This window comes from Lethenteron reissneri, chromosome 44 (assembly GCF_015708825.2).
Source record: "Lethenteron reissneri isolate LAM-NWPU_2019-01 chromosome 44, ASM1570882v1, whole genome shotgun sequence".
Lineage (NCBI taxonomy): Eukaryota > Metazoa > Chordata > Hyperoartia > Petromyzontiformes > Petromyzontidae > Lethenteron > Lethenteron reissneri.
The window spans coordinates 2,984,751-3,545,063 of NC_083822.1; the positions used below are offsets into that span (position 1 = coordinate 2,984,751).

The 560,313-nt window shown below is 46.0% G+C and overlaps 4 protein-coding genes across 14 annotated transcripts; 1 reads left to right on the plus strand and 3 right to left on the minus strand.

The window, feature by feature from the left end:
• Positions 1 to 34,769: 34,769 nt before the first annotated feature.
• On the minus strand, positions 34,770 to 37,058 carry LOC133353575 (noggin-2-like). The gene has a single exon (XM_061569922.1). It carries the CDS (start codon positions 36,585 to 36,587, stop codon positions 35,901 to 35,903), a length of 687 nt encoding a protein of 228 aa, XP_061425906.1. The 5' UTR covers positions 36,588 to 37,058; the 3' UTR covers positions 34,770 to 35,900.
• Positions 37,059 to 69,172: 32,114 nt separating this feature from the next.
• LOC133353469 (ankyrin repeat and fibronectin type-III domain-containing protein 1-like) lies at positions 69,173 to 358,560 on the minus strand. Of its 7 annotated transcripts, none has more exons than XM_061569738.1 (26): positions 358,432 to 358,560; positions 343,655 to 343,722; positions 333,134 to 333,247; positions 293,969 to 294,136; positions 276,383 to 276,567; positions 246,157 to 246,461; positions 177,018 to 177,058; positions 147,444 to 147,575; positions 137,537 to 137,792; positions 133,803 to 134,013; positions 127,199 to 127,393; positions 123,813 to 123,926; positions 122,357 to 122,454; positions 120,187 to 120,277; positions 118,445 to 118,555; positions 97,394 to 97,493; positions 95,513 to 95,645; positions 92,229 to 92,345; positions 89,750 to 89,965; positions 85,715 to 85,881; positions 83,089 to 83,245; positions 82,628 to 82,796; positions 78,323 to 78,489; positions 77,053 to 77,266; positions 75,392 to 76,200; positions 69,173 to 74,411 (listed from the first exon to the last, which is right to left on the minus strand). In XM_061569738.1, exons 2-26 carry the CDS (start codon positions 343,690 to 343,692, stop codon positions 74,121 to 74,123), a joined length of 4,599 nt encoding a protein of 1,532 aa, XP_061425722.1. In that variant the 5' UTR covers positions 343,693 to 343,722; positions 358,432 to 358,560; the 3' UTR covers positions 69,173 to 74,120. The 7 variants fall into 7 exon arrangements, with proteins under 7 accessions (XP_061425722.1, XP_061425721.1, XP_061425720.1 ...); XM_061569737.1 differs by having other exon boundaries at positions 358,428 to 358,530; XM_061569736.1 differs by lacking the exon at positions 358,432 to 358,560 and adding an exon at positions 357,419 to 357,551.
• Positions 358,561 to 368,575: 10,015 nt separating this feature from the next.
• B3GNTL1 (UDP-GlcNAc:betaGal beta-1,3-N-acetylglucosaminyltransferase like 1) lies at positions 368,576 to 417,626 on the minus strand. 5 transcript variants are annotated; one of them, XM_061569746.1, is made up of 15 exons: positions 417,517 to 417,626; positions 414,116 to 414,197; positions 397,659 to 397,752; positions 384,440 to 384,606; positions 382,895 to 383,011; positions 381,457 to 381,556; positions 380,067 to 380,131; positions 377,720 to 377,785; positions 376,251 to 376,346; positions 374,452 to 374,547; positions 373,931 to 374,055; positions 372,999 to 373,134; positions 371,504 to 371,572; positions 370,246 to 370,320; positions 368,576 to 369,184 (listed from the first exon to the last, which is right to left on the minus strand). In XM_061569746.1, exons 4-15 carry the CDS (start codon positions 384,536 to 384,538, stop codon positions 369,104 to 369,106), a joined length of 1,125 nt encoding a protein of 374 aa, XP_061425730.1. In that variant the 5' UTR covers positions 384,539 to 384,606; positions 397,659 to 397,752; positions 414,116 to 414,197; positions 417,517 to 417,626; the 3' UTR covers positions 368,576 to 369,103. The 5 variants fall into 5 exon arrangements, 4 of the variants coding, with proteins under 4 accessions (XP_061425730.1, XP_061425731.1, XP_061425729.1 ...); XM_061569747.1 differs by lacking the exons at positions 414,116 to 414,197; positions 417,517 to 417,626 and adding exons at positions 393,583 to 393,620; positions 398,837 to 399,097; XM_061569745.1 differs by lacking the exons at positions 414,116 to 414,197; positions 417,517 to 417,626 and adding an exon at positions 398,837 to 399,097.
• Positions 417,627 to 417,704: 78 nt separating this feature from the next.
• On the plus strand, positions 417,705 to 435,420 carry LOC133353494 (meteorin-like protein). The gene is made up of 4 exons (XM_061569780.1): positions 417,705 to 418,371; positions 424,404 to 424,843; positions 430,313 to 430,372; positions 433,347 to 435,420. The coding sequence occupies exons 1-4, from the start codon at positions 418,235 to 418,237 to the stop codon at positions 433,712 to 433,714; spliced, it is 1,005 nt and encodes a 334-aa protein (XP_061425764.1). The 5' UTR covers positions 417,705 to 418,234; the 3' UTR covers positions 433,715 to 435,420.
• Positions 435,421 to 560,313: the final 124,893 nt, after the last annotated feature.

Genomic DNA, 560,313 nt, shown 5'->3' on the forward strand with positions numbered 1-560,313 from the left:
CCCCAATACCCGTGTTGCTCGCATCGGTGTTGAGCAGAAACGGCTTTGAAAAATCGGGGTAGATCAAGGGAGGAGCTTTTACCAAGGCGTCCCGAAGGGAGCAAAAAGCAGCCTCCTCCTCTTGACCCCAGTGGAACCGAACCCCCTTTGATGTTAATGCGTGTAGGGGTTTGGCAATTGTTGCAAAGTCGGCGACGAACCGTCTGTAATATGACGCGAAGCCGACGAAACTCCTGACCTCTCCCACCGTGGTGGGAGTTGGCCAGGAGCTGACACACTGCGTTTTGGCGGGATCGGTAGCAATACCCGAGCGCCCTACGATGTGGCCCAAATAACGCACGGAATCGCGTAACAGATGACACTTTTGGGGCTTGAACTTCAAATTAGCAGCCCGCATCTTTAGGAAAACCGCCCGCAACCTCTGGAGATGTTCGTCAAAAGTTTTAGCGAAGACAATAACATCATCCAAATAAATCAGGCACGACTCCCATTGCAATCCAGCCAAAACCAATTCCATCAAACGTTGGAAGGTTGCCGGCGCTGAGTGTAAGCCCATCGGCAACCGGTTGAATTGGAACAGGCCGTGCGGTGTACGGAAAGCAGTTTTAGGTTTCGATTCATCATCCAGAGGAAGCTGCCAGAATCCCGAAAGTAAATCCAGCGTGGAGAAGAATCGCGCTCCCGCCAAGGCGTCCAGCAATTCGTCCATCCGTGGGAGCGGGTATGCGTCGGCAACCGAGATTTTGTTAAGGCGCCGAAAATCAACGCAAAACCGCAACGAGCCGTCCTGCTTTTTAACCAGGACGATCGGCGCTCCCCAAGGGCTGGTAGAGGGAGAAATGATGTCGGCGGCTAACATGTCATCCACAGCCAATTTGACATGGTCCTTTTCGGCGGGACTCAACCGAAACGGATTTTGGCGAATTGGCGCGCTGTCACCCGTGTCAATATGGTGACGCAGCAGATGAGTGCAACCCAAATCATATTTATTCCGACTAAAAACGTCGGAAAATTCCTGCAGTAGTGATCTAAGCTGTTGGCGCTCTGATTTTGACAGGTCCGTCGATCCCGCACAAAGCGCGTCGAGCCACCCGTCATCGCTGTCCGAATGTGGGTGCAGTCGGGTGGCGGTGCCGACATGATTCGCAACCGGTTCCTCGCAGGGCATCGGCGTCGCGTGCGCAAGCACCGTCCCTCGAGGAACCACAACAGGTTGCGATCCCACATTGAGGACCGCGATGAAAGGGTCCCCATCTCCCATCACAACGGTCAGGGCCGGAATCAAATGCGGTCCACTAACCCCGGCCCTAGACGGTCCCAACAGGATTCCCTGGGCCCCGATACCCTCTGCGAAGGGCTGACGAAGTTTTAGAGGTACTAACATCTGAGCCCCCGGCGGCACACGAACGGTTTCGACGACGGACGCTGGTATGGTTACGAACGCCGTCCGAATCACAGAAGGGGAGGGTAAAAACGCCATGCGCTGTCCCGACGGGAGCTCAATGCATCCCTGGTCTATTAAAATACGGATCGGCATTTTACCCAAGAAGTCCGTCCCCAGCAGGCACGGAACCGCCAGCGAGGAGGAAACAAAAATCGGGCCTGATAATTTGATATCCCCGATACAAATTTGCGCTCGAATTTGTCCAATAATACCAAGGGAGCCCCCATTCGCCGCATAGAATGGGACATTAACAGGTAGTAAGGGACGGCTTTGAACAGGCAAAATGTTGTAAATCAATTCGGAAATAATGGTCGCCGATGCCCCCGTGTCAACCAGGATGCGTACCTCAACCCCGTCAATAAGTCCCACGACGGCCGACGACCCTGACGATGCGGCCACAACGCGATGGGCCAACGCGGACCACTGCCCGGGCTCGATTCGAGTCCCCACAGTGGTACGCGCCGGCCCGTCGCGATGCAACGTCGTCCCCCCATTCGTTGCGATGCGAGAGTGTGCGACAGGTGTGTGTGTTGGCCAAACATGTGTGGTGTCGCGACTCGCCGGATCATGTTGATGGAGCTTGGGAGGAGGAGGAGGAGGCCCGGCGTCCTGGCGAGGCGTCGTCCCACGCTGTCGGGGAGAGCGGCACCCCGAGGCGACATGGCCCCGGACGCCGCAGTTGAAGCAGCGCGGAAGCGGCGGCGGCGATGACGGACGGTCGAAGCGGCTCGACCCCTCCCGGCCCGGCCGTGCTCCCGTCCCCTGCTGCCGACGATGGTTGACGGCGAAGACCTCCTCCGTCGGGAGGGTGGCTGCCGCCACCGCACGCCCAGCCGCTGCCCTGCTGGCCTTCCGCCGCTGCGACAGCAGGTTGGCGTGGAGGAGTCGCGCCGCTTGTAGAGAAGTCATCTCCGTATCCTCCTGTGCCACGACGGCGATGTCCAGGTCGTCTGCTAGCAGGAGGATTTTCTCAGTCACCATGGCGTCGACCCCGTCCTCGTCCATGCGAGGAAAGGCTGTCTTGGCCAACGCCAGGAGACTTGTTCTGTATGCCAGCGGCGACTCCTTCGCGCCCCGCTGGCGGTCGTAGAACTGCTGCCTACACTCCGCGGAAGGCCCGTAGACCCCGGCCAGCAGCTGCAGCGCCATCGGCAGCGTAGAGCACTTCTCCTTGGGCGCCGATGTGAGGGCGGCGAGCGCGTCTCCGTCGAGGAGCGCCGGCAGCGCGCAGAGAGCTTCAGCGTCTGTCCATTTGGCCATTTCTTGGTGGGCGAGGAAGCGTCTCTGGAAGCCGCCCCAGTCGCCCTCTGCGCCCACAAATTCTTTAAGCGGAGGCAGCCTTTGGTGCAGCGCAGCGGTTGCCGTGGAGTCCCGTGGGCTGCTGTCTCCCCGACTCGGCTGTGTCTCGGCGCGAACGGCAGATGGTATCGCCTGTCGCAGCCTTGATGACGCGCCCTCCTCCGTCGTTGACGCGGCAGCCCCAGCGCGGCCGATGTCGGACCCAAGGTTGAGGTTGGCCACGCCCCTAGCGGTCGCCGCGCCGATGGCGGGAAATTCAAAGTTTGAATCTTCGGAAATGGCGGGAAGGCGCTCCGGACGCCGGCTCCCCTCGCCCCGCGGTGGACCACCAGCCCCCAGCCGTGTGATGTTTTCTAGCGTGGCGGCAGCGGCGTAGAGCAGTTCAGCCAGCCTCTCGTGAGCCAGCCTCAGCTCGTCTGTCCGCGGCTCTTCTTCATGCCGACGCCCCGGTAAGAACGCGTCCGGCCCCGGCTGCACGTTGTCTTGTTGAGCCATCTCGGGCTCGACAATTTCGGCGGCGTCTTCCATTTGTTGTACTTTGGCCCGAGTTGATTGGCGCGTGTCCATGTTCGTGGTTCTTCTGACGCCAGATGAAGTACTCTTGAAGACGCGTGGACACCGTAGTAAGGCACACGTATTTATTTACACAATGTCGTACAGCACTGGAGGGATGTATCGGCCCCCTCACCCGTATAACTGGGAATTCACCTCTAGCTAGCCTTCCTAGCCGAGTCCTCCACTAACGGGCTAGGGGAGGCTGTCTGGCCCGACACTGGTCAGTCGGGCTACGGTACCCGGAATCCCAGAGGACTAACTCTGGTTCCGGGACCACGCCACTGGCTCCAGCCTGCGCTGCCCTTACAAGGGCGGCGTCCCAGGGGGAGTCCAGGGCCTATCTGGCCGGTCTTCCGTCTTCCCTTAACTACTCTAAGACTCCACCCCGAGCTCTCTGGCTCATCCCTTTTTATACCCCCCTAGAGGATCGAAACCCCCCTCACGCCGTCCAGTGCGGACGTCGTTGCGGGCACCACCCCGTGTGCTCACGGAGTCCCCGCCCACTGTGTTTGTTATCCGTTAGCTCCTATGCAAACAGCCCTACACAAACAGCCCCTCTGTAACAGCCCTACACTAGTGAGCTTCTTGGGGAATTCATTGCACTCCAGGATCTTCTTTATCTGTGGTCCGACGAAGACACCGGCTTTGACCTTTGCCTCAGACAGCTTAGGGAAGAAGTCTTGAAGGTACTTTAACGCTACTCTTAGATTTTTTCGGTAAAGTCACGTAGGTAAAAAAAAGTTTAAAAAAAATAATAAATGAAAATAACACAAGCCTCCGTCATGATGACGGAGGCTTGTATTGCTTCCGAAACGTCGTGATTTAATTTAGTTATTTTCATTTATTATTATATATATTTAAAAAAATCACCTACGTGACTTTACCGAAAAAACCTAAGAGTATGAATCCTTGCAGTCACGAAAGTTTCTTTTAACGCTGCAGACTCCTTATCTACAGCTCTGACAAATTGTTTCATAAGGCCCAATTTGATGTGCAGTGGTGGCATCAGCACCTTCCAGGAGTCCACCAGTGGCTCCCACTTGACGTTGTTACTCTCCACAGAGAACTCGGTCCACTGTGGCCAGTCCCGCCTGTGGTAGTGCGCCTTGGTGTCCCTGCCGTCCCAAAGGCATAAATAGCATGGAAACTTGGTAAAACCGGCTTGGATACCCATCAGGAATGCCACCATTTTAAAGTCTCTGATGATCTTCCAGCCGTACTCATCATAATTCAAGGCGTCTAGCAAGGTCTTGATGCTGTTGTAATCCTCTTTGAGGTGCACAGTGTGAGCCAGGGGAAGAGACGGGTACTTGTTACCATTATGGAGCAGCACGGCTTTGAGGCTCCTGGATGAGCTGTCAATGAAGAGGCGCCACCAATTCTGGTTACAGGCGATTCCGATTGCCTTGAACAGACTGGTCACATTGTGGCAGAAGCAGAGCCCATCTTGACGGGTGAAGAAGCTGCAAAAAGGTTGGTGACGCTTCCTTTGATCTGCGACTTGGACACATTTATCCAACAAGTTCCACTGCTTGAGCCTAGACGTCAAAAGCTCGGCATTGGACTTGTTGAGACCAAGATCTCTGATCAAGTCGTTGAGGTCTTTTTCGTTTGGGTAGTATGGGTTTCTCTCCTCAGCTCCACCTCTGAAATTGTCATCTGGATCTACAGCGTCGTCCTCGCTCTCTGACTTGCTGCTCTCTTCTAAAGACGGCTGCTCTCTCTCCAGATGAGTGGGTACAGGGAGCTCATGGCAACGTGGCACTAGGGCGATGGATTAAGGAAGGTCCGGATACGTGATAGCAGGTGCATTCTTGCCAGTCCGACGTTTGGAAGGGTCCACCATGCAGAAGTAGCAGTTGCTTGAGTGGTCAGTGGGTTCCCACCAAATTATTGGGATAGCAAACTTCATGGCTCTCTTTTCCCCTCTGTACCATCCTACAAAAATACATTTATTTCACCCATGACTAATGTGTAAGAGATTCTTGCAACATTTTTCATATATGATATATTTTTCAATAACATTGCAAATTGTAAAACATTTAAAAAGTAAAAACTTTTACAATTTAAAACATTTTCACGTAAAATTCCGAGCAACAATTGTCCATCTTACCTTCCAGAGTTTTTTTTGCATTGCTCGCAGGTGAAATGAAGTGCCCAGGGTTTGTTTTGATCCCCGACAGGCATGCCGAAATATGCCTTGTAGGCCTCACACATTTTAGCAGATGCTTCCACAGAGTAATTTTTCGTTCTTGTCTTGATAAATTGGCCTCAGATATAGCAAAATGCGTCTGCCGGTTGCTTGCAGCCTCTTGATGCCATCTCAGAAAAATGCAGATATGTATCCACTTAGGCAGCTGGAACTAAACTGAACTGGTGGGCTTAAGGCCCCTGTATTTATACTACTATTTATATTACTGGAAAGTTATAGAATGTTCGAGAAGTTTCTCCAAGTTTACTCGGCACTTAATGAATCTATCTGGAATGTTCTGGAACGTAGGTAAAAATTTTTATTTCACTGTCCTGGTCACAAAAGCAAAGTTTGTGGAGAATAATAGCCACTTTCTGTACTTTTGAGGCATAAGCAATTAGGAAATAACACTTCCTACCCAGGAAAAAAAACGTTACACAGTGTAATCTGTGGTATATTGCCACGAGTTGACCTTAAATGTGTTTCTTTTAAAGCTTCATAATTGCAAATCAGATTACACAAGGGCATTGAAGCTAAGGTTAACTTATCCGACTGCATATTGGAGAAAGTGGAAATTATGCAAGACCTTTGGATGCATATGTTGTGCAATCTGTCAGGGTAAACTTTATCAGGGGAAGAAAAATACATGAACATGTGCCGTAAATTAAATTTTCTATGGATATTCTGTTTGCTGGTTAGTGGTGACCTTCAACAAGTCCAAAAACCTTCCCTTTGTTCACAAACTCAATTGCCCGTTTTAAGCAAATCAATAGTTTGAGAAAATCAAATCGGCTTAGCGGTATGCAAATGTCGACGTGTGGAAACGTGCAGACTCGCAGATGCCCCACCTCGCCCATATCAATCTCGCCTCCCACACAAAGCGCGGCGTCACACCAGCCTGTGTTCAGCGCTGGGATGTGCAGCTGATTACATTTCCCTGGTTCCGGGGTACGTAGCCACCACCTCTAATCTGCCCCCCCCCCCCCACTGCATTAAATGATCAAATGGCTCAAAAATGGCACCACCTCTAATATGTCCCCCTGAATCAAGTGATAAGATGGCTCAATATGAAATCAGTCATGTTTGTCGAGTTGAATGGCACTCTTTAGTAGGATGATCGTAAAGCCATCATAACACATCGTAATATATTTCGATTTAAAGCTTTCGTGACTGCAGGGATTCATCTTCTTGGTTCTTTCGGTAAAGTCACGTAGAAGGGAAGTAATAAAATAATAAAAATAAAACATAATAAAATAAAATAATTCTCACGACGTTTCGGCTACAACGCAAGCAGCCGTCTTCAGGTGAAGAATGAGACACTGCCAAGCTAGCAGCTTATATATAAGCTGCGTTGGAGGTGGAAGAAGAGCGCCTTAACAAAAGAATGTGCATATGAAGAGGAATTCAGCATATTCATGGAAAATGCGTAGGAGGTGGGCGGGGGGGTTTCAAAGTCATATTATGCCCATGCATTATGCAGGATCAGCAGCACCAAGGGGGGGTGCAGGAATTAGCAGTAACAAAGGAAAGGAATGTTAATGATATGTAGCTGCAGTTACTCAACAACCACGTAGAAAACTCAAGTATAAACTACATAAAAAACTAAAGTATAAACTGCATAGCACCATCAGTATACTTACTATACTCTACAATAAGCTGAGTTACTAACAGCAAGTAATACATTACAATTCTACGTCGTAAAAATTATATAATATGCTTCCATCTAAACTTTATTCTATTGCATCACACGAGCATATACCGTATTATATACTGCCAACATTAAATTATATACTGTATTGCTGTAAACCAACCTATACCTTATACATTTAATATAACACTATGTATTATTCTACCCACCCTAATGTGTGTCGAAATGGTTTATTACGTCCTTCCAATGATTGCTAAGCCAGAATCCATCTTCTCGGTTAAAATTGTCTCTGTGTTTGTATATGTGGATCGCCTCATGAACGAATCTCTCATGATAGCCAGATGGCTTGCAGAGAACCTCTGTCTTGGAGAAGTCAATATCATGTGAGCCCACTGAGTTGTAACAGTGATCTGCCACGGCTGAGGTGTTTGTCCTACCGTGTTTCAGGTCAGCTTTATGTTCACGGATGCGGTCCGAGACATGTCGTTTGGTTTCCCCAATGTAACTGCTACCACAGAGGAAACTTAGTTTGTAGACGCCAGGGTACTGTATGTCTGGAACCACATCTTTTACAGACGGTACCAGATCACGGATTTTATGTACTGTGTTGAATAGGACCTGGATCTTGTGTTTAATCAGGATTTTGGAGATCTTTTTTGTGACCCCAGCAATGTAGGGTAAGGTGATGGTCTTGAAAGGCTCCTCAACAGGATCCTTCTTGATGGTTGGAGTGATGGCTTTGCGGATTGTGTAGTCGGAGTAACCATTAGCCTTAAGAGCTTGGCGTACGTGTTTGAGTTCACTGGCAATGTGTTCATGGTCGGAGATGCATTGGGCTCTATGATATAGAGTCTTGATGAGGGAATTCTTCTGGGATGGATGGTGGTGGGAATCCGGTTTTAGGTAAGAATCCGTATGGGTGGCTTTCCTGTAGACAGAGTGGCTCATTGAACCATCAGGTCTCCTTTTGATTAGGACATCCAAAAAGGGTATCTTGCCATCTTTTTCGACTTCCATGGTGAATCTGGCCACATGGCCGGCCTGCTCTAGACCAATTTCTCGACCACATCAATTCCATACACCCAGCCATCAGATTCACCATGGAAGTCGAAAAAGATGACAAGCTACCCTTTTTGGATGTCCTAATCAAAAGGAGACCTGATGGTTCAATGAGCCACTCTGTCTACAGGAAAGCCACCCATACGGATTCTTACCTAAAACCGGATTCCCACCACCATCCATCCCAGAAGAATTCCCTCATCAAGACTCTATATCATAGAGCCCAATGCATCTCCGACCATGAACACATTGCCAGTGAACTCAAACACGTACGCCAAGCTCTTAAGGCTAATGGTTACTCCGACTACACAATCCGCAAAGCCATCACTCCAACCATCAAGAAGGATCCTGTTGAGGAGCCTTTCAAGACCATCACCTTACCCTACATTGCTGGGGTCACAAAAAAGATCTCCAAAATCCTGATTAAACACAAGATCCAGGTCCGATTCAACACAGTACATAAAATCCGTGATCTGGTACCGTCTGTAAAAGATGTGGTTCCAGACATACAGTACCCTGGCGTCTACAAACTAAGTTGCCTCTGTGGTAGCAGTTACATTGGGGAAACCAAACGACATGTCTCGGACCGCATCCGTGAACATAAAGCTGACCTGAAACACGGTAGGACAAACACCTCAGCCGTGGCAGATCACTGTTACAACTCAGTGGGCTCACATGATATTGACTTCTCCAAGACAGAGGTTCTCTGCAAGCCATCTTGCTATCATGAGAGATTCGTTCATGAGGCGATCCACATATACAAACACAGAGACAATTTTAACCGAGAAGATGGATTCTGGCTTAGCAATCATTGGAAGGACGTAATAAACCATTTCGACACACATTAGGGTGGGTAGAATAATACATAGTGTTATATTAAATGTATAAGGTATAGGTTGGTTTACAGCAATACAGTATATAATTTAATGTTGGCAGTATATAGTACGGTATATGCTCGTGTGATGCAATAGAATAAAGTGTAGATGGAAGCATATTATATAATTTTTACGACGTAGAATTGTAATGTATTACTTGCTGTTAGTAACTCAGCTTATTGTAGAGTATAGTAAGTATACTGATGGTGCTATGCAGTTTATACTTTAGTTTTTTATGTAGTTTATACTTGAGTTTTCTACGTGGTTGTTGAGTAACTGCAGCTACATATCATTAACATTCCTTTCCTTTGTTACTGCTAATCCCTGCACCCCCCCTTGGTGCTGCTGATCCTGCATAATGCATGGGCATAATATGACTTTGAAACCCCCCCGCCCACCTCCTACGCATTTTCCATGAATATGCTAAATTCCTCTTCATATGCACATTCTTTTGTTAAGGCGCTCTTCTTCCACCTCCAACGCAGCTTATATATAAGCTGCTAGCTTGGCAGTGTCTCATTCTTCACCTGAAGATGGCTGCTTGCGTTGTAGCCGAAACGTCGTGAGAATTATTTTATTTTATTATGTTTTATTTTTATTATTTTATTACTTCCCTTCTACGTGACTTTACCGAAAGAACCAAGAAGACATCGTAATATATTTGTGGGTCAGCCCGCTTAATGATATGAGCAATTTTTTGTCGTGTGACCCTCCACCACCCAACGTAGGCAAACAAATATTATTGTCGCCTGTATGAACGTGTACCGGCCAGAAAACACAGAGGTAGAGACACTCTACCGAACTATGTGCTGTGAAGAGCCAATGCCCATAACGTGACCTGTTTTATTCTTCTTTCTTAAGGCCACAGTGTTATCGACGAATGTGTTCAGATTGTTGTTGTTGTTGTTGTTATTTGTGATTGTGCACCCCTGCTAATGCAGCAGCATCGCCAAATAGTGTGTTTTGTGTAAAGAGAACGTAATTACACGTTGGTTGTGTGTCTCGTGAATTAATTCACTGAAATCGTGCTCGCAATTGTAGTAAAGTGTTCAATTTTGCACAACGTACAGTGTGAAGCCTTTCCCTCATTTGAAACAACGCACTTAGCAACGCGTCCTTGGTCAGGAACAGTCAATCGCGAATCATGAAAGGACACTTTTGTACATGGAAATATTACACATACCAATCCAACAATTATATCAAAAGGGGTAGATTAAGAATACACCAATGCAGAGTGTGAATGAATACTGTGTCACTGAGCTGGGGCCACATTGATCGCAAGTAAGAAAGGAAGCTAATCTGAAAGGTTAATGGAAAATCTCACCAAAGGCTGGGGATAGGTAGCATATTTAATTTCTCTTCTATTTAAATTCACTTCCAAGAAACAGAGATCAACACTGCACCGACATAATGCGTTGGAGGGTCAATATAGCCTAATTTCATGTAGACAAACTTCCTTCTCATTTAATACGCACGGCCTCTACAGAAACACACATTGATTCGATATGAAATTTGCCTTGAGCCAGCCTTGCATCTATGCTACATATAGATTCAGAGTGCAGTTTTCTCAGCAATACACCACAGCCCCCTCCTAGCAAACAATATTTATACAAAACGCATGCAGTCTCGAGACCTGTTGTTGTTTTTATTGCCCCCCACAATAAACTATGATCTTGTTCCATTTCAACACCAAGATGTCAACCGGTCCCTTGACGTCACCACGCCCATGGGCGGGTTTGGTGGGGAGAACAGGGTGGGTGCAGCGCTCCCTCCAAACTGGGCAACTTGATGGATTTATTGTCCAGTAGTTTACAATTAAATGATTACAAATCAATGAATTCTATGCACCCGCTAATCCAACGCGTTCTCCCATCTGCCAGATCGCACAGCTGTCTGCAAAGTCGACGCTCAAACACCTCCAAGATCTGCACCTCAAAGTCTGTCACCGTGAGAGAGATGGCAGTGGTTTTGGAATGCCTTTTTTATCATTCAGCCGTGGATTAATCATGGATACTGCTGCTGGTGTTGATGAATTTTACACCTTTACCAGTCCGAGTGTCGTGTGTAAGGGCTGTCACAGTGACGTGCTTTTTTCCTCTCTCGCTCCAGAATTTCGATCGGACACATTTTAGCCGCAACGGAGGAGCACGTGACGATCTCACGCATCATCCCCACTGCCTCTGGTTGCAAGAAATAAAGGGCCGTCCATAAATGACGTCACGCGATTTTGGACGATTGTTGACCCCTCCTCCCTCGTCACATGGCGTCACAAAAAGTCAGACCCTCCTGAAATATGACGTCACAAAGCTCTGCCCCCCCCTCAAAAACAATATTGCCATTTTGAAAATAAAACATGCTTCAAATCGCTTTAAACTATTGTCATTGTAGTGCGCATTTAACGTGGCGCTGCACTCTGATGTTGTAGGATAAAACACGTATTCACTAAGAGGCGTTGGAAACCTTACATTTAGCATAAAATTCACTTGAAAATATTCAACGTCTAACTAAAATTGCAGATGTTCAAAATGTTATATTGCAATTATCTTATGATTATAAAATATTAAAAGTAATTATAACTATAAAAATACTTGACACTTTGAAGTAGAACAAAGCAAAATGGAGAGTACAATTATAACAATCACATGTTAATTCCACAGAATGAAAAGCCCTGGTAGAATCATTAGAATCTAAATGTTTAATAACAATCATTACAATATTTTTTCTAAATGCTGATGCTTCTCCATTCTCCCATGGAGAAGCAAAATGCTCCTTCATGGAATAAATAAAAGGTGACCTTAGTCAATTTAAATAATCAAATAGTTAATAATGAAAATTAATCTAAGTTAGTGTTGTTATAACAATTCTATATTTATTTAAAGTTGCGCATTCTGATGTGACGTCACATTTCTCAACCGCCCCCCCCCATCACACATCGTCACGAATGTCTGACGCCCACCCCCCCAGGTGCGTGACGTCATTTATGGACGGCCCCTAAAGCGCGATCGAAACTTGCGTCTTGTTCACGCCACGGCAGGCGCAAGGGGCCTCCACTAGAGGGAGCACTGGATACCTCTGGCGGGTAATTGGCCTCCTCTCTTGCATGCTGGCCAAACGTCTTGGAAGAGGTGAGAGTTAACCACCCCTTACCCCCACCTCACACGATCGACCATTCTTGCGTATATCGACGAGAGGGCTTCGTGCGGCAGTTTGTGCAGTTTTGCTGTTCCTCCTCCATTCAAGGAATGCAGTCTAAAGTGGTTTATCATGGGACATTTTTCTGCCAGTATCTGGCAATAAAGTGGTTTGGCACACGGTGCATGGTGTTGGTTGCATGACCACAATCGCACTCCGGTGGCCCGTCTTTCAATTTCCATTCGTGAAGGAGATGTCCGCACAGGTCTGTTGGTATATACTCTGATGCGGTTGACGGCTCCAGCGGTGTCTTTGGGAAATGTTAAAGCCAGGAGGTGACGTGATATTTAGGTGACAACACGAGGAGTGTATTCTGCACGTCCGCGTTATTCCACTCTGTTGACCAGCGTTCTTCCGGATCCGGGTGAGATGCTCGGATGGTGACAGGGTGATCCCAGATGATCTACCAACTGTGGTTTTCCCATTGAGACTGCTGGGTGGATAGAGGCGGGGTAGGGGATTTAAGGAACTTGCACCATCGTTTCAACTGAACATCTGTTTGAAAAAGAGCTTTACCGCTCATCGGATTCCTCCACTATAAATACATATTCTGAACTGCTGCACCGGGAGATGGAATCGAACCGGGAGGACGCCTGGCTCGAAGTCCAGTGTGCTCCCCGTTACACCAATGGGGCGGAATTGCTCTGCACCAGTGGCTGGAGCAAAGTAAACAAAATGTTTACGGGAACAACTTCTGTTCTCTCTGAAAACTCTGAATGCTTTATTCGCGTCCCAGATTCCGCAGTTAAGAATGCGAGCTACGCAGGCGCTATGTTGTAAGCGCGGACGCATTTCCAGCGCACACTGCGAGCATCTCGCAAAAATAGCAAAAAACAGGCCCGCTCATTTTTTGTTCTTTCCAAAATACATAAATTACAAACTATAAAAAGGAATAAGAAGAATTAAAAAACGACTGCCGTAATATAACAATGTTTCGCTTCCATAAGCGCAATGTTTTTGAAGTTAAATAATTATTTAGTCTGAAATACTCTCACAATTGAACAATTATTTACTGCAATAATATTGGAGACCCATTAAAGGTCCCACGAGGAAGTAAACTAAAAACAAGTTATTTTAAGCCTTCCTAGAACCACGAAGGACTCACAAACCGTACCACTATGCTTGTGATCGGAATGTAATTGTGATGCATACTTTTTTTAAAAGGTTGAGAATGACTCAGTAGCCACATTTGCGAGAGAAAAAAAATCTAACTTGCCAAATACTGTTTTCTTAACTCAATGGACTGGCTTGCACTGAAAGGGTTATTGCGTATTGCAGTCCGGGTAAGAATGTCAAAATGTCAATGTCTGCAAGAGGTAAATGAAAGGAAACATAATGTCTACATATTTTTCAACCTTGTAGGCGTACAACCTCATTCATAAATACGATCGTCCGGATGAATATTTCAGTAGATTGATGTGAACGGTCGAGCATTCCGTGATGTGACTTCCTCTCTCTCGAAGTGGCTGGGGATGGGTGTAGCAATGTGCCTGCACAATGGCGATACTAACACACGACGTCTCTAAGCCACCATGTTGACATATGTTTGAAATGGATAGAAGGTCTCATAATGTCTGGATAACATCATGCAGGATAACATCATCATCATCATCATCATCTACTGGACAGCTGTGAAAAAGAGATTCATAGCTCATCGAATTCCTTCAGTCTAAATGCATATTCTGATAAAGATTCTGGTCATCATCATCATCAGCCATAATGTATATCTTGCTGCATGAAGGCCTCTCCATTTCTTCACCATCCTTCGCTATCCGACAACACATCTTGTGCCTAGCACATGAACCGATTTCATTGCCCCATATCCGCCACGAGTCGTCATCCTCTCGGGCGGGTTCCCTCCTCTGGCTGCTTGTTTGTCACCATCGGCGACAATTCTTCGAGCGGTAAATGTTTTTCCCCAAAACCCACTTATAATATATCTATAGATTCAATGAAGTCTCTAATGTTTATTTGTTGTCTGATCTTCACGCTCCCCTTCTGTCTCTTGTTAAATTCCCAGTGTGCATCTCTCCATTATTATATTTTGCACTGAACAGTTTTTTGCTCCATTTTCTTTGTTGGTGTCTATACTTCCACTTGATAATTCTTAGCAGGTAATAGGCAGTGACTGAAATATCCTTTCGATAAATCGGCATATCGTTGTTGTTTTTGTTATCAAAGTCAGTTTTCCAAAGGCAATCCAACCTGCGCTTAGTCGCCTCTGTTTAATAATCCTAATCTCAATCCACCTAAAGTGATTGCCTTGGTTGTGCTGTCCAGTTTTGCTCCTCCAACACTGATTTACTTTTGTTTGTGAAATTATACTGCATTACCAGTGGCAAGTTACTTATGTATCAGCATGGTAGGAAAAAGCAAATCAATTTATAAATAAACGTGATACCTTTGCAATTTGGCTCATATGATTCCGAAGTTTAAGTCGTAATTAATGTTACTGGGAAAACGATTGATTTAGATTTCGGTAAACCTTTCATTTAAATCGGCAGGATCATTTAATGATCGAACGATTAAATACCTAATATTGTTATCACGTGATGGCATTATCAAGCACTATATGAAATCACACCTCGTAGAAAATATCTCCACTGTTAATGGTTCCAAGGAATATGTAATCCAAAAATCAAATCATCGCTTGTATGTAGGAATTTGACTTCGCGTAAGAATTATGCTTTGGTAAAGAGTATAACCACCTGATAGTAGAGTATTGGCTTGGCTTAACATCATTGCACTGTAGCGGCGTTATATAATGGAAAGTATGGGCACTGCTGTCATTTATTTATTTTTAAAATCAGCAACGATGTCTCAAACGAGTGTTGGACAAACATGACCGACAACTGACTGTGGTGGTAGGTAAGTAAGGTGGCTGGGTGACTCAAGGGTGCAGTGCTAAACCAGCACCACTGAGATCCTGGGTTAAAATCTGGTCAGTCACCACTGGATAAACTTGTACCCGTGTGTAGTCTCAGCTCGTTCAACAATTAATGCACAAAAGCATCAGGTTTAATTAAAAATGTTGTACTTAACCGAGTTACATTCCCGGCTCTGAGAATTAAATATATTACGTTTGACTGTCACGCAACAATTTCATATCCGTATGGGAAAGTGCGAGTCCTACTGTCACTTGAAGGATTTTCTCGGGAGATTTCCTGCAACAACAACAACATTTATTCTGCGGATGTCGGACACAAGGGGCCACAACTGCTCAGTGAAATTTACAAGTCGCCCAATGCTGAGAGTACAATGCAAATAAGTCACAATTGACGTTAGTTACTAATCGGAATTATGCAGTTGATCAATGCGTCATTTGGTCTCATTGGAGTTGACGAACAAATGTAGCAAATGTAAGCCACCTGTAGATGGGGCCTCAGCACCATGAGTGATGCATGCTTCAGGGTCGACTATAATTTACCCTGTATGCCATTAGGGACCTCTACTTTTGAGAGTTTTGAAACCATGCCAGTGAAGTAAACACATTTGAAAAGCATCGACAAATTTGCATTTGTCTTTAATTGAGCTAATTCAAGTCCACCCTCTGCAATCAGAACATTCTGACAGCTGATTTAAAGATTGCTTATAGCAGAAGTATAATACCGTTTAACAGCCTATGAGAGTACATGTTTTGAGTAGCAATATAAAATGCTCTTATAAAACTACACGGTTTTTTAATGAAGGAGGGAGCCTGCCCACACCCCAATGGAGCTGTCGCGTGTTGCAAGAAGTTAATACGTTTACAGAGGAATGAGTGCTTCGATGTGACCACAGACACGCACACTTAACTTTACCCAGCAGCACACACACACACGTTTATGAGGGTTAGGCACAATGCAGCACATCAGCTCGCAAACAGCAAATTTTGCCGAAATGTAACCACGTGAGCTTTTGAACAAAACGTCCTGAAGTGGCCCTTTATATGCTGCTGCAATTAAACGAGATGGAGCGAGTTACAGCCACGGCCTGTATGTTCAGGACGAGCCGAAATGTACAGCTCCTTTATTCTATTCGGCGACATAGCTAATTATAATTGGCAATTATATATGATTAGGGCTCAAAAAATGCATCAATTAGAGACATTTTTCTGCTGCTGCGCGTGTAAATCATATTGCAGACTTTTAATCATTCTCCATTCCTTGCTGCCATACATCAATGGAAATCTAGCAAATCCTACTTCAGATTTGGTCCGGAGCGCTTGTATTTTTGGAGCGCCATGCCGCCCTGTGGGCACTGGGAAGCTGCAGGCTGGAGGCCGAGTTTACACAGCCCGTCCACGAGAGACCATTCTGTACTTAAAACAAAAACGAGAAGCTCGTGGCGTTTGCGATGTGTCATCGCGTTGCTCATCGAGCGCTGTGCTTCGAGTGATGAATGATGAAAGGCAGTCGTTGCACGAGGTAGGCCAGGGGCTCATTGATCATTGAGCTGGCAAAGTTGAGATCTTGCATTTGAATTCAAGTTCAGCCACCCGCCCGCCCGCCCACCCCACCCCCGTGGGTTCTCAAGCGCATTGAATTGATCGTCTCAGCTTGGTCACAACGATTGCATGAATCCAATCCCATTCAAAACATATTAACTTTTTGACTAAGAATTGTATGCTAAAATGGCATCGCTGAGACTCAAACATTCGCCCTGACACGTGATGCACTCTCATAGCGTAGATAGGCGATGCTGATTTCAAGTGACCCCAGACGCAGTTTGTGTGACCTCATCTTCCATGACAGTTCTCAGACGCCAGGGCGGCTCAGCTGCATAGTTCGAGATGCATATTATTTAAATTTCACTACACCGTGCCAATACCACAACTGGAACACACAATCATTAGGAAAAAAACTAAAGAAAAACAAAAGGCCGTTTGTTTATTTTTTACATACAACCGGATATCACATTTAATAAATAATCCGAGGCATGCTGTGGGGGTATTGATTAGCATATGTCTAACATTATTACCGCTGGGACTCCTGGCATTGCTTGGAAATGCCGAAGGCCAAGAGACCGAGTTTGAATCTATTTAATGAAAAAAAAACCCCATCGTGCTACAATGCAATACTGTGGTGATTCACGAGGCCATATATAACTGTACAATGGTGATTAATGACAAAAGATAAACAAACCACTTGTAAACTACAAAATCATATTGTATACATATTGCAAATGTGCACACAGTCTCTCTGTGCAAGGGTTTATATTGGAATACTATACAAATACGGTATTCCCCGAATTTCACGACGCTCTGCAAAGTAAGAAGCACCAAATACTTGTGTCAGGTACCAAGCAAGTAACAAGACATTGCTCCCCCGTATCGCCTTAACAGACTGTTGGGGCAAGTGCTGTTAGCGAGCACCTTTGAAGGCACACAAGAGGTTGTGTGGCCAGCAATACGCCCGGCCACCTTTGTGTCTCTAGTGCTGATGTTTATGCACCACGCCAGGTACTCATTTGAGGCTGAGTCAACCTAGCGGAGGTCCAGGACCTTTTCAGGCGTTGGCTTTGAGCAGGAATAGAACTCGTTCTCCGGGTTCTTCATAGCGCGGCGCGCTATCCAGGGCACTCCCGCTCCCCACGAGACAAGACCGGTAGACACAGCGACCAGATTGTGATATGCACCCCCACTTTTTTCATTAAAATACAGTGGGGGAGGGGGGGGGTGTGCATGCTATAATCTGGAGAATACGGTATGTATTACATGTGTATACGTGTGCTTGAGTGCACACTTGAAGACTAACTGAAGTCATTCAAGCAAACACATTCAATCGGGCACTGAAAAAAGCTTGGGTGTCGAGGTCAGGATTATGGCTTTGGTAGGCTGGCTGCCCGCTCAGTATGCAGCATTCCAGTTTGACTGACAGGGATTTATTATTCTTTAAAATGGTCTATAGATAACCAGAAAGAGGCCACGCCATCGTCCTCATTGCGCATCTCCTTATATGCATTTCAGCGGCAAATGGTTTTGACTGCGCTTACTGCCAAAAGTTCAGCGTCCCACCATCTCCAAATCCCGGCACGAAGACTGATAATAATCACGCGTCCAGTGCGGTGTTTATCCACAAGGCTTTGTGGTTTCAGATTCAAATCCCACGCGATTGGGACACCGGCGGCTGCGCTGTCACTCACGGGAGGCGCACAGACCATCAGGGCACGAGGCTCAGTTTACATTACAGTGGGCGTGCGAGGAGTAATATCGCGTGGATATCCGTCGCCTTATTCACATCAGATATGTCACGAGATGCAGAAATCGTGGAACGTTCAGCCCCATGATTCTAAATGTCTTCAACTTTTCATCCGTGAGAAAATAAGAATGTAGCAAAGTACGTAGAAAAAGATACCTAATTTACATGTAATAATAATAATAGTTGGGTCCCTTTTGTCAATCAAATGCTGGATGAAGGCCTTCCTACATCATGTCAATCATGGGTTTTGCTTGACGACACTTCGCCATGCTGGTCAGTGCGGGTTGGTGAAGGGGGGCCCAGAACTGGTTCAGATGTCACTCACCACTGATGTTCGTGATGGCCAGGAATTGAACTGAGGGCACCGTACGCAGATTGACGCTAGTTATGTACGGTGCAGCTGTCCACATTGTTACGTAAACGTTACTTGTATTTTAAACCACTGAAAATCAAGTGTGCAGGCGCGTTCATAGTTTCATCAACTTATTTGTGGAATTGAAATGTGTCCTAATGGCCTAGCGGAAACACACAACCCCCCAAGAAACAAATGAACACATAGATAAATAGTGTCCTGTGCATCTCCAACCCTACCTGGATAAAGCAATGTTTTTACATTTGAAAAAATGTAGGAGAATAAATAAATTACACATAAATATGCACCAAGGACCCATATTCATATCCCCCGCTCTCCTTCCTAACATGCAAACGGTATGAAATATACAAGTGCAACGTTATTTAAAAGTGGGATAACACGGGCCAAGGCATTGCTGGCAAAAAAAAGAGGCAAATCCCAAGCTTAGTCGCTCGCCAATAATCCTCTGCCGGGACAATGCAAAGTATTCACCTCGGGGAGGACACGGAGCTGGACACACATGTTTTAAACATGACAGGACAGGCGCCTTGCTCCGAATTCCACACGCGTCTCGCGCTGAGTCGGCCTGTCCGTCCGTGCAGACGCCGAGCTCACGTCGCGCTTCCGTCAAACTCGAGAGGCGAGGGGTTGCGAGGGGGCAAACAACCTTCGTGGAGCCGAGCGCGAGGCCATCGTTACTCAACATGATCGAGGGTGCGACTGGCCCGGCTGACAGACGCACCGCATGCACAGGCGCGTGGGCAAGGCGGCGAAGAAGCCGGAGACCAGACAGGCAAGGCGGGTGTGAAGACGGACAATCAGATAGGCATGTCACCCACTCACTGTCATAACTTGTTTTGCTCGTTATTTTGCTGTATTTCTTCTTGCAACAACAGAAAAGCACAGAACCAGGACACCTAATGTGCACATCACCGACACACAGACAAGCGTAGCAATAATAGTCCCGAGTTAAACAGCGCAACGGCAAGGAAGAGGAATTTGTTTGCTGTATTTTGAAATGGGATGCATAATCGCAGATAATGTTGTCTTCATGAACCTTGCCTTCACAATACTGCCGCAATGAGTTGGGATTTGCCAATCTGCTCAAATTCCTTTCAAATGTGCATTTTTTTTGCGTGTGATGCATTCTTGTTGCCTTCTATTGTTTTCTCCTCGTTAGACAATGTTGATGTTGATACACAACCTTGCCGTTCAGAGCTTGACCCTGCACAGTTGTTTATGAATTATTTTGTTCACATGGTTGTTTTTGGCTCTAACCATGGTTTCAGTGGTGTAACCAGGTCACTGACTAAAATTAACATTGCCCAATGGGTTTTACCTGTGCCAAAATGAAACCCATGAAAACGTCGCACAACATGTTTGTGTATGCACCTGAAGAGTTTAATTTGATGAGAAAGGTATTTAAAAAAATCCAATTTACCCAGATTTAAATGTTCTGACAAAGAATGTTAAACGGCAGAGCCTAATGGGTCGGTATGGTATGAAAAAAAGCCTTAAAAGGGCACGTAAGTAACTTTGATAAAAAGTTGACAGAGTAAAGAGAGAAAAAAGTAAAGTGTATTCGACCCCCACCCTTTGTGCTCAGAATAACTACGTACATTTTCACTTCACTAAAATGACAGCTTCATATTTGCACGTCGTCTTTCAAAGAGGATATGGCATTACATGAATTCTCATTCCAGGCCAAATCAACATGTTTTGTGACACTCCAACGACTCTAGGAGCTATGCAGACTTTTTTTGAGATGTTGTGGCTTCTGCATTTTTTTTATCAAACCAATACTTGATGAGAGCCTTTTAGAACTGCGAGGGTTGTGGTAGTTATTCGTCCATACTTCACCGTGCTGGTCAGCGTGGGTTGTGAAGGCATATGCCATAATGAATGGAGTATAATAAAGTATAATAATGTGTTTTGCTGCTATGTCATTTGCTGGCAACGTAGCCCTGCACATCGTCCGTTTGGCGCACTGAGCATTGAGGTGAGAACAAGCCTCTCGTGTCATCCTTAAAATATTTCATGATAATTTTATCGACTTTCGAGTCCATGGAGAGAGCACGTGCCCGAGGAAAACTACCGTGGAGGCGAAGCGACGACATCTGCCCATAACTCAGGAGGAGCGAGATGGATTTTGGCATCGCAGGACTGCGAGGGTTGGCGACATTCCTCCGGCTGCTGCTGCCGCTGCCGCCACCGCTGCCGCCACCGCCGATACACAACGACGATAGACAACCCACCCTAGGGTATGAATTCGCAACATTTAGATTATGAGCGCCTGGCCGACAAGCCACCAGGCTGGATATATACCGGGCATTTAATAATTTTGACCAAACCCTAAAGCACAATGTGACCTACTGGCAAGTCCGCAGCATTCGTAGCGGCGAAATTAATTCACCTTCACACGAAGCAGTCGTGTGGCTTTCAAATTGGACACGGATCGTGAAGTCGCCAGTAGCCTTGCCACAAGCAAGATGGAACACCTTTCCCAGGTGATTTGATGCATTTTCAAGACTCGATGTGGTTGTGATTCGATTCGTTGGTTCATTTTACCCTCCCTCCCCCAGTGTAGCGAATTACAGTCTCTTGTGCCCAGTGTGGTTTATGTGAACCAATCGGACGCAACTTATTTACTGCCCTCTGTGTCGCCGATGCTATGTCGGTCATAGGGGTTTGATTTGCTGGTCAGTGCGGTTTGGTGAAGGGGGCCACCTCGACCCGGTTCACATAGCGCTCGCTCCTCACTGTAGCTGTGGTCGGGAATCAAACTCTGGTGGACGGGGTCATCGTGCGGTGCGCTAACCGCTGTGCCACACCTGCACCTATCGACTGTATGATTGATTCTTACTCATACAGTTCAATGCACGTGTTGTGAGTTTAAGGACATCGATTTTAATTATTGAATCGATTCATAATCACGCGACCCATCTACGCATATATACATCGGTGCCATCCCTGGCCATGCAGTCAGTGGAAGCTGGCATCACATCCTGACCCCTGGCTACTTTAAGTTGAGTTTGCGTTGTGACAACATGAGCTCTGGGAAGACAAAGGTTGGCAGGCATGGTGCCGACTTCACTGCCATCTTGTGGCCTATGCTGACATTAATAGATGCTCAACAACAGCACTGTTTCCCAATAGTCTAACTAAACAAGAATACATTTCTCTCTGCTTCTGTATGCATGTATTTATTTATTTCCAGCATCAATTTCCAGCATATGAAGATGCAAAGGTGCGTTCTTGCTCGCGCCGCTGATGGTACGAGATTGTTGTCCTTCCCCCTCACCACCGATGAGTGCCCGGTGCGAAAGATGTTCAACATACAGAAGGGCCTCCACTGGGGGGGGGGGGGGGGGTATTTTGGCCTCATCATCCACGCTTGCCAAACATCTTCGAAGAGGTGGGAGCAAACCCCACGCGTTACCCCGAGCGCTCGCCCTGCCGATCGACGTGCCCACGGCGCACCCGTTGACACCGCTGGGTTGACTCAGGCGAGAGGGTGGAAGGAACTTGCCCCGTTGCTTCAACCGTCGCCGCCGGGAGATGGAAAAGGGGCGACATCTGGATTGTAAAGCCAGCGGTTGCTGACCGTTTTATAGACCGTGGCGACATTCTCCGGCGTATTTTAAAGTACGGGTTGACGCAATGCCCCTCGGACTAAACCAAAACAAAATACGAAAGTCACGTGAGTTTCTAATCACAGGTTGAACGCCGTAAATATTTAGGAAATGTGCGTGTATTCTATCCGCGCACATAAAACACTGGCAGGAATGTTTGTTGCATTTCTTTTTTCACTACTTGCGTGGAAATAAAACAAAACTGTTCGGGTGGGGAATGTTTTTCAACATTTTATCTGGCAAGCTTCTTGAAAGCCTACTCGCAAAAAAGCCTCTCTCTAAATGAGTGTGTCATTCTCAGGTTAAGATATTCCAATTTGAGTTTTCCTTCACATTCAGCGGTACAATGCTGTCGCGTACATATCAACATAACCAACGTAAATTACATGGCATGGGTCTTGCAAACGCTCAACAGAAACGGTAACCCAGTATAGTTATTTCTGCAGCAATCGTCATAGTCATCATCATCAAATCATCAACCAACGACAACAAGAATAACACAACCTTAAATGAAATTCCTGAGCATAAACATGAGGTGCTATCATATTTTAAGAAGGTCTCAACCTGTTTTTATCACAGCATCGTGCGCTTTGCCAAAAATGCCGTTGGAATTCCACTCGCACCGTGGCATCAAAGGGCCACATTGTTTGAGACCAAGCCACTCACCTCCGATCCCGCTCCCCTTCAAGTCCCCTGGCACGAAACCAGGCATTGTGGGGGCAGCTCCAGGAGAGGGCTGTGCGTTGGCGCCAAGCGTGAATGAAATAAAAGGGGAGCAGCGAGAGAGTAATTGGTGAGCCAGGGAAAAAGGATACGGACAGAAAACAAGGGGTTCAGTCCTACCTACATGCCTTTCCATAATGCCCATATCAATAGTGTTCCAATTTGCGTTTTATGTTCGATATCAGTTTACAGAATTTATAGCCTTTGATCTTTTTTTCTTCTTTAAACCAAACAAAATTCCTAATTTGTACTGCTAAGCCAGCGCTTAAGATCTTTTTTTTTTAATTTACCGGTTGATTTCCACCGCAACTACCCAGAAGGGGCCCGGCAAAGCGCACGTTACACGGCGGCACGTGAAGCCCGATCTGCCGGCGCTGTGTTCTTTCAGACGCGGCTCGATAAAATAAAATAAAAAACGGCGACAACGCGTGCGGCAGAGTTTGAACGCCGAATTCTCGCCTTCTTGGTTATATAAAGGTTTGTGTTATGCGGATTTCTGCCATAGTTGATTGTGTTCGAGGGAAACGGCATGCCAGCCTTCAAGAAGGGCTTTATTGTTATCAATAAAGAATCCATTTTTGGCTACCTTGGAAGAGTTTCAGAAAATTAGGGGCAATTTAGGTTTTTCTGCTATAAATAAGGCTGGAGACATGATGTTCTAATAATTTCATTGACAAGCAAAGTCTGAGTAGGTTGTTGTGCCTTCAATAACGGGCAAATTTAGCATTCACCTTTCCCGATGTGTTATCTAAAAAGACAAACTGTATATGTGTACACACATAAAACTAAGAACGACATGCATACCAATATACTTACGTTGTTACACTTGGAATTCTATTCAACGTTTTCTTAGAATTGTTGTTGTATTCTCCCCTGAAAATATAATGTAACTTGAAATGTCCAAGGAATGTATAAATAAAGTTACTATGAGGCCATTGTGAAATGTATTGGTCTGACTTTTTATTCCTGCATTTAATAACAGTGTGACTTCAGCTTTTAGCTTTTTTTCTAGTCAGATACAACTCGTCTCTTACATTCACATCACATCGAATGTGAAAAAAATGTTTAATATGGCAATCAAACAATTGCCATCACTTATGTTGCAACATTCATACTTAATAGAGGTTCACCAAATGGATCAACAAGCCTCCACCGAGTTTACTCTTGCACACATAGAAGATGTATTGGTTGCTGGGCGGCTCAGAGGTCAGAGCACTGGGTTCGAATCCAGCCAGATGCCCGTGATTAAACCGGGTTGTCAAGTGCAGCGAGTTGGTCACCAATGACTGGTCACCAATGACTGGTCACCAATGACTGGTCACCAATGACTGCACACAAAAAGTCCCATGACGTTAAATAAGTGTTTGCTATTCATTTGGGTACATTCCAACACTTGAGAATGATATGATCAGGCATGCGACAAACTTCACTCTCATATGCAGAGCAGGTGGAAAGTGCCACCGTTTACCATGTGGACAAGGAGTCACTTTACTGTACCTAACAGGTAGCTCTGTGGTATCCGCTTCCATGGGCCATTCCTTGTCACGAAGGATTGCACCTCTCTGCGAGAGATCCAATGGATGCCCTGTCTCATCACGTGACACTTATATCTCAATGGATGCCATGTCTCATCACGTGACACTTATATTGCAATGGATGCCCTGTCTGATCACGTGACACTTATATCTCAATGGATGCCATCTCTCATCACGTGACACTTATATTGCAATGGATGCTCTGTCTCATTGGTTTTACGCACGTGTTTCCAGGCAATAACCCATTTGTCAAAATTGCAATCTGTTACTTTAAGCGTTTCAAACATATTGGTAGTTTTGCCGGTAGTACACACACATGGCGTTGCAATCAGTTGTGAATGATACCTAACAAATAATCTTTGCACCACACATCGCAGCTGAAGGGTGCTGTGCCACCTACAGAGATAAGAAACATGATTTTCTGGTTTTAATTTGTTTCATAGACATGGGCATAACGATGGAAGCATAGAAGTACTACGCAACAATTGATAGTATTGTATTGCCCCCTGCTGCCCGCTGTGGAAAGCTGGCATGTGTGGTGGTCAGCAATGCAAACGATATCCAGTCTCTGACCTGCTCAGCTTTTGACTCATGCCCTATGAGGGTGTATTTTGGGTGATTTTGTCACAATGCCACTGCAGGGCATACAGGGTGCTTCAAATGATTGTTGACACTTATATGGGACTATCGTTTTTAATGGAAAAAGAACGGATAATACACTGTATCATGATAACAAATATAAATGTTAATAGCTTCAAAAAGCCAAAGAGCCTTCACTTGTTCGCCATCATTGTCAACACGTTGCCTGGAATCTTCTCCAGGTGGTCTCCAGAGCTCGGAGGCAGCACATTTCTCGTGGCATTGTTGCAAATTCTCAGCAGTGTTAACATTGTTTTTTTTAAACACCCTGTCTATTCGCAGCCGCACTGTGTGGCTCCCCGGTTGTCTTACGGGTCTCCTCGCGTGTTGTTCAAGAGCGATGCCGAAAGTTGAGTTCCACGTGGACATCGGGCTGAGCCACACGTGGGAAAGCTACTTTTGGTCACAGGCTCCGACTTAATGTGACACGTACATTATTTCACTCAGCCACGACCCACAGTGCGGGAACAGTGGTTGTGATCCACTGCAGTGTGAATCGACCACGATGGCTTTTCCATATGTCCAGTCAAGAGACCTCTAAAATTGACGTTGGTGAAATGTGAACGAATTGTAACAAAGGGGAAGAGAAACGTGACCATGAATGGCATCTCTGCCCTCCCGGTCCCGAAAATGTGCGTTTTATTTGCGCTTAAATGTATTCTGTTAATGTATGTTTTATTTGCAGCTGTTTGTCTTCCAACACACATGACGTCTCATATCTTGGAAGATTGTGAAATATTAAAGTCGTTAACATAGAGGGTTGATAGATGAGTGTTTAGAGACAATTATGATACGTGATATATTTTTTACGATAGTTTTGGCAGCCCATAAATGTCTCCAAAACGTTAGCTTACATATCTCAGTGATGGAGAAAGATTTAAATTGCTGTACATCACCTGTCATTGTGAATGAAGGGACTATTGGGAAGAGAATTCTGGAATAGAACATCACATTTCTGTCCAAAACTCTCTAACGTCTCTCTCCGTCTTCCCCACTTCTAAAACGAAATTGAACCACGACAAACACAAACACATTCTCGCCAAGAAATACCACACGGACATTTGTATTTATCGAGCTAGAATATTGAAACTACGTTTTGACATTCATTAACATGCGGCGCTTGGATATTAGAATGTAAACATTGAGAGGCTATCTTAAAACTATAAACAAGTCTGCAACGTAAATGAATTTCGGCAAAGGGAGCATTAAATAGTTTGCACAAAATCACTTTTTACGACAAAACAAGCTGTCCAGTGTCCACTGATGAATGGCTTGCGGACACTTCTGAGACGAGCCAATGAGTAACTCCCCTCCACATATTGTTCTGTTTGTGTGTTTTGGAGGCTTTACGAGCATCTACCCCCATCCACACGAGGCCCTCTCGGTCAGACACGCTCTCGTCTCGTTACCAAACCGCCGCCTTCCCTTCTCAGAGGGAGCTCGACACAAAAAGGCCGCTTGCTTTGGGGATAGGCGTAGATTTACAATTATTGCCGTTCCATTCCCACTAACTCAACCCCGACCCCCCCCCCCCTCACGCCAATAAACCACCCGAGTTCAAGTAGCTCTTCAGACACAACATGAAATAATAAAAACAGCCTTCATGCCCGACTCCCAATGCACTCTTTCCCACGGCGGCCGAAGGGAACATTGGACAATCTGCTCAGATATTTTTGGGAATCTGTGACCCCCCCTGGTGCTTTGGGGGGGTAGGGGGGGCAGGCCAACTCCCATTCACCTCCCATCCCTCCGGCTTCCCCCTTTGCCAATAAACTCGACAATGACAGTGCTCTTTATTACCTTTACACTTTTTACCAGACTCCAGCACAAGGCAGGACACAATGTCCACAAAGTTAGTTGAACAATTTCAGAGGCTGTTAAAAAAAAGAGTAGCAGCCATAATTAGAATAAAACAGGGCCTTTAGCCACTGTGGGTGATCCGGACATCCCCCGACACGACTGGAAACCACGAAGAGACCACCCGCAACATCTCAGCATTGTGCACGGATACAACAGAGTGGAGATCGTGCAGGGGAAATCGCCCGCTCCCACTCGCTAGCTCGCACGTAGCTGTGTGATTCTAAAGCGATTCTAATCCCGTGCCTCTGATTAGCGCCGTTGGCTATGTACGCTGCGCAATGAGTTCAACACATATACAGACGTACGATACAATATCACAGTATTTTTTTTTAAGTCTGCGTGTTTTTTATTCTCTCTCTCATTAACAAGGTGACATTCGTTTTCGATTCGTGCACATCATGATGGCAGCCGCGGTGTGGCTCAGGAGTTAAATGCCAATGTCTGCCTCTACTGGCCACGGCGAGATGGCTTCAGCAGAGAGCTCGTGGAGTTCTGCTGTTCCTCCTCCTCCGTTGCAGGAGCGCAGACTTCCGTGGCTTTTGCGATGCGGTCACCAGATTGGGTGGCATCGCCACGAGTCGCTCTAACTGTGGCTTGTCTTTATGCAACAGGGCGATATAGAAACCGATGACCGCACGTTTAAATACACAGTAGCGCACGCACAGCCGTCTCGGTGCCGAGTCAGTTTCCAGGAGTAGGACTCATCTTCACCTGCCGAACGCCCTTCACATCCAAGGATTGGCTTGTGCCCCCCCCCCCCACTCCCCTGCAATAAATCTACTGGTTTCTCCCCGAACAGTTTCAGACAAGACATTCCATATGGTGCATGGCATGCTCTGCAGCCAACCATTTGTGATTTCCCAAGAGCCCTCCTCTTTCCAATAAAGTGGGCTTGAGTTTCTCCAGCGAAGTGAACGTCCATCCCCGACGCTTTGGGCCGGGTTCGGCGCTTCGTAAGAATGTCGGGCTTTGTGTCAGCGGTGCCTAAACGGCCGACTTGGCCGAAGGAAATCTCGCTAATTCCAATTGGTTCTGGAGCACGCGGAATTTTAGCGCTGCTGCTGCTGCCACCGATTGTCGTGCGAAAAGCCAATACAAAGACAGCCCGAATTATTACGAGAAGTACAAACACACAGAGATCCCCGAAGCAAGTGGTGCAGCTCGTCACACTTGCTCAGACAATAAGCCTTTTAGTAAATTAGTCTATGTTTGGTGCTGCTGCCAATACTGCATTTAAGACCGTTAATTAGCTTGTTCACATTGTTTCCATGTCAGACACTCATTATATTGAAGGCAATGGGCTCTAAACGGAATACGATTGCCAATTATTCATCTGGGAAAACTTCACCGAGTTTCAAGACTCTTTGTCGGGAGAACCCTCTGCATTGGGGACGATCGGACAATGCCAATACTGTGGGATGAGACCGGAGCACCAGGAGAAGAGCCACACACACGAGAGGAAACACTCAAAGCTTCACAGAGGCAGACTCAATCCGCTAGCGGCCTCAATCCAGTGAGTGGACCACATCTCTCTGTGGACTGCACCCATTGCTGTACTGCAGTCTACAGGACTCTGACAGACCCCTCAGTCCATTTGCCAAAGCCCTGGCAGTCAAAACCAGGATAAACCCATGCTTAGCTTTCGAGAACTGACGAGATTCGGTGTGTTGACTATGATTTGGTCATTATGCAGGATACACGCTTTTAATTAGGTGTTCTTTATTGAATGTCGCGAGAGGGCATTTATATTTGCTCACAATGAAGATCTGGCTGATGGTGGATAACTTTAGGAAAGGCACTACTTTGAAACTCTCTTTTTGTCCAGAGATCAACAATCATGTTGTATAACTCGACGACACGGTTTTATCCATGTCCTGGTGTTGTCAGCCCTTCTCAGTCTGTCAGGTCCTCTACCTTTCACCCACACTTCCACAACCAGTGTTGCTGATCATTATTGTTTTTAAAACTCATTAAGCATCAACATCAGCCATGATCGATCCACTGCTGAATGAAGGCCTCGCCAAGCTGTCACCATCCCTCGTGGTCTTGCAATGCCAATATCCACCCGGCACCCACACACGAGCCGATCTCGCTCAGTGCTCCATCTCCACGATGGATGTCCTCTTGGGCGCGTCCTCTCCCCCAGGTGCCAACTCAGTTGCTAGTATTGCTCAACAGCCAGAGTCTCTTCTAACATGGCCAATACGGTCAAAGTATGACGATTTTAATTACAAATTAATTAATTTACAGCCATTTGGCACCGCCGCTGCGGGTGAATATCTCCCCAAGATGTGTCATTCGTGGAGGTTTTGTTTGAGTTCGTGAAGAGACAGGCACAACACCGGTTTTGACACCACTCGCCACTGATGTTAGCTGGGGCTGGGAGTCTCACTCAAGTTATTGGGGTCCAAAGCACAGTGCGTTAACCATTGCAGTAGCACTCCTCTCTACGCCCTATCTGCTGTCCGCTCATCAAGGAATGAACACGGGCTGTTTGCACTGCGCATTTACCAATGCCTAAAGAATCCATCACGTGTCCCGTGAACAAACTCCAACGAGTTCACCACAAATGCTGTTCGTGAACCCCGGTGTGCGTTATTCAGAAACCAACCACTAAGAGGCGTCGTAGCCTCCTCAAAGTTATAAATCAACGCATTCGTAGCATATTCCTACACGCTGTGCATCGAAGTACAATCCATTATGAATGATTGTCATTTATCAGAGGTCGACCGATAAAACTATCCACACGCGCGCGCGCTTGGTAGTATGAACATTTGAAGAGGTGAGCTCGTGGGCTTCATCCCTGTAAACCTCTGCACGATCTGCCGTGGTAATGACAATGCAAACCATACTCAGTCCACCACCACCACCTCCACCAAGGCTTTGATTGTCTCGAGCAGTGGCTCTTCTTAATCTGGGGTACAGGCACCCCAGGGGGTGCGAGATGCCCTTTCTGGGGGTGCCAGATTTGTTTTGGAAGGTAAATAATCGGAACACAAATTAAGCACGCGCACGTAAGTACAACTACTTCGTTTCGTCAAACCCTCCGTGTTTATTAATGTTACACCAAAGGGTGCAAGGCTGCAGTAAAGGTTAAGAACCACTGGCCTAGAATATTCCTGTTGTGCGCGAGTAAAGATCACTCAAGCTTTACATTTATTTGGCAATACGCTTTATCTTTAGCAGTGCACTTAACATTCAACCGCGGAGTTCAAACTGCGAATTGTAATTCCTTGATGATGACTGATACTTTAGCCTACATTATACAAAACCGAGCAATCACTCCAATGTGTTTATGATGTTAAATGACAAATGCAAACCAGAAGACCAGAACTTTGAGAGACATGCTGTAAAAGCGACTGTGTGTGTGAACAAAAGATAAATTCCGTCAGAGAAAATCCAGTTAAATTCCACACGAAGTCATCAAGACAAAAATTCCGAGTGCGCTGTGAGGCCGTAATGAAAATACGGTGAGTCTAGTGGGGTTATTTACAGCATCTTTGTGTCTCTGTGTACAAACTGTTAAGCGAGGAGATTCAATGCAATTCCAATGAACAAGATGAAACAAATTTCGCAATTTCGCAGATGTAGGGGCTGGAGAAGTGGTGCCTTGGTGTTCGTGGCGCTGTGCTGTGAGCCAGGGCGACTCAAGATTTGATTCCTGGCCACTGCTAACATCAGTGGGAAGTGGCATCTGCACGGGCCCCATCTCTGTCGCCAGCCCTTCACCAGGCCACACCGAGCACTGCGGTGAAGTGAACGGTGAGATACCCGCCCCCTCCACGTGACCCACACACACGGGGAGACCTTCACGCAGCAAGTAGACTGGCAAAAGCGCTGAGAGTGATTAGGCAGAGGTCGATTTACACAATTGAGAAGTTTGATCCGATTGTTTTTTTTGTCCTTCTTTGCCGAGTCGCCCATGTAAATGTGACATTGTGAGTTGGCAGTAACTCTAAATGCTGTGCACACAAGGTGGGCAACAGGTGAACCGCTCCATCTTTCGAATTCAAACCGTTCGCGTTGTTCTAGAAAGCTAAAGGTCAACATTCAGCCGGCAGTGTTTTTCAAGTCCTCGAAATGAAGTTGCACTTGCAATCGCGTTGAGTTGCGATTTAGTTTTAGCGTCGATTCTTTACAAAAACAAGTTAAAAGTGGCGTTTTTTTATAGGCCGTGCAATTAAACGAGGGTCGAGAATGTCACACCATGGCGATCCACAGCGATTGTGTGTTTTATATTTCGTATTTACATTCTCATGCTTTGCTTGCGACTTAAATCATGGCCACCTTCGCCAGGTGAGACAGATGCAGAACAAACCGTTCCAAACTTTGTACCTCCTTAAAATAACCACCCCACGGATAGTCATACAGTCCTACAAACCTCAGTATCAGCCAAACAGCTCTAAGTGCGGAACAGTACATGTCCTTGTTATACATTATAAAACACACCCCCTTGACATTTTATATACTGGATGAAGGCCTCCCAATACCTGTGTAGACCATGGAGGGGTTTTGACCATACTTCACCACTATTATCAGCGTGTGTTGGTGGAGGGAAGACGGGCCGGTTGAAATCACGACGACTGATATTAGCCATAGCCAGGAATCGAACTCAGACTGCCGGGTTCCTGTAGCGGTGACGAACACATATATCGAGTACTGCTCCACAGTACGTACAGGACTTGTTAAACGCTCCCATTATTGGCAGACCCGAACTACACTGCTAGCAGGTTCAATCTCCCATTTAAGTCCAGCTTCAAGAATGCCCCCGTCGCTCTCCTACTGAATGTGGCTGACTGGCTCTTCTATCATCGTAGCACTTCTACCAGCCTTATCTCAATCCCTCTTCACCTTTAAACCTTCACACACCATTCCCTTCTTAAATGTAAATAACCCCCTCTCACTCCACCCCGTCTTCAAACTATCCAGATGAACCTGGGCATTCCCTTGACACGGGACATCTCGTCTGTAAGGAATGTCTTGGGTGTGTATTTGGCACGTGCAGCAGACACATAACGACACGTCCACAAACACCGGGTTGTTTTGTAAACGCGTCTCGATATTCGATCGCATTCGGACGCTCTCTGAATCAAAGTGTGTTGATTGTATAGCGGAATGCAACATTGGGGTGTAAGGTGCGCAGAGCATTGCGGAAGCTCGCGTACCACACCGACAACAATGCGCAAACCGCTGTTGGCATTCAGCTCATGAGCAGATCGCCGTACGCAAGACAAGAGTGGAATGGCTAAACATGGCTCCATGCCATTTGCCGTACCGTGGACAACAACCGGCCTGCACGGATTGTCTGAAGGAGACAAGTACACGCGTCGTGTGACACCTGCATGCTCGACACGCCCTTGGCTGTTTACCCACAGGGGCGAGGATAGGTTGAGAACACGCACGGCCATTCAACATTTTCGTTTCAACTCAGTCCATCGTTGATCACGGCATCGTCACCAAACCTGACTTGATAATCATCATCATCACCATCACCATCGGCCACGCTGGGGGAGCGGCCAGAGAGATGAGCGGTGAGAGCGGTGAGGAGTGTTCGCGCGGTTCGAGAGAGAATGAGAGCATCCACAAGAATGGTGGTAACTGGCCGGCGTCCGATGCCCTCCGGGCGCATCCTGTGGAAAGTCCTCGAGAGACAGACACGCGCGCGCGCCCACGTGTGTAATGAACGAGGACTCACGCACGCACACCCCCCAAGGCGCGCGCACACACACGCGCCTCCACGCCGCAACGTGGTCGGGCATCTGATGGAGTCGCATAGGAGTTGTGAGCAGCCCATAGGTTAGGCGTGGTGGAGGGTTGGAGTTGGGATGTTGGAGAGGGTGGGAGGGGGGTCAATGTTGGGGGGGGGGGGGGGGAGATGAGGATCTGAGAGAAGGGTGAAGTACACAACTCTGGGTGGGAGTCACGCGTATTCACCGTTGGGGAGTGGGGAGGCCGCGTCTCGAGGCGTTAGAAGATTGTGTTGGAGCAGCGAACGCGCTGACCCTGCAGCGCTGCCGCGCGGGGCTTTCTGTACCACGCATCGATTAATTGTGACGGCAGTAATTGAGCGTGCACTTTATTTAAAACGACACATCTGTGTGGCAGAAACGTGAAACAAACCATTGTTTTTTGTTATGCATTGCCAATTTTGTTTTTACAAAATATTTTAAATAGTCCATCTATTTTCGTAGAACAACATCGAAGCACCAGTTATATACCCACGTGTCAATAAACATAGTTAACTTTCGTTCAATAAATACATAAACAATTGACTAATTAAATACATAAATAATTATAATAATCATTAAAAAACATGACACCACGTGCAGGATATTTTCACAGTGGCGCGATTATCGTCTTACTTGATACTTGGCGCATTGGCTGTGCTGCTTGTGAATAGGGATCATATTGTCCATTGCTGCCCGCATAGACCGATCCGGAAGGCCACATTTTGCTCTGCAGATTTAAATTCACTGACTTGTTAACATCAATGAGGGGCTATAGTTCAGGTACGTGGAGCCAGACAGACAAAAAAACACACACACACACACTCTCTTCCAAGATGTTAACCAAATTGTGTCCTCGTTACTGTCTGTGGATTGTCATCCACGTTTCTTTCTCCCACTTTGCATTTGTCGGTTCACGACCTCTGCCAAACATTTGTCCTCGGAATATGAAATTACGAACGGAATGAGCCCGCCCGGCGCGCCGTTCGCTCGCCGCGTCCTCATCTCCGGGCCGTGCCGCGAATCTGCGCCCTGCTAACATCATCACGGCTCAAGCGCGCAGTAAATTTGTCCCCCTTATTGACGAATAGCACCCTCACGTAACGGGGGAGGGGGGAAGGGCCGCGGCAATCCGAAGCAATGCTTGACAGCTCGTCGCGTTTACGTTGCGAATCACGAGGGTGGTTTGTAACGCGCCCTGTGGTCAATTTCGCGGAGGTTAGCGCAACAAAAAGAAAGAGAACGCGTATCGTTTACAACGTCCTGGATACCCTGACCGGCGGTCTCAATTTTGCGAACAAAGAAGCCTGCAAGTTAGCAATAAATAGCGTCCATTGACAGACAAAAACCGGGGCGCCGTGAAATATTAAAAAAACGCAGGCGCGCCACTGGTTATGATGTTCTGTTTTTGTTGTTACGCAACCAATAAGGATGCACGCCGATCCCATCGAAGAGTTTTACGCATTTTCAGAATATGAAGATGCTGCGTCGTGCGCGAGGCGCATTTCCCCCACAGCGGTAACACCAACGACAGACAAGCACAGGTTACATCGTGAGCGAAGTTCAGCACCGGGGAGCGAAGCGAGAAGAGATCATCGCTATGATTTGCCTTGAGCGACACCCATGCATGCGTGCGTGAGCACATAACTTGAAGGCAACCAACTCCTCGTCTAAAATGCCGAGGATTCCACACTGCTCGAGGAACGCGTGCAATGCTTTCGCGGGCCGCCTAAAGGTGTCTCTCTTGAGTTAGGAATTGAAGTGTTTTGTTGAGCGTTAAGGGACGCAGCACTCAAACTTTGGAAAGCGACGGATGATGTCGGTGATGATGAATCGACCGCAACAAAGCTCAAAACGACGTGGATTTCAACCGACCTTGCGTTTAATATTGCACACAGAGCGCAGCAGTTAGCGATGTTTAGCCTCGCCTCATGGTGATTCGCAAGCGGAGCACTCATGGTTAAGGGGGTGTTATTTTAGTTCCCAATTAATGGTCTAAGCCGGCTATATATGGTCGCGTTAATGCTGCGAGACGCGCGTTGCACACGAGACACGACACTTGCGTGAGTAGAGCGGAGGTGACTTTATGGAAGAATATTTGCATATTTCACATTACCTTTACATTTCAAAAAAATTAAACATCTAGGCAAATGAATCGATAAATAAATATAACATATTACATTTACATTATCTCTTATTAACGTCAGTTTCCTTCTTTTACTTAATATTATTATCATCGGTATTTTTTGCAAGGTAACAAAATATGATGTGACGAGCAAACAATACGGTATATATGTACATATATATACCACGTGGGAGATATGTGTCCATTGTTCGTTTCGTTTATACTGTATACTTAGAAAAAATAACGAAACGACATCACCAAGTGGACAAGGCTACACGCAATTATCTCGAATCGCATCCAGGTCAGATGCCTTACTCCGCCAAGCAGCAGAAGTTATGTTGTCTTTTAATACATCACATCAGTCTCTTTACTCATTAGCTTTGTCTTTTTGCTCCAATTCATTGCCTTTCTTCGTATTCTTGCTCTCCTTTCGTCGTCGATCGTCGTAGTCAACATCATCATAATCTCCTTCTTCACCTTGTTTTTTTTAAAGTTCCATCCCAACATCGATGACATCCTCCACCCTTGTGCGCGCGCACTCTCTCTCTGCCACGGGGAGATAACGATGCACACATCCACGCGGATCCTCTCCGGACACGAATGTCATAGCAACTGAGTACGCGCGGGTGCGCGCGGGTGCGCGCGCGCGCACGCGCGAGTGCGCGCGCGCGTGAGGTCCCGTAGAGGCGCCGCCGCCTCCGTAGTCTTCGGTCTCCCCCCCCCCCTTCACCATCAGCCCTCCAGAGCTCTCCGGGACGTCTCGGCTCCTCGGCAACCGCAGAGATATCCGCTCGGCCTCAACCCGCAGCGACGGCAAGTGCGAAATCACCCGTACAAAAAAACACGCGTCCCCGGATGTCCCCCCATCAGCACGAGCATTTGCACTCGGTGAGGACGGGATATTGTATAGGAATCCACGTGCAGAACCTTTGCCGGCCCCATCCCTGGCAGTGCCACCGCAGGAACGTCTTGTTGCTGAACTTGACCGGCTTGCACACCATGCCCTCGGGGACGGAGCACGAGCGGGCGCTGTAGCAGCTCCCTTCCTTGATGTAGCGGGGCCAGAAGCGGACGTTGAGCTCCTTCCAGGAGTACACCACGGGGCAGGCGGTGTGCGCCCACAGCCACTGCAGGAACTTGCGGCGCGCCCGCTTGCCCAGCTTCAGCTTCTGGCCGTACAGCGTCTCCGTGAGGTCGAGCCTCTTGATGTCGCTGGGTATGGGCCCCGTGGGCTTTGGCTTCCTGTCCGCGGCGGTCACGGCTGCGGTGGTGGTGGTTGTCGACTCGCCTCCCGGCTGCCTCTCGGACTCGGGCGTCGCGATGGACATGAAGTTGTGGTCGAAGTTGCTGCCCAGCTTCTTGAGGAGCGCCCTCTCGTCCAAGTCCTTGGCCTTGGGGTCGAGCTCGGGGTCCGGGTCTTCCACCAAATCTATAACAGGGAGGTTTTCACTCGGGACCGGCCGCAGATGAAAGTAATGCTGGCACAGTCCTTGGTGATTCCTCATGAAGAATAAAAAGAAGCAGGCCACAAACAAACACTGCGACTGCTCCATTTGTTCGGCATACGCGAGTCCACCAAATTGAATCGCGTTCACAAATAGCTCAGTCCCGTACGGAGCCCGCTGCTTTTAATAGAACGGGATGGGATGTCTCCGTGCGGTTGCAGCGGCGCCGCACACCAAACCCACGAGGCGGCGGCGGTCCCGCGTTCGTTATTGGAGCCGCCTTCTCTCTCTCTCTCACTCACTCGCAAGCAATCTCCCGCTCCGGCTAATATAAGCGGGCCAGATTCACGGCAGATGCATTTAAAACGCCATGGCAACGTGTGGCTCCGCGCAGCGACAACTTGTCTAGACGGCGTGGCTTTGAGTGGCGTGAGACGAGCGCGCAGCCCATTGAGCGGCGCCCCCGATGCGCGTGCCACTCGCCGTGCGGCGCCCAGCACACTGCGCTCCACTGTTGCGCGTCGCGGGCAGGCGGGTCTCCTTCCCGTCACACACACGCACGCGCACGCACGCGCACACACACGCACACACACACGCACGCGCACGCAAACGCACACACGCGCACACACACACGCACGCGCACGCACACGCACACACGCGCACACACACACGCACGCGCGCGCACACACGCACACACGCACGCGCGCGCGCGCACAGCAGAGGCGCGCTCACACACACACGTACACACACACACGTACAGACACACACACGTACAGATACACACACACGTACAGATACACGCACACACACGCGTACACACACACACGTACAGACACACACACACTCACTCACTCCACGCAAGCGCGCTGTTTACGAGAAAGAAAAAAAGTGCACGTCCAGGAATGCTCGTTGATTTTTTTTACTTCTTCCCTCCTCCTCCTCCTGCTGCTGCTGCTGCCCTATTCCAGAAGTCTAGAGGTTTTGTTCAAAGCAGGTCAAGCGCAACTCGCCTTTGCGCGCACGGCAGAATTATCTCACTCCAAGCGCAGTCGCTCCCGCGCCTTCTCCCAACAACTCATTTAAGTTCTTACGCACTTTTTTGTATGCCCTCTCCTGTCCTTACTTTTTTTGTTGTTGAGGTGGGGGGTGGGGGATTGGGTGGTGCTGGTGGGGGGGGGGGGGGTCTTCGGAGAAGGGGAGGCGGAGTTTGTTTTGTACCGCGCCTATTTGTCAGAACGGAGCGGTGCGCGCAGATCGAGTTAGCGTGCAGATAGGCGGAGAGCGCGCAAAATGTTTCGCTCTTAAGGCGCTGGCCGCGGTCCACGCACGGAGCGCCCCTAGAGAGATCCCGTGATACCTGACACCCAGCTGCTACTTCTGTCGGCTCGCCTCCCAAATAGAGCACATACCATGCCCCAGCATGCTGCGCCCGACCTCGGCTGAGGATCTTGCTCAACTCCCGTGTCCGCGCTCCCATTCTTCTTCCGTTCCCTCATGCGACACCCTCTCCTCCTCCTCCTCCTCCTCTCTCTCTCCCTCCCTCCGGCAGTCCCCCCTCTCTCTCCTCTCCCTTTCTTCGCCTTCCCCTCTCTCTCTCTGCAGCCTTTCTGTCTGAGACTCGCGCGCTCCATCGGCAGGCGTTTGAGGACCCGCGCACTGCAGCCGGCGTTGATGCGTTTATGCCGGCGGCGCGCGCTCTGCGCATTAGGAACAGATCGGACTCGTGCCCAGAGACGCTGATGCGCCCGCTCGGCTCAGCGTGGGCGCCTGTCACCCCAAGATGCTGCGACGGGCGTCACTTCGGCGCCGAACGTACGCGCCTAATGTGTCCTGGCGGGGAAAAGTGACGCTGCAAAGTGCGCGCGTGTTTGTCTGACGTGTGCAAAATATTCATATTCTTTGCGTCTTTCGGTAAAGTCGCGGTGATAGGTTCAAACTTTTGTTTTCAGAAAATAAACTAAAAAAACCTACGACGTTTCGATCGCAACACAAGCGATCGTCATCAGGTGGAAAAAAGTATTTTTTACCTATCTACGTAACTTTACCGAAAGACCCAAAGAATATGAATTGCTGCAGTCACGAAAGCTTTAAGTCAAGATTTGCGTGCAAAATAACCTTCCTAGAAAATACGCTCCGCACAGCTGTCTCGCCGTCATAAAACTATCACTACATTGATTGATGCGAGGGCGAAACAAGATCAATGCCATGCCACTTTGTTCTATTAATCGAGTGTAGCTGCGCGCGCTGCAAGGTGTGTAGGTTAGAAACACAGAGTCGCCCTTTGTGTGCTTTAAATTACTCGCGCTGAACTCTCGCAGAGGTATTGACTCCTTAATGGTCCCATTGTTGTTCCGTGTCGAGGGGCCGCTGATTGATAAGCGAGGTGCGTAACAAAAGCGACCTCGCACGGCAGAAATCGGGCCCCGAGGTGTCGCCTTTGCCAACGCGAGGGGCAGGCGGCGATTAGGCGCCGCGAGTGGCGCGGATTTCCACGACTCCCGCGACAAATGAACCGGGCCCTTTTGGGTCCGCGGAGAGGGTGACCCCAGGCTAACCTAATGGGAGTCGAGGGGTGGCGGGGGCGCAGGAGGAGGCGGAGGGTTTCGCTGGGGTAGAGCAGGGAGAGAGAGAGTGTAGTTGTGCCGTTGACAGACAGACAGCTTCGGAGCTCCGCGCCCACAAGAGAAGGGAGGGAGGGAGCGGAGGAGGTGGGAGGTTGAGGTGGTGGTGGGGGGGGTGTCCGGGCAGACAAACGGGGATTAGATGAAGGGGGCTGGCGTCAGGCATGGGGCGGGCAGACAAATCGCGCCCTATATTTATCCCCGAGCGCGCTTTCTCGGGCGACAAACGAGCAAGTCAACAGGCTCGCGCGGAAGAAAAAAGAGGCCTCCTGTATGCGAGACCCCCCAATGAGCGCAATTAAAATGCGGCGCGGATCAACACGGCTACTGTTCGCTGCTGCGTTATCTGCTAGAGGCGAACGCGGTGCCGGGGGAACTTTAGTGGGGGAGGCAATTTATTGGCGCCCCCCCTCCACCCTATCCCACGCCCCCCCCCCAATCTCACTCACGGTGAGCTACACACGGCCATTTGATGAATGCACACCGATAATTGTTCCATACAACGCGCTGTTTGCCGGAATGTTGTGGACGCACGTTCCGCTTTGCGCGCACGAGAGAGAGAGAGAGAGAACTCGCGTCCAATGTGCGCGCCCACTCCCGTTGGGCTCCACTCTGCCCGTGAGTCACATTGACGGCCGCCTGGGCAAGGCGATGCGAGTGCGAGCCAGGGACGGTGAGATGCGCGTTTGGTTCCGCCAAGCGGCTCCGGGGGATGGGGAGGAGGGGAGGGGTGGCGCATCAAGGCGCATCGCATCGCCGCCACACAAATCGTCAGCAATTTGGTTCCAACGCATTCGATCGCTTTGCCACAAGCCCGCGCAAGTGCTCGTGACGCGACGCGTGTTTTCTCTGCGTGTTGATGCGTTTATGATGTTTGTGTCCGTGTTACGAATGAGAATCATTAAACTAGCCGTTTAGCTCTGAACTCTGAACACGATTGATGATCCACACGCGTGTCAAGTCGCACCAGCCCGGTCAACATATTACAGCGGTTGCTATTGAGAGCATATCACCTGGCATAGGAATGTGGAATTTTTACAATTGGCTCAATGCAACCAGCGGAGGTGATTATCGCTCAATGTGTTTGATTATAGTCAAACACACATTATGAACCGATATTTTAGTTACGAGCTAATTGAAATTCATTTTTTCAAACACTACATAAATCACGATACCAAACACATCGTAACAGGGCCCACATAATATACAAATATAAAACTGGTGTTTGGCCATAGCTCTGCAAAAGGACTGATGCCCGAAACGTCAGACAAATAATTTTGTTACGCGGCAGTGGTAACGAAGAATGCAGCGATTGTCGCATTTTTCCTACATCGCCACAGGGTCAATAACGAATGCGAGTATTTGTATTCTTCACGTTTCTGTTATACGAGCGTGACATCGCAGGAGCGGTGGCGGACGGTGACGACTTTGGGCGTCATTCCTCCAGCAGTGGATCGATCATGACCGATGGTGACGATGAGTGGTCGTTTTTTGTGATGCGATCTTCCGCTGCCCCACGCGTTCCCACGTTCTGTCCCCCGCGTACTTTATTAACATTCAGTTCCCGATGTTGGTGATGTTCACAGTGCGCCGTCGTTGTTGATGATAATTGCCGTCGTTACCTCGAATCGGTGTTGGTGTCGACGTGGTAATTGTTGTTGATTGAACGCAGATCAACGAGTGTCATTTGGGAGGTAAATACCGTCGCCAGAAATCCGTATCGCTCGCGATTAATTTCAGTGACATCGCACACACACGCACGCACACACACGCACACGCACACACAACAACAACCGCCATTCGCCACTAAGTGGCGGTGACGTCACCACGATGCTTGTGCCAGGCCAAGTGCACCTTGAGGCCACGTGAAGTGTCGAAAGCCCGCTGGCAGGAGGTCACGGGGCAGACCCAGCAGGTGCCACGGGTCGACTGACCGAGATGACCGAGATGACTGGCTGATGCACCACCTGTGCCACCTACTGTGCCAACTTGCTGTGCTTTAGCCACCCGGCGCTCCGCTCGTTGTTGTGAGCGTCGCTCCTCCGCCCTCCGTTGTTGTTGGAGGGCGACTGCCTCCAACTGCCCAGTAGCGTCCTTCACGAGCCTCCTCCACTGAGGCCGATCTTGACACCGCTGGTACCAGTCATCGGCAAGTCCACTCAGCTCCACGTCCTCCTGTACCACATCACTCCATCTCTTCTCCAGCCCGTGCCGCGCCCGTCTAGCCCCCTCGATCCGGCCGAACAAAAGCTGTTTAGGCATGCGGTGGTTGGGCACACACACGCACACACACACACGCACACACACGCACACACACACACGCACACACACACACGCACACACACACACGCACACACACACGCACACACACACACGCACACACACACACGCACACACACGCACGCACACACACGCACACACACACACGCACACACACACACACGCACACACACACGCACACACATACACACGCACACACAAAGACAAAGACAAAGATCCCCCGTATAGCCTGAACAGACTGTAGGGGCAAGTGCTGTTAGCGAGCACCTATGAAGGCCGGAACGGTACACGAGGGGGTGGGTGGCCAGCACCACGCCCGACCGCCTTTGTCTCCCTAGTGGCGATGTTTACACACCGCACCAGGTACTCATTTAAGGCTGAGTCGACCTAGGGGAGGCCCAGGACCGGTTCAGATAATCGTCACTGGTGTTAGCCGTGAGCGGGAATCGAACCCGGGTCGCCAGGTTCATAGCGCAGCGCGCTAACCGCTACACTACCGCTCCCCACGCACACACACACACACGCACACACACACGCACACACATACACACGCACACACACACATACACACACACACGCACACACACACACGCACACACACACACGCACACACACACACGCACACACACATACACACACACGCACACACACACGCACACACGCACACACACACACACGCACACACGCGCACACACGCACACACACGCACGCACACACACACGCACACCCACACACGCACACACACACCCACACACGCACACACACACGCACACACATACGCACACACGCACACGCGCAGTGCTCGTCATTAAACAAATCTGCACAATTACAATTACCCGAGGCACGGACAATGCTTCTCCGTTCGTTGTTGGAATTAAACGCGATTGCGAGGAGGGAGGAACAAACACACGAAAAACTAAATAGTGAGTTCCCCCACGGTGAGCCAGGGTCATCATCATGAGCCACACTTCGTCTCACCCAGGCCCCCCTCCCTCCCCCCTCCCTCCTCCCTCCCTCCCCTCCCTCCCTTCCCCCTCCCCTCCCTCCCTCCATCCCCCCCTCCCTCCTCCCCCCTCCCTCCCTCCCCTCCCTCCCTCCATCCTTCCCTCCCCACCTCCCCTCCCTCCTCCCCCCTCCCTGACCTTCCTCCCCTCCCCTCCCTCCATCCCCCCTCCCTCCTCCCCCCACCCTCCCGTCCCTCCCTCTCTTCCCCCTCCCCTCCCTCCCTCATTCCCCTCCGTCCCCCCCTCCCACCCCTCCCTCCGTCCCCTCCCTCTCGTCCCTCCCCCCTCACCTCCCCCCCTCACCTCCCCCCCCTCCCCTCCCCCCCTGGTGAAGTGAACGTTATTCATGTGCTCATTATTAAAGGCACTCTGCGGAGCCTGAGTGCTCGGCACTGTATATTACCCCGCCACTTCATTCCAGCCTTCGTCAGCTTTCAATCGGCTTCAGTTGCGTCTCGCCGAGCCGCGACGCCAATACATGTCAGGGTTGATTTAGCGCTCAGGTTTTAATTCATCATCAATTACGGCCAATTGCAAGGAGTGTATAGCATAGAGTGGGGGGGGGGGGATTGGGGTGGAGGCGAGTGGGGGTGCGACTCCCGAAGGTTATCCCCTGTTTCACACTGCGTGTAGTTACGATACTACTTTGAATATATGTGCGTGTGATAATTATCTAAACCGGTGCTGGACCTCCTCTAGGTCGACTCAGCCTCAAATGAGTACCTAGCGCGGTGTGTAAACAACGCTCATTACGCTACAGCAGCACCCATATATGTGTGTGTGTACACAGTGTACACACACACACACACGTGTGTGTGTGTGTACACATACTATGTACACACACATAGGGGGAACTCATCGCCCTGCTGATGCAGACATGGGCACGTTGCGTCAAATACTGGATGGAGACCAACAGGGGCCAACCAACCTCGTCACTTGCACCTAGTTTAAACTAATATATACTATAAACATCATATATGTGGCTGATCACGTGGACATTCAGAGCAGCCACACTCTCGAGACGCGTGATGTTGATGCTAAATGTGGAAGGGAAAACCGGAGGATCCTGAGAAAAATCCACGCGACCACTTGAAGAGAGAGAGAGAGACGCAAACTCCAAATATACAGCAGCAGGTGTCAGGGTCTGAATAGAACCCATGGCCTCCTGTATACCAGGCGAGGTAGTTAACATCTCCTAGCCACCGTGATAACGAGAGAGGGACACGCAAACTCCAAATATAGAGCAGGTGTCAGGGTTGGGATCGAACCCATGAACCTCCTGTATACCAGGCGAGGTAGTTAACATCTCCTAGCCACCGTGATAATGAGAGAGGGACACGCAAACTCCAAATATAGAGCAGGTTTCAGGGTTGGGATCGAACCCATGACCTCCTGTATACCAGGCGAGGTAGTTAACACCTCCTCGTCACCGTGACGCCCCAAGGGAAGGCACACAATAACTAAAGGGGGGGGGGGGGCACGATACAGTCAACGTTCAACGAATCTTCAACAGATATTAAACGCTCAACAGATGAGACAGCGACACGATTTGCATGCGTCTGTCGTGCATTCTGCTCTCGCTCTCGCTGCGTGTAAAGCCACCGCACGTGTAAAATGTTACGCCAACATTTTCTTTGACAAGTCTGTAAGTATTCAAGATGTAAAAACATATATATAATGGCCAGATAAGATGAGCAACATAACTGTTTTTCGGAAAGTAACTACAAAAAATAAAGAAAGTTAAGCAGGTTTGATGTCTTGGCCGTGCAACGGGAAACAAGAGACTCAATATGAATTTGTTTCGAGTGGGAAAGAGGAGAGGCAGGGATTTAGAAAGGGGGCTGAGCCTTAGGGGGGGGGGGGTGGAGGTTCACCCTCACTGCCCCCCCCCCCTACTACCGGACATCTGTGAGAAAAAGTGTTAAAGCTCATCAGATTTCCCCAGTATAAGAAAATATTCTGATTACTGTGGCAAACGCATGAATAGGGCTCTCTACATTGTGTGTTAGAATGGAGCGGTGGGGCATAGTTTGGCGCACTGCGCTCTTCACATCAGCGACGAGGAATAGATATCTTGAGCCGGGCCTGGACTCCAACCGGGTGAACGCGCAGCGCGCAACATGCGGATGATGTGCGCTCACACGACTCCCACGCCCGGCACGGCGCGAGAAGGCCTTCATCCAGCAGTTGATCGACAAATGGGAGGGTCAATGATTATCATTATCAGTGTGCAAGTGAAGTGGGCGAAGACCCCGGGGCCGGCCCAGGACACGCTGCTGCTGGTGGGACGATGTCGCTCGGCTGGCCTCGGAACGCCGGGGAATTCCCCAGGAAGAGCTAGAGTCTGTGTATAGTAGTGTAGTGTATAGTGTAGTAGTGTAGTGTATAGTAGTTTATAGTGTAGTGTATAGTAGTGTAGTGTATAGTGTAGTAGTGTAGTGTATAGTAGTTTATAGTGTAGTGTATAGTAGTGTCGTAGTGTATTGTGTAGTGGTGTATAGTAGTGTAGTGTATAGTAGTGTATAGTGTAGAAGTGGAGTAGTGTATAGTAGTGTATAGTGTAGTGTAGTAGTGTATAGTAGTGTATAGTGTAGTGTATAGTGTAGTGTGTAGTGTAGTAGTGTATAGTAGTGTAGTGTATAGTGTAGTAGTGTATAGTAGTGTATAGTGTAGTGTATAGTGTAGTGTATAGTGTAGTGTATAGTGTAGTGTATAGTGTAGTGTATAGTGGTGTAGAAGTGCTGGAGTCCGTCGCCAGGGAAAGGGAGGTCTGGACCGCCCTCCTCAACACGCTGCCGCCACGACCCTGGCCAGGAGAAGCGGACTGAGGAACGAAGGAACGAGCTTATCATGCAAGGAGGCGATGCCTCTTTCAAAACACGCACAGGCGGCATCACAGCGATACACACTCATCGCCACTCAATCATCTGGCTCATCCACCGCAATGTCAAATCATCGTTGTCGCTCTACGCTGATATCGGCCAGACGACGGAGGAGGAGACAGACAAGAAGCGTGCGTGTGGGATATTACGGGAATCAGTCGGCATTGACATCGTTGTTGAACTCTTTAGCCACTGGGGCGTCGCACGCGGCTCGACCGCGCGCGACAAAGTTCCTCCTTGACAGCCTCGACTCTGCGGCGCTCTGTGCGCGCTCAGTGTTGCGTCGTCGCTGACTTGTCCCGTATCGCCCTCCCTCGTCCGTGTGGATTTCTCGTTGAGATCATCATCGTTGTTGTTGTTGCTGCTGCTGCTGCCTGCCGTGTTTACCGACAGGACCGCGCGCACGCGTTGCGCGATCTTCCCCGTCGCCGCTTCGCGTCTCGTCTCAACGAAGCCGGCATGGATCGTGCGTGCGTGTGTGTGTGCGTGTGTGCGTGCGTGTGTGTGTGTGCGTGTGTGCGTGCGTGTGTGTGTGCGTGCGTGTGTGCGTGCGTGTGTGTGTGTGCGTGCGTGTGTGCGTGCGTGTGTGTGCGCGTTTGTGTGCGTGTGTGTGCGCGTGTGTGTGTGTGCGTGTGCGTATGTGCGTGCGTGTGTGCGTGCGTGTGTGCGTGTGTGCGTGTGTGTGTGCGTGTGTGCGTGTGTGCGTGTGTGCGTGTGTGCGTGTGCGTGTGTGCGTGTGTGTGCGCGTGTGTGTGTGTGCGTGTGCGTGTGTGCGTGCGTGTGTGCGTGCGTGTGTGCGTGTGTGTGCGTGCGTGTGTGCGTGTGTGCGTGTGCGCGTTTGTGTGCGTGTGTGTGTGCGCGTGTTTGTGCGTGCGTGTGTGCGTGCGTGTGTGCGTGCGTGTGTGCGTGTGTGTGTGTGCGTGCGTGTGTGCGTGCGTGTGTGTGTGCGTGTGTGTGTGTGATGCACACGGGGGGGGGAGGGGCGGGGGGGGTGGTGACGGGGGGGGGCAAGAGAGGATAAAGAGGAGGAGGGGGCGGGGAGGAGACTGAACAAAAGCAGCACGCCGTGGATTAAGGCGCAACTTCTCCGGGTCCGCGTTGAACAATTGCCCGGCAATTCGCAGGCTCCGTAATCGATTAAAGGGCAGCTGACGAAGCGTGCCCTCTTCAATGCACGTTCAATTCATCTCTTCCACACCCCCCCCAACCCCACCCACCCCCCACCACCCCACTCCGTCTCCCCAGCCCTCCCGAGGTAAGTGTTATTGCTTCTTGCCCCTGGGAAGGGATGCAGGGAGTGTAAAGGATGGGGATCGTGGGGACGAGCCGCGAAGGGTGGTGGATGGGGGGGGGGGGGATGATGGGGGGTGGTGGGAGGAGAAACCCCAGGTCGCCTTGTCATCCGCAAATGAACAAATTGCGGATCGACGCGCTCAATACGCCGTGACATGATGTGGTTTCTTGGAAGCTGCGTAAAATATACGGCCGTCTCGGACGAGCCGCATTATTCGCGGCTCCCATTGTGCGGTCGCCTCCCCCGGCAGAGACAGTTTTATATCGCTCTCTATCCCGTTGGCGCCAGCGACCGTCGGGAGGGGGGGGGGGGTTCAGGGTAGAGTCATGTTCGCCTATTAATAACTGCCGACCCGGCCAGCCAGCGCGCATGCAGAGCAGGAGGAGGATGAAGGTGGGGGGGAGGTAGAGGAGAGCGGAGTGGGTGTGGGGGGAATCGGCTAAGAGGGAAGAGGGGGGTGAAACAGGGAGAATAATGATCCGAGTTGTTGGTGCTGCCGGGTAACGGGCGGTGTCTCCTGCACGGGGGAGAGACTGGGTGGGCGCGAGGAGACGCATGGGGGTTGAATGGATCTCGAGTCGGGGCAAAACGGAATGACCTGCTGGTGTCGAGCCCACCCACCCGCAGACCCACGCGGGGTTGTGTCCCACCCCAGTTGCGCTTAACAACGCAACCCCCCGCTTTCCAAAGGGCCACTCACTGTCATTATTTTTGACAGAGCCTCCATCGGGTCCTTTCTCAAGACTTCCGACAACCACTTCCCCTCTGGCCGAGTATTGCCCCCGCTAAGCTGCTGGTGAGATGCTGATGAGTCGTCAGGCTACTGGGGGTGGAGTGGTGCCGGCTCAATGGTATTAAGCTATGAACCCGGCCACCTCAATTCGAAACCCAGGCGCGCATCACGTGAGTGACGAGTGATATCTGAACTTGTGCTGCACTGACCATTCTCGTGAAGTATGGAGCCCTACATCCAGCAGTGGCTTTCAGAAGGGCTGAAAGTTATACATTATTTTATAAAAACAAAAAGCTAAGTTTTTTTTACCCCGGTAAGGCCTACTTAGCTATATGGCTCGATTTCAGAAGCGAACTGGCCACAAATGATAGCTCAACAAAGTGGCTTATCGTGTGGAAATTCAAAGCGGCCAAATACACTGAACGCACAAGTCATACAAGGTTATTGGGAAACGTTTTGCACTGTCCAAATTAGCAGTTGCGCATTGATTGATTGATGTTATTTCACCAGCGTGGCTAACCCACTGAGCGAAGAAGTCTCTTTTGCGAGAGTGACCTCGGTCAACAAGCAACTACAACGCAGGACAATTCAGAGCTAAACACATCCAGCTAAGAGATCTCCACGGGAAGTTCGGTTGCACATCATTAATACAGATTGTCAAAGCAGGGAAAGAAAGAAAGAAAAAAAAAACACTCATGCCAAAACAAGTCAGGCTGAAGAATTGCACATATATCACATTCTATTAGCAATCACTAACATCGCATGAAGAGCACGCAATGCACAAGGAAGTCCGAGAGAGGATAGACGTAACAAAGAATCAAAACCACTAAGTCAGGTCAAGTACAGGAAACTGCGGTGTCTCGGACACGTGACCGGGATGAATGGTGGCCAGCTGGAGAGGATGGCGATGGTGGGAAGACACGGAGGTGCTTAGGGGAAGAGAAATACCACGATCTGACTGGATGTGAAACATCAAACGGTGGACGGAAACCACCTCAGTTGGAAGACAGTGACGGAGATACAGAGATGGAGAGGCACTGCGAGGTGATATCGGTGAATGTGTGTATGAAGAACTTCTTTCGCACCGCACGTAGCCAACCATGCTAATCGGAGGTGTGGTGAAGGGAATAGTGATGCCCCAATAGGGACTTAAACAAGACGAAAAAAAGGTACACACATTGCATTCTACTAGCAGTGCATAACATAACACTACCAACAATAGTATTGTAAATATTCAATCGTGTGAGTTAGAAATGCAATCTGACAACATTTTACTCGAAAATAGGGGGACATTTTTATGAATGTGCAAATGTGTGTTTTATGTTTTTGTATTTTTCTCCAATGACATCCTGCCTCTGCTCTCAGTGTTACGAGATTCATCATCTGTTTGGATCTTTCACAGTGCAACGCTCCACGTCAGAAAATGACCCCCTGAAGTGGCTATCAAGTAACTACTTGTGAAGGTCCCCACACAGTCGGGAACGGGAATGTCCCTTACCTACGCGGCTTGTTGTATGCCAGTTAAGACGAATTAATAGCAGAAGCATTTTGATGTGTTGTCATTCATAATTTATGTTGTGGATATGGTGGTCCATCGACTGATTACACTTAAAATTCAGGTTTTATCAGAGGCCAGCGTGCCTGGATTTGAATCCAGGAACTCAGCGTTGCCAGCTCAGCACTCTGACCATCTGAGCCACCCAGCCAACCTCATGTGCAAAACACTTTCATTGCCGCTTTGAACTCCAAGAAAAAAAAGCCGGTGTTGTTTCTACAACACTTGCACACGTGCTATATTAAGCCGAGGTGCTGATGTACAACTGGAGGCGTTTGACCAGTATTGCAGCCACATCATTGAAAGATTGGCAAGCGCGTCATGTTTGCGGGCGTCTACGTATTTTTTTAAAGGGGTCTTGAAATAAGCTCGTCCGTCTGATGGGTCGCCGGTGACCGCACTGCTGCTGCACCCTGCCGCGTGCCGCGCCTGCTGCGAGCGCCACTGGAGTGCGTGCGCAGCAGCAAGTGTGCGACGTTGCTCGCATTGGTGCCCGTGGGAGACTTGGGTAGGGGGGGGGGCAGGGTTGGCATTGCAGTCACCCAAGGAGGTCATGGTACCTGCCAAAAGGGAACCAACACATCAATAATAATAATAAAGGCAACGTGGGTTTGAATGCGCCATGCGCTCGTGTGTGAGTGAAGCACGGTGAACACATGGCCATCATTTTGCGCTGATGGAAAGGGTTGGGCACAGAATGTAAACAGAGCCGTGTATGAATGCATTAGTGCGTGAAAATGTTTATACTCGTGATAACGATTATATATTTATATGTGAAGCACAAGTAATAAAAACTGGATTTTTTTCCTCTTCTCGTTCTGCCTGAGAGGAAAAGTTAAATTTCATGTTTTTTCATAACCACCCCATTGCAGTTATTATTTTTTAAAGGTTAGTCCAACTCATATGTGAGTGTTGTGCAGAATCAACGTAATGACTGAGCTCTTACATTTTACAATGCGAATGTAGAAACGCGGGATCGCTTACAATTCCTCGTGGTGTATAGTTGTTTGATTGATTACAAACTCCTGGAGGATTTCAAAAATAGCGCGTGTAATTGAACTTGTTTGAAAGACTACTACACGCAAAAATAAATGCAGCGATGCACGGCATGAAGGGTACATCGCGGAATAAACAATCCGAGAGCGAAACCAGGTTCCGCTGTGCGCAGACACGCAATAACAGTTTCTTTGAGACAAATGTTAATTTCGTGCGTTTAAAAACTGTCGCATCACAGCGGACACAACACACATGCGGCACATCTGCGGGATGAGGCGGCCTTCTGACTCACGCATTGCTTTAGTGGAAAGAGCGAGGGTTAGGGTTCGGGTGAAAGGTTTATACCGATTGAGTCAGCAATGCATAACCACGCTCTTAATCAACCCCTTTTCTCACAACCCTGTGAGCACCCCGTGTGTCTAACAAACACAATTCTCACCCCCACGGCTTCCTCCCACTGTGCTGCACTCCTTCATGCAGTCTCTTATCTGAGCAACCTTCGAGGGTTGTCTGGACGTGGCCGCAACCCGCGGGTTAAATAGTCTCGTATCGTGCACTTGTTGTTTATACGTTGGAAAGCTGATAGAGATTTTAAAAAAAAATTGCAAAAGAAGACCGCGAACACACGAAGTAATATTACACAGTTTACAACAACATCAGCAAAAATCATGGGTCATAATTTCACGGTAATTGATTGACAGCTGACTTGTGATACATTTTAAAAATATGATATTTCAGTTAATTCAGTGGAACGTCAGGGTACTATCCTTCATATTATGGCAACTTGGTAGTTGGGGAAGCGGTGGTGCAGTGGTTAGAGCACTGCACAAGAACTTTGCGAGCCGAGTTAGATTACCTGTCAAAGCTAACACCAGTGGTGAGTAAAATCTGGACCGGTCATGAAGCCGACCCCTTACACCAAATATGCGAGAAAAATGCAACGTACGGACATACAAGTCCATCGTGGTGTTTTCGCTTCGTGCGGAATGGAGTCCCCGGAGTATCTGGAGAAATGTCATCACGCATATGTGGGGGTAAAGGTTAAATTCTCTGCACAGATAGATTCGAAATTCATCTTCGTGGCAGCCCAAACATGACTGCAACACAGACACTATCACAATCAAAGTAAGAATCAGGCTCAGACTCTGCTTAGCCTCTGAAATCTGAGGAGATTATGTGCCTTCTGGGTGGTTTGGTCGTCGCAACAAAGAAAATGTGTCATTGCGAGATAATTCCAATTAGAATGAAACGTTAAATCCATCCTTTAAGATAATAAATGGTGAAAAAAGCCCATAAAAGCCTCTATTCCAATACCACCTTGTCGAGCAATTCTATTATAATCTAGCAGCCACCCACGGTACATGAACATGAACGTGTTCAGGAGAATTGCACGACTATTACAATACCCGAATTGTTAAGTTTTAAATTGCTGCGAGAATGCTCCTCCCCCCCTCTTCCAATTCCCACGTCACATAGCAGTCATTCAGCATTTATAAATTTATTTATGTACTCATTTCAAGGTTACAAGTAAAGAGCTTTACAATGGGAAGGCAAACGAGCGGGGCCGTGTTGAGCGCAGGGAAGGCAGGAATGGCACAAGAGGGGCACTCGGCCCCAGCCAATGAGCGAGCGAGCCCGTGCATCATTGCGAGTTAACTAAGCGTGCCGAAACTCTGCGACGGATGATCACTGGCCAACTCCGAGCCCCGGAGAGGGAGTCATTTCCACATGGGTGGAATAGTGGTCGCTCCTCCACTGCACACATCACCACCACCACCACCACTCCCTGGTCTCCTCCCCATTAGCGCAGCTCCCTCTGCCAGGGCTCCCAATCCCGAGCGCCGTGTCCACGCATGACGACACGGCGGAGAAGTTGTTAAACAATATATATATGTTAAAATTGACGCCGCACACTCTACAGGCATTTCTGCATTCCACTACGGTGGGGTTTTTTTTGTTGTTAAATCACATCTTGTCAGTACCACGTTCGGAGTTAAAAATAAAAGACAATAACTTTTACACTGTATGTGTGCGTGTGTTTGTGCACACGCGTGCACGCGCACACATCGTCACAGTTACACACAGACACTTATGTTCGGCCTGATTTCATATGCGACAGACATAAGAAATGAATTACGAGCGGACGTGACCTTGCCTCTTGACTCCTTATAACATTCACATGCCATGCGCAACATTCACATGTATAGCATTCGCATATCGCACTATGCACATGTCATGTGCAACATGCACATGTCATGCGCAACATGCGAACATTGCAGCGGAGTGTGCGCAAAAAATGGATGCGTCCGAATTGAATAGTTTGTCGCGGGTATCAACTGAAGGCATGCCTGGGTTTAGAATGAGTGTAACATCTTTGTTTTATTACGCCGTGCTGCAGCGTGCTAAACGCGCCAAGATCGTTTTAAATGGCCAGACGATAAAAGTGCGGTAACAATGGATGCACACGATTTATCCAAATGATTTGAGCTATCTGGCTAGCAGATCCCGCCTGCTGTTCGGTGGCTCTCCCTCTGCATTGCAGCACAATTACGCTGAGCACGTGATGCTAACCTCACGTTGAAAGGTGCACGACACAGCCCAGAGTGTTGCTAGGCAGTTGGAGGTATTTAAGTTTGAAGAACACATTGAAGAATTGTCCCGATGGTGTGTGGGTAATGGGGATTATTGGCGCGTGGTGCACTGGTTCGGAGATTCGTCGTACACCGGCTGGCAACTGCGCCATCTAAGTTATGTGATTGTGATTTGGAATTTGCAAAATAAGCCCCTTGGATTACCTAAAAAGGAAACCTATCTGTGTTTAAAGTATACGAATGTCTGCGTTTGGCACGCAACCTTCTGATTTAGAAAAACTGTACAGTGCAACCGACAGTGCCACACATGCATTTTTTGACCCCACGTGTAAAATAGCAATTAAAATAATACGCGTCGTGGGATTTCCAGCATTGGTCATAGTTCCTCTGGTGTCAAGGACGTGTTTGCAACACATGTGTTGCGTTGTGTGTTTACAATCCTCATGCCTCTCCTCCGCCGTTGTGCTGCGCGGCGCAGCCGAACTGCGTGGCCGTGCGAGGCGTGAGCGGAGCAGGTAAAGGTGACGGCTCGGACGCTTCGAGTTACACGGGTTACCGACTGGCACCTGGTCTCCCCGCGCTTCCTGTGCGAAATAACTTCACCCTGAAATGGTGACGTGAGCTCATTGGGAACGAAAAATGTATTGAACAATGCGCGCGTGTGTATCTTTAGCGGTGGTGCAGTGGTTCACGCGCTGCGCTACGAACCTGGCCACCCGGGTTCGATTCGCGCTCACGTCGAACATTGGTGACAATTATCTGAAGCGGTCCAGGGCCTCCCCTAGGTCGACTCAGCCTCAAATGAGTACCCGGTGCGATGTGTAAACATCACCTCTGGGGAGACAAAGGCGGCCGGGCGTAGTATTGGCCACTCACCCCCTCGTGTGCCGTACCGGCCTTTATAGGTGCTCGCTAACAGCACTTGCCCCTACAGTCTGTTAAGGCTACACGGGGGATCTTTGTCCTTAGCATTTGCAACAAACTTTAGCTCGGGAGCTCTGCGTATTGTGCAATCGTGGTGATAGACAAATATGAAATCAGATTGACAAAGGCTGCAATGTTTAGAGCGAATTAAATAGACACATTTTTTAGTCCAAAATGTTCCTAGGAAGCTTAAACAATGTGTGCCGGTTGTATAATCACTTTAGGTGGCACTTTGCTTGACTTTGTCATTTAAAATATTTAAGCAGAAACACGTTTACTTGCATTGCATGTGAATAGCAACGTTCACAATTTTACACAAAGCACAGAGGCCCATTTACAAAAAAAACACGAACATTAGCTACATTTTACTTTCAAAAAGGACGTTTGCAGTGTGTATTATTTGTTAGATTATTTTCTAGACTATAGGATATCGTGATTTCCTTTAGCAGGTGGGTGTTAAACCAAAAATTGTGAATTTTAACCAGAACCCTTTGATATCTATGACCGATTCAACATGACTCAAATAGGTGTTAACTGGAGAGAGAGAAAAAACAGCGATGCTGATGGGTGTGGGGTGCGGTGGGGTTGGGAAGCTTTGCAGGTTGGAGAATGTTGACAGCAAGAGAGAGAGAGAGAGAGAAAAAAGTGACTCAAGAAGTAGCAGAAGAAAAAAACCCACCACAGCAAGTCCCGTGACGTAAGGAGACACGATGCGTGGCATGCAGGGGGTGCGCAGTGTGCGGAGAGAGGCCTAAGCGGATTAGACGCGAGGGGATGGCTCGGGTTGTGTGTGGGGGGGGGGTGAGCCGAGACAGCGGCGCCCCATTGACAGACCCCCACCCACCCAACCAACCCCGCCGTCCCAAGAAAGAATGCGACAACAGGTGGCAGCAGCCCCTCCAAACAGCCGAGACGCGCTGCTCTCCACCACCACCACCACGAACGCCACGCGGATGGGATGCGGACGGAGAGACGCGGGGGGATTGGGGGGTGGGTGAAGCGGCGGTGCTGTGGCGAGGGTAAAACAGAAGGGAAGGTGGGGAAGAGAACGGCACCAATTTCCCAGAAAACAAAAAAGCAAAAAACAATTAAATGGGTCTTCCCGTGGAAATGAGTGCAGTCCCGCCAGAGGGTACTGCACTGGCGATCTCGCAGATGCAGGTGAAATTGGAGCACTGTCGGCTTTTTTTCCATCTCCTTTTCTGTTTAATGTTGAGGGCGTTTACGTTGTCGGCTTTGTCCGTTCGCCCCCTGCCACCGTAACGGCCGGGGCAGGGGTACTCGTTTCTGTTTTGTGGTGGCCCTGAGTCAGTGGTGGGCATTCCACATTCCTATGGCAAGGGGCAAATCATACAGTGGGCGGTAACGGTGGACTTCCCACAACGTAGGTCTCATTTTTGTTGCCACGTCGAGATGAACGATTGAGCAAACACCAAGCATTGAGTAAACTCCAAGGTGGGATTCGAACCCACAACCTCTTGATTGAGGCGATTACCAACGGCTGCCGCCTGGCCAAACCTTCGTCCAGCAGTGTATTGATCATGGCCGATTATTATAACGATGTTGAATGAATGGAACATTGTTTATCTAGATCCAATCGGTTTGGCTGAGGACCTTAACAACGTTCTGTTGAAGGCACGGCCCAGTAAGTGGAATGACGGATTGGCCCCTGCACAAACTGGAGAACTGTTGCTGCATTTTGCTGGCAGCACGCGACGGCAATTTGAATTAGCATTTAAATTAGAGGCAAGCGATCCCTTCGGTATGGGCTTACTGTTATTTTACAAATAGGCCAATTAAAACAATAAATGTATATTACATTTTTTAAAATGAGGAATTGATAGCACTGTTTTTATTTACTCAGGAAATTCTAAACGGAGTCTCAATGCCCCTTTTTAGGAGGGTTTTGCTTGGGTCGTTTGGCAATTTTTTTTCGTGGGTATTTTTCTTCCCGTGTCGGAGGACATTTGTGAGAACTTGGATGATCATCATAATTTTTCCTGAGTTGAAAGACTTTTTGAAAGTCTACCAAGGCTAGGTAGAGTAGCAGGTGAGTCATTAGCTTTTCCAGAAATAGACTGACATTGGATGTGGTCGATGCAGAGTTAAACTTTCATTAACTCAACTTCCTTGTGTTGTTGGTTCACCTCTAAATTTCTCGCTGTTCTATTCCCATGGATTTATTTTTGTCAATACATTTGTAGATGTGTGATAAGGGGCTAATGGGTGTTCAGTGATTGAAGTCGGGTGTATCGCTAATTTTGAAGAGGGGAATGATTCAGGCATAATTCCATGATTGCGCTAGGCTAGACATTATATAACTACGTAAACGCTAAGCTAATCATTGTCTACTGAACGACTCATCTATCACACTCTATCCTTTTGAACTCTGGGCTACAGCACTGCAATAAACGAGGTGGTGCCAACTTCACCTGACGAGGTAACAATCAGTGGTTGAAAAAGTTGGAAGGGAAAATACAGTACGCAGTAGCCAAGGTGAATCTTCCTTGCAAATACGAGGCTGACCGCCCATGAGGCACAAGTCCTGGCAGTCTTCACCAGCCAAAGTCAGCAGCAGCAGTAGCGGCGTTCTCCCACAGGTTCACTCACAGCGCCAGGGTTGTCACAGAAGTGATGGGCAGCTCGCCGGGGTCCCCTGGCATCTCCAGGGGATTCCGAGTGACTCAAGTTGAGGGACACGTGTCACGGGACTTGTCCAACAATTCCTGCTTCTCTCTCTCTCACCCTCTTGGCTCCCCCCCCCCCCCCTCATAGCCAATCCCTCCCACCTTGAATGGTTTCAATGCTGTTGGGGGGCATTGAGTCCTTGACTGAGCAGGTAGACCGTTACAATGAGACAGACAGGGTGAGAGACTTTCGTGGCCAGCTATTCAGAGCAACATGAGATTTGTTTTTATTGGATTGGAGGAAAAAACATCTCATATTTGCTGGCAACGTAGTAATTGCAAAGTCCGAAGGGAATTAACTACTGTACGAGGAATTGTATAATAACGAAGCAAAGGAGGTTATATGTAAGTGTGTTGGACTTCTTTCGCACCGTATGTAGCCAACCGTGTTAGTCGGAGGTGTGGGGGAAAGACAACAAACTAAACACAAAAAATATGATGAATATGAACTAAGGTCTGGTATAACAAGTCCAGTAAACAGCTGCAGATAGCGGTTGAAGGGACACAGCGAGAAAATAGATCAGCTTTGACAGTTATTGAAGGTAAATGAAGAGTTGGATCAGAGCGGGTTGGAGGTCCGGACACAATCCCCAGAAGCGGTGATGGCTGGTGGTCGAAGATGAGAGTTCAGCCAATGGAGGGAAAACGTCTGAGAAGGAGATGGAGCAATTAAATCAACTCAGGGCGCAGGTGCTAAGTGGATTACGACATTGCAGGCAGGACCGTGAGAGACGACCATGACTTGGAAAAATCCTCATCCAGCAGCGGATTGATCATGGCTCACGATAATGATGATGGAAGGAAATGGGAGCACCCAGAGACAAAAATAATACGTACTATAAACCTGAGCAACCGACTCGCTCTGTTTCCCTGTAAAGTCCTCTAAGAGCCCCCTGTGCCGAGTACGACGGAGCTGTTCACAGCACGATTCACGAGAATTATCACCCCAGAGCACCGAGTCGAGCACTCGGTACACTCAGCACCGACAACATTCGCTCAAAGCTCGCGGCCAGATTGGAATTGGTCGAGCGAGGCCGGACATTTGAAGCGGCGTTGACGTCCAAACACGGAATGCCCGCTCCATTGAGCAAACAATGCATCATTTGATTAGTGGCCTGACAAAGCACCGGCATTGTGGTGAAGATTTTTTTTTTCTTAACGCACCGAGTGTGTATTAATGTAAATCCCCTTCCAAAAGCAAACACAATACATTAAGTGTCAACCGTCGAAGAGATATGCCAAATCCTTAGGAATCCGCTTGACATTTATACGGCGAGCAAAGCCTTGCGCGCGCATTGATGTTGCCATACGCACGCCCCTGGCATTGAAGGAAACAAGCAAGGAAAACAAATGCTGTAATTAAATAAATGCCATCCGACACGGTCCTCGCCTTCGCCTTCATGTGGCTGATGTTGATGCAGAGCAACAGCTGTACTTTTACATTGAGGTGCTCGGGCCGGAAGGTTCTGTCAGTAGCGGCAGTGTCTTGTGAATGCGAAGATGCCTCCGTTTTTTGTGAATCGGGCGTTGAGTCGTTATTTGCGTCCACGGCCTATTCTGGGTGACCAGAGAGGTCGCAACATCGGAGGCTTTTTAATTTTCCCCTTTACAAGCCCAATGACCAAAAGGCATTGTGGGAGGCCTTCGTTCAGCGGTGGCTTAACAATTTCACGAAAGTTGTTCAATATCGTCCGAAATAATTATTTGAACGATAATCTTCGTGAAAATGTGCACGTTTGAACTTGAATACGAATTTGCAATTGCATGGAAAAAAAGAGGAATTGACATTTTTCTAATGTGCTTTGCTGATGCGATGTCGATATCGCGAGTTTCCAACAGATAGAGCACGTGTCTACAATGCGCGTGCAAGTGGTGCGGCTTCAGCCAAAAACAATAAAGAAGCCATTTGATCTGCGGCTCACACCGAGGTGAACAAGAAAGACCCGAGGAGAGCGCTGACGTCAGCCCCTAATTGTTTCGGCTATCTGCAAAAGCATGAAACAATCCGAGCATGCAGAAGTCCTGCATCCAAGGTGGTCTCCGTGCATTTGATTTTCTTTGGGCAGAATGTCTGTACCTATGTGTCCAAAAAGCTCTCTGTCTCTGTCTCTCGTGGGGCTTTGCCAAGGAGCCAGGTAAATGCGGAGCCTGAGATAACAAGAGTCTGTGCAAACTACAGTTGTGTTTGCCGAGGGCCCTTTGTTACGGTCATGCGGCACCCTTTTTGGAGCCAGCATGTAATAATAATAAGAGAAAGGCTCTGCATTCCCCAAATTATCTTGACATCGACTACGTAAACAGAGCATTTGAGTCATGCCGCCAGTGCCATTCCAAAGCAAACAGCGCGCTACACTGCCTGTGCGTTTTTGTCAACATGCACACTGGACTAAATGGAGACAAAAAATTGTTCCCTTAATTCCGCCGCCCCCCCCCCCCCCCAAAAAAAAGAAGGTAGTCGCTTTTAATTGCTCCAGAAAAATAACTTGGCACTGAAAATGTGGTCTTTATATGTGCCATATATATGACACAATATTATCAGAATCTTTATTTATCCTGGAAAAATCAAATGCGCTATGAACCTCCTTTTCACAGAAGTCCAATTATGATCATAAAAAAAAATCGAACTTATATCGTGTTTTTCCCAACTAGCTGTCTCACAACACTTATCAAGTCCTCGAGCATTTATCAGCATGTATACGTGCCTTCAAATCCTGACTTTCAACCCATCATCATCATAATCCTAATAGTTTCAACTTGTAACGTGCAAACTATGTGCTCGCTTTCGACGAGAATGACTCAGAGGCGCAGGAACCACAGCAAGGCAGCGAAGCGGCGTGCCTGCACAAACAATTGTCCAAGCTCTGTGATCCTCTACGTATGAAGGCGTTATGGGCCGATTAATGAGTATTTGTATTATTATGAGACGATGGTCAATCTAAGCCTCTAAAATGTCCCGCTATGTATTGCAATGCTGTGATGTAATAACTTCACAGCCCAGCCAATTGCAACCCAACCTCAGCGGAATAACCAGAAAAACATTTTTTTTAATTGACTTGCATATATTCTCGTTTTACCCCTCCGTGCATTGTTATTGCTGGCGAAGTGTTTCTTTCTTTGCTATGTACCAATATTATTTGCAATTCTAAATGTTTTGCATGCAGTCCAGTGTTATTGATTATATTTATGCATGGTGCATTGTTCCAGCAAAGTGTTTATTGCTTTAGAAGTTCGTTTCAGTCTTTTGTGTTGTAAATCAATTATATTTCTCCAGATATGTATAAACTTGACTTGAGTTCCGATGCAGTTCCATTCAATCACGATCGTTCTGTGTTTATGTAACTGTTCCTTTTGCCGTAAATGTTACTTCAATGCTATTTTTTCCCACACGACCTTTTCAAGGTATCCCTTCTGCTCACATAACATGTTACTCGAGCCCGAAATTGTATTTACGTGAAGTCCATGACTTAAGCAAACAATCAGTAATTCATACCTACAAGACCTCGTATAATAATAACCGCAAATCAACCGCGTTGCAAGACCATTTTTCAGGAGTCCTGCTTCCTATTATTGTATATGGAAAGAAAGCCATGACCCCCAACACAATCCACACATGTCAGAGCTGAAGGGTAGAGGTGCAGCCCTGCAATAGGTTGCTCGCGCCCACTGCTGGCAGAAGAGTCTTCATATTCGAGGGAGCTCTGAAAAACCCCCATCAAAAGTGTGTGTTTGGCCGACTCATCCATGTTTGATAATTGGTTTTTTACCCTTCTATCTGGCAACAAAACTGACACCTTTTTTACAAGGAGTCATGTTTACATAGACCACAATACCTGCGGTAATAATGCAAACATAAAACACAACTCTGATAATGTGCACTGTCCTTGAAGTTGATTGGTCCATACCCGAGACAGCTTTTCTTAGAGCCTAGTCTCACACGGGTTGGACCAGATGACGCCAAATGTCTTCAAGGAGGTGGGAGAACCCATGGGGTCTTTTTGTTTTTGCCAGTATTAAAATGACGAACAAACAAAAAGCCTATGCTTATTGGAAGTACCCTACATTTTACCCCACCACCGCTGATCGATTACCTGTGGTGTTCCCGTTCATACTGCTGGGTGCACACACAACGGCGGAGGGAGCTTGCACCGTTGTTTCATCGGCAGATCGAACCAGCCACCTCCATAGTCCAGGGTATTCACCGTTTGTTCAAAACAAACATTGCACCTCCCGGTTAGCACGGATGGCTATGTGCGGTTTAAAATAAGTTCAACATTCATACATGCGCACAAATAAAACCCCCTGGGCGTTTGAGGTGCTTTATTACTGCCAGTTATCTTTCGTCCATGAGTTGGTATGAAAATTGTATGTTTTTTTTTATACCCAGCTTATTTCGTTTTTCACATCTAGCATTACAGAAGCCTGCTGGTGTCAGTGGCGGTGCTTGCTAAAAGCAGAGCGGGCTTTCACACTTTAACTGGAAGTGATATGAGCCTCACTGTAAAAATAATAATTCCCGCTATCCGAAATGGAAACCTTGCAAAACTGGACTCAAACCGAAGCTGACAAAATGAATACCAAAACTGGCAACGAGTGGCCGTCGCAACGGAAATGGTTTGTGATGCTGATGGACATTTTTTTTGTTCACACAAAGTGGGGCCACCTGCTCTCAAGTTGAGTCTGCTTCCCGTGTTCGGCTCCTCATATAGAACGTGTGATCTCGAGCAGAGAGGAGGCCGCGGGGAGACAAGCAAGAGAGAGAGAGAGGGGGAGAGAAAAAACACAGCCTCCTGCAGACCACGTGACGGTTGCACAAAATCACTTTGGTGGCGAGCAAAATGCCAGTTGGAGTTGTGTGTTGTGTACCGTCGTCACTGGCGGAGCCAGTGGGGGGGGGGGGGCACATGCCTCCCCCCAATGATCTGATCGAACGAAAGCCCTAATTTCGATTGGATCATTGGAGTTTATTAGTAATAAATCGGCATTTTGCGACCCCCACTGCCACTGTGTAGCATACTAGCTGTACTACCCGGCTTCGCCCGGGACTTGTATCTACCACGGCCGGCCGCCTTTGTCTCCCCAGTGGCGATGTTAATACGCTACAGTAGTTAAGTTACTCGTTTGAGGCAGAGTCGACCTAGGGGAGGTTCAAATAATCGTCACCGGTGGTGGCCGTGAGCGGGAATCGAACTGGGTTTGCCGGGTTGGTAGCGCAGCGTAGCGTTAAGCACTACACCCACCGCTCCTCACACACCACACACGCACAGACACACACACAGACACACACACAGACACACGCAGACACACACAGACAGAAACACACACACAGACAGCACGCTAACCACTACACTACCGCTCCCCACACACCACACACGCACACACACAGACACACACACAGACACACACACAGACACACACACACAGACACACACACACAGACACAGGCAGCACGCTAAGCACTACACTACCGTTCCCCCTACACAACACACGCGCGCGCGTCCATAGGTACACATACACGCGCTTGCTGCAGACACACACGAATTTCAGGGTGCATACGGCAGTAAACGACTGAAATAATAAAGCGGCAATGCTGTGTAAGGAACGCCTTAGACCCGCATTATACATTTGTGTAATGCGAGCGTAAACACACAAACACACACAAACACATACACAATACACACACACATACATGCAGACACACAGACAGACACATAACACACATACATACACACACATACAAACACAGAAACACATACACACACATACATAGACACACACATACATACACACAAACACATCCACAGACGTACATACACACATACATACAGGCACGCAGACATACACATAAACACATACAAAAAAACCCACATACATACACACACAACAACAACAACAACCGCCATTCGCCACTAAGTGGCGGTGACGTCACCACGATGCTTGTGCCAGGCCAAGTGCACCTTGAGGCCACGTGAAGTGTCGAAAGCCCGCTGGCAGGAGGTCACGGGGCAGACCCAGGTGCCACTGGTCGACTGACCGAGATGACCGAGATGACTGGCTGATGCACCACCTGTGCCCCCTACTGTGCCAACTTGCTGTGCTTTAGCCACCCGGCGCTCCGCTCGTTGTTGTGAGCGTCGCTCCTCCGCCCTCCGTTGTTGTTGGAGGGCGACTGCCTCCAACTGCCCAGTAGCGTCCTTCACGAGCCTCCTCCACTGAGGCCGATCTTGACACCGCTGGTACCAGTCATCGGCAAGTCCACTCAGCTCCACGTCCTCCTGTACCACATCACTCCATCTCTTCTCCAGCCCGTGCCGCGCCCGTCTAGCCCCCTCGATCCGGCCGAACAAAAGCTGTTTAGGCATGCGGTGGCTGGGCATGCGGGCTACATGACCCAGCCAACGCAGCCTTGCCTGCCGGAGGAGCTCACTGATGGGACTTTGCCCAGATCTTTCAAGGATTTGTGAGCTCCTCACACAATCCAGCCTGGTTAAACCCAGGATGGATCGTAGGCAGGCCAGCCTAAATGTTTCCAACCGGCGAAGATGCTCCACCAGGGGGGTCCACGTCTCGCAAGCGTAGAGAAGGGAGGGAATGACCGTGGCCGAGAAGACCTGAAGCTTCGTGCGGAGCGACAGACCAGGTAGCTTCCACACAGCGTTACGCAACCGATGAAAAGATATTGCCGCTCGACTGATTCGGAGTGAGACCTCTGCTGATAGACTGGAGCCGGTCATAAGCACACTGCCCAGGTATGGGAAACTCTCCACTCTCTCCACAACTGCCCCATCACCAATTGGGAGTTGTGGGGGTGGAGTGTCCGATGGTACAAAATACCCAGGCAGGTGCTTGGTTTTAGTGGAGGTGATGGTAAGGCACACACATACATACACACATGCATACAGACACACAGACATACACATAAACACATACACACATACACATGACCCGGCTTCGCCCGGGACTTGGATCCACCACGGCGGCAAAACCGACATACATACACACACAGACATACACACAAACACATACACACACATACATACACACATGCATACAGACACACAGACATACACATAAACACATACACATGACCCGGCTTCGCCCGGGACTTGGATCCACCACGGCGGCAAAACCGACATACATACACACACAGACATACACACAAACACATACACACACATACATACACACATGCATACAGACACACAGACATACACATAAACACATACACATGACCCGGCTTCGCCCGGGACTTGGATCTACCACGCCCAGCCGCCTTTGTCTCCCAAGTGCCGATGTTAATACGCCACACCAGTTACTCGTTTGAGGCTGAGTGGACCTAGGGGAGGTTCAAATAATCGTCACCGGTGGTGGCCGTGAGCGGGAATGGAACTGGGTTCGCCGGGTTGGTAGCGCAGCGTAGCGTTAAGCACTACACCCACCGCTCCTCACACACCACACACGCACAGACACACACACAGACACACGCAGACACACACAGACAGACACAGACAGACACACACACACACAGACACACAGACAGCACGCTAAGCACTACACTACCGCTCCCCACACACCACACACGCACACACACAGACACACACACAGACACACGCAGACACACACAGACAGACACAGACAGACACACACACACACAGACACAGACAGCACGCTAAGCACTACACTACCGTTCCCCCTACACAACACACGCGCGCGCGTCCATAGGTACACATACACGCGCTTGCTGCAGACACACACGACTTTCAGGGTGCGTAAGGCAGTAAACGACTGAAATAATAAAGCGGCAATGCTGTGCGAGGAACGCCTTAGACCAGCAACACATTTGTGTAATGCGAGCGTAAACACACAAACACATACACACACATACATACACACACATACATACACACACATACACACAAACACATACACACAGACATACACATACACACAAACACACACATACATGCACACAAACACATACACAATACACACACACATACATGCAGACACAGACAGACACATAACACACATACATACACACACATACACACACATACATAGACACACACATACATAGACACACACATACATACACACAAACACATGCACACACGTACATACACACATACATAGAGACACGCAGACATACACATAAAGACATAAAAAAAACCCACATACATACACACACAACAACAACAACAACCGCCATTCGCCACTAAGTGGCGGTGACGTCACCACGATGCTTGTGCCAGGCCAAGTGCACCTTGAGGCCACGTGAAGTGTCGAAAGCCCGCTGGCAGGAGGTCACGGGGCAGACCCAGGTGCCACTGGTCGACTGACCGAGATGACCGAGATGACTGGCTGATGCACCACCTGTGCCCCCTACTGTGCCAACTTGCTGTGCTTTAGCCACCCGGCGCTCCGCTCGTTGTTGTGAGCGTCGCTCCTCCGCCCTCCGTTGTTGTTGGAGGGCGACTGCCTCCAACTGCCCAGTAGCGTCCTTCACGAGCCTCCTCCACTGAGGCCGATCTTGACACCGCTGGTACCAGTCATCGGCAAGTCCACTCAGCTCCACGTCCTCCTGTACCACATCACTCCATCTCTTCTCCAGCCCGTGCCGCGCCCGTCTAGCCCCCTCGATCCGGCCGAACAAAAGCTGTTTAGGCATGCGGTGGCTGGGCATGCGGGCTACATGACCCAGCCAACGCAGCCTTGCCTGCCGGAGGAGCTCACTGATGGGACTTTGCCCAGATCTTTCAAGGATTTGTGAGCTCCTCACACAATCCAGCCTGGTTAAACCCAGGATGGATCGTAGGCAGGCCAGCCTAAATGTTTCCAACCGGCGAAGATGCTCCACCAGGGGGGTCCACGTCTCGCAAGCGTAGAGAAGGGAGGGAATGACCGTGGCCGAGAAGACCTGAAGCTTCGTGCGGAGCGACAGACCAGGTAGCTTCCACACAGCGTTACGCAACCGATGAAAAGATATTGCCGCTCGACTGATTCGGAGTGAGACCTCTGCTGATAGACTGGAGCCGGTCATAAGCACACTGCCCAGGTATGGGAAACTCTCCACTCTCTCCACAACTGCCCCATCACCAATTGGGAGTTGTGGGGGTGGAGTGTCCGATGGTACAAAATACCCAGGCAGGTGCTTGGTTTTAGTGGAGGTGATGGTAAGGCACACACATACATACACACATGCATACAGACACACAGACATACACATAAACACATACACACATACACATGACCCGGCTTCGCCCGGGACTTGGATCCACCACGGCGGCAAAACCGACATACATACACACACAGACATACACACAAACACATACACACACATACATACACACATGCATACAGACACACAGACATACACATAAACACATACACATGACCCGGCTTCGCCCGGGACTTGGATCCACCACGGCGGCAAAACCGACATACATACACACACAGACATACACACAAACACATACACACACATACATACACACATGCATACAGACACACAGACATACACATAAACACATACACATGACCCGGCTTCGCCCGGGACTTGGATCTACCACGCCCAGCCGCCTTTGTCTCCCAAGTGCCGATGTTAATACGCCACACCAGTTACTCGTTTGAGGCTGAGTGGACCTAGGGGAGGTTCAAATAATCGTCACCGGTGGTGGCCGTGAGCGGGAATGGAACTGGGTTCGCCGGGTTGGTAGCGCAGCGTAGCGTTAAGCACTACACCCACCGCTCCTCACACACCACACACGCACAGACACACACACAGACACACGCAGACACACACAGACAGACACAGACAGACACACACACACACAGACACACAGACAGCACGCTAAGCACTACACTACCGCTCCCCACACACCACACACGCACACACACAGACACACACACAGACACACGCAGACACACACAGACAGACACAGACAGACACACACACACACAGACACAGACAGCACGCTAAGCACTACACTACCGTTCCCCCTACACAACACACGCGCGCGCGTCCATAGGTACACATACACGCGCTTGCTGCAGACACACACGACTTTCAGGGTGCGTAAGGCAGTAAACGACTGAAATAATAAAGCGGCAATGCTGTGCGAGGAACGCCTTAGACCAGCAACACATTTGTGTAATGCGAGCGTAAACACACAAACACATACACACACATACATACACACACATACATACACACACATACACACAAACACATACACACAGACATACACATACACACAAACACACACATACATGCACACAAACACATACACAATACACACACACATACATGCAGACACAGACAGACACATAACACACATACATACACACACATACACACACATACATAGACACACACATACATAGACACACACATACATACACACAAACACATGCACACACGTACATACACACATACATAGAGACACGCAGACATACACATAAAGACATAAAAAAAACCCACATACATACACACACATACACACAAACACATACATACACATACATACACACATACATAGAGACACACAGACATACACATAAACACAAACACACATACACATGACCCGGCTTCGCCCGGGACTTGGATCCACGATGCCCCGCCGCCTTTGTCTCCCCAGTGACGATGTTCACACACGACAGCAGTTACGCTTTTGAGGCTGAGTGGACCTAGGGGAGGGCCAGGTCCGTTTCAAATAATCGTCAGCGGTGGTGGGCGTGAGTTGGAATCGAACTGGGGTCGCTCAAGCAGCTTAATGACTGTTTGTACAAAGAACATATAAAGAATCGATTATAATAACCAGGCAAGAGTCCACATTATAGACTGCCAGTACACGCACTCAGCTTCATAAGCAGGCTAGAGTGTACATGATAGAGTGGCAGTACGCTCACCGAGCTTAATAAGCAGGCTACAGTGTACATGATAGACTGGCAGTACGCTCACCCAGCTTAATGAGTATTTGTACAGTGAACATTAAAGTAATCGATTGTTGGCGCGTTGGGTTTAAAAGTAATATTAATAGCATACATTGTGGTGGGGGTGTAGTGAAGAGTAGGAAAAACTTTGATGAATTTACCTCAGAGTGGCGTGGTGGGTGTCGAGGCCTAGTAGCGTGCAAAGCCTGCGGCCTCGCCTAAAATTGTCGGCTTGGAAGAGGCAGGGTACGGGTGGCGTTCCTTCCCCCCCCCCTAGCGCTCCAACAATACTGTGTAATGGCTATTATTTAATTAAATACGGAGCTTATGAAAGTGGCGAAGGCGTGGCTAGCCGTTGGCAGGGGCAACCGCCGTCCAATGAAACTGCAGCCCTTGGCGAAGGCGTGGCTAGCCGTTGCCAGGTCCAATGAAAGCGGCGAAGGCGTGGCTAGCCGTTGCCAGGGGCAACCGCCGTCCAATGAAAGTGCGTATGGGCCAAAGTCCACACACACACACACAGACAGACAGACATGAACGATTTTATATATATAGATTATTAAGTACCAGGGACTCTATGAGATGATAGGACAATAGTCTGAGTCCATAATTGACAATAAGTAACGGCAAAGCAGTTATAAGTGACGCACAGAATTGTGCGCAGTTGCGTGGACAGCACACGACTTCCCTGAAGGCAAACACCTTCAGCGAGCGCGATGCCGATCACACCACGCGGTTCGATTTCGACCCTCGATCGTTGGCTGCACCATTGCCGCACACGCGTCGAATAAAAAGCAAGGGACAAGTCCTTACTAACAACTCCTCTATCATTTTTCATTGCTGGAGGGGTTGCCCCCCCCCCCTACCTGAAAATCCTGGCTCCGCCTTTGACCGTCGTGGCTTGTGCCACTGCTGCTGTCGAAGGGGCCTCCACCAGAGAGAGAGCTCCAGAGAGCACCCTCTGTGGAGTATCTTGGTCCTCTTCTTCCATGCTGGCAAGGCATTTGTTTGAAGTGGCGTGAGTACTCACACTTTACCCTACCGGACACAACCTGCCGGTCAAATAACTGTGATGTAGCCATTTGTAGTGTGTGATAGACAAAGGGGGTGGGGGGATTTAAGACCCCTGCTCATTGTTTGGACCGCTACGCCGCGAGCCCGAACTGATCGCCTCCAGCACGTTGTCGTTCACGTACTGACACACACACCGCCGCAGAATCCCTGTACCAGAATCAAATCTGTACATGGTGAGAAAATACCATCATAACGGAACGATACCGTAGGGGAAAACGCAAATATGCATCTGAAAAATATGCGAGAAAAGGGAAAAATATCGTTCCTGATTTATTAAATGGGCACTGGGGACTGCTCGATTTCAGCACTGCTGTTGAACTCGCGGTGTGAACGTCCACGTTCTTATGGCAGGGACGAGTTGTCTCCAATAAACATTGTTGAGTTCTCACCAAGTGGATGTTCACCGAATGGTATGCACTCTCCTGATGCCGGAGTTACGATGGGGTTGGGGTTGACTCGACCATGGCTGGAATTTGAACGTGCGATCTCATGATCGGGGGGGGAGCGTGGGGGGTGAGGTCATGCTACTTCTACAATCTAAGCAGTATCCTCTGCGAATAATTATAATATGAAGAAAAAAAACACAATGGGCAATAACATTTGAAAACAATGTAACACTGGAGAGAGGTCATAGGTGGAGGGAAAGCCAAAGTTAACGCAGGGGTTTGGCCAGGAGGAGGTTTGCATTCGCAATCGACTAAGCATCTGGGGACAAAGTGAGCCTTGTCGGAACCGATGTGGTTCCTGGTCACCAGAAAAGGGTCCCATTCAATGGGCTGTCCCCTTTAAAAAAAAGCAATTGATGAAGAAATAAAACTCGGCGGTATTTGACGTCTTTTTTTTGTTCGGATATGTTTCGTTTATATATTGCATGCACGCTAAATTGCATAGTCGACTGGTTAGGTATTTTTGTTTTGGAAACCAAGCCATGTGGTCACCGTAATTTGAAAAGCTAGCGCGGTACGCCGCATGGGTTGGACCACGACTGCTAAATATGACCGACGAACAGATAGAGACGCGATGCAACGTGTCAAGTTGGAAATAAACGAAACGGAGATGAAAAACAATACAAACTAACACCTCGTCGAGAATTCATTTAACAAAAAAATTTAATGGCTCCGTCCACAGCAAGCTCCCTGTTTTTTTTTTCTTTTCTTTCTGTGAGCCCTTGTCAGACAACTGTTTCTGTCTTTAAAAAAACAAATGTTAATGACATCACTGCAAAAGCATTAACTAACATCAGATACCAGTAACTAACCAAACAGGCAGGGAGACATCTTCAGAGTCAAGTCAAAACAGTTTAAATATTTGAAGCATTCAAGAGTTGTTGCGCATCATGCTATACGTTGAAATTATTATTCATATAATTTATTGGGTGTTGATACATTTACGAGTTTCTGAGCACGTGGCTTTTCTGCAGTCTCTCACGTGTAGGTGCACCGCACATATTGGGACATTTTTTTGTGTTTGCGTTGAGCTATACAATTTATTCATCGCAACACGAAAGCGTTTAAATAATACTATAATAACACATCGTCTATGTTATAAATATTGCAAGAAAATAATAAAATGCCCGGGCACACACACACCCGCACATACGTCAATAATACAGTTCAAAGCTGTTTCGTAGACTCGGGGCAATTTTTTTGCCAAATGAAATTCTTTTAAAATGTTTTCATTCTTACAACATAAATAAAGCAGTCAAAGCACGTGTATGATAAACTGTCTACAGCTTTACATACTTTACAAAAATTAATTATATTATTAGCTCGAAACTAACTTTATGAAACTGCATGCTGCATTTAACGGTATATATTTACCAATGATGAATGATCCATTCATTGCGATATTAAAGAGACCTTTGTGTCAGCGTTACCCTGCTCGTTACGGGAGACCGGCTCCTCGAACATTTTAAAATATTTATTAAAAACCATTTTCGGAGCACGTAAGCGATTGAAATCCCATTCCGTAATCGACAGTCAATTCAGGTTTCTCCAAAAATACCGTTAATCTGTATTAAACCCCCACGTAAGGTCCCAGCCTATGTGCTCTCATGCAGTGCAAGTAAAAGCCCCATCATTACGACAATTCACTGCGTACCCACTACCACGTGCCATGGCGCACACAAAACCATTGTAGATGATCTATCAAATGCAAATGTCATCAGAATAGAGGTGGTCGGGCAAGTGCAGAAAATGTACAGATATCGTCGACACGCGCTTTGTGAGTCCACGCGACCTTCAGGGAAACGTGCTGAACATTCAAGCGTCTACGGGTGCCAGCGTACAAGGTGTTCAAAAGCGATCGTGCCCGATGCGGTTGTTGGGGGTGGTTCGCGCTGCGTGACTGCTCGAAGCCCCGACACGATGGACATCGCGCTGATGAGCACGCGGCACAAACCCGCAAATGCATCAGAGCCACACACACAGCACGACGGAATTTGCAAGTTGGGCAGTGCAGCTTTTCCATTGTGTGTTCTCTTCGCTTGTCTTGCACAGCTGCACGGCGACAACAACAACAACAAAAACGAACCAGTGTTCAAGATTTGCTGGGGGGGAAAATTATATAATAAAATAATAAATAACATTACCCTGAATAAAGCCACCTGCAACGGCTACATATCTATTGCAGATGAGTCATTTGTATATATATATATATTTTGTGTTTGTTATTTAATAGCCCTAGATATTTTATTAACGAACGCGTTTTTTTTATTCGTTTGGAATTATTTGTGATTGCATTATTTTCCTTGGTTCAACACTAAAGATGGAATAAATACAAGCATGTAGAAAGTAGACATTACGTAAACTTAATGTGTGTGTGTGCCTGTATACAGCGGTAGTGTAGCGGTTAGCGCGTTGCGCAACTAACCCGGCCACCAGGGTTCAATTCCCGCTCACGGTCAACACCAGTGACAATTATCTGATCCAGTCCTGGGCATCCCCTAGGTCGACTCAGCCATAAATGAGGACCTGGTGCGATGTGTAACATCGCCACGAGGGAGACGAAGGCGGCCGAGCGTGGTGCTGGTCACCCACCCCCTCGTGTGTCGTGCCGGCCTTCATAGGTGCTCGCTAACAGCACTTGCCTCAACAGTCTGTTAAAGGCTACACGGGGGATCTTTGTCTTTGTATACACACACAGACACACATTTATCTCTTACGTACACAATGTATACTGCACACATTACATACGCAGCATATGACTGATCCATTGGTGAGTGACAATGACCGCACCGCACTCTTTATTTATGAACTAGAAACAAAACGAAGGGTTCGCAGTCAACGTTGACCAACTCAGTCGAGAAGAGAGAGAAAAACACATTATCCCGAGACATTCCTTCCCGTAAATATTTTGATATTCCGTACGCAATAACCTAAACGTATTTTATGAATGGAATAATTGACCATGAGAATGAGACAACTGGCGAGTGTGACGAATGTTTGGGTTATACAACCCCCACTCTGTACATGTGCACAAGCTTGGCACGACTTGTGGGACACAACGTGGAATTTTAGAAATTTGGTTCGCAACAGAGGATTGTTTTTGTCTGAGAACTCTCTGACTCGATACAATCACAAACAGTAGGAAATGACAGAGAGGAGGAGGAGGAGGGAGGGAAGGGGTGGACAGGGAGCATGGGGAAACATTCATTTTTGGAGTGCAAGAAAATTGCAATCGTCCCGTTGCACACGAGAGAGATGAGCATTTCGCAGGAACGCGGAGTCAAAATAAAACAAGCGCAATGGCGTTATACTGGCCATGAAGTGGATGTAAAACTTTCACATGTACAATATATATGTGGTGTGTGTGTGTGTGCATAGCGGGGGGCTACGTTGTCAGCGGAGGGTTAGGTTACTTAGGTAAAATCCATTGTTGCGTGGTAACTGTGCGTTTAACACCTCGTACTGCCCGCATTCACCGACCTGCACTGACCCTCGTGGCGAGGTATGGCCCGAATAACCGTCATATGACTCCAGCAGCACCGGGAGGCTCTCATACAGCAGCGGAATGACAAACACAATGGTGTGTTCTCACATCCTCTTGCGGTAAACTCAGAACACCTTTAACTGCCTTGAGAACTTGCACTGGGTGACCGTCGTGCAACTATTTATTGTCGTCAGCTGCAAGCAAAGGCCATCGGAAACATGTTGAGATAATCCAAATATTTGGAGACATGCAGCAGTGTGCATACGACAAAGCGTTGCATTCATTACGAAAATTCGTTTCTTACCCCTCCCAACCCCCCCCCCCCCCGTGCCCCTCCTGGTGACACAGGAAGGAGCGGGTTACTAAGGGGCCAGCATCTGGCCACAGGGACGGATCGTGTGACCGCCCTGCTGCTGCTGCTGCAGTGCGCACTCCGCACCTGTTGCTGCCTCTCTCTGCTGCCTCTCTCTGCTGCCGGCTGCTGCTGCTGCTACGACAAGCGGCCACCGCGTCCAGCCGTGCGGCAAAGAAGCCCAACCCGGCAAGCTGCCGCCGCTGCTGCCACTGCTTGCGCCGCTCTCATTAGGGCCTCTGCGTGCGCGCCCGCGTCCCTCGTGAAAGCCGATCCGGCACATCGTGACCGCAAGCATCTGGTGGTTTTCACGGGTAACTTCCAGGAAACCTCAGCTGCCCCGTAAAAGCAAAAATCGACGACAGTGGCGTGGCCACGCGCACGAGCGGGCGCGCGCGCGGGCGGGCCACGGCCTCCGTTCGAGTGCCGCCGTTCTTCTCGACTCGCATGGGGGGGTGGGGGGGTGGGGGGGGGGGCCGGCGGTGATTTTAGTCGTCGTTTTAATCCGCGTCATAGTCTGAAGTTTGAGTTGATGGCAACCTGTCGGATTTTAGTCGAGTCTCGTTTTTGTGGATCTCATTTGGAGTCACGCGGCTCTTGGTCGCGTGCACGAAAGCAGTGAATAATGTCGTCCCCACTCTTAAGTTGTTAAATGTTGATTTAGTCAGAATTTCGTGAACAATGTCTCATCACAGCGGGTCACACTTAATAAGTCTTTGTTGGGAAGTTGTAGGCATTGTCACGCCGAATGGGTTTCATCCACTCCCTGCCCTCATTGACAAATATTAATCACAAATCTCATGGACAAAATGAACGCTGGTTGTGGGCTAATAGCCTTCGTCACATGAATATTGTTGATTGTTTTTGGTAATGTGGATTCGGAGATCCTGTGATACACATCAGCGTAATCACACCGGGACAGCAAAGGTCCCCATTAGCCCGGGCAGAGTTTGCGATGAAGAAGATTCGGGGAAACACTCCTTTCATAAATTAAAACTGTTGGGAAGGTACACACAGAATGGATTTGCCTTTTAAAACAATGTGTTTTATAGCCAAGGAATATCCACGAATACAAATCTTACTCTCATATGTGAGTTGCTTTATACTCACAAAATGAGGATTGCCCTGATAAATGACATTTGTTACATGACACAGCCTTGCCAGAGACTCAATACGTTAAATTAAAACCGTATGCATTTTAAATTAATATATTTGTTAAATATTCACACAAAAAAAACTATATCCGTTTGATAAATCAAAAAGCTTACGTCTCCTTCATATTATATCGCACGAAGCTGCCGGTTGTCAGTGTCAGAGTTCATACAAATACTCCAAACATTACAAGTTTCAATCAACCTGCTCAACAATAAATACAAAATATAAATCCTATATATATATATTTCTTTTTTATGGGCCATTTTAGGGATCATTCTTACCAAAGAAAATAAAAACAATACGTGACCACGGGTATATGTTTTTGTTCCTAGTGGTGCTAAGCAAACACAAATACAATCGTTGTGGGGGATAAAAAAAAACTTGCATTGTGTAGGTAGGTAGTCAATCAAAATAAAGTTTCCTTCACTTCTAAACATCGTGATAAATAATAAGTACATGCATGAGGCTTATTTCATGATTTGTGTCTTAACGCATTTATTTCTATATATCTAACATTTTTTTGCACGTTTTTTTTTATCTTAATCGTTAGACATTCGTTTTATGAACAAAACACACGAATCACAGCCGAGACTGGGCCGACCCACTGTGTGCTTTAAAAAATAAATAAAAACCACCATCAAACTTTCGTGGTGATTTCCTCCAGATACGAGAGTGGCGAGTCTGGCTTGATGCTGACACACAGGGTAGCCGAGTCCCACGGGTGAGCCAGGGACAGAGGGCAGCAGTGCTCCTGCAGCCACAACGCTTCCTCGGCGCCCATCGTCGCCACGAGGCTAAAGTGCTCCACGTGCTCCTCCAGGAAGCCTGGCGGCAGAGGCTCCTGGGACTCCCCGCTCGCGAGCTCCTCAAGCTTTTGCAGCGCTCGCCGCACGATGTCCTTGGCGGTGCACGTGCTCGTCACGGGTATCTGCGGGCGCGGGGTGGACACGTCACTGTGACTCGAGGGCGGAGACATTGAGACTGCGTGGCGCCCTCTTTGAAGGACAACTTTTCGCTCGCGCAAAATTAACGTGCGTCCAGCCTCGTCGTACGCACGCATGGATGCGATGTGCAAGGAATGGGTTTCCGATTAAAAAATAAACGGTATTTAGCGGTTTGGGTGGGCAATTTTGTGTCTTTTTGGGGATTTTCAGATTTTGGAATATTCTACAAAATGTAATAATGTAACATGCGTTCATGCTCACAAAAGTGACATCACCCAATGCCACATGGTACAACGTTGGGTAGAAAAAGGTGTGTAACATGTGAGGTGATGTGATGTTTTGCTACCATATCCAAAAATTGGGAGCACATGCCTACAGCATACTTTTACGTATGAAACCCCGATTGGAATGAAATATCATCCAAAACAACCGACAATTCTGGCCAGATTAGACATTTCAGAAGATCTGGTAAAATAAAACCAAAAAATGTGATTGAAAGGAAAATAAGACGGCACAGGAAGTAATGCCATTAACGTCACATCGCGGCCATGCTTGTCCCATCAAAAGCGATGTAACGTGGCAACAGTTGACGCCACTCCTGTTAGCACGAACATGCTTACATTATCACGATATGTAAGCGACGTAAAAAAGTAATTGAAAATCCACCCCCAAAAAAATCAGAAAATGTCCTTAAAAACCCTAAATGTTGAAAACGGAAAATCATCCCCACAATGTGGCGTGTAGACGTTTATAGAGCCCGTCCCCATACACGCAAATCAATACACCGGCCTCGTTATACAAACATAGAAAACAACACCTCACTAGCAGTGGTGGGCAAGCAGTGTTAACGATGAATATGGTGAGTATTTTTATTGTACCTACATACATATCGCACGTTCAAAGTGGGGTTGATGATTATCTAAATAAGTACGAAAACAAAAACACGTTGTGCAAACAAACTTGCCTCGACGGAGTCTTCGACGGTAAATTCCGAGGGAAGCTGGAAGGAGACCCTTTGCAGGACGGCCGCCTCGGTCCGTGGGAAGTATTCCATCCCCTCCTCCGTCTCCGCGTCGCAGGCCTCGGCTTCTCCTAGCCGCTCGCACACTTTCCGACCGCCGTCGTCGTCGTCGGTGTCGCCGCCGCGCGCTTGCCCCGCCGAGGTGGACGGCGCCGACGTCCCGTCACCGTCCGCCCTCTCGTCCTCCGGAGCATCGACGCAGTCCAGCCGCATTACCCGCTTGTTTTCCCGAGCCGCGTGGAAGGCGGCGATGAGCTCCGTGTCCTCCGCGCGGCTCTGCGCGAACACGACGCTCCTCCATTCCGCCTCCTGCTCCAGGTAGCACGGGCCCCTGAAGGCGGCCTGCGGGCCGTCTCCCGCGGCGCCGTCCCGGCGCTCGGCGGCGCCGCGTTGACGCGGGCAGCGGCGGCCCCGGGCCGCGTCCGCGTCGGCCGCCGCTTCGGGGCCGTCGAGGTTCATGCAGCCGAACAGCCCCTCCAGGTCGCGGGCCCGCGAGCCGCCCCCGCCCTCGGCAGCGGCGGCGGCGTCGGCCCGCCGAACGTCGTGCGCCTGGAGGACGTCGGGCGCGGCATCGTCGAGGTCGTTGCCGCGCCGTGTCGCGCCGCCGCGGTCTGGCGTGGACGCGTGGGCCGCCGGGGCCGTGTAGAGCAAGTCGAGCTCCTTGGGGCTCTGGGCGCAGCTCGACTCGTAGTCGCTGTCCGTGGGGAGGAAGACCTCGGACAAGCCGTCCTCGTCCGACGTGCCCTGCAGGTCTGGCGGCGCGTGGCGAAGGTTCACACGCGCGGGCGTTAATCTCGATGCGGTATAGAACGATGCAATTGCGGTGCCGGCATACTGAGAGTGAGCACTCCATGGTGCTCATCCCGGTCGGCAGCCGTTAAGAGAGTGGTGAGTTTCTCTATTTCTATCCAGATCAAGATGTCATCGTAGCCACTGAGGCCAACGGACCTCACCAGCACTTTCTGCCCTCCACCAGGCCCGATCAGACCGATACTTTCGTCTCATCCCTCTTGTGTTCAACCATCAAACCGCAGCTCACAACAACATGCTCGCTCAACACACTGCAGGTCACAACGCTTCCCCTTTATTCTGCTGCGCTCCTTTCCCAAGTTCGTATAATGTTGCTCAAATCACCAACGTATTAGCTGCGTTGTCTAACTATGTCCTCAAAAGTGCCGTTTGCTGGTGGGCAATAGGGAGCATGTTCTCAGCAACTGGGGGCTTTGAAAAAGGGAACCACTTTCCCCAGGCCTGCCAATTGCAGAGAAGGAGTGAGTCAATATCAAACCCAGGGCTGAAACCAAAACCAGACCATAGTAATAGGTTTTAACCCTTTCAACTGGTACAAAAACTGACACCTTTATACAAGGGATCATGTTTGTAATAACCACAACACAAGCAGTCAAAATGCAAACAAAAATAAACTCTGATGATATGCACTGTCCTTGAAGTTGTTTGGTCCACACCCGAGACAGCTTTTCTTAGAGCCTAGTCTCCATTGGTGTTGGACCAGATGACGGCAAAAGGCGTACAACCCCAAAACGAGACGGGCGAGGTGGGAGCGCGACGGGCTGTGGCGCTGTGCACACGCGAGGCGAGGTCACCGTTGTAGGCGGTGCGGCGCAGCAGGTCCGGGGAGGGCGACGGCGAGGGCAGGTACTCCATGTTGGACGACGTCGAGTTGGGCTTGGGGATGAGCACCTCCTCCGATGTGCCGATGAGCCAGCGGATCGGGACGCCGCTGGGCGGCTGCTTGTAGCGCGCATGCTGCAGGACGTTCATGATCCAGCGGCTCTCCTTCCAGACCTCGTCCACTTGCTGCGAAGAGCACCGTCGCGGATGGCAGTGAGCGGACGCGATGGAGCGGCGTACACGCACGCACTCCTACAGATCGACGTGTACTTAACGTGCGCACTTTTACGGAGAGGATGCTACCACGGTGGTGTAATGAATGGTTATCACGCTGGACTTGCGATCCAGCTGACGCCGGTTTGAATCGATCTCCTGGTGTGCGGGCAAGTTGAAACAATGAAGCAAGTTCCCCCCCCCCCCCCACCCCCCTTACTGCCTCTGTCACCTCCAGCAGCGTAAATGATTTCACCACAGTTATTCGATCGGCAGGTTTCACGTTGTATGGTAAAGTGCGGGACCTCTTTCAAGACATCAAGCTAGCGTGGAAGACAACGGAGCAAACGCACTCGATAGGGCCTCTCTCTAGTGAAGGCCCGTCTGCTCAGCAATAGCGTGAGCAAGAAATTGGAGGGCTGAACTGTTCCTTTAACTTCAAATGATTGTTTACACGTGCCTTTTGACGGCTCTGTAATTCATTGTATTGCCTGCAAATGCAAGTTGGTATTCTCTCATTGTGCAACGAATGAAACAAAAATACAAATAGAATCGATGGAGTAGAACTCTCCGGTGCGGTTTCGGGTTGCACCGCGTGTGTGATGCTCCGCACGATGTTCGGCGTTTCGCTCCATGTACTGGGAGCTTCTTCAGGAACAGAAGAATTAGCGAAGCATGGTCAGGAACTGAAGAATCTCCCAGTACGTTGAGCGGAACATCAAGTTGAACAACAAGTGGTACAACCCAAAAACACCGCACAACCGCGAAAACCTATGGAGCAGTACTAACCCCAAAGAAATGACTGGCTACGTCAACCCCCATTCAAGATCTGAAGTTGCAACCTTCAGATTGTCAGCCAGACACTATGACTACTGTGACACTTGGCTGCTGACTGTGTACAACATTCCTGCTGTCCGTCTTCGTCGACCCCCTCTCCGTCACCTGTCCCCCGCCGGCCCCCCTAGTGCCCACGGGTCCCCCCAGGCCTTCCTGCACGCGTCCCCAATATCTCACGGCGGCGCACGCGACCTGCACAAAGTCCAGCACGGCCTGGTGACGCTGCTTGGCCACGACGAGCTCCCCGTCGGAGAAGGCCTCGCGCAGCGCCTGCTGCGAGAGCAGCAGCTCCAGGTCGAGCAGCGCCGACAAGCAGCAGTAGCGCGAGATGAAGGCCCGCTCGAACGTCAGCAGGTGCACTGGGGCGACACGGCAGCAAGCCCGGCGTTATGCGAGGCACGCGCTGCACCGACCGAGGTAGCGTGATGCGGTGACTTGGTGGAGAACAATGCGGTGCATGCTAAGGCAGGTTTAAGCAGGGCCTGATTCTAGGCGGTTGGCATCGATGGCTGAGGTTGGGGTTTGTGGCTGGGGTGGGGGGGTTTGGACGACCTGGACATTACCCCCCCTGGGTTTCAGCATGTGCCCACCAGGCATGTAACAATGTTGGCTATAAGAATCAAGTCATTGTTGTGAATGTTGTGACTCGATGGGCTGCAGGGGTCAAGTGAATCCATGACGTAGGATGCAAAGGACTCCAAAAAGTTGATTCCAGCAAGCGATGGCATCATGCGCATAAAGATTAATTACGGTTTTATACATTGTTCCATGCCAAATACTCACCCCATAATTATTATAAACAACAAATAAACCTCTAAGCTGAAGGTTTATATTATTTTTTTATTGAAGTAAGCGTTTCTCAACGCTATTTTGTTAACCTATATAACTGTTAATGTTGTCATGGTAACAACATAATACTCTGGGTACTATATTTTGCAAAAATAAATTGTTGCTATAAACAAACCGAATGCGAAACCTAAACTATAGAACTTGTAATTTATTGCTATAAGGTTTTAACTTTAAATGAAGCGTTATGGCTACGAATAAACAAGTCAATAGATTAATTAATAACTAAAAAAAGTATTTGAGAAAAAAATCCCACCACTGGCACGCCTGACTAGGACTCACATTTCAAACTCACAAGACAAGTTTGTTTTTGAAGAAGAAGAAGACGAGAATGCAGAACGTGTGCTCCTGCCACATCATCGCAAACAAGCCCTAACTCAAATAACACCAGCGTGGTTTCGTTTAAAAAAATTAAATATATATCGCATTTGGCTCATCAACGGGGTAATTCCACGTGGGACAACCAGCGTTTATAGACCACTATTTAGCTCACATTAGAACGCTGTAGACTGTGCAGACATCCCCCCCCCTCTCCCAAAAGAAATTAAGCCGCTGGATGGAACACTGTGCACTCTCCCTGCCGTGAGCAAAGGGGCAATTCAGGGAAACCCAGAGTTCTTGTTGACATCATCTGAATCACCGCTCGTTATCTAAAAAAACAGCGTGACCAAGAAAAAAAAGCTCTATAGCATTTCTCGATATTTGTGTGTGCGTGTCAGCGGTGGTGCTGTGGTTAACGCGCTGCGCTACGAACCCAGCGACCCGGGTTCGATTCCCGCTCACGGCCAAGACCAGTGGCGATTGTCTAAACTGATCATGGGCCTCTCCTAGGTCGACTCAGCCTCAAATTACTACCTGGTCCGATGTGTAAACATTGTCATTGGGGAGACAAAGACGGTCGGCCACTTGCCCCAACAGTCTGTTAAGGCTACACGGAGGAATCTTTGTCATTGGTGACACAATCGTTCGCTGAAAACCGGCGCAGCAATTCGAATCTTTACACGAGAAGAAACCACAATGCATTTCTTCTAGAAATGGTGGTTTTGCATACTGCAAGAAGGCCACGAGCTGTTTGTATATGGAGTGTGTGTTTGTGTGCGTTGTTGAAGCTTCCCAGCGTGGCCGTTGAAAACTCTGCTTTCTTGAACCTCCTTGCCTCTGTCCAGCCAGCAGCGTAAATCGTTTCACCGCGGTGAGCCGATTTGGCAGGACGCATGTGGTGGGGTAACGTGTGGGTGCTCCCCACCCCTTCCAAGACATCTGGCCAGGGTGGAAGAGTAGGCCAAAAACTCTCAACAGTGACTCTCTAGAGCTGCCTCGAGTGAAAGTCCTTCACACATACAGTGGCGTGAGCAATCAATTGCAGACCTGTACCTTTACCTTTATGTGTGAGTATATTTGCATAATATATGCTTCAAAAACATTATGCTGATACCACAGTTTCAACTGCGTTACTGAATGAAATGACTATTTGAAGGATGAAGTATATCCCATAAAACATGATTAACGTAAATCACACATGACAGAAGCATTTGAAACAATCAAACACCTCTCACATGTTGATGCATGTGCCCAATAACATGGTGGAGGTTTAGAAGGATGAGACTGACAGTTTGTATTAATACTACCGTGCCTGTGTGTGTGCGTCTCGTCTAATTATAATCCTTTAATAACGGAATATACCTTGACGAGCACACACCTTGCAATTTTTTAATAAATGATTGTTCATAATAAATTATGTAAAATGTTTAAATAGTGTGGCAAAAAAATTACAATGAAAATTTCCGTGCTGTAAATCGACGGTGGTTTGCTTTGCTCTTGGATGCTAACAAGGATTGTATGTGAAGGTTATCCACCACAGCAATTAACATTCACAAATTAAGTGTTCGTTTCTGCAGTAACTTTTCATTTCCTTCAAGTGATGCCAGGAAGGGCTAGAGTAAAATTAATGCAACTCCCAATTGCATAGTTGAACTGCAATTGTAGGTATACAATTTTATTTACATTGCCACGTAAAATATATACGTGCAGACTGTACGCTCGTGAAAATGTAACCAATACCACGTTTTATTATTCTGTGTGTTTAGACTTTGCCAAAAATAAAAACGAAAAGTGCAGTGGTTTGAAATAGCTGAGATGCCTCGCATAAAGGTGTTACTGTGGTCTGGTTTACATAGCACAAGGTATGGTGTTAGCCAGCAAAAGGTGTGCGTAACATTATTAAGACTGTGTTAACATCACAGCCCTGGCATGTAGGGTAAGGAGAGAGTGAGGCCATGCAGGTAATTGTTGCCATGTAGCCTTCGGTAATTTTGACCGAAGAATAATGAATGAAAGAATCAATCATTGTTCTGCGATGTGATTTTTCACCATCAAAATGTATATTTATAAGCCGCCCAATCCTACTGCCACAATCTCACTCCTCGGTGACAGTGACGTTCTCAAAAAAAGTGCACACGCTATGAAGAATGGCAAATTAATTAATCACGTTATAAAATAATACGTGCGTTATTTAATAAATAAAAATTGTGTTTAAACAAAGTGAAGCCTTTATTGATGGGACGGTCGATAGCTTATAGTAGCTGGATCGACCGCTTGCACGTTTTCGGTCAAAAACAATGAATTGCAATCCACAAACGGAATTATCCAACGCTGAGGTCAACGTTTGGCTCGGCACACTGAGCGCCCGTCTGCCGTCACACCACCGACAGAGGAGGATGATGCAGCACCCGCGAGTGGCTGGAGGTTGCTCGCGCTGAACCAGTGCCTAGGTTACACGCAGCAGAACTGTGCTTCAAAATACAAGATTACCTCCCCCCCGCCCCCCTCTTAAACTTGATATTAAGCTAATGCATAAATACACACGCACACGTAGATTTGGCAGTCACGGCTCCTCGCCTTGCTCTGAAGGTTTTTAAGGTGAGTGAAACACCCGGGGCTCAGAGATGCAAACAAAGGCCCCATTAAATGAGACAAAAGTAACGAGACACGGTTCAACGCACCTACGGGCCCCTGACTTGATGATGAATCTCGGATTCTGCCACGTGAGCATATGCGGTGTTTCAACTCAAAAGTGAAACTGTCTCTCTTAATCGACTGTGGAGTTTGACTTCATCGCCATTGGTCCTCGGGAGCTGGTGATGGGAAAGTCCACGTTGTTGTGGCAGGCGTGAGTCGATGAAAGGACACGCACTATTTACTTCCTACGTTGTGGTAACTCATGATATCGACCCTGCCTAGGAATTAAAGATGCAACTTTCTGATTGCCAAGCTGAGCCAGAATCAAACCATGAAACTCGGGCCTCACAAAACAACTGAATCTGGCTCGGGGCCATGCTGGGCTAGGGGTGGAGTTAATAATGCTCGTCGTATGTTGCGAAAGTCAGCACGCTTGAGCGTGTGGCGCTGATGTCAAACGTTGATTGTGTCTGACGTCAGCGGCACAGCTCGGCTTCCCCAGTGGAAAACAACAACAACCTGGCGCTTGCAGAGACGTGCCGGGCTGGCCCTGGCATGGCCAGGTTGTGCAGTGGAAAAAAAAGAGGTGTAAGCACAGCACCACCAGTCCAGACTGTTACAATCAGATTGGCATTGCGTGGATGGGCCTGCCTGTATGCGGGCGACGACGCGGTTCGATGGACGCGACCCTACCGATCTCAAAGATCTGCAGGGGCAGAGCGATGAGGCCTGAGAGCGTTGGGTATGCGTTGCTCTGGCCCGGGGCAACACAAACGTCATCCGAGGGAGGCAGGAGGAGCATGAACGACACCCGGTCTCCAAACTCCAGCACCTCCTGGTTATAGATGCGGAACTCCTTGGCCTGCGTACAACAAAATACAGAGAGGCAACCATTTATTACAGGTCAAAACAAGGAAGGACAATCATGCATGCGCATGGATTCCAAAACGCTCTCCGACGCGCGTTTGTTCTCGGAGGTGTTTAATTAGCGAAGATAATGATACCTTCTGAGCCATATGATGTGACGTCAACACGGTGCACGATGTGCGATGTCACGAGATCATGTCGTCATGATACACACAATTCCATAATCTGGAGACACGAACGTCTAATTGAAGGTTATAAGTAACCGGAGCCGTGTCGCGCTCGCGCACCTGATGTGGAGATATGTGCAGCTGTTTCAGGAGGGCCGACAGCGCACAGCTCAGCTGCTTGAGGAACACGTCTTGGCTGGAGCCTGGGCCCCCGAGTCCAGGGCCACCTGCGATGTCCACGGGTCCCGAAATCCGGCTCAAACCTTCCCACTCCTCACTGGGACACACGGACGAGGCAAGAAGCTCCCACTGCGTCTGCATTCGTTGAATTTCCGAGCAAAAGTCAAAAAGTGGTTTCCTGCTCAGATGAGCGGCGATGTTGAGCTCATCGCCTATTTGGAGGCCTAAACCAGTGCCAGAAATGTTACGCTTCTATGGTGGGGGGCAAGTCCATCCATAGGACTTCCACTGTTGACTTCTCCCACAAAGTGGTACCTAGTTTAGTGATCCCCAGAGGGACGATGGGCTAAGTCAACCCCGCAACCAGGATTTTAATTCGCAACCTTCCAAACGGGAGTTGCTGGCTCTGCTGCTGCTGAGTCGCTGAGCTGGGTTATTCTTAACATCTCCTGAAGTCTGTAAAAAAGAAGAGCTTCATAGCTCATCAGATTTATCCAGGATAAATAAAGACTCCGATTAATGGGCATGTTCATTTCATCCATTCATTCATTCATGGGTGCATTTGATTCATACATTCACACAGTTGTCTACAGAATTCATTCTTTTTTTGTTATTCGTAATGCAATCCATTTATTTATGCATTGCGTGTGAATGCACTGTGAATGCATTATTTATATCTTGTACATTATTCATGTGTGAAATTACTTATTCATACACACGGCACTTGCTTATTTATTCCCTATTTATTAATAATTTCAGCATTGCTTAGTCATATTAAAATGCTTCGTTACCATCAGATAAACCAACTGGTTAATCATTGTTTACATTGCTTTTATTTGTATGCTTTTTGACCCAAATGTGTAAGTTGTAAAATATTTTTTTGTTCATTTCTGTATATAAATATTTCATTATGGCCCCATAAAATATACAGCGAGTATTCTTTGGGTCTTTTGGTAAAGTCATGTAGATAGGTTCAAAGAAAATAACAATCTATCTACGTGACTTTACCGAAAGACACGAAGAATATGAATTCCTGCAGTCACGAGGGCTTTAAGTCAAAATTTATACAGCGAGTGTTCAGCCAGTTAGCTGACGTCACATTACAACACATACAAACTAAATGCCAGGACACGACGGAACATTTACAAGACCGTGGCTTCAGTATATTGTTCATGGGATTCTGCCATGGCCTAATGGTGAGCACAATGGACTTGGTGCAGACTGGGAAGATTTTAAATTCCCTCCCCTCTAAACACCAATCAGTGCAAATGGGCGGCAGTACATTTAGTCGATCGGCAGATCACACGCCGTGGAATCAAGTGTGGGTACTCCCACCGATTCCCAGATGCTATGGCCATCGTGGAAGAGTAGACCAAATTACCAAGTGGAGGGCCTTTCAAGAGATTCCTCGAGTCAGGGCCCCTTTCCGCCAGCACTCGCGTGAGCAAGCAAACGCAGGACTGAACCTTAAAGTACGAAGAGAGAAAAATGGGGTTCTCACATTCGCCAGCTATAACTGTGAAACGCTGATCCACGGTTTAAACAAAATGTAATCTGCAATCCCATGCACGGCGGAGGAGCGGTGAGGCTAACAACATTTCTGGAAAATGTCTAAATCGTGCTCCCTGCGGGCTCATCAGCCAAGCATTCCGCACAGCAAGAGCCAAACCCAAATTAATTCTCTTCGACAACTTGACTCGGTGAGGGAGTGGGGGCTAAGATCTCCATATACTCATTAACCGGCTGCTTTAATCTGCAATAAACTCCATCGAAAAGCAGTTGCTCTGAACGCTGCCACTCAACGCAAAGGAATTGTTTTTCTGTCTCTGAATTTTTTGATGCTTTTGTAACTGAAGCCCAGGCATTTTTGCTCTTCTGCTGTCGATGCCTGGTCTCCAAAACAGCCACCTCTACTGAGCCCGAGCCTTTGGTGTGCATCAATAAATAATTTTTATTTTTATGCAGACACGGTCCCTTACTTGGATATTTTGGCATAACGTGCGCTATTTATTTTCCAAATATTCAAAGCCCAGTTTCTAGTTTTCAATTTGAAAGCTAAAGCAAATAAAAACCGCAACGAAAATTCCTATAAAAAACAGATTTTTGTTTCAACCCACCCCTACCCCCACCCCAATTCATTTTGTACCACAATTATGATCTGCGTTCGTATTGAGCATTTCGATGTTTTTTGTACTACAGTTCGGTTCCTTTAAGCCGCCGTCGGACGCCTTGTTGACAAAAGAGGCCCTTGTTTTTTTGCGAAACAAAAATACGAACAGTGCCTCCATTAGTCAACATACACCACGTTCACAAGGGGCGCCTTGTTTCAAAATGACCTCTGTAAAAATCAAGGTTTGCTCCATCAACATACATTGTTGTACTCCGTGAGGGCCGGGGTGGTGTGTGGCCACGTCACGTGTGAATAACACAACAAACAACAACAACAACAAAAGTTTCCCACCGGATGGCACAAAACCCATCATCGCCACCACCGCCGCCAATCATCGTCGCTCTTAATTCCTCGTGGAAGCGCACAAGGGGGGGCTGGAGGGGGCGCCGCACGTACCGAGAGACGTGGGGATTGTCGCGAACCTTGAGGTGCACCAGGCTGTTGGGGATGCGCTGTGGCACCAGCACCTTGATCTGGTCCACGGAGCTGCACAGCTTCAGGTATCCCAGGTAGAGACCGGGCGGCAGGGTCTGTCGGCTCGCCCGGTGGTAGGACAGCTTGTCCTGAAAGGAGGCGGGTGACGGCGTGAATCGGCGTTGTGCGGCCGGCACGGCTGCCCGTACGCTAGCGCCTGCATTCTTTACGCATTAGAGCTTCCCAACCCCCCCCCAAACCCCCCCTCCGCTGGACAAAAGAGATTGTATTGTATGTATAGCTCCTTAGCGTTTTTTTTTCTCCCATAGCAATAGGACGAATCCATCTGTGCAGAAAACAAATCTTTATCGGTTTAGTTTGTTGCGATCAACACTATACTCGAGGGCACAAATGATTTTCAGTTTCATTTATTTGGTATATCCCTGTGAGCCATTCGGCTCTTGAATCGGGTGCAACCGCAACAAACAAAAGACAAAACATGAACAAGAAAACATCTTAAAGTGACTATGTGACTATGTGCAAATAGAAAATCCAGGAAAAAACTGCAAAATGATGGGACGCTGCCATGGTTGCTATGGTTACCACAATGCACTTGCAACCAGAGGGCCAAAGGTTCTATTCGATTTCGTGGTGAGGCAGTTTAAAAGGTTGGTTGCAGTTTTCTTAAAGCCCCCAACCTCTGTCCACGCAGTAATATAAAAATGTGTTCCCCATTTAGTTTATAAGTAGGGAACGTATGGTGGGGTAAAGTGTGGGTATACCCAACTCTTACAAGATGTCGAGCTCGCGTGGAAGGGCACGTAACATCCCCTCTAGGCCCCGTCTTTACCTCCCAAACGAATTGCAACCTTGGATTATGAAGCCCCTGGCTTTATGTTTGTGTCATCATCACAGACAAGCAGAGTCGGGCTCACGGTGGGCGCGCTGATGACACGGCTATTGTTATTAACGACACATGCAGCCCGTGTGGTTTAGAGCCCAAAGTGGTGTCACTCAGCACCGTTTGTTCACTTGTACAACGTGTGTGTCCAGTCACACAATGGAGCACTAACGTTAACGACACCCCTGCGTGAATGGCGGCAATACATCAGTGTATTTCAATGACACGTAAAAAAGGGCCACCACAGTGGTTAATGAAATACTATGAAAAAAATATAGTACAGCGCTGCTGTGTTCATATGCCAAAAGAGTGCTATTTTAATATAAAATAACCATCTCATAATAATACTACTACTACTAGTCTTTATTTACCTAGGAAATCGCCCCTGAGTCTTCAGGATCACTTTCAGGAGGGGTCATGGGGAGGTCTTCATTCAACAGTGAATAGATCATGACTGCTGCTGCTGATGATTTAATAAAGCAACCCCCTTTGTTCATCCTAGAAAACCTGAGTCTTAAGGGTATTATTCAGGAGCGGTGAATGGGTGGCCCAGAGGTCATTGAGCTGAGCCGGCACCGTTGAGGACCTGGGTTCGAATCCACGCAGCCATCTACGATTGAACCGGGTTCTCAAGTGAAGTGAGTTGATGGTGTTAACATGGATCATCAATGACTGGCAATAGATTTCGTTTGGCCGCTTAATGTGGCTAAATTCCAACGCTGACAATTAAAAATATGACTTTTAGTGTCACGGGACATTCGCGAACACGAAGGGCTGCACTGTTTTGTGAGAGATACAATGCATACTTTGTCTGATGATACAACGCCGATAAAATACAATTAGGGAAAATATAAAAAATTTTTTAAAGAGGGTTCTACTTCGGGCTGTGTTGTCAATTCCATAAACGAGTGCTTGGTATGTGGGAAGACACCAGAGTACTTTGATATGAATACAAAATCTCCAGACATTTACATTCAGGAATCTCTGGCTACGCCGACATTTGTAGACTTGCAACACACAAGTCTACACCACGTGGAATTGTCAGGAGGTCCTCCATCCAAGGACTAACCAGATTCATCCCCGCATACATTTCAAGGTTTGAAGAGACACGGCACATTCAGGGGTAATTTGGTCAGAGGCTCATATTAAAGTTTTTGGGTTAGATCGCGTTATTTATGAATGTGTCGTAACCCTCCACCACCCGACACGGCCAATCAGCAAAAAAGTGTCACGTTGACAAAAGACAAATAGTTCACTACTTTAGCCCACCGGTGTGTTGGCCATGTCGGGTGGTGGAGGGTTACGACACATTTATAAATAACGCGATCTAACCCAAAAACGTTTATTATGAATACTATTGGTCGCGAAAGCCTACGTGTTAAATTGGTCAGAGGCTGCACTATTCCATCATTCCCCTCTGGGTCCACAAACTGATTATCAAATTGTGGGAAATCAACAGCGGGTCATTGTGTGTAGACGGATACCCCTTGAAGTGGGAATGTGGAATGTTCACCACCGGTTCGGGTGAACCGGAGGAGATGAGTCACACAGCCCCAATCGTTGTTTAAGCATGCGGGACACTTCGACTTTCAGCTCAAGAGTTTCGAGCTTCAAGTGACAAATTAGCCAACAAAAAAGTCACAATATTGAGTCATGCACGAGGAATGTATGGGGGATGTAAAAGGTACGTAATCCATAGGGAAGTCAGTGGTAAACGATAGATTTATTTTTTAAAACACCCATAACATTAAATTTACTGAGATGAACAAAAGCATTGTAACCGGCACCGTATAAGGCAAAGGAGTTAAAGTTGCAAGATCACATCACCCGTTTGGGAGCACATTCCCATGGAAACAAACTGACATCTATTTAAGAATTTTAATTGACGAGTGTATGTTCAAAAGATGAGTGTGTGAGGTTAAACGTGTCTTCCATTTCATTCAATGTTCTGATTTAAAGACCCTGCAATGGCAATAACAGACATATGTCCAGGTAGGGATAATTGTTATTTGACTCTATGACCCCGATGTGTGCAAATTGCCTTTGACGGGGCCTCTACAAAGGGTTTCCAGGAAAAGCCAGCGGTGTGATTACAGTTTATACAAAAACAAAACACACAATGGCTGACAGCTAGCATCCTCGGTGTGATCATCACTGCGTTTATAGTTCCTGGAACACTTTACGTACATTAGCATTTGCTAAATAAAATAAATCTATTGTTTGAAGTATGCAAGCCATGGTTATTCATAAGAAAAATATACTCCGACTGGGCACCACTTTCAAAGGACTCTACTATTAAGTGTTGTGGGTGTCGAATGGCCCAGAATACTTTTTCTGTCTGTTCACAGGTATGTGGTGGCCACGCGTGCGTTCCTCTTGTTGTTGTCGTCGCTGTGCGAGTGTGTTAACTGTGCTGCTTTAATTGCGTGTATGTGCACGCGTGGCTTGTTTGTGAGTACACATGTGTGAGAAGTTGTGCAAATTTGCAAATAAGTTTCTCTTGCTTCAATGTGAGCACACACACTAGCAAACCTGTGCAAGCTTGGTCGTGAGACTCTGCGAGGACATTTGCGAGGACAGTTTCGGTACGCGCATTTGTAGACGTGGCACAGTTCGTCAAATCAGCAATCGAACACATGCACTTCTTGGCGTGAGGCACAAGCGTTTGCTCACACCACACCATTCTGAGAGCAGTGCGGAGCTTGTCACGTAACCACCCCGCGTGCCACACCGCACTTGCCCTTACGATCCCGTGAGGCTACTTCTGCTTTGTCTGTGTGTGTGGGGTGATTAAAAACATTTTTTTTTTCAAATTTTATTTGAGCAAGTAAGGCCCACGGAACTATACAGCTCTTTCTCAGAAGCGACCTGGCCACAAATGACAGCACAACGAAGTGGCTTGTCACGTGGAAATTGCAATTCCCTGAACACGTGCTTCTAAACGTGGAGGGAAAAACCGGAAGACCCGGAGAAAAATCCGCACGACCACGGGGAAAGAGAGAGAACACACAAACTGTAAATATGCAGCAGGCGCCAGGGTCGGGATCAAACCCACGACTTCCTGCATCCCAGGCGAGGTGGTTAGCATCTCGCCACCGTGGCACCCAGGGAGTCACCTGGAGGGTGATGAGCAGGATGTCGAGGGCCGAGGGCTCCTCGGGAGTGGAGAGAGACTTGCGCTGGCTCTGGAGCCGGCTCACGTGTTGCCAGCGCCCGCCCGGCAGCCCCTGAGGGGCCTCGACCTCCCGGAGGGTCACCAGCAGCGCGTTGCCATGCTTGTCCTTCACCAGCTCGTGGTACGGCTGCCCCAGGTCCTGTGTTCCTATCAGGTGCTGTGGAAATAGGCAGGGCACGTACAACGCATCGGTTTTGTGACAGGTGAAAATAAAAAACCTGCACGCAAGACAACCGCTCTGTTGTATTTAACTAATGTGCCTTGAGTCGTTTCTTAAATTGTTTGTGGAAGGGGTGCATCAAAATGTATTGATGCATTGATTAACATGGATTATTGCACGCAGATCACGTGCCTAAGAATTGAGATTGTGTCATTCGAGTACGTTGCAAGTCGTGGGTTCATGTGAGGCCCACATGCTACATTCGCAATGTAAAAAGTAAAAAAAAATTATTGAATCAAATCGCTACCCCTGAATCATGGCAATTCATTAAATCGCTGGAGAAACATGGCACCAGGGAATACAGTTGTTATTATTGTAACTATACAGTGTCATAGATTTACTGCATAGGTATCCCACTGATCTATAACGACACCTGCCACTTTCTTCTCAACGGGTGATGGCTCCGTAGCTTAGAAGATGACCAAAGAAGGAGGGTGGTAGCATGGACAGAAATTCGCAGGTCCGTGATTCACACACACACACACAATATCTACTCCAATGTTGCAATGTCTTCCTGTTATTTTAACGGGAGGGTATCTATAAATACATCAACGTGTATAATGTTATGTAAATCCACGTTAGACATTCGGTGCCTCGGAAACCATAAATAAATATGCATATAATGAGGTCATATTTAAGGGAACGGGAATTTTTTTTTTCAGACAGAAAAGTCGCCAACAACACGTGCCTTGCAATCACGCATCGTGCCTTTTTACAAGTGCGGAAGACAGTGTCCCAACATAACAACGCGCCCAACACACAGGGCCAATGCCAAAGGGTGCAAAGGAACGTATACACACGAATGTACTTTATAGTTTGGGTATATTTTATACATTTACTTAGGCTGCGTGAGTGGCGCTGTCATCCAGGTGCTGGGCTCGCTATTGGAAGGTTGCAACTTCAAATCCTGAATTGGGGGGGGGGGGGGGGGTTGATGCAGCCAATTTTTTTACTGCACAGGTTTCCATGGATGTGCTCTGGCATTCGGAATGTATCGCTGTCCATGGACACCGCATCTAACCTGGACCCAACGAGTCCCCAAAGTAGAAGTAAGAAAAAAGTGGCGCATCGAAGAAGACCTGACGATGCAGGCAGTGATGAGAAGGAAACCGGCACTATTTGGACACACACGTGGAGGGTGAACAACAACAGGAACATCAAACGTGCGTTGATGTTCGTGAAAATATGGAAGGAACAGGAAAAAGAGGAAGACACAAAACAGAGAATGGCTTGACGAGATTGGTGCCAGAAAGATGTGGCACTACTTGAGCATATTGGCACAAGACAAAGCGGAAAGTGGAAATAAATTATGAAATGTGCATTAGACACCTACGGCTATCTGCACATGGAGTGTGGTGATGATGATGATGATGCAGTTTCTGGTTGTCCCTCGTGCTGTTTGGCACGATGTCCGTCCGGCATATTCAGATCCTGAAGAAGCTCCCAGAACGCGGAGCGATACGTCGGACATCGTGCCCAACGACAACACGCAGTTCAGCCCCAAAATGCAGCCAAGAGAGATATTTCTCTTGGGTTCATGAAATCGTGTGATATATGTTATTCCTTCTTCCGCAAATCGAGAGAATGACCCTCGCAACGGGAATGTAATAGTTCACAACCGTTCGCTCGGGGCCACCCACGGAAGTGAGCGCCCACCCCTTCACTTCGTTGACACCGTGACATCGACAATCAGCTTTGCAGAGAAATTAAATGGTTCGTGCATGGTTTGAGTAACGCTTTTCAACGCGCAACGTTTGCCTTCGGTGGTTTTTTAATCAGCGGTGTTGAAGCTAGGGCAAAAACGCATTTTTCATACTGGACATGAGTCGAAATAGCGAGTTTCATCCTTTTTTGCCTTGGTTTGTGTCTGCAAATTTCGGGTAACCCTTCGATTAACTTAGCCGGTTTTTAATCGGGTAACTCCTTGTTTGCAACACAATTATAAGCGTTTCGTCCCTACTGAATCAGAATCTGTATTTACTCTGGAGAGATCCGCTGAGCTGTGAAGCTCACAGATGTCCAGTAACGTTTGGTTCATCACGACGAGAGTTTTCGTGCTCTCCTCCCCCACCCAACTCGCATCTCCCACCCCGACCGTTACGGTGGCAGCGGGCGAACGGACAAAGCCGACAACGTAAACGCCCTCAACGTTAAACAGCGGCGGAGATGGAATAAAAAGACGACAGTGCTCCAACTTCACCTGCATCTGCGAGATCGCCAGGAGTATCCTCTGGCGGGACTGCAGGGCGGAGGAGGCTGAGTAGAGGGTGTTGGCTCCGTGCCGCAGGCCCCGCACCTCCTCCCACATGCAGGACAGCTGCACCGACCGCAAGTTGCTTTCGAACCGACCGAATGATAAACGCCGCCGCAAAAGCTCCCGCCCCATCGCAACCACAACACTTTTTTGCTTGACCCACGATAGTTAGTTTAACACGTAGTTGGAGGCTTTCACGAGCAGTATTATCCATAAGAGGTTTTTTTTGGGTTAGATCGCGTAAATATAAATGTGTCATAATCCTCCACCACGCGACACAGCCAGTAAGGTTTGTCACGTAAGCAATGCGTGCCAATTAGTGACTACTTCAGCCCACCGGGGTGTTGGAGAGTAAATCCACAACATTTACTATTTGTGTATTTACCTTTCAACACACCGGTGGATATCTCAACAAATCTGGCTGTCGCCTGATGACGCTGATTGTAATTACCAGCAGAACGTCATATTCGAATTGTAAATGTTGTGGGTTTACTCTCCAACACACCGGTGTTGCTGTACTAGTAACGAATTGTCATGTTTTGTCTACGTGACAAACCTTACTAATTGGCTGTGTCGGGTAGTGGCGGACTTCACGACACATTTATATTTATGAGATCTAACCCAAAAAAATCGCTATTATTGAACCACAATACCTTGCCGATCTCGTTTTAAACCACCACACAAACTACGGTCATCCTCGCAGCAACGGCTTTTGGCTAATCATTGAACAAAGACGGTCACCGCATCGCCCGGCTCCAGACGCGCTTCTGCGGCCGTCAGGAACGCTCTACCGTCTGATATTAGGAAGCCACTGAAAGTATGCACAAATCTCCATTGAAAACTCATTTGTTTAGAACTGCTTTTTGTGTTTACTTTGTTGTGCTGCCCCTGCAACTCTGATTAGCATGGTTGCCTACGTAAGGTGCGACAGCAGTTCAACATACATACATCGCATACTGGTATGTGGCATCGTTTGAAAATTTGTATTGGTATTGCAATCAAATGCACAATGCACTACTCTGTACCTATCTAACGTGTCTCCCAAGATGGTTGCAATGGCACCGATATTAAGCCCACATACTACAATGTTCTATCACGTAGTTAGCACAGTGGACTTGCAATCCAGAGGTAGCCGGATCAATCTCCCTACTTGACAATTGTCAAGTTTCTGAAATCCGCTCGCCACTGTCCACCCCAGGAGCATAACTGCTGGATAAAATGTGGGTACTCCCATTGGGGTGCTAACACCCATTCACGAACTAAAAGCTACTGTTATAATTATAGAGATGTGTTCCATGACAGTGTTTAGTGATCACTTTGACCATGCCAATGGCACATGATGTTCGACTATTACTAAGTGTTTAAGGGGCTCTTTAAATGCTTGGAAGCAGATGGCACAGATGGCTTAACGACTCTCGAACACACAGAGCCCTCTATGAGTAGCAGGCCCCCCCTCCCCCTCCGATTGCTCTGAAAACATCGCAGGAACACATCCTGACCACCGGCACCACTCCCTTCACAGCATCCCAAGCTGCAAGAAGTAAAACGGAATAATTTACTGCGTCCACATGTACACAGGTGGCATGCTGCACTGGTGTAGTGGTTATCACACTGGACTTGCTATCTAGACGTCGCTGGTTTGATCTCTCAACAATGGACGAGTTTCTTAAACCCCACAGCCTTTGTTCCGCCCAACCGCACAATTGGGTGGCACAGTGCGGCGAGTGGCAAGTGGTCTGTGACACGGTAAAGAGAAATTTAACAAAAACACATTCGGCCAGTGTGGAAGATATGGTCAAAATACCCTCCAGAGGGGCTCTATCTCTACAGGGGCTCTGTAAAGCTCCCTCTAGCGGAGGCCCTTTCGCCAGCAGTGGCATGAACAAATCAGGGCTGCATCTTTTGCCTTTTTTTATCATCAGCTATACATCCAGCTAGTCACACTATTTGGTCAAGTGGGCCACTCCAAAACCTCCTCCGGATTGAGCAGACATGCTCGGGCTGATATTGACAGTGACTGCTTGAGAATTGAAGGATGTGGGGAGAGGGGGAAGTGGGTGGGGAGGGGGGTTGAGGGTTGGTGGGGGGGGGGTACTCTGCATTTTCCTGTTTAATGATCTCTGGGTGAGCCACTGTGCAGCATTGGAGTGGAAAGCAATCGCCAGTGAGAGGCAGGCGAGACCCAAGCTCAGATCACTTCAAAGCAATATGATTAAAGCCTGAAAGAGTTTTTGGCATGGCTGCAAGTACAGACTTAGAATAAAACATCTCACTGATTCAGCCTTCAACTGAACTAAATCAATCCCATCTGAGACCACCGTGAAGGCGCGGTTCAAAAAGAAAATAATTCCCCCCCCCCCCACCCGCACATTTTTTTTTCGCTCCTAAATCACGACGACCTAATTTTCACATTTTACTGAAAAGAGGACCGTGGGTTTCTACGAGTGGGGCACGCAGCCAATTAAACGGAAGCATTTAGCAATCACACAGGGACTCCAAATGAATGAATCACCACCGCGACAGAAAGCAGAATAATCTGTATTTTATCGGTTCCTGGTAATTGCACGGTGGGTTTTGTTGTTGTTCGTAAGTTTTCTTGAGAAGTGCCCTTGAGGTTTCTTTGCCACCTTTGTGCGTGTGACAGCAGCTCTGGAATGCTCAAGTCTCCAACCGGATCGTTCATTGGAAGGGCACACTTCATTATGTCCTTTGGAGGGCTGATATTGTTTAGAGAGGACCCAACGTGCCTGCCATGAGTGATGCCCAGTATATAACAAAACAAAGCCGCGCACTCTTCATGTTTTTTTTAATACAATTAACATACACCACCGTAAAAGAAATATGTTATATATGACATATAAACAGTTTATATGCATAATAGCCAGCGAGTAAATCTCATTGCATGTCTTTCCATAATAAAAAGAAAATTATATGTTTGCTGCACGGATTTCCTGGATTGGTTAAGGTATATTTATTTAATCATAAAGCTTCAAATACAACTTGACTCATATTCAGCCTCTAGATATAAAATGTGTACACGTATAAAGAGGGACGTGGTGTAACGGTTAGCACACTGGACTTGCAATACTTATGTTGCCAGTTCAATATCCTGGTGTGGCAAATAAAACATAAATAGACAAAGTTTCTCAAATACCCCCCCCACCCCACTGCCTCTGCCCACCCAGCAGTATAAATGAGAAGATCCTTGATATATGAAAACAGATACTCACTTTGGTGAACCACAGGAAGTCTTGGTTGAGCGGGCTGGGGTAGGAGTCGTCGATTTCCACCACCGGGATCTGATCTTCGTGTGTGACGAGGACAGTCTCCCCCTGGTAGAACACCGTGGCGAGGTAAAGCCCCCTGCACGGCAGAAGGACACGGGCGGCCCCGCAAGAAAATTTGGATGCCCGAGGATTTGGCTCGAGTCACGGCCATGCCAACCTAGGAGGTGCAGCGATGATGTCGGATCGTGTGCAGGCTGTTAGGCATTCACATCGCAGAACCGCAACAACCACGGCGGTAGCTTGGGGAGGGAGCCTTCGTCCAGCAGCAGTAGATTAACTATTGCTGATGATAATGATAACGACAGCCATGCAGCAACCGGCACACTCTCACATATACACGCATTTAATGACAGCAATGGCACATGACGATGTGATACGTTAATTTACTTAAGAATGTAAAGTTTATATCTATATATGTATCACAAAGTAGGTGTGCATTGATGCGTGCCCAGCCTCCAGCATCCCGCGTCCCTCAATCCCAAGGATGCAAAAAGTTGACAAGAAGAATATCGTGGTGAACGGCGGTGCCTCACGTGGCTGCAGTGTCACGTCAACGAATGACGTGCAACATATGGGCACGCACACCGAAACATACATTGGGGACCGTGACACGGCCTCGCTGCAGCGCGTTCACCGCTGGTTGCAGAAGCTCAATGGTTAAAATCCGGCAAGATGCTGGGGGTCTGGGCATGAAGCGTCGCACACTTACTTTGTGATGTATATTAACTTGACATTCCTCAGTTAATTTAACATATCGCATCGTCATTGGTCATTGCTGTCATGGAATGAATACCCCCGGGTGTGTTAACCGTAAAAACTACGTGCCGTCTGCCTCAGAGTGGACGTTAAATATCCCATGAGGTCACTGCCAGAAGTAAGCCTTTGTGTGCTGGCGTCATGGTGCAAATTGACCAAAATGTGAAAAATTACCGGCAAATTGCTCAATTGGAATATATATTTATATTCTGCAATCATCGCCCCCCCCCATTGCTAATCCTTGCCAGGACCCCATGATCAGCCTTGATCTATCCACTGCTGCACAAAAGCTCCCCCAAGTTTCCACCTTATTTCCTCGAAGCTGCAATGCGACAATCGCCAAGTTCCTGCGCTGATTTCACCACTCAGTCTTCTTGGTGGATGTGGCCCACGCACACAGACGTGACTACTGTTTGAATGTCTCATATTTAACTGTACATCTTGCTACTGTTTTTTTCTTTCTTAAAGAGAGGCACTGGGATAGAGTGTGGCGCTGGGAATGCGACACTTGTGAACCTCCGGTGATCCATTCAGGGACAATGCAGCTGTTGGGATTGTGTGGTCAGCTGTCTTTATGATGGATATAATACCATAGCAACCACAACAGTACAAATCACAGCATTAAACATGATTTTTTTCTCTCTCTAAGTAGCAACGCTCCGGTCCATGGTTGTCTAGCGGTAACGTATTATGAGCGTGCGTTTAACTAAATGTTGTTGTTGTTGTTATTATTGTTCCATGTACTCTTGCCGGAACTTCTCAAGTAGATGCGGATGGTTGTGGGGGGATTGTGGGTGGAAGAGAGGAGTGGCAGGGACAGGGCGGTAAGGGGTGTGAGGGTAATGGGCAGAGGGAAAAATTATGTGAAACAAAATAACAGTTGGAGCACGAGCTACCATACCGATAAACCCGGCTGCATCAGCTAAGGAGCAAGGACATCGGTTGAAACAGGCAGCCTTGTGTAAACGTGACTAAATCAAGCATGCACAATCACACGCACAGAGCCAGAGTCAACCACCCACCCACGTCTGGGCTTCAGCCTCCAAAGATGTAATTACAGTAGTTTACCTTTTCAGACTCTTGACAAACTTGCTGGTTGACTGGAAGAGATACTTGAGGCTCTTGGATACGGAGTGTTTACGGCTTGGACCCTGAATCTTGGAGTTTTCTGCACGAAATAAGAAAGAAAGCAATTATTGCCTCATTTCTCCCTTTCATTTATTTCATTTTGCCGTGGTTTAGTCGCTTTTTTTAGTTTAACAACTTGGAGTTGTCGCGCTGCTGCTACTGCTGCTGGCAGAGACAATGCGCTGCTACATTTTCTACTAAGTGATTTCTATGCTACGAGCCAATTGAGTTGTGTTTGGAGGCTGGCACGAGCTGATACGTGAGCCGTTAGACAAGGCACTTTAAACTGGGTCTTTTTTTTGGTGAAAATTGGTGAAGCTTGCAGCCGATAATTTAGGTGAAATAACATTCAGCATTAATTACATTGGAAGGAATTAAATTCGTTGTAATAAATACTAATGCAAGTGAACTACAAATGGAATGCACGCATTTAGTGTGTTTTGTAATTACTGCACATTAATGCCACAGCTGTAATAAATCACCTTAATATTGGTAAAAAAAATGAAAACAAGACATCAATTGAAGGTGTTGTTCTTGGTAAAAAAAAATACACTTTTTAATTTGCTATAAACAAAATTGTGCAAGGAACACAAATCAAACGATTAAATACACAATTATCCGAACTTTCATCAACATCGTTGGATTATGGACCTCACACTGATTATGTTCAGTGAAAAGAAAACATGATTACGATTTTATTAAGTTGTAATGAAAACATCTAAAGTAGCGCATAGCACAGTGGTTGTTGCTCCAATGTGGTTTTAATTCCCCCCCCCCCTCTTGGTCTTAATAGAGTTCGATGACAGATCGTCTTGTTTAATTCGGGCTTCATTAAAATCTATTTACAAACATTCACTGCACAATTTGGACTCCTCGACTGGCACAGGGCAAGCGGCAGTGATGCACCTAGCCCAATGTGTCTCCCCTGTGCCCTGAACGAGTCGAACGAGATGGCAAACAAATCCATAAGCAAGGCCTACACACATGGAGCAGGCCTTGGAGCTCACTGGTGGGGCCGTGACCCTTATTTCACAGATAAGAGAAGATAATCCTGTTGCAAAACATCATTAAATACAAAAATATAGATCGGAATGTGAACAAAATGTAAAGGAATTAAAACATTGGTCACTATGGATATAGTCTAGTCTTCTGAAAAAATAAATGCTTCAAAATATATTTGTTCTTCAAGGTAAAGGGTGCAGCCCTAGGATTCCTATCCCACTGCTGGTGGAAAAGCCTTCACGAGAGAGAGCGAGCGAGCTCCAGAGAAGCCTTATAGAGGCTGGCCCGACATTGTGGAATACCTGTGAGAATCCACGCTTTACCCCACCACATATGACCTGCCGGTTGACTTTGGTGTATCCACTTATACTGCTGGGCACGCAGAGGTGGGAGGCATTTAATAAACTCACCCATTGCTTCAATTTGTGAGCGCAATGCGAATGCATTGTGCTCATCATTACAGCATGGCACAATCCGTTTGTACTCCTTCAAAGAATAAACTTTTCTACGGCACGAACATTTCGGAAAGTTTAGCCCACCAGGTCCTGATCCCATCCACAAGAGGACGAGAGATGAATCATGCCGCGAGGTCACTTCACCGCGGCTGGTGCCGCGCGATGCTGTAACTCAAGCGAGCGGAGGCGGCCACTGACACGAGGGGCTCACTCTGCCGTGATGGATCGCGCTGCTCGCGGCTTGCACGAGGAAGGCCGAGAGTCGAGAGTGGCGGCGTCCGCCCCGGCGAGCCCCGCCGTTTGTTGATTCGTCACCGAGCATCATGATGCGCACCGTCGCTCGAGGCTGACTGCCAAACGCCGCTTGTTGACACTTAGAGGTGTCACTCGTGCACCACACAGATAGCCGTGTCGTGCAGATCGCCTTCCATGAATTGGCGTCGTCATCAACAGCCACGGTCGATCGGCTGCTGGATGACGGCCTCTCCAAGTCTCAGCAGCAACGGCTTTTGGCTGCCCATCGCACGCTTTCAGACGCGCTTCTGTGGCCGTCTGGAATGCTCTTCCTTCAGATATTAGGAAGCAACTGGAGCTATACGCTTTTAAATCGAGATTGAAAACGCATTTCTTAGGAACTGCGTTTTGTTTAGTTTGTTGTCCTTCCCCCGCACCTCCGATTATCACGGTTGGCAAAGTACGGTGTGAAAGAAGATCAACATGCATCCATCTCAAAATCATTTGATAACATTATCTACTTAGCACCTGCACACACGCTGATTTAATTGCTCCAACTCCTGGGTGGCAACTTCGTAGACACGTTCCAATCATTGGCTGCCAACTCCATCATTATATTTGACCATAATCCATCATCCCTTTTAGGGATGTGTCTTTCCTAAGCGCACTTACTTTGCTTCAGCATTTCAATTATGTCTTTGGCCTGCATATGATTTTCGAATAAATGTGTTCCTCTTTATATCACTCGATGTAATTCCAAGCATGGATCCCTCCATGTGTCTTTGTATAATTTTCAGTTTTGTACATTTTTTAGGTAGTCAATTAACTTTGCTTTGTTCATATTCATCTTTAGCCCAATTTTTCAGTCTTTTTAACGAAGTACTAACATTTTCTGCAGTTCATTCCCACTGGAAGTTATAATCACTGTTACCGGCAAAATATGACATGGTTATATAACGTCACAATTTTAATGGCGTATATCATTATTACTCTTTGGTTCTTTCGGTCAATTCACGTAAAAAGAAAATAAATTAAATTATTATTTTCTTTTTACGTGAACTTTACCGAAAGAACCAAAGAGTAATTCTTGCAGTCACAAAAGCTTCAAATCAAGTTTGTATATCATTGTTATTCGTGTAACTGACAGTACGTGTGCTCTATATGCATTACAGGTTGTAATTATTATGAAAACCGATGGCAGCAGGGTTATGATGAGTGAACTGCAGTTGATAATCTTACAAGTAATTTATAATCATAATGGAAGTACAGTGGTGCACAAATAATACAATACAAATGTGAAAAACAATTGCAAGATTGTGAGAAACAAAATTCATGATAATCATCAAATTGTGATATTTGGTATGGTATTCTATCTTCAGTTTAACATGTAAGCATTCGCAACCAATATTATCCATCATAGAGGTTTTGGGTGAGATCGTGTAAACGTGTCATTAAACCCGCCACCACCCGACACAGCCAATTAGTGAGGTTTGTTACGTAAACAAAACATGCCAACTTGTTGCTCTCCAACACACCTGTGGAATTTGTTTACGTGACAAACCGTACTCATTGGCTGTGTCAGGTGGTGGCGGGTTTAACGACACATTTATATTTACGCGATCTAATCCAAAAGACCTCAATCATTATATCTTCGTTGCAACCTGAAGCTAAAATAATGGCACCTTATCCGCATGAGCTAGGCTTACATGGAACAGCTCTTCCAGCACTGAGTGTGGCACCGGATTCTTTTTGACCAGACCCAATACAAAGATCCAGTCACACAAAAACCCTCTAAAGAGAATATAGGGGTGGAGGGAGGGGGAAATTATATTGTTCGGAAATGCAATGTATACAATTTGCATACCTTCATTTAACGCCATGTGACCTAATAACTTTTTGGAGCTTTCAAAATGCATGTTCCCATAGTATTTTATTTTATGTCTATTATTACAAAATATTTCGCTGAAGGCATTCGCAATGGGTCTAGCATTATTATACAATCCAGTGCTAGAGTTGTCGCATTCTTAAAAGTTTCACAATTGTGTCTCAAGCAAGTTTTGCAATAAATGCTACGAAACGAATCAACTGTGCACGTTTTAAACGGGCAAGAGTTCTGAAAGCTTAGTTTTCTATATTTTGACATGTCCTTCTGGCATCTGCTTAAGAATGCTGCGTTGTTTTTATTTTGCCTCTCCAAACCTTGAATATAGTGCCTTTGTAGTAAGTATATGGAGGCTTGACGACAGGATCGGAGGCACACTTATTTATTACACCAACACAGTTATTACAGGTCACTTGGCTACAGGGATTTCTCGACAGCTAACCCCTCTAACCTATACCAATTCCTCCACTACGGGACTAGGGGAGGCTATCTGTCCTAGCTTGGTTAAGCTGGGATCCCGGCTCCCTGAGTCACCAGACCAGCTTCGTCTGGGCTCTCGGGGCCACGCCACCGGCTTGCCCTGGTCGGCCCTTATAAGGACAGCGAGCCAGGGGAGCTCTGGGGCCTACACTAGCTGGTCTTCCGTCTTCTCTGGTTAAAGCTGAGTCCCGACCTCGAGCCCTCGAGCTCATCACCTTTTATAGGACTCGCCCCCGAGGGGGGGCCCGTGGGGGATACACATGCGGACGTCGGTGCGAGCGCCACCCTTGTGTACGGCCGTAACCCCGCCCCTTGTGTTTGTTGGCCATCCGTGGCCATGCATAATCACACCTCAACATTCGTAGCCATGCGCAATTACACCTCTACATCACCACCCCCTGTACAGCTTGCAGCCGTCCCTGGCTGCAAAAAAAATCTGAATAAAGGTGCATCCCTCACGAAAACCCCGTGTGTGTGCCTCGCGTAATTTTTAACAAGAACAAGAGAACCTCAACAAGAACAACAACAGGAAGAGAGAGAGAGAGAGAAAAAAAATAACCCGACGCACCCCCCCCGAATAAATACCCCAAAACCAACATATATACACACACTCCGGACGCCACCCCTCCCATTGTCCGCAAGGCCCCCCAACGGCCGACCTCACAATAGTCTGCGCGTTTTGGCGCGCGTTCTCGCGGCGGGCCCGTCACAAGGGCCCGTCCTGGCACGCTCAGTGACGGTTGTTGACGGTCCGGGTGCAAGAGAGTCAGGCGTCGCTGCCGAGTGACCCCCGACCCCTCCGGGAGGGGTTGGTGGGTGTGGACCCGTCACTCCTGTTGCGCCTGGGGACGGAACAGTTGATGTCGGGTTAGGCGAGTGCAGCGACGTCGGGGAGTCGGCGGAACCCTCACACGTTTGGCCATGCGTGTGTGTGTGTGAACCACGGGGCGGCGCGATGAATGGTTTCAACCTTGAGGGGTGCACATACCACCGGCGCCTCCCCCATTTGACGCGAACACATTGCGGCCGCAAAACCTGCACGACCTCCACTGGCCCCCGCCACGGCCGTACCAATTTCGACGAGGTTGCCAGCGGCACCTGAGGACAGTGCAACCACGCCCTGTCCCCTGGTTCCCATTTGGACCACCTGCACCCGCCCCAACCGAAGCCTCTCGTTCGCCTTCTGGCGGAGTTCAGAATTTTGCACGGCCGCTTCCCGCGCCTCAGACAATTGAGCGATGTTAAATTTAACGTGTTCGGACAAATTAGACTTCGCCTGGAGCGCCGAGAGCTTCAGCTGGGTCGCCACAGGGGGGTTAACTTCGCGCCCATACATTAAAAAGAAAGGGGAAAATCCGGTGGCCGCATGGGGAGCCATTCTGTAGGCCTGCAACACACCGGCTATGCGGAGGTCCCAATCCGTCTGGGATACCGACACCTGCTGGGACAGCATGGACGTGATGGTCCGATGCAGCCGTTCCACCATCCCGTCAGTTTGTGGGTGATACGGAGAGGTCCGAACCTTCTCCATACCCAAGAGGTCGCACACCTCACGTAGGAGTTTACCAGAAAAATTCCTACCCTGGTCAGTAAGCAGCCGTTCCGGAGCACCCTTGTCGAGGACATAGCCCTGGACAAAGGCCTCCGCGATGGCTGCTGCCGACTGGTTCGCCAGGGGCCAGGCCATAGGCCATCTCGTGAAGTATTCAACCCCCGTTAGTAAATACCTATTGCCCCTGGGTGTAGCGGGAAATGGGCCAAGTATGTCCAGAGCGACGAGCTCGTTAACCCGGGAAACTTTTATGGACTGCAGCGGAGGGTTGGACCCCCTAGCAGGTGGCTTCCTCTGCGCGCATTGCGTGCATGACCCCAAGAGATCCCCCACGTCCTTTTCCATGCCCGGCCAGAAGAAATCTAGCTGGAGCGTGGCAAAGGTCTTATGAACCCCCAAGTGCAGAAGCCGCTCATGAACAGCCCATACCACCTTACCCCTTAAAGCAGCAGGCACCACGAGCCGCTGGCGCCGGGTTCTACCATCCCAGTGCATTAAAAGTCCCTGGAACAACCCCCACGAGTCAACGTTTTCCACCCCCTGGCCAACCCCCCCGGCGCGACGGCGCAGAGCGAGGAGGGAGGTGTCCTCCATTTGGAGGCGACCCCATTCCGCGACCGACAACCCCAGCAACGAATCCCTCCCTTCTTGCTCGATAGGACCCGAGACCGAAGGCGCATCGGCAGCGGCCACGAGGACCGAATCGGTGGTGACGTTCGGAGACCTACAACGCCCCGAACCCAAGAGGCACGCGCACTCCGAAGTGGGTGGCAATCGCGACAGGGCGTCAGCGTTCGTGTGGCGGAGACCCTTACGATATGTGGTGACAAAGTCATAGTCTTGGAGAATCTCCAACCATCGAGACAACTGGCCCGATGGTTGTTGAACCCGCAGGGCGTATTGTAGGGCCGCATGATCTGTACGGACGGTGAACCGCCGACCGTACAGATACGGGCGGTACTGCTGAATGAAATAAACAATCGCCAATAATTCCCGACGGGTAACGCAGTACCGCTGTTCGGCTGGAGACAGTACCCGACTACCGTAAGCCACCACATGCTCTACGCCCCCAATGAGCTGGGACAGCACGCCCCCGATGCCCGTGTTACTTGCATCTGTATCGAGCAAGAAGGGTTGTGAAAAATCTGGGTAATTCAACGGCGGAGCCCCCACCAAAGCATTCCGGAGGGCGCGAAAAGAAGCCTCCTCCTCCGGCCCCCAATGAAACCTGACTCCCTTGGATGTCAAGGCATGCAATGGTTTCGCAATCGTAGCGAAGTCAGCCACAAATCGCCGATAATACGACGCGAACCCAATGAAACTCCTGACCTCTCCCACAGAGGTGGGAGTCGGCCAGGAGCTGACGCATTCCGTTTTGGCGGGATCAGTGGATATCCCCGAGCGCCCAACAATGTGACCCAAATATCGCACCGATTCGCGGAGTAAATGGCACTTCTGTGGTTTAAATTTCAAATTGGCAGCCCGCATTTTGAGAAAAACAGCACGCAACCTCTGGAGGTGTTCCTCGAAGGATTTGCTAAAGACGATGACATCGTCTAAGTAAATCAAACACGAATCCCATTGCAAACCTGCCAAGACCAATTCCATTAACCGCTGAAAAGTTGCCGGCGCAGAATGTAAACCCATCGGCAAGCGGTTAAATTGGAAGAGACCTTGCGGTGTACGAAAAGCAGTCTTAGGTTTTGATTCGTCATCCAGAGGAAGCTGCCAGAATCCAGATAGCAAATCGAGAGTGGAAAAGAATCGCGCCCCTGCCAAGGCATCGAGCGACTCATCCATTCGAGGAAGCGGGTACGCATCTGCCACAGAGATTTTGTTCAGACGCCGAAAGTCGACACAAAACCGCAGTGAGCCGTCGTGTTTTTTCACCAAAACGATCGGCGCGCCCCACGGGCTGTTGGAAGGGGAAATGATATCGGCGGCTAGCATGTCATCAACCGGTCGATTTGATATGATCCTTTTCGGCGGGACTCAACCGAAAGGGATTTTGGCGGATTGGCGCGCTGTCACCCGTGTCAATATGGTGTCGCAGCAATTTAGTACAACCAATATCAAATTTGTGTTGACTAAAAACGTCAGCAAATTCGCTCAGGAGAACTCGCAGCTGCGCGCGCTGCGAGTCGGACAGGTCCACTGAACCCGCGCAAAGCGCATCCAGCCATCCGTCATCACAGTCCGAATGCGGTCGCGACGGAGGATCGGTGGATACCTGACCCACGAGTGGTTCCTCATAGGGTACCGGCGTTGCGTGTGCAAGCACGGTCCCTTGAGGAACCACGGCCGTTCGCGATCCCACATTAAGGACTGCAAGGAAGGGGTCCCCATCCCCTCTCACCATGGTCTGAGCCGCGAGCAAATCGGGTCCATTTACCCCGGCCCGAGATGTTCCCAACAGGACCCCCCGATCCGCAACCCCTTCATTAAACGGCCGACGCAACCTAAGAGGGACGAGCATCTGAGCCCCCGGAGGTACGCGCACAGTTTTTGTCACGAGCGCCTGCACGGTGGCAAACGCCCAACGCTCCGTGGTGGGGGAAGACAAAAATGTAACGCGTCGGCCCGATGGGAGCTCAATGCACCCCTGGTCAATCAGGATACGGATGGGCATTTTGGCCAAAAAATCCGTCCCCAACAGGCACGGAACCGCGAGTGAGGAGGAAACCAAAACAGGCCCGGATAATTTAATGTCTCCAATGCAGATAGTGGCACGGATTTGCCCAATAATGCCCAGCGAGCCCCCGTTAGCAGCATAGCATGGCACGTCAACAGGGAGCAAGGGACGACTTTGAACGGGAAGGATGTTATAAATCAAATCAGATATAATGGTCGCCGATGCCCGTGTCAATTAAAATCCGCACCTCTACCCCATCAATATGACCGACCACAACCGATGATCCCGCCGACGCAGCAACGACACGATGGGCGAGCTCCGACCACTGACCCGGTTGGAGCGCTCGCTGCATTATAGAACAATCGCGCGCGACGGACGGGGAATTTGGAGCCCTGTTTGGTTGAGCGCGTGAGTGTGTGTCGGATGTGTGCGTGGGCCAAACGTGTGAGGTGCCGCGACTCGCCGTATTTCTCTGCTGGAGCTTGGGAGGAGACGGCGTGGCGTCCTGACGAGGTGTCGCCCCGCGCTGACGGGGAGCCCGGCATCCTGACGCAACGTGGCCTTGCAGGCCACAGTTGTAGCAGCGTGTGAGCGCCCCCGATGTCCTGGGCTGCTCCTGGCGGCTCGGTCCATTCCGAGCCTGTGGTGCCGCCGATCTCCATTCCCCTCGCCGCTCCACCCCGCAGACCTCCTCCGATGGGAGGGCGGTAGCCGCCATGGCATGGCTGGCCGCCCCCTTTGCCGCCTTTCGACGTAGGGACCGCAAGCCCCCGTGGATGTGGCGCGCGACCAGCAGGGACGACATCTCCGCGTCGTCTTGAGCCAGGACGTTGACGTCCAGCTCATCAGCGAGTAGCAGCAGTTTCTCAGCCACCATGGCATCCACTCCTTCCTCGTCCATCCTTGGAAAAGCAGCCTTCGCCAGGGCCAGGAGAGCTGTCCGGAAGGCCAGGGGCGATTCGTTGGCGCCCCGACGCCGATCATGGAACAGCTGCCTGCAGTCCGAAGGCGGCCCATAGACGGCTGACAGCAGCTGCAACGCCAGGTGTAAAGTGGCGCGCTTTTCCCTCGGCGCCGAGGTGAGGGTAGCCAGGGCGTCGTTGTCCAGCATCGCTGGCAGCGCGCGTAGAGCCTCGGCGTCCGACCAGTTCGCCATCTCTTGATGAGCGATGAACCGTCTCTTGAAACCGCCCCAGTCTCCGTCTGCGCCCACGAATTCTTTAAGAGGCGGCAGACGCTGTTGTAAGGCGGCGTCCGTGGCTGCAGAACGCTCTCCGTCGCTCCCCGCCGATGATACAGTGTGGGCGGGCTGTGAGCATGGCATCGCCGGTCGCTCTGATGTTGACGCGCCGGCCGGTGTTGATGACGTCACGGCTTGTGCTTGGCGCTCAGCAGACACGTGACGCGGCCCGGCCCCGCCCTCCGCTCGCACTGTAGCGATGGCGGGAAATTTGACCGCGAGCCGCGTCGGGGTGGCGGGAAACGTTGCCCCGCGTCGGCTGCCGTCGTCGACCCGCGCTGCTCCTCCAGCCCCCAGCCGCGTGATCTCCTCCAACGCGGCGGCCGCGGCGTAGAGCAGTTCCGCCAGGCGGGAGTGGGCCAGCCGAAGTCCTTCGGCCGACGCATCCCCCCCCTCTTGTCGTGGCGGCGCGGGCGTACTCGGCCCCGGCAGCTCCGATCCGACCCCGGCCATCTCTGGTGGTGATTCGGCCGCGGCGTCTTCCATCTCCGACTCCCTGGTACGTGTCGTCCCTCGTGTGTCCATCGTTGGACGTTTTACTTCTGACACCAGATGTAGTAAGTATATGGAGGCTTGACGACAGGATCGGAGGCACACTTATTTATTACACCAACACAGTTATTACAGGTCACTTGGCTACAGGGATTTCTCGACAGCTAACCCCTCTAACCTATACCAATTCCTCCACTACGGGACTAGGGGAGGCTATCTGTCCCAGCTTGGTTAAGCTGGGATCCCGGCTCCCTGAGTCACCAGACCAGCTTCGTCTGGGCTCTCGGGGCCACGCCACCGGCTTGCCCTGGTCGGCCCTTATAAGGACAGCGAGCCAGGGGAGCTCTGGGGCCTACACTAGCTGGTCTTCCGTCTTCTCTGGTTAAAGCTGAGTCCCGACCTCGAGCCCTCGAGCTCATCACCTTTTATAGGACTCGCCCCCGAGGGGGGGCCCGTGGGGGATACACATGCGGACGTCGGTGCGAGTGCCACCCTTGTGTACGGCCGTAACCCCGCCCCTTGTGTTTGTTGGCCATCCGTGGCCATGCATAATCACACCTCAACATTCGTAGCCATGCGCAATTACACCTCTACACCTTGATAATCGTGCTTACCCATAAATCATAGACTGGTCGAGAAGGAATCTAATTCGAGCATTAACTCACACGTATACATTGGCAAATTATTACATTAAAATAAAATGCGCTACACACATACAGCAGTTATATGGTGGCCCAGTGATGAGCACACTGCATGGTGAAGCCAACAACTTGAGTTTTATTCCCAGTCATGGGAAAAATCAGTGGTGAGTAAAGTCTGAACTGGTCCCGAGCCTTACCCCTTTCACCAACATGTACTGACCAGCGTGGTGAAGTATGGTCAAACAACCCCCATGACTAACAGTGTGGGGAGGCATTCATCCAATCAGTGGATTGACACGTAATGCTAAATCACCGTTATTATGTGTATATATGTACAATATAACGTGGAAAATGCACAACTGGACATTCACTTGTGAATAAAATATATCCTTTTAAAACTGCTTATATATGTGAGTGTGTGCCTGTGTATGTGTGGGGAGCGGTAGTGTAGCGGTTAGCGCGCTGCGCTATGAACCTGGCGACCCGGGTTCGATTCCCGCTCACGGCTAACACCAGTGACGATTATCTGAACCGGTCCTGGGCCTCCCCTAGGTCGACTCAGCCTTAAATGAGTACCTGGTGCGGTGTGTAAACATCGCCACTAGGGAGACAAAGGCGGTCGGGCGTGGTGCTGGCCACCCACCCCCTCGTGTACCGTTCCGGCCTTCATAGGTGCTCGCTAACAGCACTTGCCCCTACAGTCTGTTCAGGCTATACGGGGGATCTTTGTCTTTGTCTATCTTTGTGTGCATCACCCTCCGTGTTAATGTGTGTGCATGTCTGTGTTTGAAAGCATCCCACACATTTGAACCCCTTTGTTGCCACAGTCAGTGGAAGTGTAAGAGCTTACTCTGCAATGTGGCTTAACCAAAATAGTGGCTTTAAACTGGACACATGCATAAGTCTCCCAGTCAGGAAAAATTAAACTTTGAAAATAAATTGATGGTCATTTGTCTCCACGCTTTTTTGGCTACGTTTTCCGAAATCGTACATTTCATGCGATTCTGCAGCCACCCATCTACTACAGCTTATCTCAGACATGCCTTAGTAAAACACAGCAATAAAATCGATGATGACAGGTCGTAACAGCCTTGGAAGGCAAAACATACGTACATACACACAGCCATGTACAAACACACACACACACGTCTATACGGCAACTGAAGACGGTTTCATTATCTTAAATAATGTCAGACTTCCCATAAAAATTGCTTCCAACAGTTGGAAACAGACCAAAGGCAAAATAAAATATCAGCCATTGGAGAAAAATGTAAGCAACTGAATCCAGCGGTAAGTACGTATGCATTTTGAGCTGTCGTTATGATGATCATTACGATGGTGACCGTGATGCTGATGATGATATACACATCGTTAATGCAACTTGTTATTTAGAATGCCGGGGAAGAAAAAAAAGTGTAAAGATGACTCTCATGGGAATGTGTGGAATTCCTCTCAACTTTTCTCAAAGCAGAGAACGCATTCCGAATGCGTGCTTGCTAATATGGCGTACACTATTCAACCTCGCTAAGAGTTATCTAAAAAAACGTTCAAAAGGGTAAAGAAGTGCTGCATACATATCATGCACATTGACATTTATATCGTGGTTACGGATTACTGTTTATATAAACAACTTATATAGGATTTGTTTTATTTTAACCTTTGGTTTCTGAACAGCTTAAATAACATTATAATATTTTTTTGCATTTTTGTAACCCGTAGCCAATACCAGAGCTTCTAAACCTTAAATGGGGAAATAACAATGTTTGGTGCATATGATCATTATTGAGGATTGTACTCTAATATCCAGTGTGACGAAAACATGATCTAGTGTACTCGCAGATAGGATTTAAGACACTAGTTCAGTAATTTTTGCGAAGTTATTTATTCATAATTATTCGGTATACCATTTCATGGTCTCATAATTTGAACTAATGATTGCTGATGCACAGCTAAGCATTCGACTAATAATTGGCTTGATGAAATTGGGGATGAATGGGGTATTGAGCATAACGAAGGTAAACATTTAAAATGTGAGTTTATCACACCGGAGCAGAGCAAAACATCTGTATTAACCGCCCGGCTGAATGAGAGTCTTTATGCCAACAAGTAGAGAGCTCGTGGCGCTGCAGCGAGTCAGCGGCACACAAGCAGCCTCCTTACAAGATGAGATTAACAGAAATTGGTCCGCGGAAAAAGTCTTATCATTAAGGAGGGGGGGGGGGGGAATAAGAAAAAAGTGACAGACAGTGGAGTCTTTTCAAGTGGATAAAACACTCCCTGGTGGAAACGACTGCTGATGAATGCTCCATGGCTGCAGGCCACGAACTGCGCGCTTATTTGCTTTAAAGAACACGGCTCTGTGCAAACACGTTTTTCACCACCTAGGCCAGCAGTTACGCCTGCTGGCCACACAGGGACTCTTTTATTTTGAGCTCCGTCGACAGGAGAAGGAGTTGGGGGGCAGGGGGGGGGAGATTGGGTGGGCGGGTGAGCGGGTTTACGGTTTACGTTGGGGGAGATGTGCTTAGGTGGCTTTGGTTCCTCGTGCGGGCCTAGTGTCAGCCCTTGCTTGTTTTCTTTCTCTTTATTTTATTTTGTTTCGCGAACCTCCTGTGTATTGGTGGCATAACAAGCCTCTTCCGGAGTCGTCTTGGCGCCTGCCTTCAATAAGCAGTTGGGGCCAAAGCTGCCTCGGTGCTCAGGCTGTGATGATGTCACACGCGACACAACCACGCTGTCAGAAGCAATCTGGCCGCACGGCATTTACAAACTCTAGAACTAACGTTGCATTCAATCAATATTATAGAGCAGTCTACTGGCACGCAAACTTATCCCACCCACGCAAATAAGCAGTTGGGTTTTAGGCTTTTTTCCCCCCTTTCAAATCACTCCCTGTTCTGTGTTTATGGACAGTATGTGTTTTTGCAACCATACCTTGCATTTTCCACTGGCTTAGGACCATTTTTCGTAAATTATATGGATAATCGCTTTTGACATAATTAGATGGCAGTACTACTCGGCCCTTTATTGCTTATTTCTCAAAAAGTCACTGTTGAATTGGCCTTTTGATACCCATAAGGGTTTGTTTACTTAAGAAAAGTTCCAATATTCATGGGGTTACTACAAGTGACCGAGGGAAAGGTGGATATTGCGAGGTGAGCTATTGATCACAAACAGATTGTGCATTTGCCTACAAATCAGAGCATTTCATATTCAGTAGCGGTGACATTTCTCTGCTGTCTAAGTCACAGTTTTGTGGTCTAGCAGGCGAACATATGAAGAAAAATAATAATTGAACACAAATGTATTTGACGCTACGTAATTTGCTCAACAAGCCGCTCATCTCTCTGTTGTTGGGCTGTACCGCGTGCCGTGGCTGTGCTGTTTGGCACGATGTCCGATATTTTGCTCCACGTACTGGAGAAGCTCCCAGCGTGTGGAGCAAAACGTCGGACATCGTGCCAAACAGCATGGTCTACAACCCAAGAAATACATCAGAGCTAAGCAGCTCAACTCTGAAACCCGTCTACCCGATGTTGTACAATAATACAGTTAACACGACTTGAGTCATATGCACTACAATAGTTTTTAACGTGTATTCTTTATATTGAATAAGCAATATGTTATTTCAATTATAATTCTTCTTCTTCTCAAAACGTCAATCAATACCTTTACTGTCTCTTTAAAAGGTATATCTACACATGGGATATTAGAGTGACAGAGTTTAAACCTTTCAGTTGAAAATATTGTGGAATAAAAATCCGATGTGATTAATAGATTTTTTTAGCAACATTTTGGAGAGAGGAAAAGCTCAACTGGCAGAATTTCCAAGGTATTTTGGCATTTCATGTAAAAGTCTAATTAGGAAATTAGGACTACATTTATGCTATTCATTATTTGTAAATAGTAGCAGTAAATACCATCAACTAGGGACAAAAGCCCTATTTATAAAGCACATTTTTTTTTACTTAGAAATATGAAAATCATCACTGACCCTTATCTATCCACTGCTGCATGATGTCCTCCCCAAACTGCAGCCATCCCCCACGGCCCTGTGATGTAACGATCACAGTTCGTGAACGTGAGCTGATAGACGGAAGCTTGTGTTGCCTCCGAAACGTCGTGATTTAATTAATTAATTTTTTTACCTACGTGACTTTACCGAAAAATCATGAAAACTTCAAATCTAGAATTATGAGCTGATTCTGCTCGCTCCCCTTGGCAAACGTACTCTCACGTGTGTCTCTCTCCTTTGGTTGCAACTCTGTCGTTAGTTTTGACCATCTGGTCGTCATTCCTTCGAGCGACGCATCCTGCCCAAGCACCACTAGTCCTAACGGTCAACGTGATTTTTTCCTAACTCACATATATATTTATATTTTCCTGAATCCACGTAGTCCTCTCCCAGTCTCTCAAAGTTATTCCAAGCATGTACATACTTCTTTAGGCACATTGGTATTTGCCTTTTTTATTGTTAAGTTCAGATGTTTAATAGTGCCAAATATTATATGGTCGTTGGTTTGTGTTGTTTTTTTTATATTCCCTGGCACAGTTTATGAAAATCGAAGCAAGTTAAATAGCTCCTGAATATGTTTGCAATTGAAGAGCAATGGAGAAGTTTATTTATGACCTGTTATTATAATCAGATAAACTTGTTTGGCTTTTGGATGAATAAATTCGGTTGTAATAAAAAACAAATATATATCTTGACATTTAACTTTTTCATTATTTTAGCGAAATATATTTAAGAGGCTATTTTATGTCCGATTGTAAAAAAAAAACCTGCACCAAAGGAAAATAATTGCGACGACAAAGATTTGCTTCTGTTCGTTTCTCAGACCGCCTGTTCTGGCGAGGGTCGTGGCAGCAGCATGTTGAGTCATTACAACTTGGACAGTCATTCACAAGTGCATTGACAAAGATTTGGTGAAACTAGAATTGTGAAAGGTTCATATGAAAGTGACACTTGTCAGAAATGTTCTACTGTTTGGTGAGAGAGAAATATCCTCAAAATCAATATACAAATCTAAATCAATAAAGACTTTGTCACTGCATCATCCAAAAATGTAAAAAATGTGCCTTTAATAATTCACATGGGATTTCACAATTTCACAAGTGACCTGTCAACAAAATTACCACACTGACTGGGACGGAACTCAAAAGCCATCAATGCCATTGTGCATCAGTAATCATCCACTTTCGCCATGTCGTGGAATGCCAAGAATGTACACTCATTTGTTGTGAGAACATTATTGGGCGATGTCGCAGCCATTGCGCTTACGCCGAAATGCATCTTGCAGAAGCTTCCTCTTCACTCTGTATCATGCGCGAGCTCAGGCAAGACGCCTGCCTTCCAAGCCAGTCCAAACGCTGCACACACACTAGAGTCGTGTGCCTTGGCATGAGACTTGAAGAGGAGGAGGAGGAGTAGGCGATGGGTGGAGTAGGGGTGCGGAGGGGCTTTAAGGGGGAGCAGGAGGGGTCAGCGTGGCATATCGAAGAGCTGGAGGCTGGTGAACGGGTGGAGGGGGGGGGGTCCCTAAACCGCAACACTCTCGCACTCACTGCCGTCTGGCCACGTCGCGTGCCAGGACAAGACCCTTGATTTGTTGGGTAAATATTATGAAGCAGGAATCAATAGGCCACCAGTCTCGCCTCCAAATTTGAGGCGCCGAGCAGCCGAGCGGCAGCCGCCCGAGGCAGCGTCGTGCGTGCGCGTTGGCGTGGCCGGCACCACGAAACCTTCCTCTGCCCACACAAATGGATGCGGGTGGGGTGGCGGGCGGCCCCATTTCAGCCCAACGTTTCGAGGCGATCGGCGCGGGGCGGCACTTTTTTTTGTCTTTCCCCTCTCCACTCTCCTCTTTGCGCCTGAATGAGCGCAAACATTTGTGCAATGGGCCTGCAGTAATTTCCAAGCTCTGCTTCAGGTTCTGTTTTACTTAGATGCCAGATCGACGCAGATAAATAAACCTGCTATATAAAAAAGAAAAATTTGTTTGAAAAACAAAAAAAAACACGCCAAAAAAATATTGGCGGTGGGGGGAAGGAAAAACTAAAAACAAGAAGGGGGAAAACAAATCGAGAAAGATTGCCATCGTAATTTGTATGCTTTTATAAAGATTTTCGGCGTCGGTGCTTTTTTTAAATTTTAGGAAAAAAATAAAACGTTAGTGATTTTTTTAAAGGTTCAATTGTTTTCTCTCCTTCACGCACAGTGCAGTGATCGTGGTGGATAGAGGGATAGAGGTGTAGGTGCAGCCCTGACATTACTTTCTCGGGCTGCCGCGGGTGGTGGTGGAAGGGCCTCCACTATAGGGAACTATAGCGTGTCCCTCTAAACTCTAAAGAGTCAGACACATACAGAATATAAAATACACATTTTTTCCACGAATGTCCTAAAGTTTTACAAGGGAACATAGTAAGGTGGTCAGGTTCCTTCATATACAGATTCTTGGCATAAAAAAATGCCTTTGTACCTTTTAAAACATCAAAACCCTGCCTACACCTTATCATTGATATTTGGGTAAAAGCCAAATAGTGCACGGGGTGAAGTTCTTACAGCTTTATCACTCGATTTATTTGTTTAAGTTTGAAAACGTGTGCGAATGTACCTGAAGTGCAATCAGGGCTCCGTTTCTCAATGTTTTTGGCCAATGCTTAATATGTGTACACAAACCACAGCCATGCACTTTGAAGGGGTGGTCTGTTTACACAGTAATCACATCAAATATCATGGAGTAAGTATGTAAACTAAGAGAATTGCATCATTAATCATTCCCTTTGGAGATTAAATAGAAACACACGCGCGTGCACACCGCACACACACACGCGCGCACTCCTGGCCACTTAATATTAATAGCGCATGTAAAACTGGTACAGAATGTTGTGGTCATTCCACATTCTAACATATGACTGCTGCTGGGATCTGGCTGGCTGTGGAAGGGTATGTCTGCAATCTAGCATCTTGTTAGAGGTGGCGGGTTTGGAGGGTCACACAGGGAGTGTGACAATTATGTGTGAAACATCCGCACATATCGGTTGGCAGGTTTCCCACCCGATCCGTGTGCAGTTTTCTCCAAGCATTCTGATTTTTTCCCCACAAGAAAACAAAAAAAAACTAAACACAAAAAAAGAATTGGACAAACATCCCCCGCAGGTCCCTATTGAAAAAAAAATCTTGGAACACTGTGAAATTTTTCCTGAGCAAGCAAATAAATTGAAATTAATATATGTTGATTCTGTTTCTCTGCATTTTGCCCTATACTGGGCTCATGGTGTGAAAGTTACTGTAATGTGTGTGTGGGTGGGTGGACCCACCACCACAGAGGGTGTCTTTATACAGTCTGACACGACATGACATATTAATAAAGTAATTCCTTGTAACAACACAACTCGCCTCTAAAATAAGAACAAGTTATTACTCTACTTACTTGAATTATATTATTAGTTCATGGATTAAATAAATCAATGCACTGTTAAACTGAAAGTTCAGACTTTTTAAAGGGGTGCACGAGAAATGAAAATAATAATAAATGTGGAAAAAATACTTCTGTAATATTTAAAAAGCTTTTAAGTCTAGCAAGGCAGAAACATTGCTGCCTAGATGTCAAAAACTATGCAAATACATCAAATAGGACATGAAATACAAAGTATATGTTTAAATGTTATTGCTTTGTGGATAAACATACCAGTGGTGTTTTTGTAGTGGCTTGAAAGTGTTCGCATTTAAATCGGTTTTGTGCGAGTGTCAGGCATTTCTGAGGCTATTTAACTACTGAGGCCTACTCTAGGCCTCACCCATCCGTGTAGATGTTTCATTTTCTGAAATGTGATGCTCAATATTATCTAAAAGCAAAGTAGATAAAGGGTGTATAATTTAATTTTATTCTCAGTAGACGTATTCGCTTATCGTGAAATACACAAATGCGCAAAGTTTGACTTTGGACTAGACGCCATGGTATGGATTCCCTCTGAAATTATTGTTTTAAACCAAACTGAAACGAGTTCAGGATTGATGGTTTTTTCTGCAGATTTCAAGAAAAAAAGAACTTATCTGATTGAAAAATACTAAACTTTGTTACTTTCACCGCTTCAGCCCAAAATGCCAACTTTGGTAACCTTTCAAAATAATGGGTGTGCTTCAAAAATATGGGCAAGCATACTGGAGAGGTTTTTTTTCTCCAAAAGATGAATTACAATTTCTTTCCATTGCATGTAATAGGTGTGTTGTACGTGCAAGGGGCAGTCTAACTGTTATGAGCGAAGGATATTAAAAGTTTGCACAAAAATACACATTTACCGATTTCTTTTTCGATAAAATGGGGGAATTACAAATGATCACTGTTTGATTCATAGTTGACATGAAATACCCTGGGACATCTTGATTCACAAGGGTAGACTTAAAAACTAACCTGACTAAAATGGTATTAAGGAATGCATTCATAAATGCGCAACTCGAATTGCGCAGGCTTACATTCACAAACAGATAATGCATCTAAACGGATTATCTCACCTGCATCGATAAAGGATTATCAACATAATACAGCAGTCACCTTTTATAGAAAGAAATTAGTGCACGGCAATCATATTTTTATCTTCAATGTGCAGAAAATGTTCATGTAAATTAGAACTTTGGTTGTAATTTAACTTCCCGTGGAATGACAATTGAATGGAGGAAACAGCCAACGGTGTCCAACCATGGTGGCGAAATGTTAACTACCTCGCCTGATATGCAGGAGGGCGCTAGTTTGATCCCGACCCTGACACCTGTATATTTGGAGTTTGCATGTTTTCCCCGTGGTCGTATGGATTTTCATCCGGGTCCTCCGGTTTTTCCCTCCACATTTAGAATCAACGTGCGTTTAAGAGTATGTGGCTGATATAAATGTCCACAGGATAAGCCACTTTGTTCAGCTATCATTTGTGGCCAGGTCGTTTCTGAAAAAGAGCTACATAGCCTTGCCCTTGATTTTTGCATAAGCGTTAAAATCCAAGTTAAAGTAAGGAAGACCAAATAATAAACAGAATAAAAATGAGACCAGTGGCTGCCAACCTGTTGCTCATTGTGTAGCCACTACAAGACTCCTATCAACTGTGTAGGTTTAACATTAAATTATTTGAATAACCTCTACATTTTACTCACATTTAAGTGCAATTACCATCCAAGGCGTTTAGGGAACATGTAATAAGTTAATAACTATACATCTTCAATTTAAGAATTACATTTTAACAACACTTAGAAGAACAAAGCTACTGGTACAGTTTTATTTTTATTTATATCAGTCACTTATCATGAATATTCACCAGAAGTGATCGCCGAGTGTGGAAGGGTGAAGATATTTTCTCATGGGAATTAAGAATTCCTTCTGTTTCTTTGTAAACTGAGATTTCAAAAGAATTCGAGAGAGAACGCTCACGCAACATGTGGATGGGTTGAGGCGGGCAAGTGCACGCGTTCATTGAATTCTATAAAACGGATAAGTATAATGATTTTGAATTGTTACTGTACACACAATGCAGCAACTCTTCGTATTCCTCTGTGATCATACCTCAGAATTGCCAAGGTTTCAACAATAAAAACACCACCACCGTCACCACAAGGCAACAAACCATTTCTAGATGGAGATAAAGCATCTCTATGTCAAGGGAGAATCCCTGTTGGTGGTCCTGAGTCAGTGGTAAGAAATTAGACATTCCCATGGCAGGGGAAAGGATCGCCAGATAATGACAAATGTTGCATTTCTAGAAAGTGGTCCTCAATTCATCCATTCCAGAAGTATGATGGCTGAATTAAACTTACAACCCTTTGCTTTTGAATTGAGCACGCTGTCATATCTCCACCAAGCTGGATTACAATATTCATGAATGGAAGTATATTAGTTTTTGACAAGGGAAAGCAACCACGGTGCAATGGCTACCACACTGGACTTGCAATCCAGTGGTTGCCGATGCGAGCTCTCCCCGAGTGGCAGCTGAGACAACGGTGCAGGTTCCATAAATCCCACCGCCTCCGTCCACCCAGAGCGATGTGTATGAGCACGGCACTGTTTGTCGCTCGGCAGGTTGCGCGTGGTGGGGTGGAGTGTGGGTACACTCATCTCTTCCAAGACGTCTAGCCACCATGGAGGAATACATCCACACCACCCTCTAAAAAGGCTCGATCGTGCCCCCTCTAGCCAAGACTTTTTCGCAAGCAGTGGAGTGAACAAGAAATTGCAGGGATGTACCTTGAGCTGTATCTATAAGATACACAGACGGTTGATCACAGTGGAAGGTGGGAGAGCTATATACTTTCCCCTGATTGAAACTGATTTGCTTGTTTATGTATGGAGGCCCCTCAGGAGGTGAAACGTGTGTGACCTCCGCAAGGCCTGCTCACCTCGAAAGTCCCACTGCTGCCGGGCATTCTTGACCTGCTTCAAGAGGTGTTCCAGAGCCTCCGTCTGATGTCTGGTGTCCCGGACCTCCCGCCCATCGCACTGCCGCCAGTCTGTGTGTATGTGTGTGCGCACGTGTGTGTGGGGTGGGCCCAGCGTACCGGAGTTAAAATGCAGCCTTCAGTAAAAAACTAGAAAGCATGTAATGATCTGTTGATTCGTCAATTGATATCGATTATTTTGCTCATATGTATGTATGTTGAACTTCTTTTGCACCGTACGTAGTCAACCGTGCTAAACAGAGGTGAGGGGGAAGGACAACAAACTAAATACCAACAGCAGTTCGAAAGAAATAAGTTTTCAATCTAGATTTAAAAGTGCATAGCTCCAGTGGCTTTCTAACATCGGAAGGAAGAGCGTTCCAGACGGCCGCAGAAGTGAATCTGAAAGCGCACGATGCAGTGCCCGTCTTTGTGTGATACTTACACATTATATACAAGTGTTACATTTACACCGATTGAGCGAACAAAACTGTAAGTTTAAATTAGATGGTAAAATTAGGCAATCCAATTAAGTGAGTCTTTCATTGAATCGGAATATATGAAATCGCTGGAGAGATTAATTGTTTCATGCCTTCAGACTCGTAAGAACAATTTTCTATGGTGATACCCAAGCAAAAAAGTGGATTAACTCAAATGTCAAATATCAGAACAATACGGAAAAAAACCCGACATAATACGCCAGCGTGTAACAGATAACATTTCAAATTTACACGTGGTTTTCCTGTGAACACCGAAAACCCCCCAACAGATTATGGCAGAAACACTATATAGTTACAGAACACATTCGTAATTTTAGACTTACAATTCCATTCAAGTTCTGAGCTCTAACAGTTTATTTTTTAATAAGGGGTAATGTATATTTCTAGGCGTTTTGGGTTGTAAAAATATGATAAAGGTGCAGCCCTGCAAATACTTGCTCATGTTAATGCTGTTAAAAGGGCACTCCACGAGAGGTAGCTCCAAAATATCTCCTCCTCTTAAGAGTATATTTTGACCTACTCTTCTACGCTGGTCAGACGTTATGGAAGAGGTGGTAATACCCACACATTGCCCCACCACACGTGGCCTGCTAATCCACTGACTGGTGAACCCATTTATGCTGCTGGGTGGATAGAGGCAATGAGGCGATTGGGCAATGGGGAAGGATTTAAGAAACGTGTCCACCGTTTCAACTGCCGCGCCTGGAGGCTTCTGGTTTGCGAGTCCAGCTTGCTCAAATTTACAGCTCGGCGAACATCCCTTGGGTAGCGAGAGTAGCGTGAATATGATGCCATGAATGTTATTAAATGCCTTCACTGTGGCTAGTGCACAGCAAATGAAGTGTGGTCATGAGCAATGCTGCAGGGAATTGTTGCATCACAGGGGTTCCCACTAATGTGTGCCTGTTTAATATAGCTGTGGAACTCATCAGAAAAGTTGCGCATACTAGATGTGGCCTAAAGGAATTCGAAATAGGATACTAAAAGTGCACACAGAAGAGTGATTCTTCCTTCATATGGCAACCGTAAACAACAAAGCAATTAATGTATTATGTTGCATGATTAATGCATAACAGGGGGCTTCTAAATAAACCTAACATTAGGTTGGTGTGGAGTTACTGAAAGTGTTACTGTCCCCTGGCTGTACGCTGCAAAAAGAGAATGCCACAACATTGATGATGTTGCTGGTTGTTACCATCTTACCCGATGGGATCGCAAAGACAGGAAGTGAAGTCTGTGTGGGACCCCATCCTTTCATGTTGTAAGCCATCACGCGCACGTAATATTCACAGCCCTGAACAGGAGAAAACGTGAAAATTTTATATTTTGATTCAATTATATCTATGTGTGTATATATATAGTGTGTGTCGTACAAGCGATGTGTATTTAGTATATATTAAAAACAAATTTCAACTTAATATTAAACTATGGCTCTTATCCAAATAAATAATATCTACTTGTGTAGTTATTGACGAACATAAATCGTCACGTGATATTCGCCCGAGAAAATTACAACCAATTAAATGTCCCTCATTAAATGGCGTGAATCGCATGCTTCGAGCGCTCACAGTGAAACACACTGCACCGCCTTAACGTATAGGAGCATAAACACATCGAGCCTGGAGGAGGACCAAGTTAACATTTCCAAAAGTGTTGGCGTGGCGGCCTTTAGCCTCTGAGAAAACGTGGGCGGCTGCGGGACACTACGAGGCTGTGTACAGCGCCCAGTGGCCACACCGTTAGCGTGTGACAAGCAAATCATTTTCTTTGAGCGAGGAACGCTCCCCAACAAAAGAGGCTTTCAGGGGCGCTTTCCATTCCGTTTGTCGGGTGTCTCGCCTGCCCGACGCTGCCGCCGCAGGGCTTAGTATACCTGCGTCGGCCAAGGGAAAACAACGAGTGCGCTGGGGCCATTTGCGTAACGAGAGGTGACAAACAGGCACATTCGGCCTGTTTGTCGGGATTTAGAACATACTTGGAATTACATGACGGGACTGATTAAAGGAATGCGTGGATGAGAAAACGTGCTCGGGTTAAATACAGAGTTCGTAACCGTAGGCATGGGCAGGGAGTATCGCTCGAGGGAACGATGGTCAAGAACAACGATGAAGCGGCAGCCAAAGGATGGAACACATTCAACAGGATGCCCAGTTTGCAATGTAATGGGCTCACGTGTGGGCACGAGGTGGATCACTACACTGCAGCATCCCGAGCAACTGGTGCAGCTTGGAGGGGCACCTATGTCCACCAGTTCAATGATTGTGGCTGAAAATGGCGAAAATGCTGGCCCATGGAATAAATGCTGGGATTAGTAACCAATGATGATTGTTGTGTTCATCGTGAAAGAGCTGGTACTGCTGATTACTATGTCCTGAAAACAAAGAAAAATTCACCGACGTGTCACTGAAGGGTGAAAGTGTGATGCAAGAGATAGCAGCGCAGCTAGAACCAGAGGTTATAGATCACTGCAGAATGTGCACACTGGAACGATGGATCTGGGGTAGAGATTGTCTCAAGACACATCGCCATCATGAATTATTGTTTTGTTGGCCGTTTCATTGAGCATGGAGACTACCTGATGGATGAATGCCAATAGGCATGAAACCATTCTAGAATGCAGCTACATAAAGTCGAATTAGGAAATAATTGTTTAAATTCTCGCGTGTGCATTGGTAATGTGTTTACCAAAAAAAAAATGGTTATCAGTAGTGTATTATGCTCCACCTGTAAGCAATCTGGTCTGGTGGTTAGAGAGCTCAACGCCACTGGAAGGGTTGCAGATCAAATCCAGGCCAGGTGTTGACTTAGCCCATCGTCCCTCCGAAGTAGACTGAACACGGCCAGGGAAACGAGTGCCTCCCATTGCTGGTTTTAGCAGAGCCACTTTATCGTTTTATACAAGACAAAGCACAGGTATCGTTCAGCAAATTAAAGTATGGAGTGGGTGTGCAGTGGTTAACTTACTGCACAGTGAGCCTGCCCACTACTATATCATCAGTGGCCAAGATCAGTAAAATCTCATCCAGTCATTGTCCCAGGGACAGCATCAGGGGTGGGAGCACTGGGCTGAGCCCTGCACCATCAAATGCCCCCTGGTTCCCCACCCAAGTTCACTCCCCGTAGCAGTGAATCGCTATCATAGTGCCCCGCACACAGCAGCTCGACAGGGCCACGCATCCGAGAGAAAGTTGAAGCCAAGGCCCTGCCAGGACCTCCCGTTTGACCACGCCACACTCACCAGCGTGGTGCAGTACGGTCAAACAACCATCATGACCAAAATGCCATGGGGCTGCCTTCATCCCGCAGCATATTACTAGTTATTTTAGTAAACGTAAAACATTTTACGAAGCCCATGTTCCTGCCCTGGTCTTACCGAGGTCAGCCCTCTGATTTGGTAGCATAAAGAGTGGCAATCTTCCAGCACAGCTTCTCCTGCAAGCTGTTCAAATTCCTCCATGAGACTCCATTCCACTGCAAGAGAGACGATCAGAGAGAACAAATCAATACATACGATATTTTCTACAAATTACAACGATGATGACGATGACGATGAAACAATTTACAAGCACACAGTTCAGTTGCTAGAAAATAAAATTGACGAAGTACTGCACAAGCAATGTTTGCAGGGATTTACAAGACTTTAGGAATGTCTGCATTTGGCATAGAGAGCATGCTGCATTATCTGTAAACCATCTATGATTCTTAGCTCTGTGGGCTGTTAAGCTATGTCAGAAATAACAAAGCACCGTGTAAACAGTCATGAATGAAGGGTTGTAAAGAGCAAATTATTGTTAACTGTTTGCCATGTCATAGGTCAATTCTGGCCTATAATACCTGTTGCGTAACACAGCCCTTGACTTGAAACATCGATTTCTTTCAAGCAGATTACCGAAAATGGGTTTCATTCATTTTTAAAACGACTTTTTTTTTAAGCAAGTGTACTTGTTTAAAATCTGCATTAAATTAATTGCGAAATTACACAGATCATTTCACTGTAAGAACGGGCATAACGATGGAAATTTCCCCACTCACAATTCGTATTTTCTTCATTTCTGAAAATCCGAATTTTGGTTATCATTATTGGGGGAGCAGTCAGAAACAACGAAAATAATGCGAGAGTGACGATGCAACAGCATTAAACCTCAGAGGCTGCCCTTCCGCATTGACATCATCAGGTTGGCGAGACATGTGTGGGTAGCACTGGGCTGAATGTGGAATTCATTGAAGTGGCGTTCGCAGTTATCGCCTTTGACAAAAAAAACCTTAACATAAACAGAGCAAATGCAAAGCAACTTGCGTGAGGCAGATCAAACGCAGCGGTTCGTGCCATGGGCTAACATCGGCGGCAAGTGATGTCTGAACTTGTCCTGGGCCCGCCCAGCTTACACCAAACCTTCACTGACCAGCATGGGGAAGTATGGTCAAGCGATCCAACATGACCCCTGCGGTGTGGGAGAGACATTCAAGCAGCAGTGGAATGATATTATATACATCCTCATGCTGTGCTCATTGGATGGGATGCTATCATAATGCAATGGTTAGCACGCTGGCCTTATAATCCCGAGGTCGTTGAAACAATGGGTCAGTTTATTAATTAGAGAGGTCGCACGCGGTGGAAGTGAACTGCGGTTAATCCCATTTCTTCCAAGACGTCTGGCTGGCATGGCAGAGTAGTCCAACGCACCCTTCTCCCGAGGGGCCTTTTCTCGAGGGGCCCCTCTAGCGGAGGCCCATGCGCCGATCGCAAGGGCTGCCCCATTTTACCGTTCGCTGATTTGTCGGGGGGAGGGGTGCGGACGGACGTTGTGCACCGGGAGCGAGCGCGTTACCGCGGTATCGCGTGACGACCGCCGAGTTGACGCTGTGCGGCTCCTGGAAAGTGACGGCGAGGCTGTCGGCCCCCGTGACTGACAGACACACCTGGGCTGGCGCCTCGGGGACTGCTGCTCCGCACACAAAGACAAAGATCCCACCAACCCCCCCCCCCCCCAAAATCATGTAGTCTTCAACACACTGTTGGGGGCGGGTGCTGTCAGCGAGTGAGCGTCCGTGAAGGCCGGCGCGACGCACGGCAGGGTGGGTGGCCAGCACCGACGCCCGACCGCATTTTTCTCCCCAATACTGACGGTTATTGCGCACCGCACACGGATGACTCATTTAAGGCCGAGTTGACCTAGGGGAGGCCCAGAACCGGTTCAGGCATTCGTCACCGATGTTGGCCCGTTAGCGGGAATCGAAGTCGGGATTTCAGGTTCGCAGGGCAGCGCGCTAACCTCTACACTACCGCTCCCATGGGCATGGACTTAAAAAGACACGCAGACATATGCACACCGTACATACACAGACAAAGATCCCCGGTATAGCCACAACACACTATCGGGGCAAGTGTTGTAAATGAGTGTCTAATAAGGTTGGCATGATTCATTGGCTTTAGTGAGACCAGCTTGGTCTCGCTAAAGCCAATGTTATCCACACTGTAACAAAGCTTGAGCCAACAACATGCATGGTTTGTAGGCATAGAACAATGTGCCCTCATCTTTGACCCCCAACACCTTACCGAATTGTCACGATTTGGGGTTGCGATTTAACCCAAGAATCATGTTCATTTGTCGATTTCTCTCCGACTCCTTTGTTTCATTTTTTTCCCTTTCATCCATCCACTCCACGAGGCAAAATTTGCATACGCTTTGAATAATTGATTCTCAAAGCATAATTCAATGCGGGTATCACGAGTGTATGATTAAACGTTAATCAATTAAACTGCACAAACGCCACGGTCCTACCCATTGCCGTAGCTAGTGGTTGAGCCTGGGTAGCTGCAATCATAGCACAATACACTGGCAGCCAATGGCTCACTCTGCTGTGCCTGCCATTTCAATGCCTTCTTTATTCCAAAATTGAAAACACAACTGCAGGTAATGCTATAGCTTTGTCCTGTACAGAAACTAGCTGTTTCATCTGAACGGATTTTTTTTCCAGTACAGCTCTCCGATGTGTTTGCGGGTCGTACCACGTGTTGTTCAGCACGATGTCCGGGCATTTCGCTCCCATATGTGCCGGGGGAGCTTGTGATTCATTTCCTGAAGAAGCTGTCAGCACGTTGAGCAAAACGTCGGACATCATGTCGAACAACCCGGAAACACATCGGAGAGGTACAATGTGGCACACACAAACAAAGGTGCCCCCTATAGCCCGAACAAACTCTTGGGGCAAGTGCTGTTAGCGAGCACCTATGAAGGCTGGCACGAAGGGGTGGGTGGCCAGCACCAAGCCCGGCCGCCTTTGTCTCCATATTGGCGATGTTTACGCATCAGGTACTCATTTGAGGCTAAGTTGACCTAGGGCAGGCCCAGGACCGGTTCAGATAATTGTCACTGGTGCTGGTGGCCGTGAGCAGGAATCGAACTTGGGTCGCCGGGTTCGTAGTCCAGTGCGCTAACCGCTTCACTACCACTCCCCAAAATGTGACACACACACACGCTCACACGCACACACTCAGAGGCGAGAGGGTTAAGGCTTGCTGTGCACTATAGTTGGAGTGTTGCATGCATCAGTCACCACCTGCCGAGCCAGGGCACAGCAGGGCCTTGCACGCAAGGCAATCAGGCGGCGTTGGAAACCACATGTGAAAACGTTGTCTCCACTGCTGCGACCTTGCCAAGGAGAGAGAGTTGGGAAGCTACGTGCCTATTCCGCATGGGTACAAGCGCCGCGCCGCGAGGGCTGGACTCACGGAGGTGAACCATGGATCTACATAACGGAAACGACCCTCTGCCGCTCAGTGAATTCTGATCAAGGTCCTGGGAAATGTGACAAAGCCGTTTACTTTTTTGCATTAAATCTTCTTTCAGCTTTCAATTTTAGATGACAGTCACTGAGTGCTCAAAAACTTTTGCTGCTCTAAGACTAACAAAACATAAAAAAATATATAATGGACATTTGTTTAAGAACATTGTTTGTTTGTGAAAAGCCAGGGGGTGTGATGCTGAATGTGAATGAATGCAGACAGCCCTGTGTCCTGTAGAATGCGTAGACATTGCTGTGAAGCTGACGTAATTTTCATTGACGTAACACACAACTTGATATGGCAATTTTCATAATTGATGCTGAGAGCAATATCACCTCCATAGCAATGCACAATGACATTGCAAGATAAGCAATCACTGAGGAATATGTCCGTGAACGCGTGTTACATTAGAAAGTGTCAAATGCAATGTTTGGGCCAATGTATGAGAACAAAAGTGAGTGTATGGGAATAAGGGGATACCATTTTAACACAGAGGCTTTCATGAGCAATCGTGTCATTGTGTAAATTCTTAATTATGAAGGAAATAAAACGTTTATAATACTCATGGATGAGCCATTATTCACATAGTTACTGCATTTAAAACGTTGTATTTGTGTGTGCTGTTAGAGTATTTAAGTAAATTGTCGTGATAGCTTAACACGTAGGCTGTCGCTTCCAATATTATCCATAATAGAGGTTTTGAGGTTAAATCGCGTAAATGGAAATGTTTCATTAAACCTACAGAAACAGGAGGATTTCTCCACAACTCTGGCTGTCGCCTGATGATGCTTGTTCTAACTACTGTCGAAACGTTACGGTACTCGAATTGTAAATGTTGTGGGTTCATACTCTCCAACACACCGATGTGCTGTACTAGTAGTGAATTGGCATGTTCTGTTTATGTGACAAACCTCAATATTTGGCTGTGACAGATGGTGGCGGGTTTAATGACACATTATATTCATGCGATCTAACCCAAAAACCTATATTATAGATTTTTGTGACAGTTTTGATTTGATATGTAAAAGCGGTTTGTTTATTCAGGGATTAAAATGGTTCAACAGGATATGTTGAGACAAAGATTATCAGCAAATATTCATGTAGTGAAGAGCACGTAAAAATAAATTCATCGTCAGTGGCCAAGTAGGGCCAGGTAGTTAACCTAAATCACCACAATTGTATTTCAGTGTCTTAATCACATCAAACTCCCTACAGTATGCTGGCGAGATGTTATCTCCCCCGCCTGGTACGCAGGAGGTCGTGGGTTCGAACACAACTCTGATTCCTGGGTCTGTTCCGTGACCTCCTGCCTTCGACACTTCGCGTGGCCTCAAAAGTGCACCTAGTCTGGCACAAGCACCATGATGAGGTCACTGCCACTTAGTAGCGAACGGCCGCTGTTGTCATTGTTGTTGTGTGTGAGCATACATGCATGTTGAATGCCGGACACCATTCGCCGGAAAAGCCGCTGCCTCCACTCCCAGGCTCGGAGCTGCTTCTGCCACTCGGTGGCCTCGGCCGAGGCCGGCTCGCTGGCCAGCGCGGCCATCAGCTCGTCCGCTCGCCGCTCCGCGTCCTCCACCAGCCCTGCCAAGAGCGCCAGCCGCTTGCCGGTGCTCACAACTGTGCAGCAAATGGGGGACGGGGGAGGGGGCAGGCAAATTTAGTCAGACAGAGGGCCAGTTAGCCAATCACAGGTCACAAAACAATGCTCACCGCTGCGCCGTTATAGAGGAGAGTTTGAAGGTGGGGAAATGAAACGGGGTTAAGAAAAGAGTCGATGTGAAGATGGGATAATTAAGAGGCAATTTAAGAAGACTCCATTTGAACAGGGCATCCTTCTGAAAAATAGTCTGGAGACTCAATGAGACTTTATTGGATAAATGAAGGATTATTTATTTTGAGTGATTGCAGATGTACTGGCTATTGTTACTCTTGGCTGAATATGTTAGGCCTTCATCCAGAAGGGCAATAGATTGAATGATAATAATAATATTAATATAAAATTTATTTAAGATCATTGTTACATATTGTAAAAAGTTAGTTTTGGCACAATTCTATCTTTTTTTATTTGTTTGCACATGTCTTGTAGAGCATTTTCATTTTGTTTGTCTTCTATCCACAGTTATTCCAACTGTGAAATTTGTGTAATAACATGGCATGAAGAATTCATTCAGAAATCCCACAGTGCAGTATGCCCCTCATGTCAGAGAACTGCTGCTGAAGAGATTGTTCGCAGGACTTCTGAAAAATCTTCCAGGTGACCTTTTTATCTTGAAAACAGAAGGGGTCTATATATTTCCTGTATTCTTCACCATGATATTGTCTTATGCATGACAGTAACACTGATATTTTTTTATTTTAAGAGCTGAAATTTAGCAATTTGTGCAAACCCGATATTTATTTAGTTTTTCGAAACCATGAACTTGCTACACTTAATAATCTAATTTAATTGCGAGTGGCTGCCCAGATTCGAACCCAAGAATTAAGCAGTGGTATCTAGGGAATCTGATCAACAAATCACCCAGCCCATCGCCTTAGCATTCTAACCCTTGTTTGTATCCCGTAATACATCAAATTCAACGTTTTTCTACTCCAGACTTCCATTGCTTAATAGACTTACCGTCTAAGTGGGCTCTCACCTGGCCAAAAACCAGATGATGGGCTCCTGGCTGCGTTGACGTCAGTGTATATTTATTAAATGTATTACATTCACAGTTTGGGTGAGATCTGCTACACGGCCACCAGCTGCGAAGGGAAACTCATTGGAAATAGTTGTTAATATCTACTTGGGTCCTTGCCCAAGATCCACCATTTAGCATTTGAGGCTTGGGAATACGGAAGATAGTATGCGTGCCACTGCGCTTCCATTAGCAGACGTTTCAGCAGTTGCCGATGATAATTGTAAATTCATATACCTAAGCAGAAAATGCCTGTGCAATAGTAAAGCATTAAAGTTTTTATATCACAGCAACATAAGTCAAAAATAATTCCACGTGTATAAAAGAGGCTTTGGCGCAATTGTGTTTTGGCTATACAAGGTGGGGTTGAGCAGTGACCCTGATGGTTAGTACACTACACTTTGAACTGAGCATCTTAAGTATTTGACTGCTACTATACATTTCCACGTGGTAAGCCACTTCGTTGAGCTATCATTTGTGGCGGCCAGGTCGCTTTAGAAAGAGCTACACAGCTCAGTGGGCCTTACCTGGTAAAATAAAAAGTACTTTAGGAGTTTTAAGTTTTAGTCGGGGCCGCAGCTAACGCCAGTGTTCGAGCGATATCCAAACTGGTTCTCAACCTCCATCACAATTCCTCCCAGCCTCAACGTCTACCAACTCAAACTGACCAACACGGTGAAGTTACGGTCCACGGCGTAGGCGAGGCCTTCGTTCAACAGTAGATTTATAAACGTCTGTAAAATTATTTCGAAACGGGACTCCTTTCATTGCAAACATGGACCTTATAAAAAAGGGAAAATAACAACAAACGATTCAGACGTCTAGGTATTCTTCATTAAAAAGGGCCACAGTGTGATAAGATGAAAATAAAGTTCCCATCACCTCTTTTATACACGTGGAATTATTTTTGACTCATGTTGCTGTGATATAAAAACTTGAATGCTTCACTATTGCACAGGCATTTTCTGCTTAGGTATATGAAGTTACAATTATCCTCGGCAACTGCTGAAACGTCTGCTAATGGAAGCGCAGTGGCACACATACTATCTTTCGTATTCCCAAGCCTCAAATGCTAAATGGTGGATCTTGGGCAAGGACCCAAGTAGATGTTAACAACTATTTCCAATGAGTTTCCCATCGCAGCTGGTGGCCGTGTAGCAGATCTCACCCAACTGTGAATGTAATACATTTAATAAATATACACTGACGTCAACGCAAGCAAAACAATATTCAGAGGATGGTATGGGTTCATAAAAGCATCGTACAGAATTGGGGAGACGTCAGAAACACAACAAATATTCCAAGCAAATATGGTAAGCGTGGAGGAATAGATCAACAAACGATCCTCTCCAGAGTTCCCTCTCACGCAGGCCCTTGCACCAAGTGCAAGCGGTCTGAGGAAGCGTTAACCAGCGAAGGATATGTGAAGTGTTTCGCGTGCGAAGCCACTTTCATTGAAACTTCACGAGACAGCAAGTGAATGCTGGCAAGGCTGCGCACCGTGGGTTGCCCAGTCGTACAGCGGCGCGGGTTGATTGTATTTGACAGCGTGGACGTTGCTACTTCGTTTGGTGTGCAAGTGCTGAAGACTTGTACAGTACCCAAGTTATTCCAGGCACCGAGAGGAGAATCAAATGAGGTGTAAGCACACAGCCCTTTAACACCACGTCGAGTTCACATTATCGTAACGAAAGACGCTATTTTTTAGGAGACAAATTGGTTGTTTTTTTTTACAGTTTACAAAACACAGAATGTGCTTGTTATACACGCGGCTAACTTCATGGAGTAACAGTAAAACGGTGTTAACCACGAGCGAACTTATGACTGATTGTTTTCTCAACTGCTTAATTAAGTGGTGAAATCGAGCTCATTTGTGAAATTAAACTCGTGCAAAGTGATGGTACGTAGGGGAGATACATTACTAAATTGTCACAAAAACTTAAAAATCAACAGCAACTAAGTGGGAACACCGGCTGACTAATTAAACTGTACAACCGATGACAGATTCGAAACGAATTATCACAGCTCACAATAATCTCACATCGTGCTGCACTCACCACTGGAAGGTAACAATGCATGCTTGTTTAGAACAGAATGTAAGTCCAACATTTGTATACCGGGTGCAAGGCTGCAAGGCTGCACGCGGTATATTGCGACGTGTATCATCTATGAGCTGGTGGGGGAACGAGCAGGTAACCCTGCATGGAAATTATTTGGTGCACTTGAAATTTGTCGATTGTTAAAACAAGGTCCTTAAATCCCATGATTTGGTCGGGACAGTCTTGGTTTTGCAGAGCATTTGGAGATTTTTCATTTTTCAGATTTAAAATGGGTGGGGTTACATGACAAAAGGGCGGTGGTTGTCAGAGGGCTAGGAGGGTGCCTATGAGCTGCAGGTGGGGTCACCTAGCCTGGTACAAGCGCCATTGTGACATCACCGCCACTTAGTGGCGAATGGCTGTTGTTCTTGTTGGGGTCAATGGCAGAGAGGCGGGGGGGTACTCTCTCGGTGGACAGGGGTAGTGATTGAGTGGGCGAGGCCATGTCAAAGTGGATGTGGCTGAGGTTGGCAAGGGGCGGGCAGCACGGAGACCTGTTGTGGCACCCAGAGGATTGAATTGGGCAGTTTTATGATAATCAACTCGTATTGCGCGTGACACCTCGCAATGATCAGCACCTTCATCACACACCCAGGGGTGTAACAATCAATCCTCAGCACCCTGCCAGGAATTAGACGAATTGTCATGATTCAATACACAAATTTACAGATGAAAATACATGCTTCCCCTAACAATACATGCATTCAATCACGTGCGCATAAATCGATGTTTTTCAATATGCTTTGCACGTAATGGGCTTACATCGATCATCTAGCCACGAGAGGATGCTAGATTCGCCATCATTATGAAGTCAACAAAAATAAGATTCTTGGAATAACATCGTGAGACTGATTTATGACAATTTAGTGAAATCGCCAGGCGGTTGAATTGTTACGCCCATTGCGATCCGGCACCGTAATTTTCATGCAACGCTTTCGGACACAGTCGAGCTGCGGGATTATTGACACGACCGCGACCGTTGAACTCCAACGCGCGGCAGTTGTGTGCTTAGCGAGTGCGTGTCACACCGCTGAGTCGGCTCGCGCGCGTTAACAGCGACATGATTTCACTAATGTTGCCCACACGACCTTTGACTCCGATCGTCGGCCAGGCGCAAGGACACGTGCGCACTGCTCTCGTACTGCGGTGAGAACACGCGTTAGCGCCTATTCATACGAAACACAAGTCACGTAAAATTCAGGTGCAATAACGCAAAGACGGGCTATGGACATAACAATAATAATGTAGATTCATAAGGCGCCCTTAAACTATTTACATCAGTTTAAAACGGAGGCTTTCACGACCAATATTTTATCCATAATAGAGGTTTTGGGGTTAGATCGTGTAAATATAAAAGCATCGTTAAAGCTGCCACCACCCGACACAGCCAATTATTAAGGTTTGTCACGTAAACAAAACATGCCAATTTGTTACGAGTACAGCACACCAGTGTGTTGTGGAGAAATCAGGAGGATTTCAGAGTCCCGTGTGTATAAAGAAGGGAAATAGGCGAAACAATAGGGGGAGAGAAGGCCTCAGGGAGACAAGATAGAGAACGAGACAGAGAGAGGCCTTTTCAACAGGTTGTGGTCTTCAATGACTGATTATTCCAAACCTCCAAGGGCAGCGAGTTTCGCGATGCGTTGTAATCAACGGTCACCTACTGCCGGACGACCGCCACCCCAAGTTGTTGTCAACTATCGCATGTTCTGTGATGTAGCAACAGTCCACCCACAGCGCCTGCCTGCCCGTGGCCAGATTTCATCCGCCTCCCGTGTCGGGACGTACTCCTGGACGCGTCGCATTCCTCAGCTGCCAATCTATAACTATTCTAGACCATCTTCTTTTGCATTTAGAAGTAAGTGCTTTGGCTAAATTCCGTGCGCACGTTTGTATCTTGAATACCCAGAGGTTATTTTTTTTTCTCCTCCCAGTACACCATTTATTAAGTCGTTTACTTGTCAGATATAGTTGCACGCAATGATAATACACCTTTGGAATGCCGATGTGTGGTGCTGGCTGAGCATTAAAAGAAGAGATGACTAGGATATTGGCAGCATTGAAAATATACATCTGGCATGGTATTTCACGCAGACGTAAGCACTCAGCAAAATGTTGAGTTTACGAAAAAAAACCACCAAAAAACACATTTGAGCAAATTATGCCAGGGCCCTTAGGGTTCTTCTGTAACTGACATTGCAATGGAACACCTTGACCTGATGTTTTTATTCACACCAACATAAAGTCAAACGAGTGAGCTGCTTAGTAACCATATGAGTACACATTATCAACACCTTCTCATTGTTATTACACGTCAATGTATGCCTCGGGCATAACATCGGCATTGCATCCCACCAATAATTGTAAGTAATTTTAAACAAACCTGCGAATGCCGTATGAATACAGAAGCTCTGAAACACATCAGCATATTTCACGTGCATGAAATACTGAATGAAGGCTACTTTCTTGCAGCATTGGTGGCCGCATCACAGGCACAAGATTAACGCACGATTAGGCAAATTGCGCAAGGTAATTTAAATATCCTTTCGGTTGCCCTGTGGAATATCGCCAAATGCACACGATGTGCAGGTGTAGAATGATATGGTAAGGCCTCGATATTCGCGAGGGTTATCTTCTTGAAAATCACGCCACTGCTAGCGTCCACTGGAGAACGCTGCAGAGAGCTCCTCGATGTGATCCTTGGCCTACTTTCCATGCTGACCAGATGTCTCGGAAGGGGTGGGCATACCCATACTGATCTACTCGGGTGTACACATTTATACCTCTTGCAGGACAGGGACCCGGCAGATTGATATTCTTTTAACTATCAGGCCGAATTGCAAGTTGAGTATGCTCACCATTGCAGCACGGCAGCATTACAACAGAATAAATTAGTAGAAAAACAACTGGCACGTCGCCTGATTCATTATCAGTTAGTTTAACACGTAGGCTTTTCTGACCAATATCATCCATAATAGAAGTTTTTGGGTTAGATCACGTAAATATAAATGTGTCGTTAAACCCGCCACCACCCGACACAGCCAATTTGTAAGGTTTGTCACGTAGACAGAACATGCCAATTCGTTACTTGTACAGCACACCGGTGTGTTGGGAGAGCAAATCCACAACATTTACAACGTTTCACCAGTAATTACAACTAGCATCATCTGGCGAACGGCCAGGTTTCGTTTTTAGTTGTGTATGAGCGTGCATGAACATTGGGCCCGTGGGCTAGCAGGAGGCTCAACTCACACTCGGGGCTCTCGTGAGCTCCGGCCGTCAGCAGCATGCGGGCGATGGGCACGTTGTTGGTCATGACCGCAATGTCGAGAGGCGTGAGGCCGTCGCTGTTGGGCGAGCTGAGGTCAAGCTCCTCGGCCGAATGGCGGGACAGCAGGCCCTGCACCGTGTCCATGTCCTGATGCTCCACCGCCTCAAACATTGCCTCGACGCATGACAAGCCCTGCAACCCCCAGTGCACAGACACCCCCCGCGAGAATTTTAGAAAACACGTGCAGGTGTGCGATGCGCCCAAAATGATGTTGGCTTACGGCAGCCGTAACGTATAACGCGTGAGAACCATTCGACTAGCAACAGACGTGAATTGATTTGTTTGTTCCACCGAATGTTTGTTAAACTTTCTGCACGACTTTTTCACCGTTGCATCGTTGCATCTTTAAGGAGCAGCACAATGTGTGTGAAACATCTTGACGAATGGCGAGCATTAGTTGTAGCCTTGAGTTGATGTTTCGTAAAATGCTGAGTGATCATTTATCACCATTTTGTTGGTACATCTTCCAGAGGTCCCATAACGCAGAGGGGGTCTCCACTTATATTTCACGATAGCAGTGCACAGCTGGTCCACGAGCCATTGACCCAAACATTTCTTATTGGTACCACAAAGGGTGGCAAAAGCGAATTATGATTTTGTCGAATAATATTATCATGAGATAAAAAATATGGATGAAAGCAAGGTTACTATAATAGCATTTATGAGCAAAGGTCATTCAAGAAAAGTATTGTCGTATTATTGATAGTGAACATCCTTTTGGAGAGAAAAATAAATGATTATTTGAAACATGTAGGCAATATGAAAATAAAATTTGTATTTAAAGCTTTCGTGACTGCAGAGATTCATATTCTTGGCTCTTTCGGTAAAGTCACATAGAAGGGAAATACAAAATATTCATAATTATTTAATTATTTCCCTTCTACGTGACTTTACCGAAAGAACCAAGAATATAATATGAAAATAAATAGAAAATTGTACGTACATAAAACTGAAATTATATACGCTAACCTTGGCGGAGACTGTCAGCGGTGAATACTGCCCATTTGTGAGTACTGGGAGCGTTCGTCATCCCAAGTGGTACCAATCACCCACCCCTCTTGGCTCATGGGCTAAGCTGGGCAAAAAACACCGGTGTTTCCAATGCCGCAGTGTTTATTGGCAGTGTTTATCAGCGAGTGAATTTCACCAAAACATGTTTTGTTTATAAACCTCGTTGAAAAAGCATTAACACGGTTTGTTTCCCCGATAGTTTATGTAAACCTTTACTTTTTTCTCATTAATTTCCATGTGCCACCACATTTCAAAGTGTGCTTGCCTTACATGGATCAAATTAAACATCTATTTCCTCTCTTAACTTTGAAGGTCATTTGTCAAAAACATTGATGCCATTACATTGAAACTGTTTTGAGTATGTACGTTGAACTTTCTTTTGCACCACACCTAACCAACTGCGCTAATCGGAGGTGCGGGGGAAGGATAACAAACTAAACAAAAAAGCAGTGCTAAAGAAATGAGTTGTCAATGGAGATGATTTAAAAGCACATAGCTCCAGTGGCTTCCTAATATTGGGAGGAAGAGCGTTCCAGATGGCCGCAGAAGTACTTATGAAAGCGCGCGATGCAGTGACAGTCTTTGTTCGATGGTTAGCCAAAGGCTGCTGCGAGTATGACCGGAGTTTGCATGATGGTTTATGCTCCTTGACGAGATCAGCAAGGTGTTGTGGTTCCTTTGTGGCAACCACTTTGTGTGTAATGAGTGCGACCTTGTAATGTATTGTGATATACAATCAAATTATAATAATTTTACAGTCGCAGCTGCATATATGCACACTCCTTGGTAGCAAGTAGTATGATTGTATGATACATTTCCCTGCTTCACCCGTGTAAAAACACAAAAGAATCGTTGTTATTGTGAGAATATAACCAACAAATAGGTAAGCAGACAATACAGTGGGCTTTGCCTGCTGAAATGAGGATGGTTTCGTTTTATTTGTGTGTTTGGGTGATTTGTAAACCTTTCTTGTATTTTGTGAGAATATTGTTGTTGTAACGTTCTGACCCGCCCCTACTGGACAGAGAGCTTTATAGCTCATCAGATTCCTCCAGTATAAATACATATTCTGATTCTGCTATATCTTTATCTCCACATAACAAAATTAAAGTATGACACAACCCCTTGGCTCCACAGCCTTCTGGGAGTGGATCATTTCAGCAGCATTGATTCAATGGAAACAAACTCTGGACCGTTTTCAAATTACAGTGTCTTATCATCAGTCAGGCTTGCTTGAACCATTGCTGGTGAATGGCAATTATGCTCAGGATTACTTTGAGTGATGTATTTTAACCCACATTCTTTCATTTTGCAACGAAGCATTAGGAACACATAGAGTAAACTGTGCATAGCAGGGCATTTGATCCCTAACCAATGCCTGCACGTTTTCCAGGTGTTTGACAAATTATGTACGTGTTTTTTTATTCCAAACTCAGAAACTGCTCTGCTTTCATGTGCGTTTAATAAGCTTTTCATTTATTTATGAGCCCTATGGGTTACCTTCAATGCATTTTATGAGATAACACACACACACACGTGTGGGTATTGGGCCACGTGCCATTTTCATTTCATTATTTCATTTTACATTCGCAGGTCTATGTAAATAAAGATAGTGCCAACAGGAAATGGGACTTCAGCATTTTATAATATTAATAATTCACAGCCCTTTGTCAATCCAAAAGTGGATAAAGGCCTCCCCATGCCAAGTCAGTCATGCCATGTCAGTTATGCAACCACACATCTCCATCGTGGTCAGTGTGGTTTAATGAAGCGGTGGTGATGGCAGGATCATTTGCACCATGTTACACACACATAATCTGTTTAATGATAACAAAAAGACTTTAAGGCCAAAGCCTCTTTTATCATTCAATATCTTGATATTGGCGAAAGGGTCCCATAGTTACATCATATGTTGTATGTAATTACCCAGGAAGGCCTTACTGAGTGTCAATACTGGTTTTCAGGAGGGTCCTGCATTGGGTTATTTGGCCAGTTCCCTTTAATGAGCATGAGAGAATAATACTCAAACTCGTGCCAGAAACCTACTTATCATGCTGGTTCTCATGGCAATACATTGCCCTGCAGGAGGGCATCTACAGCACAGCGTGGCCTCATCCCTGCAAGATCCACCTACAAGCTCGCCAGATTGCAGGTGTGCATCATAGGGCATTGGGTTAGGGCAGTGGTGGTGCTCCGGCATAACCAAACCAAACAAAAAACTTCGGTCTAAAAAAGCAGCTCAAGAGGACCCGGATTCACGAACAAATGTATGCATGTATGTTGAACGTCTTTCGCACCGAATTGTAGCCAACCATGATAATCGGAGCTGCACAGAAGTGCATCGAATATCACCCCAAATTCGAATTCTAATAACATTACCAGCTATTCGCACAACAAAAGCAATTGCTATCTCTCATCTCTATCGTGTCTGTATCGCTCCTCTCCAATTTCACTACATCTGCATGTTTGTATTCATTTATCTTTTCTCCCTACATCTCTATCTATCGTCTATATCTCTTCTGTTATCTCACGAGGAGTTTATCAATTCAGAGGGACTGTTGGGGGAAGGTGGAGGGCGCTAATATGTTTGCTAAGAGCCTTCACTGGGCTAGAGCCCAGAGCCGGTTCCCCTCGGGGCACCTACAGTGGACGACTTGCGCTGGCGGTCTCTGTCCGAGCGCCCTCCGCCACTGCCACCGCCGCCTCCGCTGTTGCCACAGGCCTCCTCGAAGGACGAGCTGCTGCTGCGGAACTTCCCCGAGAGGTTTCGGTAGAGGCGTTTGGCGGCGCTGGGCGACGAGGGGTTCCCTGGGGCCCCCGTGCCGCCCGCAGCCATCCGGCGGGAAGCGTTCGGCAAGGGGACGTCGCGCAGCGGCTGCGCCATCTTTCCTGTGCAGGACCTTTGGGAGCAAGTGGATGAGGGAAGACGATGTCCAAATGATCGGTTCATAAGCCCGCAATGGACCAAAAATGCATCGAATCAAGTTAAAATAAAAATGCCTCTGACAATGTTACTCGATGAGTACATCAAGACATAAAAAATCCATTACGCTCTGAAGGAAAACTGCCTTATTGCGATGCTAAAATATAAAAAGTGGTAGCCCTCTAATGAACGTACGTCTTAATTTCGAATGTATTTTGGAAAATAGCGCTCTTCAAAAAACCCAACATCTATCTATATATATAAAGGTAAAAAAATTGTTTGTGGGTTTGTTGTGTGTGTTCGCGTGCATGCGAAGGATTTGCCTCTCCAACGGTGAGGTTTACGTGAAAAAAAAAAGCCAGGTACCACGCCGTAAGCCCCGCGGTGAGCAAGCACTATTCTTTTTTCACATCCGTCAACTTAAAATTAGTTAAATTAGCGATTGAGTGCGATTTTTTCGTGGTTTCATGGCTAGGGGGGTCAGGGGTAGCAGCCCAGCCCCTGCCTGCCAAGGTGTCACCTCGGCCGGCTGGACAATCTAGGCGAGGCCGGAGGCTCTGCACGGGACTAGGCCTCACCACGCCACTCTGTCAGGTGAGTACTTTTGTGCTATAGAGTCGATAAATACTGCTATAGAGTCAGCATGTACTAATGTAGTGATAGCAGGTACCACCATAGTCGGTATGCACTGCTGTAACCATATCAGGTACTACCACAGTCAGTATACACTGCTGCAATCATAGCAGGTACCACCACAGTATGCACTGCTGTCATCATAGCAGGTACCACCACAGTCCCCACTGCTGTTAGATTTTTAAGAGTAGTTTTGAAATATGTTTTTGACCCGGGCAATGCCATGTATATAAACTAGTAATGGAATGAAGTAAATCGAATGTACAGCTCGTCTTTTATTTTCAGCTGAACTGTGTCTCCACTGCCAACAGCGGTGCAGCCCTCAGTGCGCCGCTGAACGCTGTCAGCGCCAGGCCATGCAGCCCCCCGTGGAGGTTGTTTTGACCTCACTTTACCACGCTCGTCAGTGCAGGTTGCTGATACGTGTGGAGCATAGATGTGGAACTATATAAGGTAGTGTGCAGTATAACACTGGACTCTTGACGCACTGCTTTCTGCTGCTTTGCCACAGAGCCCCCACAGCCTGTTGTGCACGAATGGTGCTCGCCCATATCAGCACTGTGCATGACAAACTCTACTTAGCTTCTCAGATCTAACAAGATCGGGTGCATTCGGGGTGACTTGTTCAGAGGCCAATAATGGGAGTTAAATGAAAAATAACAATATTGTTACATTTTGTTTCATGTATACAGAATAATTGCCATATATATTATTTGTAAATATATATACATGGAAATATGGCAAGGTGACAAAACATCACTTGAAAAATATAATCACAAAGAGACAGAAATACATAAAGCACATCCAAATTAACATGACAATGATTTGCCAGCTGCCAGGTTGATGTTGCGTATGTTTGTGAGAGATTGCTTATAGGCATTACGTGCTTTTTGAAATTCCAACCATGGCAGTGCAATATTTCTATCACGTGTTTTGTTTTTCCAATAAGCTCAACTTTGACAGTCTGTTGTGCTCTTGCGGATGCAAATAGTTGTTGAGAGGAGAAAGCAGACATCATTGGACTATTTAATTTCGACGATTGTCAGGCAGATTGACAATCGACGAAGCTGTGCGCTGGGGCTTTTTAAACAGCAGAGATGGAGAGAATGATACTTGGATGTGTCACGAGCAATTACTTGAAAAGCCTGATGGGTGACGCGGGGTACGGCGTCGAACAAATGAGACCATCACTGCGCCGCGCTGATGTGCAACCACCACATTTGGCACTGCCAACGATTTCTACGGAATGACGGATCACGTCACGCCGTCGTGCAAGTGGAACGGGAGATTCTGCACGACGGCTGGATGATCTTGGGGATCCGTGACGCTTTCGCCGCTTTATTCTCTTCCATTCATTCATGTACGTGAACTTAATCATCCCTGACAGGAAGCTAGCGTAAGATGTCCTCTCGAAAGAAAAAAAAAAGGTAAGATGGCGCATCATTGTCGGGAATTATTTAGCGTCATTATTTATTTGAATCTCATGCTGTGCATCTGCGTCTGGAACAAGACAGGCTTTTGCTTAAAAAACGTTATGGCTGGATTTTCTCCATGCATTGCTGATAAACGATTTGATGAGGTTGATTCCCAGAAACAGGATATAGGAGAAATGCAGGCTTCCCAACGAATACATTTCTGCTCATGATCAAATACACTAAAGGCACAATGTAAACGTTAAACTGCTCACTTTGCCTCCACGCCTCTATTGTGAAAGGGGAGGGGATCCCAACAAGTCTGCTTGTTGCTCATGACACATGACCTGTACCGCCCGTTTGTCGATCGACTGCTCGCTGTTGGACCTCCTCACCAGCCGTGCGGGGAGTGAGGGTGCTTTGACCATACTTCTCTTCGCCGGTCACTACGGGCTGGATAAGAATGGATGTTGCCGCCCTGTCCTCTACTGTCCACAATGCCTACTGCACCTGTGTTGGGGGGACACGGTGGCTGCTAACGACCTCGCCTGGTATACAGGAGGTCGTGGGTTCGATCCTGACCCTGACGTCTGTATATTTCGAGTTTGCATGCCCACTCTCCCCGTGGTCATGTGGATTTTTCTCCAGGTTCTATAGTTTTACCAGAGGACCTGATTAAGCTTTAGCAAAATTCCATATATTGCGTTTCCGCAGAACGAAACCAAACTCCAAACCGCTAACTAATACCAATGCACAGATCGTTATAGCTGTTCGGCAAGATTGGGGGTAAAATATTTTCTAAGTGTTTTAAAAAAAAACCAACCCATTAATCTTCTTGGTTCTTTCGGTAAAGTCACATAGAAGGCAAATAATAAAATAATACAAGTAAAACATTATTCTTTTTTTATTATGTTTTATTATTTATTATTTTATTATTTCCCTTCTACGTGACTTTACCGAAAGAACCAAGAAGATGAATCCCTGCAGTCACGAAAGCTTTAAATCGAAATTCAACCCATTAATGTTATGGTGTGTACAATGTGATTAGTGCATGTCCAATAGAATGTCAAGCACATTGATATAATCTCACATCCACGTGTATTAGATTGTATGTGCATTTGTGTATCTCTTTGTAGTCAGTCAAAGCTAAAAATTGACTTCCTTGCCTTTAATGCACACGCTTGCCAGCTAGTTATTTTTTTTGCAAGTGTCATATGTCATCATGAATATCAAATTCTAGTCATCACCTCCATTCACTCTATGAATGATTTATTGTGTTCCTTATCCACACGAACGGTTGGCACACTGGACTTCAAGGTGTCACCATTTTGATCTCCCATCGCGCGACATGCTGAAACAGTGGGCAAGGTTTTCAAATTGCACCCCTCCTCCGTCGATGCGGTCACATGAAGGGGTCCACCCAGTGAATTGATCAGTAGCTTGCGTGTGGTGGGGGTAATGTGTGGGCATTGCTACCGCTTCCACGATGTCTGCCCGTCCTGAAAGAGTAGGCCAAATGCCCGCTTAGAGAGGTTCTCATGAGTTCTTCGAGTGGAGACCCTCCAGCCAGCAGTAGCATTAAAACGATCGCTGCATCTTTGCCTTTTGTACACATACAGCGGACTCTCGATTATCCGCGTGCGGTTTATCCGATTTGCGGATTTATGTCAAAGATTCTGACATAAATGAATAACTCGTGGATTTCCCCTTAGGCCCAAATGAATAATCTAAAAACAGTTATACACTGTCAACCTTGGAAATGTTCATTACAAGCCATGTGCTTAAACCGAACAAAGATGTGCTTCAGTTAATTCGAATTCCAGGGGATCACCATAACAGTATAGTAGTTCTAGATTTGAAGCTTTCGTGACTGCAAGGATTCATATTCTTAGGTTTTTTCGGTAAAGCTGTATCAAGTACTTGATACAGCTGTCGTGCTGTGACGGTTCCACCTGAAGACGGAAGCTTGTGTTGCCTCCGAAACGTCGTGATTTTTATTTTATTTTACTTTTATTAATTAAATTTTTTTACCTACGTGACTTTACCGAAAAAACCTAAGTATAGTAGTTGCATATCTGTACAACAGTGGGCAGAGTTTGATTGATTAAGATTGGCGTGGCTCTGCTACCCACTGAGTGGGCGGACTTTCCTGCGCGGGAGCAGGAAAGTGTTGCCACTGAGCACGCGCATCATCCGTCGATCGTGAGTATTCCTTCTAAATCCAAATAGTAACAATCTAAATCATGAGTTGTGCTTCATTTTGAGTGATTTTTATGATAATTTATTTCGTAAGTTTAAATTTATACCTATTTTAGTGTCTTTTGGCATGGAGATCCGGGGGAAAAGGATAATTTGGATTATCCACGATTTTGAATTATCTGAGGCCGTCCTCCCCCGTCATTAGCGTGGACAATCAAGAGTCTTCTGTCGATTTGAAAGCATATAACTTCTATGAATGGTTCCAAAGCTGAAGGATGTCGGTTTTATATTAACAGGCGTGTACAATGCCGCATATATTGATTTCTCAATTGTCAAGTTTTGCGGCAGTTTCACATTGTTCCTGAAAAAGTTTTATAAACCCCCATTGATGTTTGTATTTTCTTGTATAGAACAGCAATATCTACCCCCCCACACCTCTCCTATCTTTAGCAATGTGTTGTAGCCCTTCTTACTACCTTTACCCTATATATTTATATATTTTTATCATTGATTTCTGAAACGTGGTACGCAGTCGTAGTGTCGGCTGCTCTGACTCACTTGAGTGTGAGCGTGTGAATAAACGATTTATATTTATGTATAAACACAGATGACAGCGTTCACGCGAAAAATAATAAATGTTACGAATAAACAAGAGAAAATACTGCACAATCAACGGCATGTAATGAACTCTGCCACTCTGTGCGTGATTTCCGTTCGGGTTCATTCATGCTACTTCATTGTGATAACCTAAACCCAGAACACCGTGCGGGCATTTATATAAAACATAATCGCTGTCAGCATTATGTCCGCCAGTTGAATGGACACGCATGTATACATTATTTACTCGAGGGATATTTCACCCGCTTTTCCATTCCAGTTGACGCTCAAGTTTGGCAAAAAATGTACTTCTGATACCGTCATGGGTGGCTACCCAATTCAAAATCTCCCGAACCCGTTTGAAACAGGCGTGCGTGCAATGTTTTTATTTAATCGGTTACTCGGAATGCCGTGGCCAGTCCATGCGTCTATAAACCACGCGACACACGATCAACAGAACCAAACAGATTGGGAAGAAGAATGCGGCGCAGAAACGTTCCAGCTTCCGAGGCTTTGATTCGCTTGCCCAGCCTTTGCAACCCACTTACATAAAACCATAAAAAAATGCGTTGTCACCATGTGCACTCGGCACACCAGATGATGATCAACACGCAGCTGCTAGCGTGGGACCACGCAACCTGCAGTCCAGATGGTGGGCTCATCTGGTGGTTAAGATAGTTTTGTAGGAGAGCATGCAGTGGGAAGTATGCGATTATGAGGGCCAATGCGACACCGAAAAATAAATAGAAGCCGCTCTTCCGTTCTTAAATAATGGTTAGTGTGGCTAAAAAGGGGGGGGGGGGGTTGTGGGGAGCGGTCACTACCGCTTAATGATTAGCACGCTGTGCTCCGAACACGGCGATCCGGGTTTGATTCCCGCTCACGGCCAACACCAGTGATAGCGATTATTTGAACTGGGCCTCCGCTGGTTCGGCTCAACCTCAAAATGAGTACCTGGTGCGATGCGTAAACATCGCCACTGGGGAGACAAAGGCGGTCGGGCGTGATGCTGGCCACCCACCCCCTCGTGTGCCGTGCCGGCCTTCATAGGTGCTCGCTAACAGCACTTGCCCCAACAGTCTGTTACAGGCTATAGGGGGGAGTCTTTGTGTGGGGTGGGGTGGGGTGGTGGTGGTGGGGGGTAGGTGGAAGGGGGTGGGACATAAAGTAAATGTCAACTTCTGATAATTGTGAGAAATGATTCATGTTCAGGCTATGCGCGTCATTTGAGTCTAACGACGTGGGCCGGCGTCGACTATGACGTCCGTCGCGTCCCTCCGCACGCGTCACTGCGCGCAAACTCATTGACACGTCGCTCGCGGGAGCCGCCGTCGAGAGCAATATTTTGGCGACGGCTGTTTTGCGCAAGCACGAATATTGTCTGCGGCAAACCGCGTACATTGGCGTATGATGCGTTTGCGATATTTAATTTGAATCGATGCCGTGGACAAGGCGATGGCAAATTTAGGTCAGCCCACAATGTGTCATTCAGCGGTGAATTTAATGAAGTCCATATCATTCACACCGGCATGCATGTATCCCACTGCGCAATATTTAAGCGGCTGTATTGTACGTGGAAAAAATATATATTATGCTGCTGAAACTGCTTCGCTTTATTTATTTATTTAAAGATTATGCATTAATGCGTCAAAACTGAAAACTAAAAAATATATATAACATTTCGGTGAGTGTAATTTAAAGTTGTCAATGGAACATTGTGTCGCTATGTGCTGGTATATTTTTTGATTTTTATTATTATACGCCTGATTAACAGGCGTCACAGAAATGTTATTTTGTACAGTTCGTGCACAAACACACACACACAGGCAAACTACCACTCTCTCCTTGTTGAAGGGCGCATGTAAAGATAACCAGCGTGGCCACGCTGGCAAGTCTATAGAGCAATCATCCATTGAAAGAAGCAGATTTACTGCGGCGGCACGAATGTCACGTCCTGCGGGAAACCGTCCAAACAGTCATCAGTCTGGAGGACAGCTGCGGCGTTTTTGTTGTTGTTGGTGTTGGTGTTGTTATTGTTGTTGTTGGTGTTGTTGTTGCTGCAAAATCTTCGAGCACAACGCATTTCTGTGCAGTGAAGGAGGATAAGGAGGAAGGATGGCAGCAATTCAAAGGCGTCAGTTCCTAACTCCCTATGTCCACTCAAAGCAGTTCTGAATTATGGCATTGCTTGGCACCTACCAACAAGCCCTCCCCCATGCCTTTACAGCCACCTACCCCTTGTCATCTGCGATGCCTGCCACTGACGGTGGAACTCTTGTGTGTGTGCGTGCAGTCAGCCAGCTGCGGTATTAATATGAGACTTGGCCATGTTGCTGCATTTACAAAGCGTTTTTTTTCTTTCCCTGGCTGGGTGTGAGATCTGTGTTGCACGCTCTGCATTTATTTCCGCTGTTAGCATCAGATAAAGGCAGACGAGGGAGAAACGGGCCGTGTCTGTCGTGTGTGTGTATGCACGCGCATATGCTCCGGGTGCATTTATTTCATTATAATGTTTGCCTACACGACATATCATTGTGCTTCTGTGCATGTGCATATCAGCGGAGGATTATCTATGCTGCGTACACAAAGAGGTGGCAGCTGTCCACCCGCTATTATCATTTACAAAATTACGTTGTGCATGTGTCGCGCATTAAAAAGAGCATACCACGTATTATTTGTCAGCGCGATAAAAAAAAAAACCCATATCCGGCTCGGTACAAACGCGGCGCCGAAATAACGTCGTGCATGGCCAAAGTGTCACACCGACAATCAGCCACAGTTACCAGGATCTATTGATGAAGACTACAGGAGGGTTTGCTCATCATTTATGTGTGGAGGTGTCACCCTTTTGTTAATCCACGACTGGGGGTTATTGGACCATCGTTCACCCACGCTGGTCCAGTGGCAGGTTGATGAAGGAGCGCAGCTCCGAAGCCTAACAGTATAGTAGAGTGGGGATTTTATTTGCTGCTATCTCTCGCCTATCACGTAGCCCCACAACGCTTTGGGCAACCTGGTTTTGTGCGCGTGTGGTCTCCTATCCGAGCACTTTGCAGGCTCAAAGCCTGCTCAGCTTCCGAGTTCTGACAAGATCGGACACATTCCAGATAATTTGGTGACAGGCACTTGATGTAGATGAAGTACATATCTGTGTGTACGTGTCACATGCACAAATAATATAATGTAGTTGAGTAACGTCCTGCCCCAGCGAGTGCATACACACAATCGTTCAAACGTCGTGTCTGAATATGCAGTCTTGAGCAACCCGATAAACATAGATATTAACTTAGAATAGGGCGAGGATGAACAAGCTTGAGATGGCCACAACAGCTTCTATACATCGGGATAAATATGTGATTTGCAATGTAAAATGTGCTCATTAGTTTACCGCTAAATTGCTTAATTAAGCATGTTACTGTCTGCACGAATGATCACCTCCAATTTCCCGAGCAGTGCCAGTTTCAAGGGTTCATGTAAATCCCTCGGAGCATTGCTTCGCACTCTCTCATACGTGTTCATTAAACAATTATGAGACCCACTTCCCAGTGGATGGCAATCTTCAAAAGCAACCTGAATGCCGTAACAATGCTGATGGAACACATGGTGTTGTGTATCGGATAAACATATGGAACCATCCCACAAAATCTGAATCAGAATATCTATTTATACTGGAGGAATCCGATGAGCTATAAAGCTCTTTTTCACAGATGTCCAGTAGGGGTAGGTCAGAACGCTACAAACGAGTACCCGGCACCAAATATTAAATAACGTGGTTTCTTTCTTGCTCACTTTCCATTCTACCGTCCAATGTAGCAGACGTGGTATTTGTGGTTTAACTCTCCACTTGGTGAGAATTCACCAGCAAGGACGGCTGCTGCTGCTGCTTATTGTATACATCTCGAAAGGAATTGGACAATCACCACAGCAGTTTCATTATGACTACAACGTTGTTTAAATTAATGACATTTTGGTTACTCAAGAGCCACTGGTTCCGTGAGGTCAGCGAAGATAGGGTCGTCATTCTCTGAAGTGCCATATCACAAGCTGTTAAGATCAGAGTCTCTAAATAGCAAAGACATTTATCATTCGAATTGCCACAAGCATTTATCTTGGTTTTATCATTATAGTGTTGTGAGAACGATGTTAATGAGGGTGAGATTTTTCGGAAGCCACTGAAGCTATGCGCTTCTAAATCTAGATTGAAAACGAATTTCTATAAGAACTAATTTTTTGTGTTTAGTATGTTGTCCTTCCCCCGCACCTCTGATAAGCATGGTTGGCTACGTATGGTGCGAAAGAAGTTGAACATACATACACATAGAGCGGAGCTGTGACCAGACCCAGTGCAATGGGTTAGTGCAAGGCTGCATGTAATACTGTCCTGTACGTTCATACATTACCCAGGAAATAATTTTTAGGCTTCCAGAATGCTCAGAGAAGACACACAAATAAGAAAAATGATCACTAAACATCGGTCACACTACATCACTTCTGACAACCCACTTGCTACACTGCCATTTAAAGACACATCGATGCCGTGCCGTAGGTGTTTAGCGCGCTTTGAACACAACTCCAAACCCACATCTACATTTGCTTGATCGCAGGTGCGCAAACAACAATCCACCGCAGCTCAACTACGAAAGAAATAAAACGTAAAAGAAGACATATATATTGTAAACGTTATAACCGTTTGTAAGACTGCTGTACCGATAGACGGCACGCATTGCTGGCAGTGGAGATGAAAGCGTGAGACGTGAAGGGTTTGAGCCCGGGGAGGCAAGCCTCACCAGTCAAAGCTGACAGATCTCTGGCGATTAACCTCCGGCAACGCGAGGCGGTCACTCAGCACATTTCCCTGGCTCTGCCGCCGCTCCTTGTGGTTGAGCCGCTGGGTCAATCTCGCCAGGCCCCCCTCAAACCTGTGGGCACACACAAAGCAGACTGAGGTGATCACAAAACCATCAGCAGCAGCAGAAGCAGCAGCAGCGATTCACCCAGCGAGTGGTGGTGGTGACGTCACCGCCACTCACTGGGTAGCAGTGTCCAAGCAAGACTTGATGCTTTGTTATTCCTGCAATTGGTTGCGAAGCCGTCTTATGGGACATCACGGGACAGACACTTTATTTAGGGTTTGCAGACCCCCAGTAAATGGTGTCTACGAAGGATGGGCCATGCATTGAGTTTGCTTGCTCTGTACGTATGCTTCCCGGTGTATCCATCCCTGTGCCTCAGGCTGTCGTTGGAGGTCAGCCTCCGAAAAAACAAACAAACACGCACATACACGCACACACACACGTGTTCACATGGTCACACATTCATAAGGACGCACGTAAGATAAGCCGGCAAGCACGCACGCAAGGGTGTGGTGTGGTCACCACCATGCCTCGGCTGGCTTTTGTGTCTCCAGTGCACAAGCTTATCATAACAATTATAGGCTGATTCTTGCTAACAGAGGTTCAGGTCAAATTCTGATAGCAATTGCTACCGCTGCTGTGGATGGCGAGGAATGGAGTCCAAGATAACCGTGCAAGGCACAAACCCCAATGCCCAAACTCCCCGTTTACATGGACGCTCCGTATAGCCACACGCAGACACTCACACAATGCAGAAGCAGCCTGTGTATAGACACACTCAGACGGGCACTTGAACAAATTGTTAGTGGCACTACAATATGAGTGGCCAAAATATGCATTTGTTACATGTTAGTCTTATGTGGACAGCATCGGCTATGAACAGTTCATGGTCTATTTATATTACCACTGGGTCACATGGCTTAGAGCACCTTCCCTTGCTCGTTGCATACTAATGCTCTCACATATTAATCACGTAATAAACATACATATTAATCGTTATATATATAAAGGGTTTGTCTGCATAGGTGACTAGCGGTTGGAGGACGACCATTTATTGTAAAGATTTGCATTTAATTTCAAGTACACATGGACTATTGTAGCAATGCAGAGGTCATAATTGTGATACTGTAAAAAGAGCAGTACACTGATTAAACCTTAAACAAAATCGAAAACACAAAGAGTAAAAATATGGTTACTTAAATTCTATCCATGACAGATTTGTTGGGTTAGATTGCATAAATATAAATGTGTCGTTAAACCCGTCACCACCCGACACAGCCAATTAGTAAGGTTTCTCACGTAAACAAAACATGACAATTCGTTACGGAATGTTTTGTTTACAGGACAAACCTTACTATTTGGCTGTGTAGGGTGGTGACGGGTTTAACGACACATTTATATTTACGCGATCTAACCCAACAAAACCTCGAAATGGATAATATTACCACTTTACATTTCGAAAACAACAAATGTGGCACATTTGTACTTTGATGAGTATGAATCATCAGCTGAGTCACCGTCTTATACATTAAGCATGTATATAAAAATGCTGGGCATATCAGACACAAAAAGTAAGTGCGTGAATGACTAATGAATGGAAATCTAAATAAAAATATGAAAAATAATGAAACATTGATTGCATGTCTATATCATCATTTTCATGTTGTACCATGATAAAATATAAAACTCTATTTGTCACTCATACACATTTACTGGTTTTAAACTAACTGCTGCAGTAAATCTGACCTACGTTTCTCAGAGGGTTTCACATAAAATAAAATTTGTTCCTGAATATGTACCATAAACACTGCCCATCTTTCAGATTAAAAAAAGACCAGCAAATAAAACGACCTGATTCACGTCTAGCACGGCGCACATTCTAGACGAGTGAAAGTGTTCCTCTGCATGCAGCTCATGCTTTACATTTACAATCTTTACATCACGTGTGACCTTCCGGCGGGGTTAATGTCGATGTCACCGCGACTCACGCCTAATGCGCACGGCGCACCGGGCCATGCGAGCCGCCTAGCTATTTGTGTTGGTAATGAAGCGCAGTTTCCGTTTTAACTTTGGGGGATTACAACTGCGAGTTTAAATGACAGCATTAACCGAAATAGCGCTAATATCCTTCCTTAAAGAAGAAAGAAAAAAAAACAGCCAACGGATTTTCAACTGATAGGATCTGACCCTCATTTACGTTACATCAGCGGGACAAATTCGCTTGAATGTGGCTGGCATTGGCATGGCGCTGACAAGCATACCACGTGCTTGGGAATGACCATCTTGTACCGTAAAGCATTTCAGCCATTATCAACTACTGTATGCTATTTCGAAATTATTGACATTTACTCTGATCTTCTTAGAGTAGACTTTCACTTGACAATGTATGTGGTGTTGAACTTCTCACCGCACGTAGCCAACTGTGCGAATCGGAGGTGTGGGGGAAGGACAACAAACTAAACACAAACAGCAGTTCTAAAAGAAATGGGTTTTCAATCTGGAGAATTATAAACCAACACCGGAAGTGATCAGGCTGGTTCAATGCTCGTCGTACTTCAACAATCTAAATAATAATAAAAAAAATAAAACAAGCTAAACAAAATTCATATATCCTAACTTGGTTGAAAATAGGAGAGAAAAAAACCTAAAATTTGTGCAAAGAAGCACGGAGAGATGCACGCTTCTTGCTGTCTCTACACTGAGAGACAGAACAAAAAATCAAATAGATTGGACAACATGCGAAGGAATTATGGATGGTATTGGTCGCGAAAGCCTCCGTGTTAAAATGCGAAGGTAAATTAAACAGTTAACACGTTTAAGAGAAGTGAGTGCGCTTGGGCACGAGAAGGTACGATGGCCAATGATCAATAAAATTGACGGATTGGCATCCAAGGAATACGATGCGTCTGAGACAAACGAGGAGATGGAGCTGTGACATGAGCTCGTGTGGAGGTGTCAGGTGGGTTATTACATCGCAGGAGGCCTTCATCCAGCAGTGGAATTATCAAGGCTGATGATAATGATGATGTGTATCTTCACATTTTATATCTCTCTGTACTACCAGATATTGGCAAAGCATGTAATTATATATATAGTGACGTTGTTGGATATAAACCCAACAGGTATATCAAAATCACATTTAAGGAATACCTAGAAGTTCTACCGACATTGCCCTGTATCCCACCAGGACGTATCTGCTACTGGACTCAGTTGTGCTGACACATGAAGAAAGCCATGATTGTCAGAGGCCTATATTTAAACAAATAAAACCAACACCGGAAGTGATCACAGGCTGGTTCCATGCAAGTTGCACTTCACCATAGCCAAAGAGAGGGCAAAGCACATTACAGGCAAAGACAAGAGAGTTAATATCCTGAGTGTAAGGTCAGGAGCTAGCTAATTCTACGAATTGTGTTTCTTGCTGAAATCAGCAAAATGATTAAATGGATGTCACTATTTAAAAATTTGGTGGAGGAATTTTCAGGCAGATCTCTCCAGGAACCCGACCGTCTGGAAGGCATTACAGATATTATGCTGGACCATATGGTTCAACTGTGAACATCATCTAAGAGTTTGTAATTCTCATTGTAAAAGAAGACAATGATCAGGCATCATATATATTGAGGTTTATATGCGCTTAAATCAATAGTAATAACAAATTACCAAAGCATAATTGTTCGCGTGTGCCCATATTTATTTCAAACGTCTGTCAATATTTATATGAGAACATCTGAGATAATCCAGTAAATTCTAGCATCTCTGGTGAACAGGTAAGGGACCATGAACACAATATGACATCAACTCTAATTCATATGAAAATAATACACACAGAGATGCAAAACACAAACAAAATGTAATGCTCTATTATGTGGTGGCAAATATGATTAGTAACCCCATTTCAAAGCGCGTTTGAAAAACGTGCACACGGACAAACACACCAGCACACACTGGTGTGCAAAGAATGCTTGTCGCTCGCAGAGCTGAGAGATAAATGGCAAATTAATGCAGACAGCATGCAGCGAAAGCATTCCAAAATAATCATCTGCCTTCCGTGCCATCACATTGCCTCACATCTCAATTGCATCGTGCAACATTCATAGGAAAAAAAGCACAATTGATATTACATCCACAAAAAAATCGAAGATATGTTTCCCTGAAATATTAGGAGAATGTTCACAAATTTTCCTCCACGTGCAAATGTCTCTGGAAGAATGAAATCAACACCGTAATATTCGTGGTATACACGCTGCGATTTTAGCTTCATCTCGAAAGAGATAGAAACACGTAGGCGAGTTCCAGCGACGCAGAGAATGCAATTTACCAAAAACGGTCTGCGCCCCATCGCAGTGCCGGGTACGGTGCGGATGGCGAGAACCCACGGCTGCCAAGAACCTGTCTGCACTGACCTTCTCTCCCTTCCAGAAACGAGCCACAGCGGCTGCCGTGTCCGTACACGCCGAGCTGACACCCATGTTCTGCGCGCCTCACTTGCCGTTGTTCGTGCTTTAATTCTCTACGCTCCTCACGCCATCAACCACACAACCGCCCTGCCCCCCCCCCCGCCGCCGCTACATTTAAAGCGGCGAGGCTGAAATGAATTCCTTCCTGAATCATAGCACACGCGTTGCTCCGTCACAGCCTCCGCCGTGCGCCCGGCAACTCATCTCATGATGACCGCGACCCACCTACACCAACACGTGCGTCCTCGGCGACACTATTGTGTAGCTGATACGTTGTTGTGTTTTTTTACTTCATCGGAGATTGCGAGCTGGGGATTAACCCTTTGACAAACGCCTGTAAATAAAAGTCTCAGCCATGTCTACATTGCTTGGACTGCGGTCTGCATTCTGCAGCGCAGGTTAACAAAGGGATTTGACAATGTTCGCTCGTATACCGAGACGTGACTTTACCGAAAGACCCAAGAATACGATTTTTTTTTCAGTTACAACAAGAGATGATTGTGTAACTGCTTCCCTCTGAGACATTGAAAGATATTGATTTTCTTTCCCTCGCTTGGCTAAGTGTGTTCTTCCGACTCACAGGAAACGTAAAGAAATAGAAAACCTCTTTGAAAGGCAAAACGAAAGTGGCAAACAATTCTCCTTGAGTGTCCTGTGCATCACAATCTCTTCAGTATCCTGAGGAGAGGTGCGTGTGACGTGCCGCCTGCGTTACGTCGAAAGGCATTCGCTCTACCGTATTGTACGTTTTAATTGAGCAAATGAGGAAAGAACATATTCGCCACCACAGTCATGAGGTAGCATGGATGAAATAACTGTAGAGCATATGCATCCACATTGCCCGCACAAGGCGGTAAGATTTTGTTAAAAAAGGAATTACATTTGGATGGAATAGATGTCAGGGTTAATTCTTTTCCCCGAAAATAAAATGTCACGAATGTTATAAATCCACCCATTTGCAGGCACAGCAATATTCTCCTAAAATAATAAATGTCTCTAGTTTTACTGTTACTATTACAGTGGTTTCGAATAATATTGCACACGTCATGTTTTATTTATTTTCTCAGCTTTTCCGGAGGTTCACGATTTATGAATGAACATGCACGCCAACACAAAATGATTAACACAAACCGGATCCGTTTATTCCCGTCGCAATATATTGAGGTGCAGTGGCGGTAAAGTGTTGCGATCGTGAGCACCTTTGCACTACGAGCCCCGTGAGACGAGTTCAATTCCCAGACACAGCTCACATCTGTGGCGAGCGACATCTGAGCAAGTCATGGGTCCCTCCCCCGCCTTGCTTCACCAACCCGTCACTGACCAGTGTGGTGAAGCATGGTCAACCTCCACCACTGACATTGTATGGAGGCTTCCATCCGGCAGTAGATGGACAGAAAGCTGTCATGTTGTTGAAGAATCTTGATATCATACAACAAGAGGGATGCTTCCATGCTGTAGCGGTTAGTTAGCATTCTGGACTTGCAATGCAAAGGTGGCCCACGTGATTTCCCAGCATGGCACTGAATGTTACAAGTTTGTTTTTTTATCATCCCCACCGCCCCGCCTCTGTCTATGAATTGCGCCTTATAATTGTAAATTATTATTGTTGCTAGCAGCAATACATGGATTTGCCTCAGTTGACTGGCAGATTGTGTGCGGTTGAGTCAAATGTTGGTATTACCACCTCTTCAAAGCTGTCTGGTCATGTTGGAAGAGTAGGCCAAATTAGCCTCTGGAAGGGTTTTCTACATCTCCCTACAGTGGGGGCTATTCCGCCAGCAGTGGCATAAGCAAGCAGTTGTATGGCTGCACTTTTACATTTTCCTTACCTTCACAAAATATTTTTGAAAGACATCTAAATATGGGTGACTAAAAATTAAACCGTCTAAAGTATTTTCTTTCCAAGAGTAGAACAATGGAACGAACTGGAAGGGGTGCCATCATTTTTGCCAAACTGGCTCCGACTCAAATGTTGACTTAAAACTTTCGTGACTGCAGGAATTCATATTCTTTGGTTCTTTCGGTAAAGTCACGTAGATAGAAAAAAAAAGTGTACAAATAAAGTTAATAAAAACCACGACGTTTGGATCGCAACACAAGCGATCGTCATCAGGAAAAGGGGTTAGCCTCTAAAGGCAAACTGTTTATAAAGGTTTGGAGTTGGGCATAACCCAAGTGTATCAGCAGAACCAGCAGCATGGACTGACGCCATCCAGGCATCCACTCTACACCCATCCTTGTGGAAGAGGTACGTAAATGACATGTTCGTCATCTGGCCACATGGCCTACCGGCTCTAAACCAATGCCTCAACCACATCAATTCCATACACCCAGCCATCAAACTCACTATGGACGTATAAAAGGATAGCATGCAACCCTTCTTGGATATCCTAATCAAAAAGAGACCAAATGGCTCAACGAGCCATTCTGTCTACAGGAAAGTAACCCATACTGACGTCTACCTAAAACCTGATTCCCACCACCATCCCAGAATAATTCCCTCATCAAAACACTACATCATAGAGCTCAATGTATCTCCGACAATGAACACCTAACCAGTGAACTAAAACACGTACACCAAGTTCTCAAGGCGAATGGATATTCTGACTACACAATCCGCAAAGCCATCACCCCAACCGTGAGGAAGGAGCCATCTGAGGATCCAATAAAAATCATCACCTTGCCATACATAGCAGGGGTAACCAAAAATATTTCCAAAATCATGAACAAACACAAGATCCAGGTCCGATTTAACACAGTACATAAAATTCGTGATCTGATCCTATCTGTGAAGGACAAGATTCCTGACATGCAATATCCCGGCGTCTACAAACTAAGCTGTATCTGCGGCAGCAGTTACATTGGGAAAACTAAGCGACATGTCTCAGACTGTGTTCGTGAACATAAGGAAGATTTGAAACACGGTAGGACCAATACCTTGGCCATGGCTGATCATCATTTAAATGCGGCTGGCTCACACGAAATTGATTTCTCTAAGACGAAGGTACTTTGTAAGCCTACTGGCAATCAACAAAGATTAATTCATGAAGCCATCCATATATACAGATACAGACACAATTTCAACCGAGAGGATGGTTATAAACTCAGCAATCACTGGAAAGATGTCATCAACCGCTTTTGGTCGTGACTTGACTTGTGTTTTCTTGTCAATCAACCTCCACCGTCAGCAGTGTGGTGTGTGGAGCGGGGTGCAGTGATTTACTGGCGGCCCTTTGCTGCATTGGAATTGCTGCTGCATTGGCATTCATATTCTTGGGTCTTTCGGTAAAGTCACGTAGATAGGTTCAAAGAAAATAACAAAAATAACAAAAAACTACAACGTTTTTTTTTCTTTCTCCCGATGACGATTGCTTGTGTTGCGATTAAAACGTCGTAGTTTTTTGTTGTTTTTGTTATTTTCTTTGAACCTATCTACGTGACTTTACCGAAAGACCCATTAATATGAATTCCTGCAGTCACGAAAGTTTAAGTCAAAATTTGCATTGCCATTGTTACTGCATTGGCATTGCTGCCCCACCCATGTTGCTTGGTGCTGCTGATACACTTTGGCTACGCCCATCTCCAAACCTCTATAAACAGTTTGCCTTTAGAGGCTAACCCCTATTCCTGATGAAGACCGCTTGTGCTGCGATCGAAACGTCGTGATATTTTAATTCATTTTATTTGTATATATTTTTCTATCTACGTGACTTTACCAAAAAAACCAAAGAATAGGCTCCGGCTCATTTTGAACCGAGTCTAATACGTGCCCGATTACAATTCTAGGACGCACAGTTACATTTGTTTTATGTATTCGTATGACGGCAACTCAACATATTTATTATTCAGCATTGTTCAATCAGGTGAGTTCATCTGCACGCGTGCATGTCCAGTCACAGCCTTGACACAAGCTGCTGTAGAACCCGCGTAACAAATGGCATTAGTCATGCTGTATGAGCAAGCAAGCTTCCGGTTGGGGGGTGGGAAGAGGAATAAAAAAACTGCACGGAAACGAAATCATATTATAAGCCACGCACACACAGCAACGGCTGAGGAATCTATTGAGAAATAATAACCTGCCTCGGCACCGCACAACAGCCGGGGCGAGGGGAAGCTGTGACTTGACACGGCTCCCACGAGGCCGGGTAGAGGCCTCGGAAAAAATTCATTATTTTTCCAGTGCCCCATCTCTCTCCTGTGGGAGGCCGGGAGGCGAAGTGGAACCTACGAATTTTGCAATGGCCAACCCCCCAAACAAGCAGTCTCCATACTCCCCCTTCACACCTACATCCACAATCACAATTGGACATCGAATTACAAGCAGAATATATTCTGCAGTGTCTCCTCCCCCACCTCCCACCAAGGTGTTCTGTAATCTGTAGATGACGAAATGACATCCAAAAGCAAATATTCCCCCCCCCCCCCCCATTTACGTAGTCACTTATGTGCACCGCTTGTGCACCGCTTGCACCGTCGAGCAACAAGCATCGCCGTGCCTTGTGAGCAAGCGTTGAGCACTCGGGTCATCGCCGAAAGAATTGCGCAGACTAAAACCAACGAATGTGGTCTGATGTTAAGGAACCCGGGGAGCCCTGGGGTAGTCACAATTCGAACGAGCCAATGGTGAATGTGAAAACACTCAGTTGCCTCCCAACCGCAGCCTTTGGCAAAAATCAATGGGGGATATAAGGTTTTTGTTCATTCATTCAGTTAGTTCACAGTTTATCGACTTATCTGATGATACGTCAACGGCGAAAACATGTCTATACCACGGCACAACACACGTCTTCGGATGTGATAAATATCAGGTGCTTTCTCTTGTTACAGTGCACACACAGAGTTGGGCCTCGTTGGGCGGCCGTGCTGCTGATTTATACGGACCGTCCTTGACCACACTCATTGAATAAGAAGCTGCACAATGCAGCAACCGCTGCACAACAGAAACACGTCTATGATGTCCAAATAAAAGCAACCACAAAGTACACGTTGGTAACATTCCATCAGATCGTTTCTTTAAAAGTAATGGGAAGCCAAAGACAGATAAATGTGGACTACTGAATACAAGTGGTGCTCAGCTAACAAGGAACTCTATTGCTGCACCTGGTTCTTGGAAAAATCTAAGGGCAAAAGGAAGACAAAGACGGACGTGGTGGTAGTGGAATGACAACATGGAAGCGTGGAGCCAGCTCGGCAAGGGAAACATCGCGAGAGCGGGTGGCCAGAGGCAGTGCTGGCAATGCACACTGACCGTGTTGCCCTTCGAAGCGAGAGGTGACACCGATGGATTGATGCATCCTTGGCGAGTGTAAGATGCCTTCTATGGCGTATGCATCGGAATCATGGACACTGACAAAGCATTGGAACAGGAACCGAAGAGTGTGCAAAGAAGCGTGCACAGGCGCATGCGGTAGTAATAACAAGACTGAGACAGAAAGTGGAACACGTGGATCACAGACATTACATTGACTCTTGTGGAAAAGGAAAACGGGAGAGGGAGTGGAATCCAGAATGAAGAGGAAAGTCCACGATTGCATAGGATGAGGTCGTAAAGTAGCATAGATCATCACGCGAAATCTGGTCATCCTAACAGCGGCGTTTAGCTATCCATCGAACAAAGACGCTCACCGCATCACGCGGCGCTTTCAGATGCGCTTCTGTGGCCCTTTGGAATGCTCTTCTTTCCGATATTAGGAAGCCACTTGGGAGCTGTGCACTTTTAAATCTTCTTGATTGAAAACTAATTTCTTTATTACTGCTTTTTGTCTTTAGTTTTGTGGTCCTTCCCCCACACCTCCGAGTAGCACGGTTGGCTATGTATGGTGAGAAAGAGGTTCAACATTCCTCCATACAATAAAGGACCTCCCTTATGAAGATATCAAAAAGAAAGATCTCTGTCAAATCCATAGATTTGGAAAATAGGGTTGATTGTGCCGAGACCTGTGTAACCGCAAGATTTAATGTGGAGTTTGAGTGTTCTTACCGTTATATATCTGGGCACTCTAATTTTGTCCCACACTTAACTGTACTATCTCAGTGAATCCATTCTAATCATCACTATCCTGGAAAAAAACTGTCCTGAGACTCACTGACACGTGACACTGGTGGAAAAGAAAAAAGGCAAGCACAAAATTAAGATGAAATAAAAAATAAATGAACACGATATCCCATAAACAATGTCTTAACAAAGTATGCACAAAGCGTAAACAAATAAATATATGCAAATTGTGATTAAGTAATATCAGTGAGAATGAAAAAGGGACATCATGACGTTTAAAAAATTATGGATGGTTTGAAGGTGTAATTATACTTTGAAATTAGTGGCAATGATTATAATAATCACTCGAACAGAGACAATGATTAAATTATGAAGTGATATATTAGCACAGTATGTTAATAATCATTTTGTCTTTTTATACGGAAATATTAAGGTTTTCATGAATAAAGATTTTTTTGTAAATATTCCAATTCATCATGAAAGAAATTAAGCAAAAATGTCAATCACAATTTATTTTGAAACGTGACAACGCTTACTCTATTTTAATTTTCAACAGATTGGTTTATTATAAATAAAAAATAAGAAAAAAATTACGAGCATTATGAATGGAGTTCATAATGGACTCATTTTTTTTACAATCCATTGATTATAAAAATGCTGTTTCTTGATGTAAATTTGCATTTCCAATATATAACACATGTTGATTCAATAACGCTGAAGCAAGGCCCAACAAAAGACACCCTTAAAAAGTAAGCCTGTCACAATTGTGCTGACATTGCGATCGATATCAGGTATCTAATTTGCCATCGGATTATCATCAATGAAGTTAATTTAATTTCAGCTCTCTCTCTCTCTTCCCCGCAAGCAAAGTAACCAGCTCCTTCACTTCCCCCTTCCCCCATGCAAAATGTCCCAACAGTGGCCATCATTCAGATATAGTGCTGCAGACAGCGCTATGAACATTTTAGACCTTTCCAACCTTGTTATAAACACTCTTCTGACACGTCGCTCGCAATAAACAAATAACACGGTTGCTGTGGTTATACGCCGGGTGTATGTAGTTAGTGGCCTGGTGATGTTTTGGGCTTCAGGCAATATGCTGCCAAACACGGGAGACTGAGCGAGGCGAGCGCATCCCGCGCCGGCAGTGCGCTAACAGCGGACCGCTCCAATGGAGCCAAAAGCCCGGGCAGAATTTGCTCGAATGCGCTAAAGCAGGGCACGCGCAACAACACCAGATGCAGTTACGCGGGAAATTTGCGTGCGGTGATTTTTTGCGGCGAGGATGGGTAAGGCCAGCTGTGGGAACTGAACAAAGTGTATCTTGGGCATTTGTCTGACAAATGTGTAGCTTTCACTACGCACATTGCACAAGCCATGCGTGTGCCAACATTAAATTACGTACGTCGCTAGATAAGAGAGAACGTGCTACGAATGCATCAATGTAACGCATTATGTAAGAAATAACCACATTTGTGTAATTTCACTCTTTACATGGAATACCATGTGTTTTCTCACCGATATAGCCACAACAGAGTTTAGCTCTGTAAATTCACGATTTGATTTCAAAATACAATTCTCTACACAAATTGTCAACCGGGTCAGAATTGCTTAAATAATGTTATAGGTGGGGTGCAATTCAAATGGATGAAAGGTAAAAGTGCAGCCCTGCAATTGATTGCTCGTGCCAAGCTGTTTAAAAGAGCTCTTTAGATTAAGCTCTACGGAACACTTCCAGAAGGCACTTTCAGCTCCTCTTCCATACTGGCTCGATGACTTAGAAGTGGTGGGAGAACCCACACTTTGGCCCACCACTAACTCCCCTTACCGACTAACTGACCTGTCGATCGACGATCCCAGGTAATACCCTTCATGCTGCTGGGAGGATAGACGCAGAGGGATTGAAGACACCTTCCAATTGTCCCAACTGGCTTGCGGTGAGATCCAACTGGTCGCCCCTGGATTGCAAGTCCAGCGTGGTGAGCATAACACGACGGCAGCATCGAAATAAATATGTCAACACCCCAATAAACAAGTTGGGAATATCAGCTGAGAAATAGCCACTAAAAATTGCTCATTTACACCCCCTCCCTCTCATTAGTGGGGACCCGCATTATGAAATCATGAGTCAGCCGAATGTCCTCCCTCACTCCACCTCGATTAATCACAGATTAGAGCCAAAACCAAAAAACAAAACAGCCACTGATGAATGGTTGTTGTTCACAGGTCGCTACGTCCCCCTGCGCCCGGCACACACTGAGAGGTGTTGTCCACCCAGTGGCGAGAGCAGTGGCGGTGGATGGGGGCAACAGTGGCTCTCGGCACGAGACGGGACGGGGGTCTTGCACGCTAAACGGCAAGCGGTCTGGCTGTCAACTTTGTTTAGAGCTCACTTCTTCATTATGTGTGCGTGTAAAACTTCCATTGCTTCATAAATTATATGCACCCGCAGCCATATGTCTCCTCTAATGGATTTGCTGCGTGTGGTTGTGCATGAGATATTGCACATGCACAAGACAGAGATCCCCCGTATAGCCTGAGCAGTCTTTTTGAGCAAGTACTGTGAGCGAGCACTTATGAAGGCGGGCGCGGCCGCGTTTGCCTCCCAAGTGGCGATGTTTACTCCACACTGCACCGGGGTACTTATTTGAGGCCGAGTCGACCAAGGGAAGGCCCAAGACCGGTTCAGATAATTGTCACTGGTGTTGGTTGATGTGAGTGGGAATCGAACTCAGGTCACTGTGTTTGTAGGGCAGCATGCTAACCGTTGCATATAAACAAACACACACTATACAAGAAACGGTTAGGTGCATGAAAATGATTAGACATGATATTTCCTGGGCATGTCGGCCACATTTGAAACTATATAACAGTTCTCAATGTGAAATACAAAGATTGATAGACCTTGGTGTTTTGGGCGATCGGTATAAATCACAGATTTGATATGACTTGTAATTATTGCACGAAGAGCAGAATAAATGGGAGGACTTGTGCAAATAAAAAAAACAAGTACATTTCCTACATAATAATAACATTTATATAGCGGCTTTTCATGAAGGATCTCAAAGCGCTGTACAGGACACAGCAAGAGCAGACACTCAGAATAATAATAATATTATGAAAACATTTTAAAAATAATTTACTAAATGAACGAAAAGTTTAATAAGCGGAAGCGTATTAACAGGTTTAAAGGCGCATTTTTTAAATGTCCACAGACTCAGTCTTAGATTTCTTGTTAATTCAAATACATTCTTTTCGTAAAGTGAATGTGCTATCACATCAAAGGGAAAATTATGAAAAAGCAAGCGACGGGACTTTGTATTCTCACCAAACATTATAGCCCATGGCACACTGCACACATTATGCACTCACGCATTTGCATACAAGTAAAATAGCTGAATGAGTGAATCTGCACTGCACTGTTGGCAGATATTGCCAGCTCACAGAATTTCGCTCGAATGAAATGTCCTTGCAGCGATAGATGCACACTTTTTATTCAAAGAAAAGCTTCATGAGCAAACGATGCAATCTCCCCCTACACCAACTCCCTCCCAATTACTCACCCACACTAGCACATGCTCTTTGACTAAATATGCTCACAGGGTCGATGGGGTAAAGTGGTCGATTAAATAATTCTGTCGATTCTTTTTACCTTTAGCCATAAAAAAACTGCAAAAATGTATACTGATATTTGCTGTGTTGATATAATTTAAGTCTTTCTAAGTGAAACAGCTGGAATATTTACGAATGTAATGACTATATAAGGCTTTCGAATTTGCAGTGAAATTACGCAATTTTATGTTGGATCAAATCATCATCAGCGGCAGCCATGATCTATCCACTGCTGGGTGAAGGCCTCGCAAACCTATCGCAATCTCTCACAACCTTACAATCGATCTCGCGTTGCACCTTATTCCATCCTTCATGCATGTTTGCGCCTTTGGCTGCCACTCCGTATTTAGTCTCAACCAGCAACCATCGATTCTCGTCGTGACGTGACCTGCCCAAGCCCACTTACCTTTCTTCACAAGCAATGCACGTACATATGTTGAACTTCTTTCGCACGGTACATAGCCAACCATGCTAATCGGAGGTGCAATGTGAATCGATCTAACTTGTTTTATACCCAGGTGTTCGTCTTCAATGCCTTATTTTATTTTCAAGAACATATCTCTCTACGTTTCTTTGCAAACGTTTCAACTTGAGTTAAAATTTTATGAACATTTCCACATTTACAAACATCACCGCGGCAGTAATATGAACTGATTTAAAACACTTTTCTTTACCCAAATTGGTGTGCTGATTTTTATTAGCGATTTCCAAAAGCAGTCCGAACCGACTTTCCTATGCCTCTTTATTTCATCATTTTAGTCATGGCCTGCCTTCAATTGCTGCCCGAGGTAAACACACTCTCATGTGTTTTCCAATTGTGTCCCTCTGAAATCTATGTTCAATTGTTCAGGAAACTTGGTGTGCATGACGTTTTTTTTGCTCATGTTTAAACATGCAAATAGCAGAGAATATATTCCCAGTATGACAACACAATGGGAAGGAGTGCCTTATAAACCCGGTGATCTACGTTTAATTCCGAGCCACTGCTGACATCAGTGCTGAGTGACATCTGGACCAGTCCTGCCCCTCAACTCCAACACCCTTTTCCCCGTCCGCGGCTATCCTGGTGAAGTATGGCCGAGCATCCCCGGAGACACACACGGCATGGAGAGTCCTACATCGAGCAGTGTCTGTAAATTATAACAATTATTTTAATGAAGGAATCCAAAAATGCGCGTTAAATCGAAGCATTGAAATCCGCAACCACTGCCGATGCATCTCTCTTCATGGGGAAAAAAAAACGATTATGCAGACAAAAAAAGTATTAAAAGTTCCAGTCTTTCACAAAGCTCCGTCTCCGTGGAACAACTTCAACTCCGCAGCAACCTTTTGGTCATTTTAGGTAAAGGTAGTGAATAAATTCATTCATCCCAGAGGGATCCAAATGTAATTTAAAGAGTGCAGCTTAAGGGTTTACACGTGTGCTCTGCTGTGGCAAATTTGGCTCCCCATACATCATCAGAAAGCAAAACAAAACCACGGAGTAACAAAATACACGCTCAAACAACAAGCTAACTGTCCCTCGGATACTAGTGCTGCACGCTGGGGTATAATGATATCCTTGGGAAAAAAAAGCTGTAACAAAACTTGTATTCTTTTTTTCTCTAAATTGAATACTTAGCACCCAAACACGAAACAAAGTTAGTGAATGAGTGTAATTTATTGCCCAAGAGATGTTTGTTTATTTACGCGAAACGTCTTTCTTGGGACTAACACCTCAAAACCACTTCTATTTTGGGACAGTCACGAGTGCCAAAACATATAATCCAAGTCGAGTTGATGTATTGCTCCAGAGGTAGGTATACTCCAACTAAGCCTGTCAACTTACCACAGTTTGTTTTGCTAAAACAATTTTCTGGCCAGAACTTAATGCCGAAAACCCCCAAATGACCCAGTCACCACAAAAAAAAACTGCTACGGCAAACTTATATTTTGCTTTTTTTAATTGCCCCATCTGATCTGCTGCCAAAAAGATCCACAGGCAATCGCTTTGCCAGCCCTAAAAAACAAATTATCCCACTGCTGTGAAATCTCATCCTGCTGTGCAGCCTGTGGCTGTCTCCAAAAAAACATTATATTCGAATAATTTTAAGCGTCAGTATGTGCAGTAATGCTTTAGTGAAGTCTTACACCGTTCGTTATTTATCACAGCATTGGATAATCACGCAGTTTTCCCAAAACAATATATTTTGTAGGTAAGAAAATAAAAAAAACCCACGTAATGTAAGCACATTTATTCTGTGGTGTTAAACGCCATGAGTAGCTGCACATCATTAGACTTGTTTGTGTATTAAATACTTTCAAAAAATACTATCCAATGAGGGTTATAAAGGGTGCACAAAACACGCACCCTTGCTTCAATAGCAAGAGAGAACAGACTTTGTGTATACAAAATAACACATCTGCTAAATACATTCTGTGTGCTACGCACATTTACAAGTTCGTAAGCGCGGGTTACTCCGCCGCGCACATTCAACAATTAGTCCACTGTTCATTCACCCGGCTCGTCTATTGACACGAATTTTAGGCGGGTTTCACTGCGCGCTGTATCAAGCTATACGCCGGACTGCACACCGCATAGTCAAAGCAACAACGAAAAAAATACGTAAACCTTATGCTGCTGTACATAAAGGGGCTGCGGCAGCGGTCTCTAAAAACAGAGGCACGCTCGGTGTAACCAAATTTAATGGCAGCAGATCACGACGGCTGCCCAAACACCTTGTGCCACGATTTGAAGGTTTTTTGTTTTGTTTAACACATATGTGACACGTACGTGATTTACAAAGCATGTTAAGGCACATGGCCGAGCGGGGGGGCACTACCAGACAGAATGTTAATCTGGCCTCATGGCACTGCAGCAGAGCACTTGACTCACAGTTTCAAGGTCACCGGTTCAAATCCCGGTCAGAGGTCCACTCGACCCATGGTTGCTCGAGGGTCAGTGCGACGAGTGCCGGTTTGCAAAAGGCCACCGGTTGTTGTTCTCCTGGAGAAACCGCCCCCCCTCGCCACGAAAATATGGAATTTCCATCACTGTCCTCATGGTCATAGTTTGTTTAAAATGTTCAAAAACATAGATAAGATATTGCCGGAAGCCACCCCCCCCCCCACCAACACTGCTGTAATGGGCCAATAAATTGTCAAAAATTGTTAAAAAATGCCACTCTAGAGCATCTAAGTGCAAAACTAAGGGGCAGGGAGGAAGCTTACCACCAAACATGGAACATCTTCACGACCTCTCCTCCAGTGAGCATTGATTCTTAAGAGCATTCACTTGGGGCATTTAGGCACTGCCCCCCCCCCTCTCCGCAACCACTCCTCCATTTTAAATCCTTTATATTAAGTTCACTTGCTTGTGCGCTTGTGCGCTTACGACCGTGCAAATCTTTCGGTCGTTTTTTAACCCACTTCCCGTAATCCAATCGAGCTGACATTTTGCACACAGACTCGTTGTGTGTGACAATTTATTTTCGTGAATTTTTTTTTCCATAACTTTACACTTTTTAGGATTTTTTTTTTATTTCATTACCAATTGCTTAATGGTGGTAGGCAATCATCTGACCCATAGGTGGCAGCCATCTCAAGCCAGAGGACGAGAGGACTCTAGCCACCACGCATATAAAGGATTTATAGTGAAAAACTTTGTTTTTTTCCCTTCTCTTACAAGGGTATCAGAGCTTAGGAAGACACCAGGGCTGTAGAGTGTATTCAAATAGTTTATTTAATCGTGCGATTTAGACAAGTTTCCATCGCACTTTAATCCATAATGTGTGTTTGTGCTGGTGTCAACCCCCTTTTCATATCATCGGTGTTGTGCACCTGAATTGTTTTGTTCATAAAATACTTTTAGGGGGAAAACTATATTGCTGGAAGCCTGCTACGTTATCTGTATTGCAAGCCATTACAATTCATCCTGCTTTTTGCATTTATTTTGGTAATGGAAACTATAATCCTCTTCATCCTCGTATAATTCAAGAAGCTGTGACCTAACAACCACAAGCTGCTTACCAGTAACCACATTTCACTGTGAAAAAAACTCATGATTTATTTATTTTCAAGGTGAGTGGGAGCTGACCGGATAAATATTCAAAGGTCAGAGGTCAACATGAATTGCAGATCAATATTAAACCGAAAGAAGCACTGCAAATGGTGTCTGAAAAGGTAAGAAAGGATTATAATGAGACAACAGTTGAGCTCGGTCACTATATTTACAAAGACAACAACAACAGCTGCCATTCACCAATTTCTGGCAGTGAGGCTACAACAACAACAACCGCCATTCGCCACTAAGTGGCGGTGACGTCACCACGATGCTTGTGCCAGGCTATGTGCACTTTGTGGCCACGTGAAGTGTCGAATGCCCGCTGGCAGGAGATGATGGGTCAGACCAAGATGCCACAGGTCGACTGACTGATGACTGCCTGATGCACCACCTGTGCCCCCTACTGTGCCAACTTGCTGTCCTTTAGCCACCCGGCACTCCGCTCGTTGTTGTGAGTGTCGCTCCTCCACCCTCCATTGTTGTTGGAGGGCGATTGCCTCCAACTGCCCAGTAGCATCCTTCACGAGCCTCCTCCACAGAGGCCGATCTTGACACCGCTGGTACCAGTCATCGGCAAGTCCACTCAGCTTCACATCCTCCTGTACCACATCACTCCATCTCTTCTCTAGCCCATGCCGCGCCTGTTTAGCCCCCTCGATCCGGCCGAACAAAAGCTGTTAAGGCATGCAGTGGCTGGGTATGCGGGCGACATGACCCAGCCAATGCAACCTTGCCTGCCATAGAGGCTCACCGATGGGACTTTGTTCAGTTCTTTCAAGGATTTGTGAGCTCCTCACACAATCGATGGGACTTTGTTCAGTTCTTTCAAGGATTTGTGAGCTCATCACACAATCCAGCCTGGTTAAACCCAGGATGGATCGTCGGCAGGCCAGCCTAAATATTTCCAACTGGTGAAGATGTTCCATTAGGGAGGTCCACATTTCACAAGCATAAAGAAGGGAGGGAATGACCATGTCTGAGAAGACCTGAAACTTCGTGCGGAACAACAGGCTAGGTAGCTTTCACATGGCGTTACGCAACTGATGAAAAGATAATGCCACTCGACTGATTCGGAGTGAGACGTCTACTGATAAACCGGAGCCGGTCATGAGCACACTGCCCAGATATGGGAAACTCTCCACTCTCTTCACAACTGCCCTATCACCAATTGGGAGTTGTGGGGGTGGAGTGTCCGATGGTACAAAATACCCAGGCAGGTGCTTAGTTTTGGTGGGGCTGATAGTAAGGCCCCACCTCTTAGTGGCAAGCTCCAGGTTCAGCAGCAGCGCCTCCAACTCCTCCTGTGAGTGAGCAGCAATTACCAAATCATTGGCATACATAACGTGGATGAGCAATAGGGAGCCATCCCTTGACCGCACCCGGGCATCGATCAGCCTCCCATTGTATATGTACCAAATGGAAATTCCTCCGCTACAGCTACTGAAGGCTTCACGAACTACGTGGTCGAAATAGATGTTTAATAATGTGGGAGCCAGAGGACATCCCTGACACACCTCAAGGTGTACAGGAAATGGCTCTGATTCCCAGCCACGTAGTTTTACCTGGGTCCGCTCACCATCATGAAGGTACTTATTGCTCATGAGCAGAGTGCCAGGGACTCCGAAGCACAACCCAGAGCCCAGGCCTACTGATGATATCATAGGCCTTGACCAGGTTAATAAAGCAGAGATGTAGGTCTTGTTGGAATTCCCTACTATCTCTGCTGTAGCAGACGGACTGAAAATATGGCATCTGTGCAGGACCGCCCTTTCCTGAAACCGCATTGGGGCTCCGCAAGCCTCTCCTCAGCAATGTTGAATAATCCTTTCCAGGACCTTTCCTGGCACACTGAGGAGTGAAATGCCCCTGTAGTTGTTACAGTCTGTGTGGTCCCCCTTTTTAAAGAGGGGGACCACACAGACTTTTTAAAAGAGGGGGACCACCAGGGCATCCTTCCAATCCTGCGGAATCCATCCAGTGGTCCAGACTGTTGTTACAATGTCATGTAGGGCAGTCTGTGCACAAACGCCACCCTTCCTCAGCATTTCGCTTGGGAGATCATCTCTGCCCGGTGCCTTTCTCGGTCTCAGACTCTGGATTGCCTTCAGTACTTCCACAACAGATGGCACCTCAGCCAGCCACTCAAAGGGGGTGACTTCTTCTTCCAATATTTGAGGCACTGCAGCCTCGGCAGGGTCATCCCCACTTTGTCCCACGTTGTTTTCCAGGCTGAGGGATTTCCCCTCCCCCAGGACCTCACAGAAATGCTCAGAAAATCTGCAAACCTGTTTCTGGGGGTCAGAGATTGGAGCACCGTTCTTTCCAATGATGATGGTAACCCCTCCACCTTCAATTAATTACCACTAAACCACGAATGAAATTTTTAATTAATAAGCTTGTGCCAGAGGCCCCAGGGGTACAGGCGTCTATGACGTCTCCTGGCCAAACCCCATGTGGCGGAGCCAGGAGACTGAATCCTTACCCTCGGGGCTCCTACAGAACAACAAAAAACCACTACGTGTGGCTACGTGGAATGTTCCAACGCTCACTGCGGAGGAGAGGCTGCCACTCCTCTGTCGGGAGCTGGACCGGTACCACCTGGATCTCTGTGGTATTCAGCAGGTCCGGTGGACTGGCTCTAGATCCTGTCACCATGAGGGGTGGAGAGTCCTCTTCTCGGGGCAGGAGACTGCCAAACAACAGGGAGTGGCTCTTCTTCTGAATAAAAGAATGAAGAGGGCGTGGGAGCGTGGCGGTGAGGTTTGGGAAGCTGTAAGCCCCAGGCTACTTTGGGCTCGCCTTCCCATCAACCAGAGGTGGGGAGTGGTGGTCGTGGTTACTTATGCCCCCACTGAAGACGAGCATCCGTGGAGGGATGCAGGCAAGGCCGATGAGTCAGATGCCTTCTATGACCTCCTGTCACAGGTGCTAGCTCAAGTGGCCCCTCGGGATAGAGTCATCTTGTTGGGTGACTGCAATGCCCGAGTTGGTGATGATGTTAGCACCTAGTCTGGAGTGATTGGAAGGCATGGGCCAGATCAGCTCAATAACAATGGCAGGAGGCTGCTAGATTTTTGTGCAGCCCATGGGCTTGTAATTACCAACACATTGTTCCGGCATCGGCGCATCCACACAACATCATGGATGCATGCCGGGTCTAAGCAAGAACATCTGCTGGACTACATCGTGATGGAACAGTGGAAGCGGGCCCATGTCCTTGACACCAGGACCTACCGTGCAGCTGATCTGCTCACTGACCATTGACTTGTCATCTGTGGGTGTACACCCAGGACCCCATTCAAACCCTTAGTGGCATGGTCTCAGCTAGCTGATGAAAGTTGCAAGCGAGAATTTAATCATCGCTTGCGGCTGGGGTTGGCATCGTCCCCCACTCCTCCTGATGTCGAGGGGAAATGGGCGAAGTTTAGGACTGTGGCTCATGCAGTTGCAATGGCTGCTTTGGGTACATGGTCCAGACCTCCCCAGAGACCCTGGCTGATAGAGGAGGTGTTCAAGTTGGTTGAGAAAAAGTGACAGGCCCACTCTCATTGGCTACGGCATCCCACGTCGGAGAATGAGGAGTGAGGCTACAAACACAGACACACGCTAGGTGACATGAAGATTTCATGGTATTTCATCCCTCTGAACCTTCACATGTCCACTACGGTGTTGGCGTCACACGCAACATCAAGGTTTGACTGAGTTCCAGGCGTTCGCTAACATATCGGCTATGATTGTTTCAAACGCCGCTGTTAGGAGCTGTTGAAAATCAATCAAGCCTTTTAGGGTTGATTTGCCATTACAGTTGGCATTCTCCAACACTCAACCATGCGGTTCAAACTGCTGTCTAATTATATTCATTTAATGATGGATGATACCTTCAATGGACAGTCCGCTTATCAAGTGGTTCCAACGGAAACTACGCATTCTTTGAGTATCATACTGAATGCAAAGGGACTATGGATGTTACAACTGAGCATGTTCTTGGAAAGGAAGAGGATATTATAGCTGTGAAGTTTGTCATCACAGTTTTTAACGTACACATTTTTACAATGACATTCTAACCACAATACATCTCACAATTCTTGATATCACGTGGGAAGGTGGCAGTAGCCGAATTGCAGAGTTTCCATTACAAAAAAATACGTGAATTGGCTTTTACTGTTATCCAGCGAGCTGCTGTAAATAGCAATATATCAAACAAAAGTGATGTGACAAAATGTATGGCCATAACCTCATATTCTACACATTTTGTGCTTATTCAATACATTTTTTACGGAAAACCTGGTCACTGTAACGTACCGCAAAGAGTATGGATATAAACAGGTGTCCTCTGGTCCAACATCGTTTTGAGACTAGGCTCAAAAGAAAGATGAGAATAGGTTTTTCCCTTTTTTCTGGCAACAAAACAGTTGTTAAGATGTTACAACACCAAACTGAGACCTTTTACAAAGAATCATGTCTGCATTAACCACAATACTTGTGGTCAGAATACAAAAAACATACTCTGATAATATATGCATTGTCATGGAAACTGATTGGTCCACACCAGAGACAGCTTTCTTTTGAGCCTAGTCTGAGTCTTATGTACTTTATGATTTTCCAAATGAATACAAAAAAATACATGTCTCACCCACACAGAAATGTGCATACTGCAAATTATGTATGTATGAATTATGTAAACTACTAACTAATGAGTGTATAGTTAACTGATATCTAGCAGAAATTGAAGGATTACAACAAAATACTATGAGGTAATGTCCAGTGAAGTTAATATTTGTGTTTATTCATAACATGTGAATATCCCCTACACAAACTCTGGCCATGACCATTAGATCCAGCAGCATTTTCGCCATGCCAGTAATCGATTTTGAACCATCCTAAATCATGTACCGTCATTGGAACGGTCTCTTTACATTGGTGGAACTGCGATGAAATGAAACGGAGAACATTGATTCACAGCTGTGCAGGGCAAGATACTCTGTGGCACAGAACTTGTATTATTTTCTCTGGTTGAGCAATGCTAATAATGATTATAATCACTCTCATTCATTATACCCCCTGCCTGAACCTGATAAGCAATTCACTGGCACATAAGTTCAAGGGATATTTTCATTTTAATATTACTTTGACAAATAAATATATTTTTTAAGCCCAGTAATTTGTTCTTATCAGACAGCTCCAGCTATGTCAGTACACGTTGTTCACCCTTCAAGGTTATATTGCTAAATAATGTACACATATCAGAGTGAAGGTCTCTTGCATGGCTGCCTGTCTGGCCTTCAGAGCTCAGGCATCAGTCTGCACAACTGCTACGGTACTTAGATGGCCATAACGACATCAGCCATTAACATGAAATTAAAAATATTTTAGATAAATTCGTTCAATTTGGCTCAATAAAAAAAGACAGCTGTCTCCCAGCGGGCACGCACACACAAGCGCACGCGTACGTGAACGTACGAATTTCCCTTAAATAGCAACGTATTTCATTTCACGTTCACAAATTAACAAAACTCCTGTAAGACTGCGTGCGTTGCCAATGACTAACGAGGTGGATGGCATAATGAGCACCATTGTTATACAATCCGTTGCAAACACACGATGCCAGTAATACATTGGGTGCGCATTTATATTATAGATTTTTTTCCATGCCCCTATATAAAGTACTTCTATTTAAAATTTAATGAAAAAAGTAAACTCTTTTACACAGTGGGTTTGGAAAATACCCAGTAGCATAAGGGTAAGTTAAGAAAGGTAAAATAAAATGTCATGAAATTTAATGCAGATGCGAAAACAGTTATACCAGGAGTTCTCTAGCATTAAACAAAAAAATCTAATTGGATCTCAAAAGAAGCGAACAAATTATTAGAGGCAAAAACCTCATGAACCTGCAGGTATTCCAGCCGTATCTTTCCTTCAGAATATTTTATAACAAATGACAGCACTTTGTAAACACATTTAACAGCCAATTAAATGGAACAGCAGAGAGGTGACACGTGTCATGTTTGATCAGGCACCAATCATTAATAATCCATCCACATGTAGTCATTGACGGATGTCAAACTGAACTGACGGAGCTTGGCCCCTTGCTATTATCCTCTAATCAAACTTGGCTCAATTCTCTAGGCAACGGAGTTGAAAAAAATGTCAATTACTAAATTACACGATGACACACACACACACACAACAACCCTGCTGTTCAGCGAAGAGGTATCTGCCAAGACATCAGAGGCATTTTCCCAACTGAAGTCGTATTAAGCCACGTTCAAATAGGCCCGTGCACGAAGCAACAACACGACATTGAGGATGATGATGATGATGAGGCAAGGTAGGTGCTTTGCATGTGTAGTCTTTCTGAACTAATATGACAGTCAGTGTCGTTAGAGATATTTAACAATACACGTTTTTTGGGGGTTATATCGCGTAAATATAAATGTGTAGGAAGGTTTGTCACGTAAACAGAACATGTCAATTTGTTACTAATACAGTACACCATGTTGGAAAGTAAAGCCAGATTTGGCTGTCGCCTGATGATGCTCGTTGTAATTATTGCCGAAACGTCGTACTCAGATTGTAAATGTTGTGTATTTACTCTTTAACACACCGGTGTGCTGTACTAGTAACTAAATGGCATGTTCTGTTTACGTGACAAACCTTACTAATTGGCTGTGTCGGGTGGTGGCAGGTTTAAATCATATTTAAATTTACGCGATCTAACCCAAAAAAAACCTGTATTATGGATAATATTGGTCACGAAAGCCTACGTATTAAACAGAGCCAGTTAAGTTTGTCTTGAAAACTTACCTCTTTAATTTGGCCTTCATCCCACAGTTCTGGCCGTTTCACCCTGGTTCTATTTATTTCATGCTTTCTGTGCACGGGGTGCATTGGGATCTATGGATGAAATGTGCCTTACAAATGTAAAGAATCATTATTATAAAAATAAATTTACTTTTACGCTAATGAGTGCAGCACAGACCGCCAATATTATTTGAGGAAATACATTCTATAAACATTAAACATAGTTGTGTAAAACTAATAGAAGTTTTAATAAATAAAGAGTAACATATGTATACTATGCGCAAATTACATTTGTAAATAATAAATGCATGCACGTGGACAAAACATAACATGAGGCACAGAGCCTTTCGGCTGCCAGAGTCCTGGGGTACAAACACGAGTTTTGTATTGCCATTTTGTAAATAAAGAAAACGTTTGACAAAGGTTGCAACGAATTTGCAGGTGAATTATTGCCGTAATTAATGAACGTGTGTTCGTCACGTGGGCGACACGCTGCGTGGCTATGTAACTCGACTTTTGGGGACAATGTTTGCTCAGGGCAGTCGTCTTTCGGGCTCAGGGGTTAAACTTGCCTCTGCCAGCGCTGCTCAACTCGACTGTCGCAGCAGCCCCGTGTAACTTACAAATACAATCGACTGGGCCGTGTGCACTGGCATGCCATCGTTGCATTTCTCCTATTGATGTCGGAAAATACGGCCCAGTGTTTACATTATGACTGCTAACACACGGCGCTTCAGAGCGTTGGCCACATTTGCATGTAACAATTGCAATTTTAATGCGCCATTTCCTTTCCATGTCACAATTATGTAAAGTTCATGAAATACAAGAAAGAGCATCGCTTTCGTTTGACCTTCTATTGACGGAAGATTACAGTTGATTTGCAAAATATAACATGGTATGAAATTAAAATGCTTCGGATCGGCTTACCGATTACAGCATAATTCGATTCAAAGTCAAACTGTCTTCCTGCTCAAGCAAGTGAAAGGTCACCAGCCTTCCCAATTGACGGTTCTGAGCCAGTCGTGGAAATTCCCCATTCCCATAGCAGGGAGTCACGGACAATTTTGAGAGGTGATTTTTTTATCATAAATTATCATGTAAAATATTCACTTAGAATAAGGAGAACTTAATGAAATAGAAACGCCACTGTGAATTTTAACATGGAATATGATAATCTAATTTAAAATTTACCAAAACCTTCTAAATCTTGTTTTTATTGGGGCTTATATTTTTTAGAAGAGACTAATGTACAACGTGTGAGTGATTGAATTTGTTATATTTGGAAGTGGCCTATGATAAGCTTTGACAACACTCCAATGTTCTTGGAGTGTAATGCTAACAAGATTTTGCAAATCAAATTTGAGAGAGAGAACAAAAAAACGGTACCGTTTGGACTACATTTTCTGGAAAATAGTATTTTTGGTTAATTTAGCATGACAGCCTTTTTCCAACTTGGGATATTAATGTCTCTTCACAATTTCCAGAACTTTCCACTCAGATTTACTGGAAACAATTTCTGGTTAATTATATGCATTTGTCGTGTCATAATATTGCATTTAAGAAATTCTGCTTTACTGCAAACTTAAAGTAAGCTAATAAATGTTTAAGGGTGTTTGGAATGCCAGCAATTTATATTTTAAGTTGTTTGTGCAAGAAGTCTTATTAAAATGTGTCTTACTGAAACAACACCGACTTAAAAACCAGACTGTTAATTCCACAGGCAAGTGCGTGGTGTGCACAAGCACCCTATGCATGAAGCATTTATGCCATCAGTTTAAGGACATTAAAGATCCCACATTGCAAGAGTAGACCATTGTGTACTGGCGTCATGGCTAAATTAACCACCCTCAATAAGTAATAGATCCCCGACTACTTGAAAGACTGCTCCTGAAATAATGCGGGCCATTCAGGGCGTGCCAATGAAAATTTGCGTTACAGCCCACGTGATGAATTTGTTTTTCCATTGGAATCCGTGCAATTTTAAGTACATTTTTACTGACCGAGCCTAATAACAAACTTGACTGTGGGGACAACGCATAATGACCAAGGAGTCACCTTTGGTGCAGTGGAGAAAAGCGAGTGAGCTTCAGAAAAGATGACAGATTTAGTAGGGGCGTGTATCAACATCGGCAAGGCGCAAAATGTGTCCATCACTCGGTTTCCTGTCTCGTGGAGATCTGTGCCAACTTATATACCAAGCCAAGCAGTGTTCTTGTGCCAGAGTGTAAGACAGTAAACAAATGCATTTATGAACAACAAAAATATATTACAAATACGATTTTCAAATAAGAATTAATTCATTTGCTCAAATCCCCCCGATTTAACTTGGGTCAAAGGGCTTTGCACAGCCGTTTAGAATTGCAGCAAAAGTTGTATTTCATCAGTTTTGTGACGACCCCCTGCCACCCTGACGAATGATTAATGCCCCCACCCCATCTCAGAGCGCTGCTTCCCAGCTCACACGCGGGCAGTGTTTACGCTCAAAATATTGCAATAAGCGCCCTGCAGGAGGAGCTGTGAACTACCTCCCCCCGCGCCTCCAAAGCTGCAGGGTGCACCCAAAACACTCGGCGGGGAAGGGGCTCCATTGGTGTTCGCTTACTCGGTTGAACAAAGAAACTGGCTGACCTCAAAATTAATTCCGCTAATGCTGGTCAACATGCGCTGGTTGCATGCCAGGTATTTGCAAAGCACTTTGAGACCCGTCAGGATTTAGATGACTACAGGTAGGACGAGGTGACTTCAACAAGTCTTGCATTGGCTTTTGATTCATTGTACATTTGCTGAATTTAATTTTAAAATGTGCCTATAATCATTGTTGTGTGATTAAAGTTTCGTCGCGTGTTTAACGTTTTTTTAGAGAACCAATAAGTCAATTAGGTTTTGTGAGCTCTAGCATGGCTGGCAAAGCACGGCTAAGTGCTGCAATGCACAAGAAGTTCAACATACATACATACATGCATTGTTGACGATTCATATGTCTAACTCACTTGGAAAAGGCGTGTGCTAAAATATTACTCTGGGGGAGCGGTGGTGTAGTGGTTAATGCTCTACCCTATGAAACAGGCGACCCGAATTTTACAAGGGGCCAGGGCGAACATCAGTGGCGAGCGACAGCTGCATTCCCTTGGCCCTGAAGCGTCGCGTCGATTACTAAATAGCGACATTCGTTTAAAGGAATTTCACCGAAACTTTAAATGAATTAAATAAACATTTATTGCAGCTCACAAGTGGAATCGGGTCATTTCACGAAGAAGAAGAAGAAAACCCCCCAACCTTGTCAAGCGAGCGAGGTAAAGTGAAGGTTGACCCAGCATGAGAGAAGAAAAATATTGAGCACTATTGCCGAATACTTTCATGTGGAATCTCCATAGATTTTCAAATCAATTTCCTTTCTACCACCTAAACTTATGCAGTGAAAGGTTACAAATTCCCCAACTGTCCAGTAAGTCTCTTTTTTTTGCTTGACATTTTACCCTTTAGTTTTTATGGGGTTTTTTTTGGGAGGGGGCTGGCAGTGGGGGGGGGGGGGGGGTGAAAAAGGATTTGTTTTTAATTGTGTCCCTATGCATAGAATACAATGCAGGGCGTTGTACTCTGCCATTGGGTCACAGCTGTGTGGGGATCATCACTTTGATAGCTGTTAATGCCTCGACTCCCAAGTGTCATTAAATGGCAATTCGCAAATTGGGTAGAAATGTTTAGCGGGTTTTCTTTTGTTTTTCACATTAGCCGCATGCAGCAAAGATCCCCCTATAGCCATAGAGTGTTAGTGGAAAGTGCTGGTGAGTGAACACCTATTCAGGCTGGCATGGCACACGAGGGAATTGTGGTGTGATTGTCATCAAGCCCCGCCCCCATCCCAGTGCTGATGTATACACACTGCACCAGGTACTAATTTAAGGCTGAGTCGACCTAGGGGAGGCCCCAGCACGAGAGAATACAAATATCGAGCACTACTGATGTTAGCCATGAGCGGGAATGAAACTCCTATTGGTCAGGTTCGCAGTGCGGTGCGCCCACCACTGTGCCACCGCTCCCGACTCCCAAGTGCCATTGAGAAGACAATTAGCAAATTGGGAAGGAATGTTCGCGTGATAAAATGCACGTGAGCTACAATACGCATCCCTGAACACACACACACACACGCGCGCGCACTCATAGGTGCATCGACTGCCGAGAGAAGAACACAATGTTCTAGACGATGTGGCGCGTGCTCGTGGCATTTAATTTTGATCGTGCTGCCACTGATGCCTTGTCCCTCCAGGAAACACAGATTCTGCATGGATTTTAGTGCCGTGACAGTTGCAATTGCTTTGCTGCAATGCATCACATCGTACAAGCTCGCAGAGATCTATTATTTGCATGCAATTATTAAAGACGAATTTAATCTTTTCACTCGGATCCCATCTTTGCAGCAACAATAACATTATATTGATTGTATCAATTAGGGCGAAATCTAAAGGCTGGCGGCAATCCTTGCTAGTTGTGCACGCAGAGATGAAATCCGATGCATGAATGCATGCATGCATGCACACCGATGTGTGCACGCTGACCACTTAGTATTCCTGATGAATGCAAAAAAAAGCATCGCTTACCTCTTTAGCTGACTATCACGGCGATCCACTGAACCAAGGCTCTGCAAAACAAGAGAGGGAGAAATACTTTGCATTCACAAATTGCATGCTCCCTCGTGTGCGAATGGTTTCAACGATTGCAATCTCTCTGCACGTCACCTGTTGTTTTCGCAAATGCAATTCTCGCGCAGTCCGGCGTTTGTATATTAAAAAAAAAAGTTTGAAAGAGACACGAAGCATCAAAAGGACCTTTTGCAAAAATCTTCGTTTTCAATGGGCAACAAATGTACACGCAGACAACGTCCGCAGAGACGCGTTATTTTTGCATAACGGATATGGCTCTGCAGCCTCACAGCAATGACCCGTTCGACAGCCGTCGCCCGACCGATGTCCTTTTATGGACACACCGAGCCTCAATATCCGCTATTATTTCTCACACGAGAGCAGGGAGAGTGCAGCGTTAACCCTTGGCAAGTCCCCGCTCAGCGATGAACCTGGCTGCTGAGGAGCGTGGACATGGCCGTGCGACGATTGCCATCCTCTTTAACCCACGCCGTGCACCGCCAAGTTGAATGTGCATTCCTCAAAACATGATCCACTTAATTGACTGCCAATGACATGAGACATTCGATGTAGAATAAAAATGCAAACATATTATTGCGCATCTACATCTATAGCTGGGTGGCAGTGTGGTAAAGGGTGTCTACTCAACTCATCACACCTATGGGGCCAATAAAATGGTGTACTCATTTGTGGGAAGTCAACTGCGGTTCTCGTAGATTAAAAACTGACCCTCGTCATAGAACTGTCGAATTTCCACCGCGTGGTTTTAAAAATTGAAATGAGCACAGAGCGGCACTGATTTGACCGTGCAGGTATTTGGAAGTGGGATGATCGCCGCTGAATTGAGACTGGCGATGGAATGGTGATGAAGGAGAAAACGCGTCCAGAGGAACGACAACCACGGAGATGGAGCGACGAAGTGAGCTCGTGGTGCAGCAGTGACATGGATCATAGCAGCAAAAACAGCGACGGCATGGGGAAGCATTCATCCAGCAGTGGATAGACGATGGCTGACGATGATGTGTATATTAAAAAAAATCAGCTAAGCTTTATTCGAATTAAATCCATTACGTTGTAGGGGGTCTGATTGTTGCCCACGGAGCTATTTTTGGGGCCACTGAGCGATATGGGATCTGATGTGGCCAATCGGCGGACGGTGAGCCATGTGGCTGGGGCAGTGTGGCCTACGCCGCACGTCCTGCCACGGGCTCAGAGCTCGTGCCGCCGGCGGCAGCAGCAGCAGCAGCAGCGACGGCGGCCCAACCACGCGCGCCATCGCGGCCGTGCGAGAATTGATGACGAGTGGGACACCGCCTGTCGAGCCACCTCACCGTTAAATCCGGCTCATGCTCGCCGTCAAATTGGCCAAGAGGACCCTTAAAGTAGCGCGGGGTTGAATCTAACGGGAACCGCGGTTACACCGCCAGCCCTGTTGACCGCTGACGGTGCCGGGTTGGTGGTGGCGGTGGTGGTGGCACGCGCTTGTGTCGATCAGAGCACCAGTAGAGCCCACACGGCTTGAGGAAGCTCTCAAACCGAACTGGGCTCTGGGGTGAGTGGACTGAATCTTCCTTAAAAAAAATGTTTATCCCGAAGCGGAAGTTCGGCGCTGGATACAATGATGTTTGCGAATGCGATTTGTAACTCTGATCCTTACCTGTATATGATAGCTCAATGTTCGTGTGCCATTTTAGTTGAGGGACTACTACTGCGTGGTGTTATCTTGGTGTGGTCTGGGACTGTGTTCTTGTTCTTTTACTGCCTTGCCCAAGCTTGAGAAATCAGACTTCAATAATCAACACATTTATTACGTATTTACATTTTGTGACTTGCTTACCTTTGTCTCTATCTTGCACTCCTATCGCGTGTATGTTTGTATTGTTTGCTGGTGTCACTTGCTGACCTGCCCATACTGACCATCTGTGAAAAGAGCTTCAAAGCTCATCGGATTGCTTCGGTCTGAATAAAGATTCTGAATCTACCTGTGTAGAGCCTTGAGGTGGTATCTGCTCATATGCATGGTCTTCCTCACAGTACTCTGCTCTCCTCCAACACGCCACACTCGTCAATGAAATTGGCCAAACATCCAAATTCGGGACCCTGATCTCGTCAGATCTTTGAAGCTAAGCAGGATGGACTCTGCTGAGGACTTGAGTGGTACAAAGAGCCGGGTGGTGGTGGCTTTGCACGTGGCCTGTAGTCCGGCACTGTGGAGGCAGCGAGGGTTGGTGAATTACCGCAAAAAATACACGGCAAGGCTCCCTTCCTGTGTGCATCGAGGATGTGCCATACCCTGGCTTGCCAGGAGAAGGCAGTAGAGCAAGTGGTCTAATTGCCATCTGTTTCCCTCTGTATGGGAGATAGAGCATTGCCCCCTCGCATGGGTGGGGTTTCTCCGGGTGCTTCAATTTCCTCTGACACGTATAAAAATAAACGTTCATTATCCATAAAAAAAGCTTTTGGGTTAGATAGTGTGAATTGAAATGCGTCTTTAAACCCGTCACCACCTGACACAGCAAATTAGTCAAGTTTGTGACTTAAACAAAACATGCCAATTAGTTACCAGTTCAGCACACCGGTGTGTTGGAGAGTAAATACACAACATTTACAATTCGAGTACTCAATAAAATATTTTAACATGAAAGCCCACTGCAGGACCCTCCTGAAACCGAGTTCTACAATTCAGTGTGGCTTTCCACGATAAATAAAAGCAAGTAAAAATAAGTAAGAACGGTGATGATGATGATGATGACAACTAGGATAGTGGATCAAATTCACAGACATTACATTTCTCTTTTTTTGTGTCCGTGTATCACATGGCTAACACATTTACAAGACAACATGCAGGAGATCGTATGACTGAAATTAGCATTAAGCATTGTGATATCACTAACTTTCGTTTATAAGGTGACAACTGTAAATGTGTGCCGACCGCGATAGACCTCGCATCGAGAACGCTCAAAATAAATTGTAAATGCTTACGCGGGGTTCAGATTGTATTCTGTGCCGGGAAACAGAAGTGACTAAGCCAGGTCACGTGAGTCATCTCCTTAGATGTGACCAAGCTGTCGATACATTTACCTGTGAGTCAACCCACACTTCGGTATGGAGTTTGTGTAGGATTCTTTAAAGTTATTTGCGTTAGCGATGACACGGGGCTTTTGACGGTACTGACCTGCCAACCCCCCCCCCCCTTCTTTTCGTGAATTTGTGTTTAATGCTGACATAATGGGTTGATTAAGAAATATAAAGACTCTCAATGCCGTCATGCGTCCATGCCCCATCACGATCTGACCCTGGGCTTTATAAATTCCGCACAGACGTGAGTCATCCGCTGCATTCTCATTTCAAAACCGGTGGGGGGTTTATTTTTGGGGTCCCACGTCTCTGCTACTGCTGCGTACGTCCCAGACATGCGCATCTCGAAGACGGCAGTGACACAAACAGGGAGAGAGAGACAACGTGAGTAAGACACGTATTGCTCTGCTCACGCAGCGCCGGAGGCCGGAAGCGCGCACGCGAGGCGAGTTGTTCATTTCTTTCATTCGGTCTACAACTTATTTTCGTGATCTAAAAGAAAGCTTGGCTCCCTGCAAATCTTAACTGTTGAACGCCGCCGTAACCAGCACAACGTGGCTCAAGTTTAAAGGGAAGTGATTATGACAAAGCCGACGTTCAAGTACACAATTTGTGCTGTCGTAATTCACAGACTCGCTCATTCAACATATATTTGAAACTCTATCGTTATGAACATTGTTCCTAATGTTTGTTATCACTCACGAATAATTGCGTCAAAGTCTGTGCGAAATTGCGAATATAACAACGGGGAACTTTTACATATATAAAAAAAACTGTACACGACTATATATTTGTATCAAACAAAGTGACTTATTAGGCAGTGTATTACAATGTGTTATTGTATGGAATGCTGCTGCGGTGTAATGGTGAGCACACTGCACTTAATCCAGAGGTCGCCACCTCGATTCGATCTCCTGGCGTGCCAGTTGACACAATGGTGCGAGTTTCTTAAATCCCCCCCCTCCCGCTCTGTCCACTCAACAGTCTTAAAATAACAGAGCACAGTGAGTCGATCGGCAGGCCAAGGAACCGCAAGAGATGGGCTTTCTCGAACCCCCTCTCGTGGAGGGCCTTCCGTCGGCAGTGGCGTGAGCAAGCAATTGCAGGGCTGCACCTTTACCTAACATACATCTCTAAAAAAAACTATATATTGACAACGCTGGCAGTGCTTTATATTTTGTTTAAGAAGACAGCTTTTGAACGTACACGGTTATTTTTGGCATCCAACTCGCAACTGACATGCGAACGCAATTTTGAAGAGGCACGCGCGCAATCGCACAAGCTGGCAACGCGGCATGCTGACGTCTTTGGGGATTATTCAGGAGCCCATTGTCAAGCGCCCTTCGGCGGCGTTTCGTTTTTGACATTGTTTTCAGGGACTTGATGGGCAACCGCGCCGCTGGGCGAGTGGCTAATTTTGGAAGACTCACATCGAGTCGTGTCTCGTGAGGCTGGTGTTTTGCAAGACGGTTGGAACCCAGGCGAGGTGATGCTTTTGTGATGCAATGGTCAGCGCGCGCGCCTGGCTTGCAAGTCAGCGGTCACCGGTTCGATTCCATCGTCCGACAGGGCAGTTGAAATTGGCAAAATTATTCAATCTCAACCGCCTCTCCCGCTGCCTAAGTTCACCCACAGCCAATGGGCAGGTTGTGTGTGGTGGGGTAAAGTGTGGGGACTCCCACCTTTTCCAAAACGTCCGAATCGGCATTGAATAGTCGTCAGAAAATGTTCTCTAGCTCCCGTCTAGAGGAGGCTCTTCCACCACAAGTGGCTTGAGCAAGAAATTACAGGACTGCACCTTCATCTGTTACCTTGGCCAACCTGATGAAGCCCATGCCATCCCTGGTTGAAACCCCAGGCAACTCCAGATTGTTTTTGGAAATCTCTTATCGACTTCCGTATTATGAATCGTGCACGATGAGAGTGACAATGATGCTAAAGACAATGATTTAGGAAACAGTGTTTCAAACCATGCACATCATCGATTGTGTTTTGGTAAAACACAATGCCCTATATTTAATGGCTTGTGCGAGTGCACGCGGACCATGATGACGAGCATGAGAAACAATGGACAGCGCCGATAATTGCATTTGCCATCACGTCCTGAACCCACGCTTTGCTCTCGCATCAGAGCAGTCTCCTTGTATGATTGGGAGCAGGCAGGAGCAGGCATAGGGCTGTAGGCAGTGAGAGTAAGACGTTGGGGGAGGGGGAATGAGGGCAGGGACTCTGAGACTCTGAGTGCAGGGAAGTTCCTTGGGATTCTGCCGGGATTTCTGGCATGCGTCGTTGCTTTCATGTGTTACCACCCTACCTTCCCGTCAGTTCCCTCCCCCTCCACAAACGCCACCCATTCACTGCCCCATTCACTGCCCCATCCCTCTCCTCTCACCCCCACCGGCAAAGCGCCGGTCACAAGTGGACAATCGAGAAACACGAGCCAGAGCACTTTTTGCTGCAAAGGAGTAATTTCATTCGAGAACCTCTCTCTGAATTATGCCATTAATGATGCATACTTAATGTATGAGTGCAAGCACTTCGCATCTTTAAACATCTGTATGGTGGTCTATTCAGGGGTGCCGTGCTTGCGAAGTGTTAACTACCTCTCCTGGTATACATGAAGTCATGGGTTCTATCGCGATCCTGACGCCTGTATATTTGGAGGTTGCGTGTTCTCTCCATGGTCGCGTGGATTATTCCTGGGTTTTCTGGTTTCCCCCCCGACATTTAGAAACATGCATTTAAAGTATTTGGCTTCTAGAAATTTCCATATGATAAGCCACTTCATTTGGCTATCATTTGTGACCAGGTAGCTTATGAAAAAGAACTACATTGCTCAGTGGGTCTTACCTGGTAAAATAAAAAATAGTTTTAGTTTAATAGATTTTAAACGTACGACTGTATTGGTGAGGAACTCTGTGATAAAAAAACGCTCCTTATGTTGGTGTAAACGAGTTTAAGAGGAACAAACATGTGAAACGCTATTAGAAATTATACTTTTTTTTAATATGAGAACGCTGCACATTTTTATGATGATCATCAGCAACTATAATCTATCCACTGCTGGATGAAGGCCTGCCAAAGTCATCACCATCCGTCATTGTCTTCCAGTGACATCGGCTATCATGTTGGAAATCCGCAAGCATAAGGCAAAAAGCATCAGCGGTTCCTGAAAAATGCCCTGTGGTCCCGTCTTAGGAAAGGCATTGGCAGTGTTGCAAACAGAACAAGCCCACTAAAACCTCACTACATTCATCTTCAACACCGCCTCAAAACAGAAGAATGTAGGAAAGACTGATGTCTCGGACCGGTGACCCTTCTCCCAAAGCAGAGAGAGCGAGAAGGCCGAGTTAGCGATCACACGTTGCAGTGTCGAAGCCTGAGAAATGTGTGTTTTTAAAAACAGGACATTTTAAGCGTTTTTTTTACTTGAAATGAGAAGAACCCTAACCCCTAAACATTATAAAAGGAACACGTATACATTGATACAAACTATTAAGTATTAAAGTAGAACCACATCATGGCAAATTCAATAATGTTCCGTGAATATATTTCTGCGTAAAGACATCTGCCACAGATCATTAGCAGCCAAGTCCCCAAGTCACCTGCAGCAAAACAACGTTCTGGGCAGATGATCCTGCTGGCTGGAAAACAATTCAAAACGGAGTGAAAAAAATTCCAATTATCTCATCGCTCAGATTAGTGCAGAGTGGGACTCCTCGCTGCCGGTGACCCTGAGCAGCGGTGTCGGACATCCGCTGATGACAGCGCACAAAGTGGTACCCATTTTATTACCCGCAGGGAGAATGATTGGGCCGACTTGACCTCCGACTGGAATTTGAACTCGCAACCTTCCCCATTGTGAGTCGCGTACAGTAACTCAAAAACAAACTGTACTCGCCCCCCTTCACACCTTGCATCCCCCCACCCCCCAAAATATTTGTGACCACATCAATCTTGATATCGATTTTATGATTACTATAATTGTTGTCATAAAGGTTGCACAATTGCACGCGACGTGACCTGGCGGAGGGCGGCGAGGGCAGCGACGGAGCCAACAACAAGGCGCACGCTCAGCGCGGCAGCTCGTGGGAACATTTTGGCCATTTCTCAGCGAGACTTCCACGCAGATTCCTGCCGCGATAAGGAGGAGCGCCACTCGTGGAGAGGTCTTTCACACAGACAGGGGCAGAAGCAGTCTGTCATTGGTGCCAGCACAGCTGTCACAGGCCCCGCGTCACAGCCGCCTTTGGGGGGGGGGGACAGTCTCGTTGTGACACTCGCCTCAACCGCACCCACACGTGGCACCGCATCCACGCTTCAGGCGTTCTCGCGCATAGGGGCTCGGAGTGACCCCGATCGCTAACCCTAGCTCCAGGTATGACACGTCCGGGGAAACAAAATCGCAGTGCCATGGAGATGTTCCCTGCACACTTCATAACAGAGAGGGCTCAATGTGGGCTCTTTTACCAAGCCTCCTCCCTCTCGTAGAACGACGCTAATTATACATTCTTCTTCGTCGCACTTGTGAAGACGCGTTGGGGGGGGGGGGGGAGGGTCGTTTTTAATTTAACCAAGAGGCTCGTCTTGTTTGAATAACACTGGAGCTTGAGTTTAAGCAACGCTACAAAATAAACCTCGACACGTGAAATGTAGATCTACTTTGCTAGCCTACGGGGAAGTGTTGAAAAAGTGGCATTGCTTAATTTAGCGCAAAGAGGGTTCAGTAATTCAGTAAAACATGAATCTTTTTTTTACGTTGAAATAAATGCTACGTTTAAAGCATAGGTATAGAACGAAATTAATGTATTGCTGCAATAATGCATTTCCATTATCATCATAATTATATTAATTTTTTTGGCATCGTGGAATGAAAAAAAATCCCCCAGCATGCAACCGGGAAGAATGTGGAATTCATCACTCAGGTGGAAGTCACCTTTTTTTTATCTGGCACCGAGACAAAAAAAAAGTAGATTTTGGACGGGACCACGGACAGATAACAAGATAACTACCTTCTTGGTGCTCTCCCAAACGTTCAGCCAAAAACATAAAACACACAAAAAAGCGAGAGAGAGAGAGGGAGAGAGGCGGCCTAAATCGGCAGCACATGTGCGCACAATGAGGCAAGGAAACCCAGACAAGAGGCCGCCAAGCCTCAGAGAGACGGCTCCAGCCATGCCTGAGAGGGTGCCCCGTTGGCCCCAACGCTGAAAGGCGCTGCCAACAATTTTCAGCGCGGGGTGTCCAACAAAAAAAAACGCTTAAAGTTCTTTCAAAAAAGCTCGCAAATCCAGCCCGTTAGCCATGAGGCCGCCCCCCACCCCCGACCCCCCTCCCCAGAATTCTTGCCCATATTTACATTTTAAATATATAACTAAACATCTCACCGATACCAATTGTAAGCCACCTACCGCCTCGTTTGATATTGTTTGTACACGCGCCGTTGCGCGATGCGTGCATCACTTGGGCCGTCTGGACACCGGTGCAATCCAAGGTGTGCCACCTCAAGACATTACCCAGGTAAAGATGTGTCAGTGCATGATGAAATACATAAACTCTTCCTTTTATTGACATATTTGTATGCACGGTATTCTCACCTTAACATAATTACTGCGGGAAATGTGCATAGCACAATCAGAGTGGATGTTGCATCTGTTAAGGGGGTGTACACGGGAAGTCCTTCATTCCTGTTTGCGATCGTCTTCATCAGCCATGCTTCATCTGCTGCTGGACAAACGCAACAATTCGTCCAGCTCCTGCGAATCTCCAAAGCGGCCGTCCTTGCGAGGCATCTTCCCTCCTTCGGCTACCACTCCACTGTTAGCCTCGACCATCTGCTCGTCGCTTCTCTGCGCAGTTTTAATGTTTTGTTTCATCTTACTTGTCAGTGTCCACGTTTCCGTTTCACGTCATAGAAGGTCACCTACATTTTGATTGAAAATGTCTCTCCGCCTTCGGGACATTGGTATCTTGCTCTTCATTATTAATCTCAGCTTTCCCAAAGTACTCCGCCGTTCTCTCACACAGAGCACAGAGGCCTTCATCCAGCAGTGAACTGACATATGGAAACTTTACCCAGCACACTCTCACACTTGCCCATATATATATTTACCAATCCAGAAACATGCCGTCGAGTGTGTCTCCAAAACAAAGTATAAGAAGTGGACACATGCCCAGATAATTAATATTGATAATGCCCCTAATTTATCCAGTAGCGTATAAATACTTTTTTTTCTCAGGATGGCCCTCGAGTTTTGTGCGTGTAGGAGGGAAGTGGAGTTATGAGCGTAAACCCATGCAAAAAAGGGGTAGCACTCAAAGGTATGTGGAAACAACCCACTTGCTGTACTGCCATCTCTGGCTACCCTGGCAGCCCAGTGAGTTTCAGTGGTTCTCAAAGCTTCGCCGCTGTCCACTAGTCATCCATCCAACGCTCTTGACTGCGGGTCTGTACCACAGTGCCCAGTTCCTAAAGAAGCAACACAATGTCCCTTGAAAACCTAACAAAACGGAATTGAACATCTGCAAATAGAGTACGGAAAAAGTCAAAGGTCCAGCCCTGTACTTGCTTGCTCTCACCACTGCTGGCAGAAGGGTCTCCAAGAGAGGAAGCTCGAGTGAGCATCTGTAGAGGGTATTTGGCCTACTCTTCTATGCTGGTAAGACATATTGTACAAGTTGGGAGTACTTACACTTAACCTCACCCACATGCAAACTATATCAATCGATGTACATATGTAAAATAAAACACTAGGGTAATTATGTAATACGCTTGAAAGGTTACAAATGTCAGTTTTTTTACAATAATAGTTCTTGTTTAGATCAATTTGCACAGAAAATCAATGGGAGAATGGAAAATGTAATTAGCAACAGAGTAACAGGCGTGCGCATTTGTATACAATACATTTCTGACAAAATTAAATTGCACGTAAAATAATTACAGGCGAATTACAATAACGCACTGTCTATGTCCGGAATTCACATCGTGCCCAAAGATGTCGCTGAAATCGTGTAGCACTCAGGGCACAACAAGATCATTATTGACATGGGCACGCAAAAGCGGCCCCTTTGTAGTGACTCCTCAGAGCAGCCTATTTTTGAAGCAGCGTTTCCGTCAGCAATGCGAGATGATAGCTGTGGAGCTCTCCCATTTGACTTCGCTGAATAGCTCCGCTTATTTGATGCATTCCCACAGGGGGGTTTGTGGGATGCTCTGGAAACCATAACACGAGAGCGAGAAGACTTGAAATGCTCTGACAGCAAGCCCTAAACCAGAGGATCACAGAGTGTTTAAAGCAACTGGCATTTTTAGCCTTTACTTCTTACACGCATATATTAGAGACACACAAAGACAAAGATTCCCCCATTTAGCCACAACAGACTGTTTTGAGTGCTGTTAGCAAGCATCTATGAAAGCCTGCATGGCACACGAGGGGTTGGGTGACCGGCACCATGCTCGGTTGCCTTTGTCTGTCCAGTGGCGATGTTTACCAACTTCACCTGGTACTCGTTTTAGGCTGAGTCGACCTAGTGGAGACCGATATTCACACTACACCGGGTAGGCCTTGCATGTTTCTCATGGCTCGGAATTGAAATAAAGTAGCTGGGATCATATCGCAGTGTGCTGCTACCCACGGCACCAAAGACAAAGATCCCCCGTATAGCCTTAACAGACTGTTGGGGCAAGTGCTGTTAGTGAGCACCTATGAAGGCCGGCACAACACACGAAGGGGTGGAAGGCCAGCACTACGCCCAGCCGCCTTTGTCTCCTCAGTGGTGATGTTTACACACCGCACCAGGAACTAATTGGAGGCTGAGTCGACCTAGGGGAGGCCCAGATCGGTTCAGATAATCGTCACTGTTGTTGGCCGTGAGCGGGTATCGAACTCGGGTCCCCGGGTTCGTAGCGTGGCGCGCTAACTACTACACTATCGCTCCCCACACGCAAAAATACACACACACAGACTCAAACAAATCTGTAAATAGTATATACACCTAGTTTTCTATTAAAATGCGTTTGCTACTATTACGCAGCGCGTTTAATGAATATACTTTTTACGTTACACATTTAGCAAATTAAAATGATGTACAACCAAACATTGGTCACGTTTGAATTTACATTAAAAAAACATGCAGAATGTCTGTCTTACAAAATATCATAAACACTCTGTGATATGGAACAATACGACAACATCATGCGAATATTAAAAGGGATACTCTGGGAGTGGACGTTAATTGAACATTCCTCAACCCCACGTTTTGAACTAGAACGTTACTTTGTGTGCCCATGGTGTACGCCTTAACCATTGCCTCAACGGAGAGCCTTCAGCGTGAGCCCTAAACAGGTAACCATATATAGAAATACCACGTGTGTACTAAACACACGTAAACACGCGCGGCGCAGGCGAGCGCTTTGCACCCACATGCGCACACATATATAAAGAACATTTTTGGAACCATACCTTGAAGTCGAAAAAAAAGGACAACCTGCCAACAGCGCACACTGATATATCAGCCCTGATGTGGAAAAATACTCGTGTCAAGCCATATTCATGAGGAAGAATGATCTGCCTTCGCAGCCAGCCAAATGATCAATTGCCATGTATGGGTTTTATTTTTACTCAAAGTGTGTTAACCCTTTCTGCTGCAGTTGTCCAAATGGAAGAAGCTTCATGTACATTCACAAGGGCTCATTTTGCGTACTTTTTTTCGAGAACAATCTACAGAAGTTGGCCTTGCACAGTCTATAATTACGTCAGACACTCCATCCATTTCTTCAATGAGGGAAAAAAAGGAAAAGCTGGTCTAATCTAAATGGTGTGTGCCTATAAAACAAACAGCTTCAATTTGTAATTCATAGCGCAATCATTAATTTTACTGAAGGCCAAACCCTCATTAATGTTAGTGCCCAAATAGCCCAATGTATCAGGACCCTGCTGATAGAAAGCATTGATCTCAGCCACGGTTTTCTGGATAAATAAAGGACATTCTTATTATTCCAATAGAAACCTGACAACATGGATAATGCAAAAGTACAATGAGAATGACAAGACTTGCATTACTGGCAGCCTGGCATCGAGAAGCTCTGGGTGTTTACACATCATCATGTTTGAGGCTTGCCGTGTTTGTTCTGAAGACATATGTTACACACTCACACCAATTCACACGTTTGTACAAAGACAAACAACTCTCCACGTAGCCTAATGTAGAATTTTGGGACATTTACTGTTCGTGAGCACCTATGAACGTCAGCACAGGCTGCATTTGTCTTGCCAGTAATGATGTTCACACAGAGCACCAGGTACTAAATACACAGCTGAGTTGACCCAGGAGAGGCCCAGGACCGGCTCGGATATCACTCGCCACTGATGTCAGCTGTGGCTTGGAATCGAAGCCAGGTTGCCGTGTGTTCGTGACGCAGTATGCTAACCACTACGCTTCAGCCCAAGACAAAGATCCCCCTCATAGCCTTTAACAGACTGTTGGGGCAAGTGCTGTTAGTGTGGAGCACCTATGAAGGCCGGCATGGCACACAAATGGGTGGGTGGCCAGCAACCATACCTGATCACCTTTGTTTCCCGAGTAGTGATGTTTACACATTTTACCACGTACTCATTTGAGGCTGAGTAGACCTAAGGAAGGCCCAAGACCAGTTCAGATAATCTTCAATAATGTTGGCCATGAGCAGGAATCGAACTCAGGTTACCAGGTTCAACACACTAGCCACTACCGCTCCCCACAACGCTCCAGTCCACATACATGCACACAGACTCACACATTAAAAAATTGGATTCAGCCAAAGAGAAGTAAAATAAAGAGCTTTGCGTGTCATTAGTTACTACCCGCTGATTGAGTTGTGCACCCAGGAGTTACATAGAAGTGGCCTCAAAGGTAAGTTTCTGCTTTTCTTGGTTATTTAATACACTTAAGCCATCAATGTCAAGGTCTACAACAACTTATACCTACTGCAAATTTTCGAGTGTATAACACTGCATGAATACACTGGAGTTGTGCTTATTTGATGGGCCATGCCTTGACATCTTAGTTTACATTGTTGGCCACATACAAACAAAAGAAGGATTCCCCCATTTAACTCGGGGACGAGTGCAGTGTAATGGGCTCGCTTGGCGAGCACTGGGAGCCAATGTTCACACACTACACCAGGTAGCCCTTGCATGTTTCTCATGGCTCGGAATTGAAATAAAGTAGCTGGGATCATATCGCAGTGTGCTGCTACCCACAGCACCAAAGACAAATGTCCCCCGTATAGCCTTAACAGACTGTTGGGGCAAGTGCTGTTTGCGAGCACCTATGAAGGTCGGCACGGCACACGAGGGGGTGGGTGGCCAACGCCACGCCTGGCCGTTTTTGTCTCCCCAGTGGCGATGTTTTTTTACACACCGCACCAGGCATTCATTTGAGGCTGAGTCGACCTAGGGGAGGCCCAGGACCGGTTTAGATAATCGTCAATGGTGTTGGCCGTGAGCTGGAATCAAACTCGGGTCGCCGGGTTCGTGGCGCAGCGTAGCGCTAACCGCTACACCACCGCTGCCCACCACGGCTCCACACGCACGCACCCTCACGCACCCTCACGCACACACGCACACACACGCACGCACCCTCACACACACACACACACCCTCACACACATACACGAACGCACCCTCACACAAACACACGCACCCTCACACACACACACACCCTCACACAAACACACGCACCCTCACGCACACACACGCACGCACCCTCACACACACACACACACCCTCACACACATACACGAACGCACCCTCACACACACACACACCCTCACACAAACACACGCACCCTCACGCACACGCACACGCACGCACCCTCACACACACACACGCACCCTCACACACACACACGCACGCACCCTCACACACACACACGCACGCACCCTCACACACACACACGCACGCACCCTCACACACACGCACGCACCCTCACACACACGCACGCACCCTCACACACACACACACGCACCCTCACACACACGCACCCACACACACACGCACGCACCCACACACACACGCACGCAACCACACACACACACGTACGCACCCACACACACACACGCACGCACCCTCACACACGCACACACACACGCACCCTCACGCACCCTCACACACACGCACGCACCCTCACGCACCCTCACACACACACGCGCACGCACCCTCACGCACCCTCACACACACACACGCACGCACCCTCACGCACCCTCACACACACGCACGCACCTTCACGCACCCTCACGCACACACACGCACGCACCCTCACACACACACGCACGCACACACACGCACGCACCCTCACACACGCACACACGCACGCACCTTCACGCACCCTCACACACACACACGCACGCACCCTCACGCACCCTCACACACACGCACGCACCTTCACGCACCCTCACGCACACACACACACGCACCCTCACGCACCCTCACACACACACACGCACGCACCCTCACGCACCCTCACACACACTAACCAAATGAAACTCAACTTTACGCGCCGTTGGAAATTAAGTAAAAAAACAAATACGTTTTAAATTCAGGTTCGCATATTATTTGATTCTTTTGGTAAAGTCACGTAGGTAGAAGAAAAAATTATAATAAAAATAAAGCAAATAAAATAAATAAATAATAACTAATAATAAAAAGACTAATGTAGACTGCAGCCTGGTTCTTAATAACCAGGCTACAGTATAAATTATAGACTGCCAGTACACTCACTCCGATTAAGAACCAGGATACAGTCTACATTATTATTTTTAATTATTTTTATTTTATTCACTTCATTTTTTATTATTATTTTCTATCTACGTGATTTTACCTAAAGAACCAAAGAATATTAATTCCTGCAGTCACGAAAGTTTTAAGTCAAAATTTTACCTCTCAAATAGTCAGCAGGAATTGCCCCCCCCCCCCAAAAAAAACCAACGTGCTGAGAGGGCAACTAGGGTGGCTCGTGTGTCTAGAAATCATGAGCCCCGCAGGTTCATAAGCAAGGGTCAAGGGGGTGGGGGGGGGAGTCAATAGCAAAGGAGGATCTGAAGAATCGTAAGAAACCAAAGAGCGCACGAAAAACAGTGGCAGGGCAAAACAAATGGCGTTCTTTGTGAGCAAGCCTCACTGGTAGCGGTGCACTCTGCATGAGTTGTGAGGCCTATCTTGACACGACACTTTACTCAGAGCGATAGTCGGCTCTGCGATGTCGACGGTGTTCTCAGCTGAAACCCAACGAGTGCAAGGGATCTTAATTTACACCGCAGCCCACCGTGTGGCCACGTTTGATTTAAACTCGGAGGTACGAGCGCGCATATTTACAGGATTATTACTAAAGATAGGGAAACCACAATATGTCTGGCGTTGTCTTAACAATTAATCCTTAACATATTTTGAACCCTCCCATTAAATACAATATATGAACGTGCATATCTGTAAAAATATCTATAATTGGGTTGCATAAATTGCGTAAAATATATTTCATTGGTTTTGTTTGGAGAGAAAGATATGTGAAAAAGAAATATTGTCTGCTTATCTATGTTGCTATTCATATTTTCCACAGCAACGCTAATTATTGTTTTGTGTTACGATATTCATCATTGTCATCATCCTAATATTATTTAAACCCATTGAGACAGCAACCCACATTTTTGAGACCCGCTGAAACAGAATACAAACTCAGATTAACATAAAAACAAGGTAAAAGGTTTTGGCAAAATAAAAATTATGCAAAATTATAGTCGAACTTCGCCATAATTGTTGTGCTTCTCCAACACAGGCCAAATGACTACCTGGTGCTCACTTTGGGTCAAGCCAACCCAGGGGACCCACCTACCCACGGAGACATTAATTGGAATTGTTATTAAAAACACAGGGCCTTAGAGGCTGGAATTGAACCCAGATTCCTCTGATCGTGACGCACGAGACGTCGAAGGGGCCGTACATAACCCCTGGCAGTAATTTAGCGCGCAAATAGTCACGCGAACTTCAGGGCTCGTGATTAATGTAACGCCCAAGGATGAGCAAGAGAAAGCAAGATTTATGACGTTAACGTAACACATGTGCACGCGCCTGAGTGTCAACGAGACTCGGTGTGCAGTTAGGTCTTTGAATTCGTATGAAGTGGCGCCTGATGATGACAATACCATTTTTATGTCGTGATACATTCCACATGCTGTGAATGCCTTCAAGTGGCCCCAGATTGCACAACGGATCCCCCCCCACCACCCCTTGAAGATTTTACAGTTTAACAATTTATTCCCATAAAAAAAGGGCTGGCACTGGCAAAATATGCATTTGTGATACATGCAGTTTACAGTGGTTAAACCTGCTATTTAAAAAAAATCTACTTAGAATCAATTGAAAACTATATGGAGAAAAGGAAAATATTAAACTGCTAATTCAAGTCGTACAAGTTACATGTCGGATGTTTAACATCAATTTTGGAATATACCTGGGGATTTTCACAAGGGTAAGTCGATGGTCCACGAGCCACGATTGCGTATTACATAGAGTAGCCATATACTCTATGTCGGGGCCTCTACTCTGGAGTCCCTCTTGAGGTTATGTTGACTTCGCTTTGATACGAGCCAGAGGTCTTGGTAGAGGTGAGAATGCCCGCACTCTGCTAAAACTATTAAATTGCGTTTTTTTTGTATTTTGCCAGGTAAGGCCCACTGAGCTATATAGCTCTTTTACAGAAGTGACCTGGCCACAAATGATAGCTCAACGACAGTGGCTTATCGCGTGGAAATTTAACGCAGCAAAATACTCTAAAAGCACGTTTCTAATTGTGGAGGAAAACACCCGGGTGATCTGGAGAAAAAAAAAAACCACGCGACCACGGGGAGACCATGCAAACTCCAAATATTCAGGCATAATGGTCAGGATCGAACCCACGACTACATGTCTATCAGGCGAGGGAGTTAACATCTTGCCACTTTGGTACCCTCTTACCCCACTATACGTGACATGCCGATCAGCTATCTGTGGTGTGCCCGTTTAGACTGTTGGGTGGACATATGTGGGGGGAATGGAACCGGTGACCTCCGTATTGGCAGTTCAGTGCGCCAACCATTACATGACGGGAATAACCTGACTTTAAATATGTATGAAAAGGTACAGACACAGATGCATGATGTGTGTGTGTGCACACATTCATTGGTGATTAGATTATTTTGAATAATAATGCTGCAAACAAAGAGCCCCAAACTGTAACGGCGCACACATAAATGGCACATTGTGTGGATCAAAAAATGGAATATATTCTTTGGGGAAAAAACCCCATCTTTCTCAGCCCAAGCTGAAAAGACATTTTAATATTCAAATATTAGCAGATGTTGCCGTGGTGTAACAGTCAGTGCACCAGAGGTCGACAGTTCGATCTTTCGGCGCGGCATATCAAAGGACGGGCCAAGTTTCTTAAATCCCCCCCCCCCCAATCGCCTCTGTCCACCCAGCGGCGTAAACGGGCAACATCACAGCGAGTCGATCAAGAGACTCACACGTGGTGGGGTAGAGTGTGGGTACACCCACCACTTCCAAGACATGTGGCCAATGTAGAAGGGTAGGCCAAGTCACCCTCTAGCGCTCTGCCTCTGGAGCTCTGCCTAGCGGGGGCACGTCAACGAGGTGTGGTGTGCGCGAGCGATCGCAGGGCGAGCACCGCTGCCACGTTCTCTGCACATAAGCCGGCATGGCTTCGCGTGAAGGGGCGCTGTAGCACTCACTTAAAAAAAAGCGCACAAAACCAGAACATTTCATGGCACTGTGTACTCTTTGACGTAAACAATGACCTCCTATTAACAAGCAACTGTTGTGAAATGTAGCAATGAAAGAGAGAATTGCAAATGAGGCAGCAAATATTGCACACGCAAAAAACTGCATGCGACGAGCTCATTATTCATATATTCAATTAGGCCTTTACATTCCCTCGTGAATTTTTTTTTTTCACGATTTGATATACTGTGTATATATTTATTTATTTTCCAAATCAGTTACACTATGCAATTTTAAGTTGGAAACTTGGTAACAATTTCAATGGCTTTTAATGTTCCTGGAATACATTCTTTCTATATGGTTTTAACAGAATCAAATTTTTTTTTAGTGTTTTTTTCTTGGCACACGCATTTTTAAGAAACGTTTGGCACATCAGGCAAGTGTAATAATGTTACCGGTATTAGAGTTAAATAAGCCGGCATCCTTTGTGCATTTGGATTTTTTTTCCTATCCAAATATTACTCAGTAGTGAATTTTGAAAACAACATGACATTCTGAGAGCTGCATATGGGCCAAGCGCATACCACAGCGTGTTTTTTTTCCTCCCCCTCGTGAACAATAACACATTGCATCATTGCGTGGTATGTCTTGCCATAATGGTGGAATGGATACAAATTGTGCCATCTTTCAAAAAGCCTCTTGAGCTAACATGAGCACGAGTGGAATGACATTGTCCTGTAAAAAAAGAATATGAACAAAAAGTAATATCTGGCTCGAGACTTCATCTTCCAAGGCGTACATTGTCATGAACTGGAAGTAGATGAACCATCTTTGCAAATCTGCTGAATGACTGTTTTAAAGGATATCTAAAAAGTGTCACCTTGGACTAATGCCATAAATTAAACCACAACAATAAACATCGTCTGCTTAGGATAATCGGGCTGCAATGTTGCACCCTAACCAGGATGAAAGCTATTTGGCTTATTTATGGTATAGTTTGCAACTTTCTTGCAACCCCGTTATAACACTTTAATGCAATTTGAAGTATGGCACAATAAAATGCGACCTATTCTTGACACCGATGAATACATTTGTAACGTGTTCAGACAATTCACAAGCGAGTACCAAAGTTGATTTTACTTCGGCAAGCACAGCACGAAACGTGTTTTTCAAAACAATATAATTATAAGCCAGTAGTCAGGGAAGAGATGCTCATAAGGTATCGATGTTAATATGAAATAGCTAAATAGCAAATAAATTGCACATTGGGGAGGAAAACTAAAGTTGCGATGGTCCAGTTGTGTAGTGCAGTGGTCCTTATCGTTTACTGCAGCCTCAATCGTTAATACATGTAGAATGTTAATAAATACATACGTTGTGGTGAAACAAAGCACGTGTAATCACGTGCTTCATTAATGTTTCGACGATTTACCTTCTAAAAAAATCTGGCCATGCCTCGCCCCCGCTGGGGGTGCGTGCAGCCCAGATTGGGAACCACTGGTGCAGTGAGTGGCGGTTAGCAGCGCACTGCGCCGTGGAGCTGGAGACACTTGAGTTCGATTCCGGGCCACGGCCAGCATCAGTGGCGACTGATATCTGAACTGGAATCGGGAGCCTGCCCCCTTCACCACCCGCATACAGCGGCATGGAGAACTATAGTCAAACAACCCCAAAGACCAACACAGCATGGGGAGGCATTCGCCCTACGCTGGATGGCTAAAGGGATATACAGTAGTATTATTATCGACTGCAATCGGTTTATTTATGTTTGCTACACATGCAGTCCAAGTGGTAATAACCCGGCCCATAGCATCCCGAACGCACGCGACGAAATCATGCGATCCACAAGAAAACAATTAACAAGTGGGTGTTGATTAAACATTTAGCACCGCGGGTTTAATGTAAATACGAAATAAATAATGAAAAGCCCCTACATAGACTGCAGTCACTCGGCTCGATGCGCTTAGCGCATTAGCGGCTCGGTGTGCTGGGGGGGTGCGGGGGGGGTCTGGCGCTGGAGGAGGAGGGGGGGGGGGCCGTGTAGTTAATCAAAGGCCGCAGTTCATTAGGTGCGGGCAGAGGGGAGGAGGGGGAGAAGTGCAAGGGGAAGATCATCCATCACGTGCGCACAACCACTGCCGTGATGGAGGCGGCTCTGCCCGGCCAGGGCGCAGCCAAGGCGGCTGCAGTGGCCGCCGGGTACCTGACGCCGGGGCAAGCCTCCCCCTCCCAGCGACCGCAGCAGCAGCAGCAGCACTGAGGGCCCCATTGACGCCGCTCTAAAACACGCACCACTAATCCCAGGTACGGTGTAAGGTTTCTTTGATTTGCTCAGTCCTTCAATCAATACGTCTTATTTAGCCGGCCCATTTTTTTTTGGGAGACTAAATCTCATAAAAAAAATTGGTGTAAGAGAATGATTCTGGCGAATGAGTTACGATTTCAAAGATTGAATGCTTTTTTAATTTCCCTCCCACCCGTCCCCCCGTATTTTCGAACTTGTTTTTCAACTTTATTATGCTGTAATTTAAATTAGGTGATGAAATGCGCCTGACGATTTCAACCGTTTTGACGTTTCACAAATACGTTATTGTTTCCAGCTCAAGTAACGTCCTTCAATGATAATACTTAATTAAATATAACTGATATTTGTATTCGCGCAATTTAGCTTTTTTGTCGTTGCATAATCATCACAATTGGCACAGGTTAATGTTTAAAAGCTATACGCATTTAAAGACGAACAATTAAATTAGGTACATTATTTTAAAATAGTGTACGCTGCATACATTGTGATTTGTTTTACATAACTTCATCGTGTATTTAATGTTTTTTGTGACCACCACTCTTACATAACCAGCAGCATGAAGTCTATAGCATTGTACTATGCAGCACATGGCTCCCTCTGTGGGCAATGCCTTCTAATGCACACTGCTGGAGAAATCACACAAGTGCTGGCAGTAATGTGAAAATTAAAACGTGCACCATAAACATTCATCTAGATTCCCCAAAGGCTTTAAACACACTGAACCCATAGCCTGTCAAAGGTCTCTCTATCCAATGAACACACGCACACAAACAAGGCTGCTCACCAAATGCAACGCCAAATTGAGCAATGCCTTGTGTTTTTTGTTGTTGAAGAAAATATACAAAGAATACTGTACATTTCGACGAAAGGCACTTACAAAATAAAACTCGTAATTTAGTTAAAATTTAATGTTTATTCCAATTAACTATTTCATTATAGAGTCATAAACTCATGTAAAGTGATACCTTGATGTGATTAGCATTTCATCCCACTTCATTGAAAAACTGGTAATTATCCAAAGACTTTCGCTGTGACTCTAATTAGAGGCATTCATCCACAAACATGAAGGTGAATTCATAGGAATATGAAGCCATATAAACACGACGTTTAAATGTGCTGTACCTCCGATTAGCATGGTTGGTTATGCACGGTGCGAAAGAAGTTCAACATAGACACATACATATATGAAAATATAATGTGACTTATATGCGATTGGTATGTTAATTTATATAAATTAGCATGTAAAAACGTGATACAACACAAGTCGTTAAGTTTTTTTTCTACAATTAAAATCATAATCAGCTGGTACATAATGTATTTGCACACTTATTATAACACAAAGCCGAATTTCTGTGGGTTTATATTTGTAGGGATTATTACGGGAGAAACGGCGGACAACAAACACAGGGGTGTCGGCACTCACATACACGGGTGGTCACACCGACGTCCGCATCCGTTATTGCCCACGCCCCCAGCCCTCGGAGGTGATCCCTATAAAAGGTGGAGACCCAAAGAGCTCGAGGCAGTTCGACACGAAGCTGACCAGTGAAGATCCAAGACTCGGAGATTAGGCCCTGGGACTCCCCGGTCTCGCCGTCCTTATAAGGGCCAAGCCGGGTAAGCCAGCGGCGTGGCCCAAAAGCTTCCAGACCGCTGCCCTTATCAGGGCAAGGCTGGTTAGCTGGTGCCGAGATCTGTGCTTGCCAGGGCCAGATCAGTCAGCCTCCCGTAGCCCAGTAGAGGAGGACTGGGGAATAGGACAGAGGGCTTAGTACTAGGGTGGGTTTCCCATAGTACGGGTGAAAGGGGCCGATACCCCTTCAACTATTGTGCCTGTCCCTGGGTTAATAAACAGAGTGTGCCTCAACTTCGACATCGTCTCCTCGAACTTACTACATCTGGTATCGGAAGTGGTCCAAGCATGGATACGAGACGGAAGACTCGTGCCCAAGACCCAGGAGAGGATGACGACGAGGGAGGGGCGGTGCAAGACATCACCGCCGACGTACCTGCACAACCGCTGCCGGCTCCGACATCGGCGGGGTCGTCGGAGAGGGCCGGGACGTCGACTGACGAGTTGGCGTTGGCTCACTCGCGGCTGGCGGAGCTCCTGTATGCAACGGCCGCCATGCTGGAACAAATAACTCGCCTGGGGCCGGGAGGAGCGACGCGGCGGGAAGATGGACAACGCCCGCCAGAAACTCCCGCCTTTACAACAGAGAGGAGACTCGAAATTCCCGCCACAAAGACAGTAGGGGCAGAGGGAGGAGCCCCAGCTCGTCACGCGGGGGACGGAGCCCAGCCAGCAGCCGCCACGTCATCGGCGGAGGCGGGTCGCAGTGGCTGCCTATCAGGGGTTGCAACGTCACCACCATCGGACGCCAGCACCGACCAAGCCCCGACCAGCACGTCACTGACGGCGCGACACCCATTAGAGTCCGCCATTACTCGTACAGTACGGGGACGCGATACGGATGCTGCAAGAGGTTCGGAGACGGAGCCGACATTCCAGCAATGCCTGCCGGCCCTGCAAGTATTCGTAGCAAGCGACGGCGATTGGGGGGGGTTCCAGCGCCGGTTCCTTGCCCACCAAGAAATGGCGGGCTGGTCGGACAACGAGGCGCTGTGTGCTCTCCCGGCGATGCTGGATGGCGACGCCCTGGGCACCCTCACCGCTGCACCCAAGTCGGCACGTTCCACGATTCAGTCGGCGCTGCAGCTGCTGGCCACGGTTTATGGGCCGCCTTCCGATTGTCGCCAGCTCTTCTATGAACGGCAGAAGGGCGACAAGGAATCGCCACTTGCTTATCGCACGGCCCTGCTGTCATTGGCGAAAGACGCTTTCCCGCGTATGGACGAAGAAGGGATCGATGCGATGGTGGCCGAGAAAATTTTGCTGCTGGCCGAAGATTTGGACTTCATCATCCTAGCACAGGATGATGCGGATATGTCATCATTGCGGGCTGCAAGGCACATTCACGCCAATCTCATCTCCCAGCGGAGGAAGGCAAACAAGGCAGCTGCACGACACACCGTGGCGGCGACCTCTTCCGGAATGGAGGGGGCCTTCGCTGCGGATCGTTCTGCAGGATGGCGATCTGCCGAGCGACCGGCTCGGGACGTTCCGAGCCACCGAGATCAGCCCAAGTCCTCTGGAGCGCTCGTCGTCTGCTACAATTGTGGCCTCCGGGGCCACGTGGCGTCCGGATGCCGGGCTCCTCGACAGCGCGCAGCGAGACCTGGAGCTGCGGACGGCCCTCCCCACAAGCCTTCGCAACATCCTCGGGCAAGTCATGGCACCCCACATGTTCGGCCTGCACACACACCCACTTTCCTCTCACAAGGTCCGACACACGATTCTCGGGGTTTGGGTGCTGGTGCGTCGGGTCGCGGCATGTCGGGGAGGGCGCTCTAACCGGGCCAATGGTCCGAGTTGGCTCACCGGGTTGTGGCTGCATCGGCGGGGTCGTCCGTTGTCACGGGGCATATTGACGGGGTGGAGGTACGGGTACTGGTCGATACGGGAGCTTCGGCAACTATCATTTCGGATTTGATTTATAATATCCTGCCCGTTCAGAGTCGCCCGTTGCTCCCTGTCGACATACCATTTTACGCTGCAAATGGGGGCTCGTTGGGTATTATCGGCCAAATTCGAGCGCAAATTTCTATCGGGGACATTAAACTATCTGGCCCGGTGTTCGTCTCCTCCTCGCTGGCTATTCCGTGCCTGTTGGGGACAGACTTTTTGGCCAAATTGCCCATCAAAATTCTGATTGACCAGCGATGCATCGAGCTTCCATCGGGCTGACGTATTACGTTCCTGCCTTCCACCCCTGCCTTGCATACTGCCTGTGCTACGGTACAGGCGCTCGTTGCTCGGACGGTGCGTGTACCCCCGGGGGCACAGATGCTAGTACCCCTGAGGTTGCGTCGACCGTTCGATAAAGGGGTCTCTGACCGGGGCATTATGTTGGGACCATCTAGAGCCGGGGTGAGTTGGCCAGATCTGGTGACGGCCCAGACTATTGTTAAAGGGGATGGGGACCCGTTTATCGCGGTCCTCAATGTCGGGACACGAACGGCGGTGGTTTCGCAGGGTACCGTGTTCGCACATGCGGTTCCGGTGCCTGCGGAAACGCCGATCATTGGCCAGGTGGCCACCGATTCTCAAACGCGATTAGCCTCAGACACTGACGAGGGTTGGCTGGAAGCGTTGTGTGCTGAGTCACCTGACCTGTCCGACGCACAACGTGCTAAATTACGCGCCTTATTGCGAGAATTTTCCGACGTCTTCAGTAAACATAAATACGATATCGGATGTACCAAATTGCTACGCCACCATATTGACACCGGTGACAACGCTCCTATCCGCCAAAATCCTTTTCGGTTAAGTCCCGCCGAAAAGGATCATGTCAAATCGGCTGTAGATGACATGTTGAAATCTGACATAATTTCTCCCTCGACCAGCCCTTGGGGTGCACCCATAGTGTTGGTTAAAAAGCACGACGGGTCCCTAAAGTTCCGTGTCGATTTCCGGCGATTAAATAAGATCTCGGTGGCCGATGCTTATCCGCTTCCTCGAATGGACGATTCGCTGGATGCCGTCGCGGGATCGCGATTCTTCTCCACTTTGGATTTGCTCTCAGGATTTTGGCAACTTCCCTTGGACGATGAATCTAAGCCCAAAACAGCTTTCCGAACGCCGCACGGCCTCTTCCAATTCAATCGCTTACCCATGGGATTACACTCTGCTCCCGCGACGTTCCAGCGCCTCATGGAATTGGTCCTCGCTGGCTTGCAATGGGAGGTGTGTTTGATTTACCTGGATGACGTTATCGTATTCAGTAAGACGTTCGAGGAACATCTTGATAGGCTTCGGGCCGTCTTTCTCAAGATGCGCGCTGGTAATTTGAAATTCAAGCCACAAAAGTGCCATTTGCTGCGCGAATCTGTTAAATATTTGGGTCACATCGTCGGCCGGTCAGGCATCTCAACCGATCCCGCCAAAACGCGTTGTGTCAGCTCCTGGCCTACTCCCACCTCGGTGGGGAGGTTAGAAGCTTCATCGGATTTGCTTCATATTACCGTCGGTTTGTCGCGGACTTTGCTTCCATCGCTAAGCCACTACATGCCTTAACGTCAAAAGGGGTCAAATTTCATTGGGGGCCGGAGGAGGACGCCGCTTTTATCTCTCTTCGGGATGCCCTGGTGGGGGCCCCGCCGTTAAGCTACCCCCGATTTTTCCATGCCCTTCGTGCTCGACACGGACGCGAGCAATACCGGGATTGGAGGCGGGCTGTCACAAATTGTGGGTGGCGTGGAGCGCGTTGTGGCTTATGGTAGTAGAGTATTGTCTCCGGCCGAGCAGCGGTACTGCGTCACCCGCCGCGAACTGTTGGCTATCGTGTTTTTTATCCAACAGTACCGACCATATCTGTACGGCCGGCATTTCACCGTCCGTACAGATCATGCGGCGTTGCAGTATGCCCTACGAATTAACCAGCCATCGGGGCAGTTGTCCCGATGGCTGGAGATCATGCAGGATTTCGATTTCGAGACAACTTACCGTAAGGGGATTCGCCACACCAATGCTGATGCCCTATCACGCCTGCCGATCGCTCCGGATTGCACTTGTTTCTTGGGTTCGGGCCGTTGCAAATCGGCAAGTGACGGCCGGGATCGGGTTCTTGCGGCCGCAGTTGACACCCCTTCGGAGGCTGGTCCTATTTCGGGGGGAGGGAAAGATTCCCTACTAGGCTTGTCAAGTGCTGAGTGGGGTCGCCTCCAAATGGAGGATGCGACCCTCCTGGCGCTACGACGTCGCACGGAAGGATCAGGTCAAGGGAAGTCGGGCGTTGACTCATGGGGGTGGTGCCAGGGCCTACTCATGCATTGGGACGGGACGATCCGCCGTCACAGGCTGGTGGTGCCTTCCACGTTGAGGGGTAGGGCTGTATGGGCTGCTCATGAACGGCTCCTGCACCTGGGTACCCTCAAAACACTTGCCATGCTCCAGCTTAATTACTTTTGGCCGGGCATAGCAAGAGACGTGGACGATCTGCTGCAGTCCTGTACCCAGTGTGCACAACGGAAGCCGCCAGTAAAGGGAGCCAGTCCACCGCTCCAGTCTATTTCGGTCACCCGGGTTAATGAGCTGGTCGCCCTTGATATTTTGGGACCGTTTCCTTCCACGCCGAGGGGTAATAAGTACCTGCTGGTTGGCGTGGAATATTTCACGCGATGGCCTATGGCTTGGCCCCTCGCCAACCAGTCCGCAGCAGCCGTTGCGGAGGCTTTTGTTCAGGGCTACGTCCTCGACAAGGGCGCTCCGGAACGGTTGTTGACCGATCAGGGAAAGAATTTCACTAGTACCCTTTTACACGAGGTATGTGGCCTTCTGGGTACAAAGAAAATTCGTACCTCACCTTACCATCCACAAACGGATGGGATGGTGGAACGCCTGCATAGGACTCTCACGTCCATGCTATCCCACCAGGTATCTGAGTAACAAACCGATTGGGATCTACGGATCGGGGGAGTCCTGGCAGCATACAGGATGGCTCCTCTCGCGGCGACCGGATTCTCGCCATTTTTTTTTATGTATGGCCGCGAGGTTGACCCGCCTGTCGCGACTCAGCTGACGATTGCCGCGCCTCATGCTAAGTCCAAACTCGCGGACCATGTTAAATTTAACATCCTTCGGTTGGCGGAGGCACGGCAGGCGGCCATGCAAAACTCTGACTCTCGCCAGAAACAAAACGAGAGATTGCGATCGCGCCGGACACACACGCACGAATGGCACCCGGGCGACCGAGCATGGTTGCACTGCCCCCAGGTGCCATTGGCCACCTCGGCTAAGTTGTTGCGACCATGGAGGGGCCCCGTAGAAATTGTGCAGGTTATGCGGCCTCAATGTGTGCGCATTAAGTGGGGGAAGCGTCGGTGGTTTGTGCACCCTTCACGGTTAAAGCCATTTTTGCTCCGCACGCTTCCTCTCACGAACATGGCCGAACATGTGGGGAGTCCACTGACTCCGGGAGGGCGGGGTCACCGCCAGCCTCTGATCCGCTAATGACTGTCCCGTCTTCAGGAGCCCCAGGACTGAAGCCCTCTTGGCTGCCAGCCTCCCCGGTGGGGGTCGGCGCTGGCACGTCCGGGAAGCCGGACGACCAGGCACCTGCAGATGCGACACCTGCCGCCGACTCTACCAAGCCGGCCCCTTGTGACGGGCCCGCTGCACGGACACGCGCCAAAACGCGCCGGTTGTTGTGAATAGCTTTCCACGCGTGTTCCGTTGCTGCGGAACCCGATCATTATATATTTTTTTTGTTTGTGTGTGTGTGTGTATGGATGCTTCTTGTGCGTGGGGATGGCGAACCGCGTTCTGTACATGTGTTGCATTTTTGGGGAGGGGGTTTTTATAGGGGACCATCGGTTGTTGTTACACTTGTTCTTGTTATTGTTACTGTTACGAGGCACACGTGTGTTGACTGTGTTAATCTTTATTCTTGGGGGTTGAGGGATTGTTGCAGCCGGGACGGCTGCGAGCTGTACAGGGGGGGGGTGATGTAGGGATTATTACGGGAGAAACGGCGGACAACAAACACAGGGGTGTCGGCACTCACATACACGGGTGGTCGCACCGACGTCCGCATCCGTTATTGCCCACGCCCCCAGCCCTCGGAGGTGATCCCTATAAAAGGTGGAGACCCAAAGAGCTCGAGGCAGTTCGACACGAAGCTGACCAGTGAAGATCCAAGACTCGGAGATTAGGCCCTGGGACTCCCCGGTCTCGCCGTCCTTATAAGGGCCGAGCCGGGTAAGCCAGCGGCGCGGCCCAAAAGCTTCCAGACCGCTGCCCTTATCAGGGCAAGGCTGGTTAGCTGGTGCCGAGATCTGTGCTTGCCAGGGCCAGATCAGTCAGCCTCCCGTAGCCCAGTAGAGGAGGACTGGGGAATAGGACAGAGGGCTTAGTACTAGGGTGGGTTTCCCATAGTACGGGTGAAAGGGGCCGATACCCCTTCAACTATTGTGCCTGTCCCTGGGTTAATAAACAGAGTGTGCCTCAACTTCGACATCGTCTCCTCGAACTTACTACATATTGATGAGCTTATTTGACAATATTACGCTCATGATGAAGGATCGCCACTGTGTCTAATCTATAATTTATGGGTAAGACAGGACCCTACGACATTAGGTTACGAGAAGTCACTCTAATTGTGTCTTAATGGGCAGATCCCCAACATTTGGTTAAATCAGCATCCTCAGCAATATACCACAGCCAGCATCTGCTCGAGCAGACATAACCCTGGCACAAAAGCACATATTTGGCACAAGGTCGCTGCTGATTTCTTTACAAAATATCAACGTATATTTTACATCACAATAATTGGGTCTCCAATGTAACATTCGAGTTCCAAGTGCCCTACGCTGTTACATTTGTAAAAAAAACTAAAATCCTAGTGACAGTAAACACATATTGTGGATGAAAATAAAAAAAGTAACAGGTTAACTCAAACGCAGCAAAGATGTATGCATGTATGTTGATCTTATTTTGCACCATACGTAGGAGGTGCAAATTGAATGCAATCAAACAAACATCACTTTCAAGAGGTACTCTTGCAGGAGTTCACTCAACCCTCCCTTCCCTCTCGGTTCCCTAAAGTGAATGCCACTTCGTGGAATGTGAGCAATGGTTCCTCGGCTTAGCAGTGCCATGAGAAATGAGCATTACCCAGCTTTCATTCGGGTAGGCAGACGGACTCCTTGGCTTTTGGCTTCCTGCGAACATATATCTCCACAGTAGACGCACTGGAGGTCTCTCTCCCTCCCTTCACGAGTGAGTGAGTCAGGTCAAAGTGAACGAGCTGTCAAATTAAGGCCTCGCAGATGAGTGTTGTGAGGAATGGGTCATCAGCCGAGTCTAAGCCAGTTACAATAACATGGCCCAGCTGTAAACAGGGCTACCGCCTGCAATGAGATCCCAGGTATCTGATCAAAGGGGTGTGGGCTCTTATTTGAAACCGAAAAAAGTGAACACCTGAAAGATTCATGCTTGTAGCCCCGCAATTGCACAAAAAACGCACGTGTCCCACATGTGTTTCATTTATGTTCAGATGAAAAGAAAAACAAATCTATATTTAGGTTTTTACAAAGGAACTAGACAAATTGGATTTCTAAAATTTAATAAAACGAAGCTTGAAGCTTTTTATCAGGCAGAACGATTACGGACCTTCATTTAGCAAGAATATTACTTTCAATACTTGGGCTTACACTTATGGTATTAGCCTATTAATGAGGCATCAACTCTTGGGCAAAGAAAATTGAGTCTTCGGTAATTAATTTTCTTCAGTACAGTACTGTAGTGGAATACTTCGTGATGTTGTAATGTTTGGGACATAAAAAAGGTGGAATTTTTTTTCAAAGCAACTGCAAAACACCATCTCTTTACTTTAATGCTCGTGCTTGTGTTGATGCAACTTAAACTCGAGAGTTTTGGGATCACTTTACGATGTGCTAGAGCAGACATTTTCGAGCACGTACCCGTTTCAGCGAGATTATTGAGTTACATTTGAGCTTTTTTTTATCGAAATATGCAAAACGCTATATTCTTGGTTCTTTCGGTAATGTCACGTAGAAGGGAAATAATAAAATAATAAAAATAAAACATTAAAAAATGCAAACGCTATTTGGTTTTATTAGCAGCATATGTTGTCGGTAAATTATAAAATAAAATAAAACTATTCCTTTGAAATGCTATCGATGAGAGTTGATGATATGCAATGAAGAACGTAATAGTCCAGCCGTTTCAGAAATTACCATCAACAAACGACGTGCCATTGTGGCAACGTGTCACCATGGAAATTGATCATATCCATAAAAGGGCGGTGCTTTTCAATGTTCTGCTTATACCTCAGTTCAGAGATCTGAATATAACCGATCCCCGGTGGGTCGGACATTAGACGTTGTGCCTTTGTATCTTGCTGCCAGTCACAACTCGGCCACAGAGGCGAGAGCCCCCTGTGCGTGAGCTCTCACATTGCCCAGCTGTTGGCCTCCTCTGGAGTGAGGGCTGCCACCCAAGACGGCGTGTCAATGGGACAGCTCGCTGATATCATTTTGAACGTTGCGGGCAGCCCTTGTTGCGCTGTACGATTGGGGACGATCTTTAGCCTGATTCTGTGACACCATGAGAAGGTGTCCAAACTCTCTCGGGACCACGTTCTCTTACACACGCTCGCAGCTATCCAATTAGCGGCGCTCGTAAGGGAGAATGGAATCGATCACCTTTGACGTCAATTTAATTGTGTTTTTTTAAATTAAATTAATTGAGCACGCTCTTACGGGAAACAATTGCCAGTGCTTTATGCCGGAATTTCTAAGTTGTTGAAGGAAGTACACGCGAATTACACACACACACACACGATCGCAAGTGGCGACATGCCCTACTTAAAGAACCCCATGGCTAAATCGTAATTAAACTTGTCACCATAGTATACGATTCGCCCTATAGAGCATGGGTGTATTTTTAATTACTATTAGAAAAGCTAATTAAATACGTTTTTATTATGGGTTAGTATCAAAAAGTCACATTTTGCGTATGCTCCAAAACGGTGATTGTGTGCCATCATTAAAAATACGTTTTGGAAAGATTCAGATTATTTAAAACTAATTTTCACTGCGAATGAAGCCAATGGACTACTGGATTTATTGGTTCATTTTGACGTGCGAGCAAGAAGGAAGCAGTCTTGTCCAATCGTAAAGATGTCATGCACATTAGTTGGCTCCTATAAATTTCCACATAACCCACTTTTTGTTGACCTATCAATTGTGCCCAGGTCGCTTCTGAAAAATAACTATATGGCTCAGTGGGCTTTAACTGGTAAAATAAAACATAGTTTAGTTTTCGGATATTTATTTATTCATTCATGTTTTGGTGGGATTTGTTTAACTTTCCTATACTTTGCACTCCTATCGTTTTTTTGTATTGTTTGTTGTAACTTTCTGAACTGCCCCTACTGGACATCTTTGAAAAAAAGCTTCATAGCTTGTCAGATTTCTCCAGGATAAATACAAATTCTGATTCTGAAATTCCATATTATGCACCCGTTGAATACAGGTATTTGTTATGCAAAGAGTAGCGTGGAATCAATCTTGCAAACGAGACTTAGAAAGCACTGATTACAGTATTCCACAGACTTAACATATACAATCCAAGATAATAATGACCGAGCAATATATGAGTTTGTTTACATACTTCCACGACATCTGGCCAGCATAAAAAAGAGTAGGCCAAATACCCTCTCAAAGGGGCTCTGTTTTATTTTCAAAAAAACTTTTTTTTTTACCAGGTAAGGCCCACTGAGCTACTATATAACTCTATTTCACAAGCGACCTGGCCACAAATTATAGCTCAACCAAGTGGCTTGTCATGTGGAAATGTATAGCAGCCAAATACTCTCAATGCATGTTTATAAATGTGGAGAGGAAAACCGGAGGACCCGGAGAAAAATCCACGTGACCACGGGGAGAACATACAAACTCCAAATATAGAGCAGGCGTCATGGTCGGGAACGAACGCACGACCTCCTGCACACCAGGCGTGGAAGTTAACAACGTGGCACCCTCTCGCCATCGCGGAGACCATTTCACCAGCAGTCGCATTAGAAAGTAATTACAGGGCTACACCTTTACCTAGAGTATGAGTTTAAATCAGTTTGGCACTCAGGAAGCATAATTGAAACCCGCCAGCCTTTGGCTGAATTTCACGGAATATGTGAGAAGATAAATTAGTCACTGGCAATTGAACGCAACAACAACAAAAATCAGCTTGGCATTTGCAGTGAGGCTGCGAAGACGACGTGTGTGTGTGTGAGTTCAGAGCGCAGGTAAAACGGGACAAAGTTAGGATGCTGAGAGTAAATAACACCGTGCTTTGCCCCTTGGCTCATCTTCACGAGAGAAGCCACAGGCAAGCGTCGTGAGAGGTGCCCACCCTGACACGCTAACTCTTCCCAGCTGCCCTCCTCCACTGCAAACCGCCCCCCCCCCGCCCCATAATTTCTTAGCTAGCCTGGGATTTTTGTCCCCCCTGCAATTGTTAAAAAGTCTCCTTTGAACAAGCTGTCAAAGATAATCTAAGGGTGCTTTTCTGCGTGCTCCAAGGCTGACACTTTGTTCCCCCTGGTGAAATTAGGTCGAGAGTGCAGGGGAAATACCGTGAGGTGGAAGACCTTTGGATGATGACCGATGGATCCTGACATTTTATGTGTGGGGGAAAAAAAGATAATTAGTTTTAATCTGCCGAAGATGGATGTAAATGTAAAATAGCAAGGGCGAAGGGAGCCGCTATCCGATCTAACAGCCGGCTTCAGAGATTTGCTCCAGTTCCAAGAAGCAATTCACCAACACGAATTATAAAAGGGACTTTTCATACCAATGTGCAGCACTTATCAAATATAAAAAAACACGCACGTTTAAAGCAACTTAAGATATCATATTGAATAACTCTGAAAATAGAATTCCCACTACTTTACATGTGTATAGTAGTTTCGTTGGAATGTATTTGTAATATGAATACCTATGATGTCATTACGGTTAGTCTCTGGAAGTAAGACTGCTGGTGAGACACTGGCTACGTACAAACTAAATGATTAACCAAAATATTCGATGATTTTTTTCATAAATAATATTATTCGACAGGTGTGGCTATAATGACAAACATTTAAATAAAATAACCCCTCACATATATAAAAAAAAATTCACAGACATTCGCTATGTCATATACAGTATATATTTAACTGACTGGGTGTTGCTAAGCTACACATCAAACAAATAGCCACGTGCTGACAAGACATTTAAATAGCAATCATGTATACACAGCGGATAGTTAGTTACTTACAAAGCGTGGGCATGATCATTGGACAGATCAATTATCTGTTAAATGCAGTTCCCAAATTAGAAGCCCAATACTAATTGCTTAAGCAAATAAATAAATAGACGTCGATTTTCTTTTTTCAATAAGAAGAGGCATGCGGTTATGCGACGACAGCGCTTAAAAGTGTTTGCAGACGCGGTTTCAATATTCGTACTTTCCCTTTCTCTCTCTCTCTCTCGCCCGCATTCCAGAGCTGCGGGTTTTAGCGCAAGCCATTCCCGGCGGCATACCGGCCCGGCTCGGAATCCCTGGTGGGGCCACGGGCGCATGCGGCAGCCATGCCAAGCACTTGCCCCGGTCACTTTCCCCCTCTCGTGCTCGAGTGGGCGACCGAGCAGGGGAGGTGGGGGAGGGCAAGTGGGTTAAGGGTAGATGTGAGGCAGCGCAGCAGAGTCGAGCCTCGTCGCCCAGTGAAAGCTCTCTCTCTGTCTGGCTCTCTCTCTCTCAACTACCAATTCCACCAACACCACCTCTTCCTCCTCCCCATCATCACCACCACCACCGCCAAAATCTCCCCCATAGCAGCTCGTCCCAACGCACTCTTTTCTCACTCTACCCCCCCCTACCCTCCCCCACACGGTCCCCTTCGCCTTTCCCCCAGCCGACCCAAAATCGACTCCCTCCCCCAAGCCTCCTCCTAAACACGAGCTTCTCGTGTTACACAGCTCTCCTTGCTCCTAAAAATACCCCTCGAATGAGGAGGCAAGCGTATCTGCTGATCAGCCCACAGCATAAAACCATGGGCCGAAATACAAGTGGCTGCATTGATTAGAACATATATATCTGGTGTTTCTTAAATTTTGAAAACAAAAAAACAATGCATCGCTAAACACCAACACTTCGGCAATTTTTTTATTTCACAAATTAGGACTCAGATTTGATTTGAAGTGATGAGCTGTTTTGTTTTATCACTATGCATGTGTATTCTAAAAATCAATCTCTTGGAGTTGACATTGTGCAACTAAGTGATATAGGTCAATGACATTACTGAGAAGACATTCAACCATATTCTACATAATTATTGGCAAGCTTTTAAACATAATTCGCTGCGATAGATGCATACTATAGTTGTATACCGTACATTTAACAAACGCATCGAAAATATTGATTCATAATGCAATTAAAGAATGCATATTAAATGAAAGCATAATTATATTGCAGTTTATTTAATAATAAAAAGGTACTGTATATATCTTACGGTGCTTTATTACTGAAGACAACTGAATCTGATGGTCACAGTTTCATCTGTGCATGCACGTGTGCACGACGACTAACACGTGCTGTTCTAGCAACAATCGGGTTAAACAAATGATCAGAATTAAAACGGAAGTAAAATTCTACTCTGCTTCAAGGGAATTCAGGGGTTATTTGAGCCTGCCAATGGAAATTGTCAACTTATTGTACTCATTATAAGTGGTTACCAAAAAGTTTATGAAACATTGGAATTACTGTTAAGTTCACATTTTTCAATATCACGCGATATCACATCAAGTACATGCATATGAAGTGTTTGCATATAACGTGTTTGCACTTTATATGTACGATATGAGGATGCTATCATGGACTTGTAATCTACAGGTCGCCATTTTGATCTCCTGGTGCGGCATTTGCAACAATGGGGCAAGTTTTCTTTGTATTCAAGTGCCTCTGTCCACCCAGCAGTGCGAATGGTTGCACATCACAAATAACTATAATAAAGGTTGATACATTTGTTGGGTTAGATCGCGTAAATATAAATGTGTCGTGAACCCCCCACCATCCGACACAGCCAATTAGTAAGGTTTGTCACGTAAATCAGCAACCTTAGTAATTGTCAGGGTCAGGTGGTGGCAGGTTCACGACACATTTGTATTTAGGCGATCAAACTCAACACACCACTTTTTTACGGATACTATTGGTCGCGAAAGCTTACGTGATAAACTGATCACATATAACTGGTCGGCAGAATGGGAGCGGTAGGGTAATTTGTGGACACTCCCCATCTCTTGAATGCAAGGCCAGTATGGAAGAGTGGGTAGTCCCAATACCCTCAAAGAATCTCGAGTCGAGAGCAGCGGTTACCATCATTTCTGGAGCTGCGGGAAGCGCCGTCAACCCTCAAACATGTCCACAGACTACCGTGCACCAACAGCTTATACATTAATGTAAACATTAATACTACTCCAAATCGTAGTGCAATATTCCCTCGTTAGTCACAAACTCGCTATTTGCGATTTTGGCTATCCACGAATCGCATCTGGAACTCTACACAACTGCATTCATAAACTAGTGTTTCATATTTTTCATGTATTTTTATTTACTTTGTGTTTTATTGAAACCATATTTTTATTTCGTGTTTTGATAATTTCCATGTATTTAAGAGCTTATTTACTAATGTATTTAACGTAAATTCATTGAAATGGTTATCCGCGAAAGTTGCCATTCACGAGCATGGGTCACATGCCATGGGTGCATGTGACCCTTGCTGCAGTCATGAGTGGTCACCACTTTTGGCGTGCATAGTTACAACAAGAAGAAAGAGTAGATCCTGGCATCATATTCACATTCCCTGGATTATGAGGCTTCACAGAAATGGCGGTGGGGGTTGGTCAATCTATTTACACATTTACTACGACGCACGCACAATATGTTGCATGGGGGAAGATATTTGACCATGCTTCATCACCCTGGACTGTACCGGTCGGTGAAGATGTTCACCTGACATAGGTAAGGGCATCCCGCATGCATAAAGCAAAATAAACATTCGAGCAATTACGTGAAATATAATTAACAAAGGAGATACGCAGACCATATGCTTCCTTCGTATTTGTCTCTCCACGTAAATATTTGAAAGTATTTTTTTATGGAACCCCATCGGCTCCACAGCCTTCTGGGAGTGCATTATTTTTAGCATAATTGATTCAGTCCAGTGAAGTTGTGTAATCGGCAGTCAGGCTCGCTTGAATCAATGCAGGTGAACTGCCAGGTGTTTAGAGACAAAATAGACGTGATTGGAGAATACAAGTCCAATAAGCAGACGATGTCTCCTTCGTGTATCTCTCCACACAAATGGTTTGATAAATTAAGACTTTTTGTCCGCTTCTTTTTATTCAGTCGCGTTCAAGGGACGAACTCACCGTAGAGTTTGGCCAGAAACAGTTAGCACACAGCCAAGCGCACACTTCAAGTATTTGCAATGGTTACATTTGAATGCATAATTACATTCTAATACTTGATTTCCCACAACCCGCGATTAGCACGGTTGACCACATAGGGGGCGCGAAATAAGTTTAACATGCATACATAATGCTAACTACCTGATTATAATCTACGCCTCTATATGAGGAACGAAACAGGAGGATTTCTCCACAAATCTGGCTGTCGCCTGATGAAGCTAGTTGTCATTACTGGCGAAACGTCGTACTCAGATTGTAAATGTTGTGGCTTGGCTCTCCAACACACCGGTGTGCTGTACTAGTGACGAATTGGTACGTTCTGTTTACGTGACAACCCTTACTAGTTGGCTGTGTCGGGTGGTGGCGGGTTTTAACGACACATTTATATATTTACGCGATCTAACCCAAAAAACACCTGTATTATACCTGATCATGTTAACCAGTTTACTCTTACTACTGTTATATTCTTATTATTATAATTATAATAAATATGCTGCAATGGTGATGCAATCGCCTCGTGTGCAGGTGCAATGCGGCTTACTGCACTGTTACAGGATCATCGTGACCTACGTTGAGCAAAAGACAAAGATCCCCGGTGTCGCCTTAATAGACTGTAGGGGCAAGTGCTGTTAGCGAGCACCTATGAAGGCCGGCACGGCACACGAGGGGGTGGGTGACCAGCACCACGCCCGGCCGCCTTTGTCTCCCCAGTCACAATGTTTACACACGCACCAGGTACTCATTTGAGGCTGAGTCGACCTAGGGGAGGCCCGGGACCGGTTCAGATAATCGTCACTGGTGTTGGCTGTGAGCGGGAATCGAACCCGGGTCGCCAAGTTCATAGCGCAGCGTAGCGCTAACCACTACACTACCGTTGAGCACGCACACTGCCACCGACGAACGCGTCGCGTTTTTGTTTCGTCTTCTGTTAAGTGTGTTTTGTGCATTCCCTGCCAATGCAACAGCAGCAGCATCACTATTAACCCACTGCTGTGTACCATTGCAGCAGTGGATAATGGCTGATGTACTGATGATTGAGTAGTTTGTAAGAAATAAATAATCGTTCACATAGCTACATACGCAAGGCACCCAATAAATGCGTGCGACTCGCGGTGTCAAAGCGACCACCACCACGGAATGCTCAATTGTGCATTTGTGGCATTGTTTTTATATTTAGACTCGAAGCCAATGCTGAGTTGTTGTTTTTTCCTCTTCTTCAAAAGTCGCGTCTCAGCAGAGTGGCATTGTGTTTTGGTCAAGGGTAGGAGGGAGGGGGGGTAGCGAGGGGTGGGGCGCAGCCTGCGTGACACAATCCATCACGCGAGCAATCACGGCACCGAGGTGGCCCCGCACACGTTCCAGTGGCGCTCAGGAGCGGATGTTGCCCGTACCAGGCGGGACACGCATACGGGGACTCCTCGATGCTACGGTGGGGTGGGCGCGGGGGGTGGTTAAAGCACGAGCGACTTTGGCTAAATTTGACGGCTACGGCTGTGGTCGAGGCGCAAACTCCGCCGCCTTCGGAGTGTGAAAAAAGAAGGCTCAGCCCTGTAGACCGGAGCAGCCCGAAGCGTGCAAATAATTGCGAAGAGATACACACCCTAAATTAACTGACACGTGCTACATCACGGGTTGCCGCGGCCCGAAGGCCCAACGTCCCACGTGGCCAGCAACAAACAGCACTCTTTGAATCTGTGCTAGACGTTGAGTTATTGCATTTCTTTGATTGAGCCAGGTGATATGAACTTCGGGAGAGAGACGACGCGAGGGTATTCCAGTCGAACAGCGTGAGAAGAGGATGTGTTACAGTAATGTGTCAGACGAATATTGTATTACTTGTTGATTTAATTGTCAGTATTTAAATATGTAAATCCATAAAATGCTTATTACATGGAACTACATTATCATGTGCCAACATCGAGGCAGGCTTTCAAAAATAAAATCGGCAACATTCATCATCATCATCATGACCAGGAGCCATGATCGATCCTCAGCTGGATGAAACCCTCCCAAAGTAATCTCCATCGCTCTCGAGATCCTCTGATGCACTAATCTAGCGAGCGCTTTCCACACAAGCTGATTTCCTCTCGGACGCGTTCCATTCCTTGGCTGTCACTCCATCATTCATCTTGGCCATCATCCCTAAACATGCGTTTAGATTAGTTTAATTATTTGGTTGCTAAAATTGTCCACGTGGTACGCCACTAAGTTGAGCTGTCATTTGTGACCAGGTCGCTTCTAAAAAAGAAGCTAATAGCTTAATCGGCTTTACCTGCACTATGGGGACCTCATTTGCCAGTAAAAATATGATAATTGGTTCTTTACCCTTCTATCTGGCAATCAACTTCAAGGACAGTGCACATTATCAGAGTTATGTTCTTTTGTTTGTATTATGACTGCAGGTATTGCGGTCTATGCAAACATGACTCCTTGCAAAAAGGTGTCAGTTTTGTTGCCAGATAGAAGGGTAAAGAACCAATTATCGGCTTTACCTGGTAAAATAAAAAAAGTTTTTTTTGGTGAGTTTTGTTTACCTTTGATATACTTTGCACTCCTATCGTGTTTTTGTAGTATTTGTTGCTGTAACGTTTTGACCTGCCCCTCTGTGAAAAAGAGATGAATAGTTCGTCGGGATTCCTCCAGTATAAATACATATTCTGATTCAGTTAAGTGTCCTGCCCAAGCCCACTTATTTGTAACAGTTTGAATTACGTCATTAACCTGTGTTAACGTAGCCATATCCCACTGTACGATTTGCATATTTAAAACTTTATATGACAGGGGAGTTTGAGTGTCTTGGATTGCCAACGCATTTAACCGTATTTATTTACTGCACACACATTGAGAATAGCTGTGGTCTGCGAATAGAAGAAGCGACGGGGCCCCCCGCATGCAGAAAAACAACACCAGGAATGGGAACATGGAAAAGTTAATCCGCAGATTAATAAGGTCACAGAAGACTGACTTGGACAAGGGTATACTCATATAAAACATCAATGGGATCTCTGAGAGATTACATTAACTGAAATAAAATTGGTTTGGCACTCATAGTAATGCTATAATAACTCGTTGGACAGGACAGCATGAGTGCATCTTAAGACACTGTTTTGGAATATTTGGCCAACTACCTAAAGAGTATTTTAAATGTGGAGGGTAAGAGGAAACTGGAGTGCTTGGATAATAATAATAATGCCACAAGCGTCACGGAGTCTGGAGACCCTATCATGAGGGTCATGCATTGGGATGTTCAGCCAATAACACGAAGTATTTGGCTTCATGTGGGAGGAGAAACCCCACCACACATAACGAGGGGGTGACCCTACCATCTCTTGGCCACCTTCTAGCCCCTTGCCTGCAACATCTGGCACGCCATGGCATTAACCCATCCAAGTTGTAATCAGGCTCAACCATGCCGGGCAAATTCAGGCACATCTATGGGTCACAGGGACCTATGATTAGCATGGTTGGCAACATACGGTGCGAAAAATAAGTTCAACATACACACATTCATAGTCAATATGGGAATCTCACTCTAAAATCTATACAAAAAGTGACTACCTTCACCAATAACATTGCCCTTAGAGGAATAAGATATAATAGGTGCCGTTGTCAGGCAAAGGTGTTTCTTCACAGTACATAGGTGAAAGAAGGGCTGCTATCCAAAACATAACCTGATGTGTTTCCTTCAGGGCAGTGTTATTGACGAAATATATTGCGTTGTTTTGTTATCTGTGCTTATGCACCAATGCCGACGCAGTCCCGCAACAACGAACAATTGTAGAAATCCTGACAGAAAGGTCAACAGCTCATTTGCTGTACTGCAAATCGCTATGTGGTCGAGAGGTTCGAGCACAATTGCGTCCGTGCGATCCGCCGTCACATTCCAAATGAAGATCTCAGGAGCCTTTGAATGCCCTGTCCACCTGTAGTGCACGTTCAGGGAGCCTTGTAATGAAATATCACAGGTAACAACAAAAAACCCACCAATCACAAACCACCCTTAAAAGCTGGCCATTTTACAAACTGAGGTGGTGAGTCTATTTTACATGCAAAGGCAGCTGATGCAACACTGAACTATGCCAAGCGCTCGGATGGCAGGGGAGGCACTGGTGCCAGACAGTGTGCAGTCAACTCAGAAATGGGCAGCTCAACACGGCAATGCACGTGCCCACGCTATGCCAGCAATGTCGCTGCTGCTGCTGCTTCAAGCACATGAATCAAGCAAGGCTTCAGCAGTCCCTCGTTGTCCGCAAGTTTGGCCGTTTCACTTTTCGATCGTGTTATATGATGAACGCAGCCTCTTCTACACTTCCCCCCCCCCCCCACTCATCTTTCCCATTTTGTATTGACTAATAACCACAATGATCTAGTGTATTTAGCACAATGTATCACATCATTTATATTTTGTATGCACATGCGCACCAGGAAACATTGCTTACCAGGGTAAGAAGATTTTCTGATTGGTCAAAGTACCATAAGATAAAAAATGGACTTTAGCTGGTGACGCAGAATGTGTGCGAGTGTGTGTACCTGTGTATTTTGTCTATTTGTGTGTGTATTTACTTTTGTTTACAAATGTGCGTCTGTCCGATCTGACTATCTTTGTTAAAAGTCTGCAAGCTTGGCTTGTGGTTTGCGGTATCTTTTTAAGACGAGAATCATTATGGCTCCCATGAAGATTAACTTACGAATATTTTTTGTATTATGCTTCAAACAATATAATTGCTAGTGGGCTCCTTGAGCAGGCTTGACTTTAAAATATGCAGTCATTTTTAGCAAGCCAGCATGCAAGGCAAACTGATCTGACACGGTAGTAAATATTTTTTTCAAATGACATATGATCTGTAGCCGTATGAGCAATGGAAAATGCCTGTGCTACGCTGCAGCAATACAACCAAAGTGCAGTAAAGGATGTTGTCTACCTTTAGAGCAACCGTACAGTCCAATTTAATCTCCAATAAGCATAAATCAAGGAGTAACCACTTTAAATAAATGTTTCAAATCAAGAGACATTCTATGATCCACTGCTCAAAATTGTAACATTTCGGAACGTGACCTAAATTACGTTTACATTTTTGAGTTTATTTTGAACGATTCTTGATTTTTTTCTCATGCATTGTCCAGCAGAATAGGGAGAGGGAAAAAAAACATTTAAATGTTCTGACTGATTCATGTACTTGTGAAGCAACACTTTTACAACGGCATAAAGCAAATCTGCATGGAATGATAGCGTTGGAATATATCCCCACCCCCCCCCCCCCTTACAGGAAAATAAACCATACGGCTCATAACAACAATAAAATGAGCACCGCATTTATTTTATGGCAGCAAAATAATATCGGAACCTTTTCTTGAGTTTAATTAGACAGCGCTGGACGGCACTGCTCAGTTTCAACTTTCCTTGGGACCACGCTTAAGGTGGGGTGGGTGGGGGGTGGCGAGGGTTATGGGGGACAGGGTTATCAGCGCGGTGTCACAGACTGGCGCCTGCGTGCCCACACTCCCAGCGGCAGCGGCAGCAGGGGCTAGAGCCTGCGGCTCAGCAAAGTCCCGCGTCTCCAATAATGGTGAAGGGAGAGTGAAGTAATATAGTGCTAAATGTGGGTAGTGGGACTTTCACCAACTCGATTTTTTTTTGTTACGGAACATCTGTACAGGCTTATATAATGATCATACTGAAGTGATAATTTACAGTGGAATATTGAATATTTTGTTACTTTACATTAACGTTGGACAAGCACATTTATTTGGCCCTCGAAATGGAAATTCAAAGTAGCAACACGACCTTACAATTGTTGCCAATTCTAAATATGCATGAATACTTCAATCGGTTCACCTCTTCCACCACACTTCGCAACAAGGACCAATACATTTGCTGGCAAATGTGGAAAAGCATGCTAAGTGTGCAGTGCCCCAAATATGTGCCTTAAATGTCATATTTTTTTCCTTTCCGGCACTCAATTTATATTCACTGCACCCACAGCCACCCAAACCTCTTACTCCCCAATGCATTTTTTCTCCATTTGTGGACTTGCCTTTAATTTGCCGAAGAAGCCGCCTTCAATGTCCACGAGACCAGCTGATGTGCCCATTTATGAGGCGCCAAAGAATATCGCTGAATGAAATGAAAAGCATTGCCAAGGGACACGTTTTGTCTGCCCAGTAATTGCAAACAAACATCATCACAATCGTCCATTTAAATTGTCCAGTCTGGTCTTAATGAAACTGAATTAGTTTAATGGTCCTCGCCCTCAGCATAACCATCCCAAGCCCTCTATGAAGCAATACGAACATCGTGCATATTTCACTTCAAGATTTCACCATCAATGATATTTCTTTCAACTGCTGGCACACAGTTAATACTGATAGAAATAATACAATATAATTGTATCATGGGACCTCCTTTGCCAGTACCAAAATACGAGAATAGGTTTTCCCCCTTTTTTGCTGGCAACAAAACAGGTGTTGAGATGTTAAAACACCAAACTGGGGTTAATGCAGACATGATTCATTGTAAAAGGTTTCAGTTCGGTGCTTTAACATCTTAACACCTATTCTTGGTTCTTTCGGTAAAGTCACGTCGATAGAAAATAAAATAAAAATAATAAAAGTAAAATAAAAAAATAAATAAAAAATAAGAGCAAAAAACCCACGACGTTTTGATCGCAACACAAGCGTTTTTTTTTCTCCGCCTGATGCGATCGAAACGTCGTGGGTTTTGTGCTTTTATTTGTTATTTTATTTTTTATTTCTTATTTTTATTTAATTTTATATCGACGTGACTTTACCGAAAGAACCAAGAATATGAATTCCTGCAGTCACGAAAGTTTTAAGTCAAAATATTAACACCTGTTTTGTTGCCAGAAAAAAGGGGAAAACCCTATTCTAATATAATTGTACACAAAAATAATACCTCAATATTGTCAGAAGAATGTTGCCCATAGTGGAGAACAGAAAAAAACTATTTCAGGCACAGTACACCCAACGCATGCTTTATGATAGAGCTCATTGCAAATTCATGAGTTTTTTTTTGGGTTAGATCTCGTAAATATATAAATGTGTCGTTGAAACCCTCCACCACCCGACACAGCCACCTAGTAAGGGTTGTCTTTCGACAGTAATTACAACTAGCTTCATCAGGCGACAGCCAGATCTGTGGAGAAGTCTACTGTTTCGTTCCTCATATAGAGGCGTAGATGTGTTGACCACGCTTCTGCGCTCTTTCGCCACGGGGGGGGGGGGGGGGGGAGATTAAAATATTTACGCGATCTAATCCAAAAAAAACCTCTTATGGATGATATTGGTCGCGAAGGCCTACGTGATACACTAACTAATTTGAGATCTACTGCTGGATGAAACCGTGCCTGTTCATGCACAGGCCTCTGGTAACTGCAGTCCACCTCACCGCCAAATGTGCTCCAATTCAATCGCGCGCTCTCTCTCCATTTGGGCATGATTAGTTCTTTGTCGATTACTCTAGAATGAGATGCCCTGCTCATTTTTTTTTATATTTCACGTAACGTAGTTTGACACGTAGGAGACTTTCACGACCAAATATTATCCATAAGAGGTTTTTTTTTTATGGGTTGGAGCGCGTAAATATAAATGTGTCGTTAAACTCGCCACCACCCGATACAGCCAATTACCTTCTATAATCACCCAAAAATGTCTGTCCGTCCCGCGCGTGACGTCACTCCACGAGGCCTACCCCCCTCGTTACACTAACGCAAAGGTCGAGCTGAATTAAATAATTTATTACGCAAAGTCATTTCAAATGTGACATTTCTTTACAGAAAGTGACGGTAAAAAATAAATCGACCCAGCAGTGCTACATCCGTGCGTGACGTCACTGCAAAAGAGCCCCCCCCCCTGCAATTAATATTCATTCCCGCGTAGAAATTTACACGAATGCACAAGAAGGTCGCGCACTCCACATGGGGCACCCCTCTCCCATTAATAATCATGAGCTGAATAATGTTTCGATTGAATATTTCAGATTTACTGCAATATACACCCGTTCTTGTGCTTAGGCCTCGGCAAGGTAAGGTAAAAGTTAAAAAGTAAAAACAACGAGCCTTCCTTTACCCTACCTTTTACCTTACCACAATACAATCACTCTACCCTACCTTTTACCCTTTAGCAGGTAAGGTAAAAGGTAAAAAGCAACGAGCCTACCTTTACCCTACCTTTTACCCTACCCCATACACATTACCCGATTACAGGGTAATTACTAGGTAACTACTGCACATGAACAAGGTCTATAACGGTAAATGCTGTAGGTAGAGCGCTTTATTCATATAGAGTACTCTCGATTATTCCAATTTTACACGCTTTCTTTGAATTCACTGTTGTTGTTGTTGTCGTCATTGTCGTCGTTGTTGTATCCTCAAATCTTGTAACTAAATTTTTACCCACTTCCTAATGTAGTATCGACTGCAAACTTGTTATACTTATGTCATACTGATGACAACACTATATTCTATCATAAAAAAAATTAAAAATTATTTTGTATATGTTATGTTTCGGCTTGGGTATAATTGTCCACGGTAAACTAACGTTGGCTGTAATTGGCCACGGTCCCTTACGTTGTGGCAAGCTTCGGGGCCACTTCCTGGAGTTGTGGAGTTCTGCCAGTACTAGTACATTTAATAAAAGCGTGTTTTTAAGAAAGTTTTTTTAAAATATTACTTATTAAATGGAGGCCACGGACTGCGCCACGGAGCTTTTAGCGGTAAACAAGGCACCGTGTTTACCGGGTAATAGTTCGCGCTTCCTTTACCCTACCGGGTAATTCTTCCAAGCTACCTTTACCCGACCCTTCACCTTTACCCTTTTACCCGGTAAAAAGGGTAAATTACCTTACCTTGCCGAGGCCTACTTGTGCTGCCAAAAAAACTAGTTAGTAAGGTTTGTGACGTAACCAAAAAAAAAGGCCAATTCCTTGCTAGTTCAGCACACCAGAAGTGTGTTGGAGAGTACAACCCACAACCTTCGAGGACCGTAACGTTTTCGCCGGTAATTCCACCCAGCCTCATCCAGTGACAGCCAGAGTTGTAACATACTCTCCCGTGTACTAGAAGCGCGAATCGACTATAACTGCAACGGCATTGGAACTATAATTACAACCACTAAATACAAATAGTCGTATTCTTTGGGTCTTTCGGTAAAGTCACGTAGATAGAACAATAAAATAATAAAAATAAAGTGAATAAAAAATTATAATAAAATATCACGACGTTTCGATAGCAACAAAAGCAATCATCATCAGGAGATTATTTTAATTTTATTTGTATTATTTTATTCTATCTACGTGACTTTACCGAAAGACCCAAATAATACAAATTCCTGCAGTCACGAAAGCTTTAAGTCTAGATTACAAATGTCATCTTTCACATTATTGCGCTGCAAAATCGCAGGCTCCCTTTCCATCAGGGACATCGAATTCAACATTTCACACAAGGCCAATTTCAATCTGGTTCTGTTAATTTGAGGACAATTGGGACCACATATAATTATATACTTTTCTTACTACCTTTCCAAGCAGTGCCTTCATTCCAATGTTCACATTACTTCCTTTCTAAGGCTTTGTGTTAGTAATGTTGACACTGATCATTAGGTTTGAGTTATATGCATATGCCCTATTAAACGTTGCCATTGTTGCTTATTTGTCACATTTGTTAATGTACGCTGTTCCGTGGATCTTAGCCCACCCGCAAATTATTTAAGTTCCCAGGCGTAACATTGCTGACTTGTTATTTGGGCCTGTTTTTCTCCCACATGTTCAGAACGAATAATAATTTCAAAGAGCGACTAATTTATTTTGAAGCTCAGAATAAAGAACCAGCATTTATGAATTCACGTGGTTGATTTATGTGAAGTACTACTTATGGCTAATGGTGCTGACAATGGACGTTTGTGAGTATATGTCACGTATCATTAACATGTACAGCACCGTTATCACAACTTAACCGCACAAAATAAGGTGTTAAATTACACATACATGTCGTAATATTGGTAGAGTTCATGTATCTTGCATTGCTGCTCTGGAACTCAACAGTTTCGCAACTGCAAAAAATATCTACTACGACTACCAACCAAATCACCCTGAATGTACAATATCAGATCTCAGAAGCTAAGTAGGGGTTGAGCCTGGCTGATGATTGTATGACTGATCTAAGAGGCAGATACTGCAATCTTGAGGCGGTGAGTTTTGCCAAGAAGATGCAGGCTGAGTGTCCCCCTCCTCTGGATATCTGGGCTGGAGCACCATCAAATCCATTGATGGTGTTCAAGTCACCATCAATGGAAACACAGCAATGCAGAATCCTTCTGAGGAGGAGTTTCGAATCTCAATTAGATTTTCTTGGGTAAACCATTGTCAATGTTGTCATTCCCATCATCCCGCACAAATAAGCACGGTGTGTACAAACTTGTCTACCTTTTATAAATTTACAAGATTCTTTCCACACACCACACATCTAAACGTACACAAGCAATGTGCGTGTATGCTAAGCATGAGCATACTTTAAATACATGCAGCGTGGGATATAAATACGAAATTTGGATTCAAACTCAGCTCTCCCTTAAAATGAAGATTTCTCAGAAAATGGGCTCTGACCTGGTCACGAAGGTCATCCATCTAGTTAACTTAATACTGTTAACATTAATGCATTGCATTGTTACGGCGACAAACTTACTGAACTGACAGAATAGATATCAAACCATACTCGTAGGGTTATTGTTGTTAGTGACAGGAAGTAAGCCTCTCAATCGCAGTAAACACAGCATCTTTACTCTCAGGGGCAGTAAATACCCACCCGTTATTTTCTATTAAGCTGTTGCTCATAGTTTAGAGGTTATATGAGTGTTTCGGATAAACATATCCATGCCATGTTTATTCACCCGTGAAACATTTTGGAGAGAAGGAATATGTCCGAGGGATGACACTGTCGGTGTGGTACCATCAACCGCGAATCACGAGCTTACATAGACGAAGATGGAAAAGATACACCACGGATATAATCATAACTCCTAGCAAACTATGTACATAAGCCAACCACATCACAATGAATGGTCACTTTGAGATTAAGTTTACCAATCACAAGCAGAGAAGGAGAACTACATGAATAAACATCTTCAGAATGTGTTTGAACGTTTCAGACACTGCAACAAAATATGCTCTCCTTACCTTTGTCCTCAGTGGTGGTATGACACAGATTTTTGGTATCGTACATTTTCTGGAATACATTTTGGCAAGTCCACTTTTCAACGACTCCATTGTGTGCGAGCCGTCCCTCGCGCTCGGTGGCGACCGATGCTGAGGTGGGCTCTCAAGGTGATGTGTGTGTGTGCGTGTGTGCACGATACAGCTCCCTGCAGGAGAGAAACACCTTCCACTGCGTGCCGGGGTCTGGCAGCCTCACGCTGGAGAAGCTGCGCGCAGCAGCGGCGGCGGCGGCGAGATGAGAGCAGCGGCCGGTCGTGAGGGATCGATTGTCTTGTTATCTGGTGCAAAGCCTTAGCCCGACTACGGTGCGGATGGCACAAATGGGGGCACTCGCTTGTCTGGGCACCGTTATAATTGAGGCAGCGTCTCTGGACGCTTTGCACAAGATGCAAAAGCAAGCAGGCCAGCCCCACTCAACATGAAGCACAATCTAAACATGCTGCTTTTTGTAACGAATCTTCAAACCGATATACAATGCAACGTGGATTTATTAAGCGTCAAATTTCAGTTGCATCTGATCAAAGCCTGTATGGGTGGAATAATAATGAGCACGTGTGTGTTGAGTGGTGGTGCAGTGATTACTACAAAACGGCGGTCTAGTCCTGGGTCTAGTCCTGGGTCACCTTTACCAACCCGCACTGACCAGCGTGGTGAAGTATGGTCAAACACCTACCATGACTGTGGGGAAACCTTCATCTAGCAGTGGATTGACAAATAATTAGTATTTATTGCCATTACTGTAGAAGTATATATATATACACACAGTAAATGACTGAATACATATATACTAAATTTTACATGAATGTACATTTAACTTCTAATCAAGAATGTATTTCGTGTGATCTTGACACATTCGAACTTGTGTTTCTAACCTTGCATAATGCTTACTTTAAGTCATAATCTACATGTACTCATTTAACATAAATATGTGTGCAGTGGTTATACACATATACAATGTCATGGTATAGGAGGTCAACTTATAAGTAATTTATCGAACTGTATAAACATGTGCATCTGTGTTAATTGCGCAGGTAGGATACACCACTGTCATACTTTCTACAATTGACACGGACCAGAATATCAAACGGCTTGATGTGAGAAGCAACCGTGAAATTAATAATGCAGAGCATCTGCTCTCCTTGTGCCAGGATGTACCTTGCAAAATCCACTTCTAGCGGACTACGCATGTTGATGACGACCACTTCTGAATTTGAATTCTCTCATTTGTGAAAATTAACTGTAAAGGAAACATTATTCTTTTTACAAAAATTGTCCAAAAAAAAAACATTGGAGTTCATATATATGAAGTGCAAAATAAATGTCTAGGCCTCACGGGGCTACTCTCGTGCATCAGCTCGAGTAGTAACGAACAACAAAGCACGTCGACATTCGTCCACAACGCTCTCGTTTCGCTTCAGCAAAACTAAACAAATTATAATAAACCACCTGTATAAAGCATGGCGACTTAAGGCTCAGGAACCTTAATTAGAATGAGGACTCCATCAATCATCACCCAATTAATCCATCACTCACACAGAGACCGCTGGTAATTCTCATGAGACCTCAATCCATTGCCATGAGGATGATTTGCCAGAAACGTTGTGCAGTCCTTCTAAATGTCTGCCAAGAACACTTAAGTTTTCCTGCATTTTTTTTCACATCCCAAACTCACACTATTTATTTCAAAATGTGCCAAGGTATTTACAGTTAAGGTAAAAAAAGCACCAATATAATTCACGGCTCCAAACACCCACGTAACTTCAGACATCTTCACAGTTTAGTAGATTTATCCTCGTACGGGTTGTCTTTACCAGTCTGCCAGCAGAAGCACGTTGACTATTATAGCCCCAGATGAGGTATTAATTGCCCTGGTATTATTGCGTACTCTTGCTACCATTGCCTGATATATTTATTTAGTTTGCGAATTTTATTTAATGCACTCCAGTGACTGTGCAGTCATGACATTTGAATTGATGGCAATTTTAATTAAACCCCTTCTTGTTCAACTGTATCTGGGCATGCTTGGCATGGAATTGACTCAAGTATGAAGTGCATCAGAGTGCTAAAACCGTTTTTAAAAAAAAAAATTAAGCAAACTATGTCTACCATGCTGGACTATGCCCAGGAAAAAAACCCTTTTATTACATACCTTCAATTCTGTTAATAAATCAAATTTTACTAACACGGTGTGCCTGACGCGTACAACTTTCTTTCAATATTTCTTTTTTTTTAATATAACCACAGATATATTAAAACTTGGACTGTTATTATTTCCGAATTAGGGCTTTCTCACGTTTGATCCTAAAACAAAATGAACAAAAACACACTTGTGTTTGTTTCAGCGTTTCATAATGTCTGCCCAGTGCTAAAGAAATACCATTTCAAAACAAGTGCACGTTCTTGTGAAGTTAAAACAACGATATATTCTCCTGCGGTGTCTAAATGTAGCAGATATGAAATATTCATTACCATGGTTATCCCAACAATATATCGGGTCTCCAGTGTCGAATTTTAAAGAACGTTGTGCACGAAGAGAAGTGCACAATAGATAAATCATGGCATGCGCGCTTCGAATAGTCCTTTTATAGGAAAACTTAGTAGATTTAGTTGCTTGCTGTCAATTAGTCATGAGTAATTAATTAAGGCCCATTGTCAGTGCACTACTACTACTAAATCAAGGTCTTCCAATGCCGTGTTGTCATGGAAGTTTCTTTAGACCGTACTTCACCACACTGGTCCAGTCGGTGCAGGTTTATGAAGGTGGGGGGTCATAACTGGTTCAGATGCCACTCACCGTTGATATTAACCATGGCAGGGAATCAAAGTAGGTCCATTGGGCTCATCTTATTTTATATTAAAGGAATGTATATAGCACCTTACATGAGGAGCTTTACAAGGAATTAACAACGGTACGAATGCATGTGATGGTGGAGATGTGGTGAATGCAATAGATGAGAGGAAGCAATGTGAATATCTGTGATATGTGAATCCGGTGAAAGCGAAATTGATGACTGCACCACCGCTCCCCATACAAATAAAATACATAGTGAAGTCGGCAACATTTTACCTGATTGTGGCACAACCAAGTAAACTACCACAACTGATCATCGTATCAGACTCGGAATTTGTATTTATCCTGGAGAAATCATATGAACCGTGAAGCTCTTTTTCACAGGTGTTAAGTGACCAGGCGATAAATTAGAGCACACAAGTTTGTGGGTTATCATAACGTCTCACTCTATTAATGTGCCTAGCAATATCACATTGTAAAAACACAAAAAAAATGTTCAAATCAATTTAATATTAATTCTATTTGCAATTTAACTATCATAAAATCAGAGCGAGAAAAATATCAAATCAGATCACTGCGCAGGTGTATTAATAATGCAAACAGTTTACCAACTTAGTTCAAGATTGACTATCATCTATTTACCACACCCCCTCGACTCTCACTCAAATGTTTGCCGTCTCCACAGGGAGATGCCTACACTTCAAAATCACTGCACCTTTCCATTTGCCTTTTACTCAGAGTAGTGTGGAAGGTGGCACAACAAACGCCCATACCTGAAGTTGGAGTTGCAATACGCTTAGCAATATTTTGCCTCAAAAAATGTATGCTGCGTGCTCGAAGACCATGTGAAGAATATAATCATACTTATGCTGCTACTCATATCGTAATAATAATTGTGAATTTTTTTTGGCAATAAATCACTTCACCACCGACATAGTATTTAAGAACTGCAGATCAGTGACAGTTGCGCAGGGTCACAACTGATCGTGTACTGTTGTAGTAAGTATATATGGAGGCTTGACGACAGGATCGGAGGCACACTTATTTATTACACCAACACAGTTAGTACAGGTCACTTGGCTACAGGGATTCTCGACAGCTAACCCCGCTAGCCTATACCAACTCCTCCACTACGGGACTAGGGGAGGCTATCTGTCCCAGCTTGGTTAAGCTGGGATCCCGGCTCCCTGAGTCACCAGACCAGCTTCGTCTGGGCTCTCGGGGCCACGCCACCGGCTTGCCCTGGTCGGCCCTTAGAAGGACAGCGAGCCAGGGGAGCTCCGGGGCCTACACTAGCAGGTCTTCCGTCTTCTCTGGTTATAGCTGAGTCCCGACCTCGAGCCCTCGAGCTCATCACCTTTTATAGGACTCGCCCCCGAGGGGGGGCCCGTGGGGGATACACATGCGGACGTCGGTGCGAGCGCCACCCTTGTGTACGGCCGTAACCCCGCCCCTTGTGTTTGTTGGCCATCCGTGGCCATGCAAAATCACACCTCAACATTCGTAGCCATGCGCAATTACACCTCTACATCACCCCCCCCTGTACAGCTCGCAGCCGTCCCCGGCTGCAAAAAAATCAGAATAAAGGTGCATCCCTCACGAAAACCCCGTGTGTGTGCCTCGCGTAATTTTTTTCTTTAACAAGAACAAGAAAACCTCAATAAGAACAACAAGAGGAAGAGAGAGAGAGAGAGAAAAAAATAACCCGACGCACCCTCCCCGGATAAATACCCCAAAACCAACATATATATACACTCCGGACGCCACCTTTCCCATTGTCTGCAAGGCCCCCCAACGGCCGACCTCACAACACCCCTTCCCTTTTGTCCGCAAGGCCCCCCAACGGCCGACCTCACAAAAGTCTGCGCGTTTTGGCGCGCGTTCTCGCGGCGGGCCCGTCACAAGGGCCCGTCCCGGCATGCTCAGTGACGGTTGTAGACGGTCCGGGTGCAAGAGGGTCAGGCGTCGCTGCCGAGCGACCCCCGACCCCTCCGGGAGGGGTTGGTGGGCGTGGGCCCGTCACTCCTGTTTCACCTGGGGACGGAACAGTTGGCGTCAGGTTAGGCGAGTGCAGCGACGATGGGGAGTCGGCGGAACCCTCACACGTTTGGCCATGCGTGTGTGCGTGTGAACCCCGGGGCGGCGCGATGAATGGTTTCAACCTTGAGGGGTGCACATACCACCGGCGCCTCCCCCACTTGACGCGAACACACTGCGGCCGCAAGACCTGTACGACCTCCACTGGCCCCCGCCACGGCCGTACCAATTTCGACGAGGTTGCCAGCGGCACCTGGGGACAGTGCAACCACGCCTTGTCCCCCGGTTTCCATTTGACCACCTGTACCCGCCCCAACCGAAGCCTCTCGTTCGCCTTCTGGCGGAGATCAGAATTTTGCGCGGCCGCTTCCCGCGCCTCGGACAATTTGCTGATGTTAAATTTTACGTGTTCGGACAAGTTAGACTTCGCCTGGGGCGCCGAGAGCTTGAGCTGGGTTGCCACAGGGGGGTTTGCCTCGCGCCCATACATTAAAAAGAAAGGGGAAAACCCGGTGGCCGCATGGGGAGCCATTCTGTAGGCCTGCAACACCCCGGCTATGCGGAGGTCCCAATCCGTCTGGGATACCGACACCTGCTGGGACAGCATGGACGTGATGGTCCGATGCAGCCGTTCCACCATCCCGTCAGTTTGTGGGTGATACGGAGAGGTCCGAACCTTCTCCGTACCCAAGAGGTCGCACACCTCACGTAGGAGTTTACCAGAAAAATTCCTACCCTGGTCAGTAAGCAGCCGTTCCGGAGCACCCTTGTCGAGGACATAGCCCTGGACAAAGGCCTCCGCGATGGCTGCTGCCGACTGGTTCGCCAGGGGCCAGGCCATAGGCCATCTCGTGAAGTATTCAACCCCCGTTAGTAAATACCTATTGCCCCTGGGTGTAGCGGGAAATGGGCCAAGTATGTCCAGAGCGACGAGCTCGTTAACCCTGGAAACTTTTATGGACTGCAGCGGAGGGTTGGACCCCCTAGCAGGTGGCTTCCTCTGCGCGCATTGCGTGCATGACCCCAAGAGATCCCCCACGTCCTTTTCCATGCCCGGCCAGAAGAAATCTAGCTGGAGCGTGGCAAAGGTCTTATGAACCCCCAAGTGCAGAAGCCGCTCATGAACAGCCCATACCACCTTACCCCTTAAAGCAGCAGGCACCACGAGCCGCTGGCGCCGGGTTTTACCATCCCAGTGCATTAAAAGTCCCTGGAACAACCCCCACAAGTCAACGTTTTCCACCCCCTGGCCAACCCCCCCGGCGCGACGGCGCAGAGCGAGGAGGGAGGTGTCCTCCATTTGGAGGCGACCCCATTCCGCGACCGACAACCCCAGCAACGAATCCCTCCCTTCTTGCTCGATAGGACCCGAAACCGAAGGCGCATCGGCAGCGGCCACGAGGACCGAATCGGTGGTGACGTTCGGAGACCTACAACGCCCCGAACCCAAGAGGCACGCGCACTCCGAAGTGGGTGGCAATCGCGACAGGGCGTCAGCGTTCGTGTGGCGGAGACCCTTACGATATGTGGTGACAAAGTCATAGTCTTGGAGAATCTCCAACCATCGAGACAACTGGCCCGATGGTTGTTGAACCCGCAGGGCGTATTGTAGGGCCGCATGATCTGTACGGACGGTGAACCGCCGACCGTACAGATACGGGCGGTACTGCTGAATGAAATAAACAATCGCCAATAATTCCCGACGGGTAACGCAGTACCGCTGTTCGGCTGGAGACAAAACCCGACTACCGTAAGCCACCACATGCTCTACGCCCCCAATGAGCTGGGACAGCACGCCCCCGATGCCCGTGTTACTTGCATCTGTATCGAGCAAGAAGGGTTGTGAAAAATCGGGGTAATTCAACGGCGGAGCCCCCACCAAAGCATTCCGGAGGGCGCGAAAAGAAGCCTCCTCCTCCGGCCCCCAATGAAACCTGACTCCCTTGGACGTCAAGGCATGCAATGGTTTCGCAATCGTAGCGAAGTCAGCCACAAATCGCCGATAATACGACGCGAACCCAATGAAACTCCTGACCTCTCCCAAAGAGGTGGGAGTCGGCCAGGAGCTGACGCATTCCGTTTTGGCGGGATCAGTGGATATCCCCGAGCGCCCAACAATGTGACCCAAATATCGCACCGATTCGCGGAGTAAATGGCACTTCTGTGGTTTAAATTTCAAATTGGCAGCCCGCATTTTGAGAAAAACAGCACGCAACCTCTGGAGGTGTTCCTCGAAGGATTTGCTAAAGACGATGACATCGTCTAAGTAAATCAAACACGAATCCCATTGCAAACCTGCCAAGACCAATTCCATTAACCGCTGAAAAGTTGCCGGCGCAGAATGTAAACCCATCGGCAAGCGGTTAAATTGGAAGAGACCTTGCGGTGTCCGAAAAGCAGTCTTAGGTTTTGATTCGTCATCCAGAGGAAGCTGCCAGAATCCAGATAGCAAATCGAGGGTGGAAAAGAATCGCGCCCCCGCCAAGGCATCGAGCGACTCATCCATTCGAGGAAGCGGGTACGCATCTGCCACAAAACGATCGGCGCGCCCCACGGGCTGTTGGAAGGGGAAATGATATCGGCGGCTAGCATGTCATCAACAGCCGATTTGACATGATCCTTTTCGGCGGGACTCAACCGAAAGGGATTTTGGCGGATTGGCGCGCTGTCACCCGTGTCAATATGGTGTCGCAGCAATTTAGTACAACCAATATCAAATTTGTGTTGACTAAAAACGTCAGCAAATTCGCTCAGGAGAACTCGCAGCTGCGCGCGCTGCGAGTCGGACAGGTCCACTGAACCCGCGCAAAGCGCATCCAGCCATCCGTCATCACAGTCCGAATGCGGTCGCGACGGAGGATCGGTGGATACCTGACCCACGAGTGGTTCCTCATAGGGTACCGGCGTTGCGTGTGCAAGCACGGTCCCTTGAGGAACCACGGCCGTTCGCGATCCCACATTAAGGACTGCAATGAAGGGGTCCCCATCCCCTCTCACCATGGTCTGAGCCACGAGCAAATCGGGTCCATTTACCCCGGCCCGAGATGGTCCCAACAAGACCCCCCGATCCGCAACCCCTTCATTAAACGGCCGACGCAACCTAAGAGGGACGAGCATCTGAGCCCCCGGAGGTACGCGCACAGTTTTTGTCACGAGCGCCTGCACGGTGGCAAACGCCCGGCGCTCCGTGGTGGGGGAAGACAAAAATGTAACGCGTCGGCCCGATGGGAGCTCAATGCACCCCTGGTCAATCAGGATACGGATGGGCATTTTGGCCAAGAAATCCGTCCCCAACAGGCACGGAGCCCTTGAGTGAGGAGGAAACCAAAACAGGCCCGGATAATTTAATGTCTCCAATGCAGATAGTGGCGCGGATTTGCCCAATAATGCCCAGCGAGCCCCCGTTAGCAGCATAGCATGGCACGTCAACAGGGAGCAAGGGACGACTTTGAACGGGAAGGATGTTATAAATCAAATCAGATATAATGGTCGCCGATGCCCCTGTGTCAATTAAAATCTGCACCTCTACCCCATCAATATGACCGACCACAACCGATGATCCCGCCGACGCAGCAACGACACGATGGGCGAGCTCCGACCACTGACCCGGTTGGAGCGCTCGCCGCATTATAGAACAATCACGCGCGACGGACGGGGAATTTGGAGCCCTGTTTGGTTGAGCGCGTGAGTGTGTGTCGGATGTGTGCGTGGGCCAAACGTGTGAGGTGCCGCGACTCGCCGTATTTCTCTGCTGGAGCTTGGGAGGAGACGGCGTGGCGTCCTGACGAGGTGTCGCCCCGCGCTGACGGGGAGCCCGGCATCCTGACGCAACGTGGCCTTGCAGGCCACAGTTGTAGCAGCGTGTGAGCGCCCCCGATGTCCTGGGCTGCTCCTGGCGGCTCGGTCCATTCCGAGCCTGTGGTGCCGCCGCTCTCCATTCCCCTCGCCGCTCCACCCCGCAGACCTCCTCCGATGGGAGGGCGGTAGCCGCCATGGCATGGCTGGCCGCCCCCTTTGCCGCCTTCCGACGCAGGGACCGCAAGCCCCCGTGGATGTGGCGCGCGACCAGCAGGGACGACATCTCTGCGTCGTCTTGAGCCAGGACGTTGACGTCCAGCTCATCAGCGAGTAGCAGCAGCTTCTCAGCCACCATGGCATCCACTCCTTCCTCGTCCATCCGTGGAAAAGCAGCCTTCGCTAGGGCCAGGAGAGCCGTCCGGAAGGCCAGGGGCGATTCGTTGGCTCCCCGATGCCGATCGTGGAACAGCTGCCTGCAGTCCGAAGGCGGCCCATAGACGGCTGACAGCAGCTGCAACGCCAGGTGTAGAGTGGCGCGCTTTTCCCTCGGCGCCGAGGTGAGGGTAGCCAGGGCGTCGTTGTCCAGCATCGCTGGCAGCGCGCGTAGGGCCTCGGCGTCCGACCAGTTCGCCATCTCTTGATGAGCGATGAACCGCCTCTTGAAGCCGCCCCAGTCTCCGTCTGCGCCGACAAATTCTTTAAGAGGCGGCAGACGCTGTTGTAAGGCGGCGTCTGTGGCCGCAGAACGCTCTCCGTCGCTCCCCGCCGATGATACAGTGTGGGCGGGCCGTGCACATGGCATCGCCGGTCGCTCCGATGTTGACGCGCCGGCCGGCGTTGATGATGTCACGGCTTGTGCTTGGCGCTCAGCAGACACGTGACGCGGGCCGGCCCCGCCCTCCGCTCGTACTGTAGAGATGGCGGAAAATTTGACCGCGAGCCGCGTCGGGGTGGCGGGAAACGTCGCCCCGCGCCGGCTGCCGTCGTCGACCCGCGCTGCTCCTCCAGCCCCCAGCCGCGTGATCTCCTCCAACGCGGCGGCCGCGGCGTAGAGCAGGTCCGCCTGGCGGGAGTGGGCCAGCCGGAGTCCTTCGGCCGACGCATCCCCCTCCTCCTGTCGTAGCGGCGCGGGCGTACTCGGCCCCGGCTGCTCCGATTCGACCCCGGCCATCTCTGGTGGTGATTCGGCCGCGGCGTCTTCCATCTCCGACTCCCTGGTACGTGTCGTCCCTCGTGTGTCCATCGTTGGACGTTTACTTCTGACCCCAGATGTAGTAAGTATATATGGAGGCTTGACGACAGGATCGGAGGCACACTTATTTATTACACCAACACAGTTAGTACAGGTCACTTGGCTACAGGGATTCTCGACAGCTAACCCCTCTAGCCTATACCAACTCCTCCACTACGGGACTAGGGGAGGCTATCTGTCCCAGCTTGGTTAAGCTGGGATCCCGGCTCCCTGAGTCACCAGACCAGCTTCGTCTGGGCTCTCGGGGCCACGCCACCGGCTTGCCCTGGTCGGCCCTTAGAAGGACAGCGAGCCAGGGGAGCTCCGGGGCCTACACTAGCAGGTCTTCCGTCTTCTCTGGTTATAGCTGAGTCCCGACCTCGAGCCCTCGAGCTCATCACCTTTTATAGGACTCGCCCCCGAGGGGGGGGCCCGTGGGGGATACACATGCGGACGTCGGTGCGAGCGCCACCCTTGTGTACGGCCGTAACCCCGCCCCTTGTGTTTGTTGGCCATCCGTGGCCATGCAAAATCACACCTCAACATTCGTAGCCATGCGCAATTACACCTCTACACTGTTAAGAGTCAGTGCAAATGCCAACATCTCAAAATGGCAAAGGTTCTCATTTGTAAAAGCATAAATTTAAAGTATGAGGATATTTCAAGTGACATGAGAAATGTCAATGGCGGGTCATCAAGAACAACACCAAAAGTTAAACGTGATGCCCCCTTACACCAATAGAAACACGTGATGCCCCTTACACCAATATAACACGTGATGCCCCCTTACACCAATAGAAACACATGTCGCCCCTTACACCAATATAACACGTGATGCCCCTTATACCAATAGAAACACATGATGCCCCTTATACCAATAGAAACACATGATGCCCCCTTATACCAATAGAAACACATGATGCCCCCTTATACCAATAGAAACACATGATGCCCCCTTACACCAATATAAACACATGATGCCCCTTATACCAATATAAACACATGATGCCCTCTTATACCAATAGAAACACATGATGCCCCTTATACCAATAGAAACACGTGATGCCCCCTTATACCAATAGAAACACATGATGCCCCTTATACCAATAGAAACACGTGATGCCCCCTTATACCAATAGAAACACGTGATGCCCCTTACACCAATAGAAACACATGATGCCCCCTTACACCAATATAACACGTGATGCCCCTTATACCAATAGAAACACGTGATGCCCCCTTACACCAATAGAAACACATGATGCCCCCTTACACCAATATAAACACATGATGCCCCTTATACCAATAGAAACACGTGATGCCCCCTTACACCAATAGAAACACGTGATGCCCCTTACACCAATAGAAACACATGATGCCCCTTATACCAATAGAAACACATGATGCCCCCTTACACCAATATAACACGTGATGCCCCCTTACACCAATATAAACACATGATGCCCCTTATACCAATAGAAACACATGATGCCCCCTTACACCAATATAACACGTGATGCCCCCTTACACCAATATAAACACATGATGCCCCTTATACCAATAGAAACACATGATGCCCCCTTACACCAATATAACACGTGATGCCCCCTTACACCAATAGAAACACATGATGCCCCTTATACCAATAGAAACACATGATGCCCATTACACCAATAGAAACACATGATGCCCCTTATACCAATAGAAACACATGATGCCCCCTTACACCAATAGAAACACATGATGCCCCCTTATACCAATTGAAAAACATGATGCCCCCTTATACCAATAGAAACACATGATGCCCCCTTATACCAATTGAAAAACATGATGCCCCTTATACCAATAGAAACACATGATGCCCCCTTATACCAATAGAAACACATGATGCCCCCTTATACCAATAGAAACACATGATGCCCCCGTATACCAATAGAAACACATGATGCCCCCTTATACCAATAGAAACACATGATGCCCCCTTATACCAATAGAAACACATGATGCCCCCTTATACCAATAGAAACACATGATGCCCCCTTATACCAATAGAAACACATGATGCCCCCTTATACCAATAAAAACACGTGATGCCCCTTATACCAATAGAAACACATGATGCCCCCTTACACCAATAGAAACACGTGATGCCCCCGTATACCAATAGAAACACATGATGCCCCCTTATACCAATAGAAACACGTGATGCCCCCGTATACCAATAGAAACACGTGATGCCCCCTTACACCAATAGAAACACATGATGCCCCCTTATACCAATAGAAACACATGATGCCCCTTACACCAATATAAACACGTGATGCCCCATACACCAATAGAAACACGTGATGCCCCTTATACCAATATAAACACATGATGCCCCCTTACACCAATAGAAACACGTGATGCCCCTTACACCAATAGAAACACGTGATGCCCCTTATACCAATAGAAACACATGATGCCCCTTACACCAATAGAAACACATGATGCCCCTTACACCAATAGAAACACATGATGCCCCTTACACCAATAGAAACACGTGATGCCCCTTACACCAATAGAAACACATGATGCCCCCTTACACCAATAGAAACACGTGATGCCCCTTATACCAATAGAAACACATGATGCCCCTTACACCAATAGAAACACGTGATGCCCCTTACACCAATAGAAACACATGATGCCCCTTACACCAATAGAAACACGTGATGCCCCTTACACCAATAGAAACACGTGATGCCCCTTACACCAATAGAAACACGTGATGCCCCTTACACCAATAGAAACACGTGATGCCCCTTACACCAATAGAAACACATGATGCCCCCTTACACCAATAGAAACACATGATGCCCCCTTATACCAATAGAAACACATGATGCCCCTTACACCAATAGAAACACATGATGCCCCTTACACCAATAGAAACACATGATGCCCCTTACACCAATAGAAACACGTGATGCCCCCTTATACCAATAGAAACACATGATGCCCCTTATACCAATAGAAACACATGATGCCCCTTACACCAATAGAAACACATGATGCCCCCTTATACCAATAGAAACACATGATGCCCCTTATACCAATAGAAACACGTGATGCCCCTTACACCAATAGAAACACGTGATGCCCCTTATACCAATAGAAACACGTGATGCCCCCTTATACCAATAGAAACACGTGATGCCCCTTATACCAATAGAAACACGTGATGCCCCTTATACCAATAGAAACACATGATGCCCCCTTACACCAATAGAAACACGTGATGCCCCTTATACCAATAGAAACACGTGATGCCCCTTATACCAATAGAAACACGTGATGCTCCCTTATACCAATATAAACACATAATGCCCCTTACACCAATAGAAACACATGATGCCCCTTATACCAATAGAAACACATGATGCCCCTTATACCAATAGAAACACATGATGCCCCTTACACCAATAGAAACACATTGATGCCCCTTACACCAATAGAAACACATGATGCCCCTTACACCAATAGAAACACGTGATGCCCCTTACACCAATAGAAACACGTGATGCCCCCTTACACCAATAGAAACACGTGATGCCCCTTACACCAATAGAAACACGTGATGCCCCTTACACCAATATAAACACGTGATGCCCCTTATACCAATAGAAACACATGATGCCCCCTTACACCAATAGAAACACGTGATGCCCCTTACACCAATAGAAACACGTGATGCCCCCTTACACCAATAGAAACACGTGATGCCCCTTACACCAATAGAAACACATGATGCCCCCTTACACCAATAGAAACACGTGATGCCCCTTACACCAATATAAACACGTGATGCCCCTTACACCAATAGAAACACATGATGCCCCCTTACACCAATAGAAACACATGATGCCCCTTACACCAATAGAAACACGTGATGCCCCCTTACACCAATAGAAACACATGATGCCCCCTTACACCAATAGAAACACATGATGCCCCTTATACCAATAGAAACACGTGATGCCCCTTACACCAATAGAAACACATGATGCCCCTTACACCAATAGAAACACATGATGCCCCCTTACACCAATAGAAACACGTGATGCCCCTTACACCAATAGAAACACATGATGCCCCCTTACACCAATAGAAACACGTGATGCCCCTTACACCAATAGAAACACATGATGCCCCTTACACCAATAGAAACACGTGATGCCCCCTTACACCAATAGAAACACGTGATGCCCCCTTACACCAATAGAAACACATGATGCCCCCTTACACCAATAGAAACACATGATGCCCCTTACACCAATAGAAACACGTGATGCCCCTTACACCAATAGAAACACGTGATGCCCCCTTACACCAATAGAAACACGTGATGCCCCTTACACCAATAGAAACACATGATGCCCCTTACACCAATAGAAACACATGATGCCCCTTACACCAATAGAAACACATGATGCCCCCTTACACCAATAGAAACACATGATGCCCCTTACACCAATAGAAACACATGATGCCCCTTACACCAATAAAACACATGATGCCCCTTACACCAATAAAACACATGATGCCCCTTACACCAATAGAAACACATGATGCCCCTTACACCAATAGAAACACGTGATGCCCCCTTACACCAATAGAAACACATGATGCCCCTTACACCAATAGAAACACGTGATGCCCCTTACACCAATATAAACACATGATGCCCCTTACACCAATATAAACACATGATGCCCCTTACACCAATAGAAACACATGATGCCCCTTATACCAATAGAAACACGTGATGCCCCTTACACCAATAGAAACACATGATGCCCCTTATACCAATAGAAACACGTGATGCCCCTTACACCAATAGAAACACATGATGCCCCTTACACCAATAGAAACACATGATGCCCCTTATACCAATAGAAACACATGATGCCCCTTATACCAATATAAACACATGATGCCCCTTATACCAATAGAAACACATGATTCCCCTTATACCAATAGAAACACGTGATGCCCCTAATACCAATATAAACACGTGATGCCCCTTATACCAATATAAACACGTGATGCCCCTTATACCAATATAAACACGTGATGCCCCTTACACCAATATAAACACGTGATGCCCCTTACACCAATATAAACACGTGATGCCCCTTATACCAATATAAACACGTGATGCCCCTTATACCAATATTAACACGTGATGCCCCTTATACCAATATAAACACGTGATGCCCCTTATACCAATATAAACACGTGATGCCCCTTACACCAATATAAACACGTGATGCCCCTTATACCAATATAAACACGTGATGCCCCTTATACCAATATAAACACGTGATGCCCCTTATACCAATATAAACACGTGATGCCCCTTATACCAATATAAACACGTGATGCCCCTTACACCAATAGAAACACGTGATGCCCCTTACACCAATTGAAACACGTGATATCCCCTTATACCAATTGAAACACGTGATGCCCCTTACACCAATTGAAAAACATGATGCCCCTTATACCAATATAAACACGTGATGCCCCTTATACCAATATAAACACGTGACGCCCCTTACACCAATAGAAACACGTGATATCCCCTTATACCAATTGAAAAACATGATGCCCCTTATACCAATATAAACACGTGATGCCCCTTATACCAATATAAACACGTGATGCCCCTTATACCAATAGAAACACGTGATGCCCCTTACACCAATAGAAAAACGTGATATCCCCTTATACCAATTGAAAAACATGATGCCCCCTTATACCAATAGAAACACGTGATGCCCCCTTACACCAATAGAAACACATGATGCCCCTTACACCAATAGAAAAACGTGATATCCCCTTATACCAATATAAACACATGATGCCCCCTTATACCAATAGAAACACGTGATGCCCCCTTACACCAATAGAAACACATGATGCCCCCTTACACCAATAGAAAAACGTGATATCCCCTTATACCAATTGAAAAACATGATGCCCCCTTGTACCAATAGAAACACATGATGCCCCCTTACACCAATATAAACACATGATGCCCCTTACACCAATATAAACACATGATGCCCCCTTACACCAATAGAAACACATGATGCCCCCTTACACCAATATAAACACGTGATGCCCCCTTACACCAATAGAAACACGTGATGCCCCCTTATACCAACAGAAAAATGTGATGTACCCTTATACCAATAGAAAAACATGATGCCCCCTTATACCAACAGAACAACGTAAACCCCATTATACAAGTTGAAAAACATGATGCCCCTTTATACCAATAGAAACACATGATGCCCCCTTCATCCAATAGAAGAACGTGATATCCCCTTATAACAAAATATCATCCACAGCAGCAGGTGAAATATTAATGCACAACAAAAAGTGTCGACACCAACAGCTTAAACCATAAAAATAATCCAAATTGTCCAGGATTCTTGTCCTTCTCAAAACGTGTAATGTTGACTACATTTTAAGGATCATTCTTGATTTGAAGCTTTCGTGACTGCAGGAATCCATACTCTTTGGTTCTTTCGGTAAAGTCACGTAGGTAGAAATAAAATAAAACAAATCACGACGTTTCGATCGCAACACAAGCTATCTTCATCAGGTGGAACAACCACAGCAAGAAAAAATGCTGAAGTAGGCGATTGTGCCACCTGATGAAAATTACTTTTGTTGCGATCGAAACGTCGTGATTTGTTTTATTTCATTTTATTTCATTTTATTTCTACCTACGTGACTTAACCCAAAGAACCTAAGAGTGTATGTATCATATGCCCTCTCTTCCCAAGTAATATACGGCTCTGTTTGAGCCCTCCAGATGTGGAACTCTCAAGGATTGAACTTCGCTAGAGGAATTCTCCAATCCAGAAAGCTGGCAAACAGTGTTTAAAAGTTGGGTTTCACTTCTGAATTGTCACTTTGCCCTTCAGCATATTTAATAAGGCCTGCGATTATGACAGGGGATCATCTGTACAATTTCCCCTATTTCCACCATCAAATCCTACACCCCTCCATTGGATTTCGGTACCACAGTAGTTATTACGTAACCCGAGTCGACACAAACATGTTTTTTTTTTCTCAGAAACTAAATTAAGGGTAATTGAATTTTCTCTCATCGAACGTCTTTCTGCAGGTTGGAAGGCCGAGCACCAAATTTACTGAAAAGTATACCTTGCTTTACAGAAAAATGTTGACAACTGAGAGGACCTAAATTTAATTTGCGGAAAATATGGCTGCTATACTTCTGGCAAAAGTTTCCCTTTCCTGCCAAGAATAAATATGCGATGGCTCTGGTACAAAATTATATCACTGCAAAATACTAGCCTGTGTAAAGTAAAACGAATGTTAAAAAACATTTGTGTGGTGTTTGATAGCATAATAATTTACAACGGTGAAATTCTAAAAGGCAAGAGCGTGCTTGCATAAAAAAGACACGTTTCGGCTTTTGGAACCAGTGCCAAAGAATTGCTGAAAGTAAAGTAAGGGATTGTCACCTCTCGAAGAACTACACTCATGCATTGTGGGCATCACCAAAGGAAATGTCGCTTTTATGTTCGTCAGCCTTTTCAGCTCAGTTGTCAACCCAAGAGAACAGACATGTAACCCCTTCACACCCGCAATCTAAAGATTTCAAACATCTTCACAGATGGGAGCGAGTACTGTGTTTGAGCGCTTAAATGCATATGTAACTTGTTGCAGAGGTTTGCAGTTCAAGCCCCCGGCTGCCCTGGTTAATATTGCAACTGTTTTCACCATAAAATGCATGTCGTCCGTATCCCAAATGGACGTTTAAGATCTGGTGACATTAGAGAAAGAGGAGGCCATTTATACCAGCGTCATAGTTAAAATTGATTGAAAAAATGACTAAGTCTTATTTATTACAAACGGCATTCCGTCCAGATTATAGTGTACTCTTCGTACGTTTTTGCGAATTTGTACTTTTGTATTGTAAGTACTTAAAATAACACACAAACTCACATGAGATTGATATGACTCTTTTAGCATCCAGTTCAAAACGTATTGACTATAAATCAGTTTGGATTCATAAAGCATTTGAATGTGATGGCATCTCAAGATGGAAAGAGTATGTAATTTTAAGTTGATTATCTCTAAATATATTTATATTTTTTAAAGATGACACGAAATATCACACACATATTTCCAGCACAGATCCATATTTTCTTGCTGATATAATGAGTGTCATATATTGTAATGTTAAACACATGAACCACACTATGCCTTAAAAGGACTACTGTTTCTGCAAGTCTTGTGGCTGTGCGTCTCTACTTCATGAAAAACTTCAAAATTCCACGTGGTATACAGCACAATTGCCATGAACAGGCTACATTAGGTTGCGTGACCTCCCAAAGGGTTAATTTCAGCTCTCTTCCTCCAGCTTTCAACAACACTGAACCTGGCACCCAGGGGAAGGTGATGGAGCAGGAGGGGGGGGCGCATTTCGGCAAGTTACATAAAAATAATAATCTCTTAAGGGCCTCCGTGCTGCCACAGTGAAACACGAGTGCACGGGGCACTGCCGGCAGAATGCTGCGTCAAACACAATGTACGTCAAATCAAGCGAGCGCTCTTGGGATCAGACTCGTACGGCAATTGAGTCAGATGTAACGACGCGATGCCGCAGACATGGACATTATGCGGCGAGGTTATGCTGTCGAATGGCTAATAACTAATAACAACGGACCCTGTGCAATTGAGCAATATGCACGGTGATGAAAATGATGTTCAGAGCTACTTGACTGGAATAAGGCAAGTGTTCTTAGGTTGTTTCGGTAAAGTCACGTAGGTAAAACATTAAAATTAATAAAAGTAAAACAAAATAAAAATCACGACGTTTCGGAGGCGTTTCGGAGGCAACACAAGCCTCCGTCTTCAGACGGAGGCTTGTGTTGCCTCTGAAACGTCGTGATTTTTATTTTGTATTACTTTTATTAAAAACCTAAGAATATGAATCCTTGCAGTCACGAAAGCTTCAAATCTAGAATAAGGCAAGTGGTTAGTGGGTAGTAGGTATGTCAAATGGGATTTATATATCTTTTAGATATGCTGCATAATTGCCCCGTCGTTCAGCGGGCACCCAGCTCTGAGACTCAAATTGGCTAATTCGGTGTTCGATCGCAGCCCTTTCCAAAGCGCTGCGTTAAAAAAGATCATTAACAATACTCTTTGGTTCTTTCTGTAAAGTCACGAAGAAGAAAAATAACAATAGATCACGACGCTTCGATCGCCACACAAGCGGTCGTCCGCATCTCCCTCTCCCCCCCCAACTTCCCCTCCCTCCCTCATCCCACCTGAGGACGATCGCTTGTGTGGCGATCGAAACGTCGTGATCTATTATTATTATTATTTTTCTTCTACGTGACTTTTCCGAAAGAACCAAAGAGTATGGATTCCTGCAGTCACGAAAGCTTCAAGTCAAGCATTAGCAATGTTGGGTCCACGTTTGAGCGTTCTTTTTTGGAGGTTACCTAAAAACAATGGAAGGTTTCTGTCAAAGGAGACAGTGCAATATTCAGTCCATTTTAAAATTGGGTTTGAATAAATACAAGCAATTAAACAAAAATGCTCATCTAACAGTGAGATGAGACCTTCCTGCAAAAAAGACATGTACAAGTATAAGCATAGTTTTTGTTAAAGTTTTAAATCGAATATCATGCATATTTCACACACACAAACCACTGCCTTAATTTGTTTATGCCAGGACTCAACATTTGTCTGCAAGGAATATTGTTATGGTATGCTCTGCAGTCACACTCATAACATTCTCATAACAGAAATGGAAATAGCCTCTGATAGTAATGCGACGTCGGAATGTGTTGCTCCCTATTTGTTACTTATTTATTTGGCATGCTCTCGTAGGTTTGGATCTTCCACTAAATATTATGCTCATCTTTCAAACTTGGTTTTACGAAGAATAAACTATTTACACCACTTCTGGACCTTTTTTTTCTCCTCACAAAAAGTCTCAAATTGGAAGAAAACTTCTCTAACAAACAAAATGCTCATAAAGTACTAAATGTCAGCTCATACATTTTTTATTTTGTTTTCTGAACAAATTGTGTCACCTCTCTGTCCCCTTCTCCCTCCTACCCCCATGTCACCTCTGCGTCTCCCTCTCCCCCAACTTCCCCTCCCCCCGTCCCTCCACCGTGTCGAAAATACTTCCAGGATTGTCCTTCCTTTCAAAGCGGTCTTCGTCCCGTTCATTTGCTCGTTCTTCGACTTGAGGAAGAAGGCGAGTTACGCTACTCTTATTCTGGAAAACATGTTTTAGCCGAGCATCTTACCCTTCCATGAGAACGATTTTATTCTTAAAATGTCTTTAATACTTAATTGTTGTTGACAAACTGGAGCTATTGATTGACACTTTACCTAACAGTTTGTCATCTCCCCTTCATACACACCAATATATCATCTATAACACTACATATTTAAGCTGAATATGCATGTGCTTCATCACTGCATAGGAGGAAACTGGATCTACTTGGGGGAAACCCACGAGTGCAGAAAAATAACACTCAGAATTACATATAGCTCAACAGATTAATTCCATTACTTCCATTTCGTGACCCTGCAGGTAACATAATTAATGAAAACTAGTTGTATGCAGCCTGCTAAGGCTCTCTCCTTAATTGTCATTTTCCCAACTGCATTCCAATTGTGGTGTTGTCATCATGTCACGAGACAGAGTATCTCTTGAAAATGTCTGAGATCCTTTCAAATGACCTTTACTATACACACTCGGGAGGAGAGGCAGCAGCAATGCACCTTCTCACATTGCAGTAGAATTGATATATATTTATTCTCAGAGCTGACATTTGACCAAATTAGGTGAACAACTAAATTTACGAAAGCTTCAAATCAAGATTTAATATTATGGTTTTTTTTCTCTACTGCGGTCATTGGAGGGTGCTACCATGGTGTCAAGGTTAGAGCACTGGATTTGCAATTCAGAGGTCGGCGATTTGATTCCATGTCCCGGAACAGCAGTTTAAACAATGGGGCACTGGAGCGATGCGCATTTAAATCTAGATTGAAAAAACTAATTCCTTTAGAACTGCTTTTTACCTTTAGCTTATTGTCCTTTCCCCGCACCTCCGATTAGCACGATCGGCTACGTATGGTGCGAAATAAGTTTCAACTAACGGTACGTAAATCCCCCCAAGCCCCCACTTGTCCACCCAGAAGTATAAATGGGTACACCACAGTTATTCGACGGACGGGTCACGTGTGACGAGGTAAAGTGTGGGTACTGCCGCCTCTTCCAAGACGTGTGGCCAGGCCAGTATGACCAAGTAGGCCAAAATATCCTCCAGTAGAGGTCCTTCCACCAGCAATAAAAGTAGACGCGGAATTTCACTTTTATATTTGGGAGGGGGGCAGGGGTTGACTTTACCCCTCGCATTTGGAATTGCGGGTGCGTATAATTATTAATAGTGTTATTTATTAATTTATTAATCTTAATTGTAAAATACTGAAAATAAATGAATACGTGTCCAGTTTTTTCGGGGGGGGGGGCATAGCCCCCCGTGCCCACCGCCCCCACCCGGCAAATTCCGCCCATGAACAGAAGCCATTGCAGGGTTGTACCTTCACCATTGTTGATTGGGATGAGACCATCAGTTCACTTGCACAACTGAACCCACTGCAGGCTGCTACCTGCACGTGAACCCAGCGACTGAGCGGTGTTGCAACCCCCGAGCGCGCAGCGAGAACTCACGGCTTTGCGCTTGAGTCCGGCGCGGCAGCCGTCGGCCCTGCTGGTGTGGCCCCGCGACGGAAGGTTCCCGCTCGAGTCCTGCGCTTGGCCCAGGCTCTCGTCCACCGAGTGGCTCTTGCGGAAGTGGCCTGGGCCCAGCGTACGCGATCGCCGCAGCTGCTGCTGCTGCTGCTGTGGTCTCTCGAAGGGGCAGTCATCGGGGAGGCAGATCTGCGGGAGAGGCTGGTGGCTCCTGGCCAGGGCGAGCCTCTCGACTTTGGGCGAGAGCGGAAACTGGAAGTCGTCGTCGTCCTCGTCCTCGTCACCTGAACGTGGACACGCGCACGGGATAGGGCTGTTCAGTCACGATGAGCGGCATTTAGTGAGCGTGAGTTTCCACCTGACTCCTCCACCCCCCCCCCCCCCCCCCCAGATCGATTTCCCGGGATGGGGCTTTGTTGCGACAGTGGCTCCAAGGGAAACAAAAGTGTCGAGTAACGATATCTCACCGTCAAGTGTAACTGGATCTGGAGTCTGCGATACAACACCCACGTGTAATCAACATGATTGGCAACTGCCTTTGGGGAATTATACAATAGATCATTAAACATTTCGCAGAGTGATATTAGTGGTGCAGTGGCAGGTGCTCTGAGGGACGAAACTTGCAACCTGAGTTTGATTCCCGACGACGGCTAACATCGGTGGCGAGCGATATCTGAACAACTACTGGGTACCCCCCCCGCCCCCCCACCCCCTGTCTTTCACTCACCCACACTGACCAGCGCAAGTCAAGTCTGGTCAGACAACCCTCACATATGACGTGCTGTTATCCATTATTATTACCACCTAAGGATAAAAGCGTTTTGGCTCATCATCTCCGATTGTTCCACCTCTGCACCCACACTTGGGCATTGTTCCTCCCATCGTCCGTGCGCGTTCTCAGCGAGCGCAAGGCATCGGCATGAGGAGGCCTTTATCCAGCAGTGGATTAACAAGCAGTCTCTAAATTATTGTTTGCATGCATTTTGGCCAATAAATAACGTCCAATATGCACGGAACAAGCTTACAGAGCACATTATTGTAAAACTGACAATAATTGTTTGAGCTTTGCCCTTTTCTAAACAAGCACCGATCGAAATTCCAGGCAGCATAAAAATGTATGGCAACAATTGAACAAATGTCATCCATTTATGGCATGAGTTCAGAAAGAATGTGGTAACAAACTGTTTTTATTTGCCTCGATGTTAAAATTAAAACATATGTCTGCAAGGCACAGCAAATTTATTGCAAGAATTAACCACACGTTTTTGGAGCAAACGTGTTTGAGGTATTTTTTTTGTTTCGTCCGTGGTTCTTTCAGCATCTCACAGTTTCATCATATTTGGAATTTCAAGTCTCGTGTAATAAACTGCGAAGCAAAAGCTATCTTCTAATGAGTTTTCTCATTCAAAACTGCACAGCATAATTTCAAACATACACATGATCCTTATGGCAGTACCCCAGGGTACCAAATAATACAAAATGGCCGAGGCAATTAAATATTTTATTTCTGGGACACTATTTTTTCCAGGGGTGTACTTAACTCCGCGACTGGGCTACCAATCAATCCGAAATCCGTGCTACTCCACGATGTCGAAACGCAGCGAGGACGATTTCGCTGAAATTCTGAACGCTCGCGGTACGCACCGTAGTGGTGCATCGTAGTGTACAGCTCGTCGAGATGAGTCGATTGCCGCATCGCCGACCATCAACAGACTAAAAATTACTGCATCACGGACATTACGCGAGAGCCGCGGTACTATGGTCACCCCGGGGTACCGCCATGAGGTTCTCATGTCCAGCTTCCCTGCAACGGGTATCTTTGAATTGCGATTAACAGCTTACAAGTATATGAGCTAGAGTCTGTTATGGGCACCTTCACTTAAAGAAACAGACTAAATCAATTTCCGAGTGAATGTTGTAGCATGCCATCAAGTTGTTCACCTTACACTTTGAATTTATATCTCGAGGAGCGGGAAGGCTCAACTTCATTTAAACCCAACAGAAGGAACCGCTTTTTAAACAAAGGTAATTTGACCCTCTAATTCCATTTAAAAAACCAACAACACAGTCTATGCGACTACATTTGAATGTGGTTTATGATTGTGCGTGAACCCCCTCAACAAAAGCAATCTGTAACGGGTGGGATTTGATCAAAGGTAAATAATGAATTCCAACGTGCCAAACAGCATGCGTCGATTGAATGGAACGACACATGATGTGTTTTTTTCCTTCACCGTCTATTATCAACGTAGCAGCCTCATACATTGAAACAAGCCTTTGAACGCACCAACCATTATGAACAATGATTATACTAATACTATTATTGAATCACATCATTAATAGGCAGAAACTCCACACCATTATCGAATATGGAATGGTAAAGAGGGCCACCGCGTAGCTAATGAAAGTCATATCTAGGTGCAATATAAATTCACTAATTATATGGCCGTGAGCAGAATAATCAAGATCATCATCAGTCACGGTCAATCCACTGCCAGATGAAGGCCTCTCCAAGCTGCCACCATCTTCCATGATCCCACGATGTATCAATCCACGGAGCATGGTCACGCGAGCTGAATTCATCGCTCCAGCTCCTCAGTGGACTTCCCCGTGGACGCGTTCCACGCCTTGGCTGCCACCCTCTCACGTAACCCTTGAATGTCGGCCAGAGTTCTTTCAAGCGCCATGCCCAAGTCCACTTCACTGCCTTAATTAATAGAATATGTCAGTGTCCTTCACATGTGGCAATGCAGTATGGGAAGCTTTAGAGTAAAGCTTAAGAATGCCACGAATCCAATTAACTCAACAAAAGTGGTTTATATATAGGTACTAGCAAAAGTACCCGGCGTTGCCCGGGTGAAAAATATATTTCTTAATAACCTTACATATGTAATAAAAGACTCGACCACGATGTCTGGCTTGGTGTCCTTTATTCGGTTCGTTTGCTGTCTCCCACACGGCTGTCCTCCTTTGAGACTTTCCACACGGTGCCGACGCTGTTGTTACACCCGTCACCGCTAACAGCCCCGCTGTTGGTCTCCGTCGTTCCCGTAGCCTCTTAGCAGCCTCGCTGCTGTTACCCTCACGCAGCCCCCCCTGGCTGTACTCGCTGCAGCTCCTCCTCGTGTCGCTCCCGTAGCCTCGGACAGCCTCTCGGCTGTTTCCCTGTCGCTCCCGTAGCTCCTAGCAGCCTTGCTGCTGTCTCCCATTCACAGCCTCCCCGGCTATACTCGCTGCAGCTCCTCAACCGCTCTCTCTCTCCAGCAGCCCCACTGCTGTCTCCTCCCGCAGCTCCGCTGGCTGCTCTCTTAGTTGGTCACCGCTGGCCGACGGCGCCACTCTTCCCTGGCTTCGCCCTGTGTGGCCTTACCCTTGCTCAGTCTCCCACTCTCTCTCGTCTCCTTCCGGTTTCATCCCTTAAGGACCCGAACCTTGCTCCCACGTCACATAACTCCACCTCTCCGTGACGTCATATCCGGGAGGTCGCTCGCGCCCGCATTACACCACCCTCCCCCGTAGAGAAAAACCCAGCCGACCTCGGCTGAACAATACCAACAGTAATGCGGGCGAAACCGACCTTGACACACCAAAGGACACCAAGCATGCAATATAACAGTAAGAACAATCAACACAACATAACAATCAACGAACGTACAAGAAGCAGGCAATAAATATAACAGTAAGAACAACAATGCAACATAACAATCAACGAATCACAAGGGATTTAGAACGTGTGCGGGTCGCCGGCCCGTCCCGGACGGTCGGCGGCCCACCCGCAGAGCGGGAACGTGACGGAGGTTGAGGAGTGACAGGGCGTAATCCTCCTGTCGATGTTGGAGGTCCACCAATGTCCCGTGTCCCTGAAGAATTAGCCCCGGACGTGTCCCGCGACTGTGCCTGCAACGGGGTCGGAAGGGCCGCAGGGCCCGGAGTTCCCGCAGTCCTGGCAGGCACCCTCCGAGCAGGGCTCTTCGTCACCTGCGGCGTCACGGCCGGTCTGTCTGGAACAGGCACGACAGGCGCTCTCGCAAGATCAATAGACGCAGGCAGGGGAGAGTCGGCAGCAACAGACCCCGGCAAGGCAACATTAGGAGATGACGTATCATGTAGGGGAGCAACATATGGTTTCAAGCGCGACGTGTGAACAAACCAGCGGCGACATCCAATATGGACACGCGCCGACTGAGGGTTGGGAACCTCAATGAGGCGGACGGGCCCTTGCCAAGGTTTGTGAAATTTAGGAGAGGTACCCGGCCGCACCTGCGGGCAATGGAGCCAGGCCAGGTCCCCAACCTTCCAGGGGCACTCCCCCTTGGAACGTCGAGCATACCTCTCGTTCCGGGCCTGGGCTTTGGCCGTAGCCGCGCGGGCACTCTCCCGCGCCTCCGAGACCCGGCGAACAGTGTCCCGAATGTAATCAGGGAGTGGTTTACGAGGTCCCCTCACACCGGTTCCCAACTGCACATCCATCGGCGGCACGTTTTCCCGACCATACATAAGGTAAAACGGCGAATAACCTGTAGCCGCATGAGGAGTCATCCGGTACGCCGAAAGCACCCCCGGGATGTGCAGGTCCCAATCCGATTGTTGTTCACTCACCGTATGGCACAGCATGGCAGACAATGTCCGGTTTAGCCGCTCAACCATACCATCCGTTTGCGGATGGTATGGGGACGTCCGTACTTTCTTAGTCCCAAGGCCCGTGCACACTTCCGCCAATAATTTAGAAGAGAAATTTCGGCCCTAGTCCGTGAGGAGTCTCTCAGGCGCACCCTTGTCCATAACGTACCCGAACAAAAAGGCGTCGGTAATGGTCGCGGCCGATTGGTCGGGCAACGGCCAGGCCATCGGCCAACGGGAGAGGTACTCAACCCCAACCAGCAAATATTTATTACCCCTCGCCAATGGTGGGAAAGGTCCCAAAATGTCCAGTGCCACCAATTCATTAACCCGAGACACCTGAATTGACTGTATAGGCGGCACATGAGGATGTTTAGGTGGCTTACGTCGGGCACAATCAGGGCACGCGCGGACGTGCCCCACAACATCTGTCGCCATGTCGTGCCAAAAGTAATGACGTTGCAACGTCAATAAGGTCTTCTGCACACCCAGATGTAATAGCGTGTCACAATGGAGAGTTCTAATCAACTCGTATCGCAGGGACGCTGGCACAACCAGACGCCAGCGCTCCTGGAGACCTTCCCTCCACATGAGCAGACCATCTCGGAGCGCGGTTTCCGGTACCCCATCCGTACCCGGACTCCCATTCTCCACTTTAGATCGCTTCCGCAAGGACAATAACGACTCATCCATCATCTGCTCCCGAATCCAAACAGACCGCGGCAGATTCAAAACCCCGTCAGTCGGCCCCGGTTCCATAGGAGCATCCAACTTCTCGACAGCTAACGCCAGCGGCTGAGGGGGGGATAGACTGGGCGTACATCTATGCATCCCCGACGCACATTTGCAAGGGGAGCGCTGCGGCAATCTGGAAAGTGCGTCTGCGTTCGCATGGCGCACCCCCTTCCGATGGTGAATTTGGAAGGAAAATTCCTGCAGCGTGTCCAACCAACGCGCCAACTGGCCGGATGGCTGATCCATTTTAAGCGCATATTGCAAGGCCGCATGATCCGTACGCACGACAAAGGAACGACCGTAAAGGTACGGTCGAAACTGACGTAGGAAAAAAACAACGGCTAGGAGTTCCCTGCGAGTGACACAGTAGCGGGTTTCCGTGGGAGACAAGACCCGGCTACCATACGCCACGACGCGCTCTAAGCCCCCTTTAGACTGGGATAATACCGCGCCAATACCTGTGTCACTCGCGTCCGTATCAAGAATGAATGGGCGATCGAAATCGGGATAATCCAATGTTGGGGCCGTAGCCAACAGATCGCGCAGACTCTGAAAGGCCGCCTCTTCCGGCGGTCCCCACGCAAACTTACGTCCCTTACCCGTAAGGAGGTGCAAGGGTCTCGCGATCGTCGCAAAATTCGGCACAAATCTTCGATAATACGAGGCAAATCCCAAAAACCGACGTACATCCCCCACGGTGGCCGGAGTTGGCCAATCCCGGACGCACGCCGTTTTTTCCGGGTCCGTGGACACCCCCTCAGCACTCACGATGTGCCCCAAATAACGGACGGAGCGTTGCAGTAGGTGACATTTCTTTGGTTTGAATTTCAAATTCGCGGAGCGCATCCTCGTGAACACCGTCTCCAGCCGCCTTAAATGTTCATCAAATGTGCGGCTGAAGACAATAATATCGTCCAAATATATGAGACATGTCTCCCACTGCAACCCCGTCAACACGAGCTCCATCAGCCTTTGAAATGTGGCAGGGGCCGCATTCAGCCCCATTGGAAGGCAGTTGAATTGAAACAACCCCTGCGGCGTACGGAATGCGGTTTTCTCCCGTGAGGGCTCGTCAAGGGGAAGCTGCCAAAATCCCGAAGAGAGGTCCAGTGTAGAAAAGAACTTCGCCCCCGATAATGCATCGAGGGAGTCGTCCATACGCGGCAGGGGATACGCATCTGCCACCGATATCTTATTCAATTTGCGAAAATCAACACAAAATCGCAATGTGCCATCCTTTTTCTTAACCAAAACCACAGGCGCGCCCCATGGGCTGTTAGATGGCGATATAATGTCCGCAGCCAACATGTCTTCCACTGCCCCCCGAACGTGTTCCCGCTCGGCAGGACTCATTCGGTGCGAATTCAACCGAATAGGGGCAGCGTCGCCTGTATCAATATGATGGGAAAGCAACGAGGTGCGTCCCAAATCCAAATCATTGGAGCTGAACACATCCGAATACGTCAATAACAATTTGTGAAGCGCACCACGTTGATCCACGGACAGGGAAGAATTTCCGTCACATAAGTTAGCAATCCAGCGATCATCTGAAGCCACAGGCTCAGAAACACCAGCAACCACCCCCTGGCTATGCGAACAATCCTGAGCCGTAAATGCCGTCGTGGCATGTGCCACAACCGTACCAGCCGGGACGCAGACGTTTTCCGCACCCGCATTGAGCACCTGTAAAAACGGTAATTGATCCGGCCGGACGATGGTCTGTGCCCCAACCAGCGCCAATCCGGCCGTAATCGAGGCTGACGGAGACAACAAAACCCCAACCGCTCCTAGCCGATCAGGCAGGGGCTTCCGATACCGCAAGGGAATAAGCATCTGTGAGCCAGGTGGGATGTCAACAGATGCCACGGACAGCGCCTGCACTTGTGCGGCTGAAGCAGGTCGCCCCCAGGGCGATGGCAGAAACGAGATTTGATGGCCACCCGGCAGTTCAATACAATTCTCATTAATTTTGATCAAAATAGGCATCTTAGCCAGGAAATCAGTGCCCAATAAACAAGGAACTGCCAAGGACCTTGAAATCAACACAATGCCCGAGGCCGACACCTCCCCAATAGATATTTTAGCGTCCACCTGGCCCACGATGCCCATGCTACCCCCGTTCGCAGCGACGTACGACCCGTAAACCGGACGCACGGCCCCGGGTGGGATGCCCAACAGATGGAAAATGACATCCGAAATAATAGTCGCGGACGCCCCGGAATCGACCAAAATGCGCACGTCCACCCCTTGTATAGACCCCGGTACAGTGGACGAACCCGTAGCGGCCGCGACAACCCTCCATGCCAACTTGCGCCACTGCGTCACCGAGCGACAAGGCCCCGTCGATGGCCTCTCCTCAACAACAACATTTGAATCGCGCAACGAAGGTGATCGGTGAGGTGCAAAGCTTTGCCTGGTGTCTGGTGCATGCCGACTTGCCTGTTTCGGAGGTTCCTTGGTCGGCTTGTCCGTTGATGAGGCCTCCTGTTGCGGCGGACCCGGGATGCGGGCCCAGCAGTCCTTTGCGTAGTGGCCCTTCTGCCCGCAGCGGAAGCATTCGACGTCGTTGTGCCGAAGCGCAGGCCTTGCATCCCGCTGGCCCCGTACCGGTGGTGCAGCGTGCGGGCCCGGCCCACCGCGTCCCGACCATGGACCGGAGGCGGCCGTCAGCTCCTGAGGGCCCCCCCCATCCGGCACGTAGACCGCCTTCGTAGGGTCCCAACCCAGAGCGCCACCCTATGCGACGGGCCCCCCCGTCCACGCCGCGACTTGTTTCCACCGTCGGAGGTTGAATTGTGCATCGAGACATTTTGCCGCCGCCCGGGAAGTGAGCTTCTCATGCCCACACACAGGCATGGGAATCCCAAGATCCCGAGACAGCTCGAGCATCTTGCCCAAGATGAGAGGCTCGAGCAGGTCAGGTGGTGTCTCTGGATATGCTGCCATGGCCAAATCAAGCACTGCACTCCTGTATGCAACGGGCGATTCCTCGGGCGCTCGTTGTCGTTGAGCAAATCGCCAATGCGCATCATCAGGTGGCTCGTAGGCGTCGGCCATTTCTTCAAAAACTCCATATAATGTCTTCTTCTTTTCTGCCTTTATGGAACGAAAAAATCTAACTGATTCGTCGTCCAGAAGAGTCGGCAACACTTCTAAGGCCTCAGCATCGGTCCACCTCGCCGAACGGACCGCCGCCAAGAATCTGCAGGCGAAAGCGCTCCAATCGCCGCCGATGGCGAATTCCTTAACTGTGGTAAGATGGCGACTCCGACTTCTCTTTACTCCGCCCTCCACCGATGGCTCCTCCGGTGGTAAATTCAAAATGGCATCGAACCGCGGCGTGGTCAAGATGGCGGTTTCCCGCCGCGGAACGCGCAAGATGGCGGCCTCCTGCCGCGTGGCCGATGGCGTCGGAAGCGAAGATAATGTGGCGGCCTGTGGAGCACTCTCAGCTCTCACCGTCGCCGTCTTTGGCGTGACAAGATGACTCAACTGCGCCAGGACATCCTTGAGAGTCTCCAGTTGCTCCGCCATCTGCTGCCATCACAGATCAGCGTCCGATGTTGTTGGCGGGCCCGACACCATGGCGACATCTTCAACTCCAGTCCCCGCGCTCGTTTCAGCAGGGCTCTCCTCCACCACCCCAGCAGAATCCATGGTTGGAGGGAAGTCGTCGTCGTCGGACGAAGAAGCCGATGCTGGCGCCGGAATAATTTTCTTTCTTACTTGCTTCGACATGCCGTTGCACTTCCGACACCAATGTAATAAAAGACTCGACCACGATGTCTGGCTTGGTGTCCTTTATTCGGTTCGTTTGCTGTCTCCCACACGGCTGTCCTCCTTTGAGACTTTCCACACGGTGCCGACGCTGTTGTTACACCCGTCACCGCTAACAGCCCCGCTGTTGGTCTCCGTCGTTCCCGTAGCCTCTTAGCAGCCTCGCTGCTGTTACCCTCACGCAGCCCCCCCTGGCTGTACTCGCTGCAGCTCCTCCTCGTGTCGCTCCCGTAGCCTCGGACAGCCTCTCGGCTGTTTCCCTGTCGCTCCCGTAGCTCCTAGCAGCCTTGCTGCTGTCTCCCATACACAGCCTCCCCGGCTATACTCGCTGCAGCTCCTCAACCGCTCTCTCTCTCCAGCAGCCCCACTGCTGTCTCCTCCCGCAGCTCCGCTGGCTGCTCTCTTAGTTGGTCACCGCTGGCCGACGGCGCCACTCTTCCCTGGCTTCGCCCTGCGTGGCCTTACCCTTGCTCAGTCTCCCACTCTCTCTCGTCTCCTTCCGGTTTCATCCCTTAAGGACCCGAACCTTGCTCCCACGTCACATAACTCCACCTCTCCGTGACGTCATATCCGGGAGGTCGCTCTCGCCCGCATTACACATATATACACAGATGGGCTGCTACCCCTGCCCCCCCAGCCACGATCTCCTCGGCCGCTGTGCAGTAATATGTACGGCCTATAGTGTGGTGGGGTGTCGAGGCCTAGTACCGTGCAGAGCCTCCGGCCTCGCCTAGATTGCCCACCCGGCTGAGGCTGGGTACTGGGGGTGTTACCCCCCCCCCCCCGCACTACAATAATACTGTCTAATCGCTATGAAAAATATATTTCTTAATAACCTTACATATATACACAGATGGGCTGCTACCCCTGCCCCCCCCAGCCACGATCTCCTCGGCCGCTGTGCAGTAGTATGTACGGCCTATAGTGTGGTGGGGTGTCGAGGCCTAGTAGCGTGCAGAGCCTCCGGCCTCGCCTAAATTGGCCACCGGGCTGAGGCTGGGTACCGGGGCCGTTCCCCCCCCCCCCCCCCATGCTACAATAAAACTGTGTAATCGCTATAATTTTATTATCTACCGAGCCTATAATAGTAATTGCACACATTGGGGTGGCGGGGGAGTGAAGAGGACGTGAAAGTTTGATGAATCTACCTCAGAGTCGCGTGGTGGGTGTCGAGGCCTAGTACCGTGCAGAGCCTCTGGCCTCGCCTAAATTGCCCACCCGGCTGAGGGTGGGTACGGGTGCCGTTCCCCCCCCCCCCCCCCCCCCGTGCTACAATAATACTGTCTAATCGCTATAATTTTATAATCTACCGACCCTATAATAGTAATTGCACACATTGTGGTGGGGGGGGAGTGAAGATGACGTGAAACTTTGATGAATTTACCTCAGAGTCGCGTGTTAATGCGTGCGCCTATTTTTAACAGGAATTAAAAATGGCGTCCACCCCGCAGCGAATGCGTCGCTACCCGTTGCCAGGGGCAACCGCCGTCCAATGAAACTGCGTATGGTCCGGCGACACACAGACACACACACAGACAGACAGATTCGCGATTTTATATATATAGATTATGAACTCTGATTCATAATTTCATATTCTTATTTCCATGCTGCATGGAATAATGTACGTTTTTCTCAAATAAAATGAAAAACTGTGCAGATTATTATACTTAAATATTCTCTATTTTCAATATATTTTCAAGGTTGGAACCCCCCCCCCCAATCAAAATGTATTTGCTCGTGATGACAACGATGTGGAAAACAAAATAAAATACCATATTCTTGCTCCATGGGTACTGAACTTGAAATCCAGAGATCATGGATTTCATAAAACAATGGCCAAGTTTCTAATACCTCATTTCCCTCTGTCTACCCATCAGTATAAATGGGTGCAGCGCAGTTAATCCATCGGCAGACTCGCCTGTGGTGTGGTAATGTGTGGAGACTCCTACCTCTGTCGAGACGTCTGACCAACGTTGAACACAACAGGCCCAATGCCCTCTCAAGGGGCTCTCTCGAACACCCCTCGAGTGGAGGCCCTTCCACCCAGCAGTGGCGTGAGCAAGGAATTACAGGGCTGCACCTTGACCTTTCACCTCCCTCTGTACACTCATCTCCTTCCATTCCTCGGCACCATTGCAGTCATCGTGCCCACATTGACGATCTTCGGAGCAGAATTCGCCAGCATGCCAGGAGACACAGTAGCCAGTCGTGGATACGGGTTCCAGCCATGGAGTTTGTCGTTCCATTGTCATAACAAGCACTCAGTGCAGAAAATGAGGAGTTCCATGGATTAGCGGAGGCTCTCACTTGATCGCGCTGCATATTCTGCATTGCCTTATATAGAAGAATCCGTCAGCATTGGCATTGTAAATATTAACCCGATCTCTGTTTTTTTCGGTGCAAACGAGCCAGCCCCATGTACAGAGATGTGTTCACTATGTGATGTATTACACACTATAATTCTAATACAAATATATCACCAAATTCACTCTCTGATACATTTTATATGCAGCTCTGCATGAATTATAATGGCGACTACAAATTACTGTACGCTTCCCTCTATAAAGATTATTTGAGTTTCGCCAGTTCTTGCCTGGATAAATAACAAAGTCAAATTTAACTGAAAATATCTAAAGCCATAAGTACGAGTGTCATCAGCAACGCTCGTTGACCTTGCTAAGATCTCGTGGTCTATGCCAAAAAAAAGAATATGGACAACTCCAGGTGAAAGAGGTTAACACAACAAACAGCAAGGGGGCCCACACTAAGGATGGCACTGGGGCTCACGTGAAGACATAAGTCTGTAAAACGTATCGTGCTTGAAACCACCAAGGCCCCAGAGCAGCACAGCTCCCCATTATGGCAAGCGTAGAGAACTCCTGCTCATGAACACAAAGCATTATGTGCAAGTTCTATTGCCACCTCCACCCAATTAGCACGGTTGGCTACGTACGGTGCGAAATAAGTACAATCGGCACGAGTGACCACGAAAACCACTCAAAGCGGTCCTGCTCAAATGAACGGTGAGATGGTGCTCAACTCATATTCACAGCCAGCAGTGAAAATGTCTAATTCCTGTGGCACAGACGAGTTTATCTGTAGGACAACCACTGGTTTGCTTCCTCCACAAACTGGTGCTTATTTTTTCAACCCCAGAGAGATGACGGAGCTGAGTCAACCCCCAACCAGGATTTTAACTCACAAACTTCTGGTTGCGAGCCACTCCTCTAATGCCTGAGCTACCTGTTCGGTGAGAGGAGCACTCCAGTTTGAATCTAGCGTTGAATCTTAGGTTACTCAATCAACAAAAAGTTCCCCATTGGTTGATTAAACAGTGCAGGGAAAAAATTATCTAGGATTGTTAAAAAAAGAGAATGCTTAAAAAAGCAGGCCCATAATTTCGTCACAACTGATTTTTCTTTTCTTCAATTTGAAAAAAATCCCAAGGAAAACCCATGATTATGAGATCATGTCATTGTCGGTGACTAAACAAAGCCATTCTCAAGAGTCAGTAAATACATTACAATAGAATTAGTGACACTGTTCCTTCGTGTTAAACCAAATTATAAATGATCATAATTGTTAATTATCAAAATGAAATGCAGCTATTGTTTCTTAATTAAATACACGTACATGTAAAGACATATTTCGCATGTGTTACCTCTGAGATAACACGGGGAAATTAATAAAACATGAAATGGTATGAGAAGCACGTTACATGTTTTTCCCCACTTTGCCTAAACTTAAATAAAGTCAGCCAAATGTCAAGATAACTGTACACTTGAAAGATTAACTGTCAGATGTGTTGCATTGCTGTATGTGCAGTATTTTAGGTATGCAAGATTATGTAAGTAGAAAAAAAGTGCTGAACAGATTTCTGACCGTTCAGAGATACGGTGTTTGCAAGGCATGGTCAACCCCAAGCAGCCAGTAGGTGAGGAAAGGTAACATAAACATGTCTAGACTTATATCTTTCCAAAACCAAAACAGCATGGAGCCAGCCTCTGGCTTGTCTGCCAGTGTGAAAGCCACAAGACATAGCCAAATGTCAGCCGAGCACATCAATGGCCAAAAACCACAGGCAAGCCACTTGGTTTATAACCCTCACAATTGTGCATTTCGAATGCAACTTACATAACGCTGTTCAGCACAAGCATTAATTTAAAAGTGATGCTTTGCCTTTCATCCCAATAAATCAGAATTGGCTTTGCACCCAGTTCACAAGCAAAATAGGATTGCTGACAAACCATAACGGCCCCAAAAGCACTGCGCAAATGCTATAATGGGTGGGTGAGCCTACTTTATTTTGTGCAATTGGCTCCAGGTATAATTATGAAAATGAATTGTGAACGCTTGAATGTTTTATAAGCCAAATGTTTTTTTTGTTTTTGCAAACTGAAAGTGTAATTGTTTTTTCGGAATTAACACTGACGGCAAGTTGTTCCTGAAGAATGTACAAACAACCCTGGGCTCTAACAGGGTGCATTGTTCCAGTGATCTCAGTCTCTTCTTAAAACTCATGATATTCATGGCGGGAGGGGCGGGGGCCCAGCACATATTGATCAAGTGCAAACCTCTATCCCCTCAAGCTCCCAGTTTTCAGCACTGAACACGTTGCTATTGAGAATATCATAGCGGAGTTCTCTCCAGAACCTCCAACCATCATGCCGGTATTGTGCCTGGCATGGGGCATTGGGCTCTGACCTACTCAGGCAGATAATGCCTGAAGATGCTGAAAAGCAATTTAAGTTGAGCATGTGGTGTTTCACAAGCCAGATTTTTGAAAGAGTGCCCAAAGACAGATTTCTGAATTTCAAAGGAACACGTTATTTATAGTTACTGCTAAAGTAAATCACTGAACACAATTTGAGCAGTGCACAAAGACTTCTAAGAAAGAAAAAAAAACACCAATATTGTGAAAACACGGAGACTGCAAAAGGCTGGGAACTGTTTTTGAAATCCTGGAATTCTACTGTCATCTGCTGATGAAATAAATTTGCCCTCGCAAGCAAAACAAATACTTTTCTCACACCCTCTCCTACAACTTTCTAATTTATCACGCAGCTTCTTTGTTAAGGGAGATCATAACAATGTCAGAGACCGTTCACTAATACCGAAGCATCTCATGGCATGTCAAGACTTCACTCCGAGTTGGGGTACAACCAAAATAGACTTGTCTGTGACACAACATCCAAAACAGCACCACAGCTTTTAAAGGCAATTAAAATGGAAGTTTTGAAGATCTCAGGTAAATTTACATTATGTGTTGCATTCAGGATAAAGCTCGGCTAACTTGGGTTTTAAAACCAAGTATTAATGTATAACCCAGCACTAATAAGCTGTAAAAAGAGTTTATTTTAACGCTTTCTCAGTCACACTGATGTGGTGGTAAATTCAATGTGACAAATCTTTATTGTGGCTTGAAAGATTCATTTGAGTAAAGCCTCCACATTTTAATCACAGTCAACACTTTGTCCGTGATGCCATCACTGGAGATAACAGCCAGATATTTGGTACCCGCAGAATGTCCTGTGGACCTCGGCAGTACGTGGTTGATGGATGGCATTAAGAGATGGTTCTTTCAAACAAAAAGCGCAAAGTTAATGCGCGTCATACCCAATTCGAGGGCTGTTTTGGGAGGGAGTGCCAAACGCTTGGCTGATGCCAGGTAAAAGTAGCAACAAGCCTCGCTCATTATTCTCTCCATGGAAAGGGGAGCGTGAATTAGTAGTAAATCTAAGCTTCCTGTAACTTCTCCACCTTGGAAACAACAAACATGCCCTGGGAACAGGAAACCTTACACGGGCATCCCAACTTACAAGTCAAACAAAGAAGAGAGCGCCTCGAGCCATTGCCAGCGGTTTATTGTTGGTATGCAGATGAAAGGATCACTGCGAGGCAAGGGCGTTGACAAATCATTCGGCCATTCGCGAGCCTCGTGGCAATGCAACTCGGATAGCCCTTCGCAGAAAGTCCGCCGTTCGGAAACAAATGCCGCGCAAAGTGCTTTGCTGTAGGTGAGACAGCAAACAGCTTAAAGTAGTTCCATTAACGCCCAGTCTGATTTATTATATTTGCGGCCAAATTTTTTTTGGGGGGAATGAGGGTATGCACCCCTCGGTGGGCGTTAAGAAAACAGCGCTGGCTGATGCCTGCCACCCATGTCTGTGTTTAGTGCCAGACGTAGAAAGGTCCACGGCGAAATGTACACAGCACCATGGCGCAAAGACTGCTCTCTCAGTTATGCTTTCTCAATTGCACTGTACAGCGACTCGGGAGGTGAAATTATAATAGACGGTGGGATGATACCATGACCTCATGCATGTGTAATAAAGGACTCGACCACGATGTCTGGCTTGGTGTCCTTTATTCGGTTCTTCTCTCTTAACCCGCACGGCTGTCCTTCTATAAGACTCTATACTGACACTGATACTGCTCTCCTGCAGTTTCTCCCCTCGTCGTTCTCTCAGCCTCTCTCTCCTCTCGTCGCTCTCGTAGCCTCTCCCTCACACACAGCCTCGCCGGCTGTGTTCCCCGCAGCTCCTCGTCCGCCTTCTCTCCAGCCGCCCCACCGCTGTCTTCTCTCGCAGCTCCGCTGGCTGCTCCCTTAGCTGGCCACCGCTGGCCGCCGCTGCCACCCCTTGGCTTTGCCCACGTGGCCTTACTCTGGTCCAGTCCCACTCGTTCTGCCTTCCTCTTCCGGTCTCCTCCCTTAAGAACCTTAACCTTTCCTCCCACGTCACCTAACTCCACCTCTCCGTGACGTCACATCCGGGAGGTCGCCCGCGCCCGCATTACACCACCCTCCCCCGTGGAGAAAAACCCAGCCGACCTCGGCTGAACAACACCAACAGTAATGCGGGCGAACCCGAGCGTAACACACCAAAGGACACCAAGCATGCAATATAACAGTAAGAACAATCAACACAACTCAACAATCAATAACGTAGCAGAAGCAGGCAATAAATACACAGTAAGAACAATACAACATAACAATCAACGAAACACAAGGGATTTAGAGCGTGTGCGGGTCGCCGGCCCGTCCCGGACGGTCGGCGGCCCATCCGCGGAACGGGAACGTGATTGAGTTTGAGGAGCGACAGGGTGAAATCCCCCTGTCGCTGTTGGAAGTCCACCAACGTCCCGTGTCCTTGAAGGATCAGTTTTGGGCTTGTCCCGCGGATGCGTCTGCAGCGGGGTCGGAAGGGCTGCAGGGCTCGAAGGACCCGCAGATCTGGCAGGCACCCTCCGAGCAGAGCGCCTCGTCCCCTCCGGTGTCAAGGCCGGCCTGCCTGGAACAGGTACGACAGGCGCTCTAGCAAGATCAATGGACGCAGGCGGGGGAGAGTCGGCAGCAACAGACCCCGGCAAGGCAACATTGGGAGATGATGCATCATGTAGGGGAGCAACATACGGTTTCAAGCGCGACGTGTGAACAAACCAGCGGCGAGAACCAATTTGAACACGCGCCGACTGAGGATTAGGAACCTCAATGAGGCGGACAGGCCCTCGCCAAGGTTTGTGAAATTTGGGAGAGGTACCCGGCCGCACCTGCGGGCAATGGAGCCAGGCCAGGTCCCCAACCTTCCAGGGGCACTCCCCTTTGGAACGCCGTGCGTACCTCTCATTTCGGGCCTGAGCTTTGGCCGTAGCCACACGGGCACTCTCCCGCGCCTCCGAGACCCGGCGAACAGTGTCCCGAATGTAGTCAGGAAGCGGTTTACAAGGTCCCCTCACACCGGTTCCCATCTGCACATCCATTGGCGGCACGTTTTCCCGACCATACATAAGGTAAAATGGCGAATAACCCGTAGCCGCATGAGGAGTCATCCTGTACGCCGAAAGCACCCCCGGGATGTGCAGGTCCCAATCCGATTGTTGCTCACTCACCGTGTGGCACAGCATGGCAGACAATGTCCGGTTTAGCCGCTCAACCATACCATCCGTTTGCGGATGGTATGGGGATGTCCGGACCTTCTTAGTCCCTAGGCCCGCGCATACTTCCGCCAATAATTTCGAAGAAAAATTTCGGCCCTGATCCGTAAGGAGTCTCTCCGGCGCACCCTTGTCCATAACATATCCGAACAAAAAGGCGTCGGTAATGGCCGCGGCCGATTGATCGGGCAACGGCCAGGCCATCGGCCAACGGGAGAGGTACTCAACCCCGACCAGCAAATATTTATTACCCCTCGCCGAAGGTGGGAAAGGTCCCAAAATGTCCAGTGCCACCAATTCATTGACCCGAGACACCCGAATTGACTGTAAGGGTGGCACATAAGGATGTTTAGGAGGCTTACGCCGGGCACAGTCAGGGCACGCGCGGACGTGCCCCACGACATCCGTCGACATGCCGTGCCAAAAATAATGACGTTGCAACGTCAACAAGGTCTTCTGCACACCCAGATGTAATAGCGTGTCACAATGGAGAGTTCTAATCAACTCGTATCGGAGGGACGCAGGCACCACTAGACGCCAGTGTTCCTGGAGACTTTCCCTCCACATAAGCAGACCATCTCGGACCACGGTTTCCGGCGCACCCTCCGTAACCGGACCCCCAACCTCCACTTTGGATCGCTTCCGCAAGGACACTAACGACTCATCCATCATTTGCTCCCTTATCCAAACAGACCGTGGCAGATTCAAAACCCCATCAGTCGGCCCCGGTTCCACAGTAGCATCCGACTTCTCCACAGCCAATACCACCGGCTGAGGGGGGGGTAGGCTGGGCGCACATCTCTGCGTCCCCGACGCACATTTGCAAGGGGAGCGCTGCGGCAACCTAGAAAGCGCGTCTGCGTTCGCATGGCGCACCCCTTTACGATGGTGAATTTGAAATGAAAATTCTTGCAGCGTGTCCAACCAACGCGACAGCTGGCCGGAAGGTTGATCCATTTTAAGGGCATATTGCAAGGCCGCATGATCCGTACGTACGATAAAGGAACGGCCGTACAGGTACGGTCGAAACTGACGTAGGAAAAAAACAACGGCTAAGAGTTCCCTGCGAGTGACACAGTAGCGTGTTTCCGCGGGCGACAGGACCCGGCTACCATACGCAACGACGCGCTCTACGCCCCCTTTAGACTGAGACAACACCGCGCCAATACCTGTGTCGCTCGCATCCGTATCAAGAATGAACGGTTGATTGAAATCCGGATAATCCAATGTTGGGGCGGTAGCCAACAGATTACGCAGACTCTGAAAGGCCGCCTCTTCCGGCGGTCCCCACGCAAACTTACGTCCCTTACCCGTAAGGAGGTGCAAGGGCCTCGCGATGGTCGCAAAATTCGGTACAAATCTTCGATAATACGAGGCAAATCCCAGAAAGCGACGTACATCCCCCACGGTGACCGGAGTCGGCCAATCTCGGACGCACGCCGTTTTTTCCGGGTCCGTAGACACCCCCTCAGCACTCACGATGTGCCCCAAATAACGGACGGACCGTTGCAGTAGGTGACATTTCTTTGGTTTAAATTTCAAGTTCGCGGAGCGCATCCTCGCGAACACCGTCTCCAGCCGCCTTAAATGTTCATCAAATGTGCGGCTGAAGACGATGATATCGTCCAAATATATGAGACATGTCTCCCACTGCAACCCCGTCAAAACGAGTTCCATGAGCCTTTGAAATGTGGCAGGGGCCGCATTCAGCCCCATCGGAAGGCAGTTAAATTGAAACAACCCCTGCGGCGTACGGAATGCGGTCTTCTCCCGTGAGGGCTCGTCAAGGGGAAGCTGCCAAAATCCCGAAGAGAGGTCCAGTGTAGAGAAATACTTAGCCCCCGACAATGCGTCGAGGGAGTCGTCCATACGCGGCAGGGGATACGCATCTGCCACCGATATCTTATTCAATTTTCGAAAGTCAACACAGAATCGCAATTTGCCATCCTTTTTCTTAACCAAAACCACAGGCGCGCCCCATGGGCTGTTCGACGGCGATATAATATCCGCAGCCAACATATCCTCCACTGCCCCCCGAACGTGTTCTCGCTCGGCCGGACTCATTCGGTGCGAATTCAACCGAATAGGGGCAGCGTCGCCTGTAGCAATGTGATGGTGAAGCAATGAGGTGCGTCCCAAATCCAAATCATTGGAGCTAAACACATCGGAATACGTCAATAACAATTTATGAAGCGCACCCCGTTGATCCACAGACAGGGAAGAATTTCCGTCACATAAGCTAGCAATCCAGCGGTCATCCGAAACCACAGGCTCGGAAACACCAGCAACCACTCCCTGGCTATGCGAACAATCGTGAGCCGTAAATGCCGTGGTGGCATGTGCCACAACCGTGCCGGCTGGGACACAGACATTTTCCGTACCCGCATTGAGCACCTGCAAAAACGGTAATTGATCTGGCCGGACGATGGTCTGCGCTCCGACCAGCGCCGATCCGGCCGTTATCGAGGCTGAAGGTGACAACAAGATCCCAACCGCTCCCAGCCGACCAGGCAGGGGCTTCCGATACCGCAGGGGAATAAGCATCTGTGAACCAGGTGGAATATCAACAGATGCCACGGATAGCGCCTGCACTTGTACGGCCGAAGCAGGTCGCCCCCAGGGCGACGGCAGAAACGAAATTTGACGGCCACCCGGCAGTTCAATACAATTCTCATTAATTTTGATCAAAATAGGCATCTTAGCCAGAAAATCAGTGCCCAATAAACAGGGAACTGCCAAGGATCTTGAAATCAACACAACGCCCGAGGCCGACACATCCCCAATAGATATTTTAGCGTCCACCTGGCCCACGATGCCCATACTACCCCCGTTCGCAGCGACGCACGACCCGTAAACCGGACGCACGGCCCCGGGTGGGATGCCTAACAGATGAAAAATGACATCCGAAATAATAGTCGCGGACGCCCCGGAATCGACCAAAATGCGCACGTCCACCCCTTGTATAGACCCCGGCACGGTGGACGAACCCGTAGCGGCCGCAACAACCCTCCGTGCCAATTTGCGCCACTGCGTCACAGAGCGACAAGGCCCCGTCGAAGGTCCCTCTTTAACAACAACACTATGACCGCACAACGAAGGTGATGGGTGAGGTGTAAAGCCTTGCCGGGTGTCTGGTGCGTGCCGACTTGCCTGTTTCGGTGGATCCTTGGGCGGCTTGGCCGGTAATGAGGCCTCCTGTTGTGGCGGACCCAGGATGCGGGCCCAGCAGTCCTTCGCGTAGTGGCCCTTCCGTCCGCAGCGGAAGCAATCGGCGTCGTTGCGCCGAAGCGCAGGCCTTGCATCGCGCCGCCCGCGTATCGGCGGTGCAGCACGAGAGGCCGGTCCACCGCGGCCTGACCATGGCACCGAGGCGGCCGTCAGCTCCTGAGGGCCCCGCTCATCCGGCACGTATACCGACTTCGTAGGGTCCCAACCCAGAGCGCCACCCTCCGCGACGGGCCCCCCTGTCCACGCCGTGACCTGTTTCCATCGTCGTAGGTTGAATTGTGCATCCAGACATTTCGCCGCCGCCCGGGAGGTGAGCTTCTCATGCCCGCACACCGGCATGGGAATCCCAAGATCCCGCGACAGCTCGAGCATCTTGCCCAAGATGAGAGGCTCGAGCAGGTCAGGTGTTGTATCTGGATACGCGGCCATAGCCAAATCAAGCACTGCACCCCTGTACGCCACAGGCGACTCCTCGGGCGCTCGTTGTCGTTGAGCGAATCGCCGATGCGCGTCGTCAGGTGGCTCGTAGGCGTCGGCCATTTCTTGAAAAACTCCATATAATGTCCTCTTCTTCTCGGCCTTAATGGAGCGAAAAAAACGAACAGATTCGTCGTCCAGAAGAGTCGGCAACACTTCCAAGGCCTCAGCATCGGTCCATCTCGCAGAACGGACCGCCGCTAAAAATCTGCAGGCGAAAGCGCTCCAGTCGCCCCCAATGGCGAATTCCTTGACCGTGGTGAGATGGCGACTCCGACTTCGCTTCACTCCGCCCTCCGCCGATGGTTCCTCCGGAGGCAAATTCAAAATGGCGTCGAATCGCGGCGTGGTCAAGATGGCGGATTCCCGCCGCGGCACGCGCAAGATGGCGGCCTCCTGCCGCGTGGCCCATGGCGCCGGGAGTGAAGAACCCGTGGCGGCCTGTGGAGCACTCTCCGCTCTCTCCGTCGCCGTGCTTGGGGTGACGAGATGACACAATTGGCCCAGGGCGTCCTTGAGAGTCTCCAGTTGCTCAGCCACCTGCAGCCATCGCCGATCAGCGTCTGATGGTGTCGGCGGCCCTGACACTGTGGCTACATCTTCCACTCCCGTCCCCGCACTCGTTTCAGCAGGGCTCTCCTCCACCACCCTGGCAGGATCCATGTTTGGAGGGAAGTCTTCGTCTTCGGACGAAGAAGCCGATGCCGGCGCTGGAACATTTTTCTTTCTCACTTGTTTCGACATGCCGTTGCACTTCCGACACCAATGTAATAAAGGACTCGACCACGATGTCTGGCTTGGTGTCCTTTATTCGGTTCTTCTCTCTTAACCCGCACGGCTGTCCTTCTATAAGACTCTATACTGACACTGATACTGCTCTCCTGCAGTTTCTCCCCTCGTCGTTCTCTCAGCCTCTCTCTCCTCTCGTCGCTCTCGTAGCCTCTCCCTCACACACAGCCTCGCCGGCTGTGTTCCCCGCAGCTCCTCGTCCGCCTTCTCTCCAGCCGCCCCACCGCTGTCTTCTCTCGCAGCTCCGCTGGCTGCTCCCTTAGCTGGCCACCGCTGGCCGCCGCTGCCACCCCTTGGCTTTGCCCACGTGGCCTTACTCTGGTCCAGTCCCACTCGTTCTGCCTTCCTCTTCCGGTCTCCTCCCTTAAGAACCTTAACCTTTCCTCCCACGTCACCTAACTCCACCTCTCCGTGACGTCACATCCGGGAGGTCGCCCGCGCCCGCATTACACATGGCACACAATCGCGATTGTGCAATGTGGACAACATGAAAGGATTCTTAGAATTTGTAGGGCATCGTGAGGCAAAGTCTGGAATATTTCACGAGGCCTAATTGTGTAGTATAATCATAGACTCATTTACCAGCGATCAAAGAAATGTTTTCTTTAAAGTGATGCAAACAATTCCCATTAATTAGTCGTCAGCTTTATTTTGCATATCGACAGGAACCTGTAAACTCTCTCCTGACTATTCCCATATAAAAAAAAATTTACAACACTTTTTTGTTCAATCCCCACAGGGGCCTGCAATAAATGTAAACACATTCTTTGGAATGTTTATACAATATGTAATTCCTATGAGGTCTCCTAAGAAAATAAAAAAAGCAATTATTTACTCAGAAGCTCACCGAGTCTTGAAACTTTTTTTTTCTGGAATTGTCTGACATTCAGATGTTTAGTCAAAGTCATTAATGAGCATTCGCCATGTGAGAGGACACTGGAGCATCAGGAGCCACCCCACACATACAAATGGATTATGCCCTACCAATGATACTTCTACATTTGAAAGAGACATTCCCGATACGATAGCATACTTGCCAATCCTACTGACTGAAGTGATCTTAATGAGTAGATATAACTGCTGAACCCGAGTTATTAATCCTAGGTTGATCCTTGCATTGCCTGTGTTGGCGTTCTCTGGTCTAACACTGGTGAGACAAGGCCAGAAATATGTCTCTGGTGGAGGTCAATCAGTTTCAAAGACAATGCATATATTATTGGAACATGTTTGTTTGCATGTTTGGCCACAACTATGTGTGGTTAATGCAGACTTGATTCCTTGCAATAGGTATCTATTTGGTTTTTGAACATCTTAACACCTCCTGTTTTATTGGCAGAAAGGGTAAAGCTTATTCTTATTTTTTTATGACTTAAGCAAATTGCTGCTAATATTCAAGCGGTGTTACCCGTTCTGATTCTCAATGTTAACTAAACTGCTTTATAAAATGCTTGAAAACAATTTCATGAAATTTTTGCTTTGCAAATCAATGTACGATAAAAAAAGGTGAAATAACAGGTAGCCTCCATAATAAAGGTTATTGCTGGGTTAGTTCGCCTAAATATATAAATGTGGCGTTAAAACCCACCACCACCCGACACAGCCAACTAGTAAGGGTTGTCACGTAAACAGAACGTGCCAATTCGTCACTAGTACAGCACACCGGTGTGTTGGAGAGCCAAGCCACAACATTTACAATCTGAATACGACGTTTCGCCAGTAATTAACGACACATTTATATATTTACGCGATCTAACCCAAAAAAACCTCTTATGGATGATATTGGTCACGAAAGCCTAAGTGTTAAACAGGTAGCCTGCCGCTTAAATCAGTCGGGTTAGCATGCTTTCTAAAGCCCCCACTTGATTTGCACCCTTGCAGATTCACAGCGGCACACGTTTCACGGATGAGAACTCGCAAATGTAGTTTGTCACGCGTTCCAATCGACTGTGCTGATAATGATGGCCCACCGCCGGACACACGATGGTCGGCTCGTCAAAGAATTCACAGCCAAAACGAACACGGCGACTGGTTGAGATCAATTTAAATCATCTTACAAGACAGAATGCCGATATGCTCCCACGTTTTGTTGTGTCAACATTGTTATGAGATCTAGTAAAATGTAACAACGTCAAAATATATATATATACGTATAACAGCTTAAGATTAGGATTGAAACGATGACAAATAGTCTCGCTTAATTTAGCGATTACTGTTCAATCTGCGCAAAAACGACGACAAACCACGCCACCTGCAGAATTGCAATCCATAGGTGAATGTCTTCCTCTACTGGAGAAAAATAAGCACTGCATGTCATGGCTTTGTCGCTTTTCTCCATAAACACGGCATCGTATCAGAGACGTTGCGGTTGATTCGCACGCAGCGAGGCACTAAGAGGGACACTTTTTTAAATGTCCATCATAAACATTAGGTTGAGGAAATTTGTGGAAAAAATGTTGATTTCACTGTCAAGGAATCGTCAGCGTGAAGACACTGAGTGGCCACATTTCAGAGTAAACACTGCCGAACATTTGTTTACATTTAGTCTAAAACACTTCATAATTTTTACCAGACCGAGGATTTAAAATGTTGCGCACATTAACAACCATCAAATGCTTTTGCAAAGGGATGCAGAGATGAACCAATAATGCAGACCACGTTCACAGGTAGAACCACTTTATATCGACATTGTGGCGATGGAGGAAGGAACTCGGGGCAGCTATGTGCTGGCACTGGGGAGTGTGACCAATGTGTAGGGACATGAGGGGTATAACAACAGCAACAGGACGCACATTGCCGCCGTTGCTGCTTCATCCCAAGTCACCCAGTAACAACTGCTCAAAACCAGCACCCACTGGGCCACCAAAAGATGGAGCTGAAAGGATGAAGTGATTTGCCACTGTTTGACGTCGCAAAAAAACACAGCATTCCTGTCAACTTTGCAGCAGCAGCAGCAGTCAGCAATACGATGTCAGGATGTCACAAAATAGTGACCGGAGGAGCATGATATGAGCACACCCCTTGGGAGCAAGTCAAGCTGTGCTTATAACCAGAGTAGTGTGCTTGTATCAGAAGCAGCTCTTTGTCTCCCCGCCTTGCCAGTGCAATGAAAGTTCATTTGCTTTTGTTGGAAGTATGCTTTTATCAGGCGTTCTTATATGCAGTGTGCAATGTATCTCGAAGATTATTGTTGAATGTAAATATACCCAATATAAGCACACTATAAAGAGTGATGTTTGTATTAAGTTTTCATAATTTGACAAAAAACTCGCCACTGGTGGAAAGGGTACATTATTAGCTGTAGAGCCGCTCCATTCGTTTTAAAAGGGTTAAGCTATAGGCCAAAGAGAGTTCTCAACAAATGCATTCTCTAGACTAAACACGGTCAATCCTTGAGAGATCGTAACAATTTTACAAAGTTATAATACAAAGGCTTGAACCAAACGTTGTGGTTTAAGCCACATCAACAAAGTGTAAATGTTTCAAGTAACACATTTGCATAGGCGCCTTATATCCAACATACATTCGTATTCATGAAATGCGTGGCACTGTGTTGAAAGAGACCAAACCATGAAGCATGAATTGTTGAATTAACACACGCAAAAAACACGCTTTAAAAAAACTTCATCATTTTAAAAACGTCAGAATAAATTGAGCTCCTTTGCTTCGTGATGCAGATATAGTTTCAGCTAAAATACCTGCTGGAATGTGTGGAATGGCTCAGGATTTTGGTACTTAAACATCAAAACACTTTTCATCAGAAAGAGCTGCTCAGTTTCAGACACCATTGTTATGCCAAGGGGATCTGTGTTTAGAGTTCTCATCAAATAAAATCAAGCAGGTTAATCCTTCCTTAGCCCTTTCTTCAAAAAAATGAAAAGGCATTTTGCGTTATGCCTTTCAACATTTGATACACTCCGAAAAAACGTTTATAACCATGAAACTCAAGTGAACTTACGATACAGACAAAACAATGTGTGAGTAAAAACCAGAGGTGTGGACTCGAGTCATGTGACTTGGACTCGAGTCAGACTCGAGTCATGAATTTGATGACTTCAGACTCGACTTGGACTTGCATAACAATGACTTTGTCCCATCTCTGGTAAAAACTATTCAAAGTGCATTTTGTGTTTGCGTTTTTTAAGCCGCACCCAAAGTATTGTTACATTGTGGACATAGTTTATTTCTATTTTATTGCATTTTGTAAATTGTTATTCCAGATTGTGCTCGATCACTTGCGACTATTCTCTGCGAGTATTCAGAGAAGATTGTTTTTGTACACAAATTATAAACGGAGTGTGTTCATCCAGCTATGGAGTTAGCACTTCACCATTCTGACGAGTGCTGGTTGGTGGGGGTCAGAGGATGAGGATTATTACAAATGTTACTCGCAAGTGCTGTAAGCTGTGGTCGAGAAATACAACTGAGGTTTCCAGGTTCCAAAACACCACTCCCATAGTTTTATTATGTATGCATACTATTTATATCATCAGCAGCCATGTTCTAGCAATTGCTGGATGAAGGCCTCTTCATATTGGCATCACCCCTCATCGTCTTGCTATGCCTTATGCCAGCTTGCTCATGAACAGTTCATCCTGAACCATATATTCACATTTTCTTTAATGAATTAATCTCACTTTAACTTAATCTCATCACTTCTCCACAGCGGCCATACTCCCACGTGCGTTCTCTCTTTCTACCGCTATTCTCTCAGCATGTCCCATTGAGCGTCAACGTGTCCTAGCCAAGCCCACTTATATATGGTGCCGTACAATTTGTTTGTTCTCCAATCCACGTGTTCCTCTTACTGTTGCTCAGTGTGATTCCCAGCATGCACCTGTCCACGATTTTTCGCACACTTTTTGGATTTTGTTTAATTTTTCGTTTTCACGTACACTGATTAAACCTTTTTTTTGCAAGCTCTTTACTATTTTGCTTTTCGTCATTAATTAAACTGTTCCAATCGCACTCCATGCTGCTCTCACTCACTCTTTTATGTCCTTCAATGATTATGTACTAGAGGTACATGCACCCTTTTGTGCGTTGCCATCAATGCCCCTGCAATCATTCAAATTGGGCTTTTTTGAGTCTTCGTCTTCATAAAATATCAAATATCCAAAGGTTGTCAACATCACTTGTTTAAAAATGAGCATTAGATAAAGCTCACAAACAATGAATGTTACAATGAGCATTTCATATATTAGTACTCTTTCGATATACATAATTCAGACAATACAATTGTATATGTAAACGTTCCCAAAAATCAAATATAATTTAAGTTGTTATCTGAGTGTAATAAAAGACTTCGTCACACACTGCTGGTCTCCGTTGCTCTTTTATTTAGCTTCTTGCTCGCACCCCGCTGGTCCTGACAGCGGACCAGCGTCTCCTCACGCGCGCCCCGCACGCGCTTCCTCGGCAGTCCTTCCGCTCCCCCACTCGGCACACCGCTGGCCGACGGTGTGCCGAAGCTCCTCCAGCCACGTGGCTGATGACACGGATCCCCTCGGGCCACCCAACGTGGTTCAGCTTCTTCACTCCAACAACTGACCCGGAGCCCTTCCGGGCTCCCATCTATATCCCCTTTACCACGTGATCCTGTCACCTCTCCTTCCGGACCGTCAGATCCGGCCTTCCCATAGCGCCCTGCTGGCTCCACCCCCATTCACCTCGCTTCCGATTGGACCCGAGGTGAACGGCGGGCCCTCCCATATGCCCCCATACTGGGCTCCGCCCCCCAATACCCCGGGCCGTATGATTGGGCCAGAGCCCAGCAGCGAACCCCGTTTATGCTCGCATTACATGAGTAAGGATGATAATGAAAGCAATGTGTAGAACAATAATTTACATAGGCCTAATGCACTCAACACAATCACACATTTAAAACCATTATCAATATTTTATCATTAGACCTCCTTTGCCAGTACCAAAATATAATAATAGGGTTTTCCCCCTTTTTTCTGGCAACAAAACTGAAACCTTTTTACAAGGATTCATGTCTGCATTAACCACAATACTTACAGTCAAAATGCAAACAAAAAACACACTGATAATATATGCATTGTCCTTGAAACTGATTGGTCCACACCAGAGACATCTTTCTTTTGAGCCTCGTCTCAATTGGTGCTCGACCAGATGACGCCAAAAGGTGTACAGCTCAAAGACAATGCACTATCAAAGTAATGAGGGCTCGGGGTAAGAATCTACATCATTAGACCTCCTTTGCCAGCACCAAAATATAATAATAGGGGTTTCCCCCTGTTTATGGCAAATGCAGACATTAATCCTTGTAAAAAGGTTTCAGTTATTATTATTATCAATATTTTACTTTGAAAATGCTTTTGAGATCTCGAGTTGGCATGTTACTTGTGCTTGGAAAGTTTATTTATTTAAAAGTCTTGAAAGAGCGGTACTCTTTAATTCCAGAAAAGGATAAGACATTCCTCCCCATTATTTTCTGTGAAGACGCGGGAATATTATTTACAAGCACACCCTCATTCATTCTGACCGCCAGGGAATTTGCACTATCCCTTCATCAACACAATGCCCCAGTGTGATGGCTTCACTCGGCGAGATCATTGATCCCACAAGTGGCATTGGGCACATACATGCATCATCCATCCACATATCAGAGGTAATCACTGATAAGTAGAGCTGCGACAGTTAGTAAATTAATTAAATTGATCCACAACCAATTTAGTAAGGTTTGTCACGTAAACAGAACGTGCCAATTCGTAACTAGTTCAGCACACCGGTGTGCTGGAAAGTAAACCCACAACAATTACAATTCGAGTACTGTGATAATTCGCTAGGAATTACAACTAGCATCATCAGGCGACAGCCAGAGTTGTGGAGAAACCCTACTCCTGTTTTGTTCTTAAGTAGACGGTAATAAATGTGATGTCATCACTTGTGAACCAATCAGGAGCATAGACCAGAGCGGGAGAGTGGGGGGGGTTAATGTATTAATGATGCTATCTAACCCCAAAACCTCTATTATGGATATTGGTCACGAAAACCTACGATGTGTGATACCTTTTTTGTACTACATCTATGTGCTGTGACGTGTCATTCACAAATATCTTGAGTTATTTGTTGCTTGTGCACCACTAACCACTAAATATGTCACTTTTTTATTGATTGATTACTCAGGCCGCCTTTTTGGATGGCAGCTGATCCGACACCCTCCTGACTCCCCTACAAGCCATGCCCCAGCTGATGATGATGATGATATCGATCCTTGCCCATCAACTCCCATTCAGTGGCACACGTGAGAACAGGCGTAATCATTTCTTTTCCTCCCCACCCATTTATTTGCTGAATGAAAAAAGTGATCATCGGTAGAGCAATAGACTTATTAACTAATCAGATACCCCATCTCTACCAATTCCTATGTAACTCAAAGATACATCTTATATATTGGCATTTTCTTTACTATTCAATCGTTTTTTTCTCCCTGTCCACCCATTCTTTCCTTTGTCATTCCAATATCTCAATCCATTCATGCATTTTAGAAACTCCAATCCTGCTTATCTATTTTTCACTGGCGGGGCTTGTAAATGCGCAGCAACAACGCCTTCACGAATGTAGACGTGGCATTCTCAAGGGACTCTTGGGTTTAACTGCGGGAACAATTCGTACAATTCCACACGTCAGGGGCACAATGTCTATGAACACGGGGACAATCTTTCATGATCTACGGCTTGAAGTGGCTTCGTTGAGAACAGAAAACCATTTTTTTAGGGCGCTTTGCACCTTAAAAATAGTTTGCCTTTATGGAGACGTCATCAGGAGGGCATGGCGTAGATTAGTCTATGACATGTTCATACTTAATCAAGTGCGTATGTTTTTCTAAGGTTGGTCAACAACAAAAAATACATGGCACTTTCAGTGTCGTGCAGACTTCACACCCTTGCATTGACTTTCATTAAATGCTGAATCATGAATAGCTGATATGTGGACAATGTATATATATATATACACACACAAACGTACATATGTTGCCTTTGCAATGACCTGTGTGAAGATTACACGTTTCAGACCGACGTTTCACATTCTGTGACAGGCTCCTACACTTCGTCACCGCGATCCAAAGGAACATGAACTCCCGAGAATGATTGGTGTCTGGCTTGGCCTTGATTGCCTCACGATCCTCCCTGCTGTGTCCACACCGCGGCTCAAAACAGTGGTGCCGCTACATCTCCAGGGGATCCTAAGCAGAAATTATATTTGGATATCCTCAAGTGACTACCGCAAACATTACGTGCCCGACAAGCTGCATGACATAATTGAATCACTGCACGTGTTAAATAATTCAGGCAGCTGACTAATTGCGATGAAATAATGTAGTGGTGGTATATCATTTTTTTGTAAATACGACGCGGCAGTTTCTTTCATAAATCCGGAGGCCCCTTGAGTCTCTTGGGGTCCTCAACCTGCCCTCAATTTGCTTGGGCCTGGCGCCAGCAGCGGCTCACGGCTCGCGGCTGACCCAAGACCCGGGCCCCCTGCAGCCGAGTGCCTCTGTGATCTCACAGCAAGAGGTGGCGCAAAGAGGTTACCGTGGGGAGGGATATGGCATCTGGAGGAAGAGGGCATGTTGAGAGCTCCCGTAGGAGAGAGAGAGAGGGAGGGGGGGGGCTCTCACCTGGAGGGGTCGTCGGACAGAGGCGAGCGCTGGCCGGCGTAGATGGCAGCCTGCGCCGCCGTTTCTCCGCCGTGCCATTGCACCCGGAGACCCGCGACGCACGCGGGCTGGGCGGCGACTGGGGGATGCTGGGAAGCGTGCGGGATTTGGTGAGGGATGGCCGAGCGACCCAACGCTCACAGCCCCTGCAGGACAACGAGGGGGAAACCAGAAGCGAGCGGCTCCAGTTGAGAGCATTCACCTTCGCACGTAACCATCTCGTGAATGCTGCCCGTGCTGTGATGTTGTTAGCACACCGGACTTGCCGGTTTCAAGAGGTCGCTGCTTTGATTCGATTTACTGACGCGACAGTCGAAAAAAGAGGGAAGATTCTCTCAAATCCCCCCAACCGATATCCACCCCAACCTATATCCACTCCATCAATATCAATGGTTGGCACCCCAGGTAGGTTACATCGGCAGGTCGTGTGTGATGGGGTAAAGTGTGGGTACTCTCACATCTTCCCAGACGTCTGGTCGACGTGGAAGAGTAGGCCAAACACCCTCCACAGTGCTCGAGAGCTCCCTATTGCCATTTCGGCAAGGTCGCTTTGTTTTTTTCCCCATATATTTTATTGTTTTTTTTATATGTTTAAATTGTGAATTCTGCCTCCTTGTACTTTACTCCATGTAAAGCAATGAGTTCACACATGGGTCAATTATAGAGTTTTTAATTGAAACATTTTCAGCATCTGTAACAATTGTGAGCTGGTAGCTGCCAATCGTGAACACATTACCAGTTTTGTAAAGTCCTTCCGGCGCAATATCAACGGGTGTGATTGTATTTCAAATTTATCATCATCCGCCAATTCTTAAATAGCACACTATAAGGAATCCCATAAAAAAATAATAGCTAATTCATAATTCCGGGTGTTTTATTAAAATTAAGCAAAATTGCATGGAATTTACTCAAATACTAAGAATAGTATGTATACATATAATATTAGGTGCATTATCTACGTAAGTATAGTCTAAATGAAAGCTTGTCATCAAACATCCTGCATTCTCGAGATTAAACGAAATTTGAAGATTAACAATTATTTGTAATATCCACTGTTGAATGAGGACCACAGCGCAGCGGTGTGGGAACATATTTCACAAGTCTGGGCGACGCCGGGTGGCGAAGATCTCGGACCAGCTCGGATATCACTTGCCACTGACGTTAGCTGTGGGTCAGGAATGAAACCCACGTCTATTGGTTCGTGGTACGGTGAGCTGCGATGGTGTATTGCCCCACAATTGTGCAATAGCATGCAATGAAAGTGATATTTTGAAAGTGAAAACAATCTTACATATATGTTGGATATGAGAGAAAAAATACTGTCTAGTATATGTCAGCCTGCCAAACTTCTTGAGAAAATGATTACATCCCGCACCACTGCTCACTCAAAAGACGATATGGACACTATATTCTTTACAACATTGATTCCAGTGGCATCTTTATCACGTGTGGTCTAAAACCACATCAACACCTTGGACCAAACATAAAATGACATCAAATACAACAAACACATTATATGTTTTTATGCCTGAAAACAGACTGCTTTATAAATATACAGAGAGAAAGAGAATGCATGTGTGTGTGTGGGCAGAGACGCGACACGATTCTAAAGACATCAATATCTTTCTCGTTCTTTGCCTAAGGGCAGGTCTATGGTCAAGCTCCCTCCATCCCATCTGATCCCTCATCCACTCATTCACTCACTAAATCTAACCTCATATGAGGGGTTCTTGAGCCTAACTAGGCCAAAGATAGCCGAGGTGGCTTTTCTTTGCCTTAATTGACAGTGTGTTAGTTCATGAGATTATAACCCAAAGGAGTTTAAAATATACCTGGCATCAAATTCACTACTGAATGCTACCAGTTAATTTAAATTTGCCGTTTACATCATTCATATCATGTGACCTAATGTCATAGGGTTGCCACCTCATGAGGTACAAAATCCAGGAATTTTCATGAGGATAAGAAGAGGGGGAGTACTAAATGATGAAAACTAGAGCTTTTAATTTTTAATGTTCTGGGCAGACTTCTACGTTCTTTTTTTTCCAGGAGAGCTGCCTCGAAATTAGAAAATTCTTTGGAAAATCAGGACAGGTGGCAAACTTTATAAATCAATTAATCCATTCACGCTGCTCTTGTCTCATTGCCTATGTTCCTCTAATTCGCTGCCACACTTCCACTGCTCCATCATGTGATGCAGTTCCTACGACCTTATTCGTGAAAAAACACACAAAATCACATTTTGCAGCTTTAAGCGATTTCAACTGGTCACAATGACCATACAGAGATGTGTATGTGTGTGTAAATCTTACGAACCAGACATCGGAAAAATTCGCAAATACATTTTATGCTGTTACAATGCTACAGAAGCAAACATTTAAGTTAAGTGGTTGTTTGCAAGCCAACTAACCTCACAATTGCTTCGCCCACCATGTTAAGACTTAAACTCTCTGTCCATCAGCTATGGCATGATGAGGGTCAAGGAGGCCAGGGTCCAATCCCTCCAGACAACCCGATGCTCAAAGCCAAAACAATCGGTCAGTTACAGCTGACAAATCCTTCAGAGATCTCATCGCGTTTACCTGAGTTTAGTAATGCTGGAGACAGGTGTGTACAGATTATTCGGCTTTATGGCAAAGCAGGTAAAGCCACAAGCTAGAATCCAGTGCACATTACTAGAGGATGAAAAAAATACTTATCTATTTTCTTTTGGCAGGCTACATAACAGAAATGTTCAGATAATCCACAGCTAAGCCTCTCTGCGAGTGGTGTACAGACACATGCCAAAACCAATTTAAAGAAACCGGACAATTGGGCCGATTGTATGATAAAACAATACAGCATCGTGTTTTTTTGTATTCTATTTATATACTTTACGTGATATAAATTATACGGAACATTGGGTTTGGACTACTCGCAACCTTTTTAAACGTCCGTGGGTGTCATATAAGACACGTTGTTACACGAAATGCACATTGCACCGTTTTGTTTGTTTTCCAGCCGGGTTCCCGGTTTACCCGTTTGCCCGCATCCAAAACCACGAAGACGGCAAATAACCGTGCAGTCCAAACCTTGGGGCACCAAATTTGGGCATTGGGTTCATCATGCATTTTGCCATGGCAATATTTTCCATTGGTGGCCATAAGCAGCGGTTTTATCCGGAGGAGCAGTTCAAAAAGCCCCAAACCCATCAGGCAAGGGATAAAGCCGAGCGTGTTTTCTCTCCGGTAATCCCGGCAGTAGTGTCTCACCAGATAATGAGAATGTCGGAGCCTGGATGTCCTTATAACCTGGAGTATGATGTCAATGCTCCCATTCGGATGAAAGCAAGCTTTTTTTTTATCCCTCTAAAATGTTTTTTTGTGTGTGTGGAATAAAGCGCCTGGCACCAAAAATATCATCTCCGCATCAATTTATTACCCCTGAACATCAGCGCAGCACTGCTGTATACGATGGCTATTCTCTTATCAGATGTAAGACAAAAAGAAAAGCGTGTATTTAATTACCGGTACATATTTTTTAGCCACGAAAAAGAAAATGTGTGGACATTTCGCAAGCACCACCAAAGCAAGGTTTACAAATTACAGCTAATAAATAAACATTGAAGGCGATTATGAAAGAATACATGTCCATTGCCATTTGAAACACATAAAAAAAATATATTCCTAAACATTACATTCATATTATGAGCAATACACCATACAACACATACAAAATGCATCCTTAATTAACAAAGCGATATAAATATACGCACCAATTAATTATATTAAATATATTTCTAGAATCAACACTTTCCATTTGCAAGTCATGTATAGCGCGTGCTGCAGATGTAGTAAGTAGATATAAATAAGTTGACATCGCAGAGAATGAGGCAGAGACAACAAACACACAAAGCAAAACAAAGACCACACGACAGCCACCATGGTAGCAGCAGGAACGAGGCACCAATCGCGCAGGCTCTGCCGATACCTTGGCTCGTAGTGGCACAGGCTGGGAGTTGTTTCCAAGGCGTAGTGAAGCGACTCTCGCCTCTTCTGCTGAAAGTACTCTGTCAGCTTCCCGAAGGAAGCCATCGTTGGCCCAACTCACCAGCCACGGGCTCGTTCCTCTCAAGGGCTTACCAATGCCACCCTAAGGATGCCCGCGCCGACCTCCCGAGGCATGCCCAAATATGCAACGGTTTTGCATCGCGCCCCTACGAGAGACAAGCGAGCGCCGTCGGACGATGCCTCCCGTTAGCGCGCAGGGCGGCGCGATAGCTCGATAGGCTCTTGCTGGCTTCCCGCAACGAGGAGGGGAGAACGAGATAGGGGGAGAGGGATGCTGCATGGGGAAGCATTTGTGCTGCTGCTGCTGATGCTGCTGCCGCGCACGAGAGTAACCTTTGTGATTTGCCGCGCGCGCGCGCCGTACCTCCGTAACCAGCGCGAGGCAGCAGCTCCCCGACTACTCATACATATTGCATGGCCGGCTCAAACACCGTGTCCACTGCTTTGACCGTATATTGCAATGGTGTGATCAACTGCCGAGGCCATCCGATGTTTGAATGATTATTAACACAGCGTTTTGAAAATCAAACGCAATTATCCGGAGCGAGCATCGGTTTTCGGATTAATTGGCGAGCGACAGGAAATATGTTTTGCTGAAAAAGTGAAATACACACATGTGCCTGTGCTAGTTTATAGTACAATTTACTATAATTGCCTGCAGAATACATGTCGTCAACGAATATTGCTACGATATAAGTTGTGCATTTATGGTGTGCATTATGATCATAAATGCTTATATTCATACACATTAATTTTTTCAATTTACCTTTTCTGAAATGTGGCCTACTTAATCGCTACATTTTAATAGCCACCCCAGACTGCATAATGAATTTTTATTTCAAGCACTGAAATTATGTTTTGCTTTATGAACCCTGATAGGTTGACATGGCAATGTCGTTTGACATAAATCCTGAGCCTAAGCAGCACACATTATTTTCCTGCACTCCACAGATAATTGCAAGCTAAGAATATTTTCAAGGAGAAAATATGCATAGCACTAGCAGAAGCAGTTAATTAAAATCTTAAATGTCTCCCATAACTGCTGTCAGAATCACAAGTTGAGATTGGCTCTGGATCACTGAGCTGAATAAACAATCATAGTTCAGAGTCAATCATCAAGCACAGCATCTTGTCTTGGTTCAAACCCTGTGCAGTGTTTCAAAACTTAATTAATTATTAAATATGCAATCACAGTACATTCCATAAACATAAAAAATATGGTGTACACGCCTTTGCAGATTCACATTACAGCAGAGAGGATGCACGCTCATTAAACAAATTGAATGCAAGCCTTGAGACAGCCAACATCGCATTTCATTCATGGTTATGCTACAATGCGCAGCCCATTACGGAGATGAATGGGAACCCATGCAAGCAGTTGGTTGCACATTTCTTTTGCAACAATTGCTAAAAAAAGTGATTCTTAAATTTAAAAGAAACAATATATTCTCATTGCCAGCCATTATCTATCTAATGATATCCTTTCAAGATTAGGCTCACTGCCTACGCACGATGCTTTGCAGCTGCAATCAGACTTCAGCCAGGTACCCTCATTCCACTGCTCCATGTCCCCATCAATTAACCACTTAGACTGCACTGTCACTTGGCTGCTCTTTGCTCGATCACTTGCCTTGGTAGCTTGGGAGAATATTTGACTGCTGCAAAAAATTTAAAGGTAAAAATCAAATGGAACTTCTTCTCAATTCTCAAGTGTACAAAATAGGTAGTAGGCAAAGGTGCAGCCCTGAAATTGCTCGCTCACACCACTGCTGGCAGAAGGGCCTCCACTCCAGGCGTATTTGGCCTACACTTCCCGGCTGGCCAGACACCTTGGACAAGAAGCGAGTACACACACACATTACCACACATTACCCCACCACACCTTACCCACTGATCAACTAACTGGTGAACCCATTTGTGCTGCTCGGTGGAAAGAGGCGGTTGGGGGGATTTAACAAACTTTCACCATTGTTTCAACTGCCGCGCTGGGAGATCGAATCGAACCGGAGAACTCTCCAAGTCCAGAGCGATGACCGCTACACACCACGGCAGCATCCCCAAAATATGTGCTTCAGGAAAATCCAATAACGAGATCCAGCAAGAGAGTGACTGCAACATTGGGTTCACACAAAGTGTGTGGGCTTGGGGCAGGGGAGGTGGTGAGGCCACGGTGGCAGTATTTGGCACACCACATTATGAACCCGGAGTTTGATTCTTGACGATGGCTAAATATCGGTGTCAAGTGGGATCACATAAGCTGTTGTGCTCATCCCCTGGGTCACACTGACTTCATTTAAAACATGGGCAGACAGGTGGCCAGCCATAGTGGTGGTCGCATCGACTGGACATCTGTGACGACTGGACATCTTTGAAACAGAGCTTTATAGCTGGTCGAATTCATCAAGTATAGATACAAATCCTGATTCCGATTCTGCATCAACTTCTCGTGCACTGCACTGCACGTGTGTGTGTATGTGTGTCTTGAGGTAAGCGGTGTAGCAGTTACAGGTGTAGTGGTTAGCACGCCACTCTAGGAACCTAGCAATCCAAGTTTAATTCCTGCTAAATTTCTACTCATGGCCAACACCAGTGGCAATTAGCTGAACCAGCCTTGTGCTTCCCCTAGGTCGACTAAGCTTAAAATAAGTACATGGTGTGGTGTATAAACATTGCTACGAGGGAAACAAAGGTGGCTGAGCTTGGTGCTGGCCACCTAACCCCTCGTGTGCCGTGCCGGCCTTTCATCGGTGCTCACAAACAGCACTTGCCCCAAGAGTCTGTTGAGGCTATAACGGGAGATCTGTGACTTTGTCTTTACTACTCCCATGCCTCCCTCCATTATGTTGCGACAAGGACCCAGGGCAGCAGATGAAAGGGCCATTAACTTGGCGGCAAAAATTCACCAACTGTCAAACAGAAGGCCATGAAAGGGCCTCGCTGGGGACGCGTGGAAAGGCCGGACGGTGCGGGGCAGTGGCACGGCGCAAGAGGGGAGGAAACAAACGCAAACGTGGCCCACAGTGAAAACCACAAATCTGACACAATATTTGCCCGCTTTCAAATACAAAATGTGAAATGTGGAATTTCATTCAGTCGTTAAAAGGCAGGGATGATCGTCCGACCATGAAAAATCTCGATGCAACACTGAAAATTGCGACAGAAATGCTCCACCGTGCTGTGCGTTAAAGCCCATTATTCTGCTTTCGTACAAAGTGTTCTCATTTCCTGCACTACAAAAGTATTTCACGTGAAATCTGTGAACGTGAAAAAACAATGCAGTTAAAATACCTTTTTGAAATATAAACATTGCCCTGATTTTAGGCAATGGCTTTGTGCCAAATATATTGGTTTACAGGCTCATTGTTTCCACATCCCATTCAAGAGCGCAAGTCATTAAGTATAGAACATTATACAATTTCCATTTCAAACCAATGAAATGTTTCACTTGCATGAGATGACGTGTTATTTTGACGCGCACATTTTTACTTGCTTATACTCCTTAGCTCATTTAAACAGGGAGTTTGTTTGCACTTTTGAGACGGTGTATATGATACATTACCCACTTATACACAGAGCATTCAAGTCTATACACATTTTAAATCACGAAGTGCATTATGAAAACTTCCAGTCAAACAGACAAACACCATACCCTTGTAATTTTCCCCACATTTTTTGTACATATTACGACGATTGAATGGTATAAATATGCCACATGTGATGATTCTATTTTTTAGATGTTATCGGAAATTCACAGCGATAGTGAAATGTGGATATTTAAAAGAAAAAACTCCTTAACTTATCCACTATGATGAATTTTACACCCATGATTATTTTTCACTCAGCTGTTCCTACAGACACAGTTATTTGTTATTGTACCTATTTTGCATCAAGACAGTGTTTAACAAGCACTTAATAGACCAGAGATCTATTAAGTTTGTCCACAGGCAAGAAATGTTTACATTGTTCACAAGGCCAGGACTAATGCATTAGTTATGCTGCTGCAGCTGCTGCTTATAATACTGCTTCTGTATGCGTTTTATACAGGAGCCCCAAGGTGCATTAGACTAATGGCATGATTAAGAACCGCACCACTACAGCTGTAAGAAACATGACTTCACTCCATGGGAAATAACAAAGTGTATCCAGATACAAAAGTGTGCTGCACTATGTGTGTGTGCATGACTTAACATTCATTTGATTACATTGTGCAAAATGCATATATAAAGTGCAATGTTTTCCCGCGCAACTTTACGGCTTAGGAAGTGTCATTTATTTATAACAAGCAACGTAATTGATAACTTTCAGGAGGTGAACAACATCACAAACAAAAATGGAGATTTATATCTGTAAACTTGCATGTGATACGATGACAACACCGATATAAATGGTTTCAGGGAAGAAATCATGAATACAATATTAATTTACTTATGAATTCCTACAATTAAGGTGGAAATTAACAACTGCTTTAGTCTACATACGTGGCACGTGTATCTACTCTTACTTTATAGCTTCTGTGTAATCCCTTGTGACTTCACCGTTAACGAAGTTGACTCTGGACCAATAGACTGATTACGAATTGGACATTAAATATATTTCTCCTTTAACTTAATTTATTAAAAGAGTTATCTTCATTGATCATAAACAGATCAATGTGTTGATCTTCAAGAGTAAATCCACAGTTAATTAGAAACATGCTTACAATATATTTTAGAAAGTGACTTAGTTTAATGTGCATTCTCTTGGATTATATTTCAGGACAGGCCTGCCTTGAGATGTTTGGTCAATTTCATACAAATATATAATAAAAAAAATAGTATACTATTTTATTAAATATTTGATGCATGTAATAAAAGCCCATCATTAAAAAAAAAATCACACGTTCTCATCTCTAATTTATCTAAAGTATTTTTTTTGTGTAAAAAGATTCGTAACCACCATTCCTAAATGTAAATGATTTATGTTATGTACACATGTATGCACAGGTACGTGTGGTCACACAATGAAGAGTTCTGAAAGAACACTTTTAAAATAATGTCCACGAAGAACAATTATTTAATCTTCGCAAGAAAACAAGCACTGCCCTCGTTTCTCAGCCAGATGTCTCATTCTGTTCCATGAAAGGTCATTATTGCAGCAGCCTGCTCAGTAACCGCATCCATTGTGTGGACACAGCCATCAATAATTTTGTTGTTATCATCATTACGATTACCATCAATCCACTGCTGGATGAAAGCCTCCGCAAGCCAGCACCGTCTCTTGTGATCCTGAGATGTAACAACAATACCCATTTGCTACTTGATGACAGTGACGTCACCACAGCACTTGTGCCAGGCTAAGTGCACTTTAAGACAACGTGAAGTGTGGAACGCCAGCTGGCAGGAAGTCACGGGGCAGACCCAGGTGCCATGGGTCGACTGACTGAGATGACTGACCCATGCACCACCTGTGCCCCCTACTGTGCCAATTCGCTGTGTTATATCTGCCCAACGCTCCGCTCATTGTTGCTGGATGGCGACTGCCTCCAACTGCCCAGTAGCATCCTTCACGAGCCTCCTACGCAGAGGCCGATCTTGACACTGCTGGTACCAGTCATCTGCAAGTCCACTCAGCTCTACATCATCTCGTACCACATCACTCCGTCTCTTCTCTAGTCCGTGCTGCGCCCATTTAACCCCCTCTATCCGGCCAAACAAAAGCTCCTTAGGCATGCAGTGGGGCTGGGCATGCGGGCTACGTGACCCAGCCAGATGTAACTAGCCACCAAGCAGCCACGCACGAGCTTGAATGAGTGTCCCATCTCCTTGGAGAACGTTCTCTGACATGCGTTCTATCTCTTGGCTGCCCCACCCAGCTGTTTGTCTTGACCACTGGTGACCGTCCCTCCGAGAGGCGTGTGTCCTGCACCAGCCCACTTACTTTTCTTAAAAGTTCTGCAAATATTATAATCTATATGTTCCTCTTCCCGTCTCTCAGTGCAATTGTGATGCCGCACCTCTGCATGCTTCTTTGCATACTTTTCAGTTTTTGTTACACTTTCTTTGTTAAATGTTCATATTTCTTCTCCATATGCCATATCAGGTAGTGCGCATTGGTGAAACGTGTTCCTATTTAGGCACTCCGACCTGTGCGTGGCTGCGTCTTAATTTTATCATTTTGATTGTGGGTCACTTTCAAAAGCTGTCTGACATTCTACTGTGTTTTCCCAATTGTGTCCTTTTGACAGATATCTACAATCGTATCTCTCTAATTGTTCATTGAACATTATAATGACCAATGATTGAGCAAATCTAGTTAATCTTTAATCCGTAAAAATTCACGCCTTCATTTTCTTAGAGCATTTTTGGAAATTATTCTCTCATACTGTCGTGATTAGTTGCATATGCCTTCAATGTGCTGCATAATAGCAGCTGAGAACACTTCCTACTGCTGAGCATCAGCTATTGCAACTCACCCCTTCACTAGTTTTGACAGCCAATTCAACCATGACAAATAGGATTCTGGAAATACTAAATCCATTTATGTAAGGAGTTAACCCTTGGGAACACACACTTTTGATTTATAAAATGGGAAATACGAGTATCACGAAAACATAGGTTACGTGTTATAATTGATAACTATATTTATATTTACACCACTCTAGATTAGTAAATACACTTCCACATTCAGGGTGATTGTCAACGAGTAATAATATGCCCATCAGAATATCGGTGCAATAACCATCCCTTGAACGTGTGATTGATTTGCAGGTCCTGAACCGCATTAGTTCACCTGCAATTGCCTTTCAGGTCAAAAGACCAATGATCAAGGTCAACGGAAATGCACTTGTACACAAGTGTGTGAATGCACATGTGGGTGGTGTCCATAAATGAGTGGGAGGAGTGGTAAGGTAGTGGTTAGCGCGCGGTGCTGTGAACCTGACTTCATGCGTTCCATTCCTGGTCATGGCTAAACTTAGCGGTATTCATCTGGACCAGTCCGAGCCTCCCCTAGGTCAACTCAAAATTAAATGCGTATCTAGCATCGCGTGTGTATATATATATATATAACCACTCGTGCGACATCTTGACCTTATATTTACCGTTCCTTGTTAACATCACTTGCACCAACAGCCTGTATGACCGTACAGGGCATCTCGGTGTTTGTGTGAATGAGCGTGTTTAAATTTTTTTTAATTCACCATCATTTACAACTCCATCTCAATCCCACGACTGGATGAAGGCCTTCCGATGCCATTGCCAGTCGTTGGAGTTGTTTGAACGTACTTCACCACGGATGTTAACTGCGACCGGAAATCAAACTCGGATCACTGCATTCTCTTGCCACCGTGCCACCGTTACATCCCATTAATATTTTGATAACAAAATCATAAATCCAAGGTCATTTGATATCATGGTAATTAGTTATGTATTACTGCACAAACTAAAATTATTATTTTTCTGAAATGTTTAAAATGCTCCGACTAAGTTGTTTAAATTAAATAAAGTTTTCAAATAAGTACATTTAATTATTTATTCTGTACTACCCAACAGCAGGCTCTATCATTCCAGGATTGGCTTTTTCAGTCAATACAGGAAACGTTAAAATAAACTAAAGCCTAAAAAAAAAGTGAAACCTGAAATCCCATCGTCTTCTACTGACAAACGTTCTTTTAGGTATTTTAGTAGCATGCTGCTACTACAATGTGTGATTACGGTAACACCCGCCAATTTGTTTCATATATTATCTGCACTTTTCTATTTGAATTATATGTCTAGGATCTCATAATGAACATGAATAATGGATTATTTTAATGCACGCATTAGTGGACAATATTTTAGGAGACGATTCATATTGTATATAAGAACTTTAATCGCATCAATAATGTGCTGCTCTGTGACAATATTCCCAGGAACACGAATGTGCCCGACGTCTATTAATCCTCTGAAACGATGAGAGTGACGTTCAAGTTCAGCGAGTCAGACACCATAACAATGTTGACTAAAAATAAAACCCTTGGCTATTTTTACTCAAATGCAATTGCATTACAAGCGTAATGCATCTCTTGTACAATGCATTTTACATTACGTAATGCATTTTACATTACGTAATGTAATGTAAAATGTATTGTATATTTTACATTACGTAATGTAATGTTAAATGCATTGCATTGTATTGTACAAGAGATGTTTTTGTACAAGAGATGTTTTTTCTCTCGAACTGAAATAAAGTTAAAGCTTGTAATTACTGATGCGCACGTAAGGGCGTGTGTGCACGTGGGTGCTTGTGCGTGCGTGCATGTGAATTAGGGTAGTGGTTAGCGCACCGAGTGAGTTTTCTGCTCACAACCAACATCAGTGGCGATTACCCGAACCAGTTCTGGGCATCCCCCTAGGTCCACTCAGAATTAAATGAGTGAATATTACCATTGAGGAGACAGAGGCGGCCATGCGTGGTGCTAGCCACAAGACCCCCTCGTGTGCCGCATTGGCCTTCATTAGGTGCTCGCGAGCAGAACTTCTCCCCGCAGTGTTTGTGTGCATACACTAACTTCTCAAAAACAGCCTCAAGGCACGGCGCAAATCTCTTGCCACACAAAACGCAGCAGCACCGCAGCATTTAGGGGAACACTGGTTGACAAATGCCAACACACGACTTGTTAGACTCCAACCGGCAGCGTGTGATAATAAATCAAGGGGGGCCAGGGCACATTGATGAAAACCAGGACAATCCAAACCATAGTGCTCTCTTACGTGGGCACAAGGCAACTCTTCTTTGACGAGAACATCTATTATTTTTTAAGGCTGCAATGGACTGAGAAAGGCCAGATGACATCTCAACTGAAATAACAAAGAAACAACGGTGATGAAGAAAATGATGCAAAGGACAGGTTACATTGACCTGGAGCTCAGCATGTACAAAACAACTGTCATGAGTGACATAACCAAAGTTGTGTTCTACACAAGCGCTTGAATGCTGCCATTTGACAAACAAAACACACGGGGGATATTGTTTCGGCACTATGCTCCCACTTGTAAATATGAAATGGGAACAATTTAAGTTAAAAGACAACACGGGGTCTTTCATATTCATCTCTCTTTGTGTCTTGAAAGCTGTGGGCAGATTAATTTGTTTTTTTTTACAAAGAACGCTTCTGTGTGCGTACTTCCGGTGAAACTCGGTAACTGATTAATTACACAACCTTCTCGTCCTTCTGCCCTCTTAACGTTCTGCTCTACCCGTAATTATTAATTAACATTTGACCTTTTTCTATGGCAGCATACCCAAACAGTGCTGCTAACCTAACCCACGACCATTGCCAAAGGAAAGTTGCGATCGACCGAGGCGAGGGTGGAGAGAAGAGACGTAGATTCCAACAAACCTGAGGATATCCTTGTCGTTTGGATTCATGCTTGATCATTGTATCTGGCATCTCATACTAAATAAACACATGCCGTGGCATCGGCCAGCATGGGCCGATGTTCCAAGTCAATTGAACAGTATAAAGTATCATCATCATCATCATTACCAAAATCAGCCATGATCATTCTGCTGGATGATGCCCACACACCACCCACCCCCAGCCATCACCATCTCTTGCGGGCTCTGCGATGTAACAAGACAAACACAAAGATCCCCTCTTTAGCCCTAACAAACTGTGGGGGCAAGTGCTGTTAGCGAGTAGCACCTATGAAGGCCGGCACGGCACACGAAGGGTGGGTGGCCAGCACCATACCCGGCCACCTTTGTCTCCCCAGAGGCGATGTTCTACACATGGCACCAGGCACTCATTTTTAGGCCGAGTCGACCTCGGGGAGGCCCAGGCCCAGTTTCGGATATTCGTCACCGGTGTTGGGCGTGAGCGGGAATCGAACTCGGGTGGTCGGGTTCGTAGTGCAGCGTAGCGCTAACCGCTACCCTACCGCTATCCCAATGCGATGTAACGGTCCACTCAGCACCTGCACATAATCTGTTGTCATAATTCTGTATCTCCACTCGACGTCCTCTCAAATGCGTTCCATTCCTTGGCCACGACTCCATCGCTATCCTTGACCATGTACAGTTCGTCAGGGTAAATTAATGCAACACATATACTCAATGTGGAACATTGCAATCACATGTAATATGTCCATTTTTCTCTGCATGAGTGCAACTTGTAATTATCAACCGAAATGAGTTAACCACAAAGCGTAAAAATGCCACTCGATAAAGCGATTCAAAAAGTGCAAATATTTAAATGGCCGATTCATAATAAAGTGCATACAGCTTCTTGTGTGTTAATGACAAAACTATTGATGTATTGAAAAACTATATATATGCGAACAAACGCATTTGTTCTACTGGCAATGAACACCAGTAAATATATACACTTGCATTCTTGTGTAATTGCGCGTACACATTCTACATACCTACAAGCATAAGGCATATAGATTTACACATTCAGGTTAACAATCTGCTCGCATACAGAGCAGTCCTTCAATGAGCAGTACATTAATTATGATACAAGTGAACATTCTACCACACGTGTGTGTGGGGTTTTTTTTTCTCTTTGTGGAGCTCGTTATAGGAGAAACACTCGCGGTAACGGACGATTAAAAGTGTTTCTGTGTTCAGCTATGAAGTGGTGCAGGCAAGGGGGAGTCTGTGAAATGGAACTCTCTCCCTCTCTCTCGCTCTCGCCCTCTCCCACCATCTCCCACCATGTGTCCCTTGAAAATGGTCTAGTTTCCCTGAGGCCGGCACTGCAGCAGGCCGATACAATATTCTCACAATGGACTTCAGTGCCATCCTACAAAGCCACGTCCAATGCCATCAAACCACACCGTGGGAGATTCTGTTGTCCTGCATCTATTTATACGTCTTATTATTAAATCATGTGCAGGCAGCGGCAAGAGGGAGGAAAATGTAACAAATGAATGAATGAGAGGGTGTACACGCATTAAAGACTTTATTCGAATCCAAGATCAGTAAGCGGGCTTGGGAAGGGCATGTCGCTAAAAAGGACGATGGGTGGTGCCCAAGAATGATGCAGCTTTCTGACCCACTCCTATTGGAGAATCTGTTGAAAAAGAGCCTCACGGCTCATCGGATTTCTCCAGGTTAAATAAAGATTCTGATTCTGACAGAGTGGCCACGAAGAAATACGGAACGCATCAAAGTAGCCGTTCAGCCAAGAGACGGAGTGATGGAATCATCTCTCGCGTGCAGCTGCTGCGTGAATCGTTACATCACAAAAGTGTGGGAGTTGGCAATGGTTTGGGGGAGGCTTTCATCCAGCAGTGGACTGATTGTAACTGATGATAATTAGTTTATGATGATGATTTTTTAATCTCCTGTCCAAATGTGACCAAAATCGATAAATTGCAGGGGAAAATCACCACAACTATCTTTCCATAAATAGTAAAAACAAGAAAGCCTCTCACTTTCACCAATAAAATCAAATATTTCCAAGAGCTGACGTTTCAGGCAACAGCCCTTCTTCATAAATGTATTTCACGTGCTATGCTATGAAAAAAAGCCATTTCCTAAAATGTCACGTGTCATGTATATTTTCCCCTTCAAGGCAGTGTTACTGACGAATGTGTTCAAGTCCTTTGCTGTCTGTGCTTCCGTACCACTGCCGACGCAGCAGTGTCATCGAACGATGTGCGTTCATCTTTCCATAGGAATGGCTCGAGAGCCCTGGTACACAGTGTAATGTTGCGAGGCGAAGGGGGAGGAGTGGAATTTGATGGGAGGGGAGCTTCAGCCATGGAGCTGTCCGCATAAGAGAGGGGCAGATAGAGACCACAACATGCCCGGGTTGTATTGATCGCCACGGAGTGATTAGATCATTAATTTGTTCCTCATCAATTTACCACTAGCTAGGACTTCACCTGTGTAAGTGTAAAATATATATTCGGCATACATTCGTAAACCGAGGAACGCGATGGGCAATTCGTTGTCAATGACCATGGCAAGCATGTGACGATATTTCCAAGCACAACGGCTAAAATATTCACGGGGTATATATCTGTGCATCCGAACGCGCTCTTAGGTCTAAGGTTGAAAGGTTGGTCTAATTATAACCAGCAATGACATTGCAATACGAAAACAAATATCCTTCGTAAGTACAGTCATAAGCATTGGCAGGAAATGCAGGGATGGTCACGTGCACCCCAACACCTTTTAGCTGTGAACATTCGAGAACGACGACATTCATGACAACAAATACGAGTGCTGCCTTTCGGACCATGAGCAGTTCCCCAAAAGCTGTCAAGATCCCCATTGGGTTCGGTAGGAAAGAAGTGGGACGAAGATTGGCAGAGCAATCTCACGAGTGGGTATAACTCCACATGGAGCCAAGCAGGACGAAGCATGGGCCCTGATTAAATCCCTTACGCGATTTGCTGCAAATTCCACCTTTCTGGCCCCGAACATTTACTTATCAATCTTGAAAAAATGTTGTCGACAAGTCCTAACCAGAGCGAATTGAATGCAAATACCACTCATGCATCAAAACTTTATTGTTAAATTAAGTGAACTCTCTGCTGACAGGTTATTATGCTTGCAGATTTATTGTGATGAAACGAAATTATATTTTTGGTGAAAAGCAAAACCTCTACTTGAATAATGTTTAATTGGAAATGGGTTTATATATTTTAGTTAAGTATATGATTTACGTGAATAATTGCTACAGTTTCAACTTGAAAGCTACATTTCTACAGTTATTTGTTTTGTTGAGTGGTATAGGAGCAATTAGTTAAAGGGAATAATTTCAATTTGGTATTTCTCACCGTCAACATTGTTTATGCAAAATCTTTCCAAATATTTCCAAACAAATGCTGTTTATTTACCTTGCTCTGAAATATAATTACAGGACATAAAGATTCACACGGGTCGTCTAAATCCAAATGCAACACGGCACCTTTTCCCTCTGTTGGCCTTTGCAGACCAGTCACATGAGGCTGATATATCACTTCCATGCCAGATATCCCGACCAGAGCAGCTTAAGAAGTTTTACAGAAATGCACTGCGATACCTCGGGCACTTTCCTCCAACAGGGCACCGCAGGACGTGCACACGTCAATGGGATCGAGTCATGGAAACCCAACTGACGCGATCAATCCCATTGCATCTAAAGTGCCAAGGTTGTTAGCACGCCGAAGTGGAGGAAGTGGAGAGGAAGCTCATTGATCATGTGTGCGCGTCCCAGTCCATTGATTTCATTTTCTAGAAATTCAGGGCGGGCCACATACGCAAGACCCACATCTCGGATGGTGTCATATGAAGCCACAACCTCTTGTGCGCCAGGCGAGGGAGTTAACAACTTTCCACCTCGGTACCCACATCATGATTGAGAGGTAAACTAGGACACAAGCATGCATCAACATGGAACCATGTATGGCTGTGCAATTTTCCTTACGGTGCGGTCGCTTCAAGAAGTTGCGTTATTCCTACAGCCGGACATGTCTGGTGGAGTTTGGTCAGCAAGACAGGTCATGTATATTCGGAGGCCCTCTCAACAAAAAAAAACACTCACTGAGTAGCTGCTGCCATGGTGTTGGCCTGGGGTGAGACCCCCGCTGCTGCTGCTGCTGCTGCCGCCCCTTGCGGCGTTACGAGAGAGTTCCGCTGGCGGAGGAGCATGAAGACATCCTGCCAGGCGCTCCCCTCTGCTCGGCCTGACACGTCCAGCCCGCTCGATCGTCTATCGTTTCACAAATGGGAATGAAACGCGACAATTCAACAATAGTCGCGAGATGAAACAAGCGCACACACACATTGGCACGCGCGCACACAAGCATGTGTACAGCCACACAAAGACACGCAACACACACATACACACTCACACACGACTGCTCAAGGACGCAGCCATGTGCACAAAATACACACGAGGCAAATGACCGCTTGCAGACACTGGCGACGATGATGCTGTATGCATGTACGGTGAACTTCTTTTGCACCATACGTAGCCAACCACGTTAATCGGAGGTGCCGTGAGCGAGGGATGCACGCACTATTCCTCAGTGTGGCTGGTCGCGAACAGGAAACAAGAAATTGTTGGGCAGTGTGTGCGAGCCCCCTTGCTCACACCAACGCCAAAGTGTGACCACACGACTGCACGTGGGGCTATTTTCTTTTTTCTTTCTTCCTTTCGCCAGAATGCCCGGCACCAGCCAACGGGCCCCCTCCGTCAGCTATGAAGAGGCCACGAGGGTGTGCCGAGCGATGCGTGAACACGAGGGCACTGCCTGTAGAGGCGTGCGGATGTCCCCTTATGCCAAGGCTGTATTTATAATTAATATTGAGCGGGACACATCCCCCCAATATTCAAATATGCTCAAAATGCCCCCCCCCCCCAATATATTGCTATAAAATAGATTTGTGTTTATATGATTGTGGTTATGGTTGTACTTTATTAATCCCTAATCTCTGCCATTACATACAATGAAACAAGAAAAGGTAAAAAAATTAAAAAACAAAGCAATGCAATAAAATACCCTATTAGACATTATTGTAAAAAAATAAATAAAAGTCCATCCTATGTGTTAGTGAGTATTGTAATATTTTAGGCAGGAAATTCGTTTTCAATTGAGATTTTTGGTCCCCCCAATGTTGACTCCACGGCTACGGCCTTGCCTTACGCAACGCGCTTTCTTCATGCTCCACGCAGAACGAAGAAGAGGTCACTTTTGAATTCCTCATCATCAATTTTGGTCAGGAAAAAATAGCCCGAGAAAGGTTTACACTCGGCAAAGGTAAAGAACGCTCCGCTGAGGGGCTGGTGGTGGTGCAGTAGCACGCGCACTGTGGCAGAGATCAGTGGTGAGTGATATCTCAATTGATCCTGCTGAACAAACCAAGGACCGTCTATCTACTATGTCATTATTAAACCTTTGTTATAGAGTGCATTTTATTTCGGAATTAAAACCTGGTGTTATATTTAGCAAGAGAAAACATTTCCTATAACACAATGTGTATTGTGTTGTCCTTGTGTGCACATTTGTAAAGACAGTGCGGAGCGATAGCGGGACAGTCTGGGTCCCCGGGACCATGGTTACTAATGGCCGTGCTCATGATGATTGATGATTGGACGAGCGTTGACAGCGTCACGTGAGGGGGAGCACGGGGTCCAATGGCGGGGGAAGTGTAACTAGGGCAGTGATTGACAGAGGCAGGTGGGCGAGGAGAGTTCTAGAATGGGGGCGTGGCCGCACCGGGCGAGGATAAGAGGCAGCGCGAGGCGGAGCTGGGGGCTGTTGGCGTGGGACGCTGTCGTTGTCGTCTTTGTCGCCTTGGATCGGGTCGTCTCCATCGTCTGTGAGTTGCCTTGAGACTAGAAGCTACGTTGTCTCAGAATAGAGTCGTCTAACTACCCAAGTATACATAGTCACTCGCGGTTACTCGTTGAGTTGTCAGTGGACTTTATACATAACTCGCTTTACTACCTGGCTTCGTCCGGGACTTGGATTCTTGTTGAGGATTAATTTCATATTCCCTTATATTTCACTGAAAAACCCTGAAAAAAAATTATGCTTGCAAGAAATAAAAAAAGCCGAAACAAATCAATGTAACTAAATCGGATGTTTTTCACTCAAGGAAATTCAACCTTAACCCACTTATACGCAAGGTCGATCTAGGCAACTTGGGAAGGGAATGACGTGGCGAGCTGAAAATAGTCGCGTTGACTTAGAAACTCGAGACAGCGATGCCGCTCATTTGTGCGGGATACACGGCCTACGCGGAGGGTTGGGGGGGGGGATGCGTGACGTCAGCAGGCACACTGCGTAACGCTTCCGCATGCGGGTGACATCACAGATGTGACGTCACCGCTCACTTGCCATGCAAACTATTACATGCATTATTGCGCCCCCCCCCCCCCCAAAATACAAAAGCCTATTTTTATACTTTTCGCATTGTGTACAGTCTGGAAGCCACCCACATGGCAAATTTCAAGTTTGTTGCATGTCGGGAAGTACGCTAAACATTTCAAACAGACACACATTCACAAATTTCCTTTTTATATATATAAATATACAGAAAGACAAGACCGTGTCTCTGAGAGCTACATTACACACGTAGAGATCGTTTGTCAATCCACTGCTGGATGAGGGCCTCTCCCATGCCATGAAGGAGGCAGTGATTACACGACAATACTTCACCACGCTGGTCAGAGGTGATTGGAAGAGGTCGAAATAATCCATAACAATAGATTCCGCTGCTCTCTGCTGCCCACAATGCCTACTGCACCTGTGTGGTGGTCGCCCATCCACAAGCACTGTCCAACTTCAATCCCGCTTAGCTTCCAAATCCCTGATTGTGCAGGGCGCATTCTATGTGATTTGCTTAGAGGCGTCCTGATGCGTGTAAAATGTATATCTGTAAAACCATCGAATTTGATGTTTTGCATACATACGTAACGACAACGGATGAATACAACATTGCTCAGTGAAACAAAGAAGGAAGATGCCACTGGCCAAATTATCAAATCAAAAGGGAAAATGTACAAATATATATGATGTATGGTAATAGTAACTATAAAAAACAATAACTTCAATGTTCCACCTAATTGCCGCACATTAAAACGCATGTTGTTTGATAAAAACTATTTTTGAGCTAAACCAGTGGCCAGTAAGACTGACAACTCTTTACCACTGTGTGTATTTGTGTGTTAGTCATTGTATCCGGCAGCCCACCTCTAACCACCACAGGAGGAAGTTTTGTTTCCTGAATGCCTCCCTAATTGTTGTAATGGTGCTCCATTAAACCAGGATCTTAAAGTGAGCGTTCTAAAAATATTTATCCAGCTGGATCGCCTTTTTTTGTGTTCTTGTCTGCGCTTCAATGCCCACCACTGCTACTCTCAATACCCCAACCCCCTCCCCACATCTCCACATGTATATTCATCATATCATGCACACAATCCCTGTTGCTGTATCAGGAGGAATGAACATGTTGTTATCGCAGGTGATAGCCAATATTCCCACCCATACCGAGTAGCTAGCAGAGGTGTATTGCAAGAACTGCATGGCTAATTGGTGCGAGAGAGTGTGTGAGAGAGAGCTGTGTGGATATAAAACACAGAGGAACAATTTTTATTTTATTTATTAGAATATATCACGTGAATAATCCCTTGAGATGGAACATTTTGTTTGCAAGGGTGTCCAAGGTGGCGGTTAACACATACTTAGCAAACACGTAATAACACATTCTGGAATAGCTGTTAGCTTACTGGATTATGATCCGAGTTATACAGCTGCAATTGTAGGCCATGCACGCAAGAAATAAATGGAAAATAAATCTGTTATGGGCCTTCGCTTGATCGCCACCATCAGCCATGGTCCCATCCATTGCTAGAATAAGGCCTTCCCGCACTGCTACCATCTCTCAGGAGCTCTGCGATTGAATACCACTAGGTAAACTCAGCCCTAAAATGTGTGGCTGATGTGGTATATCAGCATAAAACGTGGAGGGAAAAAAGTGGCTCTGACCACACCACCCCACTCGGTGTGCTGTACTGGGCTAAATAGGTACTCGTTATGAGCATTTACACAAACATACAGATACTAGCTGTACTACCCGGCTTCGCCCGGGACTTGTATCCACCACGGCCGGCCGCCTTTGTCTCCCCAGTGGCGATGTTAATACGCCACACCAGTTACTCGTTTGAGGCTGAGTCGACCTATGGGAGGTTCAAATAATCTTGACCGGTGGTGGCCATGAGCGGGAATCGAACTCGGTTCGCCGGGTTGGTATCGCAGCGTAGCGTTAACCACTACACCCACCGCTCCTCACACACACAGACGCACACACAGACACACACACAGACACACGCAGACACACACAGACAGACACAGACAGACACACAGACAGCACGCTAACCACTACACTACCGCTCCCCACACACCACACACACACACACAGACACACACACACAGACACACACACAGGCAGCACGCTAAGCACTACACTACCGTCCCCCCTACACAACACACGCGCACACACACAGACACACACACACAGACACACACACACAGACATACAGACACAGGCAGCACGCTAAGCACTACACTACCGTTCCCCCTACACGTCCATAGGTACACATACACGCGCTTGCTGCAGACACACACATACACACACATACATACACGCACATACACACACATACACACACACACAAACACATACACACACATACACACAGACATACACATACATACATACACACAAACACATACACACAAACACATACACAATACACACACACATACATACACACAAACACATACATACACACAAACACATACAGACACATACATACACACATACATACAGACACACAGACATACACATAAACACATACACACATAGTCATGACCCGGCTTTGCCCGGGACTTGTATCCACCACGCCCGGCCGCCTTTGTCTCCCCAGTGGCGATGTTGATACGCCACACCAGTTACTCGTTTTGAGGCTGAGTCCCTCCCTCGCCACTCTCCCTCCCTCGCCACTCTGTAGAGGACGTGAAATTTGTATGAATTTACCTCAGAGTGGCGTGTTGAGTGTCGAGGCCTAGCACCGTGCAGAGCCTCCCGCCTTGCCTGATTTTCCCACCCAGCGAACGCTGGGTACGGGTGCCGGTCCCCCCCCCCCCCCCCCCGCGCTATTAAAAATGGCGTCCACCCCGCGGCGAAAAGTTGCTACTCGTTGCCAGGGGCAACCGCCGTCCAATGAAAGCGGCGAAGGCGTCGTTAGCTGTTGCCAGGGGCAACCGCCGTCCAATGAAAGTGCGTATGGTCCGAAATCCACACACACATACACAGACAGACAGACAGACATGCACGATTTTATATATATAGACTAGCTGTACTACCCGGCTTCGCCCGGGACTTGTATCTACCACGGCCGGCCGCCTTTGTCTCCCCAGTGGCGATGTTAATACGCTACAGTAGTTAAGTTACTCGTTTGAGGCAGAGTCGACCTAGGGGAGGTTCAAATAATCGTCACCGGTGGTGGCCGTGAGCGGGAATCGAACTGGGTTTGCCGGGTTGGTAGCGCAGCGTAGCGTTAAGCACTACACCCACCGCTCCTCACACACCACACACGCACAGACACACACACAGACACACACACAGACACACGCAGACACACACAGACAGAAACACAGACACACGCAGACACACACAGACAGAAACACACACACAGACAGCACGCTAACCACTACACTACCGCTCCCCACACACCACACACGCACACACACGCACACACACAGACACACACACAGACACACACACACAGGCAGCACGCTAAGCACTACACTACCGTTCCCCCTACACAACACACGCGCGCGCGTCCATAGGTACACATACACGCGCTTGCTGCAGACACACACGACTTTCAGGGTGCATACGGCAGTAAACGACTGAAATAATAAAGCGGCAATGCTGTGTAAGGAACGCCTTAGACCCGCATTATACATTTGTGTAATGCGAGCGTAAACACACAAACACACACAAACACATACACAATACACACACACATACATGCAGACACACAGACAGACACATAACACACATACATACACACACATACAAACACAGAAACACATACACACACATACATAGACACACACATACATACACACGAACACATCCACAGACGTACATACACACATACATACAGGCACGCAGACATACACATAAACACATGCAAAAAAACCCACATACATACACACACACATACATACACACAAACACATGCACACACATACATACACACATGCATACAGACACACAGACACACACATAAACACATACACACATACACATGACCCGGCTTCGCCCGGGACTTGGATCCACCACGGCGGCAAAACCGACATACATACACACACAGACATACACACAAACACATACACACACATACATACACACATGCATACAACACACAGACATACACATAAACACATACACATGACCCGGCTTCGCCCGGGACTTGGATCCACCACGGCGGCAAAACCGACATACATACACACACAGACATACACACAAACACATACACACACATACAAACACACATGCATACAGACACACAGACATACACATAAACACATACACATGACCCGGCTTCGCCCGGGACTTGGATCTACCACGCCCAGCCGCCTTTGTCTCCCAAGTGCCGATGTTAATACGCCACACCAGTTACTCGTTTGAGGCTGAGTGGACCTAGGGGAGGTTCAAATAATCGTCACCGGTGGTGGCCGTGAGCGGGAATGGAACTGGGTTCGCCGGGTTGGTAGCGCAGCGTAGCGTTAAGCACTACACCCACCGCTCCTCACACACCACACACGCACAGACACACACACAGACACACGCAGACACACACAGACAGACACAGACAGACACACACACACACAGACACAGACAGCACGCTAAGCACTACACTACCGTTCCCCCTACACAACACACGCGCGCGCGTCCATAGGTACACATACACGCGCTTGCTGCAGACACACACGACTTTCAGGGTGCGTAAGGCAGTAAACGACTGAAATAATAAAGCGGCAATGCTGTGCGAGGAACGCCTTAGACCAGCAACACATTTGTGTAATGCGAGCGTAAACACACAAACACATACAAACACATACACACACATACATACACACACATACACACAAACACATACACACAAACACACACATACATGCACACAAACACATACACAATACACACACACATACATGCAGACACAGACAGACACATAACACACATACATTAACACACTTACACACACATACATAGACACACACATACATACACACAAACACATGCACACACGTACATACACACATACATAGAGACACGCAGACATACACATAAAGACATAAAAAAAACCCACATACATACACACACACATACACACAAACACATACATACACATACATACACACATACATAGAGACACACAGACATACACATAAACACAAACACACATACACATGACCCGGCTTCGCCCGGGACTTGGATCCACGATGCCCCGCCGCCTTTGTCTCCCCAGTGACGATGTTCACACACGACAGCAGTTACGCTTTTGAGGCTGAGTGGACCTAGGGGAGGGCCAGGTCCGTTTCAAATAATCGTCAGCGGTGGTGGGCGTGAGTTGGAATCGAACTGGGGTCGCTCAAGCAGCTTAATGACTGTTTGTACAAAGAACATATAAAGAATCGATTATAATAACCAGGCAAGAGTCCACATTATAGACTGCCAGTACACGCACTCAGCTTCATAAGCAGGCTAGAGTGTACATGATAGAGTGGCAGTACGCTCACCGAGCTTAATAAGCAGGCTACAGTGTACATGATAGACTGGCAGTACGCTCACCCAGCTTAATGAGTATTTGTACAGTGAACATTAAAGTAATCGATTGTTGGCGCGTTGGGTTTAAAAGTAATATTAATAGCACACATTGTGGTGGGGGTGTAGTGAAGAGTAGGAAAAACTTTGATGAATTTACCTCAGAGTGGCGTGGTGGGTGTCGAGGCCTAGTAGCGTGCAAAGCCTGCGGCCTCGCCTAAAATTGTCGGCTTGGAAGAGGCAGGGTACGGGTGGCGTTCCTTCCCCCCCCCCCCTAGCGCTCCAACAATACTGTGTAATGGCTATTATTTAATTAAATACGGAGCTTATGAAAGTGGCGAAGGCGTGGCTAGCCGTTGGCAGGGGCAACCGCCGTCCAATGAAACTGCAGCCCTTGGCGAAGGCGTGGCTAGCCGTTGCCAGGTCCAATGAAAGCGGCGAAGGCGTGGCTAGCCGTTGCCAGGGGCAACCGCCGTCCAATGAAAGTGCGTATGGGCCAAAGTCCACACACACACACACACAGACAGACAGACATGAACGATTTTATATATATAGATGGTAATAGTAACTATAAAAAACAATAACTTCAATGTTCCACCTAATTGCCGCACATTAAAACGCATGTTGTTTGATAAAAACTATTTTTGATAAATGTAGCGCCTCTAATTGTGTGCGTGTACATATATATAACTAGCATTTCTACCCAGGACTTGGATTCACCCCCAGTGGCGATGTTCACACACCACACCAGTTACTCGTTTGAGGCTGAGTTGACCTAGGAGAGGCCCAGGACCGGTTCAAATAATCGTCACCGGTGTTGGCCGTGAGCGGGAATTGAACTCGGGTCGCCGGGTTCGTAGCGCAGCGCGCTAACCACTACGCCACCGCTCCCCCCCCACACACACGCGCGTCCAGAGGTACACATACACGCGCTTGCTGCAGACACACACAACTTTCAGGGTGCGTACGGCAGTAAACGACTCAAATAATAAACCAATGCTGCGCGAAGAACGCCTTAGACCTGCAACACATTTGTATTTCACTTTACTCGCGGAGGATTGGCGGGTGGGGGTGCGTGACATGAGCAGGCACACTCAATTACGCTTCCGCACACGGGTCACATGACAGATGTGACGTCACAGCTCACTTGCCGTGCAAAATATATGCATTATTTTGATCATTTGTGCATGGTGTACAGTCTGGAAAGTACCCACATGGCAAATGTTAAGTTTGTTGCATGTCGGGAAGTATGCTAAACATTTTGAACAGACACACATATTCACAAATTTCCCTTTTATATATATATTTAGAAACCTTTGGACTCGCACCAAAAAATTATGTCAGGAAGTTAAATTATTGAAAAATAATCTTTAACATATGGCAATGCATATACTGGATTAGAAAACATTCAAGTTTGCATTTAGGAATTGCGGTATGGTATTGAAGCTTTTTTTCGCTAACTCTAAATTCCACATTTTGGAAGCAGAGCTTGCTGTTAAAGATCCCCTTTTCAAGGAGGAAGAATGCAGCTTGTCCACACACACACCTACAGAGACAACGTGCAATGGGCGCGGGACACGTTGATCAGGGCGCAAGTTACGGGACACTGATCAGGGCGCAAGTTACGGCAGCGGACGCCACAGAATGACCTCACGTCACAGACAACCGCAGCGGCGGCCGCGCAATCTGCTGGCACTTCTCAAAATGTGTCGCCGTGACAAAATGTCCCGCTTGGCAGATGTTTTGTTTTCTTTCCTGCGAGAGCAATGGCGTGCATCCAGATGTGGTACACTGCTAGGGTGCTCATCTGAAAGCTGCAAAACAACAACTCGTCATTTGCAATGCCTCGCTTTGTAAAGCCCCGAGTGATTTGGTGACTTTGAGAATGGACCCTAACAAGGCAATCGTCAAGGAAGGCTGAGGACATTTGTCCATCTGTGGTTAGGATGTGCTTTAGTTTGCATCGGAGCCTTTTTGGCATTTACATTCAATAACATATCTAAGCAAGGTCTGGTATAACTTACGCAATATTCAGCCGCCCACGATTCTGAAACTCACTGGGGACCGATTTGCGTTGGGTTTGTTTCCGCACGTTTGCTGGAATTCCGGCGTTCCGCTGAATGTCCACAAAATTGATTGCGCCGAATTCACCTCCCAGTTTTTTTGGTGTATTTTTGTTTGGCCTGATTCACCAGGTGAGAAATAGGTGCAGCCCCGTACCGCTAAAACATTCATGCAGCCAATCAGCAGCCAGGGAGGGCGGTGCCGAAGAGCATCTGAGCTCTGTGTGTGCTGATGTCAGCACCCTCGCCAGGTCAACGGGTCCAAGCCGACCAATCAAGTTATGGTCTCTCTCACGTGAGAACAAATAGATGCTCATGTATGTAAGGCTCTCCACCCACCTCTGCCAAGGTGCAACATGTATGTATGAGGAATGTTGAGGTGGCACAACAAACTCAACACAAAAAGCAGTTTTAAAGAAATGAGTTTTCAATCTAGATTTTAAAGTGCAGTCCGAAAGAAATTTTAAATGGAGTGCTAAGCTAAACATGCTTATGCACCACACCACCTCTTATAGAAATTACAACAGAATAAATAATCTGTTAATTTTCATTCGGCAGTTTTTTTTCAAACTTGACTAAAGCATCCATCATCATTCGGGTATGTAAAGTAATGTTTTTGGTTGTTGTTGTTGTTTATTATGTATGCATTTATATACCCCCTACTTCTCCCCCTCCCAACTGTATGCGTCACTGGGTCCTTAAAAACCCTTTCAAGTTGTACGATGATCTCTGTCACTCTTGGCCTCTAAGTCCTCAGAGATCACCATAGACTATAAATTTGCATAAAAACCAATACATGCATTTGGTGACGTTAAAATGAAACCTATTTTGCCACGCTTTACGTGAAGCCCATGATGTCATGAAAACCAATGATTTTATGCTCAACCTGCTGAGATTTATATCTATAACGCATTCTTTAACATCCCATCTCTGCAATTTAAAAAATGTATAGTTTCGTGATATATTGAATTTTTGCATCGAGTGGTCATCTCTCCTCTGCCCTGTAACGCACAGACACGCCACACCTCTATTCCGACTTTCTACTGGGGCCGAATACAAAAGCACGTGAACTAACTTTGGATATCCGGCCAGATAAAGGGTTAACGCCTAGAAACAGAGAGCGAGTGAGAGCAGAGAACAAAATATTGCCTGAGAGTTGTGCTCTGGGAAAACTGAAAATAAAACATTCAATCGGAGACCACTGCGCACAGCAAAGCCTCAGAGGTAAGCGAAGCGAGTGCTGTTCTGTGCTGTTCCGTCACACTCACTTGCACCAAACTGCGTCCTCTCAAGAGTTTTGTTCGTAACATCCCCAGGCTCCAAAAAGAGTTATTTTTTGTAGAGCTGCTGTTCAAACACTTGTGGTGGTGGCACTACCCTTGCCTTTGATTTCAAAGTCAAATGCTTTGTTGACTCTGTCGGAAATAATGCTTTTCAGGGCCAATAATAGATGCTGAAACATTAAGTATGCCTGTGGGCAAGAGCACTCAGTCAACATTGGTAGCTAAAGACCGACTTGACCAATACATTATGCATCGGGTCTGATTACTTATTCACAACCGAGTTCAACGTATTTGCAGCAAAGGCTGAGACGCATTAACATCCATCAAATGGCTTATAGCGAGTTGATAAACAATAATTTCCAGTTGCAATCTGCGAACCGGGCCTCATTAAAGATGCTTTATTCAGCAACATTAACCAGTTCCTATAGAACCAGCAGATATGTAAGAGAACATATATATATATATATCACATGACGCACACTTAATACAGCTTTGATGAACGCCTGTCGACTCAAATATCGGATTGCATCGCGTTATGTTTTCCCCCTTTCATCATCATTAAATCCAATATGTGTATAGGCCATGACGGACTGACGAGGAATTTAGCATAATCCATTGTTATGGCGATGTTAAGCAAATTCAACGTTCTATGCGGGGCCAGTCAAAGGCTTTGAGCACAGGACATTAAAACTCTGTACAGACTCATGATTATTCAGTCAGATTTAACATACCCACCTGCAGCTATTATTAGTTTATGTTAAAAGAACATCGCCTGACTTTTATAATGAAATGGAGCTTCAAAGTAGACCAACTTTTGCATCTTAATTAAAACTATTGTTTTCAGCCGCACTCGCTGATCTATGCAAATACGTAGAATGTACCGATTATTCGATCACTTGTTTTGCCTTTACCCTTATACCACGTGTAAGGGACCTGCTAAATAATGAACCTCATATAAAATGCATCAATCCAGCCAAACAGTTTATAAATAGGTTTAGTTTTGCACGTGCTTCTTTGTTTTATGTATGCACAAAGCAGACCGCAGATGGCCACCGCGAAATTGGGGTACCTATTGAAATCCCCTCAACAGCAGAAGGTCGGGGAGCTCAGGACAATATCCTTGGCTGCAAAACGACAACAGCAGCAGCACCATCGAGCAACACACACACACCCCAAAATCAAATCTCGGGGAAAGCCCAGAATGAACTCGGACACCCATCTTGCAAAACGCATTCACGATACAAGGTAGCTCGCAAAATGCAAGCAAATTTACAGTGCCATTCGTGATTTCACCGCTGTCACAACGGTCGTAGGTTCCGTTTGAGTACAGCGATACCTCGACTTTCGTTGCTTCGCTCTTTCGGGCGTTTTCAATTATAGAACACATTTCAAATTTCGTCCACGCGTTTTTCAATTTCGTCTGATTTCATGCAACCTTCCACGACGTTCGCGCCACGCGTCATCTTCTTTGTTCAGTCTTTGAATATAAGTCGTTCAGTGAGCATCTCTTATATTTGTGTTTATTCCTTTATTATGAATACTGTACTTATTACTGTGATTATACTGTTAACAATTCATAGTTATTTGTGATAACAGTATAATACTACAGTGTTCATAGTTATTTTCGTGATTACAAAACACGTGTACAGTATTCATACTGTGCTTATTTTTGTGATTACTGTAAAATATTTATTTTTGTGTTTTAAATATTCATAATGGGTCATCTAAGTGTGGTGATAGTAAAACTAAAAGAACCCATGAGGTTATCAATTTGCAACAAAAGCTTGACATAGTCAGACAATGAGCAAAGCTAAATAAAAGCTCTGCTTTTACATTGGTCCATTCTTAACATTCGTCCATGCTCTGGTCCACTAACCAGAAGAAAGTGCGAGGTATTCCTGTATGTGTGTATGCATATTCGCGTGTTGAACTTCTTCCGCACCGTACGTAGCAGACCGCGCTAACCGGGATGTTACGATGAAAAGACAAACTTTCTGAACACAGAGCAGTTGTCGAGTTTGAGATTGGGCCCGGTCGTGGCAATCTGGACCCAAATTCTGCCGAACGAACGGGGCGTCGGCGGGACCTCGTTTAAATTGTAGAATAGGAACCGAAGGTATTTGTTGTTGTTAAAGATTTAAAAGTCTAGTCGCATACCTTGCCCAGGTGGAGTTGCCACGAGAGTTCAAATGGTTAATATATTGTGTTGGTCAACAAGAGCGGGGCGGCACTCGGGTGGTCCACAAGACGCGTGGTCCACAAGACGCGTCGTACACAAGACGTGTGGTCCACAAGACGCGTGGTCCACAAGACGTGTGGTCCACAAGACGCGTGGTCCACAAGACGCGTCGTACACAAGACGTGTGGTCCACAAGACGCGTGGTCCACAAGACGCGTGGTCCACAAGACGCGTCGTACACAAGACGTGTGGTCCACAAGACGCGTGGTCCACAAGACGCGTTGTCCACAAGACGCGTGGTCCACAAGACGCGTGGTCCACAAGACGCGTCGTACACAAGACGCGTGGTCCACAAGACGCGTGGTCCACAAGACGCGTGGTCCACAAGACGCGTGGTCCACAAGACGCGTCGTACACAAGACGCGTGGTCCACAAGACGCGTGGTCCACAAGACGCGTGGTCCACAAGACGCGTGGTCCACAAGACGCGTCGTACACAAGACGTGTCGTACACAAGACGTGTCGTACACAAGACGTGTGGTCCACAAGACGTGAGGTCCACAAGACGTGAGGTCCACAAGACGTGAGGTCCACAAGACGTGTGTTCCACAAGACGTGTGTTCCACAAGACGTGTGGTCCACAAGACGTGTGGTCCACAAGACGTGTGGTCCACAAGACGTGTGGTCCACAAGACGTGAGGTCCACAAGACGTGAGGTCCACAAGACGTGTGGTCCACAAGACGTGTGGTCCACAAGACGTGTGGTCCACAAGACGTGTGGTCCACAAGACGTGTGGTCCACAAGACGTGTGGTCCACAAGACGTGAGGTCCACAAGACGTGTCGTACACAAGACGTGAGGTCCACAAGACGTGAGGTCCACAAGACGTGTGGTCCACAAGACGCTCGCCGTTGCTGCAGCGCCAGTACGGCATCTCCATCATCAGCACCACCGGCAGTCCTCCCTCCCTCCCCCTCTCCGTAGTAATTCGTTCTTTATTGCAAATCAAACCCTCCCGTTTTACATTGTCGGCGACACGCCTGGCTGAAGACTTCTTTTCTCAGCTTAAGATCTCGGCTCACGCCGCCCGGATGCAAACGCATTAAACGGACGCGATTGAGCAAGCAAGCGAACAAAAACTAACAACAACAAAAAACCGCGAACTCCCGTTCGTTAGAGTACTCGGTGGTGTTTCAATGTGGATGCAGGACATCGTTTACCTGTTGATTTCAACATTGGATTAACTTTGATTGGCGATTGAAGCTCAACTTGACTGCGCCGTGGAACATCATCGTAATGGTGTTATTCCCCTCCAGGCTGAAACACCTGGTGGGTAAAGCACCTGCATTGGCTCGTCTGAGAAAGTAAAACTCCACATTCCAATTGCAACGTCGTCTGTTCATACACCCCCCCCCCCCCCCACACACAATTTACTCTAAGTGAACTAGTATTCATTGCAATTACTTGGCCTAATCCAGTCCTCGCTGGGATTTGAACTCGTACCATTATAATTGCGAGTCGCAGAGATTGCTACAGGTCGCCACTCGGGCTGATCGTATTACACAGAGCTTTGGAGTGCTGCGGTGGCGCACTAACGACCAACGTGGTGTGAAGCACCGTCAAACAACCGCCACAACAACTGACGCAGCGTGGCGATGCCTTTGCAGAAGGTTGTACATGTTGCAAGTTAACGATGTTTAAATGTAGGCCCCTGGTGTCACTGTGTGCTGGTGATGATGCGGAGCATAGGCACGGGAGGTTATCGCACCTCACCATGTTTCTTCCTGCACTTTTGACATTTTTTTAAAACATTTCCTTCATCAATGTCCACTTTTCTACTCCATGGTGCCATCGTTCTTCCTATGATAACTGACCGAGGTAGGCAAATTATTTGGTGATACTGTGCTGGCAGCGGTGTACAAAGAACAGACAGCACAAATAACTCAACAACGCAACCTTAAAAATAAAGCGTACAGCAGACCCTGGCTAATCCACTTGCGATTTATGCGATTTTCACATTAACCGCGCACCTGAGATTTTGACGTAAATTAATAACTCGTGGATTTTCTCTTCAGCCCGAATGAATAATCTAAAAACAGTTATGCATTGTTATTCTTGGAAATGTTTATTTACACGTCACGTGCTTAAACCGAACCAATATGTGCGCCGGTTAATCCGAAATCTACGTGAACACCTCTACAGTACAGTAGTTGCATATCTTTACAACAGTGGGCGGAGTTTGATTTATGTTAATTGGTGTGGCTCTGCTGTCCACTTAGTGGGCCGAGTCTTCTGCGTATAGAGATCAGCGTAAAATGGATATTTTTGGATTATCAGCGGTTTTGAATCACCGGCGGCCGTCCTCCCCATCATTAGCGTGGATAATTGAGATGCTCCTGTATATCGTTGGTGAAGTTTCAAGCAACGGGCCTTCTTCACAGCAGACAGAGAGGCTGGAGAGTGGATAAGAGTTTACCGATACCTGAGGCTGCGTTTGCCAGCTGTGTCCCTCTGACAGATATCTCAAATTGCATCGCAAACTCGGTGTACGTGACCGCTGCTTTGCTCATATTTTTCCCGAGGCCAATTGCGCGACCTTTTATTTACGTTCTTCCAACATTTTCTGCAGCACATTCCCATCGGAAGTTGCCACGACTGTGTTGTCAGAAATTGTGAGACAGATTATGTTTTTTGTCCCCTGTTCATAATCAAGGTTTTATGGGTTGGATCGCGCAAATATAAATCTGTCGTTAACCCATCACCACCTGACACATCCAACCGGTAAGGTTTGTCACGTAAACAAAAGGCACCAACTAGTTACTACTTCAGCACCACGCCGGTGTGTTGGAGAGTAAATCCACAACATTTACAATTTGAGTACGACACATTTATACTTATGCGATCTAACCCCAATAATAATTCATTATTATAAATAATATTGTTCGCGAAAGCTAACGTGGTTGTGTTCTCTGTGTGAGTGTTTCTTGGAGTGCGGTCCCCGCTACCACCGGTGGCCCACGACCTCCTTCCAGATGGTCTGCGGGGCTGTGATGCACACGCACAGTTTGATCCGGGAATAATGACAACGTTTATTGTACCTTTTGTTTTGGACCTTAGTTGATATTTTACTCGTGATATTTGATTTAAAAAAATGAAGTTGTGTAAATTACTCTGATTAAACTACCGTAACCTTAACATGTAAATGCTCCCCTAAACAAAACTCTCATAGCTGCGTTAAAAAATAATGTGTTCCGGTAATATGAATCATTGTGTTTAAGTGGTATTTAAAGAGATGGGTGAATGCGTTTTGTCACGGGGGTGGGGGGCGGTGGGGGTGTTTGCATCGGCTGAGCGGTCCGCGGGCCAAACACATTCGAGAAACAGCGCTCTATGTGCATGCCTTTGTGTCTCTACAAGGTTCTGAAAACATCTTCGAATGTCGCCGTGAATAGTGTGTGGGAAAGCGTATCACCTTGTCTAACTCCCCTTCTATGTATAATAATTGATGTTCTGATACTTTCTTCATCTAACCTCTGTCTGTGTAGCGCTTCCATTTTTTTTTTCATTTCAATAAACCAATATTTAGGCTTATGGTTTGTACGAGTTTGAATGACTGCATCAGCATAAGTACGCCTACAGTATTAATTTACTAAATGTTTACACGTAAATGAAATATCCCAATAATGGATTGATGCCTCACTCTTTTTTCACTTCAAAAATGGAGGTCACACTGATTTGAGTGAATGCAGAGAGCTCTTGGTCCATTTTTCACCCATATATAAAAAAAAACATCTACAAAAAAATCCATCAGGCAAAAAATCTAATAAACCTTAGAGACTAACCATCCACAAGAGCAAGAACGAAAATAGGAAAGGCTTCTCTGTCAAGGACCACATCAAATATGATATCAGCTTCTGGAAAACTACTGAATTCCAAATACCACTGCGCCTATCCATTGTGAGTTATGAAAAGGCCATCGACTCAGCGGACATTGATGCCATGCAGAGGGGCTCTCGACAGCTTCCTCTAGTGGAGGCCCCTCTACCAGCAGTGGCATGAGCAAGCACAGCAAAATCAGAGCTGCACCTTTACCTTTATATATAATAACATTAACACCGAAGCATACATTCATTTCAATTAGGGCAGGAAACCAAGAAACAACACATGCGAAGCTAATAACATAACCAACGCTTTCCTTAATGAGATAACTTTGCTGCTCTCACAGCAGGAGAGGAGGTTGTCGGTGGCATGTGCCCCACACCCGCTGCGTTTGCCACACGCTGCTGTTGCCGCCGCCGCCGCCGCTGGCTCGTGCCTCTTCGCTAGTGGGAACGTTTACAATTACTCAGCACCGGCAGAATGTCGTAACGCGCTCGGTGCACCTGGACCCAGCCCAACACTAGCAACTAATGTAAATCAGACTAATCATGTCACAGTACTCTGCTTTGCATACAATTAAAATGCGATAGCCCAACTGCCCTGGGTGCAGCGTTGGTGCGGCAGTAAAAAAGACGTGGCACGAGTAAATTCGCAGCGCAGATTCGATTCCCTTGGTCGTTGCTGACAGTGGCGAGTAATGTCTGAACTGGTCCCGGGGAACTAACTTCACCAATCCGCAATTGAGCGGCGCGGTTGAAGTATGGTCAAATAACCCCACCGTGATTGCCACAGCATTGGCAGGCCTTCGTCCGGTATTGGATTGATGAAAATTACATGAAGATTCCACGTTGACACTTAGCTGTAATCAATGTTGCTTCACTGAAATTAACTTCAGCCCAATCGTCGATTGCGGCATATTAGGCTTGAATATGGAATAATCTCCAAACCACTACATTTAAAGGAATGGCGAAACCTGTAAATGAATGTTGAATTAAAGCTTTCGTGACTGCAGGAATTAATATTCTTTGGTTTTTTTCGGTAAAGTCACGTAGATAGAAAAAACTAAAAGGTAAAAAGGTACCGAAAGAACCAAAGAATACTGTAAATAAATGTTTAAGATAATTGCCACAACTATGGCTATGGTTGATGGAACACATTGCACAAATATGCAGACGTGACGTGGCCCACACAACACACTTTGTCTTCTCTGTGAATCCATTAATTCTGATATATTGCTTCTGTTTAATGTATAACACCATTTTTCAATGTGTGGATATTAACTTAAAGATGTTACAAGTCAATGAAAGTGACACTTTGCAACAGTAGGCAGTAGTTTTGCCAGTGTTCGCAAGCCAATATGATCCCTCTACACAAAGTCTAAATGAGCCCTGCATCAAATTGCCCATTCTGACAATGGGATGACCATCAAATTAGCTGCACTCAGTTGCCAGCCTGTGCCACACTTATGACGTAAGGAACTTCTCCGCATTAAACATGCTTAATTCTTCTCAGGTTCTCAAATACCATCTGCACACATCATTACAAAGTGCTAAACATTACCGTAATAGACCAGACATTGCATGGCCCAAGAGAACATCTTGGATAAACTCAGTGAAATGCAATAGCGAATATTATAGTATAACGGTCGACATGTGTTCAGAACATTTGCATCCTTTCATGCGACCTTGTCGCGATACTGATTCGCACATGCGTTGTCATTTTTCACGTCATCATTAGCCCACCTCGGAGAATGCAAAGTGCTGTACAATGGAAGCCAACGTAATGCTAACCCAGACGTTGCATGTCCTTGTGGCGGAATATCTAGAGCACAGTCCACTGTCAGCAAAGCTGTCAAGATTTCCAGCCCTTCTGCCTTTCACAAATTTTAATTTCGCCTGTTGTCGAGAGAAAAAAGGGCGTTATATTTTTTCAAGAAATAAACAAATGATCGACCACACACTCCCAGCACATTCCAACCATCGCCGATGGTTTGTTTAACCTGGAAATCCTGAAAGTTATGCTCACATCAGTCTGGAATGAAAATGACACGAGATGATGATAATAATAAAAAATGAGTTCTCCTTAACCCTTACGCCCCACAGTAAGGCTTCCATCGCCAGAAGCCAAGCTATTTTGGCTCTCAATGCTGAACAATGGTTTGCACAACAGAGTCCAGTAATTGCTTCAAGATGTCCCTAACTCGCTTAGTTTCCAGATGCCTTCACCACAGAGGTGCTGGCAATGTCACGTGAAATCACTGTGGCTGTTAATATAATTCTTGTTTTTCAGTATTGGATGCAGAGCACGTGCTATTATTGAGGTTTATAAAACAGGATATTTGCGTAAACAGTGAAATATCTAAGAGCAAATCAAAAATAGCAAGTGCCTAAAAACATTTAAAAAAACTATTCCGCACCATTATGTAAATGTGAATGACACAAAAATTAAATAGACAGCCACTGAAAGGTGATAGCACAACATTCTTAATACTAGATGATTGAAATAGAAATGTTGCCTAAATGTTTTTACTCTCTCTATTTTATGCATTAACTTGGAATGTTAACATCGTGGACCTTAAAAATGTCCGATACATTGCAGAATGGTTTGGAAAACTCAAGCCTCCAGCATCCATCGCCTATGTTGCCCACATGAGTGCAGAGTCCCCTCTGATCCATGGGAAGAACGACCAAGGCTCTACTTACAAAGTCGTCACACGGACAACGGGAAAGGGGGGCAGAATATCACGTGGGAGTGGATAAGGAGGAGAAAAAGCCTAGATGCTCGTGTCCTGTTGAATAATAATAATATGCATCCCTTTGTTAATCCACTGCTGTATAAAGGTCTCCACATGCCATGCCAGTCTTCGGGGTTGTTTGACCATACTTTACCACTTTGGACAATTCGGGTCTTTAAACTAAAACTATTTTTTTAATAAGGCCCACTGAGCTATACAACTGTTTTTCAGAAGTGACATGGCCACAAATGAAAGTTCAACGAAGTGGCTTATCTTCTTGGTTCTTTCGGTAAAGTCACGTAGAAGGGAAGTAATAAAATAATAAAAATAAAACATAATAAAATAATTCTCACGACGTTTCGGCCACAACGCAAGCAGCCGTCCTCAGGTAAGTGAAGACCAGGTCTGTCGGGGAGACAGCGTCTGAATCATTCTGAATCATTCTGAATCATTCAAACGCTGTCTCCCCGACAGACCTGGTCTTCACCTGAGGACGGCTGCTTGCGTTGTGGCCGAAACGTCGTGAGAATTATTTTATTATGTTTTATTTTTATTATTTTATTACTTCCCTTCTACGTGACTTTACCGAAAGAACCAAGAAGATGAATCCCTGCAGTCACGAAAGCTTTAAATCGAAACTATCTATGTGACTTTAACGAAAGACCCAACAATATACTCTAAAACGCACGTTTCTAATGGAGGAGATGGACAGGACCATTGGAGATGTCACTCATCACTGATATTCGCCATGGCCAGGAATGTAAACTCAGGTCGCTAGGCTCGTAGTGCAGTGCACGAACCACTGCGCCACTGCTCCACCCTTGTGTCCCGCTTACTCGGGTAAAATTATTTTATCTGCAGGAAACATTCTTGCAGGGAAAATGACTTATGCATGGATGGATTGCTATAATTTCCCACGTAAATTGATCTTTGAGGATAAGCACGGGGTGTAGCAATCGCCGTCAGCGTGCGCAATCTGTCTGCGCTGCAACAGCCGGGCATCCTCATTAACGGGGACTTTTTTTCTCTGTGGAATCACTTCCAAATTGCCTTTCCTCCCCTTACCATTACTCTCATGGCTGGCTATAGAACAGAAAATTGCCTGGCCAGCGTTCACAAATTCAAGTGCAAATGCTGTATTAGAGGCATGCACTAATATTGGTGGAATAATTCACCCTTCGAGTTAATCAATCCAATGCTTTGTCACGATTCAGTCACGATTCACATTTAAGAATGCATTTTTGTTATAAACATTGCGGTAAATTGCAGCACATCTCGTCACTGGAGGCATCATGGGAATAATTTATCTATAACGTTGAGAAATTGGGAAACTTTGATTTTCACAAATGAAAATTGACGCACGCATCGTAAGCTTCATGACCAACATCATCAACATCATTACTTATTATTTATTCCGTGCCTGGCATTCAGTACGGCTCGAGATGCCGGAGAAAGGGGTACGTGATGTGGCAAGAGAAGCACTCGGGAAGGAAGTGATTGCAGACCAAATACAAATTGCCTAAACAATGCAGGACAGGCAATTCACACAAACGGCAATAAGCAAATATCTGTGGGACCTTTTTGCCAGTATAAAAAATTAAGAAAAAATAAGAATCGGGTTTACCCTTTCTCGCAGTGAAAACAGGTGTTCAGATGTTCAAACACCAGATGTATAACTGCTCCACCCAAGCTACACGTGTTCTGATACTGGCATTGTCTGTGCACTTTAGATTTGAAGTTTTCGTGACTGCAAGGATCCATACTCTTGGTTCTTTGGGTAAAGTCACGTAGGTAAAGAAATTAATAAAAAAAATAAAAGATGAAAATCGATAACATTTTATCACGACGCTTCGATTGCATAGCCTCCTGGTATATCTCCCACTTTAGTAAACATTTTATTGCTGTGGTGTTCACACCTGATGATGATTGCTTGTGTACAATCGAAACGTCGTGATTTAATTTTATTTATATCTTTTAGTTTATTTATTATTTTATTTACCTACGTGACTTTAACGAAAGAACCAAGAGTATGTCTTTGCACTGTTCGCCATTTGGCGTTCTCTGGTCTAACACTGGTGAGACAAGGCCATAAAGAAGGCCGTCTCTGATGAGGGATAATCAGTTTCAAAGATTATGCATAGATAATTATCAGAGCATGTTTGTTTGCATGTTTTACCACAAGTGTGTGTGGTGAATGCAGACGAGAACAGGCAAAATTGAAACGGCAAACTGTGCTTTAGACCACTCTCTTTTACATCCACTTCATACGAGTCATTCAAATGCTATCTGAAAGTAGCGTCCTTAATTCAGTCTTAAATTTACAAATTGTGGGTGGATTAATACAATTTCACCGTCAGCTGTGCCACAACATTGATGCGAAACACCAAAAGTCCATTCCATAATTCTACATTGCACGTGCCGTTCAGTTTTGGAACCAAGTTTTGCAATTATTCTGCCAAATATAGTGGCCTCCAATTGTGTAATGGCTTAAAAGATATCAAGCATTTTACATTTCCTCCGCCTAAACACCGTCAGTCTGTGCATTTCACATATAACAAGAATGACATGATCATTGTGTTACACTTTAAGACGACAACTCTTGCCGTAGCATTTTGAACACACTGCGGCAACGTTAAGTTGCCTCTTTGGATATCCAACGCAACATACATTGCAAGAGACCAGTCTTGACATTATCAAACAGAGAACGAGGCTGTGAAGAAGGGAAAGTATCAGCTTATTGTAACCCTCAGCTCTTCTACAGAGCTGAAGGATTGCCGATCATGTTACTCCACCTATGTGTGTTTTAAATGTAACATTGTAGTCAAACCATACTCCAGGGGGTTTTAAAACCTGGCAACTGTCGACAAATTAATCAACGCATTATTCTACCCCTGTTTATTGTTTACGTGCATGTCATAGTTGACACCATACATGCATACGCAAAGGTTCAAAGACTGAAAATTTACTGACATTGTCAAAGGCTTTCATTGACACAAATCCCACTTTAAAAAAAAATAAACTATTTTAATTTAGCAGGAAAGGCCCACTTGACTATTGGTTATTTTTCTGAGGCGACCTGCCCACACATAATAATAGCTCTTCAAAGTGGCTTATATCGTCTTTACACGTAATAAGTTATAGGAGATAAATGGACGTGACCACATGAAGAGAGATCGCATCAACTCCAAGCATACAAAAGGCATCGTCAGGGACGGCATTGAACCCACGACCTCCTGTGCACCGGGCGAAGGAGATAATGTCTCCTCACCAACACTGCACCCATGACTGCTATGGGGAGTTATTTCAACACAATGCTGTAAAGAGCATATTCTATGCTGTGTATATGTGATATCATTCATAATAGTGGGGTCATTGTACGCTGGTTCCATTATAAACATCTATTGTCAAGTCCCTGCAATCGCAATGTACCAGGACACAGCGGAGAAATGCTTCTCCTCCCATAGTCTGCTGCATTTTGGATGCTTCAGCGGGATGTTCGGCATGATATCTGACATTTGGCTCCACCGTGCTGGGAGCTTCTTGAGGAAATGAAGAAAAAATGTGAATCAGTGCCTGAAGTTTCTCCCAGCAAGTGGAGCGTGCAACGTCGGACATCGTGCCAAACAACGCATGGTACAACCCAAAAACACATTCATCTTCATAAAACTCGCCTTTGGCCCGTCCAAGGACGGGTGTATTGCAGTAAATCTGAAACTTGCAAGCGAAAATCAGACCGCGACGTGATATTCAGTGCAATGTGTAAGGGCGCGGTGACACAGACTTATTTCATTTAAAGGTTATAATCCCTTGTTCATCATGACGTCCTTTTTACTTCTATGTCTCAACAGCGTGACGGAGATCGCGTGACGTGAGGGTTCAGCCGGAGGGGGGCGAAGGCGTCTCGCCCCCCCCATGTGGAGTGACGTCACCCGCTCATGATTATTAATGAGGGGTGGGGGGGGGTGTCCATTTGGAGTACGTTACCTGCTCATGAATATTAATGAGGGGGGCTGGTCGATGTGGAGTGACGTCACGAGCGTTAAGGACGATTATAGTAGGTGTGTATATACATTCAATAACAAAAACAATTGGTCACCATTGCATTGCAGTTCCTACGCCGTTATGACCATTGTATCCAGCGACCTTGGCTTTGCCCAGAGGCGGCCTGCGCAGGCCCTTGAGGCCTCCGTGGAGCATGACCAGGGCTGGCGGGGATGAAGACGAGGATGAGGGAATGCAGCGTGCCGTACGCAGAGCCATACGGCACCGACCGTGAAAACGTGCGCAGTCGCACAGGGAAGGCATTCGCTTCGAACATACTCACGTTCCTTCTGATCTTATATATTCCATTGATGTAATTAAAATAAATGTGTGAAATGTGTTGCTTTTGGTAATGTGGAGCTCATTTGCTCTTTGTGACTTCAGACAACAAAGATATTGATAGAAAAAAAGAACCCTTGCAGCATTTAAACTAATATTTCCTTCAGGTGAACACAGCAGGTGCTTGCCCATGATTATATGATAAACCCAAATGATATCTAATTAAATAACATGCTTATTTTCTTGTCTGTCGTAGTTATACGTCAAGGCGTAATGATGTCCCACTCCATTGAGTATGGGGCAGCCCTAAGCTCCCGTTTTACTGGTAGGAACCTCCTGGTTACACCAGCCCACAGGGAATTATTGTGTCCGTCCGTCGTGCAGGGAGGGGCTGGGTGGGGAGGGGCTGGGTGGGGAGGGGAGGGTGGGGAGGGTGGGGCTGGATGGGGAGGAGAGGGTGGGACTAGGTGGGGAGGGGCTGGTCACCCGTGGTGCCCTTATAAAACTCAACGTTTAACCTATTCACGCCGGCTTGTGCCCGCCCTCACAGTCGGGCATATTTAAGGAATACACCACGCCGCCGTTGACCCTGGGCCATTGACCGAGCAACCCAACGTTCCTACCAGCTCCCTCCGCAGGAATGTGTTAAAAGCCTAAACTATTGGAGGAAATTCCACATTCCCGTGGTCCACAGAACAACTAATGGTGGTACACCTGCCCCCCAAAATGTGGTAAACATTGTATCCACCCCAGTCAATCAACAAGTGGGGATCCATACTCTTTGGTTCTTTTGGTAAAGTCACGTAGGTAAAAGTAAAAAAGAATAGATCACGACGTTTCGATCGCAACGCAAGCATCGTCATCAGGCGCCTGATGACGATGCTTGCGTTGCGATCGAAACGTCGTGATCTATTCTTTTTTCTACCGACGTGACTTTACCGAAAGAACCAAAGAGTATGGATTCCTGCAGTCATGAAAGCTTCAAATCAAGATTGAACTAGTGGGGACTTCAACTCAAAGCTTTTGATCGCAAGCCAGGTGCTCTACCAATGAGGCATGCGGCCGGATAATTCACTGGGTAGCTTCTTAATTCATGATTTTTTTCCCTCTCACAAGGATTTAAAGGACTCCTTTGAGAGCGCCCTCTTTTCAGCCATAAAACTCGACTCCCTTTCAGCAATCTTAAATGAGATGCACAAAAAAGTACGCATGCGCCCTGTGTGCATTGCAGAATGCAATTATTGTTCAACAAGGATTGTAATTGTATCATGTTTTGTGCCGAGGCACAATATGAAAACACATCACGCATTATCTGCATCAATTGGAAACTATAACTTTTTTCTCTTTGGGAATCCACTGCCAACATTTTTTATAGAAATTAAATCACTTACATCCAGAATCACACTCATCATGAATCAATTAATTCCCTTCGAAGCAATTTCTCTTTTTTTCTATCTGATTTGCATTTACACGGGGATACACTTGAGCATTCGTGGAAAGTAAACTAACTTGTAAAACTGAATACAAATTAATAGCAAAGGCCAGGGGAGTGCGCAGAATGTGAGCAAAGGATTGCGACACACTGCGGAGAAATAAACGTCGTTCCACAAGCGTGGCAGCCCACGTACTCGTGAATGCAAGATGCACACGTGTGAACAATGAAAACGTCTTTTAGAGCAGCGGTTCTTCACGTTCACCGCAGCCTGCAACCCCCTTTTGTTTCTCAGAAAGGGCATCTCGCAGCCCCAGGAGGTGCGTGCACCCCAGGTGAAGAAACACTGGTTTAGATATTTTTTCTTTAAAATTAATTTCCTGCCATTTGTCACCCGTCTGTTGAATGAAGGTCTCCCCATACCACGCACAATGCCAGTCAGCGTGGTTGTTTAACCATACTTCGCTACGCTGGTCAGTGTAGGTTGATGAATGTGGGGGGGGGGGGGGGGCACAGGATCGGTTGAGATATTACTCGCGACTGATTTTAGTATGTGAACCACTGCATCAGCACTCCACCTTTGTGATTCAGCATAGCTAAATTATATATTTTAGCTAGACTAGGTGACATATATTTAGTGGAGTAAAGCAGTAGCATACTATACAACCAAAAACCCGAGTTCAAGTCCCGGCCACAGCTAACTAGCATCAGGGATGTTGAGTTATATCAAAACCAATACGAGGCTTCCTTCACAATTCTGTCCTGACCTGGGTGGTTAAGTATGGTTAAAGAGATCCCCATGACTCATACGGTATGGGAAGATCCACATCCAGCATATTGAGTGTAAGATATAGTTGTTATTGTTATGAATTGCGGAAACTAAACTAAAACTAAACTGTTTTTATTTTTCCAGGTAAGGCCCACTGAGCTACATAACCCTTTTTCAGAAGTGACCTGGCCACAAATGATCGCTCAACGAAGTGGCTTATCGAGTGGAAATGTATAGCAGCCAAATACGGTACTCGAAACGCAAGTTTCTAAATGTGGAGGGAAAACCCGGAGGACCCGGAGAAAAATCCACGCGACCACTCAGAGAACGTGCAAACTCCAAATATGCAGGCATCAGGGTCGAGATTGAGCACACAATCTCCTGCATACCAGGCGAGGTAGTTAACATCTATTTTTCAGTAGGTTTCCTTCCCATTTTAAAATAAACATGCATTTCTTGCCATTTGGCCCGGCGGACAATATTGGCTGCATCAATCAGTGTACTGTATATGAATATGCAGCTATGAAGAGGTACCATTGGTGTCCCTATGTTTGCATTTGTATCTATGGGCTTTGTACTGTTCATTGCCCTATATCGCATATCATACACACACACACACAATTCAAATCTGCCCCCTCGGAATGTAGGGCAGAGAACTGCATGCTCTGCTTGGCAGTACAATTAAAAAACTATGGTTATTTAATATTGCACTTAACCAATTAAAGGATGCATATTGTCTCACCCATATATCCAAATGGTTTGCATAATTATATGCAGTACGGATAACAATATATTGAACTGGAGAAAATTACTTTCTTGAAAGCATTGCTTTATAGATTTTTTTCTTGTGATGCCTATTAAACTGTAATTTATAGCCAATAAAACGGTGAAAAAAATCTTTACATTGACTTGCAGCACAGAGCTGCTGCAGACTGCAATACGAGCTAAAAATAGAGCTTGCATTTACACTGCATCTCTAACTAGCTAAAGCACAGCCAAAAGCCTGGCGACTCATTCTAAAACTGATTCTGTAGCACATGAATGGCCAGCTAGCGTTTGCGTTCATAAAACATGTGGCTTTCCTTTTCGGCAGCTATGCGATACACATGTAATACATTTAATGACATGTCCATTTTACACACCCTCTATGTTAACACGAAGAAAGATGATTTGCAGTGCGGCCAATTTGTATTAAATAATAATGCCTAAAGGGGGTAGTCTGCTTTGCAATAATATCGGCCTGGGACAAACCCAGACTCGGCTTGCAACAAGATCATCAATGTCCATAAAGATAAAAAAAAATAACAAAAAAATGATACTTTTCACAATGTAAATCTAATTGTGCTACGAGCATTATGCCAAACGATGAGGTAGCCACTCGGAATCCAAGCATAGCAGTGCATTGCTCACTGCTAGTGAATGACCCGTGAAAGGAGACATCACAGAACTTCCCATAAGATCCATGCCAGGGCCCTCTTGCCAACATGTCACAATCAGAATATTTATTTAGGCTGGAGGAGGAATCCGATGAGCTATGAAGCTCTTTTTACACATTTGTGCAGTCGGGCTGGATCAGCAAGTTACATCAACAAATAAAAAAAAATTAGAGCAAGATATAGAAAAGGTAAGCAAGTTACTTAGAAATAAATACACTAATTTCACAAGTACAAAATTCCTGCCCATTTGTCAATATCAAATGCAAGCTTGGGCAAAGCAGCAAAACAACAACAGTCCCAGACGACACCAAGACAACACAAAAGTATCATCAGTAGGGTGTGGCATCGTTCCATATTTTTGCAGAACTGAACGCACGTGCATTGCAAATTTCAGAATTTTTCTGATTTAATAGGAAGTAAAACTCAAAATTTTCATTCCAACAAAAATTGTGGCAAATGAGGGCCAAAATAGTTACATAACATTAGCCCCAAATGTATGTCACCTATTTAAGGCCCAGGATCGGAGGACATTTTTTACTAAAGGATATCAATTCTGGCAATAGCTTGATTATGCATCATACATGTTCATAATAAAGGTTTTTGGGTTAGATCGCGTTATTTATAAATGTGTCGTAACCCTCGACCACCCGACACGGCCAATCAGTAAAAAATGTGTCACGTTGACAAAAGACAAATAGTTCACTAATTTAGCCCACCCGGTGTGTTGAAGAGTGAATCCACAACATTTACAATTTTAGAGTACGACGTTTCGCTGGTAATTACATCAACCAGCATCATCGGGAAATTTGCCAGAATAGTAAAGCTCCCGGTCTTAAATAGAGCAGCAGGGTGACGTCATCATTTAACCCAATCAGGTACAGAGATCAGAGTTGGGGAGGGGGGGTATTGTAATTATATAATAGATTAGTAATCAGTTAATTGTTATGATTACTAATCAGTTGTAGATTAGTAAATATTTGTAATGTGTATTATTTAATAACTGAACCCAATCACTATACCCAATCTGGTGCAGAAATCAGAGGTGGTGGGGGGGGGTGTAATTATATACTACGTTTTTTTCTTCTTGGTTCTTTCGGTAAAATCACGTAGAAGGGAAGTAATAAAATAATAAAAAATAAAACACAATAAAATAATATAATATACTACGTTTTGGATTGTCATGTTTGTTCACATGAGAACTGTATTTATTTGGCTGTGTAAGGTGGAGGAGGGTGTATGACACACACCTGGCAATCTCACGTGGCAATCTGACCCCAACAAAATCTCTCTTATGAATCAATAATCCATCGTGTATTTTTTTTTGGGTTGTCCAAAACCATCTTTAATGGATTCCATTTAAGAATGTATGCAGACAGAAGTTTTATAAAACTGTCGTTGGGAATAGCTTCATGATAATAATGTGTTGGTAAAGACTTTGCTTGAACTGCAGGAACTGAAAAACAATAAATTATTCAATTTCGATTTAAAGCTTTCGTGACTGCAGGGATTCATCTTCTTGGTTCTTTCGGTAAAGTCACGTAGAAGGGAAATAATAAAATAATAAAAATAAAACAAAATAAAATAATTCTCACGACGTTTCGGCCACAACGCATCTTCCCGACAGACCTGTTCTTCACCTGAGGACGGCTGCTTGCGTTGTGGCCGAAACGTCGTGAGAATAATTTTATTATGTTTTATTTTTATTATTTTATTATTTCCCTTCTACGTGACTTTACCGAAAGAACCAAGAAAATAAATTATTAATGTATTAGTTGTGACAACATTCTCGCCAAGCGGCCTACGCACAACAGAATTCTTACAAACAACTTTGTGGCCAAGAACACTCCCAGCCAGGAAACATAAAGCCACTGGCTCAATCTTAGAAACCGTTTCCCCAAAGAGTACAATAAAACGTTAATGTTCCTTTTCTAGCAGCAAAAACATTTTTAGGGTTTCTCCCCAAGAGGAGTCATTAGTGCCCTTTAGTATACTGCATTGGTAAAGTAATTGCTTGGACTTTGTGGAAATTGCTTTTTATCTTGAAGGTTCTAATAGTCATGTGTGTACATATGAATGATTGAGGGAGCCACAATCTCATGTTTAGTGCACTGTGCAATGAAGCCTGCGATTTGAGTTTGATTCCCAGGCGTGGCAACCAGCAAGTGGTATCAGCACTTCTCTTGGGCTTCCCCGAGGGTGACTCGGCTTTAAATGTGTGCCTGGGGTGGTGCGCGAGTGATATTGGAACCGATTCTGGTCCCCCCCGAGCCAACCCACATTGGCCAGGGTAGTGAAGTATAGTCAACAACTCACACGACTGACACAGTGTTGAAGCGCCTTCATACCACAGTGAATTGATGAAATGCTGTAAAATATAATTATTTTTAATCATAACTGAAAATTAATTACACATCTTGAACAGTTTTTTTTTCTAAGGAAAGTGGGATTATAAAAGTGGCTGTTTTGCTTGAACATCCATGAAAGCACCAAATAAAAATTAATGAAAACGAAGCTATAATATCCATCATATAGGTTTTTTGTGGGTTAGATCGCGTAAATATAAATGTGTCGTTAAGCCCGCGACCACCCGACACAGCCAATTAGTAAGGTTTGTTACGTAAACAGAACATGTCAATGCATTACTGGTACAGCACACCGGTGTGTTGGAGAGAAAATCCACAACATTTACAATTTGAGTACGACGTTTCGCCAGTAATTACAACTAGAATCATGACATTGGCCGCGAAAGCCTACGTGTTAAATTGAGGGTATATAATCTCTACACTTGGTACCAGGCTTACTGAATAAAAATAAAATCTCTTACCCTGATAATTATTCAACTAATCAATAGGAAAACTGACAGACCGGATTGCAGGGATGCTGCAATTGCTTAATTTGCCTTCAAAAGAGAGGGAGTCCTACTGCAAGAAAAAAGGAGGATAATTCATTAGAGACGACACCTGCATACGTACAAATGATATATCACGTGAATAAAGGTGCGTGTGTAGGGGAGGGGATTCATGCATTGCTGGATTGAGAATGGCTGAAATACAAATAGATATCATGAAGGAAATAAACCACGTGTGAGATGGCATGCCAAAGCATACGCACTGTCAAATAAAACAACATCTTGCAAATGAGTTCCACATTTCCGCACGACATGTAGACTTGTGCCTTTCATTTATTCTAGACGTCAGAAAAACTCTTCCCACGTTGCCTTCAATAGGTCACATCTCCTCTTGTTTGTCTAATACGCACGTTCTGTTTCTTTATAATACACACATTCTGTTTCTTTCTAATATGTACGTTATGTTACTTTCCTTGTGCAGTCTCCACGTAACTGTTCCACTTTTGTGAATGTTTTTTCATTTACAAATCTTTGTTTTGTATGCCTCGGTTTGTGATAGCTTGAATAACAATTTAGATTTTTTTTTCATAGACCACAAAGGCTTCAAATAAATGGTATTTTATATTTATTGGTCTTTTCTAGATTATGATAGATAGTATACATATGGTAAATGGTAGACAAACATTCCCTATGCCTGGCTTGCACAAAATATCTTTTTAGCAATGACATATGGATCTTTATTATTGTTATATTCTCCAATTCATGTTCTCATTATTTTCCCAATAATGTCATAAGCATCCGGTGTATTCAATACTTTATTCAGTATATTCATTCTTTTTTTACATCTATTTTTCACACCCTCTGGTTTCAAACAAAGTGCGATTTTTTGTGCAGTTATTACATTGTAAAAAGAGATGACATCCAATTCATCACTTTGCTCCAGTAGACATTAGAATCAATTGCTTTGCAATCGTCTAAAATTAGCTACCTGCTGGCCTAGATATACGATGTTTAGCTGCCTCTCTTTGCTCCAGTAATTATCTTTGTCCTATGCTGAAGTGCAAGCTGCATTGCCCGCTCTGTGATTGCTTCCTGCGACATTGACGCCGGTAACATCTCTTGCAATTGGGGTTTGTCAATTATAAACAAGTCAGTCTCCCTTGGATTTCTCCACGTCCGTTTTCCATAAAATCCTTCCTCGTGAGAGATGTGTTCATTATATTTATGTCCTTGTTGGCTGACAACTCTCATTGACCTCCTCGCTCCAATGCTAAACGTACCAATCGTCCTCTCACCTCCTCACCTTTTACACGTGTAGTGTAATAGCGCTGCCTGGTGGACAGCGGCAGCAGCTGTGGTGGACAGACAGTACACAAGCCGGTGAGCGTGAGCACAGATGTGTTGGCAGAGCGGAGGAACTACGGCAAGGGTCATGGAGGACCTTATCTGGAGGCCCCTGGAACCTGCTCGTGGGTTCTAGAAGGGAGGCGCGGTCAAGGCGGGGTCAGGGCGGGGCCAGGCCGCGCTGGGAGCATAAAAGGAGCCGAGAGCGGGGAGCTCGAGGCTGCCGGTTCTGGCAATGGACTCGTCTCGTCGCCGTCGTCGCTAAACGTCTCCACTAGACACTGCGCTGCGAAGGATAGTAGTTGGTTATCTCAGTCAGCGTCGTCAGTGTTAGACGGCTCGTGTTGTGTACAGGCGAGGCTGAGCTACTGTGTAGAGTGTGCGGACGAGACCGTGGAAGTTGTTAATAAAGAAAGTGCCTCCTAGAAACTATGTCCCTGAATCGTTGACACTCACATACTTTGACATTAAAGTCACGCATTATAATGTCACGGAAATGTAATACAAAACATTCAAGAGGATGTCAAAGGTTGAGCTGAGGATGAACATGAGCAAAAAGAGTGACGCACAACAAGTTCACTGAACAACTGATCCTCATGGCGGTACCCCGGGGTACCAAATAACACAAAATTGCCGAGGCAATTAAATATTAAATTTCTGGGACGCTACTTTTTTCCAGGGGTGTACTTAACTCCGCGACGGGGGTACCAATCAATCCGAAATCCGTGCTACTCCACGATGTCGAAACGCAGCTAGGACGATTGTGCTGAAACCCTGAACGCTCGTGTACGCAGCGTAGCGGTGCATCGTGTACAGCTCGTTGAGACGAGTCGATTGCCGCATCGCCGACCATCAACAGACTCAACATGACTGCATCACAGACATTATGCGAGTGCGGGGTACTATGGTAGCCAGGGGTACCGCCATAAGGTTCAATTGGAGATATCTTTTGGAGTGGCATACCTGGAAAATACATGAAAGTATATGTACATAAATATGCACATATGTTGAACTTCTTTCGCATCGTACATAGCCAACCATGCCAATCGGAGGTCTGGGGGAAGGAGCAACGTTCCTAAAGGTCGCCCGAATTCAAAATAATAAAACTGAATAATGAAAAGCAAGATTACAATTAGGAAAGTGTCGTCTTTGTTTTAAGCAGTGCGTACTTACCTGAATCCAAAACAAGAACACCAACCAATAAAATGGTACAGGAATAGAAGAGGCCACTAAGTTACGTGGAGAGGTGCATGCTGCGAATTACGCTGAGACAGAAAGAGGAGCGCACACAGATCAAAGAAAGAACGCACTCTATAGAGACGCCACATACTGACCGCTGGGAAATGTACGTGGGCGTTTAGCTGGGTCTGTTGTTGTTATACTAGGCTCGTGACAAAGTGACATCCGAAGGAGGGAAAACCACCCGCGGGGTGTCTACCCCGGAGACGGATAGATTGAGACCAGCTCGCGTGCAGGAGCTACATGGCTACATGGTTTTCATTGAAGATGACGACGACTTCACGAGGCCTTCATCCAGCAGTGGATGGATAATGACTGACGTCGATCGTATTTCTCAAACTGGACGTGCATCGGCATTTTTTGTAATTCAGATAATCGTTTTCATACGTCAAACATTTGCGGCTTATGCGTTCTAATATGTTCTTGAGGCTATTCGGCATTGTTTTGTTGTCATTTAAAACTCCTGTACAATCAAGCGGGGAAAAGACGCTTGTATGTGAGGCTCTTCTGTTTTAATGTCTGATAAAATGTCACCAGGTGGCCATATGATTGAAACAGGTTGGAGATCGCACACCGGATATTTAGCTGCTTGTATCTTATCAGGTTTCCCTAAGCACACTATTATCACGAAGGGACATTGACTCATCTGTGCATATACTTATTCATATACTTACATGGCAAGGCGCGTGACAACACGGGGATTTATTGAAGAAATAGAATTGTTAAAGCCACTAAATTCATCAATTCATGTTTGACACTTATTACAAATGTATGTTGAAGCATGGGCAAGGTTCTTAACCCCCACCCCCCAACCGCATCTGTCAACCCAGGAGTACAAATGGGAATTCTGCATTTGTCGATCAGCAGGTGGTGGCGTGAAATATGGGCACCACCCACCTCTTCCAACATTTCTGCCCAGCGTGGAAGATTAGGCCCAACATCCTGTCATGGAGATCTCTCGGGCTGCCTCGAGCAGAGGAGGCGCTTCCTCCAGCAATGGTGGGAGCAATACATTTCAGGGCTGCACATTTACATAATTTTACCTACTGGGCATATGTGAGAATATATTGATAGCTCATCGGGTTCCACCAGCATAGATACATATTCTGATGTATATGTAGGTAAGTGGAGCAAAAAAAGGTTGGATTATATTTCCCAGCCACAACACACAAAACTATAACACGAGAGATTGTATAATTTAGATGAATCACAACCTCATATCGTGACAATTCATTCAATAACTGGGAGGGGAGAAATCCTTCAAATGCTGACCCATGGTATTCACTCTTACTCAACATATACTTTGTAAAGTTAACGTTTAAAAAATAAATATTGTTCGTAACATCCAAGTGTGGTTTGCTGTGGCATTGCGCGTAAAAAGAAGTTTGCATTAAAATATAGGCTTACACGTAACACTGCGAAGGATTAATGTAATTCATAATTAGATTTTCAGTGGCCTGCTGCCTGCTGCAAGCACTTATATATCTTTGTATGATAATGCAATTTATTTTCCAAAGATGCACGTTTTAATATCACCTACCAGGCTTATCTCTTAATCCGTAGAGAGCCATGCTAGTGTCCCAGTGGCTCTCAGATGTCATGGTCAAGATAGAGTTAATTTCACATTGTATTATTTATACACAATTAGAGAGTATTAACTGGCAGTCTAATGGAAACACTGTGCATTATTAAATGTATGCTTTTATTTTCTTAACGTAAAGTATTTCCCCAGTTTAGAAATGTTTGCCAAGTGTGGAACACAAAACGTGTACATGTACAGCACCTTTATCAATCGACTGCTAGATTAGGGCCTCCCCATGCTGCGTACGTCCTGGGGGTTATTTGACTATACTTCACCATGCCGGTCAGTGCGGGTTGGTGAATGGGGGAGAGCAAAGACGTGGGAGCATAGTATGTATGTGCGCCGAACTTCTTTCGCACCGTACTTAGCCAACGGTGCTACAACAACAAAGAACATTTCGGGACTTGCCCTCGGCTGTCCACAACGTAGCCTTGCAGCTACCTTGTGGACAGCTCGTTTGCTGTCCTTCCCCCGCACCTCCGATTATCACGGCACAGCGCAAACGAAGTGCAACGTACATACAACGGTCTCCTCCATCGGTCATCATCCCTACTGGCTATGCGTCCTGCCCACGGCCACATACTTTCCTGAATAGTCAAAGCAATGTCTTTACTATCATGGAAGCGTGTGTGTGTGTATATATTTGCATGTTAACATGATACTGCAAAAGCAGAAGGCGCATTGAAGCTGCGGACTATTCGTGATGTTGCACCGTTTAATAAATGTCAAACTCTTAGAGAGCGCTCCCTCTAGAGGAAATACATTGCACGCCCTATTCTGGCTCTAGATCTAAGAGACCTTTACTCACCAGGAAAAAGTCACGTGTGTTGCATAAGCTGGCATAACTCTGGCTAATCGCGTGATGAAGCCGGTTGTTATCACCAGCGAAACGTCACACTCGAATAGTAAATGTCGTGGGTTTACTTTCCAACTCACCGGAGTGCTGAAGTTGTAATTAATGTTGGTATGTTTTGTTTACGTGACAACCCTTACTCATTGGCTGCGTCTGGTGGTGGTGGGTTTAACGACACATTTATATTTACGCGATCTCACCCAAAAAAAAAGTATTGATAATATTAGCCGCGAAAGCCTCCTACGTGTTAAACCGATGTTCACATCATTCGCCTGTGCTAAATGATCCTGTGCTGCATGTCCCCTATACCCCACACCACCCAGAGTCATGCCAATGCCCAGCAAGATGCAGTATTAGATCGGTAAAGAAGTAAACCTCATTATTAATATTATTCTTCCGTACAATTCCCTCAATCAAAAGTCTGATCTGAGCAAATTGCAACTAAAAAAATATGTAATTAACAATCACGAGAAATTAACAGTGTATTCCGACAGAAAATTATTTTTTGGATGGTGTAAATATGTCCGCTCGTGAATTAAAAAGGCTATTTAATAACCAATCAAGCAGTGTTCTGTGAGACTCAGATCGCATTGCATTGGACGAACCATGTGATCACAAATGCATTGCTACATCAATAAGCTCACTTGCGTGCGTGCGATGGCGTGAAATGTACACGCGTGTTGTTTGTAGATATTTTCACCTTTGACTGCACATGGGTATTCGAGATCGTGGTATAATTTGTCACGGGTGCGCCGCGACCGATGAAAGTTACAACAATAAGCAAGGGGAGAAAAGCAAACATGTTTGGAGTAAAATTGTTAGACATTTTTTTTAACATGCATTGGACGCTGTGAATGCAGTTGTTAACGTGTAATATTGTTTTCATGGTTTTTTTTCAAGAGTTGGAACATTTGAAGACTTGCAGTGTTTTTAAGCAGGGAATTCGTTTTGTTTTTATAGACATTTCCCACAGGATGGGTGGTATCAAACATAAAGCCATCACGATGAAGGCTGTATTATTGCAGAAAACACTTTTTTATACGTGGGTGGAGTGCGGATTCATAATTTAATTGTGATGCGAGTCATGTTTGTGTAACCTTGTTCATGTATATATAACTGTAGATATGTGCGACGGTCATTTCTAACATACTAAGCTCTCAACCACCTTGCCCCAGCCTCCCTCAGAGAGACGTTGCACCCATGTTCCCCGCAAGGTTTCTAAGATCTCGGGATGCAGATCTCCTCTGCGTTCACACGTCATGGAGGCTTCGGTCGATGGGCGACCGACTTCTTCCCGAGTGGCCCCCAGACTTTGGAGCAGCTTTTCCACGATATCTCAGTATCTCTCGAGTCTGTGGACATTTTCTTTAAAACGGGTCCTAAAACTTATGCATACACTACTGTTTATTCAACTGTTATTATTAATTTAGAAAATGGCTTTGAGGATTTTTTTTGTTAGTATTACGCTGAGTGTTTGATGCTGCGTCTCGTGCAGTGATTTGAGACACTCGATTAAATGTGCTATATAGGTTCTAGTGTTACTACTGTTCTAAACTGCACTGCTACACGCACCTTCACGTGTCCGCATGTGGCATGCACGCTTTCCATAGTTCAATGTGAACCGATATAAACTTGCATAGTTGTTGTGATCACACAAATATCATTTTGGACGCATATTTTGTCTGAACACAACACATACAGGACTTCTTCCCTCGCCGTACGTAGTCAACAATCCTTACCACATTTCAAGATGTGTTTCATACGTGTTCACATGCATGCAAATATAAACACAATTCATTCATGTACTGCTGTTTAAATCATGTATTCGCCATCATATCTCGTTAAATGTATATATGTATGTATGCCTTTGCACATTCAATCCCGAACGTGTCCTAGCCGCCAGATGAAAGCACAGTGCATGGGTGTGTATTTTTAGACTAATAAAATACCCCTCACCAGAGATTTGTGCCACACAACAAGCAGTGCTTGCTTTTAATTAATGGAAGCAAACACAAATGGGTGCGTGGGTTAAGTCTGAATATAGAAGGCCTGGTTCATTATTAGAATAAAACAATATCTGGGTGTTTTGGCAACTTTTAGTCCCATCTGGCAAAGATTAAGTATATATTCTGTATAAAATTAACTTACTGCTTCAGGAGATCATACGCTGATTAAATAATGTCACATTTTAGCCAGATATGATTCTGTTTTACAATCGTATCTTCCCAACCCTCTGGAAGAGGGAATATAATTGGGCTCTTCGCAGCATCTTTGTCGTATACATGCAACGCTATCGAATAAGAGTGTACATGCACGTGTGGTTGTTCGTGCTATAATTCACATTGTTTTAATGCACCCTCTATGGGATCTAGCGAGCCTAAGACACTGCAGTAGCATCAATTGAATACAATTTTCAAGATAAAACAGCAATGTGAATTTGAGGCATTGCACATAGCAATAAAATGCAAAAGCAACAACGTGAATGTAACGCTGCAGCTAACTCCGATTATTTTTAAACAAAGACACACATTTTGTGCTCGGTAATATTCTACGTTTAAAAACACTGCCAATTACACCGAGGTCAGTGCCAATCCAAGCGAGGTACGTCAAGGTTAGAGGTCACAGTAATGCTGACGCTTCCAAATGCCACTGTTCAGCAAAACACATCCGACATCACAAACCATTGGTAGTTTTGGGACGATACCTTGGAAGCAACTGTGGCTGTAGCTACATTGACAACTGAGAAAGCACACCTTGACAACCGCATTGCAGTAGCTCCAGCCATGGATCATGAAGGGCAGGGTCAGACACAGTTCATACATGCTGACAGCGATTCACTGAATCTAGCTACGCTTAAACTAAACTATTTTACTTACCAAGTAAAGCCCAGTCAGCTATTAGCTCTTTGTCAGAGGCGACCTGGATACACGTGACAGGTCACGAAAGTGGCTTATATCATCATCATCACACGTGGAATTTTGTAGGAAACTAAAATGCATGTTTCTCAATGTGGAGGGCAAAACCAGAGGACCTGGAGAAACATTCAAGCGACCACCACGGCGAAAGAGAACACACGACCCTCCAAATATACAGCAGTCAGGGTAGGGATAGAACCCACCACCTCCCGTATGCATGTGGAACTTTTTTCTCACCGTACGTGGCCAACCGTGCTAAATCGGAGGCACGGAGGAAAGGACAACAAACTGAAAGAAATCAGTTCTGAAGAAATTCGTTTCCAATCGGGAGGGCGTAGAGCATCCCAGACTGGCCGCAGAAGCACGTCTGAAAGCGTACCAGGCGAGGGACGTAGCATCTCCTCGACTACCGCGGCCACCCCCGGCTCGCTGCCGAGCCCCGCGACGCTCGGAGCTGCGGGGCGCCTGGCCGCGACACTCACCTCGCGTCCATGCCGCTGCACCGCTGCGCCCCGCCACAGAGAGTGCGCGCCTTGCGAATGCGCTCGCCGCCCCGGTCCCCAGAGGTTAACACCTCGGCGAGCACTTCCACGCTGCTGCCGGGTTGGTTGTGCGTCGGACAAGTCGCCAAGGCAGGGAGCAAGGGTGTTAGCGTCATGGGGAGTGGGAGAGAGAGAGAGGAAGAGAGCACCGGGTTGGATTGCACATCTGGGATAAATCGGAATGGCTGGTAAGGCAGTGGGCAACGTGAAACACGCACGTTCTGGAGTAAGCAACAGCGAAGGCTTTAATCTGTTTGTCAGCTTAACCTATCCATCCACAATCTCCTGAATGTGGGGATGAGTTGACAAGAAGGCTGAGTGATTTTGCAATTGTTATGATGTCCTGCAATGCATTGTGTGGGCATCCAGGAGGTGAACATCACTGGCTTTGTGGATGCCGAACTTTTTTTTTTAAACATGACCTTGTAAATGCAGTATCTGTGATAGAGTCCCACATTTACTCACAAGACTTTGTGCCGACACAGCCATTACTTATAAAGTTACTGGTGCAAGGCTCACAGAATAAGCCTCCACAATGTTTCTCCTAAATCCACTTTGTGTGCAAATCAATTAAAAATGGCCATTATTTTTGCCCCCCGTTAGATTAATTAAAAAAGACCGCATCTTTATAGGCCAAGATCTAACCACTGTTGGATGAAGGCATCTCCAAGCAGTGCCAATCTCTCACGGTCCCGCGAAGCAAAGATCCCATCTAGCGCCTGTACATGAGCCGAATTCATTCCTCTCGCTCCACAGCAAACATCCGCTCAGTGCTGTTTGCGTCTCTCCTTTGGCTCCCACTCTGCCATTAGTCTGAATGACATGATCCAACCAACTCCCACTTACTTCTCTCAACAGTCCTCTATGATGTGTATAACTTCGCACGTGTCCCCCAATCCACGTCTTCCCCTTCCCGTCTCTCGGCCTAATCCCAAGCAATCACCTCTCCTTGAGTACGGTGGTCACCCCAATGTGGCCTTCATAAAGCTCAGCCCCGCATCGCGTCCGAGATCTGGTGATATCGCTCACATTCTGGTTGATTTAATCATAGGCTTATGACATTATCCAATATATGACATCGTTACAGAGTAATTGTGGAATTACATACAAATCACAAATAGAGGAGACTTGCAGTCACCTAACAACATTGATTTTAAAGTCTCTGAATTATATAAACACTTACACACGCACAATCCTTGAAGGAGTGCAACGAAATGGCCACTGCAGACAAACAGCCATGTTCATCAATTTCCAATTCATTTTATATTCGAATGCATGACAGGACACGCATAGGGAGTGGTGCGGAAGTGGCAAGCAATTACTAAATGTGCGCAAGAGCCAGATGACTCGAGTCCACCCTGCGGCGCTGTTAACAAGGCCACTTTATCAGAGGTGAATCATAAATGCGTCATCCTTAACCCTTTCTCCGGCGGCAATGTGTTCTAGCCAGTGCAGCCGACTGTACGATCACGCACGGGCATTGCCTACGTGACTAGAATGTCGACGCACGTCCCACGTCCGCAGGATATTGCTTCGTTGGTGCAAAGTTTGTGGACGCTTTACAGAAATGCCAATAAAAATTAAGCGTAGCCTCCTCAGAATATCACTTTTTTCCTTCATCGGAGCGGGCATGGTTAGTAACATGGTTAATGCTACGTGAAAACCCTTATCCATGGCAGCTCCCAACTTCTGACATCTGATCAACGAGTGCTGTCGTAGTCACCCCTGCTGTTGCGATTGGAATAGATTTTTTTCTTCCTCCCGATTTACGTCATTCGCAAAGTCTCTGTCATTTGTCACAATGAGTCATTTAATATGGGGATTGGACGCAAATTAGTCCCTGGCATCGTTTGAACCGTATACAATTGTATTTTTTTTATTGTAAGCGAGGACAGGATATGGACATTGCCCTTTGTGGGGGGTCTCGTCCCTCGGTTCGTGACAGGAGACGCGACATTTCTCCCAACGATATTGAGTGCGCAAGAATGCAATAAAAATACAGGCTTGCTGCACGACCAAAATTTTAATAATTATCGTGCACTTATCCATCCGCCATGGATGGAGCAGTGGTGTCGTGTTGGCACGCTGCGCTATGAATCCTGCAACCCGAGTTTGATTCCGAGCTATGGCTAACGTCAGCCCCCGAGTTCGCCAACCTACACCAACCAACCTGGCCAATTGTGTTCAAACAACCCTCATGAACAAACATGGCGTGGGAGGCCTTCATCCAGCAGTGGATTGAGAAAATGCTGTAAATTGTTTCATTATTTTATTTTACCTATACATCAGGGAGACGGGAGACGACATGGTGTCGTGGTTAGCCCACTGGGCTTGCAATCCAGAAGTCAATGGGTGCAAGTTTCTCAAATCCCCGTCGCCACCTCTGCCCACCCAGCAGTGGACATGGTGGGGGTGACACGTGGTTATGCCCACCGATGCCCACGCATCTCGCCAACGTGGAAGGGTGAACCAAATGCCCTCGCAAGAGAGTTACCTCTCGTGGAGGTCCCACCGCCAGCGGTCGCGGAGAGGAAACAGTTCCGCGGCCGCACCTGTACCTCTCTACCAAGAAGAGCAGTGAAACATCTCCGCTTTATTGCTTCTCACAAGCGCCGGATCTCTCTGTTTTTCCTCAATGGGCACTCGCTCGACACGGAAGGCCGTGCGCACGGCCAATAGGCAGGCGACTCGCCCCCCGGGGAGATCAGCGCTCGATGTTGAAGCCAGTGGTAACGGAAGTTCGAGAGAGGGACGATTGCTCCCCAGTGGGAACTCCGCAGCGAGCCGCTGCCAGGAGACCGTGTCGCCAATTGGACCTTTGCGGGCGGCGTAATGAGGATGTGCGGCTCAGCCGTTCGGCGTGTGGAGCGGGGCTAATGTGTTCAAGTTAATGGGAAGCGGCAAGTCCTTGGCCTAGGTTATATGTCCCACTGGTAATGCTGCATGCAGTGTGGCTGCGATAAAGATTACAAATGATTGCGCACTGATACTGATATCGATGCAAAGTCAAAGTAATTGTATTGCTCTAATGAGAAATAAGATTGTCTCCTGTTTGCAGCACTGAGCCAGTGGCGGAAATTCCACATTCTTATGGTGGTGGGGGAAATCTATCTATGAAACAACCAGTGGTGACTTTTTATACTCTTAGGTTTTTTCGGTAAAGTCACGTAGGTGACCTATTTTATTGACCCCGAAGAGATGATGGTATAAGTGAGCCCGACCCTCCGATTTCGAGTCGTTGTCTCTATCACCGAACCACCTGGCCGGATATAATAATCATCGCTATAATTAATCAGCGCTATAACTATTATTATTAATTGCTATAACTATTATTACATTGCTATAACTATTATTACATTGCTATAACTATTATTACATTGCTATAATTATTATTACATTGCTATAATTAGTATTACATTGCTATAATTAGTATTACATTGCTATAATTAGTATTACATTGCTATAATTAGTATTACATTGCTATAATTAGTATTACATTGCTATAATTAGTATTACATTGCTATAATTAGTATTACATTGCTATAATTAGTATTACATTGCTATAATTAGTATTACATTGCTATAATTAGTATTACATTGCTATAATTATTATTACATTGCTATAATTATTATTAAATTGCTATAATTATTATTACATTGCTATAATTATTATTACATTGCTATAATTATTATTAAATTGCTATAATTATTATTACATTGCTATAATTATTATTACATTGCTATAATTATTATTATATTGCTATAATTATTATTACATTGCTATAATTATTATTACATTGCTATAATTATTATTACATTGCTATAATTATTATTACATTGCTATAATTATTATATTGCTATAATTATTATTATATTGCTATAATTATTATTATATTGCTATAATTATTATATTGCTATAATTATTATTATATTGCTATAACTATTATTATATTGCTATAATTATTATTATATTGCTATAATTATTATTACATTGCTATAATTATTTTACATTGCTATAATTATTATTATATTACTAAAACTATTATTATATTACTATAACTATTATTATATTGCTATAATTATTATTACATTGCTATAATTATTATTATATTACTATAACTATTATATTGCTATAACTATTATATTGCTATAATTATTATTATATTGCTATAATTATTATTATATTGCTATAATTATTATTATATTGCTATAATTATACCACTCGATATTATCACCATTTCTGAAAATACGAATGAATGGAGGCACCATTCCATGTTTGAGGTATTAAATTTTTTGTAAAGGTTTTGTAATTGGTCATCTAACTTTGTTCCAAGAATGGGTTAAACTTCTTTAGCTATGTCAGTTATACCACCTGGACCATAATTTAATTCTTCAGGTGTGACAAATATGTCAGTCATTGTAACTACCAATATAGAATGGCGTCAATCATGAATTTCACATCTTGAGCTGATTTAATTCCCGGCCACGGCGACACAAACGGGCAGTGATATCTGAACCGGTATTAAGAGATTATTTTACGAGCCTGCACCTGACCAGCATGGTAAAGTATGGTCACACAAACCCAGATGACCGACTCGGTATGTCAGGCAGGGTCTTCATCCAGCAGTGGAGTAACAAAATGGCTGTGAACTATTATTCTTGCGACAAATTTTGTCGCTGTACGGCATTCAAGTGTGATAAATTTCACAAATCTAAATCTTGGGATTTTATTCTTTTTTAAAGCGCATGCAATAAAAATGGTGCAGATATTGCGTTGATATTTACGTATGTTGTATATTTACTGCCCTTAATAAGTAAATGTATTATTCATCTATCGAATGTATAAATCATCCCCAGCTGAATTGGTTTGAGCAATAAAGTGCAGCAGACCTCGGCTTAAAAAAATTAACCCGTAATTTTCACTATAAATCCTTTATATGCGTGGCATCGGTTTTATTTTATTATTCATTTATGTTTTTCTTGAGTAAGAGTTTCATTTTTATCACATTGGTATTTTAAATTAAATATGAAACATTTTTTTCCCCTAAAAAGTGGACATTTTTTGGAAAAAAATTTCACGAAAATAAATTGTCACGCACAACGAGTCTGTGTGCAAAATGTCAGCTCGATTGGATCACGGGAAGTGGGTTAAAAAGCGACCGAAAGATTTGCACGGTCGTAAGCGCGCAAGCAAGCAAGCAAGTGAACTTAATATAAAGGATTTAAAAAATCAGCTCTATCCAACGCAGTAGCCTACGTGGAAATGAGCTGCAATGCAATTTCCTACAGCCACTTCTTCATATCGCAGATGTTGATGTCGAGAAACAACTATAATTTTGCAATTTGGTGGTTGAGCCAGATCAATGCATCCCGAGTAGTGGAGTGTATCGCTGCGACAATGCCACCTCCACATCTGTGAATAGGGCTTTGAAGATGGCAGCCTTCACGCGGGCCCACTCTGTCAAGTGAGAAATCACGACCAATGTCATCATCATCAACCCGTTGACCGAACATGGATCCACAATCGCCTGGTTTCCAGAGCAACAACTACAGCCACTACCAGTGCTGTACTGTATGCTGGGTGATATATTCATAGATGCCCCACTGAGTTATAATTGACCTCCTACTTTTTCTCAACAGGTGAGTTAATGCTATATTGTGAACGAAATTGACCTGTGTCTTACAGAGGACAGTGTTAAATTATATTTAACGAGTGCATTGAAATTTGTTGGAGAAAATGTAGAGGCTTTGCAATTAAGTCCAATTTTCTCCAGAACAAAAACATTTCCCAATTGTTTTCGTGGGGTATCTATAAATTGACCGCCATGTATTTGCAATGTGTCCGGTGATGAATATTGTTTACTGACGCACACAAAAAAATCAATATGGCATCAAACGAGTGAGAGCCTCGAGTACCCAATAATAATACATTTGTCCAGATTCTTGTCAATCCCCCGGATGGGGTTGTTTTACGAGGATTCCTTGCAAGAATTAGTGACGTCTGACAAAGGTGGAGTGGCCAAGACCCATAGGAGAGTTCACTCGTCGTTTGCGTTCGCCGTTGTTGGGAATTTAGCGGGGGCACCTCTGTCTGTCCACGCGATAGCAGCACCACGAACACGGCAGAGCCACTCCGCTCTACTTTAACTCGCAGTGTTTGAGAGCGATTCGGAGGAATATCACATCGATTCCCGCCGTCAATAATGTGCGCCGTTCTAAGGGGCTCCCACCACTATCTCACCCACGAGACATTTTGCTGCACAACGTTTCTATATTTAAAAGAAAATGCCCACGTGTGCACCGCATACACCATCTTTTTGTTTTAAGGCTTTTATTGGCTGGAACGAGAACATCACATCCTCTGCATGTGCCAAATCCTTGCAAACTACGGTGCCAACGTAAATTGTTTTTACATTTGGTATCAGTGCCAACCGCCCTCGAATGTGATACGTTCAATAATTCAGCCACACATAGTGATGTAATAATCCATGGAAGAGTTTCACTGAAGACGCAAATTAATTGGTACTGGAACTTGTAAAATGCAAAAAATGAGTGAAGGCAATTGTGCACTTGGTACGCCTGACGATTTCAGCAGTCGGCTGCCAAAGTTTTAAATGGACAGGTGGCTCAGCGGTAGAGTGAGTGGCCTACAACCGGAAAGGTATAGGGTCAATCCTGGTTGGGGTTTGATTCTGCCCATAATCATTCTGGAACCGATAAAATACGTAACACATTGTGGGGAAGTCAACAGTGGTTGTCATATGGATAAACTCACCCCCACCATAAGAATGGAATTTTCACCACTTGGCTCAGGGATGAACACCAATGCCTCAATGCTCATTGGAGCATGAAATCACTTTGACCCTTCAAAAGCTATAATTATGTAAAAAAAAATTTCAAATAGTATGGTGTGATTAAGTTCGAAAAGCATTATGTGGTAAAAGAGTTTTAAAATTGGCAGCCTCTCACTGAAATCAGTCGGGTTGGAAAATATGCATATGGGTTGTAAGGTGTTCAAATTTCACAGCGTTGAATTTATATGTGCATAAATTGTTTAAGGACACATACACTATGTAACGACCAGCTTTGGTGATGCCTTTTGTGCCTCGCTGCCCTCTCCCCAGCCACGTCCACACGGAGACAGTGTGTGTAGACAGGGGCCATCACTCGCTCGTGCCACTGCTGGCAGAAGGGCCTCCACTTGAGGACGTCCTAGAGAGCCCCTCTAGAGAGCATTCAGTCTCCTTGTCCATGCTCGCGAGATGTTTTGGAAAAGTTCGGAGATCCCACACTTCACTCCACCACACGTGACCTGACGACAGATTAACTCTGGTGGACCCATTTATACTTCTGGGTGGACAGAAGCAGTGTGGATTGAATTAACTTGCAATGTTGTTTCAACTGCAGCGCTGGGATATCAAACTGGAGACTTCTAGATTTTAAGTTCATTGCGCTGATCATTCTACCATGGCCAGCAACCTATTTGAAAAAAAAGTATTGATGATGAAATCACGCCATCTTTCAATTAATTAATGCAATACCATGGCAGCATGAGGAGGTTACTTTTTTCTTCTCAAATATTATTCTGTCACCCATCAATAGATGTCTCTTGTGAGCCAGACACAACCAAAAAAAAATACTGCTCAACATATTTGCTTTCCAAGTCAGGTCAGATACCCTCCCAAACACAAACAAGTCTTTTGAAAGGATATTTGTGTTGATGTTGGCGTTCTTGCTCATCTTTTGGTTCTCAAGTTAAAATCAGAATGGCAACATCTTTCAATTACTCGACAGAGCAGCCGTGTCAAAGTTATTATTGATAGACAGCATCAACATTGCTCATTCATCTGGGAATAAGAACGTGAAGTCACTGGAACATTATACTTTTGCAATATAATCAGTCTAATACATTCCATCTCAATATTAAAGAAAGGTTAATGTTTACTATTATTTAATCAAATTAATTATCAGATATCTATCTTTAATTAATTTAAACCAAGGTATCCGTTTATGACTACAGTGTCCATTTATACGAAGTCACCATTTGCTGTAAGGCTTGTAATCTTAATCATTAGAATCAGCCACGGTTCATCCACCGCTTGATTCCACGCAATGCCACTCAAATCCACCGCCATTTATCACAGTCTCTCAATGTTATCAATCCACAGAGCTGCAGCACACAAGATGACCGCAGTGCTCCATCTCCACACCAGACGCAACCTCCTTTAGCTGCCGCTCCATTGCTGGTCTTGACCTTCGGACGTCCCTTTGAAAGTGGCACGTTGCTACCGACCGCCCACTGACTGTTTCTTAGGCCAATAAGAAATCTCTACCCTGCTGATTGTATCTCACCCCAGGTGTCCCTGCTTTGGTATCTGCACACAAACGGACGCGTCTCCTCCACGCTTCTGACATCTATCGCAGGAGGTAACGTACGATTAGTATTTGTCGGCTACGTATGGTGCGAAAGAAGTTCATACAAACACGTTCTGCATTATGCACATTTGTACGCCGCATTCATTGTTAAGTTCAACTTTCCAAAAGAACTCCATCCTGCTGTCATCAGCCTCTTTATTTCACCAATTTGATTTCGGTCCACCTTCAATAACTTTCCCCATGTACTTATTCTTTGATGTGTTTTACAGCTCTGTGTCCCTCCGATATATCTTAAATAGTTGAGAATGTATTTATTTATTCATGACTTTTGTTTTCCTCGTGAAATGAAAGAAGTACACCGATATTGCACGAGGAAAGTAAAAAAATTAACCCGTAAAAACAAAGTTTTTCACTATAAATCCTTTATATGCGTGTCCAATGGGCCACAACCCAGCCCACATTGGTCTTTGAAACGGGCGGCTAGAGTCCTCTCGTCCTCTGGCTTGAGATGGCTGCCACCTATGGGTCAGATGATTGCCTGCCACCATTAAGCAATTGGTAATTAAATATAATTATTTTTTTCCTAAAATGTTGAAAATTTTGGGAAAAAAATTTCACGAAAATAAATTGTCACGCACAACGAGTCTGTGCGCAAAATGTCAGCTCGATTGGATCACGGGAAGTGGGTTAAAAACGACCGAAAGATTTGCACGGTCGTAAGCAAGCAAACAAGCACGCAAGCACGCAAGCAAGCAAGCAAGTGAACTTAATATAAAGGATTTAAAAAAGAAACCAGACAAGGCGATGCACTTTTACCAAAGTTATTCGCAGTTCACGTGAAGAATGTTTCCCAAAAATGAGATTCGAGAAATAAATGCGTAAAGATAAATATAGAAAATCCTAAATTTCTCAGATTTTACTGATGAACATTGCCATTATAACAACCGATAGAACATTGACTACAGAACGTCTCTTATTCACACAGATATGCGGATCATATGATCCACGCGTTATGCCTGTTTATACTCTGCTTAGCCATGACAAACAGCACGTATAATAGGAGGTCAATCGCCAATGAATTATGGGATTTTTGTTGGGGTAATCACATATACTAGGATTAATAAGGGCACAAATAAAGCGACTTGCCACCAATTATTTTCGTGCCGCAGACAACAAGGTAGCGGATATGTGTACAGGGCGTGATTGAAGAACTTAACAACGCTGCAAAGTTTGGCTCCAGATAAATATGAGTAAAAATAAAAGTCATACAACATTATAATAATAGGATTTTCCCCCTCTTTTCTGGCAACAAAACTCAAACCTTTTTACAAGGATTCATGTCTGCATTAACACACTCTGATATATGCATTGTCCTTGAAACTGATTGGTCCACACCAGAGACAGCTTTCTTTTGAGCCTCATCTCAATTGGTGCTCGACCAGATGACGCCAAAATGCGTACAGCTCAAAGACAATGGCAACAAAACATACAACATTGTTCACTTGCTGAAATGCATAATGTGCCAGGCTTAAGCACTCCTTAAACATTTTCCAGGTGGCATGTGACACATCAGCATATCAAGGAGCTATGATGATGCGGTGTGCCGGGTGCAGAAATATTTTCTGGGTCGCTAATCCCCAAAGAGGCCCGGCTGATATTAACCCTGCACGATACGTTCACTTTCTGTAAATGGAATATTGCACATGAACGTTTTAGAGATGGATGGGTGTGTGTATGTTGAACTTGTTTTGCACTGTACGATGATGGATGTAGCATATTACTGCATCATTTCTTTTATATTAAACGAAGAGAATACGTCGCTTTAATAGTCAAAGTATAAAATAGTCAGTACACTTAAATGTAGATGTTTTAATTGAATAGACAGTAACGTTAGTTTGTATAACATATTTCATTTGAATTGTAATACAATGTGCATATAAATAGGTTCTTTTCAGATTTTAATCGTTCCTCGACTTTAACAAATCCCTTCTGTATGAGGGAGTCACTCGCCGTTTATGTATTTTATAAATCATCTTTGCCAAAATAATAATGAAACAATATAAAAATCACAATCAGAACACTTACCCGGGACAGCATCGTTGGCAACTCAAGCAATTCCCCATCAGATGCGTAGTCTATTGACAAAAACGGACCTGAAAAAGAAATATAATTCAATCAAAGTTGGCTTTAACACAGAGTCCACATTGGTTAAAGGTGCGTGTAATGATACATGGGTGAATATACAATTGCCTATGGCAGCCTATGAGCATAATAGCACAGCATACCCTTCCTTACCTGAGTAATGAGGTGCTCTGTAGTGTTTAATGGACACACATTTCCATGATTTACGATTCATATGCAACTAGGCACCTCCTCACCACTGGAAAGAACCATGCATCTCATTAACCGGAGGAATGACCAGCATCTGCTCCGCTGTTTTTGTGTGCTCTGACCACAACACAATTTTTCCAGTCCAAGGCAAAAAGCTTCTGATACAGTAAATAATGTATTAACTGATAGCCAATTGTACGCAGTGTTGAGTGTCCCTGTTCTTAATGTTTCCTGGCAGCAGATGTCCATGTCATTAATATTTCCTTCATAAATGGATGATAAAAAAACACCTCACCACCTTTTGTTTAACACTGCCTGATAAAAAAAATAAGCCCCTCCTATATAGACCAGGCTGCCACTTCATGCAATGACAGAATAAGGCCCACTACCAAACACGTTAGCCTAACTTTTTTTTTCTAAAGCAGTTTTTTTTCATACTTTTGCACTTCTACACCATTGGCAATGAGTTGTAATCATTACAGCTAATCATTTAGTACATTTGGTATTAGCATCATTCTTACAGCACAAGCCTACCACCAAGGCGCTATGTGCCACGGACAAAGTCTGCGAAGAGTCACAGTCGGAAGTGTACTCCCAATTGAGTAATTTGAAGGTATTTAAAAATAAATTTATTTGGACAAAGACGCCCGGCACACATTAGCCGACTCTTTTCGAACGATATCATGGGATCTTTATTGTCCACTGTGAAGCAGAATAATGTTTCATGGTGAATACACCTTCGGTGTTAACCAAGGTGTCTTGCCGGGTTTGAATCACAAACGTCTGCAACAAGAGGCGTTTGAATAAAAAAAGATGACCAAAGAGTTATGTACGTGGGTCGAACTTCTTTCGCACCGTACGTAGGCCAACCGTGTTAAATGTAGGTGCGGGGGTAGGGACAAACTAAAAACAAAAAGCAGTTCTAAAGAGATGAAAGAGATACACAGTAAAGAGAGAGATACACGGTCAGCATATATCATCCGAACTCCCCTCTTGTCTCCGTATACCATCAATGTTTGTGTTGCTCCTATTAATATGTAAGCTTTGTTTCTCAAATCCAGCTTGGCGACAGCATGTCACCTTGTCTGACTCCCATTCCAATCAGCATATTGATACTTTGCTCGTGGTAGTGCGGCTGGTCAATTTTTGTCAACATATTTTGCCGTTTCTAAATATTTCTTACTTTGCGCCTTTTTGAGAGCCTGGATGACTGAATCTATTTCTAAGTTTTTAAGTCTAAATTCCCTTTCACAGTCTATCGAGGCCAAAGCACAATGGTAGCTGAAATTTATTGGTCTTTTTCATAATTTGTCATTGGCGTACATTTAATCATCGGCCTCCTGGCTCTCCAGACCAAAATATTAGCATGGCAAATGTTATTGTTGGATTCGTCTTGATGTATCATCAGTATTATTATTGATGTTACAACAGTTTTGAGTTGGAGGTGGCCAGTTGGCTCAGCAGTCAGGAGCATCGAGCCAGCGGCACCACCATTGATATCCCGGGATTGAATCTGGGCAGCCTAACATGGTTACACTGGGTTCCCAGCACGGCAAAGGAGGCACGTTATCCAAAAAAAGCCTCACAATTATTCGTAGGCAAAACACACACGTCTGCATTTATGGGTTTTGATACTGTATAGTATGTGTAGAATAAACACACATATATATGCAATATACGAATACCCGCCATTCGCCACTAAGTGACGGTGACATCACCACGATGCTTGTGCCAGGCCATGTGCACCTTGAGGCCACGTGAAGTGTCGAACGCCCGCTGACAGGAGGTCACAGGGCAGACCCAGGTGCCACGGGTTGACTGACTGAGATAACTGGCTGATGCATTACCTGTGCTCCCTACTGTGTCAACTTGCTGTGCTTTAGTCACCTGGTGGTCCGCTTGTTGTTGTGAGCGTCGCTCCTCCGCTCAACTTTGTTGTTGGAGGGCGACTGCTTCCAACTACCCAGCAGCGTCCTTCACGAGCCTCGTCCACAGAGGTCGACCTTGACACCGCTGGTACCAGTCATTGGCAAGTCCACTCAGTATACATCCTCCTATACCACATCACTCCATCTCTTCTCTAGTCCGTGCCATGCCCGTTTAGCCCCCTCTATCTGGCCGAACAAAAGCTGTTTAGACATGTGGTGACTGAGCATGCGGGATACATGACCCAGACAACGCAGCCTTGCCTGCCGGAGGAGCTCATCGATGGGACTTTGCCCAGATCTTTCAAAGATTTGTGAGCTCCTCACACAATCCAGCCTGGTTAAACCCAGGATGGATCGTAGGCAGGCCAGCCTAAATGTTTCTAACCGGCAAAGATGTTCCATTAGGGGGGTCCACATTTCGCAAGCATAGAGAAGGGAGGGAATGACTGTGGCCGAGAAGACCTGAAGCTTCATGCGGAGCGACAGATCAGGTAGCTTCCACACAGCGTTATGCAACCGATGAAAAGATAATGACGCTTGACTGATTTGGAGTGAGACCTTTGCTGTTAAACCGGAGCCGGTCATGAGCACGCTGCCCAGGTATGGGAAACGCTCCACTCTCTCCACAACTGCCCCATCACCAATTGGGAGTTGTGGGGATAGAGTGTCCGATGGTACAACATACACAGGCAGGTGCTTAGTTTTGGTGAGGCTGATGGTAAGGCCCCAACTCTTAGTGGCAAGCTCCAGGTTCAGCAGCAGTGAGCAGCAATCACCAGAGCATCGGCATACATAATGTGGTTGATCAATAGGGAGCCATCCCTTGACCACACCTGGGCATCGATCAGCCTCCTATTGTATCTGTACCAGATGGAAATTCCTCCGGTACAGCCATAAAAGGCTTCACGAACTACGTGTTCGAAAAATATGTAAAATCATGAAGGTCCTTAATGATCATGAGCAGAGGGTCAGGGATTCCGAAAGCACGAAGAATAACCCAGAGCCCAGGCCTACTGATGATGTCATAGGCCTTGACCAGGTCAATAAAGCAGAGATGTAGGTCTTGTTGGAATTCCTTACACCTCTGCTGTAGCAGACGGACAGAAAATATGGCATCTGTGCAGGACCACCCTTTCCTGAAACCGCATTGGGGCTCCGCAAGCCTCTCCTCAGGCGATGTTGGATAATCCTTGCCAGGACCTTTCCTGGCACACTGAAGAGTGAGATGCCCCTGTGGTTATTACAGTCTGTGCGGTCCCCCTTCCAATCCTGCGGAACCCGTCCAGTGGTCCAGACTGTTATTATGATGTCATGTAGGGCAGTCTGTGCACAAATGCCACCCTCCCTCAGCATTTCGCTTGGGAGATCATCTCTGCCCGGTGCCTTTCCTGGTCTCAGACTCTGGATTTCCTTTTTTTCTTCCTCGAACAGATGGCACCTCAGCCAGCCACTCACAGGGAGTGACGTCTTCCAATATTTGAGACACCGCAGCCTCATCAGGGTCATCCACACTTTGTCCCAAAATGTTTTTTTATGCCTAGGGATTTCTCCTCCCCCAGGACTTCACAGAAATGCTCAGCAAATCTGCAAACATATTCCTGGGGGTCAGAGATTGGATCACCGTTTTTTTCCCTAATGATGGTAATAGGTGTGGCACTGCAGGTTACTTTTTTGATGGAGTTAAATAGTGATTTGTGATCGTCGGGCCATTGAGGCAGACTCCATCTCCTCAGCAAGCCGCGACCACCACCCATTCTTGCAGCGCCTCACGGCTCTCCGAACCTCCGAGCGAAGGCTGCAATAAGCCTCCCCATTCTCTGACGTGGGATGCTGTAGACGATGAGTGGGCCTGTCGCTTTTTCAGCCTGCCTGAACACCTCCTTTGTCAGCCAGGGTCTCTGGGGAGGTCTGGACCGTATACCCAAAGCAGCAATTGCAGCTATTTGAACCACAGTCCTAAACCTCGCCCATTTCCCCTCGACATCTGGAGGAGTGTGGGACGATGCCAACCCCAGCTGCAAGCTATGATTAAATTCTCGCTTGCAACTTTCATCAGCTAGCTGAGACCAGGCCACCTTGGGTTTGAATGGGGTCCTAGTTGTACACCTACCACCGGAGTGGAAGAATGGTAGGCCCATCTTACAGATGACAAGGCGATGGTCAGTGTGCAGATCAGCTCCACGGTAGGTCCTGGTGTCAAGGACATGGGCCAGCATCCGCTGTTCCGTCACTACGTAGTTCAGCAGATGTTCGTGCTTGGACCCGGCATGCATCCATGATGTTGTGAGGATGCGCCGATGTCAGAACAGCGTGTTGGTAATTACAAGCCCATGGGCTGCACAAAAACTTTAGCAGCCTCCTACCATTGTTATTGAGCTGATCTGGCCAATGCCTTCCGATCACTCTAGACCAGGTGCCAGCATCATGACCAACTCAGGCATTGAAGTAGCCCAACAGGATGACTCTATCCCGAGGGGCCATTTTAGCTCACACCTGTGACAGGAGGTCATAGAAGCCATCGGACTCATCGGCCTTGCCTGCATCCCTCCACGGATGTTCATCTTTGTGGGGGGTATAAGTAACCACGACCACCACTCCTCGCCTCCGGTTGATGGGAAGGATTCTTTTGTTCAAAAGAGCCACTCCCTGTTGTTTGGCAGTCTCCTGCCCCGAGTAGAGGACTATCCACCCCCCATGTTGGCAGAAGCCAGAGCCGGTCCACCGGACCTGCTGAATACCACAGAAATCCAGGCAGTACCGGTCCAGCTCCCGACAGAGGAGTGGCAGCCTCTCCTCCGCAGTGAACGTTCGAACATTCCACGTGGCCATACGTAGTGGTTTTTTGTTGTTTCTGGAGGAGCCCCGAGGGTAAAGATTCAATCTCCTGGCTCTGCCAAATGGAGTTTAGCCAAAAGATGTCATAGACACCTGTCCCCCCGGGGCCTCCGGCACAAGCTTATTAATTAGATGTTTTATACGTGGTTTTGTGGTAATTAATTGAAGGTGGAGGGGTTAACAGCCCCTCACACCCGTCCAGAGCCTCCATTTGGCCACTGTGGTGGTTACAAGCGCCATGAGGGGAATGGTCAATCTAAATTGGCTCTCCCCCAACGGCACTGCCCACCACAGCGCTGCCGTCCGGCACCACGAGGAGGTAGGGAGTTGCTTTTGCCGGACGACAAATACACTCATACACAGCCTGCTGCACCACAAACACAACACCTGTGTCGCACTGTATGCAATCCACACACATCCAGTATTAACTTACATGTGTCTATGTGTGTTTTGTGTATTGTGTACAAAACCACATGCGAAAACACGTACGTTTTTACTTAGACACAAACGTATTATGTTTTTATTTTCACACCGTACGTAGCCGACCACGCTAATCGGAGGTACGACGTATAATAATTACACATAATACATGAACACAAATGCATACGCTGTTTGCAAATACTATGGAATATAGTTTTATGCCACAGACGCTGCTGCGGCGTGTGATGGTTAGCACACAGGACTTGCCTTCCAGAATGTTCCGTTCAATTTACATTTTATGTTCACCCCCCCCCCCCGTCACCTCTGTCCACCCAGCAGTAAAAATGAGTTCGCCACTTAGTCTATCGGCAGGGGACATGTTGTGGGGTAATGTGTTGTAATTCTCGTCTCAACCAAAGGCATTTGGTCAGCGTGGAAGAGTAGGCCAAATACCCCTTTTTAGAGGGGCTCCCTCGAGTGGGGGGCACTTCCGTCAGCAGTGGCATGAGCAAGGAATTGCAGGGCAGCGCTTTTACCTTTACTGATCATGGTACAATTATAGATAAAGGTTCAACCTCCTGTGGTTTTCAAATGTCATTAAGCCACCCTCCCGCCCCCCTCTTCTGCACGCACCCCTGGCAGATGACAGCCCTGTTGATGTAGCTTGTAACAACTTAAACAACTGGGACTTTGTTTTGTTGTTGCTGTTGTTGTTGTTTTATCTTTTGAGATTAGGCAAACCGCACTGCCATATCTTTCCATCATCTGCTCCTTTTAAAAAGGTCCCGTGAGCTTTTTTTTCCGTGTAAACCTAATAAATATGTCTATGCTGTATACAATGCATGCAAAAATGTTGACAGAAATCATTCACTTTATATTCCAGAACAATAACTGATAAAAGAGTGTGCATTGACACAATGTGATAATCATTACACCACGGCAGCATCCCACGTATAAAGATAAGGCTTCAAATGTATTATAATTATCCTAAAAAATATCTATTTGTGTGTTTACTATGTGCATAATGTTTAAACTGCAATGTTTCATATTATCTACGCATGCCATCAAATAATTTGACGTATAATTATGTTTATCTAACAGCAGCAGCACAGAAATACTTAAAGTATGAATAATAAGACTGTTCGCAATGCGCGCAATTTCACGAACAGACGAAAACCATCCCAACCGCATGAAGCGTGGGTGTTAAGGAACCTGATGTCCATAATGAAATAATGACAAGATAAGCTTTCGTCACTCACTCTAACCCTTAACACCTACGTCTGACACATCGTCTTGTTTCTCTATTAGACATGACGTGCGGTGATGAAGTGTTGCGATTCATATACAAGTATATATATTAGTGACGAGATTATTTTGACCCTCACGCCAATCTTCACATTCTGATTGGAGTGGTGTAAATTTGTCTCCCAATAACAAGAGCTACCCTTGCCCTGATGATCTGATGTAGAGCAGGAACGCGTCCTCTGGTGATGAAATGAATGTGTGTATGCTTTCTGTTCCACGCTGAGCAAAGCAATATCACTGCTCAATATCGTTGGGTGAAGGGGCATTCTTAAGTTTGCATTATTTATTCATGGGAAAGATTCCTTAGAAAAGGCTCTGTTCCTGGTCTTCAATGGACATTATTTAATTGATGACATCAAATGTAATTGGTTCGTTATTTTTATTCAGCAGCATTTCTAAAACAACAATGTAGCCACAGTGTTCTATTTGAATAATTGATGTTATAAACGTACAATATATAATTTTCCATTGGTTATACAAATAAAAGTGGTGTAGAACCTACAAGGTAGGCTTAACACGTGGCAGGCTTTCGCGAGCAATATCATCCATAAGAGGTTTTTATAGGGTCATATCGCGTTAATATATAAATGTGTCATTAAAACCCGCCACCACCCGACACAGCAAACTAGTAAGGGTTGTCACATAAACAGAACGTGGCCAATTCGTCACTAGTACAGCACTAGTGTGTAGTGTAGTGTATAGTGTAGTATACTAGTACAGCACTAGTGTATAGTGTAGTGTATAGTGTAGTATACTAGTACAGCACTAGTGTATAGTGTAGTGTATAGTGTAGTATACTAGTACAGCACTAGTGTATAGTGTAGTGTATAGTGTAGTGTATAGTGTAGTATACTAGTACATCACTAGTGTATAGTGCAGTGTATAGTAGTGTATAGTGTAGTATACTAGTACAGCACTAACCGGTGTGTTGGAGAGCCAAGCCACAGCATTTACAATCCGAGTACGACGTTTCGCCAGTAATTACAACTAGCTTCATCAGGCAACAGCTTCATCAGGCGATAAAGATAATTGTAATTACTGGCGAAACGTCGTACTCAGATTGTAAATGTTGTGGCTTGGCTCTCCAACACACCGGTGTGCTGTGCTACTGACGAATTGGCACGTTCTGTTTACGTGACAACCCTTACTAGTTGGCTGTGTCGGGTGGTGGCGGGTTTAACGACATATTTATATATTGACGCGATCTAACCCAACAAAAAAAACCTCTATTATGGAAGGTAGGCTTACACGGACCCATATTCATATTGATGCCTATTCCAAATTCTTAAACCCTACACCTAACAGCAAAGATATAACATTTATTACCAAATAAGCCTGAATTATTTAAACATTAATAAAAAAGCTAAAAACTGTTTTCTTAGAAATAATTAAAACATTTTGGTAGAGAAAATTATGTATTGCTGTTTAGACTGGAATACACAGCACTGCATGCAAATGAGGGCATATTAAATGCACGTTATTTAAATTACATTTCCTCTGCTAATTAGATCGCCTGATACGTATCTGAGCCACAAGAGGGCACTAACAGCTAAGCATTTGCAAAGGTTGCATAAAAAAATCAGAAGCAACTTCCAGAAACGGTTGAATAAGATACACGATGAAAGTGAAGTCAGTATGATAAACCTTGACAGATCGTGCTGTGGTTACAGTTCTCAACTCACAATTTGAGGGTTGCAAATGTATATCCTGTTCAAGGGTCCGTTCAGCCTACGGTTGCCACCTCTCTGGTTAAATGAAAATATATATCATGGGAAGAAGAATATCTCACAATATCAGCAGAGAACTACATGTAACTGCCTTGATCAATGTATTATTAATCAACTGACAAAAACTACAGCTTTAAGTGTCCTGGAAAAACTTACAGGTTTGCCAGGACAGCTGCCTCCAAAAAAAGAATACGCACAAAAGGACGATCCTGGGAGCAAACCAGGACAACCAGAAAAACTCCACTTCAGCCGAGTATTGCTCCAAGGTCAGTAAAATCAGTCGCACTTTGTTGGAAACGTACAGTGGTCTTTCTACGGATGAACCGACCCCGTCTTACAGTATTGGAAAGTGGCAATTGTCCCCACTGCCTCAGAGCCTCCAATGCAGACACAGGAACACCTCACACTTCTGGTTCGTGGGCCAGAGCATGGGCCAATGTCACAGCAGAGCCTTTATTTAGCCTTGCTCATTACGTTTGACTATGTCAAGCTTTTGTTGAAAATTGAGAACCTCATGTGTTCGTTTAGCTTTACTATCACCACACTTAGGACCCATTTTGAATATATTAAAGCACAAAAATAAATATTTTTACTTTAATCACAAAAATAAGCACAGTATGAATACTCTACACGTGTTTAATAATCACGAAACTAACTATGAACACTGTAGTATTATGTTGTCAGAAAATAACTATGAATTGTTTACAGTATAATCACAGAAATGAGTACAGTATTAATAATAGATGAATAAACACAAATATAAGACTAGCTTGTTTGCCCACCCTAGGACGGAAGCTGTAATATTTACGAATTATTTTTGCAGAGTTTCATTGTATCTTGTGTAAATTTAATGGCAGTGAATCTTGCACAAAACGAAGTCATGAAACACTTCACTGCAGTTCACTGCAGTTCGCTGTAGCACTGTATTAATGGCAATGATTCTTGATCGAAACTGTCATGAAACACCTCGCTTCATGTCACTGTAGCACTGTATATAACTGGCCTTCAATTTGTAAAAATTCATTGCTCTGATACTTTATTCTCTTTTGCTTTCGGTCGCTGGGGTTGAATGAAATTGGAATTCGATACAATATCTGGAAAATCACCGAGAAATATCTATTTTACCATAATGTAGAAGCATAAATTAGACTAACCTTGCGTCTCAAGTGCTGAAGAAATAAATAAAAGACACCAAATCCACTTTGTTGCTGCGTATAATTATTTATTAGATTCCCTTTCCATAAAGAAACGTCAAACTTAAAGCGAATTTGCGAAAAAAAATATTTCCGCTCGACCTTCTGCGTGAGTGTAAAAATCCACCCGCTCATGAATATTCATGACGGGGGGGTGCGGCATGTGGAGTGACGTCACGCGCGTTACACACAAACACACATTCTTGACTCATTATAGTCGTAATGCTCACTGAACGACTTCTATTCAAAGACTGAACGAAAAAGATGATGCGTGGCGCGAACGTCATGGAAGGTTGCATGAAATCAGACAAAAGAGGAACACGCGTAGGCGACATTTGAATTGTGTTTATAATGAAAAACGGCCGAAAGAGTGAAGCAACGAAAGTCAAGTGGACGAAAGTCAAGGTTTCGCTGTAAGCACTGCCCTATTCTTGCGTGAGTAGGGAGATAATGACATCCGTTTTGCAGATGGTAAGATAGCTTCTTAGGAAATAGTGTTATATTGAGCTTTAAAAATAATACATTTTTCTGTATTAGAATAAATGCAACACGTAAAAAATATAATATATGAAAGCACAAGTACATTCAGTCATGTGTAATCATCATGGTTGTAAGCAGATGCAAACTAGCATTTGTTTTTTAAACGCTTGCTTATTCACCACATTTCCACCAATTCTACACAGATGCGTCAGGTTGATTGTTTAATGTGGTGTTCATTGCTCTGCCAGCCAGCAGAATGACCTCTCAGAGCATCTGCTTTCAGCATCGAGGTGTTGTGCTCGCTCGGTCTCGATTCGTGGTTTCCAATGCCCCATCCAGGTGTCAAAGCTACAGCTTCCAGCATTGACCAACCAACAAACATATGCAAAAGTATGCAACCTAATTCATGCGGCAATAATTTGAATAATGCCTCTAATTTACGGTATTGATCCCTTACAGAACAACAGGGTAAAATATTTAACACGTAGGCTTTCGCGACCAATATTACTCATAAATTGTTGTGGTTTCACGCTTCAACACACCAGTGGGCTAAAGCAGTGAACTAATTGTCTTTTGTCAACGTGACACTTTTTTACCGATTGGCCGTGTCGGGTGGTGGAGGGTTACGACACATTTATAAATAACGCGATCTAAACCCAAAAACGTTGATTATGAAGGGTAAAATATGGAATTTTAAACGGATTCAAGGCACATCAATAATACCGCATGCATATGATGCGCACACGTGTGCTAGCGGGTGCATGACGAGCATTTGGTTTCACACCAATGCTCGCCAGTCCACGCAGACGACAACGCCGGTCTCTGCCTCGTGACACATTCAATCGAGCCGTCCCAGACTGTCCATCCATAAGTCACCCACTAACCCCGACATTTGCAACCTCCCGGAATTGCACTTGCACTGCCAAAACATTATTACTTTCCCTAGCAGCACTCCAAAGAAAAAACCCATGCTCATTGAAATGTTACACCCTCCTGATTACTTATGAATTGTGAAATTAAAAAAACGCTGTGGCCCATATTAATACCACAGCAACTGCAAATGTTATTAATCACTAGCATGTTCTATTCACTTGGTGGATTAAAGTCTCCCCACTCTATCACCATCCCTTATCGTCCTGCAATGTCACAATCCACCTCACCCCTGTTCGTGAGCTGATCTCATTGATCCATCTCCGTGGTGGTCATCCTCCTGTGCGCGTTTTATCCTCTGGCTTCATTCCGTCACCAATCTCTTCCGCCAGATATTACGCCTTCACGTGGTGTGTCTTGCCCAAGCCCACATACTTTTTGAAGTCAAGGCGAGGTATCTCGCGTTCTTGTGGCCTCTGATCCACGTGTTCCTGTCTCTCAGCTTAATTCTCTGATGCACGTGTCCCCCTGCCTGTCTCGAAGTTTAATTCCGATTATGTACTTCCCCACGCTTCTACGTGCACTTTTCAGCTTTTGTTCAATGTTGATGTTTTCATTCATATACACTGATTTAAAACACTTTCTTCTCTGGATACAGTGATATTTCGATTTTTAATCATCAAATTATTATTTTAAATACACTTTATCCTGCTCTCAATTGCCTCTTTATTTTATATTGTTGATCGTGATACGCCTTTAGTAACTGGGTTAGGTATATAATACACTGTTGTGTTTTCCAGGTGTGCCCTTCAAACAATGATTTCCTGTTGTTCAGAATACATACATTTAGTTATTTCCCGTATTTATCCTTAGCTCCCACCACTTTGCAGTTTTGTTTGTCAAGTTATTTATTAATTTCCCGTACTTCATTACCATCGGTTGTTCTAATAACTATGTAACCATCGTCATCATTAGCACGGTTGGCTACGTACGGTGCGAAATAAGTTCACTGCTGGATGAGGCCTCTCAAAGCTTTCGCCATCTCTCAAGATTTTGCCCTGCAACAAACCACGTGGCACCTGCACACGGGCTGATGCCGTCTCTCCTTCTTCTCGGTGGACACGCTGGGATGTTCCACCACTTCGCTGCCACTCCGTCATGTTTCCTGACCGTCGGTTATTCACCCTCTCGTGATGCATTTAAACTGCCGATGTTCCTTATTCCACGTGCCCCCCATCATGTCCCTCGACGTAATTGCTAGCAAGCAACTCTCCACGCTTCCACGTGCACTCTTCAGCTTGTGTTCTTGGCATGTTGCTTTTGATTAGACCAAGTTCAGTTTCCCAAAAGCACTCCAACATGCGCTTCGAAGACTTTCTTATTCCATCATTTTGATTCCAATCGATTTACAAAAGCCCCCCTGGATGTCCATATTCTGCATCATTAACAGTCATGCCAATGTCATCGCATGTCGTATCTCAGTCGTTACAAGTAAATGTCAGCTCTGCATATCGAGTAGCAACAACAACAGTCGAGACCTACCCCTTGTGAGTTTAATACATTGCTGTGCCCGCCTGAAGAGCCATTGAGAGAAAGGGACAGTTGTGATGAACATGAGAGCCAGCCACCAGGTCTCTGCACCAGGACCCACAAATCACGTTGAAATTGTACCAGCGTCAATTAAAGCTGATGACGCATGTTTGGTCAAATGTACTTAAGATGAGCAGTTCTGTCCTGAGACATGAAAACCACAATACAACATCTTCAAACACAAGGGACTCGGATTACAGGATAACTCCTCTCATCTGTGACCCGATTACTCAAGACTCCTATTACACCTTCACCAGCTGTAGGGTCCATTCAATGTACTATTCGCGGCCCTATTCTTCCAGTCAGTCTGTACTATCCTCGCATTGTTTTCGAGGATGTGGAAGTTCAATTACAGATTACATTCTGGGATAAGCAATGCTTGTTCGCCACATCACCACGGATACGAATTCTATTGTAGTGCGGGAAAATGTGCATTAAATTTCACACCAAAAAATAACCCAATCATGAACGTCAAATTATGAAATTGGTGGGATACGGGTAGGCTCCAATTTCCATACGCATGCTTACACAATTAACGGAAACTTATATTTAGAATGAATAGACAAGCGTATAAATATAAAATCTGAAGGCCAAGTACTGGAGCGTGCGCCGTATTTAAAAACAGATTTAGGGAATGGCCACTTGAAGGCACAGATTAGTTTAGTGATGTACTGCGACTCATACTTGTATACATTTGCGTGCCTCTGTTGTTCAATAAGTGTGGCATTTCAGAGCACTCTAACGACATGCTTGTTTGGAGACGAGAGCAGGTGGCGACTGAATTGTCCGAAACTGCATCAAGAGAGCGTCATACGACAATCATGGATATGGCCATTCCTTGAAAAGCAGCCTCATTAGTTAAGTGAAGCTGCATATATTTATGTCTTTCAAAAAATGCATACATACATTAAAGACTTCAATTTGTACGTGAAAAACTTCACACTAAACTACAATGCGTGTGTAACGAGTGTTATTTCACAGTTGAACATTTACCAAATGCAGCGACACGATAAACACACCACAATAACATTGCATAGGCTCCACAATACAATTGAGTTGAAACTCTCTCTCTCCGCACAGCATCTCGTAACAATATTCGACAATAACCCTTGTATGCAAGCAAAAATAAATAGCATGCGGTCGAGGTGAAAATCAACGTGTCAAGCTTACCCCCAGTGAAACAATCAGCGCGGAAACAATCGGCACCGGTGGATATCAACCAGGTGGACAGCACTTGCCTCCGGCTGCTAGCGTGCAAAGTATTCCCCACAAGCACGCATCTGCAGCCTGTGTTGGAAGCCAGAGCCCTCCAAGTCACGATTGCATTCTGACCTCATCTGAAAGGCCGGCACACCACTGCACGAGCTGGCCGACCTCACACTTAACATTTTTCATGGCGCACATTGTGTACCGGGTTCGTCCACACATGCAGAATCCTCCCAATATTAACATCAGTGGGTGGGAACTGACTGTCGTGGGATGTCTATGTGGGTTTTCCACTGGTGGTGGGTATTTTTACATTTATAAAAGAAAAAGGGCCAAACCGCAGGACTGTGATAATGTTTGAGATTCATGAGAGCATACCATGAAATAGAATGGAATCTAACGTATAATTAAATTAATCAGTGGTTATCAAGAAGTCTGGAAGGGCGATTATTTGAGCATCCCTATACAGCAGTGGGTGTTTTGTATACAGTGCATTATTTAAATCATCATGTTTATCTCTGGCAATGTAACCTGACTACCTTATATGGCACTTTGAAGATAAGCACATTATTTTTTCCCCAACGTTACTGATGCGTATAGAGTGAATGAGAAATCATTTGAGCATGGACGTATAGCTCAGCGTGTTCTTCATTCGCACAGCGGCACACTGAAAAACCAAGAGAATTAAATATTTTTGAGTAAAATTTCATTTTCGCTAATTTCATTATGAGCACACGCCGATTGATAAATATATAATAATCGATATATTTGGCACAAAATCGAATACCATTCAACACAGCACATAGTTGTTTTCTTTAAACGAAACATGTTTTTTTTTTGCCTGTTTCAACACAGCATCGCAAACGGGAACAAGCAAACACACATTCTGTCCCTTCACTCGATCACCGCAGCTTGTTTGCGCCGTGTGTACGAACATGTGCGGAGAGACTGCAAATGCAGTCGTGGCACTTACTCACAGGGTGGCATTGTAGGCGCTCGCAGTCCAGGGAGGGCTACGAGGCGAAGTCGGTAGCAGAAAGAGGCCGTCGTCGCGGTCTTTGCCAAATGGACGGGACCGACCGAGAGACGATACGAAGCGGCCAAAGCGCACGCACGCGGGGGGGGGGGGGGGTCGTTTACTGCCAAGAGGGGGTCCAGGGCACAGCGCACCGCACGAGAAACGCGTGCGTGCAGCGCCCGCCGTTACGAGACGGATCGCTTTGATTTCATCCTTAATTGATTTTTTTTGTTCGCGCTTATTTAATTTTTATATGGGCACGGCATGCAGCGGGGGGTGTGGGAGTGGGAGAGCGTGTCTGAAACACGGAAAGCGAGTTTTAAATTCGATGCGCGCTCTGTCACTCCTGTCGCAGGGGTGCACGTGTGAAGTCGATTTTTGTGAACATAGTTTAACAGCCACGATGAATAATACACTGCTGGATGAAGGCCTGTCTCTGAACAGACACCTATCTCTTGAGGTCTAAACAATCGATCTGGCTTGTGCACAAGAGCTGATTGTCTCGGTCGACCTGCATGGTGGATGTCCGCTCGTGTGTGACTGTAGTATATATGTATGTTTTTATATAAATTGCACATAACTCGATCATGTACTGGAAGACCAATAATGAGATAACCCCGTCGATAATACACATTGAAATTAGGTTGTAGGATACAGCAAGCATATGGGAGTGATGGGTTGACGTACGCATTGTATAACACTTATTGGGTGGAAGTCTACAACAGCCTGAAAGGAGACGCTAGACAAGACGACATTGACTAGACAATATGACATTGATGGGCTTTAATAGCTCAGACAGAAGAGCAACTACACATTTGATCTCTAAATTCCATACGAGAAAAAAAACACCACCATTTGGATCAGAGCTTCCACATAAACGCCATGTCCCATGTAATCACTTGCAAACGACTTGTCACCTCGAATATTGCATTACTGAACCCGAAACTCCGAAATAATTCCACCATTAAGTTATTTACAGTGAAATTATTACGTAATGTTGTGAGCAGAATAGATTGTGGGAGGCGGTAAGGGGTGTTTCATTATCATGAAGATGAGTGCACGTTGATTAACGTTGGGTAAAGACACTTACTTATTCCACACATCGCACATTCTGCCAACTAGACCCAACAGCACACCAGGCAAAGTGGCCCCACTGGGCATCTCCAAAAGCCCCTGCCACAAAACTCACACTTGCATCACCAGATTGCATGCTGTTTTGGGTTGAGTTTGCTCAAGGTAAATATTTGTTCCTCAAGTCACCTCCAAGTAAGTGAGCTCGATTACATTCACAGGTCGGCAGTGAATGCATGCCAAAGACAATGAGCCATTTGTTTCACTTCTGCTGTGCCGAGAGCGGAAATCGCCCCGGCTGTCCAAAATCACGGTCGCTCAATCTGAAGGCTCAAACAAAATGTAATAAATCGTGATTCTTGAAAGAAATGTCAACACTTCAACATAGACAATGCAATGCATTACTTCATCATGAAACGTGCAAATTTTTAATGATTACATTGTACTGTATTATGAAACGTGTATTTAGACTATGAATGTTATGGAGACAATTTAAAATTCCACATTGGCAGCATTGGGAGTAGCCACACTTTACCTCACCACACACAACCTGTATCGATATATACACTGATAAGCTTGTCCATTGTTTCAACTGCCGCACGAGGAGACTAAACTACACTAATTTTTTTACTTTACCAGGTAAGGCCCACTGAGCCAAACAGCAATTTTCTTTGAAACGACCTGGCCACAAATGATAGCTCCACTCAATGGCTCGTCACGTGGGCATTTACATCAGCCAAACACTCGAAACGCATTTTTCTAAATGTGGAGGGGAGCAACCAGAAGACCCGGAGAAAAATCCACGTGGCCACGGGGAGAACATGCAAACTCTAAATATGCAGGAGTCAGGGTCAGGGTCGAACCCACGGCCTCCTGCATACCAAGCAAGGTAGTGAACATCTCTCCACCAGTCGAGTGTGCTCACCCATACACCACGGCATCGTCGCATGTGTAAACGCCGCTTTGAAAAAAAATAGCTCCCAGAGTTCAAACAAGGCCCTCGTATTAACTTAACTGGCCACTTATCAGGATTGCGAGACCATCACCACAGCAAAACAGCAGTCATTATGGTTAATTTAAGCCAAGCATGCGTAGTCACGGATCCACACACAAGAGCAGCGCACAATACTCTACATGTATCAAAATGGCTAAATAATACTCCGAAAACTGATCCTAATTCACGGAGCATATGAGCTAATGAGTTTCATCACAAGGCTATCTTGTGATGGTGTCTGTTATTTAAATGGCAACATTCTAATGAATGATTGATCTTTGTGAAATAGGGAAGTAGTGTGGACATGCATTGATTGGAATGCAGCAACGTGCAAATATAAAAACGAATGTTGTGCCGATACTCCGTACATTACACCACAGGCAGTAACAGAGGCACAGAGTGTAAATTATTTATAGATTTGAAGCTTTAGTGACTGCAAGAATTCATATTCTTAGGTTTTTTTTTCGGTAAAGTCACGTAGGTAAAAAAAAATAAAAAATATATATATTAAACCTGAAGGTGAGCAAGTATTGTAAAGGCACATAATTAAATTATCGATGAATGTATTTATAAAAGCCTCAAATAACTCAGACGTTTCACAGCTAACCATTCCACATGCAAAGTTCATACGAACTTTATCTTTCAATGACAGCATTTGTCACCACTCTTCAAAAGAACACAACAACAAAACGGTTCAGTATATTGTGGGTTTTATGCATTTGAAAAAAAAAATTCAATCTGGCCAAGCAGATAAATCATCTTGGAGTTGCATCTGCTACGTATAAAAAAATTAGTCATGGAAATGTTAACATTTCATAAGCTGGATGTGTACAGCTTGCAGGTGCTCAAATATTTAAGAGGACAGTTTTGTCTCTGCAGGAACCATCCCGTGTCGTTGCAGCATCCCAACGACCAGACCCCAAGGACAACAGGCGCACACCACAAATGTAATTTGTTGTGTAAGGCTCAGCGCGCGCGTGTGTCTGGTAACACGGAATTGTGTACAGTTCACATGTTTTACATTTATATGTGTTAGTGCCAAGCTCCTGTTTCAATGTGCAGCTTCTACTGTACACTTTAAGAGCAGAAATAAATAACTCATCAAAAACGGCATTCTAAGTAAAATAAATGAATAGGTATTTGTGTAAAGCAGCATGACTCTACTCTACGGGGTGATCCGTTTGTAGGATATCAATGGTAACACGTGTGCCTCACAGCGAGAAGGACGTGGGTCCGATTCTTGACTGGGGTGCCTTTCTGTGTGTGCCTTTCTACGTTCTGCGTGGGTTTCCTCGAGGTTCTCCACTTTCTTCCCAGAGCTAAAACCACACACACAGTGTAACTGGCGCGGGTAGAACATTCCAATGATACAAATTCTAGCACGTGCATAACTACTCAATTGAGATTACACACACCAACATTGCCCTTAATTGCATACACTTGGCAAGACCCCTATTGACTCAGTAAGGATGTCCTGGGTAAACAAGCCTATGAATAATACAGAAACCCCTCTGATTCCTAATTATCTCTTTCTTCTCCGCATGGCACGTGCGACTCTTAATTGGTCAGCGGGAGCCATCGCAAGGGACCAGCGGGCAGGCGTCAGTGGACCAAGGTACATTTTGCCCTCGTGTCTCACTTAAAACGTAAAGGGGCCGTCCATAAATGACGTCACGCACCTGGGGGGGGGGGGGGTCAGACATTTGTGACGATGTGTGACGCGGAGGGGGGTTTGAGAAATGTGACGTCACGTAAAAATGCGTAAATTTAAATAAATATAGAATTGTTATAACAACACAAATTGTTATAACAACACTAATTGTTATAACAACACTCCTACAACATCAGAGTGCAGCGCCACATTAAATACGCACTACAATGACAATAGTTTAAAGCGATTTGAAGCATGTTTTATTTTCAAAATGGAAATATGGTTTTGGGGGGGGGGGGGTGCAGAGCTTTGTGACGTCATATTTGAGGGGGGGTCTGACTTTTTGTGACGCCGTGTGACGAGGGGGGGTGGGTCAAAAATCGTCCAAAATCGCGTGACGTCATTTATGGACGGCCCCAAAGGTAAAGCCCTGAAATGATTCGCTCACGCCACTCCTCGTAGAAGGGCCTCCATTAGAGAGCGAGCTCTGAAGGTTATTTGGGCTACTCTTCCAAGAGGTAGCAGTAGCCGCACGCGACCTGTCGATCGACTAACTGGTGTACACATTTATCCTTAAGGGTGGACGGATGTGGGGTGGGGGGATTTAAACAAACTTGCACCATTGTTTCAACTGCCAAGCTTGGATATTTTATTTTTATGCGAGAATCAATTAAAAAAATGTTAAACAATGTATGTACACACACACAAGGATTAGGAGTACTGCATTAGCACACTGGAATAAAACAACGCCGTGCCAGTTGCCATCTAAGAAGTACTTACAATTCACCAAATTTAGCTCTGTCGTCCAGGGAAATATATGAGCAAATGAAAAAAAACCCATAATGCATCGCTGAATTATTTAATAACAACCCTGTAAGAGAGTCTGCAGCAGTTGCTGCAGTAGCATATGACCAGTAACACCGTGAGGATTTCCTTAAGCCTAAAGTACAAATTCCCACCTAAATGATGTTCACCGATCAAATAATTGACATTGTAGACCCGAATGCCCTTTCAGGCTAAAAATATTTCATGCATTAAGCAACAGTTTCCCGAAATATATTGTGATCGAGTCTGACCAAAGCTCTTGAGAATGAATTTGCACAACCGGCAAGATAACGCATTAGCATGGATATGGAGAATTCCCGTCGTCGAGAGCCTGCAGGCGAGTTTTCACGTTACGAAGGAACACCCTTCTCAGGAGATAATGAAAAAAGGTATCCGTGCCTGGAGTAGAGTGGCAGCACTCTACTCCATTGGAAGCACTGAGCCAACTGCGGAAATTCCACATTCCCATGACAGAGGTCAGTAGATTATAATGTGACTGCCCACAAAGTGGCTCTCATACGCCAGAAGGAAAAGTCGGGCAAGTTGACTCCTGGCCAGGATTACAACTTGTCCCCTTCTGGTTGCGAGTGGAGTGCTCAAGCCGTAGCACATGAAACAAGTATAAACCCGTAAAAACAAAGTTTTTCACTATAAATCCTTTATATGCGTGGCGGCTATAGTCCTCTCGTCTCCTCTGGCTTGAGATGGCTGCCACCTATGGGTCAGATGATTGCATGGCACCATTAAGCAATTGGTAATTAAATATAATATTTTTCTCCTAAAAAAACGAACATTAATTGTCACGCACAACGAGTCTGTGTGGAAAATGTCAGCTCGATTGGATCACGGGAAGTGGGTTAAAAAACGACCGAAAGATTTGCACCGTCGTAAGCAAGCAAGCAAGCACGCAAGCAAGCAAGCGAACTTATTATAAAGGATTTAAAAGAGGGAATGCACAGTTCATTTTCCGGCTGAAGGCCCAGGCCCAACATGTCGCCTCGACATCGCCAGTTTCCAAACATTGATATAGCAGTGTGAAATAGGGCTTGCCCCTCATGTGCCCTTCACAGCTGTAAGTGATTTGGGTTGTGGCCATTCCCAAGTGAAAGCTTCCCGTGCGAGTTGGGGGTATCCTGAGATTGAAGAGACGAGTAATATCGCTTTCGAGCCGACGTGCCAGCTTCTAATCGTCGTCAACGCATTCGTCTCACGTCGCGCTTCCAATGAAATGTCTGCATCAAGAAGCTCAAAGATCCCACAGAGATGATTAGTTTTGTTTAATGGGAGACTGATCGCCTCGTGCGATGATGCACGCTATGCAATGACACTTGCCTTAGCTTCGAGAAGGAAGCTTGCTTTTTTATTGTATCCAAACGCATCTGAAGAGGAAATGCATTCGCAGAACGCCGCAGGAGCAATGACACACGCTAGTAAAAGATGTGTAGGTGGAGGCTTGTTTTTTTAACTTCATGTTCCCCTTCCAACGTTCTCCCGTGCGAGATCTGACCAAGTTTTCTCCATCGCCAATAGATCGGACCAAAGAGAAGACGACAAATACAGTAAATCAGGTGACGATGCAGCCATGAAATGACTTTCTGATGCCACTGCTGGCAACCTACTGTGGCGATCTTCCAATTCGATGGGGCTACCCAGACTTTACCCACCACCACCACCACCACCACATACGACCTGCCAATCAATCGACTGCAATGTTTACTGCTGGGTGGACAGAGGTTGGGGGGAGACTTCATACAACTTTCACCGTTGTTTCACCTACTGCGCGGCACGGGAGATAAATTCGCGAACCGGTGACCCGTGGATTGATTTCAAGTCCAGCGTGATCATCATTACCCCGTGGTCGCATCGCAACCAATACAGTGTAGCATCAACAAACATTGGCAATGTATCGCTGAACAAATACAATATTGACTTACCTGACCGCGAGGCGCTATTTTATCAACGGACTCCACCTCTTGAGTGTAATTCAAAACATGACGGGGGTGCTATGGTTTCACCTTACAACCACAAAGAACCTCCAGTCCGATATCCAGTTGGCCAGGGCACGGTGTTCAATATGTAGGTTTCCATTACTGTGAAACCAAATAGGAAAGCCTGCCCGGCTTATATGATCCATATCAGAGGCAGGCAATACAGTTAATTAAATCAAAGTTCCCCGCACGAGCCCATCGCTAACTGTATTGGACGCGTCTCTGACATGCGCTGTCTAAAAAGTCATAGCTGGCTTGTGGTGAGTCACGTGTGAACCGGCAATAGAGAAAGAAACGGGGCATTATTGTGTATTTGCTAGAAACAATTACTGACAAATAATTCTCTGAAAAAAAAACAATGGCAACTAAGACATTTAAATTTTGATTTAAAGCTTTCGTGACTGCAAGGATTCATATTCTTGGTTCTTTCGGTAAAGTCATGGAGCAGGTAAATAATAAAATAATACAAATAAAACTAATTTCTCACGACGTTACGGCCACAACGCAAGCAGCCGTCCTCAGGTGAAGAACAAGATGCTATCTTTTCGAAAGCTCTGTTCTTCACCTGAGGATGGCTGCTTGCGTTGTGGCCGAAACGTCGTGAGAATTGAATTGTTAAATTTTTATTATTTTATTATTATTTCCCTTCTACCTGACTTTACCGAAAGAACCAATAATATGATACATTTAATTAAAGCAAATTGGCCTGATGCTTATTGCTAGCAATCTGATCACTCTAGCAGAAACTGATTGTAAATTCACAATTTTTTTTAAAGAGCGCTGGGAATAGAAGCAATCATAAACAGATATTGCCATTCAGCTAATACATATGGATGGAGACAATCTCCACAATCCTACATTGAAACATAAATTAAATTGCAAAGGGGTAGAGTATTTTACGAGCAGATTCAAGTGACACCCAAATAAGACTCGCTCTCAATATCTGCACTTTAAGTATTACGATTTCCAATAATGTACCAGAGTGAATTCTTAACACATAATCGTGAATTACGCGAAAACTCCGAAGGGCCAGCAGATGGCACTATATACAAAATACGAGCATTTATAAGTTGTGCACAAGATTAATCGTTTAAAGATATGAAGTTTGAGAGACTTACTCCACTCCATATCACATCTACCCTCTTTCAATGTACCTGGTGTGTGATAACTCCACTCAATATCACATGTACCGTCTTTCAATGTACCTGATGTGTGATAACTCCACTCCATATCACGCCCCCCCCCTGTTTTAATGTACCTGATGTGTGATAACTCCACTCCCTATCACATCTACCCTGTTTCAATGTACCTGTGTGATAACTCCACTCCATATCACATCTCCCCTCTGTTTTAATGGACCTGATGTGCGATCTCCAAGCAATCCACTCCGATTGCGGCCACGTGTTTACCGCTTGTTGCAGTGGGTTCGCGATTAGAACTCAGCGGCTGCCCTGATTAATGCTGCGGGTGGACCAACGACGAATGCGGAGTCTGCTTCTCAGCGGACATTACAGGTCCCGTGACACGCTTGTATTCGAGAGTAAGGCAGGTGTTACTGGCATCATGGTTCAAACTTGTCATTTAAAATGTATTTGCAAATTACCCGATTGGATACACTAATTTAAGGAGCGCGATTTCTTGACAGCATCGCCCGATAAGAATGGCGCACCTTCTAAATGCAGTGATTATTTGATTTGTACTGTACATGTTTCCGATAGATTTATGATATTGTGGTGCTTGAATTACCTCGTATTTAGAGAATTAAATTGGGCAAGTCCAGGAGGCGTGAGATGTAATCCAACCCTCTGAAACGCAGTGTAATTATCAAACGTGATAATCAGCAGTCATTAAATTACAAGACATTGCTCACAAGGGACGGTCATTTTACAGGCACCGGGACCAAATATATAGAATCACTCACTACACACGACATTTCTAGGTTCACCGTTTTTGAATGCCAGTTGCGGAAAAGCAGAAGACCTGCGTCAAGTAGTCCATAATTCATTTCGACCAACGCTTTTGTATGGCAATAGTTAGCTGTCCTCACAATAGGCGATGGCGACGTTGTTGTTGTTAACGATGATGAATAATGAATTGTTACACGTTACTTATTAGACACGTGTTACAAACCCAACGAGCGTCGCCTTCATTTATTCCCTCTGAACAAAGGAGGCGGGCGGAGGTTATTGTATCCAAATCAATCTGCCTATACACTCATTTTGAACCACAGGTGTCCGCCCTGAATGAATGCACATCAATCACAGGGCTCCACAGGTGAGGTCCGTGGCAAATGGGCTGGATGGGGTTAATGGCAGCCGTGCACGATCACGGGTCTGCTCTCGAATGCATGCCACGCGGTGCGCACTGCTTCACTAAAACCTGGCTCTGCTTGAAATAATAATGAATGCCCTATCATTCGCTTGACAACAAAGCTAAGGGTAGCATGTGGATAGAAAAAAAAAAGATGCTTTAAAAAATGGCGGTTCAATCACACTTTTGTAGAATTTTTGGAATCTGATATTTTTACCGCTTTGAACAAATATAATCACAACGATGCAGGATGCTGTTCATAGTTCTCAATACATTTTTACGACAGTAAAAATAACTGAAAAAAAGAATGTTACTATTAGACAAGCCCATTTCAGCTATGAAATGATTGTTAATAATCACCAACCTGCACTGACTTGCATGGTGAAGTATGGTCAATCACTACAAACATGGGATGAGGCCTTAATCCAACAGTGGATTGTTCAACAAAAATAATCCTTACATTGAATTCGTCCAGGAAAGCTTCAATGAGTATAAACACACTTTTAGTCGGGTGAATGGTGACTTTTTTATTGTAAACAATGTTGCATGTGGCAAACGTGTGAGCACATGTGGGCAAAATAAAAAGGTACAAAATTCACTGAAGAAAAATGTACACTCGAAAAAGTATCGTTGATAAGTCAACAACCTCGCTTCTGAACTGCCCTCAACCAGGCATCTCCAGTCCTGCTGGTGGGTGTTATGCAAACATAACACTGGTATGATCCACCAAGCCTTCCTCCAAAGTGCAGGACCACATGCGTGCGCCACTACTCCCACATTTTGCGAGGACAGAAAGACATTGATATGAGTATAATATGCCTTTAAAGTCACCGTTTCATGGTTCATCAACACTCGTGTTGCGCTTTGTTCCTTAAAAGGGATAACGTTACAGGCCACTGAGTGGACACACGCACGTGGAGCATTAAAAGCCTGTTTAACAAGACGGGTTTCGTTAGGGTTGGTTGGGGCGGCTCAGTGGGCAACCGTGATCTCCGCTGGTGTGATGAGTGACCCACGGGGCAGGGGAACTTCCTTAAAACTACACAAAGGACGTCGCTTCAGGAAAACGAGGACGGAAGACCGCTTCACCGAGGCCTGAACATTACCAAGACACCAGCACCAATTGCGCTGACCGCACTTCACGGTGGGTCAAGTTCCGGTTTCCACCTGACGGATCTCATTTGGGCTGCACAATCTGTTATGAAAGAGAAGTCGTGGGGCTGAGATTGTAGCGTTGCGTTAAGAAGCTTAGCATTCACTGAAGTTAAGAAAATCCTTTCTTTATTAGAATCCTGCCATCGCTCCGGCGTTGAGGTCTTCATGCCAAGATCTCGAAACCTTACTCCAGTATTTTGCACAAGGATTAGGCAGGACGAAAATTCAGAAATGAGAAACATTTGCTCGCCTCACAAAGTCCACGGGGTATTCCACGGCTTTTTGTAGTGGTCAAAAATTATATTTTAAACATATCACGTGTGCATTAGCATCCGTGTCAAGTCGTGGCTTGCGCCCACGGGAAAACGAAGCATTGCTCACATGTTACTAAGCGCTCACCAAATAGACTAAACAAGAGAGAATTGATTGTCAAGCAAAAATGGACTGCAACAAATATTTAAAGTAAAACAAAATGTTGTATTTTGGTGGTTAAATAGCATCTAACGTGCAAGTGGCAATGGCAAACATACTCTTGGTATACAAAGAGAAAGAAGTCACAAATAATCAGAGCAGCGTGATGTTGTGTTCAACGTGATGTTTTCCCGCTACAAAGCTCTTAATGAGGTTCCCTTTTAATTCAATTGAAGTGGTAGAAATGGACTCCTTCGGTCAAATGTAATGACTCCAAGTTTTTCTCAAACGCCCCACTTGTGAGATCCTGTAAAAAGTAACAAAAAATCATTACTAAATTTCAAAAACACCATCATTATTAATTCTATAGACAAGCATGGCTACGTGAATTAACAATGGGGTCATGACGATTACTTTGATTGTATACATTCATACAGAGGAAGGCAGGCTAATATATATTCTTTCATTAAAGCCTTTTGGCAACTGCCCAGTAGCCAGTGTTGCATAAAGTAAATGTGTACAACGACCTACTGCAGCATTACGGACAACTCATTATAACGTTAAACATGGAACTTTACCTGCAGCAAAAACCTTAAGAGGCTCGATATTTTCACCAAAATTATCAAGCTGCTGATTCAGTTAATCTACACCATAGAATGACGAGTTAATAAATACAACTACAGATGTTTTTGAACCCATGACTATTTAAAAAAATAAACCTGTGATTATTTTGAATTCACTCGTTATCCCGTGTATTACAATTAAATGGTAACCAAAACTCCATTGTGCATGCAGTTGTAAATCTGACTTTGGCAAATGCTGAACCTAAAATAATTATGCCCATCTCTATAATAAAATAACCTCGGCTATGGCTTCGTAAAGTCAGAGATTCAAAGAATAAACACACGACCCCACTTGCCAGCTCTGGGCTGTTTGTTAAAGCGATAGCAATCTGCCCTGACCCCGGCCGGCTCCTCCACCAGACCTCACTCCTGGCCACCTGCAATGGGCAACAATGCCCAGAGGTCAGACTCTTTGCACTAAATAAGTTGCATTCCAAAATACTTTCTTTGCGAGCTGAAAAATTAAATGGTCAGCACAAGCTCTCGTAAAAAACACACACACAACCACCAGCATTTATTTGAACTACTTCAAAGGACTCTGTGTTTTTTTACTTGGAATTGCATATACAAACCATTGAAAGCTACACAACGGGAGAGCCCAAAGCAGCACAGTCATAGAGATCGACCTTGCAGCATTAAACGAATCGCGACTTCTAAGTTGGCCAGTAATCTAAAAGAATGAAGCAAGATTGATACATAAGCAAATACGTGGGGTTTCTGACACTCCATACAGCAATAAGCTTACCATTTTCACGCAGATTATGAATGGTGGAGTTGCTGCTGAAAAATGCTTTATTGGAATATTTGGTTTCTTGAGTTCCTAAAGAAAAAAATAACCTTTATTAATATTTTAATTCTGCAACATCCAGCTTCATACGCACATACATCATATTACTATCATGAACCAAAAGTAGTGCAAGGTGTATTGCCATGCATATGTGTGCATTAGCTTATTAAGATGGTCACATGATCAGGTATGCCGATTTAAGGGTTCCTGCTAGAGGAGGCTTCCTCATACATGATGTGACTTATTGCGAGTATTAAAAACATTCATGTCGTCTACGCTTCCGTCTCTATACTCGGGACACAACAGATTGGGAGAAACCTAATATGGAGAGTGGGCAAAACAAATGTAATTGGATGACTGATTGGTTATGATCATTTGCTCCTGATGGATTGCTGAAATGCAATAGAGTACTGCACTTTAAATAAATCATACCACCATTCATGTATTTGAAGATCCTTGTTTTTGTCATCATGAGTGAAAAATGATCCTTTGTCTGTCTATCCGTTTGCAACGAGAGACCGGGGTCGTGCAAGGATTAACCCCCCACCCACCACCATGTGTACCTCCGATTAGCACTGTTAGCTACGTACGGTGCAAAAGAAGTTCAACATGCATACGTAACCAGAATAAAACCATGGACCCTCACAAACGAGCGGGAAAACACACTACTGCGCAGGGCACATCACCACCCCATGTTAACAACCACATCACCGCCCCATGTTAACAACCACATCACCGCTCCATGCTAGCCATGGACATTAATCAAACATAAATTTGTGGGTTCTTAGCACAGTGTGCTCATGACTGTACCACTGCTCCCCAGCCCCCTACCCCTCTGCATGATTATACACATTAGAAAGAGGATTTATTGGAGATCATAGATAGCTTAGCTGCACAGGAAGGAATGCAGGTATTATATGGGACTTGGTCAGATTCCACATGCGTTGTGGGGAGCGCTGAGCACAGAAAAAGACGGCATTCCACTATTAACGAAAACTCCATTCATCAGTCAATAGCAGTGCTCTAAAAGAAAGATAGAAAAATAAAGAAATGATATGCAACAATTTGAGCAATGGCCCTTGTTAACAGCAGAGAAAAGAGGCCAGACAGATTGAGTGGGTAATCGATGGAGACTGCTCTCCGCACTTTGGGCGTGGATAGAAATGTTATTTGAATAAAGTTTCCATAAGAACATTCCAAAATTAGTTATATTTACCTGCGATTCTTCATATGTATAAAACCCTTTCTTTATTTTCTTAATGTCCACATCACAAAATGCCTCCACCTGCAAATAAAAAAAAAGTAGTTTGGCAACTTTATTTACATATGTACATATTTAAGCAGAGCTAAATATGGTATAAAAACATATCAGCGTTAGGAACGTAAAAGCCAGGACGTGGTAATTATTCACTTGCATTCCCTGAGCTCCTACTTTGGACTTTATGTGAGAGCATTCATATCCATATGTAAATAATACACTAATAAAACACACACACTTATCATATATCAATAATACACTAATAAAAAACACACACTTATCATATATTCAGACGACTATAACCCACTGAGGTATATGTTAATGATTCTCTAAAAGCACCAGAAAGCTGAAATTTTCCACAAATATGCTTTTAGTCTGTTTTTATAACTAAATAAATAAATAATAAGAATAGTTCAATTTGTAACGCGCGCAAATTTGCAGACGTAGTGGCCGTAACTCAGATATACTTTTAATGTATCTTCCCCCAAGAAATTGATTGGTTCTAATCATAGGCAGGGTCATCCTAAAATGCTACGTTGTTTATTTGTGAGACATAATATTTAAAGCAATGTAAAATATAGAATCCTAATAATTAGTGAACCAAGTAATTTGCCTCCCATGCCACGTGACACTAACATTGATCAGAGAGTGGGAAAAGCATGGAGTCGGTTGCTAACATCACTCACACATCACATGCTTTCTTAATGTATAATGTAGTTACAGTCTGTAGAATGAACCATACATCAGTGTGCCAATGACCACCTCACCCATAATTTGCTCAGTGCTATCAGATCTCAGAATCTCAACGATGCAAACCTAGATAGTGCTTGGGGCTACATTGTGAGTGACAGAGAGCAGTGCAGAAATATCTGTTGTAATGCAATAGTGTCGTAGTTACAAATCTGTAACACGCAGTTGGTGTCCACTCTCAGAGAATGATTCAGAGGCATGCACAGGCAAACAGGAAGGTAGCCAGAAGCTTTGCCAACAATTGCCCAAGCTCTATAGGCCTATGTTTAGATGTTTGGCTATCTCATGCCACGCTCCCATCTATACGCTTCACCAACACGCACAGACCAGCGTAGTGAAGTACGGTCAAAGCAACACCCATGATCCGCACGGCATAGAAATAATCTATTCTTATGTGTTAAACATTGCTTTCAGTCTCACCCTTGTAGCGGCTACAAGTGTGACGTGAAGGTGTTATGTACAACAAATCATCTTCAGCCAGAATGAGTCCACTCGCAGCAAAAAAGCCTCCTCAAGCCGACTGTCTTGACCCCTTATTGCACCGCAAGCCCTTGAAAGATGTCTACGGCTGTAGCAAACCTTCCTCCAGCATTGGATTGCTCATGGCTGATGATGGGTGATGAGTTTCATGGATTGATAGATGCATCGTCGTTTCACCCCTATACATTAGCACTGTTAAGGTGTGCGCGATGGCTCGCAGCACCTTGTGCTGGCTGTGGACGCCGAGGCTCCTGTAGAGCTTCCTGCCCTGCTTGCCCGCATTCCAGATGGTGAAACGCTGCCACTGCGCCAGCACACGCTCCTCCAGGAAGCGCACACGCAGATCCCATATGGTGCCCCTGGGAGTACGGCATACTGCATCATCACAACACAGAATGCACCTCTATACATTACACCAACAGCAATGTGTAATACTTTAAACTAAACTATTTATTTTATTTAACCGGGTAAGGCTCACTGAGCTACATAGCTTTTTTCCAGAAATGATAGCTCAACAAAATGGCTTATCGTGGGGAAATGTATAGCATCCAAATCCTCGAAATGCATGTTTCTAAATGTGGAGGGAAAAACCAGAGACTAGGAGAAAAATCCACATGACCACGGGGAGAACATGAAAACGGCAAAAATACAACAGGCGTCAATGTTGGGTCAGAACCCACGACCTGCATACGAGACGAGGTAGTTAACATCTCGCCACCGTGGTTAATGCAGACATGATTCCTTGTAAAAGGTTTCAGTTTGGTGTTTTAACAACTTAACACCTGTTGTGTTGCCAGATAAAAGGGGAAAAACCTATTCTCATATTTTGGTACTGGCACAGGAGGTCCCATGATGGTGATAATTTTATTGCTGCTGCTGTTTCTGCAGCAACTGAAGATTGAAATATTCTTATATAAATATATCACTTATATATTCTCTCTTTTCATAGTTTTACAGTATTTACTTTCAATTGTTTTACGCCTTTGTCTTGTAAAGTGGAACATCACTGGCTTGTGACGTGTGTAATTGTAATCGTGTTTCTGGATCGTGATTATGATGACGACGATGATGACGATGCCCCCGCCGTTGCTCGTGATGATGACAGCGACCCGTCATTTCACTCGAGAAGGGTGTTGTTTGGTTGCCCCAACTCACTCGAGGACCGAGTGGGTGGCGGCCGTCCGGTGGTAACGGTACGTGAGAAGGCACTGGTCCACGCGAAGGGGTCGGTTCCCGAGGCGGAGGAGCTGGTAGAAAAACAGCAGGTCCTCGGGAACGCCCTAGACGCAAACAAGTAGCCGCGCTCAAGCACCCAAACTCCCTTTGAGGCCTCGCCACGCTAAATGTTTCAGCCCACTCGCTTCAGTCCGGCAGTCCATAAGCCGACAATGCCATTGCAAATCAGTGGGCCACATCCTCTTCTGCCAGGCAATGCAACGGTTCCATTTCAGGGCTAAAATCACACTGCGGGGGGTAAATGAATTCTCCTGAATAAACAGCGTACCACATTATCTGGCTTGTTTGCAGTAGACACAACCGACACGGAGTGAGCCGTCCGTTCATTTTTTTATCACAACGAAAGCTTCTAACATCACCGTTTCGGAAACTAGAATTTTAACAGTGGATCCTTTTTTTTTAAACATTAAATAGATAACCGGCGAGCAACAAGACCTTACCTTCCCCCCTTCGTCGAAATTGCCGATGGCATTGAAGAGGTCTCTGTGACAGAACCAAGTGGGCATGATAACGGTCGGGCCATGTGAGGTGAATGCCTGCAAATCGCACACGGGTGTATGTATTGCAATAATTGAATGTGTTACCACACAGATACAATAAATACATTACGGCAGGTACTGACTTCAGTTTCCCGAAACAAACCACAGGGCAGCTGCCGAGCTGCTTCACACACCAAATTGGTTTCACTGTGCCCAAGCAGGTCATCTTGGTTCAAGAATATATAATGCAGTCACTGCTACAATTTGTAAACAAGTACTTTGTTTATGCAGTTTGCGGATTTGAATGCCAATAACCCCTTTTTTTTTAAGGAAAAATGCTGATTTATTTTTGACTGTATTGACCTATTTACGTGGACATTAAAAGTATTCATAATTTACAGCCTGCTGTTAATCCACTGCTGGATGAAGGCATTACCATTTCATCACGTCAGTCCCGGGGTTGGTTAAACCCTACTTGGCCATGCTGGTCACTGCTGGTTGCTGGACGGAGGGGGGCCCAGGACTGGATTAGATAACAGTCACTACTGATGCTAGCTGTGGCCAGGAATCGAAGTCAGGTCACCAAGTTCATAGCACAGTGCACTAACCACTGCATCATATCTCCACCTCTAAAATGTAGTGGTACTAAATTGCATTCACAAGCATATAGTTACGTGTTCTATGAATAACCTATGCACAGCACAAGCACCAAAAAACAAAGATGCCTTTTGAAGTAAGCCATATTTGGAAATATAATTTTCAATAAACATATAATCAAGAATCGGCTCGTCATGACGGTTTGTAAGAATTCCCGAGAACTGCTTCCATTGATTGAGGAAAGCAGGGAAAATCACTGCCCCATGACCTCTTCAAAACACACACTCCAGGCACTGTTTGGATCCTGTTTTCAATGCTTCACTAACACACCTCAAAGTGCCTATTTATCACCGTAATTCAAAAGAGTTATTTTTTAACTCTTGAATGCAAACACATTAAGAGCACAGCGCCCTTTGTATGTATACACTGCAATTGTGAAAGGAAAGGGGGAAAACGCGCGGTGCTGGCAGCACGCACATTCAAAATGAATTCCTTCTGCAGTTCGGTATACAGTGTTAAACACCGCAGACATTAGAGTGGGACAGGTTTCTCATGTTTCCCTCAAATTGTGGCTGAGTAGAACTTCCCACTGAAGCTACCACCCCGCAAACATTAGTGTGTGTGCTTGCACGTGTTAGTACTGCCGGAAGTGTCTCAATTAGAGGGGGCCCTAGAAAGCGCCTCGAGATTATATTTTGGCCTACTCTTCCACACACTTGACCCCCACAATATGTAAGCTACCAATCGACTGCAGTTTATGCATCTATACTGCGAGGTGAACATAGTTGGTAGGATTTAAGGACCTTGCTAAATGATTAGACTTCAACCATTACACCACAGCACCATTGCCCTGGATAATAATTAATGTATATTTGCATGTACATTAAGAGAGTAAGCAAAGTTGTGTAAGTTTATTGAGTCACTTGCCAAGGTATGTATAAGCGTGTACGTGTGTGCACATGCGACCGCAAATTTTACATCCCTGCCTACGGCGGCACCTGCCTTAATTTTATTGTGCTCAAGCCAAAAAAAAGCGCAGCCATAAACGTGCACGTGCAAAAAATGTAATATTTTATGATTGAAAAATAATGAATGTTTCTCCAAAGGCCTGTTGGTAGGACAATGGGTGGGTGGTGTCAGCACGCAGTGGACCGTGCCCTTACCTGAGTGAGCAGCTGTTCATGAGAGAGGCCGTTAATCCACCGCGTGTACCGCTCTGTCGAGTCTTCTGGCTCCCTCCTTACTTGGCAGCCTATCACCTGGGCATAAAACATACCTTCGAATAAACCGTACGCTCACGGTAGGGTTGCCGCAATAGTATATTTCATGATACGATGCGATACTGATTCAATATTATTTTTTTACGACACTACAATTTATCGCGTTATCACTTTCCCATAACTCTGTAATTGTATTTTGCATTCTTGATTTGAAGCTTTCGTGACTGCAGGAATCCATACTCTTTGGTTCTTTCGGTAAAGTCACGTAGAAAAATAATGATAAATCACGACGTTTCCATCGCCACACAAGCGATCGTCCTCAGGTGGGAAAGAGGACGGCCGCTTGTGTGGAGATCGAAACGTCGTGATTTATTATTATTTTCTACGTGACTTTACCGAAAGAACCAAAGAGTATGGATTTTGCATTATTATGGCCTTGCTCTGCACTTTTCTTTATCTCCAGTAAAAATAAGCTCGCTGAAAGATCCTCCAACTGCAGTTCACTCAATGTAAACCTGCCATGCATTTTCTGATCAAAGCAAATGTAGTCACACGCTATGTAACTAATTCATAAAATACTCTTTGGGTAAAGTCATGTAGATATAAAAATAATTAAATAACAAAAATTCACAACAGCAGGCTGACTGCTGTATTTTTTCACCTGAAAGTGATTGCTTGTGTTGCGATCAAAACATCGTGATTTTTATTTTATTTTTCTTCTATCTATGCGACTTTACCGAAAGACCCAAAGAGTATGAATTCCAGCAGTCACGAAAGCGTTAAGTCAAGATTTAATTCATAAAATGTTCAAAGACTATTATGGAATAGTATGAACGCCAAGACTTCAACAACTCTGAAACACGTTTTGTAAAGCACTAATTGAAATGGCAATGGCTACAACATTGATTAACACCTTTTAATTTAACATTATTAATATTTTGTCATGAGATAAAATATTTTTTTATATAAAACGAGCAACGATAATTATCATAACATAACAATAATTTAGAAAACAGACGATAATAAAATCATTACTCCAACCCAAGCTCGTACAAATTTCATCTTGGAAAATCAAGTCATAGCATCTCCCAGCGGTTGCTGGTATGCCAGTCACCTTCAGTGCTGGCCTTAGCCAGCTGTCAAAATTCCACATTGCCAATTCAGGGATATATTTAGTCACAGGATAATCATTATTAATTTAATGTAAAAATAGTCGTAATTTTTTTTATCAACCATGTAGAGATGATGATCGAGTCGACTCAGGGAATTGAACCCGCAACTTTCTAAATGTGAGTCAGGCATTTTAACTTAAATGCTGACCTTCTGCAAGAGTGCATTAGTGCTTCGCTTTAAATATTTAGCTAACGGATATACAAAGCTATGAAAGCTGGGTGCACACACAGAACACTCACTGCCCCGGGGTGATTTTGAGCAGCCTCGTACTGGAGTCTTATCCTTTCTGGCATCATGACGTCATCCTAAAGTAAAAAATGCACGCATTTAAAAATAGACAGTTGAAGCACAGAAGTGAAGTCGAACATTAAGCCAAAAAACAACAGAGATTTTACGCGTTTCAAAAAATGTACACGGTTTAATTTTGACACCGTTATGATGAGTTTATAAACACGTATATTAAACAAAAATAATCTAAATCTAACTCTGTACCCCATGTCTTCATTACAAAAAATTGTTGAGTCTCAATGAACTCTCATTTGGTTATAATAACGTTCGTGTAAGCAATAATATTAAAACAAGTGCATTCAAAGGACTTGTTCAATCCACTGCTGGATGAAAGCTTGCCCACACCAATTCGGTCACAGGGTCACTTGACCACACCGCACCAAACTGGTCAGTGTGGGTTGATGTTATGGGGCTCAATAACCAGTTCAATATCACTTACCATTGATGCTGGGTTAATACCAGTGCGCTAACCAATACGCCACTGCCCCACCCCACGCCATGTATTATGTAAGCGTAAATGCTATAATTACTGCTTTGCACCTCTGTTCTGCACTGCTTATGTATACAATACTGACAAGAGTTCATTGTTCTCTCCTAATGTGCTCCACTTAATCACTCCCTTCGCCTGTACTTTCTCAATTCCACCAAACTCTCAAATCCAAGGATCCAGTTCTATTCCTACTGGCAATCGTCACCGCACAAAGCTCCATTCGTACCCGTGTTGTGGAAAAGATGAATAATTTGTGTTGTAAAATAAGTTGCCAAAGCACGACTTTTATAGCATTTACTCAAGACTTTCCAAATAAAACGCGCCAGTTAAACAGGGCAAGGATGTTGTGCACACACGATTACAAGCTGGCTGGCTCTTTCTGGAAATATGAACAATTAATGGCGCGGCATGCATTTAAACCGTGTGAAAATTGCCACTCTTGAACTCCTGCTAATAATTGACTGCGGGGTGAGTCAGAGGACAAAATAATTATGAGTCCCCTTAAATTCTGCTCCTTGCTTACACGCATAATGAACCTAATATGGATGTAAATCGAAAAAGCAAAACAATATATTACCTGTTTTATTTGACCATTAATTAAATGGATATGTAATATATAACTCTATAGTATGTAATATTCAACTTCTTACAATTACTGCCCCCAGGAACTGTTGGTCAAGTCTAAAACTTAAGAGACCATTACAGAAGTTGGAAATATGTTTCTTACTTGAACAATATATATACATTTTCCTGTAAATATATATCAATACAATTGTTTTGCCTGACAAATACATTGAATTTGCTTCAAGGTGAGCCACATATACAGGTAGGCATGCAGCTTTTAGCCACATAACCAAATAACCACCAAATCAGCTGGTGTGCAGGTGCCAGGTGGATTCTTATATCACAGGATCACGAGTTTGGGGAGACCTTAATCCAGCAGTGGACTGACCATGGCTGATGTCAATGAACTATCATACAGGAAGATGGTAACATTTTCATATAATTACGATTTTCAAAATTAGGCAAAAATAATAAGTAATATTTTAAACAAACTTTTTTTAAAACACGCCTTATTTAAATGTACCGTATTAGTAATGGCAGAACTCCACGACTCCAGGAAGTGGCCCAGAAGCTTGCCATAACGTAAGGGACCGTGGTGGTTTACAGCCAACGTCAGTTGAGCGTGGACAATTAGACCCAAGCCGAAACATAACATATAAAAATAATGTTTAAAAATATATTATTTAAAAATTGTAATTATAAAAAATAGTATTGTCATCAGTATGACATAAGTATACCAAGTTTGCAGTCGATACCACATTGGGAAGTGGGTAAATTTTGAGTTACAAGATTTGAGGATACAACAGAGTGAGTTAATAAAAAGCATGTAATAATAAAAATGGCTTTTGTTGTTGCATTTGATGTGTTCTCCAAGATAATTCAAATAAAGATGTGCACATGTGATCCATTTATTTTTTGAGTTTACAGTTTTGATTGGGTAAGGAAAAATGAATAAAGGGCCTCTGTGCTGATCCATAAAGATACACATTGGGTGGTTGTTTCCCATCACCACAATGAGACTTCTAAATCATCAGTTGGTTTCTCATGTAATACAGTCAAGCTGAAGGGCAGTCTCTTCAGCGTGCGCCAAAGCTCAGGGTCTAAATTAAAACTCCACATTCTAAGCATGACCCGAGACTACACAAACAATGCACAACCATTTCTTTCTGTCACACCCATAAATTTCTACTGAATATTTGCATTCTATTGCTCCGTGTGTGCAATGGTGTCATTGCAAAACTTACTGCATCCTGAAAGCACAGATGACAGCCCGAACTCTGTGCAATGGCCTGGTTCTTGGAAAATCCCACTGAAGAATGTGAGAAACAACAATTGAAAATAAAATGCCTTTTTGTTGTTGTTAACTGTGTTAGCCGACTCTCTGTGTTGCATTGCATTACATTTCCCAAAAAAATTGCCACATTTTGTTTTCTCAAACTGCCTATTTCTCTCTCTAAAATTTACCAGGCTCTCATAGGGCACTTCGATCTTTCTTTCCCTCGGTCGCTTCGGGGTAGATTTCCACACAACTCCTATCTAAAATGTACCAATCTTGTTGGGTCTTTCATTGACATGCTAATTTCTCTGCTTCAGCAGCTGCCCCAACAGACCCACCTCTCTCTCTGCCCACCCCCTCTCTCTCTCTATTTAAGGCCTCGACACAGGGGCATTGGGTCTCTCTGTGTTGTCTCTCTCTGCTTGTGTGTCTGTCTGTGTATCTCCGTGTCTGTGTTTTGTCTCTCAAATTTAGTTCTTCCTGATGACGGTTGCTTGTGTTGCAATCAAAACGTCGTATTCATGAATTATTTTATTTTACTTCTACGTGACTTTACTGAAAAAAACAAAGAGTCATTGGAAATAAATCAACCAACAAAAGTTTAAAGGTAATTTTAAAGTGATTAACAAAACCACGTGAAATTGGGAGTAATGAAATCATGTGCAGGAGCTTGGTGGATTGTTACATTAGAGACTTTGTATGAGTAAAGATGAAAACATTGATTTTAAAAGTCCTTGCAATATATATATATAAAAAATGGAATTCATGCAGATTGATCAGTTGCCACACAGTGTTAAACGATGCACATCAGTGTGGAATTGTGGGGCACATTAGTTTGGCACGATGGGACGGAACACTTCTGATCCATTCATGATACTCTAAATATATATTAATAATTACATTTCCAAAGCTGCGGCTTGAAAAGTAACTTTCAGTGTCCTAACAACACCGTCAAATATCCTTTGGAATGTTTTTTGGAGTGTTGGACAAGGCGTTTGCGATTTGTTGTGCCACATTTTTACCAAGGCCAAAGCATCACACGAGCAGATAATGCAAAATGTGGTGGCAAGACATCCGCATGAATGACACGTGACATGAGTCTATCTACCATTCAAGATGACAATATTGAAATGTACCTGCCAAGAATAATATGCAAGGGTGCTTTGGCAAATCTAGGCTAGGTGGTGTATCCAAGAAAGTTTGGCCTTGACAGTATTTCTTGCATTTGCTTCTCAATATTTGTTCAGATTGGTTTTGTTGTTATCCTCACTCTACGCTGCCGGTTACCACCATGTAACATAAGTGAGTTTATTTTGTTCCAGAAAAGTCTAAGATTCTTGCCAAAGCACAGCACTTACCGCCCTTTGGTTGGGAAGATTTGTGGCCTCTGACCACCACCAATATGCCTCTCTTTTTTAGCTTTTCACGCCAGCTTTCCAAAATACACAGAGAGCTGTCCTAAATTTCAGCCACAAAAAAGAAAGATATTATTACCAGCCGGTCTAAAATAGTAATAAAATACACATTGCAATATTTCCACTTAATACTGCTTGGCATATACGGGAAAATTAGTTGCAGCAAAATGTATAATGAGTTCATGGAAAGATGAAAAGCCAATAAATGTATTTACTGACCGTTTGACCGCGTACATTTTTATTTTGTTTATTGCATACGTCTGACCAAAACAGTATATAAAAAAATTTAATTTTTCCATTTATTTAATAGAAAAATCCATTTCAATGTCTATTCATGTGAGCAGTATTCCAGTGCTGATTCGTTTAACAGGAGAGAGAAAACGAATGAAGGCTTTTTAGTGAGTTAAATTTGTTAAACTGAAATGACAGTTGCTTGCAATAACAAAGACATTTTGCCAAAACTAAATGTCAATACAATGAATATGTTGCATGATCCTCTTCATACACATCAAGTCATCTCATTACTCAATCTACCAATGTTACACATTTCATAAAAAGACAAGCACTCTGATTTATATTGATATATATGACCGAAATTGATAATATACATACAAATCATGATTGTTATGAATAACGCAAAAACATTGTTCAAATAAACTGTTCCATTGATTTACTTGCTGGACCAAATAAGACCTTGCCAACATAACATGCAATTGAATATACAGCAAGCCCATGCCCATCGCGGGGGTTACATTCTTGAAAATCACCGCAATTTGCAAATCCATGATAGGCAAATCCACGATCCGCAACTCAAGGTACATGGGAAAACTCGAGGATTGGTTCACTGTTCATAATATGACAGCCCTTCCTTTAATTTTATGTTACCCTACATCAACCCAAACATTAAACAGGAAGTATTTTGAATGCAAAATATAATATTTTCCAGTGTTAAATAAAACTTGTGGGGTAAATGCATTGAATGAAAAATATTGCTTGGCATTGTCCATGGATATGTGTACAGTATGGTACACTACAGGAAGAAAAATCGTGTGGCGAAACCTCACTGGAGGCTGGGAACACCGCGTGACCTGGGACCCGAGATGGCCCACGTGCGAGACGAGACTGAGACCAGATCGAGGCAAGATGGTGTGTGTTCTTCCGCGCCAGCATCATCGCATGCAGTACAGTTACAATGCGTACAGGAATCTCAGTCAACTGCAAACGGTCTAGCAACAGGATCGAGATCAGCAAACTGTACCTCAGTAAACTTGGCCGAAAACCGCAAAAAACGTGATGGCTAAACTCGCAAGAGGGAAGGATTTGCTGTACATTACAATAAAATGTGGGATCCGAGTTTTAACCAAGAATTAAAAGACTTCACCGTGCTGGCATCATCAAATGCGGAGAGCTCCATGCTTCCTTCAAAGTCCTGGGCCATTAGACCTTGCAGACAATGATCGAGCCAGCAAGCTGCATTATGCACTGGTAATATCACCGACTGCAAACACAAACACACCACAGTGACACAAGCCTCAAATCCTGCTGCTGTTGTAACCACAATCAAATTATTCTGTTTGTTACTATCATTGACAATTAATTAATCTACATCGTAATACTGTGTATGTTCAATACTTATAAATAAGTAAATTATAACCAAGTACCAAAATGCATTTTAAACTGGGAATTAGATAAGATGGCACGCTTTGACCAAAGTTATTTAGAGTAACAAAATGGAAGACGTTTGAGAAGGTGGCTTGGAAAAACAATGGCATAAATATGAATGGGAAATAAACCTTAACCAGCTCAGATTTCCTGAAAAGTCATAATAACGTCCACAGAGAATTAACTACAGAAAACGTTAGAATTTAGTGATGTATAGGTAAAGATGAGCAAAACTATATTTGTGTAAAACAATTTAGGCAAACAATTGGAGTTAGCTTTCCGGAATGATACAACTTTAAAAGGCAGCGAGGGCAAAATAGACGATCACATTATAGTGCATTGGATCGCTTATGGGACGCTGAACTCAATCATGTCAACAGCAGAGAAATGGTAATGTGTATTACAAGCTATGACACATGGATCAGCATCATGGACACTGATTAAGAACAGTGAAACACGGAGAGATGCATGCGGTTTCTCAAATAGATCGTACGCTTTATTTGTGGTTGTGGATAATAATAATAGTAGGAAAAAGGCTTGATGAAAGTATCCAATAGGCATGGGATTGCTCACATGCCCACACACTCTCTCAACAAAATAAGCAAAGACTGCACGAAAGATTACGATTGTTTCTGCGCTCAAATTCGATACAATTATAGACTGAGAAATACATATCGGTTTTACTGTCCTGCGACGAACATTATTCTCGTATGCAGAGCGGTTGTGGCGAAAGCCTCGTCTCCTGTGCGGTTCAGAATTCGCTTGAAGGACACTCGGCGTACAACTGTTGAGGGATTACACACGTGTCGTGTGGGTGCGTGCACACGGTGAATCAAACATACTTTGTATGTTGAACTTCTTTCGCACCATACGTAGCCAACCGTGCGAATTGGCTATGTGCGGGGGAAGGACAAGCTAACGCACACAACAAGCAGTTCTAACCAAATTAGTTTTCAATCTAGATTTAAAAGTGCATAGCTCCAGACCTGTGGTTCTTAACCTGGGGTGCCAGATGCCAGGGGGGTGCGAGGCATGGCCAGATTTTTCTAGAAGGTAAATAATCGAAAAACAATTAAGTACGGCCACGTAATTACAACTACTTTGTTTCATCAAACACTTTGCATTTATTAAAATTATTTTAAAAAATTACGATTGAGAGCCAAAGGCGTGCAGAGCTGCAATGAAGGTTAATAAAACCACTGCTCCTGAGGCTTCGATGAGCCTTACACACGGCGGATATGCAAGTAGAGTGGCCTTCACCCACCACATCCACGGGGCCCTTTCCTCCCCCAGGATCATCAGGCATCTGTGCAGGGGCTCCTGCTTCCTCGGCGGTTCTGCTCGATCCACAAGCCTCGCTCATCGTTGTACGCAACACACACACAGAGTGCTTGAAGGCCTATTGCGTTTGCACGCAATGTCATAGAAGGTCTGCAACACACACACACACAATTAGGGATAATTACGATCTCTTAGTGGTGGGTGACACAGTGGTTCACACACGGAATCCAATTTCGGGGCACGGCTAACATCAGTGGCGAGTGATATCCAAACCAGACATCTCCCATCCCCCCCAACCACCCCCATCACCAACCCGCACTGACCAGCGTGGTGAAGTATGGTCAAACAATCCTCGTGACTGATACGTGTGGAGGAGACTCATCCAGCAGTGGATTGACAACGGTCTCTGCATTACCATAATTATAATTCCAGTATGTATAGGCAAGTCTAAACTGGACATGCAAAAATCGCCTTTTAAACCAGTATGCAAAATCTTTAAACAAAATAATGTCCTTAAGTAATAACAACGTAGTGAAATTATGTTTTGTGTATGCAAATGTACACAGTGGAGTTGTCATGACAAACCTTTCCTTCGCTGCCTTCAGCCGAATACGAGCCTGCATTACCATATCCCCTCCGTTGGGGATGTTTACAAAAAGAGGCAACCACTTGTACAGCAATGCATGTATAGTTATATATACACAGTATATGATGTTTTTTTTAGTATTTGAATAAACAGGCAAACGACTTGCGGGGCTTCTGTTGTGAAAGTCGAGGGAGGGCCCACACTCCGTGCTGCCCCGAACGCCGCTTCCTCAAAGGGTCATGGGTCACAGAGGGCCCAACGAGCCAATCAGAGGCCCCCGAGGTCCCCCAGCTCCATGCTCAGTGGTTAGTCGTCCAAGTTAACGTTAGGCAAAAAAAAGTGTGGTAATTACAACACATGGCAAAATCTATTATCATCAGATGCTTACAATTGTCCGGAAAATGTATTGCTATTTGTGCAGAACTCATTTGCGTTATCAGTTGCTGATTGCCAATAAGATCCCCAATGACATGTTGCATATTATTCACCTTTATCCCTTGCTGTGTTTTAACAAAAAATTAACCTCATTTATTCACATTGCACACATGAAGAGGCATTTCAGGTTGCGCATATTTTGTTTGCACAAATTTATGACTCTTTCAGGAGGATCCTGCAAAAAGCTGTTTAGCCAATTCCATTAATAAACTAGGAAAATACATGACGGGTTTACTTTTCACGATTATCACTGGGGGTGAAACAATGCGTCGATTCATCTACTGTATTATTAAGCTCATGATACAGGTATGGAAAAGCAAGAATCACATTTTCTTGGTATACATTGTAGCGGATTTATGTGACCCCAACAGACACCAGAGGCCACTACAGTTCAATCAGATCACAAATCTGAATGGTGATAATCGAATTGCCTCGGTGGAGGAGGGGTGCATAATTATGTTCTTAAGTATAATCTTTAACAGAAAAATAATCATCGTAATTTAAGTATACAGTATAGGGAACCAGCTGACGTGCCTCTAAGTTGTAATACAACATTCCTGCAACTAGAATATGTGTTGCTATGCTGTGAATCCTACACACGAGGAGCTAGAGTTGCTGACTGGGACACACTGCTGGTATTCTCTCCAGCTGCTCTGATGTTAATTATAATTGCGGGTGGCCGGATCTTGCTGCTTGCTGCTTGCTCGTACATAACCAATGCAAACTCGACACCAAGCCATTAAAGACGAGCCTAAAGCGCGTAGCCAAAGTCACCACCTCTAACCCTGACCCGGCTACCAAATAAACGTGGGGCCATTGCACTTTCACCAAGTTAGAGGACACTGCCTCAGCCATAAAACTAAATCGAAAAAAAATCATCAAATTCCATTCTGCATGAACAGCTGGCTGACACTGTGCATTGTAGACTATCACAAATAAATGCCCTTTTCATAGAGCACACAATTATTACAAAAGTTTATTATGGACGCTGTCTGGCAGTAAAACAAATCCGGGGTTTTCATGCACTGAGAAAATATATATAGTAGATATTTAAAAAGAAAATAAGCAATTCAAATACATCACTAAAAGAGCACAACGAAAATGAATCAGACGGTTACAGTTCTGATGTCGAGGGCTGCATGGGAATCATGATGTCAGCATGAGGAAATGCTGTTGGTGCCTAGATTGTTATTAATATGCAATACATTTATTTATACTGTATCGTCATTTAATCATTAAACAAACCCCCCCCCCCCTCTGTCGAACCCTCCATGTGACCATTAGCACATACATCTTTTCATCCACCCATCTTTTTCTCATTCGAATGTAACTGAGCTAGGGATTACTTGAAGCACTCCGTTTCTATACCCAGCTTAGCATAATTATATCACATTCACAATGACATAAAACCCGTACTGTCGTCAGATATAACAAGACGAGTTCAAAAGACAGTATGGCACAGCCTTAAAGACACCCACGCTGCAGAATTGTACACAACAATTCCAAACCGCCCAATATAACCTTTCTGAATGGCAGGTCTCGTAAATATATGGACAGAGGCCACACACAACATATCTACAGCACATGTACAGCCAGTGTGTCAATCCACTGCTGGATGAGGAACTCCCTCCTGTTTGTGAGCCAAGAGCGACATCTGACCATTCCGCTCACCACGCTGGTCAGTGCAAGCTGATAGAGGTGGGGGGACGCAGAACAACAGTGGAACTTGTTGCGCTGCCCAAAAAAACGATTTCAATTGACTTATCTTTTGTGCATGTTGGTCACACACAAAAGCATTATCCAGGCACAAAATTGTGCCCATTTGGAGAGATTGGATATACGCCATATATGGTGCGAAAGTAATAGTTTATACAGGGACTCCTCTACTGATGAACGAGTTAGGTTCCAGAGGCCTGTTCGTGTCGATTTGTTCGTAAGTACAACTTTACTCCTGTCGATTCCAAACATGTTGTACGGCGTGTACACTGAACACGTGGAATGGCTGTAAAAGTTGTATAATCTCCTGTATATATATGCACTGGCTCTTCATGCTCTGCAGATGTAGATGTGCCACTGGTTCTTTATGTTCTATAGACGTAGATGCTAATTCCCTTTGGTGCTCGTGTTTCCTCTCTTGAAAATTTTAGCAAGAGATGTCTGCACAGTTGCTCTCTTCTTCTTCTTCTTATCTTCGTGAAATCAACTTGTAACAGGCAATAGCATCGTGAACAGTTGCCGACACCTTAGTAAACCTTTCACTGTTTGGGTCCTGAGACTCAAAGACAAGCTAGTGCCTTCTCAAGTACTACTACCCTCAGCCTGTTGTCAAACTATTAACAATGACAGCTATAAAACACTGTTTCACATCTTTTCACATTTTATTTGTGAATTAATTTTAATTCTGTTATCTGAGTCGTCGGATATAATAAAAAAAAGTGAGCCCATGGATGAAAAAAGAAGCCACTATTCCAAGACAGTGAGATTGCATAATGAACCTAAAACATTCTAAATAGTCAAATGATTTTACGTGGTGCTGCCAGGCATAACATATATCATTGAAAGTTTTAGAGGTATACACCTGTTTAGGTCCATTATGAATCAACACATTATTAGGCAACAACACTCTCAATCCTTTACCTATCATTGGTGATATGCAGATGTTCATGCATATTGGAATATATTCATGATTATGTCTACACTACTTGTGCATTCCATTGATGAACAATGCACTGTAGAAGCCCTAGCAAGGGACCGCAGAAATGTTGCCTGAAGCAAGTTCTTTCTGTCTGTGCCGAGGTCATGTTGCCTGGTAACCTCGCTTCCCTGCAGACCGAATGCTTTCTGCCAAAAGGCCCTCTCTGGCTATGCCAAAAGCATCAACATCCCACCGTTTGTTTATGCTTTGCAAAGGCCGGGAGACCCACACCGATGGGCATGTGTGCACACGAAGAGTAGGTTTTTCATCACGGGAAGCATCCCAAAGGACCGCACACACACATGCATACACTTCAGTGCAAAAGAAACCAATGCAATGCATAGTTAATAAAAAGCACATATAAGTGAGATGGATATGTAGCGTTAGCAATATAACAAACACACACGCACAAAACAAATATCACCCGAATAGCCTTAACAGACTATTGGGGCAAGTGGTGTTCGCGAGCGCCTACGAAGGATGGCACGGCACCTGAGGGAGTGGGTGGTCAGCACCACGCCCGGCCGCCTGTGTCTCCCTAGTAGCGATATTTACACGCCACACCAAGAACCCATTTGAGGCTGAGTCGAGCTAGGGGAGGCCCAGAACCGGTTTAGATAATCGTCACTGGTGTTGGCCGTGAGCGTGAATCGAACTGGGGTCGCCGGGGTTCGTGGCTTACATTCACCAACACATACACCCATGGCGTGACCCGTAAACATGTCGCTTGCTGGCAAATTAACCGCCAGTAATGAAGACCTGCAGTGCAGGTTAAAAGGTGAAGCAGGGTTCCTCTTTCTTATAAAAAAAAACTGTGCAGCTTAATGACGCTTTCCTTGTAAACAAAGCTGTATGTAAGTTAAAAAAGTGTGCTAATTGAAAACATTCAAAGGGCCATTGTTAAGGATTCTACAGTAAATTATTAACTTAATTGACTTGTCATTATGGCTCATAAATGATGAATACTGGTCGAGAACAACCCTTTATAAATACAATGGCAGGAAAAGGCCCCCCACGCCTTGTTGGTTAAGGGGGTTGCAATTGACCATACTTCACTATTCTGGCCAGTGCAGGTTGGTGGAGCGAAGGACACCCAGGACTGGTTCCATTGGCAACCACTACTGATGGTAGCTGTGGTTAAGAATCGACTTCAGGGTGCACAGTGCAGTGCGATGACCACTGGGCCACACATTGCTGTATTACAAATCCACAGGTCCGTTGGTTCGTACTCCTGCCATGGCAGTGAAACTAATAGGCAAGATTCATAAAATGCCCCCCCCCACACACCTTCCTCTGTCTACCCAGCATTACAAATGGGTACACCACAGTGAGTTGATCGACAGGTTGTGTACGGTGCGGTAAGGCGTGGTTACTTACAATTGTTCCAAGTTGTCTGGCGAGCGTAGAAAAGGAGACCAGATTCCCACTGGAGGAGCTCTTTTGAGCTCAATTGAGTGGAATCCCTTTCCGCCAGCGGTGATGTGACAACGCATTGGCAGGGGCTGCACCGTTGCCTTCATTGATATTGGCAGTAGCCACCTGGGTCGATTGTTATTACATGAGTCTCGTCCCTATAGATGTTCAATTCCTTAACTTTCACCTAAAACCCTGAAATGAGGAAAGCTACCCACAAATTCTGAAAATGAAAGGGTTCACTACCGATTTAGGAAATCTCTATTTTTGTACCATTTTATAGGCATGTGGTTTATTTTAAGCAAATGAATCACGGACTTCTCCATCTTCCACAGTGAAAATGTTACTCTTGTTGTCCAGTTGTGTAACAAGGTTTTCTTCCTTTGTTTAATCCCAGTGATTGCCACAGGTCGTCATTATTCACGTGTGTTTTGGCAGATTTGAGACCGAGCAAAGAACCTTTGCCAGATTTATAAACAATATGGATTTCACATCACAGTGAAAGCCTTGTGCTGGGGAGTGTTATGATTCTGAGAATTCTGTGTTAAGAGCTCAGGCGCTGAGACTTAGACTAAATCACCTTTTCAAACAGCGCACAGCAGAAACACACTGATATGTAAATCATGAAACAGGAATTTGGTATAACCGATTTATTGAATATATACAGTAAAATTAAAGGGGCAACCCTGCAATTTCGTGCTCACATCACTGCAGGTGGAAGGGCATCCCACTACAGAGAGTGCTAGAGAGCCCCTTCAAAGAGAGCAGTCGAGGGTATGTGGCCTACTCCTTCACACTGGACAAACGTCTTGGAAGAGACGAGAGTACCCACACAGTTTTCCAACGCACACAACCTGTGGCGTGTCCATGCATACAGATGGGTTGGAGGTTAACTTTCACCATTGTTTCAACTACTTTGATCACATTTTGTGCAATTTGAAATTATAAAATATATATTGTGTCCTTAAGTTGTTTTTGATGTAACCAAGGTCGTCCTTTCAAAAGCGGCACTATTTTTTCACGTGTCTCATGCGTTTATTTAATCTCCTGGCTAGAAAAAAAATATATAAGAAACCTACGTCGACATCCTTTCAGATGTGATCCATCTCTTGGTCGCTATTATATTCCTGACTATCAGTGATCATCCTTTCTTGTGACGTGTCCTCCCCAGGCCCATAATCGTAAAATGACAGCCCTTTGTCAAGAATGAAGTTACCCTCATTGTAGGTGGTTGTGTGACCATACTTTACCACACTGGTCAATGCGGGTTGATGAAGGCAAGGCGGCAGGACTGGATCAGATCTCGTTCATCACTGATATTCGCCATGCCTAGGAATTCACCTCACGTGACTGGGCTCACAAAGTCTAGTGCTTAACCACTCGGCCACTGTCGGGGAAGTGTAACGGGCTTAATTATCAATATTGGAGACTCGATGCATTATTACACCCGCAGTGAGCACGCACCTCGTGCTGATTTTGACTCCATAACGCAGAGCAGTGGTTCCCAACATTTCTGGACCCGTGCACCACCGTCAAAATATGTTTTTTTTTGCAGACCGCCATTCATCAATAACTTATCATTAAAGATTATAACTCCTCTAAATTGTAGCATCTACAACAGTTTGGCAAGACCATTTCGCACGGTCTTGCAGACTAACAGTTATCCACGATCCACAGATCGGGGAACCACTAATGTATACCACTACACTTAAGAGACAGATATTTCAATCGTAAGCTTTGCGTCGCTATCAATGGCAGTGCCTCCAATGATAGCCAGTGGGTGCACCATCGTGGCAAGAGTTTGTTTTGCTCCCTGCTGTAAAGAGGGCACTCACGAATGAGAGTGCAGGAGCAAGGCGCCTCATCAAATCGTGGGTGCTGATGGAAACGTTGCACACTTGCTTCCACAGGGACAGCCCCTATGGACGGTGATGCGCCTCGTGGGTGGATGTGCTTACCGTGCTGTGTGGGCTGGCAGGTAGAGTTGAATCCACTGCCCAGCCCCCATGCCTTGGCCCTCTGGGGCTTGGAATCCGTGTATCTCGCAGAATGCAAGGCATAACAATCCGGTGCTAAGTGGTCTGCCTGCACACATTCTGTAGACTAAACATTGGTATGCTCTGTGTAAATGTATATGTGTGTGGGTAATGTGCGCTTTTTTTATACAGATATAAAATATACACAGAAATGTGTGCGGAGCGGTTGTGTAGCGGTTTGTGCACTGCGCTACGAACCCGGCGATCCGAGTTCGAATCTCGCTCACGGGCAACACGGTGACGATTATCTAAACCGGTCCTTTGCCTCCCCTAGGTCGACTTAGTCTCAAATGAGTACCTGGTACGGCGTGTAAAGCATCACCACTCGGGAGACAAAGGTGGCCGGGCGTGGTGTTGGCCACCCACCTCCTTCTGTGCCGTGCCGGCCTTTGTCGGCGCTCGCTAACAGCACTTGCCCCAACAGTCTGTTAAAGTCTACACGGGGAATATTTGTCTTTGATGTGTGCTTTTTATAAAGATATAAAATATCCACTGAAATTCAAGCATGACTCATATATGACACTGAATGTTTCTGCGTCTGCAATTATATGTTGGTTGAATACAGTAGAAAAGTATGAAACTGGTGGAAGCCGGATGATCAAGAGTTGAGTCTTTCTTCGCAACCAAATAATTCTGGACTTTCTAAGTTATTAAAACATAAAGTCAATACTAAACCGTATTAGTTCATATGACCAGTGTGTGCATATACTGAGATCCATGTAGAATTGTTTTTTTTTATACTTTTACATATTTTCATGCAGGGAATGTCTCAAAATAATTTAATCGGATAAATTAATTAACCATGCATGGTCCATGACATAAACAAACAATCATATGTTTATAGTAATAATATTTAATCGCATGATGAATTACACAAGTAAAATTTAGTTAAAATAATATTTTCTGTATTAGCACCTGCAATGTGTTAAACATTTATTTCGTATAAAGTTTGTGCAACTGCAATTATTGAAAGCACCGCTACAAAATAACTCATACAACAATAAATGCTTAAATGTAGAGCCTACATTGCTTTACTCTAAGCCTCTATCAGTTGAATGTCTGCACCATGAAAGATCTAAGAGTAAACTAATCCCAGGCTTGTTCTACAATTAAGGACACTACAGATCACCAGAACGTTGCATGCCAAACTACGAATTTATTATTCAAGTGAGCCTGACACTAATGCTTGTAGATTTCAAAAAGAGCATCTGTTTTCCCAAGACACACTTTGCATGAAGAGGCCTTCTCTTCAACCCTTCTCTGAAATGGAAAAACAATAACGTTATCAGCCATCCATTCACAGGCTCTGCTGATAAGGCGTCTGGCCTGACATTGACAGATTCCCAGCAAGGGTCGCTTAAAAAAAAAACAGGGCCCACACATTTTGCCACTGACACCTGGCATCAGTGGCATGGCTGTGGCGTTGAGAGGGTTCCACGCATTCGGTAGCCATGGAATGCTGGGTGCGTGTGAAAGTGAGAAGGACGTGTCGCCAGAATGATGGCCATCGCTCGATTAAGATTGCGGCATCACGGGGGCGAAACACGCCGAGGCCCCCCGTGCCAGCAGGCTCCTGAAATATCTTCTACCCTTTCACTTACAGGCGGTGGCCCTAAACCGTTACATGGTCAGAGAGCCGGGTTTAGCCCATGGGCTAAGTGGGCTCTTGCCTATGGCTTCTATAAATGGGACCTCCCATTTAGAAGGCGAGGTAGTTAACATCTCGCAGAGGCCAGATGTTAACGATCCCGACCCTGACGCCTGTATGCTTGTAGTTTGTATGTTCTCCCCGTGTTCGTGTGGATTTTTTCTCCGGGTCCTCCGGTTTTTCCCCAACATTTACAAACACGCGTTTAGAGTATTTGGCTGCTATAAATCCCACACGATAGGCCACTTCATTGAGCTATAATTTGTGACCAGGTCGCTTCAGAAAATGAGTTATACAGCTCAGTGGGCCTTACCTGTTAAAATTACAAATATTTTTTGTTGAAGTGAAGCACTGTAAGAGAGAACAACAAGACATTGTTTGAAAACAGTCCCAGCCAACGACATTAATTTAACGTCAGAGAAGAACGATGGAGCCCGCTGTGCCCCTCATCATGTGTCATCAGCCTTATGGGTGGGTGAGGGGCAGGGGGGGGGGTGACTGGCAATTAACTGAGTGGAGCCATGCCGAGTGCTTGGAGCGGACGGTGGGAATGGACCGGTGCCAGCCGAGATATCCGCGTGTGTAGGCTCCGTGCGCCACGCACGGCGGCAGTGGCGGTGGTGGCAGCATCGGAATGCCCCGCCCTGGGCTCCTGGTTACAGCGGATTATTAACATCTCAGCCATTCCTGCTGTTCTTTCTAAATGTGGGCAATTGTGTCAAATTGGGCAATTAACATTTCCTTACAATGCCGCAGTGTCCTCTGGGTGCGTGCAACGTTGAATGTGCAGCCGCAAATGATAGCGGACGGTGTCCGTGAAGTGAAATTGCTCACATTGTGCATGTATTCAGACCTTACGCACTGCTGCGTAGGTTATGGCATTGTTCCATGCGGTTCTCCAGTGTGTTGTTGTGTTGTATCGCGCGTTGTTTAGAATGATGTCCGACGTTTCACTGCATGTGCTGGGAGCTTCTTCAGTTCCTGAATACATTCATGGGGCATGCTTTTCTATGAAGGCACCACGAATCCAAGTGGTGATGGGTTTCTGTGCTCGACTCTTCTCGTGTGGAATTTAAAGCTGGAATGTGTTTTTATGTATTTGTTTCACCTATTAAAAATAGTCCATATCATCTTGTTTAGTGGCTCCCTCAATTCGTTTTGTACAATGTGTCTGTGAAACCATCACTCTCATTTACTTGCTCTCTTATAATCCCTAATTTATAGTCGATGTGTTATCTCTTGATTAATTTTTCCCCTCCAGCATATAATACAGTTAGCTGCATTTCAAAATGTTTAAGTAACGTAACTAAATTCGGAGCGAACATGCCCAAGGGTAAATCCACTGCATAGATGAAGCGATGAAATCACCTCTTGTGCATGAAGCTGGATGGATTGTTGCACCATGAGATCTTGAGAGATGGTGACAGCTTAGGGAGGCCTTGATCCAGCAGTTGATCGATAATGTCTGATGATGATGATATAGCAAATATAGCAACCGATATTAATGCATTCCGGGAAATGATTAATAATGATAAAATTAATGTTTGTAAAGACGTATCCTTCTACATAATCTGTTGCAGGTTAATTATATGTACATATGATTTTAACAATACACTTACATTTAATATGTTTCAAATGTATACATGCAATATGTATGAATAATTTTACAACTATTTATTAACCCACTGATTGATTAAAGCTTTCCCGTAATAACTCTATGTAACACAATTTTTGTTCCTGGGTAGTAAGTGTTATTTTGTAATTGATTATGCCTAAAAAGTATTTAAAAATGGCTATTATTCCCCACAAACTTTGCTTTTGTGGCCAGGACAGTGATATGGACAGTGATATTTTGAAATGTACCTATTTTCAATGAAAAAACGGGCGAATGTGTCTTTTCGTTCACATAAAGTCAGAAAACACAGCATATGAATAAACATGTACATGTATTTATACAACAGTAATACAAAAATAACTCCAAAAGATTTAGAAGGCAGTAGTTTTTCGAGATTTACGATTATACTGTAAAGCACTTTCACGAATCAGCCCCCAAATGTAGTCTCCCATCATGTTCTCGTTATACTGTCCTTGGTAGCGGCGTTCAAAGTCCAGTATATCCTGGTGGAAGCGCTCGCCTTGCTCCTCTAAGTACGCTCCCATGTTCTCCTTGAATTTATCAAGATAAGCATCAAGGATATGGACTTTGAGGGACATCCTACAACCCATTGTGTCGTAGTTCTTCACCAGTCTCAAACAGCTCCACATAAAATAATAGGTTTTCTCTTTTTTCTGGCAACAAAACAGGTTTTAAGATGTTAAACACCAAACTGAAACCTTTTACAAGGTATCATGTCTGCATTAAGCACAGATATTTGTGTTGAAAAAACAAACAGAAAACATGCTCTGACAGTATATGCAACACAATGCATATACTGTGAGAGCATGTTTTATATTACTTATATTACTGGAAAGTTCTAGAATGTTCTAGAAGTTATTCCAAGTTTACTCAGCACTGAATATATCTGGAATGTTCTGGAAAATAGGTCAATTTCAAAATATCACTGTCCTGGTCACAAAAGCAAAGTTTGTGGGGAATAATAGCAATTTTCTCTACTTTTGAGGCATAAGCAATTAGGAAATAACACTTACTACCCAGGAACAAAAAATAATAATTGTTACACAGTATAATAATAAGAAGAAGAATTTTCACTTACAAGGCACATTTCACAAATGTCTCAAAGCGCCATTCTGTTGTCAGTCATATCTGATGTTTGACCATACTTCACCATGCTGCTTATTAAGGGTCGATGAAGTGAGAGGTGTGCAGGACTGGTGTAGATATCACTCTCAAATGTTGTTAACCTTTGCCAAGAATTCAACTCCCAGTCGCTGAGTTAGTTGTGCAATGCACTAACCACTAGAACACGACTACCCCCGTAATGTTATAAAACATATGAACACAGCAGAGGCGTGACAAGACTCCCGTTTAGGAGTGGGACCTCTTTTTGGCAATAATATCCACAATAGCACTGAGTGAATGTTGTTATATTCTCACTTTTTAAAACTGCTTGTAGGCTATACCATTGTGAACTATACCCATAATTACATGCATCCCCATCGGCGGCCATGATCAACCCACTGCTGGATGACAGCCTACCAAAGACATCACCCCACGATCTCGCAATAGCATTGCAAAATTTTAAGTTACAAACAACTCAAAAGTACAAATGCTTAAGAATAATGACTGTCATTGAATGATTGAGGTTATGAGTCCATTGCTACGTTTCCTAGTGCCAGTTGTACAATTGAACAAGTGAAGTAAAATTATCCTTCTCCCATCAATCGATATGTACATTTTACACGTTTTCTTGCCAACAACAACGTATCCATCAACCAAAGACCTCAACAATATTCCTCGCCATTGACTCGAGTCCCGAGTCCCACTCTGGGATCGCGCTGCTGCTGCTGCTGCTGTCACCATCCTAGAATCTCACCAAGATCCGGAAGAACGCCGCTGTTGTGCGAACAGAAGTGGAACAACGCGGACATCCAGATCAAACACCTCATTCGAGACCCAAACATCATCGCACACCTCCTGACTTTGACATTCCTCGAAGAATACTGGTGTTCCCATAAACTGCATCGGAACATCAACAAGCCAATGTGCACATCTCCTCCATGAATGGGAAATTAAAGACACCAAGCCGCAGTGTGATTGGGGAGATGTCACCCACACTGTGGGCCATCCAGTAAACCACGGTGGTCTGTGCTCATTCAACGGGGGGAACAGCAAGACGACACAAACTCGCTCCCGTGAAGCCCTCTCGTGGCCAGCAAACCCTGACATTTTCTGTTAGCTACTGAACATATTGCCACACGCAAGGATAGAATGTGTAGATGAGGCATAAAAGTATCCATATCTTTTTGTTTATTTAAAATGTGTTTTTCGGATAATCCGTTGATATTAAACATCTAGCTTTACAAGATCGGCGCGATTGCTCTGGCCATACAATCACCTGTGCTGAAAAAACCACAGTGAAACAATTGCATACGATTCCAAAAACAGAACTTTTGTTACCACAAGAGGTGGACATAATAGACATTGAGCTTGTTTTTTTTTTGCTTTTAACTTAATGTGACTTCTCATAGAAGAAGAACAGTGTATCTGTTTTCAAAACATTCAACAAACGTTGCATTGTTGGCGGGTGGGTGGCGGGTAGGGGGAAGTGGTGCTTGTTTATGAGCACATGAGGCTAATTGGAATACTTTTCTTGTAATGGGTCACATGGGCAATGCTGTGTGCACGTGTGTGTGTGTGTGTGAACTGTTGTGCCAGCAATGGACATCAGCTTTGGGGGGAGCTTTCAGCTGAGAGCACGCTCGATTTACCACCGCGAAGACGAATGTGTGGGCTGTAAGCAGACTTGGATTTCCAAAGGGGCCGGGGTTGTTCGTGGACAAAGGAGGGCAGGATTCCTTCGATCTGCACCCACACAAAGGTCACACCAAAACACGGTTCCAATGAGCCCTTGCTTTTGTCGTGGTCAATCTGTGAAAACAGGGACTGGAACACAATTAAGTACGTGTGTGTGTGTGTTCGGCTTTGGGAGTTTGATTCCCGCTCATGATCAATAACAGTGGTGGGCCTCCCTTAGGTCAACTCAGCCTCAAACAAGTAACTTGTGAAGTCTATAAACATCAGCACTGGGGAGATAAAGGCGACCAGGCGTGGTTCTGGCCACACCACCCTCACATGCGATGATCCAGACTTCGTACGTGCTCGCTAATGGCACTTGCCCCAAACAGACTATTTAAGACTATATGGGAGGTCTTTGTATGCAAAGGAAAGTATTTTTTTACTTCTTGATATTGTGATTAACTAATGCTGTGAGTTCCATAATTACCCACATATATGGCATGTAACTACAGAGGTATCTCGATAAGATGTACAAAACAAGTTGAAAAGTGAGCTCTAATATTAAGTCATAATTGGCATTAGGTCAACGTTATCTGTACTAAACTGGTGCATATTATCACTGTGTGTCTGCACATTCGTCCTGGGGCCGTATTTTATTTGGCAAAAATATTCATTTCAATGTAAACGTACCGATATTATTTGCAGACCAAACGCAATACTGAAACAATGTGTGTATATGTGTGAACCCTGTTACTTGGCTTTGCTTCCCAGCCACAGCTAACGATCCGTGGCGAGTGATGTCTGAACAGGTCCTGAGCACGTCGATGCTGCCGTTGTGCCGTAGTTAGCACAGAGGTCACCGGTTCCATCTCCCCACACGGAGGTTCCAACAATGCGTCAAAGGTTCTTACATTTCTGCCCCCACCTCTGTCTACCCAGCAGGGTAAAGGTTGCATGTGGTGGGGTAGAGTTGTGGGTATCTCTCTCCCCTTCTTTCAAAGGTGTCTGGACAGCATGGACGAGTAGGCCAATATACCGTGTCGAGAGGCTTTCTAGAGCCTAGTTGGGTGGCCCATCCGCCTGCAGCGGTGTGAGCAGGCTATTGCAGCGCCGCACCTTTATCCCCTTTGCCTGAGCACCCCCCACTCACCTTCGCCAACCTGCACTGCTCAGCGTGGTGAGGAGGTCTGGTCATCCGAGGAGCACGGTGGGCGATGCACGGTGCCAAAGAAGCTCGACGTATGCACACATCCAGCGGTGAATTGGCAATGCAGCGCAATTTATTCATTTGTGTTGTTAATTGAAGACAACATTGACTGCCGATGGTTCTCGTGAAGGCATATTAATAATAATAATATCCAGCATAATCCTTCGTGTGCAATAATTAAGGTGTCCTCAGTCGGGGCGGAATAGGCAGAGTGCAGTTGGTGGGAACCTTCAGTCGTTATAAATACCGCTTCAGTGATCCCACTTTGGCACAACAGCCCTCGCCCCCCTCTCCCTCCCCCTTACTGCTTCCCACCCATCCACCCTCTCCCTCGCTCTCTCTCTCCTATTATTATTAAGCGGATAATTAGTGGACATGAACTGTGGCTCCCTACTAGGCATTTGCTAGCGTGGACATCCCTTGGAGGTGCCCCCTATTGTATAAGCGCCCCCCCCCTCCCACCCCCCTCCCATCAAGCACCACCCCCACCCCATGTGCCCACTTTTCACATGGGAAAAAGCACCCCCATCATCTCCACTCAATTCTTGACGCGGTACGTATCACACCGTTCTCTGCATTCGAGGCACATTTAAGAAAGACAAAATAACGCAATGTTAGCATCGCAGTACCTTTTTTATGGGCTATTGTCCGTCACATGAGGCAGCTTACATATTTTTGTTGAGTGTCCGTTTGTGTGCGTGCCAAGAATTGCAAATTTGTTATGCTGATAGCGTTTGAACAATTTGACCCCGTTGAACTCAATTTGAGACAGCAATAAGTCTGGACGCGGATTCAAGTCCATTCAATATCGTAGATCCGTATACAAGAATGTAAAAGCTAAAGGATGATGACATTCAGACTCACTTTCACGGAAATATTTGTTTGCACAATTCTGGAACCAAAAATTAAAATATCCATTGCCAGCACAATGAAACAAAAAGTCATATTGCCAATGTACTTTCACGACATCCAGAATATAGGCCAACTTGCTTCAGTATGCAACAGACATTTTTGCTACAAATCCACAACCATTTGGTGGGCCCATAAATGGCCCTGGGCCATTACAGTGCAGCCCAGGTCCTGCCCAGGTCCTGCCCAGGTCCTGCCCAGGTCCAGTCCCCGCACTTCATGAGCCCTACAGCGTCTCCACCGGCTCGGCCCCTGCCTGTAATGCAGCTCCACCCCTTTCTAACCGTCCAAATACAGAGGGTTAAAAAAACGGAATTTAAAATAAGATTTTAAATTTTTCCCAACATGGTTACGCCTATCATATGCGAATGTGTTCATGCTTACCAAGTGGCCTCGAATTTTTATACAATGGAAAACTTCTGAAGTTCATCTTGGCTATAACGTAAACACCTTTTGAAGCTTACAAAAATGTGAAAGCTCTCCCTGCCGCTGAATGCGATTTAGTCAAATATGTAATAACATTATAAATTCAACAGATGCTTGCTATGCAACGCGAGCGACGTAATAGCTTGAACATTCCGTGTTAAACATCCGCTTAGAAAATTCATCCCTGCATAAATATTTTTTTTAATGTGCCCTTCACAATGATTTATGTTAAAAAATTTCACGCTTTATTTTTCGATGAAATTTAAGACCTGGGTTGTACCACATGCCACCTAAAATCAAGCCAAATGCTTTTGTACTTCTCTGGGACTGTAAATCTTTTCTCTTGGAAATCCAAGCTGGAATATATGCTACATGTTTCCATGAATTTGCAAAAAAAACATCACAGGAGATGTTTAAAAGTGTGGGGAAGGGAGGATATGGGTAGGTGAGGGATGGGTAGAAAGGTTCACGGGAGATGAAGGGCAAAGGTTGGAATTACATCAAGGCGATGTCAGACACGTGGAATTTAAAAGCTTCACAAAAAAATTGCCTTCAATACCGCTGGCACAGTTTTCTAAGATAACTTTTTTGCCAATTCATGGAGGTCACTCAAAATTCACAGTGAGTGTGAATTGTTTCGTGACAGCTCAATACCTGAAATCCAGATGCACGGCTTCAAGCGAGCCACCAGGAATTGCACAATGTTGCAAATTCCCAATGCACCTTTTAAGCCGGCAAAACAATCCTTGAACGTCGTTAATTTAGCTCAAATGCCGAGTGCCCGGTATGAAAACAGTGCATCTCAGAAGTTGACACAGGTGAGCAAAATTACCAACCTGCGCCGACCAAAAATTACTCCGCAATTAAGCGACGGCAGACAGCTGCGGCCACAAGGGCAGGAATGCCGGACAACCCAGGTCAGTCAAAGGTCCCCCCTCAGAGTCGGTGGTTTGTAACCCAGTGTACCCCCCCCACCACCACCACCCCCCGTCTCTATTCAAAACCCGCCCACCCCCAACCACGTCTCTCTTCACCCCCGGCACCTAGCACGGAGGAGCAGGCATTATTAATGACTGTTTATTTATATAGCTTGAACACTGCGGTATGGGCACGTTCCGTACGCCAAGGTAAGTAATAACAGAGGCTGTGATGAAAACCTGTGAGGCGGGTGGGGGGCACAGACGAATGTTGCTGGATTGCAGCGAGGCCGTCGGCGTTCTGCATTCGGGTCGGAATGATGCATTGATTCATCGACTCAAGTTCACTCTTATCGTGCGTGTGAAAATCTACAATGTATGTGCAAAACGAACATATTTCATGTGTTATTGTTACATTTAGTCTACTGAAGAGAACAAAATTGTGTGAGCGAGATAACAACGTGAAAATACAAATGAAACGGTAAACATAAGCCAAAATATATATTTTTGAGAATCAATGGATAACTTTAAACCATGGACATTCCTCAAATCACTATAAGGTGGAGTATATCGTGACATGCCTACTCACAAAACTCCCTTTTCTACTTGGCGCATCCAAACAGTGCCAGCATGGGATGGTACGGGTGGGTTTTTCCACTGGCGTATTTGTCATAACCAGACCGTGAAACTCTGGCCTCACAAAACATCTGAATTGCGCTGGGCCAAACAGCGCCAGTAGGAAGAGAGTTAACCATTTTTATCGTACCAAAAATAATGATACGTGTTACGTAAGTGGCACAACTTGGGTTATGCAGTGGAAAAAATAACCTGGCGGCTCCTGAGCCGTGCTCGGCTGGCTCGGCACGGCACGGTACCACTCGGCTCAGTTAACCAGTGGAAAATAAGTATTAGTTTATTCCACTGCAGCAGTGTCGAGTGCTCATTTCAGACTCAGTCTACAGGGCTTTCGGTTCCTTAACCAGGTGCAGCTTGTGGAAGCTGGGGTGACATCTCGTACTGAAATACGACATCGTAAAACAACAACCATGCAATGTTATTTATTTTAAGTGCAGCCTTTTTATGTCGATGGAAATCTACGAGCATATCCAAAATACTCCAGCAAAATCAGGTTTCAACATGGAAAAATGGGCCTGGCAAAAGGCATGGCAGTTGGAAAGTTCAGAGAGATGATCGTTAAACGCCCTGCATTACAGCCAGCGATGATTCCCTCCAGTTGTGCAAGGAAGTGATGTAGAGTTTATTGCTACATTTTGCATTTGTTCATAATAAAAGCACAACAAAATGTGTGTACAAAGTTGATCATCGCTAATTATAATAATCTACGAAGTGAACCTTAAAGAACAAAATTGTTCTAATTACTTTTCTATGAGAACTCAAATTTGGCCACCACTTTTTTCCGTGAATCTATTGCCTCCAACATCACAACCCACACAACTGACTCTCCCCCCCCACAACCCCCCGCTGTTGCTGTCGCTGACTTTTACGAGAATCTCCACGTGCAGATGCGGGCCAAGCAAAGTAGACACCTCGTCCCGAGGGCAGCTTTATATTATTCCTTTTTTTTTTGCAGAGGTTGTTAGAGACAGTGAAATGTGCGGCGCACCAGAGGAAAAGGACGCATCACGCTCCTAAAACGCGTTCAATCAACGTCGCGCCATTGCCCCCTGGCAACGCGGAGAACTCTTATTGGAAACATACGTCCACAAGCGGCGTGGGCTTGGGAGGCTCTGCAGCCAGAGTGTAACCGTACACCCCCTGCACCGTTACGTACACCGAGGCCGTGGTCCATTGCCGGGAGCCAGAGACAGCCGAGGACCCTCAAGGGGAGGGGGGGGGGCCCAGCTCACTAGAAACCTTGATGGGTGAATGCATTTTGAGTCTTCCGCTGCTGTTCTTGTGAGTGTGTGCATGGCGCGGTAGTACAGCGGTTAGCGAGCTGCGCTTGGAGCATGGTGACCCGAGTTCGACTCCCGCTTTACCGGCCAATACCAGTGGCGGTTATCTGAACCTGGTCCTGGGCTTCCCCTAGGTCGACTCGGCCTCAAATTAGCACCCGGTGCGGTGTCTCGATGTTAACCGTTCCACCTACTATAATCTCCATGCATCTATGAGGTTCTAAAAGTGAACTCGGCGGCGGAATCGAGGCAAAGGTTTTTGGCCGAGACACACACTGCATTGAATTGCATGCAAGTCCTGCCTTGTTATTATACACAGTGCCAACATTGCATCTGTACCTCTCGCTCCAGTTGTTCCTCGTGGGTTATAGGTATTTGCAGGCATTCATTAGTGAGCACGAGACTGTGTCTGTGCAGTGCACAACTCACATTTCATTATGGGATAGCAGGCTGAAACAGAATTGATTACGCACCATCTGGGATTCATCGACCTCGTTCTTTGGTCTTATCAACATACTCCACTCATGCTGGGAATCTTCATTTAATTAGGCAAGCAATATATCCTTCATCCAGTGACTCTAGGAAACATGAAATGGCATTAATGAAAGAAAGCTTCCCAAACGTGTGTCTATTGCATTGCAACATGTATCAGTTGTCTGCATGACTTTAGCCACAATGGAAGCCACATTTGGCTCAAAAACACTTGCTGTCAGTCTTGGCATAGCACACAGCTCCACTTAGTCGCTTCTTTAAAAATACACTGATCCTTTACACCCAATTTATTTAAAAGGTACTGTCGGGATCTTGTCATGAAACCAAGAACCCATTCAGAAATCTCTCAGAGGATTACACCCCCATATGTCCAAGAATGGCTGAAGAAGAAACTGTTCACAAGACTTCTGAAAAATCACTTGAAGCAGCCATTTTATCCTTTACCCAGCCGGGGGGGGGGGGGGGGGGGACACACACTTTCCCATACATTGCCCCGTGAGATTGTTGCATGGAAGTCAAGCCAATATTTTTTTTTACTCTCAGGCTGAAAATGAGCCAAATTAAGTATAAATCCAAATTTTATGGGACGTGACTTTTTTAACAGTCATTGGTCAGAAACCATAAAGACAACCGGATAGAAACCATAAACTCACTACACTTGAGAAAATGGTTCAATCACTGATGGCTGCAACCCAAACTCAAACCCAAGATCTCAGGATCTCAGCAGCGTTGGCTGATGACTCTGATATCTGAGCCAATGTCTTGGAAGCACTCACTACATGCATCCAGAACCCGTTAGATCTCTGAGGTGAAGATAAGTACAAATCAGTAATTGTGCTGGGACGATTAACAAAATAATTCTGAGCGAGCGAGAAGAGTTTCCCTGAGTCTCTCAAGCCTCGTTTTTTTCAGGAAAGTCGCACATTGAGATGTTTGGCCAATATCATTAATGGGTATTTGGCACGTGGAAGTAGGCCTCGGCAAGGTAAGGTAAAAGTTAAAATGTAAAAAAAACAAGCCTACCTTTACCTTACCTTTTACCCCTACCCCATACAAATAACCCGATTACAGGGTAATTACTGGGGAACTACTACACATGAACAAGGTTTATAACGGTAAATGCTGTAGGTAGAGCGCTTTATTCATATAGAATACTCTTCATTATTCCAATTTTACACGCGTGTCGTTGTTGTTGTTGTCATTGTCATTGTTGTCGTTGTTGTTGTCGTTGTCATCGTTGTCGTATCCTCAAATCTTGTAACTCAATTTTAACCCACTTCCCAATGTGGTATCGACTGCACACTTGGTATACTTATGGCATACTGATGACAATACTATATTCTATCATAAAAATAAAAATATACATTTTTAAACATTCTTTTGTATATGTGATGTTTCGGCTTGGGTCTAATTGTCCACGCTCAACTGACGTTGGCTGTAATTGTCCACGGTCCCTTACGTTATGGCAAACTTCGGGGCCACTTCCTGGAGTCGTGGAGTTCTGCCAGTACTAGCACATATTATAAAAGCGTGTTTTTAATAAAGTTTGTTTTAATATTACTTATTAAATGGAGGCCACAGACTGCGCCACGGAGCTTTTAGCGGTAAACAAGGCACCGTATTTACTGGCTAATACTTTGCGCTTCCTTTACCCTACCGGGTAATTCTTCCGAGCTACCTTTACCCGACCCTTTACCTTACTCCTTGGCATGTGGACACCTTTACCCTTCGCCTGTACCCTTTTACCCGGTAAAAAGGGTAAATTACCTTACCTTGCCGAGGCCTACGTGGGAGGCAAGTACCTCCAATTAGCACAGTTGGCGATGTACAGTAAGAAAGAAGTTCAACAAACATACGTACAAAGCAGAGTACACAGAGCAATATCAGATCATTCTCTCTATGCAAGCGATATTGGATAATGATTAATCAGTAGACCCTCGTCTTAGCCCAGGTGTTTTGAAGCTAATGTATCACCCCCTACCACCAGGAAAAGTGCCAGGAGGTATCCTGCTGTAAATAATGCCATATGAGACGTTAGATCCCAATCCCATCTACCCTTTGGACAGTAGAATCCCCGTGGCGACCTTGACATTCCACATGAAATCCCACTGCAGCTCAATAGGATCGAGGGCCTGAACAAAAATTCCTGCTCCATGACCACTGCTTAAACAAATCCAAAATCCTCCCTCGCGGGGGATGGAAATGCCTTTAAAACGAAGCAGAGCCAAACACATTAATCAGGTGTGAGAGGTCTTGTAATTCAGAATGTGTATAGGAGGCAGTGGGGAGTTGAAATTAAAATTGTACCTCTGTACCTCCCTCACACAAACTGACAATCATAATAGCAGTGGTTAGAATAAAACAAAAACATAATACTGCATCATGTTATTACGACTGTCTTCAAGTATTTTAAACAAAGCCAATGCACAAGTAAATATTTGTTGCCAGCTGTGATGTATTGATCATCAATACTGTACGGATACTGGTAAGGTAAAACGGAACAAGTGTGCAAAACAAGCATGGAGAATTGCACTCTGGGAATTTTACTGAGAGTACGAATCGAAGGACGCATGACTCAGAAATCAAATCCGAGAAGTCATTTTAACTTTGAAGAAAAGGAAGTGGACTTCGGCAAGGTACACGTCACTGGTGGGGACGAAGGCCGATGGGCAAAGTTGCTGATGGAATGTCAGCCAAAGGAGGGAATGCATCTGATAGGACGACCACTGTGCACTAGAGAACAACGAGCCGAGTGTATGTTTAATAGCGAGAAAGAAAGTGGGGAATGGTGACTGCATGGCGTGGCCTTCATCCAGCAGTGGACAAACAACAGCTGACGAACAAGAAGATGATTAAAGAGGTGCATTAAACCCACACCGCTTCACCCTCACTGCACTCAACTCTGGACTCAAACAACGGGAATAGTTGTTGATTTTTTTTCATCACTCTGGAGTTCTTACAGATGTTGCGGTATCTGGAGAGAGAGAGAGAGAGGGAGAGCACGCAGAGGAAATCCCAAAACCTCCAGGCACTGGGGGCTTAGACAGCTGCCGAGTGACCTGACCCAGAGGATGCGGCCCGCCAGTGTAATAACGCGCCGGGGCCGCGCTGTAGCGACACGTGGACGCCGGCGCGTGCGGGCTAAGCCGGCCACGTGCGAGGCGCCATCTCCGGTAACAGAGCCCCCCTCCCCAGGGATGCAAACCCAGCTCCACCTTCCCCCCCCCAACAACACCAGCCCCTTTGCCAACTCACTCTGCACAGCACGGCGTGCAAACGACACTGGGCGGGTCCCCTAGCAAACCCGTACCTGTTTAAAGTGAAAATGATTTGTGTGGAAAATTAAGCTGCAGAGAAAATGTGTCCGTGTCTTGGTGGTGAAATTACTTTGCCAATGTGGGGAACAAAACATGAATAAGTGCGTGCAAAAATGGAGGATGCCTTTGTGTGTTTAATGTGTTTGAGCATAAGAGTTGCAGGATGAAAAGTGTATGGTAACATGACTGAACAGTGATATGAGTGGATTTGGCTGTTACAAGGTGGAAGGTAAAGGTGCAGCCCTGCAATTGCTTGCTCCCACCACTGCGAGCAGAAGAGCTTCCACGAGAGGTAGGTGTCGAGAGCCTCTCTAGAAGATAATGTGGCCCACTCTTGAACGCTGTTCAGAATTTTTGAAAGAGGTCGGACTATCAGCACTTTACCCGACCACACACCACAAACCTGCCGATCGACTGAGCTGTGGCGTTACCCATTTACAACTGCTGGGTGGGAAAAGGTGGTGGATTTCAAAAGCGTGCCCTGTCGTTGCAGCTGCCACGCTGGGAGAGGCGAAGCGGCGACCTCTGGATTACAACTACAGTGTGCTTACCGCTCCACCACAGCACCATGGCCGGCAACCAAAATACTGTAACAAGAAGATGAGTTGTTTTTGACGAATTCTGTAAAAAAACAAAGAACGGGATATTTGAAGAGCCACAATGCACTGTGAATACGAAACTGTCCTCAATAAATAACGTCACGAGGCGGTCTTTAACGAGCCGCATGCGACTTCAGAGCCGCAGGGAGCAGACCCCTGAGCATGCCTGTTACAGTAGTGGCTTACTTTAAATGGAGAAAATATTGAAGTAACCTGTCTATAACATGTGCACCTACATACAAACAATCCGGTTTGTTGTAAACGTATTTATAGATTGTACCACCTTGTTTTAATAGACGACGGATATTATTTTGGTCGTGGTATAATGGAAATATAAATGTAATCAATCAATAGACATGTCAGTGTTGGTTTATTTTGGTGAGTGATATTATAACAAACAAGGGCAGTGGTGGTGCAGTGTTCTGGCGCCCCCAGAAATCTAAGTTTGATTGCTGGCCAAAACTAATAGGGGGAGGCCTTCATCTAGCAGCGGATAGAAAAAGGGGCATGAATGTTAGTTTTCGTTTCGTGAGTTATTAAATAAACACGACCCTCGCTAATGTATATTGGGTAATGTCAAAACCACGAGTGGGCACGACATCCCCGAGTGTGATAGATCAGAATTAGCGTGAAGTAATTTCACGCAAGCCTTACCTCGCATTACCGTTCAATCAGCGTGTGTCCCGTCACTTTGGCAAAAGCTCTTGAGCCCGAGGCCACTATTGGCAATGACATTGGTAACCGGGGCCTGTAATTCAGCCACTTCGAGTTCCCGCACACAATGTGCCTCACATTGGCGAGCGCCACTGTCAGGCGCGTCTAATTGAAATAATACAAGGCCCAGTGCAATTTTAAATCAAGCATGCCATAGGTCCCATACAGCTGCGTCACATCAGTGAACCGCGCGTTTTGCATCAGCTCCACCGATGCTGCAATCGCTGTGCGAGTGGACAGGTCAAGAACGCGTCATTTGTTGAGAGCGTATTTTAACAGGAATGTTTTGTGAGCAGTGGTTGGTGGCGGTTCGCCCATTGAGGGTCCGGAGCAGAAACTCTCTTTGGGTGCTGCTGCATTTCCACGCAAAATACCAGTGAATTGAAAGAAAATATCTAGACGACAGGTAAGAGGTGCCAAGAAAGGAGAGAGATACAGATGGAACAGAGATTTGAGATATATGCAGGGTGGTCCAGATGTCTTACGATCCCCCCCCCCTCAAATAATTGACCCCTAAAACGTTTCCCTTTGCATATTCATTTCTGTTTTAAATCAACCTTCGTAAGACAAATAAAAACATTACCTTTTTGAGAATTAAATGGGGATCGCAAGACATGTGGACCACCCTGTACGCGCGAGACAAAGATTGAGTTACATGGGAGAGAAGAGATTGAGATAGTCAGTAGCACGATATGGATGAGTTTGATTCATTAGATTTTTTTTAGGATTTTAAATTGAGCGGATATTTGGTTCACCGCTATCCCCCCCCCCCCCCCCCCATGAATCCAGGGCCCCTTTGAGCTGTTTGTTACCCGACGTGTTCACTTCGGTTGCGTGTGCCTCGTGTCCCCCCCCCCCCCCACACACAGGTCCGGGGGAGCTGTGGGGCTTGAGAGCTCGGAGTTGCACCTGGGGCTGTGCCCACACTAGGGGCATCTGATCAACCAGGACGCTCATGTGACAACGTCACTGTGGTCATTATCCTGACAGCATCGGCAGCAACACGCACAGCATCCAGTCACCAAGAGGTCGCTTTACAAATTCGCACCAACTTCTGGGTGGTCCCGATGTCTTGTGACCCCCCTCCAAATAATTGACCCCTAACATTTTTTTCCTTCTGCATATTCATTTCTGTTTGAAACAAACCTTCATTAAAATATATATAAAGTTTAAGATGATTAATTGGGGGTCTTAAGACATATGGACGACCATGTACGCGCGTGTACAATCACACGCTGATCATTGTTCCGGGGTTACCGTTCCACTGTATTGTGCGCCTTTGTGTTTTTTGGAAATTTCAGAATCCGCTTGATGTTACTGCGCACACCATTAAGATATTTTATTTTTTGTCCTTCTTTTCAAAACAGTATCTGGCACACGGCCGTCTGTTTCCAATCACAACTCACCCCCTCTGCACGATGAAAAGTTCTGTTACAGTATCACTCTTTAATAAAAGAAAGTATTTAATCATTCCGAGCGGAGATTTGATGGCAGGCGGTTTCAATAAAACCCTCCTACGCACCACATGTGTCAGCCTGACCTCATGCAGCCCTCCTTGTGCCGCATTCATTGCGGTGTGCGCACCGACACGCACACTTTCGTCTATGTGGACTGTACCATATGTCAGCACGCACTCCAATGCTCTACCCTCACCCAAACAAAATGAAATAAAAAAAGAGATTTTCGCATGAGCGTGGACCCCACAATCTTACGCATCACTCAGATTCTTATGATGTGTGCATGATACATATTTGGACCAACCCCCCCCGCCGCGGCCCCACCAAAATGACACTAACCTAACGCTCAGCCGAGTTCAAAGCCACATTATATTATTTATATTTTAAATATCGTGATGGTAAGGGTTCGACCGTGCCAGTGCTTGCTCACGCCACTGCTAGCAGACAACCCGCCCAGATGGTTTTTGGCCTACTCTTCCACGCTGGCCAGACGTGCTGGTAGAGGTGAGAGTAACCACACTGGAATCCCACAGGCGCATGACCTGCTAATTGACAGCCACTAAACACGTGTCTTTATATTGGGGATGAGGGCATTTAAAAAAATTAACATGTCAACAATTGCACTCCTTTTTTTGGGTTAGATCGCGTAATTATATAAATGTGTCGTTCATACCCGCCACCACCCGACACAGCCAACTAGTAAGGGTTGTCACGTAAACAGAACGTGGCCAATTCGTCACAAGAACAGCACACTGGTGTGTTGGAGAGCCAAGCCACAACATTTATAATCTGAGTACGACGTTTCGCCAGTAATAACAACCAGCTTCATCAGGCAACAGACAGATTTGTGGAGAAGTCCACCCGTTTCGTTCCTCATATAGAGGCGTAGATGTGGTGACCACGCTTCTGCGCTCCTGCGCAAAGTAGGGGGGGGGGGGGTTAATGAGTCAACGTACATTATGCATGCGCATTATGCGAGCCCTCTGATGTGTACTAGTGACGAATTACACTCCGGATTTTCCTCCCGTTAACCCCACACGTTTCACATAACGTGATGTTACAACGTTGAACGTTTCCATTTTTTTAGTTGCTCAAGTATCAACACACCGGATTACAACGCGTGCTCACATCACGTGACTGACGTAAAAGTCAGATATTTGGTGAGCAGAATCAGAAGTCGGTGTCGTGACCTTGCGCGTGTTGGAGTGGAACAACGCCAACACCGGTGAGCGCATGGAACTATGGACCCTGTGACCTCATCTTCATTCGCAGTCAAATCTGACATCAAGTGGCAACATTCTATCTGAACCTGCCCGCGTTCAACCCCTTCAGAACTCGAGCAGAGCTATTCTTGCGTGCGCTGTGGTTCAGCATTTTACATACTCGTTCAAGTTTCGCAACCGGACAGATGAGACGTCATCGACAAATGTAACACGGCAAAAAGCGATCAGCACGGCACGTGAGTTTTAAACGTAACAAAAAACCTCGCGCATTACAGAGGCAACCGGAATGTGACGTTGTAAATCGTCGTTAAAATGTCCACAACATATACAACAGCAAAAACTCCGACGCAACATCAGTGAACACAGCAGCAAATTTCGATTTAAAGCTTTGGTGACTGCAGGGATTCATTTTCTTGCTTCTTTCGGTAAAGTCACGTAGAAGGGAAATAATAAAATAATAAAAATAAAACATAATAAAATACAATTCTCACGACGTTTCGGCCACAACGCAAGCAGCCGTCCTCAGGTGAAGAACAGGTCTGTCGGAAAGACAGCGTCTGACGGACCTGTTCTTCACCTGAGGACGGCTGCTTGCGTTGTGGCCGAAACGTCGTGAGAATTGTATTTTATTATGTTTTATTTTTATTATTTTATTATTTCCCTTCTACGTGACTTTACCGAAAGAACCAAGAAGACAGCAGCAAATGTTTAGAAACTGAATGGCGTGACGTTCCACTGCACAGCACATACGTTCATGTATGTGCACTGTACACACGCCAGCACGCACATCTATGCTCTCAAAACAATGAAATAAAAAAGAGATATTTAGAGGAACCTTCCTCAAGTCTTACACATCTCTCAGATGCATACCTGTATACCTATGAAGAGAAGTCTAACATTTGAAACGAAACGGAAACACGTTACACTGACCTAATGCTGGGCTTATTTTGAAGCCAAATCGGAAAAATTATTATCATTAAATAAAGTGCCTCATCATTTGTAAGGAAGCATTTGAAGCAAATATGTAAATACATAATTGTTACACCACCACCTGACCACTCAGAATCGAGCCCCCATCCCTTTGTTCCGCAAACAATGTAGATAATGAGATCCTAAAATGTAATAAAGTTTATTTTTTTGTATCGCCCACAATTAAACTCACTCGAGGTAATGTTTGGTTTGTCGTATGCGGAAAACAAATACACATATGTGTGTGGCACTGGACCCTTGTCATACGTGAATATGGTGGCATGCTTTGGGGGATTCTGTGGTAATCCTGCTATGGTTCAGCTACATCATCTTACATCCTCATTAAAGTTTCACAACCGGACTTTTAAGAAATGCAGTCAGCAGTGACATCCTTTCCCAAAATCTAACAGAGCAGGGAAAGCGGTCGGCACCGTATAGTTTATTTTATTTCATAAACACATATTTCTAAAGGCAGTTGGATTATTTTGTAATTTATTGTTGAAATGTACCAAAGTATACCTTCTGAAAAAGACAATCCCTCCCCCAAAATCAGTTTACACAGCGGCAAATGTTTAGCAACTCAATTGCACGGAGTCAATGGATGTGATTAATTCCACCACAATCCTTGGCCAAAACAACTCACCCTTGGGAACATTGCTCTGGAATGCACGTGGGTTGCAATGTGCAGCAGGCATTTAAAAGAAACCCTGAACCCAAGAGCGTCTGCTGGTGCAACGCCACACAATGCTGTGTCACAATGCGCAGCACTGTTGGGCGGACTTGGCTTTCAGACGTGGACATTTTCAGCTCGTTCTAGACCAGCCTGGCGCAGAACTCTCACCACACAATCGGTGGTGGATGTTTTAAGGATGACAAAATACTCGAGCTGGCCTCTCCAATTATTCAAAGGATTGAGTCCCCCAACAAATTGCTGCATTAGTTTGATTACTCGATTCATGGGATGACACGAAAATAGTTGGAACAAATATTTTTGACGTGTGCTGCTGAATGGGAGGTGATGGGCGTGGCTTGGTGAATCGTCATACACGGCAAGCTGGGCGTGGCTTGCATGGGGTTTCCTGCCTTCGGTGGGTGGAAATTGTGGGCTGCTGCCATTTTGCAAGGGCCTGAGTAATTGATCAGGTAAAAAATTAACCCGTAAAAACAAAGTTTTTCACTATAAATCCTTTATATGCGTGGCAAATAAATTACAGTACATGTTCAATGGGCCACAACCCAGCCCACATTGGTCTTTGAAACGGGCGGCTAGAGTCCTCTCGTCCTCTGGCTTGAGATGGCTGCCACCTATGGGTCAGATGATTGCCTGCCACCATTAAGCAATTGGTAATTAAATATAAATAAAAAATCCTAAAATGTTGAAAATTTTGGGAAAAAATTTCACGAAAATAAATTGTCACGCACAACGAGTCTGTGTGCAAAATGTCAGCTCGATTGGATCACGGGAAGTGGGTTAAAAAACGACCGAAAGATTTGCACGGTCGTAAGCGCGCAAGCAAGAAAGTGAACTTAATATAAATGATTTAAAAAGTACTGTCGTCGATTATAATATTAAATAAATTAATCAACATAATTGCACAATTGCCCCAGCTCTCCAAAGGACACAAATTCCCACTATAGCGCCTATTAAGGCCAGTATATCACGCGAGAGGGTGATGTGGTTAGTGCCACACCTGACCACCTTTGTCTCTCCAGTACTAATGTTTACACACAGCACCAGTCACTAATTTAAGGCTTAGTGGTTCAAGGTGAGGCCCAGGAGAAGTTTTGATACCAATTGCCGCTGATGTTAGCCTTGGCTGGGAAATGGAATTAAAGTGAGTATGTCCATCGTGCAGTGTGCGCTTAACCACCAAGCCACTACAGAGGCAGACGCATGCACCGGCAGGTCTTGGTCATGCAACTTCCCCCATGTAATAGAGTGGTCATTTCCCCTCCAAACAAAATCAAGCCTACACCCATGATTGCAATGGCCAGTTTCCTTCTCAATTTCTGTGGCATGTGTTTCAAAACCCTTAAGGCGTCCGGTGACATTTGGATGCTAAATTTGCGCCGTTACATAAACGGATGTTTTTTTTTGTCCGCTGTGTATTTCTGCGAGCCTCGGGATCGGAAGACATGAGTCAACCGCACCGCTCGTGACGCCCAAATCGCTCGCGAATTAAATGACGTGTAACAAACCTTCTAGAGTCCCTTCGGTTTGTCATGTTTGTGACTGCGGGCAATGCAGTGTCCACGGTGGGCCACAGCGTGCAAGGCAATCACCGCGGTAAGCTGCGCTCCTCCACAGGTGTGCTGGCGGTGTTGCCGATGCTTCTCAGCCTTGAGCCTTTCCACAAGTCCTTATCTGGAAGAGAAAAATGCAATTAAGTTTTAAAATCACCAGCATTTTTTATTTTTGAGGAAGCTGAAAATTGTAACTGTACCACGATTGTAATTATTACGGAAGTTTCTGGAAGGCAAGGCATTGACTTAGCTTTTTTGCTTCAATGCCAATAAAATGTCCTGTAACTATATTCAAAAGTTCGGATCACTGTACGTGTAACATGTGTAATATATGTCACTTGGCGGATCAATTCCCAATTATTATTACCGTGCATACAGTGGAGCGGTGCTGCATTTTGTTAGTGCATTGCGCGATAAACTCGGTCAGCCCAGTTCAATTCCCAACCAGGCCTATTGTTCGGAGTGATACCTTAAATGATCCTGACCCCAACCCCCTCACTAATCAACACTCATCAGTGTAATTAAGTAAAACGGCGAAAAGGTAGCAGTGTGGCTTGCGGGATGTGTAAAAAAATACTTTCATGCTTTACATTTAGGGACAGACAATGGGAAGGAGGCATATTGCCTGCTTACATATATGTAATACGTGTATATAAAGGCCAGTCATAACTTTAAGAATGTGATATTTAATTAACACACTGGCTTAAGTTGAGGACGTATTATGTTTCAGTAATTCTAGTCACAATACTGTTTCCGATTAATACTCAGATATCTACCGATGGAATGTATCAAATAAATAAGCGAGCTATTGTGACCATCCGAATCTTCTGGCCCACGATGTAGCTCACGTCTGACTTCATGTCAGCGAACTAACTTTTGGGCTACTCTGCATACACGCCCGAGAAGACGTGCACTAACATTCTCGCTCACTGTACAATGAACACAAAACAACATGTGCAAGTAGTTTATAATATTTCGCCCTATACTCGAAGGCCCTGATTGCAAGTGTGGGTCATACGCAGTGTGACCTCGGTGGGTTGACGACAGATGGGACTCGTTACCGGCTCGTAAAGGGTTCACCGGTGACGAGACACAGCCAAACAGGGTCACGGCCAGGGGCATTGCCAACTGGGAAAATTGGAGGTTGGAACTCATATATCAAAAACATTTCACACTTAGTAGTCCACGTGAATAATGAACCTAGAGGCGTCGATATAGAGCAGCGCTTCAGCACCCACGGTTCCCGCAGACGCGACTGCAATAAGGCAGGACCGCTTCAAGAGTTTGCTACCGTGTGCTTTTCAGATCGCCTTGCCTCAAAGCAAACGAGACTGCGGAAGGGTCGTCGTTAAGCCTTTAAGAAGGACCATCATCGGAGCGGATTTAACCACCGCCCCGTGAAGGGGGAACGTGTGTGGATACAGCTGTTGTCCATTGTGTCTCCGGCGCGGGAACATTTCATTAGTTCGGTAAATGTGCTGTTAGGATCTTCGATAATGCCTAATGAGCTAATTGCCGCACTGGTTCCAGTTTCTTTGCAGCGGGGATGCTCCCACAATGAGCCGACGGGCATTCCTGCGCACTGAGCTCACCGCTCTCGGCACCCAGATGCGTCCGAATTAGTGTCTCGTGCCAGTTCTCCTAATTGCGGCGGGGCCCCCAAAACTTGACAACAACAAAATACAGAAATTGGTGATCAATCACATCAAATTAATGTCAGCCCCCCCCCCCCCCGTAGGATGCTCTGCTTTGGCCCCGATGACCTTGGTTCCCATGGGAAGGCTGCGTTCTCCTCCAATACCCCAAAGGCACGCCCCAACGCACAAGCCTCTCTCCCAATTCTTTGCCCGCCCTTGCGCCCCATTATTGTACAATGCTTGACTGTTACGGGCCTAGCAACATCGCCTCCCCCTCCACCGTACCCCTTGCACTTTCTTCTCTAGGCTAGGAAAATAAATCCGGGAAGAAAGTAAGACATTTGCCATTTCAAGGCGAGCAAATGTTTTACGCTTTTTGGTTTTTATTATTTTATTATTTCCCTTCTACGCGACTTTACAGAAAGAACCAAGAAGATGAATCCCTGCAGTCACGAAAGCTTTAAATCGAAATTTTGAAGAGTTGGCAACAATGGATGAGTAGGGTAAATAAAAATGTGAAGATACAATAACACGAAATGCAATTGATGCTGGGAGCTTTTACCAAGATAGCATACGTCATACTCTGTACCATGCGTTGCCGTGTGCTGGTATACACGTGTGCGTGTATATACGTGTGCGTGTATATACGCAGATTGTGTTGCTTTTGGCAACTCCGTGGTTTTTCTTTAATGTAATCTAATCTATGTCCATAGCCAACATTACTTTAAAATGTTTTCATAACCATCGGGTTGTTATTTGAAAAAGCCAACTGCACAGCAATTTCATTTTGGAAATATGTCTAACTTATGAGCACTTTCGTCTCCTATAGACATAACCTAAAATATTGAAAGTTTTTCTTCTTATCAGTCGTCCCGTGACACTTTTTTCAGGTCATGCAAAATACATTTTTTGACATGCGCTAGAGGTTTTTAAATAAAAAAATCTGAGTTGTAAAAGTATTAACGGCTGCATATATCGATCACATTCCCTACACAATGTGCATATATTTCCGAACTTACAAGTGTGCTTTGCATTCATAAATATGACACAAAACAATGGGACGTTTAAAACTAGCCTTTTCAAAAGCACATATCTCGTGTTAGGTAAATATAATTCCTTGAAACTGGTAAACATATGTACGCCAGTATGACCAAAATCACCCTCAATGCGGCGATGCTCAACCAATTTTAAAAATGCCAAGCAGGCCACGTGCCTGGATAGCACTTGGATGGGCGACTACGAGGCACAAGCAGGTGCTGGAGGCGTTGCAATGTGGTGGACGGTGCCGCAAAGTGCATCGCTGAACAGCGCTTTTCATGCTCCACGTCTCTACTTCGCTCGCACGAGGCGATAGCTTCAGGAGCCACATGCCAATGTCGAAGGTCCGCTCAACATTGGCATGGGTTTATCATCACGAAGATATTACAAAGATCCCCCGTATAGCCTGCAACAGACTGTAGGGGCAAATGCTGTTAGCGAGCACCTATAAAGGCGAGCACGGCACACGAGTGGGTGGGTGGCCAACACCACGCCGGGCCGCCTTTATCTCCCTAGCGGCGATGTTTACACACCGCACTAGGTAAGGTACTCATTTTAGGCTGAGTGGACTTAGGTGTTGGCCGTGAGCGGGAATGGAACCCGGGTCGCCAGGTTCGTAGCGCAGCGCGCTAACCGCCCCACAACACACACAGAGACACACACAGACACACACAGAGACACACACAGAGACACACAGACGCACGCAGCACTGGCAGTAAGTCGTTGATCCATCACGCTCGTGACTTCCCGCTAGGGGGGGCTCACCCAAGACGAGAAACTTTGGGGCTCCTTGTTTTCGTTGTTGTTGCACCGCCGAGGCGGCGCTGCGTGGCAGCCGGGGCCGGGAGCGAATCCAGAGCGAGCGGAGGAGGAGAAGAGGGAGGGAGGAGAGAAGTTTTGTGTGAAGTTTGCTGAGAGCCTTTGGGCGCGAAATCTTTGCCAGACCACCCGCCCACCCTGGCACGGCCCCCCACCCCTCCATCTCCCCACTCCGCTGCGTTTCAACTCCTGCTACAACACGCAGGGGTGCAATCGCAGGGCAACACAGGCGCACACAGACGCACCCACGACTCACGCGCACACATCCGCGCGTTGCCACAGCCTCCAGCATGCAGCAGCGCAGCGAGCACCAACTCCGCGCGTAGGAGGCGAGAGAGAGAGAGAGAGGATTGTGAGAAGTGCTTTTTGTTCCTCTTCTTGTTATGCTATAAACTCAGTTTGCGTCTACGTAGATTTGAATGCGCGTCAAGGAGCGTGCCGCTTGTGGAGCACGCCACGGTCGTGCGAAGTTGTGAGTAATGTAGCCGACTTTTGTTTAAAAAGAGTTCTGCTTCTACGGACCAACCAACCATCACCACCGCCAGCAGCAGCATCAACGACCGTGCCACGCTCGAGAACAAGACGATCTCCGTGGATCTCCTCCCCCGTGTGCTCCATCAAGGAGCCCGCTCGCTCGCACCAACATCACCGGCGGTGCAGGGCCATGCCGTGCTGGAGGAGGCGGGCGTGCAGGCTGCCTGCCTGGGCTGCCCTCTGCTACCTGACGTTGACGCTGCTGCTGCTACTGCTGTGCCCGCACAGGGCGCAGTGCCATGTCGACAACTGCAACTGGAAGGGCAGGTACGTGTTGTGGAACTTTAACAATAACAACAATAATAACAACAGGACGCGAACCGCATGGGGTGATGATTTAATTGTGTGCACGAGATGGTGGTGGTTGGGGCTGGTCGGGATAACTTGGAGGACAAATGAATGCCGCGTGACATCTCTCTTTCTCTCTATTCTTGTTTTAGTTCTGGCACTGCGTGGTTGTAATTTGCTGTTGGGTTGATGAAAGGCGACGCGGACGACTTGAATGCACGCAGTCGTCGCTCATGGCGTGGTGTTGAGACGTTGACTCCCTCGCCTGCTGATATACAGGCGAGGTCGTGGGTTCGATCCCGACCCCTGACGCTTGTTGTATGTCATATTTGGAGTTTGGATGTTCTCCCCGTGGTCGCGTGGATTTTTTTTCCGGGTCCTCCAGTTTTTCTCTCCACATTTAGAAACATGCGTTTAAGAGTATTTTGCTGCTATAAACTCCCACGTGAGCCTTACCTAGTAACATAAAAATGTTTTTTGTTGTTAAAATAGCTTTAGTTTGTGTGTGGTAGTGTTGTAACTTCCAACTGGTACTGAGCAAATGCCTCGTTCGCCCCCCCCCCCCTATTTTCAATTCCCCTTTCCTCCGTTCTTGTCCTGCAGTTGCCTCCTTAGCTCTTTGAGTAGTTCATCTCGCTTTCTCGGTTTCCACTGTGGTTAATTGCGTCCCGTCCTCTTTAGATATTATATAACCTGTGGCATATAGCAGCAGCGCCACTACAATACATAACCGCCACTTGCAATGCTTTTTTGCGTTTTATGAACAGTTCTGCTTGAGATCTCTTGTCCACGATACTGAAGCAGGCCTAACGGTGGGTTTGTTGCGTGTGGGAGAAATCCACGCCTCCGAGGAGATGTAGTAAGACGCTTGTCTGACATTATTGGAGGGATCGTAATGAATGTGGTGCAAGGCGGCATGATGGCCGTGATACTGCATTGATCGGTTGACGTCGTCCTTCATTCAATCGCCAGTCCCTGTCTGGAAGAAGATTGAGTCACGGTTTGGGTTTAAAACGATCGTGGATAATAGTACAGCCGTTGTACCCCCCTAGATTATTCGTTGGAGTCATCTCCCGTTAGATATTTGTTGGAGAAAGAGATTAGTTGCACACAGACTCTCATACACTTTCGCTGGCCCATGGTGCGCTGAAGATTGTATTACAACTTTAGGGTAGCATTTGTAATACTAATCTTATCCATGAAAGTCTCAATGAGTCTCGCAACTGTATTTCAGTGGAGCACTTGCTACCAGAGCCCTCCCTAGAGGGGACGGCGAATCGGGGCGACCGCCCTGGGCCTCGTGCTTTGGGGGGGGGGGGGGGTCGCGCTCCAACGTCACCGTGTCAGATTTTATACTTCCCGTTTAAGTTTGAAGGCGTCGGGGGGCCCACACGGTGGGATTTGCCCCGGGACACGCCCCCCCCCCCACACCCCCATGGACGACCATGCTTGGTAGATTGGGATGTTTGGCCAATTCCATCCACGCAGACGAGGGGGATGATGCTCAAAGGTCCGCACAGATTTGGTTGGCGGCCCACTTGTTGTACTGCCATCTTCATCTGTTGTTGTACTGCCATCTTCATCTGCAGCCAAGCCAGCTATGGCTGCAGAGTTTGGTAGTACATGTTGTTTACGTCGTTTATTGTGAAAATTCGGTCACAGTTCCTATGATCACTGTTTCATTGCTTTTATGGCTTTATTTTGATGATTTTCGAAAAGTTTTTTGGTTTGGCCATGTTTGTTTGTAGTACAGAGTTAGACTGATGGCCTTAATCTAAGTTGTCTTGTGGTTGTTGTTGTTTGACTTGCATTCCACTGGGATTTTTGCACACAGTGTTGGTGTACGGTGATTTTTCTGCAATATTTTGCTGTCTTTTCTTGGATTTTCTGTTTGCACATAGTCACTTGAAGATGTTTTCTTGTTCATGTTTTTGTTTTCTGTTTGTTGCGGTTGCACCCGATTCAAGAGCCGAATGGCTCACAGGGCTATACCTAATAAATAAACTTGAAACTTGAAAACTTCAGAGCACTCTGCAGCCAGCGGCTTTAGGAGTTTCACGAATATTAATTTGATCCACCAACCTCCCGCCCTGCAAATGGCAGGGGGCGTGTTGAAGACCGCATTGTACGTGTCGGTGTCAATCCACTGCTGGATGAGAGCCTCCCCGTGCTGTGCAGGCAGTGGTGAGTGAAGATTGGGGGGGGGGGCACAAGGATGGGATTTGCTGCACTTCCCTCTACTGCTCACGGGGCCTACGACGAGTGTGTTTGACACAAGGTGGTCTCGCACATCCCAAGAACTTGGCTTAGCCCTGCCGAGATGAGACGAGATCGGAGCGCGCGTAGTTGCGAGTTTGTCGAGCTCTGCGTTAGCGTTGCTCCTGCCGGATTTGTATCGCCGTATAGGCTCACGGACATTTAAAGGGGCTTGACATCGTCATTTTGAATTCCTAAGAGGCCGTCAACCGAGCCTGGTGGTCTTCGTTGCAAGGCCCGCGGGCCACTGGGGCGCCGGTGCCCTTTAGTGCGGCCCGTGACGTGTGCGGGCCCCCAACAGTGCACACACACAGCACACACACACACAGCGCACACACAGCACACACACACACAGTACACACACACACACAGTACACACACACAGAGTGAAGACGCCTCCGTCATCGTGGCTGTCAAACCCCAGTTTTTTTTTAAATGCGTGGCGACTCTCCTCACACAGACGATGTCTTATCGGCGAAAGTGCTCCCCCCCCCCCACCTCTGAAAATGTGAAAAACACTGCCCGAGGTCCTTCGACGATGCCCAGCCAAAGGCAGCACATCTACGAGAGACCTACGTCTACACAGGAGGCCCCCCGCCCCCCAATTGATTGAAGCAAATTGATTCGTGAATGGCCACCACCGTTCGGCTTCTTTAACCCTTCGCCCAGTGACTCTGGCCGAGATGCGGCCGCGGGGAGGGCCTGTGGGCATGCAGCAGAATGCAATCGCGACGCTACAGCAGCCTTGGACTCCCGTTATGAGACCAACGGGGAAAGCACGTGACCACGGGGGGGGGGGGCGAGGGGATGTCAATGGAATGGGTGGCTCTACGTTCGTCAATTCATTTGGAATTCCATTCACGGATGAACAAAAGTTACCGGGGGGGGGGGGGTGTAATTTTGCACAAGCCCATTGTTTTGCACGGAGAGCAAATAGAGCAACTGTGCATACGGAGTTCGGGATTTAATTCTCTTTTCCAGCCACGTGAGTGCCCCATTGATATTCGCGTTTCGCGTGTGTTAATTGTGTTTAATCAGGTGCGAGGCAATGACGTTCCCTGCTCCATTAAGTTCCTTTATTTAAGCAGGTGAAGCGCCCGTGGGGGGATCCGTGTATTCATGAGTTCGTTGGTGTTGTAGACCGTACTGTTGACTCTAGCATAAATACATTACATAATCGGATAATATTGGTCGCGAAAGGCCTACGTGTTAAACTGACATTACATCACATTTTTATGAGCTTTTACGTAGTTTCTCATTGTCGAATTATCTCAGTCTATTTAAATGCAATGTTGAGTAATAAAAGTGTAAAAACCACAGCCCACTTTTATCGGTCATGCAAATTACGTTCAGTCTTTTACGTCCACCGAACAACAGAAGGCCTCCTGTGGAAATGTCCTTGAAGCAATAACTGGACAGGGGCGCCACAGTGGCGATGTGTTAAATCCCTTGCTTGGTTTTCAGGTGGTTTATGGGTTCGATCCCAACCCTGACACCTGCTGTATATTTGGAGTTTGCGTGTTCTCCCCGTGGTCGTGTGGATTTTTATCCGGGTCCTCCGGTTTAGAAACGCGTGTTCAGAGTATTTGGCTGCTATACATTTCCACGTGATAAGCCACTTAATTTGGCTATCATTTGTGATAACGAGGTCGCTTCTGAAAAACAGCCATGTAGCTCAGTGAGCCTTACCTGGTAAATAAAAAAAACTGTTTAGATTTCGATTTAAAGCTTTCGTGACTGCAGGGATTCATCTTCTTGGTTTTTTCGGTAAAGTCACGTAGAAGGGAAGTAATAAAATTATAAAAATAAAACATAATAAAATAATTCTCACGACGTTTCGGCTACAACGCAAGCAGCCGTCTTCACCTGAATACCTCAAGACGGCTGCTTGCGTTGTAGCCGAAACGTCGTGAGAATTATTTTATTATGTTTTATTTTTATTATTTTATTACTTCCCTTCTACGTGACTTTACCGAAAAAACCAAGAAGATGAAAACTGTTTAGTTTAGATGGAATCGAATAATTTCTTCTGATACACGAACGCTCTTTGAGGTTGCTAGACAACTTTGTTCCTGAGCTCAGTAGCTCAGGCAAGCATGCTTACAGCGAGGTTACACATTTATAGCTGCACACCCATGCTGTTTGCGGATGTTCTCACCCAATTGCTTACCTGGCTATGTAGGTGTGCTCTGTTTGCTTTCGTTCCCTATAACACGTGGCATTACTTGCACGGAGGGAGTCAATGAGTGAAGAATAAATTGTTTTAAAAAATCCATCGCATCTCATTGCGATCGCCCACAATACCCCACCATGGATATGTAGTGCATTTAGATATGTACACGTACAGAAGCGAAACCTATTTGAATATAAATATTTAAATATTCAAATTCCATTCAAATTCCCAGTTAAGCAAAATGCGTAGGCAGATGTAGAGTTCTGCTTCACATGACCTGTCTCACCTAATCAATGAGCTGTGTTCAGCTCGGGTTTAAAAGCATGTTCACCCCACACAACCACATCCACGTGGCACTCGCTCTCAGTTTACGTTTGTTTTTATGCAAACAAAAATGTAAAGTACGGCTCATCCGGCAGTAAATTTACTGCTGGATGGACGGCCTCTCCTCACGGAGTTTGTCTTGACCATCCTTCTTCATCACGCTGGGATGTGTATGTTGAAGCGGTTGGGAGGGTAAACCAGTTCAGAACTCGCTGAACTGGTGCTGGGAATTAAACTGAGGTCCTCGGGTTCATAACACGTTGTGCTATTTTGCCACTGATCCCTCACGATACACCGTAGTATATTCAATGGGGTATGTGTGACGGAATGTATACACTTATCGGTAACATTGATGATCAAAACGCCAAAGTATTCCATATTAAGAACATTGGGATGGATCTGATCTCCATTGGCAGCCTTGAGCCGTTGGTGTAAATTCCATGCTCATATGGTAATGGCTATTCCGTCTGACAACAATTGCTCACATCCTCCAAAAGATTGTGCTCGTCATCCTCAGAGCTGGGACTGAGTCAGCTCCTGATCCGAATGTGAACTTCCGATTGGGTCTTATGCGCAAACCGCAGCACCGCCCGGCTATTTTAATAACATTGGCAGCAATGCGGCACAGTGGTTTGCGCACTGTGCTATGAATCCAGCGATCTATTTTCCATTTGCGATCAAATCTAACAAAAGTGGCTATTGATATCTGAGCCAGTCCTGGGTCTCCAACCTACTCTGACCAGCATGGTGAAGTATGGTCAAACAACCTCCACGGTCAGCGCAGTGTGGAGAGGTCTTCATCCAGAAAGTGATTGACGGAGAATTTTGCATTGTATAATTATTTTCTCATTTCAAACCTGGGTGGTGGGTGGAAACGGAGTCCATCAAATGAGTTTATTCTGAAGGGGAACCCTAAGTTATTAGTGTTTAGATTATTTAGATTATTTGGCTACTATATATTCCACATGATAAGCCACTTTGTGGAGATATAGTTTGTGGCCAGGTCGCTTTTGGAAAATAAGCTAAAAGCTAAGTGGTTCTTACCTGGGAAAAATAAATATATTTTTCGTGAATTTCTTCCCTTGACTATACTTGGTACTCCTATCGTGTTTTTGCTTTGTTTGTTGTTGTAACTTTCTGACCCCGTGCCCCTACTGGGTGTGCATCTGCCAAAAGTAGCTTTATAGCTCATCGGATTCCTCCAGTCTGAATAAACATTGCGATTCCAAATGTGCCACCCACCCTTTTTGTTGTGCAGCGGCCTCACCGACACTCTCATCGCTCCGGGCACGGCGAGCATCGTGCAGCTGTCGCTGCACTGCGCGCAGGGCTCGCTCGAGTGGCTCTACCCGAGCGGTGCCCTGCGAGTGCTGCTGCACGCGCCGGCGGGGATGGCGCGGGGCGGGCGCCTCGTCGTGTGCCTCAAGCCCCTGCCGGGCTCGCACGGCGCGAACGTGTACGTGGAGCGGCCCGGCGAGCTGCAGCTGGCGGTGGACGAGGCGTCGGGCGGCTCTGACCGCGTGTACTGCGTGCCCGCGGGCCACGGCGAGCGCGACGACGGAGGGGCCGCCACGGCGCTCTTCATCCAGGCGGTGCCGCAGACCGACATCAGCCGCAAGGTGACGGCGCTGCGCTACGAGCTGCGGCCCGAGGGAGCCCAGGTGGTCGTGCCGGGCCGGGACGCGGGCGACCCCGACGGTAAGGGCCCACGCGACCTGGCACTGTCCCGCTGCTGCCGTGTCGCTGCACTGCAGTGCTGCCTTGGCTGCTGCTGCTGTGTGCTCGTTGGGGTTGAATTTCTCCTTTTCCACTGGCACAGACATGCAAGCTGTGCCGGCGTGTGGGATCTTCGTGGTCAGAGCTTGTTTGGCAGCCGCTCCTTTCATTTGCGTATGACATCGACGGACACAGAGCGGGTTATGCAGTGGGGAAAAACCTGGCATCTCCTTTTCCACGAGGTTGTATTGTGAAAAATACACTCAAGTGTGTTCGTATACATGCCAGCAATAGAGTGGTAGGAATTCTCCATTATCAAGCCTGAGTGCTAAAAGTTCGACATTCCCACGTCAGGGAAGAGTTGTTGTTTTTCCCGATGGATGAGAACTGTGGACTGCACACAAAGCGGTACTCAAATTTCAATCCACGAGGGATGATAGGCATTGTCGAACCGGCATTTGAAGTTGCAACCTTGTAATTGTGACTTGGGCCACAAGCCAAGCTGCCTGCTAACACGACTATCTCATATTCACATATACAGTATATATATATATAAATTGAATATTTTGGAACATAACATTTATATTATCCCACTTTGGGCCATTAAATTAAACTATCACTGGGTCGATCATATGAGTGCCACTTTACAATAAGTCTATAGTGGTTCCTACATAAAAAATATTTGCCCGGGTCATAGGAATGTATAATTTACAACACAGTCTGTCAGCAAAGATGAATGCTGCTCATGTGATCAGAGTTATCTTCGTTTTTAAATGGCATTTTTGCTTAAAAACTAGCATAGCAAACACGTTGCAATTTTTTTTTAAAAGGTCGATCAAAACCATTTCACAAATCCTTTGGCAATGCCCCATCGCACTGCTGTGCGGATGCAGTTATTCAACTGTGGATACTATTCAACTGGCTCAATTGTGCTATAACACCCTGCCACAGGTCTGTAATAGAACCACCAATTCGCCAATTGATCATATATGTTACTCTTTAGGATTATCCACAGCTATGAGCCAAGCTTTTCGTGTGAAGTGTTCAACTGTTTGGGTGGAACATTGTTTAACATCCGTAAGATGTCCATTCGCAAGCAGCAATTGAGCAGTTCAATACCGTACTTTTCTGCCAGTAATATTTCAGGCCCTTTCCCAGTCTGAAGACGTTTTCTTTAGGGGTTTTTGTGTCCGATGTAAGAATATATCGACAAGTACACAAGTCAAATCAATCTTGCTTCATATTATACGGGCACGAACCAAATCTAATTTGGAGTACTTTATTATTAAATGTGAAAGAACACTGTCTTATTTCCTGTTGCTAGCTTAAAAAAAATGTGTTGCTCTCTCTGCAAAATTTTCTTCGGCCGCTGGAATGCTTTCCTGGAAAGTTCATAAAGAGAGCGCGGTAATATAAACTCCGGGCCCTTGCCTTGGTTCTTCATTGGGCTTTGATTTTAAATTCACTCGCGCCAGCTTTGGGGGCAAACACGCTCTTATTTACAGTCGTAAGTTTATGGCCCTGAGATGGCTGAGAAACGCGCGCACAAATGGAAGCGCCTGCGCCGCCGTGTGTGTGCCAAACGTAAACATAGCAGCCGCGGAAAAAGGAGCCAAGTGCCACGTTATGTGTGAACACCACACGGAACTTTGCGCTCTTTTGAACGGAGGGTGAATCTAAAGCCCCCCCCCCCACCCCGCTAAAAATAAACGTGCATTTTCTCTTCTCGCAGTAATAGGCTTGTTGTGGAGGCCATCTGCCTAGTTGATGTTGCACCGCTCACCGACGTGTGTGCGGTTGTGCAAGGCCCTGTTCGTGTTGAACGCTGGAGGCCATAAGAGGTCAGATATAGAAAAATGTGTAAGTGCGTGTGTCCAGATGTTCGTGTCGGCGAGTGAAACTGCAATCCTTTGGCATCTCCGAGGATTTTCTTTCCATTGCAGTGTGTGTGTGTATTAAGACCAGCTGTGTAAGTGGATGCATTCGGAGGAGCGCACCATTAATTTGAGATCAATAAGTGTGCATAGTGGCAGACGCTCATTCCAAGGAGCTTCTCTTCCAATCTAGTGCAGGGGATTTTGTGAATGCGCCGGTGGCTTTTCGGCTGCGGCGGGGGGGGGGGCACAATCTCCGTTGCACTCTCGCCTAGTTAGTATTCGCACACGTGCAGGACGCACACAAGGGCCTCGAAATTGCACGATGGCAGCAGAGGCACAAAAGACACCGTGGTATGTGAAATCGTCTGCGCTGCTGAAACTGATAATCTGGCTTCCATCGCAATCCCCAGCAAAAAACATTCTTCATTATTGGTGACAGCCTTTTTTCCTGGGGGCTATGTTTGGCTTGTTGCTTGCTATGTACACACAGCTGGGGTTGGGTTTAATTTAAGTCCACCTTTCATTTCTTCTGCACTCCTCCCCCCTTACCCTTCTCCCCCCTTCCTGACAATTCTCCCTTCACCACCACCACCACCCTCACCCAAGCTGCATACACCCACTCCCCTGCCGATTCACTCCCACCCCCTCATCCACAAGATGGAGTGGGCTTTTCTTAATGTGTTCGCTTATCTCAAGGGAGCCGTCTCTGCCTGTGGGCTGGGAGGTAATTTATTGAGGAGGTGGAACACGCTTGCTCTTTTGCTAAGGGTTTAGCCCAGGTATTAATTAACATTCTTAATGGTTAAGGAAATGCTGAGCTCACCGGAGTTCGGAACAAAAAAGACTTTATTAAGTGCCCCAGGCTCACTGCCACAATGCAGGGTGTTGTAAAGTTAGTTTTGCATACAAAGTTGAATAAACATCTAAACTAAGCAGTGCATCTTTTTGCCCCCACCTCTCCAAATGTAGCGGTAAGTTTTATGGAGTTGGCAGGCAATTGCCAACTGCAGTTAGAATCGAGGGCCTTCTTTTGCTCCCATTGCGATTCGTGGGTTGGGCTCACCCACGGTCCTATTCTGCAGACGAATGTTTGGACGACCTTATATCATTCTCGCTCGTGGAGGTGGTGGTTGGAGGGAAGGTGGTTTAAGAAGAATCCACCCTGCTTCAATGTAGCGAGACACAAGTCCGTGGTCACATGAGAAGAGGCGCTGACTCCTCCGATTCGAGTCTGCGATCATGTGACCCCCCTCCACCACCACCACCACCTCTCTCTTCAATTCGGAGGGCCCTCTCCCTTGCCCGCACGCCTCGTCCCGCGTGAATCGCCTGCTAATCCGTAATCCCAGCGCACTAAGCTCTAATCACTGTGCCCCGATACTTCATGTGCATTCTCGTGCACGCATTGCGAGTGCACGGGAGGAGAGAGAGAGAGCGGTCTGCACGGGGCGCGTGAAAGCGCGAACATGAGCGCCAATAATGAAGGCCTTTGTGAGCGGTCTCTTCAGCTCGGGGCTCTGATGGGGGGGGGGGGGGGGGTGCTGAAGGGGTGGGCGAGAGAGGGACGTCTTTGCGGACTCCCTTTTCCGTGGCAGCGAGATGAGTTGAATGCGCGCGGAGAAGCAATTCAAAATACAGTGCTTCTGGCTAAATATCGGCCAGCCTTTTGGATTACTGCAGGTCAAAGCAGTTTCCTGTATATTTCCTCTCCACAGATTTGCCTTGGGTTGAATTCTATTTTCATTCAATCTCTATTACCGTACACCGCTATACCAGTTCTTCAAATCGTGACGCAGGTAACGGCATGTGCCTCCGGCAGGTGTTTTCAATCGGGCTGCGCGCAAGGCATATGCCCCGCAACATGTCTGCACGAGGCCGCTGTGCGAGCAAGAGACGTGCTTGCATCTCTGGGTGCAGTGAAGCCCACTGCGGCACCTTGCCTCTCACCAGAGGCCAGGTCGCTCGCCTTCTTCTACCGTGCCACGGGCACGTGCTGCTGCTTGCTCCCTTGCAGTGGGCAGCGTTTGACTCTTTATCCGAACAGCGGTGGATGACAAAAAGGGAGGGGTTGATCATTTACTGCTCGTGTATACCTTTGCAACAAAAGCCACATGCTACACGAGCAATAAGAGTGGGGACGCCATCTACCCCCCATTGTCTTTGGATCAAGCAAGGATCTCGTCTGAACTCCCCTATTTGCTTTTTCTCCCCGAACAATGTAAAGAGTATTGCGGTTTCACCCCACCCCCTCCACCTTTAAGTTGCCTTTTGGCAGGATGCACTGCAAATTACGAGTTCCTAAATTGAAAACAGATCATGGAGAGCAATAAGCGAAGCGGTATTTTCTTTGCACGCGTGCTTAAAAAAACACATCTTTATTATACACTCACTGTATTTTAATTACAGCCGCAACGACGCACGTTTTAAATTACCTTTGTGCTGCCCTTGTGTGCTCTCGGCGTGAGCAATGCAACGTTGGGGGGGAGGGCCCTTTTCCAAGCGCTCTGCTGCGAGAAAGAGTAACGCTTTCTCAGGGTGCGGGCAGGGGGGGGGGGGGGCGGGCGGGCGGGGGGGCGCTGTCCGCCTTCCCAAATTTATATCTGGGAGTTTGAGCCGATGTTTACCACCCCGCTGGGATGCTCCTCCGCAAACAAGTCAGAGCCCATCAATCTGCCTGGCACCCCCGCTCGCCCGATGTGTGACCAGCTCTGCCATTCATGCCACAGCTGTGGGTAGGGGGGGGTGGCGGGCAGCAACACCGCCGCCATGGAATCGGTCCTTTCAAAAGCTTGGATCCTCCCGAGGATGAACCATTGTCTTCCACCCCCACCCCACCCACCCAGTCCCGTATCTGCTCGACCCGGCGACTGCAGGAAAGCTTTTAAGATGTTAATCTAAACTGTGGCGATGCAGCCCAGTTCGCAGTCGGAGGCATGAGTCGAACATGCTGTTAAATGGGTTAATGTCTCGGGTTTAATGTTTAAGCCGTCTTCGGACTGTCTTTGTCCGACTTCATTTGCGCGGTGGAGAAGGTCGTTCGGCTTTGTCCGTGCGCTGTCGTAAGGTCACGTTTTGCTGTCCGCCAAAATAAAATAAATATTGGGCCAAGAAATTCATCATTAATGTTGATTGTTGCCCCTTTTAGTTGGGCGGTCTAGTCGGTCATATACACCAAGTTTTTTCATGCGTTTGGTTTGTTGTCCTTGCCTCACACCTCCGTTGAGCACTGTAGGTTACGTACGGTAAAAAATAAGTTTTTAACATGCATACGTACAAGTTCTGTTGGAGCACAACCATTTAGCCATTCTGGCATGTCACGAGTACAGGCCATTCAAAAGCAAGCAGCAGAATGTTTGAACTTCAAGCACACAGCAACAAGTTATTCTGCTGATAAATATCTGCATTTGTGACTGTATTTGTTAATTTTCTAAAGCCTTCTTTCTCTCCTGCCGTGAATGTCTTGCAATGCGACTTTTCACCCCAAAGCAGCGCAAATATTGCATGCCGGCGTCCGTGAGTTGCACACGCAAGCAATCGATTGGGTGCTCAAATGATACAATGTCTTTGTCCGTAGATGCCTGCAGACCCTGCAGCGATGCGGAAATGCTGATGGCTGCCTGCGTCAGTGACTTTGGTGAGTCAAACAAACCCCGTTGCCTCCAAATCCCACTCGCATGCAAATGCACCGTCCTATTCGGGTCTCTCCCCATCGGTGCGTCCGGGGCACAGTGGCGCACTCACCTGCTGTTATCCGTCAACGCGCAAAGTCCAAGGTTGTGTGGCCGATTGGTGGATGGGGACACGCCAGCGAGGAAGCTTACGGTGGGCAGACTGAATGACGCACACTGCCCGGCGGTCGAAGGTCTCGTGACGCTATCTGCGCCCTTTGTACTCGTTTAGTAGCGGTGGCGTAGTGGTTGGCGCACTGCGCGACGGACATAACGGCCCGAGTTGGACGCTAGTGATATCTGAAGCCGTCGTGCGTCTCCCCTTCCCCAACCCGCACTCGCCAGCATGGTGAAGTATGGTCAAAAACCTTCGTGACCCATGTGGCATGGCGAGGCGTTCATCCAGCATTGGCTCAATAAAGGGCGATACATTATAATTAACTTTATTATTTAGTAGTCATACAGTTAGAAGGGGATAAGTAAAGTTGTATTTAAGACAGCCCCCTAGCCTAAACAGAGAAAAGTAGCTGAATAGTGTGGCTGCTGTGTGCACTTGTGGTGGTTTCAGTCAAAATTTACCCAGAAGAACAGAGGGCCTAGTTGTAAACAAGCAGCATTCAGTTTTAAAGAAGTTGCGTGAACATTTTATAATCGTGAATAATATATTAAAACGTTTGGTGCGTGAAACAGGCAATGGTTGAGGCGTTAAACGTCCCACTCTGCATTATTTTGTTTAAGTACGCTCACGAATATGAAAGTTGCGCTTTTTGGTAAACCGCTCAATCCCTGCTGCATTTGTTTAAAGGGACCCCATGCTGACCACTGTTGATTGGGAGCCACTTTTCACACCACACTGCCAGCCCTGTCACCACATAGTCAAGACATACTGGGGCAAATGGCTGTTTACTAAACGCCACGGGAAGACACAGGGCAGGACAAATAAAGATCTGAACCCATCGGGAGTATCGGCGCTTATTGCTTCAGCTACGGACTCTCGGGGGGCCACCTGCTGTGGCGCAGATTTACGAGGAGGGCTGTGGGGTGGATGTTGGTGTGGCCTGGCCTGGTGTAACGAGTGGCCTCTTTGATCATCCACTCCACTGCCTCGTGTCCATCCCCCCCCCTCCCAGATGCCAAAAACACCGCACTGATGATGCAACGCCTGGTGTTCCACTCTGAAATGTTGCTTTAGGAAAGTTTACATTTTAACGTCTCTGATATGGTAATGTGTACTCCAGAACTTTCTTTTATACAGGACGCTGGTAAACTCGAAATATTAGAATTTAAGTATAAAATATAAACGTTTTGGTTGTTCAAAGTTACATCTACACAAAGTAAATGCTACAATGTAAGGTGTACAGTGTATAACAGTCACATAAATGAGTGTGTAAATCCCATAATTTAGGTTTTTATTTATTAAACTTCATACTGTGAATATAACTTTTGATTAACATCTACGGTATCACTATTATTTGTTACTTTCATCATATTTAAACAAACAATGCTTTCACAATTATATGCGGGGGTGGGGGGGGGGGTGGCTTGAGGTTTCTGCAGCAATATCAGATTCCTCAAAGCCCATAAACACAGATGAAATTAGTGCCACATCTTGGACGTTAAGAAGCAGCAATTACGACCTTTTCCGGCAGCGTGAGCGAGCAGAGAACTTGGCAGGGTTTCACCCTGTCCGTCACCGCAGTCCTCGCCCCTGCTGCCTCTTAGAATGCACGAGGCGTGCACTGCTGCCTGCTGCAGCCCAGCACGCAGCAGAGACGTGGCCGGTAAACAACAACAGCCAACCCCCTTCGGCCCGCAGCGAGCCGCCGTGTTCAGTGATCGATGCTCCTGCGTCGCCCTTCTGAGGTCTCTGGTGGCAGAGAGAGGTCAGGGGGGCCTTGTACTTGAGCCATCGGAGAGCCGCGTGGACTTTCCACTAGTTAGCGTAACACTACTCCCGAACCCGCTGAGGCTGGTGGAATGATAGATATGCTGTGTGCAGAGTAGTGGGGGGGGGGGGGGGGGCAGAGGGAGGGGGTGGAGGAGAATGAGTAGGATGGAGGGAGAGAGATGGAGATGGGCCGGGGGGGATGGATATGGGCAAGCCGACTGGCCGAGCGCCCGCAGAGTCACGAGGCAGGGTCATCATTTCCTACACTTAAGCAGTCTGAGTTAGCGGCCATCCCCTCTTGCCTTGGCTGCAGGCTCCACCGCAGCTGCGGCTGTGTGTGCATCCAGCGCCACCTGCAAGCTATCGAGTGGGCGGGCGGGCGCGTGGCGGCACGCCAGCTCGCGTCCAGACCCTCGTTTTAGCTTGCGTACGCTTCGCCACGGGCGCGTCGCTGTCTGCTCGCATTGCCCAGGATCGCGCTTCGTGCCGCGTAGATGTGGCTTTCGTAAATCCATGTCACAGGTGTCAAAGAGGCAGAGCTGCATCCGTGAGCGCCGTGTTCACTTTCTTTTTTGGGGATTGAGCCATTGGTGGAAATTGCGTGCTCCGATGGAAAGTGCATTCGTACCTTCACATGTTATTCTGCACATAACATTACCTTCCAGTACTTGCTCTGTTTTATGTAGGGGACAGGTCGCTCTTTCATTGAATGGTCTCAAGTGGAAAAAGTTCAATTTGTTTTGGCATTCACTGGTAATCATGACCCCCCTAATTAAAGTAATTGCTGCATTCTGAAAGGCTAGAGCAGAGTTACATACAGAGCTTATTTCTACACACTGCTGAGGAACTGATTTGTTTTATCCATAAAACCAGTGACGACGATACTTTGGAGGACTCCATGCAACAAATCTCTAGATTTTTTTGGATAATGTTATTGCCATTTACCCATGGGTCTGCATGAAAAGCTGTAGAGGGCAGTTTTTTTAAGATAAATCCATTCGCGGTTGCTTGTATGTATTCTAACTTTGAGTTTTCTCCTTTTTCGCTCGCAGTGGCAAAGGGTGAAATCACGTCTGTGTCACACGACAAGGGAGAAGGCCAGTCCATCGTCAGAGTCTCCGTCGTCAAAGTATTCCAGCAAAAAGAGGAGATTTTTCAGCAGCAAAGGACTGCGGGGGATGGGGCGAGAACTCTGGGAGAGCAGCAGAGGACTCTGGGAGACGAGCCGAGGATGCTGGGGGAGGTGCGGACGCCGCTTTGGTGCGGTGTGAAGCACGGCGAAGGCACGTTCCTCTTCACCGGAGGGCTGCACTTTGGTCAGGCGTGGCTTGGCTGCGCGCCCTGGTACGAAGGGTTCAGGAGGGCATACGAGCAGGCACGATCCACCGGAGACAATCCCTGCGAGCTGCAGCTCGACTGAAGGTGGCCGTTCAGGCGGAAGAGACTCTTGGTCGCTCCGGTTGGAGAATGGAGGACTGTGACGCGTGTGCCCGCCACCACGATGGACAGAAACGTGCTTCTCTCTGACGTGTCGTGGGGTCGTGCCGGGCGCGTGGTGTCGTTGTTGTTGTTCAGCACGATTCCTCACGTTTCACTGCACGTGCCCGGGAGCTTCGAGAGGACTGATGCGGGGTTTTTTCCCCGGCAGGTGTGGCGTGCTCCCAGCACGTGGAGGGAAATGCCGCACGTCGTGCCTAACAAATGCATGTGGGGGGGGGGGGGGGGGAGGGGAGAGATGGTACCGCCAAACCGCAAAAACCTACGTCGCCGTTTTGTTCCCCGTTTCCGTTCTTCCGCTGACTTCAGACTAATCACAGCTACCGCTTCCGCTGCCTGTTTTACTGCCAAAAGTTATCAGCTAAGAAAACACAACTCTGCATAGTTGGTGCGATCATTTACTATGGAGAAAACTGCAGTGCAATTACTTGGTTTTAAGTGGGAAGCTTTTTTTAAAGAATAATAATTAACGGACATAAAAGTGTCGATTCATATTTTGTGCAAGATCTAATTTAAACATGTTTTAGGTCCTGTTCATCAGCGGAATTGTCGAGAAATGGTACAGAACCGTAGCTTTTGCCTGCAACACTTAAATTATTTCTTAATAAATAAGGATAGGTGAGAAGCTGAGTCATTCATTGATTCAGGAAGTTTAAAATCTATGAGGTCCTGTGCTCTGGAATCATTTTAATTGCACATTTTAACTAGCTTCTGTTTTTCCACAATGACAAAAACTAACCATTCCTCCTGAATAAAGAATTTGTCTTTTAAAAAAAAAATTCAGCTGCAAATAAAGCATTGATTGCCTCTTTGGTATTAAAAACATACATTCACCTGATATCTTTTTACATTTTGGCAAATCACTCGCGAATTTTACTGTTGTGCTAAACGAAGCATTCAAAAGAAAGTATTTATATTGAAAAATGTGATGATGGGGGAGCAAAGGGGGAAAAGTTAAAATATCATATATATAATTGCATTAAACGTCTCGCGTGAAAAACAATGCTTTTTTAAGTACAAATTAAAGTGCAGAACACAACCCAATACACTTTGTTAAAACCACTGCCAGTGTTTGGTACGTACTACATCTGCTCGTTTTATTCTTTGTAGTAGAGTTTCAACTTAATTGGCTGCATTGGCCGATGCAATACAGAGCGGGCTTGAATGTAATGGAAGATCTTTATCAGCACTTTTATATACTGCATTGTTTTTGCTGCAGCGTCTCTTCTCCACGAACAGACAACAACAACAACAACGCAGCTACGTCGCCCTCCTGCTATTTCAGAGTGAAGAGATGAATAAACCCTCCCAACAACCAGCTCGGTGTAATAATTACTCGTGGTACTGCCAAAACTAAACATAAATCGCAAGTTAATTGTTGAAAGTGACGTTTTTTTTCTTGCTTCATTTTTTACAAATTTGGAGCTTTTATATTGTTGGCGTTTTTGGCCGATGGCATTGAGAGTGTGAATGTTGTACATAGTGTGTGGGCTTAGCGTGTACATGGAGATGCAAGTGTTGCCTGTCGATACAAGCTGGTGGGAATCGTGTGGTTCACTGGCAGAATAGCAATTAGCAAACGCGGTGCTCTCTGCTTCCAGATTTTCAATTAAAGAAACTTTTCTTTCATGTCAACTGAGTATTCTTGCTGTGTCTGTGTGTGTAGGAAGTGATGGTGTAGTGGTTTGTTTTACTGACTGCACGAGTAAATTGGGGACCTTAGTTCGAGTCCAAGCCACGGCTAATGCCAGTGGCGAGCGGTGTCGGTGATTGTCTCGGATCTCCCCAAGGTAGTCTTGAACGAGTATCGGATTTCGTGTGTAACCATCGGTATTGGGGAGACAAAGGTGGTAGGGCATGGTGTGTGGCCACACCAGTGCCTTTTACGCGCCATGCTCACCTCTAGACAGTTCACCCAGCAGCGGCCTGTCTTTGTTCGTGTGCTGACGATGTCGACCCGCCTATCAAATGTAGCGAAATCCATAAAAGTTATTCATTACCTTTAGCAGATTCAGTTCTCAGGTGCTGGGTGCCGTGAGAGTTTTATCTGAAAACTGTTTTACACATCAACACGCACTTACAGACGGGAAGTGAAAAATACAATCTGCACTGGCATTCGTTTCTCACTCGAGTTTATTTGGCACGTTGGCAACAACACGTTTGCCGTAACATTGTCTTGAAGGTAAGCTGCGTTCCAGTTGAAACTGAATGCATTCGTTCGTAACGCCGCCTTCAACGGAAAACGCGCACACGGTGTGTGACCGGTAACTCGGCTGTCCGGATATGGAACTGCCTCCCTGATGGACACATTGTCGGTGAGATCACCGACCCCGGTCTTCAGGCTCTTAAACGCCGAGCATACACATGGGACATCTCTACCTGACTCCCACCACGCCTTGTAGGACCGAGTCTTTGAGCTGCAGTGAACCCAATGATTATGAACGGTTCGATGGACTCGTCTGATAATTATAGCTGTTACAATTGCACCCAATTCAATAACAAGTTTTGAGCAATATGAAGCAGGCCCTTTGCCCAAAACGTCACCTATTATGTATTTCTTAAAATAATATTGTTCATGAATGAAAGTTGTTATCTTACGTGTGTGCACCACTGCCAACGTACTATGACCAAATAATTAGTTGCATTATAGTTCGTGTGCTTGTCTGTATGCTGTCCTGTTTTTCCAAACCAACCGTAACCCCTGTAAACACATGTGAGGTGCCATTTTATTTTAAAGTTATGCTCCATCTACATTTAATATATGTTCAAAACTATGAACATCGTTTGATAGTTTCCGTCTAAAATATGCGATGGCAACCTGACATCAATAATTTAGTAAGATAGCATTTTACACAACTGTAGTTGAGATTGCTTATACACTAACTAAAATACCCTAATGCCAAAATTTCTGCATTTTGCCCTAAAATTACGACTGAGAGGTTTAGTGGTTTTTCTCATAGAGCAGAGTCCGCTTAAAGTTCCAAATTGCTGTAAGTCTCAAGCTAAACTCTCATAAGATCCCGACCCTAAGTAAACAGTCATTGCTCTCCACTGGACTTTGCCACTGAGGTTGATGGTCGTGGGCATAGCCCGACACCGCACGCGATATCTACTCTACGTACATTCGTGCAACATGTACATTTGTAGGTGAAGATAATGAATGAATCAATAATTAGTCCATTTGCCTTGCGTGGTGGGGAGTACGCGCTCACACGTTGGCATTGTGTAAACACTTAACGCCCCGGGATGCTCGCTCACAAAGGGTGCAGCCCGTCAACTCTCTCTGTCTCTGTGCCACAGGCAAGGGGTCAGCGTATGACCCCTGTTTCCCAGGAGCCCACACTGCTCGAGGCCTCATCAATCAGGTGGGGGGGGGGGGGCAAACGCACTGGGGTGGCTGTGTGAGGAGGGCTGGACTGCGCCTGGCACGGGGGAGTTGGTGCCAGCAAGACCACATTCGTTTTGCCGACAGTTTGGCGTGTACGTGTGTGTGTGTGTGTACGTGTGTGTGTGTACGTGGGGAGCGGTAGTGTAGCGGTTAGCGCGCTGCGCTATGAACCTGGCGACCCGGGTTCGATTCCCGCTCACGGCTAACACCAGTGACGATTATCTGAAACGGTCCTGGGCCTCCCCTAGGTCGACTCAGCCTTAAATGAGTACCTGGTGCGGTGTGTAAACATCGCCACTAGGGAGACAAAGGCGGTCGGGCGTGGTGCTGGCCACCCACCCCCTCGTGTACCGTTCCGGCCTTCATAGGTGCTCGCTAACAGCACTTGCCCCTACAGTCTGTTCAGGCTATACGGGGGATCTTTGTCTTTTGTACGTGTGTGTGTGTGTGTACGTGTGTGTGTGTGTGTACGTGTGTGTGTGTGCGTGTGTGTGCGTGTACGTGTGTGTGTGTACGTGTGTGTGTGTGTGTGTGCGTGTGTGCGTGTGTACGTGTGTGTGTGCGCGTGTGTGTGTGTACGTGCGTGTGTGTGTGTGCGTACGTGTGTGTGTGTGTACGTGCGTGTGTGTGTACGTGTGTGTGTGTGTGTACGCGTGTGTGTGTGTGTGTACGCGTGTGTGTGTGTGTATGCGTGTGTGTGTGTGTACGCGTGTGTGTGTGTGTGTACGCGTGTGTGTGTGTACGCGTGTGTGTGTGTGTACGCGTGTGTGTGTGTACGCGTGTGTGTGTGCGCGTGTGTGTGTACGTCTGTGTGTGTGTGTACGTGTGTGTACGTCTGTGTGTGACGTCTGTGTGTACGTCTATGCGCGTGCGTGTGTACGTCTGTGTGTATGTGTGTGTAGTTTGTGTGTACGTGTGTGTGTAGGTAGTGTAGCGGTTAGCGCTACGCTGCGCTATGAACCTGGCGACCCGGGTTCAATTCCCGCTCACGGCCAACACCAGTGACGATTATCTGAACAGGTCCTGGGCCTCCCCTAGGTCGACTCAGCCTTAAATGAGTACCTGGTGCGGGGTGTAAACATCGCCACTGGGGAGACAAAGGCGGTAGGGCGTGGTGCTGGCCACTCACCTCCTCGTGTACCGTTCCGGCCTTCATAGATGCTCGCTAACAGCACTTGCCCCTACAGTCTGTTAAGGCTATACGGGGGATCTTTGTAGGTCTGTGTGCACGTGTGTGTGTGTGTCGGTCTGTTTGTACGTGTGTAGGTGTGTGTGTGTAAGTGTGTGTGTGTAGGTGTGTGTGTGTAGGTGTGTGTGTGTAGGTCTGTGTGTACGTGTGTGTGGCGAGCAGTAGGCCAACCCCAGTGAAGATGATCTCAACCGGTCCTGGGCCTTACCTAGGTCGACTCAGCCTCAAATGAGTACCTGATGCAGTGTGTAAACATCAGCATTGAGGAGACAAAGGCAGCCGGGTGTGGTTCTGACCAAAGCATCCCCCGGTGCATATAGTATTACAGTTGATGCCACTCAAACCTCTCTGGCCGACTGTGCTGTGAAGAAGGGCTGAAATGTCATCTATTACACAATTTACTTTAGAATCTGCCCACCTCTGTCCACCCAGCGGTATAAATGGGCACACTGCAGGTCGCCTGTCTGCAGGTCTCGTGCGGTGGGGTAAAGTGTGGCTACCCCCACCACTTCTAAGACATCTGTCCAGTATGGAAGAGTAGGCCAAACACTCACCAGTGGGGGGGGGGGGGGGGTGTCTCTTGACCTACTTTTAGCCCAGGCCCTTTTTGCCAGCCCTTGGCGTGAGCCACCAATTGGCAGAGCTGCGCCCGTATGCGCGTGATTGACAGGGGAACGATGGTGTTGCCAATGACTCTTTTTCACCAAAGCATGTTAAAGAGATAGACATGTTAGCATGCCGTTTTGTTGTTGTTGTTGTAAGACAGTCTTGTTCACCATGGTGCCGGGGTGTTTTTCAGGCTGTGCTTGTACACCGCTGCCAACACCACGCCTAACGTTTTTTTTTATACTTTCAGGGTGGCTATAAGCTGAGAATTAAAAAAATGATGTCATGGCTATAATGTTGGTGCGGCGCCAAGGGAAGATGTTCCAAATTAGCGTGAAGTTCAAACATGGACTGAAGTCCGTCCCTGAGTTCAAGACAGACGTGATATTGTGTGTAGCGTACCACTACGAAATGTTACTGCACTCAACAACACAAACATTATCAGGCAACTTACCTCTGCGTGTCAATGTCGTCGTGTGTTACGGCAATTACCATGAGGCCCGGGCCAAAGTCAGGTTCAAATTCCACACTCTGTGCTTACCTAAAGAATCAAAACGATTTGGTAACGATTGTGCGCCTATAATTGTAATTGTATCACGGGCCATCTCACAGCCATCTCAGGGGCTATGAGCGGCAAATTCTGCCAATGTACGTTTGCTTCGTGGCCTAACACACAGTGGACACGGAGACAGAACTTGGACCACTCTGTACGTTGCAAGAGACAATGATCCAATTCCTGTCCAAGGTGACTTGTTCAGCTACCAGCACTGGAGCCATTATATCTTCGTTTAGCTAATTGGAGTTAACCATCCTTCTCGATCAAGACATAAATCCTGTTATCCATGACGCACGCACAAAACGTAACGAGTTTACTCGATAATGAAAAATTAAATTAACCGTTTGTTCCTCGCGCAAACGCAGATTCGCGCAACGAAAATAACGATGCATATGCAATGTATGATTAGTCTGGTGGTCCAGGTACTGGGTGCTTGCATCGCATTCATTACAGGCTACGTGAGTACCGATGGATCAATTTTCATTGAGTCTGGACTTTCAGTTCCACTCCTGCATGCCTGTGTTTTTCCATGAGGATTTTTGCCAAAACACACAACCTGCTATAGAATGGAAGTTAAAGACCCCATGAAATAACACACAAGAGTGGGATATTGTGGGGTTTTGTCATATATAAAATATAACACCTGCAAATAGCCAACAATATTACGTCAAATATTTTGTTTGTATTTATGCTTTTTATATGTTTGTGTACGAGCCGTGTTTTAAGATATGGCGCTACAGTAGCGAAATATTAATTCCCTTGTCTGCTGTGGAAGTGGTCGTGGCTTCGATCCCGACCCTAACGACGCCTGCTGCTACTGCTGTATATTTTAAGTTTGCACGTCTCTCTCCCCGTGGTGGCGTGGATTTTTCTCCGGGTCCTACAGTTTTTCACTCCACATTTAGAATCAACGCGCGTTTAGAGTATTTGCCTGCTATAAATTTCCACTTGCTGAGCCACTTCGTTGAGCTATCATTTGTGGCCAGGTTGCTTCTGAAAAAGAGCAATATAGCTCAGTGGGCCTTACCTGGTAAAATACGAAATAGTTTTCGTTTTTATATCTGAATTTAAATATCACTGTTATGAAAGTGGTAAGGCCCACCTTGAGAAAGAGCTGCTCACCTGCTTGCAATGAAGGCCATGAAGAGGAACACGCCTGCCATTAGCCCTGTGGAGGTGAGGGTGGTGGATCACAAAAACGTTGCGAAATTCCCTTTCCGTGAGCATCGTGGTGCCATATCCTGGCTCACCAGGAGGCGGTATGGCAAAGTGCAAGCGAATTTCAATATATTCCATTTGGATGGGATAAAGTGTTGCCCCCTCGCACGAGTCGATTTTTTGCAGGTCCTCCGGTTTCCTCCCACACCCGTAAATGATCATTAATTGACTGAAAACACCGCAATCTATGCTCTTACGTGTTGTGGATTACGTGGCATTGTGAAATTCAGTTGCATAAATGTTACTACTATCTTAAAAAATTCATGTTTTTTTGTAATTCCCTTGTCTGCTGTGGAAGTGGTCGTGGCTTCGATCCCGACCCTAACGACGCCTGCTGCTACTGCTGTATATTTTAAGTTTGCGCGTCTCTCTCCCCGTGGTGGCGTGGATTTTTCTCCGGGTCCTACAGTTTTTCACTCCACATTTAGAATCAACGCGCGTTTAGAGTATTTGCCTGCTATAAATTTCCACTTGCTGAGCCACTTCGTTGAGCTATCATTTGTGGCCAGGTTGCTTCTGAAAAAGAGCAATATAGCTCAGTGGGCCTTACCTGGTAAAATACGAAATAGTTTTCGTTTTTATATCTGAATTTAAATATCACTGTTATGAAAGTGGTAAGGCCCACCTTGAGAAAGAGCTGCTCACCTGCTTGCAATGAAGGCCATGAAGAGGAACACGCCTGCCATTAGCCCTGTGGAGGTGAGGGTGGTGGATCACAAAAACGTTGCGAAATTCCCTTTCCGTGAGCATCGTGGTGCCATATCCTGGCTCACCAGGAGGCGGTATGGCAAAGTGCAAGCGAATTTCAATATATTCCATTTGGATGGGATAAAGTGTTGCCCCCTCGCACGAGTCGATTTTTTGCAGGTCCTCCGGTTTCCTCCCACACCCGTAAATGATCATTAATTGACTGAAAACACCGCAATCTATGCTCTTACGTGTTGTGGATTACGTGGCATTGTGAAATTCAGTTGCATAAATGTTACTACTATCTTAAAAAATTCATGTTTTTTTGTAATTCTCTTGCAACTGTTCACTGCCAAGTCTTTACTTAGAAAATAATAAATCTAAATGGACTATCAGCATAGTTTTTTTTTAAGTAATTGCGTTCGGTAACTAGAGTCAGTACAGTCTGTAACTACCACACAGCCTGAAAAATGCACGCAAATTACATTAGGAGCATATTTCTGAAATCAGCACTAAGGGGAAAAAATGTGGTCAGGTTTCAGAAATACTTTTGGGACAATTATGAAGAAAAAAAATACTTAAGAAGGTCAGTGCTTTAAAAAAAAAGCAACGTAATGTAATGGCTGTTGGAACATTTCTGGATATTCTCAATAGTTCTGTGGGTCTAAATCTGTCAAAAGTATTTTTTTAATTCCACCAGCAATGCCAAGCATGCCTCTTGAAAAAACAAATCATTTGGCGACTCGTCTTCATTTTCCACTGTAGATGTTCCACCATGACAAGATTTAAACTGCGATATTTACTCAACAACAAACTATTTCGCCAAAATATTATGGCCGCAAGTTACAGTTTGTCCTGTCGTTAATTTACCAGTCAGAATCAGAATCTTTATTGAGACTGCAGGCAGGAATCATATGAAACTCTAGACTTTTTTTCCACAGATGTCCAGTATGGGGCGGGTCAGCAAGTTACAACAACAAACAGCACAAACACACACGGAGAGAAAAATAGAGAAAAGGGTAAACCAGTCACTAAATCTGAATAAATAAAACATACATTCGTTATACAAGTCGCACTGACTACGGAATCAGCCTCTGCAGGAATGTCAGACCCCACCTTGTTGATATCGTAATGCAGGCTCTCACTTCACAGTGACACGGACGCGTAAACAGCCCCCGACACGAATGCTGTGACGTTCAAGTGAGATTGCAAAGGTGTAGATAATTGTAGATTACGCTTTTGTAAATGCTATGGGATATGATAGTCCAGGTTTTTCACCTTGCGGGGGTGAGTGACAAAGTGGTGGCGAAACGTTAACTACCTCCTCTGGTATGCAGGAGGTCGTAGGTTTGATCCCGATCCTAACGCCTGTATATTTGGAGTGTTCTCCCCCGTGGACTTTTCTCCAGGTCCTGCGGGTTTTCCCTCCACATTAAGAATCAGCATGCGTTTAGAGTGTTTGGCTGCTACACATTTCCACACGAGAATATCATATCGCCAGGTCGCTTCTGCAGAAGAGCTATGTAGCTCAGTGGGCCTTACCTGGGAAAAATATAATAATGGATTCAAACGGCCAGGCCTTTGCAGAAATTCTTCATTACTGTATTCCATGTTGTACAAAAACATTGTCCCTTCCTGACGTTAATGGTTATGGAAGGTTAAAAATCCAATGTAAGTACATAATAGCTGTACAGTGTGAGGGTATACAAGGTTGTCCTGAAAGAATTCAGTAACATAAGATCGATGCAATGTAAGGAGACAACAATCCAACGTGTGTTGTAAATAAATAACTCTGCACTGCCTGCACATGTTCGCACTTATTCTCACGCGCGCTATAATGCAGCAAAGCACAATCCTGGGGTGGAGACATTCGGAATGCCCAAACTTTGCTGTAAAACCCAGCGTCGGCGTGACTTCACGACAAGATCTTAATATGATTCACAGTGGCCAACCACTGAAACAACCGCACAAGCCACTGTTATTCGTTGCGAGGCCCAAGTAGCACTTGCGGCCCACGTTGGCCTTTAGTGTGGCCCCCGACGATACACGAATAGTGGCAACACGCCCCATCATCAGCATCGTGCTGCTGTCAACACCCCAATGGTTCCAAATGTGTGGCAGCCCCTCACACTGATGACGTCTCATCGGCGAAAGTGGGCCCCTTCTGAAATGAGTGAAGATCGCTGGTCTCAGAGAAGTGGAAATATTCAACGCCTCGGCGACCCGATGCATTTCAGCGAGTCAGGGTCTCGATTCTATTCGACAATTGATGTATTTGTTTATATTGTGGTGCATGGTAGCATCTCTAATTGCTGCAGGGGTGACATGCATTACAGAGTACCTGTGTGCATTTTGAAAAACATCGATTTTTTTTACATGCATTTCGATGCATCTATTGTGCGTTTAAGAACTGATGTTAATTATCGTTTCACCACTGCTAAAGCGTGATTTGGCATTTTATTCTAGCATAAAGCATGCAATGCACATGTCCACTGTCAGCTAACAGTTAAAGAGTCTCTGCATAAGAATCCATTAACCTTGTCAGAGACTGATGCTTTTTTTCCTTTCGACTTATTCGTATAAAAAGACCAAGACGCCGAGCAGAAAGCTGCCCACGTGCTTATCACGCGTAATTAATTTCCAGCACATACGTGTGCCTGTATGTCCTAAGTGCAGTGTGGGGATACTGTGTAACTATGTAAAGATATTTAACAAGAATATTTTTTTTACATTTCAAATGTCTGCCAACATCATTTTTTTGTTATACATATACGGTATATATATTTTTTAAAGATGTGTTTATATATATACAACATACTCGTTACAACATATCATGTACAGTGCAACAATTAGTGTAGGCTGGTTTAAAATCTATCTTCATTTTTTGTGTTATTTCATGCATTAGTTATTTATTTTAGCGCTTTCATGCATTGCAGTCAAATCTGTTCACACGTGTTCAAGGTCCTGCTTGGTAGACGTGTTGCAGGACTGCGCTGGCAAGCCAGCCACTGAGTTTGTTACTCAATTTCCTTTCCCTTTCACCTTCAAGACGACTCCTTTCCTCTACATCCGTGCAATGGAATCCACCCTTGCACACGCGCTGCAGATGTTCCGCTGTTATTAAAAACAAACGAATTGCCCGTGAGCCTTTCTTGTAGCTGAAACCGCAGCGCACGAGGAGGAGGCTGTTGAATGCGATTGTTAGCTGCTCTAAAAAACAATGCTTATTATATCACTGTGTAACAAAAATACAGATCGTTATTTGTTCCTGGGTAGTAAGTGTTATTTTCTAATTGCTTATGCTTCAAAAGTACAGAAAGTGGCTATTATTCCCCACAAACTTTGCTTTTGTGACCAGGAAACAACATCTAACTTAATAATCCACTCCATTAATAACACTGTGTGACACATTTATTATTTTTTTGTTCCTGGGTAGTAAGTATTATTTCCTAATTGATTATGCCTCAAAAGTACCGGAAAATGTCTATTATTCCCCACAAACTTTGCTTTTGTGACCAGGACATTGATATTTAGAAATGTACCTATTTTAAATGAGAAAACGTGGTGTGCATGTTTGTCATTCCTTCACATAATGTCCTGGTCACAAAGGCAAAGTTTGTGGGGAATAATAGCCTATTTTCTATACCTTTGAGGCATAAGCAATTAGAAAATAACACTTACTACACAGGAACGAAAATCGTGTTACATAGTGTTATAATCAAAGTGTGTGTTGTGCCTTCCACTTACAGAAAATCTGTACAAGCTGACTTTTGTGCAATGCACTGTCTAGCATATCCAGTCTTGGTGTGGTGCGATGTGTCGATTGCACTCGTGGTCAGTACATGACTCAAGAGAAACGTGACCACATCCACTGGTCATTCAGATTGACGATTTGCTTTTGCTGGACTCTGATGTAAAGTTGCTAACGTATAAGTTGCAAGAATAATCAAGAATCTACGTTCCACCAATAAGTGATGGCTGTATACCCGCTGCTTAAGAGCAGAAAGTGTTGGACCAGCTTGCGGTACCATAACCCACAGCTTGGGTTTGTCTTGGCTTGCCTGCCGATCTGCAGAATGTCTGGCCAGGTACGGATTCGAGGCTTGTGCAGACCCGTCCCTACATGGACAGTGTTACTGGATGCTGTCAAGTGAAGCATTGACAATTAGGTAGAAGATTATTTTCGCAAGAGTAGTGTACTTCTTATGTGGGCCAACATTGCCCTTTGAATGAAGCGCAACAGAGCATTAGTGTGACAGGCTAATTTTGGTTGTTAGTCTTAAAAGCTTCGCGTGCTTATATTCGGCATAGATTTGTTTACCCTTGTTGCAGATAAACGGTTTCTCCGCTGGTTGTACACTCATTTGCACTGCATCTTAAACGCGTGAGATCAACTAGACTTGAATGTCCAACTGGTGCCCAATAATGTCAGAATCTGCATTGTGAGCACGAGCGTAACAGCCGTGGAACTACTTCGTAGCGGACAGGTTTACCCCTTTCACACCGGCACATTTAAGCTGAGTCAACATGGGTCCCTCACAGTACAGGTGTTTTTTTTCCCCTAACTGGCTATTTCGGTGCTGAGCCGGACCTAAAACGTGTCACGCTGGCCTCACAAGACATCTGGACTTGGCACGAAGCCAAGCAGGGCCAGGGGGCTGGGTTAATAATGTATTCATTGTATACGATGTCAGTCAGAACACTGTGAGGACACGGCACCGCCAAATCAATTCCACGCGTCTCGATACGATCATTGCGAGTGACGTCAGCTAGCATGGCTTCGGTTCTGCACTGGAAAAAGAACAACTCTGGCACATCCTGAGCCATTCCGGGCTAGTTCAAGCATAGCCCTGGCATGGCTCTGGAAAAGATATACAGCAGTTGTGCTGCACCGGTCACACTGAGGCCATTAAAGAGAGAGAGCTCTGGTCAACCCCACCAGAGCCTATGCCATACCACCACGTATTACACCAATAAAATAAGGGACAAAACCCTCCTTTTCAATATGAATCAAGGACGTGTTGGCTCCAAACATTCACGTGCTTTTTACATTCACGTCCAAATTGAACGATAAGTGAAGAGTGTATTCTGTATCATTGTGACAGGAAAGGGAAATCTGTAAAGGAGTGAATTTAGACATTGCTCCCCAACTGAGAAAATAATGCAACATTTCTCGGTAACTTTATAGCTTGTGCGTAAGAACTCATTAATAGAGCAGGCAACCCTGGTGAGTGCCAGAGAAGACCCAGACGATGATGCTACTTGCTTGTGACAGGTTGCACAAATTGTAATACCGAGGGCTTTGGCAGCTGGCGGCTGGGAGTCTGGAAGGGCAATCGGGCGACAAATTAGGGCCTTGTCTGCAGAGGGCTGTGCCAATCCAGTAAATGTGCTAATTTTAACGCAGGAGCGAACACAGTTTCCTGCCTCATTACCAGCACCCATTTTGCCATCGTTAATTGGGCAATATTGCCCCCCACACGAAATATTACTCCACTGGCACACCACGTGACTGATATTCAGGTAGGACATTTATGTGAAAGCTCACAATTGCATTTTGGGATGCAGGATGACTCACCCGAATGTCTTTTTTAATTGTGGCAAATAAGTGGCCTATATTTTCACACTTGGAACCTAGCATCAGAGATGTGGACTCCTGCAAGACACTCCTGGCATCTTACAGCATGTGTCTGATTATCGCTGTGCTGTAATTGGATGCAAATCCATCAGGTGGAGCTGATTCCAACTTAGACATACTGCATCCTAAATGCAGACATGCAAAGAGGAAACATTTCTGCACCTTCGCCCTTAAGTGCAATGTTACAATGAACCGGTTTAGTTTTGCCAAAAGTAGATCCGTGAAAGGAGTCACCACAGGAATGAAAAGTAAGGTACACATAAGAATACATAAAACGAAAATATATATTTTACACTTTTAGAACAATGCATTGTATATATTGGCTTGACAGTTTTACAAATGCTACCACATGCTCAGGAGTGACCAATGGCTGACAGCTATTCCATGGAAAGATATTAATCGGGTGAAAACAAACGTTGTTTTGGGGAGAGTGTAAGGCGAGGCTAAAATGTCTCATAGGGCCCTCTTGAATGCTTAGGGTGCGCTACGGGGTACCTATTGGTGATCATATCTGCACCTGGTTGGCCTTTGTCTTCTCCGGCACCGATGCGTATCGTGACAGCTGTGCTTTTGGGCTGCACTGAAGTAAAAAAAATAAAGCCCCCACTGAGATTAAACGCAACTTAACAAAGTGGCTTTTGGGGCCTGATAATCAAACCTGGAATGTTTAGGTCCGTACACTATCCATAATAGAGGTTGAGCATTGGCAACACGGCAAGTCCTACAAAGTAACGTATGACCCAACCCCCATTGGAATACTGCAACTTGTAATGTACATCATCACGTTGATGTGTCGCTACGCTGTTCAAACAGAAGGATCCTCACGGCCACGTCCAGTGCCAAGACGAAAGGTGGCAAGGTCACCATGCTAACTTTAGGTCAAATTGCGGTTTTGTCGCCAGTTTGTCTGGACGGGCGCTCAGGGTGGAGTCAGTGGCATAGTTGGCCCGCCTTGCTCAACGTCAATGAGACAGTGCAAGCAAGCACAGTGGAGTCGGATAAAACAAAATAATCAAGAGTGTTATTATGAACAATAAACAAAAATTAGATAAGCAACTGATAAGTCGTCTTCATATATTTCTCCCCAGATAAAGAGAGGCATTTTTTACACAACCCATTGACCCCACGGCCCTCTGGGAGTATATAATTTCAGCAACTCTGATTCAACATATTAACCTCTGGACCAGTTTTGACATTCAGTATCTCATCAACGGAGTGAGGCTTGCTTCAATCAATGCTGGGTGAACTTCCAGATGTAAACATACTGTTTATATTGTATGTGGTACTTGGCTATAACCTTGTCCTGCATTGAAGAGTTAATACATGTTCAATTGCTGTATGTAGATTTTTTTTTATATGTATCTAATTTATATATAATTCACCTCTTACGGGAAGATTGATTCCTGGCATGAGAAGGTAGACTTTACTCTTCAAGTTCAAGAGGTTAACAAGGAGACGAACACTTTCACAACGCTAAATCCAAGCATGTAGACACTGTGATGTAGAAGTAGCATTCAAGCTGCTGCCCCATATGTTACTGCTGCTACTGCAGCCAATGCATTGTGCCGGCGTGAGTCGATTAGCTCACACGTGACGGGCACAGTCACGTGGGCTTTCCTCCGTGGTGCGGAACGCCACGGTTGCCCCCATGGGCCGCGGGCACACCAGGACCCGGCCTGCAACTGATTACGGTTCACACTTGTGTCAATACGGCCACATCCGCCGTCCACACGCCAACGATTTCCTTTTGCCGAATGAACGTCCGAATGACGGTGGGTGCCGGCGTGTCGGAGGCAGAGCGTAGGCGTCACCTTCGCTCAGCATAACGCGGCTTTCATTTCTTACGTCGGGGGGGGGGGGGGTGAAAGCGACAGCACGATCCTTCATTTTTAGCGAAAAATGAAAAAGCTGCCGGCCCGCATGGCCCGTATTGTGTCAAAGAGGTGACCTCATAATTGGCCACAGCCCTACCTTCACAATGAAAGACTGTTTTTTTTTCTGCTGGGGGGAGGGTGGGGGGCTTTTTTGTTATAATTAAGAACACGTTATAGTGGAGATTGAAGCGGTTGATTTTCAGGTCGCGGAGTTCAAACGCCTGCGCTGCAATTCTCTCAGGTGTTCGCAATCTGTGGAGTGGCGGGCTGGACGCAGGAGCTACAGAGGCCTGCTTGTGCCACCTGGAGAGTTTGTCCGTTCCAAGGAGCCGGGCTTTGTCAGCGCTTGTATGAGACCACCTCAGGGAAATGAGATATTTGGTCACGTGAATAGGTGGTGGTCGTCGTTTAATATGGCGCTATCGACGCTTTGCCCTCAACTAATTTCCCCAAAAGTAATAAAAGGGCCGCAATTAAGGATGGAAGTTATATTCAAGACTGCATTCAATTTGAGACCGTATGTTCATCCAACAAACAAGAGGATGTGTACTTGCTTACCTGTCCCAGCTTAATTCCCAATGCAAGTCAGTAAAATGTTGTATCTTCCAGTGTGCACCTCCGATGGGCACGGTTGGCTCTATACGGTGCAAAAAAGTTCAACGTACAAATTGTCACAAATTACATTGAGACCTATAGCTGGCCAAGTGACAACCCTCGAAAACATATGTAAGAATGTGATTCAATCCATCAAATTATGTATTTGGATGACTCTTTTTGAGCTGGTGGTTTAAATCAAGCCTGTGTGCATTATACAGACAGTGTCAAGTGTCATGCAAGGCATAGTATGAGGGCTGATCCAATTATAAAAATCAAACCTTTGACTACCTACAAGTGACACGTTGCATGCATTATTACTTTTAAGGGAGGTTTATTTTCAAGAGATTATAATTGCAGGAGCCCCAATCCTCCGTGGCACGAGGTTTTGATAAATACAAAAACAAATGTTACGTAGCAAATGTAAATGAAATTTTACTTTCTTTAGAAAGAGACTTCAGACCCGTAGTCAGATGGGGCCAGTTTGTTGCCCCTGAGAGCAATTTAGTTGACGGTCACTCTCAAGTAATCGATGACGTTTGTGTTTTTGCAACGACAAGCGATCTCCCCTCTTGTGAACGATGTCACAGATTATGTATCACGTTCACTTGTGCAACAGATAAGGAATGCGCCATGCAGCGGAGGCCCAAGGCCCCGTGGCCAATCATGGAAGATAATTTATGGAATTGAAGTGTGCGGGAGGGGGGGGGGGTTCAGGTTTTAAATGGCACGTGTCCAGACAGGCCAGCGCATGCATGAGGGCGGCCGGACAAGAGCAGGGCATTGACAAGCACGTGGGAGAGAGTTCTACTACGGACGGGTGGGCACACACGTGCTAACTTGCACGATATAAAAAAATAGCTATGCGCCTACTATAGTGTAATCAAATGGCAGCTTATTGTGGATGTTGGTGGTGGTGAAGGATTTATACCCCTTATTTTCTAGAATTATATTTATTTTTAAAGATGCACCATATTTTGATTTAAAGCTTTCATGACTGCAGGGATTCATATGCTTGGTTCTTTCGGTAAAGTCACGTAGAAGGGAAATAATAAAATAATATCTATATAAAACAATAAAAATTCTCACGACGTTTCGACTGCAACACAAGCAATCATCATCAGGTGTGAAATCCACAGCTAGAGGCACACATGTTTTTTCAAATTTTCTTGCTGTGGATTTCACACCTGATGATGATTGCTTGTGTTGCAGTCGAAACGTCGTGAGAATTTTATTGTTTAATATTTATATTATTTTATTATTTCCCTTCTAAGTGACTTTACCGAAAGAACCAAGAATATGTACCTTATTCTCGGGATTATAAGATGCTCTGGAGAGTAAGATGCACTCCGGCGTCAATAAAGTTATAAAAATCTGGTCACACACACATGCACTGCTACTTGATTACATGTATAAGATGCATCCCCCAACTCTTACTTGAAAATGCGTTGGAAAGAGTGCAACCATATAATCCGCAAGAATACAGTTTTAGAAAGGGAACTGTAATGCAATAATACATTCCGAAGAAAAGTCGTATTTGTTCCAGGAGTCATCAGAAGTTGTCAAAGTTTGTGGGGTTTATTTCCAGCTCTTGTAAAATATGTCTTCTATTACTTTGAAACTCAGACTAAAAGTATTCTAGGGGGGCAGTTTCCAGCATCAAGAAGATCCATGAAATTCCAGGAATATTCATTCCCCTTAATTTTTAGAAATAAAAAAAATGCAGTGTTCCACGCCCAAATGAGTCTGGGGCGTAGTGTTCATCTGTGTTGGCAGCCCTTAACTCGTGTACGAAATTCCACATTCCCATGATGGGGTCAGGCAGTGTTCGTGCACTGGTTAATTCAACAAATGACGAATGTAAATCTTGACTTAAAGCTTTCGTGACTGCACGAATTCATATTATTTGGGTCTTCCGAAGTCACGTAGATATGTTGAAAGAAAATAACAAAATAACTACTTGTTTTTTGACGAATTCAGTACAGAGACAATGGGAATTGGTGGTAATGTCCCCGAACAAAATATCAAGACATGGCATGCATTTAACTAATTCTGTTACTGCATTCAATAAAGATCCATATTTTAATAACAGGGATGGAGCAATGGAACAGTGGCGCTGAGGTTAGCATACGACACTAGGGATCCAGCCACCTGAGTTTGATTCCCGGCGATGACTAAGGTTGGTGTGTCAAGTGGCATCTGAATCTACACCTCGACACCTTCTCACTTCGTCAACCAGCACTTGTCATCGTGGTGAGATATGAAACACATTTATATATATATAAAGAACATGACTGACACTGCATGAGAAGGCCTTTATCCAGCAATGGTTTGACAAAGGGGTGGAAATATTTGTACTATTATTGTGCGGTTGGTATCGGCATATGGTGATCGCTAGGGATGTCCTACAAAGTGGAGCTCATTTGATCGACCCCAGAGGGATGAAAGACACCACTGGGCTAAGCGCATGTGCGGTTCATGTTGTTCCCTGCTATCTCAAATGGGGGTCACCTGCGTGGCGCGCAATGACAAAATGAACTCCATATGAACACCCCACACCCCTTCCCCTCTCCCCACCCTGCTCCTTTCAACCCACTCGTGAATACAGCGGCGTTTGTGCGAGTAAAAGAAGGCCGTGCGATCTTAAATTCCAAACAGAAGTTGCAGGGGTGGAGGCACACATTTTACAAAAAAATATAGAGGCAGAACAGTTTTCCTACAATATTCGGGCCGAGTGTGTCCGATCAGTTAATGCAAAGGGTATGGGAGAAATATCATTATACGTTTAAGTGCATTGGCCACGCCAGATGTGAGCACGCCTGGCTGCGGCACCACATAATCTCAAGTTGGAACACTCAACTGTGGCGACTGCCCTGTGTTCTGGCACTTCAACAATTGCTAGATTAAAAAAAAATATATACAACATGTGATCTCATCAACCAGCGCAAAACCCTCAGCAAAGGCACGTGAATTCGGTACGACGTAAGCCAGCAACTCACGTCATAACACGTGTCACAAAAGTCGAGAAAATTAAGGGGGAAGAAATTACGCGTTTCACCCCACCACGTTATCCGATCAGCAGAGTAACACAACCCCCCGCCCCATCAGAACCCATCCAAGGTTCCGTCTCCGTCGGGAATTGCCCCATGAGCCATGGCAATTGAATTCTGCCCGCCCATGATATGGACACCTGCGGTACAGCAAGGCCACATTCCTTGCTGATCCCACCACTGAGCACCCTCTACAAGAGGATTTGGTTCCATTCAGTTATTACAAGGAGCACTTCATTGGGAGGGGGGGGGGGGCGGAAGCTGCCTTTCTTCCTGCCCAGCTTAACTCAAGCAATGCCCATTTTGACTTTCAACATTTTTCTGTTGGTGCTTGGGTTTGGGAAATTAGGAAAACAGATATATATTTTTAAAAAACACATGTATTTCCATAATTTGAAACACACAAGCGATCTCATGTTGCAAATATGAATTGTTTTTAATCCTGCAGTTTGCAAATGCTAGCTGGTGAGTTGATGACGGATCTGCAGTCAGATTGGGCACTTCCTATGAAAACCGCCTGGGATTTCCATCGCACACTGTTATTGGCAAGTTGGCAAAACTGCAGTACAAATGTACAAATAAGCTGAGCCACAAGCTGTCAGAATGTAAAAAAATTACAATCTCAGATGGCTACTCAACAATGTTATTCTTTCTATGCACGTCACGTGTGTATGTGTGTGTATGCGATCTGAAGCTTGGAAAGAGTGTGCACTAAGTCTCAAAGAAATGGGACGGTCACGTCACCAGCGTGTCGTTGAAATTTGTGTTTTTTGTGAAATACGCACACACTCACGAGCTGTGTTGATTACCAGGTGGGAGTCACCCCTTGAGATCACCCAGCTACCAGCAGGCCTACCCCAACCTCTATCACTACCCCCATAACTACCCCTATCACTACCCCAACCCCTATCACTACCCCAACCCCTATCACTACCCCTATCACTACCCCAACCCCTATCACTACCCCTATCACTACCCCAACCCTACCCCTATCACTACCCCTATCACTACCCCAACCCTTATCACTACCCCTATTACTACCCCAATCCCTACCCCTATCACTACCCCTATCACTACCCCAACCCCTATCACTACCCCTATCACTACCCCAACCCTTAAAACTACCCCAACCCCTATTACCACCCCAACCACATTCAGTATCCCTTTAACTACCCCTATCACTATCACAACCTCTACCACTACCCCAACCGTTATCACTACCACAACTGCACCTCCAATTAGCATGGTTGGCTACGTATGGTGCGAACGAAGTTTAACATCCATCCATATGTAGAGGTGATACGCGCTGGGATTAGAGATCGTATGCCAGCGCGTGATGATTGGCTGTGGGCCGGTGACGTGCTGAGAGGGAGTGATCGGGTGGCAGCGCGGTGTGATTGGTGGAGGAGTGTTAACACGCGCTGGGGAAAACGGATCGTATAGAGAGTGCGTCGTGATTGGTTCATTAAGGAGCGATGCTCACGTTGAAGTACGCATCAGCTCCGCCTCTCGTGAGCAGGGGCTATAAAAGGGGATGCACACAGGCGTGAGGGCAGTGTGTAACCAGCGAAGAATGAAGACGGGGATGAAGACCTAGGGCCCTGCGGTACCTAGTCCCGCTGTCCTAACGGGACCGGGACTCTGTGTAACCCAGAGGCGAGTGTAGTGTGTGTAGCCATAGGCGTAAGGTCTACACGAGCCGAATGCAGTGTATTGTGTAGCCAGGGACATAGGGTCTACACGAGTCGAGTGTATTGTGTAGCCAGGGACATAGGGTCTACACGAGTCGAGTGTATTGTGTAGCCAGGGACATAGGGTCTACACGAGTCGAGTGTATTGTGTAGCCAGGGACATAGGGTCTACACGAGTCGAGTGTATTGTGTAGCCAGAGGCGTAGGGTCTACACGAGTGAAGGGTATCGTGTGTAGCCAGAGGCCTAGAGTTTACACGAGAGTAGTGGAGTGTGAAGTCGGAAGAAAGGAGACTACACGTTGTATTTTGATACGTAAAGATTGAATAAAAGTGTGTTCCCGTCAAGAAGTTCCTGCCGTCAATTCCCATACTTCAACTGGCGTCAGAAGTGAAACGGTCTTCCAAGCATGGATACAAGGAGGAACCGTCGGACCCACGGGATTGACCACGGGGACAACCTCGACGACGCGGGCCAGCTGGCATCGGGGGGTGAGGAAGAGGAGTTGCCCACGGGGCAGGATCCGCCGACGGCGCCGGACGAGAGACGGGGGACTGACGCCGTGCTTCGCGAAGCGCACTCCCGTCTGGCGGAGCTGCTGCTCGCCGCCGCGTCCATCCTGGCGGAGATCAGCTCGTCGGGAGGAGCGGGAACGGCGGCCGACGTTCTGCAGGGTCGCCCTGCAGATTCCCGCCAAAACGATTTGGCGATGGCCGCCATTTCATCTGCACCGACTTTTGGCGGGAACGGCCATCACCACGTGGCAGCGGTTCTCCATGCGCGCCCGCTGACGTCACCAACGCGCGCGGCGGACCGCCATCACACACCCGCCGAGGGGGCCGCCATCTTACACACCGACGGGGCGGCAGAGAGGAAGCACGAGGAGGAGGACGACTTCATCTTTCAGCAGCGCCTTCCCACGTTGTCAGCCTTCAAGGCGGAAGGCGGGGATTGGAGCCAATTTCAGCGCAGATTTTTGGCGCATCAGGAGATGTCCGCCTGGTCCGACGCTACGGCACTGCGGGCACTGCCTGCCATGCTGGATGACAACGCGCTCGCGGCCTTCACGTCCGCACGCAGGTCGGACCGCTCCACGCTCAAGGATGCGCTGGCTCTCATGGCCAAGGTCTATGGTCCTCCCTCGGTGTGCCGCCATCATTTTTATGCAAGACGGAAGGCAGACACGGAGACCGTGCTCGCCTACCGCACGGCGTTGCTTGCTCTCGCCGACGCCGCGTTCCCTCGTATGGACGAGGAGGGCCAAGATGCCATGGTTTTGGAGCAGCTGCTCAAGTTGGCGCAGGACCTGGGGGTCCCCATCAACACGGCCGATGAGACCGATATTTCATCCTTACGGGTCGCCACAAGCATACAAGCGCACGAGGTCCTTCAACGTAAACAGGGAGTCGTCTGCAACGCTGCCGTGGCCTCAACTCCGGGCCCAGTTGTCACCGTGCCCCAAATCGTCAGCCCACGAGAGGAGGCGTTCATCGCGGGACGACCGGGGGACTGGAGATCGGGGGGTCGTTCGCCTCTGCGAGCGGCACGCAAGCTGGAGCAACCGAGATCTCCGACGACTGTCATCACCTGCTATAACTGCGGCCTCCGGGGCCACGTGGCCTCCGGTTGCCGCGCCCCACGTCAGCGCGCCATGGGACCGCGGCTGGACGACGACCAAGGCCCCAAGTCGTCCCTGCAAACCCCGGCGAGTCGCGGCACCTCACATGCTCGGCCCGCATACTCGACACATATGGGTCGTCGCGTTGCGGCGGGGGAGAGCCGAGTAGAGTTCGGGGATTCGGTTCGGAGAGGGGGATTCGGCCGGGACCGGGGAGACATTAAATGGTCGGAGTTGGGGCACAGAATAGTGGCTGCCAGAGCGGGTTCATCCGTCGTTACGGGATCTATTGATGGGGTCGAGGTCAGGGTGTTAGTGGACACGGGGGCATCGGCGACTATTATATCGGATCTCATTTACAACATTCTCCCTGTACAATGTCGTCCGCTGCTTCCAGTGGATGTGCCATTTTACGCCGCTAATGGGGGATCGTTGGGCATTATCGGTCAGATTAGGGCGTCTATTTGCATTGGGGATATCAAATTGTCGGGACCCGTTTTCGTTTCGTCCTCCCTGGCGGTTCCTTGTCTATTGGGCACAGATTTTTTGGCAAAAATGCCCATCAAAATTCTCATTGATCAGCGTTGCATTGAACTACCATCGGGTCGCCGTATTTCATTTTTGACGAACCCTACTGAAATTCGGACGGCGTGCGCTACGATACAAGCGTTAGCAACACAGACCGTGCACGTGCCCCCGGGTTCACAAATGTTAATTCCCCTCCGGTTGCGGAAACCATGGGTGAGGGAGACCTCGGATCAAGGCACGCTTTTGGGTCCTTCTAATAGGGCTGTTGGAGGTCTCGATTTGTCGGTGGCTCACACTTTGGTTGGGGCTGACAGGGATCCGGTTGTCAGGGGTTTAAACGCTGGGTCGCGGCCGGCCGTCATTCAGCAGGGCACCGTGCTAGCTCACGCGGCACGCGTCCCTGCGGAAGAGCGGCTGGTTGCGCAGGCTGATCCGAGCCCCACGAAAAACGTTAATCCAAAGGAGGACCTCGAATGGGTCGATTCGCTGTGCGCGCGACACACAAATGCCGATGCTCTGTCGCGATTGTTGCCTTGTCACAAATGTGCGTGCTTATCGGGATCGGCGCGCTGTAAACCGCCGGTTACGGAAGGTAGGGAGGCGTTGGTTGCGGCCGCGAGCACACCAATTGGGGATGGTCCCGCTACCCCTGGGGGTCAGGACTCGCTGCTCTCACTGTCATTGATTGAGTGGGGCCGTCTCCAAATGGCGGACAGCTCCCTGCTGGCATTGCGCCGCAAGACGGGGGGTTCCGAAGGTAACCACGACCGAACTGGCTCCTACGAGCTTAAGCAAGGCCTATTGATGAGATGGGACAGTTTGTCCCGGCGGCATGCGATTGTGGTGCCTGCTGCTGTGAGGGGGAAGGTTGTCTTGGCCGCACACGAACGCCTCTTGCATTTGGGAGTTAACAAAACGCTTGCCCTGCTTCAGCGTGACTATTATTGGCCGGGAATGGGGGGTGACGTGGTGAATATTCTGAAGGGTTGTGTTGAGTGCGCCAGACGGAAACCACCGCCTGTGGCAGCTAATCCACCGCTGCAATCCATCCAGGTCTCGCGCACTAACGAGCTCGTTGCACTCGATATTCTGGGGCCTTTTCCGGTCACGCCTAGGGGTAATAAGTACCTGTTGGTGGGGGTCGAATATTTTACCCGGTGGCCTATGGCGTGGCCACTCGCCAACCAGTCGGCGGCGGCTGTGACGGACGCCTTTGTCCAGGGCTACGTCCTGGACAAGGGGGCTCCCGAACGCTTGCTGACTGACCAAGGGAAAAATTTTTCGAGGAAATTACTGCAAGAGGTGTGCGACCTGTTGGGTACCATGAAGGTGCGTACCTCCCCGTACCACCCGCAGACGGACGGGATGGTGGAGAGGCTTAACAGGACATTGACTTCTATGTTGTGCCAGCAGGTGTGTGAGGCACATGTTGATTGGGACCTGCAGGTCCCTGGGGTCCTCGCCGCGTATAGAATGGCCCCCCATGCAGCTACGGGATTTTCCCCGTTTTATCTGATGTACGGTCGGGAAGCCGACCCGCCCATGGAAACGCAGCTGGGTCTGTCCGCACCACGAGCAAATTCGAAATTGGCAGAGCATATTAAATTTAATATTCATAAGCTGACAGAGGCAAGGGAGGCCGCACGGCTTAATTCACGGGCTCGCCAAATTGCAAACGAGCGGTTGCGGGCACGGAAGGTGTCCGTGCACAATTGGGAACCAGGTGACAGGGCCTGGCTGCATTGCCCGCAGGCACCTTTGGCTACGTCGCCTAAATTGTTGAAGCCGTGGCGGGGACCCGTGGAGGTCGTGCGGGTTGCACGCCCCCAGTGCGTTCAGATAAAATGGGGAAAACGCCGTTGGTACGTCCACCCCTCCCGACTGAAACCGTTCTCGCCTCCGTATGGCCTCCCCTTGTGTCATGAGGGCCGAGCATGTGACGTGACCAGCGACCCTGAGGGGGAATTGTCTTTGCCTGCTCCTCACATGTCTCCGCCTGATCCGCTCCCAGGTGTCTCGGAACTGACAGCTGCCGACCACCGGCGGCCGGATCTTGAGCGGCCGGATCTTGAGCGGCCGGAGCCACCGGACGGTCGCCAACGTCCCGTCCCATACGACGGACCGGCCAGACGGACTCGCGCTAGGTCGCGCTACTTTGTGTGACCTGCCACGTGAGGAGTCGAGGCAGCCGGAGCGCCTCGGCACTGCGTTTAGTCACAGAGACACTTGGCGCGTTCGTTTTCCGGTGTTCGCTTTTATTGTGTTCGTTTTCCGGTGTTCGCTTTTATTGTGTTGTTCGTCGGGCTGTATATTGCTTCATATTTAAGTGTTGTGTTGTGTTGTTGTTGTTGCGTTACGGGGCACACTGACAGGTGGAGTTTCTTTGTTACTGCATTGACGTTAGGTTGTGTTGTTGGTTAACAGCCGGGCCGGCTGCAAGCTATGTGGGAGGGGGTGATGTAGAGGTGATACGCGCTGGGATTAGAGATCGTATGCCAGCGCGTGATGATTGGCTGTGGGCCGGTGACGTGCTGAGAGGGAGTGATCGGGTGGCAGCGCGGTGTGATTGGTGGAGGAGTGTTAACACGCGCTGGGGAAAACGGATCGTAGAGAGAGTGCGTCGTGATTGGTTCATTAAGGAGCGATGCTCACGTTGAAGTACGCATCAGCTCCGCCTCTCGTGAGCAGGGGCTATAAAAGGGGATGCACACAGGCGTGAGGGCAGTGTGTAACCAGCGAAGAATGAAGACGGGGATGAAGACCTAGGGCCCTGCGGTACCTAGTCCCGCTGTCCTAACGGGACCGGGACTCTGTGTAACCCAGAGGCGAGTGTAGTGTGTGTAGCCATAGGCGTAAGGTCTACACGAGCCGAATGCAGTGTATTGTGTAGCCAGGGACATAGGGTCTACACGAGTCGAGTGTATTGTGTAGCCAGGGACATAGGGTCTACACGAGTCGAGTGTATTGTGTAGCCAGGGACATAGGGTCTACACGAGTCGAGTGTATTGTGTAGCCAGGGACATAGGGTCTACACGAGTCGAGTGTATTGTGTAGCCAGAGGCGTAGGGTCTACACGAGTGAAGGGTATCGTGTGTAGCCAGAGGCCTAGAGTTTACACGAGAGTAGTGGAGTGTGAAGTCGGAAGAAAGGAGACTACACGTTGTATTTTGATACGTAAAGATTGAATAAAAGTGTGTTCCCGTCAAGAAGTTCCTGCCGTCAATTCCCATACTTCACATACAAAAGCCGAATAAAATGTATGAGTGGAGCTTGCTCATGCCACTGCTGGTGGAAGGGCCTCCACTAGAGATCCCCTCTGTGGGGTGTGAGGCCTACAGAGGGGCTCGATATTGCAGCGTGCACAGAGGCAGGAGTGGGGGTTCAAGAGACTTGCACAATGGTTTCAGCTGCCATGCCGGGAAATCCAACCGAACCGGCCCCCTCTGGATGTCAAGTCGAACCATGCCACCATGGCAGCAGCCATGAAAGAAGCCATAGTTCGTCACTTAATTAGCATTTTATTTCCATTAACCCAGGACTTTGTCGTTATCTGCATGTTGCTTAATACATCTGAGACTAAAGTTAATCATGTGTAAAGTTTACAGTCCAGACGAGTTTGTTTTCTGTTGATACGCTGCAATATATTACACCACCGTTTAGTTTGTTTACTTTTAGCCATCGTCGTCCAAAAAAATATCACAATGTCGCATATTTGCAGCTATGGGGAAAAAAGATGATAACAATATTTGATTACCATCGTTTGATTCTATGTATACCCGGTGGGAACGATTTGCAAGTATTTTATTTAAATAATCTCCACCGCATGTGGCAAATAGAGTTGTTGTGAGCACACGCTGTCGGATCTTAAAGAGGCAGATTGCAACGTCCTGAGCTGATGGGAAGTCGCCAGAAGCCAGCAGTGGCACTCCGCCTCAATTCCACGTGCTATGAAGTAGACCCATTTCAGCAGGGAGTGAATGTGCTGACTGCCAACACCGCCCCTACCCGCCTCCGTTGCAATCATCCCATTAGCCACACCTGGTTCGGGGGATTTTTAAAGACCACTCGGGCTGGGCGCTAAAAGTGCATCGCTGGAATGCGGAGGGCCTTGAGCCTCCGATGCTGCAACTGATGAAATTAAATGGTTCGCTTGCTGAGACGCAGAGGAGTAGGCTGTGTTGAAAAAATAACTTGGCGAATCGCGGGCGGGCCTCATGTGGAAACGCATTGTCCCTTGCTTGTTTTACAAGCTTTCATTATTTGTTCAAGCAGAGCATCTGTCGGAGCGTAATAAATGGCGCCTTCCACAGCATAACAAAAACAAAAGTGTGTGCAGAATGCGCAAGTGAATCGGAGCGTTGAGGATTAAAATAATTCTTCAGTTCCCAGGCTAAAATTGAGGCTTAAATCTCGACGCGTTACAAGTGATTTAAAATATATTTCCCGATAATAAGTCGTGAAAATGTAAAAAAAAAGTCGGCTACATGAGCAGATTTATTGACTTATAAATGAAGGCAAGACACAATATTACATCGTCATCATAAGAGACTGCAATGCGACGGGAGGGAAGAGGAGCAGAGATGAGACGATGATTGGTGAATGTTGCATTGGAGCGAGGAACGAGAGAGGAGAATGTCTACGAGGGCTTGCAGCCAGCCGGGACGTGAAGAAAACGAAGAGAAACCTTGACACCGACGAAGACAACCCAAGGGCTGAAAGGTTACAAAAGGGGGGTATGGAGGAGATGGATACTCTGACGTATCCTGACAGGTGGCAAGAGGAGCACATGGATCGGAGAATACATGCAGATCAAAGACGCCCATGTTGACCATGAAGGGCAAGCGGCTTTGGGCAGGGTGCAAAATGCATCGAAGGATTGATGGTCGATGAAGACAACGGGTGAAAAAATGGCAGCCAAGTCGAGGCCATGTCCAGGAGGATGATCGCTGCAGAGATGGAGCAGTGACATCAGCGAATGTGCAGGAGTGGGATGGACGGTGGCTTCGTGACAGCACGAGTGAAGCTAACGGACGTGCTGAGGCCTTCATTCAGCAGTGGATAGGCAATAGCTGACTGATGATGTTGATGATAGGAGGTCATACTGAAGACTTGTGTAAAAAAAAAAACACAAACTCACCCAACTGCTATTTTGTATTAACCACCATGCCTCGATGTTCATGCAGTAATAACACACACCCCTATGTGTTGCCTCAAAGCCTTTGATGTGAAGTATGTAACTATGCAACGGAATATGCCTGAATGAATCACCTACACCTCCCTGATGCATTCAATCAGAAAGAAAACGGTTCTGTGCCCGTGGCCTTGTCCTGTTTTGATATATCCCCCCATTCGCTTCCCTTGAAAGCAGTGGAATGTGGCCACGTGCCCGATTGCCAAGCTGTGATGGTTTGTTCCATAGCGTGGGTGAATCTGGGTAATTTTAGTTGCAGCTCATGGAATTAATGCCTGGAGCCAACACTTGAATGTACATGTGCATATGTGATTATGAGCACATGATCACATGCATGTGATCGTGAACACATAATCACATTTCCAAATGTGATTATATGCATGTGCACATTGCATAAACACAATATATTACGTGCATGCAAGCGCCAGAACAACACGTCCATGCACATGGGATATCATACTTGCATACTATACACATCTATTATAAAGTAGCATAATCGATAACATTATATTCGTTTACTAAATACACGTACTGCACTGTATGAGGGGGGGGGGGTGCACTGTACAATGAACCTCACATCATGAGCTTAATTCCCAGAAAAGGGTTAATACCAGCAGCAGCAGGTGATAGCGAACTGGCACTCGGTCCCTCCTTCACTAACTTGCTTGGACCAGCGTGGTGAAGTATGTTCAAACAACCCCCTCATCAAATCATCGTCTTGAATCAAAGCTTTCGTGACTGCAGGAATTAATATTCTTTGGGTCTTTCGGTAAAGTTGACGTAGATAGAAAAATAATCAGCTGACTTGGTATCTCTAATTAAAGACATCTCACTATCTCCAGGTGATTTGCTCGTTAGCATCGATGTAGTATCTTTGCTTACCAAAGTTCCTGTGCCTGACACCATTGCAATCATTGAAGATTTGGTCCAACAAGGACTGAATACTGATGTACCGGCCCTGGTTAGACACTGCCTCGCCAACACTTACTTCACCTGGAATGGTACATTCTACAAACAAGTTGAAGGTACCCAAATGGGTTCTCCCTTATCTTTACCCGGTAGGGTAAAGGTAGTGCGAAGTATTACCCGGTAAATACGGTGCCTTGTTTACCACTAAAAACTCAGTGGTGCAGTCCGTGGCCTCCATTTAATAAGTAATATTTAAAAAAACTTTTTTAGAACACGCTTTTATTAAATGTACGAGTAATGGCAGAACTCCACGACTCCAGGAATGGCCCCGAAGCTTGCCACAACGTAAGTGGCCGTGGTCAATTACAGCCAACGTCAGTTGAGTGTGGACAATTAGACCCAAGGCGAAACATAACATATAAAAAATGTTTAAAAATATATATTTTTTTATGATAGATAATATTGTCATCAGTATGACATAAGTATACCAAGTTTGCAGTCGATACCACATTAGGAAGTGGGTTAAAATTGAGTTACAAGATTTGAGGATACAACGACAACAAAAAAAGCGTGTTAAATTGGAATCATCGAGAGTATTCTATATGAATGAAGCGCTCTACCTTATAGCATTTACCGTTATAAACCTTGTTCATGTGTAGTAGTACCCCAGTAATTACCCTGTAATCGGGTCGTTTGTATGGGGTAAGGGTGAAAGGTAGGGTCGTTGCTTTTTACCTTACCTGCTAAAGGGTAAAAGGTAGGGTAGAGTTATTGTATTGTGGTAAGGTAAAAGGTAGGGTAAAGGTAGGCTCGTTTTTACCTTTTAACTTTTACCTTACCTTGCCGAGGCCTAGTTGTACCCATCTCAAACCTATATAATCTCTTACCTCTTACTGCAGTAGTTCTCTCGCTATATTTATCCTGCCTCAGCAGTTTGCCTGCTGTATTTTTTCACCTGAAGACGATTGCTTGTGTTGCGATCAAAACGTCGTGATTTTTTTTTCTATCTCCGTGACTTTACCGAAAGACCCAAAGAATACAAATCATTGTCGCTACTTATGATTTTAACATTGACTGCAAGTGATTGCGAAGGGTGGCGAATTTGGGGGAATAAAATGACGAGAAGAAACGGGACATTTGCCTGCGTGGCGGGGAGTGATGGACGCACGCTTACGGAAACAAAGATGCACGCATTCCATTGAGATGAGCGCAGATGCAATTTGAGATGAGATCAGATCAATCGCCACCACTGCCTCCCGCCTCCCGTGGTTATGCCTGCCGACCCGTGCGTCTCATCTCACGCCACAAGCAATGCAAGCAAACACAGCGGAACGTTCACATTCATAAAGACATGATTGTTATTCTAAGTTATCGCACTTGTTTGTTTTACAGAGCAACATACACAAAATGTTAATGAATTACAGAATACGTACAAGTCTTACCTACGTAGAGCTTTATGGGGGGTAACGAGGGTTATTGATTGATTGAAAAACAAAGTTTAGTTTTTATTACACATGGATGAAGGCCTCCTCCGTGTCATGTCCGTCATGGAGATTCTTAGGCCATACTTCACCACGCTGGTCTATGAAGGTTAGTGCAGTTCTGATGTCACTCACCCACTGGTGCTAGCCATGGCCCGGTTCATTCCACACTGCGCTAACCACTCCGCCATCACTCCAGCCTTTGTTAACACATATCTTGGCACTATTTTGAAAATGGGCTGTTTTCAATGTTAGCTTTCATTCAGAAAACAGAACGTAATTGTTTGATTTATATATATGTATATATAAATATTTCAAATCAACAAAAATATCAATGTTATTCGTGAGACGTTTCACCGTTACTCAGCCACTCGCTGGTCTCTCGTTTCGCCGGAGAGTGAAACTTGTCTTGACGATGCTGCTGCTGCTGCGCTGGCAGCGGCAGACGAGCAATGACACGGCCCTACCGCAGAGAAACACACGCAACAGGTGACATTTCGGGCACACTGGCCCCTCTTCGTCACTGACATGAAGCAGGGAAGGATGCAATCAAAGGCCGATGCCCAAAACGTGCTTATTTGTATCCACATGTTGTGCTCCTTTTGGGGAGTGTTTTTGTTGTGATGTGCGCTGCCATGCAGCGGTTACGTTGCTCCGACTGAAGCCCACGAGACTCGATTAGTGCTGCCGACTGCCGCCTCCTCACCTTGTGCGATGTTCTCCGTGATGTCATCGGTACTTATGGTGTAAAGGTCAGGGGAAAGGCCCATGCCCCAGCCACTGCTATTTACAGTCGCACCATCATCGTCGTGATGACGTGCCTGGTGATATTGTGCTTTGAAGTCGGCATTCGACCGAGCTGTCGCCTCTGCACAATCGTGACCCATAAATTGTCGGTGTGCTGGCGCCGCAGCAGCAACACGATCTGCCCATGTGAAAGGTCACGTTGGGCGCCACGGTGGCGAGATGTTGACTGCCTCGCCGGGTATGCAGGAGGTCGTGGGTTCAATCCCGACCCTGCCGCTTGCTGTATATTTGGAGTTTGTATATTTTCCACGTGGTCGCGTGGATTTTTGCTCTGTCCCCCCCCCCTCCCCTCCACGTTTAGAAACATACGCTCAGAGTATTTGGCTGCTATAAATGTTCACGTAATGATAAGCCACTTTGCTGAGTTATCATGTGGCCAGGTCGCTTCTGAAAGTAGCTATCTAGCTCAGTGGCCTAAAATGTTAAACTAAAAATGTAATCGTTCCGTGAACCTCGCAGCACATTCACCCTTTTGCAGCCTAAAAACCCTTAAACGTTAAGCCATAATGTGGAGCGGCACAAACCTCCGTCGGCAGCCCTCAGCCAGTGGTGGGGATCACCACTGCATTATGGGAGAAGCCAGTGGTGGGAATCACCACTGCATTATGGGAGAAGCCAGTGGTGGGGATCACCACTGCATTATGGGAGAAGCCAGTGGTGGCGATCACCACTGCATTATGGGAGAAGCCAGTGGTGGCGATCACCACTGTCTTATGAGAGAAGCCAGTGCCTCCATATCACCACCGGTGGAATTAAAGGGAGGACACAGTCAATATTCCTTGACCAATGCACCAATGCAAAATAGACCCTCAAAGCATTGGACTATTTAAACAGGTGTTTAGGAGTGCCTATGGCAGGGGTGGAAATTTAATATTCCTATGAAGTGAATCGCTTCAAAGGACAACCACTGTTGTTCTTCTACTACATGGTAGTCTCTCCAGGTGCTGGTAATTTTAATGATTTTTTTTTTACAATTAACGTTTATCCCTTCCCACGTGTTTTGGATCGTAGCGCGTGTTGTTTGGCGTGATGTCCAAAGTTTCCATCCACGTGCTGGCAGCTTCTTCAGGAACTGAACTGAAGAAGCTCCAGAACATGATACGTCAGACATCATTTTGAACAGCACTCAGTCCAATCCCGAAAACACATCGGCGTCCTATGCGGCACAACCGAGAAACCCAACGCAGGAGTGCCATCTTATCCAGCAGTCACAATATGCATCCCTAATAACGTTTTACCTTCTCTATTGCGCGCCTATGGAAATTATCCACAGCAAAATCTCTTATCGTAGAACATGATTTAAGTTGTTGCCACATTCTTCAACTGAATACAAAAAACAGCCATTACTTATACCGCGTCAAGCAACACTTGCCCATAACTCTGCACAACTGGAGGTTAGAATGAGGGTTAGGGGGTGATGACTTTGACAATAGGTGATGACATCTGGCGAGAGGTGATGACTTTTGTAAACTTCAAGCAAATGCATTTCTACCTTTAAAAACAAAGGTCACATGGCCTCGACTGTTTTGAGTGACCCCTGGCAGTAAAAGACCCAATAAAAAACTGTTTTTGAAATCAGTTGTGAGCATTGGCATTTACAAGGATGGTTCAATAATAATGATGTCAATTATTTATAGGAGCAAAACCTCACTCAGCCCCAAACATTATCGAACGAGGGTTCTACATTGGGATGTTTGGCCGATACGCATTAATGGAAGACAACCGTTAAATCCGGAGAAGACCCATTACGTATACCAGGAGCGATGTTTATCACTCCCATCACCTGGCCCTCGTGATCACTCATTCAACCAAGTTCATCCACGCTCAGCTCTTGTCATCTAACGAGATCAGGTGCATTTAGAAAACTGTACCTCCAATAACAATCGTACAATTCATATACAATTTCTAAACATTAAGTTAAAACATGAACTCCTAAAACACTGTAGCAAATATAAGATTGTAATTAAATATGGTGAGGAATTGCAATAAGTGTTTTGTAATCCCATACGTGAAACTAACTCGAAGCCAACGGGTTTGAATATCCAGCTGTCGATTCCGTGGTAAAGGCAACGACAGAATGGTCCATTAAATAATCTAACAATCACCACATTTTACATGAGCACTATTTGAGTGTTTGCAGCTTCTAAGTTTTCGAATGTGGCAGATTGATGGAATATATGAGCCTATATCTTCACCGGGTCTAATATTCCTGGATTGCTCTTGTAATTTTGTAACCATTACTTTACTCTATTTTAAGTGTGCCGTGCTACACAATGACACGAGCAAAAATGACAACGCAAGCTACCCTAGGAGTTTATTGATACTATATTTCATTGTAATGGGAGTCAACGAAGCCCCTTTTCATTTTCCCCCACTGGTATTTAAACATAACCCCTCCAGCCCCGTTGTAGATATGTGCGCCATTTGATCCTGGCCAGGGATAGGGTTTTTTTTTGCGCCCTGGGCGAGCGGCTCAGATGAAGAGGGCAGATTAAAGGGAGGGGAAACTCACGGGAAGTGGGATGAGAGTGCCCTGAGGGTAACATCGTTCACCAAACACACGCGCGCGCACCAATGCGGTATCCAGGCTCAGATCGAAGCCATCCACACTCGTCACGTTCGCTTGTTCACTTAAGCGCCTGGAACAAAAAAAATGTTCAGCTGGTAAAGCACCATTTAGAGAATCGTTTGCTTGTTAAGGATTCGGAGAAGACACCGTTTTGATCTTAGGTAGATTCTGACTTGTACAATTTGGGAGGGGAGGGGGTTAGCTTTGTCCCTCACATTAGAAATCGCGGGTGCATATAAATAAAGTATTTATAATTTTAATTGTAAACTACTGAAAATAAATTAATGAAGGTGTCCAGTCTGGGGAGGCATTGCCACCCTCCCGTGCCCCCCCCCCCCTCCCCAAACTCTGCCGCTGGCGTTCACCGTGGCGTCATGAGCCGTCTTCATCCTCCCCCGAAGCTTCGTAGTGGCGCAGAGGGTCATTTTGCAGGGGTGGCAATTGAGAATTGGTTTGGCAGGCTATCGCGACTGTTACTGTGTATTTACCTTAACGTGCCCATTATTGGGGTTTTCCTTTGGTCCGTAAAAATTCAAATTTAATTTGCAGCGCTGCATTGAGGCCAGCCCCATGCGCACTTCCGTAATGGTTCCCGACTGATCACGCTGCTGCCTCGTCTGACTCCGTGTACTCACGGGACTCACTCAATTGACCGTGCAATTGTTCCGGATACGTGGTACGGAAATGCATGCGACGATTGTTCTCAATCTGTGGCACTGTATTATTGTACAATTAAGAACGTAACACATTTTTCAACAATGCTGTGGCCTTAAAATGATCAAATATATTACTCGGCAATGTTTCAGGCAATGGAACATCAATAAAAAGACCAGACAAAGTGGATAAGAGTTGCAGACTGCACGACACAACGGGGAGACTGACAGGAATAATAATAAAACGTTTCCTGATGAACATTTTTGTTAATAGGTAGGGGGCGATTATTGCTTTCCTAACCTCAATTGGGGTAATTCACGGTGTAATTTTCGAACTTGCAAATATTTGGACCCCTGACGCCTGCACACAATGGCCTACTCTTGCAAACGACATCGGGGCGTCTTTAACATTCGCGGTGAACCAGATGGCGCGTATTATCACGGTTACTGCGCGCTGTATTAATCAGGGCAGCCACTGGATTCGAACCGTGGACCTCTGCAAACAAGCGGCCAACGCGCTACCGTTGGGCCTCGTCACCACACTGGCTGTCAGTGTGAGATAGATGTACAAGTCTGCAATAACAGCATCGGGGTTTGAGTTCGTGTCAGATGCTTTGGCATATCCACCGCGGTAGTGGTGTGAGTGTTCGCTTTGTGATAACGATGAAGCTAGCATTCAATTATAGCTTTATAAAGTGCTTTCAGATAGTGTTCTGCATATATATTCACAAGTTGATCTCATTCTTAGAGTCTGTGCATAGGTTGTGTTGCTATTTATTCGAGTTAATTTGTTTTTACGTTTGGTGCTGCCCCGCTGTAAATAAGCACTCTCATGCTTTCTCAGCCTTCATTTGCACCAGTTACTGCACTTCAAATGGGCAGAGGAATGTCAGATGTATTGGGTCATATAATTTAACAATTGTGCTGGTGGGCGTTAAAGTGAAGTATAGACTGCAATAATACACAGATTTATTGTCTATTAATGTTCTCAAACATTTACTGCACAAATATATGATGCCGTCTCTCCCATATGGCCTTCTGAGTTATGGAAATACAGCTAGAAGGCATTGCTATTTCAATAAATATATACGTGGCAATTCCACTGCAATCCTCAAATTGCACTCCATATTTTGCCAGGTGTGCGTTTTTTTATATATAAGCACACATTCTTTACATTTCCAAAAACATTGACTCGAGAACCGTAATTACATCACCGAAACTGCTACGGAGTGTAACGGAAATGAAGATATTCGAGCAGAGAAACAAAACCATAGAGAAGTAAACATAGAAACACAGACACAAACACGGCCAAATGCAAAAACAAGCAAACCCACACGTGTTCCAGTAAAGTGCATACATTTTCTCATATAACTCATCGTAAAATGTAAAAAATTGTAAATTTTTACCATAATTTCTTATAACCTGGGGGACAATTCTTGAGCCCAAGACAATTTGTTTTTTATTGCATATTGAACTAACACGAGAATGCGGAGAAGTGCGGAAACCAATACCATATTCCATGTGCTGGAATGGCCCTCCAAAAGATAAATCAACAGCTGGAACAGCATTCAAATAAATAAATAGCTTTCTCAGTTCAACATTATTTTCTCCTATTTGCCACCACCGTTTTGATTCAAGAATTTCAATTACGCTGACCTGGTGAAATCATAGGGAATGGGAGTGAAAACGTGAAACACTTGAAGCATTTCACTGCCATTACTACACGAACTGTAAAATCTCCATTGCTAATGGCACACGGTCACTGCCTTTGCGATAGGAGCCCTTTTATGCGGCCGCAGATTTTAGAAAACAATTTTCCCACGATCGGGCGCCCAAGGTTCAGGTGAAACTCGGGGAACGCAGAACCATTAACGGCCGTTAACTGCGTTTTAACGACTGCCAACAGGGTAAATGGTGCTCCGTTTACAGTTAATGATTTTCCAATATCATTACGCGAGACAGCGCATTACAAGAAACAGGCTACATTTTCCCACCCTCTCCGAGCTGGCAACTGGTGATGATGGTTCTTCTCGATCCCAGTGGTACTCGGCAAGTCGGCTCAGCCTGGATTCCTCTGCTCGCCTCCCCGAGCCAAGCTGACACCAGCAGAAGCACTTGGTTCCCTTTCCTAAAGGAGCTGCACATGTTCACCCTTGGACGCAGTCATTACATCACAGAGACAACTTACAAAAAACGACAGAAAAGTACAAATATATATTTGAGTATTTTTTGGGTCTTTCGGTAAAGTCACGTACAAAAAAACGACGACGTTTATATATTTTGCTTTGGATAATGCAACCTAACCCCAAGCATGTGTTGATCTTTGTTATTATCGTGGGATTTTTTTTGCCCGTGTCAAAATGAAAAATAAGAATAAGTTTTACCCTTTTTGGCAATAAAGTAGGTGTTAAGATGTTCAAACACCAGTGTCAGACCAGAGAACATCTTCGCTTTTTGGCGTTCTCTGCTCTGACTCTGGTGAGACTAGGCCACAAAGAAGGTTGTCTCTGGTGTAGAGCAATCAGTTTCAAATGCAATGCATAAATTATCAGATGATGTTTTGTTTGCATGTTCACCACAAGTACGTGCGGATAATGAACACTTGATTCATCGCAAAAGTTTTCTATTTGGTGTTTAAACATCTTCACACCTCCTGTTTTATTGCCAGAAAGGGTAAAAGATATTCTTATTTTTAATATATTTGTTTTTTTTTTTTGCCTACGGTATCACAGGTCAACATCCAAATCACTCAACCACTGGATATCCACATCGTCAAGTTCAATCAACCTCATTGCACCTCGCCACTGCCATAACGGGTACAGCTCTCCACGAGTGTGCTATATGCCGGAGCGACCGCACACTCGCGTGTAGTTGGGGTGGCGCGTCTGACAAAGCGGTGCCAATCCAGCGTGGCCAAATATGACGCGTAGCCATATGCCAGACCATCGAGCCTGAACCAAGACAATCTACTCGGTTGGGGCTTGTCCACCGGTTTATCTCATTTGTCGTGGAGATGTCGGGTGGTCTCTGACTCAAGGCCTAGGCTTCCTGCCACCATTGAGTCTATTAGGGAGCAAGTCAACCGCCTTCTCCTGGCACTCCCCGTGACCGCAGTGACTCGCTTTACCGTGAGGTTAAATGCGACATATTGTCATGGCCATGGCGGGTCAAACCTTTGTAAACAAAAATGTCATGATCGCTCTCCTCTGGCCACAGAGGGAAGGGAAGAGGTGGGGGTGATGGAGTGGGAGGTGCAGAGTAGAGGGAGCCATGTGTCTCCTGTGGTGCTGGGACATGACACGAGCCGTGGTGAGCTCTGCTTGGAATAGCCGACTACGGATTAGGTCGACTTTCCAATGAGTGTAAAAAACATAGCGTCAGTGTCTTCTCTCGCACGTGTGTACGTATGTTGAAATTGTTTCGCTCCGTGCCTTCCATGGACTCAATTAGAATTACTTGCATCGTCCATCAGCTCACTTTTTTGCGGAAAAATAATATAAAATAGCAAATAGCGCATAATAAATCGTGACAAGATGGGTGAAAAACAACTTTTTAATACTGATCTAGAAAATGCACATGTTTCCAGTTCAGAGATTATGGCATGGGTTTCCTCTGTTTTATGATGCAATGAAAAAGATAGTGGTACAATTAAAAGTACATTTACTGCCAAGGGTCATATTTGTTTGCTCCATTCTTCATTGCACCCTCGTCTTGCAGACAGGTCACGTGACGACAGAGATCACAAACCGTCACCGCGCTGGTTGGTTTCTTTAGAAAATGTCGACAGATGTAAGTGTCAATGTTGATTTGAAGCTTTCGCGACTGCAGGAATCCATACTCATTGGCAGAGGTGGGACAAAGTCATTGTTATGCAAGTCCAAGTCGAGTCTGAAGTCATCAAATTCATGACTCGAGTCTGACTCGAGTCCAAGTCACATGACTCGAGTCCACACCTCAGAGGTGGGACAAAGTCATTGTTATGCAAGTCCAAGTCGAGTCTGAAGTCATCAAATTCATGACTCGAGTCTGACTCGAGTCCAAGTCACATGACTCGAGTCCACACCTCAGAGGTGGGACAAAGTCATTGTTATGCAAGTCCAAGTCGAGTCTGAAGTCATCAAATTCATGACTCGAGTCTGACTCGAGTCCAAGTCACATGACTCAAGTCCACACCTCAGAGGTGGGACAAAGTCATTGTTATGCAAGTCCAAGTCGAGTCTGAAGTCATCAAATTCATGACTCGAGTCTGACTCGAGTCCAAGTCACATGACTCGAGTCCACACCTCAGAGGTGGGACAAAGTCATTGTTATGCAAGTCCAAGTCGAGTCTGAAGTCATCAAATTCATGACTCGAGTCTGACTCGAGTCCAAGTCACATGACTCGAGTCCACACCTCTACTCATTGGTTCTTTCGGTAAAGTCACGTGGGTAGAAAATAATACAAAGCACGACGTTTCTGGCGCAACACAAGCGTCCGTCATCAGGTGGGAAAGCTGTTGGGAAATGTGACATCACGTGAAAATGCGCAACTTTAAATAAATATAGACCGCTCTTTCCCACCTGATGACGGACGCTTGTGTTGCGCCAGAAACGTCGTGATTTATTTTATTTTATACCTAAGTGGCTTTACCGAAAGAACCAAAGTGATGTGTCTTCTTGAAGGAAAACAAATCTCACGTGCAATTTCCACTTGGAACTAAACGTGCTTTTTTTTACAACCTCGGTGTGGACTGGAAGTGCAAAGCGATACAAACAAGCAAACTACATGTATCGTGTGTGAGAGTAATCATGCAAATCATGGGGATTTCAACTGGTGCAAGCAGCAGTCTGCTGAGCGCATGCCACAGTCCTCGTTGCCTGTCACTCGGGAGCATGCCTGACAACGTGGGTTTGGGGCCGTCCATAAATGACGTCACGCACCTGGGGGGGGGGTGTCAGATGTGTGACGGGGGGGGGGGTTTAAGAAATGTGACATTACATAAAAATGCGCAACTTTAAATAAATATAGACAACACGTTCATCTTAATTAAATTGATGTTTTAATAAATGTTTTCTCCATCAAGATCAGAGTGCAGCGGCACATTAAATACGCACTACAATGAAAATAGTTTAAAGCGATTTGAAGCATGTTTTATTTGGGGGTGGGGGCAGAGCTTTGTGACGTCATATTTGACTTTTTGTGACGCCGTGTGACGAAGGGGGGGGGGGTCAAAAATCGTCCAAAATCACGTGACGTCATTTATGGACGGCCCCTTTGCTGCAACTAACGCAGGGCGCGCTGAGCTTCTCGTTTGTTTTCAAACGGCAAAGAGCAGAGCCCAGACTGCGTACATCAGCCTTCCCGCCCTCGTCCAACGCAGCCCTTTAATAATGTCGCAACAAAACGACACACACACAACAGTAGTTGCACACGTCTCGCTGAAAGAGGGAATTGTCGTTACATTCGCGGTAACCTCGTCTCTCAGAAACGTACCCATTCATTTGTGGGCGACGTTCATCACTTTGCACGTACAGCAGTTTATCAAATGTTGTATTATTAAAATAAGTAACATTTAAAAACACTTTAAAAAAATAAACTCGCTTTAATGAAATGTACCGTACCAGTAATGGCAGAACTCCACGACTCCAGGAAGTGGCCCCGAAGCTTGCCATAACGTAAGGAACCGTGGTGATTTACAGCCAACGTGAGTTGAGCGTGGACAATTAGACCCAAGCCGAAACATAACATATTAAAAATAATGTTTTAAAATATATGTTTTTATTCTTTTTGATAGAATAGGGTATTGTCATCAGTATGACATAAGTATACCAAATTTGCAGTCGATACCACATTGGGAAGTGGGTAAAAAATGAGTTACAAGATTTGAGGATACAACGACAACAACAACAACAGACAGAGTGAGTTAAATAAAAGTGTGTAATAGAATGAGACCTGCCGTGTCGGTCTTCGCGGCTGTGCTGCTGTGCAGCACTCCGGCGTGATTATCGGGTCTCGTCGCACAATGCTGGGAATGAAGATCGACGTTTCTCTCCACGTGCCTGGAGCTCAAGTCGAGTTCCCGGAGACGATCCCAGCACGTGGAGTGAAACGTCGGACAAGACGCGGCAACGCCTTCATAACACATCAAAGACCTTCACTAAATTGACTGTGGCTATTCTTTAAACACACTCAGAGTAACACAAGGGAGGGGGGGACATGGAACCCCTCCAACTCCCTCTCCTCCAGTCGGCATTGATCCTTAAGAGCGTTCATTGGACGTTTCGGAACCCCCCCATCCACCCCCCTCCCTTTTGTCCCTTCTCCTTCAGGGCTATCAGAGCTTAGGAAGACACCACGGGGGGTTGTATCATTTATTGAAATTGTTTATTAAAACGTGCGGTTTGGACAGGTTTCCATTGAATCTTGATTTGAAGCTTTCGTGACTGCAGGAATCCATACTCTTTGGTTCTTTCGGTAAAGTCACGTAGATATAAAATAAAATAAATCACGACGTTTCGGGCGCAACACGCAACACAGCTTTCACACCTGATGACGGACGCTTGTGTTGCGCCCGAAACGTCGTGATTTATTTTATTTAATACCTACGTGACTTTACCGAAAGAACCAAAGAGTATGGTTTCCATTGCACTGTAATCCGTAATGTGTGTTTGTGCTGGTGTCAACCTCCTTTCATGTCCTCTGTGTCGTGTACCTGAATTGTTTTGTTAAAATAAAAATACATTTGGAAAAGAAAAAAAGTGTGGGGGGTGGGGGGGAGTTGTAAACGGCAGTGGAGTGAAATTGCCTTCGTGCACAACAGGATCATCTCTGCTATGACGGCAGCCTTCAGCGATATTCGCTTTTGTTTCGTGTTGCTTTTGCGCCGTGACTCGCAACGTGGATTACGGTGTGGGGTTGCCCTGCGCGAGTGACATGAGTAGGCAGGACAGGCGACCACAAATTAATTATTGAGAAATAAGCCTCAACTATGCAACCCCGCTGCAGAATAGTTGAGAGAAACTGGCAAGGTAATTCTAGTGTCCCCCCAATGTATTTACTCTTACTCACAAAACACTCTCATGAGAAGTAAAATTGAATGGCTTTCTGGGAAAGTTGTTTATTCATAACCAACATTACATTTGTCAAGGGTAACACTGAGGAAACATGCATTATGCAGTACCTTTATATCACTGAGTAAACACAATTTCACTGGCGGTATCTCAAACGAACTATCATTAAGCGCCGCTTACAGACACAGGCTGGGCCTCCATAACGCTTCAGGATATATATTTTTTATAAGTCTGTGAATTTTCTTCCCGAAGCAGATTTTACCATACAATTCTAAATCCCCATTACTATGCTCTTCATGGATACACAAAGATCGTTATCACACGAAAACAAAAAAGCGTCTTTCCCCCTCAAGCATCCCCCACATGCCACCTCCATGTCCCTCTCTCCCTTCTCTCTTCCCAACTTCCCTCCACCTCTCCCCACCCCCCCCCCCCTTCATCTATCCACCTCCCCCCTCCTTTCTCTTAGATTAAAATCATCTATCGTATTTTGTTCTTAAGTTACTGTTTTGTAAACACTGCTCTATGTCCTGTAACCTTCCCGGGTCGTGGTGTGTACATTGACACCCCGCATATCCCTCCAGTGTTTGTGGATGATACCTCCACGATGTGGTGTTTAGTTGTGACAGTCCATCTTCTAGAAAACAAATTGTGAGAAGAACAACATTTTTTTTCTAAAAGTAGACGAAAAAAGATGGATCAATTAAATGTTTGCAAGATAATTCCCAGAATTTAGCTTACTTAAAAAGTAATCTTCCTGATGTTTTATATTTTTTGGGAAGATTTATGGTGGAAAATAATGTTTAAGCAAATGTCTTACAGAAAAACGCATTTGGACCAATAAATACTTCCACGATCTCTTCCACCTCTGGAAGAAGGCACAGGGCTAAGCCACCGTTTCTTCCTCTTCCAATTGCCAAATTAGTTTTTTTTGGTTGATTATTCGTTTTTAACAAAATAGTAATTTTAGCAAAACCTGCCCATCTGTCATCTGTCCTTCATACCGAACAGGCAGTAGACCATTGCAGAATATATATAGTTAATCCAAAAAAAAATTCTGTTCATGTTGAAGATAACTAAAGGCAGAATTCTTCGACCTCAATTACATTTATTATAGATTTCTACGAGTAATGATAACTGAGCTCAGCAGCCAAAGCACAGCAGATTTTCCATTTAATAGTCATCATTATGGCCATGAGATTTGTACCCAAATAGCTATGGATCCATGGCCACTAAACAGCAGGCCCATGTCATTCTCAGCTGTTCCAGGAACAGCCCAGGCGATGGCCCAGCATGGCTCGTTTCTTATTTAACGGCTTGAAGTGCCGTGCAGATCTGGTGACCTCGTCACCATACCACTTGGCCTATGTCTCCTTCTTTCTCAACGTGGCTGCGAGTGGAAACATCGAAAAGCGGTCTTTAAAGTGCGATCGCTGAGTTCACCGCACGCTCAGGATTAGGTTCGTCTTTTCTGAGTTCAAATCTTTAGGGTTGTTTTTCTCCTCTCCAAAATGACCCCGGAAGATTAAACACGCGAGAGACGTCATGGGTGGGTTGTGAAGTCGGCCCAGTGGGAAGCGTTAGAGCTCGATATGAAAAGCGATCTCCTGGACCCCCTTCCCAAGCCCACTTAGGGCCAGAGCGGCCCTGCAGGCAGTGCCGGATTAAGCTCGTGCGGGGCCTGTAGCATGTTATAAAGGGGCCCTAAATAACAAACAAAAACACGTAAATATAAAAACACAAATGTTTTACTTGCAAAGTAAAGTAATTGTATTTTTTCATTTGCTATACAGCCAGATAATACGAAAAATCGCTAACGTTAAACACCCAGTCGTTCATAAAAGTTAAAGGCAGTATAGTACTATAGTAATAGAGCAAGTGCAGAATCACTAAACCGGAATTGATAGCTTCAAAGCATTTGGGCGCGGGGCCGTTGCAAGTGAGGAGCCCGTAGCATTTGTAGCTACTAGGATAATCTGGCACTGCCTGCAGGGCTGACATGGGAATTCAGGCAAAACCAGATAGGCCCGGCTCATTCACCATGTCAGCAATTGTTAACGCACACAGCATTGCTTACATCGATTAAAACAATATTATTTTATTGTTTTAAAACAATGAAATAATATTGCAATGATCTGTTTTCCTTTGCAGCAGTCCAACCATAATGATTTGTGAGCACAGGCAATATCACGATCGTTTTAATCGATGTTTCATATAAATATACTGCTTAACATACTCATAAAATGCTCAAAATTTAACAAGCCTCCTGACGGCAGTTGATATGAAGGAGCTATTGACATTCCATTTCTGTAAAAGTGACGGGCGTCGCAGGGCATTTTAATGGAGCTGCTCTCGCCACATGTGGATTCATCATCGCAGACCGAGCCAAGGATCACAAAATATCTGGCCACAGGATGCAGTAGAAATTAAAACAACAAACTCCCTTTCCCCCCACCAGGCTCTCCGCGAGTGGGTGTTGTTTCTGCCCACAATCCTCATTCCTTTGGCCGAGGGGCGTCAACTGCTCAACATCTCAACGCAAAGAAACCGACCTGTCGTGACCAGGCACAGGACGGTACTGATGCCGCAACGTCCACTGACAACTTGCGATGAATTCCCAAACAAATCTATTGCTCTGAAACGAACACGTTAACCACCTGGTTTAGAAATGGGCACGTACACATTAAGTTGACGTTAGTTTCCATTTAAGAGTATTGTATGTTAAAGTGGTTAGTTGCTACTGAAATCGCATTGCTGTTCAGACATTGCAGAAATTCCCTCTACCTATGCACCGCACTACTATGTTAACTTTTCCACGACATATAATACCGAGTGAGCCCCGTATATAAATATATCCGCTCCCACTGCAGATGTATGTAACAGGGTGCATACATATGCTGTGAATGTGGGAAGCACTATAAATAATCGTCTTCAACACCATTCCCGTATGCTGCGTTCGCTGGTGTGAAGTTTTAATTGAGAACCTACACAGTTATCACTGCTGTCGTGCTGTGAAATGTACTCACAGTCGTGTGGCGACATGCACAAGAGTACCAGAACAAACCACGCAAACTCGGATTAGACAAACAATTTAATGAGCACCGATGTCCTGTGGTGTGCTGCAAAATGTTATCGCTGTTTTTTTTAAGGACATGTCACACCAGCCGAACATCAAACGGATTCATTTGCTGGGTTTGCTGCGACACCCAGTCTTTCTGATTGAATAAATGATGGAACACAGAGCGAGAGCCACGTGGCTTTGGTTTTTGATGGATGGCAAAGTGACCTTAACCAGTGGCCTGAACTTTTCTCCTACCGCGACCTTTCACCTATCAGCATTCCGAGGAGTCTCAAAAATGTATTTCAGTTAAGTTTTTTTTTAATCCAGATATTCCAGTGAAATACTAAAATCGGTGAGAATAAATATTTAATGTGTGGTGCTTATTTATATTAGAGGCTCTCAGACAGTGGTAGACATTCCATATTCCGATGGTGAGGCCAGTATTTCCACACGATTATGAAGTTGCGCGAGTCAATCTGTGATATACATCACCAGATATGGAAGGAGCGCTAGTGCAGTGGTCGCATATTGGGCTTTTAATCTGGACAACCTGAGGTTGATTCCCGGCCATTGCTAACATCAGTAAGTGATGTAAAAACTTGTCCTGGGCCTCCCCTAGATCAACTCAACCTGAGATGAGCGTCTGGTGTGGGGTGTGTAAACCTCTGTACTTGGAAGACAGCCAGGCGAGCATCGTGCTGTCCACACCACCCCCTCGTGTGACGTGCAAGCCTCATTAAGCTGCTTGCTAACAACGTGTTCCACAACAGTCTCTAAGGCTTGTGTCAGATCTTTATACTTTTTTCCTGTCCCTGTCTTAATAGGGGGAATTGGATGTGCAGTGGTTATTAGGACACTGGCTCGTACATTGTGCTATGAATCAGATCACCCGAGTAAGATTTCCTGCCACTGTCTATAATTACCAGTGGCAAGTGATACTTTATATGAAATAGCCTTGGAACACCATCCTACACGAACCCCTACTGACCATCGTTGGTGAAGTATGGTCAACAAACCCCATGACTGACACGGCATCGGGTGGCAAGCTTCATCAAAACTGTTCGTAAATTCATTTTAAAAGTATTACGGTTTAAACAATCTTTGTTTTTTTTGCCTTAAAGTACGTACAGTAGTTTATTAACGGAAGGGCAGGAAGGGGGGAAGGAAAAGAGCCCAATGTTGCTGTTTGTAACCATTTGCACAAAAATGTGAAATTCAATCCGATGCAGCTTGACCCTACATTGATCTAATGTGATGGTACAATCCAGCCAGCTCATGATGGTACGATCCAGCCAGTTCGTTTCAGAAGGAATTATGTTAATTGAGTCTGGAATGAGCATCCCACGTGTTAACACACTCACTTATCTCCCACAATGTGTCACATGCGTAAGGCCCTGATAATGTTATCTATGCATTAAGAAATGCGTTTATTATCCCACACGTGAAAATGCACACGTCCATTTATTACGATTCAGTTGAACCATACTTTAGCATTGACATATGATGGTCTAATGGCTGGGGAACGCATTATAATTGCACAAACAAAACGCAGACCCTACAGGATGCTCCAAGTTCATTGTTGCGTAGATATGTAGATGGAATGTATTCACACTTAAACAGGTTTCCTGTGCACGTTTCATTAATACATTTGATTAAATCTCATTACAAACCATAACAGGAACATTTTCTTAATATGTAAAGGTTCGCTCATTTAACTACAATGTCGTCATTCTGAGCAACAGTGGACAAATCTTAACCTTAAATTCCTGTTGTGTGTGTTCCATAATTGAAGATAATTTGACAATCATGGAACAACGCAATCATAGAAAATCGTGGAAAAAATAGTTGAAAATGCACGAATGAAATCGACACTGCTGGCACGCCTCCACGTACGCCCACATCTCATGTGTGCCAACCCTGCACACACCGTGGTTGCTGCTCATGTGACCTTAACAAGTTGGTTTTTCCACGCACATTGAAGACTCGCGCTACCAAACTGGCTGGCTCGATCTTCCCCTCCGCACCGTGTTCAGAATCTGAATATTTATTTATACTGCAGGAATCCGATGAGCTATACATCTCTTTTCGCAGATACCCAACCACCACACTGCAGGTCACAACACTCCCCTTCCAGCACGCGTTCTCTGCAATGTTGTTTGTTGTTGCTGTTGTCTTTGTTGTTGCTGTGCTCACGCACCACGGATCTCCCTTGTAACATAGCCAGGAAAACGAGCTGAACGTGAATCATCCGTGTGACGCTTCAGCTTCTCCCCCCCTTGCACTGCAACAACTTTTTGGGATTCCCTCCATCGACTCTTAAAATTCCCAAGCCGTCCTAATCTTTTAGAATGCAAGGAGCGTGTCAACTGTTATCGATTACACCATTGATAACGCTGTTTGCTGCTGACCGCTTGACATTTTGGCCCTTTAAAAGCCCGTGCACCGCTCCTGTGTTTAACACAAAATGCCAACCCACCAACGCACGAAACAGACGGACTGCTGCTGCTGCTGAGTGTTGTTTGCCAATGCGTCGTCCGTGCTCTGACATAGTTTGGTAGAAGGCAAAGAACAGCGGTCAATCATGGTCCGCAAGTGATGCTGGGGTTGGTGGCGGGGGGCGGTTGGGGGTTAGGGGGCAGGGGAAATCTGCGGTCAGGAAAGAGATATGGGAATTCGTGTCGATTCCATCGCAAGAGGCAGGCGATAAAGATAACCAGCCCCGGCCTGGTTTCATGGGAACGTTTCACCAGGCAGCTGTAAAATAATGTTGTGTTGGTTATAAACGAACAAGCGCCATCCTGTACAACAATAGTGAATGAGTAACTCGCGGTGGTGTTGCGGGACACTTAAACAGTTCGGCTCTTCTTCTTGGTTCTTTCGGTAAAGTCACGTAGAAGGGAAATAATAAAATATAAAAAATTTAATATAATAAAATACAATTTTCACGACGTTTCGGCCACAACGCAAGCAGCCGTCCTCAGGTGAAGAACAGGTCTATCGGGAAGACAGAGTCTGTCTTGTCTGTCCGAAAGAACCAAGAAGATGAATCCCTGCAGTCACGAAAGCTTTAAATCGAAATTTAGTTCAGCTCTCTCGTTAACGGAGATATGAGACGAGATGCTCTTGGGAATGTCTCCGCGTATGGGGAGGCTTCGTAATGCACGCAACGTGAAGTTTGTGGGAGACACCTCCTCGGCAGGGCAAGCTTCCACGTGCACCTCCTCTGGCCAGAGTTACCGCACTTCCCCCTTCCCCACCTGCATCCCACCCCATCCCACTTCCAGATACTCCACCGCTAAACCACAGGCCTGGCCATCGGCCAGTAAAAAAGTTGGGAAAACACCGTGGTGCTTGTTCCTAATCCGTCTTAAAGTAACAAACGGCATCGGCAAGTTCGACTGCGTAGTTTTACAGCAATTATTATCCCATTCCTCTTGGCATATCACATTATTTGTTTCTATTTACATAGAGTGTCGCTTTAAGACAAGTTTCTAATTAAGAATGGTAGTAATGACACAGACCGTGTGCGGATAAATCTTTAACATTTTAATTAGGATCACTGAGCAAAAATGTAACGACCGTTTTCATGACTCGAAGGTGTGAATCAAAACTGTTGAGAATGTTTCTTCGCCTCCCTTTCTCAGAAGCCTTTCATTTAATTTTCGAAGGTCCGCTTTTAAAAAATAAATATACTATTTCCATGTTTCTTTTTAAGTGCGCACTGTCTTCGCTGCTGCTTGGCGCCCGCTTCGAGAGGTCCGTGAGCTCCACGCCACGCACGCCCCCACACGTTTCTCTCACGAGAGCCATCGCGGCTGCCAAAGATTTTCGCCGAGAGGTTTTTCGATGTTGTTGTTGTCTATATGAGAAATCCAGTCTCTTGTTCGACTCAACCAGTTACGACGCACGGCACCGAAAGACCGCGCAACACCGCATTCACGCGAAGTAAACCTCTAAGTACCGGGACACATCCAGGACATTCATTTGTCAAGCACTGTGCCGGAAAAAAGTGCTCTTTGTGGACTCAAGAGGGCCTGTTGTCTTAAAAAAAGACAAAAATGGGAAGACATTTTACGAGCATAACTGTCATAACGTTGGCCTATGGGCAAATCGTGAGATTCGTCAATTGCTGCGGATGAGAAGGGGCAGCCCCCTATGAGCGCGACCGTAAAGGAGGCATTGCGGCGCCGCTTCGCTACCACCACGAACACCTCCCACCGGGGGGGGGGGGGGGCCTTCTGCGATGAGCATTCACGATGCGAATGCGCGGCAGCAATGTGACATTCAGCGCGGTGGTCAGGACGTGCCGTTGCCCTCCCGGCACACGCCGGCACGACGATGGATTGTTGCTGAACACGGCTGTGAGAGCTGTTTTTCAAACTTTCGTGCGAGCTCAAAAATGTTAAACTAATCGTAATAATAATAACGATTGGCACGTTAAATTCGTGTACGCAAGATCGTTTAATTTGGTTGGCCGTGTCGGCAAGTGGAAGCCCTTAACATTTGGTGAGATTATCACGTGGCCTAACGAGAATATTAGTTACGCATCGTAATATTGACTGCGCCTCAGAGTCACGCAGTCAAGGAACACTGCCACCCAAAGAACTCCAGCAGCTGCTTTGAAAACCCAACACAGCCTCCTCAGCTGAGACCAATACTCAACCGTTATCCTGCATTTGTGTCGAATTATCGCATTCCTGCCCGTGACGTGGACACCCACGCAGATGTTAATGTGTGCCTGTAAGTGGATATCGCCCACAGGCGCAGGAGGGTGTACAGCAATTAAAACATTCATTTGTTGCCACGCCAACCGTCCAGTTTAAAGACACGTAACAAATTGGACTGTTTTTTTTTGTTCATATCAGGGCAGCCCCAATGAAAATAGGTGACTGAAGGTGAACGGGCTGATGCAAACACATTCCTGCGGAGGGAGCTGGTAGGAACGTTGGGTTGCTCGGTCAATGGCCAGGGTCAACGGCGGCGTGGTGTATTCCGCAAATATGCCCGACTGTGAGAGCGGGCACAAGCCGGCGTGAGTAGGTTAAACGTTGAGTTTTATAAGGGCACCACGGGGTGACCAGCCCCTCCACACCCAGCCTCACCCCTCCCACCCCCCACTCAGCCCCACCCTCCCCACCCAGCCCCTCCCCACCCTCCCCTCCTCACCCAACCCCTCCCTCCCCACTCAGTCCCTCCCTGCATGACGGACAGACGGACACAATAATCCCCTGTGGGCTGGTTTAACCAGGAGGTTCCTACCAGTAGTACAACTCTAATCTTTCGATTTAAAGCTTTTGTAACTGCAGGGATTCATATTCTTGGTTCTTTCGGTAAAGTCACATAGAAGGGAAATAATAAAATAATGAAAATAAAACATTATAAAAATTATCACGACGTTTCGATTGCAACACAAACAATCATCATCAAATATGAAAACTATAGCAAGAAAATTTTAGCTGAAGTGGGAGAGATGCTGTGGTAAGAGGTTATATAAGTTAGAGAGGGGGGAGGAACAAGGGAGGGGGGAGTAGAGGGAGAGAAGCGTTGCGTGAAATGCTACTGGACGGGGTGGGGGGGAAGTGGACGGGGCTAGAAAGGTGCAGAACACAAATGCCACTGCAGCAAAGCCAATGAACGACACGAAAGCAACAGTAGCAGACGTTGAAGAAGTGCAAAAAAGCCAACACCACGACAGTAAAGCCAATGAAAGACAACAAAGCAACAGGAACAGTACTGCCAAACGCTGGGGATGCAATTAACTCGGCAGAATAGATTAGTGCTCGGTAAATGATGGAACAACCATAGACAGTTAACGTTTTACCTGGTTAATAACATCCTTCCAATGATTGCTCAATTTGTATCCATCTTCTTGTTTGAAGTTACGTCTATGTTAGTGTTTCTGTATGACTTCATGGACAAACCTTTGATAGTAGCCAGAGGTTTGCTGAACACCTTAGTCTCAATTACGCTATTATACTATTTATCATTTTACAGTCTACTATACACCATAACATTGACCGTCACATGAAAGGTACCAAGAGGAAGCAAAGGAATATGTCAATGGGAGAGTGGAAGAAGGAAACTTGCAGCGGAGCAAAGACTCGGATCTGTGAAGAGAATACAACAGCTATATAGTCAATGCCAGCGAATGGAATGCGGTCTGAAAGTCACCGTAAATGTGAACACAATCAATCAAGACCCGAAATTGTTTATTATGTCCTTCCAATGATTGCTGAGCCAGAATCCCTCTTCTCAGTTGAATTTGTCTCTGTGTTTGTATATGTGGATAGCCTCATGAACGAATCTCTCATGGTAGCCAGATGGCTTGCAGAGAACCTCCGTCTTGGAGAAGTCAATGTTGCTAAATTCCTCTGTTGATATGCAGATTCCTTTGTCAAGGCGCCCTTCCTCCTCTAACCCAGCTTAAATATACGCTGCCAAGCTTGGTGGTGTTCATGCAGACGCTGTCTTTCCGACAGACCTGTTCTTCGCCTGAGGACGGCTGCTTGCGTTGTGGCCGACACGTCGCGAGAATTGTATTTTATGATGTTTTATTTTTATTATTTTATTATTTCCCTTCTACGTGACTTTACCGAAAGAACCAAGAAGATGATGCAGAGCAGTTATCTGAACTTCCCTCGGCTCCCCCTCCAGCCACCCACACTGAGCAGCGAGGTGAAGTATGGTCAAGCCTGCCTACGACTGCCACGACGACATTGGGAGGCTTTTATCCAGCACTGGATTGACATTGGGATGTAAACTATTATTATTTATACATTTAAAAAGTAAGTGGACTTGGGCAGAACACATTGCTAGGAGGGAAAATGGAAAATACGAAACGAAACATTTTATTTTATTTTACCAGATAAGGTCCACTGAGCTATGTAGCTCTTTTTCAGAAGCGACCTGGCCACACATGATATCTGAGCGACGTGCGAGCTTAAAACTCTAAACGCGTGTTAATGCTAAATGTTGAGGGAAAAACCAGAGGGCCCGGAGAGAAATCCACGCGACCACGGGGAGAACATGCAAACTCCAAATATACAGCAGGCGTCAGGGTCGGGATCAAACCCACGACCTCCTGCATACCAGGCAAAGAAGTTAACATCTCGCTACCATGGCGCCCTGGATGAGACTGATGATAGAAGAGCAGCCAGAGGAAGGAACATATATGAGAGGATGGCCACTGCAAAGGTGGATTAGTCACGTCACCTTGTATGCAGCAGCGAGGTGGATTGCGGCATCACAGGGGTGCATGGGGTTATTATTATTATGACCATTGTTTACCCAGAAAAGCCTCACCAAGTTTCACGCCTCTTTTTTCAGGAGGGTCCTGCCAGGTTTTCGCAGTAGAGAGCCTGATAAATAATTGCTTTGTATGATCGCAATTGAGCAATTTGCAGTACATTTTCAAAGCTGGACCATAACGCTGACATGCAATGGCCTTTTCTTGTAAATTGCGTCACGGTATCTTAAATGTGCACTTTGAAGAAGACGGCGTGTATTTAATGGTGGTTACACCCGCAGCAATAACCAGGGTGGCTGCTGGACCTGAGCTGTGAACGCCGTTAACAAGCGACAGACGCGCATCCGCTGGGCCATATCACCAGGGTGGCAACACCGTGGATGGGCCACCACACAGAGGTGGTTGGTCCATGGCTCACGATAATTGTATGTATGTATGTTGAACTTCTTTTGCACCGTACATAGCCACTCGCGCTAATCGGAGGTGCTGAACATATATGCACCGTATACATTTAAAACATTAGAATGTTACCGTATAAAAAAATGTGGTTTTGTAAGATTTGAGTGAACACCACCAAATATCTAAACCACGTGTAGTTTATTAAAGTGACTTCAAATTTACGACAAAGGCAAATAGGTAAAGATGCAGCCCGACAATTACCTGCTAACGCCAGTGCTGGTAGAAGGGTCGCCACTATGGGAGCTTGACGGGGTATTTGGTCTCCCGTACGACGATGGCCAGAGGTGCGAGAACCCACACTTTACCCCACCACACAGTTGACTTACTGTGGTGGAACCCATGTATGCTGTTTGGTCGACGGAGGCGTTTCAACGAACCGAGCAGAGAAGTAGGACTGAACTGGTGGTGGCCTCTGGATTACAAGTGCAGTGTGTTAAGTATTACACCGCTGCAGTGTCTCTTAAAACTATAGGAGATCGCAAACAATACGGAGCATTATAAAGTGTTACAGTTGCAACACAGTTGACCATTTCGTGCGGACAAGTGCACGTACATCCCTTGGCTCCAAAATATAAAAAATTGTGATTGTTACTATTTAACCAAACAGGGGCACAACAGTGGCTTAGACCTATTATATAGGTAGAAAATTAAACCGCATACATGCATACAATGGCAGTAATAAAACATGGTCATGTTTTCTTGGCCTCGAGCTGCTTTGAGCGTAAAAACAAAGCTGTGTTTTGTCTCCTGCGGCGATGGCTGCAGCCGGGGGGTGGAGCCGAATTTCTCTGTAAAATGATTATTCAAAAGGACTGTGCGTGAGTGAACACGGTGACCTCGACGTTATGAAATGCTCCGATTGTTGGTTGTCCCGTGGGCAAGCGGAGGGGTTTTTATATTAAACAGGTCTCGTTTGTGCTTGACATCCACATTCAAGGCATGTTTTTGCCAGATTGGGTGAATACCGCGAGAGAACGTCTGGACAACGTGCCCATGAGTTTTTATTTTCCCACAAGGACAAGCCGAAGTGCGGCTTGTTCAAGGTCAAGACCAAGATGTCATCTTGGTCTAAGCCGTTGATGCAACCGCACCTCGCCAATGCGATCTACCCTCCGCCAGATCCCACGACCAGCCACACAGTAGACACGCGACCTCCAAGGTCATCTGTAACAGTATCCCACCATGGAGCGATGGAGCTCTAAGGTCTTGCCTTTTGGTCGCCTGACTCGTGGGGGCCACTCCAATGTCTGTCTCGGCGATCGGCCCTCCCCCATCCTGCACGCGACCTCCGAGATCTGCTGTAACTGTATCCCACCATGGAGCTCTAAGGTATTCCCTTTGGTCAACCCGATTCGTGGAGACCATTCCAATGCCCGCCGAGGTAATTGACACTCTGAATCACATCTACAACAGTCGGTTGCCATGCCATGTTACAATGGATATGAAGCGACGGAGACCTAAAACGTTGAACTCCTGGATTGAGAATATAACTTGATGATGATCATGATAATGGTGATGGTGTGAGCAACCAATAGAGTCCGTGCCTCTAACTGAGACTGATTTCACACACACGCTTCATGAAAAGGGGACATGTGGTTTTGTCAGATATTGTTTCATTTTCCCCGACATGAGTACTCAAGTCAATGCAGCTCATCATCATCCCTCTAGATGGTCAGTAAAATGTAGATCAATTTGTGGGAGGTAAAAATAAATGTTTCATATTTGCCTGCCATAGAAATTGGGAATATCCACCAATACTGATGAATCTCAATTACAAACATTGGCCAATGCTTGTTTCAGCATGAGGCTACCAACAGATACATTTCCAGTTTAGCACTTTTACATTTTTTATTTTGTCTTGTTAGAACATGCACGCTGTAAACCTAACCATGTTTAAATTCCCGCTTTCAAAACAACTGATTAAACAAATGCTTCAAGCGTTATTCATGTGCTCATTCTCTCAGATATTCTTCCAGCTATTACATGCCCAAGATGAATCGTGGGTGGGAGAGAACCTTCAGTATATACTGCACAGATACACCGTTGACTTTGCTTTTTTTTGCAACTTTCTCACTTACTCGTTGAGCAAGGTAATTGCCTACTCATTCAAAAGTCAAGTCAACTCATCGAAAGGCATGCACGACCCAGTCACAACATCTGGTGAGCAGCGCAAGCAAGCGGGTTGGTTTTCAGTTACCGTGGTGTGTGGGGGTGTGCCATGCCTCAGAGCTGGGGACTTTTGCCCATTAATAATAACTGCTACAGACACTTCTGGCCAGAGCAGGTCACAGCCTCCCACAATCTGCTCCAAACAAGCCAGCGCCGAAGTGAGCGATATTTTCTTTACAACTTAACAGGGCGCTCTTAAAGTGATTGCCGCGCAGCTCCTAGTGAGGGCACACCTGTAATAATATGTGGCTGCTCGCAGAGTTATGGTTTATGGGTTTCTTAAGGATATGAGCGATTCCTCCGCTGACAACCCCGTGTCCTTGTTTCACTGCTCACCGGAAGTGTGTGGCCAATGTCTGTTCCAAAACAACCGTTCTGTTCTTGCGTAAAACATATATAAAGGTGGTGCCCTACAATTGTTTGATAGCGCTACTGCGAGAGGAATGGCCACCGCTATCAAGAAGCCCCCCCCCCCCCCCCCTAGAGGGTACTTGGCAAACTCTTCCAAACGGGGCAGAAGTCTTGGAAGATGTGGTGGTAGTACCACACACACTTTGCCCCACCACACGCATCCCCCCAATTGACTGAGTGTGGTGCACCCATTCATACCGCTGGACAGACAGAGCCAGGAGGGATTTTAGAAACGTGCCCCCTTGTTTCAACTGCCAGGCGAGGAAGAACGAACCGGTGACCTCTGGATTGAAAGTCCAGTGTGCTAACCCATCACATCACGGCAGTGACCATCACTGCTGATGATATGTCCCCTTGCAGATTTGTGGCTGTGAGGAGACCGACAATATTACTGTTAATACGGGAATTTAATGTTTAAATGTGAGCTGCAATTTGGTGCTTGATGACATTTTTTTCCAAAACCGAATACAAAGCACGTACGTGCATTAGGAAGGAGCATGCGTAATGATGCTCCTTGCAGAGGAGGGGGGGCGGTGGATGTGGGGGGGGGGTTCATTTGCCATGGCTCAGGACCCTGCACCCCAACAGCAAACTGCCCTTCTTATCAATCCCAGGGTAACCATTATCACCACATGTGGCAAGCGAAGCGGCGCTGATAATCGCGGCGGGAGGGGGGCGAGCAGCGAGTGGGATTGGACCCCCGTCTGCGTGTTTACGATGCTTTTTCTGTGGCGTGGCCAGGTTTGGAATATTCCTTCGTATTTTTCTGTTCATGGACTTTGGCTGCGGTTGTTGAGAGCAGTTTTATGAACGCACCTGTTTGCGCGTGCGAGGGGAGCGGTAGCGTAGCGGTTAGCGCTACGCTGCGCTACGAACCTGGCGACCCAAGTTCGATTCCCGCTCACGGCCAACACCAGTGACGATTATCTGAACCCGTCCTGGGCCTCCCCTAGGTCGACTCGGCCTCAAATGAGTACCGAGTGCGGCGCCTAAAAACATCGCCACTGGCAAGACAAAGGCGACTGGGCGTGGTGCTGGCCACCCACCACCCCCTCGTGTGCCGTTCTGGCCTTCATAGGCGCTCGCTAACAGCACTTGCCCCAACAGTGTGAAGTCTATACAGGTGATCTTTGTCTTTGTGTAACCGCGTGCCTGGGATAGTGCCGCTATATTAGGAACCAGGGTTGTTAAAAACAAATTTGCATTGCCGTGAAACGAAAAAAACCCGATAAAGTGGTTAACGGTTTTGCCGCGCAAGTATTGCCTACAGCAATAAACGAAACGCTCCATCGGCAAGTTGCATATAGATCGTGAGTATGCACCACCTCTTCCAACAAGCTTTGGTCAGCATGGCGCAGTGCAACAGATACCCTCTAGAGCAACTGTTCGTAACCTTCACTGCAGGCTTTGGTCCTCAGTCGTAAAAAAAGCACATGTATAATGTTAATAAACACATAGGGTTTGGTTAAACAAAGTAGTTGTACTTACGTAGCCGTGCTTGATTCGTGTTTCGATGATTTACCTTCTAAAACAAATCTGTCCATGTCTCGCTCCCCCACGGTGTGCGTGACGCACCCCAGGTGAAGAACCGCTGATCCTGAGCTTCCTCTAGCGTAGGCCCTTCCACCATCAGTGGTACGAGCAAGCAACTGCATTGGCTGCAACCTTTAACTTTGTAGATTCCTTCCCTTCACTGAGGAGCTAACGTTCCCCGGCAGGGGACTCTTCATTTCGCGTCGTCGTTGTTGTTGTTGTACGATGGCTGCTGCTGGCCAACCAGCAGCACGTGCCCATCGGTGCTTTCCCTCGTGACTTGCCCCAGGAAACGACCTAGTTGCCATACTCTTCGGTTCTTTCGGTAAAGTCACGTAGGTAGAAACAAAAAAATATATTTTTCTACCTACGTGACTTTACCGAAGGAACCAAAGAGTATGGATCACTGCAGTCACGAATTCTTCAAATCAAGATTGACCGAGTTACTAGTTTACCGGTTGTCTTTTAACTAAACTCTTTTTTTATATTTTACCAGGTAAGACCCATTGAGCGATATTGCAGCTCTTTTTCAGAAGCGACCTGGCCGTCACAAATGAGAGCCCAACGTAGAAATGTAAAGCAGCCAAATACTCTAAACATCACGTTTCTAAATGTGGAGGGAAACCCCGGAGGGTCCGGAGAAAAATCCACGCGACCACGGGGAGAACATGCAAACTTCAAATATACAGCAGCAGGCGTCAGGGTCGGGATCGAACCCACAACCTCCTGTATACCAGGCGAGGTACACAATCAGAATCCTTCTTTAGACCGGAGTAATCCGATGAGCTGTGAACCTCTTTCTCACAGACGTCCAGTAGGTTTATTACTGCATGATGGTCCCAGAGAGATGTGAAATTCTACACCCTGTACATTAGTCGCAATTGTTAATCACAGCATAGTTTGGCACTCAAATTAAACGACGTCGTCCTAAACTGAGTAGCTGCTACAGAGGGGCACAGTCAACATCAGCCGTGAAGCGATGAAAGTGGCCGGGCGTGCTTTGGTGCTTGGTCTCACCCAACATTGTGTGTGCTATCTCAGCTTTGAGATGCGCTCGCTGCCAGCCAGCACCTGGCCTGGCAGTATCTAAATCTCAAATGTGTAACGAGCGCTTTGCTTTATTGTATCCACGTGTGTCTTTGCAGGGGTGGGGGATGGGGTATAAAACGTGATAAAAATACAAGGTCAACAGGACAGCCTCCTACTATATTCTCCGAAATACTCGAGACGCACGTGTGAACATTCGGGAAAGCCAACAATGTCATATCTGTTGGCATTCCTCGTTTAATCACTATCCCGCGTACAATTGAGAGAAAAAACACCTTAAGATGCGGCAGAGAGAATGTCGAAAGTAGCACTGCAAGATGCCTCTGCACTGAGAATGTCACAGACATTTGCCAAAGCAATAAAACAACAATCATGCTCCTTATATTCTTTGTTCCATGGGATAAGAGTGTAGGGGTTTCCTTTCTGTGTATAAAACAAGAACCATACACAATTCTGTTTCCTTGCAGCAATCTTTTTTTTCTGTTTGTTTCTTGTTAAGGCAATCATACAATGCATGTAGATTGCACGTATATATCAAATAGGGCTTTTATCATTTAAAACACACACACGCACGTACAACAAACCACATCATTCATTCGGGAAAGCCAACACATGGCCAAAAACACCCGAAGCCGTGGAAAAGAAAAAAACCTACATTTTTACATCGCAAAGATTAACATGCCTCCATGCCAGATGCGACAAGGGAGGGAGACAATGAGATAGAGAAGGGGGTCTTCATTTCCCCTCCGCCCCCATATCCACCCGAGACACTTGGCATCGCTTTCCCACTCACAGGGCAGGGTCCTGTCTGTGCCTTAAGAGGGCGAGACGCAAGCATCGATACCGCCGACTCGCTCCGTATCTTTCAGCGCCACCGCCGAGGTTCCTGCTCCATCCGCAGCCCTCTCCGGCTGCCCCCAGACTCGTCTCCGGGGGGGGGGGGGGGGCATTAGCAGCGTGAGATTGTCTCCGTGCGCTGAGTGACGCTCGCACACGGCGTCTTCGGGGGACAGCCGACGGTCGTGCCGAGGGGACGGAACGCACGCGGGCGCCCCGGACGTTGCTGCTGTTGTTGTCATTGTCGCATGCGAAGGGAAGAGGAGACAGCGCGAGGGAGAGAAAGTCTGGAAGTAAACCCGCGCCTTTTGAACAATCATCGGCAATGTTTGGTTTTAGTGTCCCTTGTGGGTTGTTTATGGGCTTGGGGTTTGGGGTCTACGCCTGGCTTATTTGGTGAGACTCCACGGTAAGGATGGAATCTTTGACATCCATAAACACGTGAAGGGGCGGCAACCCTAACGTCCCCATTATAAGTGGCCTTCCTGAGGAAGGCAGGTCGCCCGACACGCCGACTCGTCTTCCCCCCCTCATTTTTTTTACATTTTCATAACCTTGCCTTCACCTTTGTTTAACCTAATGTACCTAAAGTTTCACTGCTCACGTTACATAATTCCGACACGTAACTTTTCAACGTGATTCATACACATTTTAATGGGTCCTCGTGATGAGACATGACATTTAAAAGTCACACTGAAGCAAGAGCGAATGTATTTGCTATCTGTGCCTGGTTGCAAAATATGGTGAGGTCAACATACAAGGAATTCTAATAATGTGTTACTTATTAATATAGCCCTCATATTTTACCAAACGTCCACTGTTTTCACTCTAATAGACATTTATCTCAATGGGTTGTCAACTGCTCATATAATCCATTAATGTATGTAAGTAAGCTACTATTTTACTGATGTTAATATCTAGAAAAACTTCAATGGCTTTAAAATCTCTGAGGATCCTAGAATATTATGTTTGGCCAATACAGTCGCTTAATTAGCGAAATGACAACACCGATGTCTGCAGAAATCGTTTCTTTTTAGAAACGAACAAAATTACTGCATGGAGGAAAACTACGATAAGATACCTTCATCACTATTGGCGCCAACTGCCCACCGCATTTTTACATCGAAATAATACCGTAATAACAGTCGTGTTTTACTTGGTCATATTTCAGTCCACCAAATCGCGGACGAAACAGGTGCTGGGTGAATGTCTCTGTCATGGTTAGCGTTCGCCCGCGCGCGCGCGCCCACAGGAAAGGGCCTTGAATTTTGGGAGGGCACTAAAGTGGTCTGGCCACGGCGAACAAGGGGCTGAGGTTTCAGCCGCCTCGGCTGCTGTGTATACCCATGGGATGCGATTACCCGAGGTGCCACGTGCCCCTTAATCCAATTACACGCTCCTTCCTCCACGGGGGAATGAAAGGGGCCCAGTGTCTGGGAAGGACAAAAGCCCCAGTGAAGGCAAGTCATCGGTCGAGCCGTCTCTCCCATCACGCTGGGGCCAGCACGCACACACGTACGTCTGCACACACGCACATCAATTTATCCATTCTCCAGCACGTCCGTCCATCCACGCGCCTCCCCCCCCCCCCCCCTCTCGCCACAAGTCACCGGCGTAGGCTCTTGCTCCGTGGCAGGGCTGTCCACAAGCTCTCTCTCTCTCTCAAAAGTCTGCCAGTGAACCCAGTCGACAACCCCCCACACCAGCAACCCTACCACCATCATCACGCGTTCGTGACTACCACGAATAATACCCCCCCCCCACCTTCTCCCAACACGCAACCCACAGGCACACGTCAGCCCGCCCGCCTGCACTAACGGGCAGGGAGGGGTGAGAAAGGGAGCACAACAGAACAGAGGGGGATTGAGACCCCCGTGTCACCCCTGCGTGAGATGGAACACTGCACAGCAGGAATCATAAACCCGAGCGTGTCGTGGCAGTCAAGGCGGAGTAGCTGCTGCTGAGCGCTCCACTGCAAACCCAGGACGCTGAGAATATCTAGCAAATAGCAAGCTCGAATTAAAGTTCCCAGTGGCCTCGACACAATAGGAGACTTCCTACGAGAGGTGGTAAAGCCATCTGCGATGTCTTATTTTAATGATGTGGTTTCCGGGTTGTACCGCGTGATGTCTGACATGATATCTGATGTTTCACGCTGGAAGCTTCTCAAGAAACCGGAGTCTGAATTCAGTTCCTGAAGAGGGTTCGTAGCACGTGGAGCAAAACGTCGGACATCATGCCAAGCACCACGCAGTGCACTCCAAAAACACATCGGAGGGTAAGAAGGCACAAACACTCTTGTTGCACTTGGGATGGGGGTAAAGGCGATTAAGGCAAATTACCTCTCGTGCACAAATTCTCCATGAGAAGACAACAGAGGTGCCACGGTGGCGAGATGTTAACTACCTCGCTTGGTGTACAGGAGGTCGTGGGTTCGATCCCGACCCTGACGCCTGCTGCTGTATATTTGGAGTTTGAATGTCTCTCTCCCCGTGGTCGTGTGGATTTTTCTCCAGGTCCTCCGTTTTATCGCCTCCACATTTAGAAACATGGGTTGAGAGTATTTGGCTGCTATAAATTTCTACATTATAAGCCACTTCGTTGAGCTATCATTTGTGGCCAGGTCCGCTTCTGAAAAAGAGCTATATAGCTCAGTGGGCCTTCCCTGTTAAAATAACAAAAAAATAGTTTAGTTTAAATAGGAGAATACAATAACAACATGCGGTCACAGAATGTAAACAATATGCATGAATCACCTCAAATGGAGGGACACGATGTTATGGATGCATTTCGTAACCCTCGTTAGTTATTTAATTCCACTGAGAAATATGCAGGGGCAATAGTGAATGTGGGAGGGAAAGGTCACATGTTGGATGAGTTCAACATCCTTAAAGATAATCCATTTATTTTCACAATGAGCTGACATGTACCGTCAAAACAAACAAGACTCTTTTTCTAACAACACAAGAACAACCATGTTGATGGTTTCCACCACTTGTTTTGACAGTGTACACAGTCTAATAAGAAAAATATTCGAATGTTTCCTTTCAACATTATTATAAAGAAAACACACGCTCAGTTTTAAGATGTGAGCATTTTTGGTCAAATGTGTCAAAGACAATTTACGTTTTGCCATCGTGTTCGTATACCACCCTCCTGTGAGCTAATCATTCACAGGCATTTTGTCAATCTACCGCTTGATCGTCATACTTCACCACACTGGTCAGTGTCTGTTGGAGAAGGGGGGGGGGGGGCTGATGCCGGTATTGCTCGCCCTGCGGATGTTAGACATCGCCAGGAATCAAGCTCAAGTTTTCGGTTTCCCAAGGTAAACAAAGACGAAATATGAAGCTGCGTTACTAGAACGTGAACAGTGTAAGTTGCATCAAAGCGCTGTCATCATCATCGTCATCAGCCATTGTCCATCCACTGCTGGATGAAGACGTTAAACAGTCAACATCTCCCAAGGTTCAGTACTGCCCGCATCCGTGTCACACCTATTAAAACTATTAAATGAAACAATGTTTTTATTTTATTTTACCAGGTAAGACCCACTGGGCTATGTAGAATATTTTTTTCAGAAGCGACCTGGCCACAAATAAAAGCGTTGCAGCCAGATACTCTAAAATTATGCTTCTAAACGTGGAGGGAAAACCGGAGGTCCGGGAAAAAAATCCACGCGACCACGAGGAAGAGAGACACGCAAACTCCAAATATACAGCAGGCATCAGGGTTGGGCTCGAACCTACGACATCCTGTATACCAGGCGAGGTGGTTAACATCTCGCCACCGTGTTGAATGAATGCTAGTGAAATTACGCACTCCAAACAGTGCGTGCGGATGTTAGGATGGCACGAACCACTTCTATTTTGTGTGTGTCGGGGCAGATCTGTGGAGGAGGCGTCGTATTTCCTGCCTATTTATTTCGTCGCATTCCGCTCGGCATGGACCCCCCTCTCCCCTCCTCTCCCCTCCCGCCTGCTTCCTCTGCTGTCGTGAACGCTGCCCTCCCCCAACCCGGCTCCAAGTGGTGGGACAAACTTTTAGCCCCTTTCTTCAGACACTTTCGCTTTCATTTGCTCACAAGACAAATGTCTCCTTGAGTCAACGCGTTCCTTACACATTCCTTCACCCTGCACACACAACGTGTTAGTGTCTGTGTGTGTGTGTATACTGTAAATACAGGGCGATCCGTTTGTAGATACTCCCATTGATTTCTAACGACCCTTCTCTGACTGACCTTTCAAAGGGTGATTCAATATGGTAAAAGCGATGGTCCCGTACCTTCTGGAGGAGAGCGGCAACATAGTTAATGTGTCCTGAGATGTTGTCGAAGACGTGTGCAGGCGTTTAAAATAAATGCCGTTTCCTCAATAATATATATATGACTTTGTTGGAGTATCTATGAATGGATCGCCTGAATAACGCCGTGATATGTCCATGACTAAGCTCTGAGGCCGGCAATGGATATGATGAGCGTCAGCCCCTTTGCTAATTTGGGCAGAGAAGACCGTTTCACGCAGCCGGTCATTGCTTCGTGTGTATCTCCCTCGGGACACGAGGAGGAGGAGGAGGGGGGGGGGTGTGAACTGGTTCACGATATCCAAACGGTTCGGAGTGGTCCGTGAGGTTCGGCAGGACACATCACTCGAAAGGGCCACGGCCACAGGACGGGAATGCTGACTGAGTGAGTGGCGGCCACGGAATGGCGACAGCGCGTGGCGATGCAACCGAGTAGACGGTGCGACGGCGGCCTGAGCTCACATGGAGGAGCCGCTCGGTCGGATTCTAACGTCGTGGAATCGGCGAGATGGTGGCGGCTTGGAGAGGCCTTCATCCAATTGTGACCATGGCTACTGCTGCTGATGATGATGACGACCGCGAATCCCCGTGTGGGATTGCGATTCACGCCACTTGCACCCATTTCCCTACGCTTCGTCATGACGGTGGCATCCACAAACGCCCGTTGTCTTTGACGAGACACCCGCAAACTAAAACCCAGAGATTTGCACCGGTGCCCGTTCAAACAAGCACTCTTTTTTATTCGTCTCGCCGTCTCCCATCCATCCGGCTACGGGTGTAATTTAGGACCGCGTTTATCGCTTTGCATGTGTTGCACACTCGGCGTCTACCCAGAGGAACCCCCCCCCCCGCCCCCGTGTTTGACTTCAACGTGGCGGGGAGATGTTTCCACGGCCCCGGCTTAACCCGACTCATTACCGCTGACAATGGAGGGGGGCTCACCCTGGAGGGGGGCTCCCCCCCCCCTCCACCACCCCACTCCACCCCCCCTCCACCACCGCCGTTCCGAGCGTGCGGGAGGCGGTGTCCAGGCGGCACCGCTGGAATCTTCTTGCCAGAAAATGAGCGCAGCGCCACAAGGCAGAGAGCCCCCCCCCCTCCCTGTCCCCGCGTCCCCCCTTTTCTGCACCGCGGCCGCCCTTCACCATCATCACCATCACCACCACCATCATCACCACCACCATCAATCTCTCCCGCAAACGGCGGTGGCGTGGGTCACAGCGCCAGAAGAGCCCTGGGGGGGAGGGGGGTGCCATGGGGGAAGGGGCACACCGACAGTCGTGTTGAGCCGGGCGGGGGCAGGGGGGGCGAGCGAGACAGAGCTGGGCATGGAGAGAGCGCGAGAGAGGTAACAGCGGGGGTGGAGCCAGGGGTGAGTGGGGGGGACACGAGAATTGATGGCAGTCGCTGGTGCCGTGGGGGGGCGGGGTATCGTCTCTGCCCCCCATGCGGTTTCGCCTTCTCATTCGTTTGTCGGGCGGATCATCGCACTATTGTCCAGACGTCAGTCACGCGTCTGAGGTCAGGGCCAGTCTGTCAAGTGGTGGTGGTGGGGGGGGGACAATGTATACGCGTGTTTTTTGTGTTAAATCAAAACTTAACACATTTTAAACAAGATAATTGAATCGCTGGTACAATGGCCAGCGCGTGGTGAAGCATGGTCAAACAGCACGTGTGACCAACACGTGGTGGGGGAGGCCTTCATCCAGCAGTGGATCGACAAAGGATTGTGATTGATTTATCTCTAACGGGTAAACGCAACGCTCAAGCGCTGCTGAACTTTTCTTTTTAAAGCCGCAGCAAAGTCGTGGGGAAGTACACTCAGGTGCGTTTCTATTGGTTGTCATCGCTTTGCAGCTCAACGCAGATACGTACACTGATCACATTGTTTAATTAATAAACTGGGCACATTGTTTTAGTTAATAGGAGGTATCCTCGATGAGGCTGCGTGAATTGCTCACGCGCTCCGATGCAGATTGTAATTCGTGTGCGCACCTCGAGGTAGTAGTTTCAAATTGCTGCCGGCACATGGCCAAGACCGCATAGAATAGTGAACGATCTGGGAGTTTGGCCACGAAATCGAGTGGAAGCTACAACTGATCGTAGCCCATCGTTGGCGAGCATTGACAAATTATTTTGCGGTTACATGAAATTGCCCTTTTCCTGTGTAAATCATATTTTAATTGTGCGCTAATTAGAGTAGAGCTGCGTATTACCGTGGCCACTCAAATGTAACACTTAAGCAATGTATTTTGAAAGATTGAGCGTTCGTTATTTAATTTTTAAAAACGAAACTTTAGTTTTTATTTAATTACACTCAAATTGCACTGATGCAGTCTACGAATACGGCTTTAAAACATAGCGAGAGCATGGAGACTCAGAAGGATGGTTGGGGGACAAGTTAAAGAAGCAACAAAAAGAGCTCCAACTAGAAGGATGTTTATCTTTGTTACTGCTGATGCATCACAATGAGGCACCAATGCGCCTTGGGGGGCTTTGGTTGGCAAGGTGCAATCCCAGGGGGGCATTATTCTCAGATAGAATCTCAGTGCCGCACTCAATAGCCTCAAAAAGATAGCATCTCGCCCTGCAGCTTGAAGGACCCAAAAGAAGGGTTTGAACACACGAGGCACGTACTGCTCGCTGTAGTGGATTTGAAGACTATATCTATAAATGCCCGACTTCTTGACCGCACTTTATCTCTCTTGTGTTACTGTGGGACCGTTTTTTTTATTGAGCGCGATTCAAAACTCCCACGTCTGCTTTCTTTTTGTTCTCGTAAAATTCTTGAACACCCACTGAGTGAAGATTCTGCATCTTACTCTGCTTCATCATCGGCAACTTTCTTTCGTGAGCAAGGTAGACCTGGCATTAATCAGCGCCATGGAAATGTACAAATTATAATTGCATACATTTTTAAATTGCAGCATATTAAACATGTTCAGGGAAACCTTACATTAGCACGAAACGTAAAAAAAAGCATTTACATATCAACAGCATTAATTGAAAATGTAAATTTACCAATTCAAGTCGAATGCAAAAAAAAAGTATTGCCAAAAAGCACAAGCATATTGGAACACCTGTGTTCGGAAATCTGTTCATTATTTAGTTAGACTCACTCTGGAATATAATTGTAGCTAATTCTGTGATCTTCTGCATAAATAGTAAACAACATCAATATAACAAGCCTTCTATCTTGTCATTAAAAGGCAAACCAGATGCGTTTTCCCAACGAGCTGTTTTGTCATTGAAAGAAAATAAAACTTGTCCCATAAAAATCAATGTTGAATCAGGTGATCATAAAAGTCACTTCTTTTATTGTGACTCCATAAATGCAAAACTATTTTCTTTAGATAAAACAAATATACGTCTGTTCTGTGTCTGTACATAAAATTTATACATATATTAATCTACCGGTCTATCAGCCTTCCAGACATATTATGGTGAAAAATTGGCTTAAACATGCAAACCCTAGACTGGTTGCACCCTGATGTGGCTATTCAGCATCGCCAGGTGTATTAAACAAATACTGCTGGTTTAGCAGATGCTATGTTTTTTATTATTTATGATTTCTGTTGTTTGCCCTATTGAGAAAAAGTAATGGCCATAAACGTGTGGAAATCACACCACTGGCTCAAGGAAATCATATAAATGCATACACGTGTCGGGATGTAATATTCGAGATGATTAAGTAATGATGAGGGCTTGGGGGTCGTCTGTGCACCATACATAATGGGGTTAAGGGTGGCATTAGCGGCCTGATTGCAAGACCCTGGCTATGAACACACGTGCGCTTCCCTTCAGAGTGAGGCGGTTTGTGAATGGCAACACGTGTACAGTTAGTTGATGGGTGGACTGGATAATTGGGAATTCACCGAGGGTGGCGGAACTGGTTTGGGATACCTGAGAACCGAGCAGGGCGCGCGGTTTCCTCTGATGCTGGGGCTTGTAGCTGCTGTGGCGAGGGCGCCCGGGTGGCGAGATGTTAACTACCTCGCCTGGTGTACAGGACGCCGTGGCTCGATCACGACCCTGACACGCCTGTATATTTGGAGTGTGCATGTTCTCCCACCCCGTGGCGTCGTGGATTTTTCTCTGGGTCCTCCGGGTTATCCCTCCATTTAGAAACAACATGCGTTCACAGTATTCGGCTGTTATAAATTCACCACGTGCTAAGCCACTTCGTTGAGCTATCATTTGTGATAGCCAGGTCGCTTATGAAAAAATAACTATTAAGATCCGTGTACCCTACCTGGTAAAATAAAATAAATTGTTTTATGTTGCATTATGGCGGTTGAAATAAAAAAGTTATATTCTACAATCCTCAACTTAATTAAGTCCATTCACATGCATGAACGGCAAGGGTGCAGCCCTGTAATTGTGTGCTCGTGCCATGGTTAGTAGAAGAACTTCCACAGGGGCGATCTCGAGAGAACCAAGCGAGAGAATATTCGGCCTACTCTTCCACTCAGGCCATACTTCTTGGAGGTGGCGGGAGCAGCCACAATTTACCCCACCACAAATGACATTTAAATCGACCAGCCAGTGGACCACTCAATTCTAACCGCTGCCACACCGGGAGGTGGAACTTCGACCTCTGGATTGCAGGTCCAGTGTGCTCAACATTACACTGTGGCAGTATCCACATTCATATGTTTAGCCCATTCATATTCACGAGAGTCCATTCGGACAAAAGTCGTTTTTGAGACACCAAGAAGTGCGATAGAGACTTTAAATGCGTGCGCTATAAAAAGTATCGGCGCAAAATAACCACCAGAACAGACAAGAACTGCTTGCCATCAAAAAAAAACTTTAAAAAAGAATCATGAAACACAGGAGGCATGTCACAATGCATAGATTCATAATTATACATCTAAATATGGGTGTAAAAATCTGTTATTTTGATTCAATTGCGACTGGTAATACCTTCAGCCCTTTGTCTTATTCATTGTTGGATGAAGACTTTCTCACACCATTTCAATCATGGAGATCGTTTTGACTATACACCACCACGCTGGTCAGTGCGGGTTGGTGAAGGTGGGGATGAGAGGGGGAAGGGCAGGACCAGATCAGATGTCGCTCACCATGAATGTTAGCTTTGGAAGGGAATCCAACTCGGGTTGCTTGGTTCATCGCACACGGTGCACTGACGTTTGCATCACCTCTGCAGCCCTCGATTCGTATGTCGGGTCAAGCAAACACTGCGGCCGCAAGAAATGTTGCATAATTCTTTAACAATTCAAAGCATGGACAAATCCCAAATAGTGATGATTCATCCACTACGAATCAAACCGTTGCATGGCCTAGCACAGCATGCAACATGTGTGGGATGAGATGAGCCAACCCCCATGCTCATTTCAGCAGCAAGACACGTTGTCTTAGCCTCTGACTCTTTCTTGAAAGAAAAAAAACATTTTTGAATCCTATTTTTACTATAGACGGTCAGAAACGTGCACTGCATGGGGAGTCCATGAGTGACAAATACGAATGATACAACAGTTCTGTTCGCAGTGTGTGAACGTTTGAGGGATGTGAAAGATACCATCTACTGCCAAAAAAAAGAAAACCCTCCGCAAAGCTTGAGTCGACAGCAGCTCAGAGGCAAAGGTATTTGGAGTAATCTCAGCCTCAAGGTTGTCGAACACCTGGAAAGTCTGTCTCGCGTCTCAAAGCGATGCGTGTGGCCAATGCCATGGCAGAGACGTGGATCTTTTATGGACGGATGCAACTCATACGATAACATCGCAATGCCAGCAAGTGTGCGCGCGTGTATGTTTCGTATAGAGGTTAATTCGCCAAACTCAAACTGCCATTTAATTATATGCACTTACTAAAGGCATGGATGGTATCTCCATGGACAACCTCGCATTATGCAATCATTCCAACTGGCCGACGTTTAAAGTCATAAACAATCTCCCCCAGCCACCTTTCCCTTACGCGTGCACAATTGCGCGGCACACCCTAACCGAGCTCGAAAGACCGCAGACAAACAGGAAGACGCACCACCGGGGCGAGCAGACAGCACACACGGGGGGCAGGCGGGCAGGCAGGGGAGGGGGGGCGAGGTCTGGGCGGGAGACGACGGCGGCCCGGGGAGCTGAAGGGCTCCAAGCCTCCCACAGCACCGCCACAATAGAATGACGCGCCGAGGAATCGGGCACGTCAGGCTGCCCCCATCAGTCACTCACCCACCGCGCCAGGCCGCACGAGCTCAGCGACATCGCAGAGAAGTTTGGAAGAACGGGGGGGTGGGGGGGGCAATCACAAACACTTGGGAACTCCGTGCGTATCAGAACTGTCGTGGTGGAATCGACTGCGTGTGTTGTTTAAACCAAACACGCAAAGATATGGTGCCGCTGCGTCGGCAGTGATGCACAATGGCAAAGACTATATAAGAAAACAAAACTCAACGCGTTACGGGAATAATATATCTCTATCGTGAGACCTTTTTTGTTTGTCAGTATCAAAATGTGGAAAAATAAGAACCGGTTTTTATTCTTTCTGGCAATACAACAGGAGGTGTTTAGATGTTCAAACACCAAATAGAAATCCTTTGCAAGGAATCAAGTCTGCGTTAACCGCACAGAGTACTTATGGTGAGCATGCAAACGAACATGCTCTGCTAACAATAACGGCATTGTCTTTTAAACGGACTGGATATATGTGCGCGATGAAGATCTCCCTGCTATGAAGTCGGGCCAACGCTTGACGTGTCACCTATTGTATTTGTGTTTCCTTTAAGGGCTGTGTTAATGATGAACGGAGTTTCAGTTGTGTGTTGCACAATATCAGACCTTAATGTATTTATTAATGTTGTTTAAATAGAGTTTCTTGGTTTTGTTTTAACCTCATTTTGGTTTAACATGTATACTTTCGCGACCAATATCATCCATAATAGAGGTTTTTGGGTTAGATTCGTCGTTAAACCCGACACAGCCAACTAGTAAGGTTTGTCACGTAAACAGAACATGCCAAGTCGTTACTAGTGTAGTAAGTATTCAGGAGGCTTTGACGACGGGGTCGGAGGCACACTTATTTATTAACACCAACTTGTGCACAGTAACGGGTACACACAGCACTTAAAGGGGTATCGTCCCCTTCACTCGGCTAACAGGGAGACACAACATCTAACCCCGCTAACCTACGCCCAAGTCCTCCACTACGGAGCTAGGGGAGGCTACCTATCCCAGCCCTGGTCAAGCTGGGATCCCGGCACCCTGAGTCTCCAGACCGGCTCTTATAAGAACGTCAGTCTGGGCTCTCGGGGCCACGCCACCGGCTTGCCCTGATCGGCCCTGACAAGGACAGCGAGCCAGGGGAGCTGGTCTTCAGTCTTCGCTGGTTTAAGCTAATACTCGACCTCGAGCCCTCCGGCTCACCACCTTTTATAGCACTCGGCCCCCGGGAGGGGCCCGTGGGGGATGCAGGTGCGGACGTCGGTGTGAGCACCTCCTCTGTGTACGGCCCTAACCACGCCCCTTGTGTTTGTTAGCCATCCGTGCCCATACACAATTACACCTCTACACTAGTACAGCACACCGGTGTGTTGGAGAGTAAACCCACAACATTCACAATTCGAGTACGACGTTTCATCGGTAATTACAACTAGCTTCATCAGGCGACAGACATATTTGTGAAGAAATCTTCCTGCTTGCTTTGTTGTGGACGTATTCTGACGAAATGTGTTTTTTTAAACAGATATATTATGTCGCAATACTGAACACATTCTATTTATTTAATTACTCATAACAACGCTTGACTACGATGCGTGATTATCGTACTGGGGTATTGATTGCATTGTCCATTTCCCTGTGGTTTACAAGGGACACTTAGTAACATCTGGAAAACTAACAGTCATGAGTTGTAAAACGTCTGAATGCTGGTGAGACCCACAGAGTAAAACCGAGTGCGGCATTTGTTTTTTTTAAACAACTACAGATGGATAACACTGGCCTTGAAAGCTCATGGACTAAATTAAGTCGGTGTATTAGTAACCAAGAAGATGTGTGCCTCCGTGCTCGTGTACGTAAGTTGTGTGTGAAAACATTAAATCGTTAACACATTCCACAAGTTGTTGTCAGGCATTTTCACGTGTGGAATTGGCTAAACATTCCGTTGCAGGAATGTTCCTGAAAAAAGTGGGGTTTATTCTGGGTAATTAAGAGGCCTAATTAATTTGTTTCGAGCATACAAACACAGAATCCTCCTTTTATAACCAATAATGGCACCAGTGAAACATTTGCTTCCAAATGTAAACATAATGTGGGTCCATTTCAGCACTAAATTAACCCAATTTGTATAAAATATCACTGTTGTATCGGACGTAAAAAAAACGATGTAGAGCATTTTGAACATAATCGAGAGGCGTGTTTGCAATAACAGCGGCTAAAAACTCCCGGCCGTATTTGGTTAACTGCCCACACGTCTGCAACATGCTTCTCTGGGTCTTCTCTACAGCTTTGCAATGTGTGTCGGGTAAAATCCCAAATTCAAACGAGATGGGTTTTTTTTTTTGCATTCTCTATCCTACTTGACCGATTAGTCTTTTTCCTTAACCGTTGTCTGGCATGATGTGGGATGTGTTGTCCATTTCTCTTCCTTCCTCTGCACGTTACTAATTGAGTGGTGTCATCTGATACTCCTCAGGGTGCTGTCGTTACGAAAAAAATAAGTTAATACGTAACGGTAAATACGTGTCGTCGTTCAGTAGCATAAGTCTTTATGAAACCTACATCTGGAGCAACAGCGATCGCTACCATTGGGTGACAATAAGCGGCGTTTGTCGCTCTGCGATAGGCAACTGTTCCGTTCTCCGTGAAGCAAAAGGTGTCGGACATCACGCGCATCAGGGACACGCGGTGCAAACCGGAAAGCACACTGGAGAGATATCCAGCACAACAACAACAACAGCAGCACCCTTCGCGGCGAGTTGTTCGTTACCATTTGTTTTATTCTTTAGAGAGAGAAGGGGGCTTGTGAGAAGCGTGTCCGCCCGATGTGCTCGCCGGAGCGTGTAGGGGGGGGGGGGTAACGGGCGCGAAGCAATGCACACGACCACGACACATTGCTCACCCCCTTCCTCCTCCTCCTCCTGTTCGCGCATAGCCCTGCCGCCCCAACTCGGACAAACAACGAGGCCCTTCCTACACCCAATCAGAATGACGATTTGTATCGGTTGAAACAAAATACACAAGTGCCTCGCTTTAACAGCCACGACATTGTGCGCAATGATTTCGATATTGTGGCTTCGTGTTTGTGGCTGGAGCATCTTCATTACAAAAGGATAAAGGTGCAGCTCTGAAATTAATTGATTACACGACTGCTGGTGGAATGGTCTCCAGTGGAAGAAGCTCTCGAGATCTCCTCTAGGGGGTAGTTTGACCATTATTCCATGCTCGCCACGTAACCTGCCAATCAAACACCTGTGGTGTACACATCTATACTGCTGGGTGGACAGAGGTAAGAGGGATTGAACAAACTTACACCAGTTTAACACGATCTAACCCAAACAACCTGTATTATGGATGTTATTGGTCGCGAAAGCCTACGTGTTAAACTGACTGTACTCAGATTGTAAATGTTGTGGCTTGGCTCTCCAACACACCGGTGTGCTGTACTAGTGACGAATTGGCACGTTCTGTTTACGTGACAAACCTTACTAGTTGGCTGTGTCGGGTGGTGGTGGGTTTTAACGACACATTTATATATTTACGCAAGCTAACACAAGCACGTCTATTATGGAACCTTGCACCATAATTCCACCTGCCGCACTGGGAGACCCATCCTGTCTTGCCAGCCCATTGCGCTAAGCGTTACACTGTGGCAGTTTTCTTGAGCCGACTCAAATCAAAACGCAGTCGTATCCGCTGCGAAAGGTACAGGATTATTTCTGTTTAACACCCATAACTGCCATTGCGTGCTGTGGTTTATAAAAACATCGTTTTTTTACCCAAAATTGTCTCCGAGAAGCATTCTTCCCAACTTAAAAACGCATTGTCGCCGCTTCCAAAATGCATTTCTTTGACAAACTATTAGAGGACGTACCCACGTCTATCCGGCCCAGGAGTGGGACACAAATTCAGATGAATCCCCTCGATTTTCCCAAATATCCTTGAATCACGTGGCCCACGGGCCCCTGGCGGCCCCTTGGCCGCCTTTAGTGCGGCCCCGACAGTACACAGCACGTGACAACACCCCCATCATCATCATCGTCATCGTGCTGTCAACCCCCCAATGGTTTCAAACGTGTGGCGGCCCACGCACACTGATTATGTCTTATCGGCGAAAGAGCCGCCCCCACGCCTCTCCCACCTCTGAAAATGAGTGAAGAACACTTATTACTGCACCGCATAATTAATCAGCACCTTCTCAAGGAGGTGGCGGGGATGGGGAGGAGGGGTGAAGACTTAAACACCCAACAGTAGCAGCCCGGACTCTCTCGCTTGATACGAAGGAGTGAAAACATCGCCCGGGGTTTCCACGCAGCGCTTCGCAAGAACGCCGCGAGCGACAACGCCACCAAGTCTCGGGGCAGGCAAAGGCAAAGGGACGCTCAATGGAGGCTTCCGTCCCCCGTGGGGAGAGGGAGGGCGAGCGAGCGCCGTCGCAGTTCAGCGCCTTCACAACCACGGCGCCTCGTTCACCCCCCCCCCACCCACCGCGCTCCCTTTGATCGACAGGGGCACGCGGGCGGAGAAGAGCCGTCTCGGTCGTGCGCAGCTCCGACCCCGCGAAGTGGATGCGAGGAGCGCCCTTTGCAAGATTCAGATGATTCAGATGATGCCTGTGGGTTGTGGGGGAGCGTTGGGTGGGGGGAGCGGTGGTGTAGTGGTTAGCGCGCCGCGCTATGAACCCGGCGACCCGGGTTCGATTCCCGCTCACGGACAACACCAGCGACGAATGTCTGAACCGGTCCTGGGCCTCTCCTAGGTCGACTCAGCCTCAAATGAGTACCTGATGCGGTGTGTAAACATCGCCCCTGGGGAGACAAAGGCGGTCGGGCGTGGTGCTGGCCGCCCACCCCCTCGTGTGCCGTGCCGACTTTCATAGGTGCTCGCTAACAGCACTTGCCCCAACAGTCTACGCTGGGGATCTTTGTTATGCCGACGTTGAAAATCCGCAGCCACTGCACACACCCAAGCAGCAGGCGCAGACACTTGGTAGGGACAATGTAGAAACTTTCCGGTCAGTGTGCGGCGACTGTGTTCGCCTAGAATCCGAGCAGAATGAAAGAGATGAATACTCAATGCCCGAATCACAAACACAAAGGCGGCATCTTCACGGCGATTCGCCACCACTCCACCACTCGTGACGGACTCATCTGGCGCACCCACCTCCACGTGAAACGATGGTTCGCATCGGCCATCCGAAGGAAATTGCGGTCAAACCCGACGTGCATCCACGCTCAAACAAGCACCGGGTGCTGCTGCTGCTGCTCATCACCGCTGGCATTGCCGAGCTTGGTGGGGACAATTTCCGCACGATGACCACCGTTAGACTTTGCAGCAATCTGGCACAACATTGGTGGAGCGACGCATCGATGCGTCGATTCTTAAACACACCATAGGTTCCAAATGGATACGCTTGTGTAAGACTCGATGTTTTCTTATTTGTGTACGAGCCTTTTGCCCGTCCTAGGACGGAAGCTGTAATATTTACGTAAAGAAACGTCTGCCTAGAGTTGTTTATTTTAGCAACTTTCAATAAATAAACGTCAAATTTAAAGCGAATGTGCGTAAAAAAATTTCTTGCTTTTTATAGTAATGACGGGGGGGGTGGCTCTTTGCAGTGACGTCACGTACGGATGTAGCACTGCGTAGATTTATTTTTGACCTTCACTTTCTGTAAAGAAACGTCGTCATATTTGAAGCGACTTTGCACAATAAAAATCTTTCCACTCGACCTCATTCCGCGTGAGTGTAGAAATCCACCCGCTCACGATTATTTTATTATTAATGACGGGGGGGGGGGGTGCGGCATGTGGAGTGACGTCACGCGCGTTACACACATTTCTGGGCTATTATATTTGTATATATGTTCTGTGTAAGAGGTTCACGTGGCCCCTCCAGCCACAAGAGGCGCTTTCATTCACCACAACATAAATATAAAAATATAAATGTTCTAGAATGATATCATGACCCAGAAGCATGACATCCATCAATTTGCTGAAGAGGGCGGGGGGTGGTGGCGGGATTTGAATCGTTCCACCCATCCTAGGTCTTCATATTATCTCGAAACCACGTTGGTTTTTTTTGTACTTCTGTACATTTAAATAAACATCAGCGACTAAACCAGAGAGTGCAACCGTGCATAGCGGAGATTCCACCCTCCTCGAGCAGCACCGTGTAAGGATGCTGCAAGGATGGAGAACCATGGCGTGCGTCATCGAATTTGACCGCGCTCCGTGCCGGGGCACTCCTTCGGGAACTTAATTTGGATAAATCGTGGAGTGAAACATCAGACATCACGCGGTACGACGACACTAAAACCCAACAGAGATCTGGAAAGCACAACTGCGAAAATTCGACGCGGCGATATAAAAAACGTGATTTAATTTTTTTTTTGCACGAAAAAAAAATCTGGTCCCATTTGATTCCGGACAACCCCTTCCCCAGTCTCCGTGTACACGAGGCAGCTCGATCAAGGGTTGGCAGTTTTGTGGGCAAGAGAGGACTCTGCAAAGTCAACATAAACACGCCGACCGGCGTCTGCACAGCCCTGCATCACAGATCTGTGTGACAACAGGAAGCCCAGTGTTTGCCATTTCCTTCACGTACCCCCGTGTTTGTGTTTGTCAGCCTGTTAACACGGCTGTGAATCTTCCTCTTGAGTGCTAAGGAACCATCCTAAAAGCCACGCTGTGTTTGTATACACTCTATGCGTGTGTAAATATAAAGCAGGTCATACGTGGATGTACACTTTGAGTTTGTGTACACTGTTCATATGAGGGTCTACCACCCTCCCCCCCCAAAAAAAAATCTTTTGGGATCTTGATGTTAAGAGATTGAGAGAGCTGACGTGTAACTTTTTTAATACGTAGCATCTTCAGCTATTACCTATCCACTGCTGAATAACGGCGTTCACGTGCTACCATCATCAATTGCAGTCCTGTGATGCCATAAACCATCTCACTGACGTGCTTTCAGATGCACTTCTGCGGCCGTCTGGAACGCTCTTCCTTCCGGTACTAGGAAGCCACCGATAGCTATGCACTTTTAAATCATCTAGAATGAAAACTCGTTTGTTTAGAACTGCCTTTTGTGTTCAGTTTGCTGTCCTTCCCCCGCGCCTCCGATTAGCCCGGTTGGCTACGTCCGGTGCGGAAGAAGTTCAACACACACACACGTCACACTCTCGTGCACGTTCTCTCCTTTTGATGCCATTCCATCACCAGGCTCGTCCATTGGCCATCATGCATGAGAGCAATGACCTGTTCCTCCAAAGCGCGGGATACTTTTCTTAACCGCCAAAGTTGTGTCGTGACAACTCGCAATCGTTCCCCGGCCCACGCGGTCTACGTTACGTTCCGGTGGCATTCCCCTCGATGCATTCGCAGCCTTTTCACATTTTGTTCTGCAGTTGCTTCTCAGAGTTCACGTTTCTGATCAAGACGTCGTGACAGGTGACACCCACTGGTCGAAGCTTCCTCTTTCGGCACTGTGCTATGCTGGTGCCCATTACGGAGTTCCACCATTCATACAAATCCTGATGAATCGTGATTAAGAGCCTAATTTGTCCAACATACTTTCCTGGACCTATAACGTGAGGACATGTTTTGTGAGAAAGTAACAGTGGTTGTCCCATGGATGGGCTGACACCAGGCATGGGAAAATATTTCCACCATTGGTACAGAGCCCCCAAACGAATTTCAACCTGGTTGAAGAAATTATACAACTTGTTTTGCGTATTACTAAAACAGCAGTTTAAATAAATAAATATACACAAGCTATACCCTCCAGCGATGAAAACAGGCCAAGTTTTGTGAGAATCTAGTTTTATTACCCTTGGTCAGAATGAGTAATTGTCAAAGCCTGTTCTAATTACAGATTTTCAGTTTTATAGGCACACAAATGTGTTTATCTAGTGCTTTCATAGTCTCTGACGTTACAAAAATAACAATGAAATGTTGTTACATGTAACGTCAACATGCTTGTGCCACATGAGTGAAGGCCGCTCAGTAGCCGAGCGAGCAGCTCGCAATGAAAAGGTTGCGAGTTCAAACCCAGGTTGGGGGTTGATTGCCCATCATCCCTCCGGAGTGAAGACCATCACGAGTACTACTTTGTGAGGAAGGCAACAGTGGTGGTCCTGAGGATAGACTCATCTCTGCCATTGGAATGCAGAATGCCCATCACTTACTCAGGGCTGTAAAGAGTAGATGAGCAGGGTGGTTGCCTACGTACGGCGCGAAAGAAGTTCAACACACGCACACCGTTTCAATTCTGATCGGCAAGAAATCGCTCTGACCTGCTCAGCGAACACGCGAGCAGAGCCCCCACTCGGCGGGTCCAGCATCTGCTCGAAAAACATCGGCGTGGGCCGCGGGCGACGCCGATTCAATTGAACGGTCATGTGGGACCCGGGACCACGTGTGTCCAGCCAGAACAGCCAGATGAGACGTGTGGGATGCGTCCTGGCAAGTCGCACAATTCCACCGCTTCGGCCCACTCACTCGCCGCGCGCGCGTGCGTGCTCTGAAGCAGAACCCACTCACCCAACCACCCACCCACCCCATGCCCGCGTTGTTGTGTTTTTTTACGCTTAAAGCTTAATCACTCGAACCTGGCGAGCCGCGCTCCGCACTCAAATCCCCCGTGCACACTAATGGCTCCGACAAAACCCCTGTGCAAACCAAATGCCTTCCGGCTTATCAATCCCAGATTAAATAATCCCCGGTTTCAGAGGAGGTCAGAAGACGGGTTGCATCCTGGTTTTAATTTACGGGCGCGCGCTCGCAGACTTGCGTCAGGCTATTGGCGTGCACGCGCGCATCTTAGCCAAGCCGCGTGGCAGGGGGGGGGGGCGGAAGACATGGATGAGTGGGTGGGCAGCGTGTGGGTTGTGTGCCAAATGCCATGTGGGTGGACAACTGCTCGAGTCAAAATTGGCCGGACGCCCGGCTAATGCCGGTCTCTGTGTGCCTGAGCACACAACAACTGTTGTCTTTTTGTGTGTTTAGTTCGTCGTGCTTCTATCGCACCTCCGGTGAGCACGGTTGGCTGCGTACGGTGCAAAAGAAGTTCAACATACATACACACATGAGCTTCTCGCCTCTGGGATTCACGAGCCAAGGGCACGGCGCGATAACGTGTTATGTTTAACGTTATTTAACCCAAGCGGAGAACAAAAAATGTCAACATGACACTGTTCCAAGTTAAATGAAGATTAGATAATTATCTAGCCAGATTATTTATTCTCCTCTCTTTTAGTTCTTAGTAACTTAAAACATGACCGAACTCGTGGAATGTAAAACACGAGGCCGTACACGCAGAGGCACCATTGATACAGTCATACTTGTGGCTTCTGAGGTTTTAGGGTTTCTGGGAACCTGCTTTGGATAAAAAAAGTTTTGGAAATGTACACAAGTAAAAGACAAAACAACGGTGGGCTGAAAGGAGCAGGCAAGGGCATCGGTTTGGCTGTCAGAGAAACACATTTAACACTCTGAATGATAAACAATAAACATGAACGTCTTGACCAGTGGTCCACTTCCGACCACAGGCTGCAACAATGCTGTTGCGAGAAAAGAAAAAAACCTGCGACAATTGTTATAAGAAATCTCAAGTCTCTATATGTGCTCAAACAAGGTATGGCACTCATCTATGCTGGTGGTGCTACAGGCAGCGGTGGAAGGGGTAAGTCTCTCCTTACAATCACCACTGTTGACTTCAGACAAGCTAATACTCATTTCATTGAACCCAGAGGGCATACGGGGCTAAGCCAACCTCCACCAAGCTTCAAACCCACAACCGTTGTGAGTCAAATGCGTCTGACCATTGCGCCATTAGGAAGGTATATATATTTTTGTTGAGGAAATCAAACGACCTTGTATTGGTGCAAACAGCGAGACAATTAAAATTAAAATCGGTGACGTACAGCAGATCTTGGCCGCGTATTTTTAAAAAAGTCCTGCAGTGACATCGCTCCTGAGATCACCTGGGAGGGTACAAATGCTGTCCATGTATCTTTCAACGGCAGCCCTCATTGGCGTTCCACGTGCATCTGCTGTCAGCGACGGTGTGTTGCGTTTCGCAAGCAAAACTTTGGCTCAGAAACAGCGGGAGATAATGCAGGCATCAGGGCTGGCTGAAGCCATTTCATGGCCCCCTGCGAACCAAGAAATTGGGGTCATATCCGCTGACCCTGAGTCCATTTGATCAATAACATCATGCCGTGATATGTATGCCCCAGGTAGGTACAGCAGCAGATTTAATATTTTCTATTTCATCCTGGGTTGTGATATGAAATGTATCTGGCCTCGGAGGTGCTTTGGCTTGCAATCGGAAGGCTGCGAGTCAAAATCCCGATGGGAGAGGACTCTGCCCATCATCGCTCGAGGGTAGATCAAAGTATTAACATTCAGGAAGGCAAAGTAAGAATTCGCCTTGTGGAGAATATAAGCAACAACAAACATATTCTAGTAAACAAGTAATACAATTAACAAACAGGTGACTTTCTTCCCCCAAACGTCTTACTTATATGCTCCACAATGGCGCTAATGGTTACTATGTGGAATCTATTATATAATTGTTCGTCGAACTAGAACCAACATCTAACAGAGAGGGTCGTTACCTGGTACACCAGGAATGGCTCAAGCAAACCAGAATCTGTTTATAAGACACTGCATGTCAAAAACGGCCCACAGTTTGCTCGTGTTGCACCAATGCTGCTGAAATTCTGCACTCCCAGAAGCTCGTCTGATTGATAAGTTGAGTAATAAATACGTGGATGGACACATATGCGAGCAAGGAATATGTATGTATGCTTAACTTTTTTTGCACCGTACGTAGCCAACCGTGCTAATCGGAGGTGTTGGGGAAGGACAACAAACTAACAAAAAGCAGTTTCAAAGAAATTAGTTTTAAATCGAGATGATTTAAAAGCGCATAGCTCCAGTGGCTTCCTAATATCGACAGGAAGAGCGTTCCAGACGGACGCAGAAGCGCGTCTGAAAGCTCCGCTCGATTCAGTAAAAATGAACAAGTGCGAATGAGACTGGAATGTCATCGCGAATGAGAAGAGTGTCGATGCCGATCTTTCTTGTTTAATCCTCGTCTCTCAAAGCTCCGAACAACACGGTTCTAGCCCCACCCCACCACTGAAACCATCGTAAGCAAAGGCCTCGAACCAGCTCTCACAGACCACCAGCCAACGTTCCGTGGCAGCGATGCAATACAAATTAATGAGAAACAAAACATGTAATTTCACAAAAATACCTTTTGAAAAGAATCATGAAACAAAAGCGACACCTAAAGCGTTCTGAATTAATTGTTCAGCATGTGTGTGTGTGTAAAATTAGATTTTTTTTATTTTCCAGGAATAGAAGAATCAATGTTCAAATATGCCCGTAAATGAACATTGATGTCACCGAACAAAATCAATTCATAGCGGTGTGTTATGAATTGGAATCACTAAACAGGTCACGCACACTTGTCAACCTCACAGTACCAGTTGAATGCATTCCACAGTTGATTGAAAACAGATCATATTGAATTGGCTAACATTTACATAGGGCCTGTGCAATCTGGAACAAATGTCAGGCGTAATGGCTGTCACAAGTGGAATCCGCACGTCTCGTGTGTACACGATTGGAACATAATGCAAGCGGTGTTCCTTTGACTGTGCCCTTGCTTCATTGGCAATCAAGGCCGCCAATTTGCATAGATTATTCTTGTTTCTATCGTCGCCGCGACATTACATTCACCGATGTGGGAAGACGCGTGCGTGGAGGTGCACGCAACAGCTCAAACTGCGAACAGAGAAAAAAATTGCTCGCCAGTACACTACAAATAATTAACGATTGTACAACAATAATTTTCTTGCTGTGGATTTCACACCTGATGATGATTGCTTGTGTTGCAGTCGAAACGTCGTGATAATTTTTATTGTTTTATGTAGTTATTATTTTATTATTTCCCTTCTACGTGACTTTACCGAAAGAACCAAGAATATGATTGTACAACAGTCAAATGTGGCCATCCATGTTTGCTGCACGGCATATGACGAATTTTAGTTGTAAGAAGCGACTTTTATTTTTTAACCCCCAGCGATTCAATGAAAATGTTCGATTCAACGTTTCTACTTAGAGTGAATGTAGTTGCCTCTATCCACTGCAGAGGGCACTTAAACCTATTCCAGGGACTCCTCGACTTACGAAATTTCAGAAATACGAACAAACCTGTTTGTATGTCATGTAGATGCCACATGAAGAACCAGTGGTATCTACATCTGCAGGACATAAAGAACCGGTGGCCTCTACATCTACAGGACATGATACAACTTTTAAAGCCATTCCCAGTGTTTAGTGTAGATGCCGTACAACATGTTTGGAATCAACAGGACAAAAGTTGGACTTACGAACAAATCGACTTATGAACAGACCTCTTGGAACCCAACCCGTTCGTAAGTAGAGGAGTCCCTGTGCACGATGAATCCTCAGAAATCTCACACGAATTCACACCAGACAAGATAAGACCGTCGATTGTTCAGAGAGTAGACAATGTATACAAGTCCACCAATGTCCGGATACGAATCACATTCTAAATACAAACACATCTTGCATTTTGACTTAACACTTTCGTGACTGCAGGAATTAACATTCTTTGGTTTTTTCGGTAAAGTCACGTTTCCTCCTGAAGACGATCACGTGTGTTGTGATGGAAACGTCGTGGTTTTTGTTTAAAAAATGTATCTTTTTGAATTTTATTTTTTATTGCCAAAAGAACCAAGAATAAGTTTACATTATAGACTGCCAGTATGCTCACTCAGTTGAATAACCATTGCTACAGTCTACATTATAGAATGCCAATACGCTCACCAAGCTTAAAAACCAGGCTACAGTCTATATTATAGACTGCCAGTACACTCACCGAACTTAATAACCAGGCTACAGTCTACATTATAGACTGCCAGTACACTCACTCCGATTAAGAACCAGGCTACAGTCTACATTAATGTTTTTTATTATTATTATTTTTATGTTTATTCACTTTATTTAAATTTTATTTTTTCTTTCTAGATTTGAAGCTTTCGTGACTGCAATGATTCATATTCTTAGGTTTTTTCGGTAAAGTCACGTAGGTAAAACATCAAAATTAATAAAAATAAAATAAAATAAAGATCACGACGTTGTGTTGCCTCCGAAACGTCGTGATCTTTATTTTATTTTATTTTTATTAATTTTGATGTTTTACCTACGTGACTTTACCGAAAAAACCTAAGAATATTTATTTTTTCTATCTACGTGACTTTACCGAAAGAACCAAAGAATATACATTATGCATTGTTGAGTGCGTGTATAATGACTTAAAGCTTTCGTGACTTCAGGAATTCATATTCTTTGAGTCTTTCGGTAAAGTCACGTAGATAGGTTCCAAGAAAATAACAAAAAATCGACGTTTCGATCGCAACACAAGCGGTCGTCATCAGGACTCCGAAAGACCCAAAGAATATGCGTGTATAATATTGCTTTTTGCGTTGCACAGGGCCGCATAGCTTCGATGGAGTGCACTTGCCAACAACATTTGGTAAGCCAGCAGCATTTGTTTAACAAGCCTGACTCTGCTGATGAGACCCAGAAGGTCGAAACCGGTCCGGAGTTTTCTCACTTAAATAAATATTGGTCTCGGGAGGCAATAGGCTGTGGACTAAAAAATATAGAAATTTGTATGTGAAGACAGAACGGAACATGACATGGAATCAATGTTCACGCGCACATATACTTATTATTGTAAATAGCACCGGTCTAAATGTATTAAGACCTTAAATCTTAACGTGTCTCTTGAGTTAAAACATTGCATAACCCAGCTATTCAATAAACGTGGACCAAAGCTAAGCCACCGGCTTGTTCAGCTCCAGACACATGTGGTGCACAGCTCGCTCACAGCCCATTCATTTAATCACCGTGGAGGCCGAAGATGCGGATTTAATGACGCAGTTCCTTTGCAATGATCCTGGACAACGTGTAATTTGGTTCCGAATTAAAATGCTGTGAGGAACAACATATATTCATTTCTTAAAGTAAATTAGCAACCTTTTCATAGAAAATTAATCAAGGAATTGTCTACATTTCATTGCTTTGTCAGCTTATTTATTTTGTTGAGGGAGAGGTGGTAGAATCCTGAAATTTGCCACCAAATTTGTACAAATGTGAAAGCAATTACATGGCAATACAAGCAATTATATTCTCATTTCATTGTTACTTTATCTTCAGCCAGCCAACTCGTGTAATATAAAATGCCTCATCATGCTTGTCTTGGGAGACGGTAGCTGAATGTATATAACGGCCTGCCCTCTTGTGAATGTGGGTACTAATTTTCTCGCCAAGTCGACCCTGAGTCAAGGGTGCCGGTCAAGCGGTGAGGACCATAGGACAATGCAGGCCTCAACGCCTGAAATCAAACCAATAAGACAAAACATTCCACATTACCCTGAGTATGATGCTGCTGTGCCATAATGGTTATGATACTTGGCCTCCTCATGTCTGCGTAAAGGAGAGCCGACACAAGCTTGCAGGGGGTTCGTTTTTTAATCCTTTTCTCACATCCAAACCTGTCCCCAGTCGTCTCAATCTCGTTCCCGCCAAGCTCCCCTTCTTCCAGCCCGTTCTCCCCTTATATCTCCTCGTTTAATCCTCCCCCTTCTCCTGTCACCGCCCCACTAACCCTCCTATTGGTGGGAATCCTTCCCCTGACACCCCTACATCCGTTTGGGTCGTGCGGGTTATTTGACCATACTTCACCATGCTGTTCGGTGTGGTTTGATGCGGATTTGGAGCATAGTGATAAATTACTTGAATGGATTTTGCGTCACTGCCATCTACTGCTCACTGTATAGCTCCACAAGACCGATGACAATACAGGACTTGCATGGTGGTCGCCCATCTAAGCACTATCCAGGTTCAGTCTGCTTAGCTTCTGAGATCTGTGGAGATCGGGTGTGCGTTCAGGGTGACGTGGTGCGTGTACTTTGTAAGTGTTCAGCACAGAGATGCAAGCGAAGTAGAACTTTAGGCTGATACTGCGCTGTGGGTTAAACTTCTAAGCTGCAACTTTTTAGGACCAAATTTGAAACATTTCCACTTAGAATACAGGGACTCCTCTACTGACGAACGAGTCAGGTTCCAGATGTCTGTTCGTAAGTCGATTTGTTCGTGAGTCCAACTTAACTCCTGTTGATTCCAAACATGTTGTACGGCGTGTACACCAAACACGGGGAATGGCTGTAAAATTTGTATAATTGTCTCGGCCTCGCTGTGCGCCGCGTTGCACCACTACCCGAGTAGCTAACCTCGCATTCAATAACCCTTCAGAGCCAGGGTGAACATCTGACTCCAAACGTATTTAATTAATTTAACGAGGTAAACCTGATGGAAAAACACAGCAGAAATACAGCATCTGTTAATACTTGGAAATATCAATACAATGAATGAACACTACAGCATCATAACATTGTCTTAGATAACATGAAACTCAACAATATATCCTGTATGTAGGCCTCGGCAAGGTAAGGTAAAAGTTAAAAGGTAAAAACAACGAGCCTACCTTTAACCTACCTTTAACTTTACCACAATACAATCACTCTACCCTACCTTTTACCCTTTAGCAGGTAAGGTAAAAGGTAGAAAGCAACGAGCTTTCCTTTACCCTACCTTTTACCCTTACCCCATACACATTACCCGATTACAGGGTAATTACTGGGGAACTACTACACATGAACAAGGTTTATAACGGTAAATGCTACAAGGTAGAGCGCTTTATTCATGTAGAATACTCTCGATGATTCAAATTTTACACGCTTTCTATTAACTCACTCTGTCTGTTGTTGTTGTCGTTGTTGTCATTGTTGTCGTCGTCGTTGTTGTATCCTCAAATCTTGTAACTCAATTTTGACCCACTTCCTAATGTGGTATCGACTGCAAACTTGGTATACTTATGTCATACTGATGGCAATACTATATTATATCATTAAAAAATATATTTTTAAACATTCTTTTGTATATGTTATGTTTCAGCTTGGGTCTAATTGTCCACGGTCAACTAACGTTGGCTGTAATTGGCCACGGCCCCTTACGTTATGGCAAGCTTCGGGCCACTTCCTGGAGTCGTGGAGTTCTGCCATTACTAGTACATTTCATAAAAGCGTGTTTTAAAAGTTTTTTTAAAATATTACTTATTAAATGGAGGCCACGGACTACGCCACGGAGCTTTTAGCGGTAAACAAGGTACCGTATTTACCGGGTAATACTTCGCGCTTCCTTTACTCTACCGGGTAATTCTTCCGAGCTACCTTTACCCTACCCTTTACCTTACCCCTTGGCATGTCGACATCTTTACCCTTTACATTTACCCTTTTACCCGGTAAAAAGGGTAAATTACCTTACCTTGCCGAGGCCTACCTGTATGGACCAGGCACCTATATTAGTACTGATTAGCTACTGTGTTAAATAAGGGCACATCGTGTAATCACCATACTGCAGCCTAAATGTACAGCACTACACATAACACTGAACTGTGGATGAGATATTTCGTCATCCTTGCTCTCAAGATCGCAATAAGGTTACATGGCTATAAGTCTGACTCGACGTATTCAATTACAAGTAACATTCACAATAAGGCAAGTGGCAGGCTTAGTTGTTAACTAGGCCTCATATTTATCGTAACAATTTAACAGCATTATAAAGGCATTTACAGCATTATAATGGCCATTCTAACATTATCACAGCATTCCCAGTATTATAAGAACATAAACGAACTTACAGACAATGCTTCTTAAAGTCCCACAATGAACAGTTGCACCTGTCTTCACTGGGACGCTATTTGTGCCACCATTTTGTACTCTGTGTAATGGCTGATACCCTGCCGCATGGCTTAGAGGATGTCCAATCGTAACTTCCTGGTCACGTGACCAAACTCAACATCCAAACAGGAAATTCCTGTGTACACACACCCCCACACCTGCCGTGAGGAAGAACAATAATCTCCTGCAGATGTAAATGTCACTGGTTCTTCACTTTCTGCAGATGGCACTGGTTCTTCATGTTCTGTAGATGTAAATGCCACTAGTTCTTCATGTTCTACAGATGTAGATACCACTGGTTCTTCATGTTCTGCAGCTGTAGATGTGTCACTGGTTCTTTATGTTCTACAGATGTAGATGTGTCACTAGTTCTTTATGTTCTACAGATGTAGATGCCACTGGTTCTTCATGTTTTGCAGATGTAGATGCCACTTGTTCTTCATGTTCTGCAGATGTAGATGCTAATTCCCTTTGGTGCTCGTGTTTCCTATCTACTCTCTTGAAAATACTGGCCAAGAGATGTCTGCACAGTTGCTCTCTTCTTCTCTTCATAAATCAACTTGTAACAGGCAATAGCATCGTGAACAGCTGCAACTGGACATATGCACAGGTTTGTTCATATCTCTGCATTTAAATGTTTAAGCGTAGATGTTACATCAGTGAGCCACGATTATTGTTATACTGCTCTCGGATGGGTATTGAAGATGTACAGCGTGTTGTTCAGCATAATGTCCGACGTTTCGCCGCAAGTGCTGGGACCTTCTTCACGAACTGAAGCCCCCGAATGCGGCACAACCAAACAACACGCGGTACAACTCGAAACCCGACCGGAGAGCGACACAACACTAACCGGGAAAGTATACGATGAGTGGGTGTCAACTCTTCCATTGCAGACAGCGTTTGATATGTGGATAAGGGGGTTCTTCATTGGTTCCTGGTTCCTGCTGGGGCCCTCTGCTGCCTGTCGAGTGGACGTGAATGCACGTGGCCGTCGGCAACATCACTGGAGCCCCTGGGAGAGGGCCTGCTGCTGTTCTGCCTCGCCAGTTTCCGCACGGCCACTCACAAGCCACTCGGCGCCCCGACTCCAAAGAAACTTTATAACGGAAAACTCCGTTGCTCGCTCCTCGTTCTCCTCTTGGCGAGCCCGCGGTAACTCTAAGCAGCGACTCTTTCCCCTTACACCCCCCCCCACCCCTATTGTTGTCTCTCCCTGGCCAACGCAGCGTGAAGGATAGGCGCATCGTCGCACTTTATTAGGAATTCCTGTGCAAATAATAATCAGCTGGCGTAGCGTTTCAGAGTTGAAGCTGCGCGGGGTCAACAATTGGCTTTCCCCAAAAGGTAATTACACATGGCTGGTGGGGCATTCTCCTCCCTGCCAGTCACCTGGTGACATCACCAGGGCGACGTGTCTTTAGGCGATAACGCTCAGCAATAAAGTGGCATACCGACATCCGCGCACGTCCCATTGTTAGCAATTGACGGGTGGAGGTGGGCGCACCCAAACTTTACCCCACCGGAGGATAAATTCCGATTGCCTCTGCGGCACCTATTTGGAATGCTGGCTGGACTGAGGCGGGAGCTTTAACAAAAGTCGCCCTTGGTCTCAACTGGCACGCCGGGAGCTCAAACTGACAACCTCGGCATTGCAAGTCCAGTGGACTGAACATTGCACCACGGCAGTGTATCGTGGTTTAAATGTACGCAACAACAAAAAGACAAATGCAAGCCAGGATATAGGCGGCGTTGACAAATAAACATCACAGAGTCAGGCAGGGGGGGGGGGGGCATGTCCACATATCAATAATACCTCAATGAGGTCTGGATTTAATTCCGTCTCGTATGAGCGTGCACACCCGGGTGAGGAAGCAGTAGGAGGCTCGGCGCAGCGTTACGCACGATCACAGGCGGGCGTCCGCTTAGGGGAGGCAGCTAGGCATGCTGATCTGATTAATGCACACGAGGCTCCCGGCAAACTTATCTCACAGCTCAAAAATCCTATTCAAGTGAGCAGTCAAGAGTTCAGACCCTACAGGCACGGAAAACGAGTAGAATAAGAGATGGAGGGGGGGGGGGGATCAACTGGGTTGACACCGTGGCAAGAGCGCCCCACTTAAAATCAAAAGCCTGCAGTATGAAGTCCCGGTCATAGTTACACTCTGCTCAATCGTCGTCATCGTCATGCACGTGGTGTTGGTAAACCGAGGGCCCATTTAAATGGAATCAACAGAGGTCAATCCCACAGAGAAGTTGCGCTGCTCCGGAGTTTAGTTTGTTCGCGAAATTAGTTAGAAATTTTATTCGAGATGTGGGAGTAGGGGAGGGTTAGTCAACTCTGACTGAGTGGACGGATATCACCATGAATGACAAAAACAATACGTAAAATACTGCACGAATGGCTCCGAGTTTGATCATAAGTAGTGTTACATTGTACTACTTGTATAAAGTACATTATTAGAACGGTGATTTTTTTCTTTCGAAGTATTAATATCAACGGTCATTGGAACACGCTAGAAATTTCATGGAAGAATAGAGCGGGGAACTTGGACGTTACTGATGGCGTGTGGCTACGATTGTTGTGCTTGTCGTCAGGAAGAGACGGTTCGGGCTACACGGGCACGTGAGGGAGACGTGCATTGGGGTTGCACCTGGAGGGCAGTCACCTTAAGCTACGTGGTGGGTGACTGTAAATGAAGACCTTGAGACGTCAAGCTCTGATTATAATTGGACGGATACTCTTAGTTCTTTCGGTAAAGTCACGTAGGTAAAAAATGAAATTTAAATTAATAAAAATAAAAATATATTTTTATTTCATTAAAATTAATAAAAATCAAAATATATTTTTATTTTTATTAATTTGAATTTCATTTTTAAAAATATATTTTTATTTTTATTAATTTTAATTTCATTTTTTACCTACGTGACTTTACCGAAAGAACTAAGAGTATGAATCCTTGCAGTCACGAAAGCTTCAAATCTAGAATATAATTGGACGGCTCTAAGATCTGGCATAAGGAAGGAGGAGATGGCAATGCGGTGGCGGTGGTGGTGGCATCAACATAAAAACGACTGTGACAAATTCTTGACCGGGATTGCAATTGTTGCAATAAAATAATAGGAGGCCTTACGAAAGTAGTATTACACTGTCATTTGCATTAATGTGTGTTATGCAGATAACAAAAACACGCACACGCGTCTTCACGAACGCAGCGATGACCTAAGTCGACGCAGATGCAAACATAGCCAGTTAATTAGAACGTTTGAGAGTCATAATTGAAATGTAGTGAAATACAAAACAAGGCAATTATTTTCCATGAGACGCCACACATGGTGAGGCCGCTATCTTTATTTATTGAAAATAAAAGTCCACGTCGTCAAATTTGTTCATTCTTTAGAATAATGGGAGGGGGGAGGGGGTTGGATGTGGTTGGGTGGGTGGAGTGATGGCGCAGTCGTTGGCGCACCGCCCAATACACCCAGGGACTTGAATTCCGTTCCCGGTCCTGACTAACATCGGTGGCTAGGGATAACCCCGAACCGGTCCTGGGTAATCCCCTCCATCAATCCACACTCACCAGCATGGCAAAGTCCGGTCAACCAACACCCCTGACCCACATGCTGTGGGGACGCATGCATCCGGCAGTGGGTTGATCAAGCGGCTGCACATTGTTTGTATCAATATGGACAGTTCTTACAAACTACATATCACTGCCAGACAGCATCTGATGTTGCAGTATGTTAAGTGTAATGAAGTTTATATATATATATATACAATGCACATCAACAAGCATTGCGGCTCTTATCTTGACACTAAACTCGGTGATTAAAAGGATTAAAAGGTTGATTAATTTGTCGTGGTTTTCTTCAATGATAATTTCTCTAGTTCTTAAGCGCTCATCAAAGTGGCCGCTCCATTGCTCTCGAGGCTCGCGCAGGGCAAGAGATGTTCCAAATAATCGGTATGCATGGCTCCGAGTTTCATCATAAGTCGTATTGAACAATTGCATTATCTGTAGAAATACATTGCAACGGTGATTTTCCTCTCTAGAAATATGAACATCAACGTGAAGGTTTCTGACAAGGCTCGCGTCGAAACAGGTTTAGAATCCGATTTACAAAGCACGAACCCCCCCCCCCCCACCACCAACGCACAAAGCCGACTCTGATGTCTCCAAACTCAAACCGTGACCACTCACTCAATCTACGGCGGGGGCCAATGAAGCCACCGAGACATTTTACAAAACCAAACACGACTCGGCTTCCCAAATACCAGCCGGGTTATTCGCGAGCTATTCTGACAGAGCTGCTCCCTCCCTTACCGTCGTCTGTGCACAGAGAGAGCCCCCCCCCCCCCCCCCCCTGCCATTCTGCCTCGTCTCATTCGCGGCCGTGGAGCGATGGCGAAACCGCTGACTGAGTCGGCCCCGACAATTCCCACTCCCCAAAATTATAATCCGAACTCCATTTCCTCGTCCCCACAAATTCCACAAATGCAACCGGCACTTGCTCAGGTACGGCCTGCCGGTTAAGAGGGAAGGACATACCATTTGACCCGCGATCAATTTGCTGCCATGTCCCTCTTGGCAACAGTCCCGAGTGCATTACACGCATCGCTGTGCATCTAACCATCTCCCCGATTCATTAGGCCGACAGCCTTCAACGGAACGTGCGCAAATGAACCGGCCGTCTTTGGTGGCACTGTGCGTCCATTCTCCGTCAACGCTTAGGGAGGAAACGCTCCGATGAAATTCTACGGATTTTTCCCCGAACACAAATGAGTAAATAAATGAATGACGCCCATGCGTGTTGCTTCGCGGTTTGTTCTCCCAAGCGGCTCGCCGAATATAGCTCCCAGTCTCTCGCCATCGGTAAACCAAACTCCATACATTGAGCTCCCGCCAGTCTCATAGATCCACTCTCTAATTTGGGAAGCTCAATTCATAGGAAATCAATCTGTTCCTCCAAACTCGCTCCATCACCCTGCTCTATCTGTCAATGCGAACGATCACCAGTCCTTCAGAAAAGCACCCTCAGCTACGGGGACATTACCAGAGATTGCTTTGACATGTTGATGCCTAACCATACTCACGTTGTCTTCAAATGGGTGCCGCGGTGGCGAGATGTATCTCCCTCGCCTGGTATGCAGGAGGTCGTGGATTCAATCCCCACCCTGACATCTGCTGTATATTTGGAGTTTGAATGCTCTCCCTGTAGTCGCGTGGATTTTTCTCCGGGTCCTCCGGTTTTTCCCTCCACATTTAGAATCAACATGCGTTGAGTATATGACGACTATAAATATCCACATTATAAGCTACTTCGTTGAGCTATCAATTAGAGGACCCGGATACATTTTCACGCGACCATGGGGAAAACATGCAAATTCCAAATATACAGGCGATAGGATCGAGATCAAACCCACGACCTCCTGTATACCAGGCGAGATAGCATCTCAAGGCGCCTCACTCAGCCTCACAGATCGTAGGAGCAATTGTCGCTAGCAAGCACTTTCCCCCACACACATACGTACACATGAATATGATGATATATCTAAAATATACTTTTAAAAGTGACGCTAAAAAAATTAACTGACAAATGGCTGCACAAGAAAGATATTCCCTACAGGAATATTCGTGACATTTTTTTATTTAGAGACATCACCAATGGAATTTAATGAAAAGTGAAAGCCTTTTCCTTTTGGCTTTGACATCCTGTTGAACAATTCCAAGTGTATATATATTTATATAAATCTCTCGTGCGCTAATGAAGCATAAATGTCTGTCCTGCACTCCAATACCCACTCAAGTAGCCAAAATAAATCTTCGGAAGCCCCAACCTTTATTTCACTTTACGCTCTTTGCCTTTCGACAGATGTTCACCTGCGTAAGACCCTCCCCCACCACCATTAGGACGTCTTGTCAGCGGGCAAAAACAAATATCCCGCATCTAGTTCTACAGAGACTGCAGGGCCAAGTGCTGTTTGCGAGGACCTATTCAGTCCGGCATGGCATGACGAGTATGTGTTCAACACGGGGCACCAAGAACTCGTGTAATGCGTGTCGGTCTCGGGAAAGCTCAGCAGAACGGGTCCAGTTATCACTCGACACTTTTGATCGCTGCGACCAGGCATTACTCATCGGGTGGCTGGCAGTGCAGTGCTCAAACCACTGCACAACCACTCCCCTACAGCTATGCGACTATCAGCAGGCACACACTCGCACGCGAACATAACAGTTGGCAGCCACAACAAACACCAAACACAAGCTGGCGCAGAGCAGGCAATGCCTGTGATGTCAACGACAACTCTGCATCTTCTCTAGTTTGCCCCAGTTGCTGTGCTGCAAACAAGGCGGTGTTTGTGTGCGACTAGCAGTGGACCGTTGAATTTTGCATACAGAGAAAACTGCTAAGATGAAAATAAGGAGAGCCAAACCGGCCATGTGCACGCATGCGTTTGCACCCATTGCAAAAAAATATATACATCTGTACGTAACTTAGCACTTTATAAGTGAATTCGTGGATGAAGGCCTCACCACCAGTCATGATGGGGGTTGTTGGATAATACGTCGCCTCGCTCGTCAGTGCGGGTTAGTGAATGGGCGCAGTGGGCTCAGTATCGGTTCAATACCAATCTCCACTGGTGTTAGCCGTGGCCAGGCATCAATCTCATAGCACAGTGCACTATCCAATACACCATCGCTCCACCACCGCCACCACTCTGTACATATTTAATAACAATCCTTTACTCAACCGGAACAATCTCAACTGAGCTGCAAGATTTTCAGCCCTGACCGAAATGTGTGGACAGCTCGTTATTGTCGTTTGAATGGCCGTGAACTCATAATCAACGAGGATGTTTCGTGAGGAACCTCCCATGGCCGTGGTTTCTGTTCACCTAACCACGTGAAGTTATTCCATGAGGACCATCTCTGGAGCAGTAAGACCAATGCAGTTTGAGTGGCTTCCTGTGCGAGCCCACATTGCATCTCTAGACGTCCGCGGGGAAAACGTTCTCCCAGAAGGACACCACTGGCTGGCAGCCAACGAAGCACTCCCACTAACAAAGGACCTCTAAACCCACCCACGCACACACACACGTCTCAAATCCCACAGCCCCTACTAGGAACACACTCCAAACCCTACAAAACCGATGACAGCCCTGGTGGCCTACTGACCCCGAGTGGTGAAGTACCAGGGTTCAACCTTCCACGGAAAACTTGGGACAACCCTCGACTGCTTGAGGACAGGGCCAGGTAAGATGATGCGGCCACTTGCCTCCACAAGTAGAACGTGAGGAGCAGCCCAAATTGTGACTGTGGCCACCACCCAAGTCGGACGATCGCCCCCCGTACCGAACTCCTGGCCCTGAGAGATCCATTCCCGGTGGCATCGGCACGATTTACTCTCTGCCTCACCTGAAGCCGTTGAATGGATCGCTAACCTCGACATGAAACGAAAGCTGCTTCTCCAGCCACATGATGAAGGAAACAAAACCCAACTACGTACGACAGTTGCTGTGAAATAGCGAGATGACAACTCAAATTCCGCACAAATAGACCAAAAGTATGCTTGATGTACTTGACTTCCACGGCACCACGAAGTCAGGAAGGAGTTTGGCACTCAAACATAACAACGCCTGCATTCTTAGTTAACCCCGCTTCCAACATGATGTTTTTACTACAGCTGTCCGTTAAGATTCCATAACAAGGTTTCATGCACTTGAGCTCAAAATCAACTGCAATATTTTTCGTGGGAATCATGAGCCACGGTTTCAATTCACACAAATACATCCGACGGTTGCTGGCACACGCACACTTCGCTTCTCCGCACTGGGAGGCGGTGAGCAGGTGATTGGTTTTCTTTTACTTTATACTCTGCTGTGCAGCTAATGCCCCCATGGTACCAGGAGTGAAAGCTGCTGGGTTTCGCTCGAAATAAAGCAGCTGGCGATTCCTAAAGTGTCCGACTCGCGCACCCGCACAATTACGAGCCCTACCACCTTGCTTAAAAATTATCTCACATCAATCGATGACACGACAGGACCCCCCCCCCCCCCTTTCATCATAGCCCTTGTTAAATATCACGGATAATCACTTTAATCGGGGAAGCAAAACAAATACGGTCAACGTTAGCATTTGCCCCAAGCGTCCCAGCCCTCAAAGCCGCAGCAGACCGCGTGCTCGGCGCAACGGCTCACGGGCAACACTTGGAAGTGAGAGCCGACGCGGATATCTTTAGAGGTCCTGGGCCATCAGTCTGCCTGGGAGACACCCCCCCACCCCAAACCCTCCCATCCTCCACTCGTACAGGGGAGACAGTCGGGAGTTGCTAAACAGTGCCACTGGAATTCGTTTAATCTTTTGTCCTCGGCAAGTTCCCTCCCGCGGGGGTTACACAGAGGCAGAGAAAAGGCTCCGGGTTGCGTAGCGCTGAGTTATGATCGCTCGGGCAACAATGGCCTCGGCGGATGACGAACCCGCCGTGCCTCCGCTCCCACCTTAATTGAAATCGTTTGTAATTGTCACAACGGAGGGGGGGGGGGGGGTCGCACAAAAGGGAGCAGTGCGGGGCGACACACGAGCGGTGGTGGTGGTGGTGGGGAGGCGTGACGAACAATCATGTAAGCCTTTTCAAGTCGTGAAAAGTGATGTCACAGAAACCGGAGTGAGCCGCGGTTACCGCGGTCCGCCCGCCTTTGTTCACGAGTTGTTTTGCGAATGCTCCACATAAAATGTGTCCTGCAGGCTCCACACAACACCTCGGCAGGGAGATTTAGAGCGCGCACTTTCATTTTCTCTCAGGCGATGCAAGCTATATTGGCCAAGTTTGTGGAAGGATATTACTGGAGATTGAGGATGGATTTACCGTTAAATAAATAAAAAGTATTCAGAAACCAGCTAACTAATTATCATGCAGACGTAATTCAAACGTCTAAAGTGTTTATTTTTTATGGATAGCGTTGGCAGTAGTACACCACAAAAAAAATCTCACCACAATCATCATTCGAGAGGAATAGAGGGATATAAACATTCAACAAGTGACGTTTCAGGCAGTGTTCTTTCTTCCGAGCAGAGAGATGGCAGAGATGCTGACTGACTTATAGTTGGAGATTAAACTTTGCACTGTGGGACACTGAGAAAATATAAGTTAATGAATTAATAGTTTTGAATTTGCATGCTAAAGTTCTCCTACAGTGCAGTGTATATTGAGTATGGAATAAACACTTCAAACTCTTATATTTTACAAAGCCAGGCACACTCATGTAGCAGTTGGATACTCACGTCTACGAAACATTGCTCTTGACAAACATCATGAGGGCTTCTTTTGGTTTCCATAGTTTTTCTACTTTGACACGATCGCTATTTTATTTTGTTAATTGTGTTTGCCACTCTTTTTTCCCAGAACTCACCGATGGGTTTGCTCATATAAATCTCCAGTCTCAGATCTATCGAAGCATGAGGGTGCAAACATACAGTTTCAAAGTAAAGCACTAAAACCGTGATGTAAAAGCACTTCCAACGATAAACGGTTAAAATAACCACTCAAGTGCCACAATAAGTGCTCTCAAGAAATAACAAATGTATAATGTGGCATCTCAACAAAATAAAATTGACTTTGAACATACGTGCCATCATCAATGTCACATTTAGTCTAAGCAAAAATAGGCCTGAGAAACGTCTCGAGTGAGTATTTAGTACGGTCTAATGCCTAAACTGTTTGTTTATATTTTCACTCGTATTAATTTTCAGTATTTACACACACACACACAAAGTCCTACGCAGTGCACTTAACGATTGGAGCTTTGGTCAAACGTCACCCCGAGTGTCCCTCTTAATGCCGCAAAGTGGACTGGGAAAGGGTGGATCAGGCAGCCTCCATCTCCACGAAATCGATCGCGCGCCGCCCGGGAACCGCAGCCAAGTCGTTTGGCACGGGGACGTGGCGAGGAGGGCCCAGGACCAAGGGCTCCGATCCGTGTCCCCCCACCCCCCAAACACCACAACTCTCTCCGCGAGCCAAGAGGCTCCGCGGGGACAGCTGCCGGCTCCAGACCCCAGCCGGCCCCGTTCTCGATGACCTCTCACACTGGCACGGCGTAAAACCGGAGCCGCCAGGTAGCCCGGTAGTCGGCAGCGTCTTGCCAATGTCTGCAAAACATTACCTAAACTGTTAACGTTCTCCGGGACCTTTTTGCGAAGTCTCAAAATGATTGAATATAACTGCTCAACCCGAGCTATGAATGTGTTGCTACTTGCAATTGCCTTTGTTCTGTTCGCCTGTTGGCGTTCTTCGGTCTAACACTGGTGAGACGTGGCCATAGACTGGTGGAGGCGAATCAGTTTCAAAGACAAAGCATATATAATTATCTCATTATGTTTGTTTGTAGGTTTTGCCACAAGTATGTGTGGTTAATGCAGTCTTGATGCCTTGTAATTGGTTCTACTTGGTGTTTTAACGTCTTAACACCTGTTTTTTTTTTCCAGAAAGTGTAACACCTATTATTCTTATTCTTACTGTGAAGGTTGTTTCGATGAATGTACAATCGCTGCTCTGATGTCACTCGCGGATAATGATCCCCTGGGTTTCCATTCAATGTACAGGAATGTGTTCATTTAAGCGACGCCAAATGTCCATGTAAGATGAGGGAAATTGCAAAATACGATGATCAAATGCAATTGTAGATGCAACATCTACAATTGCAGTAATAAATATGGGCGTAGCGATTTACAGATTAATCAATGAAAATTGTCTTAAGTTGAGGATGCATGCATAGAATCTCGTGACAAAAGTGCGACAGAGCATTTCATTTGACTACTAAATGTGTTTTGCTATTAAACGATCTCGGTGTATCTTTTCATTAAAAACCATAAAACAGTGGGGTAATGGATACAACTACGTTCGGAGTGCGGTGGTCGTCCCGAATAAATGCACACTTGTTGAGAAGACATGCGAGAAAAAATCACATTGCACATTTTGCACAACTGGACGACGATTCTAAACACGCCGGTCGGTGTCAGTGCAGCTCCGGCTTATTGTGAGCGAAGCGATCGCGTTGTGCCTCCACCGTTGTTGTCTTACAGTCACGGGTGCAATAGGAGCAGCATTACGCTGTGTGCTTCCAATGCGATTTGCGATTCCCATGAAGTGACACCCTACCCCTCCAGGGGTCATGCCCTCTGGCCAGGGGTCATGCCAGATGACCCTCAATTCGGACTGTCCTTCCGCACTTTGCAGCAACCAAAAACACTCATCAGTCGGGTAGCGAGCTGGGACTTCATCCCCATGATCCACCTTTAGTGCTGTTCTGGCCCATTACAATTATTACCGCCAAACTAAAAAAGACAACCATATAGCCAAACTGTCCGGGTAAGAGCTGTGAGTGAGCAGCATTTAAAACTGGCATGTCGGTTGGCTAGGTACGGTGCGAGAGAAGTTCAACATACATACGCGCACACATGTCATGCAGTACAACATTGGACCACCTTTGTCTCCCCATTGCTGGCACGCAGAGTGGACCAGGTACTCATTTAAGGCTGAGTCAACCAATAAGAGGCCCAGGGAACGGGTTGTTATCCTGCTCGTCACTGGCATTGTGTGTGGACAGGAATTGAACTCAGGTCGCCGGGGTCACGGTGCAGTGTGCTCACCACCATGACATCAGTCCCCCGTGGTATCACACACAAAGAGAGTTGAAAATGCTTTATTTTGGAGACGCCGCTCGGTATTGACACGTGGGCTATTTCCAGAGAATGCTAATGCCGCGGGAAGACAATGCACTTGGGGATGTCTTGGCTGTTGTTGGAGCTCAGTTGCAGGCCTCCCCGTGTTTTCCCTTGAGTCCTCACCCGCACGAGCCCAAAGCTCACCCACAATGAGACAGACCTTGTCCGGCCCACGTGAGACACTGCCCGCATTCTCGTTCGCTCGCTCTGCAGAATGTTTTGACAACAGAGCACTCTCGCAGCGATGTTAACACAGCAGCTCCGATCATCTTCCGCCCCTCTCACCTTCCTCTCCCCCGTCTTCCATTTCCATCTCCCGCACACACACGAAAAATCAAAGACAAAGATCCCCCGTATAGCCTTAACAGACTGTTGGGTGCAAGTTCTGTAAGCGAGTAGCACCTATTAAGGCCGGCACAGCACACGAGGGGGTGCGTGGCCAATACCACGCCCGTCCGCCTTTGTCTCCCCAGTGGCAATGTTTACACATTGTATCAAGTTCTCATATGAGGCTGAGTGGACCTTGCAAAGCCCCTGAAACAATTCAGATAATCGTCAGTGGTGTTGGTCGTGAGCGGGAGTTGAACTCGGGGTCCACCGGGTTCGCAGTACAGCGGCGCTAAGGGTTGTACGACCGCTCACGCACACACACTCACGTAAGCATGGAAAGAAGAGATGGACTATTAATCAAACTCCAGGTCACGTGAAAGGCCTCGTACCAAACAGACGATATAGGCTGCAGGTGTGGTTTTGTCTACATTGACCCAGAAACTAAATGGGAGGTTTTGTCCGGTTAGCTAACTTTACTATTTTATTTTATAAAAACCCACTTTTTTTGTTATATGAGACTGCAAATATGCCAGGCAGTGCAAGTCACAGCCCCGTTTTATTCAGGGCTTCTCCCCAAAGAAATGAGCACGCACTCAAAAACCCCGGACAAAGATGAACTATAAATCGTCCAAGCACTGCATACGGCTTTTAGTTTAGTGGAGCAATTCCAGTGAAATGCATTCCGGTTCCATAATGATCTCATCTAGTGACTGTTAACTCCAAGCCTCTTGGCCCACCCACGTGTCGACCTTGCACGCAGGCCCCATCTTCTCCGCTTGCCTACAGACCGGGCATTTATTGGCTCCGTGATTTATAATTAGTGTGCACTGCACTTGCCTTTAATTGGCTTGCTCGGAAACCCAGGTCATGGCTGAATAGTGAAAAAGTGCAGTCGAACATTTCATTGCGCGATCATCGACACGCTTAATGGTGCTCGTGGCTTAGTGGTGAGCACACTGGATGGCCGGTTCGATCGTCGGGAGCGGCAGTAGAATCAATGGGGGCAAACTTTCTTAACCCCCACCGCATCTTGTCCACCGAGCAGTGTAAATGAGAAGAGCACAGTTAGTCGATCGGCAGGTCAAGCGTGGTGGGGTAAAGTGCGGGGAACTCCAACCTCTTGCAAGACATCTGGCCGGCATGGAGGAGTAGGCCAAATGTCCGTAGGGGGCCCTCTAGTGGAGGCTCTTCCGTCAGCAGCGGTGTGAACAAGTAATTGCTGCGCTGCACTTTTGCAATTTGCAAATAAAGAAAAAAAAATTAAATCTCAAATCCAAATATAAATGTTACAACTGTTTTTTGGTATTTTTCTTTTCTTAATATTGCACCTTTTAAAAAATAAACTCGTTCATTTTCTCTCTTTTTTATGAATCTTGGTGAATTAAAATGTATTACGTTAATCGCATCACTGGTTTCAAAACCCTCACGGTCATTCTGCCTTGAATGCAACCGATCTCCTCTGATCTCCGCAGCCAAGGGGTCGAGCCTGGCTCGTGCCCAGCAGGCGCAGCAGGCGCAGCAGGCGCAGCAGGCGTCGTAGACGTGCAGCTGCGTGGCCTGCTCCTGGGTGCCAGGAGATGGCAGCAGAGCAACAGGTGTGGTCCATAAATAGATTTTGTCCATTCGATACATTTATAGTGCGAATCAAATCTGCGTGGAGCTTTGAGAGTTATCACCCCATATGAGTGGGCTTTCTCCAGGTACTCCAGTTTCACTTTTTGGCATGATGCATAACAAAGCCCCTTTTCAGCCCCATATACAATTTTCATGTATTGTTTTTGTCTTCATGTTTCTGTGAAATTGCCTTCATACGAAGCTATAATCAGTTTTGGAAATAGGTGACAGTTGCCAGTTACACTCTGAATGAAAGTGAGTGAGCAGAGCAGTGCAAAATGACGCAGTTCAGTGTCTCTAGAAAGTGAAATAAGCACAACATTCAGAATATTACTCAGCTCGGAGAGCACAAACACCCGTCCACAGAGGTTTTAACTTTTATATTTGATTTCAGTCACCTTCGAATCTTTACAATCAACACCAGAGTGGTGTTGTAAGCAATTAGTAAAACGGACATGTGAGGGTGTCGTGGACCCGTTTGCTGTCCGTGACGTTCTACTGATAATTATTGAGCGAGCGTCAGCGATAGCACACAGAGTAATCTGTAAAACAGCCAACGTTGTTGTCGCAAAATGCTCATCGCCCACAGCGCTAGAGAGCCTCGTAATACCAAACCAATCTGCATCGCAAGTTCTATTCAGTAAGCTTTACATAAATAAAAAGGTAGCCTGCATCAATGAGTCATTTCTCTCATAAGAGTATGTTATGTTTAACACGTAGGCTTTCGCGTACCAATATTATCCATAATATATGTTTATGGGTTAGATTGCGTAAATATAAACGTGTCGTTAAACCCGCCACCATGTTGTGGGTTCACTCTCCAACACACCGGTGTACTGAACTAGTAACGAATTGGCAGGTTTTGTTAACGTGACTAACCTTACTAGTTGGCTGTGTCGGGTGGTGGTGGATTTCACGACACATTTACGCAATCTAACCCAAAAAAACTTCTATTGTGGAAACGTATGTTGTGATTTAATAAAGTTAATCACACTGCTTACGTAAGTATGTGAGTACCCACCGAGTTGCAAAATCATCACATTACGGTTAAAACTAATATTTATATATTTTTTATTTTCAGAGCTTGAATTTCATTAGATGACACGCAATACTTTACAATAAGGTGGCTCTTTGTGACTTGCATCATTATTAATACGCATTAATAGGGGAGACTTGGGGGGGGCAAAAAACCCCCACAATGATTAAATTACCATCAAATGAATATAATGGTGGCCTAAAAGCATTGCCAATCAATGACAATAAAGACAACTTCAATATTGCTTGTCTAAAAATAGACGAATAAATACACCGCTGTATGAATGCCTTTCCAGGGCCGTGTAGACCATGCTGGCTGTCTGACCATACTTCATTGTGCCGCTTGGTGTGGTCTGCACACACAGGGCATGGCTGAGAACTAATCTGACGTCAGCTACTGTGTCACTACCCCCCTCGTCGTCCATGCTTATTTTATTTTATTCCATTATTATTATTTGAAAATTGTACATCGTGTAAATGCGGTGAAATAAAATCGAATGTGCTTCAGCGATAGCGACAGCAGTTAAGATATATGGGCTCACGTAAGTAGAGTCGAACATCATTCATCCGTGCAAATGCAGTCCCTGATTTACCCAAAATACAATTTGGAAGGCAACAACGAGTTGTATTTAACTAATTAAACCATTTAAATGTTTACAACTTAAGGCTACAGGCATTTCCAATGGTCGGCTTAGGTCTCTGTGTTTGCGCGACATTGTCCGGTCGGTGCGTTACACAAAAGCTCGCATTAGCACTCTTCTAAATGACATTCTCTTACTTGTACGTCTCGACACAGTTGCAGCTCCATTGTGCTGACAAACACACACGAATGCAATAGAGACAAAAGGCAGGGCCAATGCAATGACACGTGGGACAGAGGCGAGGTGAGCGAGCGGATGGGGGTGGTTGGGTGAGTGGAGACGGAGTCATTTCCACGGTAGTTTATATTGGCCTCTCCGATGGGCTAATGGAGTAATGGGCGAACGGGAAAGCTTCATCAGTGGGTAGAAGAGGAATGCCCGGAACATTGCATTCCTGTCACGACACCCAGAGACAAACGGGATGTGTTAACAAGACATCCTTGGAATTGCCAACTAACTGTCTCTCGTGAAAAAGAGCTCACCTCTTATCTCACCCGACACCGCCCTGCCAAAGTCTTAAGTATGCATCCATCCCTGCAGGGTGACCTAAAAATCTGCTCGAACTGGACACCGAGGCTGGACTGCGTTTTAGACTGACATATTTGGGCAGCCACGGATTTCTCCGTGGCCACCGCCCTCATCGTCCACGCAGCATAGCGGTGCGGAGTGATGATAGCCAATGGAGTGGAAGGCCACCACAGGTTCACTCACGCCAACTCAGCTGCGGGACGGCCGCCGTCGCCACGCTCCTAATGCCAGATGCGGGGAGACCATTAGGCTTGCAACGATTCATCCTTGCGCTCATACATTATCGCACCGCATCGCGAGCGCGAGGAATCATTAATTTAAGGGTGATGCCTCCGTCCACTCAGCGGTATCACAATGGGCTCGCCGCGGTCAGTTGATTGGGCAGGTCACGCGTTGTGGGGTTAAATGTGGGTGCTCGTGACTCTGTCGACACGTCTGGCGAGCGTGGAAGCGACCTCGAGTGAAGTCCCTTCCGCCAGCAGTGGCATGAGCGAGAAATTGCACGGCTGCACCTTTTACCTATGCAAAGTGTACGGAGATTGACGTGACCTCTAAACAAATGGAACAAGACAGAACATGACAGGCTTCACCAAGCAGATAATATAACATCAGTTGGATTTATATAGAGCATGCAAATGGGACATCTCAAGACGATGAACAAAATCAGTGGAGGGCATGCGTCACGGAGAAAGGGAAGATACTTATCTAGAGATATACTGTGCATATTAGATCAGCGATCAAGGCAGTTGAGAAGGAGATGGCCGACAGCCTGAACTTAAACAGAGGGCAGGGGAGTTGAGAGCATGGATCGTGGGGAGAAAACTGTTTCAGACGCAAGGGGCAGCAGTGGAGGGCCCTCCCAAATGGGATCACGTGAGACAGCGCAGACCAAACAAAGAGGAATCCAATTATGACCCCTAATTGAAATATTTTTTGAAATATAGTGGGGAGGTGGTGGTGGGGGGGGGGTACATGCTAAGAGGTCACTCCGGCCACAGAGACTTGGGCAAGTTTGTTTTGCGATGCCGCTCTTGGCAGTCGCTGTGTGCCGAAGCCGGCAAGCGACGCTTGCCTCGATTCTCATCTCCAGCAGCGGCAGCAGCTAAAGGCAAAGACCCCCCGCGTGGCCTCAGCAGACTCTTGTGCTGTTGGCGAACGCCTGTGAAGGCGAGGAGGTGGGGTGGCCAGCACCCACGCCCGCCAGGCAGCCTTTGATTCTTCTCAGAGTGGGCGACTGCTGCGAGCCTGTCCCCTAGTGCACGAGGGTAGTACTGCACACTTCAGGGTCTGTGGCACACCGGGTGATGATCCGTTTGTGGAGATCCCAACAAAGTTGACGCGGCGGAACAATGGAGAACGCGGCGTTCAATGTGAAAGCGTCGACACGTCTCGAACGTGTCGAAGATTTCGAGCTGCTTTTTTGGTATTGAGCTTGTTGGCCTTGGCCCGCACCTCCGATGAGCGCGGTTGGCTACGCACCGGTGCGAAAGAAGATCAACGTACAATGTCCAATGTCAATACACTTATTAGATCCCCTTACACTCTCCTAGTCTGCGATATAGGGAGCCATCGCTTTTTCAACAGTCACTTGTTGTATAGAAAGCAGAGCTCAAATTAATCTGGAGCCATCCAGGGGAGTCTGGGTCGAGGGGGTTAGGAGGCTCTGTAAAATATTTCATGAGACGTTGAGCATTGAAAAAGTAACCAAAAATAAGTCACCCTCGTCAACTACGCTGCCTTTATATATGTCTGTTGAACTTATTTCGCACCATACGTAGCCAACCGTGCTAAGCGCAGGTGCGGGGGGAAGGACAACAAACTAATCACAAAAAGCAGTTCTAAAAAATATGTTGTTTTCAATCTAGATTTAAATATATATATATATTGATATATTGACAGCAATAGTAACATAATGATTCTGTACCAAACAAATGTGTTGCACTGCCAGCCTTATCACGCAGGGCTTTGGTCAAAATCTAATTCTTCCCCACATCCTGCCAGATAGACTTTACGCATCTTCTAAATTGATGTCAATCTCAATTACTGACCTTTACCTCCGGAGCATAACCCTTGCCCCATAATTCGGCAATAACCCCCCTCCTCCCCCGCTCCTCCCCCCTCCCCCACCCCAAACCCATCAAACTAAATATAAATAAAAAAGAAGCAAAATGTAGGACTGTTTCATATAAAACGTTGTTCCCCCAGATCCCAAAATTACAACATTTCTTGGAAGCACTGTGAATTTGACCTTTGCCCTTTTGTCTTGAAAGGCAATCAAGGGCAGGATATTGGAATCCCAAGCTATCCCACAAAATGCCATCAAGGACAGGCCCAAAGAGGTAGTTCAATGGATGGAGGCATGTGTCTGCATACTAGCATGTAAGGGGAAACGAGCATGTGTCATTTTCTCTTTTAGGATTCACCGAGTTATTTGAAGAAAACCAAAAATATATCAGCATTCACCGCCTCCTCTATATTCGGAATAAACGAATTTCCCTTTGTCCATCCACTGCTGCATTAAGGCCTCCCCGTGCCGTGTAAGTCGTTGAGGTTGTTCGACCGCACCTAACCAGGCGGATCAGTGTGGATCAGTGAAACGGGGGCCGGGGCAGGTTTAATGTTTAATTGTCACTCGCCACTGCTACTAACTGTGGCCAGGGACTGAAATAGGGTAATTGGAATCGCGCAGCATGCTTACCACCGTGCCACTGCTCCCATATTTAAGGTAAAGGAAAAATAACTAACAATAATAATTAAAATTATCTACCCGTAAAATCTTCACTCAATCGCAAAATGTTTGGCTGATACCAGTTTTATATTTATGTGGGAGGAGGACAAAGATAAAATGCGTACATATGGGGTGATAACCTTTGAAAATACTGTAATGTATAAGGGATTTAATGTAATGCGTGGACTTATGCTAATTGCATGTTTCATTTTAAAATGCCAGCATTGTTATCAGATTACAATGTTTTAACAGGCTCCCAACATTGTGGTGATGTCTTGCTCACAACTAATGTTTGTCCTGTGACTTTCTGCCAGATTCTGAACATGGTAAAGCAACAGCAAAACCAGCACAGTCCCATAATTGCAATGCACATCCGAGGTCATTCCATTTTTCCAGACTCGGGTGGTTAACTAATTACGTACTAATTATGCACATTATGTCGAATTTACAGACACCTGGGATATAGGTCAATATTATGCGTTCTGACGCATCACAACATAATTGGTTCAAGGTGCCTACTGGAAAGGCTTTTATTTAGTAATTATTTTGTTCATGAACCAACTAACCTCACACAAATAAATCCTCGTGCATAAAACACAATGCAGATAGTGCAACTTGTACTCTTAAAGATATCTCTGACATTAACTCCCATCTTCCTAAACGTATCATTTTTCCGTAATTTAGTTTTGCTATTCCTCCATGCGACATCGTCGCCCTATAAAAGGGACATTTGTGGAGCGATGGGATCATCTGAACTTGAAACGTACCGCACGGCGGTGATGCTCGCTCTCGCAGAAATAAAACGACTCTAAAGGGCGCGAGGAACCACAGGGGAGAAGCTGGAAGGCAGCCGAGCGGTGAGCCCGCACCAAACACTGTCCAAGCTCTCCATGTAAGAAAGAAATCCAATGAATGAGTGTTTACATGCGGGATGAACCCCGAACAACCGAAATAAATTCACGTGTCTGAGCAGGGCAACACTTTACCTCGTCAAAAATGGAACAGGTGGAGTCCACATTTTGGCTGTAGCGTCTTCTTTTCCTGGCACCCCGACTGCCATGGAAAGGGAGTTTCACGATATGTTGTGCGAACCACCACTCCTCGCTGCTGCCTCCACGGTGATGCATTGCAGGCGTGCGCCACCACCGCCTGACACAGATATGACCTTGGTAGCAACATTGCAATATGAGTACTTGATATGGATGTGTTTTTACTCTATACTTTACACGAACGATGTCCCAATGATATGCCAGTGTACGCTTTGGCTATTGGAACAAAGGGAGCAGATGAAACAGAACTGGAAATACAAAACAAATAGCACAGACAGAACAAAAACAGATACAAAGTGCGAGGTCTTGTTAACAAGATGACATAAACAAGACCGACAACGCAAACAAAACAGACGAAACAAACGAGAGACAAACAGAAAAAAAAAGAGTGCAAATAAGACAGTCGAATGAGACATTCCAATTTAGATAGTAGATGCGCGAGTAACAATGCTCAAGAGTCAAACAAATGCTTATTCAAATAAAATTACGACAAAATTGTGACACTTCATCTCATCACGTGGGAGGTGAATTGCATGATGTGTTGTTATTTTGAATCTGACTCTAGTAGAGGTCTCCTGCCAGCAGTGGCATGGAGCAAGCAATTGCAGGGTTGTACCTTTAACAACACAACAATTGTTATTGCGTTTTTTTCCCAACTTTAATTTATCACGTTCATCAGATCACTGCGAGGCGAACGCACTCCCTTCCACGTAATTTATCACCACGAAATCTCCAGGGGCTCACCACGAGTGGGAGACAAATCAGATCTGCCTGCTGAAAGCGAACGGCCATTTGTCAGGAGTCTGCTGGTGACAGGAGCAGTGTAAGAGAATAGTTTAATTGGCAGCTTCTCTGCAACATTTATCGAGCTAAGAGGGGTGGATTACACTTCAACTGGGGCCGAATAGCCAGCCCAAGCCTCCGAAATGTTCACGCGCAGGGCGTCGGATGCTGTCGATGCTCTGGAGCAGCGAGCTGGCCCAAGCGGGGGGAGGTTTGCCTCCTGTTGCAGAGGCTGAGGTTCGACCCCGGTGTCATCCATAGGCGGCGTTTGACTTTTATATTTGGGGGAGGATGGGGGTGGCAGAGGTTCGCTTTGTCCCTCACATTAGGAATCGCGGGTGCATATAATTAAATATTATTTTATTTTAAACTACGGAAAATAAATTAATAAATGCGCCCTATTTTGGGGGGAGGTTCCCCCCCCCCGTGCTCCCCCCCAAACTCCGCCCATGATGTTGTCCTCACCTCCGATTCGCTTCCCCCGCCTACGATTATCACGGTCGACTACGTACGTATGGTGCGAAAGAAGTCCAACACACATACAATGCACGCGTGTGTACTCTTCACAGTGTACCTTGAAGATCCCGTAGAGTTATTCGCAAAAGAGTTGCCGAAACTAAAAAAAGACTTGCAAATGTATCAATTGCTACCGCAACAACAAAAAACACCACCGCAACATTGCCCCCTAACTGGCAAGCTATATCATTAGACTCGAACGAGCTGTGAGGTCAAAATCATCTGTAACTCGCCGGGTATCTGTGAAATATAACACTTTTACACAATACGTATAGCGCAGATATAAAATGTTCTTAATTTCAGCATTATTCATACGCGACTTTTGTTTAATCACGATTTTTTTAAATCAGCCACATAGAGGCTCAGTGAGGCTGCCGTGTCCCGTAATCATGTTAAGTGCACAAACACACACAGACACACTTCATGCTTGCAGATGTTCACAGGCTTATGCCTTGAGAAAATAGAAATTCGAACCATTATGGGATGAAGGCTATTTAATGTAATGTAATCTATAATGAATGAATGTTTAATCTGTGTACTGTATTTAAATATTGTTTTCATGTTAATCTCTCAAATCCCTTCCGCGGAAGGTAATAGTTCAAGCCACGCAGCGGTGACACACATTATGTCATGTTTGAGTTATGGATGTATTGTTAGAATTATATAATGGGCACCCACATTGTACTTTATAGAAGCATTTTTAAGCCAAACGTCAAACTATAGGTGGAGCAAAACGTCCCATCGTGTAGTCATTAAAGTCTATGTTTTTTTTTAATGAAAATGAGCACTGAAAAACGAAAGAAAACAGAGTAGCGCACAATAACCATTGACATCCCTTTGGAATTCACTTCTGGATGCAGGCCTCCCCATGGGTGTTATTCTACGGTGGCTTCGCCGTGTCGGTGAACGAAGGTTGCTGACGGAAAGTCCCAGGATCGGTTCAGATATCGCTCGGCAATCAATGGTGTTCGCCGTGGCCAGGAATTCAATTCGGGTTGTGCTTTGAACCCAGTCACCCGATTTAAATCCCTGGTCATGAAGAACGTTTGTGGTATTGAATTGGTGGTCTTGGTGCCCCCCTTCAACGACTGCAACTCCGCAACACGATCAAACAATATTAAGCATTGCATTGACTCATCGTTCTAATTTGTTAATAATTGTGCAGTTGGTTAATCACGACCGTATCATTCATTGCATTCATTCAGAATCTGAATCTGGATTTATCCTCGAGAAATCCAATGAGCTATGAAGCTCTTTTTCACACATGTCCAGTAATATGTATGTTGAACTTCTTTCGCACAGTACGTGCCAACCGTGCTAATCGGAGGTGGTGTAGTAATGAACAGTAGTATCACTTCAACTATTGTATACAGTTTTATTCATGGCTGATTCCAGCCAAAACTTTTTTGAAGCAATGGACAGAAAAAAAATTCCCAAGTGAATGAGCTTTTCACCAAGTCATTGAAAGCCAAACTAATGTGCCAGTAAGAAGAACACTCTGGGCACTTCTCAATCATGTATGCCAACATAAGTGGGATACGCTCCGTAAAGTACTACAGCTAAAATTCTACCGAATTACCTTCAACTCAAGAGCCAAAAGCTACCGCTAAATCGTAAAATCGGCGTCATTGCAACAAATCATTTATTTAAATGTTAGCAATGTCACGGGGATTAGCAAAGCGGGGTGGATCATTATTTGCGGCGTTCAACGCGCCCACGTGCAATTTACGCCCGGGCGCCATTCGGAGCTGTGAGAAGGTTTCTCTCATCGGTCGCGAACACAGCCACATAACAAGCAAAGACGGCAGCCCGTGGCTCTGCCGTGTCAACAGTGGCCAGCGCTGATGAATTTCGGAACCGTCAGTCCTGATATAAACAACACATCATGTCATTGCACTGGGCTTGCCATATGTCCGGAGTTTGGCCAGGTACAGTCGGGGCATTGCCATCTGGGTTTGGGTGGTGGCAGGAATTGATTTGTACCAACATCTGGTGCTGGTAGTGTTGTTGAACTTTATTCCAGGCTACTGTGCAGTTTTGTATAATAGACCGAGGCCGACTGAAAAATATGTCTTGGCTTGGTCTAGTAGACCAGGTCTACAGTGTAAAAGTGGCAACCTTAATTGCAATGATGGTGGGGGGGGTAGCAAAGGGCAAATGATGATACAAGTACACTACTTTGGATAGCAGCACAGCTGGACTTACTCCCAGGTAGTGTATTTATATGCAGCTTCGACTATGCGTGCACATTCTAACAGCACCCTATAAACGAGCTGAGATCTTCATCGTTACCATCGACCATGATCAATCCTCTTGTGGATTAAGCTCTCTCCAAGTCGGTGCCATCTCTCGCAGCCTCGGGATGCAAAAATCCATCGAGGCCACTGCACCACGAGCTGATTTTATTGATCCATCTTTCGGGCATGTTCCCCTCCCTTAGCTCCCATGTCCCCTTCATTGAGCTGAGATATGGGTGTAGGGTTTTCTCTGCTCACTCCCAGTTTCCTCCCAAAGCAGAAGAAATCTGGTCCTCGATTCCAAGTTGCCTTAGCACGAACAACGCACTCGGTCTGTTTACGCAGAATCTTTACGGCACAAGTCTGAAACTTTGAATGTCTAAAACAACAACTATCGACAGAGGCATTAGTCACTGCTTAAACAAATTGACTTCATGTCACGACGGTCGAAACTTCCTGATCATTTGCATTTGTAGGGAAATCCAGCATTTCCGTGAGAGCAGTTGCAATAACACTCCTGTTCCAATTATGCAATTATCCATGTTAAATTACTTTGGAACAAAACGAATGTTGACTTTTTTTTCATCCACGAGTATTACGTTTATTTTTCAAAATAGATAATACGTTACATCGCGTGCAATGGATTTCGGTAGAAACACGTGATGCAACACCAAACGCAGCTCATTGGAAAATAAATCCCATAATGTCGCCTAATTGTGTGCAATGTTGCTCAATATTGAAAGATTTATAATTCAGAGGTCATCTTGGCCAGAACACAGCAGGAAAACTATTATAACTCTACGAGTACATTGGAACATTACAACAACATTGCAACAGCCCCAGACGAATGAGCTCAATCACTATTTCTTCATACAGAGACATCGGCACGCACAACAACGTCAGAGAAATATTTAGGCGGTTCGAAGTCGTGAGCAACACGTGAAGGAAGGTGGACTGTGGAGTGGACGTGGAGATGATCGCCCAAGGACAGGATTGAGTGGAGAGGGATAAATGGGAAGGCAGACTCCAGATGTTCAAATGCGGGTTCGAGAGCTGCCCTTTTCTCCGCTGCGAATGATTGGTTGCCGCTTTCTCGCATTGTTAGGCAATTTTGAAAATCCAAATTGTGTTGTATTTCACGTGTGAGAGAGTTCCAGGAAGAAGGTGCATAGCTTTGAAACCATTCGTCGCAAATTAGGAAACAAAATAAATCTTAAAATTGTGAGTTGTCCTTTCCCCCGCAACTCCGATTTGCACGGTCGGCTATGTGCGGTGCGAAATAAGTTCAACATCATATATACAACTCAATTGTCAAACGTAACGTATGCAGCTTCTCTTGCTCAGTCATTAAAAAAATGTAATGAATTAATACATGTGCCTTTCCCCGTGTAGTGCATAATTGAAGCTATAATTAACTGAAAGTTCATACATCTTAAATACGTCTTCATTTATCACAGCATGCTATTTGTGATATTGTACTTCATGTTATTCCTGGCTTTTCAAAGAGCATTTTGGAGTATGATAAATGTGATATCAATAAGGTGAGCGTATTTAATTTAAAAAATGATGCGTGCGTATATGTCCTGCACAATTTAGAAAGATTTCCATTACCCTCAAGGTGTGGAACGTGCAAATACGTTGGCAAACACTAAGATTTCAAGTCGCTTACCCACACTAACAACAGCAACTTACATTTGTGAAGAACACACAACTTTATACACCCATCAAGAGTGCATCTTCAAATACAATAATCTAATTGTTATATCGGCCTTGTACAATGCAGTCCAAATATCTTTACAATTCAACCCATTCATTTAAAGCCAGGATAAAACCTGTTCTGACTAAAAGCCTATTTTTCTAAATCTGGATCACTGTTTTTTTCCCACTTATTTATCCAGAAAAGCCATACCGAGTCGTAGGATTCTTTTACAGGAGGGTCCTCTTTGTTCAAGAGTGATCACAAAGCATCACATTATACAATACAAATGTGAACCATAATAACAATGCAAAATTATCCAATGCAAATTGTACAAGACTGCAGCTAAGTGCTCAACATTGTCAATCTTGCCCATCTCATGTTCTGGATTTCCCATTGTGCAATTTAATTCGCTTGCATGGTTACTAATGGTATGCAAAGTACAACCAATTGCGACATTCTTTAGGTTGTGGTCCACATTAAAAGATTTTCATCACAGAGCTGAGAGTGATTCACAGATTTGTGTTCCATGGTTAAATCAGTTTCGCCCACCAGCGAGCGAGCGAGCGAGGTGGTGGCGCAGGAGGGATTATGCTCGTTCCAGATCTGTGACCATTGGCACAGCACACCTAATGTGAGCTTTGTTCCATTCATTTCATTAGCATGGTTGGCTACGTATGGTGCGAATGAGGTTCAACTTACATACATACTTACATAGAGTTAAATTCTAAAACTAAAAACTCAAGTGTCCCCTTTAGGTGGCGAGATGTTAACTACCTCGCCTGGTATAGAGTAGATCGTGGGTTCAATCCCGATCCCGATCCCGACCCTGACGCCTGCTGTATATTTGGAATGTGCGTGTCTCTCTCCCCGTGGTCGCGTGGATTTTCTCCGGGTCCTCCAGTTTTTTTCCCTACACATTTAGAAACTTGCGTTCAGAGTATTTGCCTGATTTAAATTTCCACGTGATAAGCCACTTCGTTGAGCTATAATGTGTGGCCAGGTCGCTTCTGAAAAATAACCTTAGTTGGTGAAATCAAATCAAATAGTTTAGTTTTATTTTAATGCAACAGGATGCTGATGTCTTCCAACCACAGAATCAGTCCCCCCTACTTTGATATTTGTAAACGTAAGTTGACCTTTTCGACTGCAACTATATGATTTAACAAATGAATATAAAGGTGCAGCCCTGCAATTGCTTGCCGATGCCACCACTCCTGGCTGAAGGATCTACACTGAAGGGGCCCTCTAGAGGACACATGGCCTCCTCTTCCACCCCTTAAAAAACGTGAAGCTGCCCACACTTTACCCCACCACATGTGATCTGCCAATCGACGAACTACGATGTACCCATTTATACTGCTGGCTGGACAGAGGCTGGTGGATTATAGAAAGTCACCCCATTGTTGCAACTGCTGCGCCGGGGAAACAACCCGGCTACCTCCGGATTGCAGATACACTCTGCCAGAGGTGTGGACTCGAGTCATGTGACTTGGACTCGAGTCAGACTCGAGTCATGAATTTGATGACTTCAAACTCGACTTGGACTTGCATAACAATGACTTTGTCCCACCTCTGCACTCTGCTAACCATCACACCATGGCAGCATCCATGGTATTGCTGTATACATATGCAGAGAGACATTGTCCCGAGCTCACCCCACGACCCCTTAATCCCCCCCCCCACTCATAACCGCCACCGTTACTTTCCCCGGTTTATATTCTCAAGATATGGCTTTCACTCATTCCCCGTTCATTCAATCAATTCATCATGATTTACTGCCGTCAACTTCGCTTTCAGCGAATTCAGCATCATCGCAGATTTGCACCCATCGCTTCCTCTCCTTTATTTCATTCACCTCATCTCCACCATTACGTTCATATATACCATTGTTAGTTCTGTGTATAGCACCTCGGTTAAGGCGTTACATAAATTACGTTAAGATAAAATAAGATTTGTTTTAATTAATTACACCGGTTAATTAAAAGTTAAACATGAAAATGTACTACTTTACTTCGTAACATTACAGATGTATGTTTAATAAGTAATGCTTTATTTTATTCTATTAAGAAGATAGAAGTACTGCAGGACTGCATCGATGGATCCATGGATCTCTCTGCGTGGAGCTTTGAGTGCCGTCTCCTCACATCCACGGTGAGTTTTCTGAAAGTCTAATTTTAGTAATGATTCACTTGTGGCTTCATGAAAAGTATCTCTGCTAATCATAGTTAAGCACACACATCAATGTGACACGACTATGTGCCCCTCCTGGCAATCGCAACCCTTCTTACAACACCCACGGACGGACTGTCACGCAAGATGGGCAAGGAATAAACATTGCAAAACTACGCATTCCGATTGCGAAAGCGTGATTCCATCCTGAAAATAGCCAAAGCCAATTTGACACCAAATTCTATCCACTGTTCAATAATGTTTGAATGAATCTGTCTGGGATGGATAATTTAATTAAAAGATGCAGCTGGCCCGCGTGACAAGAATTACTTCAACCTGCGACTGCTTGAAATGTATATGTAAAAATATTTTTTTACAGCAGACGGGAGCTCACCGAAAGCCAACGTTTGTAAGAGGAGACACGGATGGGCACTGCAGTAATGAAAGCAAACTGTACGATGATGAAATAATTAAGGTTTGATCAACTGGTTATGTTGACATACTGCATGTTAGCAAATTGTAAACGTGAAGCCCTGCAATTTTTGCTATCACTAATACTGGCACAAGAGACCTCGACCTATATAGGGTGGGCCAAAAGTCAGGACACATGGTAATTTAATTTATTTAAAACACTGGCATTCAAACATTTTAATTGTTGTATTATTTAAGTAAAATATGTTGTAGATTATTATTATTAATATGTCCTTATCATTCCCGTGGGGTCTCCTTAAATTTGTCGTTTACAAAACTCGACCAAGAACCCTGAATTAATTAAGACAAAACATAATTGATGAAATTTCAAAGATTACAGCTGTAATCTAAACAATATATAAGTCCTAGATTAATTTAAATAGAGAATTATTGCAAACACATGTTAACGGAAGTCAGTTTGAACATTTGTTAAGATAAACTAAATCCCCCGAAGTGATTTTCTAAAATTCAGTAAATATAATAACCCGAGGTATGTCCTGAATTTTGGGCCACTCGACTAAAGCGCTCCCTCGAGTAGATGTTTGGGCCTTCCCCACGCTGGCCGGAGGTCTTGGGAGAAGTAGGAGTACCCACATTTTACCCCACCACACGCAACGTGCCGACCAACTGTGTTGTAAGCACATTTACAGTATGCTGAGAGTGTAGGGATATAGCCCTGCATTGCAAAGTCCGGTGCAGCATTCAATTACACATTTGTAATTATTAGTGTTATTGACGTGCGGCCTCTAAATCAGGCACATATCAGACCATTCATGACAACTATGTTGCGTGGTCTTTGTTCGCATCTAATTTAGCAAAAAGCGTACAATTGAACCGCCAGCCACAAAGCGGCTGATGTCATGTAACCCTCTGACTCGCCACGCGTCGCACTCGAATCCCCTTCACGTGCTCTCTCTCACTTCAGCACCCACCGCCTGGCGTCAACATCCACCGCCTCTGCTCAACGGGGGGAGGTCGCGCCTTCTCTGCCGAGAGGTTTCTCCTCCACCGTCTACAGAGTGGTCTAGATGTCTTGTGACCCGTGACCCTCCAAAATAATTGACCCCTAGCTTTTTTTTTTCCTTTACATATTTATTTATGTTTTAAGAAAAATCTTACTTTTAAAAATACATTACGTTTTAGAGAAATAAATGGGGGTAACAAGACATCCGCACCACCCTGTAGAACTCCATCCCCCAGCCATCCATGCTTCCGACTCTCATCCCTATTCAAGTCCACACTAAATATCTCCCATCTATAAAGCGATATCAATCGCACCTTACTTTAAAACGACAAACCACTTGCCTCTTTCGTCCCCATGATGCGCTCGCGCTACTTTTTGGTACAACATTTCTGAAATGCGGTTGCACTTCAACACTTTATATAAATGATGATAGCTGCACCGTTAAAACAGGTGAAGGCAGTGCCGGATTGTCCGAGGAGAAAAAGTAGCTCCATATGCTTTCAAGCTATTAATTCCGGTTCAGTGATTCTGCACTTGCTCTATTACTATAGTACTATACTGCCTTCAACTTTTATGAACGACTTGATGTTTAAGGTTAGCGATTCGTCGTATTATCTGGTTGTATAGAAAATGAACAAATATAATTACTTTACTGTGCAAGAAAAAATTTATCTTTTAATATTTACGTGTTTTTAAAAGTTAGGGCCCCTTTATAACATGTGCTACAGGCCCCGCACTAGCTTAATCCGGCACTGGGCAATAGGGGCAGCACTACATCATTGCTGGCTGGTGGAAAAGCCTCAAAATATGGAGCACAAGGCAACTCTTCCGTAGAGTTTTTGGCATACTCTTCCACGCTGTCGAGGCGCCTTAGAAGTGTGTGTACTCAAAAGCTTACCCCAGACCACGCGACCTTGCCAATCGACTAACTGTGGGGCACCTGTTCATCCCGCTGGGTGGACCGAGGCAGGAGTGTTGAAATGAAACACGCCCAAGTTCGTCAATTGCCGTGCCGGGAGATCTGTTCAAATAATAATAATCGCGTGTCAACCCCCCACCACCACCACCCAACAGGACGTAGCTTCCGTGGTGTGGACGGACAGGTAACGCTCCCACCCAGGTGTGCGGTCAGCTGGGTGTGCTTCATGGAGCTGATTGGCTAAACGGGCCCTTTAAAGGCGACTCTTGCCAACGGTGAGCCTGCGAATTAAATTAGTCTGCAACTAGCACGGCACAGCCCCAGCTCACGCACAGGTAAGGGAACAACTCTCAGCAAGTTTGCCTCCGGTAATAATGTGCCAGCTGCTGTCTATTTGGGATTCAATAACTGATTATTACATTGTTTAAAAAAAATGTTTTTTTGTACCACCTAGGGGCATAAGAGGAATTGTCTGCCATGCATGTAGTGTAGTGTATACCAGGTAGGCATTTGAAAGCAATGAAAGATAATATAACGTACAAAGTATGATTGATGTTTGTTTATAGATTTTTTTTTTATAGCCTAAAACAACATTCTGACATGAAAACGTTTCGTATTGAAAAATATTCTGCTGATGTACAAATAATTACCGTCAATGTGATGTACAGCATGCTGGCATCAAAAGCATTGCTGTTCGCCTCGTTGCAAATAATCCTAGTATGGTAACTGCATTGGCAATAGTTCTTTCAGATTCACGTGAAGTTGTACGTTATTACGGGCTAAAAGTTCTGGAATGTAAATATGCCTTTCAGCTGAATTAACAAAAGGCAGATTTACCGTCTGAAATAATAACAAGACAGATTGTAAGCTGCCCAGTCAAAACTTTATCATGAAATGAAGAAAAGATTTGAGAAAAATATTAAAGGAAATTATATGGATATAAACGATTCAGTCTGTTTAAATATAGTGACCCCTTATATGAAGGCACACAGTATGCAGAATTTTATTACAGATTCATAAATATGGGGCTTCAATGTGTACTTTATATTACATTATCTTATCTTTTGTTATGATTATAATTTTTATTTATGAATAATTTTGGTTCTTTTATTACACTGTGGATCAGATTAACATCTTGACGTGTGACTATAAAAATGAATTTCACCATCATGTGCCAACATTTGGGCAGCAGGGGGGCACGGTGGTAACATGTGTGCCTCAATGCAACAAAACCCCGAGTTCGATTCCCGATTGAGGTGCCATTCTGCGTGGAGTTTGTGTTCTCTCTTGTTCTGCATGGGTTTCTTCCAAGTGCTTTGCTTTCCTTCAATAGCTAAACAAAAACATACAATGTAAATTGTATTGGACAAATATCCCAATGCCGAAAAGTTACTTGCCAATTACTCAATCGGGATAACACAAAGCAACATTGCAAAAACCTTGGCAGGACCCTTCTGATTATTGAGACTCATTGAGGCTTTCCTGGCAAAACAAGCTAAATAATAACAATGCAAATGAGCCAGAAATGTCAATATCATGTACAGTTTCCCATTGCCACATTGGCTTCACAGCATATTTAGAATATTTGCACAATCCCCTTTTCAACCATGCAAGATTTCAAAACAGAAAACTCAGCGAACTTATCTCTCCAGGTACAGCAGAAATTCCATCTCTGAGCCAGAACGAAGCCCGGCAATGCTCTGACGTTAACGTCTCCGGAAGGGCTCGTTGAGTCGTACTTTTTTTTCCGCACCTTTGCAGGATACCGCATCAACCATGTATCGGACGGACGTGTCGGGTCTCGTGCGGGCTCCCATCGACAAAGTATGGACGGTGTTCCGTCCCTTTGGCAAGGTAAATGAGAATGCGTTTGGCACAACTCAACAGCGCACCGCAAAAGCCTACAACAGGCCCACATTGTTCAACCATAACATTGCAAATGTTGTGGCTTGGCTCTTCAACACACTGGTGTGCTGTACTGGTAACGAATTGGCATGTTCTGTTTACGTGACAAACCTTGCTTATTGGCTGTGTCAGGTGGTGGCGGATTTAACGACACATTTATATATTTACGCTATCTAACCTAAACAACCTGTATTATGGATGATATTGGTCGCGAAAGCCTACGTGTTAAACTCATATGTACTTTTGTCTACACGGGTTGTCAAAGAACCCTTGTGAGCACTGTTGTGTGTGTAGTGTGTGTCTCACGAGGCACACACAGAAGTCTGGAGGCACCACGATTTATTAACAACTTAACAGGGCTGCGGGTTAACAATACTCGGGGTTATTCTAGACCCCCAAAAGGGGTCTCTACATAAACTGAGTCCCCGACGACCGACGCCTCAAGACACCCGAAGCGACGCCGCACGGTCAGCTCTTCCCGCCAGACAACCCCGATCGCTCCGCCCCCGTCCCTCTTATTCTCTCGAGCGTGTCTCGCTCCACCTCCGGCCACGCCCCTTCCTCGGTCTCTCGCGATGGAACCGGAGCCAGCGTCACATGTCCCCCGGGCCCCCGTTTCCGGGTCCCCTTCACTACTCCGTGTCGGCACGTCCCATCTCTCTCGTCTGTGACGGGACCCTGCTCTATAGGGCCTGCATCCCTGCCACGTCTCCGTCGGCCCCATCGAGAGGTACGTGCGCACTCATTCACTAGTTGTGGTTATAGTCGGCTTATACACCGTAGAGATGCTATTTACGTCTCTACATCACCCCACCCCCCCCTTTATGAAACTCAGCCGTCTCGGCTGACTGACATATAACCCATGCAACGTGTGGGCCTCCAACTTTTAACGCAACAGAACAACAACAACAATAAATATTTCCGAACGAGGAATAAACGATATTTACACTAGAGTGGGAGGCAAGGGAAACAAAAATAAAGTTGCAACTATTTACAATGGCCGACCCACCCCCCGGACAGCCCACAACTACACCCCGCATATGTAACGCCGCGCCCGAGCAAAAGATGAGCCCGGGTCAGCCATAGACCCATCTGGCACGATCGGCGCCCGCGGACCGTGGGTGTAGGTGCACTTAGACGACGGAGGATGGTCATTTAAATCGAGCAGTCTTTGCCCGAGTCCTTGATAACGGACCGTTAAGCGAGGGGGGTGCGGGCCCCCTGGAGGTTCCGGGAACTGCCGGAAGACGACTCGATGAGCACGGCACCTCCCGAGGCGAAGAACCGCCAAGCAGTGGGGGGTAGGGCGATGGCGGCCTCGGACTCCTCCGTCCACCCCAGGCCAGCACTACCGATGACGTTGGGGCCGTTAGGCACTTGGACCCTGTGGGCGGAACAATAGAACTGTCCTGAGGAAGGACATCGGCCGACGCGCGCCCCAGCTCTTCGGACTGACCAGACACCCGGCCCTCGGGAAGTGGAGGTGAAAGACTAATGGCAGGTGGAAAAAAGTTTTAGCCGTGACGGATACACAAACCAGCGGCGGCGACCACTGAATCCACATGCACTGCGGACTCCGCACCTCCACCACTTCAACCGGGCCCTGCCCTGGTTTGTGTAATTTCGGGGAGGTAACCATCGAGATATGGGGGCAGTGGAGCCACGCCTTGTCCCCTGGCGTCCATATAGTTGTCGATTGGCGGGGCTTGAGGAGCTGTTCGTTGGCCGCCTCCCTAGCTTCTGCCAAACGCTGTAGGGTAAGACGCATGGGGTTCGATATATTTGTACAATTTTCCAGCGGCTTGAGCTGTACATCAATTGGTGGGTCACGCTCCCTTCCATACATTAAAAAGAATTGGGAAAACCCGGTAGAAGCGTGCGGCGCAGAACTAAATGCGTCGAGCATGCCCGGAACATGTACGTCTGGGCTTCATTGACACGTTGGCACAACATCGAAGTCAGGGTTCTGTGTAACCTCTCCACCATACCGTCCGTCTGAGGGTGATAAGTCGATGTGCGCACTTTCTTGGTACCCAATTGCTCGCAAACCTCTTTCAACAGCTTGGACGAAAATGTTTTGCCCTGGTCCGTCATGAGACCTTCAGGGGTGCCTTTATCCAATATATAGCCATGAAGGAACGCGTCCGTGATGGTTTCAGCTGACTGGTTGGTAGCGGCCTGTCCATTGGCCAATGCGACAAATACTCCACCCCCACCAATCAATATGTATTCCCCCGCGAAGTGGTGGGGAACGGACCGAGAACATCCAGTGCGTCGAGTTCATTCACCCGGGAAATGCAGATGGATTTCAACGGTGAGCGATCCACTTTCGTCGGAGGTTTGCGGCGAGCGCATTCTGTGCAACCCTGTAGCACGTTATAAACGTCGTCGGCCATGCCCGGCCAGAAAAAGTGAATTTTTAGAGTAGCCAATGTCTTTTGGACACCAAGGAGCATTAACCGCTCGTATTCCGCACGTATAACCTTTCCCCGCAAAACAAATGGCACCACATTGGCGTATCGATGGGATTCCTCGTCCCATCTCATCAGCAAGCCGGTGATAATTCTCGTCTGTTACCCTGACCCTCTGCCTTCCTGACACGGCACCGTAGTTTGAGCAGGGAGGTGTCCTCCATCTGGAGTTGCCCCCATTCGTCATGCGTGAGACCGAGCGTTCTATCACGCATCTGGACCATGTCCGTAGGCAGAACGTCCGCAGACACCGCCATAGCCTGAGGCAACTCCCCAGCAGGGGTTTTGCAGCATCCCGTACCCGTGAGGTACGCGCATGAGTCTCGAGGTGGCAGTCTCGAGAGAGCGTCCGTGTAATTATGGCGAACACCCTTTCTATACGACACTTTTAAGGTATAGTCCTGAAGGACCTCTAGCCACCGTGAGAGCTGCCCGGATGGTTGTTCGACCCGCAGCGTGTATTGAAGGGCCACGTGATCCGACCGCACTTCAAACACCCTGCCATAGAGGTACGGACGATATACTTGGACAAAATAGACGATGGCCAACAATTCTCGTCGCGTTACGCATTACCGCTGTTCTGCAGGGGATAACACCCGACTCCCATAAGCCACCACCTTTTCCACCCCGTCAACAACCTGGGACAGCATGGCGCCAATCCCAGTGTCGCTGGCGTCCGTGTCGAGGAGAAAAGGTCGGGAGAAGTTGGGATAGCGGAGAGGAGGTGCTTTGACCAAACCCTCCCGCAGCGCAACAAACGCCACCTCCTTCTCCATTCCCCAATGAAATTTCTCGCCTTTGGCAGTAAGGACATGCAGTGGTTTTGCGATAGGCGCAAAGCCGGGCACAAATCGACGGTAATAGAAGGCAAACCCGACAAAACTTCGCACTTCACCCACCGTCTTGGGAGTCGGCCACGTATGCACACACTTCATTTTGTCGGGGTCCGTCACTATTCTGGATTCACTCACAATGTGGCCCAGATATCGGACCGACCTCTGCAAAAAATGGCATTTTTTGGCTTGAATTTAAAATTCGCTGCCCACATTTTGAGAAAGACTGCTCACAACCGTTGTAGGTGCTCCTCGAATGTACGTGCAAAGACAATGACGTAATCGAGATAGATAAAGCACGAATCCCACTGGAAGCCTGCCAAAACTAATTCATAAGCCGTTGGAATGTGGCTGGGCTGTAATGGAGTCTCATGGGAAGGCGATTAAACTCAAACAAGCCCTGGGGAGTTCGAAATGCCGTTTTAGGTTTGGAACTATCATCTAAGGGCAACTGCAAAAAGCCAGAAAGCAAGTCAAGGGTAGAAAAGAACCGCGCCCTAGACAGGGCATCCAGGGAATCGTCCATCTACGGAAGTGGGTACACGTCGGCAACAGATATCTTGTTTAACTTTCGGAAATCCACACAAAACCTCAAGGTGCCATCCTGCTTTTTGACAAGGACAATTGGAGCCCCCCACGGACTGTTGGAAGGGGCGATAATATCCGTGGCTAGCACCTCCCCGACTGCATGGCGAACATGCTCCTTCTCAGTCGGGCGCAGCCTATACGGGTTCTGACGAATGGGGGCCGCATTGCCTGTGTCGATATGATGGTGTACCAACGACGTGCGGCCAATGTCGTATTTGGATTTGCTGAAGATTTCCGAAAATTCCTTAATGAGCGCACGCAATGCAGATCTCTGCACCTCCGACTAGTCAGGGCTTTCGGCACAGAGTGCGTCCACCCACGCGTCGTCGCAACTCTCACCCTGCTTCGCAGCTGTGACCATCTTGACGGGGTCCATCATTACCACATCGCCATCTGCTGGTGATGCGTGAGCTCGGACCGTGCCCACCTGTATGACAGTGGGCCCAAGACCAGCATTTAAAATTTGAATGAAAGGCTGCTTGTCATGTCTGATGATAGTCTGGGCCCCTACCAACATAAGGCCACGGCTCACTTTGTTGGATGGTATTAGAAGAACACCTCCCTTGGTGGCATCCCCATCGAGTTGCCTCCTGAGGCGCAAAGGCACTAGCATTTGCGCTCCAGGGGGAATTTTAACTGTTTTCCGCACGAGTGCTGGGATCGCAGTGTTTACTTTACACAGTGGAGTGGGGGAGAGCAAAAAGGCCATTTTATGGTCGGACGGCAATTCCAGGCACCCCTGGTCAATGAGGATCTTGAGGGGCATTTTCCATAGAAAATCCGTTCCAAGCAGGCAAGGCACGGCCAAAGATTTTGAACTAATACCGAGCCGGTTATTTGAATATCGCCAATGGCCACGGTAGCCGACATTTTCCCCATAATGCCAAAACAACCGCCATTTGCCACAAAGCACGGGACATCAACTGGACAAAGGGTAGCTAATTTAGCAGGTAAGCAGTCAAAAATAATTTCAGATATGATGGTAGCGGATGCTCCCATGTCAATTAGCATCTGCACCTCTATCACTTGCACGGTGCAAATGACGGCCGAGGATGCCACGGCTGCGGCCACAATGCATTGACCAAACGCCGACCACTGACCAGGTCGCCTTGCCCATCCGTCGGCCACCAATTTCCGAACTACCCACCCCGCACCCGGAGCGAACGGCCCCACACGCGAATCAAGGCCGAGGCACACACAGAAGTCTGGAGGCACCACGATTTATTAACAACTTAACAGGGCTACGGGTTAACAACACTCGGGGTTATTCTAGACCCCCAAAAGGGGTCTCTACATAAACTGAGTCCCCGACGACCGACGCCACAAGACCCCCGAAGCGACGCCGCACGGTAAGCTCTTCCCGCCAGACAACCCCGATTCACTCCGCCCCCGTCCCTCTTATCCTCCCGGGCGTGGCCTCGCTCCGCATCCGGCCACGCCCCTTGCTCGGTCTCTCGCGACGGAACCGGAGCCAGCGTCACGTGTCCTCCAGGCCCCCGTTTCCAGGTCCCCTTCACTACTCCGTGTCGGCACGTCCCCCCCTCTCTTTCTCTGCGACGGGACCTTGCTCTGTAGGGCTTTCTTCCCCGTCACGTCTCCGTCGGCCCCATCGAGAGGTATGTGCGCACTCATTCACCAGTTGTGGTTATAGTCGGCCTATACGCCATAGAGATGCTATTTACGTCTCTACATATGTATGTTTACTTCTTTCGCACCTTATGTAGCCAACTGTGCTAAAATTGGAGGTGCGGGAGTTAATATTTAAATTAATTTTGCTCAGTGAAAAAGTGTCTCTAATCAGCCTTAGTACCTTGTTCACACCCTCTTTGCTCAATCTGAGAAAAATTATAATAATTCCAGTTTTGTACCAAGGAAAGCTTGTCTCAAGACTCATTTAGAGGAAGGTACGGCATTAGGATGTTTGGCCAATTCCATAATGGTTGTTGGTTTTCATGTAGGAGGAACTGGAGTGCCCAAAGAAACCCCAGACCTCACAGCCCCAAACTTACATCTCACAAGCATCGATGGTCACTCATCCGAGCACCAACCATGCTCAATCCTGCCGAGATTGCAGGAGATCTATCGCATTTTGGTAATATCGAAACGTCTACAAGTCCCCTGTTGATTAAATACGTACACGATCTCCGAGTCAGCAAAAGCAAAAAGTCCTTCACATCGTGTATTCCTGCCACTTGTTTCATCTCTGCATTTTGACTGTTTGTGTTTTAATCAATTGAAATTAGACGTGTGGTCTCAATGGGCTCTTGCCTGCTCGGAATAAATGCAATTAATCAATGCAAATGCTGAACCCTGCTGAGTACGATTTTTTTATTCGTTGAGGCTTTGCAAGATAAATATGCAACATAATTACTCGACCTTTTCCTACACTTGGGGCATCTCATCCACACAGTGTTCAACCACCACACTTGCAGCTATATATTTCACTTCTTATTTCCTCGCACTGCTTGACTTTGGAAATGTCCTCCCATCATCTGTTTTCCCCACATTCCTATTAACCTTGGTTAGTTCAAACTAAACCTTTTTTTTTCAGGTAAGACCCACTGAGCTGTATAGCTATTTTTCAGAAGCAACCTGGCCAAAAATGATAACTCAACGAAATGGCTTATCATGTGGAATGTATAGCAGTCAAACTCTAAAATGCGTAATGTTGATTATAATTGTGGAGGGGAAATTCCGGAGGACCCAGAAAAAAAATCCACGCGACCACGGGGAGAGAGACATGCAAAATCAAAATATACAGCAGGCGTCAGGGTCGAGATCCAACCCACGACCTCCTGTATACCAGGCGAGGTAGTTAATATCTCGCCACCGTGGATACGCATTGACTCGATCTAGTGTAGTGCTGTTTGTTGCTGGTCGCTTGGCAGTTTGGTCCCTTGGGCCTGTGCTCAGCAACATTGATAATGGAAAGAAAAAAAATACCTCACTCACCTTCAACCCTATCGGCTCTCTCCATCCCTCCGCGTGGCTTCACGCGTCCTCGTTTACCCGCCCGGGTGGAATAGGAAATCATGAGTTGGTGGAAGATCTACGACTCGGTGGAGCTGGAGCACCCCGGGAAGGACGAGGTGGGAGCCGTGCGCTCCTTTGTCATCTCCTCCGACAAGAGCCGCATCCGCGAGGAGCTGGTGCTGCGTAGCGACGCACAGCACGTGCAGGTACGGCGGCGCCCAACACTGCCACCAGCCTTTTATTGAGATTGGCCAAATATTTAAATCGTGACAAAAAATAAGAAGAGGCTTTACCCCTTTACGCCAATAATACAGGAGGTGTTAATGATGTTCAAACTCCCAATAGGCACCAATTTAAAGTCATCATCAAGTCATCATCAAGTCTGCATTAACCACACATGCTTGCGGTAAAACATGGAAGCAAACAGACGTGCATTGACAATGTATGCATTGTACTTGAAACTGATTGGCCTCCACCACAGACAGCCTCCTTCATGGCCTCATCTCACCGCCAGTGTTCGACCAGATAACAACGCCAAAAGGCGAACAGCACAAAGTCTTAACAAATATCAAAGCTTAATAGCTCGGCTTGAGCAGAGATACATATATTTATTAACTTACTCACAAATCACTCTTCTTCTTCTTCTTGATGTAGAGCAACAGCTATCGTCTTACATCGAGGTAGTTGAGCCAGGCGATTGTGTCAGGAGTAGCGGGGCTTTTAGCTGTGACGACACCTCCTTTATATTTGCATCAAAGATGGTAAATGCGTTGTGCACAGTGCTGGTATACATGTTTGTTTTACTGGTAGGAACCTCCTGGTTACACCAGCCCACAAGGGATTATTGTGTCCGTCCGTCGTGCAGGGAGGGGCTGGGTGGGGAGGAAGGGGCTGGGTGGGGAGGGGAGGGTGGGGAGGGGCTGGGTGGGGAGGGTGGGGCTGGGTGGGGAGGAAGGGAAGGGTGGGGAGGGGCTGGGTGGGGAGGGTGGGACGGGAGGGGCTCGGTGGGGAGGGGTTGGTCACCCCGTGGTGCCCTTATAAAACTCGACGTTTAACCTTCTCACGCCGGCTTGTGCCTGTCCTCACAGTCGGGCATATTTGCGGAATACACCGTTGACCCTGGCCATTGACCAAGCAACCCAAGGTTCCTACCAGCTCCTTCCGCAGGAATGTGTTTTGAGAAATGCCGATATATTTGATGATATACCTACGTGTGTATTTAGACCACTGGTTACAACCCATCGTTGGCCTTGTTACATTGATGACGTTGATGACCGAGTGTCTGTCTCATGCACAACTCGACAGGTCTACAAGCTGTTGTCCATGGAGCCACAGACAGCTTCCATCCACAACGTCTCAACCTCCATTCGCATGAATGCATGTGAGTGTGCGTCCAGAGCGAGTGAAACCTGCACCTCCGATCAGACATTCACAAAGCCTCGATGCCCAGCATGGTGAAGCATGGCCAAACGATCCCCACGCCCACCCCAGTTGTGGGGGAGGCTTTCATTGACAAAGAGCTTCAAAATAACACTTTTGTGGACAATGGATTTACACGGAGCCCGGTTATCATAAACATTGCCACGACCATCACTTCGGCTCGTGTTACTCGCTAAAGTTTCTCGCACGTCGGTACAACACACAGAGAGGCAATTTATTGACCGAAATAAATGGCAACTGTGCAATAATGCACAGTTGCCATTTATATAACAAAGGTGAGAGTCTATCGAACTTTAATATATATTTTTTAACTATTATCTGAAACAACTACTGAGTTTTCGTTAAATCCATCAACTCAAATATTCACCCATATCCATTTCCATCGAGCAAATAATTCTAACACGCACTTCAGCCCCCTACCCATACACTGCCCGAGACCATATTTACATCGTTTTTAGACAACTTGAGTTGGTTATGCGACAGACTGAAGCTGAACAAAACAATACTACATTTGTGGGAGAGACCTGCCCATCTCACGTCGTATCTCAAACAACTGAAACAAAATATCAGAGAAGTGACACTTTCTTTACAAATTCGTGTCGTCTATTTACTCATTATTATGTACCCCCCCCCCCCCTCCCCAATACTTACGTTGAACCATCAACTAGAGTTCTGGGGAATATCAGGGCAAATTGAGGGCAGTGGAGAATTGATTCGAGATGGCTGTTCATTGAAATGGAGATATTAATGTGGCGATAATGCCCCACAATGAGTAGCAGGGGGGAGGGGGGGAATTCAAATGTCAACTCCGTGTAAAAGAACTCTCATAGAGAGAGTGCACAGACCACGGGGCGACCCACTTAGCTAGATACCAAGGCTTCCGTCCATGGTTTGTCCACGTGTTGAGCATTTTTTTCTTTCAACCTTTCGCAACACACAACTACGGGCATCTTCAGAGGTTTGCATCTGACGATCATATTTAATAATGGCGAAATTTATATAAAATAATACGTTATTTACTCATAAGATGGGACAACGAGCCATTGTGGGCAAACCTTCACGTGAAAGGTTCCCACACTGGTGGGTGGCACAAGCTAGAAATAAATTACGCTCAACATGTGGCCTTACCCAGGAGGCCACCCTTGGACTGAAGCCTTGTGTTTAAGATTTCGGGCAAGTGGGGGTTATAGCCTCGTGGTCTTTGCACTCTATTGGCAGAGTAAATTCACACCGATAAATAAATTCATCTAATCTCCTGCCACGCAAAGCAAAATCAACCCTACTTTCTAAATACAAGAGGCTCGAGAGAATAATCGCGCTGTGCCGTTCGCAGCCGGGGTGGGCCACACGCGTGTGGAGTTCAACAACACGTTCGACTGCGCGAGCGCCGGCGTGGCGCAGGACGTGACCCGGCGCCAGTCCGGCGCCTACCGCGCTGCCATCTCGGGCCTCGACCGATTCTTCCGGCCGGCCGTGGGCGTGCTGCGCATCCGGCTGATGAGAGCCGACCTCCAGTCCCCCCGCACCCA

What these genes read in the sequence shown, in the direction of transcription:
- LOC133353575 (XM_061569922.1), bottom strand. Translation starts at nt 36,587, where the DNA reads ATGGAGCAGTCGCAGTGTTTGTTTGTGGCCTGCTTCTTTTTATTCTTC.
- LOC133353469 (XM_061569738.1), bottom strand. Translation starts at nt 343,692, where the DNA reads ATGGGGAATTGCTTGAGTTGCCAACGATGCTGTCCCGG. An exon ending in TGCACATATCTCCACATCAG is followed by an intron (nt 82,797 to 83,088) that starts GTGCGCGAGCGC and finishes TGTTGTACGCAG; the next exon opens with GCCAAGGAGTTCCGCATCTA. An exon ending in CCGTCGAAGACTCCGTCGAG is followed by an intron (nt 74,412 to 75,391) that starts GCAAGTTTGTTT and finishes CCGCGCCCGCAG; the next exon opens with ATACCCGTGACGAGCACGTG.
- B3GNTL1 (XM_061569746.1), bottom strand. Translation starts at nt 384,538, where the DNA reads ATGAGCGAGGCTTGTGGATCGAGCAGAACCGCCGAGGAAGCAGGAGCC. An exon ending in CATTTGATGATGCCAGCACG is followed by an intron (nt 381,557 to 382,894) that starts GTGAAGTCTTTT and finishes GCTGAAATTTAG; the next exon opens with GACAGCTCTCTGTGTATTTT. An exon ending in ATCTGTGCTTTCAGGATGCA is followed by an intron (nt 377,786 to 380,066) that starts GTAAGTTTTGCA and finishes TTTTTACTTTAG; the next exon opens with GATGACGTCATGATGCCAGA.
- LOC133353494 (XM_061569780.1), top strand. Translation starts at nt 418,235, where the DNA reads ATGCCGTGCTGGAGGAGGCGGGCGTGCAGGCTGCCTGCCTGGGCTGCC. An exon ending in AACTGCAACTGGAAGGGCAG is followed by an intron (nt 418,372 to 424,403) that starts GTACGTGTTGTG and finishes TTTGTTGTGCAG; the next exon opens with CGGCCTCACCGACACTCTCA. An exon ending in TGCCTGCGTCAGTGACTTTG is followed by an intron (nt 430,373 to 433,346) that starts GTGAGTCAAACA and finishes TTTCGCTCGCAG; the next exon opens with TGGCAAAGGGTGAAATCACG.